At 40.6% G+C, this 576,716-nt stretch overlaps 5 protein-coding genes and 3 long non-coding RNA genes across 31 annotated transcripts; 4 read left to right on the plus strand and 4 right to left on the minus strand.

Annotated features, from left to right (window-relative positions):
* The first annotated feature begins 23,190 nt into the window (after positions 1 to 23,190).
* On the plus strand, positions 23,191 to 44,237 carry PLAAT1 (phospholipase A and acyltransferase 1). 12 transcript variants are annotated; one of them, XM_043874920.1, is made up of 6 exons: positions 23,195 to 23,376; positions 26,624 to 26,719; positions 31,331 to 31,464; positions 32,081 to 32,219; positions 37,048 to 37,316; positions 40,529 to 41,015. In XM_043874920.1, exons 3-6 carry the CDS (start codon positions 31,402 to 31,404, stop codon positions 40,637 to 40,639), a joined length of 582 nt encoding a protein of 193 aa, XP_043730855.1. In that variant the 5' UTR covers positions 23,195 to 23,376; positions 26,624 to 26,719; positions 31,331 to 31,401; the 3' UTR covers positions 40,640 to 41,015. The 12 variants fall into 12 exon arrangements, with proteins under 12 accessions (XP_043730862.1, XP_043730855.1, XP_043730849.1 ...); XM_043874919.1 differs by lacking the exons at positions 23,195 to 23,376; positions 26,624 to 26,719 and adding exons at positions 24,062 to 24,307; positions 29,314 to 29,444; XM_043874917.1 differs by lacking the exon at positions 23,195 to 23,376 and adding an exon at positions 24,062 to 24,302.
* Positions 44,238 to 44,411: 174 nt separating this feature from the next.
* Positions 44,412 to 158,331, minus strand: ATP13A5 (ATPase 13A5). Of its 5 annotated transcripts, none has more exons than XM_043874911.1 (30): positions 158,190 to 158,331; positions 139,857 to 140,030; positions 139,020 to 139,166; positions 138,588 to 138,658; positions 138,401 to 138,481; positions 128,516 to 128,585; positions 125,786 to 125,920; positions 116,387 to 116,459; positions 115,209 to 115,337; positions 107,824 to 107,994; positions 105,377 to 105,534; positions 102,505 to 102,693; positions 98,572 to 98,633; positions 95,867 to 96,017; positions 92,164 to 92,253; positions 91,353 to 91,509; positions 89,193 to 89,310; positions 85,383 to 85,507; positions 84,434 to 84,594; positions 82,486 to 82,611; positions 81,281 to 81,360; positions 78,872 to 78,914; positions 76,873 to 76,982; positions 73,705 to 73,801; positions 71,426 to 71,498; positions 59,634 to 59,808; positions 57,079 to 57,281; positions 52,308 to 52,396; positions 49,963 to 50,043; positions 44,412 to 44,779 (listed from the first exon to the last, which is right to left on the minus strand). In XM_043874911.1, exons 1-30 carry the CDS (start codon positions 158,250 to 158,252, stop codon positions 44,537 to 44,539), a joined length of 3,645 nt encoding a protein of 1,214 aa, XP_043730846.1. In that variant the 5' UTR covers positions 158,253 to 158,331; the 3' UTR covers positions 44,412 to 44,536. The 5 variants fall into 5 exon arrangements, with proteins under 5 accessions (XP_043730846.1, XP_043730845.1, XP_043730844.1 ...); XM_043874910.1 differs by lacking the exon at positions 44,412 to 44,779 and adding an exon at positions 47,333 to 48,333 and having other exon boundaries at positions 139,857 to 140,027; XM_043874909.1 differs by lacking the exon at positions 44,412 to 44,779 and adding an exon at positions 47,333 to 48,333 and having other exon boundaries at positions 92,164 to 92,250.
* Positions 64,205 to 67,564, plus strand: LOC122675810. Its single transcript, XR_006335350.1, has 3 exons — positions 64,205 to 64,355; positions 66,265 to 66,384; positions 67,531 to 67,564. It is a non-coding gene; the product is annotated as an uncharacterized LOC122675810 (long non-coding RNA).
* A 21,835-nt stretch (positions 158,332 to 180,166) lies between the features above and the next one.
* ATP13A4 (ATPase 13A4) lies at positions 180,167 to 296,209 on the minus strand. 4 transcript variants are annotated; one of them, XM_043875338.1, is made up of 31 exons: positions 296,186 to 296,209; positions 295,809 to 295,968; positions 256,568 to 256,741; positions 246,095 to 246,241; positions 243,413 to 243,483; positions 243,241 to 243,321; positions 240,962 to 241,031; positions 239,086 to 239,220; positions 234,817 to 234,886; positions 231,706 to 231,840; positions 228,906 to 229,076; positions 227,901 to 228,058; positions 227,108 to 227,296; positions 224,131 to 224,192; positions 220,288 to 220,438; positions 218,451 to 218,534; positions 218,071 to 218,224; positions 216,796 to 216,907; positions 209,558 to 209,682; positions 207,958 to 208,121; positions 207,017 to 207,139; positions 205,491 to 205,570; positions 203,530 to 203,572; positions 203,023 to 203,132; positions 201,096 to 201,192; positions 199,698 to 199,770; positions 191,687 to 191,858; positions 190,822 to 191,015; positions 189,438 to 189,526; positions 185,858 to 185,938; positions 180,167 to 180,962 (listed from the first exon to the last, which is right to left on the minus strand). In XM_043875338.1, the coding sequence occupies exons 2-31, from the start codon at positions 295,869 to 295,871 to the stop codon at positions 180,750 to 180,752; spliced, it is 3,591 nt and encodes a 1,196-aa protein (XP_043731273.1). In that variant the 5' UTR covers positions 295,872 to 295,968; positions 296,186 to 296,209; the 3' UTR covers positions 180,167 to 180,749. The 4 variants fall into 4 exon arrangements, with proteins under 4 accessions (XP_043731273.1, XP_043731271.1, XP_043731274.1 ...); XM_043875336.1 differs by lacking the exon at positions 296,186 to 296,209 and having other exon boundaries at positions 295,809 to 296,061; XM_043875339.1 differs by lacking the exons at positions 295,809 to 295,968; positions 296,186 to 296,209 and adding an exon at positions 295,350 to 295,425.
* Positions 296,210 to 310,652: 14,443 nt separating this feature from the next.
* On the minus strand, positions 310,653 to 311,347 carry LOC122676048 (ribosome biogenesis protein NSA2 homolog). The gene has a single exon (XM_043875341.1). It carries the CDS (start codon positions 311,294 to 311,296, stop codon positions 310,814 to 310,816), a length of 483 nt encoding a protein of 160 aa, XP_043731276.1. The 5' UTR covers positions 311,297 to 311,347; the 3' UTR covers positions 310,653 to 310,813.
* Positions 311,348 to 328,503: 17,156 nt separating this feature from the next.
* On the minus strand, positions 328,504 to 331,891 carry LOC122675426. Its single transcript, XR_006335265.1, has 2 exons — positions 331,271 to 331,891; positions 328,504 to 328,868 (listed from the first exon to the last, which is right to left on the minus strand). It is a non-coding gene; the product is annotated as an uncharacterized LOC122675426 (long non-coding RNA).
* OPA1 (OPA1 mitochondrial dynamin like GTPase) lies at positions 331,353 to 413,681 on the plus strand. Of its 5 annotated transcripts, none has more exons than XR_006335264.1 (31): positions 331,353 to 331,576; positions 335,351 to 335,669; positions 336,309 to 336,405; positions 338,236 to 338,343; positions 338,967 to 339,020; positions 339,701 to 339,768; positions 349,364 to 349,474; positions 354,352 to 354,405; positions 357,359 to 357,463; positions 359,482 to 359,568; positions 360,177 to 360,290; positions 361,004 to 361,084; positions 361,209 to 361,283; positions 361,583 to 361,654; positions 361,737 to 361,836; positions 362,403 to 362,533; positions 365,504 to 365,576; positions 365,661 to 365,733; positions 366,824 to 366,939; positions 367,825 to 367,889; positions 368,650 to 368,726; positions 374,688 to 374,853; positions 376,838 to 376,990; positions 378,236 to 378,344; positions 378,800 to 378,879; positions 382,102 to 382,242; positions 384,001 to 384,117; positions 386,606 to 386,699; positions 387,182 to 387,296; positions 408,211 to 408,285; positions 410,550 to 413,681. XR_006335264.1 is itself a non-coding variant. In XM_043874183.1 (31 exons), the coding sequence occupies exons 1-30, from the start codon at positions 331,545 to 331,547 to the stop codon at positions 408,273 to 408,275; spliced, it is 3,048 nt and encodes a 1,015-aa protein (XP_043730118.1). In that variant the 5' UTR covers positions 331,353 to 331,544; the 3' UTR covers positions 408,276 to 408,285; positions 410,550 to 412,716. The 5 variants fall into 5 exon arrangements, 4 of the variants coding, with proteins under 4 accessions (XP_043730118.1, XP_043730119.1, XP_043730120.1 ...); XM_043874183.1 differs by having other exon boundaries at positions 387,182 to 387,292; positions 410,550 to 412,716; XM_043874184.1 differs by lacking the exon at positions 338,967 to 339,020 and having other exon boundaries at positions 387,182 to 387,292; positions 410,550 to 412,716.
* Positions 413,682 to 553,729: 140,048 nt separating this feature from the next.
* Positions 553,730 to 567,237, plus strand: LOC122675960. Of its 2 annotated transcripts, XR_006335376.1 has the most exons (5): positions 553,730 to 553,897; positions 555,709 to 555,855; positions 560,222 to 560,388; positions 564,871 to 565,006; positions 566,816 to 567,237. It is a non-coding gene; the product is annotated as an uncharacterized LOC122675960 (long non-coding RNA). The 2 variants fall into 2 exon arrangements; XR_006335377.1 differs by lacking the exon at positions 555,709 to 555,855 and having other exon boundaries at positions 553,731 to 553,897.
* Positions 567,238 to 576,716: the final 9,479 nt, after the last annotated feature.

Genomic DNA, 576,716 nt, shown 5'->3' on the forward strand with positions numbered 1-576,716 from the left:
CATGATCTTAGTTTTCTGAATGTTAAGCTTTAAGCCAACTTTTTCACTCTCCTCTTTCACTTTCATCAAGAGGCTCTTTAGTTCCTCTTCACTTTCTGCCATAAGGGTGGTGTCATCTGCATATCTGAGGTTATTGATATTTCTCCTGGCAATCTTGATTCCAGCTTGTGCTTCTTCCAGCCCAGCATTTCTCATGATGTACTCTGTATATAAGTTAAATAAGCAGGGTGACAATATACAGCCTTGATGAACTCCTTTTCCTATTTGGAACCAGTCTGTTGTTCCATGTCTAGTTCTAACTGTTGCTTCCTGACCCGCATACAGGTTTCTCAAGAGGCAGGTCAGGTGGTCTGATATTCCCATCTCTTGAAGAATTTTCCACAGTTTATTGTGATCCACACTGTCGAAGGCTTTGGTGTAGTCAATAAAGCAGAAGTAGATGTTTTTCTGGAACTCTCTAGCTTTTTTGATGAGCCAGTGGATATTGGCAATTTGATCTCTGGTTCCTTTGCCTTTTCTAAAACCAGCTTGAACATCTGGAAGTTCTCGGTTCATGCATTGCTGAAGCCTGGCTTGGAGAATTTTGAGCATTACTTTACTAGCATGTGAGATGAGTGCAATCGTGTGGTAGTTTGAACCTAGAGATGCTGTCAAAAATATTATTCCCATTTTAGAGGTGAGGAAACTAAGTCCCAACGAGCTTAAAATAATTGCCCAAGGTTATATTGTTTAGAAGTGGCAGGGTCAAGATTAGATCAGAGGCAGTCCAGCTCCACAGTCCATGTTTTTAATCACTCTGCTGTGTTGATGTACAGAGAGATGCAAAATGTTCCTGTGTTGGGGTCCTTTAATGTCCTGGAACCTGGTGGGGTGGTTCGGAGTTGATGATAAGAAAGTGAAAGAAGGAAAGAAGCTAATAGTCTTGGGTTACACAGCTGGCCTTTGCGCTCCAGAAAATCAGCCAGAAATAGATACAGAGAAAGAGAGGAAGAGAAAGAAAGGAAGAAAGACATAGGGACCCAAGGTCTGACGGAACAAAGGTTTTAATCAACATGGTGTGGGCATATATACTGTCTTACAAGGCAGTTATTCTCAGCAAAGATAAAGATTAAAATTCCAGACTTACAAAACATAAGGCGATCCATATTAAAGAAAGAGGGTTGTAAACAGTCACTTTTACGGTATGGTTCATAAGAAGGAAGAGGGTACTTATTACCGTATTGAAAAACTAACAAAGGAAATGCATGGATTCCTCAGCCCCGGGAGAGGCTTGCCTCTCCCCTTAATTCCTGAATGTTCAGGAATTAATAAGGAACAGAGGATTCATGACAGATCCAAAACAGCACACAGGAAGCCTCCTGTTAAATGCTTCCTGACATTCCTGATTTCAGAGAAATGCAGCATTAGCTTTTACGAGGGAATTGGAGGGGCTGCATGCACAATACAGTATTTAAAATCACATCTTTGCATAATTATGAAAGGAGAGAATGGGAGGTTTATAACCATTAGGACAGGATGGAGAACATTTCTGTCTGATATCAAATTATGCCAGTGATTTTGGATACATTTTTTTTCACTCTAAAATTGAGTGGAGTCAGCTTATATCAAATATAGCTGGACTGATTTATTAAGGATACATATATATTTTATTAACGTTTATATAATGTAACACATATTTGAATATTATCTTCTTGTCTTCTGACCACTGGAGTCTTTTTTTTTTTGTCATTAGGAGAAAAACAAATTAAATAAGTAAAAGCAAAGTACATTCTGTAGATCACAGTAAATACAAAATATAAAATAATTCAATGTACTAGATCAAGGTATTTTTCAGTTACATTATTATGTCACTTAGAGTCTTTTAATGTGATGGGCTAGACAAGGCTGTGGTCCATGTGATCAGTTTGGTTAGTTTTCTGTGACTGTGGTTTTCATTCTGTCTGCCCACTGATGGATAAGGATAAGAGGCTTATGGAAGATTTCTGATGGTAGAGACTAACTGAGGGGGAAACTGAGTCTTGTTCTGATGCACAGGGCCATGTTGAGTAAATCTTTAATCCAATTTTCTGTTAATGGGCTGGGCTGTGTTCCCTCCCTGTTGCTTGACCTGAGGCTAAACTATGGTGGAGGTAATGAAGATAATGGCGACCTTCTTCAAAAGGTCCAATGTATGGACTGCTGACCTCAGTGCCCCCAATCCTGCAGCAGGCCATCGCCAACCCACACCTCTGCTGGAGACTCCTAGACACTCATGGGCATTTCTGGGTCAGTTTCTTGTGGGGTCACTGCTCCTTTCTCCTGGGTCCTGGTGCTCAGAAGGTACCAAAGGAACATTTCATCCAAAGATGAGCACAATAAAGGACAAAAATGATATGGACCTAACAGAAGCAGAAGATATTAAGAAGAGGTGGCAAGAATACACAGAACTATACAAAAAAGATCTTCATGACTCAACATAACCACAATGGTGTGATCACTCTCCTAGAGCCAGATATCCTGGGATGTGAAGTCAAGTGGGCCTTAGAAAGCATCACTACGAACAAAGCTAGTGGAGGTGATGGAATTCCAGTTGAGATATTTCAAATCCTAAAAGATGATGCTGTGAAAGTGCTGCACTCAATATGCCAGCAAATTTGGAAAACTCAGCAGTGGCCACAGGACTGGAAAATGTCAGTTTTCATTACAATCCCAAAGAAAGGCAATGCCAAAGAATGCTTCAAACTACCACACAATTGCACTCATCTCACACACTAGGAAAGTAATGCTCCAAATTCTCCAAGTCAGGCTTCAACAGTACGTGAACTGTGAACTTCCAGATGTTCAAGCTGGATTTTGAAAAGGCAGAGGAACCAGAGATCAAATTGCCAACATCCGTTGGATCATCAAAAAAGCAACAGAGTTCCAGAAAAACATCTACTTCTGCTTTCTTGACTATGACAAAGCCTTTGACTGTGTGGATCACAAAAAACTGGGGAAACTTCTTCAAGAGATGGGAATACCAGACCACCTGACCTACCTCTTGAGAAACCTGTATGTGGGTCAGGAAGCAACAGTTAGAACTGGACATGGAACAACAGACTGGTTCCAAATAGGAAAAGGATATCTCAAGGCTGTGTACTGTCACCCTGCTTATTTAACTTATATGCAGAGTACCTCATGAGAAATACTGGGCTGGATGAAGCACAAGCTGGAATCAAGATTGCCAGGAGAAATATCAATAACCTCAGATACACAGATGACACCACCCTTATTGCAGAAAGCAGAGAAGAACTAAAGAGCCTCTTGATGAAAGTGAAAGAGAAGAGTGAAAAATTTGGCTTTTAACTCAACATTCAAAATACAAAGATCATGGCTTCCTGTCCTGGCACTTCTTGGCAAATAGATGGGAAAATAAAGGAAACAGTGAGAGACTTTATTTTGGGGGGGGGGGGCTCCAAAATCATTGCAGAAGGTGACTGCAGCCATTAAATTAAAAGACGTTTGCTCCTTGGACGAAAAACTATGACCAACCTAAACAGCATATTAAAAAGGAGAGATGTTACTTTACCAACAAAGGTCCATCTAGTCAAAGCCATGGTTTTTCCAGTAGTCCTGTGTGGATGTGAGAGTTGAACTATAAAGAAAACTGAGCGAGCGCCGGAGAACTGATGCTTTTGAACTGTGCTATTGGAAAAAGACTCTTGAGAGTCCCTTAGACTGTAAGGAGATCCAACCAGTCAAATCTAAAGGAAATCAGCCCTTAATATTCACTGGAAGGACTGATGCTGAAGCTGAAACTCCAATACTTTGACCACTTGATGGGAAGAACTGACTCATTAAAAGATCCTGATGCTGGAAAAGACTGAAGGCAGGAAGAGAAGGGGACAACAGTGGATAAGATGGTTGGATGGCATCACTGACACAGTGAACATGAGTTTGAGTAGACTCCAGAAGTTGGTGATGGAGAGGGAGGCCTGGCATGCTCCAGTCCACAGGGTCACAAAGAATTGGACACAACTGAGTGACTGAACTGAACTGAACTGAATGTGATGGGGGAGAGCATGTGCTAGGAAGTGGAACTACCTGTGCTGGTCCAGTTCCTGGCTCTACAACTTTTTAGCAGAGTTGCCTTAGATAAATTGTCAACCTCTTATCACAACTGTAAGGAGTTTGGGATGTTTTCCCACTTGCATCCAACAAGTCAGTCCTGTCACAGTTTCATGGATACTGGAAGAAGATATGAGACTTTTGAGTCAGAGACAAAGAAATTGATTACTCATGGCAACAGCAGTGGCTGAAGTGCCAGCATTTGTGCCAGTTCCCTCAGCCCCAATTCTTATAAGATGATAGGAAGAGAGCAAGAGATGCCTACACATGCCATGGGTTGTGTCCACAAGAGAGGAACCTCAAGTGTAGGGAACCTGAATCTTTTATAGTGGACTGTAAGCCTGCCTGAACTTTGTCCTGAAAGATTTATCTTTATTACACAGGGCAATTAACAAACTTGCCCTTTGCACCTGAGGGAGATGTTATCTCTATTTTCCCAGCCAGTTTGCTATACAAACATTCCTGAATAGATAGTCTGGAAAAAACCTGCCAGTGCCTCTGCTCACAAGTTGTACAAAAACATAAGAGACTCGTGGAGGATTGCCTCCCAACTTTTGTAGGTGCACAGTTTATTCATCTAAGAAAGAGGCTTAATTATACATCTTCACAGAGTTGCTGTGATGCTATATTTGAAAAGAACTTAGAATATTATACCCACATTTTAAACATTAAGTGTTAGTTGTTGTAGTTTTTCTTGTGGCTATTATTAATTATTATTATTCCCTACATCCTTCCAAAAAGAAAAAAAAAAAAAACTTGTGTACAATCTCAATTAACATCAAAAAGTCCTGCAAATGATTACTGGGGTTTGCATATTAACCATTATTCTAAACTCCTGCTCCTGGTACAATTCTCTATTTTTTCATGTCTGTTTTTCAGATTCTCCAGTTCTCTCTGATTTGTTCCTAAAATGTGACCACAGCCTCATCTCCTTTACCCCTGCCACAAGAACAAATAGAATATTCTTCCATTTCCACTGAAGTTTCCACTGAAGTAAACCTTACTCAGTGGAAAACCATTCAAGTTTAGAAAAATGCAACATCCTCTCTTCTTGACAACTGAATGCTTTCCTGTTCACCTCCTCAAAAAAAATGCCAATACTTATAAAATAGAAGCATTTATTTTGGCACATTAAGGTCATTTGACTTTCTTCATATGTATTTTCATACTACCTTCTCTTTTGAATATTGAGATGAATAAATTTAATCTTTCCTACTGTTCAAAAGCAATCAAAACAAAACTTTTAATATCTGCACTTTAATGAGCTTTGCTTTAATGATTAATTTAATGTGAAGTTAGTCAACACTTAATCATTACAAAAACAGAAAATAATTATTCAAATGCCTGAGTTGGGGTTCAGTGATAGTTAAGTACAGCAAAATCGTGTTTCAACTTTTTTAACAGGAACTTTTGGGATTCCCCAGTGGCTCAGCAGTAAAGAATCTGTCTGCAATACAGGAGACAATGCAAGAGATACAGGTCAGGAAAGTCCCCTGGAAGAGGGCATGGCAACCCACTCTGGAATTCTTGCCCAGAGAATCCCAAGAGCAGAAGAGCCTGGTGGGCTAGAGTCCATAGAGTTGCAGAGTCAGATATGACAGAAGCAACTTAGCACACACTCACCACAGGAACTTTCAATTAAGGTTTCATCTTGTTTTGGAGAATCAGAAGAGCGGAGGAGGGAGTTATGATCAAATAAGATAGAGCAAAGTAGTTTTACTCCACACTGTGGAACAATTTAAGACAAATTCGGGTAAAACACAGGAGAGACCAAGCAGAAGAGGGGCACAGAGGAGAGGTTAAGCACCTGGCAGTGGAGGAGGTGATAACGATGGTGGTTCTTGTGATGATGGGAGCTGTTAATTTTTGGTTATTTTCTTACTATGGCTACTCACCTTGCTAAGCCTTTTATTTGTTGAAGGGCTTGCTACATTCATTAGGCTCTAAGATTCTTGCATTCAAGCCAAAGGGTGGAAATGTAACAGACAAAAGGTGAATAATTTAAGAATTTAAAACCAGAATTGGAATTTGTGGAAAGAAACAATGTTTGCCCTTAGGACCATTTCTAGGAGCTTTACTTTTGAAAATATAATTTTCACAATTGTCACTGGGGTCACAGGGGTCATTGGACACAGGAAGTTGGTCCCTCAGAGCACTTTCAATGGATACATTTCACAATGTGCTGAAATGCCTTGGGTTTTATAAATTTTGTGATTTATCCTAGACCCTGACAAATTCTGGCTGGACTTTTTGGCCTGCAGTAATCAATTCACACAACCAGGCTCAATGTGGGTGATTTAGAAGATTTATCACAATAGTATAGAAAATGTATTTGATGTACAGTCTAAGGAAGGACAAACCTCCCACCGTGTGCCTGTCTTCTGGGGCACTGAAGAGGAAAGATGGTTCCTCTCTGTTGGATTCAAATCCAAAATCTTTTGGTTGGTTTATTTTAATTAGAGCTAGGAAAAGAAGTGAACCTACAGATTTCATTTTAATCAACAAATTCAGTTTTTTTCTACCTAAAACAACTTTTCCCAAATTTTATTAAAAACCAAGCAAAGGGAATGGAATTAATTATAAAATTTCTTTGCATAGTGGAGTGCTAATCTAGAGTGTTATGTTATGGGACAGAGACAAACTCAGAAAGTTTCCAAGTAATCTTTAACAGTTAGGATTACTTCTGATTTTGTATGAAAGGAAAACCAACATAACAGGAAGCACTCAGGGTTTAGTCTTCTAATAGAAAAGGAAGTAGAATAGGCTCTTCAGTATTGCCATGAATAATTAGAAAGTCAGACTCCTTCTTTCTCTCTGCTTTTGGTTTTCACCTTGAAGGCATTCATGGTCCAACACAACTACTGGAGAGCTCGCCATGTCTGTAGATCCTGCAACAGAAAGGAAGAAGCAGGATGAAAGAAGGGTGCACCTCCTAGCTGTGTTAACTCCCTTTTATGGAAAAATCACAAAATTACTCCATAGTAATGCTTCCATTACCAACTCCCTGCTCAGAACATTGTTATACATGCATTAGAGGGGTCTGATAATTATAAGTTGTAGATGGGCATATTGCCAGTTCATATAAAAGTGGGATTCTTTATTGAACAAGAAGTAGAGAAATTTTTGGATAGGCAAGTAGCCATTGGACAGCAACCTAAAAAAATAAGCATCCAGGTGCTTCCTCTCACCTCAATTTATTGAAGTTGACTGTACAGAAAAACCATACAGAGTAAATGAACACCTGACACTTCTACCCAAATAACCCTCAATAATCTTCATGGAAATTCTAGCTGTTGGTAGACCTCACACAGACCAGGACCTGACTGAGAGTTAAGCATCCAGGCTATAGAATGGGTTTGAATCCTTGTACTACACTCTCTGAGTATATATATGACTTCATTTTCTTCAACTATAAAATAGGACTGTCATGGAACTCTGCCTCAAAGGACTGTGGGTTAAGAGAATGCAGGACAAGCCCAGAGGATTGTGCCTGGTACACACTGATCACACTATTAGCTACTCTCCCCAGAGAATTCTATTGGCTATTCTGTTAGCAATTCTCTACGGCAACTTTCCTTATCACTTATCCCATGTGACTTTTCATGACTCTAATCAAAATAGATTCATAGTCCTATTCTAAGTAGAATAAGACCTTATGTCCTATTCTATGTCTAATGACATAGAACCACCTCATTACTCAAGGAATATCATCAGAAATATCCACATAGATTAGTCAGTCACCTCTCTGATGGGTGCACAGGTATTTTTAGGATGTGGCATTTCTTTGGTCTCTAGTCTCCTGTGGCTAAACTGAGTCTGCACATGTGGTCTTACATATAAATGGTGCTTCTGGTAACAACTGGTTAATGTACTTTGAATGGGGACTGCCTAGCAAAGGTCCCAGGTTATGGTGGTAGAGGTTGATCTTTTACCTGGATCACAGAATATATCTCAGGCATTATATTTATTTATTTATATTTATATGTTGTAAGGTTTTTTAATTTAACAAAATGTTAAAAGTATACCAGATGGCTAATTATAGCTTCCAGAAACAAAAGACCACACTTAAGTTTATTGCAGTTGCCTCATAAGGAATATTATGATTAAATCATGGTTCCATGAACTTGACAACAAAACAGTGAAATAAACTTTAAATTCAAATTTTGGTTCATTTAAAGTCTCATGCCACTTTGCTTCCCAGTAAACAACACAAAATGCTTGCTTTGCAATCACTGAAAAACCCAGAATTATCTAACAGCATATTCTTCATCTCTAGGTTTCCTTCATAATGCCTTCTTACTCATTATTTTAGGTGTTTTTTTTTTTTTCTCTCAAGTTGAATATCTATAGCCACATTCCTCAACCAAAAAATCATATATTACTTGCTACAACAGTGAAAAATCAGAAAGGTCTAAATTTTCAACAATGGAATATTGCTTAAAAATTATGAGCAGCTAAATAAAAGACCTCTGTACAGTCATTAAAAAAATCATGTTCCTACACTTAATATATGATCCAGTCATTCCACTCCTAGTTATTTACCCAAGAAAAAAGAAAGCTTACACAAAGACTTGTACATGAATGTTCACAGAAGCTTTATTTGTAATAGCCCCAAACTGAAAACGACCCAAACATCCATCAACAGGTGGATGGAAAAAGAAATTGTTGGCTATCTCATCAGGCACTGTATTCAGTTTGACCTTCTTGTAGAAATTCCTATATATTAGACATTGTACTTAATTTGATTTTCCTAAAGAAAACCATCATGGAAAACCAGACCACCAGGGCTAAAGTATAAATAATACTGTATTACTACCCACTATTCCCCTGATGGGGAAGCCTTAGTGGCTCAGCAGTAAAGAACCTACCTGCAATGCACCAGATTGCCTGCAATGAAAGAGACTTGGCTTTGATCCCTGGGTTGGGAAGATCCCCTGGAGAAGAAAATGGCAACCCACTCCAGTATTCTTGCCTGGGAAATCCCATTGAGAGAGCAGACTGGTGGGCTACAGTCTATGGAGTTGTAAGGGTCAAACATGAACGACTTGGCGACTAAACCACCACCACCACCACCACCACCACCACCATCCCAGTGATGAGTTTACTATTTTATAAAAGGATTTCTAATTCTTTACATTCTCTAAACTTCATAAGAGTCCAGCAAGGTCAGTAGGAGTGGGGAAAGGATCCTTTTCCTTGTTTTGAACACAAGGAAACAGAGATACAGCTCTCAGTGTCCTATATAAAATCATATGCATTTCAAGCTGCAGAGCCAAGACCAGAATTCAGGCCTTCTGACTACAAGCTGGTGCCTTTTCAGCTCCGCCAGAAAGCAAATCAGCAGGGAGGATGCTGAACAGCTTCTAGTTGTCAGAAAGCCGAGTTTGCAGGCAGTTTCTGGAACGGTAGTGATGACAGCAGGTGAGGCAGGGCAGCTGTTTTTTATCAGGTTATAATTCTGTGTTAGCAGCTTCCACAGAACATCCTTCATTTACCCTGGAGGAATTAGTGAGAGTCACCTTACTTTCATTGGCATCTGAGGTTTTGCTGCGATGTGGTATTGGAGCAAGGGGAACTGGCACTTGTGATTAGCAAAATGAATCCCTGGGGAGAAGTGCCAAATGATGGTAGGGAGACAGAACATAAAACAAAGACAAGCTCCTTTATATTTTCATCCTGCTAAAATTGATTTAACCACTATTCATACATCTGCAGTCCTGAGTTAGGTATTAGGAACAAAATATGAATAATAAACTACAAAACTATCAATAGTTTTGATTCTGAGGTGTTCACAATCAACTGGGAAAGAGATCAAAGCACCTCTGACAAGTACTGTCTTAGAAAGTTATACAGAAACTGTAAGAAGAGGGACAGGCTGCTTTGTTTTTGGTGTAGTAATATTTAAACTACCCCTTGAGATATGAGGATCTTTTCTCACTGAAACAGAAGTCATGGGGCACAATGGACGAGGAAACAAGATGACATGTGTCATGGTCAGGGAATTCTAAGTGGTTCATTGTGGCTAAAACATATGGTGTAGGGACTGGGGCTGGGAGGGTGGCAGAGGGAAGTAGAGGTGAGAGATGAAGTCTGAAAGGTATAATGGAATCTGACATCAAGATGGAAAGTGAAGGGCTGAGGAATTTATACTTTATCTTACAGGTGGAAGAGAAAGGTTTAATCAGGAGAGTGACATAATCAGAGCTGCCTTAGAAACAATTCTGGTTCTCCATGAAGGTTAAATCCAGAAAAGTGATGCTAGGCAGGCATGAAAAGGTAACCCAGTAAAGCGATGGATGTTTCCTGGATATGAGAGCTGTTTTTGTATGTTTTTCCCCTTAAATTTGCTTCTGCTCTTTTATGTATTTGTTTCCCCAGTAGTTTACAGGCATTCTGGAGACATTAGTGCTGTTTCCAACTAGTTCAGGAGTCATAGCCAATGGTCAACATGAATATTCATGACAGACCATACTACCATTTAACATGAGTAATTAAAGACATGTTTAAAGAGTCCCAAGGTCCAGGAGTCTCTGGTGGAGGCATGGGTTGGCGGTGGCCTGCTGCTGGGCTGGGGGCCCTGAGTGTAGCAGTGCATGCATGGGACCTTTTAAAGGTCACCATAATCTTCATCACCTCCACCATAGTTTGGCCCCAGGTAAATAACAGGGAGGGAACACAGCCCCACCCATCAACAGAAAGTTGGATTAAAGATTTACTGAACATGGCCCCGCCCATCAGAACAGGACCCAATTTTCCCCTCAGTCAGACTCTCCCATCAGGAAGCTTCCACAAGCCTCTTACCCTTCTCCATCAGAGGGCAGACAGACTGAAAGCCACAATCACAGAAAACTAACCAATCAGATCACATGGACCACAGCCTTGTCTAACTCACTGAAACTATAAGCCATGCAGTGTAGGGCCACCTAAGACAACGTGCAGAGTTCTGACAAAATGTGGTCCACTGGAGAAGGGAACGGCAAACCACTTCAGTATTCTTGTCTTGAGAACACCATGAACAGTATGAAAAGGCAAAAGATAGGACACTGAACAATGAACTCCCCAGGTTGGTAGGTGCCATATATGCTACTGGAGATCAGTGGAGAAATAACTCCAGAAAGAATGAAGAGATGGAGTCAAAGCAAAAACAACACCCAGTTGTGGATGTGACTGGTGATGGAAGTAAAATCCGATGCTGTAAAGAGCAATACTGCATAGTGTTCTGCCCGTAGTCCGAGTCCCCGGTCGGGAAAGAAGACTCCTTGAAACAATGCAACTCGCAATAGGGGAATTTATTACTGACTCGAGCCAGGGCCTCCCGCCCTCACCAGGTGTGTGAGGACGAAAGGCCTCGAGCCCCAGTTCTCTCGGGTATTTATTGGGTCAAAATAAGCAGCAGGTAGTTGGCGCAATTGGATTGGTTACACAGGGGGTAGTTGGCACAAGCTGATAGGTTTGACAGTTGCAAGGTAATTTTTGTTGGCCCAATGTGGGGCTTTCAGCTTTCCCCTGATAGGTTCCCTTTTCCCTGGCTAGGCATATGTTGATTGGCTGGCTCTAGGAGGCCTGATTATTATGTTACCCTGGGAAACCAGGCCTACTCCTAATCTAGGCTGCCTGCCATGGCGTTAGCCGTGACAGCCTCACACATAGGAACCTGGAATGTTAGGTCCATGAATCAAGGCAAATTGGAAGTGATCAAACAGGAGATGGCAAGGGTGAACATCGACATTTTAGGAATCAGCAAACTAAAATGGACTGGAATGGGTGTATTTAACTCAGATGACCAAAATATCTACTACCGTGGGCAAAAATCGCTTAGAAGAAATGGAGTAGCCATCATAGTCAACAAAACAGTCTGAAGTGCATTACTTGGATGCAATCTCCGAAATGACAGAATGATCTCTGTTTGTTTCCAAGGCAAACCACTCAATATCACGGTAATCCAAGTCTGTGACCTGACCAGTAATGCTGAAGAAGCTGAAGTTGAATGGTTCTATGAAGACCTACAAGACTTTCTAGAACTAACACCCCCAAAAGATGTCCTTTTCATTATAGGGGACTGGAATGCAAAAGAGGGGGGGGGGTCAAGAAATACCTGGAATGACAGGCAAATTTGGCCTTGGACTAAAGAATGAAGCAGGGCAAAGGCTAATAGAGTTTTGCCAAGAGAATGCACTGGTCACAGAAAACACCCTCTTCCAACAACATAAGAGAAGACTCTACACATGGACATCACCAGATGGTCAATACCAAAATCAGATTGATTATATTCTTTGCAGCCAAAGATGGAGAAGTTCTATATAGTCAGCAAAAACAAGACTAGGAGCTGACTGTGGCACAGACCATGAACTCCTTATTGCCAAAATCAGACTTAAATTGAAGAAAGTGGGGAAAACCACTAAACTATTCAGGTATGACCTAAATCAAATCCCTTATGATTATACAGCAGAAGTGACAAATAGATTCAAGGAGTAGATATGATAGACAGAGTGCCTGAAGAACTATGGACAGACGTTTGTGATATTGTACAGGAGGTAGGGATCAAGGCCATCCCCAAGGAAAAGAAATGCAAAAAAGGAAAATGTTTGTCTGAGGAGGGCTTACAAATGGCTCTGAATAGAAAAGAAGTGAAAGGCAAAGGAGAAAAGGAAGGAAATACCCATTTGAATGCAGAGTTCCAAAAAATAGCAAGGAGAGACAAAAAAGCCTTCCTCAGTGATCTGTGCAAAGAAATAGAGGAAAACAATAGAATGGGAAAGTCTAGAGATCTCTTCAAGAAAATTAGAGATGCCAACGGAACATTTCTTGCAAGGATGGGCACAATAAAGGACAAAAATGGTATGAACTTAACAGAAGCAGAAGATATTAAGAAGAGGTGGCAAGAATACACAGAAGAACTATACAAAAAAGATCCTCATGATCCAGATAACCACGATGGTGTGCTCACTTACCTAGAGCCAGACATCATAATGCGAAGTCAAGTGGGCCTTAGAAAGCATCACTATGAACAAGGGTGATGGAATTCCAGTTGAGCCATTTCAAATCCTAAAAGATGGTGCTGTGAAAGTGCTGCACTCAATATGCCAGCAAATTTGGAAAACTCAGCAGTGGCCACAGGACTGGAAAAGGTCAGTTTTCATTCCAATCCCTAAGAAAGGCAATGCCAAAGAATGCTCAAACTACTGCACAATTGCACTCATCTCACACACTAGGAAAGTAATGCTCCAAATTCTCCAAGTCAGGCTTCAACAGTACGTGAACTGTGAACTTCCAGGTGTTCAAACTGGATTTAGAAAAGGCAGAGGAACCAGAGATCACATTGCCATCATCTGTTGGATCATCAAAAAAGTAAGAGAGTTCCAGAAAAACATCTATTTCTGCTTTATTGACTGCCAAAGCCTTTGACTGTGTGGACCACCACAAACTGGGGAAAATTCTTCAAAAGATGGGAATACCAGACCACCTGACCTGCCTCTTGAGAAACCTGTATGCAGGTCAGGAAGCAACAGTTAGAACTGGACATGGAACAATAGACTGGTTCCAAATAGGAAAAGGAGTATGTCAAGGCTGTGAATTGTCACCCTGCTTATTTAACTTATATGCAGAGTATACCATGAGAAATGCCGGGCTGGATGAAGCACAAGCTGGAATCAAGATTGCCAGAAGAAAAATCAATAACCTCAGGTATGCAGATGACACCACCCTTATGGCAGAAAGCAGAGAAGAACTATAGAGGCTCTTGATGTAAGTGAAAGAGGAGAGTGAAAAAGTTGGCTTATAACTCAAGATTCTAAAAACAAAGGTCATGGCATCCAGTACCTTCATTTCTTGGCAAATAGATGGGGAAACAATAGAAATAGTGAGAGACTTTATTTTTGGGGGGCTCCAAAATCACTGCAGATGGTGATTGCAGCCATGAAAATAAAAGACGCTTACTCCTTGGAAGGAAAGTTATAACCAACCTAGACAGCGTATTAAAAAGCAGAGACATTACTTTGCCAACAAAGGTTCATCTAGTCAAAGCTATGGTTTTTCCAGTAGTCACATATGGATGTGAGAGTTGGACTGTAAAGAAAGCAGAGCACTGAAGAATTGATGCCTTTGAACTGTGGTGTTGGAGAAGACTCTTGAGTGTCCCGTGGGCGTAAGGAGGTCCAACCAGTCCATCTTAAAGGAAATCAGTCCTGAATATTCATTGGAAGGACTGATGCTGAAGCTGAAACTCCAATACTTTGGCCACCTGATGCAAAGCACTGACTCACTGGAAGAGATCCTGATGCTGGGAAAGATTGAAGGCAGGAGGAAAAGGGGACAACAGAGGATGAGATGGTTGGATGGCATCACCAACTCAATGGACATGAGTTTGAGTAAACTCTGGGAGTTGTTGATGGACAGGGAGGCCTGGTGTGCTGCAGTCCATGAAATCACAAAGAGCCTGGCATGACTGAGTGACTGAACTGAACTGACCTGAGGTACCTACTGCAGAGACTCGCAGGCAGACATGGGGGAACTACTTTGTGGCAGCCCCATCATGAAACATCCACCATATTTACATATGTCTGTGCCCCTCCGCCCATTGCAGGTCGTTTTGCTTTGGATATAACAGCTCTGTAGTTTAGGTGCAAAATCCCAGGTTCTGGCGTCTAAAAGGACAGCCTTAGCAGGATAAGACAGATACTGAGAATCAGTAGTCCAAGGATTCTTGACATTTCCTGTAGCAATAAGCCACAGAGAATCACTATTCAAAGTTTTACATTAAGAAGCAGAGCTTCAGGCAGCTCTGGGTAGAGTTAAGATTAGTAATCTGCTAAATAAAGAAAAAAGTGGGGAGGGAAGCTGTTCCAAGCAGCCCAGAAGATACCTCCCTGTTCAGCTGGTTTTGTGGTCCTAATGCAATCAATCAGACAAATGTGGACAGAGAAGAAAAAAAAAAAGGTCACCTGAGCCAAAAACTTGATTTCAACAATTTTGTTTCCTGAGTTGAATGACTGGTTTCTGGATAAATTTTCCAGGTAGTTCAGTGACTTGAAGTCACTGTTTTATGTCTAATTTTACATATACACATGAATATGCATAATTTTCCAGGCTGTCAAGTTTTATGAATAGTCCCAGCTAGAGATATATGGGCATCTGTGATCCATTTTACATAAGGTAATGTCTTTTGTAAGTAAGACATATGGAAGTAAATATCATGCTATAATTTCTTTTGCAATTCTTTTTTTATTTGGAAACAAAATATTTATGTTTTTCTTGTGTCCTTAAATCTACTTAATCAAAAATCCGCCTCCATTATATCCTTCCAAGTGTCTACTCACTGACCACGTGTCTACTTTGGGTAGGAACAATGACAATAATAGCTAACATTTACATAGCATTTGCCAGGTACTATTCTAAGTATTGAAGAGGGCATGGCAACCCACTCAAGTATTCTTGCCTGGAGAACCCCATGGACAGAGAAGTCTGGTGGTTTACAGTCATAGGGTCACATAGAGTCAGACATGACTGAAGCGACTTAGCAAACAGCACTTTCTAAGTATTTACTATTTATTAATTTTTTTAATCCTCACATTAATCTAAAAAGATAGGTCTTCATAAAAGTTGGGAAAATTGGGAACAGAGAGATTTAGTAATCTGCCACAGTCACAGAGCTACACATGGCAGAGCTGGAACCCACCTCCAGGCAGTCTGTCCTTCTTACCTTTCAGAGCGCAGCCTGGCCAGGGGCTCAAAAATTGAGTTATCTCTAGGGCAAAGTGTTCACCTTTAATATCCCGTATCTTTTTCTTTTCTTTGTTGATTATTCCACAAAAAGAATGGAAAGCCATTTTCTAATAGACTGGAGAACATGCCAATTTGATAAGATGTACTATATGTGAACCAGGGGGCAACAGGCCTGGGTCCTTATCCCAGATGTCACATTTGACAAAAGATTTCACAGCTAGTGCTCATTTTTTATTAAGTTTATTTTACCTATTTCCCATCCATGCTTTGTTGAAAAAGAGATCTGAGTGGCTAGGCATTCAGATATCACATAGCTCAAAATACCTGTGTCACAAGTCATCATAAACATCATTACAAAACATATAACAAAAAACAAAACAAAACAAAAACTTCTGCTTACTCTTTAAATGGCTGCAAGAGAAAACAGTGGGGTTATACTGTGTCTTATGATCGTATTATATAGGACTTACTTGAAAGTCTGGGAGTGTTAGCATCTGTAATCTTAAGGTTCACATTTTCAGACCTGATTCTAGGGCTCTGAGATTCAGAGCCATTATTTTCTTTTGCGTCAGAGAACTAGAAGCCTGGGACGCAAAGTGTTGAGATGATAAGGTAAGAAGGCTTTCCTCGCTTCCTCTCTCCCTCCCACTTGGTGTTCTGTACAGACTGCTTTCTCATCTATTGCCCTACATATGAGACCTGAATTATGTCTTCACTATCTGGTTGATACATTACACCACTGATTGCTCGTGAAAGACATGAAGAGGGGAGTTATCTGGCATCAAAATCTGAGTCTTTTCCAGATGCCCTTGGAGCTTGAAGGACACTGTCCTGGGTTATAGTATCAACCTGCCAAGAACCAAGTTTTGGTAAATTATTTAAAGAGAGAACGGTATGTCCAAATGTTACATTAAAACCTGGTCTTATTCTTTTGCAAATCATGAATAAGTACGTGATATCAAGTAGGAAAATATGGCTTCTGGCTTTTGTCCTTACTCCCCAACTCCCACCGCTGACACAGCAGACCTTTTCTCAGCTCTTCTGGTCTTGTCCCTTTGACCATTTTCCTTTATTTAACAATTCAGTTCTCTCCCTTGTTATACCCTTCTACCAACCTTCTCTAACAGAATTACATGTGTAATTTTTTCCACATAATTATAATATGAAAATATTTTCATTTAATGAAACTGTAATTAAACTGGAAAGATAAGTCATATAGATGGCTACATTTTCAAGATGTGAAGGGTGGAAGAAACAGGCAGTACAGGGTGAAAGTGCTTACTGAGTGCTTCTGGTTTACTAAGTCTCATGGTTTACTAAGTCTCTAATCAGCTGTGTGATATAACTGGAGTATATGAAGCACATAATTTTATCAGCTTAGTGGTTTTATTAGTCATATGATTCTCACTTGCCTGTGTCCTTCTTTAAAAACCTAGAAAAGCCAAATACTTTCTCAGCCTCTTTTGCAAATAGAAGTAACCCCTGACCCAGTTCTACTCAATAAACTATGAAGGGAAATCTGCTGGAAAATTCTAGGAGAAACTTCTCCCTATTTTCTCCCTGTTAAGAGAGCAGTGCAGGAGGAAAAGGCTCTCTCCCCACTGCTTCTTACTTCTATACGTGGTTGTGTGAGGACGTGATGGTGGGAGCTGCTGTAGCCATCTTGCAAGAAGAAGAAGGCCAAGAGAATTTCAGAGATGCTGACAGACGGGTTGATATCATTCAGTTGCTCAAGTATTCACTCAAAAACTGTTGAAAGCTTATTATGCACCAGGCACTGTACTAGTGATAGGGGGTTCATATGTACAAAATAAACAATGTCCCTGCTTACAGGAGGAAAGACAACCAATAATAAATATACATCAACTAGAGTTAAGAATTATGGTGAACAATTATGAAGGATAAGGGGTCTGGGAAGTGATGGAGTGATATCATATATAGGTGGGTAAAGTGACATTTGAGAGACCTAAAGGAAGTGAGGGAATAAGACATTGGGGGTGGGAGTGAGAAGGAGTGTTTCAGAAAGAGGGAACAGCATATGCAAAGCCCTCATTGCCTCCCTGGAAGCAACAACAAAGGAGAAGATGTAAGTAAGATTTGCTTACTGAGATTTTGCCATGGAGAATCACATGGGTGAAAAAGAAACTGGACTGATAAAGGAAAGTATGGCTGAAAGGATTTCTTTTTCAAGGAAACAATCAGTGCTTCTAATCTCCTTATTCTGATGAAACATATGGCAAGTCAATTCTGAGACTGAGGCTGGAAATGACCAAAAATAGACCTCTTTGGAAGGCTCTGGATAGTTTCATTAGAGCATTTAGTAAGCATATTAAAAAAGTAAAAACAAGTCAAATTAAGGTCATATTTTACTTAACTGAATATATTCAGATATTATCATTTGGACATGTGACACAAGCCACATTTCAAGCGTCCAGGAGCCACTAATATGGCTGGTATATCGAACAACATATCTTCAGGGTACCAAACATGAAAAGAAATGTTTTTATTAGAAAACTTCGGTAAGTTTGTGTTTTTAAAACTCATTAATAATTTTACCTGTTTTAATGTATGGGCTTCCCTGGTGGCTCAAATAGTAAAGAATCTGTCTGCAATGCAGGAGACCCAGGTTTGATCCCTGGGTTTGGAAGATCCCCTGGAGAAGGGAATGGCAACCCACTCCAGTAATCTTGTCTACAGAATTTCACGGAGAGAGAAGCCTGGTGGGCCACATACAGTTCATGGGGTCACTCCATTTTATGGAGTCAGATGACTGAGTGACTAACACTTTTATAACCAAAATACAGATCATTTTTAAATCAATACAATCTAGAACAATATTTGAAAAAAAAATCCAGGTCTTGCAAATTCAAGGGAAAATGGAGATAATAATATCCATTAAGTTGATATATGTACTAAATGAGATGATATGTGGGTTTTAAAAAAATAGAGCACTGTGAGAATACACCTCTATGGATATGATTAGTATTGCTTTCTTGTTTGATTAGAATCTTGGCTCCTGGTCCCTCGATAAATAAACACTTCAGAAATCTGTAGATAATTCTTTCTTTCCAATATTATTATGTTCATTGCCTTTAAAGCCATTATACACACTGACCAGGAACACATTTAAAGTCCTAGGAATAATCATTTTGATAAAAACTGTGACCTTTCCCAACATTCGAGAAATATCTGAATATGACCACGTGGAAATTCTAGAGAGTTTCTGAAGTAGCTATAAATATGTGGAGAGAGGGAAATTCTGATGGCTTCTCAAGACTTTTCTGAATTAAAATCTGATTTAATTTACTGTATTCTGAGAGATATAAGTAAATGTAAATATGTAAACATCTTTTTTATTGGTAATGACTGAGATTTCTGAATTTCTCTGTAATTACGTTTAGTAGGGGGCTGTGCTGAGCGGCTCCCCAGAATCTGTCAGCTTTTCATGACATAGTAGCCCACCGATCACTGCCTCAGACCTTCAGTAAATACATAGGCCATGTGCCTGCACTTAGAGAACTTCACAGGTTTCCATGGCTACCGGAATTTTAGTGCTGAGGCACATTTACTACCATTTTTCTTGTCACTGAGAGTCCTGTAAACACTTGTGCTTTAAGATTTTGTTCAGAAATTTAGCATTTTATAGAGGACTGAGTCAGAATTGCCTTTTCCCAAATGCTTTGTATGATTTCCCCTTAGGGCAAAATCCCTGAAATTATTTATATTTGTGGCCTCTTTTTAGTGATGAGCTTTTCTTTATTAGACTAATAAAAGACAATAAAGGCTTAACTGCATTGTCAGTATCACTTTTAAGGGACAGATATTTATAGTATATAAATGTTACAATTAATAAATAAGACAGTTTGCTCTAAATTTAAAATGGAAAAAAGCAAATAGGAAAGCAATAACAGGAATATTATGTAGATATTTAGCCATTTCTCTTCTTGAGTAGGATGAAATATAAGTGTCAGTTTCAAGGACACCCCTGTGTCACATCTATTGCCAATCATTGTTTGAATGCACTCTTTCTTATATTCAGGTTTTTGTGTGTTTTTTTGTATTATTAAAAGATCTTTTTGTAAATCTGTGAACATGGAAGGCTATGTCATTTCTTTTCTCATTTCATATGTGTATAACTGAGGCTCAGGTTTAAGGAACATACCCTGTGTCACACAGCTAGCAAGTGGAAGAACTGGGATTAGAACTCAAGACTCCTAACTCACTGTCCAGGGCTTTTCCACTGTCCTTTTCCTGGGCAGAATACAGGCAACTTCCTCTATAGAAGGAATGCCCCTGTTCTTCCTTCCTTGCCACATTCTGATAGGCTTCTGTGCCTCTGACCTGGGCTCCATTAAATCTTCTTTTTCTCTACTTGTTTTTTGATCATTCAGTCCCCTTAACTGCCTCAGACACTTGGCTCAGCTTAACACACCAAGCTGAGTAACTTCACATGCACATAACCATTGGGAAGCAGAGTCGCAGAGACATCACATAGCCTGGATATGCACTGCTTAAGGACTCAGTAGGGAAACAGATTTCTAGTTCCAACCATATTGATCAAGAATGTACAAAACCCATGGAATGAGAGGCTCAAGAACTTCATACCAAAATGCAATCTGAGCAGACATGTTGCCTGGATAGTTAAGTAGAGAAAAAAACTTTTATTTTTTGCAGCACTGACTCTGGGGGCAGAATTGGAAGTATCTGCTTGTCTCCACACTCACCTGTTATGCTCCTGTAGCCAAAAGCCTATGTGTCGTTTCAGTAAGTATCTCAGTTAAGGTCATGAGATCGTCACAATACCATTTTTACATGAAGTCTCATTTACCATGTATTTGTACAGACCTTTTGTTTTTTGCAGTTTTTTCACCTAAAAGGAAGACATTGTTTTTAATATCTAACAAAAGAGGGAGTCTGGGTAGAGGATGAACTCTTTTTTAAATTCATTATTAATTGGAGGATAATTGCTTTACAATGTTTTGTTGGTTTCTGCTGTATAACAATGCGAATCAGCCATAAGTATACATATATTCCCTCCCTTCTGAACCTTCATCCCACTGTCCCCCATCCCACCTCTCTAGGTTGTCACAGAGCACGAGGTTGAGTTCCTTGTGTTATATAGCAGCTTCCCACTAGCTATCTGTTTTACATATTGTAATGTACATGTGTCAATGCTACCTTCTTAATTCATCCCATGCTCTCCTTCTCTTACGTCCACAAGTCTGTTCTCTATGTCTGCATTTCTATTCCTGACCTACAAATAGGTTCATGAGTACCATCTTTTTGAATTCCTGTATATATGTTAATATATGATATTTGTTTTCTCTTTCTGACTTACTTCACTTTGTACAACAGGCTGTAGGTTTATCTACCTTAGTTCAATTGACTCATTTCTTTTTATGGCTGAGTAATATTTCATTGTATATATGTACAACTTCTTTATCCATTCATCTGTCAGTGGACATCTAGGCTGTGAGGAAGAGCTCTTGACTAAGAGACCTGATCTGGATCCTTCCCAGGGGGAGGCCCTGAGTGAGGAACTCCATGGCTCAGGTCTCAGAGTGACTGTCAGAACCTGAGGAATCATGGGTTTCTTGTCAGGCCCAAATGAGAGAAAGAATAGGAAAGTGCTTTGCTACTTATAAAATATGCATTAAAAAATAGAGTTCTTCTGGATAAACAACAAGGTCCTAATGTACAGCACAGGAAACTACATTCAAGATCCTGTGATAAACCATAATGGAAAAGGATATAAAAAAAGAATGTCTACATGTGTACAACTGAGTTACGTTGTTGTGCAGAAGAGATTAGCACAACATTGTAAATCAGCTCTTCTTCAATTAAAAACCAAACCAAACTGGAGTTCTTTTGAGGACTAACGTCACACATTGCCAATTGATTTTAGCGTCCATATGTTAAAAAGGCAAATAATGATTCTTGTTAACACTGGGCTTTTGCTGGACTTTATTCATTTTACAACAAACATGACAAAAGTATCTCCATTATGGTTATTTCAATATGCTTCAACCTTTTCAACCTAACTAGGCAGCAACTTAAAGTGTCATCCACGTGGTGCTTCACTTAATATAACAGCCAAAATAATGGGAATTAGTTATTTGGTTGTAATCTAACACCTGGTCCCATCACATATCATGTACAGCCCTTGATATCCCAGGACTACAACTCTGGATTCAGGCAAACTGGCTATCACTACCCTACGCTAATTCCTCATTCTTTCTGGATGGAAATTTTAATTCTGTACTGTTCATCCATAGAGTACCACTGAGGAGTGATTAACTATCTCTCCAATCTGTAGGAAGGAAGAGAGAACTCAGAGTTCTCCTGAACGTCAAAGCTTTCTCTGTTTCTCCTACAAATTCCATTCAGGCATCAAATTGAATTTACTCTTAACCGAATGCATTTTATCTATACCTGGCAGGGATCTAGAAGTAAAATTACAAGATTTATTTCATTTTAATTCTATCATGATGCATTTAATCACAAATACCCCCCAAAAATGAAAAGATAATTTATCATTTTGTTCTGACTGAGCAACCCTCCTTGATTCACATTCATGAATCTATAATGCAGGGAGGAGAGCAGATGATTAAGTGTCCGATTAGAGAAAACAGATTAACCTGGCAAACATAATAAATTTAGCTCATAAGCAGGATGGCTTTATAAATGCTCACAGTAACTCTCCTGCATAAAATCATGAACCACAGCCTTCAGAGATGACTCAATTGAAATAGTTGGGGAACATAAAGCAAATGCATCTTTATGGATCTCTTTTTGACACATTAAAAGAACACCGAAATCTAATTCAGTTTATAACTCTAAAAATACACTAAATAGGGAACATATAGGAAAAATATTAACTCATAAAAATAAAGCTACACTCTCAAGGGTTCAAGTTTCTACTTTATCAATAAATATATCTAGATTCCACATGTTTTCAATGTCCGCTGATTAATTTCCAAAGATGTCAAAGCCAGACCCTGATTTCAAAACCTGCAGATTCACCCTTAACCTTCACCACAGAACCTGGTTCCTTTATAAAGGCGGCTGCATCTTTAGGTAGTTCTTATTCCATTGGGACAAAACAACATAAAATTAGAGAGCTAGTTCAGCCTTTGAATCAGTAGGGGAAAAAATTCTTTCTTTCAGCAGAGAGTCCATTTACATCAGAGTAAAAATCTAGGTTTTAAGACAAGTCCTTGTGCTTTGCTCCAGAAGGTTCACTTAGCAGTCTGTGGGCCTTCCTTACTTAGCTGGTTTGTTTTCCTGGCCTCCCTTTTTTAGCAAGGAGAAAATGGATACCCTTCACGCTCAGCTTTATTTTTAAACTCTCAAGGCTTTATTCCTGGAGGCCTCTGTTGGCCTATGGCCTGAAAGAGAGTCGGATAGGTGCTGCCCTGTCACACGCACCCAGGTCACACTGAATAAGAGACCCGCTCTGCTCCTCTAAATAGAATCAGGCCATTGTCAGGGGCAGGGCAGGGCATGTGGGGGAGGGGAACTGGCTGCCTCGGAGAGCCTGTGTCTAAGGAAGGCCGCATCCGGAGCCAGGTAAATTTCCCCCTGGAAGAAACTGGTACCTGTGCACCCTGCCTTCCTCCGTCCCCCACTCCGCCCACTTCTGAAATTGATTTTAGGCTGCAGGGTGGCGACAGGGAGGAGGCCAAAGTGGGTGGGGGGGTCCACGCGTGTCCCCACACTCCTGGGCGCTGGCCCGGGCTCACAGAATACACCATGTTTTGTAGGTATGTGTGGAGGGAAGGAGGAAGGTTTTTTAAGGTCACTGCCTCCTCCCTCTTCCCTTCCCCCCATTACCCTCTCCCCACTCCCCAGGTTAGACTGAGATGCTTTCTGGGGGCACAGGGACCAGGACCCTTTCTATTGACTCCGAGGGTCTGTACAGAGCTAGGAGGGGGCGCACTTCGAGCGGATGGTGTGTACTCATGCTCACAACATTTCTGGGCTCAACAAGACAAGTTAACAGTACACCCTCCGCGCCTTGACCAGCCAGGACGTCCCAGTGGCGGGGCGCGGGTCCTTGGCGAGTTACCGCGCTGGGGCTGCGCCTCGGCGGTGGGGTTTGTGTGTGTGCCCGTGCGGGCGGAGGGCGGGCGTTCTGGAGGGGCTCCCAGCAGTGCGGCGTTGGGGGTGAGAGGCGTGTGCGGGGCCGGGGCGAGCGGGCGGAGGGTGCTGCGGCGGCGGCGCGGGGCCGGCCCGGGGGGCGGGCGGCAAGGGCGGCGAGCGTGCGTGCGCCGCAGCGTCGGGGCGCCGCGAAGGCTCCGCGCGGCAGGGTGGCGTTGGCGCCGGAGGCCGCCTGGTTACCGCCCTGGTTACCGGTAGACGGCCAGTGCCGCCTTGACCTCCCCCCGGATGGAGTGGAGCCCTGGCCGTTAGCGGGAGGGGCAGCAGCGGTGAGGCCGGCGCGACCCCAGGACCCTCGCCGCTGCCATTGTTGGGGACACCAAGCCGGTGTCGGGGTGAGGTGTGCCGGGGATGGGGAGGGAAGACTGCTAGGCCCCCAGACGGCCTTGCTGAACCTACTCTCAGACGAGAGCCCCAAGAACCAGTGGAGAGCATGTAATTTCACCCACATCTTTTTTTTTTTTTTTTAAAGAGGCCACAGGGAAAGAGAGACTCGCTTTCCCAAATCACACAGCTATCAAATAGCAGAACAGGGACTGGAAACCTTGTCTTGCTTACCAAGGCCTCTTTCCCGTGTGTGTGTGTGGGGGGGGGGGTGCGCAGGATGGTGGTAAATCGCTTCAGTTGTAGCCAGCTCTTTGCCAAGGCCTCTATCCCGTGTGTGTGTGTGTGTGTGTGTGTGTGTATGTGTGTGTGGTGGGTGCTGGTGGTAGGGTGCGCAGGGGGGTGGTAAATCGCTTCAGTTGTAGCCAACTCTTTGCCAAGGCCTCTATCCCGTGTGGGTGTGGGTGTGGTGGGTGCTGGTGGTAGGGTGCGCAGGGGGGTGGTAAATCGCTTCAGTTGTAGCCAACTCTTTGCCAAGGCCTCTATCCCGTGTGTGTGTGTGTGTGTGTGTGTGTGTGTGTGGTGGGTGCTGGTGGTAGGGTGCGCAGGGGGGTGGTAAATCGCTTCAGTTGTAGCCAACTCTTTGCCAAGGCCTCAATCCCGTGTGTGTGGGTGTGGGTGTGTGGGTGTGGTGGGTGCTGGTGGTAGGGTGCGCAGTGGGGTGGTAAATCGCTTCAGTTGTAGCCGACTCTTTGCGACACTATGGACTGTAGCCTGCCAGACTTCTCTGTCCGAGGGATTCTCCAGGCAAGAACACTGGAGTGGGTTGCCGTGCCCTCCTCCAGGGGATCTTCCAGACCCAGGGATGGAACCCACATCACTTTATGTCTCCTGCATTGGGAGGCGAGTTCTTTATCGTTGTTGCTGTTGTTGTTCAGTCGCTCAGACTCTGCAACCCCATGTATGCCAGGCTTCCCTGTCCTTCACCATCTCCCAGAGTTTGCTCAAACTCATGTCCATTGAATTGGTGATGCCATCCAACCATCTTGTCCTCTGTTGTCCCCTTGTCCTCCTGCCTTCAATCTTTCCCAGCATCAGATCCTCATGGAAATGAGTTATAATATAAACCTTTATTATTATCCTATATTAGGCTTTGGAACAACCAATGGTGATATCACTTTGGCATTCAGGACTCTTAACATAATTAATGTGCTGGAAAAGCCCAGCCATTCTCTTCTCCCTGAACTTGGGATCCTCATTCCTTCATTTATTAAACATTCTGGGCAGTTATTTGTGCCAGATAAACTCTGCAGCAAACTGAAGGTGTAGAGATAAACAGGAACCGGCCCTCTCCAAGGAGCAGAAAATTCCCTAGACACCAGTAAGTGATGCAGGTGTAGGAAATAGTGGGTTTTAGAGAAAGGAGTGGTGATAAATTGGAAGCACACAGTCAGTTCTAGCTGAGTGAAGACATTGGGGAGGAGGTGGCATCTGATCTGGACCTTTAAGGGTGGGTCATTTGGAAATGATCAGCAAATGCCAAGTAGAAATTTCATTATTAGCAACGTAATTCCAGGTGAGAGTGAGGAATAATGGTCTGGTTTGCTTAGAACATAGAGATGAGTAGGGAGTCCAACATTACAGATGGGGTACAATGCAGACTCAACATGAGGATCCATGGAGGGGTTCCAGGCAAGGAATGACTGGGCAGTGGCTGAGGAAGGTTCATCAGACTGGGAGGTGGACCCCTCAGCTGTAGGGAGAGGATGTTGGACCAAGGATCCTTGCAGCTCTGAGAGTTTGTGAAGTAGCCAATCTGGGAACAGGGAGATTCGTGGAACCATCTCAGCGCGGCAGGGCTATGGATGAAATGTGCTGCTGGAGTGGGAAAGGGGCCAAATTGAATTGGGAGACTTTTGGACTGGAAGGATAGCCCGTGATCATGTTTCAGACTGCCGATAGAGTCCTTGGGAGTAGTTTGCGAAAAGGTGCTCTTAGTATGCTTGTAGCACGGGTGGCTCCATGGACATGAGCAGCAGTTAATCAGCCTGTCCCTCTCTGTGCAGGGGGCTGTTCTTTCTTTTGATGTATCCCCGGGGACCCACAGGAAGCTATAAACAGGGCAGTTTGTTTTGGCAGTTGAAAGAGGAAATTTCTTGCACAAAGATTACAGACTTACTTTTTTGTCACTCTTTATTATAAACTAGTCAAACAATTCTGCAGCAGATGAACTGTTAAAATGAAGTTTTTTTACCTTAAAGGTGACACACACAGCTTTCAGCAGAGGACTTAAAAATGTATCTTTAATTGGTTCTGAATTACTGTGTTTCAGAAGCACGACAATGACATACTTCGGCTTGAATGACATGGGTGGATGGCCATGAAAATAAAATTATTCAAGCAGACAGATTTTAGACATTTTTCTAAGGTATGAGTCTGGGAACCTTCTAAATGCATCTAGAACCTTTTCATCTTGACACCTCCCCTGCAGAAGAGCAGGAGCTCCCTAAGGCTCCACTTCCGATGACTCACTGGTTCCATGTATGAATGTTTAAAACCTTCCTATGATGTTTTATGAAATACACATTCTGTGTGCTTTTACAGCTTTGTCTGGTGGATATTTGAGGAGAGGGAAAAGATGAAATATTGTTTTATAGCAGTTCCTTTGGTTAATGATGTTAATCAGTGATGTAAGGAAGGAGCATGCAGTCTAGAAAAAGAAGAGACTTGGGACTGAATTATAGTTCTGTCACTATCTGTGTGACTTTAGTTCTGATACTTAAATCATATGAGTCTCTGTTTCCTCATCTGTAAAAAGGTGATGGTAATCATCAGGTCATAAATGTCACCCAGTCTCAAAGGTCAGTAAGGGAGGAGATACAGCGCACATGGGGACACGCAGTTAAGGATGAAGAAGAGCCTGACCTAGACCCAGGCTAATCTAAGTCCACATGTGGGTTCCGCCCTTTCCCATGATGTGACTTTGTATGAGTCCCTGAACTGCTATGAATGTCAGTTTCCTCATCTTTAAAATGGGGGAAATAATTACTACTTTGTGGTGTTGGTTTGAGGATTGCAGTTACTGGGAAATAGAATGAGATGAACACTGGAGATCAAAGAGAACTTGGAAGACCTCCTTACCCTACCACCATCTTCCTCATCCCCCATGGAAACCTTCTTATTGTCTGTGACTGTGTTTAAAGATCCTCAGTGACAGGGACTGCTATCTGTACAAGGTCCTCCATTTCACTGTTAGATCACCTTCAATGTAAGAAGAATTTTCCTTATATACAGCTAAAAGCTGTCTCAGTGTAATTTCCACATATTGTTCCTCTTCTATGCTCTGTGGGAAAAAATACAGTGATTTTTCTTTTTGTATTAAAGATTTTTATTTTGAGGTAACTATAGATTCACATGCAGTTGTAAGAAATAATGCAGAGAGATCCCTTGTACCATTGCCTGCTTTTTCCCAGTGGCAACTTCTTGCAAAACCACACTGCAGTATCACAAACAGGTTATTGACATGGACCACAGGGAGAGGCAGAGTATTCCACCACCTCTAGCATCTCTTATATGTTGCCTTTTCATCACCATACCCACTTCCTTTTTACCACTTCATTAACCCCTGGCAACCACTATTCATTCTCTATTTTTTATAATTTGGTCATGTCAAGGATGTTGTGTATAGATGGAGTTATATATATAACATGTTGTGTCATTGGCTTTTTTCACTCAGCACAGTTCTCTGGAGATTCATCCTGGTTATGTTGTTGCATTTATCAGCAGTTTGTTCCTTTTTAATTCCTTAGTAATGTTCCATGTTGTGGATGTGCCGCAGATTGTTTACTGTTCACCCGTGGAAGATCATCTGGGTTGTTACCAGTTTGAGGCTATTATAGGTTTTTTTTACAGATTTTATACAGGTTGTTGTTAAATATAAGTCTAATGTCTTCAATCTCTGGAATAAATAAGTAGGAGTGCAAGTGCTAGATCATGTGGTAGTTTTAAGGGCTTCCTTGGTGACTCAGTGGTAAAGAATCTGCCTGCAGTGCAGGAGACATGGGCCCCATCCCTGGGTTGGGAAGATCCCCTGGAGGAGTGCTTGGTAACCTACTCTAGGATCCTTGCCTGGAGAATCCCATGGACAGAGGAGCCTAGCAGGCTACAGTCCATGGGGTTGCAAAGAGTCGGACACGACTGAAGCGATTTATCATGCACACTCACATGGTAGTTATGAGTTATGTTTTTAAAGGAATTTCTAGGCTGCTTTGAGTGACTGCAACATTTTATATTTTCACCAGCACTGAATGATTCAGTGACTCTAAATCCCTGCCAGCATTTTCTGTGGTCACAGTTTTTTTTATTTTAGCTATTGTGATAGATAAGTAGTGCTATCGTGGTTTTAATCCAGATTTCCTTAATTCCTAGTGATGTAACATGGCTTGCCTGACATCTGTGTCTCTTTGACAAAATGTGTCATTGTGTCTTTTGCTCAGATTCTAATTGTATTTTTTTCTTTTTAATTGTTAAGTTCTGAGTGTTCTTTTTATGTTCTTGATACTGGTCCTTTCTTGGATATGTGGTTTTCAAAGCTATTCTTCTGCTCCATAGCTTATCTTTTTTGTCATTTTAGCGGAATCTTTGGTGTTGCAAAAGTTTGACATTTTGAGGACATCAAATTTGTCAGTTTTCCCTTTTATGGATAGTACTTTTGGTATCAGTTTCCCAGGTGGTGCAGTGCTAAAGAATCCACCTGCCAAAGCAGGAGACACAAGAGACGCTGGCTCGATCCCTGGGTTGAGAAGATCCCCTGGAGAAGGAAATGGCGACCGTCTCCAGTGTTCTTGCCTGGGAAATCCCATGGACAGAGGAGCCTGGCGGGCTGCAGTTCATAGAGTCGCAAAGAGTTGGACATGACTGAGCATACATATGCACACTTTTGGTGTCAAGTCTAATAAATCTTTGTTTACCGTGGAGCCTGAGGATTTCCTCCTATCTGTTTTTCTTCTTTATGTTTTATAGTTTTGTATTTTGCATATAAGTCCCAAAGTGACAGAAGTAGCATGGAGAAGACCTGAAACAAGAAATCACATCTCTCACACCTAGGCCAGTTATTTTTTTCCCCCTCCATGTTTTATAATTCAAGGATTTCAGTGAGTATTTTTCAGAAATGGGCATTTGCTGCTCTCATTTTAGCTGTAAAATGGGATAATAACATAATAAACTCAAATCATGGTAGATTAAAAAAATTAATTAGGGTTAATTGAGATAGTGCACTTGAGAAAAAAAGCATGTTACACTACAAAGTACTTTCTGTTCAAATAGTGGTTATTATTGTAAGCTTGGCTAGGTCTGTGAATGCTAACAGGCAGCTGTGTGTGCTTGCTGCTTTCTATTCATGGGAAATGTGTTTGTTTATATCATAGTATAGTATCTGTTTTTCCTTTTAGTGCCCATGTGGCCAAATTTTGAACTGCCATTTTAATAAGACTCAAACATATTTGAGAGGGTGGTTAGACTTAACGGTTTCCATAAAGTTGTTTTAATAGTTGTTTTTCAACAGATGGACAGCTTGCATTTGGCCTCATTTCTGTGACAGGGTGATGATTGAAGTTTTCAACAGATGGCATACAAATACTTGGGGAAACACCCTCCCAATATTAATTGTTGTAAAAAAAGACTTTTAGCGTGCCAGGGAAATAATAGTCTGTATTCCCAAGTCCTTTGCCTATGCTATTGTAATTATAATTTAGATGATTTGGAAGTTTCCCTTTCTGGCACTGGGGTTTATTTTGTAAATGAGTATCTACGTTAGAGTGAGAGATGCCGAGGAATACTCTGTTGTCAATTAGATGTTCAACATGGATATAGCATGAAATCCCCTTTTGATTATCAATGAATGTACATAACTTCCTTTTACTGAGTCATTCTGCTTCAATGCTATACATAGGAAATATAATGTTCCATAAAAATCACCCATCAGAGACTTATATGTTTGTTCTTAAAAATACTGTCTTCAAAGGAAGAAAATCACCAAACTGAGAATTTTTGGACATACACATCAATATGATGAACCCCCCCAAACTTAAAAATTGTCTCCTTTCTGCCTCAACTACTTTACACTGTTCTAGGATTCAAAAATGAAGAATCAGACAGTATGCAGGGCAATCTGGAGGGTGTTTGTGGTTGTCACAGTAACAAGGGGCATTTGCTGATATTTAGTGGGTATGTTGCTGAACCTGAATTTGGGTCCTCTTGCTTGACCTGCAACAAAGTCAATCTCCTGAGACTGGGGTGTGGTGAAGGAAAGTACAGCATTCATTGCGTGGTGCCAAGTAAGAAGAATGGGCAGTTCATGCTGAAAAGATCTGAACTCCCCAATGGTTTTCAGAGAAGGGTGTTTAAAGGCAAGGTGAGGGAGGGGGCCACAGGCTCTGTGATCAGCTTATGCTCAATTCTTATATTGGGTAGTATCCATGTGAAGTTTCAAAGATGATTAATCTTGTGATTTCAGCCATTTGGGAGTCTATATGCTTGAGGTCAATAGTTTTCACTTGTAAAAACAATTTAGGAATGTGTCAGATCTTTATCTGTGTCTTTCAGGGAGCTAGGAGTTTGGTGACTGGACCATGTGGCTGATTTATAGTCTAGTTACCAGTTTCCCCACTCAACAGCTATTCCTTTTTCCTACGTTTTCACATTTCCTAATCATTAACTCTTCTTTTAAATTCATTAACTCTTTTTTTGAATAGAAGTTATAACAAAAGGGTATTTGTGGGGAACATCCCAAAGATTAGCTATTTAATTGAGACAGTTGAGACATATATACTACTTGTTGTGTGCCAACTACTTCTTTACTTATTTTAAATTTATTTTTAGTTGGAGGATACTTGCCTTACAGTGTTGTGCTGGTTTATGCCGTACACCTAATCATTAACTCTTGAGCCAGCCTCTTGAGACTCAGGGGAGGTCTGGGAGACTAAAGCGAAAGACTTGTACTTCAAAGGATAGTGACCCAGGGACTTGTATGTGGTTTCAGGCGGAGGCGAGTGTGCCTAGGTCTCTACAGCACAGTTCAGCACAAGGAAGAAAGGTCCTGTGTCTTACAGTATGCCTGGATATCAGACTGGACACTCACCTGAGCCTGGAACTTGTGTCTGCTTAAAACACAGAGTAAGTTTTGCAAGACAAGGTTTTGGCTTTTTTTTTTTTTCTTGCACAGAATGTTAGTGACTACCCAAACCTCTTCTTTTTGATTTTACTATGTTGCTATATGAAAGGCTGAAAGACTCTGATCTTCTACTTCTAAACCCTGACTTATATTAGGTTTATTATAAGTACTTTATTATATTTTTGTGTATTCATGAACTGAGCATTTACATAGTAAAGCAAATATTATTACAAATTTACTTCCCCTTTCTATTCCAAATAGGGCATCATATTAATTTTTGAAATCTTGTGTATAGGTAAATTACATTATCCATGAATTTCTGGATTTAAAGACAGAATTATGAAATGCTTATTATAACAAAGGAGCCCTGGGGTTAGTCAGTATGTGAAGCATTGCTGTAGAAAATTAAGCAATAGTAGACAAATTCTTTCTCCACTTGCCTGTATGTGCACACATAATTCTGTGTTGGAATCATTCAAAGGACAGTGATGTGAGTCTAAATATTTAATAAGGTATGCAATCCCAATAAAGTCTGTATTGTTATGTTTCTACAGAAGCCTTGAACTGATTTTCTTTTGGCAAGTCATATCAGCTAGATCTTGGTGTCTGTCATTGCAGATGGCATTTAATGATTGCTTTAGTTTGAGCTATCCTGGCAATCCTCAGCCAGGGGATTTGATTGAAGTGTTTCGTCCTGGTTATCAGCATTGGGCACTGTACTTGGGTGATGGGTATGTTATCAACATAGCACCTCTAGGTAAGTTTTGCTTTCTGAAGTTCCTGGGAGTTTTTTAGCTTTCTTGCTGCAAGAAGTAATCATGAACAAAATCATAAAATAAACCAGAAATACAATGTAGTAAGTAGGTAAATCCAGCTGATCTAGGTTTTTGGAAGGATGTTCTAAGACTTCCTGGAGTGTGAAGTCAAGTAGGCCTTAGGAAGCATTACTACGAACAAAGCTAGTGAAGGTGATGGAATTCCAGCTGAGCTTTTTCAAATCTTAAAAGATGATAGTGTGAAAGTGCTTCACTCAATATGCCGGCAAATTTGGAAAACTCAGCAATGGCCACAGGACTGGAAAAATTAAGTTTTCATTCCAATCCCAAAGAAGGGCAATGCCCAAGAGTGTTCAAACTACCATACAATTCATTCATTTCACATGCTAGCAAGATTATGCTGAAATCCTTCAAGCTAGGCTTCAGCAGTAAGTGAACTGAGAACTTCCAGATATACAAGCTGGATTTAGAAAAGGCAGAGGAACCAGAGATCAAATTGCTAACATCCATTGGATCATAGAGAAAGCAAGGGAGTTCCAGAAAAACATCTACTTCTGCTTCATTGACTACACTAGAGCCTTTGACTGTGGACCACACAACAAACTGTGGAAAATTCTTAAAGACATGGGAACACTAGACCACCTTACCTGTCTCCTGAGAAGCCTGTATGCTGTATAAGTCAAGAAGCAGTAGTCCGAACTGGACATGAAACAATGGACTGGTTCAGAACTAGGAAAGGAGTACGTCAAGGCTGTATCTTGTCATCCTGCTTATTTAACTTATGCAGAGGATATCATGTGAAATACTGGAAGATAGTGAAGGACAGGGAAGGCTGGTGTGCTGTAAAAAAAAGTTGGACACGAGTTAGCGACTGGACAACAATGAACAATTCTAAGGCTAAAGTGGCATTGAAGAAATCACAAAAGCCAAGTGACATTAAGGTTTTAAACTTATGGATTAAAAACAATTAAAAAGTAAATAATCAACTGGGGAAAATATTTGCCACAAATGTGACAAGAGTCAGTGTCTTTATGTATAATACAAACAGATTATTTCAATCACTTAACATCTATTTATAGATTTTTCTTATATGTGCCAAATATTATTCAAATGCTAGGGATACATAAGCCAATCCCTCCACAGTGGAACTTACATTCTAGTGGACAGAGAGAGAGAGAGAGACAGAGAGAAAGGAGACAGCCTGAGAGAGGGAGTATGAACAGAATACAGAAAGCAGTGTTAGAGATAAGTGATATGGAGAAAATAAATCATAGAAGCAGGATAGGAAGTGCTGGGGAGTTGTAGTTGCTGCAGTTTGAAATTAGCTGGTCAGGAAAATCTCATGAGAAAGTAACATTTGAGAAAACTTGAAAGAGGTGAGGAAACCCAGCACATGATATTTGGGGCAAGAGTTTCTTCGTCTGAGGGGACAGCGAATACTCAAATCCCAACAAACAAATGGGTAAAGATTGTTAACAGTTTGTAGAAGATGAAACTCCAATACCCATTTTTAAAGCATTCAGCTTTTCAGTCATCTAGGAATTATAAAATGATAGATTTTATGCCTCTCACATTAGCAGAATTTAAAAAAATGAAAATCAGTGTTGATAAAGATATAAGGAAATGAACACAGGATATTGTTGATAGAAATACAAGTTGATAAAATCATTCCCCAAAACAATTTAGCAAGATGTGTTAAGAGTCTTGAGCTTCCCTGGTGGCTGGGTGGTAAAGAATCCGCCTACAGTGCAGGAACTGCAGGAGACATGGGTTTGATCCCTGGGTCGGGAATATCCCATGGAGGAGAGCATGGCCACCCACTCCAGTCTTCTTGCCTGGAGAACTCCATGGACAGAGGAGCCTGGCGGGCTACAGTCCATGGGATTGCAAAGAGTTGGACATGACTAAAGTGACTTGGCATGCACACATTTTAAGAGTCTTAAAAGAGTTTCCCTGCTCTGACCCTGTAATTTTACCTCTATGAATCTATTCTTGGGGAATATTTTTAGAGAACTTATTTAGTATTTGTGTATGAAAGTGTTCACTGCTATCTCATTTATAATGGTTTAAGAAAAGGACAATGGGAAAAAATAGGGAAAAGAAATAAGTAACTGTTGATTTTTTATGGTGGGTAAAAAAATTAGACAATGGATTAATAAGATTAAAAAGGTAATGGTTAAATGAATTATGATTTAGCCACAGATATTAGGATTCTGTGTTTGGTAGAACTTTTTAGTTGCAAGAAACATAAATTAGTTTAGACAAAAGGCAAATTCATTGCTTCACTGAAGGAAACTACAGGAAGGGTAGAGATGATGCTGGTCTCAAGGATACCTGGATCTAGAAGTTTAAACACTATCAAAACTCTTTGTCCCACATCTGCATTCTTTTTGTATATATTTTATTTATTTTCCCAGGCTATGTCTAAGAAGCTGAATTGATGACCGTAGGCATCCTTAGGCTCACATCCTTATAGGGTGGTGACCCGTGGAGAGAGGGACTTCCTGTCTCCTGAAGTTAGAAAAATCATGGAGAATGACTCTTGATTGTCTGGTGTGGGTCCCCTGTCCATTACTGAACCATCACTATGTCCCAGAATGGGACAGTATGACTGGCTTAGACAGAGTCTTTTCTAGAAAGAAAGAAGTAGTGGTAGGATGAGGTGCTAAGCAGACTGAAACAGGGGCCACTTTAACAGCTGAAAGTCATTTCTAGATATCTTTAATAGCATGAAAGATGGTCTTGTATGATAACCATTGGCAAATTACAAGTTAAAAATGCAGTGTGTAATATGGTACCAAGTTTGTAAAGAATTCATATATACACACATACATGTTAATGCAAACACATAAATGTGTATTTGCAAGTAATAAAGACAGTATAAATACATTAAAATAATAATGATAGTTATTTCTGGCAGGACAGCAGGTGATTTATATTTAGTGTTTATGCTGTATTTTTCTGTATGTTCTACATGTTTAGAAATGAGTACAAGCTATTAAGAAAAATGTATGCAAATAACAAATAGCCTAGAATATTTTTCCCCTCAAGATACCTTTAAAAAGAAGTGTTTACAGGCTGAAGTTTTACTATTTTGAGAGCTTCTGAGAACTTGGAGTGAAGTGATTTTTGCGAGATTTTGAGCTATTTGCCACTTGTTCTGAACTATTGGCAATGGAAATGGCAAATAAAATGACATTTACAATACAGAGCTATTCATTCTGTGGCGTCTAGTAATTAATACTAAGGAATTCTTTATATCATCTCTGCAGCTTTCACATTTAGAAAGCAATATGAGCCTTTTGCGCTGTTTCCTTTTTTTCACGTCTTAAGCTCCATACTAATATGGTTCAAGCACTGAGCTTTGATCCTGTAGACTGATATTAAATTCATGTTTCTGTTAACTACTTGTGTGGTGTTCCACAAGCCAGTTTCTCTCTCCAAGCTTTGATTTTGTCATCAATAAGTTGATTTCTTCAAACTAGTTGATGAGTAATTCTAACTAGGATATATGTGTTGTGTGAACTTGTACTGTGTAAGTACAAGTTGGTATTAATTGTAATTAGTTGGTATTAAGGTAAGGTATTAATTGAAAATGCTATTCCACTGAAAAGGAGTTCAAAGGAGTGAAAAAAAAGAGGAGTAGGAAAAAAAGTGTGCTTTTAGTCATTATTGAAAGGAAAAGTGTCTAAACATTGGTTATATAGCTGTCCTTCATCTCATGGTTTACTTGAACAATGGCCAAGCATAGCAATCTTGGGCAGACAGAGAGGGCCTAGGGCCTGGCCTTAAAGCTGAACACTAAGGAATCACTTTTCCAGTCTCAGATGACAACGATGGCAAGTCAGGATACAGAGATTTGGGGCTGTTTAGGCAAATGCTTACCAATAGAGGCAGTAAGATGGTGTGGTGGGGCACAGGGCATTGTAACAGGTGGGTGGAGCACAACAAAGGACCACATAGAGTGGACAGTGCCTACTGCATTAGGTTTAGTTTCAGGACTTAGTTTCTTGGCTAAAGGAACTAGCAAAATAAAGACAGGGCCCCAGCTGATCCCAACTGACCCTGTCAAATGTGTAGGGTCCCCTGCAGATTTCAAAGTAAAGCCTGATTAAAAGAACAAGTGTGAAAGTAGAGAGGTGGCTGTAAGAAGTGCAGCTTAGTTGCAAGAGGAGAGCATCAATCTAAACATTCTGCTGCTAAGCCCAAGCGTACTAGTTTAGAAGGGTTCTAATGCCAAAAAACAGGGGCTTTATAGAAAAAGGGGGCAATGATCTTCTCTGTACTATGTTAGAAACATAGGCCAAGATCCCTAATAATAATACTAATTGATAGAGAACTTATTCCTCAAGAATGAGTAGATTTTTCACACTCAGTTTGTTCTATTTATTGTTGTTTAGTTGCTCAGTCTTGTCGGACGCTTTTGCAACCCCATGGACTATATAGCCCACCAGGCTCCTCTGTCCATGGGATTTCCCAGGCAAGAATACTGGAGTGGGTTGCCATGCCCTGCTCCAGGGGATCTTGCCGACCCAGGGATTGAACCCTCATCTCTTATGTCTCCTGCATTGACAGGCAGATTCTTTACTGCTGAGCCACCAGGGAAGCCCGGTGGGGAGATACAAATTTTCAAAAAGTTTTCTTATATTCTCACTCTTACAGTACTGAATAAGTGTTATCGATAAATTAGAGAATGAGTGTTGATGGTTAGTAAGATTAAGTGGTTTCTGGTTTGAGGATAAGTTAGGATGGCATTGGAATTCACTGGGCTGGATTGCTGTGTTTTGCTAACCAGAATTCTCCTTATAGAGGATGGCATTTCCGCATCGTTTACAAGTGCCAAGTCTGTATTCAGCAGAAAGGCCCTGGTGAAGATGCAGCTTTTGAAGGATGTTGTTGGAAAAGACACATACAGAATAAATAATAAATATGATGATACATACCCCCCTCTCCCTGTTGAAGAAGTTATCCAACGATCAGAGTTTGTTATTGGGCAAGAGGTGGAATATGACATACTTGTCAACAACTGTGAGCATTTTGTGACTTTGCTTCGATACGGAGAAGGAGTTTCAGAGCAGGTGAGTTTTCTTTAGGAGAAATAAAAGTTTCTTAGATTGGGAAGATAATAACTACCCAATGTTGATCAAGTTTTCAGGCCTCAAACAAATGGAAAAGAACAAGGATATATGAGAACACTGAAGGACAAAGAAGGGAATTGAGTTACCCAAGGTCACTCAGAAAGTTCATGACCAAACAGACTAGAACATTTTGTGTCATGATTCTGGGGCTAGAAGGGACTTGAAGCAGAGTCAAGACCATGGCTTTCTGTCTGTCTTAATGCCCCATGTCCCTTAGTGGTTTTTTTTTTTTTTTCATTACCCTACCATACAGCAGTTAAATCAGTAACTATATATATTGAAAAGAATGTTGACTTTTTTTGAGTGGGAGCTCCTTTGCCAAAAACATAGATGGTAGTACTGAGATTCTTTTCCATTAACTGAAAGAGGCTAACTGACACCATGGATTTGTAAATGTCTTCAATTTCCTTGCAACACTAATTTCAAAGAAATGTTGTGCTTTTAAGTGGATCCTTTGATTCATTGAGCTTTTGGATGATTTTTTAGTGGATTAATCGACTTTATTTTTAAAGTAGCTTATAGTTTTGTTGTTTACCGCCACTGTTCAGTAGTGTAGCAGATTCCTCACTGAAAGCAAGCTTGATTCAGTTGCCCTTTCCCTAGTTACCTTCCCACCAGTTGAATTGCATCATTTATTAAAGTGAATTTATAAAGATTTATTAACGTGAATATATAAAGGCTCCCAGTATCTTGAAATGGTGGATCTGTTGTATAAATATAAATCTGTTGTATAAATTCTAAGGATTGAAATTATAACTCCGTTCACAAAAGCTTGGAAGAATGGAAAATAGAACATAATGAAAGGATGCATTTGTTTTTATTAAGAAATAATTTAATTGGAAGTTCATTTTTACTAGGAAATACATTACTATAATGAACTATACACATATAACAATAAATTGTTTCTGAACCAAAACACAGAGGATGCAGACATAAATATCTGCTCATTTTTGCATTGAAAAGTAGTGGTATAGCTAGGAAATAAAGTTTGTTAATGATAAAGTTATCCACAGTACTCAATCAGCAATTTTTTAAAATGTGGCTAAGTCAAAAGATATTACAGGTCTCTTTTTGCTCTGACTCTCACTCGTACTCTGTCGTCTTTTCACCTTTCATACCCAGATCAAGATCCATGAAAAAGTAGCTATTTTTCATAGTACTAGTAGATAGTACATAGTACATAGGAACTAGATAGTACTACTAGTACATAGGAACTAGTAGAACTCCTCTGTGGCAGGTTCTGATGGTGTAGTAACAGCCTTAAAGACACATCTGAGCTTTGAAATTCTGCTGATCTGAACTAGAACCCCATCTTCACCACTTCTAACCCGGATAACTTTGGACACATTTATCAGTTTCCTAATCTATCAAACAAAGTTGTTTCATAGATTGTAAGAGATTTTTAAAGTCTTTTAGCATGTTCTATTAAATATTATTCATCCCAATAAAAGATATACTTCCATCGATATTACTTTTTATTTTAGCAATTTTATAGATCTTTGTTGATACTCCTCAGTAATATTCTGTTGATCTAACAGAAACTGCAGCATTTGAATTATTATTTTTATTACTATCAATAATAGTATTAGTAATAATAATAGCTAATATTAGATTTGTTTCTGGGGTCCCTTTAAGGCTCAGGGATCTTGAGCATAGAACAGTTTCCTTGGCAAATGGCTGTGTATTTTCAGTTCAATTCAGTCGCTCAGTCGTGTCCAACTCTTTGTGACCCCATGAATCGCAGCATGCCAGGCCTCCCTGTCCATCACCAACTCCCAGAGCCTACCCAAACTCATTGAGTTTGATGTCCATTGAGTCAGTGATGCCATCCAACCATCTCATCCTCTGTCGTCCCCTTCTCCTCCTGCCCTCAATCTTTCTCAGCATCAGGGTCTTTTCAAATGAATCAGCTCTTTGCATCAGGTGGCCAAAGTATTGGAGTTGCAGCTTCAACATCAGTCCTTCCAATGAACACCCAGGACTGATCTCCTTTAGGATGGACTGGTTGGATCTCCTTGCAGTCCAAGGGACTCTCAAAAGTCATCTCCAACACCACAGTTCAAAAACATCAATCCTTCTGCACTCAGCTTTCTTCTTATAGTCCAACTCTCACATCCATACATGACTACTGGGAAAACCATAGCCTTGACTAGACAGACCTTTCTTGGCAAAGTAATGTCTCTGCTTTTCAAAAGTCTGTCTAGGTTGGTCATAACTTTGTTTTCAAGGAGTAAGCGTGTTTTACTTTCATGGCTGCAGTCACCATCTGCAGTGATTTTGGAGCCCCCCAAAATAAAGTCTCTCACTGTTTCCACTGTTTCCCCATCTATTTCCCAGTTAAACAAAAAATGGTAAATGATAAAAAGATTGGAAAGGTGGAAGGATTGTGGGTCCTATCCTTTTCTTTGTACTTTGCTGTATTTTTTGAAAAAATTAATGGACTTTGCTTTTTCGAGTTTTAAGTTCACAGCAACATTGAGCTAGAAGTATATACAGAATTCCCACATTCTCTACCCCCCCCCACCCTGACACACACACACATATCCTTCCCCACTGTTAGCATCCCATATCAGTGTGGATTATTTGTTATAAAAGATGAGCCAACATTGATACATCATTATCAACCAGAGTTCAAACTGAAGGAAACCAGCGTATACCACCCCAAATATGTTACTTTGGCATAAGGATTATTTTGAGCAATTGAGAAGCACTTGAGTGGGAACAGAAAGAAATAAAGCTCCCTGCCCTCCCCCTATTTTTCTAAAAGTAGGGCAGAAATTTTCAAAAGTGTCCCCTCTCCCCACTCTACCAGGAAAGACAAAAGGTAATCATCCGGGACAACCCGTGTTTAATGTAAGACCCTTAGCAGCCTGGAGAGGGCAATAGAGGAACCTACTTAACAAACTACTTACAGGCTTTTATCTACCATTAGTTTCCTACCTTCCCACTGGTTGTTCCCCTTGGAAGACGAACCACTTTCCCCTCACTTCTCTACAAATTTATTTTTCTTTGGTGAAGATGCTCTGTAAGTCTGAATTCTAAGCCACCTCTTTGAGTTACTTCTTCCCTGGATTTCTCCCATGAGTGTATGAGATGTGCATGTTAACCAACTTCTGCTCATTTTCCTCTTGTTAATTTGTCTTTTATTACAGAGCCTTAGCCGAGAACTTAAGATGGTAAAGAAAGAGTTTTCCTCTCCTCGAATAGTCAACTTTAGGGTTCACTCTGTGTTGCACATTCTGTGCGTTTTGACAAATAGATAATGACATGTATCCGTCATTACAATATCATACAATATCATACAGCCCTGAAAATCTCTGTTCTCTGCCTATCATTCATTCCTCCCTCTGCATAAACCTCTGATAATCACTTATTTTTTTTTTACTGCCCTGTGTTTTATCTTTCCCGGAATGTCATATAGTTGAAATCATACAAAGCAAAATGCACTTAAAATTCTTCCATGTCTTTTCATTAGATGGTTTGATTGCTCATTTCTGTTTATCACTGAATAATATTCCATTTTCTGGATGCACTACAGTTTATTTATCCACTAACCTACTGAAGGATATCTTGATTGCTTCCAAGTTGTGGTGATTATGAATAAAGTTGCTAGAAACATTTGTGTGCAGCTTTTTTGTGGATGTAAATTTTTGACTCATTTGGATAAACACCAAGGATTATGATTGCCAGATCATATGGTAAGAGTATGTTTAGTTTTGTTAAAAGAAAAAAAAAAGAAACTACCCAGCTAGCTTCCAAAGTGGCTGTACTATTTTGAATTCCCCCCGGTAATGAATGAGAGTTCCTGTTGCTCCACATATTCTTTAGCATTTGGCATTGTCAGTGTTTTGGAGGTCAGCCATTCTGATAGGTACATAGTGATATCACCATTGTTTTAATTTGCAGTTCCTTAAATATGTATGATGTTGACCATCTTTTCATATATTATTTGCTATCTGCATATCATATTTGGTGATGTGTCTCGAACTCTTGTGCCCATTTTTAATTGGGTTGCTTACTTGTTTTCATATTTTTGAGTTTTAAGAGTTCTTAGCATATTTTGGAAAACAGTCCTTTATCAAATATGTCTTTTGCAAATGTTTTCTTCCAGCCTATGGCTTGTTTTTATTTTTATAAATTCCTAAAATCAACATTTCTCACTGTTAGAGTCTAAACAAGTTACTAAAATACGCCTGTCTTTGTGAACTACGGCAGCACCCTTGAATGTGCCCGTATGAGCTGACACAGTACACCCTGACTGTGCTTCATTGCAGCACTGTAGCCTTAGAGTCTTGGGGGAAGACAGATTTTTGATAACCACTGTAGTTGGCTGTGACCCAGCTTCACTGATACCTGGACCCAGCTGCTTCATTTGTAGCTAACATTTCACTGGGCATGTATAGATCCTCAGAATGAGGTCTTTATCATGCCTGCCCCCCATCCCACACACACACCTGAAAGCCCTGTATAGGACAAAGTGTGCAGGATAGGATTTGGTGATCTGATAATTCTAAATCAGTCACAAAGTAAAAGTTCTTGTTGATGCTGCCTCACCACAGACACCCTGGGATTTTTTAATCTTACAGATTGATCCTGTTACACGTAACTCTAGGGGATTGTCCAAGTTATGTGGGATTTTTCCATTTAGAATGCAACTTGAAATAAATAAGTGTTTGGGATTTGGGGAACTGCACACCGGAAGTGGTTTATTATAATTGTATCTTGCCTGTGCAGTCTCAGGGAATTTTGATTCAGGATTGAGTTGTCTGTCCTCTCCCCAGGTCTCTTAGATACATGCGATTTCTCTCACATGTTCTGTTTCTAGTGGCTGAAAGACATCCAGTGAGTTAGGAGTGCATCTAGCTGTCCCCCTCCCCTCACAGGATCCCGCAGGTTTTCTCAGGGCTGTCCCCTGCTGCCATTTGACACCTCTGGTTACAGACACCAGTTACACCTTCCAATTTTTTCACTGCCTGCCACTTTTCCTATGTCAGACCTCCTTGGGATCTCAGCATCTGCCTGGAATTGCATGAGGTTTGGGCTTGGTTTGCAATCCTTGATCTCTGATTATTGGTTCTGCCCCTTTTTGGAATTCTGCCAGGTATCTTGTATCTCCCACCCCATTTTTGCTCCCTCTGTGCTCTGTGGGTCGTTCTCTGTTACAGTGAATTGTGCTTGGAAACAATTTAGGTAGCAACTAATTAAGAATTACAAATAAAAGAAATAGCCAACCAACCAAATACATAAAATTAGAATTGTAAACTAAAATAGGATTTTTCAATTGTTTGCCAATGTCATTCTCCCTGGCAACTAGGGATGGTGGCAGAGCAGAGAGTTACAGTTATAGGCCATGCCCCTGCAGACCACAGGATGGTGTAATGAAGTGAATCCTCTTATCTTTGTGCTGCTTTCCTGGCTAGAGCCCTTGCTGTGTGTTCCCCACAGGGAAGCAGTTAGGGAGGGAGCATTATGTTGCATATGGGGGTGGCAGGCTCAGTGGTGGAGGGCTGTGGGTTAGACGGAGGATGTGCTCCAGGGATAGCTGGGTCAGGTTTTTCAGCATTTGGGCTGGTCCCCAGAGTTGTTTAGGGAAAATGTTTTGCTTTATTTGACAGCCTGATTCTTAACTCTTAGAAAACAACTCTTGTTTTCTAAATACCTGATGACACTGAAGTATCTGAATGTGACCTTTGGGTCATAAAATTGCACTCAAACCCTTGCAGATGGAAGGTAGTATTAGTTGAGTGCCATGCAACCATGAATATTCATCAGTTCCCTCATCATGATGATGATTAATACCCTTAAAGCTATAAATGTCTGAACTCCTTTATGGACAATTGAACTTGAGAGTGATTTATTTTTGTTTGTCTACATGAGAAATTAATTTTTGCCATAATAGTTGACATTAGTATTGACTTATCTTGAAGTTTGTTTATTGGAATAGAAAGTGTATCTACCAAGTAAGAGTGTATGGTATTTAGCTCAAATCACATTCCTGAATTATTTTCCTAACAACTTTAATTCAGGGAACACACACACACATGCACACACACATGTCCATCCAAATACTGTCATCTTTTTAATAGACTTCTTGAATGAGTACTCCTGCTTTCTTATCTTGTCTATAGACCGGTACACACACATACACACACACACACACTATTCACCTTTGTATAGACCCAGCCAAATGAGTATGTGCTTAGGAGTAGGGTTGTATAGGGGGAGAATACATGACTAAACTATATCTAAACACCCTGGTGCTATTACCTCCCTTGCGCAAATAACTTTTAACTTCTCAAATTGTATAAAACAGTAATGCTATACTGCCCAGGTGTACCATGATGATTATTAGGAATTGTGGCATAATAAGTTTATAAACTGTCAGAGGCTACAAAAATAGGACTGTATATCTATGTGTATTTATATCTTTGTCATAATCATAATAATTATAAATTTCATCTTTGTACAAAATTTTAATTTTGCATTCGGCTTTAAGTTCATCCATTGTACATTAAAATGAGTCTCTGATTTAGAAAGTAAGCTAAAGCTGAAGTTTAGGACACTAAGATGCTTTTAGAATAAGATGTGTTTTTGATTCCTTTTTCCATATAGGCCAGCCGAGCGATAAGTACCATTGGGTTTGTGACAGCTGCTGCTGGTGCCTTCTCCTTGCTGGGCTTGTTTCCAAAAAGACTAAGAGCAAAATTCTATTAACTTACTGAAGAGATATTGGAGCTGAAGGAATTTGTGAGGAGGAAAAGTAACCTGAGATGAATACTTATTTTCAATGCATCATTATTGTTCCAAATTCCAGTGATGGATGGCAGACTCTTTAATAAATTGCTTACTGGTATTATCTCATCATTGAGCCATGGAAATTTTTCTCCCTTAGTCGTGTAGATTCATGTGGTAGCTTGAACAAGAAGCAGTGGCCTTTTGAATGAACCAGCAGCAGATCTTAATAAAACATCATTGTTTATCTTTTTTCTTCTATAAATATTGTTTTTCTTTTCCCTGAAGGTAACTATTTTGATGAAGAACCTTTTATATGTGACCAAAAAAAATGTTAAAAACCCTTAATTGTTTGGATTGGTATCAAAATTCATATTCCTTTTCTGGTGAGAGAAGAAATTTAGAAATAAAGCATTTGGTTAGGCAGCTTAAGAATCTTTTATTAATAAACCATCTGAGAGTGGATACTCATCTCCTTGCCCCTGTGTAGGTGTGAGCAGGAGGTGAATGGGAGAAGGAGCTCTTGGTTCCAGTGTTTTGGATCCAGTGATTTCCCTGGAAGCAACTCCTTTGTCAGGAGTATGTGACAAGCAGGAATGGGCTGTTGCTTCTACAGAGTTCCATTGTTCCCTTTGGATTTTGAAGTATTTGAAGAGTTTGGCCCTATAAACCTGAGTAAGACATCATTAAACATAGATTTAAGGTGCCATATTTAGAAAACAATATCCTGTATTACTTTTTATGGCTTTTACTAGAAGTCAAGGAGTGTGGCTCAGACTGTAAAGCAGCTGCCTGCAATACAGGAGAGTTGGGTTTGATCCCTGGGTTGGGAAGATCCCCTGGAGAATGCAGTGGCTACCTACTTCATTATTTTTGCCTGGAGAATTCCATGGATGGAGGAACCTGGTGGGCTACAGTCCGTGGGGTCCCAAAGAGTTGGACATGACTGAATGACTAACACTTTTACTTTTTCAATCAGGAAGAGACTCAATTTATTCTTGGATTTTATTAATTATGTGTTGGATGAAACAAACTACTTTTTAATACCTTTCCAGTGGAATTCTTGTTGGTAGCAGATGGGGAAAAATGGACGACAGTCTCTCTATCCTGGGATTATATCAGATATTATAACATTACCCTACAAACCACATTGCTAGTCAGTGACATCTTTATTGTTTCACGGCTAAAAGCATGGCATTAAATAAAGGAATAGTTTAAGTAAATATGGGGGGTTGTGGTGCAGAGAGGGAAACAAAAATATGGTAGATAAAGGTAACAAAACAGCTGCCTCAAAGTCTTTGACTTAGTAAACTGATTTGATTTTACTCCTGGGCCAGAAAGTCTTTACAATCTAATTGTAGGATTAAGAACAATGATAACAGAAAGGGTCATGTGCTTCCATTAGGGCCCATAGAGACCCTATCTTTCTTCCTGTTCCCTGACTAATCCCTTCCGTTTCTATGGCACCAATTCTGTTTTCAGATAAACCCCAAAACACTCTCTTCCTCCCCCGTTCCTCTGGTAACAGTAAATGTCTTCTGATAGCATGGTCCAAAATTATCCTTTCATTTTTATTCTAAATTCAATTTCTTATTCCTATTATATCCTACTCTCAAGTAACAGTAACATTAAAAAAGAAAAAAAACGGGCTCTTTCCTAGTATTGTCAAGTCTGAGCAGAATTGGCAGCAGCTTTATGTGTTATGTCCCCCAGGATATGCTTGCTTTTTAGTAAAGATGACTGCAGAGGACAAATCTTAGCCTTGAACAGGAGACCTGGGTGTGGTGGAATTACCACACTGCCTATGACAGAGGGAATGGAATTGGCAACACAGAAGATATGTTGAGGATCGTTAAATTTCTGGATAACTCTAGACATGCCCACTTCAGAAGACAATCTTAACAATACTGAGTAATTGTCACAAATGCACTGTTAAATTCCTGGGTTCATTTTTTCACAAGCAGTGTTCAGGGCTCTAGTAATGCTCAGCCTTAAAGGTAAGCACACAAAGTTAGTCATCAGTTTCCCCCCAAAATGACCACTGTTGGTGATGGGCAGCTTCAGCCTGTCCATTTATATGTGGCCATGTTCATTGTGTTTTTATTGAACATCTTTTTCCAAGCCTGGTAGACATTTCTCAGTGTATTTTTAGTGGATTAGACTAGATTAAATCAAAGTCTAGTGTAGGGACCAAATTTATCATGTCCCATCCCCACCTTCAAAAAGATATGTGAAATAAAGATACCACCTATCAGATACCTAATAGATTGTTGAAGAAACTGAAAGAAGCTAAACATTTATTGAAAAAAGATTAAAAATATATTTTTATGCTATCTAGATATACTAGAGTATCAATTGAATCCTCTCATTCTAAAAGTCAAATTACTAAATAGATGTCAGCTCAAGGAACATGAGCTGCCGTATGTTTTAGGTTGACATATTTCTTAATCTTTAGCTAAAAATATTTTTGATATTTTGTTCTTTTATTGGTATCCACTAAATTAGACACATTTCAAAATTATCACTCTCCAAGAGCTGTGCATCCAAGAAAAGGTTAAAATGCAAATAAAATATAAGTATAAAATGCTTGTTTTCATAGGAATTTGCATTTATGCAGCTGGCTTGTGTAACAAAGTGTATGGTACTATTTACAGCAATGAATTGCTAAAATGTTGAGACATTTTTTCAAGCCTAAAGATCTCATAATTGTAAAGACATGACTGAATCCATAGATCACAGTATTAGGCATGTAATTGACACTCATGGAATGGGACTGGTTAGCTAATTGCCTATGACTCATTAAAGATCCATTTAATTAGCAAAATTAGATTTATGGTTACAAGGAAAATGTAGTAGGTAATTTAAAATGTTCACTAGGAATAAATATCCTCTCAAGGTCACAGTGAGGTTCATATATGTTAAAGCTAACAATGTGCAGAACGTATTTGTAAAGGATGTACCCTTTCTTGTGGTCCTTAATGTGCATCTAATAATTGATTTAGATTATGAAAAGATGAAATGGAACTTAAGATTGTTTAATATTCTGAGAATTGTCATGCTGTAGATAAAAACATTATGGGTTCCTTCCCTGGGATTGCTTTTTTTCAGATGAGCAATGATGAGTCTAGGCCAACTTTTAGAGTTAGAACTTGAGATTTTTCTTTGTCAGTAAGAAAAAGCAAATAAAGGTACCATACTTCTTAAGAGTGAAAAGTACATTTTAACAGTTTCATTATTTTTGTGATCTAATCTGGAACCTCTAACTCACTAACCCCAAAGCAATATACTTTGGGAGATGCCAATTTCAATAGAGTTTGCTTAGCTGTGCCCAAGCCAAGATTATAAACAATTATCAGACACCTCCATCTTTCTCTACTTCCACACTTTAAACAACAGGGGTGAATTTTCTGAAGTAAATTTCAATTCTTGTTTCTCTATTAAAACTATATAAAGAACCAAAAAGAAGAATTCTGTGACCTGGATAAAAGATATATGTATAGATGTTCTTTTCAAGTGAACATAAGATTAAGTAAATGTGTGACAAGTTATTGAGAAAAGCTTTTTTTAATATATAGATTCATTTATTTCAATAGATGAAAATAAAAGTACATTGGTGAAACTTTCAAAATTGAACTCTCCTTTAATTTTTCTTTCTTCTATTGATGTTAATACTATTAATTTTACTACCATAAAGAGCTGTGCCTTTGAAGCAGGTCACTGTTATGCATTGTGAATAAAATTTGTTAGAAAAAAAATGATACTTTAGAAAATGCATTATTTTTCTTAATGATAGAGGATGAGGTCAAAGTAAACACATGTAAAGTCCTTTGTTGCAAGGTTCAACGCACTGAGAAATGCACTTTGAATCTTCAGACGGAGGAAGAAAATAAAAGGGTAGACTATTATCACCTCTCTACAATGTTTTAGATTCTGGTGAAAGGAGGATGCTGTTTAACAATTCTGATTACAATCTGGTCCAGAAATGCTGTTCTGTGGTTTGGCCTCCCAAATTAAGTTTTTCTTTTGGAATCTGTTCAGAACTTTCATAGCCTTGGTTGATGTAGAATCCATTTCTGCCATCGCCTGAATAATCTGTCCTGTTTGTAGGAGGCCAGCTTGGATCTTTTGCCAGTTTTCTTTGCCAGATCCTATATTGACTTTTAGAATAGATTCCAAGTTCTTTCTTGATCAATAGCCAGAGTGCTCGATTTTGAAGGATGGCATCCTGGAAAATCAGGTGGAAAAGACAAGCAAGCCATCACCTATTTTCCCTTGCAGCCAGGTTGCTCCTTGCTACCCTGTTCCCCCAGGCCTCCTTTAAATGTGCTTACTATTTATGCTCAGTGGCCACTTCTCCTGGCAGCCCCACGAAGCCTAGCAGCTTCCTAGGTTCATTTCCTTGAGAACTGAGTGAGCTTGTGTTCATAGAAATCTGCCAAAAGCTTACAGTCTTTCATTTCCACAGATTTCCTAGTTTAATTCTGGCAGGAGAGTCACTTAGAATTATTTTGCTGCCAGAATGAAATAGCAAAATAATGTACTACTCAAAATCAAGAGAAGAAGAAAAAAAAAAAATCACTGTTACTTGCTCCTTGCTACAAAGAAGGCATCAAGTAATAGTTTGTTGAATGAATGAATGAACTCTAAAAATCAAATGGGTTTTCCTTTCCATTTTTTGTTGTTGTTTAGTCACTAAGTTATGTCCGACTGTTTTTTGTGACCCCATGGACTGTAGGCTCTGCCAGTCTCCTCTGTTCATGGAATTTCCCAGGCAAGAATGCTGGAGTAGGTTGGTATTTCCTACTCCAGGGGATCTTCCCAACCTAGGGATCAAACCCATGTCTCCTGCATTGGCAGGCAGATTCTTTACCACTGAGTCACCAGGGAAGCCCTTTGCTTTCCATTTTGGGGGTTCTCTTCTTTCTACGATTACAAGCACACACAATTTTATGCATTTATAGTAATAGAAGTGATCAAATATTGTATTCCACTTTCTCTGTCATATACAGTTTGTAGCTACCATCTTCTCAATAATCATTTTTAATGACTGTATAACATTTACTCAAATTTCTGTATTAGTATTTAACAGCACCTCTACTTTTGGAACACTTGATTCTAATATTTTATCACTGTAGATAATGCTGTGATGAAAATCTTCATACATGTAAATTTTTCTTTCTTTTTAAGTTATTTTTTAAGTGAAGTTTCAATGGAATTCCTTAAGAGTATGAGAAACTTTACATGCATTGTATACAATGGAATGTTTGTATATACACATATTTTTTCTTAATTTGGTTGATTCCTTTTCTCAAGGAACTTCATGAATCTTTTCTTTAAAACTTTCCCTTAAAAAATAGTACCTGAGCTTTTCACTAAAAGGTGAATTCATTTAGTGACACTGAGTAGAAGAGAAATGCTATAGAAGATGTTCAAGGGTAACAATTGACTAGAATGAGCAATGGCTTCCCTTCTGTCTTAATTAAGGAAGCCCTCCTAGACAGTTCTTCACTCTAAAAGGTCTCACTGAATTTTAGAGCTGGAAGGTCATTTGATCTAGTCTCTACCAGATTATTAAGACTACTAGGAAAGTGCAATATAAGGCCTTCATGTGAGACAAAATTAGCTAATTTGATGTTTTGCTTCCTACGCTGCAGATACTGAGAGCATTTGTATGCAGCCTTCAAAGAATTTTAAATCATTCTCATTTCCCTCAAAGAGAACATGTGTAGTTTTTACAAACACTTTATTACTTTGGGGGATAAAAGTGGTTGCTCTAAACAATGAGCATCTGTTGAGAGTCAGCCCTTTATTTATCCATCCCCCCAGATAGTAAGCCATACAGAAACTTCTTTACCTCTACAAAGAAGGCCACACAGAATTGGGTGAGAGCTGCCACCAAAACTGAAACCCTCCATGATGTTACAGTCGGGACGAACTGTTGAAAAAGAAATACTACCTTTATACTTTGCATACTTTACACTTGAACACACATTCTCTTATTTAATTTATATATATTTGTAACAACTCTCTGGGCTTGGAGGGGAGGCGTTACTCTCTCAGCTTTACAGATGAGAAGGTCAGTACCTTGCCCTAGAACTCGGTACCAAGAAATCAATGGCAGAGTCAGAATTCAAATAAGGTCTGACTGCCTCTCGCCCAGGGCTCCCTCCACTGCCTGATGATAAACATGGAGTAAATGTGCCCTGGATCAGAGACATGAGACAGGACATTCTGGAGCCTGTGTTCTCTCTCCTCATTTTTATCTTCTCAAATACAAGAAAGATTAAATCATTCATCTAATGATATTATTACTTCCAGTGCTCTCAAAGCAAAATCTACTTGGAGCTCATTCATTCAGCAACATTGACATATGAGTAAAAGAAATAAAAGGTACACAGAGGTTCAAGTTTATTTTGATAGACACTTGGTGAATAATTTTTGAATAAATATTCTCAGCCTTAAATCTAATGCCTTGATGAAAGCTGAACTGGCTCAATCTATCTCCTTTTAAGGATTAAAGAGTACCCTTGACCACCAAATACACTTATTGAATAGGTGTGAGATCTACAACTTCCCATAGATACATCCATAGCAAAAGATGAATTATGAAATTCCTTTTTTGACCCTAAAAGGTAGGATGACTGTGTAGAGGCTGAGCTCTGTTTAGGACTAAAACCACAGACGCTCCACAATGTTTAAATGCTTACCTTTGATTCTTATCCCTATTCTCATAGGCTATTTAAAGTAGCAACATGTTATTTTTCCTCCTAAGTGGACACAGCCTTTCTCAGGGATGTGAAATAGGCTTGCTGGGTAGCAGGGTGGTCTGGAGAGGGCTGTGAGATCTGGCAGTGGGTCAGATGGTATTGGAGCGCTTGGCCCTTTCCTGCATCCTGCTACCACCCTGATCTGGGAGGTCCCTTCTCTATGCCTTGGCCTGGAAGGCACTTGTCACATTGCTTTGGAATTATCTTCTGTGATGCTCTCCCCTCACAGCTTCTGATCTACTTGAGAGCGGTGACCACGTCTTACTCATTTTTGTAACCCCAGTGCCAAGCCCACTCTGAAGGTTCACAATGCTTTATAAATGACTGAATGGTCCTGGTTTTCACGTCCTAACTGCTTCTCTCTCCACAGCCTGTCTTCTCTCACACAGCATTCCTGCCGTCATCTAACGAATCTGTCTTAAGTGCTCCACTGATAAAACCTGCTCTGGTGTCTTCAGTGACTCCCATTGCTCTCGGCATAGAGTTGAACCATCATTGTCTGCCTTCCTCCATCCACGTCTACTCCACAATTTACTGGCTTAATCTTAGCTAACCTTCTAGGTGGTCTCTGAAACAAATCTTGCTTTGGATTTTCCTCTCAGCCATTCTACATTCTTTTGCATTTCCAAAACAAAAGAGGTTGGTCCAGCCGTGTGCTTAGGCTGTTCTCCTAGTTGGGAATATCCCTACTTCCTACTTAGCAAAGTCGAACCTCTCCTTCCAGACCAGATCAAGTTGCATCTCCTGCATGAAGCCTCCCGTGGAAGCTACAGGCCCCAGGGAGAACTCCTCCTTCCTATGTCCCTCCCACTTCTCTGTGTTTTACACTCTCTTCAAGCGTGGATGGCCTCGGGTGGCCTTGCCGTCACTTCACTGGGTATGGCTCATCTTTGGAACTAAACTATAGGTAGAGGGCCAGAGCCAATCTTTGTCTTTCTATTTTTTCTACAATGCTAGGTCCAAAAATAGGCTCAATAACTTAATAAATTTAATTTTAACCCTTGAAATAAGACCCCCCATTGTCAGTGTCTTACAGACAAAGCATGACTGACTTAACAGTCAACATTTTCTTACTCTTCACGACTACATTATAAAGGACTTATACTATATGATTAAAAAATTAATGTTGGAGGATTAATTATTGTATTAATGCATTAATTTCATTATATTAGTATAACATAGAAAAATAAAATATCCAAACACAATGTTCCAGGTATAAACAGAATAAATGAACCCAACTGATGATACTAATAGTATGAAAACACTCAGGTAAGCACATGTGAGATAGAGATATGTTATTTGTTCTTCTAGTAAATGAAAATAGCCTCACATATTCAGTGACTAGAGAGAATATGGGTGTAACTGATTTGTAAATTATCAATACAATGCAAATACAGTCCCACTACACATAGGAGTCATGGATTCCACATACCTCCATTCCACGGTATATATCTGGAAAATCAGAAAACTGAAGGAAAATTGTCAGGCCCAAGGCAGATGCCAGCAAAAATGAGAATATATCTGAAGAAACAGCAAACATTATTTTTAGATGCTGAGGGAATGTTTCCTGTAATTTGGCACACATGTTTCAGTATCAATTATCTTTGTTGGGCAAATACTGGATATATCTTCAGATGTTTTGATATATCCTCATATGTTTTAAAATATGCTCTAATGCTTACAAGACAAAGGTGATATCTTAAAAATCTTTCCTTGAAAGGCTGAGTGTAGAAAGTTGGTAATTAAATATATTCTAGTAAACTCCATGAAGAAGTTACCTCAACTGAGGAGTCCTTGGGTCTGGGAAACCCTGCAGTGACCAGCTCATGTAAATGGTCACCGGAGAGTTCCTGATGCTTTATCACCTCGGGTCTAGTGAGTCGTTCATGAATAAATTATTTACACAGTCAGTCTTAGTGGCACCTCACTCTTCTTCATTGCTTAGAGAATAAAGTACAAGGGTCTTGAATGATTGATGCTCAAGGCCTTCCACAGCCTGGTTCCAATCAGCCTTTCTAAACTGATCTCTGGTTGCTCTTCCTTAAGTTCCGGGAAAGTTAAACCATAAACCTGCTCCTCACAGAGACCCAATGCCTTCTAGCTTTTGTGCCTTTGTTCACAAAATACCCTGTGTAGATGGTAGTCTTCCAGGCTTGGCAAGTTCCCAGTTTTTCTTAAAAAGCCCAGTTCCAATACTACTTTCTTTTAAAGACTCTCCAATTCTCTCTTACCGAGTTTTATTTCATAGAGGGTTTATCACTCTGCTTTGCATGGTCTTCGTATATGTATTCAGTATGTTATAACCACCTGAAAGGGATTTTGATCTGCTTCTCTGGGACTCCAATTGGAAGTGGAAGTGAGAAGCTAGCATGCATATCTGCTGGCTTCTTTCTCTCCAACCTGCCCAGACGGCTTTACTTTGGGATGCTCAATTTCTCAGGATGCACAGTGCCAACATCCCTGTCCTTGTTTCCCCAACCCCATCCCCTCTTGTGGCCATCAGCTTCTAGGCACTTTGTGGACAGTGCTTTATATATGCTTTTTAATGGGATTAGCAGCTTCAGGCCCAAACAGCAGCATTTAATCAGTGTTGCTGTGATATGATACTTACGGTCTTCAAAATTAAAAACAAGCTAGATTTTCTCTTGTATTCTCTCTACCTCATTTCTTCCAGTGTTGATGGCTTATGGGCCCCCAACTCTGCATAGATCTACATTAAACAGAAATCAGAGGCACTGTCTTTCTATAGCAGGGCCTATATTTTGAAGCCACAAGAGCTCTGTTTTAATCCTCGCCACCTACACTCCCCTTCGTATTCTTCCATGCCTCACTCTACATATACAACTAGATGTAGCACCTCTTAGAAGAATACCCATGCTTGCTTGAGAGGAGTGTGAGGCAGAGAGAAGAAAGGAGGGGGCTGCATCTCCTAAAATAAAGCGATCTGAGCAGATTGGTGATGAGAAGACCCTGGGAGGTAGCTGTGTGGATTTTTCATTTCCTTCAATGTTTCCAAGTCCCAAGGACCCAGATGTTGGGAAGAAGATGATGCCCCAAATGTCCATCCTGATGAAGTGCTCACTGGAACTGGGCTGAACACTGTGCATGTCACACTGCCCTCAGACTTGGGGTCTGAAAAGCAGGCCAGGCTAGAGCACAAATGAGCAGAATGGAAACAAAATGCTGAGGCTCTCTTCTTTAATTCAGCTTTGATTGGACAACTTCATAAAGAACTGAAGTGAATGCTGCCCTCCTATAATTGATTACTATTGATGAGGAAACTGGAAAGAATGGGGTTCTGTTTGCACAGGTGATTTGGGAAGACAAGCCCTGGGCAAGCCATTATAGACTATTCTCAGATAAGAAGAGGCTTAATAAATATTCACACCTGTTTCCATAAAAATTAAATCTGTACTTGTTCTATAGCTCATCATCATAAAGTTGGTCTGTCAAAGACTGTCAAAAAAGGTAAAGACTTTTCTGTTACATTAAAATAGAATTGTGTATTTTAATAGCCATTCTGAGAACTTTTGACTTGTAACCTTGAGAGTATATGATTTACTATAAAATTATGTTTGTTAGAATATGTTTATAAAAAACCTTTTTTATTTAAAATTATCAGTTATGTTTGACATAGGGGTTTGAATATACCCACAAAATTTAAGTCCCTATGATGTAACTAGTTCAGCTCTAATTAACTCATTATATTTAGAATGACTTTGCAGCTATTATTCAAAATAAAGTACTAGCCAATGTAATATATTCTCCTTGTAAAGTATATTTACAATAAAAAAAAAATAGTAACCTGAAAACAAAATAGAATCTTGATTTGTTTCGACAGGAGCCAGGGACATTATCGGATACTATATCAAAATTAAGAAAAATTTGAACAAAAATAAGAAATTCAGGAAAAAAATTGTAAAAACTGTAATTAAAACAAGATTTTAGCATGCTGTCAAAACCTCTGACAAAACATATACAAAAGAAGATGGGGGGGTGTTGAAAACAGAAAGCATGTGAATAATATAATTGCTAATACTGGTTTTATATGATAAATTAATTTTTAATTTAGGAATAAGAATGAGACTTCTCTAATATCTATGTTTTTTGAAAATTAGAAATTAGAGTTTATGACATGTGATATACAAAATTGGAGTAAAATTTCCAGATCAGAAATATCACAGGCTAGATTTTCTCTAATCATGAAAATAATACTAGAAATTAGTAACTAAATTTAAAGGAAAAATCTCCCCATATACAAATCAAAATTCTAAAGATCTATTGAGTCAAAAAGGAAACCAAGTCCATTTGGAAGCTATTAAGAAAAAGAGTAGTAAGAGAATGAAAACAAAATCCTTTCCCACTTGAAAATTGAAAACCACTATTCTTGTAACTAGTGGGTCAAAGAGGAAATTAAGTCATAATAAGAGACATATGAAAATGTAAAGAATGTAACCCAAACTATAATGATTGGTCTTGATGTTTTTTTCTAATTTTACAAGAATAAAAGAAAATACATGGATTATAAAATCACTTTAAACATTAAAGAATTTTCCAAGGAAAGTAAGAAGAGGGGGAAAATGGGAAAAGCAAAAATGAGTAAATTAGAAAATAGAAAACATACAAAAGTATTAAATCTGAGAGCTGGTTATTTAAAGAAAACCAGTAAAAGTACATTTGTGGTAAGAATAAATGAACATAGTGCACATAAACATAATTAATATGAGAAGATATTAAAAGTTGTAGATGGCATTAAAATTAAAATATCATTCAAAACCCTGTCCTAAAACAAAATAATCTCAATGAAATGAAATTATGGGTAAAGTTTTTTTAATTTTAAAAAACAGTGTAAAAAGAGGATACCTAAATAAATTCTCAAGAAATTAATTCTTTCAATGAAAAGATTTGGAACTAGATGATTTTACTGGGCTCTCATAAATAGTGAAGGAATAGACTACTTCTAACTATAAATATTTTTCAAAGGAAAGAAAAAGTCCAAGAATTTTGAAGTATTACTATCCAAACCTAAAAAATCTCTCAATATGAAATACTTCAGACCAATCCCAGATAAAATGTAGATATTAAAAGCAATATTAAAAAACAGTAGGATTCATTTTAGTAAAAGTGAAATCCACCACAAATAAGTAGAATTTGTTCAAGAATATGGAAATATTTAGTAAGTTTATTAATGTAACGTGTTCTAGCAATAGGTCAAAATAGAAAACAAGTATAATCATCCTAGTAGGAAGGATGAAGGGCAGGATGTAAGGAAGATGGGTGATGAAATACATCTCCCATTTTATAATTTTAAAACATATTCTTGGTTTACTGGAAATAGGTATTTTTCTTCACATGATGTGGCCCACCTTGAACCAATATTCAAAACGATATTTACAAATGAAAGATTACTAGAAGTATTTTTATGAAGGAGTAGAACTATCTGCTGCTTCCACTATTACTTAACATTGTCCTGGAAATTCTGGATTGTACACTGAAACAGAATATATAAATGAGCATCATAGCTATTGGAAAGGAAGAAGGAATATTATTTTCTTTTTTGGTAATGCCATGTGGCTTGTGGGATCCTAGTTCCCCAACCAGGGATCGAACCCGTGGCTCCTGTAATGGAAGAGCAGAGTCCTAACCACTGGACTATCAAGGAATTCCCCGTGAAACACTCTTAATTGCAGATGACAGTAATTACCTTTCTAGAACACTCAAATAGCAAAGACTAATAGCAAAATTCAGAAAGGATGCTGAATAGAAAATAAACATTATAAACAGCACTATATCATTCATGTGTATTTGTGATCACTGATTAGAAAATATAATGGGAAAAAAGTCAATCACTATATTAAAAAACGCAAAAAGCAGATTAGTTTTTAAAATAAGTGGATGGGATCTATAATGGAGAAAGTCACAAATATGTACTAAGAGACATAAAAGAAAGTATGAATAAATAATACTCAAATTAGGACACGACTCATGACTATTCAATACAGCACATGCTTATCTGCACATAAACATGTTTCTGCCCTTGGGCTTTTTACCACCTGTGATAATTATGGTTCAGTACTCAATTTTAGAGTAATGCAATTGTTTCCTTCTCGGCCAATCACTTCATCAGTAGTTTGCAACTCTGGGGATAGTGGGAGAGTAGAAAAAAAACATATTTGAAAAGAAAAATTAAATTTCACACTTACAGTTTGTGTAGATAGGTTTTCGAAATGGCTTGCCTTTAGAAAAGATAAATGCTGTTGTGATACAGTTGATGGTGGTGATGGGCCACAGCGTGGTACTTTCAAAGCTTAAAACTGAACCAGGAATCAATGCTCCATTTCCAGTCCAGTTTCTTGACAAACTCACATTCGTTGAGAAATTACTCTGGCTGTCCAGAAAGCACTTACTAGAAAAGAATAACCAGCATTTATGGAACGTTCATTGTATTTTTATCTAGCCAGTAGGAAAAAATTAACTAATCATGACCCAGGGACCTCACCTTGCAAGCTATTTCAGCAAATAACTACCAGGATATATTTTGTTCACCTCTTGCAGTGGCAAACCAGAAATAAACTGCAGAGGAAGTCAAGATTGTTCTTTGTCCAGAAGGCTATCTAGAACAAATGATCTGTCTTGAAAGGGCTTGGATGACAATTTCCAGTGAAATTCCTTTCAATTCAGAGCATATAAACTCTATGTGTATGTATGCGTGCATGGTGTGTTTCCTTTTGTGGACTTATATAAATCTCTTAACATGGGTCCTGAGTTGGAATCTGCCTATTCTGATCCACTCTCCTCACACAACCAAAACCTCTCCATGAGGATTTGAACAATCTCCCGCTTATGAGTGTCTGTGTTTCTGTTTTGCTAACAAGTTAAACTCAAACTTCTCAAGCAGGCCCAGAAGACTTTCAAACTCTGATCTCAGTCAACCTTTCCAGCCTTATCTTTTGCCAGACTTCCCTTGCTCATTATACTGCAATCATAGGAGAATATTCCTTTTCTCCTTTTGCACACCTCTGAGTTCAGACATCCTGTTTCTATCTGAAACTCCTTACATTCAGTGGTAAGCATAACTAGTACCCTTTAGTCTTCTCTCTAGTGATGCATTTAGCTCATTGTTTTGCAATTATTCCTTCACATATTGTTATTTTCCATTCTTGGGATGAGAGTTCTTTGAATGTGAAATTTTACTTCTGGTTTTATTTCCCTTTGCTTGTTTATTTTACTCAAATATATAGCAAATTCTTAGCATCTAGCACAGTGATGCCACATGGTATTTTCTCAGAAAAATATTTCAGATATGGACTTTCCCAGTGTTGACTGATCCATTTGAAATCTTCATTTTTTCAATAATCAAACCCACAAAGAAATTTTTCATCAGCTTTCTTGTTTAATTTCAAACTTTTTGCTACTATTACAACTGTTTATAGATACAATTCATTTTTCAATTGTGAATTCAAATGCAAGGCATAAGTCTTATTATCCTAGACTTCCTAGACTCCCAAAATGTGCTTTGCATATAGTAGATGTTCAGTTGGTGCCTGCAGAATACATTAATGAAGCACGCAATCAACAGTCACAAAGCTTTCTAGCACAAAGTGAATAGATAGACTAGAAGGCCTGAATTACAGAGTTTAACACCAAAGTATATCTAATCTAATAAACTTGCATGGCAGATAAGACGGTTGAGTAGTTAATGACAAAGGCAGGACCATCCATCCATCACCCTTTTGGTTACCCCAAGTTACCTCCTAGATTCAACCAGGAGGCTACTTCTCTGAATACATGTGCTCCATTTTGTGGCAAAATCTGGTTTTGAAATAAAAATGAATTCTATACTCTAAGTAATACTTGAATTGCTGAATTTTGGTTCTAAATGACAATCTTAGACATCATTTTGTAGTTTCCAATCTCTCCACTGATCCCTGGGGCTCTGATGCCTTCAGGATGACAGAGGAGTGAAGGGGAGTTTGTACAAGCCCTATTCCAAAAAGATCAGCTCTTTCTGCCCTTCTTTTTTGGAGATAAGGCAGGCTTTGTCAGAAAAAAACAGTTTGAGCATCTAAGTTCACCTCATCTTACCCTTAATTTATAGTTAAGGAAATTAAAGCCCTGGGAGGTGAAGAGATTTGCCCTGAGTCTACAGTAAAATCAGAACACTGATACCATCAACAAATATTTAAATTTTAACATTCATTTGAAAAACTGAAATGAATATAAGCAAATCTGTTTTGTATAGCAGGGGCCTGTTGACTTAAGCCCATCAGCCAAATCTGACTCAACGCCTGGTTTTGTCAATAAAGTTTTATTGGAACACTGTCACACTGCCTTGTTTATGTGTTGTCTCTGGCTGCTTTTTCACTGCAACTGAAGAGTTGAGTAGTTGCAGCAGAGGCCACAGAGCCCACGAGGCCCAACATTTTTACTATCTGGCCCTCTACTAGAGATGTTTGCCAACTTCTGGTTTATATGACATCCAAACCACCAGGGAGTGAATGCGTTCATCCAGTCAAGTAACTATACATCTATATATCAACAGCCAATGTGGAGATCTTTCCCCACCCACTCCACATAGCTCACCCCAGAACTCCAGCCATTGACTCTGTCCTATGTTCTATCCCATCACTGATGTTTTGTAGTACAGAAACAACTTTGGTTAATTAAAATTTTTGGATATATTTCAAACTAATTTGAACAAGGTTATTAGATATTCATCACCACCTTCAGAAAGGGAAACTAAGGAAGCAAACTTTACCTGTATCTGTAGACCTCACAATACCAGGGCTGCTGCTTCAACAAAAGGAATGCACAGACCTGCACAATGCAGTTGAAGCAGGTGTTCAAAACAACTGACAGCAGCAAAGGCGGAGAGAGAAGCTGTCCTGATGGTCGGTATGGAGCCAGTTTCGGGTACGCGTGCGTTGCGCTCACTGAAAGACAGATGTATTTTTCCTAGGTCCAATTTCATTATTGAGAATACAAGATTGAGATGCATGTTATTCTGAGTCCTGCATTAGGGTCCAGATACAGTAAACATGCACTGAGGGTTTACATCTAGGTAAGTTCACTGCCCAGCTGCACACCAGGTCTACCAACCTTGGCCTCTTCCATGCTTTGGTTTCATCTTCAGAAATGAAAAGTGATGGATTCAAAAGTTCTAGAATTAATACATGGACCATTGCATGGTGCAGATATTTTCTTTACAACCAGATCGGTCAGGATGGTGTATAAAAGATGGCCTCCCACCTGAATAAGAGTACTGTTATCTCTGAAGGACAACGGGGAAGTGGAGAGTTAAGTTGTAGAGAGTAAGGAGGCATCTAGTTGGACTAATGTTCATATGCTTGGAAATTTTTAAAAAAGCAAAAAACATTTACTGTATTATTCATTCAGTCAACATTCTTTGAGTACTTCAGTGTACCAGGATAGACGCTACAGGTGTGTTCTGCTATCTCCCGAAGAAGTGTGCAAATGGAGAACTGCTAGAGTGCATTAGACTTAGGAAAAGAAACAGAATATTGCCTTTAGATGGGAGTGTTAAACTATATTTTGGTCCTAGTATTTGTTTTTTAACATTTAGGGTTGGCAATGGGCAGTCATCAGTGGCTCAGCAAGAAAGCATCCACCTGCAATGGGTCAGGAAGATCCCTTGGAGGAGGAAATGGCAGCCCACTTCAGTATCATTACTAGGAAAATTGCGTGGACAGAGGAACATGGCGAGCTATAATCCATAGGGTCACAAACAGCTGGACAGAACTGAGTGACTAAGCACACACTGCACACACACACACACACAAAAGATGATTACATCCATCTTAGAAGTCATATTCTAGCAAACTGATGAAAATGGAATGTACTTTACTTCTCAGGGCAGATCAGGAAAGAAGCTTGGAGAGGTCAGGATGTTTCAGTTCTTTACATCTGTCACTTCTCTCATTTTCATAGCTTATGACTGCTTTCTTTGATGTAAGAAAGAGGGGTATATATCCTTAGGGCTGTGTTCATTCCTGTGGGGACAGGGCACTGGGGAATGAGCATCCAGTGTTGGATAATAAAAGTTTACAGTGGGTCTTTAGTTTGCTCAGTGCATGTTCTGGGGTATTCACAGACCATCTTTGGTCTTTCATTTTCTCACGCATGTATAGTAAGTCGCTTCAGTCACGTCCACCTCTTTACAACCCTATATAAACTATAGTCCACCAGACTCCTCTGTCCATGGGATTCTCCAGGCAAGAACACTGGAGTGGGTTGCCATGCCCTCCTCCAGGGGATCTTCCCAACCAGGGATCAAACCCATGTCTCTTATGTCTCTTGCCCTGATAGGCAGGTTCTTTACCACTAGTGCCACCTGGGAAGCCCCTTTGGGGCTTCCAGATGTGTGGGAATGTCTAAACGATCTCCAAAGGCTCTTGCAGCTCATTTATCTAAAGCTCTCTGGCTGTCTAAAGCTTTAACTTTACTAATTTAATCAATTTTTCCAGAAGGGTGTAGAGCTAGAGGCTATGAGGTATGCAAAGGTAAGAAGGACATCTCATCTGCTTCCAAAGAGCTTGAGCCCCACTGGGAAACACATGGGGTATATAATAAAGCCTTGATTATTAGATAAATAATAAAGAAAGTCTTCTTTATAAAGTCTTCTTTATAGTGACTAGTCTTCATCTCAAATTCCTGGGAGGTCACCTCTGGACTCTTGGGGTGAGGAGTTTGACTGGCCTTTGTCTTCACTTCCTGGGATATATCCTCTAAATTCTTGGAAATTCCTGATTGATAGGAGTATCTTTTTTGTTCACAGTGGGCCTGAAGAGAGTTTGTGCTCATGAGATGACTCAGGATGTGTGAGTTGGCCATGCCCAAAATACCAACTGTGATTAGAGGGCTGGGGGCTTTGAGCCACTTGCTATCAACCAAACCTTCAGGGGAAAAGAGGAAAGCTGAAGTCTGTGTTCAACCTTATGGCCAATGGTTCAGTCAATCATATCTATTTAATGAAACCTCAGTAAAAATTCCCTACACTAAAGCTCAGGTGAGTGTCTCTTTTTTTTCCCAACATTCTGAGTATGGTCATACATCACTGGGCAGGAGAGTAAGGCAAACTGACTCCTGAGGGAGAGGCCAATGGAAATGTCATGTTTGAGATCCTCCCAGACCTTGTCCTTATGTCTTTCCCTTTCAGTTCAGTTCAGTCGCTCAGTCGTGTCCGACTCTTTGCAATCCCATGAACCACAGCACACCAGGCCTCCCTGTCCATCACCAACTCCCGGAGTCCACCCAAACTCATGTCCATTGAGTCAGTGATGCCATCCAACCATCTCATCCTCTGTCGTCCCCTTCTCCTCCTGCCCTCAATCTTTCCCAGCATCAGGGTCTTTTCAAATGAGTCAGCTCTTTGCATCAGGTGGCCAAAGTATTGGAGTTTCAGCTTCAATATCAGTCCTTCCAATGAACACCCAGGACTGATCTCCTTTAGGATGGACTGGTTGGATCTCCTTGCAGTTCAAGGGACTCTCAAGAGTCTTCTCTAACACCACAGTTCAAAAGCATCAATTCTTCAGTGCTCAACTTTCTTTATAGTCCAACTCTCACATCCATACATGACTACTGGAAAAACCATAGCCTTGACTAGATGGACCTTTGTTGGCAAAGTAATGTCTCTGCTTTTTAATACACTGTCTAGGTTGGTCATAACTTTCCTTCCAAGGAGTAAGCCTCTTTTAATTTCATGGCTGCAATCACTATCTGCAGTGATTTTTGAGCCCAGAAAAGTAAAGTCAGCCTCCGTTTCCACTGTCTCCCCATCTATTTGCCATGAAGTGATGGGACTGGATGCCATGATCTTAGTTTTCTGAATGTTGAGCTTTAAGTCAACTTTTACTCTCCCTTTTCACTTTCATCAAGAGGTTGGCTCTATTTTGTACCCTTTTGCTATAATAAAGCTGTAATAAGCTAAACAGCTCTTTCCTGAGTTCTATGAGCTGTTGCTGTGCATGACTGAATTCTGAGGGACTAGTAAGAACCCCTACATTAATAACCAGCAGATCAGAGGTGTTCGTAGCATGGGTACTCTCAAACTTACAGCTGATATCTGAAGTGAAGGCGGTCTTATGAAGGCTGTGAGGTTTGGCCCAACTCCAGGTAATTGGTGTCAGAAGTTATTGCATGGGCTCACAAGGCAGACAAGGTGGACTGTGTTCAATGCTGAGAAGGCAGAGGCCGCAGTGCTTGGAATTCTCTCTGTCGTCCAATATCCAAGGTAGAATGTGACCACAGAGTTCATGGAGAGACTGTGGGTACTGGAGAGACATGTAGTCGCATCTCTGAGCGTCTGCCGTCTACCTATTTGGTTTTCTCTATTTTGGATGCTCATTGTAATTTCTGCCTTTTCTTTTACACTGGGACTGTGAGAAACTGAATTATTGGTCTCATCTCATTGTGAAGGGGTGTACTTTATCTCCCCTTAATGTCATTTTTTACTGTGTGATTTTCTCTGGCCAAAGAGATGTTAGCAGGGTTATTATTTTTATTTTTAATTGGAGGATAATGACTTTGCAATATCATGATGGTTTTTGCCACACATCAACATGAATCAGCCACAGGCATACCCATGTCCCCTCGTTCAGGAGCCTCCCTCCCCATCCCACCCCTCTAGGTTGTCACAGAGCACTGGCTTTGGTTCCCTGCAGCATACAGCAAATTCCCACTGGCCATCTATTTTACATATGGTAATGTACTAGTTAGCAGAGTTTTGAGGCATACTTGCGTGGCTCGGCTTGCTCTCTGACTCTGCTCTCTTTGATCTATACTGATAACATGCCCAGGTCTGTCTATTCAGCCTGGCCTCAGAAAGAAAATTGTGAAACAAACCTCAATTAAGCCCAGAACCTGGATCAAGACTATCTAATCTACATCCTAAGCAGAGTGGCTCAGAGGAGCCCACCTAGACCAACTGAATGATAGCCGACTCACAGAAGCATAAGTGGGTGTTGCAAGCCACTGAGTTCTGAGTGTGGTTTATTATACAGCATTACTGTGACAATAGCTGATTGATACAGATTATTACATAAAGATTATTTTAACTTTTTCTGTTTTAAAGATGTTTAATACTTTCTGATAGGGAAATATACTTGTATACTTGACTATTAATAAAAATAATGACAACCATTTTATAATCCCTACTAGTCCATGGAATTCTCTAGGCAAGAATGCTGGAGTGGGTAGCCATTCCCTTCTCCAGGTGATTGATCGTCCCGATCCAGGGATTGAACCCAGGTCTCTGGCTTAGGAGGCAGATTCTTTATTGTCAGAGCCACCAGGGAGGCCCTTTCACCTAGTCCAGAGGCTGTACTAAGTGTTTTATAAATATTATCACTATTTCTTTAAGAAACAATGCAAAATATGTACTTATCTCCTACTTTACAGGTGAAGAAACTGATGTTTGGAGAAGTAGAATCCTTGCTTTAGTGAGGGACATGGTGGTGATGTAAGTCTGTCTGATTGTAAAGCTTCATGTTGGCTCAAATGGTAAAGTATATGTACTCACATAAAACTGTGAGTTTCCTGAGGAAACAAATCCTGTCTTGCTCACTGTCTGTCCTTTACTGAACCTAGCATAGAGCCTGCTGTATGGGAGGACTTAGCAGCTTCAAAGTCTATTCTCAGAGTATAGTTTTTAATTGCTCATCATCATCTGGATATTATGTATGTATGTTTCTCCTAAATAGTTGACTTATTTTTTATTACAGACATTTCAAGTCATGTAAGTCTAAATTTAGGAGGCTAATGAACCCACCCAAACTTAATGCAAAATTTTGAGCATGTGTCAGGAAATTTCTAAGGTGAAAAAAAATCATTATCAGAAAGGACTCATTGAAGCACAGATGAAACTTGAGATGTATTTATGTGATGGATAAATCCTCCCTACAGCCTCCTTCTCTGTACACTGCCTTCTCCCATGTGCTGGAGTGATTGCCCAAATGGAGCTGAATTACGTGACTCTTCCTTCATTCATAAAAGTGATTGACCTAGAAGTGGGCAACTTACCCAAGTGAAGGCGATCAGTTTTCTTTCTAAACAATTTGCAAGTGACACTGAGAGGTTAAGCTAATTGGCTGTAGGAGGACAAGCAGAAAGGTTATGGAGACCCAATAATAGTTACCATTTGGGGTTATTTGCAAAGTGAATGAGTATAAGTCAGTTGAAAACAGGAAGGTTAGAAAGAAGGGGGACAGAAGATGGTCTCTTGGAAATAAGGAAAGAAAATTCTAGCCCTCCTCAGGCCCCAGGCGCTTCCAAGTTTCTGTTCTCAGATTTTTGTGTGTGTGAGAACTGTAGTCTTAAACATGCTCCTTCTTCAACTTTCTTGTTCTAATTTGAGTGGGTCTTACTGAAGAGAACAGAGACATAGCTAAACAAGTTCCTTTCAAGATGGCTTCTACACCCAAGAGGGTCAAATGGGACTTCAAGAGATGCATTTTCTTTTTCTTTCTTTCTTCTTTTTTGGCACTGGTGCAGCTTGCAGAATCTTAATCCCCCAACCAGAGACTGAACCTAGATCCCTGGCTGTGAAAGCAACAGGTCCTAACCACCAAGGAATTCCCAAGGCACACATTTTCTTAATTGACTATTCTGACTTCCATCTTACTTTGATCCTAGATTTTTCCTTCATATATTATATCTTACTGGTGGTGGTGAAAGTCGCTCAGTCATGTCTGACTCTTTATGACCGCATGGACTATACAGTCCATGGAATTCTCCAGGCCAGAATACTGGAGTGGGTAGCCTTTCCCTTCTCCAGGAGATCTTCCCAACCTAGGAATCAAACTGGGGTCTGCTGCATTGCAGGCGGATTCTTTACCAGCTGAGCTATCAGGGAAGCCCATCTTGTCTTATTAGCAGCCTTTGTATGTTGCCTTAACATCTTGTGGGGACAATGCGGGGTGTGGATAGATAAGCAAGTAAATAAATAATATGATGGCATTATCTTTTTAAAACATTTTTTCAAGAGAATATACTGGTAGAGTTATTTCATTATGGTTTTTAAATTAATTTTGTCAGTTTTTATACAATTTTCAAGTGTTACAATCCATTCCATTTGCAGCTATTACAAAATATTGACTATATTCCCAGTGTTGTACAATTTATCCTTGAAGCCTACCTTACATTCAGTAGTTTGTACCTCCTACACCCCCACCCCTATTGTGTACCTTACACCCCACCCCAGGTAACCACTAGTTTCTTCTCTATGTCTGTGAGTCTGCTTTTTTTTGTTGTTGTTGTTATATTCACTAGCTTATAGATTAGATTCCAGGTATAAGCAACAGTATTTGTCTTTCTGTCTTATTTCACTTAGCATATTGTGATGGCATTATCTTTGTCCCTTACTAATTCAGGCTTGAAAGTCAAAACCCTAACCTGGTAACCTGGAAATGTAGATGGCTTGATGAGAGTGATTTCACATTGATCGTCCATGACTCAATGTCGGCAGATACATGTTCACAGTTCTCAGCCTAGTAAGTGATTCAGTAAGTGATCTGACCCAACCTACTTTTTCAAATTTTATCTCCTGCTGTTCTTTCCACATACCCTACAGTGTGGTCAAATTGAAAAACTCATGCCCTATATTTATCAGCTCTCTCTTGCTCATGCTGCTTCCTTCTACTTGAAATGCCCTTCTTTTGGTAAAAGTTATTTGAAATCTATTCGGTCTTCTTATTTTGGTGCAAATGCTACTTCTTCCATGAAGCCAACCCTAGTATCTCTCTTTTCTCCATTGCTGTCTCATCCCTAACTACAGATCATCAAAAACAAACTCCCCTTTTCCAAAACTCCCAGAGCATCTGTTGCTTCCTGGTACTCACTATTTTTGACTTGTATTTCATCCATTAATGTATGTGAATTCTCCACTAAACTCTATATGTCAGTGATCAACATTTTAATGCACAGGTACTTATGTGCCTAACACACAGTAGGAGACGAACACTTTTCTGAGGTGAGGTTGAATGGAGATTCTCCTCTTGTCTGAAGAATTTTGCTGAGCCTCATATTTGAGGACAATGAAAAGAAAAAATAAGTGAAAATGAAAGTGTTAGTTGCTCAGTCATGTCCAACTCTTTGCGACCCTATGGACTATAGCCTGCCAGGCTCCTCTGTTCATGGAATTCTCCAGATAAGAATACTGGAGTGGGTAGCCAATATTTTCTCCACGGGATCTTCCCAAACCAGGGATTGACCAGGTCCCCTACATTGTAGGTGGATTCTTTACCATCTGAGTCACCAGGGAAGTCCAAGGACAATGAAAGGTAAGTGCCAATTTAATGTCAAGAGAGATGACTACCATATTGCTATCGTACCTACTAAGAGGGATTCATACTGGTCCTTCAACAGCAAACAGGTCATCCTCCCTCCCCCAGTTGCCTATGTACAGACTATATAAGAGAAAACCATAGAGATGATGAAGAGATTCCTTAATAGGAACTGTTAGGAGCAGTAAGAACTGTGGTTTTAGTCTCAGCATCACAACACAAATGAGAGCAAATCATAAGAACCACTGTTGGTTTAGTTCTTTGGCCCATTTTTTGATTGGGTCATTTATTTTTCTGGAATTGAGCTGCAGGAGTTGCTTGTATATTTTTGAGATTAATCCTTTGTCTGTTTAGAAATACAGATGGCTAACAAACACAGGGAAAGATGCTCAACATCACTCATTATCAGAGAAATGCAAATCAAAACCACAATGAGGTACCATTACACACCAGTCAGGATGGCTGCTATCTAAAAGTCTACAAGCAACAAATGCTGGAGAGGGTGTGGAGAAAAGGGAACCCTCTTACACTGTTGGTGGGAATGCAAACTAGTACAGCCACTATGGAGAACAGTGTGGAGATTTCTTAAAAAACTGGAAATAGAACTGCCATATGACCCAGCAATCCCACCTCTGGGCATACACACCGAGGAAACCAGATCTGAAAGAGACACGTGCACCCCAATGTTCATCACAGCACTGTTTATAATAGCCAGGACATGGAAGCAACCTAGATGCCCATCAGCAGACGAATGGATAAGGAAGCTGTGGTACGTATACACTATGGAATATTACTCAGCCATTAAAAAGAATTCATTTGAATCAGTTCTAATGAGATGGATGAAACTGGAACCCATTATACAGAGTGAAGTAAGCCAGAAAGATAAAGACCAATACAGCATACTAACGCATATATATGGAATTTAGAAAGATGGTAATGATAACCCTATATGCAAAACAGAAAAAGAGACACAGATATATAGGACAGACTTTTGGACTCTGTGGGAGATGGCGAGGGTGGGATGTTTTGAGAGAACAGCATCAAAACATGTATATTATCAAGGGTGAAACAGATCACCAGCCCAGGTTGGATGCATGAGACAAGTGCTCAGGGCTGGTGCACTGGGAGGACCCAGAGGGATGGGGTGGGGAGGGAGGTGGGAGGGGGGATCGGGATGGGGAACACATGTAAATCCATGGCTGATTCATGTCAATGTATGGCAAAAACCACTACAATATTGTAAAGTAATTAGCCTCCAACTAATAAAAATAAATGGAAATAAATAAATAAATAAATAAAATTCTACTGGAAAAAAAAAAAAGAACCACTGTCAGAAAGTCCTGAAGTGGTGAGGGTGGAGATTAGGGCTTGTTGTCCTGCTTGTAATATCAAAGGGAAGAGAGAGAGGGCAGCAGTGAGAACGTGTGCCACGTCTGTCCAGTAGGTCAAGCAGAAGCTCTATAAATTAACCAGGCTAGAGCAGTCTCAGAAGGAATTTGTCCAATGGGGCAGTCAGCTGAGGTTAGAGAGACCAGCAGAAGAAAAAGGCTGTGTGATATGCACCACCAGAAGGCAGTTAATGAAAGGAATTCTGAGGGGTCAAGGGAGAGAGCACCACCTATGTAAGGGAGTGGTCTGGTTCAGACAATCCACAGGGAATCTCTAAAGAACTCAGGAATTCACCGGTGAGCCCCATGCAAAGGGCCTGAGTTTAGATGCCTACCTTGTTAGAATACACTCGACAGGTGATAAGTACAATTCCCCCATTTAAGTAGAAAGTCCTGGCCTCCTGCTACTTGCATTCACCAAAGCAGGGTTGAAAGTAGCTGACATAAGGAAAACAGAGTCCATGGCCTTCTCTAACACCATCTACTCCAAGCCATGGGTCAGGCTTCAGCTGGGGAAGAAAACTTTGAATTGGGTGAGAATATGAAATGTTAATTTATAGTATCTGGACTTTTCACATCTAAAGATGAGATCATTTCAATACCTGGACATGATCTGCCTGTAGTACGACTGAACTCAGGGATGGGAAAGTGATAGTGTTCAAAGGCAGAAAGTAAAAAAAGACCAAAAAAAAAGGTATGTCCACCCTGTGTTTCTCACCTTCATCAGTCTAGCTGATTTAGTAAGCCAGCTACACATTTGTTGCATACTAATTGAATGAAGTGCTCTCATTTGGAAAGAACACTATGCTTCTGATCTATCACCTTCTTTTTACTCCCACGGGTAACAGTGGTTCTGCTCTCAGTCATCCCAACTCTCCCCCTCAGCCTGCTCTGAGATGAGATGCTGTTTCACAGGGTGAGCAACTGGTATCAGAGTCCATAGGCTCTTGCCATGGGAAACAGTAAAGTATACTCATCACTTTGAGGGTCAAATTCATGATCAAAATGAAAATTAAGTGTGCAAAAGCGCAAAACAACTTGCTTGAGGTCATTTGGTAATTCTGAGGCAAAGCTACCACCCATATTTTTGAATTTCTAATCCAACAGTCTACTTGTACACAGTCTTAAGTTTTTTCAAGTGCTCAACAAGTTAGTCAATCATCTCAAAAAAAACAATGAGGGGTGGGGGTAGTGCATTATCATTCATCTTGTAATGAGTGCTTATAGGGTGCCATGCACTGTGTCATACCCTACGTGCACTGTGTTATCTAACCCTCACAACCCTGTAAGGACCTTTCACATGAATCAATTTTGTGTGTGTGTGCGTGCTCAGTCACTCAGTTGTGTCCGATGCTTTGTGGCCCCATGGACTGTAGCCTGCTAGGGTCCTCTGTCCATGGAATTTGACAGGCAAGAATACTGGAGTTGGTTGCATTCCCTTTTGGGGATCTTCCAGACCCAGGGACTGAACCCACATCTCCTGTGTTGCCTGCAGTAGCAGGCAGAGTCTCACTGAGTCACCTGGGAAGCCCCAATGAATCAATTATTTATTTAGTAAGTAACTTGCCAAAGGTCACAGAGACAGGAAATGATGGAGGATGGCCGTACCCTTCGCTTTCATGCTTCTGCCTGCTAGCCTAGCTCTTGAAACCTCCTGGTACTCTTTTCTTTTTTATATCATTGTCCATGTTCACAAGAAAATCATGCAAATTGCTTAAAACATAGCCAACATTGTAGAAGCAAATTTACCCATCCATTTATCTGATACAAAATTATCCAGTCATATGAATATTAATAACACTTAGAGAGTATTTTAATGGACTATGAATAGATATTTCATTCCTAAGAATCAAAATTGATATTACTTAAATCTCTGACACTGGTAAATTTTGTCACTGCAATGATGTAATAAACGACTTCAATATCAGTTTCATGTTTTATGATGCTACATGAAATTCTCAAGGTTATTAATATCCTGCATGCTGGATGTTTTATCTGTTATTTTTCATAACACTTCTATTGTTGAACAAGGAAAAAGAGATGAGTGTGTCATTCTTTTTCTTTGCTCTCTGTTAAGGCAGTCACCTTTCTTATTAAGAGTTAGTATCAAGCTTTGAGTTCCATGATAGGAAATACTTTATCAGTGTCATCTCAAAGGAAGGAAATGAGCAATAGTTGCTGTGAGCCACACCTTGCTTTTGAGAGAATTCCACTAGAATAAAAAGCTAGCATTCGTTCTCAAACATCAAAGGCCTTAGCAAAAATCTGGTTTCATGTCAATGACAAGTATAGCTGAATAATGGAAAATGACCTTTGGGTTTTAAAGATTTCCCTTCCTGGATTTCTTGTACATTTTTCTTTTATAAGACACAAACCCACAAAGAACTCAGAATATGTTGACAATTTTATGAAATTAAGACCTATTTTCTATCAGGATATATTAATGTCAAGTCTGAGGACTTCAAGCCTCATCTTACTACCAACACCACTTTCAAAAAGTTCATAGGTAATGAGGTCTGGCGGGCTTCCCGGGTGGCGCTACTGGTAAAGAATCTGTCTGCCAATGCAGGAGACACAAGAGACTCAGGGTTCAATCCCTGGGTTGGGAAGATCCCCTGGAGGAGGGCATGGCAACCCACTCCAGTATTCCTCCCTGGAGAATCCCATGAACAGCGGACCCTGGCGGGCTTTAGTCCATGGGTTTGCAAAGAATCAGACACGAGTGAAGTGACTGAGCACGCACACACACAGTGAGATCTGGGAGTTAAAGTGTCATTCTCAGAAGCTCTTATTTGTATGAATATTTCTAGAATTTTATGGATAAATACAAACAATATGGTTTACTTTGCTAAAGATCTTACTTGTTAAACAGACCATCAACGTAATGGCAACATCTTGCATGAGATACTGGTAATTCCCAAACAGTTGTAGTTGCTGAAAATGAAGAAAAGTAAAGATAAGTGAGGATTCTGACATGAAAACATCTTCACCATCCCCAACACTCTTCTTGAAATCAGTCAGGAAGCAAGTGTTATTTTCCTCCCTGTTTTAGGAAGAATGTGATTTACCTAAGCTCTTTAGCATCTCATTGGATAGAATAAAACCAAATCACTCTTTTTCCAGTGTTTAACTTAATTCCATATTATTAATTGCAATGAGAATCAGTCAGTTGAGAAACACTCTCTTATTGGTCACAGTGATTTTGGCAGCTGCAGACTCAGCCTGGGTAACTGAATTCTCGACAGAAGATATTAAAGCCTGAAAATTTTGCTAGGAACTTTACACTTAAAATTTGAAATCAAGGCTTCAAATCATTGAACAGGGTTTTCTCTCTGTCTTTATCTATGGATTGAGTTCACGAGATTCTCTTGAAACCCATTTACTTTCACAAACTGAACAAGTTCCCTACCCCAAGTAAGCCCATTGCAGACTTCATTTTGGAAGTCTTGCCTTCCATTTTGGAAATCTTGCCTCTAAGATTTGTGTAGACATAGAACTTCCTTTCAGTTTACACTGAAATTATTTAAATAAACGAGTCAGCTAAGTACTCTGCAAGAACTTGCCTTACAATACCTTTTGCAGATAGGTCAGTTTTTCTTCATAGCTGTTGACTGAGCACTAAGTCATAATCTGGCTCTATGCATATTACCAGATCACACTGATGCCAATGAAAATATGTCTGTCCCCTTAGAAAGTGAACTCAAGGCCAAGATGTTTCCAGGCGAAGGTTCTTGGAGAACACTCTTAACTTAGATCTAGACCATCAGAGTGAATGACTCGGGGTCTGATTTCAATCAACTCTATCCATGGAGACTTTGGAACTGAAATTCTGATTTCTTAACTTTCAGAGAATGCAAATGGTTTCTGAGTTCTTCTCATCCTGCAATTCTTTCTCTGTCTTTTTTACATTTCCTTCTCATATTCTTTTCAGTGGTAACATTATACATGCAGGGTGAGATGGAATAGGGAGAACTTTTCAAAGGCAGCTTTACTTTATATTTTGGGAGTTTTCAGAGAATTATGGAGGGCTTTAGAAATCAGTCAGCCTGACTTCCCGGAGGCGGATAAAAGCTCAGCCAAGGGCAAGAACGAATTTGTTCTTAGGGACAGAAGTATAACTTGAATCCAGGTTTCCTGGCTTCCAACCAATTTCTTGTTTCTATCCACCTGGTAGCCCCTTAGCCTCTATGTGCTTCTCACAATCAATAGCCCACCCGAGGCTGGAGTCCTGTGTTCCTCTCTTTCATCACTATGTCTCAGGAAAGCAGTAAATTAATTCCCCTTGCCCCCAGTATTCCCTGATCCTGATGGATTATTTTACTGTAGACCAAGTTATGACTGACCTGATGCAGATTACTTTCAACCTATATATATTTCTTCCATATAGCTAGCTGATTTTTAGATGATTATTTTTATCATTTCATTTCAGAAGTCTTTTCCAAACATTTTTTACAAAACTGCTAATCTTTTACTAATGACATGTAGAGGTTCTGGGCAGGTTCAGAACTAAAGCTCTGGTATGGGAATCTTTCCAGTTTTTAGGCCTTCAAAGTCAAATCCAACAACTTCTCTCTCTTTTTAATCTCTTGTTAGTCTGCCAAAAATTTTCCACAGGTGGGGACTGATGCATTCCTGCTGAGTTATATTTAGGCTGCTCTGAAGCTCTCTCCATACTCTTAAGTGAAGAAGTAGAGGCTTGAGGAGGTCAAGTGTTTCAGGTTATCTAGAGAAAAACCACACTCTCGGAAACTGAGCCACATCTACTCATTTCTAGCTCTGTGTCTCATGCACAGTTATACCAAGTTCCCAAGTTTGCAGACATCTATTTTGAAAAAAGTCATTTATTTATAAAACATTAAATCCTGTGTCGGAGCTAAAAAGAGCCAGGAGTAGAAGTTCTGAAGTGGGCAGGCAGACTTTTGGTATTTATGAGGAGGACAGAGAAATTTCCAAATTCAGGAATTTTCCTTTCTCAATACTCCATCACTGATATTAGCAGTTGGTTTTCTTATTGGAATACATTGTCTAGGAGGAAATCATGTTCTTAGCCATGAAGGAAAGTTACTGTGAATACCCCACCTAAAATAAACAGGGGATGTAAATGCAATTAGAATTGGGAAGAAATTATTTTGGTTCATACCCAATAGAGCAGTGATGTGCCAATAAACTGGATTATGCCGTACATGGTCAAGTATTTAAATACCCCGAAGGATGAAACAAGAGCAGCTCGGCCTTCTCTGTTTAAGAAAAAATAAAAATAATTGGTTTTGTATGATACATATCTCCCAGTCTCTTATATTTTCAAAGGGGCTCATTTTAATGGCCTGTTGATATATACTTGGACTTCTCTGGTGGCTCAGACGGTAAAGCGTCTGCCTACAATGCGGGAGACCTGGGTTCAATCCTTGGGTCAGGAAGATCTCCTGGAGAAGGAAATGGCAACCCACTCCAGTATTCTTGCCTGGAAAATCCCATGGACAGAGGAACCTGGTAGGCTACAGTCCATGGGTTCGCAAAGAGTCGGACATGACTGAGCGACTTCACTTTCTTTCTTTGATATATACATTCACTTCATCACTGATTCATCCTCTCAACGATTCATTTAACTATTCATTCACTCATTCTTTCCTTAAACCATCATCTCACCCATTGACTTTTAAGCTCGCTTTTACTTAAGGCTTGTAAGATACCAGCGTTATGCTCAGAGTCACAGAAGATATAAATTAATCAGGCACAGTACTTATTTTCAACAAGTTTTCAATGAATGAAGAAGATTATAAACACAATACACTGTGACAAGCACTGACTGGCTTGTGCTTCATTTCATCCTGGCAACACTTGCTCCTTGTGTATGTTTTAGAGTCCCTTAGAGTCATGATGCTAAGGACTGGGTGCTCTCACATTATAGGAAGAAAGTAGATGTGACGCCAATATTTGAGATGAAATGGGCTTTGTTGGCTTCACCACACCAGGAAGAACCCAGGGTAATAATGGGAGCTGGTATGGGAACACAAAGAGATAAAGACAATTGTAGAAATAGCAGCATCAAAAGTAAATAGTCCCTAGTCAATAATATTGTAATAATTTTTTAATGTGTCAGATGGTTACCAGACTTATCATGGTGATCAGTTTATAATATACATATATGTTGAATCACTATGTTGTACATCTAAAATTAATATAATGTATGTCAACTATACTTCAACAAAAAGGGAAAAGGTAAATATTCTTTAAAAAATTCTGTTCAAACTATTATTCTTCTAATTGGGTCTGGTTAGTAATGGGTTATGTCAGGCCAAGGTAGCACATGTCGGGGGAGGGAGGAACTTGGCCAACAAGCACTCCTGCAGCCTCCTGTTGTCAAGGTAGAAGCGAATCCATATGGGAGGCAGCCCATATACTCTTGATTTCCAGTTCCCAGTGACATGGACACCTGTGCTGTTCAAAGGTTTTCTACAGACCAGGGACATGAGGAGGAAAACCCAGAGAGCCAAACAACCATGCAAGGTCTTGGGCAAGATGAGAAGGTTCTGGTGGGAGACAGGCCAGGTACCTCAGGTCAATGCTTTCCACCAGACTGTGAGGCACTCCCTTTCTATTTTCAGCACAGAAGGGAGAGAGAAAACCAGTTGAGAAGGGGGAAACATGTGAAACCTAGATTGTTTTCTGACATAAACTTTGTGATTTCATCCTTTTTTCTGCAGCTGTGTGCCTTTCCCAGAGAATGGACACCCAGATCAAAAAAAAAAAAAAGTGAAAAAATCCAAAGTGGTAAAGCATAAAGAATGTTTGCAAGGCCTCCACAATGACTGCTATTCCTAATGGATGTGAATTTTAAGTGGTTCATTCATTTACTTAATGCATTCCACAAACGTTCATCGAAGGCTCTGATATATCATGGGAGGCACAATGACATAGAAATTAATAAGGCATAGTCCTTGCCCTAAAGGACTTGAACTATAAAAAGCCAATCATGTTTCAAAGAATAATAATGGAAACCTGTAGACCCATGTACCTAAAACTGTACATTATCACTTCTCTAAAGGATATTTTCTCAGGACTAGGCAGGCATCAAGAATAGCAAGGGTAAATTCAGCATGACAGAGCTGAACTCTGTATTTTTACGAATTTGTGAAGTATAAAAGAGAGTTTCTATCATGAAGACTTACTAAGCCATCTGCCACTAGAGAAAAGTTGCATCCTGACTTGTATTTTAAAACAACATATTGCAATCATAAATGCTTCACTCAACTTGCATGAGAAAGAGCATCTGAAGTTCAAGTGCTACTGCCTTTTGGATGAATCAAGTATGCACTTGGCGCAACCATCCAGGAGTTTGAATCCCCTATGTGAGACCTCCACACCTGGTGTTCCAGCTTCACCTCCACAGCTCCCATGTGAGAAATCTTCCAGCTCAGGTTAGCAATCAGGCCCCTGCACTCTCCAATGAAAGCCCCATTTCTAAACATGGCTCTCCATTTCCTTTATCTGGAATTCCCTCCCACCTCCTTAGTGTTTCCATACATCCCATCTATCCTTCAAATTGCAACCTACCTCTGACACCATCGCTCCTAGCTTGAGTTATCATTCTGAACTACTGGCAGGGTGACTGTATTGTTTGGACGTTCATTTATGGAAAGCTAATTTATTGAGCACCTTTCATTCCTCAGGCAGAAGATTCTGTGTTATGTGACTATATCTACATATATCTTTCTATACCCCTTACTGGAGTGTGAGTCCTCCAGGGCAAAGTTCTGTCTCATTTTTAATACACCACATTTTCAAGAACAATATTTAAAAAGAGCCACATGAGTGAGGTGAGTGTCCTGGGCACTCTTGTTTTGTAGTCACCATGACACAAAGCAGGTTAAGACAATAGTGATAGTAAAGGTAGGTGCAGTCATTTTGGATATTCACTAATCTGTATTTTGAAGACATACTACTACTAGGAGAAGGCTATCTGGTAGCGGATTCCTCTTCTGCTGCTTCTCCATCCCCAACTCCTGAGAGAAAGGTTCCAATAAGCATCCAACATAAAAAACTAAAGGAGAGGAGAAGTGAGATATACAGTTGGCTTTAAAATATCAACACTAGCGTTCACAGCCATGTATTCTTTAAAACTCAGCAAAAGATGATTTTATCAGCATCTCAGGCAGCACTCACAGCCCCCTCCCCTTAATTGGTTCTCAACAGCACTTCAGCCAAGTTTCTGCTGTGACATTTGTCACTTTCAATTAGAGTTGAATTCCACCTGGAGCCAAACAGTGAGCCGGGCGGTCAGAGGATAGAAGGGGAAGAGGTAGCTTACTTGATGAGATGAGGCACACACTCGATGTTGGTTGTTTTCGAGGTGAAAGGGGAGGCCACAGATGCCTCCTGCTCTGACAGCGAAATGCCCGCATGAGCCATTTTCAAAGCCTAGAATGATAAATCCATGTTATACCCATGACTCCTCAGGCCAGGCTCTAACTGTTCAAACACCTCAGGGCGATTTTTCACATTATAGAGTTGATAGTATTGTACCCTTCCACCGCGGGATCTCTGTTTAGGCTGCCCCTCCACCTGGATACATGAAGTTACCAATTAAACAGGCACCAACAATGACTCAGTGGTAGAAGGGGTGTGTGTGTGTGTGTGTGTGTGTGTGTGTGTGTGTGTGTGTGTGTTGGTTGAGGGGATGTAGACAAGCTAAGAAAGTGGAAGGACTCATTTGAGAAGTCGATTAAAAGTGTTTGGATGGACCTTTGTAGAGGCCTTTACCATCACAGTTTTATATTTAACAGGTCATCTTCATCAACTACAGGAAAAACTATCTAATGCCCACCTTCTCCCAGGCTGCTTGATCCAGCCAACCAGCTAACTGATGGGATGAAATTTGGGACATAGAGCACCTTTGCTGGAGGCAGGGACCAGATTACACTCATCAGAGAATCATTCCAAGGTATATGATGTCTCACTGAAATAAGGAGTAAATCTTTTCTCATCAAGACTGAAAACTGCTTAGAAAGTGCCCCGAGCAGACAGCAGCCAATGAGCAGGCCGGCCAGCCCCTAATCCTACAAGAAGTGTATGAACATAAAATGAGATTTTGTATTTCTGTACTGCTATAGAACTTGCAAAGTTCCTGGTAACCATGGCCAGTATATACTAAGTTCATGTTCAATGAATATTAGAATATTTCCTTCTTCCTCATTTTTCCCTTAGTACTTTGTACCTCTACTATGTAATATATGACCATATACTTTATATGTTAGGATTAATTTTATGCATGATTTTTTTTCCCCACCAGGTAATGAACTTTTCAGAGGCAAAGACTATGTCCTGTATAACATCTGATTTATTTGTTTTGTTTTAAATTCCACATAATTAGTGAGAATGTGTACTCACCCTAGATTTGAAGAGCAGACTGACAGCTAGCTCCTTCTCACAAAGTACGAGGCAGAAAAATTCATAACTGCTATCTAAGTATGAGCTTAGTTTATCACAGAACTTTGAAGAAAATATTTAAGAAAGAAATAAAACAAATACCCAGACCTTAAGTATACAATAGGCTTTGGAAATACAAAACAATTCTCTTCATTACTTCTCCCACAAATTGGCTCCCAAAATATTTTCTGACATATGTAAATCTTCAAGGTAAGCTACTATTTCAACTGTATCTTTGAAACTCAGATTATAAAACATGCACTGCCTTCTGTTGTATCGGAGAAGTAATCTGCTAAGAATCTTGTAATTTCAGTTTGCTATTGTAAGTAATAACCAAATCATTTGGTTTATGATTTTTCTGAGTGTGAAAATTTGGGAGTAAATCCACATTGTATAAAGTAACCCTGGTGGAGAATTTGGCAGGAATAAATACAATTTACACATAATTCAAACCTTTATCATCAGTTTCAAATTTTTCCTTCAACTAAGCCTTTACCAGCTGTGTGACTTTAGGCAAAAAAAGGAAAGAAAAAAAAAAAAGAGAATTTACCTCCTTGAGGCTCATTTCCTTATTTATAACAGAAGAGATTTCAACCACCTAGTCTCGTAAAGTCCCTTTTGGGTCTGAAATATGGGAGCCTCTGTAGCCTTTCTTGGTCTTTATTATTCTAAAAGTTGCTAGAAAACAGCTGAAGTGACTCATCTCACTTTACTCTTCACCACATCCAACCCATACCCTGGTAGAAGTGAATATAAACATCAAAATGACTAAGTGATGTGGTTGTTGGCAGAAGGGTGAAGAGTCAGACCCCAGGGGACATGGGGTCCTCCAGAGGGATATCAATGCAGCCCCTGCATTAGAAGAAGTCATTTCTACTCACCCCACAGTCATTAGCTCCATCTCCACACATGCCTACATAATAACTGCGAGGGAAAGGATAAGAAACATTAATAGCTTAATGCCTCACTTGAGTAATTTCCATCACAACTAACATGCATGGTGTGTGTGTGTGTGTGTGTGTGTGTGTGTGTGTGTGTGTGTGTCTCCTGAGCATGTGTAGAGTCAAGCTGAAGGAAAATAACTTGGAGAGAAATATTCCCAGAGGAATAAAGCTCTGGTATATTGTTTCAATCAATCACATGGAAATGATGGCAGCACTGCCAAGGACATCCACAAAGATGATCACACACTTCAGAAGAAGGCCTGGTGGACTAGACCCACCAAGGCCAAGTCTGAACTGAGTACTGTCATAGTCACAGTGTCTCTCACACCCTAATGCACAGATCATAACCTGGTCCATCTGTGTTTTGGTTGCTCACTGCTGCTGAAAGTTTAGCATGTAGACACTAGGAGAAGAAACATTTGGGAAATGGTTTAACAGATAACAACTAGAGATGTATATGCATACTCTAGATGCATCTTGGAGTGAAAATAAGATAACATGCTTCCCATCTATACCAGTGTGATGGGCAGGCACAACTGCATAAAGAGAAGAGTAAATTTTAAAGCTGTTACTAAAGGAGCTTCTGATGCAAGGCACACTCTGTGTTCTATTATAAGTATATAATACATTGGAGGTATAGATTAATGGCAATATTATTAAAGGCTCAGCGGTAACTTGCCAAGAACACATGAAATAATACAATATAGGAGAAAATGAAATTCTCAGAGAATTTCCTTATTATTAGCTGACATCAAAGATGGCCATCTTTATAGGTCAAATATGGCCAAATGTAAACAAGTTTGTAGGTTCAATCTGCTCTTTGGTAAGTATATATGAAAATCACATGGTAAACATTTGTTTGTGCTAATGTACGTGTCAAGACTATACATTTGCTGCAAATGGCTTCCTTTCTTCAGGCATAAAGTACATATTTAGTCTTTATATGACAGGAGGAATCTTACATCTTCTAGTGTTGTCTGAATAAAGAATAAATTCTGAATGAAGAGCAAGATCTGGAAATTGAGAGGATAACTAATTCTGAGATAGCATATATCGTCCTGAATTGATTTTTCTTTAGGGGAATACAGCTTTTCAAAAGTAAGCATTTAAGTTGGCAACAATTTCTCAAGTATTTGAGAAGGGCAAAATTACTTTCTTCAGCCAATATCATATAATGACCATGTAAGTAAAATAGTCATTTTAGACACTGGTTACTAACCCAGCCTCAAGGCATTATGGGAGTTAATAGGCAGTTTTGGAAACATCCCTAAGAATGCTTAGGCAACAAAAAATAACCGTCAAAAGCAGTCTCTTGAGTTTACCTACTACTTATCAGTAATTATCTAAAGTTTTACTACTCTTCATTCCTTACTTAACTTTCTAGAAATCTGAGTCCAGAAGCTATAACCTTCCTAGCAAGTAATAGGTAGGTCTGGTCTCAAGAAGAACCATTTCAATCTGATGTGACTTGGTCGTCTGTATTTTTGAAGGAGATAAGAAAGAACTTTTTCCTTTTTTTATTTTTGCCTCTATACCTAAAAACAGTAAAAATATCATTTCTTCTCTTTCCTGGAAGATCTGAAATCATTTATGTATCTTCTAATAGACCAAACTCAAATAATTCCAGGTGATAACTCAAATGCTTCCTCAATTTTTTTCCCCCATTCTGAGCTGTACAGAATGCTGTCATTTCTAGTCTCTGTATCCAAGCAGGAGGATCTTCCTTTATGATAAGCCCTACCAGCCACAGAAGGAATGTTCTTTGGGGCAGACAACTTCTAAAATAGCCCACCTTCTGGAATTCATGAGGTTATCTAATGCCTTCCTTTGAGTGTGGACCGACCGAGTGATTTGCTTCTAATGAAAGGAGTAAAGTGACAGGATAGGATGTCATTTCTAAGATGAAGATATAAAAAATAGTCATATCTCTCTCTCTCCGACGTCTCTTGCTTGCTAACTCTCACTGAAGCTGATACTCTGTGAGCATCCCTATGAAATCACCTCATGGCAATGAAACAAGCGTGGCTTGTGCCCAACAATGAGTGAACAATTGAGACTCAGCCTAATTGCCCACAAGGAACTGAATCTTGCCAACGACACCTGGGGTGAGGCTGGTGGCAGATCCTTCCCCACCAAGTGCTGAGATGACTGCAGGACTGGTCGACACCTGATGACACCTTGAGAGGGACCCAGAGCTAGAAGACTGAGCTAAGCACACCTGAATTCCTGACCCACAGTAACATGAAAAAAATAAATAGTGCTATTCTAAGCCACTGTGTTTTGGGGACAATTTGTTACACAGCAATTGATAACAAATACACCCTCCTTTCATGCACTAAAACCTACTTTAATTTCTGAAATTCTTCAACAAGGCTAGATTTCTGCCCAGGGGACATTCTTGCAAAAATCGTTCCATTCACCAGAATCTAAAGAGAAAAATAACAATTGCAATAAGATTAGAACAAAGAACACTTTTAAAATAAAAGAAGAGTCTTGAAAAATGACTCCTGGCCACCATTTTAATATAGCATTGGGTGGTATAACATCAGACCAAATATCAGGAAAGGGCAAAAGGGGATTTAACAGTTTAATATTTAACTTTCACTCTTGGTTCTCCATCACAAGACTATTACTTTGTTCCAGATCATTTTTCCAAGATGGGATAAGCTCTAATGAATAATAGTAACTGAAAAGCAGAGGAGTATATAAGATTAAAATGCTTAGGCAACTACGGTTCTTTTCAATAAGCACCATCTCCACAATTGCAGAGGAAGGAGCAATAGATTGAAAGTTGAGAATCAAGGTTCTATTACAGCTCTGTCCCAGATTGTGAAGACCTTAGGCAAATGACAATGTCTCTGAGTCTCAGCTCTCCCATCTCTTTAATGAGGAACTGCACTAACAGCTTTCTAGACACCGTGGGGGTCTAGACTCTATGGTCTTTGACTGGAAAGGTGACAGGACTTTCAAGACAGTGCTAACAGATGGTTGCTGCTGCTCCGCTTGTTTCCTTCCCACCAATGGCACCACTCTGCAAGGCACTATTTTAAAATAGACACACAGCGACAAGATAACAAATGATTTTGAAAATAAACCATAAAGCCTTTGTTTCCTCCTGCTGTAATTTAAAAATCCAGACAGGAATGGGAATAGAGCTGAGCCTGACATGAGTTAGTGGCTTTCAGAGAAAAGCAAATTCCAAAAACAGGCAGCATGTTTGAAACTACCTGTAGGTCCCCTCTGCTGGGGAGGTAGGGAGGAGGGAAACTGGGATTGGATTGGCCACGGGGGGGGGGGGGGGGGGGGGGGGGGCGAGGGGCAGCTCTAGCCTCAGGCTCTGAATAGGAGGCCTTGGGCACGTGGATGTGTGATGAGTGATATAAGAGCAGTGATGAAGGGAAACCTCTTAAAGAAACAGTGCCCCCTGTGAGGGTGTTTATTTCCTAATTCTGAGATAACCTTGCTAGTCATCACCTTCACTGTTCTCTTACCCTTTTTTATCTCACTAATTTGAGGAGCAAAACGAAACATGTCATTTCTCCAGTACTTACTTTTGGAAGCAAGCTGCTGAAATGCTGCAGTATCACTTGGTATGATTTCCCACTCATTGCAAAATGGTAACAGCTCCCTTTTTCTTCAACAGGCACTGAACTGTTTCCAATGTTGATGTAGGTTTCCTAATATCAAAAGGGCATTATTTCTACCCTGGCTCTTAAGGACGTTGCTGTTTTCCTACATTTTATGGAAGGAAGTGTATTCATGTTATGCAACAGTGTGAGGACCAGCAAATATATAATGTAGAATTTGCCCACAGAACTTAGACTCATATAAAGAAGACACTCAAAATGTTCCCCCTAGATTAAATGAACAGAGATTACTTTGGCAACATGAGGCTCTGGATCCTAGTCTGGGAGACAATATGTGATGTCAGGTTACTGAAGAAATCATTCCAAGGTTCCAATGAGTGACTCCAGGGAAGAAGAGGAAACATTCTTCCCTTCTCTTCCTTCTCCTCATGCAACCTTTTGTTTCCTAAGATTTCTTACCATTCATTCAGAAATCATGCCCGGATTTCTTCCCTGTAAAATAGGTAGATCCCTTCTTCAGGGCCTATCCTGACCTCTGCCCAACACTTCCCTCAAGGTGCCCAGAGCCCCTTCCACCTTGTGTCCCTGCACCTTATTATTATTATTTTGGATGCACTATGCATGGCAGTTGGAATCTTAGTTCCCCAACCAGGGATTGAACCCATGTCCCCTGCATTGGGAGCACAGAGTCTTAACCATTGGGCCGCCAGGGAAGTGTCTGGACTCTTTATTAAAAATTAGTGAAAATCTGTATCCTGTAATAAATTATAATGGAAAAATATGAAAAAAGAATATATATGTATAACTGAATCAAAACTAACAACACTTTAAATCAACTATACCTCATTGAAATACATTTTTAAAAATACACCATCCTTATTTAAAAATCTGTATGTGTACATGCAAACTAATTTTTATTGAATAACGTTAGGCACTTTGAAAAAATTAGTGAGGATCTGAGTTTCATCACACAGTGCAGTTGAGGCAATATATGTAGTTGCTGAGCCAAGTGAGTTTAGAAGGAAATCAGGACCAGAAATCCACTGAAAGAAGAGAGGAAGCTGTCATCTTTCACAACCTGCACAATGGATTTGAGCCAAGTTAACACACCTCTTCACAGGAGAGGGGCAGGGCCACTCCATACAGCTGTGTAGCTTGTATACTGGACAAAGAAATACTCGGAACTGAACAATCTGAAGGGCAGGTCAGCCTGAAGGAAGGGAGCTTTTTGTAATTTATCACCCTGAGGACCATCTCTTTGAATTCACACAAAGGCAGAGGCACTCCATTTAGTAATGAAACGTCAGGCTGCAGCCCATTCTCTGTACAAGAAAGCGCCATCCTGGGGGAAGTGCACAGGAAACTTGCTACCGAGAGAAGCCCGACGTCTCTTCACGTCAGGTCACAGGTCCAGTACAATGCAAATGACCATGAATTAGGGGAGCGGGGTTCAAACAGACCGAACTTGATTCCCTGCTCTGTAGCTCACGAGTGTGAGTCTTGGCAAGCTTAGCTCTCTAGGCCTCAGTTGTCTCATTTGTAAAATGAATACTTTGTTCAACTGTGTAGGGTAACTGAGGGTCGGAGGGGAACTATGGATGTAAATCAGTGAGTCTCAGCCACATCTGTACACTGGAATCAATAGGCAAAGGACTCATTCCCAGTCCAGAGATTCTGATTGAATCTCTAGTTTTAGCCTTGGAAGCTTGAAAACACTTCTGGGTAATTTCTACGTGAAGCCAAGACTGAGGAGTGTCAGTGCAAATGCTAAGAGCTTTGCAAACTATAAAACTCCAGGCAGATGGGACAAATTATTACTGTGATGACTTCTAACGCTCAGAGAGGGCTGCCCAGGGTCAGGGCTGTATTGCATCGGCCCCGGTCCATGGAGGGGCTTTCTGCATTCACTCACATTCTTTCCAGGCCCATTCTCCTGGTTCTCCACCAGCTGCCAGGTCACAGAAGCAGGGGCGAACTCTTCAGGTTCATTGGCTTCAACAAGGATCACTTGGCTCCCTCGAGGAATCATTTCAGAATTCTTTGCAACGGTAATGGCTGTTTGAAGGTTGTCACCTAGATGACAAAGAAAGTGGAGTTGATTTGTGTAGAAACCTCTCAGCATCCAGGACTGAACGCTCCCTCCTCTGAGTGACCACACTATGTTGTTGGTGCTCTTTGGGGGCATTTAACACTTTCTGCATTTTTTTCATAATACTTCGTCAAGCCTGTCTGTCCCTAGTGGTCAAACACTATGTCTATCTCTCCCTTTCATCCTAACATCAAGTCCATGAACATCACATATTTCCAAAATATGCACTAATGAGTAAACAAATGTTTAAGTGCTTTACAACTCATCCTCAGGAGACTGACAGTTTTCACTGGTGAAGGTATAGGCTTGGTCTGATAACATAAACCTATTCTTGGGATCTGGAGTCCAATTAAGTTAAAAAAAAAAAAGAAGCACTTAGGATCAGCCATGTTGAATTTAATCATCACAAACCATGCCTACCCCACCACCCTAAAGGACAGTCTCACCCCTTTACACAGAGGTCTCACTGGGGTTCTTCATGAGAACCCCATTCTCATCTTTCAATACCTGCTGTGAGCCTGTTGGCCCTGAACAAACCCTGGGTAGGAACAGAGGGCCTTAGACAAAGAGAATGAGACATGGTCCTTGCCTCCAAAGCTCACAGTCATTGAGGGGAGCTCCCCAAGTTCCCAGGTAAGTGGAGCAGAGGGTAACAATCTTGACAGCAAAGCATCGTTCCTCCTGCCTCAGCCACAGGGACTCAGTCAGCTCACATGGTCTTTTGCTTATGCCTAGGATGGATTTAATTTGTTAGGCTTCCAGAAACGCATACCAGTGATCATCACAGTCCTGATGCGGGCCTCACTCAGTTCCTTCAAGACTGGTTTGGTTTCCTTTTTCAAGCGATTCTCCATTATGAGAAGTCCCAGAAATGTTAACTCTGACTCCACATGTTCTCTTTGGGTTTGGGAGAAAGTCAACATGAAAGCATATACATATAGTCTCAACAGTTGGATTTATTTCTTTTTAAAATTTCTAAGTTTTATCAATGTCATACATGCACAGGTTTAACAAATCAGAAAGAATCCAAAAGTTCATAATAAAGAAAACCTATAGCCCCTGTCTTCACAGCACCTTCCCCCTTCTCCTTCCCAGATGTGACCACTTCTACTTCTTTTATCTGCTCTTTCCATGTTTTTCAACTCTATTCTTTTAAAACAATGTATTTATCTTCCAATTCTTCTGTTGGTTTTTAAAATTTTTTGTTAGTCATATATATTTTAAATTTGTAAACATATAAGCAGTTTAAAATTTGTAAGTATATAATCTGACATGTAAGCATATATTTTTAAATTTGTAAGCACTTTAGTTTAGTAGACATTTATTAAGTACATACTGAATACCAGATATTATAGTAATAGTTGAATATGGAATCATTTATTTCAGCCTCCATATGTTGCCTCCAGTAAATACATGAATGACATCAGTCAAGAGTTTAGTTTTCAGAATTTGAAATCGGAGGCTTGGAGTATAACTGTGTTCCATTAGTTATGTGAGACTTCTCGAAAATAAATCTCAGGTGTTTTTTAGAAGGTAAATTCGGGGGCCAAGAGCTCTTTCTTGATCCTCTATTGTTCCTTTTTCTGTCCAGAGTGGAGTTAGAATTGCAGGCGGAGGAGAGGGACACCTAGGGAACCAATTTCTGTGCCTGCTGTCAGCGCATCCCCCGTGTTCAGGGCCACCTTCCATGTGCTGTGCTGTGCTTAGTCGTTCAGTTGTCTCCAACTCTTTGTGACCCCATGGGCTGTAGCCCACCAGGCTCCTCTGTCCATAGGGATTCTCCAGGCAAGAATACTGGAGTGAGTTGCCACTCCCTTCTCCAGGGGATCTTCCCAACCCAGGGATTGAACCCAAGTCTCCTGCATTTCAGGTGGATTATTTACCATCTGAGCCACCAGGGAAGCCCAGGAATACTGGAGTGGGCAGCCTAACTCTTCTCCAGGGGAATCTTCCCAACCCAGGAATTGAACTAGGGTCTCCTGCATTGCAGGTAGATTCCTTACCAGCTGAGCTACTAGGGAAGCCCCCACTTTCCACAGTACCTGACATATCAGAGACTCATCCTCTCAGGTTCTACAGGGTGAACCAACTTTCCTCTTGGAATCTCTCTCTCTCTCTCTCTGGCATGATACAGGCTACAGTTTCTTCTAGCCTGCTGATTCAGCTACCATTCTTCCAGTTACTTTACATCTTATAGAAATTTGTAGAAATCTCTCATCTATACTTATTGTTTCTCTAGTTTTCTCTGATACTATTTCTTTTCTATTATGTTAGTAGGACTTGGGAGGGAAATGATCACATGGTCAGTAAACTTCTTTAAGAGAAAGAGTAGAGTTGAATCTCTCAATGAGAAATAATTCACCCTTGGATAAGAATACATTGAAGAAACATCTCTCTGGAGTAGAGAGCGAGTAGCTACATTCTCCATTCAAAAGTCCAGTCACTAAATCACTACTTTAGATCTTTCATTAGGCACATTGGTGAACACTCAGATAATAAGATATGAATTCTGCCTTCATGATCTCAGAGAGTATTATAATTCCCCTCATTTAGCTTCATGACTTTCTATTAAAAATTGGATTAATGTTCTTATTAACTAGAATTGAAAGAAAGATCCCAAAATCTCATCAATTTATTCTATTTTGGATCTCTGTTTTATGACTCTCCCCTTGTTCACTGCTTCAGGTACTTGGGCCTCTCAGGATTACACAACATTCCAGCAAAATCCTGCATCAAGGCCTTTGCATTATCCACTGTTCCTGTTGTCTGCAGTGCTTTGCTCTGGATATCTGTATGCCTTACTCCCTAACTTTTACTCAGATCTCAGTTCAAATGTTACCTCCTTGTAGGACTTCCCTGATCACCCCATGTAAAATACCACCCTCCTGTCATTTTAAAAATCCTTTTAACCTGCTTTATTTTTTCCTTCAGGGCATTTATCACTGCCTGACCATATGTCATAGATTAACTTTATTATTTGTTTCCCCCAAGTAGGATATAAACCTTGAGAAGGCTAGGATTTGATTTTATTCACTTCTGAATCCTCAGTGCCTTGAGGGACATCTAATAATAGCCAAGCTCAATAGAAATAGGCTTAACTCATGAAAGGGTGAGTCTTGTTAAGGAATTTTCTTCTGTTTTTATTTTGTCTTTTTTTCCCTAAGCCATCCTAAGAAACTCCTACTTCCCCATTATGATGCCACCTTTTTAAACATTTTTAATTTTCCTATTTGGAAACCTCTCCTAAATATAATTTGGCTCTAAAAATAATCAAAATCCTATTCTTTTACCCTGTTTGAAGATAATAACTATATTCTAGGAAGCGTGATAAATAGACTCCTGATATTCTTTGGGAATACCTGAGATGGTTGGAAATCTAGGACATTTATCCTCATTTTCTTTTTTGTTATATTTATAATAATGTCTATCTCACTGGTAGTTTTTAAATGAGAATATCACAGTTGCATCCACATATATATAGCATCTGGGTAGTGGCTATATTCCACTTCAAGCAAAATACATCTTGTCTTCACACATGACCTTAACTTTCATTATTAAAATTTGTATCTTGAAAAATTACAAAACCCTGTGTTATGAGTCATTGTGTTTTGCTCAAGAACAGCTAACATCTTGAACACCAAACCTGAGAGTGCCGTTCCTACATTTCAGAATGAGCTTGTGATTCTATTTAGAAGATTGAAATGTCATGACTGAAATACTCGTTAGAGATCATCTAATCCACATTTTATAGTTGGGGGAAATAGACACAGTGTAAGGAAGGGATGTGATTATTGATTATGTTAGAGTAGATGGACTTAGGTTGTAAATAGTAACACACTACATCCATGCAGATGGGCAGATAATTTTAAAAAAAATTGTATTAAGTGAGGACCTCTCTGTCAGCAAAACAAAATAAAAAATGAGTAACGTATATGATCTCTTATTCAATTTGCCAAAAAGAGTATTTCTTTACTCTTTTGTCATAAACAATTCAAAAACAACCTTTAAGAACTGCAAAACTTTGAAAGAAAAAATAATTTGCAGATTACCCTCTGCAGAGGACAATTTACCCCTTGAATGTAATGAAGAATACTGAATTCTATTTCATATAAGGAACTCAATTTGCACTCACTCCTCCAGCTCTGAGGGGGTATACTACTAATTCCTGAAAGAAATCAAGTCTAAAAATTTCTGGAGGTCTTTCAAAGTGACAACTGTATTCTCTGAAACCCTTTTTTCTAGGGGACCCCTAATCTGTCAGTCACATGATGCTCCGAAGTTGAAGCGGGGGTTGGTTGTTTTGGGTGGGATGATGGGTCATCAGGCAGAGATAACTCAGTGACATCTGAGAGTCAGGAGATCTCAACTGCCATCCTTGTTTCATCACCAGCCAGCCCTGTGGCCTGAGCAAGTCCTCCCCAATGTGGCTTAGGGTTGCCCCTCTCTAAAGCAAGGCGTTAGATGAGTGATTCTCCATCTCTAAGAGGTTTCCTGGTGATTTGGCTTCCACCCATTCATCTCCAGGGCTCACTCTCTTCATGCACACAGAGCCTGCCCTAGTGCCAATTTCTGAGCTTCCCACCTGGTTAAACTTTCCACTTCTGAAAGCTTCTCCATCTTCAAGACTTTGTGGGCAAGAGCAATGACACGGAAGCCTTGCACTGTATAATTTCTTAGTTCCTTTGGGAAATTCTTGGGCACTGACAAGAGAGAAAAGAGAGGTAAATGCAGGTCCCACTAAAGGTGGCTCAACCCGTAAACAAAATTCTGGATACAGTCACTGTAATTTGTTCTAACTTTCCCTCCATAAAAATGCTTTAGTAGAAACACTACAGGGATTTCCCTGGTGGTCCAATGGGTAAGACTTCACCTTTCAATGTTTGGGGCAGGTGGTGGGGTTCAATCCCTGGCCCGGGAGCTAAGATCCCGTATGCCACTCAGCCAAAAAATCGAAATATGAAACAGAAGCATTATTGTAACAAATTCAACAAAGACTTTAAAAATGGTTCACATAAAAAAAAATTTTTTTAAATAGAACACTATAACTTCAGTTAAAGGCCACAAACAACTTCATCAGTATGTTATTCTTATAATCTAACAGAAATAAATGCCAAAGATGTACTGGTCATCAACTGGGTGTCACATACATTAGCTGAGCTCAGTAAAGACAGGCCTCAGGACCATCTTCCCAGATGAAATGAGGTACTGCAGGCTAAACTATCCCATTGCTTGTTTTTGTAATTAAGGTTTTATTGGAACACAGCCATGCCCATTTGTTTGTTACCTATGGCTGCTTTCAGGTTACAATGGCAGGGTTGAGCAGTTGAGCCAAAGATGGGGTAGCCTGCAAGGCCTAAAATGTTTATTACTTGGCTCTTTGCAGAAACGTTTGCCAATTTAGGTAATAGATGACACAGTGCCAACCTTTGTGTATTTTGATGTGGTAATCATAACTAAGGTTAGTATGTCTATAAAATTTGTATGGTTTATGTATGCATGGTTATATAAAGATATTAGGGAAAAGAATAGTATAATAAGAAGTGCAGTAGGTTAGGTTCTCGTCTCCACTGTGCTGCCAGCTAGCTTCCTGACCTTGGGCATTTTAAGTCTCTCTTCTGCATCTCAAATGAAGAGGTTATAGATGTCTATGCTCCTACTCAGCACAGACTTTCTGTAATTCTAAAATATCAATAATTCTGGAGGTGAGGCTCTATTTCAAGGAAGCTGCTAACTCTCTATTTCTTAAACACAAGAAGGAAAAAAAATCACTGAATATGTTATTATCATATGTCAAGGATCAGAAGTTAGGACAATAAGAAGAATTAGACTGACCAGACAAAGAAGCAGTGGCAAATAACACCTAAAAAAATAACAGCCAACGATAGACCAACAGTCTGTAAAGGATGGAGTTAATGGGAGCTATGAGGAAGATCAACATCAGAAAAATAGAGAGAATTCTAAAAAAAAATGACTCCAAGTAGAGAAAGAAGTAAAAGCAATCATTTGCCAATTCTTAAAATTCTAGGCACAAGCTGATGGCTATCAGCAATTGTAAGGAGAATATAGATGAAAATCAGGAGAAAAAAAGGCCAATTTTATCCAAATGAACTCATTTGAATGCAACAATATTCTTACAAATCTTGACTGCAGCTTAGAGAGTACATGTTTATAAGATGAAGAAACAATACAAATCAGCTTAAAATCTGGCCCAGAAAGACAAAATTGCTGTGAAAATTATCAATTACCTTGCTCTAATACCACCTAATTTACTCTAATCACTTTTTTTCCCTAAAAGATTTATTGTTTTTATATTCTCCTCCCACTGATCTGAGACACCATAAGTGGTTCCAGCTCCCAGGAGGTGGATGATAGAGCATCGCTGTTTACAGAATGAGTCTGGTGTTCAGACCTGTCTCTCTGGTTCCTTCTGAACACTCATTCTCACCGTCCCTGGTCCTCTGACCCCAGCGTAGTTTCCTGATTCGTCCTGATGCTTGTTTCACATCTCCTTCTCTAATGCTGCGTTGTGGTTGGGCATTTCTGGCAGGACCACAGTCTGATATTTACTCTCTGTTTCTTTGCTTTGAAATGATCACCTCTGCCTTAGCAGATCTGCTGGGCCCACTTTCCACCTACCGAGAAAACAACCACCTCCATGTTCATTGATTTAGGCTGGTTTTCTCTGTCTGTTTGAGTTTTTAAGTATTTTCACCTTCTGAAAGAGGGAAGTGCCACTTAGTACCTGTTTCAGGTCTGCAGAACTGAGCCAGCATCTCCGGGGCTCCCTTCATGTAGACATGGAACTGATCCTCCCCCACCAGCTGAGCAACCACAGACATCCTCTGCAGGCTGGAGGAAAATGGAAACTGACGCAGGACGATGATGGCTTCCACAGGACTCTAAGTGCACAAAGAGAGGGGAGCTTAAGAAGCTATTAAGGAAGATTTAGCAGATGTACACCAACAAATAGTCTTTACTCTGCAGTGAGTCCAGGGACGTGAGGTGATATGTTGTCACAACATTGATATTTTTCTAGCTGCATCTAAAGCGGTTCCCTCATCAAGTTGTCTGGTCTACAAAGCCCGTTCCCTCGGCTGCCTGAGAAGTCCTAATCATCTTCCAGGACAAGCGCATAGGTCACCTTCTCTGAGGTACTTCTCTCTCAGCAACACTGCTCACTCCCACCTCTGGACTCCTGCTGCCCTTTCTTCAGCCTTTATTCCAGCACTTGGCACGCTGTATTGCATTTGTTTGCACCGGTATTGATTTTTCTATCAGTCCATGTATTCCTTCAGCACAGAGCACAACATGCCTAGTTTTGAAATCACTTTATCTCTTAGCACCTAGCACAGGGCTTGAGTATACATAGGTATTTTGTGAGTGTTTGTTGAATAAGCTAACGGACAAATTTAGGAATGAAGGAATGAGCAAACCAACTGTAGATACAGTTAGGATAAGGCAAAATAATAAGAATATAAAAATATATAAAAGGCAGGGGAATTTCACCAGTTTTAAGGGGAAAGGTTTATATAATTTAAAGAAGCAAACTATACCTGACTGGCTTTTGGTCCTGGCTTTATTATTACATTTGAATCTGATATTCCACGTTTGCAGTAGTCTGCATTGCAGTCTTCGATTATCTGCTTTCAAATGAAAACATTCATAAGATTCCTTACAGAAAAATAATAAGAAAGAAATACCTCTCGTTTGCATAGCACTTTCATCTTTTCAAAGCCCCTTTTACATTTTTTTTCTCTTCTAAGCCAATTATTTTAATACCATCATTATCAAATTTCTGTTGTTTCGATTCATATTAAGGATCTTACTGTAAACTGTCAAAGAGCAGAATGATTGTGATTACATTTTAAGTCGTAACTGATTGTGTGTGTGTTTGCGCGCTCAGTTGTGTCTGACTCTTTGAAGCCCTATGGACTGCGACCCTCCCAGGCTCCTCTGTCCATGAGATTCCCCAGGCAAGAATACTGGAGTGGGTTTCCACTTCCTTTCCCAGGGCATCTTCCTGATCCAGGGATTGGACCCGTTTCTCCTGCATCTCCTGCTTTGGCAGGCAGATTCTTACCTCTGAGCCACCTGGGAAGCCAGCAATAATTGATGGAGGAAGCATTAACTGCAGCCCACTGGCTCTTCCTAAAAGGTATGTCTTGTAAATTGACAAGGGTGGAGACCTATTCTCCATTACACCTGAGCACATTAGCTCCCAGATGACAGAGGATTGAATCTTGAACTACTTCTTAGGCTACTTCTATGCTACTAGCCTAACTGGTTAGCTAGAGAGTTACAAGTTAGCTGCTAGCAAATTAGAAAGCATATTTGAAAATAATTTGTATTCTTTGGATGTTACAGCACTATAAGTTATACCATCTGAAGAACCAATATTTAGCTAAAATATGGGAAAGGCAGTCAGATAAAAATAAGTAGTAGAAGTAAGAAAATAAGAGACAACATCTGGTCTCTGCTCTACCACTTACTTGCTCAACCTTGGGGACATCACTTTGTTTCTCCAAATCTCAATTTCTTTGGAAAAATATTCTGACATTCCTTATGGTTGCTAATATTCTTAGAGTCTATAAAAACATTTTTACTCCCCCTTATGCTTAGTGAAAGTTTCTTAATAACCAAAAGATGTTTAACTAGAGGCTTATTCAGCTTTAAACTCACTGAACAACCTTGCAGTGTTATGCTCTGTTTGGAGTGGATACAGCTGGTCTTAAAAACAGTTCTTACAGAGCTAATACTAAAGATTTATGTCCCCACATAAGACCCCAACTCGTATGTCACTTGTACATAGAGAGGAAGCCTCCTCTTTTGGAGAAGGGGGAGCAGTGTTAGAACCAGGATCAAAGTCATATAGAGTAATAATGACCATGTGGAACTCCTCACTGCGTCAGCACCAGCGATGCTGGTAAGGACGTTGGTGCTGCTTGCTTATAATAATTACACTGATTCCTCTCTATTAAGATCCAGGAAAGTGATTTCTGTCTTGCCTTTATATTGCAAATAAAAAATGCTGCCTTCCATATCAGCAAAAAAAGAATGTTGCAGCCATCAAGCCATCACATGACAGCCATCTGGATGGTGAACCCTGAGGGAACTCAGGATGGAAACTCTGCCTGCCACTGCAGCCACCTCCTACAGTGCACCCTTAGGAGGAGACTCAGGATGCCTGATGTTTCAGTGGTAAAGAATCTTCCTGTAATGCAGGAGATGCAGGAGACATGGGTTCAATCCCTGAGTCGGGAAGATCCCCTGGAGGAGGAAAATCCTATGGGCAGAGGAGCCTCACAGCCAACTCCAACAGCGCACCCTGAGGAGACTCAGGTTGTGAAAACACAGGACACTAGCCCCAGACAGCTGAGATGCATATCAAAGAAAAGATTTCAGTGAGCCCAGACTCTTGCATCTTCCCATACAAATAAAAGCACTAAATTCCTTAAATTGAGATATGTGGTTTTCTTTAATTAACAGTAATTTTTTTTTTGTTTTTATTGCAACTACCTTGTCTTTGTTGCAGAAACTCCTATACATGTATCCTAGCTACCTACCCCATCTTCTCTCTTCAGAGCTCTTCGAATTATCTGAGATGCTGTGTTTTGGGCTTAAGTCCTCAGTTTTGTCTGTCAAATAAAACATAACTCAACTTTGAGGCTGTGCTTTTTTTTTTTTTTTCCTCAATTGGCAGTATCAAGTATCAAGCATTTCTCCACAGCAAACGCTCTAATTTTACTTACTGATATCAGAAATTTCCCTGTTTACCAGGTTTCCCCTTTTATTACTTTGGCCTCTATAAATCCACAATTTTCCTACAATAAATCTTTAAATTAGCCTCTTTGTGAACTGTCCTTCAGGCTTCCCAGGTGGTGAGTGGTAAAGAATCTGCCTGCCAATGCAGAAGATGCAGGAGACACGGGTTGGATCCCTGGGTCAGGAAGATACCCTGGAGTAGGAAATGTCAACCCACTCCAGTATTCTTGATGGAAAATTCCATGGACAGAGGATCCTGGTGGGCTATAGTCCATGTGGTCTCAAAGAGTTGGAAAACATGACTGAGCACACAAACTCTGTCAAGGGGTTCTACAGGTCCCTACAATTGTTTGTTTTCTCTTCTTTACAGCTCTGTTTAAATGCTGTTCTGCATTTCAGTTAAGTAGTTTCAGAAAAAAAAAAATTTTTTTTTTTTTGGAGGGAAGAACAATGTAGTTAATTAACTAACTAATGAATGAATGAATATCCTCCATTCTTTGGACACTTTACAATGCAATGCCTTCAGGCTCACAGTTTCAAAGCTCCAGAAGTGAGTCATTGTTATCCAAATACACACATGAGGTAATGATTCAGAATCTTTGATCTGGATTTGAGGTCAGAAAGGTAGAGAGTGGTAGAGTCAAGTAGTTTCCCCATCCTGTCATGACAGTCGCCAGTAGGAAATTATATCCTTCAGCCTATCATTCACACACAGCTGAGGAAATTGAACCCACTGGATTGAGGGGCCTCCATTCTGGTGTCAAACCCTTTCGCTGGGTTGGGAAGATCCCCTGGAAAAGAAAATGGCAACCCGCTCCAGTATTATTGCCTGGAGAATTCCTTGGACAGAGGAGCCTGGGGGGCTACAATCTGTGGGGTTGCAAGGAGTAGGACATGACTAAGCCGACTAACACTTGTAAGACCTATATTGTCTATTAATAATACAGTAGCTACCAACCAATTGTGGCTATTTCAATTATTTAAAATTTAAAAACTTAAAATTCAGTTCCTAAGTTGCATACCCACTGTTCATATGCTCAATAGCCAGTGTGGCTAGTGGCTACTGTGTTTACAGTACTGCTTTGGATGAGTGTTTCTCCAAGGATGTTTGTGCTATAGTTTGGCCTGTCAAGGCTTTTGTGGTGAAACAGGTTTAGTAAATGCTGCATATTATATCCTCTCGTGAATATTCACAATACACCACTGTACATTAACATTAAAGAAACTCTATAGTCAAGAAATCAAATTATCTTTTTTTAAATATCAGTTCCCAAATTTATTTGATGGTAGAACACTATATCATGTTGCAAAGGTTTGTAGAGTTTTGGAGCAGAGATTGGGAGATTCAGGTAGGATCAGACCTTCATTCATTCATACACTGCTATGATTCTCTGGGTTTCAACCAAAGTTAGGAAAGCTTAGGCACTCCCAGTGAGTATTGGATATTTCTTCACATTTTCTTCATTCAGTTGAACCAAGAAATAATCACCTTACCCAAGCGGTACCCTCAAACATTTTGAGGTCCAGTGGATCTCCCTGGATGGTCCCATCGAGGAGGATCAGAGAATGGCAACTGGCCATGGCGGCACACTGTGGGCCCCAGGGCAGAGCCTTGCCTGAGGTGAAGCTGTGGACTTCCTGGAAACTGGTTGAGAAAATAGTTAGCAAGTTAAGATCTTCTACAAAATCATTTTGCACACCCTGTCCTTCAATTTTACTGAGATAAACTTCACTGATACCTCACCTCTATGCTCAAAACCTTCACTAGCTCCCCTCCCCCCCCCCATACCTTGTATGATAAATTCTGAGTGTTTGGGTATAATCACAGGGCATAATTGACTTGATGGACATGAGTTTCCGCAAACTCCAGGAGATAGTGGAGGACAGGTAAACTTGGCATGCGGCAGTTCATGGAGTGGCAAAGAGTTGGACACAACTTTGTGACCGAACAACAGAGCCTTTTGTCAGGTTGCCTGCAGCCAGCCCACAGGGTGGCAGTGTTGTGGGAAGACAGACTGTGGGAAGGCTCAGAGCTGACATCTGCAAATTGCAGAGCTGTCTCTAGAAAACAACCCAACCGAGGCAAGAAGTCTCCAGGCCAGTGGGGTAGCAGGGATGGAAAGGAAGCCTGCCTGCTGGCTCCGTTGTCTTCAAGTAAAAGCAGGCGTGGCTGGGAATTTTCCTGGCAGTCCAGTGGTTAAGATTCCACCCTTACAACTCAGGGGGCATGGGTTCAATTTCTGGTCCTGGAACTAAGATCCCATATGCTGTGCTTAGTCGCTTAGTTGTATCCAGCTCTCTGAGACCCTATGGACTGTAGCCCGCCAGGCTCCTTGTCCATGCGATTGTCCAGGCAAGAATACTGGAGTGGGTTGCCGTGCCCTTCTCCAGGGGATTTTTCCCCACCCAGAGATCGAACCCAGGTCTCCCGCAATGTAGGAGGATTCTTTACCATCTGAGCCACCAGGGAAGCCCACGTTGTGCAGCATGGCCCCCAAATTTAATGAATAAGTACAATAAAGAAAAAAAAAGCAGGCATGGATTCAAATAGTTCTCACAAGTCGGCCCTTTGGCTTTCACCCCTATTTCTTAAAACTCCTGGCATGGATATCTAGCATGAAAAAACTCATTTCCCTATTTGACAGTAGACGTTCTCTCCTCCCATCTTACAGCCGAATAAAAACTGTATCCAGGGTTTCTACTTCTCTCAAAGTCTCAGAGTATGAGGGGAAAAGGAGGGAAAGAAGGAATGGAAACTGCAAACATCCCTTTCCCCTTTCACTGCTCTGGTCAGTAGAAGTCTGCCTGTCTGGACCAAAACCTGATCTGTGCATCTGAGTACCCAGAAGCAGAGGCACATTAATATGAGCCCAGGGAGTTCACTGACATGCAGCCCAGGAATCTTCTGCAACGTCACACTGCCTGACTACTGTTCCCTTGTGCCAGGGCTGTACCCAGGACCCTGTCACCAACCTGGAGTCCCTGCGTGACGCCTTCAGTGACAGCAGCCTCAGCCACTGTTTGGAGCCCGGGTGGTATACCCAGGGCTCAAGAGCAGCAGTGTCTCCACCCTGACTGAGAAGGTGGGTCCCTGCCCTGCAGGGAAGGGAGTGCAGGGGGCATTCTCTGAGGATGGGCACTCCCTCCTGTCTCTAGCTCTGTTTTGGGGATAGTGTTTATGTGATTGCCCTCTCCACTCCCCGTTGTTACTGTTGAGTCACTAAGTCATGTTTGATTCTTCATGACCCCATGGACTGCGGCACACCAGGCTTCCCTGTCCTTCAGTACCTCCCAGAGTTTGCTCAAACTCATGTCCATTGAGTCAGTGATGCTATCCAACCATCTCATCCTCTGTCACCACCTTCTCCTCCTGTCTTCAATCTTTCCCAGCATCAAGGTCTTTTCCAATGAGTCGGTTCTTCACATCAAATGGCCAAAATATTGGAGCTTCAGCTTCGGCTCTGCTCCCTATTGCCAGCTTTTAAACCTTGTCTGTAAAATTTCTAGCCATACTCCTTTCAAAACCCATCTCATTTGTTATCTCCTCCAGGTGGTATTCCTTGATCTATTCATTTTCAAAATGAATTTTTACCTTTTATTCACTATGTTATTATAAAAATTAGGACTGTGTCTTTTATCAAGCAATCTTTATTATGTCTTCTTCTCTATTGTGATATCTAGCCTTAATTCTTTTCCCAGCCTATGTGGTATATTGCAGATGGGTCCATTTGCACCTTTCATCTCACTAGAGTGTGAACTCCATGAGGGGGGAGATGGAGGTCTTCCTTTCTGGATTTCCCACCTCACAAGCCACCCAGGAAGTCTATGCAGTTTTAAATTAAGCACAGTCCTGATTTCACTCTTTGCTTTTATGTTTTATTCACTCAACTCCCTAACCGTCCACCTAAAAAAAAAATTAGGGTTAGGGTTAGGGTTAGGAAAAAAATTCCTATTTTTTTCCACCTATTCTATTCGATTTTTCATGTGGAGTTTGAAGATCTACTTTCCCCCTCTGATTCTGAATTTAGAACTCATTTAATTTAACAAGTTAGATTAATGGGGAGCCAGTACCAGCCAGTTTTTATGTATATTTTATGTGAGATTCATCCCTCAACACTGGAAGGATGGACTGGAGTATCACAAGGTAGCCCCACCAATCACACACTCTGTCTTCATTACAGTGTCTTCATTACAATTACCAGTTGTCAGCAGTAGGGACAGTCCCCCAGAGGTCCAGTCCGTCTTCTGTAAGAGTACCAGTCTACAAAAAAATTAGAATGGGTTTTAGCAGAAAATTTAGAGCTTTTAATTATAATTTACACAAAACCCAAGCTTCTAAGAAACCAAAGTACACTTAGCTGTCCCAAGCCCTTTCTTTTTACATTAGATGTTTATTTTTAAAAAAATTTCATTATTGTTTATATTTGTAGTAAATGTGATACTCAGTTCTCCATTAGTTTTCTTTTTTTTCTTCTGAAAACAGATTTTAAAAATTTTTATTTTCCATTTGTTCAATGATTCTTTTAAAAATTTAATTTATTTTTTATATTTCATTAAAGTATAGTTGATGCAAAATATTCTACAAGTTATAGGTGTACTATACAGTGATTCACAATTTTTAAAGGTTATGCTCCATTTATACTTATTATAAAATATTGGCCAAGCCCTTACTGGCAAGCATCAAATTTTAAATCAGAGAAGAGCACCTGAAGGAAAGATTCAGTCGGTGACAAATGATTCCCAAAAGACCATGTTGAAAATTAGCTTGGGTCTAGTCACTAATTATTATCAAATGCAAGTGTTTCATTTTGTTTGTTTACTGCCATGACCACTGCTGTTGCTGAATGAGAAAGTTTCAGTGAATAGAAATCCAACAAGAACCAGCTCAAGTCTGACTTCTCAGTTGGCACCTGCTGTCTTTCTAAAGCAGAAGTCAGAATTTTTTTCTTTCTTTGCAAGACTATTTAGTTCCTAGAGTGCCATATGGTTCACAGCTATTTCCTAAAAATATGGGTGACATGGTGACTGTCCAGATTGATAATGAAATGTTGATAAAGGGCTTTGAGACTACAGAGAGAAGTGAAGTGCTCATCATAAATATTAATTAATGCCCAGGAATGGGTTTGACTGTTAGATCAAGAGGAGAATGGTGGGGAGAGTTGATTTGCTGTATCAGGGGAAAGTATTTGTCAGATAATGTAGCAGAGAAAGCAAAATGGGGCTGAGTGCTATCACAGCACTTTTAATTTGCCCATTGCTTCATAGTCGGTTATTAATTACAAACCCTAGTGTCTATGCAGTAGGCCAATGGCATTCGGCCTGGTCTACACCCAGTCAGAGTAAGGAGGTGGCTACCACTGGCTCAGCTCTAACTGTCAGTAATGCATTGCGAAGTGCTAGGGAATGTCCTTTTCAACACTGACACCCAGGTTTCTGACACTTTTTTCCTTGAAAATCATCACCATATAAGACACTGAAATTTGCAGTTTTCCATAAAATGATATCTTTTATCATCATAGCACATTTGCATTAGCACCATGCTTTACAGTGAAGTGTCTGCAGTGCTTTCTCTTCTTACAGCTGAGTAAATAGGGTACAGGCAGTCTCAGTATAAAGGTGAAATGAGCAACCCAAGGGTCCAGTGGCACATAGATTGGAGAGAAAGAACCAGGATCCAGGCTGTTTGGAGACTTCCACCAGGAGACAAATGTTAACTGAATTCTGAAAATCATGTGGAGAGACAAAGTCTGTACTGAGCTTCTGGGTTAAAGAAACAAGGAAAGTTTGTTTTATTAACTAATTGGGACGTCAAGGGGAGCTAACAGGCTTCATGTAGGTTATTCCTTCAAGAACAACAACAGCAAAAGAAAAAAGCAAGACACCTCTTGTTTCATGTACCTCCTATATTTTATAAGGACTCCAATTTGTGTGATTAGATCCCAAAGGCTCTTGAGATGCTCCATTTCAGCAAGAGTTAGCAACTTAATTCAAACTGAAATGTTTTCCTGATGATTAGATATGTTTTAAAACATCAATATCTTGAACATGAAAACAGAGATGATACGATAGCAAAAATAGATAAGGGACAAAGTTATTTCTCTACATAAAAGTAACCCTTATACAATAAAACTAACCATAAATGGAAAAAGCACTAAATTACAGTTGCTGTTCTAAAGCGAATAAGATAGAAAAATAAAACTTATTAGTATAAATACTAGCCTAGGCTTAGACTGAATTGAATAGAAAAGAGAGAGAAAGAACCTGTTTTAAAGAACTTGTAACAAACCAGTGTAAAACTAGAAATATATGGGAATAAATATACTCAGAAGCCCAGTGGTGAATATCTTCTAAATTGAAATAACACTAGATGGAAATTCAATTGATTGTGGAGGGTTTTATTCTAACATCATGGTGGTAGAGTTTATAATATGAAAGCTAGAAAGAAACAGAGAATTGTACTTCAACTATCTTATCTTAAAAAGTCACACAGAAATTTAGTGTCAGCTTCATGATTAGATTTCTCATTTCGCTGATTCCCAATCATGAGTCTGCATAATAAGATGCCATCACGACATATGGAGTCTGGCCAAGTCTGCTGTCGAGCATCCTTAGGACAGTCTAGCAAAGGAGCACGAGGATGTGGAGGGAAAACCTTTCTACAGAAAGGAAAGGGAACACCTCTGGAAAAATTAGTTTTAGAAACAGATATGTAATGAACACATTTTGTAAATCTCCCTCCTATATTCTACACACTGGTGAGGCTGCTGGGTCAGTAATAGGAATTGCTGTCAAGAGTTGTTTTCTGGCCCTGAATTTAAGAGGTAGCTACTGTTAAGTTAACCTTACAGGTTTCTTTGTCAAAGGAAACTAGAAATGAATAGAACTGAAATGATGTAAGAGCTATGCCACTTCTACCTGGGGACCAGGACTTATCAGGTCTGCTCATGGTGTCTCTCCAGCTTGGCCTTTGCTCCCTGTTCCTGACCTCTTTGTCTAGGACAAGGAGCCATCTTTTCAGAGCACGTGAAGCCCTGAGCAACTGGGCTCATCGGTCCCAGCTGCATCCTGACCACGCAGCCACGTTCTCACCACCCAGATCTGGCTCCCTGCCTGTTGCATCCCTGGTACCTGTGTGCTGCTGGGCTGCTCACCGCTGAGCCTGGGGCCCATTCTGCCTGACAGCCAAAGCCACAGCTCAGAGGTGACTCCCACCTGCGGCAGGTAACCACATCCCAGTGCTTGGCTCATTATTTAGCATGCATTTCACTGTGTTTTCATCATCTATGTTTCCCTATCACCTGCTTCCTCAACTAGCTCGTGAGCTTCTCAAGAGCCCAAAACATCTCATTAATGGGGCTCTCAGCCAATGTCAGTAATCTAAAAAGCAGCAAAACCTTCATCATTTATTCTCATGAAAACAAAGTGAAGACATGGAGGGACCAGACCAGACCCCTGCAGTAGAGCTGGTAAACTAGGTACCCAGGTGAGGTGGTTGATAATGCAGCCCTGCCTGGTCCCCCACAGGAGCCACAGAGAGGGGTCTTGGGACCTGTCCCAGAGCAGCTATCCCCTCCTCTGAACACACTCCCCTTCTGCCACCTTTCCAGGCCCTAAGCACAGACAATCTGCCCCAGTCCTGAGGCTCGACATCCTGGGAAGCAAAGGGGAAAAGAGGGACCAGAGTGTGTAAACACAGGTCACAGCCCCTGCTTTCCAGTTCCTGAAAAGAAGCAATGGAGGAGAAATGAATGTGCTCCCTTCAGCTTTGGACAAAGCACCAAGGGAACAGAAATGTTTCTCATATTTTTCTTTTTCTTTTTTTTTGCCTGAAAAAAGCCAGTTGCTCATAAAAGTGATTACAGTAAGAGATTGTTTTGAAACCCGAAACAGGCACGAAAATATTAAATTTGACAGGAAAGAAATGTTTGATGTGATGGCTAAACCACTTCCTCAGGACTCGGGAGAGCAGGCTTGTAGAACATGCTCTCACACCAGCCCCGTGTGTGACCTCCGTGGCCTCCGTATTCCCATCTGTCCCAGGAGGGTGCTGGGCTAGACAGTCTCTGAGGCCCTTCCCGACTCAGCCATGTCCCCAGATCATTAACCTCCAACCTGGGGAGTTGAGCTCATACTTTGTCAAAGCACACAAGATTGATTTGCCCACACATATTGATCCTCTGTGGGGAGATGCAGAAGATTCTCTTTTTCTTCAGCCTCCTCTGTGCGTACACGATGCCTGTGGTCAGGGCAGCTGGCAGCACAGGCGGGACCGCCACGGTGAGGAGGAGCAGGGCCATGGCCATGGTGTCTTGTGGAGAGGCCTGGGGAGGGAGGGACACACAGGTTAGCCCGGCAGAAAGCATGGGCACCCTTCCTGGCTCCATCTCCTGTCGTACCAATGAAGTTCTGGAAGCTCAGAAGAGTCATCATGAGCCAGCTGTCTTGGTTGGACTGAGTATTCTCCAGGCCAAGTCTGAGAAATCAACAAATGGTCACCCACTGCAGAGGAAAGGAGACCCTGGACCCCCAGCCCACATCCTACTGTCCTGCTTGACCCAGCTTCTCTCCACTCAGCCTTCTGTCCACCCAGAGGGCCACCCCTTCTTTGCCCATCAGGCATTTGCACAGCCTCTGGACTCCTGGTCACTGGGACTAGACCTGAGTTGTAATATTTCACACATGGCCTGACTGTTGCTTTCTCAACAGTTCTACAAACTCCTCTGGCACAGCATCTCTGAAGTCATCTTGGAATTCATCTTACTCGTCACCAGATGCAGAGCCTAGCACTTTCTGACCCAGAGAAGGTGCTCAACACATGCGTGGAGTGCCTGGAAACCTGGTGAAAACTAGGACCAGGATTCTGCCAAGATCTCGGTATATATTTACTGCTCTGGGGAAGCCAATAATAAAACTAGCTTGTTCTCACTGGATACATACCCAGGAACAAGCACTGTGCACACACACTGTTTAGTTACTCCTCACAACCGCCTTGTAATGTAAATACTGTTATTTTCTCCATTTAACAGAAGAGAAAATTGAGACTTAAAAAGTAAACAACTTTCCCAAGGCCACATGCTGGTTAAATGGTGAGAATATAATCCCTAATCTATTCATCTAGAGGGAGGGTACAAATGTGTGACTGATATATCATATTACCAAGCCAAGTCTCACGGAATCAGGATTCCAGGCAATCTACCGAGGATCACAAGACTAATAAAGGCAGGGCCGAGATCAAATCACAGGCTGCATAATTTTCCCATGCTCTATTAACTAATGGCCTTCCCTCTACAACCTTGCCTAGGTTTTTATGAAATTACCTTGATTTTAGCCATAAAGTTATCTTTTCAGTATTGGAAACATAGATTCAAGTTTAGTAACAATGGCTACTTGGCACATCTTTGGGCCAATTCTAGTTTATCATGAAATCCATCATTTCCTGATTTTGCCAACCCCAGCCACAGAAGAGCTTTAACCCTGAAGACTCAGCCCTGCCTAACACTGAGCCAGTGCAGATAGAAGCAGCCAAAATGTCTGCAGGTCCGGACCTACAAGAAGACGGGGTGTGCAATGAGAATGCTGCTTTGGTATGTATTGGACATTGAGTCTTGCCCAAGAAACTCTCATATGCAATCACCACCAGGGCTTCCTGGCCCATAGGAGAGGGCTTTTGCTTCTTTTCCTGCTCATGTTCTCCAGATGAAACTGGCACACTGCCTTAAATTCCAGCCCCACTGGTTTTGACTTTCTTCCTCACTCTTTCCAGACTCTATTCTACTGGTGCCCATGTGCCCTGGTCTCCTCTGCCCTCCTCCCCCCTAGAAATGCTCTCTGAGAGTTTCTTTCAGATTGCAATGACTATGCAGAACTCAAGTTTGAACATGAACATTGCCTAAAAATTCTTGTGGCTGCCTTTGCTTCTCGCACACTCAACACACACACTTTTCTATGCCATCACCAATGCCATCAGTTTGGGCATTTTAAAGAGTCCACTCACTCCTGGTTTCATACCTGTGTTTGAATCCTTTTATTCACAATGTTTTATTCTCCCCTATAAGCCCACACTGCTATGATCCCAGCATGTTTTATAGAAGAGACTGCAAAATTCATAACAGAATCAGATTCTCAGGACCAGAAAGGACCTCATGGGTTATTTGTGACAACTCTTTCCTGTACAGCCATCACAACTATTCAGAGAGACATCCAAACAAAACCAGACATCACGAAGCTTATAAAGGGAAGTGCGGATCCATACAGTACACAGCTCTGTAAAAGCAGACATTCAATTTCATCTCAGAACCCAACAAGAACACAGGGCAACTCATTGACTGCCTGATGTGTTGAGTATTCCCTTGACAATATACACACTCAAATACATCAACACTTTCAAATAGTCCAAATGTCTAGGCATGGCATTCAATATCCCCTTTAATCTGATCTAATCCTACCTTATTAGATTTATTTCATAACTGCTTGATAGTTTCAGCATTCCTTTGTGTTTTTCTGCCTTTGCATTTTTGTCATTCAAATGTGTATATCCTTTACTGCTTTCTAATCTTAAGACCAAATCTTCCCCATCCTATAATGTTTGAGAAGCATGTATTTCCTCTGAGGGAGCATATATTCCTCTGGGCTTGGATATCACAAATGCCACACATGCTGTAACCTTTCACTCCTATCCAGGTGGTGAAAGGAGCTGTGAACTTCACAACTATGCCTTCCAATACAATTTCCACTAATCACATGTGGCTATTTTAATTTTTAAAAATTGAAAATTTATTTCCTTTATTGCACCAACACATTTCAAGTGCTCAGTGAACACATAGTTAATGGCTAGCAAGTTAACCAGTGTAGAGATATAGAATATTTTCATCATTCTAGAAAGCTCTATTGGATGACATTGATTCAGAATGGTGAGACTAAAAGGAAATTTTATCTAACCCTTTAGTTAGGTTAAGTTCCTTGAGAAAGTTATTCTATTAAAAAGCCCTACCCCCAAGTACTTACTCCATGGTACAGAAATACACCAAGGGCATAGAAAAAACCCATGATTCCAAGGAAGGCCAGGGACACTATGAACTTGAAGGCATCATTGTACAGTTTGAAGTTCAGAGGCCGAGGGTAGAGGATGGATCTCACCAAGTCCCCTTTGGCTGTATTGTAACCTACACGAAGATAATCACAAGTGGTGTAAGGTCCTTTAATACATTTTTCCCTAAAACCAAAAAGAAAAAAATGGTTTGCACTGAATTAAGAATTGGTTAATAGAGTCATTTGAATATGGAATTAAAATTGCATTGTTGTGACTTAACAGTTTTACATTTATTATTCTTCCAAGCTGCCAGGAATAATAAATGATGTTCACTCAGCCCTTCTCAAGTTCTCTTGCTCTGGGGGTCAGTGTCTCAGTGGCTCAAACAATGTAACCCCCACTTCACATATGGGGCTCAGAAAAAGACCAAGGAGCTGATGAAGGCAATGACCAGAGAACAAGAAATGCTGAGAGAAGAAGACTTTAAGAAAAATATGAAAAAAAAAAAAGAAAAATATGTGTTGAAAGTAATGGAAAATTAAGAGAAAAGTAAAGCGCAAGGCAAGTAATCTTATATGCCCCTGGTCATGTTATTCTTAAACTCAAAAACCTTCCAGACCACACACATTTTAGAATAAAGTTCAAATTTGTAGGCATGGCATTTGAGGTCTCCTGCCTCACTAGGCTTATCCCTAGTCCCTGCTACCTGGTCCCAGAAGGCCTCCATGCATTCCTTCCTTTACGTTTCTTAGACACAAATTAGCCTATTTTTCCAGTTCTCTGATATGATTGGCTAAATCCTTCCCACTGTATCAGGTTTGGCTCAAAATACCATCTCTTCAAATAAGTATTTCCTGAATTCTACTCCCATATTTCATAATCAAAGTAATTTCTCCCTCTGTCTATAATTTAGAGCTGGTATTTGCCAGTTTCAAGAAAGGATAAAAACCACTTGGTTGTATGACATCCCTCTATGCACTGTGTTTTGTTAGCTGTAAATCCATCTGTCTCTTGTAATCAGATCATAATCTTCTTTGAGGGCAAAGCATATCTCACATTTGCTTTTCTTTAGCCTTCTATGCATAACACTTAGTAAATACTCATTCACCTCTAAAGTACTGGCAAAAAGAGTGACTACTATATATTCCAGACATGAATCAGTATTGTAAGTATAAAGCATGCCTTAATCCCACTTCTTGATGAACATCTGTTCTCCTCAAACATGGCTTTGTAGACTTTGAAGGAAAACAGCTGAGTTTTCTCTAACCTGTTGCTTTAGCATTTTACAAGCTCAAATCAGGAGTTTCCATAAACTCCACCCATTAGTTTTTTCTTAGGCAGCAGCTTGAGGGATATTCTCATGCCCACTGACTACTTTGAGCATAAAAACCCCTCAAACCTTGATATTTTTGATTAAAAAACTAGGTAGAAAAGTTGAATCATGGACTAAACTAAAGCATAGAAATATCAAAATGCAAGATATATTTTGGGTCTATGAGTATGTGGGGTGGCAGAAACACAGGTCAGGGGTGAATACAGAGAGCTGAGACCAGACCATGGAAGGTATTGATTATGTAATGTCATGTGAAAGAATGGGACTAATATGGGTCATCTTGAAACATTCTTGAGCATGGTATTTATGAATTGCTCCAAACTATGTTTTAGAAGTGTGACTTGGTGACAGCTTGAGGAATAGGTTAGAGAAAAATTAAGCAAAGCATAAAAAACAATATTTAAGGTGAAAGTTAAAGGGATACTTTCAAATAAATATCTCTTCTGTAATAATTTAGACATGAGATGATAGCTTAGATAACACCAACTATGAGGATGAAGAAGAGGGAGGACAACAGGATACAGGAGGTATTTACAGAATCTGTAGGATGTGGTCCCCTATTTAGTAGGAGAGAAAATGAGGAGTGAAGGCAATATGAAGCAACTTGCTAGATGGTGATGATGTCTACAGAAAGAGGCACTAGAGGAGGATGAGTCCCCTTGTAGATGCCTTGACTTTGAAGCATCTTTGGACCTGTTGAAGGCATCCAGCAAAAACCTTGAGATAACAGCCTGGCATATAACTCTTTGAAAAGAAAAATTTCTTAAGAGATCGTGGTTGAAACCATTTTCTTGGTAATTACTTAGAGGAAGTACAGAGTGAAAAGAGAAGAAGTCTATGGACACATAGAAAAACCAAGAACACAGTTTTTGCCTTTGAGGAAGTGTACTTCATCCCCATATGCACTTCATCACAAACAACAGTATTCACAATGAACAGTTCAGTTGGAAATGGCAGCAACCTGGAATAACAAGCATTTCATTGGAAACCAGAATGTGACAAACTCCATGATTATAAACAAGATTTCCCTAATCCAGCTCCCCCACATCTAATCATGGACCGTGTTTACAAAAAATGGAATCTACTGACCTGTTTGCAAAACAACCGCTCTTACTGGCCCTTGCCCAGAGGGCTTGACCTGAATAACTTCTGTTCCACAGAAAAGAACATGTTTCCGATAATCTTCCAAGCTGTGGGATTTCCAGGCTGTGGTATTCTCCACATGGGGCAGTGGTGTCTTTGTAACAGGTATACTTTCTCCTAAAGAAGATGGTATTTTGTTGATTTTGTGTGAACTTGGGTAGTAATTTAGAGCTGGTATTCACCAGTTTCAAGAAAGGATAGAAATCACAGTTAATCTGGTTGTTCATTCCTATCTCAAGAGTCAGATGACTATTCTTAAGGATGTTAGTGATGCAAGCAGTGGTATACTTGATGATATTTCAATTATTTGTTTAAGATTTGCCTATCTCTCCCATACCTGGCCAGTATGGCTTACTGTTTTTTATTTAAAAGGCATCCCATTTTAGAGAAAAGAGTTGCCACTTAATCATTTTCCTAAGTTTTCTTTAAGCCCAGCACTATTCTAGGCATGAAGAAGCTACAAAGCATGTGTATAGTTATTATTACTTGCCTCTTATTCACTTGTTTATCTGTCCATTCATCCATTGATTTGGCAAATACATCTAAGTGCTTATTCCATACCAGGCATTGCTCTAGATGCTGACAACATAATAATGAATAAGACGGAAATTCTGACCTCCTAAAGCTCAGGAAGCCAGGCCAGTAAATATCAGTAAGTAATTAATTAAAACATAGTGTGGTAAATATTTTGGTAGCAGAACTAGGTGATCTGAAGAGCCAACCCAAAAGGAAGATCAGGAAAGATTTCATGTGCAAGTAATAGGTGACAATTGAAAGGCAATAAGCTCAGTCAGCTTAAGGAGGACGGGAGAGTGTTCTTAGGAGATCTAAGAGAAACAGCATGGTGGGCTCTGGGTATTAATGGCAGTTGAGGGTGTTTGGAATGTTGAATTTGGGATAGAGGAAAGTAGCCCTGGAAGTACAGAGAAATGATGCCTGCAGGAAATCTGTACAATATTTTCAATACTCTTCATGCTGGGGTGGAAGGAGAGGGAAACAGATGAAGATCGTCAAAAGGTACCAACTTCTCGATAAGATAAATAAGTAGTAGGGATGTAATGTACAACATGATAAATATGATTAACACTGAATATGACCAATACTGTCACATGTTATATATGAAATTTGTTGTGAGAATAAATCCTAAGGGTTCTCATCATAAGAAATTTTTAAAATTTCATTAATTTTTTATTTATTTATTTTTTTGTAAGATGATGGATGTTCACTGAACTTGTAATCATTTCATGATGTAAGTCAAGTCATGCTACACAACTTACATTTATACAGTGCTGTATGTTAATTACATCTCAAATCTCAAAAAAAAAAAAATATTCTTCATGATCTTTTTTTGGATCTGGCAGTGAAAGAGAAATTAATGTATCAAGATAGGACCTCTGTTTCCTCTTCCTCTTTCTGGATGACCTCAGCGGTACTTCCATTAATTAGCATGTCTAAAAAGATATACCAGTAATGCCTAGCTCCATCTTTCCTCTCTCCTGGGCCCTTGTTTGGTGCTTCTCAGTTGTTGACTGTTCATCCCAACCTGGATATTCTACTAGCCTCTGGAACTCAACATTTCTAAAATCTGTATCAATATTTTTAGCTCCAAATTTCCTCTTGAAATTTCTTTTTCTCTTATGGTCTTACCCTGTTGCTGAGTCACAGATTTACAATCTCAAAACCATTTTGATTCCTCCTCTTTCCATAATCTGCCTTTTCACAGAATGATTTTCCAAGTCCTAACATACTTTCCTGTGAGTGTCATTCTTGGACTCGTCTATCTAGGTCCCAGTGGCTTAAATGGCAATCTCTGTCTGGTTCTTGGTGGTTGCATTAACAATGGATTAGCTGTGATTTGTTTAGCTCTCTGAAGTGCAAACATGTCCTCTGGGTAATCTGAGGCTACAATGGAACTAATCAATCTTTTTCATAAATAAACATCTCAACTTTGAAGTCCTGAATTAAGAAAATCTCCAATCCTTCCTTATGTGTTTTGTCTTTAGTCTCACACCTAATGCCATATTCACAAAGCTTCTGACACCAGATGTGTAGGGTTTTTTTCCTCCACAACATGCAATTCTGTGACATCAGCTGATTGTCCTATAATTTAACTCAATTAAATTCAATTTTGATACCATCTATCTGGAGAAAGTGTCACATTCCACAGATTAAGGGCTCGGTCCTATAAGACTATTCCCACCCTATTCAGATGTCAGCTGCAAATCCAGTTTGTCATCTGTGCTTCTGAAACATGACCCATAAATCTGAGGTTCTCATGATCCCTTCCTTGGATTCAGTTAATTTTATAAAGCGACTCACAGAATTCAGGGAAATACTTACTTACATTTAGCTGTTTATTAAAAAGTATTATAAAGGACACAGATGGACAACCAGGTGAAGGGATACCTGGGGAATGGTCTGGGAGAGTTCTGAATACAGGAACTTCTGTCCCCCTGGAGTTGGGGTGCATCATATTCCTGGTATGTGGGTGTGCTCTTTCACCTGGAAGCTGTTTGAACTCCATACTATTAGGATTTTATGGAAGCTTCCTCATGTAGATATGCTTAATTATCAACTCCATTTCCAGCCTTTCTTCCCTCTATAGAGAATGGGGTTTGAGGTTGAAAATTCCAAGCTTCTAATCATGGTTTGGTCTTTCTGGGGACCAGCCCCCATCCAGGAGCCATCCAGGTATCCACCAACAGCGGCCTCATTAGAACAAGAGATGCTCCTAGTGCTTTTATCAAGTAGGAATTTACAAGTGTTTCAAGAACCCTGTGCCAAGAACTGGGTCAGAGACTAATATATCTATTTTCTCTTACCTCCCATTCTCCTAACTGTTCCTCCCCTCCTGTCCCCTCTGTCAGTCTTCCCAAACCATTTCCAGATGAATCCTAACAGAGGCCCCTTTTATTATCTCATTCTTTTCTCAAAAATCCTTCAACCTTTTCAATTGCCATTACTAATAAGCCTCGAACTCTCCTGCTAGGTTGTCAGAGCCACCTCCATCTAAGCATCCTTGGCTGTTTTCAGTCTACACAGACTTCAGCTAAACTAGGCTATGGATGTATTCTATTACTGACTCCCATTCTTTGCCAGTATTCTTCCTCTACTTTCCCTAATGGAAGTACAACCAGATATTTCAGATACAAAGAAAATCAGCTCAGAGTTCAAAAAGAATAAGCTTCAGAGACAAAATAAAAATGCTAATAACACTTCTGGGCTCATAGATTTAAAAAGCACTAGAATCAGTGGAAAACTCTCATCAGATTTTTGCTATTCAATTAGCAAGATAATGTCATATTTCCTACTTGGAAATACAGTTGTACTGATTATAGTTATACAAGTTTAGGTTCTTTCTCATGATCTAGATAATATCAGAGGGCAAGGACTTTGACATTTAAAATTTTTATATTCAGCATTTTCCCATGGATCCCAGGAAAGGATGGAGTCTCCAAACAAACGTTTGGAGATCTATGTAGGGTGGAGAGGGTTTCAGAAGGAAAGACACTCACAGCCAACTGTTCACTTGGCTTCTGAGACCTGAAGACCCTGGCTGCTGTGAAATTGAAACTCCCTCCTTTGTCCACAATGAGCCAGATGTCTCCGCATGGTGACAGTGCTTTGAAAGGTCAGGTCCCTGTTTATTTATACTTCTGGGACCATCAGATTATAAACTACTTGAGGGCAGGGACCTTTTCTCATTTCTCTTGTTGATTCCAGCACACAGTGCAGTGCTGGCACATAGCAGGCATCTCTGAAACTTTATTGAATAAATGGATGAATGAGTGAATAAATGAAAGAAAGACAGGAGTGAGAGAGAAAAAGAAAGGAAAACAGGAAGAGAGGAGAAGATCTGATCTATCCACTGACTACAAGCTTGTCTGACAGGATATAAATATGAAATAAGCTCTTAGGGGAATTTCTGTGTCCAGCTCAGATCACTACATGATTCTGCGCATATGATTCAAGTAGATTAGTAATTCTAATGAACAGAGGGAGGGTGGGGGATTGTGGCAGAGTGAAAGTTACCTCTCCCCCTCATAATTATCTCTAAGAGAACGAGGAACAGTAATTGCAAGCATAGACTCTGGGGACAAAATTTATGGCTGGGTTTAAGTATTTTATTTTCTTCATAGAACTTACTGTTATTGGGAATTTTTGTCATTTATCTACCTTCATGTTTTCTGTCCTCCCACTAGAGTCCGCTCCATGAGGGCAGAAATCTGCCTGTTCACTGCTGTCTCCCCAGTACCTAGCAGAGCGTCTGCTCCATAGTAGCAGCTAATAAACATTTGTGGAATGAATGAATGAACGAATAAACAAATGAATTCTAATTTCAGCTCTACCACTTTCAAGCTGTGTAACCTTAGACAAATAAATTACCCTCTCTGGGCCTCAGATTTTCCCACTTTACAGAGTTGTGGATTGAATGAAAAAACATGTGTAAAATGCTAGCATAACACCGAATACTTATGAGAGCTAAGAAAAATTAGCTATTGCTACCAGGAAAAAATTTCTCCCCATGGTACTCCTTTTTTCCTCTGGACCCTTTGGGAAGAGCTAAATCTTGAAGGGGATCACTGTCTCAGGAGACACAAGAAAAGAGCAAGAGACTGGCTTTTGAGTTTCAAAAGCCACTCATAAATTTACCATGAATTTTGGAGACCACCTGAAAGTAAGAACAAAGCTTTTCTGCTTATCACGCCTTTCTTTTACCACTTTTTTAGCCAAATAAAAATCCAAGGAGTAGGAACTGGAAGAAAGTCTAAAGAGAGCTTGGATATTGTATGTCTATGAGAGAAGGGGCCCGAACCAAATTGGACATGGAAACATTCTAGAAGTTTATGGAAACTGAGAGCAAACATCTCCAAGGTCTGCCTCCTGGTAGATAGGTCCCCGACGTTCCCCAAGCTCTGAGTGGCGTGGGGCAATCACAGAGAGGAGCATGTCCTAGACCAGGGGCCTCTCCCCAGTACATGGCACAACTTCTGTAGCCAGACTAGAATGGGGGGTGTGGGGGTGGGGCTCCTGCTAACTGCTGGGGAGGTCCTGCCAGCTTCTGGGGAAGTCCTGCTAACTGATGGGATACCTGGCTTATATCAGATGCTTCACACCACACACTTTCAAGAATGGCCAAATTTGAAGCCAAAATTAAAATGAAGTGTAGGTATAAAATAAAGTTGAGTTTTTTGCATAGTGGAGTTTATGATGAGAGGATGAGGTTAAGATGATGCTAAGGAAAATTCTGCAATGCGCATGTGCTATAAATGGAACTAATCCTGAGAAAGGAAAAGGCAAGGAGACACAAAACTAAAAACAGTAGCTGTACCCATCCTCGAATCATTGTCTTCACTCCTATGGTCTCTCGTGCCTGGAAGCCAATCCACCTCCAACTCGGACTCTTTCACTCATTAGCTGAGCAGCCCTAGTCTCTTCACCTCAGTTTCCCTACCTGTAAACTGGGTATTATAATAGCACCTAGTCTAATTTGTTTTATGCTACAATGAAGTGAGATATAAAAGTTGTTTATGAAAGTATAAATTGCTATAGAGATGCTAGGAATATTTGCTACTCTTCTTACATAAAGACTTCTCTATATGTAAAGGACTATTTTTGCACATGGGGGATATTACCTGAGTCACATTTGTGAACACATACTCAAGAAATATGGTTGCAGTTTCAGGAATCTAACCTTAATCTAATTACTCCATCAGGATCCCCAGGAATACATAGTGAGTGGGAGGATCTAGGCAAGCTATGTAACAAAATATTCAAAGCATGCTGATATTGAGGTCTATTTCAAGAAATTAATGAGAAAGAGATGGATATATTTTTGTTTTATGTGTTTATCTCTAAAGTTGACTTTATCAGTACTTAGGTTGCATAGATATTAATGCTGATGATTTTATTTTTCCTGAAACAGGCCCTCAGAAAAGCCACTGACCATTTGAGGTCATTTTAGGTCAACTTTGCACATTTGCCTTTGCTGCTTCTCTGGGACTTTCTGAGTTTTCCTAAGAATCAGGCAAGCATGATCCTCCAGGTCAGTAGACGCAGGGGAGTAAACCCTGCTCTGTCCCCTCTCTCTCCTCACTGCCACGCCCTCTGCTACCTTCAGAGACGCTGTTCTTGGTCGTCAGGCTATTGGGAATGAGAGATAGTCATTGCCTCTGAGTGAAGAGCAAGGTTTTCTTGGGTGTGAGGTTTGTACTTGAGGTACTATGGCAACATTTTGGATGAGAGATACAATCAGTATGCAAATCCTCATCACTACCATTACAAGGCAGTTAGATCTTAACACATTAAAGGGGTATTTTGTAATTATACTGCACATATTTATGTTTACTGCATTTTCTTGTCTCAGTTTAAATTAAGCAGGCTCATCTTCAATGGCAAATATGCTTCTGTTGAACAATTTAGGAATGAGAGAATGACTCTCTTTATGTTTAGGTGATGTTAAAAAGTCTTGTGCATGTGTTTTTTCTTTTCCTTGTCTTTACACTATTTGGAAACAGAAAAATGCACCAACTGTAAACTCAAAAGACCAATAATTTCTTTTTCGTGTTTCCATATGGTTTTTTTTCTTCTTTTATTAAGATGCCCTGCGTATTTTCTTCTTTTTTTTTTTTTTTGGCTTAAAGAATATGTTATAGATAGTGCCTTACTAATTACACAAATTCAAATGGACTGTACAAAGTACAAATGAGGACAAGGACAGTTCAAGCCATAACTAGAAAACCAGTTTTTTGCTCAGTGAGATCAACTGGAAACACGATTCTAAAGAACGGAACTGTTTTACTGCCTTTCTGGAAGACCCAACTCAATCTTTCTCCCACTGAAAACTGGGGCTCAGTTTTCCATCTACAGAATACAGGGCTGGATAAAATCTCTATGCCCTGTCAATTATGAGGTGACAGTTTTAGTCTGTGTTTTGTTCAAACAGGTGTATAAACGATCCTCATGTTTATAAAGAGATTATGTATCAAATAGTAGGGTCCTCTCACCCAGCTCTGAACTCAAAGCATCTTATTCATCTCACTCATGGGGTAATTAATTAATTCCAAGTTGTATCAGTCTTTTCTTCTAGTTTCATATGTATCGTGGTTTTCATTCTTATATTTTTAAATATTTCTTATCTACGTATATTGCTTTCATTCACATGAATAGTCTAGATGTGCCTTCCCCATCTATCTCTCAATACCTTTGTTGTTGTTGTTTAGTCACTAAGTTGTGTCCATAAAGCAGGCAAAGTGTATGCTGATCTGCTTTGCTCACTTGACCTGGTTGTTGGAAGGAAAGAAAGAGGAAACTCCATGACAACTGCCTACCTGTGAGCATGCCTTCATTCACCACGCAACTTCCATCAAGCAGAACAGCATCGCATGGCAATGAAAGTTTTCCTGGAAGAATAAGAACATCTCCGGGAACCAAGAGACGGGATTCCAGCTCTTGCAAACCTATACAGGAGCAACATTTTCATGATCAGATGAACTTTTCCTGTTTTTACCTAACAATAAAAACAGCCAAGAACTCTTATCAACTTTTTGGTTAAGAACTACCCTGCGTGCTCACCTGCTCCAGCCTCTTTCCACTCAATTGCAGATTCCCAGAAAATTAGGATTAGGGAATTGGTGTCTGGGTCTTAGGAAAGGATTTGCTCAGCAATAAGATCCCATCTTGATCCTAGTACCTGGGACAGCACTCTGCCCACAGGAGACCCTTAAGGGCATTGGTCCATGGAAGAGTGCCACTTTGTGTCTGCTTCCATCCTTTAGCTGGGTTCCTGACCCCCTATAGCACACTCAGTACTTGGATTGGGGCCCATGTAAACACTCCAGTAAACCAATGTGTCTGCTTACAGACTTGTGTCTGCTTACATCCATTAGCTGGGTTCCTGACCCCCTATAGCACACTCAGTACTTGGATTGGGGCCCATGTAAACACTCCAGACAACTTCCACTGCTCTGGAGTGCAGCTCTTCAATCCTTTCTGAGAGCCGTGGTCACCTCAGCCCAGGTAACTTGGAGCAAATGCCAACTGTCCATCCACCCATCCATAAGCTTTTACAGGTCTGGTTTCCATATAACAAATAGAAATATATGCTGCTGGGTCTGTTTGAGATGGTTAGTTAGCAAATCAAAAAGCCTTAAGAAGGCTTACCCAGTAACATTCCAGTGAGTGAAATATGGAGTTCAGAGGGGATTTGAAATAAACCACATTGAGTAGAAACAGTTCAATCAGGGCTGGGATCAGGGTGAGGCATGCCAGGCAACTAAGGTACAGAATTTAACAAGGGGCTCACTCTCAGTATCCTGCAGGTACAAGTTAGCATTCTTATGACCTTGCTGCCTTAAATTTTCAATCTGTGATGACTTGTTTGCCTCACCCAGCCCCAGTCCTCAGTATAATTAAAAAGACTTTTCCTCCTTGACTAATCATCAAAACAAATGAGACCAACTCCACTCCAAATACTAGGATGCTGACGAAAGCAAAACACATCACTTACCTTTGCCTTTTACAGTGATCTTGACCTGGACTTTGTTGTGATCCTCCACGAGGTTGTGCAGCTTCACTGATTGCTGTAAATTTAAAGTCAGCATTTAAATGTTAGATAGTCCATATCCTGAAAACCACCTGATCTCAATACAGTAAATGCTGAACCTGCTGCCACAGTCAAACTGACTCTGGGAAAGACTTAAGTCTACTTTCCAAGCTCCTACTTTCCTGTTTCAACCCCTAACTCACCCAGCTCCCTATTTAGAGCAGCAAGTATGCTCATTAGCTTAATGCTAATTCAATCCGAGGAAAAATGATGCACAGCCACTGTTTCATGGGCTCAAGCTAAGGAACTGAGACTTCATTTCTGGAGGATGAACGATTAGACTGGAGAAAACCAATGAGACCACGAACAGGTTACTCCTCTTCTCTGTGTCTCTGTTGCCCTGTCTGTAAAAAGCAAAGCTGAGTTTGATCTGTAAGGGGTTTCCATTGTAAGAGCCTCTGAATATTTAGGTTGTATTTGATTGCATGTGGAACAACCATCACCTCTTCTATGAACTGGTGGATTTTCATATTGGATCATTCTGCAGACTGGAGTCATACTGCTCTATTTGGAATTGCGGTTCTACTACTTATGAGTTATTCAGCCTGTTTAACACCCTTTTCCTCATCTAAAGGTGGAGGAAAGAACAGTATCTATTTTATATGGTTGTTTTAAGTTACTTTATGCTTATTTTACTCATCACTTTGGATAGTACTCATTACTATAGTAAGAGTTCGATGAGTGTTGATGACTAATAAGAAAGCTGTCATTAAAAAAAAAAAAAACACTTTTCTGAGTACATCAGCTGAAAAAATTCACTTGAAGTGGGATTCATTGAGATAAGACCCTGACAAAGTGGAGGGAATGAAAGCAGCCTGGAGAAGTGGAGGAAGCATCTCCTAGGATAACTCAGAGAATGAGAAAATAGAGGTGAGAGAGGATGTGATCCACAGAGTCGTCTAAACTGACTCTCAGGCCACCAGACAGAGGTGAGTGTGACGCCAGACCAACCGGAGCCTCCCTGGAAGGCTCTGTATGGATGTCAGTTACTCAGATACCTCTAAGTAGAAGAGGTCTAAATACTGTCAACAGTACTTAAACACCATAATTTAGCTTACCATACAGCTTACCATAATTCAGATATAATAAAACTTCTCTTTAGATGTTAAATTATTTTTGTCTGTTTTGTTGATAATGTTTTTAATGTTATAAATGTCACCAGGCTTAGACAAGAATTATACACAATTATGCAACTTCCCTCTTGAGAGAATATAATGAGTTTGGTAAGTTTGGTATTAATATTTATGTAGAACAATTTATTATTTATTTCAGTTTTGCTTGAAAAACTAAACTTCAATCATTTGGGCCAATTGAGTGGAAAAAGTGACATTACTGTTGGGCACATATTCATTGGCCTAACTTGACTTCCTGAGGCTTGCCTGTTGGGGTATTCATTTAATTATGGATGACAGTGAGAACGTGGTTTGGTAGCAAGACTGCTGGATTCAGTCAGGATTCCTGAGAGGTGGGTCAGGCTTACCCACCAATCAGTCAGGTACCCCTATATAACACATTTCACCGTATAAGCTATCTGTTTTCTTTGTCAACAGACAACATTGAATTGGATCATTTTCAGGTTCCCTTCAAGCTCTACAAAAGCATGATACTGATTTATTTTGTATATCAAAGATTCATTCAGACTTCCAAGGCTTCACAGGAGAAATATTCATAGTATAAAGAATGACTCAAATTATTGTTTTTAAATAGTTTAAAACTTTATTCAGTCACCAAGTGCCAGGTGTTATTTTATGCACTTGGAATACGTTGCTTGATTTTTTTAATCCTCAAAATAATCCTGTGATGAAAATGCCATTACCTCCAGTGTACATATAACTAAAAACAAAAACAATAAAACAAAAAACAGGGGCTTAAAAATGTTAAAGTAACTTGCCCACAATCACTGACTTATTAAGTATGAAAATCAACAATCACAAAAAGGTTCATCTGACTAAAGCCTTTTCTGTGGGTGAAAATGTTCTCTGAAAGTGCTTGAAAGCAGCTTTTGTCCTTTAAGAAGAGAAACATCCTCCTTACAAATTTCTTTATTTTCTTGTATAGCAAACTACTTTAGTCAATGTCAATTTCAACTTCGCTTAAGAGGATGGTAACACATTTGGAAGTGATGAAGTCTGAGTCAATAATGCTTGACTATAATTCTGCAAACTCATGAAGGCATAAAGCTGATTTGTTTATCAATCTTAGCATCTTGCATAACCTGCCAGGCTTTCCTGTCTTTGCTTGAGCTATTTCCTAGAATGTTCACCCCCGTTTTCTACTAGCCAACTCTTTCCATTCCTATGCATAAAGCCCTGTTGAAATATCTCCAACCCATAAGTCCTTAACACTCGCAGGAAGAATTAATTGTTCCACTGTCTGTGTTTCCTCCTGTATTAGTGCATAGATCCTATTCCACTAGAGCTATCTGTTTTCTTGTCAGGTCTCCCCTCCTGGAGGGGGTTCAAAGGAGTTTCAAAGATGGGACCACATATTCATCTACGTATCCCCTGTGGCCTTCACATAGTAGGCCCTCGGCAAATATTTATTAACTGAGCTGAATAATTCTACTTCACCCAACAATTCTGCAGTAGGATAATATAAGCATCCTCTTTGAGCTAATGTACTCAGAAACCCTACACACACAGGTTTCTATGACAACCAACCAGCTAGGAGAAAGCCAGCACTGTGATGCTTGCCATGATTTCCAAGCTCGCTGCCTGATTTTCATTAGGCCCCCTCTGGTTTCTCTAGTCCCTGTCCAGTGAGACCAGGATTCACTTCCAAAACGAATTTGCATATTGTTATTATTCGGCATCTGTTGCTGTGTGTCCTTGTGTTTGCGGTGGCTGGATTTCCTCCAGAGAGGAATAATGAGGGCATTAACTCAGGTGTCTCCTGAGCCCAGCTCAGTCCTGAATGAGGCAGAGAACTGTGGGCCAGCTATGTCCATGCTATTGGCAGCAGCCACCCGCGGAGCCGGCAGTGGAGCGTGCAGTACAGTTCAGTGAAAATGCAATTGGGTGCCAAGGTTTGTGCTCATATCTGCCTCAGAAGTGGTACAAAGGGACCATGTTGCACTGGGCTGTTTCTTGACCTAGGCAAGGTAACCTCTCTCTAGCGACATTGTCAGTGGCTAGAGTGGATGCAGAGGGATATCTTATTCCACTTCTGACAACATTCTTCTCCTTTGCAGTTTTCAAAAGCTTGTATTTGCTTAGCATAATTTAGAAATGGCAGTAAGTAGATGCTTTTTCTTCCCTTTCTCCCAGCTCTCCTGCCCAAATCTGCTTTCTGTTATAAATTATCAAAACATCATTTACTGCCACAGGAAGCTCACAAATTACTTGGAGATTTTGCTCAAGGGGAAAGTGACTCAGAGTCAGGAAACCTGGGATGAAGGTCTATACCCGCCCTTCCTGGGGTGAATGTGATTAAATCACTTTACCTCCCTGATTGCTCCTATCCCTCCCTCTCGTTTGTGTATCATTTCACAGTTTGCCAAGCCTCATACAAGCACCTTCATTATAAATGTCAGATTCCACTGCAAATTGTAAAGCACTAAATGGATTAGCTGAGGACTATATTAATTAATTAATAATATAGCAATTAATTAACAATATTAATTGCTGAGGACTTGTGATTTAAACTACAAAGAGAGAGTTTCAGGAAACTGGCCCATTTTGTATAGTGTTACAAGAGGCCTTGCAGGTTGGGTCAGATAAGCTTTTATTAACAAACGCTAACTGCTAATGAGCTTAGTGTCGTCATTTCAAAGAAGTCTTTTGCAATATTGCCATCAAGGCTGAAATTCCCATGCTACTGTTTGGAGTAAAAGAAGGCATTCAGGGATTTTTAAGTTGTAGGATCTGAATATTTAAATTCTATGAATAATTTTAAAGTAAATATTAAGAAAATGACAAATAGAAAAATCAAAATACCTAATTTTGGAAAAGGAGAACTTTATAACAAAAAAAGAGGAGACATTTAAAACAAAAACCCAGAAACCATAAAGAAAAAGAAACATATTTAAGTAGACATATTTTTTAAGTCTAGCAAAAGTCAAGGTCAAGATAAAGAAGAGTTAAAAACAGAACTTTTTCATGTATATAATGGATATAAAAAAACAGTAAATAAAAGTGCAAATCTCTTTTAGACAAAGGAAAGTGTGTCTAATCTCACTAGTAATCAGGGAAGTGTAAATTAAAACATCAATGAGACACAATTTTCAAAAATGTATTAAATGGAAAATTTTAGATGCCAAGGTATAACACCTAATACTGGTCAGGATCTGGGAAAATAGATATTCTCATATGTTGCCAATAAGAGACTGAATTATTCCATTTATGGAAAATAATACTACAGTATTTATTAACACCCAAAATATACATATCTTATTTTGCTTAAAAAAGAGACACAAACACTAATATGTAAGAATACACTATATTGTAGTTAGTTTTAATTCAATATATGTGTTGTAGAGAAGAAACCCCTTATTTTCCATAAAGAGGAAAACAGTTGAATAAATTATGGTAGGTCATGGTGGCTCAGACGGTAAAGTGTCTGTCTGTCTACAATGCAGGAGACCTGGGTTCGATCCCTGGGTCAGGAAGATCCCCTGGAGGAGAAATGGCAACCCACTCCAGTATTCTTGCCTAGAAAATCCCATGGACGGAGGAGCCTGGTGCAGGCTACTGTTCATGGGGTCGCAAAGAGTCGGGCATGACCAAGCGACGTCCCTTTCCCTATGGAATATCACATCATTATTTTTAGACACAATTTAGCATTATTTATTATGGTGGATGGCCATTATATAAATCGTAATGTGAAAAGTGCCAGTTCCAGTTTAATTCATATAGGACAATTCTGTTTTTATTAAAAACAAATAAGAAATTCCTCAAGGAACTTCTGTGGTGGTACAGTGCATAAGAATCTGCTTGCCAATGCAGGGGACATCAGTTCGATCCCTGGTCCAGAAAGATTTCACATGCCTTGGAGGAACTGAGTCCATGTGCCACAACTACTGAGTCGGCATGCCTAGAGCCTTTGCTCTGCAGCAGGGGAAGCCACCACATTGAGAAGTCCATGCACTGCAAGGAAGAGTAGCCCCTGTTCCCAGCAACTAGAGAAGGTAAGCGACTGAACGGAACTGAACAGGAACTTGCCAGGCTGGCTTAAGCAGAAGTTGAGAACTGATGAAGATGCAGGAATGTCTTACGAACCTAAGGCGGGAAGCACAGCCAAGTCTCCCAAGGGAGTTTCCAGACTAGGAACAGGGAAACGCTGTGAGAAACAGGTTATCTGTCTCTGTTGGACTGATTATTGCTAACCTCTGTGTCTCACTGTGTATTTTGCTCACTCTTTTCCTTACTTGTTCTGAGGAAGTGTGTGTGTGTGCGTGTGTGTGTGTCTCTGCTTGTCCATATGCAGGGATCGAGGGTGGCCACCCTGGTCCTAGCTATACATCATAGACCACTTTCCTGACAGAGTATGACCAGCAGCTTCAAGCCTTTATTCCAGGATCCCATGCAGAAGGATTCCAGTCAGCTTCCACTGGATCAGATGCCCCCTTTCCAACTAGTTGTGCCAGTGGAGGGAAAAAGCCACATGGAACGAACCATCTGTGGGCTGCCAGGGCTCTAGGTACACCTAGTTTTCAGAAAAAAAAGGAGTGAGGGTGCAGCATTTTCTCCAAAATATGTTTGCTTCATTGCATACTTGCCATAGAATAGGAGGCTGGGAGGAGGAACCCAAGTTCCTCGGCTCAGCCCCCTGGTGAAGGCCATCTACGCTTTACGTCCTTGGGTTCCATGAGCTCAGTTCAGTTCAGTTCAGTTGCTCAGTTGTGTCCGACTCTTTGCGACCCCGTGGACTGCAGCATGCCAGGCTTCCCTGTCCTTCACCAACTCCTGGAGTTTACTCAAACCCATGTCCATCGAGTTGGTGATGCCATCCAACCGTCTCATCCTCTGTCATCCCCTTCTCCTCCTGCCTTCAATCTTTCCCAGCATCAGAGTCTTTTCAAATGAGTCAGTTCTTCGCATCAGGTGGCCAAAGTATTGGAGTTTCAGCTTCAGCATCAGTCCTTCCATCGAATATTCAGGATTGATTTCCTTTAGGATGGACTGCTTGGATCTCCTTGCTGTCCAAGGGACTCTCAAGAGTCTTCCCTAACACCACAGTTCAAAGGCATCAATTCTTTGGCGCTCAACTTTCTTTATAGGCCAGCTCTCACATCCACACATGACTAATGGAAAAACCATAACTTTGACTAGATGGACCTTGTTGGGAAAGTAATATCTCTGCTTTTTAATATGCAGATATTAAATATGTCTAAGTTGGTCATAACTTTCCTTCCAAGGAGTAAGTGTCTTTTAATTTCATGGCTTCAGTCACCATCTACAGTGATTTTGGAGCCCAGAAAAATAAAGTCTGCCACTGTTTCCATTGTTTCCCCATCTATTTGCCATGAGCTACTGGCGTGTATTTATAATATATATTCCTTTTGTGATGAAGTGAATTAAAATGATCTTCTATTATTTGTCCGCTCCTGACAGAGTAGTTTATGTGATTAATCAGTCTAAAACTAATAGGGTCCTATAGAAATTGACTCCAGTCTACAGCACATGCCCCCACATTCCCCATGGCCAGCCAATTTCTTAATTAGTGTTTAAAGTCTTCAAGGGCTCTTGTTCATGCCTTGTTGGTAGCCCTGGCAAAATGATAGAATCCCAAAAACGTGATACTTAAAAAAAAAACAGTTTAACCTCCACTACCTACAGCTGAGGAAAGTGAGTCCAGAGAGGATAAAGAGTTCCCAGAGTCACAGTGGATGAATCAGTAGTGGTTAGAAGCTCATCCCAGGGTTTTCCTGCACTGCCTCCTTGTTCAAGTTAGAACGCCTGTCTTCCCTCTCTAGGCCGCCTCCCATATTTCCATAATCTAGTGTCTCCACTCCAAGAATAACAGTAAAAACAGCAACAACCATATCAGTGGTAACAAAAAGTAATATTTGGTGAGTGCCTGCTATGGACTAGGAACACACATAACTCAAAAGCATTGTTTCATTTAATTTTCTCTACTATATACATGGCATCACTGACTGGATGGACGTGAGTCTGAGCAGGTTCCAGGAGTTGGTGATGGACAGGGAAGCCTGTACGCTGCAGTCCATGGGGTTGCAAAGAGTCAGATATGACTTAGCAACTGAACTGAACTGAACTATCAGTAAACACACACACACACTCACACATCTCACAGAAAAGGAAACTAACTACTAAAGTGTCCACCAACAAATTGTGTCAAGCAATACAAATAGGATTAGTGTGTGTGGGGAGGGAGGATTTTAACTTGAAAAGATCTTCCTGCCAAAGTCCTCAGATCTTTCTGTATTTTCCCTAGAACCCTGAGATGGTCAGTGATGATATACTCAGGTATATTTTGAGTATGTGTCTTCCCAACAGAAGGAAATACATGGAAGAAGAACTGCATTCACTGATGTGTGACATCAGCCTGAAAGCATATGAGCGGCTTGCAGGTATCAAATTATCCATTCTTTTAAAACAAAGATTTCTCAAAACCCAGGAGCTAGAAATTTGATTTGGGGCTTCACACTACATACCTCTATCAAATGACAAAAGTAAAACAACTATAATTTGTTTCCTACTGTGGCTGAATAGAATATGGCAGATCATTTATTGTCCTGGTGTCTGTTTTCCTACTTTTGTTCACATGCTCAGAGTTCACCAGAAGGACAGTCACTCTTCCCCTTGACTTGGCAGCCAGACACAAAGAAACTGTCACCATGAAAGGCAGGTTGCTGGTCACTGTTAATATTTGTGTGATTTTTGTGATTCTAAATTAGTTCATGAAGAAACACACTAGGCCACTCATTTTTAAAAAAAGCAAAAACAAACAAAAAACCATAAACAAAAGAAACCCCTCTGGTCTTCACTCTCTAGCTCAAAGTGTCTCCATTCATTTAACTTTTCATTTTTTTAAGTCCTGCTTTCTAACTCTTTAAATATATTGCCTTTCTTTGATTTCTCATCAAACACTTCATAAGTCAAAATTTGTAGAGTCTAAAACCTGATAAAAAGCCAGTCTTAGACCTAATATTTGCTGAGTGACTGAAACAGAGTAAGAATAAAAATCTCTTTCGATTGGACTTGTTTAAAGTCTCCATGTCTGCCTTACTGACATGTGCCCAGACTCCTGACAGCTAGAAGGCATCTCTCCTCTCACACATAGGTCTGACTTTTCTTCCCCAGCAATGTGTTACTTTGGAAAGGATCTTCTGCTAAAGAAGTATCACACATGTAATAGAATTTCATTTATATGGAGTCAGAAGCCCTGATTCTGTCACAAAATCACTTTATGACACAAACCCACTCCCAGTATATTAGCTTCCTCTTCTCCAGATAATGGATGAAGTTTGAGACCAGGTGATTTTAAAAGTTTGACAGAGTTGACAGATACAAGTACCACTGTTTCCCTTGTCTAAAAAGTCAATCTCACAATCAAGTTTCCAAAAATATACAACAAATAAATTGAGACACATTTAGAAGTTGCCTCATAATTTAGCCTGATGAATCTTGAGCAAAGTAGCAGAACATTTTCTAGAAAGGTGCAGTGGGAAACAGAGACTTAGAGGAGCTGTGGATTTATAAGTAATATTCAGCTAGATTCCACTTCAGAAAGCATTAGTCACTCAGCTTTGTCTGACTCTTTGCGATCCCATGGACTGTAGCCCACCAGGCTCCTCTGTCCATGGAATTCTTCAGGCTCCACTGGAGTGGATAGCCATTCCCTTCTCCAGGGCATCTTCTTGACCCAGCTATTGAGCCCAGGTCTCAATTCATTGCAGATGAATTCTTTACTGTCTGAGCCCCCAGGGAAGCCCTCCACTTCAGAATGCGCTGTTATATCATTTATAAGACTGATTTTCTTTAAAGGGAAGATTTTAATTGGCTATAAGATGAACAGTGATGGAAGATGACAGGAAGGTACTATACTGTCATCATTAATCCATCACTTTTCTATCAGACGCAGACAGCCTCAGAGTCCTTCTAAACATAGCTACTCAATGCAACCTTCAGTCGATAATCAGAGTTTGCAAAGATGTTTAAATCTATCTGACATTCCTGAAACCCTTCTTCTGAGATCCCAGATTTAGTAAGCCCTTGCTTTTTGCTTTGTTATGACTTATGTTTAACGAAGCAACTCTTTGCTCTCAGTAGAAATGCCATATGTTTGGCTTCTCGTGCAGCCCAAGGCTAAGTAGAATCCAACTATGATTTCTGTTCTTACCTGTCGCAGATCATACACACTTAAGGCAATGGAGAGAACAGACAAGATGATGATGGCCACTGAGTATTCGATGTAACCTTGACACAGCCACAAAGTGAGGGTAAAGACTTGAAACACATAGAATGGATTTAAAACCTGCAGGTACGAAAAGAGATTCTGGGTCACCTGCATGGACCTTAGTGGCAGATTATACTGTCACCTATAGTGACATCCTATAAAGATGATGTCATTTCTTTATAGGATTTTTTTTCTTTCATTTTTGCAACATACAACAATAGAATTCACTTAGAGCTCCATTAATTTCAGTAGAGACAATGTCAAGCTCATAGAGTGTGATACGGTAGAAGTGAATTTATTTTAGGCGTTCAGAACCATGCTCACAAATTGATCCTTATTTATTTTGAACTTTCAAAAATATTTGACCGATAACAAAATCTAATAGTTTACCTTTTTAAACAGATGTACCCACATTGGAGGAAAAATATGATTCTTTTAAGAACAAACTTCAATTTTGAACTTTGTATTGCAGGTTTCTTTTTCATGTAATCACATGCTACAGATGTAGTTAAGTTGTGCAATGAAAATGAAAGATTTCACTTTTATCCAAATAATTCATTTAAAAATAATACTCTTATGTCACAGGTCTTAGCAAGATCCTCTGAGAGCATGGACCCTCTCTTAAACAAGGAGGGGTAGTCTTACCCAGGAAAGAGAAAAGTCTTCTTCAAAGTTGCAGTGAGAATTATGTGCAGGATGTATCACCAGTTCCAATCAGGTATTTTTGGTCTCTTAATGATATCTTGGACTTTTTTTGTTCCCTCAATTGTCCCCATTTTAGTCCTGCTGACTTTACTATTAATAGCAGAGAGGGCAAACCCCAGGGCGCTAGAGAAGGTCACATGACCTACACACTTAGCTTGAATTAAAGACCTCTTCTGAGCAAGACAAAGTTTTTTTTTTTTTTTCTGGTAAAGCGCTCTTTATAATTATCATGAATTAGACGAAATATTACTTAAAATTAGTGCTGTTCTTTCTTACCTCTCTTCTATAATTTTCTAATATACTAAATAAATTTCTACCTTAGTCCTAAAAACAAACCGACATCTGGTTCATAAGTTAATAGGATATAACTTAAAAGTTTCTGAAACTCTTGGCTGTATTTCATTGGTTAAGAAAGCTTGTGTTCCTTAACTTTTTTATTATTTCCATTGCAACATGCTTTTCTTACAAATTATAGCTCTTCTGTCTGTTTGGCATAAAATGCTTTAGCTGTAAATTATACATTTCTAGTAATACGATTTTGAGTTTGTATAAACTCAGTAGAAAATTGGTTAAATACTTCTGGTAGAAGAAACAAAACCATCCTAATTAATTTAGTTCTCTTATTCTATATTCTTTTGAAACCAAATGTAACGACATAGTTTTTCCTGTTATTTTTTCTACTAAAGACTTAATAAGTAAGTGTCAGGAAATATTAGCACTCTTTTCAGAGTAGACTAAATAGACACTTGAAAGAGTCTTTGGTAATTTGAAAATGTACTTGAATAAGAAGTTTTAAAAGCAATCTGCTTTTTAACAGTAGGATATATTGTGCTTATATGGAGGCATGGAATACAGAGGAAATCTCAGTACCTTCTGATCAATTTTTCTGTGGACCTAAAACTGTTCTAAACAAAAAAGTCTAATAAAAATTATTTTTAAAAAATGGCCATGTAAAAACCAGAATGACCATCTTTGTGGATTAGAAATAGACTGGAAAAATGTAGCACTGACTGGGGACAGATTGATGTCTGTTAGGTTTTATAAAAAGACAGGAGATCAATAGCTAGGAGCTCAATGCTAGGGGGGAAAAGTATCCCACAGATGGCACGAGACATAACCAGACTTGCTAAAGATAACAGCAATAGCCCCTGAGAAAAGTCACAACCAGCCAGGGTTCACCAGCAGCAGAGGGCGGAATAGGAGAGGCAAGTTTGTGGTGCAGCTGTGACTTTGCCCAAGCACCAAGCTGACTCAGGGCCCGCATCCAACAGATCCATGATGGACAGAGCACAAACCTCCAATACAGGCTCCAGTTCTGAACTTGGGACCCATGGTGACCAGTATGACCCAAAGAAGGAAAGTGAGCACAGAGTGAGGGATAAATGGAGGAAGGAAAGTCCCACCCAAGCTGAGCTTACTGAAATAAATGATAAACTCCACAGCATTCAGAGAAAATATTCTAAAACAAAAACACTAAAAAAGGAAGATGTCACTATCAAGAAAATGGCTATAATAGAATGATAGAACAATACAAAAAAAAGATCAAATAATGCTTTTTAAATCCTCAAAGAGATCATGAAATGATAACAATCCTTCCCCCTCCCCACTATAGCCATCATCAAAAAACTGAAGAAAACAAAGAGGAGATTATGAAATGAAAATCTGTCCCTCACACTGGGAAGGAATTTTTTAAAGCAGATTTGAATTTAGAACAAGTGATTATTGAAAAGGACCAGTTAGAAATCCTGGAATAAAAAAATGTATTTATTGAAATAATAATAAAAAAAGAAAACCTAAACAGACAGGAAAAGGAGAAACTAAAGTCAATGGGAATAACCAAAGAAATCTGCACAAAATACAGATTTTTGTCCTTGTCAAAGTATTCATGTTTTAAAGATTTCCCTGAGTGCTAGAAATGAAAAAGGAAAAAGCAGTAGTTTATTTTTAAAAACAAATGAAAACAGTTACCTGTTTAACAAGCAGCTTCCATATGGGTTGGATTTCAACCTCAATGGCATTTGGCCCGCACACTAATCTTCTGTAGGAGATTGATCATCTATTAGTGTCACACCAACATGCTTATCAATAAGTGAGTACAGGCGACACTAAGCAGAAGTCCCTTCTCTACCCTCAAGGGAATTTGTGCTTTCGATTAAAAATTAATATGCCAACCTCAAAATACTACTATATTAGTAAATGAAAGCACGTGGTGGACAAGTTGTTTTTCTGTTAAATATACCTTAAGGACAGTATAACTCATGAATCAAAATGAAGTTAGAAAGGCATTTTGAGCCTTTTTTAAAAAAAGAATTTGATTATATTCTAAGAATAGCTAAAAAGAAACAGATATGACAATGTTCTTAGAATTCTCAGAAATTCTAGATTGCCCTTGATGTTGGAGATCATATCTGTCTTACCTTGGTATTTCTAGCACCTAGACAGGTCTTTAGTTTATGAACTCAATGAATACATGAAGGAATGAACCAGTGAACTGGAAGATGGTATATGACTTTCATAGCTAACACTTTGTAAATCCATACACATGTGCATTACAATAAGAAGCCCTAAGGGAGGAATAAATTAGGAGGTTGGGATTAATATATACATACTACTATATATAAAATAAGAAATCAGCAAGGACCTACTATGTAGCACAGAAAGTTCTACTCGATATTCTGTAATAACCTATCTGGGAAAAGAATCTGAAAAAGAATGAATGTATGTACATATATAACTGAATCACTTTGCTGTAGTCACCTGAAACTAACATAACATTGTAAATCAACTGTACTCCAATATAAAATAAAAGTTAAATTTAAAATAGTTTTAAAAACAAAAGAAAGAACTGATATTCTCACTTTGCCAATGGGAAGAACAATTCAATGTGGGTATTTTGACAAATGTGCACATATCTAATATTAATCATGACAATGTAAGTTTTAAGCAGAGATGACAGTGTCAGAAACTGCATTTAACCATTCGTATACATTTTCCCTGTGAGATTTTATATTATCATCATTATTATAAAGGAAACTGAAGTTCAGAGATACTAAGTAGCTTTCCCAGAGTCTCAGAGCAGGAAAGCAGCAGAGCCAGGCTTCCCACCATGGTCTCTATGACTCCAGTTTACTCTTTCCCTTGGTAAAGATGGATGTGAAAACCTGCCTGATGGACCTTTGGTTTATGACAGAGCTGAATCCAAGTTTGTCTGACTTCCAAGCCATGCTATTCCAAATGCAATTATCACTTGCAAGGGATTGCAAGGACTCAAACCAAGGTCTTCTGACTCCATGTATGAAAACATTATGGTTCAGAGATGTTGAGAAACAGTGAGATCAAACAGCATGTACTACTGTAAGGGACTTCAGAAGTCCCTAAGTCTCACACTGAGAAAGGACCATAACTCAAGCCACTTTAGTGCTTAAAATCTTTTTCTAAAAGCCATCAAAATAACCTGTTGTTGGCGAGTATTCAGAACTTCTCAGAATCCTAAACTTGGTTTTCTTTCTCTCTCCTTGGAATGCCCTCCCCACATCCTTCACTTTGTTAAGGTCTGCTTAGCCTTTGAGAGCTAAATCTGATAATAGAGCCTGGTGGTGATACGGGTAGAGTAGGATAATCAAACAGTTAGTTTAGAAATCCCACTAGGGGATTATAGATAGGGAAATTTAGGGGGCTTTAGGAGACAACTGTAAGTTAATATCACTTGAGAAAGCAATCCAGACATAGTAAATAAAGCAGGCTTGCTTAACAACAAAACTATACAAGTCAATGGCATCTGCATCATGCTAGTTGAGGTAAGTAAGTTAATGATCCCATATATATATGGGGAAATGACATTCTAAAGTACAAGAACCTCTTTATACTGAAACCTGAGATAATTTACTATATTTTAGCATATGTTACCACTTTTCTAGGCTTCCCTCATAGCTCAGTTGGTAAAGAATCTGCCTGCAGTGCAGGAGACCTGGATTCGATTCCTGGGTTGGGAAGATTCCCTGGAGAAGGAAATGGCAACCCACTCCAGTATTCTTGCCTGGAGAATCCCATGGACAGAGGAGCCTGGCAGGCTACAGTCCATGGGGTCACAAGAGTCGGACACGACTTAGTGACTAAACCACCACCACCACTTTTCTACTGATTTGAATAGCTCCATGATAGTCTGGGTTTGACTGTGGGGGGACAAGAAGACTCCCCCCTCTGATGTGGAGAAGGAGCTGATGATGGGAGCCTGATATCTACTTAAGGATGAGGAAGAAGGTGGTCTTCTCCCCCTCCCCACTTTCCCTTTGATTATAAAAAATGTAGCCCATTAAGTTCTTAGGTAGAGTCCTCTGGCCTGTCCACTTGTATCCTTCACAAGTGTCCTGTGCTAATAACTCACTCCATCTATCACTTTGCCTCTCACTGAATTCTTTCTGGGCCAAGACATAAAGAGGTTGAACTCCACCAAGCTCTGAAGTGTATTTTGTGGTTTTAGGGTTAAGAAATTTGAGATTCAACAGACTTGGCTACTGCTAAACCTTTGTACTTGTTGCTCCTTCTACCTGGAACCAGTTTTCCCTACATCTTTGCATGGCTCATGCTCTCATTTCATTCAGGCCTTTGTTTAAATGGCATCTTCTTATTGGAGGCTCTTCTCCAATTCTATTTAAAATAGCTACCCTGACCACCAAATCAGATTATCTTTATCTCCTTAACCTAACTTTTTCTTTATAGACTGTTTGATAATCTGAAGTTATACCTTATCTTTTACATGTTAATTGGCATGCAAACAATAGACTATCTTCCACTATTATATAAGCATCTAGAAGTCACTGGTATATTCTGAATGCCTAAAGCAGGGCCTAATTCATAGAATGCACTGAGGAATGATTTGTTAAATGAGTGAATGGATGAATGAAGTGTGAGCCTTGGTTCTCTTACTTATAAAATGGGTTGATAACACTTGCCTAATAAAATTGCTATTAGTAGCAAAAGATATAAATAAATAAGCATTTAGCACAAGTGCCTAAAACATGTGCCATGCTCAGTCGTGTTTGACTCTTTGCTGCCCCATGGATTACAGTCTGCCAGGCTCCTCTGTCCATGGAATTGTCCAGGCAAAGAATACTGGATTGGCTTGCAATTTCTTCCTCCAGGGGATCTTCCCCACCCAGGGATCAAACCTGTGTCTCTTACATCTCCTACATGGGTGGGTGGATTCTTTATCACTGCACCACCTGGGAAACCCACCTAGAACATGCCAAGTCCTTAATAAGTAACAACTATATTTGACATAGTCTCCATTCCCGTAAGCATTAATTGAGTATTAATTAATTAATTATTAATAAAGTATTTTTCTTGTCCCCAATAACCTTTCATTTCTTAGTAACTTCTTTGAAGTGTAACATATAGTTACACATCTTTCACCTTGAATTTCCTAGGCTCACTTTAATGGCAGAGAGGGAGCTTTCTCAGCTCCATTTTTCTGACATCTAGGGGCACAGTATCTGTCACAGAGAATGTTCCCTAAATATTGGAATTAATTAATGAGGACCTTTGTGAACCATGGCTAGAATACTGTCTCCCCTAACAAGGCTGTAAACCCAGTTTACAGAACAACAGCAGGACACAGGCTGTGGAAGTCAGTTTAGAAAGAAGCAAGCCAAGTGCCCTATGACCTTTTTCTTTGTCGGGTGAGATGGTTTCTAATGTTACCATTAAGGGAGAGGTGCCCAGCTCGTATGAGAACTGAGATCCAGTAGGTTCATACTGGCCTGTGATGATCCTTTCGGGGACATCTGGCTGCTGCTGCTGCTAAGTCGCTGCAGTTGTCTGACTCTGTGCGACCCCACAGATGGCAGCTTACCAGGCTCCTCCGTCCCTGGGATTCTCCAGGCAAGAATACTGGAGTGGGTTGCCATTGCCTTCTCCAGTGCATGCATGCTTGCTAAGTCGCTTTAGTCGTGTCCGACTCTGTGCGACCCTATGGACATCAGCCCACCAGGCTCCCCTGTCCACGGGATTCTCTAAGCAAGAATACTGGAGTGGATTGCCATTTCCTTCTCCTGGGGACATCTGGAAAATGTGAATAAAAAATATTGCCTGTCATGTCAGTAAATAAAAGATGTTGTAGACATTTGACTATCACATTGCCACAGCCACCTTGAAGTTTCATCCTGAGGGAACTCAGGATAGTAACTGGATGCCCACCATCGACAGGGCTGTAGTCCATAGGGTCGCAAAGAGTCTCACACAACTGAAATGACTTAGCACGCCATGCAGCAGTCAAGTGCTGCAGCCACCTCCGATGGTGCGCGCTGAGGAGACACAGGATGATAAAACACAGGATACTAGCTCCAGATAGCTAATATTCATACCAAAGCAATCATTTCATTGAGCCCGATTCTTGCATCTTCCCGTACATAGAAAAGCACTACATTCTTAAACTTGAGACCTCTGGTTTTCTTCAATTAACAGTAATCTGAAGTTCTGACTACCTGGTCTTTGTTGCAAAAATTCCTATATGTCCTGGCTCCTCAACCCTCTTGCCTCTTTAAAGCAGTCCCTCAGAGTGATCTGAGAGTCCTGTCTCACTGGCTTAAAGTCCTCAGAATGTCTGCCAAATAAAACATGATTCTCAACTTTTATGTTGTGTCAGACAACAACCATGTTTGAATCACAGACTGGCATTCCCCTTGATGTTTCACTTTTTCCGCTATCTCTTGCCAAGAAGTATTGTGTGGTTAGAGATCATGTACTCATCTCAATCTCAGCATGAACCACATAGAATTTTCAGGGATCTTGACCACTGGTTGAAAACCAGAAGAAGAAATACGAGGTTTGAGCTGGGTCACATTAGCAAAGTTCCAAGGAACAAAGGAGATGACATTCCCTGACTTTAAAAATCTGATGAGCTGGCAGGGAAAGGAAGCCCTAGAACAATTCCAGGTAGCCTCACAGAACTCAATAGTCTGAATGAAATTAAGTAGACTTGCCTAATATTCAGAACTGTTCATTAGGGGAATAATTACTGGATGTAGAAGATCTCTCTTCAAAAGAAATTAAAGGGTTTCTTCAGATCACCAGCCCAGGTGGGATGCATGAGACAAGTGCTCCGGCCTGGTGCACTGGGAAGACCCAGAGGAATCGGGTGGAGAGGGAGGTGGGAGGGGGAATCGGGATTGGGAATACATGTAAATCCATGGCTGATTCATATCAATGTATGACAAAACCCACTGGAAAAAAAAATAAAAAATAAAAAAAAAATTAAAAAAAAAAATAAATAAATAAATAAATAAAATCACAAAAAAAAAAAAAAAAAAAAGAACCTGCGTGCGGGGATTAGTTAAGTGAAAAAGTTTTAAGGATTTATAAAATCAGAAGATAAAAATATTGTGATGATTGTTATGTTTTGAAAATACAGACTAGGACTAACATGAGACTAGACACTTTAAAAAAAGCAAACTGTGCATTACAAATGAAATCCCCTAAGGCAACATTACTTTTCAAAACAGTTTTGAATCTTGGAATATTTTGAATTAATTGTTTTAATGCTGCATAATGTATAGATGGGGCAACCAAGAAACTTGGTATTAAAAAGTTATACAAAAAAAAAAAAAGAAATTAAAGGGTTTCTTAACAGGGAAGTTATGAAGGCAATTCTGCACTGGCTATGGGCTACGCTTGAAGAAGCACTGAGATTTCTTGCAACCATGAGATATTAGTAAATGTGCTGAAAGTTATTTATTTCTTAAAAACCAAGCATGAATGACTAGGAATAGTTTCTTTGGCAATGGTCTATATCTCTTTTCAATATGATTATTTGCTCATTCATTCATTTGTCAATTTATTCACCAAATAATTGTTGAGAATATGTTGTCTGCTGGGCCCTTTAGGCTCCGGATGGTGAAGACTAGGCTGAGAGTCCTCAAAGAGGCAGGAGGACCATGTCAGAATCACTGGTGAGCATTTTCAAACTTCATACGATCACTCTGCTTCCGTTCTGATAAGCCATCCATCAATAGCGTCCTTGGCAGGGAGGGAGATCTGAGGTCTTCCAAAGAGTTAATACTAAGCCAGGGGATTCTGGCATGACCCATTTCCATGAAATTTGGAATTTTTAGGGAGCAGCTTTATTAGTGTTTGAAAAAAAGTACTAGTTAATCCCTCACTCTCCTAATGCGCCCTCTTTCTAAAGGAAAGGAGACCTGAGAAATTCACAGATGCAGAGAAATGGCATCCAATTGCTGGCATTTGGGTATGTTGTAGAGTATGACAGGTACGTTAGTCTTTGACCCCTCCCATTTTAAAATAATAATAAAAGCAAGATTAGTATGCTTTGAGAAATTGCTTTCAGGGGAAAAATTTCCCTATGTTAGCAGTGCAGAGCCTGCTTCTATACTTTATAATTTATACAGAGAACATTCATTTTACAAATGACAAAAGTCATTTTTTCTCATTAGTCTTCATCTGTAACGTGTTCCTTTCTTTCATTTCCTAAAGCACGTTTCCAGATAACCTCAGAGAAAGTAAAGTTCTTGCAGTTTCATGCCCTGTATGTGAGCTAATTGAGGTGCTGCTCATCAGCTTTTGTGGGGACGTGCACAGAGCATTCCCAGGCGTGAAGATCCAGAACACAGAGGACCATGAGGGCATCTAAATGGAGGTGGGGGTGGAGAAATCCCAAGGACTATCTCACCAGGGAGACTCGGGTCTTAGATTTACTTGTGCTTTCATAATGTTTTGCTCTGAAACAAAGCATTGAAGTTAAGTGATTTTATACTTTCAGTGGACCCAGAGCCATAGAAACGTAGGTTATATTTTTAAGTATGTTATTGACTTCTAATCTCATACTAAGATTTGAGACAATCTTATCAGCTTCCAGAACAATGAGTGAAGCCTGTCTCCTCCATTCTGATCAATTCTTCCTTGTTCTTTTTCAAAGAACTGATCTGTTGGACAAGTGTCTACACTTGGTTGTATTTCTAAAGATGGAGATTTCCAAGAGGATAAAGGTCATGGTATACAGATATGATTTCTTTTCTGACTTTGGCTTCCCACAAGACCTGAGGAGTAAAAGGGTAGGATTTCATAGCAGCCCCGATCTCTCTCTCCCCTGCCTTCCCCTTGTTTATTTTTTTTCCTCTCTATTCTCTGGGAAAAGCTTCTATCAGCTTGGAGCTGAGCATTGAAGGCAAACCCATCCTCTTTTGCTGTTGTCCACTGAGATTTTTTTTCCTCTGGTACTAACAAGCATGCCTTTTTTCTCAGTGGTGTACAAGTGTTGAGAATTAAGTTTGATCCTACAGAATCACCAAGCCAATTGTGAGTACCACTCCACAGCTCCACATTCAGTGATGTCACACTGGAATAAGCCATGGTTGGAGTATCCCTATTACAGAAATTGGTAAACTCTAGCCATCAAAGCTTTTTTTTTTTTTCTTTCCCCTTCAAGAGTTCTGGGATACCAACAAGGTGATTGGTCTGGAGCTAACCCCCAGTTATGAGGTATCTGGATCTCTTCTGCCAGAAAGTTCTTATGTTTTCAGGAGGCTAAACAGAGGAGGCAAGGACAGGGAGGGCTGAGTGAGGAGAAGAAGTGTCACTCAACTGAAAAAAAACTGTTCTAATAGGAAGACAGCTTGGATGGATGGGGGATGAGGTAGGCGTGTTTTTTCACAGGGCCCTGTGTCCATGAGGTAAGAGAATTACTCCAACTGTCGGTAGACCTGTCTAGGACAGTCACTAAGATGGCAAGTTGTGTTCAGTTCATGGATGAGTGAAGGTGAAAGCAGGGAACCTTCTGGAATAATTTTCCTGCTTTCCTCTTGATGGCTTCCTTGGTGGCTCAGAGGGTAAAGGATCCACCTATTGTGCAGGAGACCCAGTTTCAATCCCCTTGATACCCTCTGACAGTTTCTCTCCAGGGTAAATGTGTCACTCCTGATGTCTTCATTTGCTTTTTGCTACTGAAAAGTGAGAACTATGTTCATCTTTGCATTTTCTCTCTTTTCCTGGCTGCTAGGAAGACTGAAAGGGGAAGCTGTATTTTTTTGACTTTTCATGATCAGAAACTTTTGTGTATCCCTCTTTATTTATTTCTTATATTGGGTCCTTGCTTTTCATGCAAGCAAGCTCAAATTCATTGAGGAGACTCTTAAGCTATCACTCAACCAACCAATCCATCATATTTAATTTTTGGAAAAAGTGTTTAGTCTTACATTAAAAAAATAAAAGGGAAAATTTATGGATGGGTGAGGAATGCTCCATATTTTACTTTCTCTCTTTACTCTCCAAATAGAAAAACTCACAAAATAAAATATGACTATATATTTCTAAGTAGATTATCTCCTCTATTCTTCATATTTTGGAAACTATATACTTTATCTTGCTTATTAGATTGTCAAGTTCTTTATTGTGTGGACCAAATTTAAATTTAATTATGTATGATGTTTATTAAAGCTTGGCACCTGATAAATAAATAAACGTGACATAGCTACATGGATGGAAAATCTGGGGAAATGGTTTCTTAGTCAGAGTATATCTATATTCATCAACTACATTTCCTAAATAGATCAATCCTTTAAATGTTTTGTGCTTAGTGCTAGGAAAGCAGTGTGTTTTTAATGACTTTGAAAACTTTTTGTACTTCAGTATTTAAGCATTGTATCTGAAATCTTATATAATGATACCCTGTTTCTAAGGCATTTTGGAATATTGTCAGAATCTAGATGCCCAGTTCCTTTTTCATAGTGTTCAAACAGAGGGAAAACTTGAAAACAATAATAGATCAATAACTCACAGGCTTGGTGTGAATACAGATCATGGAGATGCTTGCTAAAAATCCTGTTTTTCTCTCACAACCACCCTAGCTTCTACTTACTAAATCAGAATTATGGAGAAGAACCCAAGAACCTGTATTTTAAGGACTGAATTGCTCCTTCACTTGAGAATTTGTGTTTCTGACCAAGTGTGAGGAAGATCAGGCAAATCCTTCTTTTTATCTCTAAAACTGGGCAAGAAATATAGGGGATTATTAAGATTCTTGGGAAATTTTGCAATGGTTTACTTTCAAAGTCACCAGGATTCACCATTTTAAATTACAGATGAGTGAAGCAGGAACTCTAGGTCACTGTGAGTTAATGAGAAGCCTAAGCATTTCCTGTGCTACTATTATCCTATCATTTCCTAACCTATGTGCCTTTATAGATCTCATCCTCAAAACTGTACCTCTATTCTTTGTCTCTCTTTCTGACTGGTGGGAAATGTCTCTTGGACCATGACTAAGTCTTATTTATCCTTAGATCCCTAGTGCCTTGCAAAATGCCTGGCATATTAGAGGAGTTTAGTTCACAGATCAATGAATGCATTTATTTATTCATTCCTTCCACACAAGTCTATTGAGTTTCTACCATGAATCAGGCACTGTTCTAGATTCTGTAAATAATAGTGGTGAATGACATAATTAACTGAGCAAACAAAATCCTCATCTCCAGGGCCAGTTCTCCTAGTAAAATGCAATCATTATATTGTCTTTCTGTCTCTCAGAAGACCTGGAGGCTTAAGAAGCTGATGTTTATGAAATGACTCAAGTTTTTTTTTGAGGAAAGTAAAGAGACAACACAGAGAATGCTGTTCTATAATCCTGAGAGAAAAGATCAAATCTTATTTGATTGCACTGTTCTTTGAGTCTTCCCTTTTTAATAAGCGTGCCTACGATGAGAATAATTTAGAACACTCTGATGCCAGTAAATGAACTGGGATTATGTGAAGTTGATGTAGCCTTATACCAACAATTCACTCATCCTAAGCCATGTAACATTTGCATTTATGCTAGCAAAATTTTCTCTGGAGTACCCCAAACCCTACCTGATCTCTTGTTCTTCAGTGGTAAGACCCAGTCCAAACGTGTGATGGATGTCATAGCAGCTGTTGCTATCTTCCAGCAACCTAGGATGTGGTCAGGACAGGAACCGTACTTCAGTTCATGGTACTCAACAAATCAGTGTTCTTCCGTTATATTCTGATGCGTGGTGAGGACAAAAGTCAGACTTACCCAATCTTCTGAAACTTCTTCTCCGAGTTGTTCCAAACATACCTGATTTTCTGCACTTGGATACACCGCAACTGCAAGTACAAATGAGATAGAACAGAAAAGTGAAAAGAAAGTAAAACCACTCAGTTGTGTCTGTTTGTGACCTTCCCAACCCAGGGATCAAACCCAGGTCTTCCACATTGCAGGTGGATTCTTTATCAACTGAGCTACCAGGTATACCCTGATAGAATAGATGTCATTCACAAAGTAAAGCCCATCAAGGAAGGTGAGGGTTGGTTAGTCCAGGTCCTCACACAGCTCTCACTTTTCTTGACATAGAGCTATAATTTTCAGCCCAGCGGTGTGTTTTCAGAACTTTCATCCAATAAATACATTATACTCTTGCAAAGAAAACATGCTGTAACATTGTACTGTTAAAGTCAAATCACTTACTTTTAATTCTGGCTTCAATACAGCTTTATTTATGACTGAGTGGCAGTCAGCCACCAGGGGTTCTTCTGAGTTCTTGCTTATAGGAATCTTAAGTGTGGATAAGTAGAGGCAGATTACCTTCTTCCTCATATATCTTTGAAATTCATCCTAGATAAGACAATTCAGCCCGTGAAATTCTGAAGTGTTATTCCATAAAGCAGTCAGTCAACCAAATACCTGCCAAGTCCTAGATCAGTGGTTGCCAAAGTTTGGGCTACTGATAAAAGCATCTGCATCACCTTGGAACTTGCTAGACATGTAGGGTCTTAGTCTCACCCCAAACCTGCTGGGTCAGATATTATTGGGAGGCTAACAGTCTGTGTTTTAAAGAGTCCTCCAGGTAATTCTGATTTGCACTAAAATTTGAGAACCTCTGTGCTAGGGAAAAAAGAGAAAGATACACTTTGCAAGAAAGTTCATATCCAGGAAATAGTCTCCAGCTATCCTAAAATGACATCTAGGTGTTTAAAATGTATAATATCCCTCAAAACACATATTTTTGAAAAACTGAACAGTAATTCCCTTGTATATGTTTAAGAGTTATAACACTGGCAGCCAATGCTCATGTTATGGCTAAGAGCACTTACAATTAGCCTGACGTGGCAGAAATTTCTCCAGGCAGATGTGGAGGAAATGTCCTACATTCCTGGGTCAAAATAAGATGTAGCAAATAGATGGCAAGGACAGTTTTGCCATATTGTATCTGGGGGCAGGGAAGCCCTTAAATCAAGGAGGATCTGCTCTGGAATGCTGATCATCACAGGTTATGTACTAGATGCAACACAGAAGGGAACGCACCGTCGTCCTTAGCAAAACAGTGTCTGCTTCTTGCAAGGAGCATGGGATACAATAGGCCCATACCCTCCACTGGGGCTTCCAGTAGAATAACAGGGGAAGGACCCCACAGGTCAGCACGGATGTCACAAGGAAGAGAACTCTGCGTAGCTTCTGGGTCTGGTAACCAAACACCTCCTGGAGAGTAAATAAAAGATCACTATTTTTTTCCCCACACAAACACACATTTTGCTCCAGGACACACAATCTTTAGGTGCAGGTTGGGTTGGGAAAGGAATCTAGTTTTGGTTGGTGGGATCAGATCCATTGCTTACAGCTGTCAGCTGATACAATTTAAAAAAAAAGAAAAAGAAGGAAGGATTCATTTTGCTATCCTGGCACATGGAACTAAAATGTTAGGAGCAAGGAACAGGCAGACTTATTTGGTTCTAAATATTCATGAGTCACCTCAGATTTATTAATATAAAATACCTATGTTTTAGATCAGATTTACTTCCTTTAGATAAAAGGCTTTTAACAATTATTAATATGAACTTATTGGAGGAAGATGATAAATTATGACCAATAGGATTCATATCTTGTTTAAGGAATGAAAGTGTGCATAAATGTACTGCTTGGTAAAACAGTAGGGTGATATAAATTAAGAGATTATTTGTACACATGAAAGATTTTCAACAGACACCTTATAGGTATTTATCCTGAGAGTAACATGCTGAAATATTTCTGTTTTTAATAATTGATTAGTTAACACTTGTCATGAATTGAGTGAAGACTCGAGATGTAGTTTTCAGTTCAGTTCAGTCACTCAGTCTTGTCCGACTCTTTGTGACCTCATGAACCACAGCATGCCAGGCCTCCCTGTCCATCACCAACTCCTGGAGTTCACCCAAACCCATGTCCATTGAGTCGGTGATGCCATCCAACCACCTCATCATCTGTCGTCTCCTTCTCCTGCCGTCAATCTTTCCCAGCACCAGGGTCTTTTCAAATGAGTCAGCTCTTCGCATCAGGTGGCCAAAGTGTTGGAGTTTCAGCTTCAACATCAGTCCTTCCAATGAACACCCAGGACTGATCTCCTTTAGGATGGAATGGTTGGATCTCCTTGCAGTTCAAGGGACTCTTAAGAGTCTTCTCTAACACCATAGTTCAAAAGCGTCAATTCTTTGGCGCTCAGCTTTCTGTATAGTCCAACTCTCACATCCATACATGACTACTGGAAAAACCGTAGCCTTGACTAGACTAGATGTAGTTTTAGGGGAAGACAAATAGCCAAAAACAATAGATTTTCTTAATTAAAGCTAATTTCTAGTTTCCACCTCCTATCATGAAATTTCACAGTATTGTTTTCTAAATTTAAAAAAACTAGATAGAATCATAGGAGTCCCAGAAGAAGAAGACAAAAAAAAAAGGCCATGAGAAAATACTCGAGGAGATAATAGCTGAAAACTTCCCTAAAATGGGGAAGGAAATACTCACACAGGTCCAAGAAACACAGAGAGTCCCAAACAGGATAAACTCAAAAAACCAGATAGTGTATTTAGAAAACCCACAGGGCTCCTGATTATGAGTGGCATCGTTACTCTTCCATTATTTTACTTTCTGCTGTTATTGTGTGTGTGGGTGTGTTTTCTATGACTGAAATTCGGGGTCCAGATCATAGGAGTGTAATGTCAAAAAAAATAGGTTTTTCTACAGCACTTTCAGTGATGGAATCTCCTGAATTTTATGCCAGTTTATTTTTTAAAGTTTATTTATTTTTGACTGTGCTGAGTCTTTATTGCTGCATGTGGGCTTTCTCTAGTTGTGGTGCATGGACTTCTCTTGTTGTGGAGCACAGCCTCTAGGGCACATGTGCTTTGGTAGATGTGTCTGCAGGCTTAGTTGCCCTGTAGTACGTAGAATCTTCCCTGACCAGGGATTGAACCCCTACATTGACAGACAGATTCTTAACTGCTGGACCACCAGAGAAGTCCTTACGACAATTTGAAAGTGAAAGTGAAGTCGTTCAGTCGTGTCCAACTCTTTGTGACCCCATGGACTGTAGCCAACCAGGCTCCTCTCCATGGGATTTTCCAGGCAAGAATACTGGAGTGGGTTGCCATTTCCTTCTCCAGGAGATCTTCCCAATCGAGGGACTGAACCCGGGTCTCCTGCATTGTAGGCAGATGCTTTACCATCTGAGCCATCATGCTTATAATAAATCTTTTGGCTTAATTCTTTGGGAAAGTTTTCATCTTCAAAATAATCATTTTAATTAATATTTTCTAATAAAGACCTCTGGTAGATCAAGGTTTCAATACAAGTTGATGAAAGTAACCCTTAAACATATTGAAAAGGTCACAGGCTTAAGAAGCAAAGACATAAGTTAAAGTCACCACTCTGTTGGCTTCCAACTATGTAAACTTAAGTAAATCATTTCATTTCTAGGGAATCCCAATTTACTCTTCTACAAAAGCAATTAGAAATATGTACCTTACAGGGCTCTTGGACTCAAATGAGATAATGTCACTTTACGTGTTCTGCAAAGTAATTACAAGGTTAAGAGTTTCTTTCCACTACTCCTCAATAGGATCACCTACTTGGGGAAAAATTATCCATTAAGTTTCGTGATGCAGCTATTTGGAAATTATTCATGATAAGCTTTACATGTATCTTAGAAACACATGTTCACTCTGCTTTAAGCATATTTTCAGTTAGAGCTCCTTTCTCTCTCTCCTATCTTTCCTCTGATTCTGTAAACCTGCTTTGGTTTTATTTGTCAGTTACACTAGGTTTATTAGACTCAAATAAAAAGTATATGCCAGTGCACATATTATGTCATAAATATGCATTCTTTTACATTTTAAAAAATGGAATAGCTTTAGCTTTAATTTTTTTTAATTTATTATTTTTAGTTTAGGCTGTCCTGAGTCTTTGTTGCTGCAAGTGACTTTCTCTAGTTGCAGAGAGCCAGGGCTCCTCTTTAGTTTCGGAGTGCAGGCTTCCCTCTGCATGAACCTCTCTTATTGCAGGGCACAGGCTGGGGGGTGTGGGCTTCGGTAGTTGTGGCACATGGGCTTAGTTGCCCCAGGGCACATGGGATCTGCTCAAACCAGGGACTGACCTACTGTCCCCTGCATCGCAAGATGGATTCTCAACCACTGGACCCCCAGGGAAGCCCAGTATTCATTCTTTTACAAAGTTATTTACAGGGTCTATTTCCAAAGCCCAAGAGTACACAAAATAGAAGCAGAATAGTTTGGAATTTTAGTCCAGCTTTTAGCTGAAATGCGCACATTTGTAGACAACATAACTTTTTTCTGTTTACTTATATACAGCAATGGCATTGGTCATCATAATTCTGGTTTTCCATCAGGTCTTTTCTATACAACAATTTTTTTATTAAAAAAGTAACTCACAATGCTATCAAGACTTCAATGAAATCACTACAGCTACATACTTCCAATAACCTTATAAATTGAGTAATTCTTTAAAGAAAGCAAGGTGATAAATTGTATTAAGAATTATAAAGATGTTTCTATCCCCTGAATCAGTAATTCCACACTCAAAAATATACCCTAAGGAAATAATACAGAAAGTGATGTATATAAAGATTTCAGCACAGCATTATCTGTAATAGCAAAATTACTAGAAGGAATAAATGATAGCTAACAGTTCGATAAGATGTGAGTCAAAACAATGGGCTATTGTGGAGCCATTTAAAACAAAATGTATGAACTCAATGTAGAAGTATGGGCACGATATGCTGCTGCTGCTGCTGCTGCTAACTCACTTCAGTCGTGTCCGACTCTGTGTGACCCCATAGAAGGCAGCCCACCAGGCTCCCCTGTCCCTGGGATTCTCCAGGCAAGAACACTGGAGTGGGTTGCCATTTCCTTCTCCAATGCGTGAAAGTGAAAAGTGAAAGTGAAGTTGCTCGGTCGTGTCCAACTCTTAGCGACCCCATGGACTGCAGCCCACCAGGTTCCTCCGTCCATGGGATTTTCCAGGCAAGAGCACTGGAGTGGGGTGTCATTGCCTTCTCCGGGGCATGGTATGATATAGATATAATGTTAAGTGAAGGAAAGAACAGATAAAACAAAGGGACAACAAATAGCAACATGATGAACTTTAACCTAACTATATCAGTAATTACATTAAATGCAAAAGGTCTTAATTCTATGATTAAAAGCAAAGATGATCAGGCTAGACAATAAAAGATTTAGTATATGCTGTTTAAAAGAGACACACTTTAAATGTAAAGAAGCAGATAGATTAAAAGGATAAACAAGGGGAAAACATAGCATACAAACACTAAGGAAAGAGAAGGGGGAAAGCTATATTAATGGCAGACAAAATAGACTCTTAAAAAAAAAGAAGAGAAAAAGGACAAAGATTCATTCAACAAAGAGACATAACAATCTTAAATTTTTGAGCATCTATAAACACAGTTTCAAAACTTGTAAAGCATACTTGATAGAACTTAAATTTACTCTCATTATTGGAGATTTTAAAACATAAAGAAAGAAATAATAAAGATAGGAAGAGAAATGAATAAGATAGAAAGCAGACATACAATAGACAAAATCAATATTGCCAGATTTGTACTTAGAGGGGTTAATAAAATTGATAAACTCAAATCTGAATATTTTATGGTTTTTAAAGAAAATGAATGTGTAACTAAAAGCCCTAATACCAAAAAAAAAAAAAAATCTTCAATCCCAGATGGCTTGTGAATCCTTCCAAATATTTGAGGTAGAAGCAATATAGTCTTTCACAAACTCTGTCATAAATAGAGGAGGTAGGAATGCTTCCAACTCATTTTATGAGGCTGGCATATTCAGATACCAAGATCAGATAGGTATGTAATAAGAAAGAAAAATTATAGGCTAGGATTTATAAGAAACATGGATGAAATTATCCTGAAATACATTTTCTAAATCAGTGAAATACTTAAAAAGTGATGTGTCATTATCAAATGCAGTTTATTCTAGGATTACAAGAACTTGAAAATCAATGTATTTTGGTAGATTAACTTGAGGAGGAAAATGATAATCAGATATAGAGAAATTTTCATAAAATTTAATATCAATACATTAAAAAAGAAAGAAACCTCTCAGCAACCAAGCAACAGATAAGAACACCTTTCAGCTAATATCATGCTTAATGATAAAATATTACTGCTCTTGAAGTGACAAGCAAAATAAGGTTACCAGCAATCACCACTAGTATACAATATAGTACTGGAAATCTTAACCATTGCATAAGACAAGAAAATGAAATAATGTTTATATTAATTAGAAAATGAAAAGTACTAATACGATATTATATACTTGAAAGTTGCTAAGAGCGGAAGTCTTAAATGTTCTCACCACAAAAGAGAAGTGATAATTATGTGAGATGATGGAGGTGTTAGCTAATATTATCGTGATAATCATTTCACAGTATTTAAGTATATCTAATCAACATGTTGCATACTTTAAACTTAAAAATTTTTATATGCCAATTATATCTCAATACCTTTGGAAAAAAGAAGTAAAACTCTATGAGTAGATAATGTGATTACAGTCATAAAGAAATTCAAAAGAATGCAATTATCAGAGTTAGTAAGTGAACTTATCAAGGTTTTTGGATACTGTGTCAATATAGAAAAACCAATTGTATTTAAATATACTAGTAACAAACAACTTGAGAGTAAAGTTAAATATCATTTGTAGTACTATCAAGGGGAAAAAATCAATTATCTTGTAATAGTTCTATCAAAATTGTGCAGGACCTCTGAATGGAAAACTACATATTATTACTGAGAGCAAAGATACAAATAGAGAGGTTTATTAAGTTTGAGGACTAACCATTAGCAATCCCATTTAACTAATTGATGATTAAATTCATGGAACTGTACAATGAAGATCAGTGTACTCTTTGACATCACTTATGTATACATGTTGATAAAAAATAAAACAAAAGTGGAGTTTGTTATTAGATGTTCAAGCAGGTGGAAGTTACTTTACTTACTTTAGTGTGATTGAATTGAGAAAGTGAGAATGACAGCAAAATTTGGGAAGTGAATGATAAAAGAAAACGACCATAGAAAGGATTTCTATGGGAAGTAGGAAGTTTGGTGACCCAGGAAGACAGTAGCTGTCTTGAGCTGTGGATGACTGGAAAGTGCCAAGATACATAGGAGCAGAGTTAAAAATCACATCTCTAATAACCAAGATAAATTTCTGTGAAAGACATTGCTTATAGCTGGAAACAGCTCAGTATTAAAATATCAACAGCTTTTTCCCTGATCTGTTAAAAAAAATCAGTAAAAAAAAAAAAAGATAATAGATAGACAGAAATAAAAGACCTTGCAAATGTCAGAGTAACTTTCAGAACTGTGTAGCTCCTTGAGCAAAGATGAACAGAAGGAATGTTTTTGCTTCCTTGATAAACTGGCCTCATAAATCTTAATAAAATTCCTTTCTAGCCTTTCTCAGTTTTCCTAGATATGTGACTAGATATGGAACTTGAGGTCTCAGCTAAAAGAATCACTACTTTATTTGGCACTCTTTCAATCTAGTCTCAATTGTCTTGTCAATGCTTGTGTGATTTGAGTTTATCATATTTTCATTTTAACCAATTAATCTCAACTATAATTTGATTGTTCTAAATGATTATTCTTCGATACAGTAAGATTCACTCAGATTTCTCCTAAATACTGATTCAGTTCTAGTAAAACCCACTAAGAAATGCAGGATAGATGAGAGAGCCAGGAATATTATGTGAGCCATAATCGGAAGACAAGTAGAATGTAGAGGTTTTGTAAATGTAAAGGTACTGCAAACAGGAGTGAGATTACTTTCAGTGAAGTGAGCTTTGCCACCTGTTAGCTATGTGACCTCAGGACTTAACCTCTCTAAGTCTCAATTTCCATCTCTGTACTTAGGGGATATTAATAACACACACCTGGACAAATAGTTGTGACGGTTAAACAAGAAGTGTAAGGTGCTGAGCGCAAAGGAAGTGCCCAGTCAATGTTAGCAGTGGTTTGATAATAGGTTCCTAGTGGCTCAGACAGTCAGGAATCTGCCTGTAACGCATAAGACCTGGGTTTGATCCCTGAGTCAGGAAGATCCCCTGCAGAAGGAAATGGCAACCCATTCCAGTATTCTTGCCTGGAGAATTCCACGAAGAGAGCAGCCTGGTGGGCCTACAGTCCATGAGGTTGCAAAGAGTCAGACACGGCTGAGCAATTAACACTCCCACTTTTCAGTCAAAGGAGGAAGAGAGGTGACTCAGTTTCGAGTTGCAATATAAACTGAGTCAAGGTTGGCAATGGAAACAGGCTGTACTCCATTGGCTGAGGACCCCACACCTGCCACTTATTACTGGAGTTGAATAGCACAGAGGTTGTGCCCATCTTTGAATAAACTTGAATTGTAGTTTCTCGAAGCAGTAATGTTCCCTCACTTCTTTGTTCCCCAACAGAATTCTGTATTCCAAATACTAGGAGAGGTGGCACAGCCTTAATAGTCTTTTCCTAGACCCAGAGTACAAAGTAGACAGGCTTGGTGCTGACTAGGAGTAACTGAAATATGCACGTGCCTTTTAACGGACGTTGTTCTGTAAGGTCACAATTCAGAGCCTTATCCAAGTCTGTCAGCAGAGCCTCTGTTCTTTACAGCCTACTCTGCTACCTTCTAGAAGCCCTCATTCCTATTTCTTGCTCCATCACATGCCAGTTAATGTGATCTGGGTAAATGATTTAATTCTCTGAACTTTAGATTCCTTGCGTGAAAAATGTGGCTGGTTGTAAAACAATGGAAGTTGTCTGACATCACAGTTAAAAGCTGGAGATAGGGCATGAGAAAACCAAGTTCAAATCATGCCTCTACCACTTAAGCACTTAACCCTTGGGAAATCCACATGATTTCAGATGATTCAATTTCCTCCTTCATAAATAAAAATAAAAACATTAACTATTTGTCTGGGTTATTGTGAGAAACTAATGAGATAATGCATGCAACACACTTAATACAGTTCCTGAAACGTTTTGAAATTCATTATATGTTGAGAGTAAACATTAGCTTGGTTAATTTACCATCCAACAAAATTTCAGTGGATTATAAGTGGCCAGTCTTGTTGAACAGACTGTGAAATGATTTGACCATAGGCAATATGCTGAGCTAAATGCTATTTGCCAAAACCATAAGTTGTGCTTCTAAAAGTGGCTTAAGTGGAATTTTTGCTTTTTCCACAGAGCACAAATTGTCAAAACTGAAATCAAATTCGGGCCAAAGAGAAAACTGCTCACCTTTGTGATATGTGAAACTGGGAGAAAGACTTTAAGATAAACACCAGATTGATTCAAAGACTCACTAGATGTAGTAACTATATACACAAGTATCCCAATGCACACATACACACTATTACAGTCACCCTTCATAGTATGGGAGGTAAACAGTGTACCAGATTATTCTCTCTCTGATGCTTACATAATATGACCTTTTATATGTTTACTTCACTGAGCTCAATTTTCTCAGCTGTAAAACTGATATCTGTGTAACTAGCTCATAGGGATTTAGTGAGAACATATGTGAAGCACTAGCTCATAGAGGACATTAATTATGTTTTCTTTTCTTTATAGGTAGTTTGTATAGCTACCATCAGAGACAGAATCTAGATTGGTCACACTATTTAGGATAAGAGAATTACAGGGCTCAGCTTCATCTAAACATGATTTCTTCCCCAAATTCCCTTTTGGTGGGATCTTCTTCATCTCATAGAACTATCCCCAAGGGTTTCCTTCCTACTTGTTCTGGAATTTTCATTGCATCTGGAGCACTAAAATTTTGAACCCCTGGGCTTGTGAACAGGTCTTTTTTCAGTTTTTGTAAGCTGTCTTATTATGTTCACCATTCATGTATTTATCCATCTGGAATTTTTGTAGCATACCCACAATGCAAAAGCACAATAGTGATTCAAGTTTTTTGGAATGGGTATTTTGGGTTACAGTTCATAACATTCTCATTTATTCGAGCCAGATTATTATAGCTCAAAGTTACAAATTTATTTATTCAAACAAGATATGGCATAAATAACTCTCAGTACTTCAATTACCTTTCCTAGATGGCAGTGCCAATTTCTTGTTGTGACAAGTTAGGTTTTTCCGTAAGTAAGAATTTTTCAATAACATTAGAGTAAGTTGGCTTTTTCTCTGTAGGTCTCAAACTTTTAGTCCTTTGAATCATGGCGAAAGAGATAATGTCTCTGTGTCCTTTTATGAAGCTAGAATTCATCATGTTTTATCTTCTTTTTTTAAAACAACAATCACAGCTCTAGGTTTCTATTCATTATTCAGTCTACCCTTTGTTGTCTTTATCTGGACGTGCCAAATTGTGTTCTTTTATGTGTTGAATGGGAGGATATTCTTAAAACTGCTCTCTTATCTCTTACTCTGCCATGTTTCAAAGTTCTTTTCTTTAATGTTACAATAATATTGTCTGTAGGTAATGAATCATGCTAGTGTGGCTATTGTTCCTTATCCTACTATTACTGGTTTGGCGTGATCACATGTAGTAATTTGTGTTAGTTATCACTAGTCACCAAGCATTGTTAATTATAGCTTTCTATGTTTTGTCCTGCATTCATGCCATGGAGTGCCCTTTGAGTAAGGATAAAATGTCATGAGTACTTTCACTTTTGTCCACATTTGACAATAAGAACTAACCTTTCTGGGCATTTACTTAGGTGTCATTTAATCTTCACAACAATCATATGAAAGAGATATTATTATGTATTAAAATATGTATTATTAATAATACTTGTAATTTATTATCTATAGATCAGATAAACTGAGTATTATGGGGGAGGGATAAATTAGGAGTTTGGGATTTACATACATATACTACTACATATAAATAGATAACCCACAAGGACCTACTGTATCAGTTCAGTTCAGTCGCTCAGCTGTGTCTGACCCTTTGTGACCCCATGGACTGCAGCATGCCAGGCCAACCTGTCCATCACCAAATCCCAAAGTTTACTCAAACTCATATCCGTTGAGCCAATGATGCCATGCAACCATCTCATCCTCTGTCGTACCCTTCTCCTCCCACCTTCAATCTTTCCCAGCATCAGAGTCTTTTCAAATGAGTCAGTTCTTTGCATCAGGTGGCCAAAGTATTGGAGTTTCAGCTTCAACATCAGTCCTTCCAATCAATATTCAGGACTTATTTCCTTTAGGATGGACTAGTTGGATCTCCTTGCAGTCCAAGGGACTCTCAAGTGTCTTCTCCAACACCACAGTTCAAAACCACTAATTCTTCAGCACTCAGCTTTCTTTATAGTCCAACTCTGACATCCATACATGACTACTGGGAAAACCATAGCCTTGACTAGACCGACCTTTGTTGGTAAAGTAATGTCTCTGCCTTTTAATATGCTGTCTAGGTTGGTCATAACTTTCCTTCTAAGGAGTGAGAGTCTTTTAATTTCATGATTGCAGTCACCATCTGCAATGATTTTGGAGCCCCCCAAAATTAAGCCTGTCACTGTTTCCACTGTTTCCCCGTCTATTTGCCATGAAATAATGGGACCAGATGCCATGATCTGAGTTTTCTGAATGTTGAGTTTTAAGCTGATGTTTCCACTCTTCTCTTTCACTTTCATCAAGAGGCTCTTTAGTTCTTCCTCACTTTCTGCCATAAGTGTGGTGTTATTTGCATATTTGAGGTTATTGATGTTTCTCCCAACAATCTTGATTCCAGCTTATGCTTCATTCAGCCCAGCATTTCTCATGATGTACTCTGCATATAAGTTAAATAAGCAGGGGGACAATATATAGCCTTGACCTATTCCTTTCCCAATTTGAAGCCAGTCTGTTGTTCCATGTCCAGTTCTAACTGTTGCTTCTTGTTCTACATACAGATTTTTCAGGAGGCAGGTCAGGTGGTCTGGTATTCCCATCTCTTGAAGAATTTTCCACAGTTTGTGGTGATCCATAATGTCAAAGGCTTTGGCATAGTCAATAAAGCAGAAGTAGATGTTTTTCTGGAACTCTCTTGCTTTTTCAGTGATCCAACAGATATTGGCAATTTGATCTTTGGCTCCTCTGCCTTTTCTAAATCCACCTTGAACATCTGGAAGTTCACAGTTCACGTACTGTTGAAGCCTGGCTTGGAGAATTTTGAGCATTACTTAGATAGCATGTGAGATGAGTCCAATTATATGGTAGTGTGAACATTCTTTGGCATTACCTTTCTTTGGGATTGGAGTGAAAACTGACCTTTTCCAGTCCTGTGGCCACTGCTGAATTTTCCAAATTTGCTGACATATCGAGTGCAGCACTTTCACAGCATCATCTTTTAGAATTTGAAATAGCTCAATTGGAATTCCATCACCTACACTAGCTTTGTTTGTAGTGATGTTTCCTAAGGCCCACTTGACTTCACGTTCCAGGATGTCTGGCTCTAGGTGAGTGATCATGCCATTGTGATTATCTGGGTCATGAATATCTTTTTTGTATCTTTTGTCTGGGTCATGAATATCTATATGGCTATACAGTATTCTTGCCACCTCTTCTTAATATCTTCTGCTTCTGTTAGATCATTCAGGTATGACCTAAATCAAATCCCTTACGATTATACAGTGGAAGTGAGAAATAGATTCAAGGGATTAGATCTGATAGAGTGTCTGAAGAACTATGGATGGAGGTTCGTGACATGGTACAAGAGGCAGGGATCAAGACCATCCCCAAGAAAAAAAAACTGCAAAAAAGCAAAATGGTTGTTTGAGGAGGCCTTATGAAAAGATGTGAAAAGAAGAGAAGTGAAAGGCAAAGGAGAAAAGGAAGGATATACCCATTTGAATGCAGAGTTCCAAACAATAGCAAAGAGAGATACGAAAGCTTTCCTCACTGATCAATGCAAAGAAATAGAGGAAAACAATAGAATGAGAAAGACTAGAGATCTCTTCAAGAAAATTAGAGATACCAAGGGAACATTTCATACTAAGATGGGCACAATAAAGGACCAAAATGGTACAGACCTAACAGAAGCAAAAGATATTTAAGAAGAGGTGGCAAGAATACTGTATAGCAAATGGCAAATATACTCAATATTTTGTAATAATTACAAGGGGAAAGAATCTGAAAAAGGGTATTTATATATGTGTGTGTATATATATATACATATACTGAATTACTTTGCTGTACACATGAAACTAACACAATATTGTAATCAACTATACTTCAATAAATAAATGAATAATCAAAAATAAAAATCCTTGCCAACTCTCCCCAACAAAATAAAATAAAATGAAATGTAGACCTGTTGACAAACTAGAAAAATAAAAAAGAAACACATGGTCTGCCCATAAGTAAAAGCACAACTAAGGATTTTTGTTTGATGAGGCTCATGGTGAGAGAGCACTAAATATACATCCAAAGGAAATGAAATGTATAGGCTGATTAGCAGGGTCAATTTTAAGAACCAAAATTGGCCCTGTGTCAAAGACATGGAACAACATGGCACATTCCTTTTAAAGTTGTTTGTGGAGTAAGAGCATCACTAAACAGGAGGGGTGTCTCAGTAATTATTTGCTTCAAATTTCTCTCGGGAAAAAAAAAATAGCTGTACACCATCTTTCACGGATGAACATCCATTGTCTGCTTAAGATAGACTACTCACTACCTGGCAGGGTTACATCTTCACTTGTTGGACAGCTGTGACGGCATATTCATTTTTCTATCACTGCATAACCAATGGCTTAAAACAGCACAAATTTATTGTCTCACAGTGTCCATGAGATAGGTCTGGCTAGCTGGGTCCTCCACTCAGAGTCTCATAAGACTAAAATAAGGTATTGTCTGGACTCTGTGCCTTCTGGAGATCAAAGATTTCATTCAAGATCACACAGTTGTTGGAAGGATTCAGTTGCTTGTAGCTTTAGAACAAAGGTCCCCATTCTCTTACTGGTTGTCAGCCAAAACTACTGTCAGTTCTCAGTTCTTACATATTACTCAGAGCTTCTTACTACTCTGAACCTTCCACCTTCAAAGGTGCAAGGTAAAGCCTCCTTTGCTCATATCTCTCTCATGCTTTAAATCTTTCTGACTTCAGGAAATGTCCAGTTTGTTTTCTGGGCTCACCTGATTGGGTCAGGCTTATCCAGATACTTTCTCTCTCTTTTTTAATTGAAATATAGTTGATTTACAAGATTGTATTAGTTTCAGGTGTACAAAAAAGTGATTCAGTTATTTTTTTTTATTCCACTATAGGTTATTATAGGATACTGAATATAATTTCCTGTGTTAGACAGTAAATCCTTGTTGCTTATCTGTTTTATGTATAATTTATACCTGTAATCCCGCACTCCTAATTTGCCCGTTCCTCCCTCCTTCTCCCCTTTGGAAACCATTGTTTTTTTTCCTAGGTCTGTTTCAGTTTTGTACATAAATTCATTTTTATTATTTTTTAGATTCTACACATAAGTTATATTATATAATATTTGTCTTTGTCTGACATTTCATTTAGTGTAATATTCTCTATGTCCATCCACGTTGCTGCAAATGACAATGTTTCATTCTTTCTTATGACTGAGTAATATTTCATTATATACATATATATATACTTTGTCTTCTTAAACCAGTTGTCTATTGATGGGCATTTGGGTTGTTTCCATATCTTGGTGATTGTAACTAGTACTGCTGTGAACACTGGGTTGCATGTATTTTTTTTAAACTACAGGTTTCATTTTTTCCAGATATATGTCTAGGAATGGGATTGCTGGGTCATGTGGTAACTCTATTTCTCTTTTTTTTGTCTCTAGCTGTGTATCCTTATTTTTAATTTTTTGAGGACCCTGCATACTGTTTTCCACAGTGGCAATGCCAATTTATATCCACCAAGAGTTTAGGAGGGTTTCCTTTTCTCTACACCTTCTCCAGCATTTATTATTTGTAAATCCCTTTTTGCCATATGTCCCCTGTGTTACAAGGCAGATTCTTAACCAGTGAACCACCAGGGAAGTCCCCAGAGGACTTTTTAAATCTTCATTCTGTCACCTATATTGTTCCTTCTCCCTCATAATGGGGTGCCAGTTGAAGATTAGATAAGCTTGTCAATCTATAACATAAATGGTGACTAAATAAGAAAGAGACATTAAGGCTCACTTTAAAATTTTCAAAGTTAGCCCTTTGAGTTTTATTTTGTTTGTCCTTTAATGGATGATTAGGAGTATGTGATAGTGTTTAAAACAATTCAGATGTTCAAAATTTCTGATTTTTCTTACCAACTCATATTGGTAAGACATTTTTTTTTACATATTATTTTTGAAATGATAGACCTCAAACAATTATCATTCCCCAAGTTTAATCAGAGGAAGAGGAAATACCCTTAGCATCAAATTCACCTATTACATTATTTCTGTAATTTTTAAAGCCATGTGACAACCCCTGACTCCTTGTATGTAAATTTACCCTTTATATTTTCATAGCACTTTCCATGTTTCCTATATGACCCTTGCAAACCTTGTGAGTCAGAAGGGGTAATTGATGTCATTCTCAGACAACTAACAAGGTCCCATAAGGTGTCCATAGCCACCCAGTCAGCTGTGGAGCCTTGACTAAGATCTGCTGCCTTAAGTCCATGGCTCCTCCACTGTTTTCCAGAAAAAAGTTACCACAAATGGAAGCTCTCTCCTATCAAACCTGTGTCCTCCACTCCAAGCAGCCATTTTGCCTTCTGGGTTGCTCCCTTTTGTGATTCTGACACTAGAGTGGTGGGCATCTGTGCAGACGGGAGCACCGAGGCAATGGTTGGGCTTGACAACCAATGTGACTCATGCAGCGCTTCTGTCTCATGGGCAGAATCTGTCTCATCTCCGCCAAGTAAATGCAGCAAGTGAGGCCTGAGAGGACTCTGAAATAGAGGCTGCTAGGCACCTCCTATGCCTCCTGAGGCACCTGGCTGAAGAGAAATATGACTTTTTCTCCCAGAAGACTAATCACAATTCTAAAATGACACCAGTCATACATTGAAAACATCCTTTCTTACAGTGGTTCCATGGAACAGTAGTTATGAGGGACTCTGCCCCCACCAAGAAAGGATTCCATGTGTACACATGTGTGAAATAGAGCACAGTGTAATGCCTTTGTATAGATTCACAGTGAAGCACAGTATACTCAAGGCTCTGAGAGGCCCTGAAGTTATTGGCCAGCCTGTTTCACCACGTACTCCTCAAACTTAATTGCTAGGGACAAAAGGGGAAGTTTTTATATAATAAATACTATTAACAATATTGTACAACAGAAGATATTTTTGGAAAGGCAGTCTTACCTCCTCTCATCCTCACCACAATTCCAAATGGTTGGTATTACTAGCCTCATTTGACAAATAACTCAGCGAGGTTAAATAACTTACCCAACAGGACCAGAATCAAAGCCCAGGTCTGCCTCAGAACAAATCCCTATCCATTAGGCATGAACTGTACAGACTCCAGACTCAGTGAGGATCTGTGGTTGTGAAGGATGCTGCGGGCTCTGAGTGAAACAGCGGGGTCCTGAGAAGATCACAAGAGAAGACAAGAAAAGCTGACCTCAAATGGAGAGGCTGATGAAACACTTGGGCAGAAGAAAGGAGATGCTTTTGGGGGAAAAGTGAAGGAACAAGAGACCACTGGAGCCAGGTGGTGGTGTGGGGGTGGGGAGCGGGAGGCAGGAGATTGGGGAGTACAGTCAAGGCCTCTACAGCGACGGTACCTATCACATGAGCTGTTGTGAGGGGAACATGAAGTATTGCTTATCAAACACCCAGCACAGCGCCCACACAGGAAGTATGTGGAGGAGCAGGGGCTGGAGAACAGGAGATGGGAAGGCAAGGTTCAACTGTGATACTCCAGCCACACCTCGTATCTGAGATGAGCTCAGGAAAATGACCCAACACTGCGCGTGGATCACCTCACAGGCCCCCTCCACCTACGGAGGTAGTTTCCACCTCACACCCTGTCACACAATCACAGTGCTTGTTCACTGGAAACGATGACTGCAAGAAGTCAAGTCTGGGCCCCGGGAAACATTTGGGAAAGGAAGAGCAGGTGCTGAGAGGTTGCAAAGGCTGGGGTTAGACCAGGCCCTGGTTGAATTGGCCTACTAATTATCTAAGAAAAAAAAAATTCCAGAGTTTATCATAAGACTATTTTACATAAGCATACAGATCTCTGGCTTCTCTTTCAAACTCAAAAGATCTGAGAGCGCTGGGCCTGTGACATCTAGAATGGCAATTGCCTGGAGGCAGGTGGCAGCTTCCTGTCAGCTGTGGACCTAGGTCACCCCTGTAGCTTGCCTACTAGCCAAGTTTCCTGACTCACCTGAGTAGGATTTGCATATGTGCTCTCTGCCTAAATTCTTGAGTAAGATTTATGAAGAAGAGATCAACAGCCGCTCCTTCTCCCCCTCCCCAAGATGCCCTGACAATGAGGTAAACCTAGTGGGAGTTCCTAACAGAGGTTTTTTTTGGTGGATTTTGCTAGAATTGTTTGATCACCAAACAATTTCTTCACCAAAGATGAAAAGCGACTCCTGCTATTTAATCCTTTGATACCCATGCCCCCTGTGTGGTTAATAGAAGTAAAACACTAGACTCTAAACTTTAAAAATACAGCACTGAGTTAGAGAACAATGAAGAGAAAACAGAGATTTTTTTTTTTTTTTTTTTTTTTGCACGCTCATACTGAAAAAAAGCAGCAGACCTGGTACAGAGTTGTTCGGTAGTGAACACAGTGAGTAAGTTTTAGTTCTTTGCATCCCTGCAGTCCAAGGATTTTAGAACACTATATCGCTGTCAAGATCTGTGGGGCAGAAAAATGCAAGCCACTGATGTAAGCCACTTTTGTAATTTCAGTTTCCCAGAAGCCATATTGAAGAAGTTAAAACAAAAAAAACCAGGTGAAATTAATTTTCATAATGTTTTATTTAACCTAACCTATCCAAAACATTGTTACTTCAATGTGTAACCAATATAAAAATTATTCATGAGATATTTTACACTTTGTTTTTAGTAAGCTTTCAAAAGCCTATGTGTAGTTTTATTAACACACTAAAGCACATTTCAGCTGGAATCAGCTACTTCTCTAAAGGGGCTTTCTTGGTGGCTCAGTGGTAAAGAATTTGCTTGCCAATGCAGGAGACAAGGGTTCAATCCTTGGGTCAAGAAATGGCAACTCATTCCAGTATTCTTGCCTGAGAAATCTCTCTGACAGAGGAACCTGGCAGGCTCCATGGGATTGCAAAAGAGTTGGACATGACTAAGAGACTAAACGGCAACAATTTCTCTAAAACCATGTGTGGCCAGTGCAGGTATAAATGACATTTATTTTCCATAGGTTCACAAACACAGTAAGTGGGAAGAGAGTGGATACGAATTTCCCACAGATTTCATAGGGAACCGGGAGAACCAGGCAGAAAATTGATACCCTTTGGATGTATGAACCCTGTCCTCTGGATTCCTTTCTGCCCTTCAGTGCACCCTGTCTATTCCATCCCCTCTTTTTCTTAATCCCCATTTCTCACTGCCTGGCTAGAGTGTAAACAGCACAGGGTGTGGAGCGGGGAGGAGTGGACTGGCTTCCTAGGCTGGTCCTTGGAGGCTGAGGACCTTGGGCAAGTTGCTTAACCTCCCAAGTCTCATATTTCTTGTCTATGAAATAGGATTAATTCCTTCCATGAGTTCTGAGGATCAAATAAAATAATAAATGTGAAGTCTTCAGTACCAAAGAGATACTGTAGGAGTTTTCGAGCTTTTCATAATTACTTTTCAAGATTTATATGTGTTTGGTGGAAGGGGCAGTGGGGAAAAAGAATCCAAAAAGTGAGAACATTTTTTTTTTAAAAATATGGTCACACTCTAGTCCTTCTTCAATACTTGGTGCTTAAAATCTCTCTCTTGGCTCTTGTAAGGCATGATTTCAGCCCAGAGCACTAAAAATAAAAGAAATTTTTTTAAAAAAAGACTTTCATTTTTTGCCTGCATTTGTCTAATTATATAGAGTGCCAGATGATAAGTGGGAACACCTCCATCAGTAGTACCCTGTGGGTGTGTACAGCCATTACTCTGCAAAATGTCTGAGGAGGGAACTTCACGGGTCCAATCAAAGCACATCAGGATGGCAAGAGCTAAAAGACACACGGTCGTCATCTAGAAGACACAACTTTCTCTTCCCTGAAGGTTCCCCTGCTGTAAAAGTGTGCCTTGTGGATCTCCAGGAGCCTTATCAGACTTCAACCTCTCCAGCTCCTAAAGTCAGCACCACCCCAAGTAGCCTACAGGCTCAGACACTTTTGAGAAACGATAATAAAAAGAAGGGAAGACTCACCAGTTCGTTCTCCTCTCCTGGGTTGAGCAAAGCCTGATGGTCCTTTCTACTCTCCTCCTCCATCTGAACAGGACCGCCAAGCTAATTCCCTGGGGAAATGTCAAACCCGCCAGGGCTTCAGTGAATTCAGAACAATCACTACTTGTCATTGCTGTTCTCAGGAGCTTTTAAAATCTCTTAGCACACGCCTTACCTATTAGACTAACAAAGGAAAGAGAGGAAATACTTTCCTCAGCCACAGGATTGGCCTGTTAATCCTTTTTTTTTTTTTTTAATTCTTAGTATTTACTTGCCGAGCTAGGTATAAGTGCCTCCAGACTCAAACTGTTGAACTAGAAAGATAAATCATTTCATGTGCTGTCCATCTCAGCCAATCAATGTGAATGGTCATTTTGCCAAAAACCTGAGACAGAAGGATTAACCAGTGACAGGTGACTGAAAACCTTATGGACTTTGGGAAAGTAATGAGTATATTGTGACCATCAAAATTGAAGGAACGGGTTTTGGTTCCTGACAAGGAATGTGGGGACCATTTTAGAATCAGGAAAATCTGAATTCTAATCCCTGCTCTACTGATGACTCTGGACAAATCACTTAAAATCTGAAGTGTAGATTTCTATTATATAACATGTCAATAGGAAGGATAGAGTTGACATGAAGATCTAAGGTAATGTTGATAAAAGTCCAGCTATAGCATGTGTCACACTCCATAAGAGATCATCATCATCACACAAAGAAGAAACAAGCTTTCTAAAAGTAAAGTGTAATAATAAAATATATTCCTTTCACTTTCACTTTTTAGTTTAAAAAGTTTTCAGATTTAAAAAAGTAGATGGATCTAGAAAGGCTAAATATTGGGAATGTCATCTAGATTTCAACAATCGTATAATCACCCCTGAATTTTATATTTTAACAAAAAATTAGGTGCATTGTGATCTATTCAGGAATTGGTTCATTTGCTCACAATAAAAATTTTTATCATCTTATTGCCTTTTTGTTCCATCTAGTGCTGGTGCAATAATATCAGGATGCAATAACTGAACAAAATTCTTGCAGCTTTGGCCATGGAAGAAAATTTTCTAGGAATGAATATACTGGAAGATGATACCTGTTGATTGCCTTGAGGGGGCACCATTGCCCACGCTGAAGTTCAGGAGAGGTCAATATGTTTTCTGCCTCAGGAAAAAAGTGGCTGATGAAAATAAACAGACAAGTATAGCATTTCATGCCAGAGGGGCTACTGAAAGAAGAACATGCCATCACAAGGGTTGCATTTTAAGTGACACCCATCTAAAGTAGAGCTGACTCAGAAAAAAGAGCCCACCATTTTAGTAAAACCTAATGAAAGACTTGAAGGACAGTGAACATTCACTTCTTACTGATCAGTTATCTACTCATATACTTTGCTAGAAATAGTCCTACTCTAGGCAGCATGGCTTCAGGTAAAAGCACTAAAGATGAGTCATGACGCGTCTTCCAGTGGGCACAGGACCCAGTTCTCTGCAGTAAAATACAAGGGAAAGACAGCTGGAGTCTTCTGGGAAAGAATGTCCTATTGACAAAAGAGAGAGAACTTTTTTCTTCCTTCCTTTAAAACTGATACATGAAAATGCAATACTCCATGCATGACATCCATCTTTAGATCATGAAGAAGATGAAAATAGTCAAGTTAATGATGGTGGAGAAAAGCTTAAAAGAGCTTAGATCCTTACAATTCCACTGAGCCACAGTGCTACCCTGGGACCACCTAGCTCTAGACACCTTGTTAAACATATAATTAAATGTTCCTAAAAAGTCACTGTTTGTGATTTCTGTTACAGCCCAAAGATACAAAATATAACACTCATAGCAGCTCCATTCAACTTTTACTCAGCAATTATGAGTTGAACAACAGATATTCCAGACACTGTGCTGAACTCTTAGGAGTCAGTGGTGAAAAAGAGAAAGTCACCACTCCAAGGGCATTTACAGTTGCTTGGGTATAGTCAAGTAAACAGCCTCTTAAATAGGAAGGGCATCAAACTCAGGCTTAATGGGATAACAACAGCTTCCTGAAGGAAGTGACACCTATCTGACATCTCAAATATGAGCACATGCTAACTAGGTGGAAGGAATAAGGGACAGTGGTGGATGGTGAGCACACTCTTGACCAGAGACAGAAACATAAAATGTGTGAAAATGTTCAAGAGAGGTGAGAAAATATAGCTTATTTGGGGATACTGAGAGATATCAAAGTTAGGCTTGAGAACCGAGGGAATGAGGAAGAATATTGGATAATGAGCTTGGAATGAAAACAGATGTGCCTGCCACGAAGAGCTTGTAAACCGAGTTAAACTGGTTGATCATGAAGTTCGATAAGTACTGAGCCCTTGCTTCAGCCACCAGAGGACTTGCTCTGTAAGAAAATAATCACTCCTGGTTTAAATCCTACCTCCTGGAGGACTTGCAACAGATATTAAAGCTTAAAGGATCTGCTGAGAGACGCCCATAAGCAAGAGAGAGCCAGTCACACCTCAGTAGCTTAGCCAGCTCCTTGAAGGCCCACGAGAGGAAGAACCACCTACTGTTTATGTAGTGGGGGGTGGTGGCTAGTAGTGTGTGGGTGAGGATAGCAAGGAAGTTGACTCAGTCTTGGTGGGAGGACCTCCTAGGTGTTGTTTAGTCATGGAGTTCAGGAGGTAGAGGTTGCCACTTAAGCTGACACTCTTCCAATCTTTTCCATCTGGAGAGGCCAGATTCCTGATTGCCTGTGACTGGAAGCAGAACACAGTCATCCTGATGAACCAAAAAGGCAAACTTCTTACTCTTGAGAAGTTGTAAGCATCACATGCTGTAAGGTAGGGCCCTCCAAAGACACCACCTGCAATGTAGGAGCTACAGGAGACTTGGGTTTGATTTCTGGGTTGGGGACATCCCCTGGAGGAGGGCATGGCCACCCACTCCAGTATTCTTGCTTGGAGAATCCCATGGACAAGGGAGCCTGATGGGCTATATAGTCCACGGGGTCGCAAAGAGTCAGACATGACTGAATCAACATAGCACTCACTCACTCACTCACTCCAGAGACAGGGAGGAAAGGAAGAGACAAATGAGGAAACAAAAGAAAAATAGAGTGAAATATTCACTTCACACAAGGACCTGAGGAAGTGATTAACACCCTTAAAGCCAAGTCTTAGCTCTTGAAAGGGTCTTTCTGTCCAGAGTGAAGCCAGAGGAAGTAAATGACTGAGAGAGTATCTCCCTGGACAATCCTTAACTCAAAATACAATTTCCAGAAAATGAATAAGAAATGCAGAGATGGAAGTTGTTTGCTCAAAGCTACACAGCAAAATACTGGGAGATCCAGGACACAGAGCCAGGTCTCTTGGTTCTAGTCCAGTTTATTTCAACCTGGAAATACAATACTTCTTCCTTTCCTGCTGTATTTTCTCTAGAACTCTGCCGTGGTTCTGGACAGGTGAAGGACATGGGGGATTACATGGATTAAGGTAGAGGAAATGTCTCCACCTCTAGTCCGTGAGGCCTAGAAATGAAGAAGCAACAGGCAGTGTGGAGTGTATTAGAACCATGCATCACACTCCTACACGGCAGGGACAAGATTCATTCTCCCCACTTCCCCATGACCTAGAGGGAAAATTAGTGTGGATTTAGATACTTTATCTAGATTTCTCTACTGCACTGGAGCCTTTCTGAAGCATCCCATTGCACAAACATTGTTGAACACCTACATGGGCAAGAACGTTTAGTTAAGGTAAGCTGACTGCTATAATAACCACAACTGTAACAATTTTCAGTGGTTTAACACAGCAGAAGTGTGGGTCTAAGTCTGTAATAATGGGAGGGCATTGGTGGAGTAATAGAGGGGAGTTTCCTCCAAACAATGATTCTGAAGCTGGGTTCTTCATCCTGCATCTCCACCATCTTCAACACAAGCTGTCTGAGGTTGATATGATTGTGTGAAAGATGGGGAAGAGTTAATGAAGGTGTCTACAGACTAGTCCTAGAAGAAACACTTTGCACTTGTGCCAAAAGATTGGCTAGAACTGGGTCAGATGACCACACCTAACTGCAAGATGATTAGGGTATGCGGTCTGCTTATGTGCCAAGAAGAAGATATGAACTTGGTGATCATTAGTAGTCTTTGAAGAGCTAAGACTTCCACATAGACCCTGTGATGATCCCAGTGAGGGATAAAGCGGTGTATCAGATCATATTCTTTTCCTCAGAAGACTCAGAGTCTGATGAAAGTGGCCATGTAGAGATGACTGCAACACAAGAGGAAGTGAGGGCGGCCTGGGTTATTGCAGGATAAGGAGGAGCATACATAAGAGGCCCTGTTATCATTATATTATATTATATCACAGGGCACGCCACACCCTATGATTCCTCCATGAAACAGGCTCCAACAACCTACAGGAATCTCATCCAATACCGACAACATTCCATTTCATTCCTATTACACAGCTAGACTTTCCAGGGGTCTTACTACTAGTTCTAATCTTATTAACATGATATCTGTTTGAAGGACCTTATAAGCACTCTGTAATGACCACAATGTTAAGAAGAAATTTGAATTTCTATACATGACTAATCTTCTCTCTGAAATATGGATTCCAGAATGTAGGCAAATGTCCACTCTAATGGCACTCAGTCTGCTGAGAGGCAGACCTGCCCAAAACTTGCTCCTTCCACCCCCAAACTTCACTTCACCAAAACAACCCACACTTTTCCCACAGAACAAATCAGGGCAGAGGGAGCTCCATTTAGGAAACACAAATATGGTGAAGGTATGCTTTGTCTTTCCCACTCTCTACTTTAAATTTCTGTTCAGAAATCATCAGCAAAAGGAGAATTTGGTGATTGTGTCAAAACTTAGATGAGTAGAAATAAAACTGTATCCTATCTGAGGACAAAAAAAGAACCTAAACTGTAAACAGGGACCTTCCCTTTTTACCCCTCAGCTTCTCTCCATCCTGTTAATTCATTTAGCAAACAACTTCTGAGTGCTCAGATCAGGGTTAGGACTGAAGGAGGTGTGGAAACGAATCGCTCTCATCCTGTCTTTGGGGCTTCCCAGGTGGTTCAGTGGTAAAGAATCTGCCTGCCAATGCAGGAGACATGGGTTTGCTCCCTGGGTCTGGACGATCCCTTGGAGGAGGAAATGGCAACCCACTCCAGTATGGGAGTGGGAAATTCCATAGACAGAGGAGCCTGGTGGGCTACAGTCTATGGGGTTGCCAAGAGTCAAACACAACTGAATGACTGAGCACGCAGCACAATCCTGTCCTTAGTGATTTCACAGTCGAGTAAAGAAAGAGTCAAAAATGTGACTCTGCTTTAGGGGAAAAAATGAAATAAGCCAGAGGGGACAGATGGAGAAATGGCTGGAAAAGCGAGAAGAGCTCAGAATCCTTGAAAGCAAAGGAATGACAAATATCTTTCATCAAGGAACTTATTCACTTTGGTGGGGTTACAGAGAACTTTGAAAATTAGGGAACTTTTCTCCTCCCAAGAATAATACACCTATCTATACACATGCATAAAATTTTACTTACATCAGATTTACCTACCCATTATCAGATCCGGAGAAGGCAATGGCACCCCGCTCCGGTACTCTTGCCTGGACAATCCCATGGATGAAGGAGCCTGGTAGGCTGCAGTCCATGGGGTCACAAAGAGTCAGACATGACTGAGTGACTTCACTTTCACTTTTCACTTTTATGCATTGGAGGAGGAAATGGCAACCCACTCCAGTGTTCTTGCCTGGAGAATCCCAGGGATGGGGTCGCACAGACTCGGACACGACTGAAGTGACTTAGCAGTAGCAGTATCAGATCCAATTGCTTTATTTCATATTTCGTGAATTTGTTAAATACTTACTGGGGGCTTCCTTTCTAGAAGGTTCTGTTCAAGGTGTTGGAAGGACAGTAGGGGTCAAAGCAGACAAAAGTCACTGCCTATGGAGATGACAGTACAGTGGGAAAAGATTGACAACACAAGTAAATGAGTAAAATTCACAATTGGGGAAATAATGACATGGCTGTGAAGGGAAATAAGGTTAAAATGGGACTAAGCATGTCAGAGGTGTCTGGAGTGAGGGGGCAGAAAACAGAAGGAGATGTGGAGCTGTATTTTAAATAAATTGGGCAGGGAAGATATACTGACAAGGTGACAAGGACAGAAATGGTATGGACCTAACAGAAGCAGAAGATATTAAGAACAGGTGACAAGAATACACAGAAAAATGATACAAAAAAGATCTTCATGACCCAGATAATCACGATGGTGTGATCAATCACCTAGAGCCTGACATCCTGGAATGTGAAGTCGAGTGGGCCTTAGGAAGCATCACTGCAAACAAAGCTAATGGAGATGAGGGAATTCCAGTTGAGGATTTCAAATCCTAAAGGATGATGTTATGATGATAGGATGATGCTATTCTAAAGGATTATGCTGACTTAATATGTCAGCAAATCTGGAAAATTCAGCAGTGGTCACAGGACTGGAAAAGGTCAGTTTTCCAATCCCAAAGAAAGGTAATCCCAAAGAATGTTCACACTACCGTGTAATTGTACTCATCTCACACACTATCTAAGTAATGCTCAAAATTCTTCAAGCCAGGCCTCAACAGTACATGAACCATGAATGTCCAGATGTTCAAGCTGGATTTAGAAAATGCAGAGGAGCCAAAGATCAAATTGCCAACATCGTTGGATCATCAAAATGGCAAGAGAGTTCCAGAAAAACATCTACTTCTGCTTTATTGACTAGACCAAAACCTTTGACTGTGTGGATCACAAAAAACTGTGGAAAATTCTTAAAAAGATGGGAATATCAGACCACCTGACCTGCCTCCTGAGAAATCTGTATGCAGAACAAGAAGCAACAGTTAGAACTGGACATGGAACAACAGACTGCCTCCAAATTGAGAAAGGAGTAGGTAAAGGCTGTATGTTGTCACCCTGCTTATTTAACTTAAATGCAGAATACATCATGAGAAATGCTGGGCTGAATGAAACACGAGCTGGAATCAAGATTGTTGGGAGAAATATCAATAACCTCAGATATGCAGGTGACACCACTCTTATGACAGAACGCAAAGAAGAACGAAAGAGCTTCTTGGTGAAAGTCAAAGAGGAGAGTGAAAAGGTCGGCTTAAAATTCAACATTCAGAAAACTAAGATCATGGCATCTGGTCCCATCACTTCGTGGCAAATAGATAGGGAAACAGTGGAAACACTGAGAGACTTTATTTTTTTGGGCTCCAAAGTTACTGTGGATGATGACTGCAACCATGAAATTAAAAGATACTTACTCCTTGGAAGGAAAGTTATGACCAACCTAGACAGCATATTAAAAAGCAGAGACATTACTTTGCCAACAAAGGTCCATCTAGTCAAAGCTATGGTTTTTCCAGTAGTCATGTATGGATCTGAGTTGGACTATAAAAAAAAAAAAAGAAAAAGATGAGAGCTGAAGAATCAATGATTTTGAACTGTGGTGTTGGAGAAGACACTTGAGAGTCCCTTGGACTGCAAGGAGATCCAAGCAGTCCATCCTAAAGAAAATCAGTCCTGAATATTCATTGGAAGGACTGATGCTGAAGCTGAAACTCCAATACTCTGGCCACATGATGTGAAGAACTGACTCTTTTGGAAAGACTCTGATGTTGGGAAAGATTGAAGGCAGGAGGAGAAGGGGATGACAGAGGATGAAATGGTTGGATGGCATCACTGACTCAATGGACGTGAGTTTGAGTAAGCTCCAGGAGTTGGTGATAGACAGGGAAACCTGGCTTGCTACAGCCCATGGGGTCACAAAGAGTTGGACATGACTGAGTGACTAAACTGAACTGAACTGAAGGCATATGGCTATCTGGGCCAAGAGAGCTCTGGGTAAAGGGAATAGCAAGTGTCCAAATGCTTAAGCTGAGTGCCAGGAAGGAAGTCAGTGTGCCCAGACCTGTGTCCACAGGGACAGGGCCACAGGACTGGCGGTAGCGATGCAGTCCTGGGGGCCTGGTGTATTTGGCACCTAGAGCAGATAGTTTTTATTTTTTATTTTATTTTATTTGAAGTATAGTTGCTGTACAATATTATATGTTACAGGTGTACAATGTAGTGATTCAAAATTTTTAAAATTATACTCCATTTGTAGTCATTATAACATGTTGATTCTAATCCCTATGTTATACAATACATCCTTGTAGCTTGTTCTATACCTAATAGTTTGTACCTCTTACTCACCTAAGTTGCCCCTTCCCCTTCCCTCTCCCCACTGACAACCACTAGTTTGTTCTCTATATCTGTGAGCATTTTTCATTTCTGTCTTATTCACAAATTTGTTGTATTCATTAGATTCCACATATAAGTGATGCTATAATGTATTTGTCCTTGTTGAGCACTTTATTATTTTTGCATCCTTCTCTATGTGACAAATGATTTTCAGTTTGTGAGAACAACAAACAGAAAATAAACATAGAGGCCAACATAATATTTTATTGGATTTTGTATATGTAATTACACCAGTAAAGTGTTTTTAAAATAAAAAAATAAATAAATATTACTGTGCATGAGGAGGGAGAATGTTTTAAAATTTTATTAATGTATTTTTACAGAAGAAAAAATTCATGCATTGTAATTAATAGTGATATGGTAACTAATACATGAATTTTAATAAAACCAAAACTGCTGTGAAAGGTAAAATTTGGGCAATTATCAAACTGTTCCAAGTGACGTAAAATTTTATTTTCTTAACCCACTCTTTAGTTTTATAATGAACAATTGAAAATTGAAAAGAAAAATATATCTGATTTTAAAGATATTCAAATTAGGTAAAACATTTCAAGTATAAACTAAAATTTGCACTTACCAAACACAGTATTTCAGTTTGCATTGTGCACTCTGTTTTATTCTTTTTTGAAGAAAAACTAAGGAAGTAAACACTGGATAAATGGCTGGAGAAGGGATAGGATACCCATTTCAATATTCCTGGGCGTCCCAGGTGGTGCAGTGGTAAAGAAACTGCCTGCCAATGCAGGAGATATGGGTTAGATCCCTGGGTCTGGAAAATCCCTTGTAGGAGGAAATGGAACCCATTCCAGTCTTCTTGCTTGGAAATTCCATAGACAGAGGAGCCTGGTGGGCTACCGTCCATGGGGTCACAAAGAGTCAGACACAACTGAATGACTAAGCACACAAATTAAAGCCAAAGGATGGAAATCTGAACTCTCTAGGTCATAAGTTGGATTTACATGGCTGGCAAAAAGCAGCCTTTGGAGTTGTAATCGTAGCTCATCAACCACCTAAGCTCTTCTCAATTCAATTCTGCCCACACGTATAAAAAGCTGCCATATGCAAAGCACTGTTCTCGGCCCGCAGATGAAAATCTAGTGATGACTGAGACTGGAACCTTGTCCTGGAGCTCAGTTTACCGGGGCCATGCTCTGGAATCAAAATCTTCCGTATTCTCCACTTTCCTCCAGTTTCTCTTAGGACCCATGTCCCAGGGAGTGTTGACGAACTCATCTCTCATGGACAGGCTCAAGTTATAGCTTGTCATTGGATGCGTAAACCATCCATTACTTAGCTGGAGTGTTTGAGGTATCTTCCTCCTATAGAAACTAGGTGGTTCAGAAACTCTTGACAGAGGTTGTGACTTTGGAAAATGATTGATTGTTGGGATATCTGAACTTGTAATAGAACAAGGCAGCCCAGGGACTTCTGATTAGAGTATTTGAATCAAAAGGAAAGAAATATTCCACTTTGACCACTTACTGCTGTGACCGGGTCAACTGGGAAAAGGCTCCTCCTCTTCTGTTAATGGCTTTTCTCTGGGGTTCTCATTTCTGCTCCTATTTTAGGCATTACTGCCCCTCCATCTGCCCTCTGTAAGGGCAGAGACACAAGTTGGGTAGCTGACCTAGTTCTTCCATGGCCCTCGTGGGAGTCAAATATGAGAATTTGTATCTAATGCAAGGCTCTACTTCTTCTTTATTGTAAATCTTACTTTATGCAGTTCAGGTACAGTGATTTTTTGTGAGTCACTGAAGCATTAAATTTGTATTTAATTGCTCCTGTTTGAGATTTTTAAAATGTTGTCTCTTCAGTCATTAAATGTGTTCATTTATTTACTCTATTATATAATTTTTACTCTTATTTATTTACTCTATTATACTCTAGTATTTTCCTAATGCTTTATATGTCCGACGTTTTGTGGCCCTCACTGCCCTCGAGTCCACTGACTATGATTTGGGGACTATTCTCATAGCATTTTTTACATAAGTCAATAATGGCTCTTAACACTCTCAAGGGAAAGAATCATTCATCTTCAAATCCAAGTACTTAGCTCAGGGAGTGGAGGAAATGGCAAGTGTTCAATAAATACTGTAGATGAATAAATCACTCTTTTCTTGCTTGGGGAAACTGCTTTATACTATTGCATTTTTCAGATTAGGTAGATGCTTACAGAGTTTTCCCTTCAGGATGGTCAATGGCAGAGTGGAAAATAGAACTATAGGAGATATCCGTGGTCTGTCTAAATCCCCTTGAATGTTCTTCAATGCAATTATGTGTTTTCTTCTGAGGTACCTGCAACTCTATGCAGAGGATTACCCTTGAACCCTTTAGCCTGCCCTAGCACAGAGTCAGACACGACTGAAGTGACTTAGCAGCAGCAGCAGCAAAGAAAGAAAAGTTCCTAGAGTTTATCCCCCATACCCACCTGGCCCAAACAGCCCTGACCAATGACTAAGGCTGAAGCCTGAAGCTCTTCTTCTTTGCTAAGAGCTGGCACACAGAGGTGAAGTTTACATTCTAAAGCTGCCTGATAGCATCGGGTTGAGGTTAAGACTTTGCCAAAAATAACATTCTCCTTTGTGTTATCTTCTCCCTCACCAGTTTCTCCAGGGAATACTTCCTCAATAAAATATTTGCATATGAATCCATGGCTTAGTGTCTGTTTCGGGGGAGTTCAACTCCAGAAAAGAACTAAGGGTTCCTACTATTTGTAACCCCCATTCTGGATCTATGGAGGAACTCATTTCTTTTGGGGAGAGATGGGGAATTATTTACCGATAAACAGATTTCATCTTTACTTTCTTTCATCTGGCTCTTATCTAGTACCTAATTTCAAAGCCTCTTCTCTCCCTAATTTAAAATTTTACATTCAACTTCTCTGAATTTGGTCTAACCATTCTTTCTGCCTAAGGTATTAAGATTGTTCCAGGAGAATTCAATAGCTCATTTTATGCTTCTGGAAATATATTGACTCTCGTCAAGGACTTTAGGCCTGGCTAAGTTTAAGCAACATTGTCCCAGCCCTCTGTGTGTTTAGTAGCAGGATAGGACCAGAATGTCTGTTTAATTTCATAGTCTGGAAGGCTTTCCAGGTGACTGGCCACAAGAACAAATCTACAAAAACTGCCAGGTGCATGGTTTGTCAGCTGACTGCTGGAAATGTCAGTGAGAATGACTGTCAACTGCTAACTGCATTTGTCAGGTTAAGTCACCTACCAGTGTCTGACTAGTGGTCAAAAAGATATCCCAGTGCTGTCAGATTGACAGAGACAGAATAAAGGGACAGGGTAGTTGATTAAATAATCTCACTAGGGGATCATAAGTAGAGAGAAGTATGGAAGACCTCTATAAGTTAATGATCATTCAAGAAAACAGATTTGCTCAGCAACAAAACTAAGCAGGCTTGCTTAACAACGAAACTAATAACAAAACTATAGAACAAGTCAATGACGCCTGTATCCTGATGGTTGAGGTCAGTAAATTAATGATTCCTAGAACATGCTCTCTGAACACACTAAAAACAAAAATATAGGGGAAAGGTGACATTTGAAAGTAGAAAATCTTCATTACACTGAAACTTAAAGATGATTTGCCATATTTTAGCATATGTTACCACCTTTCTACTGATTTGAATAACTCCATGACAGTCCCAGGCTGACCATATAGAACAGAAAACTCCCCCACCCAGTGTGGAGGAGGAGCTGATGCTGGAAGTTTAACATCTACTGAAGAATGAGTAAAAAGGTGATCTTCTCCTCCTCCCAACTTTTCCTTTGATTATGAAACTGTAGTTCTCAGTTCTCAGAGCAACACTCTCTTGCCTGCCCACTTGTATCTCTCTTAAGCATCCTATACTATTAAATCCACTTGTTACCTATCACTTTGCCTCTTGCTAAATTCTTTCTGGGCCAAGACAAAGGAACCCAAGCATCAGTAAGTCCTGACACTACATGAATGGTTTTAATTAAAAGACAGTGGGTTTAAGTCCCCTCTTAAGTCAGGAATCATAGGCTCAAGCCCCTATCTGAGATGTGGCTGGGTTCAAGTCCCATCTAAGAATTGTGGTTTCAAGAACAATACCTTGGTGAACACTAAACTCGTATCTCTGCTCCCCTCATGGCTAAAAATGTTATTGACCATTGAGACCAAATAAAGACACTGACCAGAAGAACAGTGGCATTTCTAAAATTGATGTTGTCACTGCTCAAAGAACAGAGGTTCAATAACAATTGTCAATATAAGAGGCTTCCCCAGAAAGAAAACAGCTGGGATGAGATGGGATGGTTACAAAGATGAGAAATGGACTTAGACATTCTAAAGTGAGCTGGGCCCCAGGATCTATCCTAAGAAGAATATAACCCTCTAAATTCATGTCCTAAAGCAAATTGATTTCTTATTAATCAATTCTAGATGATCTAATCTGGTTGGAGAGATGAGTATATTCAGACATGGGCATGGTCCAGGATCAGTTATTCTTTTTTTTCCTCATCTAAAGGATGGATTAGATTGGCTATCTTAAGGAATGAAGGTTTTACATATATTTTCAAACTAACTTCAAGAATATAAGGTATTAAACACCATTCTACATTTTTCCTTTTGGTTAGTGGCAATGCTTTCCCACTGAACTTAGCCAGCAGGTGATTGTTTTGTCAAGAATGGAGTACTTAGTACTCTAACAAAGAGCAGGGATAAATGAGCTCATCTCAAAGGAAGAGAAGTCTGTCAACACACTTTCTTCCCACCAGGAACTGCTCTTTAACATAGAGTCAAGAATATGGCAGTGACATAGCATTTTCAAAGGAAATATGCCACAAAATGTCTCAACACTGCAGGAGATGGCAGAAAAAAAAATGTAGATGAGTCTCTATGAGGACAAATGCAAGAGAGCACATTTGGGGAAAATAAACTAAGTTATTCTTTTAGGATTATAGTTCATAAATCTGATTCATCATCAGAATCACCTGGAGAGCTTGACAAAGCTATGATTCCTCAAGACTCATTCTGGAGATTCAGAGTATATCTGAACTTGGGTGCAAGACTCTATTTCTAATAAGCTCCTTGGGGATTTTCATGATGGATCAAGTTTGAGCACCATGTTCCAAAAAGAACTTTATGAAGTGCTGTGGACAATTCCTTGGAGAGAGTGGGCAAAAAGATCAACCAAACACTACCTACAAATATGTCTGAATCTGGACTATTTACACAGGCCTTTGCATCTCATGGGAGATTCTATAGACTCAGAAGTCATCCAGGAAGGGCCAATTCTAAAAAGCAGTCCTTCAGAGTAGTCAGATAATAGGACAAGAAGGGCTCCAAAATAAAGTCTGAAAAGAAATTTGGCTTTAGAAGTGCAAGTAACTGATTCTGTAAACAAAAGCCAGCAGTAGGCTACCCCACATCTCATTTTAAATAAATAAGGAGATTAACTAAGAAAATAATTTTAAACAATTAGCAAATCATAGATAATTACATTTTAAGTAAAATAAAATCAGATTCATTCAATTCTTGCAAGTTTCTCGTGCACTCATCAGTTCTTTCATTCTAAAATTATGCAAATACAAATTAGGTAACAAATAATATTCTCATGCCAATAGCCAGGGAAAGTAAGATGTAGACATAGTAATTTGCTCAAAATCACAAATGAAAGAAGTCTGGGTTAGAGTTAAAACCTGCCTGACTCCTAAGCTTATGCTCTTAGCTGCCATAGGCCATTGTCTGAAAGAGACACCTTTGAGATTGACTTTATCTATCTGAGCACTGCTTGACCCCATTGATGAGGTCAGACATGGGGTACTGGTCGAGAGCCCACGACCTCAGCTAGCATGGCTATTCCTATGCCCCCAAAGGCTAGCTCTGTCCCACCCCCCAGACCCCAAGTGCAGACCTGAGCTCCCACTTTGCCGTGGGACACCTGCCATGCCAGGGTGAGGTGTGGGCAGACACAAATATTTGATCTTTCCCAAATATGACTCTTGGCATCCAGATCAAATAGGTTATAGAATTTATCTAGGGAGGATCTGAACTTAAAAAACTGTCCCCAGATCAAACCAGTTTCAATTAGCCATGGATTGTGGTTCAACTCTTCTAGGCTACTTAAGCCCTTATCCAATTCTTGAGGGCTTCCCAGGTAGCTCAGTGGTAAAAGAATCCTCCTGCCAAGGTGGGAGACACTGGTTCAATCTCTGGGTCTGGAAGATCCCCTGGAGCAGGGCATGGTAGCCCACTCCAGTGTTCTTGCCTGGAGAATCCCATGGACAGAGGAGCCTGGTAGGCTACAGACCATGCGGTTGCAGAGAGTAGGACACAGCTGATTGAGCCCTCGCACCAATTCTCAAGACTAACCTTGGCCTGAATCAAGAGAGAAGTGACTCATCTTTCAGGAAAGTGCGTCCAGCCAGCTGTCTTTTACTTGTACTCTGAGCTGTTTCCTCCGGGTGCTTTATTCCTAAGTGTCCCTGCATATACTTTCACCAAATGCACCTTCACCGCCAGAAGAGGTATCTCTCCTATCTTTGTAACCAATGTTTCCCTGGTCACATAAACCCAGGACTGTAGTCATAAACAGGGTCACAGAAGCACTGTCATGCTGAAGTCCCTGCTGGATCACAGAGAAGATACACAGAGTGCTCCAGCATGCTCTTCTCTCCTCTGCAGACCACAGTCCACCAGCTCCAGATGATCTCTGGTGCTTCCGTGAGGTTTCTGTGGGTTTCATTTCACCTGGAAGTTGGTTGCCGAGGACTGCAATCTGGATTAGATCAATCTCATTGCAGTCTGGATAAATCTGGATTAGATGTTCTAATCGCATCTCCCCATCCTCCGTCTCCTTTAGCTACTCTCTAGCTCCCTTAGCCATTTGGAGACATGCTCAGACTGTTTATAACACCTGTGTGACACCATCAGGCACTAGCAAAATGCATCTTACTCTGGGGCTCACACAGTCACCTCTCTGCCAAGTGACAGAGGGCACAGGTGGATTCCCTCCACTGTGCTTTTATTACACCCTGACACACCAACCACAGAGTGGGCTTCTATCTCTATCTGTGCCCCTACTCCTACCCTTTTCTCTCTCCCCATCTCTATCTCTAGCCCTTTCTCTCTCTTTTCATCACAGGCCCTTGCGAAAGTTTATAAAATTAGGGTGAAACCAGAGAACAGATTGAAAAATATACAGTTAATTATACTTAAACTTTCCCCCTCTCCCCCAGTATCCATTGTTTGGTTCTTCAAACAAATTTGCCTGGCTCGATTCTCTCCCTTAAGTTGAGTACCTTTCTAGGAGAGCCTTTGTATTCACAAATAAACTTCTAGTGTCCTCTACATACTGAGATGGTCTTTGCAACATATATCTAGCCCTTCTAATTTCACAGCACACCTCCCCACATCTACTATACACACGGAGAGCCAAATTCATTAAGCACAACTTTGGAATCACTATACTTCATATTTTTGGTTGCTTTTATTCATGTCCTATTGTTTTAGTTAAGCTTCTTTGTACTGAATGGAAAACAGATGTTCACAGACAAAGACGGAGAAATAAAAACAAAATGTCCCAGTGATTATATTTTTTATTCAATCATGCCACAGCTGCTTACAAAGCCCCAACCATGGCATTGTTCTGGGTGCAGAGTGGGAAGATGAAATGAACCAGGCTTTGTCCCTACCCTCAGCAAACGTGCTCCTAGTTAAAGTGGGGTTGCATAGACACTGGAGGAAATTGAAACACTACAAGATCATAATACAAGGTGAAAAGAGCTGCCTGCTACACAAAGGGTGAATATGTAGAGTGTGATGCATGTGTAGATAAAAGAGATCTCACTTTTCGCTTGGCATTCAGTGGCATCCTAATTGAGAAATAGGTGGGATTTGGATATATAGAGATAAGAGTAACAATTATAGAGAAAACAGCATGAGAAAAGGTGTTGAAGTGGAAAAATGGTTCCTGTATGCTGGGAATAACAAGTGAGTTACTGAGTGCTGGGAACAGTAGTTTGCTAAGTTAGAGAGTGCAAGGATGAGAAATGTCTGAGATGAGGCCACATGTGGCCATTGCAAGGGGTCTTAAATTCCTCTCTAAGCAATATGTATTTTACTTGGTAGATAATTTAGACTATGAAGGGTTTCTGACCATGGACAGAACATGATCAGAGTTGAGCAATAAAATTCGTAGGGACCTAGAGAAGCAAAAACTGAAGAGAGACTTCAGTTGGGGAAACTAGACAAGAGATTCTTAATTCAGACAAATTTTGGAGGGAAGGAATTTCTACACGAGAGATACTGCCACAAGAGTGTTCAGAAGTTTAAGAACTGATTGGAGGGGGGACTAGTGAGACTCTTTGTTCCATGCTATGTTCGTTGTTACACAAGGAAAAGTCCTCACTTACCCACAAAGCCTTGATGTCACACAGAGCCGCCACTTTTGGCTTGTGATGATAGGAATGGTATCCCGTGAGTTGTGCAGTGCCAATACATGCAACATATGTGAGACTTACCTGTGGAGTCCTGCCCCAAGGCCACAGGTGCGAGGCTTTGTACCAAGGCCACAGAAGAGAGCTGAGAACCAAGGTCACCTCCAGAGCTGACTGAGCCCTTTGTAACTGTTGCCAAAAGGCCCCTGGTCATCATTAACAAGCTTTCTGACTCCAAATTAGGCAAAGGTGCCTGGTCTGGTAGTCAGCTATAGCATGGTAACTAATCACCTAACGCTGACTTTCCAGCAGGATTTTTTTTTTTTTTTTTTGGTCTTGAGGCTATTAAAAACCGGCCATTAACTCATGAAAACTGTTGTCACTCCCTGGCCTGTCAGGAGGTCAGCCTGCGCGTTCGCAGTGCCCACATTATCTCTGCTCTTTGTTCTTACTAAACTCACTCCCTCAAGAAATGCTCTATGTCTGGAAATTCTTTTCCAACCTCACTTGGATGGCCTCAACACTTCTGGCAATATTGTTACTCTCACCCACACCTTCAAACTCAACAGTCTCCACAGTCGATGTGTGTGCAGCATTTATCACAGGCCAGTACTTAAGCAGATTTTTCATGGGGTTGAAACACTGAGAAGAGCAAATGGGGATGAGAGAGCAAAGAAATAGAGCTGGGAGAGCCTGGGTAATCCCTTGAACATGCTTCATTCAAACATGGAAGTTGCTCTACAACACGTTACATTTTTTTCCCCCAGTGAGTTAGCTGATTTGATTAGCTGAATCTGGCTAGAAGTGAAGACCATAAAGGATCTTCACTTGGAAGCCTAGACTTGAATTTTAGACCCAGGCCACCCATTTCCTAAGTGCATGATTTTGAACAATTGGGATTTTTTTTTTTTACCTCAGTCTCCTGAAAGTTTGCTCAAGTAATTATGTAGAAAACAAGCTGAGCTAGCAGGGCGAGGAAACCCTTGGATAAAGTGCTCAGATCACGCTAGACTTTTTGGAAGAAGTGACCAGTGAGCTGAAATCTGGAGGAGAAGGAGACAGCCATGAGGATGGGGCGTTGGTGGAAGTGAGGGGAATATTCAAGTGAGAGAGGATGGCAAGTGTGGTCTTCCTGATGAAGGAACAAGATCAACAGGCTTGGGAGGGCCAGGGTGGCTCGGTCAACACCTCCAGGAGAGGTACGTTTGGTCATTGTTGCTTTTATTTGTAGGTGTGTTCAATTCTGAAAAAAGTCATTTTGCTGATAAACTTTAAAAGGTCATATTAACAAGTCTAAAGAAATGAAAGGACAGACAATGTGTGTGTTGCAGCAATTTTCAAGGGTTTTTTTTTTTTTCTTTCACATAAAAAAGTGAGCATAGTACAAAGCTGAGAGAGAATTCATATGACCCTTTTAAAGAAACTGTACAAAGCAGAGGCTGAGCAAAGTTCAAGCAGGGATACAGGCTTCTGCTTCTGGAGACAGAAGGCAGAAACCAGAGCTCTATCTGCTCTCATGACATCGGCTCTCAGAGCTCTGGTTTTATTTTACTCTCTCAGCTGTGGGAGCTGACCTTTTCTGTGATTGATGGTTAGCTCCAAGAGAACTTCTAGGAAAACTAAAAACTCTTTCTGGAGGAAATCATATTCATGATGACAATCCATTGGATAATTGCCTTGCTTGCCCTCTTGTCTGTTGATGCTGTGAACATCCCAGGGAGAACAACACGGATAGTGACAGAGCAGGGACTTCACGGCAGGGGTCCCATGTCCGAATCCAGCTCCAGGCTCCACTCAGGAGTCGGGTGCCCTCAGATGGGTTGCTGAGGCTTTGGAGGATTTAGTATCTGATGAAAAGAAGGATGAGGGTAGTCCTCACCCTGCCTTCCTCCTAGGATTATTATGAAGCTTAAATAACAGACCGAGAATGAAAGTATTTTGGAGACTATAATGCCCTGTAACAAAGCAGGGAATAATCACATCTGCAGTGTTAGAAATGCCTGGGACTTTGTAAAGAAGTGGCTTTGTGGCCACATAACTGAAGGAGACTACCTCATTTTATTATCCAGAGTAAAAGACTTCACTGTAGAGAAAGAGAGATCGATTTTAGAACAACAGAATGATAGATGCTACTCATCGCTTTTGTACAGGATAATTGATGATAGCATGAACTACGTACAAGGCTCTGAATAGTCACTTTGTCCAGTCATCACATTTGCAAGTGTGCAATGCGCACTTCTGTGAACACGGAAGGACACAGATGGCACAGCCGTATTTCCATTCTCTATTTCCTCCCTTGTGTATTTAGTAAGGTGACCCTGGAGTCAGGGTTCTTCTCCATGGGTAAGAGCTATATACCTTGGAGAGAAGATACAGGTGAAACTGTTACTCACTCAGTTGTGTCTAACTCTTTGCGACCCCATGGACTGTAGCCCACCAGGCTCCTCTGTCCATGGAATTCTCCAGGCAAGAGTACTGGAATGGGTAGCCATTCCCTTCTCCAGGGGATCTTCCTGACCCAGGGATCAAACCTGGGTCTCCCGCATTGCAGGCAGATTCTTTACTGTCTGAGCCACGAGGGAAGTGGTGGTCAAAGAATCTGCCTGCAATGCGGGAGACCCAGATTTGATCCCTGGGTCAGGAAGATCCCCTGGAGAAGGGAATGGCTACTCACTCCAGTAGAAAATTTAAACACCACTGCTACTTTTAGGGACTTCCCTGGTGGCTCAGATGGTAAAAGAAGATACCAGGGACTCTCCCAAATGATTTAGACCAGGTGACCATGTCCTTTTCTCCTCTGTGTCCTGGTCAGAAAAGCACATTGGGTACAAGTAGTGCGGGCCCTGGGTTTGGGGCACTTTCTCATGTTCTTTTTCTCAAATATTTCAAACATTTCTTTCTGAGAAAATACATCAGAGGTATCCCCTAGTTGTCAATTTGTCAGTCAGGACCCCTCACTGTGCATCTTTTTTCTAGATTCCTGTCCCTATCAGAAGCCACCTTCCAAGCTACAGAGCAGTCAGCCTGTGCGTCCTCACCACAGGACCTCCCCAGCCCAGCCCCCCACGGGTCCAGCTGCCGTTTTGTGTGAGCAGAAGTCATGAAAGCTCAGTTGGAGGCTGAGATCCAGGCTATCAAGTCTGAAAGGAATCCAGCAGGTAACTGAGCTTCATCTGATACTTCCTTCGCTAATTGGTCTTCGAATACCCGTTGCAATCACAGTGTCAGGGGGTGCACATCCTGTGAGGTCACCAGCTCCCACCTCTGTCCACGCTGACTAATAAGGCAGCAGTCTCTGTGTCAGCCTGAAGCCATTCCCACCGTGGTCTTCACCCATTGGTGGAGCCACCAGATCCAAGTCAGAACTTTCTCTCTCAGGGTAACCCCTTCAAGTATTTGAATGCCATTCTGGCATCTCTCGAATCTCCATTTTTCCAGGTTAAACTTTTCCTGCTCTTTTACTGACTGCCTCTAAGATCTAGTTCGTCTCAAGAACCATGCTTAGAATAAGTCCCTTTTGGCCAAGGTTTTAGGGCTGTTTGGTGGGTGAGGAACCAGAGTTTTCCACTCCTGTTCCCTGCCAGCTGCATGTGAATTGCTGAGGATGGAATCACTTCTGAGCAAGACAAAGCAACTGAGGGGCAGAAAAACAAACAAACACCTGTGGTTTGGGGTTTTGTTTTAATACACCTCTAGTCCAAGGCTGGCAGGCTGCCTGACATTCTTTTGAACTGGAGGCGCTGGTATTACAAAGGCTTGCCTCTCTGCACCTGACAAAGAAGAAATTCACTCTTTGTTTGACCGTGAGATCACACCCTGCACCCTGCCTGCTGGAGCTTAGCAATTAGGAGGCATTTGGAGGTTACAGAAGGTTTGCTCAGAAGATGTGTGTCCGAGGTCTGGGTGTGCTCTTCTTCCCCTGAATCTCAGCTTTCTCATCTGTAAAGTGGGGACTGTAAGCCTTTCCTTGTCTGAATTCCAGGAGAACTATGTAACTCAGATGGCTAGTGGAGGTGACATAATTGGTGAGAGGGGGCTCTTCAAAGTAAGAATGGTGCACCCATGCTTGCTCATCACTAGCCTGTAGGCTGTCTCCAGCTTGCCCCTGGCCACAACTGTTGAAAAATGAGAACAACTATTAGTTTTAGAAAAGACATTTAGAGCTGTCGTATCATTGCCAAGACTGACTTTGTAAAAGGAAACATTCCTTTCTGTACTGAGGAAAACAATGATCCTGCAGCCTGTTATAATGATTCTTCACACCCTGTTTTAAAACCAGAAGCAACAAGGTACATTTGTGGCTGAGAAACACCATGTTCCAGAATTATCTGCAGTCACAGGGCACTGACAATGCTTGGGAGTTCAGCCGAGGAAGGGAATGCTTGCAGATACTCTTGGTAAGTAGCCAAGTCAGTCAGGGACTCACTCTCTGCCCCAAATATTTACTTAGAATTAGCTGTTTTTCATGAAAATGTTGCTTTTGCCTTAAAAATACTATTTGTGGATGTTTTCCTAGAATTCAGTGTTGTCTGCTGAGCTAAGAGAAACCTGGGTGTTTTCTATGCCAAGTGAATTCAATATAACCAAATTGTAGGAGTGATAAATTAAGGGAACTTTTTGCTTTCTAAAAACTAAAGCCTCAAACTTAAGAAATGCATAGGTTGTACGAGGACTTATGTTAATGATAATATAATGTTGTAACACAAGATTAACTTTTCTCAAAAATAATAGGACAGAAGGGCAAAAATTTCTGGAATTGGGCACACAAGATGAGGGGTTCCTAAAACAAAGAAGGCCACAGGGCCAGGCTTCAGTTTAGTGGACAGTTCTAGTGCCCTGTGATGTGGGCTACATCCCTTTCTTTCCCAGGAATATAAGCCAGACCAACTAGACAATTTGTGGGTATGCTTGTTAAAAAATTAAGAATTTCAAGATGGCAACAGTGAGTACTAAACCAAGAATGGGACCTTTCTGAGCCCTGGTTTGACCACCAGATTGCACACCCATGAAGCCAGCCCCAAGGAGACTGTACTTCCAAGCTCCTTTGCCAAATTCCTGGTTAATGAATTGTGGATGATGGGAGAGATGTGTGCCACCTTGGCACAGTGAAGAGCCTCCATCTTCCTTCCCTATCTCAGTACACACGGAGTCCTTGCGTTGAGTCAGTGGAACCATCAGATTGGATGGTTCCTCCTCAGTCACCATCCTGAGGAGGGCTATTCTAAAGAGTCACCTGGATCAAGAAAGACGTTCTTGACTGTAAAGACACTGAGATACTGGAGTTGCTTGTTATTACTGCATTGACTTAGCTATCCTTACTAATACACAGGAGAGGCCAGAAATAGAAGAAAACATCTCAGATCTGAAAAGTACCACAAAGGAAAGGAAACCAGACAGTAAAGAGCAGTGTGATGGTTCTCAAGCTTTTTTTTTTTTCCATCAATGAAATAAGAATTCAAAAATGATCTTTAACATGTTTATAGTTCTATGCAATTTTCCCTCAACTCATTAAAAAATATACTATCTAAGAAGAAAGATTACATATTCTCCTTCTCCTTCAGCTAGGCAATCTCTTGGCCCATTACCATCCCTGGGCTATTCTTGAGTCATTGAACACCTCTAATACTTTCAGAAGTCAGGAGAAAAATGCTCTCCTTAGGGCAGTGTTCAGCTCTGTAGAAAGTATCTTATCAAAAAGACTTTAATTTGCCACCATAATTGGAAAGGTTTTTGATTCCAAAACCTCCAGCTGATATTATAAGAGTCTTGTTGCTTAAAAAATAAAATAAAATAACTGAAATTGGTCCCTTTTGTCATTGTTTCTATGTTATATAGACTCGGATATCACATTGTCTTCATAGTTGATCCTCGTTGCTCTCAAACACTGGGTTGCTGTAAGACACTCCCCTGCCACATCCTGGCATATCAGAGTAGGAGGTCTGGTTTATTGGGGGCCAACTGGGGTCATTTGCCAACGCTCTCTGCCATATCCGATACTGGCTTTTTGATTGATAGCCAAAACATCTTTTGATTGTCATCCACAGGGCTCTATTTTCAATAATGGCCTCCTGCAAAATAAAAGAGTTATTGTTTACAATCAGAGGTTGTTTCCAGAATATAGTCCTCATAAGGCACTACCACATTGACTGCTTCAATCTAGCTTGACAAAGATCTTGAGTCTCTGCCTCCCAAGGTGTTTTCACATGAGAGGTCAAGGCCTCTAAAATTTATACATTTAAGAAACACTTCTGGAAGAGAGTTTCTGAAACAGAAACATAGCTTGAGGTAGTCTGCCTCAAGGAGGAAATTTCTTTTGAATTTCATGTGTATCTTAAATGTGAAGTGCAGGTCAATGAGTTGTATCAGACTCTGCAATCCCATGGTCTTTACAGTCCATGGAATTCTCCAGGCCAAAATATTGGAGTGGGTAGCCTTTCCCTTCTGCACGGGATCTTCCCAACCCAGGGATCCAACTCAGGTCTCCTGCATTGCAGGCAGATTCTTTACCAGCTGAGCCACAGGTGAAGCCCAAGAATACTGAAATGGGTAGCCTATCCCTTTCCAAGCGGATCTTCCTGACCCAGTAATTGAACCGGGGTCTCCTGCATTGCAGGTGGATTCTTTACCAACTGAGCTATCAGGGAAACAGTAAAAGCATCTAAATGCTGCAGTTTACCCCATATCACATCTATACATGATTTAATATGCTGCTGCTGATTTAATACAAATGACACTTAAAATACCAAATAGTTTTGACCTTACAGAAACCAAGTATATCCCAGCATATCATTGTGTAACCATGAACACAGGTAAAATTGGGAATGTGGGCCACAGTTTTGGAGTTGGACAGATTTGGATCTAAGTCCCAGCTCTGACACCTAACTCCTATGTGCAAATTAATTACCCCATCTGAGCCTCAGTGATTAGAAATAATAATTCTGTCCTCTTAGATTTGTTGTTGGGATTGTATGACTCCTGTTACAATGCAGGGCATGGCATGGCATAGCTGCCTCCCTTTACCATTCTTCTGAACTATTCATTTAACAAAGGGTTTGGCATTGCAGCCTTTTTCATATAAACCTCTAAACTTCACCTACAAATGTTTCATTGCAATCCTTTTCCTAAGATAGCAAAAGATATGTCTCTTCAAAAGTATTTTATGTCATGAGTTAAACTGAACCTTGAATAGAGCCCAAGTTATAACTTATAACACATAGTGCCTAAGAGGTTATCATGTTAATTTCATTGTTTTATCACATGTGGTCACAGAGATAGACCATCTTAGAAGTTATCATGAAATAAACAAAGAGGAAAATATGAGGGCCTAAGAGGTCCCTTAGAATTAGAACTAGTTTTGGTGTCTGTCAGTGGTATTTTTGCTAAACAGAAAGAGTTAATTCTGTAGGATTCTACAAGGAATTTTGCTAGAGATAGTGGTTTCCTAAAATCCACCCATCTTTGACATCTGAGTCCACTGCTTATGGAAACCAAAGAGAAGAGTTAATCTGAATATTCCTCTGAAAACTGATCATCTGCTGATCAGTTAAACACTCGCATAGCCATCTCATCAGCATCTTGGAAACCTTAGGAAACACCTTGCCAGACCTGTTCTTCTACATTCCCACAGCAGTTTTTTTGTCCTCCTTAATTAACTAGAGAACAGTAGTTCTCTTTAAAGCCAGGATAAGGTAGGATCATGGGTATTTAATTAAAGGTTTTAAAAACTAACTTACATCCAGGAAATCTTAGCAGGCTTCAGACAAAACAAATCAACATAGACACACACACACAGAAAGACTTTAGTGCTCTCTACCATATCTGGAACTTTGTTACAATTCTAGAAATGTGATAACCTATATTACTTTGCTGCTCTGAAAGGGGAAACCAAAGAAAGCACTGAGATATTTGTCCTGTCATTCTACATTGTAAATTAGATATACAAGGAGAAACAAAAGCAAAGCCTTGATAATCTACCATTTCTCTAAAAAACAAACAAGAAACAACAAAAATTTTATCACATGAACTCTTCTGATAAACAATTCAAATAATTCATATATATCTATACATACACACATACATATATATATACATTTACATATCCACACAAATACATAAGTAATACAAGGAAGGCTGTTAAAGCTGTCCACATTAGCTCCTCTGCCTATAAGAAGGAGGTTAGATCGCGAGATTAGCAAGTATAATAAGGTTTCTTTCAGACTTGTTTCGTGCATATCAAATTACCCTCTCCAAATGTGGGGTGGGGTGGGGGTGGAGGAGTACGGGTGGAGGTGGACAGGCTCACTTCTTAAATTTAAGAATTGAATAAACCTTTATGCTCAGTAGTGTCCAACTCCTTGTGACCCTATTGACTTCATCCTGCCAGGCTTATCTGGTGGTGGTTTGGTCTCTAAGTCATGTCCGACTCTAGTGACTCCATGGCCTGTAGCCTGCCAAGCTCCTCTGTCTATGGGATTCTCCAAACAAGAATAATGGAATGGGTTGCCATTTCCTTCTCCAGAGGATCTGCCCAACCCATCAATCAAACCCAGGTCTCCTGCATTGCAGGCAGACTCTTTACTGACTGAGCCATGAGGGAAGCCCTTTGCCAGACTCCTCTGTCCATGCAATTTGCCAGGCAAGAATACTGGAGTGGATTGCCATTTCCTTCTCCAGGAGATCTTCCCAAGCCAGAGATAGAACCCAGGTCTCCTGTATTGGTAGGTGGATTCTTTACCACTGAGCCACCTGGGAAGCCCAACTCTATGAGATGGGTTACTATTATTATCATCATTTTGCAGATGAGGAAACAGAGACTCAGAGAAGTGTAGCAACTTGACCAAAATCAGCCAGCAAGAGAGGGTGGAGCCAGGATTCAAAGTCAAGTAGTCTACTCAGCAACTATATTCTTAACAGCAAATATACTGAAGAAGAGTGGTTTTCTGTAGGGGGATTATGGCTTTGTTGCTTGATTACCCTGCAATACTTTCCTCCTGGCTCCTCCTTGCCACCTTAAAAAAATTATAACTAGTCCAGGACAATTTGTCTAAGTTTTTGGCATAGATCCACTTTACCAGAATCCTTTTCTACTAAAGCTGACAATGAGACATAGTTCTAAGCAATGAGGCATAAGAGGAAGCTCACTGGTAAGCCGCAGGAAAAATTTTTGTTCCCTGATAAAAGGTTCATACTTGTAAGAAAAAAAGCTTGCTGGTACCTCTTCTTCCATTTTTTTTTTACCTGCACTGAAAACAGACCTCAAACCCAACTGGCACAGCTACACAGGAGCTAAGCTGAGCATCATAAGCAACAAGCACAAATATTAAAGGTCAACTTCTAAGGATGGTGAGACAGAAAGGTGGAAGAATGCAGATTCCCAATGATGCCATAGAGACCCTAAACTAGATCTGAAGCCACTGGCTTCCAATCTTCTTGCTAAGTGAGTCAGTAAATATCTTTATTGTTTAAACCACTGTGAGCTGAGCTTTGCTACTCGTCTAACTGATCCATGCATCAGGAAAAATTCATAAACGGGATAATACCACAGCTGTGCCACAGAGGATGGGATGGTATTTCAGTACACAGAAATGGGGAAAGATGCTTGAAACAGAGGAAATAAAATGATCATGGACAGGAATAAGATCTATACATAAGATTATCCCTTAAAGGGCAGGGACCATCTTTTTGCAACTCCATAAGAGGACTCTCATGGTGATGCTCTTTGATTAATCTGGTGGCTTTGGGGACCGTATGGTTTAGCATAGGGCTCCTTACTGTGGTTCCTGAGTCAGCGGCATCAGAACGACCTGGCAGTCTACTAGAAAAACTAAAATTTGTGTTTACTGCAGACCTACCAAATCAGAAATGCTGGTGGCAGGGCTGGACAATCTGTGTTCTAACGAGCCCTCCAGGGAATTCTGATGCCCACTCAAGTTTGGGAGGCCCTGGTTTAACATATAGAGAGAGGCTCCTTACCCTAATTCTATGTCCTGTTCTGCCACCAGCTGCAGTGCGGCCTTCACTCTGCTCAGTAAAGAAGGCTCTGTGCTTACAAGACACTGCAGGGACGTCAGGTCCTGGGGCCCCCAGCACACCATGAATCCCCCCATCCTGGGTTTGCGAGAGCAGGATGGGGACAGATGGAGTCTTATAACTCATCCTCCTTCAAACTGGATGCCTTTTCTGGGGTGCAAACTGGATGCCTTAACTCTCCCCGAGAGTAAGCCTTAAGAACTGGAGATTTTGTCTGATGGTACTGAAGAAGGAGTGAGTAAAGCACGTGGCAAGAGGGGAGGGGAGCAACAGCTCATTTTTCTGAGGAAATGGAGCATAAAGAGTAAAAGTCGGGAAAAGCTTACTGTGAATCTCATTTCCCATCTGTAAAGTGAAAATGATCCAAGTTGTTCAGGGAAAGAAGCTGGACACAAAAGGCCACACATCATATGATCCCCTTTCTACGAAATGAGGAGGATAGGCAAATTCATAGAGACAGAAAGTAGACACATTGTTACCAGGGGGTGAAGGAGGAAGAAGGGGAAATAAGAAGCAACCACTAATGGGTATGGGATTTCTTTTGGGGTAATGAGAATGTTCTGGAATTAGAAAGTGGTGGTGGTTACACAACTCAGTGAACATACCAAAAAACCACTGAACTGTACACTTTAAATAAGTGAATCTAATATATGTGACTCATATCTCAATTTCAAAAAATAAACTTAGTTGGCTCTCTATATGTGAATTTTATATATGGATAAGACCTTATTCCATCCTCCCCAGGCCCCCTTTACAGACAGGAAAACTAATGCCCCGTTTAGATTTCAGCACAGGGAACCATCATTGTTCATGTTGCCAAGCAAGAGAGCCCCTTGCATTACTGAACTTTTTTGGCTAAAGCTGTTCCTTTTCGGACTCCCAGAGAATGGCCCCTACCAACCCAACCAGGTATCAGTAACTCGAGGGCACTTACCTCCACGACAAGGGACACAATGAAATTGGAGCTCAGCATAATGACGATGTAGACCCTCCACAGGACAGGAGTGCAGAGCAGCTGGTGGGAGATAAAGTACAATCAGTTTGGAGATAAATCATGCTGCAAAAAGTTCATGCTGTTCATAATGTACTTTTTCATAGGTTGCAAACTACATATGCAATATACCCATGCATAGACATGTACATTGTATTATATTTATATACATACATATACGTTTTATATACATAAGTATGTCTATGCATCAATGCACAGAAAATATGGAAGGATTACACTCAATGATTCCAATGACTTGGGGACTGATTGTTGCTTTCTTTTATTTTCCTTCTTTCTTCTTTTTACCTCTCTGTAATTTCTAAATTTTCTAAAATAAATTTCGTTATTTTGCAAAAAAAAAAATAGTAAAAGTGGTTTTTTGGGTTTTATTAAAATTTTTATTTATTTGGCTGCATTGAGTCTTAGCTGTAGTATGTGGAATCTAGTTCCTTGTCCAGAGATTGAACCCAGGCTCTCTGTACTGGGAGTACAGTCTTAGCCACTGGACCACCAGGGAAGTCCCCAAAGTGTTTCTTGTTTACTTGCTTTGATTTGTTTTTACAAGGAATACAGGAATGTGGCTCCACTCCCAGGAAATTCTGAGGGTATACCTGTCAAACCTCTTCTCTGTAGTGTCATATCTCGCTTCAGCTGAGTCCTGGTTTGAGCCCTCAGTCAGGGTTTCCCCCTCAGGACTGTGCGTACAGCTTCCCAGGCTGTGTCATGACAAGGCTTCTCACCAATACAGAAATCAGGGATGAAACCTATCATCCCATCTTTTGCCCCTCTGTCTATCTTCCCTAATCCCTCCCCAGGCACAAAATATTTACATATTCATGTTGAATGGATGAACACATGAATGAATGAGTGAATCGAAGCCAAGTATACTCTTATGGACCTGGCACTGTCTCATGCATTGCCTTATACTTTGGTGAGGATAAAAGCTGCACAACTCTATGAAGGGCAGTGATATTAAAATTCGAAGTTCAAATCCATTTCTAGGAATTTCTCTTAGAGATATACATGGCTGAAATAATATATGTGTAAGTTATTTTATTTCAGCTTTGCTGGTAATAGTGAAAAATTAGAAGCAATTTAATGTTTGTCAATAGGGGACTCATATATATTATGGTGTATATAAATAGACATTGAAATACTACATTAGCATAAAAAAGAATAAGCAAACATCATGTGCTAATATGCAGCAATCACCAAAATATACTTTTACATGAAAGAGCAAAGTGCAGGATTGTGTATGTGGTTGTGGAAGCCATGAAAATGCTTAACCTGGATCTCCTGCTGCTTGGAGGATAAAAGGCAAACACTCCAACTACCACCAGGCTTAGAATCTACCACCATGTTCACCCTGAGACCACACTCTGCATGCATGGTCTGCTCAGAGTTAATAAGTGAGGACACCAGGGCTTCTACCTACACTCATTCTTGTGAGACACCTCTGATGGGCACCTTTGGCTTGACTTTCCTAGAATTGTGCTGCCGTCTGAAACTTGACTCATTCAGCTCACCTTCCATCTCTCTGTCCTTCAGAGGGATCAGACCCATATCATAGTGTGGCACCCTCCCCACCTTCGCTGGCTGCCTAATCTCTTTCCTTTATGGGTAATTTCTCCAACTTTCTTATACATCTCATCTCACCTGGACATCTCCATATCAGATGATTTGGACAAATGTAATAGTTTGCTATTATTTGTGTAAAAATGTGGTAGAATATACCTATAAGAAATGTATATATACACATGCATACTACATATCCAAAAGTATGCAAAGTTAACTGGTATTGTAAGTTGTCTCCAGAGAGAGGGAATGGTAACCCGGGAACAAGGATGACAAGGGAGATTTTCACTACACAATTTCTCTAACTTTTGAATTTTAAACTATGAGAATGTTTTCTCTATTTTAAAAAAATTATGAATTTTTAAAAAAATGAGCAATAACTAGGTTGCAAAGCAGCAGGATTCCACTTAAAATAAACTTCATAACTCAGTCAAATACACATTTATAATATATGAATTTTCAAAGATGAAAGGATCCACTCAATAATGTTATAATTTTCCTTACCTGCATAGTTTTATTTTCTAAAATGTACCCATAATTTTATGAAATAATAAAAAAATTATTTTTAATGTGAGGAATAATTCTATGCACAATCTTTTGAAGTCATGCAAAAGAGTTTTCACTATTTTGTTGTTATTTAGTCCACTAAATTGTTTCTGACTCTTTGAGATCCCATGGACTGTAGCCTACCAGGCTCCTCTGTCCATGGGATTTCCCAGGCAAGAATACTGGAATGGGTTGCCATTTCCTTCTCCAGGGGATCTTCCTGACCCAGGGATCAAACCTGTGTCTCCTACATTGGTAGACAAATTCTTTACTGCTGAGCCACCAGGGAAGCCCCCTTATTATTAAAGAGTATAACTAAATTCAACATGTCCCAACCTGTAACTTCTGCAGGATTAAGGAATTTTAACTCACTTATAAGGCCGGTGGGCAAAGACTATTTATCTCCATGAGTACCTAATCTAGTTCCTGAATACAATTGTACTGTTAACTATAGTAATACAATTATAAAAATGAAAAACTGAATGTAGATATTAGCATATATGTCAGATGTCACTGTGGGCTTGTGAAGGTGTTGCTGGTTTTGAATGCACTATGTACTTCAAAGGCTTGTCTACATTTAGGATCCTGATCTACAATGATCAGTCATCTGTCATTGCCATTATGTACCATTCACTATGCCAGGCACTGGAAATACAAGAATGAATAAAATGGGATCTTGGCCCTCATGAAACTTATCTTTGAGATGGAGAAACAGACAGGCAATTTTGCAAAGAACTAAAAGCTCAGTTTCTTTTATCATCTCTTCTGTATTCTATTTAATGGTCTAAAAGACATTTATTAATGGTTAACTTCTAATTCAAAAGAAGAAAAAATTAGAATAAATCAAAATATACATTTTCTCTTGCTTGACTATGTAAAATTTCTGTCTCTTATAGAGTTTCAAAGTTGTTTCAAAATTACAAAATGTAGAGTTCTTGAGATAAGATATGGATCTCTGAAAAGTTTTGAATACATTAAGTATGTACATACAGAAAAACATGTTTTAAAGATGTTTTAAAAAGATGTAAACACAGATTTGAGAACTAACCCCAAAATTGTTATAGGCAAAACTGTTTAAACAGCTTCAAAACAAAACAATTTAGGAAAAATTCTCTCACATTTGAAAAAGGAAATGTATAAATAGAATTTCCAGTCTTACAGGGATCTTTTAAAGGTAAAGTGTTCAATGTTTTTTAAATACTTGAAGTCAAGACTAGATAAAATTTCATCTCCTGACTAGTTTAAATTTAAAAAATGAATAAATTCAGCATTCTTTTTAACCCTCCCATCTCAAAAGAATAACGTGTCAAGAATCCATGTCAAATGCAATTGCAGCCCAGTTTTTGAAGTCAAGGTTTTACATAACTATAAATTATCACCATATCCCAGAGATAAGACTTACATCCAGGCGCCTATATAATTCTGGAATATCAGCAAATAGAATGAATAGACACACACTCAGCTGTACGACCAGCACAAGGACAAATATATCTGAGGAAATAAGAATACAAGTTATCATTTAGAGAAATCTGAGAGTCTCACATCCATTGACAGACATATGCTGATTAACACTGATTAGATTTACTTGATTTCTACATCCAAATACGCATAATAGATGAAAAGTACTCATTTCTATGAAATGAATCTCACTTCTACAATTTTTTGCATGCCCTTGAGTTAAGTGGAAATTTTAGCATGCTTGCTATATGTTTTAATTAATAAAAATGGGAAATAATAACATACAGGGTAATATTGACAAAATATGTTTTCAATAAATGCATTGGGGATATCCAAGTATCCGAGTCTCTTTAATGCAAATCATTTGCAAATACAAACCCTTTTCTGGAAAAAGGGAGGGCTGTAAATACGACAGCAGCAACAGGAAATGTTTAAATTGCAGTCATGTGGAGGTCAGCATTCCACTGCTTCCTCACCCCAAGAAGAGCAAAATAACTTTCTCTGAACAGATTTATATGAGGATATTGTTTCTTCAAATTGTGCTTCTAAAATTTCCCACTTAGAGGGGGAGTGATGCTATATAAATATATGTCTCTTACCAGATCACTCACATCTTCTAACATGCTCCCTCACCCCCAGCCCAGACTGTGGTACTTTGGTCATCAGCCTCAATGGTCTATAGTAAAGATTTCGCAGGCTGAACCTGCTCCCAGAACTGCCAATCACACAGACCACCTGACTATTGTACTGTACATGTCAGTAGACATGTCCAGTTGAGTGTTGTAATCCTTCCTCTCACCTCCTCTGAGATGAAGTCTGATAAGCAGAGAATTAAATGTGTCTTCCCAACTGGTGGTAAAGAATCTGCCTGCCAATGCAGGAGATGCAAGAGACGCAGTTACGATCCCTGGGTCAGGAAGATCCCATGGAGAAGGAAATGGCAGCCCACTCCAGTATTCTTACCGAGCATATCCCATGCACAGGGGAGCCTGATGGGCTACAGTTCATGGGATATTACAGAGTTAGACACGACTGATCACACATGCACAGGTTCCCAATTTGGAGTAATCCCATGAAAAGATGCCTAGAGACATTTCTAGAGAGGGGAAGAGGTGGATTAAGAAATTCTAGCATTTAATGCAGCTTTGACGGAGGTAGCAAAGGACCAGGAGATGAGGCTGCAAGCGTTTACAGAGCCCTGGAGTGGAAGTCAGAAGACCCTAGATGAGCACCAACTCTGCAACTGCACCTTGAGCGAGCCAGAGGCATGTCTGTTCTCCTCTCCAAAGAATGACCTCTCTCCTCTGATTCGGCACAATTCTACTCACAGTTTTTGTATGTGGGCTGCCTAAATGGTTTTCCTTTAGAGAAGACAAGAGCCACAATGATGCAGTTGATTGTTCCCAAGAACCATATAGTAGTGTTCTCAAAACTTGTGAAGACACCATTAGTTCCATTCTTTACTGGAGGAGTTGGAGAAATGGTTAACTTTGAAAGGGTGTCATTTTGCACTGTGCAGGCACTAAAAAGGAAACCAAAAAGGCTAATGAAGTGAGATGACAAGCCCTTCTGAAGCATATGTATTTACATGACTCTGTGCCCTGCAAGGCTTCTACAATTGCCTACACTTTGGGAAAGAATATACTGAAAAGTACAAGAGAAAGAAATCAGCATGTGTAGATCTATATTTTGGGTAGATGATAGATAGATAGATAAACAGGTTCAAAGTTACTTAGTCTATAAATTGGGCATGAATTGTATATTAAACCTATGTGGGAGAAAAAATGTTAAGTCATGAGTCTTTCCTCTGTTTGCTTAAGATTTCTGAACATGTACAAGAAGGGTGACTGTACAATTGATCGTCCAACAGGCACAGATTTCAATAGGAAAGGAAAAATTTTAACCATTTCATTGGGTTATCAAGCTTAAAATAGGGTTGCCTAGGTAAACTATAATATATGCTCACCTTAGATATAAAAGATGGTCATAGTTCACTATCATACAAAATGAATACAGAGAAATACCAATGAATGAAGCTACCAAACAGTGCTACAGAGACGCACACTCTGTGTGCCAAGGGCCTTAAGGAAGCCAAAACCCTTAACAGAATGAAGATCCATTTACCTCTTGACATATGGGCCAGATGATGTTTGATAGAAATTGGAATGTGAGAATCTAAGGCTGCGATCATACCTGTGCATCCCCATGGAATACCAAGGCTGCCTCTGAACCAGAATGAAGCCCACAATTTGCATGGCCAGGCTGAGAAGAATGTTGAGAATCACGGAGAGCAGCAGAGGTGGGGAGATCAGCCGTCCTGCTGGTCTGAAAGGCACCAGCTTGGGATAGGCACCGTTCAAATTCACTACAAAATAAATTCAGGTTTTATATGGTATATGACAGGAGGCAATTTTTGTATTCTTCATCAGAAGTATGGTATAACTTCTTGGTCCCACATATTTGAAGAAACTGACAAATTGGAATATATCACAAACGCAAGGAATAAAACAATGAATGTATGCAAACTTAAGTCATATGAGGAATTCTTGAAAGAGAAGACATAGGACAATCACGAGATACCTTTTTTCCCCCTAATGAATAGGCTAACTATTAAATTATAGATGAGGAAGTGATGAAATGAGCACTCTCATATACTGCTTGTGGAAACATAAATTGACACAAAAATACCTTCTGCAGGGCAATTTGGCAATAAATATGAAGAAACTGTAAAATGTTCATAACTTGTGACATAGCTATTCCACTTCTGGAAATTTATCCTAAGCTAAAAAAATAGAGATGTAGGAAGATGTTCATCACAGCATTGTTTACAATAAATTATGGTACATCTCTACAATGAAACGACATGTAATCACTAAGAAGTAATGCTTTCAAATACTAATAGCAAAATAAGGCATGACATTAGCAAAATGGCCGATTAGGTGGTTTCAAGATCTCATCCCTGCACAGAAACATTGAAAGACAAAAGGAAGCTGTCAGAACCAACCTTGTCAGAACTCCGAAAAACAGACAAAAGTCTCTAGCAACCAAGCAGATACTGAATCAAGAAAAAGATAGCTTAAAAATGGGAGGAAAGCTTTGTGCCATTTTTTACCTGCCCTTGCCCCACTCCCTCCTTAGTTTACTGGCAATGGTGAACGAGGCTGTCTGCATTCCCAGCAGGGGATCCTGGCCCCTGGTTATAGAAGGGAAAAGCAGACTTTATAGACAAGTTACTACGTATGTCTGTTCTAACCTATCTGGGGACTACCTGAGGACTGTGCAAGGTATTCATCTCTCTTTCATCTAATACAAAACTTAGTAAAGGCAGAAAAGGAGCATACACTCCTTGAAAGTACTGTAAGGCTAACAAGCTACCCACAGTCACAGGGAGCAAAAAATTGCAGTTGAGACATAAAATAACCATTTGTGGCTTAGAAAGAAAAGTTAAGGAGCATTTATTTGGAAAATTATAGTATTCAAAAGTACTCGTGCCTTTGGAGAATGTAGAAAGTCATGTGCATGCCAAAATGAACGGTCAGGAAAGACCAGAAAAGACCCTAAGTTTTTACTGAATAATCACTCAGCTCAGCACAAGCTTGGTAATGTGTTGAAGTGCCTCAGTAGAGAACCAGTCTAAATACCGGGAGAGGTATTTCTTTGTTCATGTCATGGAATTCAACTCATGGATATTTCCATCAAAATATTAGTTGAACAAAAGCTAAAGCAATAGAGATTTTATTGACTACATGTGACAACTGGTCCAAATCTTTGAAAAAATAGCTCAGAAAAGTTACTAAATAAATGGACTACTGCAGCCATCAAAAAGCAGCAAAACAAAAAACATCAAGACCTAGGGAAGGGAAGGAATGATTTCCAGAGTTACAACATTATAATATTTAATGAAATAAACTGACAGAAATTATTTCTGAGAAAGCCCAAATATTGGACTTACTGGGAAAAGACTCAAAAACAACTGTCTTTAATATGCTTAAAAAACTAAACAAAGTCAGGCAAATAATATATGAGCAAACTGCTACTGCTGCTGCTAAGTCACTTCAGTCATGTCCGACTGTGCGACCCTATCCCTGGGATTCTCCAGGCAAGAACACTGGAGTGGGTTGCCATTTCCTTCTCCAATGCATAAAAGTGAAAAGTGAAAGTGAAGTCGCTCAATCATGTCTGACTCTTCGCGACCCCATGGACTGCAACCTACCAGGCTCCTCCGTCCATGGGATTTTCCAGGCAAGAGTACTGGAGTGGGGTGCCATTGCCTTCTCCAATATGAGCAAAAGGAGGGTATTAATAGATAAAAATTTTTAAATGAAACAAAATGACATTCTTTTTAAAGAACCCTTTTTAATAACTTCTCTTTATTGACATACTCATTTTTGACAGCAGTAAAGGTAATTATTGAGACAAATATAAAATCCTATATTATTCCAATTTTGTTTTTTAACATAATTTTTTATTTCTACATGATCTAAAAGAGAAATGCATAGAAATAATTATATATGTATTTTATTGAGCACAAAATGGATAAAGATTTAATTTGTGATAACCATATAAAAGGAGACAGAGCTATAAACAGCAGAGTTTTTGCCTGCTACTAATGTTAATGTACCTATTCAACTAGATTGTCATACATTTAGCTCATTACATGTAATCCCTATAATTATATATTATATAATAAGAGACCTACAGTTAGCATCACACCCAAGGGTGAAAGATTGAGAGCTTTCCCCTTAAGATCAGGAAGAAAACAAAGATGCCCACGTTTACCATTGCTATTTAACACTGCATTGGAAATTCTATCTAAAGCAATTAGAGAAGAAAAATAGATAAAAGTCATTCAAATTGGATGAAAGAAGTAAAACAATCTCTACTCACAGGTGATATGATCCTATATTTTGGAAATCCCAAAGAATCCACATGAAAACTACTAAAGTTAAAAAATGAATTCAGCTATGTTGCAGGATCAACAGATTAAAATAAAATCAATTGTGTTTCAACACATCAACATAAATGGATAAACAAGATGTGATATATACATATATATAATGGAATACTATTCAGCCATAAACAGAATGAAGTTCTAATGCATGCTACAACATAGATGATATGAAAGTATTATGTTGAGATAAGCCAGAAACAAAGGGACACGTATTGAATGGCTCAACTTATTCAAAACATTTTGAATTGGCAAATTTATAGAGACAGCGAGTAGAGCAGAGGTTATGAGAGACTGGATGGAAGGGCAATATGAATTATTTCTTATTAGGTAAAGAGCTTCTATTTGGGATGATACAAAATGAGTAGTAGATAGTGGTGATGGTTGAACACTGTTGTGAAGGTAATTAATGTACCTGAATTGTATACTTAAAATGGTAAAAATGGAAAATTTTATATTATGTATAATTAATACAATCAAAAAGGTTGAAAATATTTAATGACATTAAAAAGTGGGTATAAAGGTAAACAAAAAGAATCAGGATGCAAAACAATATAGAAAACATAATTCAAATACATGTATATGTATATACATATATCTGATTGGAAGGAAATATGTCAAAATGCCTTCATTGGTTAGCTCTGTATAGTAGAATATAGGTGGATTTCTTCTTTGTTATATCTTGTAATGTTTTCCATTTTATTTTCACAATGAACTTTATTAATCAATCATGAGAACAGTAAAGAGTCAAGTACATTTATCAAAAAATAGATAAAAATCTGGAAATGCTTGTTATGGGCAACAGAAGAATCACAAAAGAAAATGAGAGCTGTTTTCAAATATCTGAAGGACTGTTTCAGCAGAAAAACCAGATTATTCTCTGTCTTCCCAAATGGCAGAACTGAGAACTGAGGTGGGTGAAAGTTACAGAGAGACAGAGCTGGCTTGATGGAAGGATTTACTCGGTTAACAGTAAAGACTGTCCAGGAATGTTCTTATGGTAGATTTAACAGATATTTAATGAGCTCCTTTGATGTGTCAGGCACTGTTAGAAGTACTGGGAATATAGCAGTGATCAGGACAGAGAAGTTATTCTCAGGCAGTGTACACCCTGAGAGAAGGAAAGCAGGCAAAAACAAATAAAAACAGAGATTAATGCCATAATTTCAGATTGCGGAAAGTAGCATGAAAACAATAAAGCAGAATGAGTGATGGAGAATAACTGGCTTGGTCACTATTTGAATGACCTTTCTGAGATGGTGACATTTAAGCTAAGATCTGACTCTTAAGAAAAAGCCAAAGCCATAGGCAGTTCCACTGGGAAAGTATTTTAGGCAAAGAAAATAGCACACACACAAAAAATTGATGCTGAGGTGACCACAGTTGGCAATGTTCACAAGACAGAAAAACCAGGGTGTCTAGAACAAGGAAGTGAGTTACAATATGGTTAGAGGTGAATTTGGAGAAGTAGGCAGGAGCTGGATCACATAAGATTTCAGATTTAGTGGAAATAGAAAGGATGACAACAAAATTTATATGTAAAAAGTAACACTTTCACTATTGTGTAAAAGGTAAATTGGGGTGAGGAGAAAGCAGCGAGAATGGAAGCAAGATCAATTGTGAGGGTTATCACAGAAATCCTTAAGTGAGGAGACATGGCTTTGTGACAGTAGCTACACGGGATGGCGAGCAGGGATGCAGGGTATTTTTTGGAGGCAGAGCCAATAGGAATTGCAGATATATTATATGTAACAGTGGAGAAAAAAGGAAAATTAAGGATGACGCTGGGTCTTCAATTTGAACAACTTGCTAGATTGTGGCATTATTTTAATAGAATGTAAATTTCATGGGGAAAAGAACTTTTATTTTTTTTCCACTGAAGTATTTCAATCGCCTACTACAGTAAGTAGTACAAACCAGACACTCAGTAAGTATTTAATAATTTGTTGACTCTCAGACCTGATGAAATAAAATGTTCTGTTTGGGCCTCTGAAGTCTCCATACTGTTAAATAGCTAAGATTAGATGCTTAGCAGCCGCATTTCCAGAGCTTGGGATAGACCTCAAGGCTAGAGACACAAATTTGGGATTCATCATCATATGGGTGACATTAAATTCATAGAGTTGGTTGAAATCACTTTGGGAGATGGTGTAGATTGAAAAGACAAGCGAACATAAGAACAAGGAAGCCTTGGCACATTCTGAAAGTCAGAGCACAGGTAGGTGGCACAGTGGTAAAGAATCCGCCTGCCTATGCAGGGGACGCAGGAGATGCAGGTTTGATCCCTGGGTCAGGAAGATATCCTGGAATAGGAAATATCCACCTCTTCTAGTATTCTCGCCTGGGAAATTCCATGGACAGAGGAGCCTGGCAGGCTACAGTCCATGGGGTCGCAAAGAGTCGGACACAACTAAGCACACATAAACACACACACACACACATACTCAAAGAAGCAGAGGCCAGCAAAAGAAATGGGGACGCTGTATTCTTTAAAGCAATAGATAACTCAGGAGTACGTGGCATCACAAAAGCCAAGAGAAGAAACCTTTTAAAGAAGGAGAGTGCTGTTGAGAGATTCAAGTACAGTGAGGAAAGAGAAGTGATCAGTACTGTTGACAGCAAGGAGGTCCTTGGTGGGCTTGACAAGAACAGTGTTGAGGAAGTGCCTCAGAGGTGTGGACAGTACACAATAGTTACTCTCCTTGAGTCTGTTCTCTGAAAGCAGAGCTTTTGAACAAATTTTTTTTAATGATAAGTTGGTGTGATAGCTGTTAATATGATGATGAGATGGTATTAGAGGAAATAGTGGAAATAGTGTGAAAGCAAGACCAGGAGCCACGTGGAAGGGGAAATCTAAGACTGGCACATCTTTTTAAATGAAGTATAGTTGATTGACAGTGTTGTGTTAGCTAGTACAGCAAAGCGGTTCAGTTACACACACACACACACACACACACACACACACATATACTTTTCAAATTCTTTTCCATTATACATCATTATAAGATATTGAGTATAGTTTCCTGTGCTATACAGTAGGCCCCTGTTGTTTACCTACTTCACATACAGTAGTATGTATATTCTGGTATTTTTGAATGCATGAGTAATGTGGACCCTCCCAGCCAGAGGCGGCTGGAGCCACTCATACAAGACCACAAGAGCCAACTGCTGTGAAGTTCAAAAGTCAGTTATTAAACACAGCCATTATTAAAAGAAAATTATATAAAAGAGCAATTAAGTAAATATCTTAAAAACAAAGATAATGAATACTCAAAACTGATAATGTCCTAATGATTTTACTACCTTTCAGCATTACCTCTGTTCGTGAAGTTAACAATGGAGATTGAACTTAAAAGTGTGTCACATCTGCAGCTGTTACATCATGAACAATTGTTCTTTAACTCAGGAAATAACCTTCCACTTTTCGAGAATTGTTAGTCAAATTAGCAAACGAGTAGCTCACATGACTGATGGGTTGTGATTAAAGTTTAATCACATGATGATTAAAGTTTCAGCATAAGGCTTTGTGGTTTTGCTCATCCAGGAAAAGAAAAACATCAACCAACATTCACATTGGAACTATTTCAGTCATCAATCACAACCGTATAGTGACTAAGGATACAAGATTTTGATGAAACTCATTTTTAAAGCATTCTGTGAGAATCAATTGGTTAAATGGAATTTGCAAGAAAGAGTAATGTATATTTTATTATTATTTTGTAAATTGTTCACTACTTATTTTTCTTCTTGAAAGCTTATAGTAAACTTATATGCATGAAAGCGATAGTCCCTCAGTTGTGTCTGATTCTTTGCAACCCCATGAACTGTAGCCCACCAGGCTACTCTGTCCATGGAATTCTCTAAGCAAGAATACTGGAGTGGGTAGCCATTCCCTTCTCCAGGCAATCTTCCTGAGCCAAGGATCAAACCTCCATCTCCTTTATTGCGGGTGGATTCTTTACTGCCTGAGCCTCCAGGGAAGCCCAAACTTATATGCATATTCATATATATACATGTGTGTGTGTGTGTGTGTGTGTGTGTGTGTGTGTGTACATGAAGTGAAGTGAAAGTCACTTAGTCGAGTCCGACTCTTTGCGACCCCATTGTCTATACAGTCCATAGAGTTCTCCAGGCCAGAATACTGGAGTGAATAGCCTTTCCCTTCTCCAGGGGATCTTCCCAACCCAGGGATCCAACCCAGGTCTCCCTCATTGCAGGCAGATTCCTTACCAGCTGAGCCACAAGGGAAACCCAAATATATACATGTATATATACAAATTTTGAAGAGCTGGTTGTTAAATATTTGCCAGGAAACCACCTCCTCCCACCAAGCAACAGCACAGGTTCAGAATCCAAATCCATTCCCTCGAATGTTAGAATCTGGCTGATTGAAACAAATGACTGTAGAATTAGAAATGGCAGTGGACAAATCTGGTCTACTCAACAATTCGGGAAGTTTGACAAGAAAGGGGACAGCAGCTTATGGTGGATTTTGGGTCATGCAAGAGCTCTTTAAAGAAAGAAGATACAAAAATATACATGTATACACTGACTGGAATAATCAAGTAGACCAAAGAAAAGTTGATGGTGGAAAAAAAGATTTTTTACAGAAACAAAATCCTTTAGGAGGTAGGGGCAGGTAGGATTAAAAGTACAAGTGGAACTGGTGGCATTCACATGTAACAGAGGAGAGCAAAGAATATGGTCAAGATGATGGTTAGTGGTCAGGTTGGGGAAAAAATCCCACATCAGGGAAACTGGGGAGACAATTCATATATTATTGATAGTTGGAGGTGGTGGGTGAGAGTAGCATAATGACAAGATTACATTTAATCTCTGTTCTAAATCCTGAGAGGCTAGGATTGGAAATAGAAACCATGAAAGCCATTTAGCTTCTATAAATTGGGCACATTTGGGCCATAACTATACTTAAAAGCACATAGAAATCAGTGTTCCTGATTTTCAAAGTGCTTTTTTTCATTTTAAATGTTTAGCGACCCTTTGTAGAAGCTCTATATTTTGTGGAACACAGTAAAATAACTAGCCAGCTTTTCCTTGGGTAACACCTTCTTTCAACACTTAAAACTGAAGATTCTGTTTCCTCTTTCTCTCCCTGCAGACTATATCCCTTTGCGAACAAGTCACGCATCACTGCTGCTATAGCGACCATCTCTCATGGTGGACCAACCCTGCAGGGAGAGCAGGACACAGGTGCAAGGGAGCATCTCTGAGAAGAAAATTTAAAAGATGTCTTACTTGTTACACCAATAATAGTTGTAATGGCCAGATCCTGGAACAGAAACTGGTAATTTGAAAGGTTGTTTGTCTCCTGAAAATAAAAATGAAAGTCGCTCAAAAAAGTTAGAACCTTCTGGATGAAATGTGATATAAACTGCACTCATTTTGTCATAGCAACATAGGATTTTCAATTAGAAGACCAAGGCGATACGGTCAGGGGCATGGTCATGTCAGCAAGAGTACCAAAGACAAGCCTGTGAACTTCTCCCTAATCAGTAGGACACCGCTGTGTGCCTTCTGGGCTGGTCCTTTGAGCATCTCTGTCACTCCTTGTTGAGGGGAACACCTCACCCTACTAGATTCATCTTTTCTCTCTTTTCTACTTGTTATCAGAAAGGTTGGAGTTTGGTCTAGCACAACAAAATAGGACTTTCTAAATGGTAAATGAGAAATGGGGTGATCTTACCTAAATTTCATCAACGGAAAATAAGAATAACTAAACCCATGATTTGCATTCTTGGGTGTTGTTAGAAAGTCCTGATAAAGCATGCTGATATTCTTAAGAAAAAAATATTCAGGTCTTATTGATTTCAAGGAACTTGCTTCCTTGCCCCCCAACCCCTTCGTGAAAAGGCAATAATGATTACCCATTATCTCTACTTTTAACTCTACTTTTGAGGCTAATGAGTTACTGGGATTCCAAAATACAGCCAGATCTCTGTAATGAGCCTCTTCTTTTTCAGCCCATTCATCAGTGAAAGGAAAAGGACTTATACAATCTGAAAATAACAGAAGTAAAACCTTCAACCCCGGAGCAAGAGGGTAAGACATAGAGATGAATCTGGATACCTTCAGCTCGAGTGGAATTCCCTTTCTCAGTGTTTGTCAACAGAAGAAGCCTATAGGTTGAGTTCACAAACATTAATACCAGGTATGTCTTTTCTTCTTTGATATTTTGCTAAATAATAAAAGCTATCACAAGATCTATGTACTTTGGGGGATATGATATGCCTATTTTCAAATCCCTATATTCAAGGAATCAGTGATATGCTGCTTTGTACTAACTCATCAGAGTCAATTGCTAAATTTTCAGGAATTTAGTAAGCTAGTTGTTGTGTGTGTTTAGTCGCTCAGTCATGTCCGACTCTCTGCGACCCTATGGACCACAGTCCATCAGGCTCCTCTGTTCATGGAATTCTCCAGGCAAGAATACTGGAGTGGGTTGCCTGTCCCTTCTCCAGGGGATCTTCCCAGTCGAACCCAGATCTCCCACATTGTAGGCTGACTCTTTACCGTCTGAGTTACCAAGGAAGCTTGAAATATCCTATTTGCACTCTTTCTTTAAAAGGCATTGCAGATTGAAAGTGACCACTACTTTCAGCTCTCACTAACCAAGAGACTAGGTCCCAATCATACCCAGTAGAGCAGCAGAACACCAACATATTGAATCATGCTGTACAGAGCCATGTACTTAAACATGCAAAATGAGGTGACGAGAGCTGCACGGCCTTCCCTGCACGAGAAAAGAAATGAGAAAGTAATGAAATGAACATCACAGGAGGAAATGAGGTCAGTTACCCTGTGCTGTTTAGCTGAGCTCAGAAGAAAAAAATCAAAGCCTGATAATTTGATTGTTTGTCTAACAGACTGGACAGTCTTGAGTCAGTGGGAATCAGTGGTCAGTATGCTAGATTTTCAATGAAGACTAATTCCAGTCCAGGGTCCACAGGCCATTGGTCAAGCCTTGAAGCCCAGATATGGAGTTACTTTTGTCCTGTCTGTGGGCATTATTTCAGCTCTGAGTAGGAGACTTGAGAAATAGTCCCAGAGTTCATAATCATTCACTAATGTGACTTGGAAGTTCATTTTCCTTCTCTTGGTCAGTTTCTTCATCTATGAACCAAGGAATTTAAATAAGATTGCAGGTTTGGGGGCTATTTTCATGCTCCAGGTGCTTCAGGGGTTTTGCAAACATCTCATTCAAATTTCATTTGGCAGTCCCAACTTTTTCTAAAACTGAGCTAAAATAATATGCACATTCAAATGAGGCTTGCATCCAACTTAAAGAGACTGGAATCAATGAGCATGTTCATTTATGTTACTGTTGATTGATTTTGAGTAAATGGTATAAATTTAAAGCTTAAAATAGATTACTTATCAAATATCACTTTTATCTCTTTCATTTTGGGGAAAAAAAAAAAAGAATTTAAATTTACTTCTGGTTGGAATAGTTTCCTGGGATTCCAAAACCTGATCCTCAAATCAGACATTTTCCTGTATTGGGGCTTTGCTGCTGTAGTTAACTCCACCTGGAAGGAGGTTTCTCCTTCTCCCTCACCTCCTGAGAAAGGCTCCCCGACACAACCACATCTGAAGAAATTGATTCCACCATCTGAGCTATCTCATGACTTTTCACACTACTCCTGATTTATCTGTGTGTGTGTTATTGCCTGGCTTCTTCACCAGAAGAAAGCCTTGTGTGAGATCAAGGAATGTTTATTTGCTTCTGGGTTCCCAGTGCCCCCAACAGTTCTGGGTACTGAGTCCCTGCTTTATAAATATTTGTTGAGTGCATGAATACATTTTTTAAATGGGGAGGAGCTAGTCAAAACATTATTTTAATGTGGTGGAAAGAGTATGACGTTTGTACATAAAACACATCGAAGCAAAATTAATTCTAATACAATCTTCAATCTTATATGGCAGTGAGTTTGGCTGCATCAAGTTCTCAGAGCCTCAGGTTCTTTGTAAAAGGAATAGTGACCATCCCTACAATTCCAGGCTGGCACTTTATAAACTGTGAACACATACTAGTTATAATGACCGAAAGCAGCCACAATGCTCACCATCTCTATTATTCAAACAAAATGCAACAGAAGTACATATTCTGGGGTGGGGGAGGAGAACGAAGCACCAAGGGAAACTGTAGTGGAAGCAGCAAAGATGAATAAATATTCTGGAAACCAGGGATAAGAAGGATATTCCAAAGAAGTTTAAAGACACAAGAGGAAAGGAAGACAGGTAGGGAGGAGAGGGTTTCTGTAAATCCTCCATTAAGAAAGTACCTAAGGAGGTATATTCAGAACAATACTGAGAGTATGATTAACATTTTCAAAGCAGCAGCAAGTTCCAGATTCCAATCTTCTAAAAATAATATATTCAGTGATTTTTCACTAGAAATGCCACTGCTTTCCCGGAAGGTAAATCCACTCCAAAGTAGAATCCCACGAAGCACCCTCTCCACCCAGGGACATACATTTTCCTTGGTTTTTGCAGAATAAAGGGATCTACACCTAAAAGTCAAGAGAGGTTAAAACAATGCTGGAGGAAAGTACCTACTTACTTGATAAGGTGAGGTACACATTCAATGTTTGGAGTTTTGGAGGTGAAAGGTGAAGCCACAGACGCCTCCTGCTCTGATAAAGAGACGCCCACATGAGCCATTTTCAAAGCCTGAAAGCAAAGAGTCAGCTTATTGACTACTGACATACATCTTTCCTGAGGCTGCGTAAGAAAGGCTAGTTAATCCAGCTACAAGGTGGTTTGTAGGCCCAAGCTCTGGCCAGAAGATGATTATACTTTGCTCTGCCTACTACATAAGAAAGAGCTGTCACTCTGACACCTAGCCAAAGAAGTTCAGAATCCGGAGCCAAATTCTACCCCATTCAGTCCATACTGGTCATTGAGTCATTGTGTGGCTCTGGTCCAAACCTTTCCCAAATCCTCCCCATCAGTTTCTCCATCAAGAGGAATGGAGATGGTACATAACCCCAGAGATGCTATCTCTTATTGGGCTTGGAGCAAATACACTTGAGGACAAGATGATGGCCCCACATTGGCAGCTACTTACCCCACAGTCATTGGCTCCATCACCACACATACCTACAAAGTAACTAAAAGGGAACAAAGTGTCAATTGTAGAGGAGATCAAAGCAATCTTACCTACTAATTGCTCTAATTAAAAAGATAAAATAGCTTTATTACTTAAGACTCAAGCTTATTATTTATTTTAAGGGAGTTTCCCTAACAGTCTGGTTTGACCAAAAGTAGAGTTTGACTCAGCAGTTCCTGAAATGAGTTAAGAAAGCCAACATGGCTGTCCTAAGTCTAGGTGCTTCAAGGAGACCCTGCCTTCACTATCTAGGAGGCAACTCTGTCAGCTGTAAAATAGGAAGTTCATCATTATATGACACTATGGCACGGTGGGAGGGCACGGGATTTGAAACCAGGAGATCTAGATCTTTGACCTGATCTCTTTCCATTTTGACTATCATTCATCTCCCCTACAAAGCATTATGAGTATTCAGTGAGGTGAGGCATTCTAAAATGATAAATAAAAATTCATTTTTGGTAATGTTTAGTCACTGGAGAGGAAATCCACTGTGTCAGCAGTCACTTGAGGGACTCAAAAATGGGCTGCCAGGATCAAAAGTTGAAGAAACAAAATATACCTCTATTTCAGGATAGATTTTCAAGGCTGAACGGATACTGCTATCTTGAATTGTTGATGAAGATAGTCTGCTTTTTAAGGTAGGAGCAATCTGACAATGTTTGCATAATTTGCTGTACTTCTCTTCCACACTGCTACCTAAGACAATGAATTTACTGCAGAGGTTTTCAGCCATGTTCAGAAGAGAGGACTATTTGCCCTTTCGGTGACTGAATCAAGTGAATAGGAGCTGGAGTTGTGTGGGTGTGGTCCAGTAACAGAGGTAGAGAAAACCTCAGAGACTCCATGGAGTTCCATTAACAGGACATAAAGGACCCCAAATGATGAGATTCTGTTAATGGAGACACTTTGTATTAAGAGTATCTTTCTAATTTAGAATGGACAGGATTCTTTGCATAAGAATGCTTTAACATTTCAGGGTTATATGAATCTCTCTCTTGTCATAGGATCCCCCCATTTATCATAACTATAAAAATAATTTTTAAAAATAAAATGTACATTTTCATTGTACCTTCAGAAGTCAAGTTCAAATGACCTTTCTAGAGTTATTTCTTGTGCCCCTTATGTTCTAGTTCAGTGGGATTCTCTAGATGCAAAATTGACTTATGAAAGGAACTTTTACAAAGTACTGATGTTCAAGCACCCACACGAGTAACTGAATCAGAATCTCTAGATGGTGGTGTCCTGGTATTGCTAATTTTTCAAAGCTCCTGAGGTAAGTGTCATGCGTAGCCACATTAAGAACCCTGCCCTGGACTTCCTTGGTGGCCCAAAGCTAAGACTCTGCACTCCCAATGCAGGGGACCTGGGTTATATCCATGGTCAGGGAACTAGAACCCATAGGCTGCAATGAAGACCTAAGATCCTGTGTGCTACAGCTAAGACCTGGCCCAGCCAAATATATAAATGTTTAAAATATAAAAATAAAAGAGGAGGGGACAGATGTATACCTATGGCTGATTCATGTTGATTTTTGGCAGTCAAAGTCAAAGTCACTCAGTCGTGTCCGACTCTTTGCAACCCTATGGACTATTCAGCCCATGGAATTCTCCACGCCAGAATACTGGAGTGGGTAGCCTTTCCCTTCTCCAGGGAATCTTCCCAACCCAGAGATCCAACCCAGGTCTCCCGCACTGCAGGCAGATTCTTTACCAGCTGAGCCACAAGGGAAGCCAATTCTGTAAAGCAATTATCCTTCAATTAAAAATAGTAATAAATTTAAAATTTAAAAGAAAAGAAAGAAATTTTAAAACAAACAAACAAACACTGCCTTAAACAACGGAGTGACTTCCTATACCTCTTACTTTTCCCCTGTTGTGCCTGTATGCACTTTACACTAACTGAATTGATAAAGAACCTACTCTAGTTTCTGAAATTCTTCCACCAGACTGGATTTCTGCCCTGGAGACATTCTGGCAAAGATGGTTCCATTCATCAGTATCTGTAAAAAATGCAAACAGGAAATTTTTAAATCATGTCAGCTGGTCATACCTGAAATAACTGATAGCATTCGGAACACTGACTGGTTAATGATATCCATGAGTGAGAAAACAGTGTTTTAAGAAGTCCTCCTTTGGATTTTAAGACAGATATTGAGACTTTGGTCATCAGGTTAGTGATCAAGAAGACTAAAATCAGTAAAGATGAGTATTTAATAGACAGAGTTGATGAAAACAATGACCTACAAGAATTTAGCTCAGCTGCCATGGAGATTGTGGTCCTGAAAAATCTGGAGCTTAATAGAACCTTAGACCAGTAGAGTATGAGAAACTGAAAGATAAAATGAGGTCAGGATCCCAAAAGAAGGAAAGGAGGCAACAACTGCTTTTTGGAAAAATTGTTTGAATCTAGCAGAAAAATAACCTAGTGATGACAGAGTGATTATCTGGAGCCTTTGACTTAACTGTACTAACTGGGCTTGACTAATTGTGAAACTCAGCTGATATCTCCAACCTAATTTGGGCTATGAAACATTAATTGATTGTTGTATAAAAACCTCTACCAGGTCCATCAACCTGAGCCCCATCCGACAGAGTCTAAGTTCTTCTGTTAACAGCTCTATGCTCCCTGCTCTTCTTGGCAATAAACTCAGTTCAGAGTTCACTCAGCTTTAAGTCTTCATTCTTTTTTTCTTCAACAGTACCCAAGATAATGAGCAATTGAATGCAAATAAATAATTTTGCTTTACTATGAACGTAATCCTCCTCTAGTTTGTTTAGATGTTTTATATATATAACTTGCCAGCCCCCACTATGGGTTTAAGTTTGACACTCTTTTGTATAGAGATTCTCTATCAAAAGCCTAGTGGAATTCCTCTACCCTTGGCCTGCCCTTGCTGTGTTACTTCAGCTGTGTCCGACTCTGTGCAACCCCATGGACTACAGCCCATCAGGCTCCTCTGTCCATGGGATTTGCCAGGCAACAATACTGGAGTGGGTTGCCATTTCCTTCTCCAGGAGATCCTCCTGATCCAGGGATCGAACTCACCTCTCTTAAGTCTCCTGCATTGGCAGGAGGGTTCTTTACCACTAGTACCACCTGGGAAGCCCCATCTTTGGCCTGCCTTCCTACATAATTGCTGGATTCCACTATCCTGTGAGACCCCCTCAATCGTGGCAGTATAGTGACAGCTACCTAAAAGCAATCTTATCACTTGAGAAGTCACTAATGCTTTAATCCTACAGTTGATGGATAATTGGCTAATCAAGTTTACTTATTTTAAATCTAGCAGGAAATTAAACAGTGACCTCTGCAAAACTATCTGCTTTCCTTATGATACATTCTATAGGTATATCTAACCTAGTTAAAAGTTTGAAATTACTTACTATCATGCTCTCTGACATTGTTAGCATCTTTACCAGGAGATAGGTACCATCTTAGAACTCACCTTTGGCAGTAGGCTACTGAAATGTTGAGTTATAACCTGGAAGGACTTTCCATTTAGAGCAAAATGGTAACTTCCTTCTTTGCTATTATCAGAGATTTCTTCCCTGATATTAATGTAATTGTCCTGCAAAGCAAGACACATTATTTTAGACTTGATAAGGTGGTTAGAATCACAAGCATATCTAAGCAAAGGCAACTATGATAGTCTGGGGTCTCTCTTTAAAAGTCACACTCCAGCCTTGATTCCTCAGAGAAGCACTTTCTCTTTGCTGGATCAATCTTTGCACATCAACAGCCTCTAGTGAACAGAAGGATAACACTCACATCCTGTCCGCATCCTGATTTGATCTCAGTGAGTCCCAGAGAAAAGCACATTTCACACATTTTAAGTGTAAAATATGAAAGCATTGCAGCTTAATAAATCTCTCCCTGAAGTGAAAACTTTCCTTTTTTTTTTTATTGCTAGCAGAATTAATATTGTTTCACAAGGACACAATAGAGATAGGATACTGACAAGATTGGGGATAAATGAATAAACTTTTTTCCCCCCATCTTGAAGACATGGTCTGATTTTCCAGTGCACACAGCAGTGTCTCTCCTAGGGACTAAATCCACTTTGAACTCAATGGGATAGCGGGCAAGCAAGGGGAAAGGGGGAAATTAGATTTGCAGTCTCACTTACTATATTCTTTCTAAAGGCTTTTTAAAGTTTAATAGAATGCATTATTTCCAGCATCCAGGAAAGCACCATACTTTAAAACTCAGTATGAATGGTATGGTAAAGTGATATAGTTGAGTGCTTTGAACTGCATACATGTTAGACATCTGAAGAAGTATGTTGACCCCAGGTCACCTGTACACCTCCGCCAGTCAAAGCTGCTCAGTAGCCAACTGTGTGTGATGAGTTAGATAATATGGCAGAAGGTCTGATTTTAGGTATACCTGATTCCTGTATGCAATGTGCTTCTTCTCTTCTAGTAGTTTCCAAGAAATAGATGCTGATGAGGACCCAGTTGTTTCATTTGCTTCAATGAGAATGACTTTCTGGCTTTCAGAAACCATTCCAGACTTTTTGGCCACTGTTATTGCAGTCTGAAGATTGTCACCTAGAAGAAAGGAAGAGTACCCCAAAATGGGATTGAAGAGACAGAACCAACTCATGCAGAGCCTGGAAAGCTATGTATAAATACTTATAAACTATGTAAAACTATGTATAAAATGATGTGTAAACATAAAAATATATAACTGAATCACTGGTGTACACCTGACAGTGACACAACATTGTAAGTCAACTATACTCCAATAAAAACTTTTAAAGAAAGACTCTAACCCAAACTTCCTATACCTAGACAAGACACCATTCCCTTGTCAAAGCCAAGAAAGATATTTTAGGGTATATAATAAATCAGAAAGCATATCTCCCTTTCACCTCATCCAAAGACAATTCTTCAGAAAAATTACAACCAAGCAAGAGAAGAAGCAGAACAGAAATTTCAATATGAGGAAAGAGGTGAAGAGGGAAGGCTGTGAGCCATGAGTTCTTACTTCTACATAAATCTAACTGGTTAAAAATAGATTCTGAAAATGTATACAATAATTGCTAAATAAAAATTTTGAAACAGAAGAGCCATAATATAAGGGGAATTCTAGTTAAGTAGTAAATTAACTCAGAAAAACCTAAAAGTTGGACTGAGGGGCTCAGAAAAGAGAGGGTAAAAGTGATCCAAAAATTTCTTGGTTTGGAGGGACGGGTAGTGGAGGGGAATAGAGAAGTACCAAAGGGGAAGTGAACGTACACTTGAGTCCCCAGGATAGAACTGAGTTCAAGGGCAGTAGGGTGGAGAGAGAATTCTTTGGTGGGAAAGACTGTATCTTGATTCCACAATTCATAGAGCTAAATGCATCTGACTTTGAGAGCAGAGAAAGGGAAGGCAACACACACTCAAAAAACATGAATACTTAAGGAACTCATTGACTCTCCACTCAGAAGCATTCATTAGGAAATTTTACACATTTCTCTTGCGTGATCCTTGCTCATCATTCCCTTATTTGTGATTTGGGGTTTGAGAGTGAGACTACAGGTACATTTCATAATTTCCAGAATCATAGATCTCATTTGATGGGTCTTCAGCGTAGTGTACAGACCACGCTGACTAAGCCTTCTTCTTCTCTGAATATTTAACAATAAAATCAACATCTCTGCATGGCTTAAGTCTTCTTATTCAAGTGTTATTTCAAAAGTCTCCTATCAGAAAGAACACCTCATCTAAAATAGCTGGTCAGACACAGTTAACCACATCAGCCTGTTTTGTTTTACGTAGCTTATAATATTTACTGTTAGCTGTTTATTTTCTTTCTTAAACCATGTGAATGAAAACTCAGTGAGAACAGTAACTTTGCCTTTTTTGTTGCCCATCTCCAGCATCTAGAACGGTGCCTGGCCCATATCAGGGAGTCAAAAAGACTTGCTACTTTTTGAGGGAACTATGTCTAATTCTGCATCAAATTCTTTACGTTTTCACACACATATTTTGTTCTATACCTGTGATCATCACAGTCCTTATCCGGGCTGAGATGAGCTCTTCAAGGACAGGTTTTGTCTCTTCCTTCAGTCGATTCTCCAAGATCAGCAGTCCCAGAAATATCAGGTCTGATTCTACCTGCTCCCTGGAAGTATATGAATGATTGAACAGAAATCACCCACTATAGTCTTTCTTACAGGAAGCAAAAAAAAAAAAAAAAAACAATGACAGACATCTTCCCCTCAGAGTGGTCCCTACTCACTCATTCATGCACCATTGCTGGGGCCCTGAATATGTGCAGGAACTTTCCAGAAAAAAGACAAGAGAGAGCACAAGGACATGGAGACATTTGCTCTGATGGAATTGAGAGGAAGAGAGGGTGCTTATTCAGTACAAGATTCACTTTAATCTTGGTAGAGAATGAATGAAATAGCCACAAAATTGTCTTCCATCAGATGGGGTGATTTTTGTCACCTCATCTGTTAGCAACCACCAGAAAGAAGTTCTAGCTCTGATACAAAACATCATGAAAAGTAAGTGCAGCACAGAAAAATAAAATAAAACACTGGTTTCTCTAGAAATCAAAGCTATCATCAGTACTGTTTTGGTCCCAAGAGGCATGAGGCCATAGTCTCAAAAAGAGCTCTTCTTTTGAAACCAAGCTTCTCCCTCTCTCTGCCTTTCTCTGTGTGTGTGTCTCTCTCAATGGGTAGCATTACTCTTCTACATAAACTGTGACTGTTTGTGCAAACAAATGAATTTTCTGAGGCTCCTGCCCATCACAAGAACATTTCCAAGACACTCCACAGGACTAAGTGCAGGAGAGTACCTCTGGGGTTGGGGTTTCAGTGATTCTTTCATGATTCATTTATCTGAGACCCAGATACGTCTAGCAGACACAAGAGCAAGGCACCAGCACCTCTCAAGTCTGGCCCAAGGACAGAGGAACACAGAAGAACTAAACTGCCTTGCTTGCCGTGTGTGTCTCAATGCTGGGCCTCACTTCAACCAGCAGCCCAAACTAGAATTAGGGACACTCCCCAGGTCACTGCTAACATCTCCACAAGAGTGGCAAGGAAGTAGATATAACTTGAACTATTCACCTCAGAGCTGGCTCAGAAAGATAGCACTCCCTATCCTTCTGAACCTAGCATTTAAATCTCTCCATAATCTGAGTCCAAAAGATCTTTCCAGCGTTATCTATCACTAAATTCTTCATCCACCCCAAATTCCAGCCAAGTTGGACCATGGGTATGTTCTGTACACAACCATCTTTAAACATTTGCTCTAGACTGCCAGAGGACATTTCTTCTTACTTCATAGAAAAGGTTATAAGTTCCCTGTGATCTGCCATGGAAACCCTTCCTATATTTTGAAATCAAGCTCACATGCACTTCCCATGAAGACTTCCCCAAATAGAAATACTTTCAGTCTCAACCTATTACTTCTACCTCAGTTCAGCTTGTATTTTATTTGTCATTCTTTACTATTTGATCTACCTTTCTGTCTCTGATCCTTAAGAGGAAACTTGCTTGGTTCAATGACAACTTCAACAACACCCATGTGGTGCCCAGCACAGAGGATGTGCTCAGCAAATATTTGCCAGTCGCAATGCTCTACTGCCTAGTGTCACTGTTTTTCCCAGGCAGCCCTGGAAAATTCATTTTCTTTTTCAGAAATTCTACTGCCAGAGGGTTCTCATGGAAAATGAAGCCAGCAAATCTGTCAGATCAGTAACCAGTTAGTGGACACCTAAATAAATGCAAGAACTTTTCTGGTGGCTCAGAGTGGTAGAGTCTGCCTGCCAATGCAGGAGACATGGGTTTTATTTCTGGGTCAGGAAGATCCCCTGGAGAAGGAAATGGCATCCCACTCCAGTATATTTGCCTGGAAAATCCCATAGATGAAAGAGCCTGGTGGGCTACAGTCCATGGGGTCACAAAAGAATCAGACATGATTTAGTGACTAAACAACAATAACAACAAAATAAATGCAAAGAACAGGGCTCAGAAAAGAGGAAGAGAATATACAGGGATTATAGCAGTTTCTAACTCCAGAAACTTGACATTCAACTTGAAGGACAAGATTAATCCTGACCACTTTGATTACATGGAAAGCTGGGGAAAGTATTGTGATCGTGTACAAATAAGAGTCCTCTGGCGTCACAGAGGATGGTGTAATCATTTCTGGGTGGAATGACTGGAGAAGCCTTCCTAGAGGAGGTGATATTTGAGCTACTTTTTGAAGGATAATGTAGTTGATACCTAACTGAGGTCCTCCAACCTTTTTAGTAGTCTTCATACACAGGCATCAGGTTTGAGATATTGTCAGAGATCACTGACACCGTCCAACCACAAGGCACCAGGCATGAAGAAAATGACTGCAGTGTCAAGATCTGGCAAAGTCTGCAACCCACCTCAGCACTCGTTTTTCTGGTTCCTCTGGCATGTGGGTTCAGTGCATAATAATCAGGAGACCAGCATTCTAATCCAAGCTCTGTGGCTACCCTGCTGTGTAACCATGGGCAAATCACTTTCTCTGCCTGGCAATTTATCTCTACTTTTTCAAAAGCAGGTGATGAAAATAACAAACCTGCAAAGTCTCTCCTAGCTCAAGTGTGACACAATTCTCTTCTTTCAATCTGATCTAGAAAATGAAATGAGGAGAAGACACGGTCCCTTGAAGGGGTTCACACTCTGTAACTTGGAATAGCATGCTATCTTTTCCTGTTTCCTGCACAAACATTATACTCCTCCTGAAGCACCTAAAAATAATGAAGAATGGTGAGTGTAATACAAAGGAGCACTGTCATTCCAGTGATTACACTTTATGTTCTTAAAATCCATGTGATTTTTAAAAGATGGAATAGGCATAAAGCGAGCCATGAACCATCATAGAAATTATGATATTAGTGCTGGAAGCACTCTGAGTAAACACACACACCAGAAAGAATGTTCTGCTCTAATCGTGGATTAGAAAGGCAAATTTCTAATTAGGAAAATTGACTTAGCTAGAAGTAGATATGGTGGTGATGTAGCTCTAACACAAGATGGGCCAATTGACAACATAAAAGATCAGATTCTACCAATAAACTTGGATATAGACCTTATCACATTTTGGAAAGTTGGAATTTGAATGCTGTGGGCTATGTACTCTCCTGTCTGCTGCTGCCCTCACCACAGCGCCCCTCCCAAACACGTGCCCCTACCGTGAGTGAGCGCTTTGTTATATTCACAAGCTCTAAAGTCATGAGTCTGAAACTTGATACACAAATATATCATCATAGTAATCAGAAGCAACAGTGCCTCAGCCAGAATCTTGATATATATGTGTCAAAAGACTCTCAGGAAACAAAGTTCCATTCCCAATTCTGCCACATCTCTGACCTCTTCTTTAAATTGTGAGATTCAGTCTCAAAGTTCACTTTTAGCTCTCTGACTTGAGTGACCTGGGTTGGTTAAAATACAGCAAAGATCCAGAACTGTAATAGCCAAAGTTTTAAGGGTCACAGTACACTGGCCCACTCTTCTTGGGCCAATAAGTCCAGGGAGTCAACACTCAATGACTTTGGATGAGTCACTTCCCCCTCCAGGCCTCACCCACCATTGACAAAGGTGGGGTTGAAACTGATCAGTGATTCTTAGCAGGGGCGATACTGCCTCTCAGTTCAGTTTAGTCACTCAGTCATGTCTGACTCTTTGCATCCCCATGGACTACAGCACACAAGGCTTCCCTGTCCATCACCAACTCCTGGAGCTTACTCAAACTCATGTCCATCAAGTCGGTGATGCCATCCAACCATCTCATCTTCTGTCATCCCCTTCTTCTCCCGCCTTCAATCTTTCCCAGCATCAGGGTCACTTCAAATAAATCAATCCTTCCCATCAGGTGGCCAAATTATTGGAGTTTCAGCTTCAACATCAGTCCTTCCAATGAATATTTAGGATTGATTTCCTTTAGGATGGACTGCTTGGATAAAAGCATCAATTCTTCAGCACTCAGCTTTCTTTATAGTCCAACTCTCACATCCATACATGACTACTGGAAAAACCATAACTTTGACTAGGCAGAACTTTGTTGGCAAAGTAATGTCTCTGATTTTTAATAATTGCAAAGTAATGTCTTTGCTGTCTAGGTTAGTCATAACTTTCCTTCCAAGGAGCAAGCGTCTTTTAATTTCGAGGCTGCAGTCACCATCTGCAGTGATTTTGGAGCCTAAAAAAAAAAAAAATAAAGTCTATCACTGTTTTCCATTTTTTCCCCATCTATTTGCCATGAAATATGGGACCAGATGCCATGATCCCAGTTTTCTGAATGTTGGGTTTTAACCCAACTTTTTCACTGTCTTCTTTCACTTTCATCAAGAGGCTCTTTAGTTATTCTTTGCCTTCTGCCATAAGGGTGGTGTCATCTGCATATCTGAGGTTCCTGATATTCCTCCTGACAATCTTGATTACAGCTTCTGCTTCATCCAGCCCAGCGTTCCTCATGATGTACTCTGCATATAAGTTAAAGAAGCAGGGTGACAATATACAGCCTTGATGTACTCCTTTCCCAATTTGGACTCAGTCTGTTGTTCCATGTCCAGTTCTAACTGTTGCTTCTTGACCTGCATACAGATTTCTCAAGAGGCAGATCAGGTGGTCTGGTATTCCCATCTCTTGAAGAATTTTTCACAGTTTGTTGTGATCCACACAGTCAAAGGCTTTGGTCTAGTCAATAAAGCAGAAGTAAATGTTTTTCTGGAACTCTCTTGCTTTTTGAGGATCCAACAGATGTTGGCAATTTGATCTCTGGTTCCTTTGACTTTTCTAAATCCACCTTGAACATCTGGAAGCTCACAGTTCACGTACTGTTGAGGCCTGGCCTGGAGAATTTTGAGCATTACTTAGATAGTGTGTGAGTTGAGTGCAATTATATGGTAGTTTGAACATTCTTTGGCATTGCCATTCTTTGTGATTGGAATGAAAATGGACCTTTTCCAGTCTTGTGGCCACTGCTGAGTTTTCCATATTTGCTGGCATATTGAGTGCAGCTGTTTCACAGCATCATCTTTTAGGATTTGAAATAGCTCAACTGGAATTCCATCACCTCCACTAGCTTTGTTCGTAGTGATGCTTCCTAAAGCCCACTTGACTTTGCATTCCGGGATGTGTGGCTCTAGGTGAGTGACCACACCATTGTGGTTATCTGGGTCATGAAGATCTTTTTCACATAGTTCTTCTGTGTATTCTTGCCACCTCTTCTTGATATCTTCTGCTTCTGTTAGGTCCATACAATTTCTGTCCTTTATTGAGTCCATCTTTGCATGAAATGTTCCCTTGGTATCTGTAATTTTCTTGAAGAAATCTCTAGTCTTTCCCATTCTACTGCTTTCGTCTATTTCTTTGCATTGATTACTGACGAAGGCTTTCTTATCTCTCCTTGCTATTCTCTGGAACTCTGCTTTCAAATGGGTACATCTTTCCTTTTCTTCTTTGCCTTTTGCATCTTCTATTTTCTTAGCTATTTGTAAGGCATCCTCAGACAACCACTTTGCCTTTTTGCATTTCTTTTCCTTGCAGATGTTCTTGATCCCTGCCTCCTGTACAATGTCACAAACCTCTGTCCATAGATCTTCAGGTACTCTATCAGATCTAATCCCTTTAATCTATTTGTCACTTCCACTGTATACTGCCTCTAGAGGACATTTTGGAAACTTTTTAGGCATGCAAAATGTTACCCTGCATCCCACATGCCTTTTTTTTTTTCTTTTTTTCATTTATTTTTATTAGTTGGAGGCTAATTACTTTACAATATTGAAGTGGGTTTTGTCATACATTGACATGAATCAGCCATGGAGTTACATGTATTCCCCATCCCGATCCCCCCTCCCACCTTGCCTTTTGAATATTTTACAGGATTCATGGACACTAAAAACATTCATGAATATATTGCAATAAGCAAATATAAAATTGTTTATACTTCCCTAAGTTCTGTCTTACATATAAACACAAAGTATTTTTTACATATTTTTAATATTGCATTGAGTTTTCCAGGAATATAATATATATTGAGAGGAAAGTGTTCTATTATATTCAGTTTTAGTAAGAATTTTTAGTCATTTCACAGAGTCACCTCATTGAGAGTAACACTGCCAGAGATACCTGAGTCTCCAATGAATAAAACACCCGTATCAGTCTGCTTTCCTTCCTGTTACATGCCCAGTGATTCTACATACAGTGTAAGCAACATATTGTTTCATTTTGTTTTAATGGAGTCAACTGAGTATTTATTGAACTATTTATTCCTTTTTGTATGGCATTATAATTTTTGCTATATAGGAGGGCATTATATTTCTTTTTTAAAGAGACTATGTGCAGATCAAGTTACATATGAATTTTATTTTCTTACATTAAGGGAAGTGATACCTAATAGTTATAGTAAGAGAGTGTCGAATCTGGCACGGTTGAAAACAATTACATTAGACCTCCCAAATTTAAAATTCTAAATAACAAACTAAGCCTTGATTATCTCCATAGCAGTGACACCAATAGTAGCTGACATAGAGTATTGGACATGACTTGAAAATGAAATAAATACCATTGCCTGAAAACAAGGGAAAATAAAACAACAAATAAATTTGAACTACTAATCACTCCAGTACATTTTAACTTTTGAGCATCCTGATTTTAATCTATCTATAACAAAACTCTCTTTATAACAGCTTCTCTGAAATTTTTCTTGTTTTTCTATAAGAATTACCTAGATTATATGTTGGGTCCAAGCTATATTTATTTGTTTTATTAAGTTGTGTACTTTTTATCAAGATTTTTTTTCAGGCAAGTGTTATGTTTTCTAACTTTCAACAAATTCACCAACTTTGACACAAAATAAAAATAATAAAACCCCCAAATATCTAAGCAATGAAAAACAAAAAATAATTTAAAATCAAACTTATATTTGGTTCAAAATGAGAGCAGGACCACAATTTCAAACTCTCTGAAACATAGGTTATATTCATATATTTTGTTTCACAAAGCTGTACAACCATATTTTACAATTTTTACAGCTATTTCTGGTCAATTCTCCCAGTCAAGTTCACATCACCTTTGTGATTTAGCCAGGGCAGGAATGACTATATCCGCATTTACTAAGTTCAAGGACATTTTTTATATACAAATTCAGTAAGCTGTGTTGCTGAGTCCACTGCCCAGTCTGGTATATCTTCCCATGAAACCATTCTGCTTTACCAAAATTCTCCCCTCCACCCTCTTACCTCATCAAGGCAGAGATGTGGTGGTCCATTTCCAGCTTTTTGTAGGCCAGTCCTATGACCCGGAAGCCCTGTGTCGTGTAAATCTGAAGTTCACTAACAAAACTAGTTGGTACTGTTCAGAAAATAACACAAGATTAGTGTGCAATATGAACTCAGTTTGTACTGGCGGAGAAATTCCTTGCAAACAGAACCAACACTTGCCCAATAAAACACACCTCTACAAAAGGTATGCAAACAAGTCAGTGGGAACTTTAAATATCACTACTTTGTCATGGTTGACTTCTTGGGATCCAGTTAAGCAGAAGTGAAAAGGAAGTACTCAAAAGAAAAAAAAAAAAAAGAAGAATGAGGAAAGTGTATAATTCTTTTTTCTCCAGTTTAACCAACAAAAATTTATTGAGAGTCTATTATGGATCAGGCATTGTTTATGCAGAGATTGAACTGTAATCCCTGCTCTGAGGGTCTTTGTCTAGTAGGGTAACAGCCAGTAGACCAAGAGTACAATTGAATGAGACACTTGCTATGATCCAGGCAACTGGGCAGCACACTTTGGGAGCATTAGTGCATCATCTACCAGACTGGGAGATGGTGGTCAGATGGAGAAGGAAAAGGGCATTTGGCTGAGAGAGCATCATGTACTCAGACATGGGGCCATGAGGCAGTAAACCTTGACAGTTCAGCTCAGGGGAAGCTGAGCCTGTGAAGACCTGTGAAGACAGGAGTAGTAAAGAAAATCTAGAAAATGTGATAGAAGTCAGATCATGAAGGCTTTAGATATGATTCTAAAGGAGTTTGAGATTATCCTGGAGCCTATGAGAAGAAACCAAAGAATGCAAATAGGAAATCACAATATAAATATGCTACGTGACAGAAAAAGATCTGTGCATAGTGTAAAGGATGAATCAGATAAGGGCATATTGGGGAGGAGGAAGCCAATTCACTAACTATTGAAGTGATCTGGGAGAAGGATGATGAGGGCCTGAGCTGATGGAGTGACAGAGCCATGGATTAGCAATTGACAAGATAGACGTGCTGAGGGAGAGACAGGAATCTAGAAAGAATCCTAAATTGGGGTGGTGAAGTAATACTTTCATTCACTAAATTAGAAAATACAGAGAGTGAGAAAGATAAGCTTGATTTTGGTACTGAGTTTGGAACACCAATGCCTCATCAGATTGTGATGGCCAGTAGACAATTAGATTCGCCAGTCTAGTGCTGAAGGGACATATGTGGGTTGGAAATACAGATTTTCCTGTTGTAAGTCTGAGCACTTACCTGTCTCAGGTTGGCAAAAGCTGGCCACCCTCTCTGGCGCACCTTTCATGAATACCAGCTGGTCACCCCCCATCTCTTGGACAATGACTGTCATCCTCTGCAGCACTGATGAGAATGGGAACTGATGCAGGATTGCAATTCCTTCCACTGGGACCTGGTTGAGGGATGGGGAATGGAGATGGACATGCCACATAGCTTCTAGCTACGGGGAATTAGTTACTCCTCCCCGAGTCCTCAGTTTAGCAAATAAGGGAAATAAGGGCTCACCAACTTTCACACACAGAAATCAAAGACACATTTCTGAACTTTCAAAATTGTGGGTCTCACAGGACTTTCCTTCTGAGTTGGGTGTTGTGGGGTAGAGAGCAGGCAAGGCTTACCTGACTGGATGTTCCACAGGGCTTAACAACCATGGCACATCCTGGCACTCCCTTGTGGAAATCGTCCCCGGAAACCACCATTTCCTATTTCATACAGAATATTTCATTGTAGAGATTTCTTTCCCATTCATCCACTAATACTGTGCTCAAACCCTCCCCTTGAGAAAATCCTCAGACCGTCTCAGTGTATTCTCCCTCAGCTACATGGAGGTGAAGCAGACTTTAATTCGCCACACACAAAAAAATAATGCATCGGAAATACTATGGAACTTGAAGGTCAGACACTTCTGAATTATTCACGCAATTTCTCCTGCTTTCTCTGCTGGAATTTGTGGCATAAAGGCTTTCTCCATTTCAGAGGGCTTAACTTGAACACTGAGCATGAATAGCCAGTACCTTATTGTCTTTCTTCTCCTGGTTCACTGTTGCTCCTGCTCTTTCCTCTCTGTCTAATTTGGATGGACGGTCTTCAGGGTACAGGAGGGCAGGGACTGTGATGTACATGGTTAACTTTTGGTAAACAGTAATTGCTATAATAATTATACTAAATTATAGGCAAAGGAACCTTTTACCCAAAGATGCCATAATGCTTTATAACCATCTCTTGGAGTGGCAGAAAAAAACATCTCAGAGAGGAAATTATTACTCAGAGAGTAACCCAGGAAGGATGGAGAAAGTTACATCAGACTGCTACAAATGCATGCCCTACACATGCATGCATGTGGTGGTTTATTTGCTAAGTCATATCAGACTCTTTGTGATCCCATGGACTATAGTCCACCAGGCTCCTCTGTCCATGGGATCTCCCAGGTAAGAACATTGGAATAGGTTACCATTTCCTTCTCCAGGGGATCTCCGGACCCACGGATTGAACCCGTGTCTCCTGCATTGCAGGCAGCTTCTTTACCGACTGAACCACAGGGAGGCCCCATTAATGCTGGAAGGGACCCTAAAGATTGTCTCTCTCAGTGAGGATTTTACACATGTTATTACACAGACCTGGAAATGAACCAGGTTACAGAGAGTGGAGTGGGCTGTGGCTAAGTAGGTGGGGACGCATGTTCCCTAAGCTGTACCTTTACTCCCCATCTTCTATCTCAACTAGAGTAACTCCAATGATTTGTTTTGGGTAGGGTGCTTTTGAATAAAGTTTACTTTTAAGAAAAGATTCCAGCTTTTTTGTTTTCTTTCACAGGAACACTGCTGGTCTAGTTCAATCTCCTCATTTTAAAGTCATGGAAATCCCCAACAGTATAGATGACCTCATGAGGTCAAGGAGTCAGAGCAGAGCCAAGACGAGAACTGGGAGAGTCAGATACCTGGTCCTGAACAAGACTATTTACTCTGAAATCCACTTCAGAGTATCAACAAAAGCTCTCATGGTGTTCTTTTTAGTGCCTAGTCTTAGAGACAAAATTATACTAAAGTTATAGAAATAAAACTCCTGGTAACAATGAATTACCCTAAGCACTGGGGAAGTGATGCTTCCTAATCACCATGTTCTAGAAAACTTTGAAATCAGACATGGCTCTTATTGTAGTTAAGAAGTTAGAACATAATTATATATTAATTATACTGAGACTATTGAGCTGGTAATAGATTCCAGGCACAGTACCAGGGATTTCTTAAATGCATCGTTCCATTTAATCTTCACAATGACCCCAATACAGAAATACATTGTACAGAGTAGAAAACAGTTTAGAAAACAGTGAGCCTGCCCCTCACTGCCACACGTAATCCATATTGGAGACCTCCAAGTACTGAAGAGCTGTGATAAAATCTGGGTTGGCCTGGCCTTCAAGAAGCTTCTGAAGATCTCTGAAAAGCAGAGGCTTACCCAGGTGGTGGCCTCAAACATTTTGAGGTCCAGTGGGTCTCCCTGGATGGTCCCGTCAAGGAGGATCAGAGAGTGGCAGCTGGTCATAGCCGCACACAGTGGGCCCCATGGCAAAGTCCTGCCTGAGGTAAAGCTGTGGACTTCCTGGAAACTAAAAGAGAAAAGGGAAAGGACTTTAGTCCTATTCCTCCAGGCCAAAGTGAAGCTTCTGGAGGTAACTATCTTTTAAAAATACAAGTCAATATGCTTTGTTGCATTACATACTCACTTTCTAATCCCCTCAAATGAATAGTGTTTCATTCAGCCATCATCCTTACATGAGTTCAGTGAGTATGAGAAAGGTCCTGAGGCTCTTTCAAGCTCTTTCTTTCCTCTTTCCCCTATGTCCCGCTCTGGCACTGATTTAAATCCAGAGGTATAGAAAGAGTTAGAAGTACCACCCTTAGTTCTAACTGCGTCTACTCCCACCTGAACTTCTGGACCCACTATTTCCTATGCTGTGAGACAGAACAGGCTAGCTCATACTACAGCTTCTTGTGTATATATATATATATATCGCCTTCAATCTATCCTTCAGGGCAGGGTTGTTTCTTCCACATCTCTCTTCAACATATCTGATGTTTGGTCGACGGCAGACAGTTGACAAATATAAATGTAAATAAATGAATGAATTGGTTACTGGAGATCCGAGAGACCATAATGTTAAATAAATGAAAAAATTTTTAAACATTTAGAAAAGGACACTGCATTTTCCTCTTCCACCCCAGCATCTAGGGTCTATATTGCAGGCACCATTTCCATCACTTCCTATAGAAAGTGGCCTCATTTAAAAATTTACCGAGATACAACTCAAATGTCACATGCAGGGTTCTTTCACTAATTCAGAATTGAAGCTACCAAATTTGGCCTTGGGCCTATGAAAGGATATCCTCTTATTGGTAAAGCCCTTCTCACACGTGTTGCACAGTAAGTGGTTTATAAAGCAGTCTGTTCTACTTGGAGAATCCTGAGTAGCAGAAGGTGTTTCCCAGATCGAGGCCAAATCTGTTTCTTGGAACCAGTCAGAATCCACTTGCCCATCCTCCTCCACATATCCACTTCTCTCAGATTTGTTGGCCAGCTTGGTTGTACACACTTTATTACTCCCTTCCTCTGGGGTTACACAGGAACCTCTAGCTGTGCCTCCAATATAGTTTCCAGACCCCTGAACTTCCTAGTTACTCTTTCTTGGAAGAGTTTGTATTTTTCGCTTTTCCCCATAGTTTGTCTTAAAATTTGGTCTTCAGGATCAGACTATTATTTCTCATGATATGGACACTGTGTTTCCCTTGGTTTCGCTAGCCTTTTGTTCCTGAAAGCAGGTATGGCAGAATATTAACTCATAACCTAAGCCATTTTTCTTCCTGGCTTCCTCGTTCAAGCTTCCTTAAGAGCTCAAAAACCTCTTGACTGATTACTGACCTTGTAGATGATGGTATCTATTATTATATCCTGAAAGTTCAAGCACCTCAGTGGTTACAGTGTGTCCCTGGTATTTTAGTAAACAACTAAAAGGAAGCAATCACCATCAGGGATCAAAACAGGTTCTCAAGCTCATACTGTGCAGCAAACAGATCAGGAAAAAATAATCTTATTTTTAACACAGCACAAAAACTGTCTTTCATATGTAATTCTGAATACATAGTTCTATATTTCTGAGGATTGGGCTAGACTCTGATTTGTACAACAAATAAGTAGAATTCTCTGTCATCCCTGTCCTTGAATTTTTATTTGAATGTTTATGGTTTATCAAGATCAGGTAGTCAGGTAGATTTCCAATGGTTTTGAAGTACCTGGCACACTGGGAAGGCCCTCTTTGGAAAAGATAAGAATTATTAGAAATGACTATATTTAGTAGCTTTAAATCAAGTGTTGACTTCTTACTTAGAACTCAATCTGTTTTCTCTTATTCTACTAACTAAATTTGCCATTTTTTTAAAAATTAGTTGCTCTTTTAGTCACTTGGAGCCAACTTTGACCATTTGGAGAAAGGAGGGGACTGGGAAAGAGAGTGACAGGCTGAATTAATCCATTAATAATCTAAATATTATATCAATTAGTTTTATTAAAATTGACAAGTCACTTTTAGAAACAGAAAGTTTTAAAAGTGTAGTGAATAAGATGATGCTAATTCAATAAGCAGAAAAGCATTCAAAAGACAGAACATACTTAGTACATTTTAGATAAACATTTATTGTGCATCTACTGTGTATGCCAGCTATAGAGCTATATGGCACTAGGGACAAATTTAATAAATAAGAAAAAGTGCTGTCTAAATCCTCACATGTTTGGATAAATGCATACACTTTTTATAGAAGCTGGAACAGAAAAATACTAATAAACAAGACCGGCTATATATCCAAATCTATCTTTGAGAGGAAAAAAAAAACTAGAAACTTTAACACTTGCAACAGCCTTCTTCTATAGACTAAAATGGCTAGAAGCACCAGAATCAACTTTTTAACCCAGGAAATGGACTTGTATCTTAATAGGATATTAATATGAAAATGTATTAAATATATATAATTAAAATAAGTTATGGATAAGTCACATGCATTCGCATAATGCAGAAGAATCATGATATACCTTTTATGTATAAAATGCTTACATTGCAAGTATGAGAGGGAAACATTCTCATTAAAAAAACAAAACCTGAAATCAACTATTGTTGCTGTTGAGTTGCTAAGTCGTGTCTGACTCTTTGTGACCCCATGCACTATAGTCTACCAGGCTTCTCTGTCCTTGGGATTTCCCAGGCAAGAATACTGGAGTGGTTATCGTTACCATCTTTCTAAATTCCATATATATGTGTTAGTATGCTGTAATGTTCTTTATCTTTCTGGCTTACTTCACTCTGTATAATGGGCTCCAGTTTCATCCATCTCATTAGGACTGATTCAAATGAATTCTTTTTGACGGCTGAGTAATATTCCATGGTGTATATGTACCACAGCTTCCTTATCCATTCGTCTGCTGATGGGCATCTAGGTTGCTTCCATGGAGTGGGTTGCCATTTCCTTCTCCAGGGGATTTTCCTAACCCAGGGATCGAAGCCAGGTCTCCTGCATTGCAGGCAGATTCTTTACCATTTGAACCAAGAAATCAACTATTCCTCCATTTAAAAACAAGCAAACAAACTCAAAACCTGAATTTGTCAAATGTTCATGTTCAGATGAGACTGAAAGTTGTAGTGGGAAGAAAAAGGAGGCTGTGAAACAAACTCAAATGAGAGAGCCCCAGGAGAGGCACAAGCAATAAATCTTTACTACCTTGAGTTGAAAATTGTCAAAATGGAATCCTTTCTGGCCAGAAAAAGAGGAGTTTCCAGAAGCCAGAACTAGAATATAAAGGAAAATGAAGTACACTAGCTATAGTTCCACAGATATTCCTCGTGCTGAAATTCGGTGTCTACAAGTCAGGGCCATGGTCCTCCTAGCACATGGAAAGGCTTCAGTTTGTGCTATGAACATTAACTCCTTGAAGGAGAGTGTCCAGGTATTGCCCAAATGACGTACACTGGCCCCTGACTAATATGCTGATAGCCAATCACATGTTAGCAAGATGAATGCAGTGTCGAAACTTGCCCTTCATTTCCTGGGTTCTGTGAGTATCCTGGGGCTGGGACAGGGGTGGAGGGAGGATGCACGTTTTAGTGAATTTGGAAATAGTGAAGAAAAATGAAGTTTGGCAATCACTCTGGCAATCACTGCTCACCAAAGCCAATGCCAGAATCTTTTCTTTATTAGTGTTCAGGAAAAAACTGGGAAAAAGGAAATGATAATGCATTTGGTCCCGAGTACTCACCCATTCCCATCACAGGGCATGACTCCCCAGAGATCCAAGCCATCCCTTGTTAAGGTGCCTGTCTAAACAGAAACAAGAGCTCACTTTACTCTGAAGATTCAGCAGCCCATAGTGACACCAATAAGTTATGCTTTAACAGGAAAATGTATGTCGAAAGCCCATGGTCAAGGTCAGCACTTCGAGGAGGGACACAGTCAGATGGGTATCTGGAGTCCCGGGTGGAAGCTTTGACGAACTCACACAAGTTGTGGGACAAACCGGCACTTAATCTCTTTGAACTTTAGTGTTCTCAGAGATGAAGGGAAGAAAACAGTTACTGCCTACATATTTCAGAGACCTGTTTTGAGAATTTAATGAAAGACTGAATGAATGGGAGAGTCATTGGTAAGCCTGCTCTAAGAGCTAAAATGTGTGTGTCCACTGACATAGAGAACACACTTGTGGTTGCCAATGCGGAGGTGAGGTGAGGGGGGATGGATTGGCAGCTTGGGATCAGCAGATGCAAACTATTATATATAGGATGGATAAACAGAAGGTCCTACGGTATAGCACAGGGAACTATATTCAGTACCCTCTGATAAACCATAATGGAAAAGAATATGAAAAGGATTATATTTTTATAACTCAGTCACTTTGCCGTACAGCAGAAATTAAACACAGCATTGTAGATCAACTATACTTCAATAACTTTAAAAAAAATGGGTGAGTCCCAGCATTTATAGCAAAAGTTAAAAGTATGTCATCAGAAATAATAGAAGTATAATTTTTCACTGTTCTAAAGAAATAGTTTGCTATTTTGACATATACTTGTTTAAAAGGTGTTTGCTAGTATTTCTCTTAGTGCAGTATAGTGATGAAGAGTTTGGACTGGCTTAAAACACCAGCTGTGTGACCTGGGTCAATTATTTAGTCCCCTAAACATCAGAGTCCTTATCCGTAATGTGGTCATAATCATATAGGGTGGTTGTGAGGATTAAATGAGATAATATAAAGTGTTGAATGTAATGTCTGCATAGAGTTAAGAGTTGAGAATAATGAAAATTGTTCTCAAGTATTACTTTTTATTCAAATTCATATCACAATTATCTTTCCCACCCCTGTTTCCCTTCCCAAGCTCAAGGATAATATGGTGCTGGAAATAGGACCTTCTGTGTGATGCTAGCTTGATCACAAAATAACATTGACAAAGTGGCATGAACCATATTAACCTTCTGTTCCTTGTAGATCTCTCTGATATTCCAGTAATTATAAAATACAGCTCTGATCCCATTAAGTCTCTCCTATCCCAGACCTTCCCAGTACTGTTTAATGGGCATGGAGTTTCAATTGGGGAAGAGAGAATAAGTTCTGGAGATGGATAGTGGTGATGGCTGCATAGCAACGCAAAAGCACTTACAGCCCCTTAAAAATGGTTGGCATGGTAAATTTTAGTTATAAAATCTTTTGCCACAATAAAAAATAAGTAACTGGAAGGAAACAATAAAACAGAAGAAGAAAACACCTTCAATGAATGGCTCTCCCCTATCTAAAATGTATATAAAAATTTCTTAGCCAGATATTCCAGGTCTACAACACCCTTTCCCATCACTAAGGTTCTGCTCTGATCAAAGTCACTCTGTTCTCTCCTGACTCCATGCCCACATTCACATGACTATAATGTCTGCGAATTGTTTATCTTTAAAAAATTTCTTGTATGTATTAGGACATTTGACATGCAAAAGGACTTTCTCTTTTTCAATTTATTTTAATTGCCAAGACAGTGGTTTACATTACATTATAAATAACATTATGTAAGTTTTGCCAACATTATACTTCTATTTCAGTATGCTCACCACCACAATTTTAATTTAGGAAACCCTTCTGATGGAGAGACTGCCTCCTTGGAGCTAGCCAGTTCTTAGAGATAGCCAGGGTCTCAGCCAAGAACATGCCTTTGATACGCAAACTAACCAGTCAGGAGTCACACCTGCTCTATCTGGCCACACTCCCCTGGAAAGTGCACCCCAGGGCCAGCTACTAGACAACTAGAGATCAGTACTATAGACCAAAACCCATTAAAATCATTCCAAATAGCTAGTTGTCATCTATGTACCCTGCCTGTCTTGTCTTTCCTGCAGAAACTCCTTCATAAAGGCCATAACCTGAGCACTCCCCTCAAACCTCCTTTCCTTCCTGATCAAAATCTGGCACGCCATCTCTGGCCCTGCCTGTAGGACACACCTCTTCTGTCGGGGAACTGTAACATTAAATGCATTTTTCAATGGCATTTTCTGCCAGCAGCCACTTAGTCACCTTTATAAATTAAGACACAGGTACAAAACAGCCCTTCATTTCCATTTTACCCTCCTATAGCTCCCACCTTCATACCAGCATGTGTATACAGATGAAAAGAACATATTCAGGAGAAGGCAGAATAAGAGGCTGGTTGGGAGTAACTGGTATGGGATCAAGGATTATTTTAAGCAATTTACTGCAGATGGAAAACTATAGAAAAGAAAGATTTCCTGGGGATTTATTTTAACCCAGTCTCATAGTAAGAGACAGCTAAATAAACGTTTTCTTTTTTATTCATTCATTAATTGAATGAATATTTATTGAACACTGACTATACGCCAGGCAATAATCCTAGCATTAGGGATACAGTAGTAACCATAGTAAAAGGTTTAAATTTTGTATGACGGTTTTGACTATAGAGGGACAGAATGTTACTTTAATTCATTGTGATTCATAGGATATTGGAGCTGGAAGAACCCTAAAAGTTTCACTTACTCAGTCCCTACTCTCCTTTCTCTAAACCCTAGAATCTGAGATCAAGAGATGTATCTGTCCTGGATGACATATCCAATCAGAGATAAAATGAAATCAGGTACCCAGTACCCACATCCAAAGTTTCCTGCCTCACAAGAATGTAAAGCACCTGTGCATGATGACAATGATGATAAAAACACCGCTGAGGGCGATGATGAAACACACATACCTTGTCAAAGCAGACCAGGTTTAATTGTCCACATACGTTGATCCTCTGGGGGCTAATGCAGAAGATGCCTCTCTTCTTGAGCCTCCTCTGGGCATACATAATGCCTGTGGTCAGAGCAGCAGGCAGAGCAGGAGGAACTGCAATTGTGATGACATCAAGGGCTTTCTTCACTACCTCCCCGGGAGTTTCCTGGGAGGACAAAGTTAGCTATTACAGATAAATCAATTGTGAACATTTTAATGCATATGACTCTTTCCCTCCTCTTTGTTTTCTATTTTGGGTCAGAGTTCTAGAAATTATATGAGCTGGCCAAATGTGGTTTAAAGAGAATGAACACATTTATTAGCTCTCTCTATATTTTGCCAAAATGTAATGAAAAAGTCTGTAACAATTCATACTGCTACCAGCAGACAACAATGTACCAGTTTGCCATGATCTTATCAACACGTTTTTATTTAAAATTCCTCATTTAACAGCTATAAAATACTGCATTATTGGAATAAACATATTCTCAAATTGAAGATGAAAAGAGAGTAAGGCAAAATCTAAGAGTAAAGGCATGTTACTATTTCTATAAACACAGTATTTTATCCCACTAGATCCGATGGCTGTTATGGAGCTTGGTGATCAAATGCTTATATTGGGGATCTCGGAACATATAGGCAGGTTTCAGCATTTGGCTTTGTTTTCCCAGATTTGAAAACCACCCCTTAGATTAAGGTCAACAGGCGAATAAGAGACACTATATAAGTGAATGTACGTGCACTGTAGGAAAAGAATAAATGCAGCTTACCCCACTGAGCACATAGACGCACAAAGTGTAGATCATCCCAATGGTGGCTGTCCCTATGAGGCACAGGAGGAACCTGATGGCGTCCCTGTAGAGCTTAAAATTCATTGGCTTGGGGTAGAGAATGGATCTCACGAGGTCTCCCTTTGCAGTGTTGAATCCTGAAGCAGTAAACACACACCTCACGCTCTCAGGATGACAAATCCTTCTGCTACTGCCCTTCTAATCCTCAACAGGGCCTTTGCTTCCTCTAGAGAAACTTAAACAGTGCTTAAGCCCAAACACAATTAAAGGATGATTGGCAAAATACTTAAATGCTAGAATGAATACATCCTAGCTCTTTCAAAGCCTATTCCCCTCTGGCTTTCCTTCCTTATATTTCTAATTTCAGTGCATCCCAGAGATAGTAAAGCACCCTATGGGGGCAGAACACAGCTTTTCCAAATATAGCTTCCTTTTAAGGAAAGGATCTGTAAGTGTGCACACATATACACATGTGTATGTGCACACACACACACACAGAATACTTGAATTTAAATGGTCCAGTAAATACAGATGGATTCAACTTCTAATACTTTTTATCATCAAGTTTTCAATTTCTAGTCCTGCATGGAAAAAACGTGGGATTTGTTCTTTGGGTTTGAAAACCTAAGCTCTAGGTCCTGCTCTGTCAGCGACTGGCTGTTTGATTTTTTTAAGAAAAACTTTACCTGAATTGTGCCGGCTCCAGCCTATCCATGTACAAAGTGAGGCATCTTTGTACCACTAATTTGATATGTGGAAATAGTTTATAAATTACAAAGCACGTGAATAGTGCTTATTGTCACCAGTGTTATTGTTCTTACTAAAAGGTATATGCCATAGTTAAATTCACATTTTAAATATCTTTATTTACATATATGGGGTTTGTCACCTAAAGACTCATCCTTACCTAATTCATTTAAAGTACTAGATAAACAGAGTGAAAATATTTCATGAGATAATAAAATGCAGGCGATGCTAACTAACCTGTCTGCAGTACCACTGCTTTCGCGGTGCTGGAGCGGGCGCCCTTGGCCTGGATAACCTCCGTCCCACAGAAGAGGACATGCCGCTTGTACTCTCCTTCACCCTGTCTTCTCCAGGGCACCGAGCCTTCCATCTTAGGTAATGGAGTTTTAGTGACTGGAATGCTTTCTCCTACAGAAAACAAGCATCTCAGTTTGTGAGGTGGGAGACCTTCATTCATTTAAATCATGCATTCACCAACCCATCACATGCCAGGCATTTTTTGTGAGCTTGTCACGTAGCAGGAACAACCTTTGGTATAGACGATATAAGGAGAAACATAGCTCTTGTGTTTAAGAAGTTTGTAGTTCAGAGAGGGAGACAGCCATAAAAAAAAAATTAAGTATAATGTCGTGTTAGAAATACTCTAAGTCTTATAAAATCAGACAGGGATGCTGAAATAGATTGGAAACAACCATTTAGGGAATAGCAGTTGTGCATTCTAGAATGCAGGGTCTGGGGAGTAAGAGGTCATGAGAGCTATGTAGGAGCCAAAGCTCGGAGGCCCCTGCATACACACACTTGAGTGTTTAAATGTTTTTCTATAGACACTGGTGGCAGGAGAGAAATAGGGAGGTATTTCGTTGTTTGATTCAGGAGCGTACCATCACGTTTACGTACAAGACAGTGTATTCTGTCTTCAACACAGGGAATGAATTGGAAGACTAATGAGGTTGCACACTCATACAGTTGGGAAACCATTGCAAGGGACCCAGTTCAAGAAGACAAGGTCTGAGCTATGGCAGCTGACAGTAGGAGTAGGAAAGAAGCACTGGTTTTGAGAAATAAGAAAGTGAGCAGCTACAAAACTTGGGGAGATTTTTATATTGGTAGATCATAGCAACAGAGGAATTTTAAGTGGCTTCCTGGTTTCTGACTTGAAAGAATGAGCAGAGGGTGGGTATTAAATATTAACATAAAGATTGTTGGAATCCTTATAGAAGGAAGGAGGAATTGTCTTTTGGTCTCTGAGTTAAAGATGACTTGTGGAAGGACCACAGTGAGTTGCTCTGTAGGCAGTTAGATATTTATTCGGGTCCTGAGCTCAGGGGAGAGGTCTCAACTGGAGATATTTAGTCACATTACATCACCCTATAGACAATAATTACAGCTATGGGAAGAGACAAGATTATTTAGGGATCACGTGAAAGATGAAAACAGAAAAAATCAAAGAATCCTGAACAGCTTCAGAAATCGAAGAGGTGGAGGAAGTGCAGCCACACGGGACACTGAAGAGTATTATTCAGGAAGAGACAGTGCTATCTGGGAAGGTTAGAGAGAAGGGTTTTCAGAAGGAAGAGGTGGTCAGAATAGTCAAATGCAGCAGGTCGGCTAAAAAGATGAGAAATTTAAAGAATCCATTGGATTCACCAATTGAAACTTTAGTGACGTTCACCAGTGTACTGGGCAGGGCAGATTTCAGTGGATTGAAGTGCTGATACAAGGTGGTGAATGAATTGTGAAAGTAAATAATAGGGCCTGTTCTGAGAAAGCTCGTTAAAATTCTCTACCTCCATTCACAGAAAGGATAATATAAAGTCAGGGGTTTGTCCCAGTATACTAGAGCTGCTTTCATTAGGAGAATGATATTCGGTATTATAAATGTCCCAGCACAAAGGGGTTTTTATCAAATCTATGGATTCCTTAGAAAAAGAAACCTGACCTGTCACATCGTTTTTGTTTTTTTTCTGTAAGTTCACACAGGAGGGGACTGTGTGCTGCTGTCTGCATTTCACGCCTTCCCGGTCCGCCAGGAGAAATGGTTTGATTTGGACTTTAATGGGAATCACAGTACATCAATATATTTACAGCCTCCAATTCCATCTCTGAAAAAGAGTTTGTGATTCTTACAGAAAGGCTGTAACATCTCCTCATAAGTGCATATGTGAGTGAGAACTCAAAGCACTGTGACCTTGAGCAAGACCTTCTCTCTGAACCTCAGCTCCCATATCCCTGATATGATATCTCTCCCAACTCCAGCATGCAACTGAAAAATGAAATCCAGGGACTTCCCTGGTGGTTCAGTGGTTAAGAATCCACTTTATAATGCAGGTGATGTGGGTACAATCACTGGTTGGGGAATTAAGGTCCTACATGCCTGGGGCAACTAAGACCATGTGCCACAAAGATAGATCCAGCAAGACCCAACAAAACATCCCATGTGCCACAACTAAGACCCAGTAAAGCCAAATAAATAAATATTTATTCATTTAAAATTATAATAAATAACAATGAAAAGTAAAAATGAAACACAATTATTCAAAAATATCCAGTGTGCATTTTCAAGGTAGCAGTTTTGGCAAATCCTGCATCAACTACTTTTCAACATTTTTCAAACCAAGCTAGAAAAAGCTTGAACTTGACCTGGGGCAGGAAGGGTGTTTCAGGATGTCATTAATGGTTTTCAAACCATCTGTGTTTATCTGAAGATACATTTTATAGAAAAACACTAAACTTGAAAGCCACAGGTGATTCTGAAACATCAAATGACCTTTAAATTTCTTTAAATCTTTAAAATGACAGGATTGCAATAATCTTTTTGCAGGAAAGAAATGCTAAACACTCAAAAAGTTAGGACTGCTATCAAACCTAGCATATAGAAATCAGCTTTAATTTGAACTCTCAGGTCTGTCCAGTGCAGGACTATTAGTAAGATTTGTGAGAGTAGGAAGGCCCCATAGCAGCTGCATGCTCTGTATTATCATTCAGGAGAAACCTGGGAGAACCAGCAGAGGCTGTATGTGAGGAGATAGAACTGTACCTGTCAGCATGCCTTCATTCACCACACAGCTGCCATCAATCAGAATGGCATCACAGGGCATTTGCACTTTGTTCCCCATCAGAATTAATAGATCTCCAGGTACCAGGAAGCGTGATTCTAGCTCCTGGACTCCAGCTGAAAGTGTGAGGAAACCAAGTTGAGTCAGGTTTTTTCCCACAAAAACACAGTCCAACATCTATCTAAATTGGAAATCAATGAAAATGCAACCAAAGTATATATGAAAAGGAAGCAATTCCATAACATTGACTCTAAATCTGCAAACAATAAGAGAAAAGGTAATACATTGTATTACATAAAATAAAGACCTTTGTGTGGCAATAAAAAATAAATAGGCAGAGAAAAAACTGACAAATTAAGAGAACATGTTTGAAATTTATATTGCAGACAAAAGATTAATATTACTAATAAAAAAAGAGTTTGAGAAAAAAAGAGATGTAAAGCAAATGACTGTATAGCAAAATTGCTGGATATGTTACCATGTAATTCACATGCAAACAGACACACACATACATACTACAAGTGGCATGGTGTTTGAAAAGATATTTACTCTTATTCATAGTAATAAAATTGAAAAATATATCCTTCCTTTCTGCCTTCTGTCCTTCTTTCTGACCTTTCTTTATTTCTTACTTTCCTTATTCAGTCCCAAAGCTACAAGCAATTAAGCAAGACAGACATCCATGCAGGGGGCTGGTAAAGGGGGATAGGGGTGGTAGACCATTCCACATGGTGAAGCCTTAACTGGATGAGTGGGTGCTTACGTGGCTGGGTGCAGTGTCAGAGCCCAAGGAGGGAGACAAGATCCCCATAGTGGCAGTGGTCTGGTTTGAGATATTGGAGTTCAGCCAGGGTGAGAAAGGCAGGATTGATACTATAAGTTGATATAATGAGGCTGAAGAGAGACAGGTTTCTCACTGAAGAAAGGAAGTTATAAGAAACAGAAATAAAATCAGAATGAACTTTGTGGTACTGGACTGGAATTGGAAATGATAGTGTAAATGGATGATTTTCAACAGATAGATGGTAAAATAACACAGATGTGCATGTGTGTGTATATAAGAATATATGCAAATATATTTGCTTGCCTTTTTCTATATGTAGTTTCTCTAATTCTGTTCTCTGAGAGGGGTTGTGAGCAGTGAAAATCCAATAATGAAAAAGAATGTAAAAGGCTCCACACTGAGAACTATAAGACATGACTGAGAAAAATCAAAGAAGATTAAATGGAGAGATAGCATGTCCATAGGTCATAAGACCCAGATTTGTTAACATACCAATTTTTCACCAATTGACCTAAAGATTCAACACAATCTCAGTTAAACTTTTAGCATGGTTTTTTGTGTTTTTTTGGTAGAAATTGGCAAGCTGATTCTAAGAATCATATGGAAATGCAAACAGCCCTATATTGCCAAAACAATTCTGAAAGAGAACAAAGTTGGAGGACTGATATTATTCTAAGACTTATACAGTCACATTATGTGGAATTAATATAAAGACAGGTAAATAGTAGAATAGGATGAATAGGATAAGGAGTCCAGATAGATCCATTCAGGTACAGGAAACTGATTTTTGACAGAAGTGCAAAGACAATTTAGTGAAGAAAGGACTGCCTTTTCAATGTATGACATGAGGACATTTTGGATATCTGTTTGCAAAAACTGAACTTCAATCCAAAAGCAACCCTCAAAATAAAGTAGAGACCTAAATGTAAAACTTAAAACTATTATACCTCTAGAAGACATCGTGGAAAGTCTTGATGACCTTAAATTAGGCAAAGATGTCTTAGATGACACAAAAACGTGATCCACTAAAGAAAAGATCAACAAACTAGACTTTAACAAAAGTAAAAAACATCTACCCTTTTAAGACACTATGAAGGGAATGAAAAGATAAGTTACATACTGAGATTAAATACTTGCAAATTATATCTGAAAAAAGACTTGCATCCAGAATGTAGAAAGAACTCTCACAATTTAATAATAAGAAAACAGTCTAATAAAAAGATTTGAATGGACACTTCACCAACGATATAAAAGTACCAAATAAGCACTTGAAAATGTGCTCAATGCCATTAGTCATTAGGAAAATGCAAATTAAAACAACAATGAGATACTACCACTCATCTATTGAAGTGATTAAAATGAAAAAGACTGACCATACTGAGTAATGGCAAGAAAATGAAGCAACTGGAACTCTTACACACTGGTGGTGGGAATGCACAATGGCACAACCACTTCTGAAAACAGTTCTGCAGTTTCTTTAAAAGTTAAATATTTATTTGTCATATGATTCAATCATTCTACAGTCAGGTATTTTCCCATAAGAAATGAAAGTGCATGTCCATAGAAAGAATTGAATCCAAACATTCAAGCAGAATTATTTGTAATAGTCCCAAAGTGGAAATAACTCAAATTTCCATCAACAACTAAATGGATTCACTAACTGGTCTACCTGGACAATGGAATTCACTTATAAATAAGAATAAGCTATTGATGTTGTTTAAAAAAATGGATGAACTTCAAAATTATTATGAACTTGGTTCTCTGCAAAATTCAACCCAAGATATACTTTAAAAGTTGATGATGGAAAGGAAAGCCTGGAGTGCTGTAGTTCATGGGGTCACAAAGAGTTGGACATGACTGAACAACTAAACTGAATGATACTTTACAAAACAAAATTGCATACTGTGCAGTACCATTTATAAAATATCCTGAACATGCAAAGTGGTTGCTTGAGGGTGGGGATGCACACTAAGAAGTTGAGAGGGAATATTACAAACAGGCACGAGGCAACTTTTAGAGGTGATGGACAGTCATTATCTTTACTGTGGTGATAGTTCATGAGGAGGTACAATGTCCAAAGCTACCAAATTGTACAATTTAAATATTAATATGTTTAGTTTATGGTATGTCAATTTTACTCCACATTTTTTAAAGTGAAAAAAAATGTCAAGTTCCTCAGCCCTTTAAGTAATTGCACAGCAAAACAGACATATGAAAATGAGAGTAGTAGGAACAATCAGAAATAAAAATTTAAATCCCTTTCTGATTTCTTATGGACAACACATAGATCTAAAATGAAGTGACTTACCATTTTTCCCATATATAGAGACTGTAATGTTATTATGCGCTTCAACTAAACGGTGGAGCTTTACAGATTGCTGAAAAAGAAGAACAGACAATAGGAAAAAAGCCTTTTCTATTTTAGGATAGGGCCCAAATAATAGCCAGTAAAGTGTCAGCCTTCTTTAAAGATGGAGCCAACTGAATGTACTCTTTATAAACAAGACTAAGTAGCCTGCTACTCAACTGAAAAAGCATCCAACTTATGGTGGTCTTCATCCAGTGATAAGAAACATGTGTTGCTTAGTAGAAAGAAATTTCCCAGCATGCTCTGCCCACTCAAAAGAACTTTGATCATTCAAGATTTATGTTTATACCTAAATAGCTTCAAGAACCAAGCATTATTTCAGCTTTGGGTCATCCTACAGCAGAGTTCCTAATTTAACTTCATAAGGAGTTTAATGGTTCCTGTTCTTTCCTCATAGTATTTTATATACTTTAATATATAAGATATATGGGACATTGACTGTGAATAAATAAGAGCAGACAAAAATAGTAATATAATTATATTTGATTTCACATTTATTAAGAAACTATTGTGTGAAAGACCTTTCACATGGTTCTGGGGATTAAAAAGTCCCAATCATTTGATCTTTTCATTTTTTTTCCTGATTTTGTTATTTAAGACACTCCTTCAATCTCCTAGCTTCAAATCGTGTACAGATTTGATTAATATGTCCTAAGAATAGTCAACAGAATAATATAAGGTGAATAAGTTTTCTGTTATTAATCTATTATTTTATTTATTTATACAGTCATTCCACATTTATTGAATAATCTTTATGCTAAGAGATAGCAGTAGAATGGTCAACAAAGGAGAAATGATTCTTACCATCAAGAAATTTACAACCTACTGGGCAAATACATTTAATCAAATAATCACACACATAAATATATCTCTATGATCAACAATAAAATGGAAAAAGTAAAGCATTTTTGAAGCATTTATAGCTAATGAACCAATAGAAATCTTAGTGACATTGAAACAAATAGGTTGTTGAACTATGAGTTTCAAATTCAAAAGAGATATTTGGACTGGAAATATATACATAAATTTGAAAGTCATTAGCATATGCTTTCAGAATTCATTAGTATACAATATAAGAATAGTGAAGACCCAGTTGTACTCTCATGAAAAGACCATCAAGACACCATTATTAATAATAGCAATAAAGCTAGGTAGAAAATAATGTAATTATGCTCCCTCTTACCTAGGAAAGAAAAACAAAATATATGTATATTCCAAAAAAATTTTTGGAAGAAACACAAGAAGCTAATAAAAGAGGTTGCACAAGTGGAGGGATGGGGGAAGCGGAAGCCTTTAAGTGGTAAACATTTTCATATTGTTTTGGTTTTGAGACATCCGTATTTTGAAAAGCCAGGTAGAGGAGGATGAACTATAAAAAGAGACTTCCCTGGTGGTCTAGTCATTCAGACTCCTCACTTTCACTGCAGGAGGCACAGGTTCAATCCCTGGTCAAGGAAGTTCCTCACACTGAAAGGAGCAGCCAAAAATAAAAAAAAAAGAGAGGTGGGGGGGGGGCTGGCGGGGGTGGGGGGAGAATGGAAGAACATCTAGAGAAGTGGAGAGTGTGTTGTCAGTAGTTAACAGAGTCAAATGCAACTGAAAGGTTTAGTGAAATCTACACTTTGGAAAAAGAATTCACTGTCGGAAGGGAATCATAAAATCTGCAAACTAATGACCAGCCACCCAATAAAAATTAATGAGGGACATGAATACAGTTCACAGCAAAAGAAAAACAAACATCTTAAAACAAAAAAAAAGCTCAACTGTCAATGGAAAACATGCTATTAAAGTTGAAGAATTCTATTTTCACTTATAGTGGCAAAAATGAGGAAAACACTCATCTACTCTTGGGGGAATATTAGTATTACTTGTCTAAGACACATTTAACAATGTCTACTCAGAGTAGACAATGGCACCCCATTCCAGTACTCTTGCCTGGAAAATCCCATGGACGGAGGAGCCAGGTAGGCTGCAGTCCATGGGGTCACGAAGAGTCAGATATGACTGAGTGACTTCACTTTAACTTTTCACTTTTATGCATTGGAGAAGGAAATGGCAACTCACTTCAGTGTTCTCGCCTGGAGAATCCCAGGGATGGGGTCACACAGAGTCAGACATGACTGAAGTGACTTAGCAGTAGCAGCAGCAACAATGTCTACTAAAATAATATACAGCTTATGATTAAGTAGTTCTAGTTTCAAATATAGAAAATCCATATCTCCTTATCAACAGATACATTATACATACATTTATATGTGATATAAATTACACATATTTGTGATTTATACATATTTGTAAACACACATATACATTGATGTGTGAAAACATATATGTGCAAATATCCTCAATGTATCAGTGTTTTACCAGCAAAAAACTAGGAATAATCTAAATATCCACCAATATGACTGGCTTCAAAATTATGATACATTTAGAGAAAGTATATTTGTGCAGATATGGAAAGATATTTAAGACATATTAGGTGAAAGATATTTAAAATAGGTGAAAATTACAAGGGTATAACAGTATATATAATACACTTCCATTTGCGCAAAACAAATTAATGCATATGTGTTTAACAGTGCTAGAAGTATGTAAAGCATCTGGTCCCAGTGAATGCCTCTTAAAAGGAGACCCAAACACTGAAAGAACTAAGGTAGGAGGAGTATTTGCTCCTCATTTACAGTTTTGTTCTGTATGAATTCTTTTATTACATTCATATGTTATTCCTTCTGTTAAGAAACAACACCACCACCTAATTTAAAGAAAAGTATTGTCCTTTAATTTTAAAGTTATTTTAGGGTTATAGGTGGTGACCTCAACAATAGTTGTTTGAATGGAATCACAAGAGAGGAAGCCAGCTCAGTATGGGTGAGACATGAGAGAAGATGAGTAAATGATGAAAGAAGCAAAATGAGCTGTTAGTTTTGCTTCGAAGGGAGAAAAGAGGGAGTCATAGCTTAAGTCTGAGGTACGGTCAAAAAAAAGGATTTTTTCATTTGTTTCTTTTTCTTTTTTTAAGTTGGGAAATACTTGAGCATGTTTAAGTGCTGATGGAGAAACATGAGCTTGTTTAAATGCTGTCTTGAAATTCCTGTCTTATGGTTTTCATCTTTGTGAAAAAAGCAATGAAACAGAATATTAGCTGAGTTAGAGGAAAGGTAGAATGTGAATAGTTAGGCATCTTACAAACTTGAATGAAGGTTTGGTCTGAAACTTTAATTTCAGAGAATTGGAGAGCATGTTGACTAGAGACATATAGAAAGCTTGCCCAGATGAGATCAATATTCATGGATTTATAACACAGTCAAGCAACCTGTACTGTGTGATATTTTTCCCAACAGCACCTGGATCCCCTGGTACAGGTATAAGGAAAACCAAGAGTTGGATTGGGGTGTTGACAAATGAGTACCAACTCAACACAAAGGGTAAAGATACTAAACATTCCTTGGTGGCGATGGTTTAGTCACCAAGTCATGTCCATCTCTTTGAGACCCCATGGACTGTAGCCCACCAGGCTGCTCTGCCCATGGGATTTCCCAGGCAAGAATACTGGAGATGGTTGCCATTTCCTTTTCAGGGGATCTTCCTGACCCAGCCCAGTCTCCTGCATTGCAGGCAAATACTTTACTGACTAAGCCACAGAAATCCCTATTAAACATTAAAGACTCCTCTACCTCCACCATCTTTAAGATCCATCAGTATTCTGTATATATATTTTCACTTATTTTTAATTCATAAATATACACATATTCTAGGAAAACTTAATAAACTAAACAAAGGGTAAAAATAACTTGAAAGGTTAGGGATTGAGATGTGAAGGGATGGGAAGAACTAGTACTTGTTGAGCATCAGCAAATGTGCTAGATATTTACACATGTGGTCTCATTTGTTATGAGGTGAGCAGTGACTTCTTCCAGGTGGCTCAGCAGTTAAGTATCTGCCTGCAGTGCAAGACACCTGGGTTTGATCCCTGGGTTGCGACTATCCCCTGGAGAAAGGAATGGCAACATACTCCTGTATTCTTGACTGGAAAATCCCATGGACCAGGAGCCTGGTGGGCTACAAAGTCCATGGGGTCACAAAACAGACACGACTGAGCACACACATGGTGGGCAATAACTATTTCCCCGTTATACTCTTTTCTAACAAAAGTTCAACAAAGTCAGAATTCTTCCTTTTTGAGACCGTAGTGTTAGTGGTTAAACTCACCTCTCTGAGATCATATACAGTCAAAGCGATGGAAATGATGGACATAATTATGATGGCAAAAGCATACTCCTTATAGTCTTCACTAAACCACAGACAGACACTGAAGAGTTGAAATACATAAAATGGATTTAAAACCTATTGGCAGACATAAAAACAGGAAGACAAAGGAGATATTTAGGCTTTACATTGGCTATTCATTGACTTTTTTGTTATCATAATCATTTCCACAACACAAATCATCCCATAGAATATTCTTATTCTATTTATGCAGCAATTACCATGTGCCAGATAGTGCACTAAGCAACTTGACCTGAATTTACTCATTTAATTCCCATAATTATCTCATTAAAACAGAAGTCATTACTTATCTCCATGGTAAAGATGAAGAAACAGAGCCTTAGATACTGAGAAATTGCCCAACGTCACAGAGCAGCAAGTATCATAGACCAGGACCTGAACCCAGATGATCTGGCCCCAGAGCAACTTACTTTTAATCACCACTGCACCTTATTAATTTACAAAGTATCATCTCATGTTTCCTCATGTTGACCATGACAACTGTCCTTTGAGGAGTACATAATATCATGGCTTCCCTGGTGGCTCAGATGGTAAAGAATCTGCCTGCAATGCAGGAGACCCGGGTTTGATCCCTGGGTCAGGAAGATCCCCTGGAGAAGGGAATGGCAACCCACTCCAGTGTTTTTGCCTGGAGAATTCCATGGACAGAAGAGCCTTGCAAGCTACGGTCCATGGGGGTTGCACAGAGTCGGACAAGACTGAGTGACTAACACATTCTATGTCTATTATATGTATGTAGTAGTAGAATCATGTCCAGTTTACATGTACTGGCCTTCAGAAGAGTGAAGTAGTAGGTCAGGTTTACAGAGTTTAAATTCTTTCCAGTTTACTGTCCTTCTCTATGACAAACATTGTCATATCTGAAGCCTTTCAAATACTTTATCGTGTGAGTTGAAGACTAAATTTTATTATAAATAGAGAGCCAAGCTGAAGGGATAATCTGTAGCTGAGCATCTAGAGCACTATGGGAGAAAGTAGGGATTTAACTCCAACAGTTGTGATCCTGCTTGGGTTAAAAACATTTTGTGCCATTACTCAAATTCCTTCTAGTTGATTTTCATCTTTCTAAAACAGAAATCGTAATCTTTGCCTCTGGTTAGGGAATAAGCACACAGAAACTTTTCTTATGAGTTTCTTCTGCTTTCATTCATGCCTTAAAGCTTGCTAAAAATTATTGAGAAAGAAGCTGGGGTGTAGTAAGCCTGTTTTAAGGCAAGGAGGAGCAGAGATCATGTGCAGGAGGGGATCCAGGGTATAGCTGTATAGTTAGAGTGTCAATAATCACTGTAAAATGAAAAATAAGCCCAGGGATAGAGTCAAAGAGAAAAAATTCAAGGAAGTAAATGATGGTCAAATCTTTCTTTCCCTCCCACACACACACTGAGATCAATAGAACTAATAAGGCTGAACAAACGCTTTTCTCTTACTATTTTAGGTGCTGAGGAAATTGTGTATGCTGCCCGTAAGAAAGGGATTGAGTTGGTTAAGTTTTTATTATTATTCCAGTGTCACAAAGATGAGACAGGAGATAAAAGCATAGGATTAAAAAGGAAACATAGAACGGAAATCCTATGTTCACTGAGTCGTTAAAGGGTAAGTAGACACATGAGCATCCTATCTTATGCTATAACAGTCAATGTATATGTAAAAATGGACCCCAAGAAAGAGTAGGGATGGGAATATGCTTAGCATTCTTTAAAAATAGCCCAAGGTATGGTTACCATTGACAAATAACATTCTTGATAATTTGACTAGAACCAAACTTTTCTAGCCAGCACCAAGAGAAAATAATGATTACCTCCTTAATGAGCAGCTTCCAAATGGGCGCGATTTCAACATCGATAGTATTTGGCCCACATATTAACCTCCTGTGGGGAGAGATCACAGAACACTCAGTCACTACTAATAAAAATAAATGATTTCTCATCTATTGATAAAAAGGTCTGTTCCATGTTCCATTCTTTCTCACTTGTCAGATCAATATACACCTCCCTTGTAACATAATATCTCCATCTTTCTCAAAATAACTGGAGAAGGGGAGGGTTTCCAGGTGAAAACCAATAAACATGATCCTATTACATTTATTGAACTAGACTCTTCATGAAGTTTAATTTTTCCCTGATGGTAATTTGGATATTTAATTTTAGTCATTGCTCCATTCAGGCAGTTTCAGGATTGGCACACTCTCAACTCTGTCTCTCCCCAACTCTGGCTCCATGGATGTGGGATGGGGGTTCATTACAAGAGAACAGTTTTACTGATAAGAAACACCATGCCTGCTTCCCTCCTCCTATTCAGTTCTGGGAAGCTGCAGAATTTATTTTAATGTGAGTGAAAAGATGCCAAGTTCTCAAAAATAGCTGCACAGATACACAGTCCTTTAATTGAAAACTCAGAGATGTGTTTCTTTGATTCTACAGAACAATGACTCTCTGTGAGTATTTTGCTGTTAAGAACACTAAACACTTTATCTGTGGCTTCTATGTAGATGCTCAGATCAAAGAACTTAATAGAATGTATTACAGCAGTGCTTCCCAAATGTAATGTTCACATAGATAACCTTGTGGTCTTGTTAATGGCAAGGTTCTGATTCAGTAAGGGTGAGGTGTGGTCTGAGATTCTGTATTTCTAACAAGCATCCAACTGAGGCTGATGCTGTAGACTGTGGGTCTATTCAAAGTGCCACCAAAGCTCCACCCTAAAATGGTGAGGAGAGGGATACAGGAATCATAGAAACTTAGGACTAGCAATTGTCAGACTTTATTTTTTGGGGCTCCCAAATCACTGCAGATGGTGATTGCAGCCATGAAATTAAAAGACGCTTATTCCTTGGAAGGAAAGTTATGACCAATCTAGATAGCATATTAAAAAGCAGAGACATTACTTTGCCAATAAAGGTCCATCTGGTCAAGGCTATGGTTTTCCCAGTGGTCATGTACGGATGTGAGAGTTGTACTGTGAGGAAAGCTGAGCACTGAAAAATTGATGCTTTTGAACTATGGTGTTGGAGAAGACTCTCTTGAGAGTCCCTTGGACTGCAAGGAGATCCAACCAGTCCATCCTAAAGGAGATCAGCCCTGGATGTTCATTGGAAGGACTGATGCTGAAGCTGAAACTCCAATACTTTGGCCACCTCATGCGAAGAGTTGACTCATTGGTAAAGACCCTGATGCTGGGAGGGATTGGGGGCAGGAGGAGAAGGGGACGACAGAGGATGAGATGGCTGGATGGCATCACCGACTCGATGGGCATGGGTTCGAGTAAACTCTGGGAGTTGGTGATGGACAGGGAGGCCTGGCGTGCTGTGATTCATGGGGTCACAAAGAGTCGGACACGACTGAGCAACTGAACTGAACTGAACTGAGGACTAACAAGGTGTGTATAGAGTTCTCCCCCCGCCCCCCTTTTAACAATTAGGAAACTGAAACCTAGAAAGGAGAAGCTATGTGCTTAAAGCACACAGGAAATTAGTAACAGGCTCTTGACATTCAATGCAATGCCCTTCCCAAACCTCGCTTCTATGCCCAGTAACTGATTTACAGTTGTAGAGCTACAAGTCTTGAGTGGTATTCTTCTACTGCTCTACAATTATTATTTCACTACATTATCATATTATAATACATATTTCCTGATTAGTCAAAACTGGTTCAACCTTATTATAGTAACCTTGAGAAGCATTGTGCAGAGTAGAAAGATAAGTAAACCTATAGTCAAAGATGTAATTCTTCCTCTGTCACTTCTCTGTGTGACCTTGTTTAGGCCATTAACTTCTCTGAGTCAGATTTTTCATCTGTTTTATTGAGATGATAAGAGTGTCTGTTCTAACTCCCCCACGAAGTTGCTCTGTTGAAGTGAGATAATGTATATAAAAGCATTTGCTTTAATAATATTAAATAGAGCACTACAACATATTCTGATATTATTAATGACCAGTTAAGGCAGCTATTTCCTGGGCCCTCTTTTAGACTACCTGGTGACAGTCATTTCCAGCTATCAAAAAATTGATAACAATATAGATAACAGTATAGGCATCTATGCATCTGTAGGTACATAGATAGATAACAATAAACTTGATACCTAATCTCTTGTTCTTCCGTTGTCAGACCAGATCCAAACTTTAGGTGTATCTTGGCAGAACTTAGCCAGTCTTCCAAACAGCTAAAATAATAATAATATTGAGAAATATATTTAGCAAAATATTTCTGAGATAGTATTTTTCTTTTTGGATACAATTGCTCAAACAACTTACCCAATTTTCTGGAACTGTCCTTCCAAGTTGTCCCAAACATATCTTATTTTCTGTACTTTTATGCATCTCACCTGCAAAAGAAAAGTACTAAGAAATCTCCAGTTTGAGGATGAGTGGATACACACAATCAAGAGACTAAAGAAGCATTTGTGGAAGAAGCAAAGGGAGAGCCCTAATATACTTAAGATTTTATCCTTTCCTAGCATATCCTATCGGAGAAGGCAATGGCACCCCACTCCAGTACTCTTGCCTGGAAAATCCCATGGACAGAGGAGCCTGGTAGGCTGCAGTCCATGGGGTCGCTAAGAGTCAGGCATGACTGAAGTGACTTAGCTGCAGCAGCAGCATATCCTGTCCTTGGCTACTACAGAAATGGCATTCTTTATCTGAAGTCTTCATTCAGTCAATGTGTACCATGGACTTATTATATAAGTAAAACTCAGCCTCTGCATTCCACTACTTGATAACCTAACAAGGGAAGGAAATATGTTATAAAAAGGGAAAACTGTATCAGTCAAATTATGTACATGTTAAAGAAATTAATGCAAAATAAAGCAAAAATTATAAGATTGAAATACTGTAGAAATATAGAGGGTAGATGACAGAAGGTGTTATGGAGAAGAAGAATCAGAGCTGCATTCTTAAGGATTGGAAGAATTTTGTTCAGATGAGAAGATGACATTTCAAAGAAGTTTTGTACAATTTAGTTGTCAGGTAGGGCAGGTAAGGGGACCTATTTGACAGCTGAATGGAGAAGGAGGTTGGAAGGATGAATAAAGATCAGAGTATGAATTCTCAAATGCTTGGGTAAGTATTTAGAACTTAATTTTGTAAGCAACAGATTTGCAGAGTAACCTATGGAAGAGACATTTTAAAAAAAGATTAGACTGACAGGTTCTAGAAGTCTGTGAGGACATTATTGCAAGAGAATGAACTTTAGGAAATGAGCATCTGAGGGTACTGTCAATGGAAAGGAGAAGAAAGGTTAATGCTTATGACATTATGACTTTTTGTTTCTAATTTTTAAAGCAATTTTACCTATGAATCTGAACTTCCCTTAACTGGTGATCTAATTAAGCACAAAGAGAAATGGTAAGACTGTCATATTGTCATGGAGCAATAGTTGGAGTCAACTAAGGCACTTTCAAAAACACTGGTAAATGCAAATATTAAGCCTAGGTCCCAGAACTTTCCTTTTCAAGACTTCTGCCCCTTCCTCACATTTTGTTTGTTTATTTGATCATGTCTTCATTTGTCAGTTCACTTATTTGTTTGATGGAATTAAAGATGGTGGAGAGACTTCCCTGGCGGTCCAGTGGCTAAGACTCTGAGATCCCAATGCAGGGAGCCCAGGTTTGATCCCTGGTCAAGGAATTAGATCCCACACGCCGTAACTAAAGACACCAACAAAGATTAAAGATCCCATGTGCTGTAACTAAGACCTGGTGCAGCAAAACAAATAAATTATGCTGTTGTTGTTGTAGTCGAATCCAACTTTTGTGATCCCATGGTCTGCAACCCACCAGGCTCCTCTGTCCACGGAATTTCCCAGGCAAGAATACTGGAGTAGGTTGCCATTTCCTTTTCCAAGGGATCTTTCCAACCCAGGCATCAAACCCACATCTCCTGCACTGGCAGGTGAATTATTTACCCATGAGCCACTAGAGAAGTCCAAATAAATAAATAAATATTTTCTTAAAAATTTAAAGATCATAGAGGTCAATAATATTCTAAGATTGTGTCCATGGGATGATTTGGGACGTCTACTTCTCCAGGTTCATGGCCAGCTAACAGGTTAAGCAATCTGTTAGCTGGGTGCTTGACCTCTTTTGCTTTTGCTTGTTTTGGCAATCAAGACAACTGAGTGGTAACAATTGACTAGAGAAACTGCTCAGCAATTGACTTTATTATTTTCAAAAACCGACCTTGAGCTCATAAAACCAACTTAAATAGTTGTCTACACCTATATAAATTCAAGAGAAAGAAGTCTGTTATAAATACATTTTATATATGAATGTTAACTAGTCATAATTCAAGTAATACTAATTTAATATGATGGGCAAAGAGTAACCCAAATACATTTGAATGACAAAATTCAAAATAAGATCATTTTATAGAGACACAAACTTCCTAGGATAGTCTTTGGGGATTAACCTTTATTGTAAGACAAATCCCATTGCATAGATTATAATACAGGGCATGATACTCCTAAGAGTTAATAGGCACTGAACATCTACTATATACCTGCAACTATATTGATCTTTGCATTTCTTAATTTATTGAATTTCATCAATTAATATTAGCAGTAGGCATTATTATCATTTTATACATGAAAAAACTAACAGCAGTTTAGTAATTGACTCGAGATTGCAGTTTTGAAGGATGAAGCTGAGATTTGAACTGAGCTCTGGCTCCAAAATCCATATTCTTTATAATGTTCTATACTGTCAATTAAAGATTGGCACAGTGGAGGATCTGAATTTAACCGTTTTTATTGAAATATAGTAGCTGTACAATATTCTGTAAGTTACATGTGTACAATACAGTGACTCACAATTTTTAAAGGTTATATTCCATTTACAGTTACTTTAAAGTATTGGCTATATATGAATTTAATTTTATATTTGGAACAAAAAAAGATTCAACTTCCCTAGCATCTGCAGGAGCCATAATCATACTTACCTTTAGGTCTGGCTTTCTTACGGCTCTATTTATGATACTCTCCTCATCGGTGATGAAAGGATTGTCAGCATTGAGCCGAAATGCACTGTTCAAAGCTGACAGGCAGATCCACATAACCTTCTTCCGAGAGTAAGTTTGGAATTCATCCTGAGGAAATAAACACCAAAACTCCTGTGAATTTAAGGAAGTCATCAGGCTAAAATTCAACCTGAAAAGCATTGTTTTTATATAATTGTGTAAGTTTGCAGAGTTAATAAACCCTCTTGATGGCACTATATGCCTTTGAAAGCTGGTAGATTTAGAGCTTTAAAGGGCAAAGTCTCGTCATCACTTACTGAGGAATCAGAATGTGAATATGATGCAGTGGCATATGACAGCACTCAAGAGTCATGAGGCAGATTTTCAGTAAGAATTAGTTTTCCCTACTACCCTCCAACCATGGGGCTATGACCACACACAAATTTCATAGGAAAAAAAAAATCCCAAACAAGCAAGCATTCCAAAGTGTTTCTAAAGGGCTAAGAGACCAGGTGAACTGAACCATCCTCTTATTTTGAGGCTTAACTTCAATTCCACCTCTTCCAGAACAACCTCTTTAACACCTCTTGTGGGGGTGGGAGTGGGGAGGTCAGTCACTATACCAACTCCAAAAGATTGCCACTGTCCCCACCTTGTGCTCCCAATTACCTTCTACCTTACATTCTCTTAATTCTTCCAGACTATCTTGAAGATAGGTGCCATATTTTACTGTCACTTACATTCCACCCACATGGGGAATTTTGATTCACTCAATGAGAATCTGATGAATGGATGGGAAAAGTATGGAAAGTATGAGCTGAACATGCCCAAGGGTAATTGTCAAGATGTTAGCATAGGCAGTGCTGAGGAAGGTATCTTTGTGCATGACCCTAACTGAAGCTGCTTCAATTTCAGTTCACTGATGACTCCATCACAGCATAAAACTAGAGGCAGCAGCACTGGTCTGAGTAACAGCTACCATAATGGTCCCTCAGAGACTGATTGATTATAGCAATGGTTATTATCTGAATGGGTAAATGACACATGTAAATTCCACTTGGATGTCTGGTAAACCTCAGGAGCTAGGAAGAATGGCCAGAAGAGTGAAGCCTGGGAAGCAATTTGAGGCCTAGGAATGTAGGTCAGAACCAGAGATTGTCTCCATCACAACACTTCAGCCATGAAGAGTGAGCTGACTGCAAAAGGCAGTGAGAAGCATTAGTAATCATTGCAGCTAAGTCTCTTACAATGATTCTCCTCAGGCAAAACCCACCTCCATGCCTTGGTTCTTACCATTTCCTCAGCTTGGAGTGTGTATCTTTAAGTCTTCCTGGGGCCAGATCCTAACCATCCTTCAGGGTCTGACTCAGGGTTCATGCATGGGAACACCCCTAATTTCTCTGACCTTTCCTCTAAATCATCAGGGTACTTGAGATTCTCACCACATACTACCTCACTGCATCATTCTTTGTCCCCTCACCTTATCACTTCCTCAGACTGTGGGTAGAGATCATGTCTGATGGATGTCTGTGCTCCAACCTGGCTTAGCACAGATTCTGAGAGAGACAACTGAAGACAGAGGGAGGAGGGAGATGATCAGGGAAGGCGAAGCAGAGGAAGGAGGGAGGACAGAAGAGGGGAGAGGAAGGGAAGAAAGGAGAGGAAAGACAAGGAAAGAAGAGAAAAGGAGAGGAAAATTTAAAGAGACAGGAGGGGAGGAAGGAAAAGCCTTAGTAGAAATTTGAAAGTTAATGAGTTAATATTAAAAACCAGTAAAGTTGGCTATACTTCATTTTTTAAAGATTACTAAATCAAATCACAACTGTATGGAGTTACCTTCAGAGCTTAAGAATGACTGAAGGTGGCTACATTTCCAGTACTAAGCCACTGAACTGGGACATGTTCTAGATACTGTGGAATATGCCACAAACTCCCTAGAACACAACTTGACACAGCTCAGCATCATCCAGCTTTGCCTTTGACCACATGAAAGAGTCAAGTGCTCTGTTATGAAAAAAACTTTGTGTTTCCAATAAAAGTAATACAACAGTTAATATTTATTGAGCACTTATTGGCTTTTAGGCACATATAACACCACATGCGTATGCTTTCATATAACACTCAAAAACCCTAGGAGGTAGTTACTGTTCATTACCATCCCCATTCTACAGGGAGGAAACTAAGTCACAGCTGGTAACCATTAGAGCAGGAATTTGACACCCTCATCCCCCAGGCCTTCTAGATCCTGTCTTAGCCTCTGCTCTAGTCTATATTTTGTTTAAAAGTACAATTTGATTGAACTGCCATTTTATACCCAGCCTGAGCTAAGATTGCTAAAGGACAAAGTATCAAATGAAGTATCAATGAAAAACTTGGTAAGAGAGTATATAATTTTTAGCTAAATAGGAATACAAATTACAAAAATGGCTTCAGGATCAGAGACCTCAGGCCACCAAATGGGGACAATTAGGAAGATAAGGTCCTCTTGGTCCTCTTAAATGAAGCAAAATGATATTAACTACTAATTTTCAAATGATTACTTGGTAGTTTATAAACAATTGTTGTGCCAGTTGTCCTATTTTAGGTTCACAAATCTCCAAAGTCAATATTAAAATCTCCATTTTGCACATGAGAAAATTCTCCATCAACAAGGCTAAAAATTGTCCAAGCCAATCTGGTATGGGGAGCAAGAGGGAACAGAGACCTGAGACCAGGTCTTCTCATGCTAAATCTTGGCTCCTTCCTCTTTATTTCAACAAGTCATCCAACAGTGTTTGTGATTCGTGTATAAAAATCACCTTGATTTCTAGACTGTGTATCAAATAGCATCCAGTTGCCCAGAATCTCTAATCTCCTAGCAACAGAGAATCTGACTCCCAAAATCAAGCTGTCACCCTCTGGTTCTTTGTGACAGCAAACAGACCTCTAGACTGTAATCCCTAAAAGGGAAAAGGCAAATTGGAACACTGGAACTCCCAAGCTCTCACGGACCAGTATTAATCCAATGTACTGACTGCATATCTTAGTCTAGGCAAGTATTAAAGGCTGAAATTCTTCTTATTACAGTCTAAAGTACCACTAAATTGAGGTGCTTGGATATAGTTGTCTCTAAGCTCATCCCTTTCCAGTCATCCCCTTTTACTCCTGGGGCCTTTTAACTCAAATTCTCTATAACGCAAAGTAGAACTCTAGATGCTAAATAAAGATGCCACAGTGACTTTTCCCTTGTTTACTACTCTGTTAAAGACTGTAAAATCATGCATATTTTTAATGACTATAAATGAAAAGTAACCTTCAAAAATTGCATAATTTTTAAAATGATAATTAAAAAAAAAAGAAATACACCCAACTTTTTAAGGAGAAAATAAGACAAAGAAAAGGAAGGAAAGCATGTCACTGTGGAGTGGTCACCCTGGGTGAGCTCATCAACTTCTCTCCGTTTTCAGCTTGGTGTCGTCTAGTATGGAATGGAAAGGTAATGAGTTCGAATCTCAGCTCCAAAACAAACTGAAAAATCATCACCACCCTCTGAACTTAATTTTCATTATCCAGGAAGTGGGGATGATAATACACATTTCATGGATGTTTTCAGAATTAAAGGCATAATGTATGTGACCCAGGCTGAGTCTGGCCTATAGCTGATGTGACAAATGTTGGTTGGGTGCAGTGCTGTACCTCATTTCCATAGTATGTTGTTCCTGAGACTTTCTATAACTAGGAACTTACTTTCCCTTAAAAACAATTTAGAATCTCTAAGAGTCTATTTCTCCTATCTGGAAAAAGAAATATATTTACCTAGAAATGGCTATTTCCTCTTCAGTCTGTTTCCCAGCTCTTCCAAGCACTTACTGAGCTATAAAATACTTAAATACACTGGAAGACCTACCACTTTAAATAATTGCATTGTAATGCATATAATCCAAATTGTTTGCCTGGCAAATCTAGATGTTTTAACACTCAGGCACCATCTTTACCTCCTCTTCACCAAGAGAATCAATCAGACCAGTCCAGTCCTTGAACTCTAAAAGAAGATTTAAAATAACTTGAGTGGATTTCAAAGAATGGAATGTACACAGAAGACTTAGGTTTGACCTGGACAGAAAGATAGAGAAGGCAAACCTGGACAATTTTTATCTCCTGTGGACTTGCACTTTCTGAACCTGGTAATACCAGACTAACTTTTATATTGAATGAAGTAAGTGACCTTGCTTATCTCTTTCCAACCTTTTGCTGTAAGCACCTCATCTCTTGGAATTTAAGAACAGAGCAATGGTCACTTAAGTTCAGGCTTATCCTCTGGTGTAGAAGTTCACTTCACAAAATGCAGTACCTCTAAGATGGCCTTTAAAAAAAAAAAAATGTTACCCATTGCAAAATTCCAAAGAGGTAGTAGGAAATCAGTATTTTAATTTGGGGTTGTATATATTACCTTGGATCTGAGTAAGAGAACTGCAAGATTCCAGTGTGCTCCGTGGTCTCCTCAGTGGCCGTAAGGAGACCTAGGGCCATTGTCCTGACATGGCAGTAAGTCCTCTGTATTGGAACCTCCTGTCTTGGTAGGAGGCAGGCTGTCCTTTATTACCAGTTACTGTCCTCTAGGCTCTTTCTCCCTATCTTCTCTATTTGTTCCAGTGGCCTTTAAGATTTCACTTTCTGTTTTGTTTGGTTTGTTAGCTTCTATTCTCAGGATTTTGTTTCTCTTTTTTCTTTTTCTGGTAAGTAATTTCTCTTGGAATATGGGAGGTTCACTCTCTAAGGGCAGTCTCCTTCTGGAATCTGCTGGTCTTCCATATAAGAACTATGGACCTGAGTTCTGCAAGTATTTGTCTTGCTGGACTACAATCACTTGGGATGATTTATAATAAAATTGGCCAACATGGGGCTTCTTTGAAATTCCTAAATTAGTTTCCATATGCAGGGCTTCCTGGTGACACAGATGGTAAAGAATCCATCTGCGATGCAGGATACCTGGGTTAGATCACTGGGTAGGGAAGATACTCTGGAGAAGGAAATGGTTACCCCCTCCAGTATTCTTGCCTGGAGAATTCCATGGACAGAGGACCCTGGTGGACTACAGTCCTTGGGGTCGCAAAGAGTCCGACACGACTGAGCGACTAACGCTTTCATTTTCACCCATGTAGTCAATTAGAAAAATGTAAGGCAAGAATGGAAGCGTATCTCAACAGGCATTTTTGAGGACTCAGGAAACACAATAATTAATCCATTTCCCTCAGAGAAACTACTCACAATTCTGTCAAAGGATTTCAGAACTGGAAAGTCCTCTGAGGCTTCTGAGAGCTCTGTTTCTCTGACTCTCACTCTCACTCTGCTCCTCTCTGCTTCTCTGATTATCCACCACAATGTTTTCCTTGCTATCTGTATCTCTCTGAACTTTCTTTTTATAGCACTGTTGACTGATTATTACAACAATAATTGTAAGGGCCTAATGAAAATGTCTATGACCATTGTGGTCATTTTGAATTAACGGCACTAATTCTGACCCTTAGGGAACAAAAGTCCCCAGAGGAGCTGTGTGTCTCTCCCCGTTTCTTCGAGACGTGAATGTTCTACCTCATCTTCTCAGGGAACTCCTGTCTAGACCATCTCCAATTCATAATACTGAAAAAAATGGAAAAGAGGCCTTTTAACTCAAACTGCTAAAAGGACTCTCTGGCCCAAACAGCCTCCTTAAAATTGCTTGTCAAGGGCAAATGCAAATCTTGTAAGTCTTCCCCACACATAATAAAAGACTTCAGCCATCTGAGCAAGCAGATATAATTTGTTCCACCTATTATTTATAAACTAGTGAGTATTTTTTTTTATTGTACCTGATTCATGACTAAAGTTTTAACATTCAAGCTATGAGATCTCTAAACTTTCTCAAATCATATACCTTCTGCATGATCAGCTCTCTTTCTCCTCTGTGGGACATGGCTCTCTGGGAATGAGTCTCCCCAGTGCCAAGGGGGCTAATACTAATGTCAAATAACCAAGTGGTTGATCATCAATGCTTTCTAAAGAAACATCTCTATCAGAAGGGAGAAATGTGGAGAACTGTGAAAGGAAAACCAAAATGGAGCCAGTATTGCTAAGAGAGCACTCTTAAATGGAGCCAGGAGACTATTAAGGAAGTGTGACTTACGCACCTTTCACCCTGGATGAAATCTGACTTTTTGATCTGATGAAGTCATCCACAACACCTGCCACAAATTCAAAATACTTATCAGACCCTTACCCTAATATAACTTACATCAGTCTATTTATCAGACCTCTACTCAGAAACAACTGTGATTTCTTAAGGACAGACATGTTCTGACTTGTGTCAGAGCCTATCACAATTGTCCCCAGGCAACAGTGGTGACTTTTTATTCTTATTAGCCCCTCACTCTTTCTTTGCCAGAACACTCTTTCAGGGTACCCAAATCTGTCTCCAGAATTGCAATTCTTGAGACTTCAAATAGGCTGTATCCATGTTTATATGCAAAAAAAAAAACCAAGACCACAGAAGTCCTTAACAACTCACCATAAATTTTGTTTTCACTGCGTACAGCTCTGGAACCCTGAGCCTTTCTTTTAACTTCTCTATGTCTCCGTTTTTAAAATAAGGAAAAAATAATCTCTACCAGTAAGGACCAAATAAGACAACATATATGCAAATGCTTTGCAAATCATAAGTCACAATATAAATAGCCCTATCTTATAAAAGATAGTAGCCTCAAGACTATTTGCCTTAACAGAAAATCATCTCAGAGAGGCCAGCTTATGAAATTTCAGGCATTTCTGGCTAAATTCTTAACCAAAAAGTAGTTTAAAGTGGGGGATGGGGAAACAGAATTCAGAGACAGGAATGAGTACCTAAAAGAAGCATAATACTATGTCCTCTTACTTTCTCAATCATGGTATTTCACTTTACTCTTGTGATAAAGTTTTGGTAGAATCTGTGAAACCATTTGTTGTGGGCTCAACTCATTTATTTAATTTAATTAAATAGTTATTGAGCACCTGCTGTGGCCATGAGCTAGGTGCTACACACAATGAAAAGCCACGGCCACTGTCTCCAAAAACCTTCTAGTCTAATGGAGAAAAAGTTATAAAAAGAACTATAACATAGTAGGGGAAGCTCTGGGCTTAGAGATTAGGAACTCAGGTTCAATTTCTTTATCCATGTGACCCCTTTTACCTGGACCATTCCCCATGTGCTCCTCTCCATCATCCACCATCACCTTTTAATGTTTATCATCCTCTGATGCTCAGAAAAGTCTTTCCTGGTTTTCTTGACTTGGTCAATTCCTTACCTATAGTCCTATGATAACCATGAAACTTTCATAAGTATTGTGTTAGCCAGTAAGTTCATTCAAGTTTTTCCATAAGATGTAACAGAAAAATTCCAATGAACTTTTTGGCCAACCCAGTAAGACTTGTAGCTGTTGGGTTTTTGCATTTATTTGTATAGTGATCCGATGAACTCTGTGAAGTCAAGAACCCTGATTTTACTGTAATAATTCCTGCCTCCTGCCCTGCCCATGAGCTAGCACTATGGTTGACATACAACCTGTGCTCATCAAATTTATAAAGCGAGGAGGAAAAGAAAGAGACAAAAAGGAAGGGAGAGGGAAATCCTGACTGACATTTACTAGATGGCAAAGTTATTGTCCTCTCTGTATCCTCATCTCTAAGATAAAAATGATAATGCCATTTTCCCCGGCTATTGTGAGAATTAAATAATATAATCAAGGAGATGCTGTTTTGTAAAATGTAAAGCGAATAGCATTTTAATAGAAGGCAGACTGCAGAAAGCATTATAGCAATGAGACTTGAAAATACAGAGCTAAAAGAGAATGAAGGAAAGGTGGTTAATTTCTCCCAGACTTAGGACAGAGAATGGATCAACAAAGATTGAAGAAACAAGGTGATTTATGGTCCAGGAATGAGGTTTAATAAGTAGAAATAGAACACCTACTCTCTATATTTACTGTATAGAGAATGTCTGGATGAGTGCATGCAAGTGTAAATGAGTTGAGTCCTCTCCAGAACGGCACTCAGTAAGAAGAGGGATTGCTATCTGTTTTGTTCATAGCTGTATTCCCAGCGTCTGTAACAATGCCTGGTAGATGATTGGTGCTTGCTCAACAAATAATGGATGAAAAAATAAGTGAAAGAATGAATGAAGGAAATAGGGAATATCAGAAGAAATGTATGAGTAAAATCATGGACAAATTATCTGGTTACCTTAAAAAATGTTGCTGATGTGGGGAGCCTGGGTTTGGAGAGAGAAGGCTGGAGAGGAAGAGGGAGGGGAGGAAATAAGGGATCCAGGAAACATGATCACACACACGCTGGTGGCTAATGAGCTTCCGGGTGGTCAGGTGTCATTTGCATGGCTGATTTGTGGGATTTTGAAGTTTTCAAATTAAAGCCCCTACCTTTGACATCTTTAGGTGAAACTGAAGGCAAAATGTTCCCTATGAAAACATAGATGTGAAATGCCTAAAGTCAGGCCTAATAGCCAATCATCACAAAGTTTTCTGCACATCATCTTCAGCAACATGTGACATACAATGACAATGAAAGGAAAAAAATGTAGTTGTGATTATAATAAAGATAAAAACTACAGAAATCATCAGGAGCATCTGAATTCAAAACACCAATGAATGTAAATCATGTTATTTGCATAGAAATGTGGCATCGATACAAATATTGGTTAAAATTCAGGAGTAGATGAATAATGAATAAAATGCCACTTTTAAAATTATAAAATAGAAATGTAATTACTCTTATCATTTGGAAAAAATCTCACTCTTCGAGGCGCTTAATAAGAGGAGGGGAACAGAAAATAAACTAGGTGCTAAAGACTTCCAGCCGGTATATCACATTACTATTTTTTTTTTCAGTTAAAAAATGACTACCTAATCAGTATCCAGGATAATGATCTGTAATCTTACCAGTGAGAGACTGATGATAAATACCAAGTACTGATTTTTTAATAACACAAAAAATAGATATACAACACAGTTTCAGGTAGGAGTCATCTAGGTTTCCTTACTGGGAAATCTTTACTGTTCAGCTTTTATAATATAATTCAAATAATACCTTTCTTAAGGTGTCATTTTAATGCAAATAACCCAACAGCAGACTTTTAAACTTTTGGCTCCCAAAGCTTATTTTTATCTAAGACTCACATAGTAGAAGTGTTTGAAATAATTGAGTTCTTCTCTAATTACATAAAGACTAATTTAGCACCTCATTTATTTGGAGAGCCTCTGGCATAGCAAATCCATTTAAAATGACTCACAAGAGCAGGTAATTAAAAATTACGGTTGAAATCAAGATGAAAAAGGCAAGATTGAAGGTGGTTTCAACGGCTCTGATTAGTTGAAGAGGACAGTGAAATGAGAGAAAGGCTTTCAAAGAGTTAGGGGTGGAGTGGTGGAAGGCAGTTTCCTGAGACACCAATGCCTTTTTGGATTTTCCACTGTATGTTCAGTTGCAAAGCCAACATGCAACTAGGAGACATAACCTGATTGAGTGTAGATGAGTGTTGGGGATTCCTAGCTAAAGGGTACTTTCCCCATGTGTCCTGTCCTACAAGGAAATGTCTATGGCCAGTAAGGGAAGGACATAGCACCCAGATGAGCAAGGCCATTAGGTGTAGGTGCATCTAGGCTACAGCAAGCCCTTTTGTTCAGTAAGCCTGTAAAGTTGATGACTGAAAAAACACATACACACAGAGATTGGTTCATAGAGCTTTTCAGGTCGACTATATCCTTCTACATCTCTGTATAATCATTCTACTAATTTTTTAGTGTTTGATATTGAAACTCTAACTAAAAATCTAAATTTATCTACTTTAAAAAAATTGTAATATATAGTGGAAGTATATTCTGTATATTTTGTACTATAACTTTATTCTGTATTTTCCAAGTCTCCTGTAAATGTGTTATCATATTTTCATAATTTAAAAAGTAAAAGAGAAAGAGGAAACAAAAATGTACACACAGACACACAAAATGATCTTTGACAATGATCAAAGATCATTTACAATTTGTACATGAGAGTGATCAAACCATTTACATTTTGTTAATGGCTTTTACAAATGTAATCTCACTTCATCCTCACACCAATCCAAGAGAGAACATGTGCTTTTACTAGTTCTATTTTACTAATAGAGAGACTAAGTTCCCAAAAGGTTAAGTAACAAACATAAGGTGTCACTCCCTACTTTGACATTCACTACAATCATAATTTTAGAAGGAATACCCTATGAATTAGATCTTCTTAAGGAAATCACATCACATACAAATTATTAAATTTTTGGTAAATAACTATAAGGCTAAGATGGATCCGGAGGCTGGACCTCTAGCCGCTGCCTGCCTTGTGCTCACCTCCCTAAAGCCATCCCATATCAAGATGTTCAGGAGAAAGCGCTGCCAGGTAGAGAACCAGGGACACACTTACCGTTGTCCTCAGCAACACAACATCTGCCTCTTGCAAGGAGCATGGGATGCAATTTGCCCACACGTGCCAAGCAGGTTTCCAGTAAAACACCAAGGAAAGGATCCCAAAGGAGAAGATGGATCCAGCAAGGCAGAGGGTTTTCCGGCAACTCTGAGTCCGGTAGCCAAATATCTCCTGGGGCAGAACCAAAATGAATACAAATATTGGTTAAGCACAATAAACAACAAATGAACAAATTGGAATTTTGCTGACGAAACTGGTGTGGGGACGTGCAGAGTGTGAAGAAGCTGAAGAAGTTGAAGGAAGAACAGAAGAACAGAGTGAGGGGTTGAGAAAGTGGAGAAAGATCCCTGACAAAAATTCTTCATAAGCTGTGATTTCAGACTTCCAAGAAGTTGTATTCCAACTGGAGAAATTCGATTTCTGCAATTTCAGCACCTGGCTACCCTGAGCCAAACACTTTACTACATGATACATCACCTTGCTTAAGTCTCCCAAGCATCCTCTGAATAGGATAATATGACCCTCACTTCACAAATGATGAGGCTGAGCTCAGAAAGGCTGTTGTAATGATTTGTCCAAGGTCACAGAGCTAGCAAGTTCTGCTGTCAAGATTCAAACCCGGATTCATCAGCTTTCAAGTCTTGAACTTGATCCACAACCTTTACAGATGTGACCACGAGCCACGTTTGAGAAGGACTGGGTGACGGAAACAATGGAAGATTCCTCTAGCTGGGACCAGCAACTTTGTGGGAAGAGCAGGGAAGGGGGCGGCGTGGTGGGACCAGGCATCCTGGAACCAGGCCTTGAGTTTGGAGTCAGGATTTAGTGAAACTGTTTGACTATGAACAACTAAATCTCAGCTTGCCTTTGGGGATTTGGGGTAAAGACAATTAGGCCTTTCTACCCTCCTGTCTTGTTTAGTAGCAAAAAGAATTCTATATTAAGGGGGAAAAAACCATAGAGACTATTTGATTTATTTCAATTTTTGCTTACTGAGCAGCTGCTATGTGCCATGAGGGGAATAGAAGTTCATAGAGAATGCAAAGATTAACAAGGTCTGACCTCTAATAAATTTATAATCTGGACAAACTTTTTCCTTCCAAGGAAAGCCTGGGACAGAACAGAAAACCACCCCTGAAATTTATGGTCTCTATCCCACAGCTATATCCCACAAAGTCATAGATATACTGCACATTAAGTGTAATAACTAAGGTTGAGAGGAAGGAGCATGTCTGATTTAAAAGCACATTCTCTGAATCAAGATACTTGGGGTTCAAAACCTAGTCTTTGGTTTACTGGGTGTGAGGTTGAACAAGTAAGTTAACCTTTTAATTTCTTGCCTTGTCATCCATAAAATGAGGGTGGTGACCACACCCACTTCCCAGGGTTGCTGTGAAGTTTAAATGAGTTAGTATGTAAAAGTGCTAACGTAAGTAATTACTGCTGCTGCTGCTGCTACATTACCATTTCCTGGAACATAGACCCAAAATTCGATTGGAAATTCGACATAGCTTACTGGCATTTAGATCTAAGAATTCTTAGTATCAACTGTTCTACTTTTGTTAGAATTGCCTGGTAGGAAAAAGGGGGATCTGGAACATGCAACTTTAAATCCTCCAACTTTCCTGTCTCACTTGATAAAGATGTATTAGCAGGAAAGTTCCTGTGATACTTGGATGAAAGCTGCTTGCAGGTGTAATTACTGGGTTCCTTTCTCTTATTAGCAGCACACACAGGTGCCGATAGCTTCCTTAGGTAGTGTTCACATCTGGCACATCTTTGATAAACTGTTCACCTCACGGCAGAAATACAAGCTCTTGACTGACTTTGCAAAGTAGAATGTCTATCCTGACATAAATACTCTTCTGTCCCACACTCCAGTTGTCGCTCCCCAGATTCCAAACCTGGGATGTTTCTGTACCCTCACCATACTGGAAGCAATGCTTTGTTGGTTTTATACCAAGCAGGGTACCAATTTTAAACTCCAGGCCTGTCCTGAGTCCATCCCACCATCTTTTTCCATGTGCTTTTATTACACTCTTACACTGTGGAACAAATCAACTCTACCCACCCTTCCCACCCAGTCATTTTTTCACCTTTTTAAAAATATTACATTTAAGTGCTTCTTTATCTTGCCATTCAATTAAGCCTCTAGTTAATTATGCTGAAGTTATGCCAGTTCTGTCCCTAACATAAGCACAAATCTCCCTATCACTGTGCGTTCTTTTACAGGCTATTCAATGAGAGCTTTCTGTAGTTTCCCAAGTGTATTTATATTCATTATCAAAGTAACACAAGAGTGATGACCTTCAATTTCCAGCTAAGAAAACTAGAGTTTTAAGTGAGTATAGTAATAGTTTCTATTAGCAACTAATGATTTGGAAACAATGATGGTAGCTAACATTGATGGAGCACTGAAAAACCTTTCACCATGCACTTTACACACACTTTGATCTCACTGAAAAAGATCTAAATAAATTTTCCAATGCACAATGTTCATAAATGACTCTGAACTGAGCCTCAGGTCCAGATCTAGGCAGCACACTGAAGGTAATGTGAGCTGACCATTTCTACTCTAAGGCCTTTCTTCACTTTGCTTTTAAGTTCAATTTAAGAAAAAAAATTTTAAGTGTACAGCAAATTGCAGACATTGCAGGGACTACTCATAGATACTGGGTTTAAAATGGTAAAAATGTGTACAATGTGGTTTCTTATCAACCCATAGCAATTTCTTTCCTGCATTGCAGAGTGCATTCCATGTCTCTGAAAATGCTTGTGGGAACGGTTCCTACTACCCTGCACTCCACCCACACTGTCCCACAGAAGAAGAGTCCATCAGACCAAAAAAAAAAAAAAGTTGGACAAGTGTCCCCAAAATACTACTCTCTTGGCAGTCTACGTGCATTACAGAACAGCAAGCTGTCCCTTTCTTCATCCCCCTCCAACCCACAGATTCTCCTCCTCCCTCTGTCCCAGCGCATCTACATCCTTTGTACCCCTAAGGACCAAAAGTCAGACTTCTAGCTGTATAGGCCTTCTCCCTTCTCCCATGTACTCAAGAAGTCAAACTATATTCCTTGAAAATGAAAAGTGTGAGTTCCTCAGTTGTGTCCGACTCTTTACAACTCTATGAACTATAGCCTGCCAGGCTCCTTTGCCCATGGAATTCTCCAGGCAAGAAGACTGGAGTGGGTTGCCGTTCCCTTCTCCAGGGGATCTTCCTGACCCAGGGATCGAACTGAGTCTCCTGCATTGCAGGCAGATTCTTTACTGTCTGAGCCACCAAGGAAGCCCCAAGCAGTGATCTAAATCACCTTGGCCAACAGAACTCCTTGAGAGTCTACAGATCTTCTCCTCAGAAATACACATACATAAAGTTCTCCATAGAGATTCAGGGGGTTCCCAGAGTCTAGAAAAGACCCTTCACTAGAGGGCTAAGTCTAAATCAAGGCTGATCTTAAAGAATTTACACTCTGTATGTGAACTTGGGACCTGATGCTAGGCAAGCACTTAGTGAAAGGAGAAGTGTGAGGACAGGACCTCACGGAAATGCAGGGGAGGGTGAGAGGGTGACCAGCAAAGCAGAGCACTGACTGACTCCAAAAAGCTCCATGAGGTGATCTGATTGCCTGGGGGCCACTAAGTCCTGAGAATGGCCGTCAGCCTTCTAGACCCAGAGACTGACAGAACACCTCCCAGAGAAGTCTCCAGTTAAACAGATCCCAGGGACAGGGGTGTCATGAGAGAGAGAGAGAGGGATGTATGTACCTGTCACACAGACCAGATAAATACATGTGTGGGTGTTAAGAGTTTGCTCTCTTTCCAACCTCCACAATTGTGATTATCCTGCCGGTGGAGCCATATGCAAACACAGCGCTTAAACTGGGCTCTGGAATCTTCTGTCATCCTAACAAGCTTTCTTTAAATATGTTTGATCAATTACAGTCAGATCCTGTTGGCCTGGGAGCCATTTATTCTCTTTAAGACAATTTTGCTTTTCTCTTCTAGCTTCATTAAAATTTGGAAAGTTAAAGTGATTCATTTTTTAAAAGCTTACTTCCCTAAACATAATTTCTTTTCCCTTATTTTCAAATGTTCCACGCGAAGATGATGTTTTGCTACCTTTTCAAGCAGTACAATAAGTTATGCTAAAACAACACGGTTTAACTCCCTGCTGATTTTAACCACACATTCTATACAAATTTCTGCCTGGGTTGTTTCCAGTTTGTCATTCTTTAATGCTAAAGAATGATTTCATAAGTGTCCCCTAAGTTAATTTAACTTCTCCATTCAGGTGAGAAATTCTCAACCTGAATGATGTAATCGTAAACTGGAGGCTCAAAAAGAATGGCCTGCAGAAAGGTTTCTTGTTGGCCTGGTAAGTATTTCTTAAAACTTTAAATTGGTGCCCCAGTTATTTTCACATAGAAGTTCTACTCTTTCTTTAAAATTAAATGAGAAATTGTGACCATCCTGTACTCACATTCTTGCACTGTAAGAATCAACTGGGGACTAAAAAGATGACACAAATGAACTTATTTACAAAACAGAAACAGACTCACAGACACAGAGAACAAACTTATGGTTATCAAAGGAGAAAGGTGCGGGAGGAACGATAAATGAGGAATTTGGGGTTAACATATACACATTACTGTATATAAAATAGATAAACAACAAGGACCTGTTGTATAGCACAGGGAACTCTACTCACTATTTTGTAATAACCTATATGGGAAAAGAGTCTGAAAAAGTATATATGTATATATGTGTGTGTATATATGTATATACACACACACACACATAGACACATATATATATGAATCACTTTGCTGTAACCCTGAAACTAATACAACATTGCAAATCAACTACTACTTCAATAAAAATATATTTTTTTAAAAAGAACCGACTAAGGAGCACAAAGAGACTTGTACAAAATAGCCCAGGAACTAACCCGATACCACCCAGTGAGACAGAAGATGATACTCTGCGGTGTGTTCACACTATAGGACCATCTGGCCGTCACCTGGTGAGAGGTGCTATGGACGTAACAGGTCCTATAGGACCTGATATGGCACTTCAAATAAATCAGCTCCCAGCAACACCCAAGTATAGGGATGACTTTAGTAAAACAATAGTAAATGAAAACAGTCAGTGCAAAGGCTTACATCAGCATGGTCATCTTTTTATAAAGTTAGAAACAATTAAAATTTTAAGGTTACCTTTAGGATACACTTAGATAAAAGAAAACTACGTAGAAAGGAAGATAAGGGAGTAATGACCACGAGATACAGGGCAATGGGTTACTTCTTTTGGGGTGAGATAGGGAAAGAGGGACGACTCTGTCAGATGTAGGTTGGTGTCAAAATTCTAGATTTTGAGTGGTGGGGTCATCACATTATTATAAGGAATTAATTAAATGACTAAATTAATGCTATACAGAATGGACAGAGAACGAGTATGTCATGAACCAAAGATTATGGACCACTAATTGTGAGGATCTGAAGTCTTCAGGAAAAAAGGAAGGGAGAATCAGCCAGAGCAAGTGGGAGATGCCCCCCTTGAAATGAGCAGGTGCTCCTCGTGTCCCATGGTCTCTGCCAGGCTTTCCCTTTTCCCCAGCACTGAGGGTCTATGTCAGCTTCTATTTTTCATTTCATCCGGGTCCTCCTCACGGGAAATACAACCCCTCACTGTAGGCCAGTGGTTCTCCACCAGGGCTGATCTTGACCCTCAGGGGACATTTGGCAATGTCTGGAGACATTTGGGGTCACTCTCACCTGGGTGAGAGGTGCTACAGACATCTGATGGGTAGAGGGAAGGAAGGCTGCTAAACATCCTACAATGCAGAGGACAGCTACCCCCAAAACTCCACAGCAAAAAATTATGTGGCCCAAAGTAGTGAGGAGGTTGAGAAGACTGCTTTAGGATTTGAGCTTCCCCCATCTAAGCAGGTCTCTAGGTCCTAGTGCCTCAGACGTCATCCTCAGCACCCAGAAGAGAATTAGAAATTTTGACATTGAAATCTACTGTCAAAAAGGACTTAATGCCAAATGACCACTAAGTTCAATAGTGGTCACAACAATTCATTCAGCAGATGAGGAAATAGGAGTTAAGAGAGAAAGTCAAACGCCCCTGTGAACTGCGCCTGCATCCCTCCCCGAGCTGAACCACCCCCTCACTGTCACTCTGCCCCAGCCACCAGGACATTTCCCTTAAACTCACAGAGCCCTATCCTGCCTCAGGACCTCAGAGTGCATTGAAGAACAAAATGCCAGTTTACCGTACTACAGGTCCGTGTATTGTGGTGTTCCAATCAACCGCCTCTTGTATGGACAGAGAATGCAACTTTGGGTGGGACTTTGGGATTCTAGAATATGTCCTCTAAGCCACTGACCAAAAGAGAGTTTGCCAAACCCCTAAAAAGCTCACTTGCATCTCTACCCTTTCACAAATAGCAGGCAGGCCTCTCGTGACAATCCTAAAGCTGGGGTCCTTGAACAAAGTCAGGGACAGAGGCCTCTGCCTAGCTGGACATTCCAGGTGGGCAGCAGTCTGGTTCTGGAAGGAGGAAGAACAAACAAGTTTGGGGCTTCAGTGTCCTTCAACCTAATCAGGATTTCCTTTTCTCAGACCAGGAGGCTGCCAGCCTGGGCTGTGGAAACACCTCCGTGTCAGGCCAGTTAGTTGACAGAAAAGCAACTTCTCCCACCCATTAGTGACACCCTGCCCTGTAGATAATTGTCCTCCCAAGCTTGGCTGAAGCTCGTGAAACATACAGTTTATATAAATAATAACTCGTCATTGTGTACCAGTCACCCTAAATATCTATTTTTTTCACACTCTGCTTTAATCCTCACAACCCTACAAAGAAGGTAATATCATCTGGAGGAGAGATTAAGAAAGGTAAGGTTCAGGTTAAGGAAAGTCCTCAGAGTCACCCAGCTGGTAGGCAGCAGAGAAAAGTCTTTCCACCAAGAGGGTTACCTCTCATGAAGACACTCCCGCTCCGGCCCTCTGATAGTCTCATCTGGGGGGGGGTTAGTGCTTGAATTCTTGCCAATTATTCACATTTGAGCTAATGGAGGCACCAACCAGACAGGTTCTTAGGTTCCTCTTAAACAGGTTTTCACAAGCTGCAAACTGCAGAGACAGAGGAAATAGGACAGAGGGACACCACCCAGCAACCAGATGGTGGTTTCTACAATCAACATCATTTTCTGGGCTGGTAATACTGGGCAAGATGCGTTTTCTAGATTTCCATGTGATGCTGAAATGAAAACTTTCCTTGCTGGTGATGTCTGAGTAGTGTTAAGACCGGTAGGCCTCAGATAGATCATATGTGAGATAGCATCCCATCTGAGAAGCCTCCTCAGTGCACAGAAGAGAGACTCAGACAGCAGAGCAGGGGGTAAACACCACATGTAAAGACCAAACTCTGAGTTCAAGACCTGTTTCTGCTACTTACTAATGTCAGCATCTGGAAGTCACTACCCCAACCTAAATAATAATAATAATGCCTGCCTCACAAAAACGTTGTTGACAAAGAAATGGGATAACAGTAGCAAACATACAATTTAAATAGAAGTTGTTTTTATTACAAGGGCTGTTAGACTTAAGGTTAATTGATAAACCCTCAGAGATGCCCTAACATGGCTGCCCGCCCCCCATTGTCACTCAGATCTCAGCTTCCCCAACCACACAGTCTAAAGAAGCTATCCAATCATGCTCTTCCCGTCATCCTTTTTAAATCTCTACAAGCCCCTATTTTTATCTGATATATTTTTGTTTATTTTTTCATGATAGATTCCTAGAATGTAAGTTTCACAGAAGCAGAGAGTCTGTCTGTCTTGTTCATTGCTGAATCCCTGGTACACAGCAGAATACGTCCTGGAATAAAATAGGCCCTCTAATACTTTTTTGAATGAACAAATGGCTCTGATGACATTATTAAATATCACCAGACTGCTAAACAGAGATGCCAAGAATGACAATGCCAGACTGTTAGCAAGTGATGAATCTTAACAAACATCCAGTCAAATATCATTTTTCAAGAGGAGAAATCTGAGACCATAGGAGAATTCTCAAACAAGGGCATACACACAGAAAGCATTGGAAAAAGCAATGATCTTCTTCCAAAGTCACAGTTCCACTCTCAAGCAGTGGAGAATTTATCTTGACAGTAGATTGTATCCCCAAGGATTCTTGTTGGCCTCTATCCCCAGATATGATTGTTTGTCACTTACCATAGGATATTATAAATGAAAGATGGGGGAAGTATGGTATCTGAACTCTGAGAGAAGGAAAGATCAGAGATAAGCCTGCATTTCTTTCACAATATGAAACATCCAGACCTCCAATTAAGCAAACCCTACTTCCTGGGTAAGCCTGTTTTGTTTTCAGACAACCTTACTAATGACTACATCATGCACCAGAAAGTGGGCTGAAACCCAAACCCAGAAGCTGGTACTCCTCTCAAACTGAACAATTCCATTTCTATCTGTTCAAACAATATAAAATCAGTATAAATATATTGATCTTCTGTTTCAGGTGCATGCTGCAACAAGGTCTTCTATAGACAAAAATTATTTGGAAAATCACCATCCTGAAAATTACCAAGCTCTCTTGTTGAGATGGCCTGAAATCTTTTCCATACAGAGGAGGTGGGTGAAAAGCATGCCTATAATCACTACTTACCATCTTTTTAGAATCAGCTATTTCTTAACATTGCTGTACTATCCAGCCTGCATACCTTTCACTGGGAAGAACCTTCTCTGCAGAAATGTATGCATGTGTGTACCAGAAGACACGAATATTAAAAAAATCAAAGCTGGAAGCAATCCAAATGTCCATCAACAATGAAACCAACATTTTTAAAGTATAGTCTTATAATGATCTGTTCTGATACAATGAAAATGAATAAACTCTAATTTTATGCAATAATATGGATATATCTCAAAAATAAACAGAAGAAGCAAAACACAAAAGAGTATAATCAATATGATTTAATTGTATAAGTTTCAAAAATATTGTCATGGAATGGTTAGAAAAAATATTTTAAAAGTAAGAAAATAAGAATTACAGAAAGCAAAAGGTTATTTCTATATTGAGTGACAGAGATGAGTTATGGTTAGGGAGGGCCTCAGGAAAACATCTGGAATGCTAGCAGTGTTCTGTCTTGTGACCTATGCAATGGCCATATGAGTTTTGATTTACTATTAAATTGGTTGTACACTTTTTTTGCACATTTATTTGACAGCTTTTAAAATGATTGGTTTATGCTTTTGCCTATGGAAGCTGTGAAAGCTTGTTGGACATACAAATCCTTGGACCCATAGTGATAACACGTGCAAGTCGATTTGCAAACACCAGTACAGAGGGGAAAGCACTGGCTTGGAAATGGGGAATCCTGGGCTCTAGTCTGAACCTTGATTCTATTAAATAATTCCTTTCCCCAGTCTGGGCCTCACTTTCACTCTGTCACAGAGGTGATGGAATTATATGATCTCTCAAGTTCCTGTAAATTTTGATGTCTATAGTACTTATAACAATAGGAACCTCAAAAATATCACTTATATGACCAGCTTGCAGTTTCCTCATAGATGCACATTATGGTTATAAATCCCTTCCATGGAGATGCCTGCCTCTACATCATAGCTGCCCATGTGGTCTTCACTCAAGCTTCAACATTCCTTTAAGGGAAAAATAGAGGGTGCTTCCTACAGTACCATTTGTGCAAATTACTGCCAACATATTGTGCAGACCACTTACCTGAGACCGTCAGACTGCTCTCTGAAAGAGGGAGCATGCCACATGCAAGAAGCCCCATGCCTGACCCCAAGGATGGGAGCTGGCACACCACTCCCATTGTGACATTGTGTGACTTCCTGGCCACTGTGCCTTATTCATCAACTGAACATCTTAATTCCCCAGTGTGACAAAACTACATTATTCATTTCCATTACTGGTATTCAGACTTGACCACTTCCTTAGGGAAGGTTTCTCACAATTCTGTAAGATAGCACCATCAAGCCATGAGGCATGATTCTGGTTTTGACTGACAGAAAAGAGGCTTCCTAATCTGCTGGAGAATTTCAAGCAATTAATGGACCAAAGTGGCAGTTGATGAAGTTAGGCTGGGTGATAGGGAAATGAGTGACCACAATAAAAATGGAAAGTTTAGAAGAGTAGTGGAACAAAAAGGAGGCCAGAATTTCTAGTTTGTTGAAATATCCTGGAATGCCACACCCAACTAAAGGGTAATTCAGTGCACTTAAGCTGGGCCAGATAGTTATGATATAATTGCAGGTATTTGTTTTATGCCTTTGCTATTACAGAAGCAATACTTGTTCATTTTAAATCAGAAAAGAAGAATATTGTTTTAAATCCCCACAACCCAGAGTCACAGTTAACAATTTACTGCATACATGTTTTTTTTTATCAAAATGAAATTGTACTATAAATACTCTTTTATAATTTGCTTTTTCAATCACTGGCCTCTATTTCTCCATGTCTATGAGTTTTTAATCTCAACTAGAATGCAAATTATATTCAGATTTTTCAATGGTTCCACTAATGTCCACTACAACTGTTTTTTCCCCAAACTGGAGTGGCATTATCCTATTTCTTAATCTTGATGATAATTAATAGATTTTTTACCTTATAGTTCAGCTTTCCTGGTGGTTCAGATGGTAAAGAGTCTACCGGCAATGCAGGAGACCTGGGTTTGATCCCTGGGTCAGGAAGATCCCCTGGAGAAGGAAATGGCAACCCACTCCAAAATTCTAGCCTGGAGAATTCCAAGGACACTACAGTCCATGGGGTCCCAAAGAGTCGGACACAACTGAGTGACTAACACACACACACACACACACACACACACACCCCTTACAACTATCCATTAAGCTGTATAAAAATATTTCTTGTGCTTTTATGTAGGTACTATATAATATCTCACAACAAAAGAAAAGGGGAAATGTTCACCATTGTACTTTTGCTGGTTCATTTAATCTAATTCTTTCCCTATTTCATGGTAATGACTTATGAAACAGACAGTGCTTCTGCAAGAGTTCAAATGTTAACAGCTACGTTTCCACTGATAACAGATGTTACACAAAGACAACAGAAAAATGACCTAATCTTCAGCTGATTTTAATAGACTTTTTTTTTTTAGAAAAATAACATTTATCCCACAAAGAAATGGTAAAAAAAAAAAAAAAGTTTTGTTTATAAAGAACTTACTCATTTCACAATATATACATATACCAAATCATCACATTATATACCTTAAACTTACACAATGTTATATGCAAGTATGTATGCATAAAGCTGGGGAAAAAATTGTCTATGAGCAAGAAAGAAAAAAAGAACATAATTTTTGTTTTGTTATTTTGCATTTTAATAAAAATAGAGGTATGATTTTTAAATTAGCTTGACTATGTATATGTTAGCTGCTCAGTCGTGCCCGACTCTTTGTGACCCCATGGACTGCAGTCCACCAGGCTCCTCAGTCCATGGGATTTTTCAGGCAAGGATGCTGGAGTGGTATGCCACTTCCTTCTCCAATTTGACTATAAACCAAACCAAAAAAGACATTTCCTTAGCGCAGTGCTTCTAAATCTTTTTTTCTACAGTGAAACCCACTGAAAAATGATAATATTTTCACAGTGCAGATCAGATAAGTAGGTGAGGTGTCTTAAAGCTGGAAGAAATCAATAACTCAGCCTTCCCATAAGAACGCCTATAATCTACCTTTAGCACCCCAGTGCCATCCATGACATAGTACTGGGTAGCCTTGCCTTAACTTATATTCATAGTAGAACAACACCTTCTTTTCTCTTATTTCTCTCAATCTAATCAGAGTCATAATAGGCAAAGTTGTATTTAAAATAAGCATGTCCTATAACTACACATCATTCCTAGAAATACCCTCTTACCTATCAGTATGCCTTTATTCAAGCAGGGTTTTTCTTTGTTTTTACTTTGCAAATGTCTGCCCCTACCTTGTTGTTCCTTCTCCTAGGGAAAATAAAATCCTACCAATCTTTATTTATTTTTTTTTAACAGTTTCACTTTCCTCTTTATTGATATAGTTTCACAGAAGTTATATGCAAATACATAGAATGCAAATATACACAAGATATACATGCATGTCTCACCATATCATGCATCAGATTCTAGTTAATTACACTGTCATTCCCAAACTGATTCAGATCAGAGCACCACTTACACAAAAATTTGCTCAGATGGCACCTTGGAAAAATGAAGAAAGCGGACTGAAATCAGAGGTGACTGAGTGGAGGCTATAGCTTCCTCAGGTCCCAGCAGGCCCTCCGTGCTACGGGGATCAATATCCTAGCCCTTGAGTGACCCATCTGTGGTCCACGCTGTGGGGAGGGCTAGAAAACTGGCTTTCAATCCCTTTTTATGGTTTCTTCATCTGCTAATTTCACAACAATGGGTATTAAAATGTCCTACAGGAATGTGAATTTCCTTTATCATTTGTCAGTTTTTCTTCACATATTTTGAAGCAAGATGTTAGAGAGCTAAAAATCCATGGTTCGATAACTACTTAAGGATTATAATTTTCATTAAATATCTCATCTCTCTGTCATCTTGCTTAGAAATCTCCACTTTAAATTCTCTCGTGGCAGATTCATGTCACTGTATGGCAAAACCAATACAATATTGTCAAGTAATTAGCCTCCAATTGAAATAAACAAATTTATATTAAAATAATAATAATAAACAAATAAATCCTCTCTTGCCTAAAATTAACATTTCTATTTTGGCATTTGTATCCAAACCCTGTGCCTGTTATAGATAAAAGAGTCGCTTTAAACTGTGTAGTTTGTTTGTTTCTTTTCATTTCAGGTGTGCTGCTTGCGAGCAGTTCAGAGCTGGCACCCTGTCTAAGGATTTCTTCATATTCATATTCTTTGAGATTATATCTGCTGGAATTATTTTTGCACACATATTTTCTATTCAATGTTTCTTTTTTATTTTTCTGTCCTCTTCTTTTTTATTTATTTATTTATTTTTTTTGTCATACATTGATATGAATCAGCCATAGATTTACACATATTCCTACCAATCTTTAAATAAGTAGATTTTATTCAAATAAAACTTTCTCTATGAAGTCTCTTCAATCAGAATTCATCACAAATTTAAAATTTCTCCCCCTCCTCCCTCAACATCTAACTAGTTCAAAGACCACGGACTGTGTTTCCTAGATTTTTCTCAAATTGGTTTCTTCTGCTCCATCCCAGATACATCTCTCCTCTTAGTTCAACCTCTATGCTCACTAGAATCACTACAAGAGTCCCCATTAGGTTCAACGTGCACCTACAACGTTGTCCACACTGTACCTTCCCAAAGCAGACATCTGCTTTCAATTTCTTACTAGAGTAACAAACCATCCCAGTTTGTCAAAGACTGAGGGGTTTTTCAGGATGTGGGCTTTCAGTGTTAGTGACCAGAAGGTCCAGCCAAACCACTGTGGTTGGTCACCTTCTTAGAACCCTTCATTTCTTTTAGAATGGTAAGCAAAGCCCTTCCTAACCTTCCCCACACCATCCTCTCAGCCTCATCTCTCTGTTCTTCCTGTCCCGCTCCAGCAGATACATGGCACACCAACTTTGCCAAACTACATTCAGTTCTCCAAATGGAATGTGCTCTGTCTCTTGACACCTCAGTACCTTTGTACATTGTGTCTCCTTGATTTAGAATGTTCTTCACCTTATCTGGGCTTACTGGTAAACTCCTTTTTGTCCATCTTGATTATTTTCAGTTGACACTTTTTCACTGAAATCATCCAGGAGTTGGTTGTTGCTTCCTCTATGTTCCCACAGTACCTTGCTCTAATAACACTAGCCCACTGAAATCCATAGGCCCTATGACTTTTCTTTGTAGCCCTAATACCAAGCACAAGGACATTGTACAGGAGGCAGTGATCAAAACCATCCCCAAGAAAAACAAATGCAAAAGGGTAAAATGATTGTCTGAGGAGGCCTTACAAATAGCTGAGAAAAGAAGAGAAGTGAAAGGAAAAGGAAAAGTTATATCCACCTGAAGTCAGACTTCCAGAGAATAGCAAGGAGAGATAAGGAAGCCTTCCTAAGTGAACAGTGCAAAGGAATAGAGAAAAACAACAGAATGGGAAAGACTAGATACATCTTCAAGAAAATCAGAGAAACCAAAGGAACATTTCATGAAAAGATGGGCACAAAAAACAACAGAAATGGTATAGACCTAACAAAAACAGAAGATATTAAGAAGAGGTGGCAAGAATACACAGAAGAACTCTACAAAAAAAGATTTTAATGACCCAGATAACCATGATGGTGTGATCACTCACCTAGAGCCAGACAACCTGGAATGTGAAGTCAAGTGGGCCTTAGGAAACATCCCTACGAACAAAGCTAGTGGAGGTGGAATTCCAGCTGAGCTATTTCAAATCCTAAAAGATGATGCTGTGAAAGAGCTGCACTCAATATGCCAGCAAATTTGGAAAACTCAGCAGTGGCCACAGAACTGGAAAAGATCAGTTTTTATTCCAATCACAAAGAAAAGGCAATGCAAAAGAATGTTCAAACTACCTTACAATTGCATGCATCTCATACACTAGCAAAGTAATGCTCAGCATTCTCCAAGTTAGGCCTCAACAGTACTTGAACTGTGAGCTTCCAGATGTTCAAGCTGGATTTAGAAAAGGCAGAGGAACCAGATAGCAATTTGCCAACATCCACTGGATCATAGAAAAGGCAAGAAAATTCCAGAAAAACATCTACTTCTGCCTTATTGATTATGCTAAAGCCTTTGACCGCATGGATCACAACAAACTGTGGAAAATTCTTTAAGAGATGGGAATACCAGACCTGCCTCCTGAGAAATCTGTATGCAGGACAAGAAGCAACAGTTAGAACCAGACATGGAACAACAGACTGGTTCCAAATTGGGAAAGAAGTACATCAAGGCTGTGTATGGTCACCCTGCTTATTTAACTTACATGCAGAGTACATCATGAGAAATGCTGGACCAGATGAAGCACAAGCTGGAATCAAGATCGCCAGGAGAAATATCCATAACCTCAGATATGCAGATGACACCACCCTTATTGCAGAAAGTAAAGAAGAACTAAAGAGCTTCTTGATGAAAGTAGAAAAGGAGAGTGAAAAAGCTGGCTTAAAACTCAGCATTCAGAAAACTAAGATCATGGCATCTGGTCCCATCACTTCATGGCAAATAGATGGGGAAACAATGGAAACAGTGACATATTTCATTTTCTGGGGTTCCAATCACCACAGATGGTGACTGCAGCCATGAAATTGAAAGACTCTTGCCTCTTGGAAGAAAAACTATGACCAACCTAGACAGCATATTAAAAAGCAAAGACATTACTTTGCCAACAAAGGTCTATCTAGTCAAAGCTATGGGTTTCCAGGTAGTCATGTATGGATGTGAGAGTGGGACTATAAAGAAAGCTGAGCGCCGAAGAATTGATGCTTTTGAATTGTGGTGTTGGAGAAGACTCTTGAGAGTCCCTTGGACTGCAAGGAGACCCAACCAGTCAATCCAAAAGGAAATCAATCCTGAATATTCATTGGTAGGAACTGATGCTGAAGCTGAAGCTCCAATACTTTGACCACCTGATGAAAGAACAGACTCACTAAAAAAGACCCTCCTGCTGGGAAAGACTAAAGGCAAGAGGAGAAGGGGATGACAGAAGATGAGATGGTTGGATGACACTACCAGCTCAATGGACATGAGTTTGAGCAAACTCAGGAAGATGGTGACGGACAGGGATGCATGGCATGCTGCAGTCAATGCGGTTGCGAAGAGTCAGATATGACTGAGCGACTGAATGACAACAAAGCACAGGGACCCATACACAATAAGTGCTCAGTAAAGAAGGAAGGAATGAAGAAAGAAAGTAAGGAAGGAAGAAAAGGTATTTCCTTAGATCACTTTACCTTCTATGTATAATTAATATTTGGATTAGCTGAATAAAATGTTTGCCTCTTCCATTAAAGCGTTAGCTTGTTGAAGGCTTTATCTATCCCTATAGCTTGTACTTCCAGATGTCTGTGAACTTCCAGATGTTCAAGCTGGTTTTAGAAAAGGTAAAGGAACCAGAGATCAAATTGTTAACATCTGCTGGATCATCAGAAAAGCAAGAGAGTTCCAGAAAAATATCTATTTCTGCTTTATTGACTATGCCAAAGCCTTTGACTGTCTGGATCACAATAAACTGTGGGAAATTCTTCAAGAGATGGGAATACCAGACCACCTGACCTGCCTCTTGAGAAATCTGTATGCAGGTCAGGAAGCAACAGTTAGAACTGGACATGGAACAACAGACTGGTTCCAAATAGGGAAAGGAGTACGCCAAGGCTGTATGTTGTCACCCTGCTTATTTAACTTATATGCAGATTACATCATGAGAAACACTGGGCTGGATGAAGCACAAGCTGGAATCAAGATTGCCAGGAGAAATATCAATAACCTCAGCTATGCAGATGACACCACCCTATGGCAGAAAGTGAAGAATTAAAGAGCCTCTTGATGAAAGTGAAAGAGGGGAGTGAAAGAGGAGAGTTGGCTTAAAGCTCAACATTCAGAAAACAAAGATCATGGCATCCGGTCCCATCACTTCGTGGCAAATAGATGGAGAAACAGTGAAAACAGTGTCAGACTTTATTTTGGGGGTTCCAAAATCACTGCAGATGGTGATTGCAGCCATGAAATAAAGACACTTACTCCTTGGAAGAAAAGTTATGACCAACCCAGAGAGTGTATTAAAAAGCAGAGACATTACTTTGCCAACAATGGTCCATGTAGTCAAGGCTATGGTTTTTCCAGTAGTGATGTATAGATGTGAGAGTTGGACTATAAGGAAAGCTGAGCACCAAAGAATTGATGCTTTTGAACTGTGGTGTTGGAGAAGACTCTTGAGAGTTCCCTTGGACTGCCGGGAGATCCAACCAGTCAATCTGAAAGGAAATCAATCCTGAATATTCATTGGAAGGACTGATGCTAAAGCTAAAGCTCCGATTCTTTGGCCACCTGATGTGAAGAACCGACTTATTTGAAAAGACCCTTACGCTGGGAAAGATTGAATGCAAGAGGAGAAGGGGATGACAGAAGATGAGATGGTTTGATGGCATCACCGACTTGATGGACATGAGTTTGAGTAAATTCTGGGAGTTGGTGATGAACAGGGAGGCCTGGCATGCTGCAGTCCATGGGGTTGCAAAGAGTCAGACACAACTGAGTGACTGAACTGAACTGAACTGATAGCACGCACTCTGCTGAGATTCATTACATTTATTCAATTGATGTTGCTTATCTATTCTCTAAGTCTGAGAAAAGATGGGTGACATGAAGGTCTTTGAAGGTGGATTCTTTACCAGCTGAGCCACAGGAGAAGCCCAAGAATACTGGAATGAGTAGCCTATCCCTTCTCCAGCAGATCTTCCTGAACCAGGAATTGAACTGGGATCTGCTGCATTGCAGGTGGATTCTTTACCAACTGAGCTATGAGGTAAGCCCATTTTAAAATAAAGTCATAATACAATATTTTATTTAAAAGTAACTGAGACTTTTACTTCTGGAAACATGGAATAGACTTACTTTTCCCTATTTTTCCCAATAAGTTCAACTAAAATCTGTGAACATTATATAGAAAACAAACATAAGGAGACTGAATAAGGGAGAAAAGGCAGACTGACTACAAAACTTGGGAACCAAGGAACCAATGACACAGTAGTGAGTTCCGTGGGTTTTCTCTTTGCCTCATCTATGGCTTGGAGCAAAAGAGATTGACAGTGGGAGAAGACATACAAACAGACACACACACAGACACACACACACACCAAAAGCCTGATCTATCTAAATAGCCAGGAAAGAATCCAAAGTCTACAGACAAAAAACTGGCCCCACTCCACCTATACCAGCAAAAGCCAAGTTCTGAGTCTAAAATGTTCTTCTCCATGTGTAAAGAAGGAACCTTAACTCCCCAGCAGGAATGATGTCACATGAGGCTAAATAATGGAGCCAAGACTTTCATTTCCACCAAGTAGTAGCAAGCACCCTTTTCCCTGTGGTATCAGCGGAAACCATGTGAAGCCTGGACTACCACTCTCACTGATCAGGTAACAAGGCTCACCTTCTCCTCCTCCATGCTGGGGTACTCAGATGAAGACTATGAGAACCAAAACTTTTTACTATCACCTAGCAGTGGTAAGACGCATCAGTGGAGGCCATGAGGAGAAGAGCAGTGAGGCACTTCTAATTCTCTAAGCCAGGCAGTTATCAGTGGAGCATAGCGGTACTGAAACTCTGGCTCTCAGCCAGCAGTAGTGAGAAGCGTTCCCCTCCTCAAGTGTCAGTGGCAGTTGAGTAGGTTATTGACTTTCCCACTAACTGGCAGTAATGAGTTAATGCCCTACTCTTCCTCTGCTGGAGGAGTTTGGCAACAGAAGCGGACTAAGATATAAGTTTTAATTAAGATTCAGAGTTTGTAACATAATACCTAAGGTTTTACTTTTTAAAAGTCATGCCAAAAAGAATAAGAACTCAAACTGAATGAATAAACACAATTAATAGATGCCAAACCAAGATAACAAAGAAGTTAAAATAATCTGATAAAGATTTTAAAGCCATCATAAGAATACTTTGAGGAGCAACTACAGTCAAACAGAAGACAAATGAAAAAAGAGAATATCTCAGCAAGAAGTAGAAGATCAAAGTAGAGCCAAATAGAAATTTTAGAACTGAATAATACAATGCCTGAAATTAAAAAAACAGAAAATTTCAAAGGATGGGCTCAATAGTAGAATGGAGGGACAAGAAGTAATTTGTGAAATGAAAGATTAATAAAAGTGCCCCAAACTCAACTACAGAGAGAAAATAGTCTTTAAAATGCTGAATAGAGCCATAAGACCTGTGAAACTATGACAAAAGATCTCATTATTCATATCATTAGAAGGATAATAGATAATTTGAATAACCCTAGAACTATCAAGAAAATTGAACTTATACTTTTTAAATATCTAAAATATCTAAGTCCAGGTGGTTTCCCTGAAAAATTTTACTAAACATTTAAAGAACAATTAACATCAATTCTTCACAATTTCTTTCAGGAAATGAAAAAAAGATGAAACATTCCCTAATGCATTTTATGAAGCAAATGTTATCCTGATAACAAAGCTAGACAGACAGTATTTTTAAAAAGAGAGGAAGGAAGGAAAAGGAAAGCAATCAAATTATAGACCAAGACCCCTCAGGAATATAGAAGTTCTAAGTGAAATATTAACAAAGAAAAATCAGCAATATGCTAAAAGAATTATGCAATGTTATCAAGTGGTGTGTTACAGGCTTATAAGACTACTTCAACATTCATAAATCAATCAATGTAATCCATCATGTTAAGAGACTGAAAAAAAAAGCAAAAACAGAATCAGATCAATCAATGCAGAAAATATATTTGATAAAAGTTCACACCCATTCATGATTAAAAACTCTCAGAGAAATAAAAATGAAAGGGAATTTCCTCAATTTAACAAAGAGCATCTTAAAAACATATAGGCAGTAATATATTTAATGATGACAGACAATATTTTCTCCATAAGATCAGGAACAAGAAAAAGTGTCTATTATCTCCACTCTTATTCAACACAGTGCTAGAGTTGCAACTTGACAAGAAAAAGAAATAAACAGCGTACAGAAATAAAAATCATTTTTACGTGTATATGGCATGATTTTCTATATAGAAAATTCCAAGAAGCCAACAAGAAAATAACCTCTTAGAATTGATAAATGAGTTTACCACATTCACAAGATACAAGGTAAACATTCAAAAATCACCTGTATTTCTATATTCCAGTAATAAACATATGAACACCAAAAATAAAAATATAAGACAACTTGCAATCATTCAAAAAAAAAAATGAAATACTTAGGTGTGAGTATAACAAGATAAGTACAAGACTCGTATACTGAAAACTACAAAATGGTAATTAAATAAACCAAAGAAAATCTAAATAAATTGAAAGATGTCATGTTGATGGTTTGGAAAATTCAAAATAGAGAAAATTTTAATTCTTTACAAATTAATATACAGATTTAATACAATTTCTATCAAAATTTCAATAAGAATTTTTTGTAGATATAAATAAAATTATTCTAAAATTTGGAATATGGAAATGCAAATGAACTATAATAGCCAAAACAATTTTGAAAAATAAGAATTAAGTGGGATTTCAAGACTTACACAGTTACTTTAATCAAGACAGTGAATGTGGTATTGGCACATAGCTCAGTGAAACAGAATAAAAATCAAGAAATAGGCCTATACAAATATGCCCAATTGACTGTTGACAAGTATGCAAAAGTGATTTAATGGAGAAAAATAGCCTTTTCAACAAATGGAAGAGGAGAAATTGGACATCCATAGGCCAAAAATGATCCTCAACGTAAGTCTCATACCTTGTACAAACATTAACCCTCAATTGATTACACACTTATATGTAAAACATAAAACTTAAAGAACAAAAGTAGGAAAATATTTTAGGACCTATAGTTACCCAAAGAATTCTTAGACTTGACTTCAAAAGCACAATCCATCAAAGGAAAAAAAATGATAAATTGGAATCCATTAAAACTTTAAACTTTTTCTCTGTGAAAATTTTTGCCTGTTAAGAGGATAAGAGTCTATTGACTTGGAGAAAATATTTGCAAGCCACACGCCTGACAAAGGACTAGTATCTAGAATATATAAAGATCCCTCTAAACTCAACAGTAAAAACAAACAATTCAGTTAGATAAGACAAAAGACCTGAAGATGTAGATGGCTAATAAGCTATGGTTTTTCCAGTAGTCATGTATGGATGTGAGAGTTGGACCATAAAGAAGGCTGAATGCCAAAGAACTGGTGCTTTTGAACCAGTGTTGGAGAAGACTCTTGAGAGTCCCTTGGACTGCAAGATCAAACCAGTCAATCCTAAAGGAAATCAATCCTGACTATTCATTGGAAGGACTGACGCTAAAGCTGAAACTCGAATACTTTGGCCACTTCAGCCACAAGATCCAGCTCATTGGAAAAGACCCTGATTCTGAGAAAGACTGAAGGCAGGAGAAGGGGATAACAGAGGACGAGATGGTTGAATGGCATCACTGACTCAATGGACATGAGTTTGAGCAAGCTCTGGGAGATGGTGAAGGACAGGGAAGCCTGGCGTGCAATAGTCCATGGGGTCGCAAAGAGTCTGACATAACTGAGCAACAACAATAAGCACGCAAAAAGATGTTCAAAATCAGTAGCCATTAGGGAAATGGCAAACTAAAACCAGAGTGAGGTGTCACTACATACCTATCAGAATAGTTAAAAAAAGATAGTGACAACAGTAAATGCTGGTGAGAAAGTAAAGAATCTAGATCATTCAGACATTGCTGATGGGAATGTAAAGTGGTACAGCCATTCTAAAAAACAATTTGCTGTTTCTGTTAAAAAAAAAAAGAAACATGTAACTTATATACAACCCGGTAATTGTTCTCCTGAACATTTATCCCTGAGAAATGAATAGTTACTTTCATACAAAAGCCTATACACAAAAAAAAAAAAAAAAAAAAAAAGCCTATACACAAATATTTATAGAAAGCTTTATTCATAAGAGCCTACTACTGGAAATGACTGAGATGATCTTCAATGGATGAATGGTTAAATAAAACATGGCACCATAGAAAACTAGAGAACACTAATCAACAATAAGGAAAGAATGAACTCTTGATACAAATGACAACCTGGATCAATCTCCAGAGAAATAGAGTGAATTAAAAAGTCAGTCTCAAAGTTTATATACTGTATGACTACATTTACATAACAGTCTTGAGATGATGAAATTATTGAAATAGGGAACAGATTAGTGGTTGCCAGAAAATAAGGAGGGAGTGCAGTTAAAAAAGAAATGGATGCGGCTATACAAAGGCAAATGAAGGATCTCTTGGGTAATGGAAATGTTCTGTACCTTGATCATATCAATGTCCTGATTGTGAGACTGTATTAAAGTTTTACAAGATATTATCAATGGTACACAGAATCTCTCTGCATTATTTCGTACACCTGCATGTGAACCTACAATTATCTTTACCAAAAAAAAAATTTGCTTTAAATGACTATGTCAGACTAGACTATTTCTGAGTAATTTTCTACACTTGAAATTCCATGATTTGAGGGATCTAAGGATCCATTTGGCTCTTGGCGATAAATGGCTACACTATATCCAGCAGGCAAATCTTATAGATCTGGGCCTTGTGTTCATGCTAGTAAGAGTCTAAGCAACCTCCAATGAGGACAGGTATGAAACTGATTCAGACAGATCTTACACATCTACATCTATCTAGAGATGGAAGAAGCAGAGGCCAGACAAGGGACAATTTCTCACACAAAATGAATGATTAATGGAAATATTTGTATTAGAAAGATCTGGACTTCTAAACAGGTCCTTTCAACTACAACAGTTTGTGAATATCTACAGCTCACACGGACAGCCTGTCCAAACCCACCCAACCCCAGGCCTTTTAGAGCTCTACTAAACCAGTACTGGTGGAAACCAGTATTGGTGGATAAAGAAAATGTGGGCAATCTTAACAAGTAACATTTTACTATGGCAATGAAGGAAGAGTTGTTCTTAAAAAAAAATGATAATAATACCAGAAAAGAAAAGAAAGGAAGAGAGCTTTTCTGTAAAGTACCAGACAGAAAATATTTCCAGCTTTGTGGGCTATACGAACTCCCTCACAACTACTCTGTTTTGCTGAGTAGGGCAAAAGCAGCTAAAGGCAATCTATAAAGAAAAGCAGGGATCTGTTTTCCAACAAAACTTTATTTCTAAAACAATCAGTGGGCCAGATTTTACCCACAATCCATAGTGTGGAGACCACTGCCATAGTAGACCATCGGAAATACTTAATGGTTGCACCTGTAGAGACATTACCTACCTAACGGGGTTTTTATAAATTCAAAATGAAGTATCACTTGAAAAAGTGCTTATAAAGGACATAGGTCCTAGTAAATAGTCAATAAATGCTACTGTTACAATTATTAGGCAAGAATTTTAAGTACTTTTTTTCCACCCCTTTTCTATTTGTCCACCTCTATTTCCCTCAGACTTTAATTATAAAAATGAGATCACTAGGTAACATTTAACCTAACACATGTTTTATGCTCTATAGAATATACACTATGCCTTGTCTAACTTATTGATTTCTTTCCTGGATTAAAAGGAGTAAGAATGGCGACTTAAGTAGTAAAAGAATGACTGATTCTTCAAACCGAGAAGGAGAAATATCATGTGACATCATTTACATGTGGAATCTAAAAAGAAATAATACAAGTGAACTTACAAAACAGAAAGAGACTCACAGATTTCGAGAAAAAGCTTCTAGCTGCCAGGTATGAGGATGGGGAGGAGAGAGTAAAGGATCATTAGGGAGTTTGGGAGGAACATGGATACACTGGTATATTTAAAATGGACAACCAACAAGGACCTCTTGTATACTACGTGGAACTCTGCTCAGTGCTATGTGGCAGCCTGAATGGGAGGGGAGTTTGGAGGAGAATGGATACATGAAAATGCATGGCTGAGTTCCTTTGCTATTCACCTGCAACTATCACAGCATTGTTTGTTAATAAGCTATACCTAATACAATATAAAAGGTTTAAAATAAAAGAAAAAAGAGTGACTTTAACCACTGCATTGTTATTGTTCAGCTGCTAAGTCATGTCCAGTTCTTGGCCACCCCGTGGACTGCAGCACACCAGGCTCAGCTGTCCTCCACTGTTTTCCAGAATTTGCTCATATTCACGTCCACTGACTGGGTGATGCTATCTAACCATCACATCCTCTGCCGACCCTTCCTCCTTTTACCTTCAATCTTTTCCAGCATCAGGGTCTTTTCAAATGAGTCAGCTCTTCCCATCAAGTGGCCAAAGTACTGGTGCTTCAGCTTCAGCATCAGTGCTTCCAATGAATATTCAGGGTTGATTTCCTTTAGAATTGATTGGTTTGATCTCCTTGCAGCCCAAGAGACTCTCAAGAGTCTTCTCCAGCACAATTCAAAAGCATCAATTCTTCAGCTTCCCTGGTGGTTCAGACTGTAAAGAACTGCCTCCAATGCAGGAGAACTGGTTTCAATCCCTGGGTCAGAAAGATCCCCTGTAGAAGGGAATGGCTACCCACTCCAGTATTCTTGACTAGAGAATTTCATGGACAGAGGCTACAGTCCATGAAGTTGCAAAGAGCTAGACATGGCTGAGTGACTGACACTTTCAGACTTCTTTATGGTCCAACTCTTGCATCTGTATGTGACTACTGGAAAAAGCACAGCTTTGACTACGTGGACCTTTGTCGGCAAAGTGACATCTGTGCTTTTTAATATGCTGTCTAGGTTTGTGAGAGTTTTCATTCCAAGGAGGAAGTGTCTTTTAATTACATGGCTGAGTCACTGTCCATAGTGATTTTAGATCCCAAGAATATAAAATCTGTCACTATTTCCACTTTTTCCCCACCTATTTGCCATGAAGAGATGGGACCGGATGCCATGATCTTAGTTTTTTGAATGCTGAGTTTTAAGCCAGCTTTTTCACTCTCCTCTTTCATCCTCATCTAGAGGTTCTTAGTTCCCCTTTGCTTTCTGCTGTTAGAATGGTATCATCTGCATATATGAGGTTGTTGATATTTCTCCTGGCAATCTTAACTCCAGCTTGTGATTCATCCAGCCCAGCATGTCACATGATATACTCTGCATATAAGTTAAATAAGCAGGGTGACAATATACAGCCTTGTCTTACTCCTTTCCCAGTTTGGAACCAGTCAGTTGTTACATGTCCAATTCTAACTGTTGCTTCTTGTCCTACATACAGGTTTTTCAGGAGGCAGGTAAGGTGGTCTGGTACTCCCATCTCTAAGAATTTTCCACAGTTTGTTGTGATCCACACAGTCAAACGCTTTAGTGTGGCCAATGAAGCAGAAGTAGATGTTTTTCTGGAATTCTTTTCTTTCTCTATGATCCAATGAATGTTGGCAATTTGATCTCTGGTTCCTCTGCCTTTTTGCAACACAGCTTGTACGTCTGAAAGTTCTCGGTTCACGCACAATTGAAGCCTAGCTTGGAGACTTTTGAGCATTACTTTGCTAGTGTGTGAGATGAGTGCAATTGTACGGTAGTTTGAATATTCTTTTGCATTGCCTTTTCTTTGTGATTGAAATGGAAACTGACCTTTTCCAGTCTGGTGGCCACTGCTGAGTTTTCCAAATTTGCTGGCATATTGAGTGCAGCACTTTCACAGCATCATCTTTTAGGATTTGAAATAGTTCAGCTGAAATTCCATCCCCTCCACTAGCTTTGCTCTTAGTAATGCTTCCTAAGGCCCACTTGACTTCACAGTCCAGGAGGTCCGGCTCTTGGTGAGCAATCACACCATCATGGTTATCCGGGTCATTAAGACCTTTTTTGTAGAGTTTTTCTGTGTATTCTTTCCACCTCTTCTTAATATCTTCTGCTTCTGATAAGTCCCTACTGTTTCTGTCCTTTATTGTGCCCATCCTTGCATGAAATGTTCCCTTGATATCTCCAGTTTTCTTGAAGGGATCTCTAGTCTTTCCCATTGTGTTGTTTTTCTCTATTTCTTTGCATTGTTCATTTAAGAAGACCTTGTTATCTCTCCTTGCTATTCTCTGGAACTTGGCATTCAGTTGGTTATATATTTCATCCCCCTTAGCTAATCTGTAGGTAAGATAGCATCAGAAGAAAGCTCAGGGGGAGTCAGCGAATCCACATGGAATGGAAACATGACAAAGAGTCTGACCCTGTTAGTGATTAACTGAGATTGTTTCCCCCTTTTCCCTTTACTCAGGACAAGCAGAATCTTCAGTTGATTTGGGGACACAAAAACCACCTTCCACCCTAATTGCCAACTTCCTGAGTAAAGCAACCTTTCCTTTCCAACCTAACTTGTCTCTTGAGTATTGATTTTTCAAGTGGCAAGCAGAGGAACAGAACTCGGTAACAGAATAAGTCTGCTCTAAGACCTGTCTGGAACTGAACAGGCTGCTCTGAACTCCTTACCATCAACAAACCTTCATGACACAGTAAGTGGCACTTCTGTGTTCCTCCTGGTAGATGCACCTTTACCCAAGAATCTCTGTTGATTTCATAGAAAGAATTACATAAGAGAAGGTAGCTTCTTCTAATTATTCCAAGATTTTCAGAGGTAGATTTCAAAGAACATAAAGAATGATTGAAGAAACTGTATAGACTGGAGAAGAGATACCTGGAAGGGTAGGGCAGGGGAAATATAAGAACAATTTTTAAATACCTGACTTGTAGAACTGGAAACTGGTTTTTTTCCAGGAAGCCACCAAAGCCATCAGAAGTAAGACGAATAAATTCAGATTAATAGAACCATATTTCAGTTCAACACAAGGAAGAGTTTTTTGTTTTTTAATAGTCAGCTCTGTCTTACAAGGAAATGATTTGTCTTATTATAAGTTTCCTTCTCTCTGAGGGCACTTAAAAGAATTTTGGATGAATGAAGTAAGGGGCAGGAGAAGGTCAGATAAACTTTGAAGAAGATTTTGGCCTGAGATTCTGTGGAACAAGTAAAGTGAAATGTAGTAAACCAGGCATCTATTTCTCTCAATTCTAATCATTTTTTATCTTTTAATTTGTATACTATTTTATATCATTTTGGAATTTAACTGTCACAAGCTACATTCATCCATCATTCATTCATTTATGTCTTTCAAAAATACACATTGTTCAGTTATTATGTACCAGGGTTTTTTCTAAGCATTGAACATACAGCAGTGAATAGTTGATCAATAAGCTATGAGAAATTAAACAGAAAAGTATATCCTCCTTGGGATTATGAAAAAGTATTTTATTTGCATATTCTTTTATTTCAATTTGCCAATTAATTTATATACGGATCCTTTGTAGGCAATTATTTCAATGATGTTAACTCAAATAATTTTTTTTCCCTGCTCTGTGATCTTTGTATAATTTCAGACAGAAGATAATTGGTTTTTTCTCCCAATGGTTTGAAAGCCCTATAATCAGGCATTTATTAAAGAACAGATACTATAGCTGTGGCAAAGGGATTGGGATTTGTTACCAAGTTATTAAGGATTCTAGCTTTTATTTATTTCTCCTAGGGTAGAAAGAGCAGGGGGAAGCTATAAGAAAACTTTTCTGAAATAAAATATGAAGGTTCCCTAGCCTGTTGCTCCAGCCCTGTTCACCCTTACAACATGGGACTCCTTGTGGTCAGAACTGACCCTTCATATGCACATGATGTCTTTCGCCTGAAAAACCTTTGGATAAATAGAAACATCACAACTTTCTATCACACACTTCCTCTTTATAGTTTCCTGGGTGGAGAATGGCAAAAATAACATTTCTGAGAGTCAAAATCATATCCCTTCCTGCAGCTCCACTTGAGTCTAAATCTCTACTATTGAGAAGGGTTAGCCAATCTGGCCTTACAAATGTGCAGATACCCCCAAAAAATATAATTTTAGGAACTAGGAAAGACTTGTCTTTAAAAATATTCCTCTAACATACAAAACACAGAGAAGATTTATATGCAGAGATATTCACTACAATATTAGTAGTAGTAGCAGTAGAAAGTAACCTATGTATGTAAGAATAAGATAATCATTAAATTATATTATGTAGTCATTAAAATAATGCTTAACTATTTTTAATAACATGGAAGAAATACATGTAATAATATTAAGTGAAGAGAAACAACATAATTATGCAGTATGGTTTCAAATTTAACTGAAAATAGGTGAAGCACAAACAAAAAAAGTCTGAAATATAAATGCATAAAATAAAATACTAGTGGTATTTGCCTTGGGCGATGGCATTATTGTGATTCTTTTCCTTTTATACTGTGCACATTTTAATTATTGAATACAATTGAATGAACTTTTTGATAATGAAAATTATTTTATTTGTAATTTTCATTTTATATTGGGGCATAGTTAACTAACACTGTTGTTAGTTCCAGGTGTATAGCAAAGTGATTCAGTTATGCATATATATACATATATATATACATACCTTTTCTTTTTCAATTTTTTTTCCATTTAGGTTATTAGAGAATATTGAGCAGAGTTCCCTGGTCTATGCAGCAGGTCCTTGTTGGTTATTTATTTTAAATATACAAGTGTGTGCATGTCAATCCCAAACTTCCACTCTATCCTTCCTCTCTACCTTTCCCCCTGGTAACCATAAATTCATTCTCTAAGTCCGTGAACCTGTTTCTGTTTTGTAAATAGGAAAATATGATTAAACAAACTTTTAAAATCAGAAAAAAAGCAATAAGGATGGAGCTAAGGATTGTCATACTACCTGAAGTAATTCAAAGACAAATATTATATGATGTCACTTATACATGGAATCTAAAAAAATAATACAAATGAACTTATTTACAAAATAGAAACAGAATCACTGACATAGAGAACAAATTTATCCTTACCAAATGTGAAAGGGAGGATAAATTAGGAGTACAGGATTAACAGATACACATGGCCATATATAAAAAAGTTAGATAAAAAGGATTTACTGTATAGTACAGGAAACTACATTCAAATATAACAGCCTATAAAGAAAAGAATTGGGGAAAAGATACATATACAGAGGAGAGAACATAATTACTTTGCTGTACACCTGAGGCTAATACAATATTGCATATCAATTATTCTTCAATTTAAATAACTTTTAAAAATAAAAATAAAATTGGAAAAACAAACATATATTTTTAAAGTCCTTTTCCTCCTCTTCTTAGATATGTAAAATACCTTCAGAAAAGCTTTATATTTTATATTTACTCAGGCAAAAAAATCACAGGGGATCTAACCACTTTAAACTTTATTTGTTCAGTTCAGCTACACTATTATTTATTGGCTAGAAGGGAAATTCTATTTGTCCATTTGTACTTTTTAGTCTAGACCTCCCAATTCCCATTTATTTTACTCCAGGTAATAGCATCCAAAACTCCAATTTTCTTCTGTCAAACCTCCTCCTACCACCCTCTGCTAATGTGCTTCATGTAGAATTGCCTCTGACCCTGACTCCTGGACTGGGAATGTGATTAAAACCATGATATTCTCCTGTCCACACTAATAAGTTTGAAAAAGTGAGATGATCCAATCAGAGCCAATGAGAAAATATGAGTCTTTTTGCTCTTCTATTTTATTGAGAAAAGCAAAAATTTCTGCATATTATTGAGAAACAATTTTATTTTTTCCATTGTCTTAGTACCTGGAGATATGTAATACTGGAGTTGTTAGAAAACCCCATGCGAAGTCTGAGATTAAAGCAAGCAGGACCAAATGGACAAAGGTCACTTACTTGTAAGTAGGAAATCCTCTCTGACATAAGCAAAAATGCATTGATGCTGGGTAGATCCTCTACCACTTACCAAGCATGGGTCTACAAAATCACACTCAAGCAACTGTGAAGGGAGGAGCAAGAAAATCCCACCTAAGGCCAATGACAGACAGAAGTGGCTGCCATGGAAAGGACGAACAAGAACATTGACAAAGCATCATTCCCTGAAGCCCAAATACAAAAGGACTGGCTAGGAACACCCTCTGTGCCCCTACTAGAAACTTAGGAACCAGCCAAGTAGTGAAAAGCCAAGGAGGCCACACTGGTGCAGCGACAAGAGCATGACCACTTCTGTGATGCTGGCAGGCACGGAGGGCTGAAACTACAGCGGGATCCGGGTGACCTGACTCCAGAGCCTGTGCCTCTGTTCACTTCTATGCCAGAAAGATCAGAAAGCTATGACTTTTATAAAAGAGACCTGGAGGTTTTGTTTCTCACAAGTTCAAAATGAACCCTAAGTGTGAACTAGCAGCTAAACTAATACGCACTACCTTGGGCTTATTTACTAGTTGTAGTGGTTGTGGCGGTGGTGGTAGTGATAGCCATGGTTAGGGACAGCGGTAACAGAGACTGTGGTATTGGTGGGGGTGGTAACAGTAATGGCACCCAGGAAACTATTGGAGTTGGAGTAGGAGTTTTGGAATCAACCTGCCAAGTTTCAAGATCTGTTTTTTAACGCTTCTTAGCTTCTAGATTTGGACAAATTATATATTCTCAGTTCTTGCTTTTGTAAAATTCGGTGTAACGACTTAATTTAGTTAGGAAAGAGGAAAAAAACTTGTAATATTTGCGCAGTCTTCAGTTCATCTTATCAGAAACATATTAAGTAACGTTGGTGTTCTGTGTAAGATGTAAACATGAAATAAGATGCAGTACCTGCCCATACTAACTCACAATCTGTTGGAGAAGAAAGATAAACACATTATTACAAAATATAATAAAACACCCTATTACAAAACCCAGTGAAAATTGCTATAGTAAGAGTTCAAACACATTCCAGACAAGGAAGGGACCAACTGTGACCCAAGGACTCCCAGATGGCTTAAAGAAGGAAGTCAGATTTGGGATGAGTTCTGATGGATAGGCAGGACTCTGAAGACCAGATATTAGGGTGAAGACACCTTCCTGGCAAAGAAAGTATATAAAATATTCTGGGAAGAGCAAGAAGACCATGTTAAGGTGATCAGAGAAAATGGAAAGTAAAAAACTGTCTCTTAGAAGTGACTGAGGGAAAGACTTGCATAGGGTAATGTGGCATCTAAGCTAAAAGATCGCTATCATGCTTGGTGATCAAGCCTGATCTTGAGACTCAAAGTTTCAAAAATCCAGAAATTCAAAATCCTGCAGCCATGGTTCCCCCCCAAGAAGCTAGTAAATTATTGAAATACTAAGGTGATTATAGTCTCAGCCAGAGCCCTGTGTGCACAACCACTAAAATCATGAAGTGTCCTGGCCTGAGGGACATAACATTTCTCTGGAAAGCACCAGCACATTTGGGCCTCCTTCTGCTCTTTATCTGAAGGGATATCTAGGGCATAACTGTGCTCATTGTCCATAAGCAAAGCCTCAGGCTGAGGACGGATTTGAGGAGGCGATGTTCTGACAGGCCGTCCAATTCTATCCAGCCGTGATTTTCAGGCAATTCACCAAGGTTTACATGATGGGCATCTAGAAATACCTGCCGCCCATTTAGATAGGTGATCTCACTCTGTCTAGTCTTCATAAAGCTTTGAAATAGCCACCAAGTATTGAAACTGGCGCCCAGGGGTGAATTTCCTCTGGACGTAATGCCAAATCACCGACTCTTTGGAAGGCCAAGTCCCTGCACTATGAGTCTTCTGTGGGCCTGAGGAAGCTGTAGAGTTCAGCCTTGGTTAATTATTTATTGATAGTTTTACTCTTGATTCCTTTATTCATGAGTAATTCATAAAGCAACCGCCATAAATTTCCCGTTCCCACTTACTGTAATGTCTCCAGATATGTCCTTCTTTTCATGATTAAAAACAATTCACAGTACTATCAAAAACTCAAGAATATCACTTAAATTTCTTAAGACACTTCACAGAGATTTTATCCACCTGTTTTAAAATTTTTTAAACCATATTTTTATGTGTGTTGGAAAGGACCCCAAGAAACCATCCGCTTTGGTCCCTGGCTCAAATCAGTAAGGTATTATTATCTCCATCTTGTAAATGAAGTGACATCAAAGAGAGGTGACCATGATCTACTTTAATAATGACTGAGCCAATACCACGGTGCTGGTCTCCAGATTCCTAATGTGGTGTTTCTTTAAATTATGCCCTGCTGTTTTGCAACCATTAACAACTAAAGTAGTATGCCCAAAATAAAACAAAACCAGAGGCAGTAAGCTACATGTTTAAAGCAAGAGCCCAGGCTGTTGCCTACTAGTTCCTGAGCCAGATGAACCTAGACATGTCATTTAATTTCTCTGTGCCTGTTTCTTCATTTGAGGAAGAGAGATGCTCATTCCTCCAAGGGTGTTGAGAGGGTTAAAGAAGTCATTACCTTGTAAAGTTCCCAGTCCAGATCCAATACCATGTAAGTATTTGCTACAGCTATTGCCATCCTCACTCCCAACCTGTTCCTATTTTTCCCTGTGGGATTAACTGACAGCACCATCTTTCTCCCTTTGGAAAAGTAGGAGCTTTAAAGTATTCCTTAATAACTTCTCATCCTGCTCACCCCTTCTCTCTTATCCCATGATCTATGGATCATGAAGTCTTTTTAATTCTAATTTCTAAATATCTCTTAAATCCATTCTCCACTCAGCATCCTCTTTAACAAGCTGTAGTTCCACCCTGAATCTCTTACCTGGACTGTTTCAAACACTCCTTCCTTGACTTTCCTCCTCCAACCAAACTTCCTCACCCCTGATGTAACATCCTTTGGAAAGGAAAATCCTACTATATGAATTGCCTGTTTCAAATTTTCCAGTGGCTTCCCCATTGTGCCCATCAGGCTGATATCACAATAAGTCCAGCTTGATCATCAAAGATTCTAATTTAGTAGGTCTGGAATGGGGACCTATGGATCTATTTTTTTATGCACTGTCCAACTTGATTCTGGTATACTTTTTTCATGGACCAATGTTTGGGAATCTGTGGAAAAGACAAAATATACATTCATTAGGATGTCTCATAAAGTCCTTCGCAATCTGGCCTTAATCTACCCCTCCAGAGAAAATGAATGCCCTCTTTTCCCCTTGGATTGCTCTTTGACTGAGTTGCTCCTTCTTTGTGCTCCCACGGCTCTGTATGCATAAGTCTCCCAACAATACCTATTTCAACGTAATTTCATTACATTTCACCCCTACTTGACCCAACTGTAGGACCAGCTTCATGAACATGTGGCTTGTGCAGTCACACAAGGCCCTGCTCTTGGGAGGATGCTCTGCTAGAGTCATCCTGAAGTTCATAATAATTGTTAAGCCAAAGGTACCTCATTTTTATTTTGCACTGGGTCCCACGAATTACATACTCGGTCCTGCCCATTCATCTTTGAACTCCTTGAAAACAGAAACTGTTTGCTATTCACTTGAAATCCTCTTTGGTTAACACAGAGGATGCTTGGCACACAGGAAGGGTTTGGTAAATATTTGTTGAATTTATACATGAACGGATAAAAGAGTAGAATAAAGTATCTCATAGGAAAATAGTGTAGTATGGCTAATTAACTCTGAAGAATAAGCTTTGTTTATGATTGATGGAGAGAGCAGTCAATTGATAAATTCACAAGATGACTGACAATCCCCAATAAACAACATAAATTTCCTAGGTTTCTCTTTATTCAAACCGTCTCACCCACTGAGCGTCTCACCCGCTGCCTCCCTGTTCTTCTCAGAATACAAAATTACAGGTTAAGGGAGTTGGCATTGTGCCATCAGCTATGCCCTGAGTGTTTGTGCCAAGCACTGTACTATATTCTGGGGCCTGGGGAAAGGGGAGAAGGAGGCCATAGAAAGGTGAACCAAGCAGGTCCCCTATTCTCAAGAAGCCATTAAATCTTACTCTTTGAGTGTTTCAATCAAAGATGAGTTGACTTCATGGGAGTTCTACAGCAATGAATCAAGAATAAAGACACTGGACTTGGCCAGTGGCCCGGCTTCCTTAACATTTCAGCTGACAAAATGTCTCAGTCTAAATACAATTCCTCCACTATGAGATCGGTGGGTTTGCTAGTTAACATTGGCAACCAACTCGGAGGTGCTCAATGAGCATAATAAATAAGTGGCTGTTGAGGTGGGGGAGGTGCTTTTGCTCCCTGGTGTTAGGGAAGAAAAGGCCAACATCAACTATCAAAGTGAGCCCAATAATTGCTGAGGACAGATGCCCCTGACTCAGCTGAAGGCGCGACAGGCCTTCCAATGTGGCAAAGACCATACACCACCCTGCTTCCATATCATGTGCCTGTGGCACTAGCTTCTTGCTGCTCCCAATGACTTGGAAGTTCAGAAAGAGTTGCTCTTGCTTTTCCATATTCACTGGGAAGTTACCCAGTCTACTGGGTTACCCAGTCTATCAGTCTACTGGAAAATTTTAGTTACCCAGTCTACTGGTTGATATAACATCAGTGATAACAGTAAGATAATCTAGTAAAAATAAATGCCGACAAACATATAGATGTGTGATAACTTTCAAACCAAGGAAATGAAAATATAATACAGTCACAAAGTATCACTTTCACATTCCAGATGAGACAAAGTTTAAGATTGATAGTGCTCAACATTGGCAAGTATGGTAGAAAAAGTAAGCATTCTCAAAAAAAAACTGCTAGTCAGACTATAAATTGGTACAGTCACAATGTTAGGGTGGGCAGTTTCATTTTAAAATCATGTCTCAATCAAAATTTATAGTACACATCCCCTTTAAAGCAGCAATACCTTTTTCTAGGACTTTTCCCTGAGGAAATGCTCTGGTGAATATATAAAAATATATGCACAGAATTGTCCATCACAACCAAAAGATATTTAGAAATGACCTAAGTGTGCAACATGAAAGATGTACTTGGTTTAGTGTGATCCATCCAAACATAATTTAAACAATAAAATCGTTATGTGAAGCTATAAATATCAAAAGGAAAATATGTCCCTAATACATTTTAAGTGTAATGAAAAAGCCAGCTTTAAAAAAGAGTATAAGTGGAATGACTCCATTTTTTTGTTTAAAAAAGTGTATTTATGATAATGTGTGTATATTCTTTTAAGAGTAGATTGTGATTGTCTTTTGATTCAGCATGTAATAGTGCAAATAAATGGATGATATCCAAATACAATGTTCTTACTTATTTTATTTTATTTTTAAAAAATGTTTATTTATTTGGCTGGGCCGGGTCTTAGCTGTGTCATGCAAGATCTTCGATATTCATTGTGGCATGTGGGATCTAGTTTCCTGACCAGGGATTAAATCCCTGCCCCTGCCGTAGAAGTGTGGAGTCTTAGCTACTGGACCACCAGGGGAATCTCAGTATTCTTATTTTATTCAGGAATGTATGGAGGAGGGAGAAAAGTCTTGAGGAAATAATATGTGCTGTAGTGTATGGGTATATATTTAATGACCAGCCTTTAACGACAGAAGTTCTCTGCAGCACCTACTGATTTCTATGGTATAAACACTCCCAACATTATTCCTTTCAAGCTACTAATGTGGCATCACTGAAAGCAGAGTTGAGAAGAGATGCACAGTAGCATACCATTATGTAGTATTTCCATGATACAGATACTACAGATAAAAATAATTGCAAGAATATAGATAACATTAAAAAGTAGTGAAATGTGATGGGGAGGGAGGTGGGAGGGGGATTCAGAACGGGGAACACATGTAAATCCATGGCTGATTCATGTCAATGTATGGCAAAAACCACTACAATATTGTAAAGTAATTAGCCTCCAACTAATAAAAATAATTGGGAAAAAAATAAAAATAAATAAAAAATAAAATGTAGTGAAATGCTAGCAAGTGATAAATTTTGTATATGCATTTCTTATAAGTCTGGAAGGAGAGTCACCAATATAATAATATTGATCATATCTGGTTGGAAAGTTCATGAATCATATTTACTTCATTCTTTACACTTTTATATGTCATTGCAACATATTTTACAATAAATGTATGTTGCCTTTATAATCAGAAAAAATTTTCAAGGCTTTTTTTTTCTTTCTTAATTGCTAAAATCCAGGAAAGAAAAAAATCAGGGAACACAATTTTTAAAACAAGTGTCAGACTTCCTTGGTGATCCAGTGGCTAAGACTCTGAGTTTCCAATCCAAGGGGCCCAGGTTTGATTCCTGGTCAGGGAACTAGGTCCCACATATCAGAACTAAAGAGTTCACATGCTGCAGTGAAGATGGAAGATCCTACATGCCTCAACTAAGACCTACCTAGCAGAGCCAAATAAGTAAATAAACAAACAAAAATATTTATTTAAAAAAGTCTCACTGGAATAAAGCACTTCCCCATGAAGGAGTCTGATTTCACTAGAGTGTAACTAAATATAATAGTGAGTAAACTTTGAATCAATTAAATCATATCTTTGTACAGTCACGGTACAAGGAAATGAGCACTCAGTGTTTCTAAGACCTTTCAAAATATAAATATGTAACATCTGAATTTGAGGTCCCAGGCCATCTGATGTTCTCCCTTTACAAATACGGAAACTGAGTCCTAAGACTGGTGGCTATTTTCCAAAGTAAGCACTACAAAGCTGATTATTAATGAAGAAACTCAGCACCTCTCCATTTATAAATGGTTTCTATAACCTGTGAATAAAAGTATATATTCCTCACTTGTCGTTATTTAATGAGAAGAAACGACCTCATTTGGTAGGGAGGGAGGTGGCAGTATTCATTCAACTGGTTAACTGCTGAAGCCCTGACTTTTATCTTTGCATAGATACCAGCTTATGATTCTCCAGAACTTTATATTTCTTCAAACACTTCCGCATAAGAACCCTGTGAGACAAGTAAGAAAAGGACTACACCCATTTTACAGGCACAAAAACTGAGGCTAGAGCAAGCAAGTGGCTAGCCCAAGGCTAGTGAAAGCCTGATCTCTGGTCTCACTCGGGTGCTATCTGGGAGATGGTCTCCTTTTTGAGGCCTCTCAGAGGCAATCATTTGGGTACATCTCTGAAGTTCACTTTTCCCCTTTTCCTGCCTTCTCCTCCTAACAAGTGCTTTCTTCCATGGGCTCCTGTCTCAATTTACACTTGAGGATATTAATTTTAGGTCACCTAGAGTCTCTCTTTAGTTTTTATTTTATTAGTTCTAGAGTGGAAGATAGTCCCAGGCATCATTAGGCCTGGAAATATTCCGTTCTTCTTTATTTGACATGAAGGCTATACCCTAGAATGTTATTTTCCCTTGGAACTTGCAGTAATTAGAAAGCCAGAAACTATAAATACTTGGTGTGACACATTTCTAGACAATGTTGACTTGCTAAAAGGAACTAACATTGAGGCCAAAGGAGACAGACTGACTCAGGAAATACAAACCATATATAAAAACAGATCCTGGGGAATCTAAGCAGATCAGATGCTTCTAGACTTTGTTCGGTTAAGGGAGGAAGTGTGTTCTCCTGTTAAGAGTACCATATCCAGGACTTTCCTGGCTACGGTGTTGGTCCAGCCAATACTCTGTGTTTCCACTGTAGGGAGAGGAGATTTGATCCCTGGTCAGAGAACTAAGACCCCACATGCCTTGCAGTACAACTTAAAAAAGAAAAGGAGTGCTATATCCTCTGCAACAGCTGAAGAAGGCATCACAGGGTATAGTGAAAACTAAGTTAGTTAGAGGGCAAAAAACTATTTTGTAAACTAAAAATCACTCTAAAAATATGTGGCATATATTTAAGATATCTTGCTAATTTTTGCTGCTTGCTGCTCTGGGTGAAGGGAGTGGGGTGGTGTGTTTAAAAATGGACAGTGTCAGACACAGTAATAGGCCGGTGGCCAGGTTTCTCCAGGCAGAGCAGACTAGAGAGCTCAAGAGTGCATACTAATTGCTGCACCTCCTCCGAGACTGGCGGCTAGATGACTCCTCTCCAGAAAATACTGTGTGCTTTCCACGTCAAAGGCCCTCTCCTAACCGGGCTTTCAGTTGCATGCAAAACTAAGCTGACACCCAAATGTGTTGACTGAGTGATGCCATTGTGAAGGTGACCTATTGACAACATTGCCTCGGTAGAATGTGTAGCCTACAAAAGGGAGAGTAGTTTCCCTGGAACTAGAAATGTCCTGCCAGCAAGTAGATGATTCTTCATGACTCTGGAATGACAAACTGTGGAAGAAAAGAAATGAGGGCACAGGAAAAGAGTAGCTATATTTCCAGCTGAGGATTTGAGGGAGAATAAAAAACCCTTAAAGGGAAGTAGACTTTGCCTTCTTGTGAATACTTAAGATGAGGATCAGATTTTCAACTTAACATAGAGAATTTTCAAAAAAAAAAATAGAGAATTTTCTTAAGTTTCTTAACATAGAGAAAACACTTTGGAGGGAAAGGGATGGATCAAAAACATGGATCAGAAGGTCATTTCTGGTGACATTTGTGTAGGGCCTAAAGGCAATTGTTATTTGGTAGTCAAATCCAAAAGAAGTAAGGAGACAATTAAGAAAGCCACATAAACTTGGGAGACTTTAATTCCCTTATAAACGTTTCAGCTTTGATAGTAGAAGGGATCTACTTCTGAAGTTTCAAAAAATGTTGTTGCTATAGGAACAGGTAAGCAGATTAGACTTGAAAGACCAGTTTAGGAACAAAGAATTTAATAGTCAGGGCTAAAGCAATTAACCAAGAAAACAATTTTAAGTAAATATCTTTTGGGTTTGTTACTTATATATTTACTCCAGGAAAATAAAAATGCTACTGTAGAATGAGAACTTCACATTTTAACATTTTAATTACACCATTACTGGCATAAAAGACTATGCTTACACAATTAGCAGAACGGCCTTATTAACAGAAGTACACATTTCTAACTCTCTCTTGATTAGATTGTAATTGAGAAATACAGCTTTAATTTCAGCAAGAGCATAAGAATCATCTTTGATTTTCCTACAGTTTCTCAGATGGGAACATACCTAAAATAAAAGAGACTGTGAACTCCAGAAAATTTTCTGTAACCAATCTGTATGAAGGGAACAACAAGTAAAATTCTAGAAGTAAAGAGAAGCAACAAAAAAAAGAGAGAGAGAGAGAAACGGACATAGGCTGATAATTGTTAACGTTTTTATGTGTTTTCTGCCCAGACATCTTTGTGAACACAGATATGTGAGCAGAGAAGGAGGTCAGGACCCCACTGCCCTCTTACCTCACTGAAGATGTGCTAGTTTCTCCTATCAGGAAATACACTGCTCCCAACATCAGGGATTTGCTGAAATTAGTAGGTTTTGACCAGAACTGGCTATACTGATGAGACTCGAAACAAATCATAAAGTGGCATTGTACTTCTCTCCCTTTCAATTCTACTTCAAAACATTCTTGATAAAATGAATACAATATTTTTAAGCCTACCAGATTTCTGGTGTCAGAGGTTACATTTATGGGAAAGGAAGGTTTCTTGTACCTTGTCTTTTCTCACATAGTACCAGAATCAAATCGCAGAGAAGTGTGTGTATGAGCATGTGTTTGTGTGTATGAGTGTGTATAAGCATGTCAGCATGTGAGAGTGTGTGTGTGTGAGTGTGTGTGCGCGTGTGTGTGTGTGTGAGTGAGTGTTGGAGGCTGGGCAGTGGAAATGGAAAGAGGTGGAATGTGGCTGGAATCTTACCATCTCATTTTCTTCTCCTTCATTGAGCAAAGCGTGCTGGCCCTTCTCAAAGTGGTCCCCCATGGAAAAGCGAGTCCACTCCTCCCTGACCTTCCGGAACAGATGCGTCCAGGTTGAGTTTGAACACGCCCAGCCACCGCCGCTCTCCCTCTCCAGCTGACTGAAAGAGTTAACGCGTTAACAATCCTCCAGGTTAAAACTCGCTCTGGAGCACACACCTTCTCTCAGCAAATGACAGTACTTAGCAAACTGAACTCCTCCCACGAGCCACCCTCTGCTTGGAGGAATTTCTGCCGGCTCCTGGCTAACTGCATTCTCTCTAAGCCGCTGTCCCAGAGGAGGCTGCTCCCATGCTGGTCTTTTTGTACCCAACTTACAGGGAAAGAACTCATTGCCTGCACAGTGCCTGCCAGCCCAAGACATCTGACTGCAAATCCGGCGGGACAATGCAGAGTTGGCAGGACCTCTCCGAGGAGTGGGGCACAGGCACAAGGACTCCCAGATTCCTTCACAGATGCTAAGGAGCTGTGTGGGAGGGAAGCTAACAGAGCTGCAGATTTCATTTGATTCATGAAAGCCCTAATCCATCGACTTTTAATAGGATCTTCATTCATTTTGCTCACAAAAGGTAAAAATTGTGACTAATCGTCTTCAAAAGTATTTGAAATCACATTTCTCTGTGTGCATAAAAAAAATATTCCACTCAATGAGTATGTGGAATTCAGTTTACTTTTCTGAGAAACTTGCAGAAAAAAAAAAAAAATATATATATATATATATATATACACACACACACACACATATAATCAAACTATTCCATGCAGTCTCCTCTCAATAAAATACCGGTGGTTGAACTCATAAGGAGTCTAGACTCATTTTTAAATTTTTTTCACACACTCATTCAACACACATTATTAGAGCACAGAGACAACATATATAAATCAAGTCATATTTGCAATCCTCCAACTGATGTAAGGATTCAAATACACAAACAAATGTGGTAAAAGATGTTTAGTTATTTTGAGAGCTGTACTAGAAGTCTAAGATAACTGTCAGAAGTCCCAGTACTGTGGAAGGAACACACATTCATGTCTGCTCTGAAAGAGAAAAAAAAAAAGCAATCTAGCTGCTCATCTGTGCTAGCCTCACTGTAAGCATTTAACCTGCAGAAGCTGGCTCTTCTCAACCAATAACTGGAGGAATTGAATGGGGGCTTGGGGAAGCATGTTGTACAGCTCTGATCAAGGACTGTCATTATAATTAAGCTAGACATTCAGTTTAACATCAATCACTAGAGCACAGTGTTTAAGGGCAAGTGTTCTGACTTTGGAGGTTCAGTCACTAAGTTATGAATCTTTGTGACCCCATGAACTGCAGCACACCAGGTTTCCTTGTCCTTCTCTATCTCCCAGAGTTTGCTCAAACTCATGTCCATTGAGTCAGTGATGATGCCATCCAACCGTCTCACTCTCTGTCACCCTCTTCGGAGGGCCTGGGTTCAAATTTGGCCTTTCCTACTTATGCCATGTGGGGATAACAAGCTTCATAAGCTCCAGAAGCCTCTATTTGCTCCCATGTAGAATGAAAAATGATAGCAATAGAACTTACCTCCTGTGTGAGGGGTAATGCCTGGGAAACAGTGTGTGTTCAATAAAGGAGAGTTGTTTTTACCTTCAATGTGTCCACCCACTCTCCTTCAAGCTACCCACAAATGTTGGCACTGATATCACCAACCTGATATGAAAAATCCTGGCAAGTCAAAGACTGAAGTGTGTGCATGTGTGTAAAACATTGAAAAAATGGCAAAGTATCACTAAGATAAGCATTAAAAAATAGCCTATTATAATATTGATTACTATATTTATACATACATGTAGCTCTCTGAGTTTCTAAAAATGATTAGTGCAACTTAACCACATAAATAAAACATTTTATCACAAAATCAAAATATGAGGAGTATGAGATTTCTTTTTAGGAGGATGAAAATCTTCCGGAATTAGATAGTGGTTATGGCATCAAAACTTTGTGAAAATACTAAGCTCACTAAATTGTATACTTTTTAAAGGGTAGACTTTATAAATGTGAATTATATCTCAACAACAACAAAAAATTATATCTCAAAAAAGGGTAAGTGAATATTTTAGAGCTCTAGCAAGAGTCGTGTAAATATTTAAGAGACTTCAAACTTTATCTCAACTTATGAGGATTGAGAAATGTTTGTACATGATGTGGTAAAATTATACCAGTGCTAGTGGGCAAGTGAGAAACAAGTGTTTCATTCTGTTGTCTAGAACTGGCAATTCCTGCACTTTTTGCTTCTGACTGGGTTCCTGAATACACTTGGCAATTCATGTGCCACTGTGGGTGTAAGATGAGTGTGTAATTAATTAGGAATTTCAGGAAAAACTGCACACAAATTTAACCTCATTAAACAGATCTGATTATGCCATAGCAATATTTAAGCCCAACTTGAATAGCAAAATCGGTCCTTAAGAATGTAAAAAAAAAAATGTTATTGAAAACCAGGAGTCTGTGGAAAATCATTTCAATGACATAGTCCAGGAGAACTGAGGACTTTGAAACAATGAGTTTCCTCACATCCCTCCAGAAGTTCTAATGGTAAAATATCCAAATGCCTCTACAACCCACATGACTCATGGGCAGCCTCCTTCCTTGTCTAGTACTGTTGGTCTGTAAGCGTGAGTGTACCTAGAAACGGAGCTATATTCCATGAAAAGGAAACAGAACATTTACAGAACATTTCCACATACCAGGCACTATTCTGAGCATTTTACACACATATTTACAATCCTGACAGCGACCTCTGTAGTCAGTACTATTCTGGACCTTCCCCCCTTAGTAGACTGGGAAATGCCAGCACAGAAAATAAATAGTGATGCGCGAGTATTTGGACATGGCAATGCAGCTCTCCCAATCCACGATCCTCATTATCAGGTTAATACAACTTCTACTGTTATGCCTGATGTCCGAATCCCCGAGCGGGAAGAAAGAAGGCTTCCAAGACAATGCAACTGGCAGGAAGGGAAGTTTATTACTGACTGGAGCCAGGACTCTCCACCCGCAACCAACGCAGTAGTGCGGGTCAGAGAGCCCCGAGCCCAAGCTGTTACACAAATTTATAGGGTGAGAAGCGGATTGGTTACACGTTTGCAAAGCAATTTCATTGGTCAATACTTTTGCGCGAACGGGACTTTCCTGGGGGTTTCCGCCCCTCCTAATTTCCTAATTGGCAAACATTGGTGAAAGCTAATTGGTCCTAATTGGCAAACAGTGGTCATTGTTAAGCGAAAGCTACCTGATAGTAGGAAGGCCTACTCCTAATCTAAGTTGCGTTACTTCTGCTCGCCTCACACTACAGGTTCATTTGGCATAATCTAAGGGCTTTCTGAGAGATATTAAATCTATATGACCAGGAGAGCCTCTTCGGGAAGGAAGTATTTGAGAAGGACCTTGAAGTCAGATAGGAAAAGCTTCAATAGATGGAGTTGCTGGGGCTTAGACTGGAAGTGTGTCATAGGAAAGAGCATCTAAAGCAAGGGAGCCATCAGGAGAAACACACAAGCTGGTCCTGAATTAATCCATCACCTTTGCTGCAACCAAGGTGTGAGTGAAAGAAAAAGGGAGTGAGAGAGGGCAGGAAATAGAGATTAAGGTCATTACCTGAATGGCCTGAGTCTGAGCTTAATACGGTAAGTAATGATATCAGTGAAAATAAACTAGCATCACAAATATGCATATTTTCCTTGATCAACCTGTACTTGACTATTACAAGAACCACTAAATAAACAAGTTCTAAAATAACTCAGTCTTTCTAGATAATAGAAAGATTTTTTGAACCCTCTAAGTTAAATGTACTTCCTTTTACAACATTGTTTGAAAATTAATTATTATTTATTAAATACAATTTAACATTAAATAAATTTCAATAGACTTTTTTGGAGCATTTTTAGGTTTGTACTACAGTTAAGCAGAAGGTACAGAGATTTTTCATATCTTTTTTAAAAATATACGTCCTACCTACCCCATTAGCATTCCCCACCAGAATGGTACATTTGTTACCAATTAAACCTACACCGACACGTCATTTTTACTCAAGGTCCACAGTTTACACTAGAATTCACTTTTGGCGTTGTCCATTCTGTGAGTTTTAACCCCTATAGTATCATATAGCTTCACTGCCCTAAAAATTCTCCTTCCTCCCGCTATTCATCCCTAACTTTCCGATGACCTCAGGCAATGGCTGATTTCTTACTGTCTCCATAGTGTTGCTTTTAGAATGTTACATAGTTGGAATCATACAATATGTTGCCTTTTCAAATTGATTTCTTTTGCTTAGTGATATGCACATTAGTTCTCCGGTCTTGTCTTGATGGCTCATTTCTTTTAGAGTTGAATATTATTCCATTTTCTGGATGTACCACAGTTTATTTATCTATTCACCTACCAAACAACATATTGGTCGCTTCCAAGTTTTGGCTATGAGAATGGCAGCTATCAACATTCATGTGCAGGTTTTTGTGGAGACATATGTTTAGGAACAAGGAATTTAATAATCAAGGCTGAACTAATTAATCAAGAAATAATTTAAGTAAATAACTTTTGTGTTTGTTATTTATAATCACCTCATTTGATTATGCCATCAGGGAATTGTAAATTAAAGCAACAATGAAATATCACTATACACCTATTAAAATGGCCAAAATCTGGAACACTGCCAACACCAGATACCAGCAAGGATGTGGAACAGGAGAAGGTTTCATTGCTGATGGGAATGCAACATGGTGCAGTTGCTTTGGAAAACATTTTGGGAATTTCTCACAAAATTAAACATCTTATCATACAATTCAGTTATTATGCTCCCTAGAATTTACCCAAGGAGTTAAAAGTTTTATTATTTAAATCAGTCTCTCTTTTCCTTAATATCACCCATTTGAAATATCTTCTCCACTGGATGTGCCTCACAGAGCATAATATGACATGGTGAGTGCAGCAGATGTGGGTTTGGTGTGATCTGAATTCAAATATTGACACTTTTCTAACAGAGACCATTCATTCATTTATTTAACACTTGTTTGATTCACTTCATTATGCCAACTTGTACTAGATGAAGAATGTGAGTTAATATACCTTGGAAGAGCTAAGTCATTAAGAAGCAAGACAAACACCAAAATATGAATTCCAAAACAAGTGCTAATTACAAAAGAGTGGCAGAGAAAGTTCAGGTAGGGTTAGAACAAAAAGACTTCATGGAGGTAGGAAGCTCCATGCCAACCTAGACAAATGGATGGAGAGATAGAGAAATCATTACTGACAAAGACTGAAAGCAAAGGCCCACTGAAAAACATACATGTGAGCCCATTCTTAGGAATCTGAATAATACACATATTTATATATTGATAACTTAGAATTGAGAGGAATTCCCAAGAGGAGATGTTGCTTCAGCCATTCCCTCTCAAATACTCCATTTCAAATAAGAATGGAAAAGAAAAAAAGAAGAAAACCAAAATATAGCTGCCACTTTGCTGATCTGGTGTCCCAGTTTGCTCTCATTTATCTCAGGAACATGTCCACTGCTCTATTTCTCACCCTCTTTGGGTGTATGTAATGGTTGCAAAATAGAAATAATGACACTTCCAGTTTCTTCCAGGACTCTGGGCCTGTGACTTCTTCACATCCTAACCCATTTAGATGGTGTGAAGATAAGTGGTAATCATGTTTCATCATATATTAACCTCCACCTTTCATCTGAGAACTCCACAGCAGATTACAAACACTATTCCTTGCAACATCTCTGTGAAGTAAGGAGATGAGTCATATTACTGCCCCCACTTGAGAGCTCTAGGAGCTGAGTCACAAAGGGGTCACAAAGACCAGTTCAGGGTCATGTGTCCTCAATATAAGGTGGAACTCAAAATGAGCGTGATGTCTCTGCTTGTCATCATTGGCAATGAGCTGCCTCAAGCTTCGTCTCCAGTCTTCGTTCCTCCAGTCTGCTTACTTGCAAAGCGCTTGAGACCTTTAACTCTAGAACTTTATCTAAACTCATCTTATTATTAGTTGTCCTAATCTGCACTACCGTATAATCTGCGCATGACATCGTAGCAAGCATAGATGTGAGGTCCCAAAGAGGAATTACCTACCTCAAAGTGGCGCTGTGAAGTTTAATTGAATTAATTTCATTTATGAAACATTTAGCAACCCTAAGATGAAAGAGTCTAATACAAATATACAGGGACTCCCCATTAATTACAGTAGAAAAGAGCAGGTTACCACTGTCTCTACTTCTCAGAAGTATTGCTCTCAAATATCATTGCTTGGCATCAGGTTCTGACCTTCCTTAGGGTGACTTGGCCTATTGGTCCATCTTCAGAAGCAACCACCTGGCTTTCTGTTGTTTTCAAAAATGAAAAACTCTTCTCTGGAGGTAAGGCAGCTCCTCTTCTGTGAAGTGTATCTCAGTTGGCAACTATTAGGACAATACTGGGTCCTTAAGGACAGTCTATAAAAATGGAAGCCAAAAGAGTAAATCCCCAGGCAGAAACTTCATGCCAGTGTACTTACTTTTGAGAACTTCTAACCAGAAATTTTGAATATGCAAAATCATACATGCTAAGGTAGAATTATTAAGAACCATAGATTTTTACAAGTAGACTAGACCTTAGAAATTACTAAATTACCTTCATTTTTTCTCAGATGAAGAAAAAGTTCCAAGAAAACTGTATAACGATTTTCTGAGGTCACAATCTATGAGAGGTGGGCCTCAAATAAAGAACTTGAGTCTTATATAAGGTACTTTGTTATTGTTATTGTCGTTCAGTCACTCAGTCGTGTCTGACTCTTTGCAACCCCAGGGACTGTAGCCCGCCATGCTCCTGTGTCCGTGGGATTTCCTAGGCAACAGTTCTGGAGTGTGTTGGCATTTCCTTCTCCAGATGATCTTCTCAAGAAGACACTTCTCCAGAAGATACTCCTAACCTGTGTCTCCTGCATTGCAGGTGGGTTCTTTACCACTGAGCCACCAGGGAAGCCCATAAGGTACCTTACACTGCACCATAATGCTACCCACTTTTTGCAAAAGAATCAGAATAGGATTCTTTGAACAGTCTCTCCAGTATATTTAAAAAAGGATTTCATTTGGAAAGTCCAACTTAAATAGAACATTTGCAGAATCCACTAACTGGATAGAGCCATGACCATATCACAGAATTGCAGGATATATCCAATTACTGATTTTGGCAGAATAGAAAGGATTGTGAACATACCCAATGGACTGGATATCTGTACTTGGCAAACTGATGAATTTGCAGGTGCTAACAAAGGAAGCTCAATCTAGCCAATTGTCTTATGGCAATCTTTGCCTACAGCTCAGAAGAGCAGTTGGCCATAGAAAGGAGGCCATAAGACAGAAGTGGAAATGTTTCCAAAAAGTAGCTAAGTCCAGCTGTGAGGAACATGGGGTAGGTGATACTTGGAAATCCAAACAGGAAGCTGGCTCCAGGAGTTTGTTCTCTAGTGGCCAAGCCCAGCCAGAGACTTTGAGCCTGGGGGAATGTTCCAATTCTGGGTAGGAGCCTGGCAAGAGAAAGCCTAGTCCTTACTCCTAAGAAGGATCTGGGGCTTGAGGTAGGCTGCCAAACAGGAACTGTGGAACAGTAGTACCCACAGGGGATCTTACGTTTGGGAATGAGACAGAAGCCCAATTAGCAGAATCAGAGTGAAATTGTTAGGTGTCATTTCCAGGGCTCCAAAGAGCTCTGGCCCCACAGTCCTGTATGTCTCAGTGTAGAAAGTAATTCAGCAAGAGACAAAGTAATAGATAAGAAGTGATTTATTAGAATAGGATTCTTGCAAGGTTCACAAGTAGGCAGGCAAGTGTTTTGCTGCCCTGGGTACTCAGTGAGTTACATTTTTATGATCAGAGGAAGAGAGGGAAGGAAGAGAAGGTCTTCATGGTCTCTTTTGAGTAGACATCACATTTCCATCATCAGTTCCTCCACCACGTAGAGCAAGGAAAGTTTGCTTGTCCCTCCCTGTATGGTCAGGCTAGGTTTGTCATAGCACTTTGGAAAAAATATTTTCAAGTCTCAGTGCAATGAGGGTCTTTCATTTTGAAAAGTCACCTTCCCATAAGTGATTATTTTTTGTGTACACAGAGCCTGTTTTGGGGGTCATTAACTTGATGACACCACAGGGCAGGTCGTAGTCCTTATTTTCTACTATTGTTTTATTGTTTTGGTTGCATGGTGCAAAGAACATGTCTTGGGGCCAAAAAACACGTTTAGGGTGTTACCAGCTCACTGAGCTCACAGGAGGATATAGGTCTCATGCCACCATAGTTTTTTTGTTTGTTTGTTTGTTTTAGGTTATGTCTCCTGCTTCTGTTGCATGGTTTTGTCTTCTAAGCAAGTTACCTTGATTTTATCATTAAGCAAGCCAATCTGACTGTGATACTAAGTGACTTGTTTTGCCTTATGAGTCAAGCAAGCCCACATTGTTTCAGAATTTTTTCATTACTTTCTTGAGTGATCAGTATTCCTACTGTGGTTTCCTCAATCCCCTAAATTTCCCTATCTACAATTCCTTAATGGGGTTTCTAAGCTAACTATTTGACCATCCTATTCTGTCTCAATCAGGAACACTGCCTCTGGTCAGACTGGTGGGTAGTGTGACTTGGAGCTCCTGGTGTAGAGTGAGGCTGGTCTGGGTTTGGTACCCCCACTGTGGGATGACCCAGGGACAGGGCTGAGCCTCCTGGTGGGAATTCAGAACAGGTCCCTGCTGGAGATGGAGTTCAGTTCAGTTCCGTTCAGTTCAGTCACTCATTCATGTCTGACTCTTTGCGACCCCATGGACTGCAGCACGCCAGGCCTTCCTGTCCATCACCATCTCCTGGAGTTGACTCAAACTCATGTCCATTGAGCTGGTATTGCCATCCAACCAACTCATTTTCTGTCATCCCCTTCTCCTCACAGTTCAATCTTTCCCAACAACAGGATCTTTTCAAATGAGTCAATTCTTTGCATCAGGTGGCCAAAGTATTGCAGTTTCAGCTTCAACATCACTCCTTTCAGTGAGTATTCAGCACTGATTTCCTTTAGGATGGACAGCTTGGATCGCCTTGCTGTCCAAGGGACTCTCAAGAGTCTTCTCCAATACCACAGTTCAAAAGCATCAATTCTTCAGCCCTCTGCTTTCTTTATAGTCCAACTCTCACATCCATACATGACCACTGGAAAAACCATAGCCTTGACTAGACAGACATTTGTTGGCAAAGTAATGTCTTTGCTTTTTAATACACTGTCTAGGTTGGTCATAACTTTTCTTCCAAGGAGCAAGAGTCTTTTTATTTCATGGCTGCAGTCACAATCTGCAGTGATTTTGGAGCCCAGAAAAATGAAGTCAGCCACTGTATCCCATTTATTTGCCATGAAGTGATGGGACCGAATGCCATGATCTTCGTTTTCTGAATGTTGAGCTTTAAGCCAACTTTTTCACTCTCCTCTTTCACTTTCATCAAGAGGCTCTTTAGTTCTTCTTCACTTTCTGCCATAAGGATGCTGTCATCTGCATATCTGAGGTTATTGATATTTCTCCCAGCAATCTTGATTCCAGCTTATGCTTCATCCAGCCCAGTGTTTCTTATGATGTACTCTGTGTATAAGTTAAATAAACAGGATGACAACATACAGCCTTGGTGTACTCCTTTTACTATTTGGAACCAGTCTGTTGTTCCATGTCCAGTTTTAACTGTTGCTTCTTGACCTGCATTCAGATTTCTCAGGAGGCAAGTCAGGTGGTCTGGTAATCCCATCTCTTTCAGAATTTTCCACAGTTTGTGGTGATCTGCACAGTCCAAGGATTTTACACAGTCAATATAGCATAAATAGATATTTTTCTGAAATTCTCTTGCTTTTTTGATGATCCAACAGATGTTGGTAATTTAATCTCTGGTTCCTCTGACTTTTCTAAAACCAGATTGAACATCTGGAAGTTCACGATTCTCATATTGTTGAAGCCTGGCTTGATGAATTTTGAGCGTTACTTGCATGTGAGATGAGTGCAGTTGTGCAGTAGTTTGAGCATTCTTTGACATTGCCTTTCTTTGGGATTGGAATGAAAACTGACCTTTTCCAGTCCTGTGGCCACTGCTGAGCTTTCCAAATTTGCTGGCATATTGAGTGCAGCTTTTTCACACCATTATCTTTTAGGATTTGAGTTAGCTTACCTGTAATTTCATCACCTCCACTAGCTTTGTTCATAGTGATGCTTCCTAAGGCCCACTTGACTTCAGATTCCGGATGTCTGGCTCTAGGTGAGTGATCACAACATCGTGATTATCTGGGTCATGAAGATCTTTTTTGTATAGATCTTCTGTGTATTCTTGCCACCTCTTCTTAATATCATCTGCTTCTGTTAGATCCATACCATTTCTGCCCTTTATTGTGCCCATCTTTGCATGAAATGTTCCCTTGGTATCTCTAATTTTCTTGAAGAGATCTCTTGTCTTTCCCATTCTATTGTTCTCCTCTATTTCTTTGCACTGATCACTGAGAAAGGCTTTCTTATCTCTCCTGGCTATTCTTTGGAACTCTGCATTCAAATGGGTATATCTTCCCTTTTCTCCTTTGCTTTTCGCTTCTCTTCTTTTCACAGCTATTTGTAAGGCCTTGTCAGACAGTCATTTTGCTTTTTTGCATTTCTTTTTCTCAGTGATGGTCTTGATCCCTGTATCCTATACAATGTCACAAACCTCCATCCATAGTTCTTCAGGCTCTCTGTCTATCAGATCTAGTCCCTTAAATCGATTTCTCACTTCCACTGTATAATCATAAGAGATTTGATTTGGGTCATACCTGAATGGTCTAGTGGTTTTCCCTACTTTCTTCAATTTAAGTCTGAATTTGGCAAAAAAGAGTTCATGATCTGAGCCACAGTCAGCTCCCGGTCTTGCTTTTGCTGACTATATAGAGCTTCTCCACCTTTGGTTGCAAAGAATATAATCAATCTGATTTTGGTGTTCACCATTTGGTGATGTCAATGTGCAGAGCCTTCTCTTGTGTTGTTGGAACAGGGTGTTTGCTATGACCAGTGTGTTCTCTTGGCAAAACTTTGCTGGTGTTTTCCCTGCTTCATTCTGTACTCCAAGGCCTGTTACTCCAGGTGTTTCTTGACTTCCTACTTTTGCATTCCAGTCCTCTATAATGAAAAGGACATCTTTTTTGGGTGTTATTTCTAGAAGGTCTTATAGGTCTTCATAGACTCATTCAACTTCAGCTTCTTCAGCATTACTGGTCAGGGCATAGACTTGGATTACCGTGATATTGAATGGTTTGCCTTGGAAATGAACAGAGATCATTCTGTCGTTTTTGAGATTGTATCCAAGTACTGCATTTTGGACTCTCCTTGACTATGATGGCTACTCTATTTCTTCTAAAGGATTCCTGCCCACAGTAGTAGATATAATGGTCATCTGAGTTAAATACACCCATTCCAGTCCATTTTAGTTCACTGATTCCTAAAACATTGACGTTCACTCTTGCCATCTCCTGTTGGACCACTTCCAGTTTGCCTTGATTCATAGACCTAACATTCCAGGTTCCTATGCAGTATTACTCTTTACAGCATGAGACCTTGCTTCCATCACCAGTCCCATCCACAACTGGGTGTTGCTTTTGCCTTGGCTCCATCTCTTCATTCTTTCTGGAGTTATTTCTCCACTGATCTCCAGTAGCATACTGGGCACCTACCGACCTGGGGAGTTCTTCTTTCAGTGTCCTATCTTTTTGCCCTTTCATACCATTTATGGGGTTCTCAAGGCAAGAATACTGAAGTGGTTTGCCATTCCCTTCTCCAGTGGACCACATTTTGTCAGAACTCTCCCCCATGGAGGTGGAAAGAGAAAGGCAAAACTGGGGGTGCTACTGGGGCTCCTTGTTTGCCATTCTCCCTTATGTCCACCTTAGGACGACTTTTGCTGGTTATGGTTTTCATCATTCATCAGCAAGTGACACTGCACAGAAGGAAAGAGATTCTCGAGTGTATCAACCAAGGATATTTGGGAAGGGAGAAGAGGCTGCAATGAAAGCCTCACAAAGTTCAGAGCTTGTATTTGTTGATCTTACAGCTGTCTTCCAAAGCCTTAAGCAAATGGGTGAGGGAAGTGTTATTTCCTGATGAGAAACTGAGTGGAAATTGGAACTAAAGCACTTCCAGTACTCAGACCTGTCCCTCCATTGTGAGGTATCAAAGGGGGCTTGCTGAGGTCTTCGACTTGCCCAGATCCTCCACTAACTCTACTCAATCATCTTAGATTAATAATCTAAGGAAAAACTGAGTTTGTCATGCAAACACAACTTTAACACAAGTCTGCCTGCTTCCAGCTCAATCTCTGTTTTAATAGAGGTTTTTGGGGGCCGTCACTGTCTTGCCACTGACCTCCTCTGCAAGGCTCCGTGAAACATTGCTTTCTTTCCGTGTCTGTCACAAGAATGTCCCTGAGCTTCTCCTTCCACTGGGGCCTGAGCAGCTTACTACCCCTTTAGTCTTCCTCTGGTCCCAGGACACTTGTTATCGTCTGCCTGCTTTGTTGCTCTGTTTGTTTATATCCCATTCACCCTACAGGGCATTAGTTTACTTTTTCATTTGTGAAATGGAATAATACTCCTGCTCTACTCTGTGAGGTGGTTGTAAGGATGAGCAAGATAGTGTATACATACCCAGACTAGTGTCAAACAAATTATAAGAATATTTTTTAAAGGAAAAATTAGTGGAAGTTAAAGATAACTATACCTGGGAATTTTTTCTTCCCTAAAAATATTTTTATATGAAACAGATATATATATATATACACATATACAAAGCACATATGAATACAAAGCATATTATAAATACTATTTGTATATTTATTCTACATAGACACAGAAAATGGGGAAAAAAGACAAATCATTTTTATTTTGGCAGGGAGGGGCAAGATAGGGGTATGTGATCAGGAGATACAAACTACACTGTGTAAAATAGATAAGCAACAAGGATATATTGCACAGCATAGGAAAATTCAGCCATTATTCTGTAATAACTTTAAGGGCAGTATAATCTATAAAAATACTGAATCACTATGCTGTATACCTGAGATTAATACTGTAAATCCACCATACTTTGATAAAAATAAATAAGATAAAATAATTTTATTAATCTTTCTAAAATAAACACAGACACAAACCGATTGGTTGAAAGATGTCATCATTTTGAGCAAGCCAGGTTAAGTCAAAGACATCCCAACCCTGGCCACTGAGCCTGCCTCACTAGGCCTTGCTCTGGACCCTGCAGCCTGCCACCTACAGGCCTGGTTGCAACCTGTCTGCTCTGTGACAATAGCTGCATGGCTTTTGGCGATTGAAGAATCATCCAAATATTCAATTACCTGGGCAAAATCAGTTTGGGGAGGGTTAACAAGCTGATAAGAGAAACTCAGTTATGTCCCATGAAGTGCATTTGCAAAAACTCTCAAAGGTACTTGAGGAATAGAAGAACAGAAGATTTAGGAAGCGCAGGTTGGGCATCTGACTGCTTGTCATGTAGGATGGAACTGACACTGATCTAGTGAAGCCAAGAGAAGAATTAGGATTAATAGAGAGAAGCTGCTACCCAGTGTTGATGAGAAAGGGCTTCAGTCCTCTTGACGGGTGATCATCTCACAGGTGTACACTTGACATATTTTATACTTTTTATATTCTCAGTGTATTGTAGTCCATTTATACATCAATAAAGTCAAAAAGCATATGAGCTTTTATGTCCAGTGTCTTGGGCTCCAGTTATTGCCTTGCCACTTAGATTCAGTGTGATCTAAAACAAATTCCTTAACCTCTAATAAACCTCTTGCATTTTGATAAGAAGACAGGTGAGATAATGCATATAAAGTGCTTAGTGCAGAGTCAATGTGGCAAAAATTTGCCTAGGAGCTTCCTTCGAACTTCACAGAAGGCCTCCTGCCAGGCCTAGTGGGGGACAGATTTGGAGTGGTGGATTTCCAGGGACTTTTTGAAAGGCCATCAAAGAGCACTGCAAAGTGGGAGAATCTCAGCCAAGTTTTGTTAGCCTCACTGTCCAAGGTGGGCAATCTCAGCTTCTTAAATGAGAGGAATTCAGAGTCAGATAATCTTGTCATTAGAAGGAACTCTAGGGATTGGCTGGTGCAATTCCAATCTAGACGTCCCACTCTGCATAAGGCATCCCAGCCTGCCCCTCCTCTCGACTTCTGGTACATCTGCACAGGGACCTTCCTTGGTCAGCACTCTTCTGGCATCTGGCAACCAGGAACTCACATACTAAGTGCCTATAAATAGTTAAGTATTTGGGACAAGAGGTGGGAAACACATTAACTTCCTGTCTCTTGTTCTCTTGCTACCTGATCTTGACAAGTCACTTCACTGCCGTGAGCCTCAGTTTCCTCATCCGTTCGATGAAAGCTACAATTTGCCTCATCCTTGTGATCTTTTTTTTTTTCTTTTTGTAAAACAAGATCATTTTAATGTTGGCTTTTTTCTTTTTTAAAACAGAATAAATAGTTATCTTTGACTGAAGACAACATGTAAGTTTGATTGGTAGCATTCAGAAATACCAGAGTGATGGTTTCCCGATTGGTGTGTAGTCTTCAGTAATTATAAGGAGTTATTTGTGTGTAACTGCTGTCAAACCAGTAAGACTGCATTTATGCATCCATCATTTTCAGGATTCTTGGTAACCCGGGCATATTTTCTGCAGATGACTCTGCCTCCTTGTGTTACAAGGCCCATCTTGCTCACGTTCACCTCAATGACGGTTCCTGTGGTAATAACACCCAAAGTTGTATACAGTGGGGATGAGGGATTCTTCTTTACACCAAGCATTGGCAAGCAAAAGGTGGATTTCAGTTCAGGATGTGTTACATGAGCCTTCTTGAAACGTAATCCCATTGGCCTAATGAATCTTTCATACTTAGGTGGTTTTCAAGTAAAGCCATCTCCAACAAAGCAGGCTTTAGTAATCATCCTCTTCCAGGCTTTCTTCTTTCTCTTTCCTGTTCGAATAACTTTTAATACTTCTGTTTCTCCCTGGGCACGAACTCTGGGCAGAGGGACCTCCCACTTTCCCGCTTTCTCTTTTTGTTTCTGTTTAACCATATTGGAAAGTACTTTATCTTGAGACTGTCCCTCTCGGTCCAGTAGATATGTGGGTACTGTTCCTTGTGGAGTCTTTTCATCATTCTTCTGTTTTGTGTTTCTCTTTTCATGCATCTTAATAGTCTTTTTCATTTGTATTTTCTCAGCATGGCGCTGTTTATGGTAGAGCTTAGCTTTCAGACCAATCATCTTTTTTGCCTTCTTTGAACGTTCATGAGCTTCTCGACGTTCCTTCTTTCTCTTTTTCTCATGGTAATCCAAACGATATCCATAGCGCTTATATAACTGGATATATTCATTTTGTGGCATGGTGACGGCTGCCGAGCTGCCAGGTGCAGTCTCTGCAGTGCAAAGTTCTCAAATTTCCCATCTTTGTGATCTTGTAAAGCACTTAGTACTGCTCAGAATAGGATCAAGTACTCCATGAAGGGCAGATCACAAGACCACAGTGAATGAGCATCATGGGAATTAATAAAGGTAAAATCCATGCAGAAGGGAGTGTCCAAGTCCTCAGTTCACAAACCTGTGTGGCTGCTGAAACGAGCAAGTCAAAGCACTTTCTTCACCCCCAGGAGAAGAAACACAGACTCATTTTATTTTGTTTTTTTAATTTTTATTGGAGTACAGTTGGAATACAATGTTGTATTTGTTTCAGGCGTATAGCAAAGTGAATCAGTTATACATATATCCACTATTTTTTAGATTCTTTTCCCATAAAGGCCATCACAGAGCATTGAGCAGAGTTCTCTGTGCTATACATTAGGTCCTTATTAGCTATCTAGTTTATAAGTAGTGGTCGTGTTGGGTTTGAGCTGCACAAACCTTCAAGGCCTGCGCTTGCCCAGCTTCAAGACTGAAGAAGGAGCCCAGAGTCAGCAACAGAGCCAACAATGATTTAATGGGTGGGGGCAGTTTACACGTCCGAAGCAAGGTCCTGGATCAACACCCCACCATGTGTGGGCCATGGCAGGCAGGATATGGTGCCACTCTTTGTTCCCAGGGGGAAGGGGGTGGAGGAGAGGGGAGATGATCAGTTATGGGGGGAACTGAATTCAGATAGGCTTATTAGTTACCAGGGAAACCTGAAGAAGGGCATGCCCCTCACCACTGCGTTGATAAGCCATGATTAGCTGGGGCCTGGGTCAAGTATGCAGGAAAGTCAGTCATGTGAGTAGGGTACAGTTGAAGAAAGCCCTGATTGGGCAAAGGATGCACAGAGAGCAAAAGAACAGCCATCTTGGGTGGCCTGACCATACACTCCACCCCTAAATACCCTACACAACCCTTACAATCTCGGTCCACCGACCCAGATGCATTTTAGACTGTGAGTCCCTGGAGGCTATGCTCCCACCCTTGCTGTATTAACTTACTCTTTTTGCTATCTTCCTAAATCCCAGTATCCTTTACTGAACTTGAATTCCTCAGTGATCATCCTCACTGAGGAATTAACTTAGTTAAGATTTCACCTTCCAGTGAAGAGGACGTGGGGTCAATCCCTGGTCAGGGACCTAAGATCCCACATGCCTTGCAGCCAAAAAACTGTACCATAAAGCAGGAGCAATATTGTACAAATTCAATAAAGACTTTAAAAATTGTCCCCATTAAAAAATCTATTTAAAAAATGCAAGATGTAAATTTTTACATGCAACATGAACCACATGTTCATGTTTTTTATCCACAGATGCATAGCCAAAGAAAAAAAGAAGAGGAAACACAGCAAAATTCTAAGAGTAAATACCTCTAATGGGAGAATTTTTGTTTGTTTATTTGTCTGCATCTTCTGGAGAAAAAGGGAAAGTGAAATTCTTCTAAATTTCCACAACAAACATGCCTTAAAGTCATAATCAGAAAAAAGTAAATGCTATTAAAAATATCTTTTGCTATAGCATAATTTCTTCAAGTTCTACTTAACTTCTACTAGACTAGAGCAAGTCTCTTACTTGCCTTCATTGAGAACTTTGCAATGTCAATGTCTTTGATGGGACCATCTGCTAGAAGTTAATATTATTATCAAAGATAAGGAGTTGGAAAGGTAATGCAAATTTATTCCAATTATGCAAAAAATATTCAAATAAAGAACCTGTGTGCCTCACTCTGTGGCTGGCAGGAAATTTATCCTCATTAACAAGCCACTGAATCTCCTTAACTGCCCAGAGAAATGGAAATTTAGCTACCACCTCTTTCTCTTTTCAGTCAGAATGTTTCCTCCTTCCAGGTTTTTCCTCTCAGTGATGTTCTTTGTTTCCTTCCTTCCTGCCATCCCCTGACTCTCCAAATCAGACTGGCCCAGGTCCTGTTCAAAGCCTGACAAGCATCTTCCAGAGAGACCGTCTCCCTCTAATCTTGTAAACCAGGTCAGCAGAGCCTATCTGAGGTTCTGGGTCCATGACGATGCCCTCAATATATCGGGGGTGCTAGAAATACCACTTTTCTTTAACTACCAGAGAAAGCATCAGTGAACAATTAACTGCAAGACAAATCCTTTCTCTGGGGGGATAAAAAGTAAAGGGAAAATCTTTCATCCAACTGCAGGGAATAATGCATACTCCTCTTCCACTTTAACCATTATTTCTGGGCATAGTGAAAGGAACATGGGTTTGTAGTCACTTCACATCTGGACATGAGGCCAGGCTCTACTACAAAAGCAGGGGGAGCTTTTTCATGGCTGTGAACAAATAAGACTAATAACTTCATAAGTTGTTGTTGTTGTTTAGTCACTAAATTGTGTCTGATTCTGATTCTTTTGCAACCCTGTGGACTGTAGCCAGCCAGGCTCCTCTGTCCATGGGATTTTCCAAGCAAGAATACTGGAATGGGTTTCCATACCCTTCTCCAGGGGAACTTCCTGACCCAGGGATCGAACTCGTGTCTCCTGCATTGGCAGGCGGATTCTTTACAGCTGAGCCACCAGGAAAGCCACAGTTGACAGAATAAAATTATACAAAATGTATAGCTAAGTGAACATAAATCTAGCACCCTGATTTTTGTTTTGAATGCTGTTCTCCAACAACAGGGACCAGGGCTTCATGGGAAGAAAAATGGCTGATTCCAGAACTAGGATTTCCCAGATGTTTCTTGTGGTAAAGAATCTGTCTGCCAATGCAGGAGATGCAAGAGACATGGGTTCCATCCCTGGGTTGGGAAGATCCCCCAGAGTAGGAAAAGGCAACCCACTCCAGTATTCTCACCTGGAACATTCCGTGGGCAGAGGAACCTGGCAGGTTATACAGTCTCTAGCAAAGAGTCAGACACAACTGAGCACGTAATCTTTCTCTTCCAGAACTAAGGCAGCAAATATACAAGGTGAGCTGGGAGCCTCATTTACGGCCAGGAAGTTATGAAGCGCTCACACAAAAACACACAACAAAGACAAAAAGAAAAATGATGGGTATATTGAAAGGGCACTGGAGAAAGTGAAAGAGTGTTCAAGGGCCGAAACAATCTGAGAAACAAAAATTTTTAATTGGATTTGGATTATAACCCAAAGTATAAAGTAACTACCCATGAGTCCACATTGATAAAGACAAAGGTAAAGTAAATAAGTAAATGGGGAAGAAGAGACCAATCTCTGAAGCGGAAGAATCCATGTAATGTGTGTAGCTACTGCCTCCTTCAGGAGGGTTACACAACTCCCTGCTCCTTGAGTGTGGGCCTCTCACCGTGACTGCCTTTCACAGTAACTGCAAGTGAGGGAAGGAGTCAAAGAATAACTTAGCAGTGGAGATGCTTGACAAATACTAGCCCAGCCAGGTGATCAAGGTCAACATCAACAATCCTAGACCATGTTCACAGTATGTACTCTTAATCAGAGGAGATGAGAGTGATACTTTATCTCTGTGATATTCTTCTCTCAAATTAATAATAGAAGTCTAATAATGAGGAAAAAAAAATTAGCCAAAATCCCCATAGAGGGACAATGTACAAAATACTTGACCAGTATACCTCAAAACTTCCAAGATCATCAAAACAAAGAAATTTCAAGAAAGTGTCACAGCCAAGAGGAAGCTAAGGAGCCATGACAATTACGTGAAATGCAGTATCCTGGAACAAATACAGAACATTTGGTTAAAACCAAGGAGACTTCAATAAATTAGAGACTTTGGTTAGTAATAATGTGTCAATACTGGTTCATTAATTGTGATAAGTGTACCATACTAATGCCAGATGTTAGAAGTAGAGAACACTGGGTTTGGAACATATGGGAACTCTCTACACAATTTTCACAATTTTCCTGTAAATCTGAAACTATTGTAAAATTAAAAGCTCATTCTTTAAGAAGTAGTATGAATAAAAGTTTCAGTCACTGGAAACTGCTTATTTTAAATATATAGCAATCCAGCCTTTATCATCTTGTTAAAATAATTGAAGCCACCTTGGTGGCAATGTCAGGATTTAGATCTAAACTGATAGTACAAACTGGTTTAAGAAACAAATAGTACCTTAGTTTAGTGGGATAGCTCTGCCCTCTAGTGGCTTAATATAATGTCTACAATTTGTGTCAAAGGACTGCCTTCATGCTCCAATTTTGATGCTTCAAAGTCTAGACAAGAGTCAGAGCGCTTGACCTCCTGCCGCATATCTCCACTTCATTCATATATATAGATCTTTGCCCTTTGAGTGGTCTCTGAAGAAAGGGACATGAATGAATCAGCTGATGGAAACATAAATGGCACGAATAGGCAAGAGTTGTGTTAGTCACTCGGTTGTGTTCAACTCTGTGATCCCATGGACCATAGCCCGCCAGGCTCCTCTATCCTTGGAATTCTCCAGGCAATAATACTGGAGTGGGTAGTCATTCCCTTCTCCAGGGGATCTCCCGACCCAGGGACTGAACCCAGGTCTCCTGCATTGCAGTCAGATTCTTTACCTTCTTTACACCATTGGACAATGTGGATAGAAAAGTTTCAAAAATATTTATATACCTTTACCCAATAATTTCACTTTTGGAAATTGTTCCTCAGAAAGTAATACAAGTTATAGTAAAAGGTTTAAGCTATGTTAAAAAAAATGCTTCATATAACAGTGAAAAATTAGAAACAAAGTAAATATCAAACAATCAGGGAAGTATGGAAGGAAGTAAAGAAGGAGGTAAGAGAGGAAGGAAGGAAGGAATGTAGGAAGGGGAAAGGAAACTATACCCACATGATAGTTTTATTACACAGTCAGTAAAAACATGCCCAAGAATATTTAATGGCATGTTTAAACTGCTTGTGATAGAATGTTTAGTAAAACTCCATAAACAGTGTGATAAAAACTTTAGGGACTAACACAGATGATCACACCTACACATACATACATATATAAACAATGATGCGTATTTCTTAGGTCACAGTGTGCAGGAAATATAACTTTATGTTTTTATAGCTCAACTTGATTTTTTTCTTTTACTACCTCATTTTGCCTGATGGCAGGAAATGAATCTAGTCAACTATGAGTTAGCTAAGTCACCCCAGGATACTCCCAAGCACTTTGTGTTTAAACAGTCAGTTAAGGATGTCCCCCTTTCCTCTTGCTGCCACCAGATTCCATTCCCCAGATGTGTGTGTCCCGGGCGGGGAAGACTGGTCCTTCACTGCCAGAGGTTGAGCCATCATTTGCATGCACAGTTATTTGCATTTCTAGGCTTGCATCTTTTGAGACATCTGCGGCTCCACTGTGGGTTGTACCTCAGCCTTCTCTCAGCCCTTCTCCACACCTTTAGGCCAAGTGAAATACTAGGGCACTTTCTAAGCCTCCTGGACCACCGTTAATGTAGGGGGTGGGCCCCTGCTAGGCTTTTCCTGCCTCATTCACGTCTTCACTGCTGCTGTGAACTCCGGACTTCTCTGTCAATGTCACTGTCCTCTCAGACTTCCCCAGGGCTCAGAATCCAGTTCTCTGCTTGAGGTGCCCAGCCCCACTGCTCTGAGTCATTTGTCATCCCACAAGGTACGGTGTGTCTCTGGAACTGACACCAGCACGAAACTCAGACTTCCCAAATCTCTCCTTCCTCAGCTGTGAAATGTTTGTCAAATCTGTGACCCCAAAACTGGATCTTACATCATTCGTTCTTCCAAAGTCTACTATTTATAAAGTAACATTTAGCTTTTGTACAAAAAAATCAGACTCTAAGACACAGAAGGACTTCTCTGGTGGTCCAGTGGTTAAGACTCAATGATTCCACTGCAGGGGGCATGGGTTCGATCCCAGGGCAGGGAACTAAGATTCTGTATGCTGTGCAGCATGGCCAAAAAGGAAAAAAAAAAAAAAATTTAAAAAAGGTGGGGGGGAAATGACTCAGAAATCCTTTTTCTCTAAGTAAAGTATCTTTCGGAAATTTCAAGTCTATTTCAAAAACTTAAGTACTGATTATTGTCTCATTTCTTTCTCTTGCTTTCCCATTGTAACCTTACACCAACTGCCCATGGAAAAGTCTCGTTGGTGATTAAGCAAATGCGGAAAGAATAGGAGTAAAAAGAAGTGGATATATGTACACATAGTCAAACATATGTAGATGCTTAAACATATGTATTTATATAAAAAATTGGAAAATCAATTCAACAAAAGGTTTTGATGGTTACCTATACATTTATCCCCACATTTCCTAAATTCCTAGAAGGAATAGGTTTCAACTCATCAGAAAAAGAAAATGGTATATAAAATAGTATATGAAAATAAATCAGTGAACAAAGTCTCTGACTCCCAGCATCACCACCCACAGTGGAGGAGGAAAAGGATGATACCCAAGCCATCTGTTGGCCTCACCCAAAGTCCCCTTCTCTTCAGTCTCTGTGTTACATGATCTTTGACCACTCTCTTCTTGAACCCACTCCTTTCCTCAGCTTTCAGAGCACCAAAGTCTCTTAGCTCTTTTCCTAGTTCTTTTATCCACCTCAATTCTGAGTCTGTTGCTGTAATAAAATGAGACACTTGCAGGTTCTTGGAGGGAAACAGGGCAATCTGCATGAAGGAGTACTGTCTAAATTTGTGGCCAGAGGCTGTACTACGGTAATAAAGATGACTGCACATTTACTTTAAGCGGACAGGCTCTGTGACTGCTTCATCCAACATGCCAGACATGACACCGAGGGGTCACACTTTAAGAGACTGACAGCTTCTACCTCTGTCAGGAGGAATCTTTTCTCTAGGAGTCCTGAGCCACAACATGAAAGGTGAACTAGTCTGAGAATAAATAATCTGCTGCAAGGAGCCCAAGCTAACCATGTGATATGCCATTTGGAGAGAGGTAGGGAAGATCGAAGCAAGAAGAAAAGGGGATGACAGAGGATGAGATGGTTGGATGACATCATCCATTCAAAGCATGAGTTTGAGCAAGCTCTGGGAGTCGGGGATGGACAGGGAAGCCTGGCATCCATGTGGTCACAAAGATTCGGACAAGACTGAGCAACTGAACTGACTGACTGACTGAGGATGAAAGGGTGGTTGTTTTAAGTCACTAAATTTTGGGTAGCATCTGTGCTGCAATGGATAATTAGAAGATTCCTTTCAGTAAAAGGGGCCTAATACTACAGTAGCTCTAGGAGGAACTGTAGTGAGAATTATCTTCACAATAGGTTCCAGAATTTCTATGGGGGGCTTTTCTTTTTAGGAAATTACCTTGATAAGCCAAGATAAGTCCCTAAGAGGATGAGTTGGTACAGAGAAATAAAAAGATATAACTAAACCCCTTTGAATTGAAAAATGGACAGGAATTTGGAGACAGGGAAAAGCAAAAAAAAGAAAAGAGAGAGAGAGAGAGAGAGAAGAATGCAGTGATAAAGGAAGATAAATGGGAAAAGGGGCAAATAATGTGGCCAGAAGCTAGAAAGCGAGTTGCAGAAATGACCAAAAAATTTCTTGAAAACATGAGCATCTAACAAATTTGATTTGTTTACATTTGTGATGAAAACCTATTTCTCCAGAACTTCCATAAAATTTGGTATTAGTATTAGATTAAAAATGAAATTAAAGATTAAAAAAAGATTTTTAAAATTTACATTAAAAAATTTTGGTGGAAATAGAGAAAAATGTCTGATTGCCACACGTATACAGACTTGGTGAGAGCAGAGACAACCGGTGGCAGTTCCTACATGGTATTGAGTTAAAATACTGGTGATTTTGCACCACCACCCCATGAGCTACAGGGAACATTTAGTATTGTCTGGGTACACTTTTGTAACAACTGGGGACACGGCAGTCATGACATTCAAACTGGCATTAAGTGGGTAGATGCTGGGGATATTGCCAAAAATTCCTTCAATGTACTAGACAGCCACCCACAATAAAGAATTGTACAGTCCAAAACATCAATAGTCCCAAGGTTGAGAAATCTTGATTTAGAGGATACAAAACTTCTGAGTCAGATGTGTCTGTGAGAACCCAAGTCTCCTATAGAATTGATAGAAATCTTGGAGAAGGTGTTAGACTCTGCAATCCATGGAGTAGAATTGCAATCAATCTTATCTAAATTATCAGGGAAGGGTTAGTCTAGTCAACATCTGGGTTATGACATCAAAAAAGAAAATTGATTTAGTTATGGTTCTAATTTGCAAGTAACTGAAACTAACTCTGGGAAAATTAAGCAAGAAAGGAATGTATCAAGCAATAGTGGGTAGCTCATAGGGTCTCTGGAAGAGGTGGAGAATATGGCCTAGAGGCTATGCAGAAAAGAACAGTCATAAATGCATACTGCAGAACAGGTCTGTGAAGACATTGGTGCTCCCATCACTAGCACAGACACTGCTGGGATAAAAGGAGGAAGTATGGATGTACAAGCAATTGTGATAGAATGGATGCTTCAAAAGAGAAAAGGAAAAAGAAACTTGACATCAAAAAAGTCTATGACAAAAACATACAAATATTGGGACTTCCGTGGTTAAGATTTCACCTTCCAATGCAGGGGGTGTGGGTTCCATGCGTGGTTAGGGAGCTAAGATCCCATATGCCTCATAACAAAAAAACAAAACATAAAACAGAAGCAATATTGCAACAAATTCAATAAAGACTAAACAATGGTCCACATCAAAAAAAAAAAAAAAAAACTTAAAAAAAAGCATACAACTATCTTTAAGCCTTAACATTAAAAAAAAAAACACAAAAAAAAACCCTCAGACATTGAGGCCAAAAGCTTCACTGTCACCTTTGACCTCATAATCCTAATCCAAGTCAGAACACATCAGATAATTAAAATTTCCTTTTAAATGGGCTCTCTGCTTTTGTCTCCCACCTTTAACCAATATGACCAGCCACTGGTAGATTAACCTCCACAGAGCATCATACGGATCATGGTGCTTCCCCACAAAGAAATTACACGTTCCTTTTGCCAAAAAACAAAAATACCCGAACATAATTTGACATCTTCAAAACACTCTTGTGTTTTGCTCTGAACCTGCTTTTCTGTTTTCTCTTCCATTACTCTTTTAGGCAAATGGTTTGCAAATGGAGCTGTAAATATTTTAATACCATACTTGAAAAAGTTCAAGTGTGAGCTTGAGAAAATGAACCTATTTCTCTAAACACATAAAAATAGAACATGGAAGTCATATAGTCTACACTGCTCCTTGGAAGACTAGAATGTGGAAATCATATGGCCTACACTGCTTTATCAGTCTCACTGGTAGCCCTAAGTCCAGTGTCCAACATAACAGGAAGGTGAACATCAGAGCACAGTCTTTCTCATGTCTTTTCAGCTGATGCAGTGGGATTCATTTTCAAGTCCAATCTCTCATCAAATGGCTCTCTAAATTGCAACCCAGCATGTAGACATCTACATCCCACAAAAACCTTTCTGTTAGGGCTCTTTAAAGAACTAGGATTTGTTAATAATCCTGAAAGTTGAAAATACTTCAGTCTCTTTCAAATCTCTCTGCATAAGTGTGTATTTAATGGAGCAGGTATAAATCACAGACTGTAAACTCATGTGTGTGATAAATATTGTGTTTATTTAAATCAAATGAATTTCAATTCTGAGCCTTCATGTAGTTGGTTTCTGAGAAATTCAGTCACTTTCAATATGATGGTCCTGTTACGGAAAGTAAAATAAAACTAGACTATGGGACTTACCCAGTTGTCAGTGGTTAAGACTCTGCCTTTCAATGCAGGGAGCACACGTTCAATCCCTGCTCAGGGAACTAAGGTCCCACATGCTGCAGAGTGTGACCAAAAATTTTTTTAAAATAAAAAATAAAATTAGGTTATTCTCTCTTTATGGAGAATAAAAGTAGGTTTTAGAAATAGAAGGACATGGGTTAAAAAGTAATCTAAAACTATAGGTTCAATGGAAATATAGACAGCAATACTTAGAAGAAAATATCTCATTTTTGGAGAGTAATGAATGACATTATTGTTATTATTATAGCTAATGCTTATAACATGAAGCATTAGCAGAGATAGGCACTCAGAACAACTGTCCATGTTCTCCTTAGTAGTTTTGAGCTTTCCTGGTGGTTAAGTTGGTCAAGGGACTATGTTCTGACCAATAGAATGTGAGCAGAAGTGACCTTTGCCCCTCTTAACCACTCACATAGTGGTCATACTGTGAAGTCATTCCTAGCCCTTAAAGATACCAGACAATGCTCCATGCTCACCAAAGTGGCCTTGAAGGCCACATGTTTCAGATGGTATAGGGTCAAGTAGGAAGCAACTTGGGCATCCAAGTCACCCGCCTTCAGGAGACCCTCCCTGTCCAGGGCACATCAGACTATCATGTAAGAAGGAATTAATTCTATTGGGATTAAGTCCTTGAGATTTGGAAGTTTATCTTCTAGAGCAGCGCATCTCAACCTACAATTATTATGTGCTCACTCTGTACCAGGCTTTGCTTTAAATGCCTCATATGTATTAAGTCATTTTGTACTCAGATAGACACATCAGCAGGTACTATAATGTCATAACAGACTGATTTGTTGCTGTTCAGTTGCTCAGTCATGTCTGACTCTTTGAGACCCCATGGACTGCAGCACACCAGGCTTTCCTGTCCTTCACCATCTCCCAGAGCTTGCTCAAACTCATGTCCATCGAGTCGGTGATGCCAACCATCTCATCCTCTGTCATCCCCTTCTCCTCCTGCCTTCAGTCTTTCCCAGCATCCAGGTCTTTTCTAATGAGTCAGCTCTTCGCATCAGGTGGCCAAAGTACTGGAATTTCAGAACAGTGCAGAAGTACAAACCTAAAATGGTCATTGACTCCCAAATTCACCACACACACCCTTATGGTATTTCTTCCTCCCATCCTTTCTGTTTGTCTACATCTCATCCATCCCCTAGGAGGGAACAAAATGGCAAGCTGGGTAAGGTAAAGGAAACAAAAGAAGAAAGTGTTCTAATTTGTGTTCAGTGTATACAAACAGGTAAACCTAATTCCGCTTATTAAGAACTTCTTGGAGGCTTTGCATTCCTATCATCTCTCCTACCAGTATAAGCTGATAAACGAACCACCTGCCCACAGATTCAGCTTGCCTTCTCTAAATGCAAGCACCATTGCTGCTAAGATGGGTCTCCTGACCACAGGATGGTGGATCTCACTCTTCCAGTGGTGTTTGTAAACTGGATCAGCATTGTAGCAGGCTGCTGCCTCAACCACACCCATTTTGGCCCTTCCTGCTACGAAGGAAAGTTAAGGCAAACAAAAGTATGAGAGAATGAGGAGGCTGTCGACAATAGCAAGCATGTGGGAGCTTATCCCTTTGCAAGGCACACAGTTCAATCTACTACTGCTGAGGACACCAGAAAGCTGGAAAACCTGGATTACCATGCAATGTTACTTAACAGCAAGTATATTTCTTGAACGGCTGAGCTTGGAAATCAGGGGGAGGTAGGGGATATGTTATTCATCTAAAAGACAAGAAAGGAGGAAATGTTTCAAAGCGTAGAGAAAAAATATCTTTAAGCAGGAGGGAGAAAGCTCAGAACCCCGGGAATGGAGAAAGGAATATTCTGCAGGCTTTAGACATGACATTAGCCCAAAAGAGGACATGGCTGTATAAGTGGCCAGAGGTACAGGAAACCTCAAAACAAAGAAAAAAAACTAAATGGCACAATTTTTTGTTTGCTTGTTTGGTGGGTGGCGGGGGAGGGGGGATTGGTCACACCACATACCATGTGGGATACCAGTTCCCCAACCAGGGATTGAACCCATGCCCCACCTTCAGAGGAAGCACGGAGTCTTAATCACTGGACAGCTTGGGAAGTCCCATAAGTGGCACAAGTTTTCAATGATGGAAAGGTGGAAGAAGAGTAGCCTGTAACCCAAGCACACATGTGCACACCAGTGTTGTCCCAGGAAATGTTTAGCAACAACTCTTTCAAAAAAGCATGCATCCATATGCATAAGGTCATTATAAACTTTACTAGGAATAAGTGCTTGATTATTTTTATTACTGTTGATACTGAAGAACGTACTATCAATTACTAAGGGTACTAAAGAAGTTGCTTATATCACTGGCCTATGAGTTCAGATCCGACATGAATATAAGCTGATATTTTCTATTCCTTAAGAAGTAAGAGAAATGTGAAATTACAAAGGCATGTCAGAATTTAGATCATCCACAATGATGTGTAAGATTTCTTTCCTGAATCAGATAACAGATTTTAAATACTGGAAGAGTATTTCCTCAATGTTCTGTGCTATTAACAATGGAACAGTCACAGACAAAACATACTTTTAAATTGAACTTGCAGTATTGCCATTTCTCTATCACCTACTTAAGACTAAGCAGTCAACAAAACAATAAGTCAAGTCTTGATTGATTTATAATAACTAATAACTAATATAACCAATTTCAACCTACCAGCAAGATGTCACTGAAAGAAGAGTTGGGGAAAGATACACAGTAGCACACTATTATATGGTATTTCCATCAGACATAAATAATAGACATAATAAATAACCACATGTGTAGAAAATAACTTTTTTTACAATAAGTGGTCATAGATAACTTATGGAGTCCTACAGTTTCCTAATCTTCATCATGCCTTTGAACCTGATGGATCTGCTGTTTCCAATTATGTTTTTTCATTGTTTTTGTTGTTTAGTCGCTAAGTCATATCTGACTCTTTTGTGACCCCATGGTCTCTAGCCCACCAGGCTCCTCAGTCCATGGGATTTTCCAGGCAAGAATATTGGAATGGGTTGCCATTTCCTTCTCCAGGGATAGAACCAACCCAGGGATCAAACCCACGTCTCTTGCATTGGCAGGCAGATTCTTTACCACCAAGCCACCAGGGAAGCCTATGTTGAATAATACCTACTTTGCAATAGAAAACAAAGTAAACCTGCTGGCCTAGAAAAGCAAGGAAGAAAAAGTGAAGCCTGTGAAAAAAATGTTGTACAAAAGAATGGAAGGAAGTATATGTAAAGAGGGAGCTTGGTGCCCAGCACATTCAAAGAGCATCCATTGGTGAAGTAATCACATCAGTCATAATAAATGGAGAGGAAGATGATATCCATGATTCTACTATCTATGAGATTATTTACTATAGGGACAAGGAAAAAAATTTAGACATAATTTTGCATATTTAAGATAATGAAAAAACCTGACCTCTAAGGTACAGGCAGAGAAAGCAATAAAGATAAGTAAGGGCAATATCTCAAGATTTACAAGGCAAAAGAATATTAAAAATGACTTAGAAAGCAGGAAATGCAACAGTACCATTGCAGAAAATGACATTTGTGACAGGGAATACACACTTGAGATTTCCTTCTGGACTGCAGTAAAAAAGATGACAAATGTATAAAAACATTAAAAATAAGAAAATGATAAACTTGTAAACAAAGATTAGAAGTACAAATTTAAAACTACAGATATTCCCAGGTGTAGCTGGGGGAACAGGTGGAGCGTGATACTTCAGACACACACACACATGCACACACATACACCCACATACACACATACATCCCATAGTATCAGAGAGAGGTCAGTCAAAAAATTTAAATGGAGCTGTGTAGTAGGCAAGAGAATGGCTCCCACAAAGTCCATCCTAATTCCTGGAATTTGTGACTATGGAAAGGTGAATTAAGGATGCAGTTGAAATTAAGGTTGTTATCAGTTGATTTAAAAATAGGAAGATAAATGTAGGTTATCTGGGTGGGACCAGTGTAATCACAAGGGTCCCTAAATGTGGAAGAGGGAGAAGAGTTAGCATTAGAGTGTTACCAATAGAACGTGTGGGGTCCGGCGGCTCACGGTCCAAGAAACCAATAAACAGGCTCGGTTGGTGGAAAGGAAAGTTTGCTTTATTTCAGATGCTGGCAACTGAGGGTGGTGGGCGGAGGCCATTCGTCCACAGGCCAACTCATCCCACTGGCAACCAGTGGGGCAAGAGCTTTCATAGGCAGAAGGAGGGGGCTACATGCAGAAACAGCACAGGCAACTCTGACAGTCATCTTCAAATTGATCATCGGTGGTCTGATTAGAGTCATCTTGATTATTTTAGGTACAGTTGTTCTTCAATTCCAAGGTCCATGTGATTCATTTCTCTGAGGCCAATTCTTATAACTGTGGCATCTCGTGTCCCAGGTATTGTCTAGTCATCATGTGGTTAACATCTCCACCTGGCGTTTCAGTATCTACAAGACAGCTCACAGGATATGGCTCGGAATATTATCCACATCCCTTGAGAAAGAACTAAAGGTCCTTGACCATGCTTGATGACTACAATATTATTATTAAGTCTCCTTTGACTGTTGTCCTTTGTTCTCCCATTTCTCATTTCTCTGATTAAACTTATTCTTTGACTAAAGTTTTCCACAGACAAAAGGCAAACAGATGACATGGTGAGGGGAGGAAGACCATATCGTCCTGCTCCATTTCAGCTATATCACTTTACATTCCCATCAGCAGTGCCTGAGAGTTCGGGTTGCTGCACATCTTCATCAAATGCAGTATTGTAGGTCTTTAATTTTAGCAGCTTTAGTGGGAACATAATCGGTATCTTGTGGTTTTCACTTGCATTACCCCAATGACTGAGAGGGCTTCCCTGGTGGCTCAGTGGCAAAGAATCCACCTCCAGTGGAGGAAACACAACAGATGTGGGTTTGATCCCAGGGTCAGGAAGATCCACTGGAGGAGGGCATGGCAACCCACTCCAGCAGTCTTGCCTAGAGAATTCCATGGACAGAGGAGCTGGTGAGCTACAGCCCACAGGGTGGCACAGAGTTGGACACGACTGAAGTGACTGAGCATGATGACTAATAACACTGAGCACTTCATTTATGTGTTCTGCGGTGTGTGCTGTGATTTTTGGATTAATGACTTCATCCTTTATCTTATACTTTCGGTAAGATACAGTTTGAGCCTTTGGTTCATATACTTTCAGGGCTGTTGGTTGGAACACTCTTTGAGCACATTCACTTAAGGCCAGACCCATGGCCATTGATTTCACACCAAATAAGGGTAATAATTGAAGAAAGAAATGGCAACCCACTCCAGTATTCTTGCCTGGAAAATCCCATGGACAGAGGAGCCTGGCAGGCTACAGTCCTTGGGGTTGCAAGAGTCAGACATGACTTAGCTGAACCACCACCATCTTGGTGTCTGTGTGTGTGTGTGTGTGTGTGTGTGTGTGTGTGTATTCCTTTGTGTAGTGTTTGTTTGAATTTTTGCCCATGTTTAATTGCATTGTGCCTTAGTCAATTAGGGCTGCTATAATAAAATGCTATACACTGGGTAGCTTAAAAAGAACAGAAACATTTTTCACAGTTCTGCAGGCTGGAAAGTCCAAGATCATGGTTCCAGCATGGTCTCTTTCTAGTTGATTAGATCCTCCGATCTCTGCTTCATCTTCACACTGCCGCCTCCTCTGTTTGTATGTGTGAAATCTTCCTCTTGTCACAATACATGTAATGGCATTTAGGGCCCACCTGAATAATCTAAAATACTCTCCTCAGATGAAGATCCTTACTATAACATCTGCAAAGACCCTTTCCCCAATTAAGGTAACATTTACGAATTCCAAGAATTCAGACCTGATATATACACAGGTGTCTTTGTAAGTATATAAAAACACAATCATTTTTTATATTTACCTTTGTGGGACTCAACCCATTGAATATTTCTACTGGCTTATTTATTTTTTTAATTTCTTAAGGTTTTCAACGTAAACAATCAATTGAAAATGTTATGCCTTGTATTTCTTTTTCTTGCATTATTTCACTGCATGTAATACTTTTAGTCCTAAAATATAAACTGAAATGGAAACTGAAATGTTTGCATTTGTTTTTTTTAAGTTTTATATTAAAATTTTTATAATAGAAGTTTTTGTCCAGTTCTTCCTGGGAGATGCCCAAATTCCCTGACACCACACTCTTCCTCTGCAGTTTCCTGGAGAGAGAAACTAGCTAAGTCATGCATAACTGCACCATTATGGTTATCAAGCTATTCCCACCCCTAAAATATTAGTCCTAAAATATAAATATAAAATATAAATTTTATAAATAATATAAATATATTTATATTAAAATATAAATATTTTAATATTTTAAATATAAAATATAAAATTATAAAATAATGTGGATTTAATATTTTATAAACAATTTCAAGTTCTTGCACAGTTTTACAAAGGTTAATGTGATTCAGTTTCACATTTATAAAGACAATTCTCAAATCTGTATTGAAAGCTTTACCTCCCTCTGGAATTCTAGGATTTGATTTCTAAGAGTCTCATAGATTTTTCCACCTAGATAACTCATTAATGCCTCAGCATTAACCATCAATCCAAAACCAGCATGTTAGTCTCTTCTCCAAATTAGCTTCCCAGTATCTGCGACTATCACTAGCACCATTCACTGACTACAGATTGAAATACCAATCATCTTTGATTCCTGTCCTGAATTTATGCATTCAGCTTTCCATTGCTTTAAATACTCAGCAATATTCCTTTAGATAATCTCTCACCTCTATCCCACTGTTGAAGCTGGACCTCTCACACTTACATTGCTCCATAGCTTCTTATCCAGTCTTCCCAAAATTGTCTCTCTTTACAAACTCACCCTTTTCTGTTTTCTCCAGAATTATCTTTCTTTAGCCCACTTGCTAATGCTACAGTTCTGCCTGTAGTAGAACTTCCATCCCTTACTTGGTCCTCAGTGTCTATTCAACTCAATCTTTATAAACACTGTTTATATTATTTACCCTTTTAGGTATGGGTCTCCCCAGCCAGACCATGGACACTTGAGAACAGGGCTGGGTTTTACTCTTTTCTAAAAATATGTATCATTTTTTTTAAATCCCCAAATGAGGATTTGTAGAAAATAATTTATAAATGTTTGTTGATGAGGATTATGACATCCTTTTCTCAGGGGTGGGAATAGTTTGATAACCGTAATGGTGCAGTTATGCATGACTTAGCTAGTTTCTCTCTCCAGGAAACTGCAGAGGAAGAGTGTGGTGTCAGGGAATTTGGGCATCTCCCAGGAAGAACTGGACAAAAACTTCTATTATAAAAATTTTAATATAAAACTAAAAAAAAATGCAAACATTTCAGTTTCCATTAACATCTCCCTTTCTGAAGATCTCCAGGATTAAAAGATAAACTGAATCATTAAAAATTTAAAGGGTTTATTTTTTAATCATGCTGATTCTAATCTTCGGCTATTTCATACAGTGCAGAAAGAAACATCATGCATACATCTTGCACAGTTTGTAAGCAGATAAGGTAGAGGGTCTGGAAACAGAAAATCAGGTATGGCTTTCTTGGCATGAGAAGTCATTTCTGGCCTAAGCCGTTTTGTGATCTAAGCCTGGCCACAAAGCTTGTCCTCAGGTCTCAGGAATTAATGATCTTAAGGGAACAGAAAACTGGACCATAAAGAAGGCTGAGTGCCAAGAAATGATGCTTTCAAATTGTGATGCTGGAGAAGACTCTTTAGAATCCCTCGGATTGCCAGGAAATCAAACCAGTCAATCCTAAAGGAAATCAATCCAGAATATTCATTGGAAGGGCTGATGCTGAAGCTGAAGCTCCAATACTTTGGCCACCTGATGTGAAAAGCCAACTCATTGGAAAAGACCCTGATGTTGGGAAAGACTGAAGGCAAATAGTTAGATAGCATCACTGATTCAATGGACATAAACCTGAACAATCTCCGGGAGATAATGAAGGACAGGGAGGTCTGGCGTGCAGCAGTCCATGGGCTCTTGAAGAGTCAGATATGACTTAGCGACTAGACAGCAATAACAACAAAAGTGAACAAAATGAAAGAATGCAGAAATAAAACTGTTATCAGGCAAGAGAAGCAACAACGCATTAGTTGTAAACACTTCCAGTATCTCTTTCACTGGTAAAGGTTAGCCTGAAGCCTCAACCATCAGATCAACTGGAATCTAAGGGATGATGATGTTGACCTTTTCTGACCCGTGTGACTCCAATCAACTAAAGCTTAGACACTGTTAACTGACTGAGCCCCTTCATGAATATGCATGTACCCTTAGCTTAAAAACTTCCCCAGCTTTTTAAGAAAGGATGCATTGCTTTGGGAAAGATTCCCAGTGGTCTCATCACATGCTGCAAGTAATAAAATTTCCCTTTTCCCCAGCTTTGGCTTGGTTGTGTCTTTCAGCTCAACATTCACCAAGAGGAGAACCCAGTTGTTGGGGGAACAGATTCAGCAGGCTAAATGCCTACAAGTAAAATCACAAAACAAGAGTTTTGTAAGATGTAAAGATAACCCATACAGGAAAGGAGTTGCCATTATTTGGTTTCCATTTTTTTCCCCCATTAAAACAACTGGGACTTAACAGTTAACAGAGGAATTTTTGCATAACTCCACAGTTCTACAAAAAGATAGTTTGTACAGATCAGTACAGCAAGTTTCTATTTGCTGTTTTCATTAACACAGTCACCACACTAAATATAATAAAGAAAATTCCCACGGTCCTTCATGTGGGAAGTTTACTAACAAAGGCTGGGTCTATACTCGGTGTCACTTTGAAGGAATGGATATTGACTTCAGTTCAGTTCAGTTCAGTCGCTCAATTGTGTCCGATTCTTTGCGACCCTGTGAACCACAGCATGCCAGGCCTCCCTATCAATCACCAACTCCCCGGAGTTCACTCGAACTCATGCCCATCGAGTTGGTGATGCCATCCAGCCATCTCATCCTCTGTCATACCCTTCTCCTCCTGCCCCCAATCCCTCCCAGCATCAGGGTTTTTTCCAATGAGTCAACTCTTCGCATGAGGTGGCCAAAGTATTGGAGTTTCAGCTTCAGCATCAGTCCTTGCAATGAACACCAAGGACTTATCTCCTTCAGGATGGACTGGTTGGATCTCCTTGCAGTCCAAGGGACTCTCAAGAGTCTTCTCCAACACCATAGTTCAAAAGCATCAATTTTTCAGTGCTCAGCTTTCTTAACAGTCCAACTCTCACATCCATACATGACCACTGGAAAAACCACAGCCTTGACCAGCTAATTGACTTCACTATCTTTCACAGGCCATGTCCTTCGTATGGGCCCATTTCCACATAAAACATAAAATGTTAAGAGCTGTAAGGGGAAAAAAGATATTTAAAGTTATAGAACTGCCTTAGACTACTGGCAGAGATAATAGAGATGGGGTCCAGGATTTCTTAAGATCTGGAAGCCTTCATTGAAATGCTGGGAGGAGGAAACAACAAAGGAGACTGAGGAGTAGCAGGTCCTGGAGAAAAGGTTAATGTGGGTCCTGAAAGCCAGGAGAGTGCTGAGTATCCAATATTCTGAGATGAACGTGAAGCAGTCCAGTAACCACTGGCAATATGGAATTGTTGGTGGCTTTTGACAACAGCAATATCAACAAATTAGTGAAATTAAAAGCCAGATGACTGCCAGTTAAGGAGTGAATGAACAAAATTATTTTTGATGCCTTTATAAACTGCACATGCATGTTTCAAGCTCGCCTAATTCATGAGTTTCTCTTGGATCTCCTTCAGATTCTAAAGCATTTAACCCGTCCAATACTCCTCTCAGGCTCCCGAGATTGCTCTAAGTTTATGAATGTTTTTCCTGAACAAAGACGTCATACAAAGAAGCAGGGCAAAAGGGCAGCAGTGGGTTTTCATTACTCTATTCTATTGGTCTATCCCTGTATTAACTCATTCTGTATTCCCTAGCCTCCTCCATGCTCCAGCAATATTAAATTTTCTTAAATTGGTAGCCACCCGGTGAGAATTTATCACCTATATTTCACGCCTTTCAGTCCCTGCCCTGCACCTCCACCTTTTCGCTCCTCAAGAATTTAACTTGAGAGGCACCAAGTTCCCAGTTCCACCCCGGAAACAAAAGAGGGCGGGGTGGGGAGAGGGGAGGGTGAAATAAAGTGGTTCCTACAGGGGCTTTGAGCGCATGCGCGAGTCCACCGCCGGACCGTTTTTGCTGCCCTCCTGTAAGAGCGGGGTGGAGGTTTGGCCGACGGACCGAGTACGGGTGCCGGGCAGGCTCTTACGGAAGTCCATTCGCCATTGGGAGGGCCGCAGAGGCTGCTCTGTGCCCTTGTTGCTGCGGGCCTCTTCCTGGGTCATTCCCGGAGCAGGACCGGACTGGGGCTGACGCCAGGGCTCCCCGCTGGCCGCCTCGGCGCCTGTGTGACCTCCTCGCCGGCGGGATGTGGCGAGTTCGCCGGGCTGCCGTGGCCTGGTAAGTCCGGGCTCCGACCTGGCCCCGTTATTTCTGGGGCGTCCAGAAAACGGGGCTGCCCCATCACTACCTCCAGAGTGTGCAGGTAACTCTCAGGCCAGGCGGAGGGCAGTTGGATGGTTCCGAGTTATTTTTGAGGTCCCAGAGTGACAGGAGCCCTGACTGGGTTTACCTGAGATGCTGGCCCCAGTACTGGCCCCTGTCCCTGTTCCTCTCGGGAATATTCTGGGCCCATTTCAGTCTTGGCCTGTTGTCTCTGTTGTCCTTTTGTACCTGCCACTTCACCCTTCTGTCCTCGCTGTTATCTCTGTCTCTGGTGGCTTCTGGTTTCTGTTCCCTCTCTCTTCGGGCTCTGTGGTGCTATCCATGTGTCACCTTTTCCGCGTCTTTTTCTTCTACCTCCACGCTAGGTTCACATTGCTTTTGCAGGTACCCGAGCTGCTCTGTTTGGGCAAAGAGGACTGTGCCTCTTTCCTTAGTCCGCTAAAGAACATGATTTGGAGTCACATTTGGAGCAGTGACGCATACAGTGTCAGAGATGGTGATTAGAGATATTCTCTTAATAGCAGCTTTCTTTTCAGTGTTCATGGAGGGAGAGTTGCTTTTTGGATGTGAGGTGGTGAATGTAGCACCACTTTTCTAATCACCGTGTTATTGTTGACCTGGTCTGACTTAATCCTAAACCGAAAATGATAGAAGTATTTACATGTCTATGGGTTGCTATGTGCATTTTAATGAAATTAAATTTGGCTCTAATTTTTACACATAGTTGTGTTCTGATGTCCTTAAATACCTTCAGGTTTAACTCATTGTTGCAGGCATGCGATGAGAAGTGCCATGTATCAAGCAAAGTTGGGAAAACCTGGATTTCCTGAATTAACTCAATCTCTAAACACCTGTCTTGAGTATTTTTTTCAGAGTGTTTTAGGTGGTGTAATTTATAGTGTTTGTAAGTGATGGAATCCATTTGTTTTATGTAGGTTAACCTTGAGTCTAAATTTAGAACTGAAAAACGCATACAATAGTTGTAGTTTTAGTCAATTAGAATACTTGAATAAGTTACTTCTGACCTCATGGAATTTTCATTTCTAAGTAAACCTTTGGTACTAAACTAAGTTCTTTACAACCTTTTTATTTCTACTTCTCAGTATTTACTGGGGAAATATATCTAGCTTTCTTTACATAAGAAGAGGAAAGACTTTTCAGAAAATAGCATACTTTGTTGAATTGATTATTTAGGAAATACTTTAAAAATTGAGTTTAGAAACAGACTAGATGTCAACTGATAATTATTCACTTGGATTCTGTCAGCTAAATTGTTTCTAAAGTTACTATTGGCTCCATAGTCATGGTTTAAGATATCTTATGTTGACTGCACAGTTTAGCTGCCTGCCCAGTTAGAGATGAGGAAGGTCAGATGCCCCATGTTCTGGAGTTTGTCTTTTGATGTAGTTCCTATGAACGTTATGAAGGAGTACATTTAAATTCTTACTCTTTAACAAACATTCTTTGACGTGTACATACTCATGTGCACATACTCATAGACATGTAAGAAGACTATTGACCAACATTTATTTAGGTGCAATAAGTATTTGCATAAAATTGTTAAAAAATAATTACATGCTAGGAAACAGTGCGTAGGTTAAAAGAAGATGGATAAATGAGAATAGATGATTTCTGGAGTGAGGGTCAGGGAGCCTTGTTTTGCATCACATTTGATTTTTAGTTTGGCCTAAGTACAGAAGTATATATTCAAATTCTTTTCCACCATTCACGAGTCATTCTACCTTAGGTGAGACACAGTTTAAAAAAGCAAATTGGAAAAATAAGGATCCTTACCAGGTTTTTCTGCGAGTTAACAGTAGCATTTGTGCAAACATCTGACATAATGCCTGTCAGTTGCCCCTCACTGTCCTCCTTCACAACATAATTTCAGTGTTCCTCGATTCCTTTTTCTTAAGATATTTCTAATCCCATGTAATTAGATGAAATATTTTAGTTCTTTAGAATGGGGCCTGGCCAGTAGTAAGCACTATGACTGTGTGTTGAATAAGATAATCAAATGTGTGTTTGTTGGTAGGAGACTTTCATTCGCTGCCAGGAAGAACAAGAGAGAAGAGCTCAGAAAGTAACATGTGCATTTAGATCCTTCTCTTTGGGGTGTTTTTTTGTCTGTTTCTGGGGAGTCTGGTACCTGAGGTGTTAATTTTTCCTTAATTTTCATCCCTGAACCGTCTCTGGATTGTGATACATGAGAAGGTAAAGAATAGATGTTGTAAGCTACTGGAACTTTTGTGATTAAAAGTAAAAGTTTATGTGCCCCTTTTTGTATAGGTGCATCCATAATTCACATTTCTTTCTTTTTAAAACAAATTTTAGTCATTTTATTTATGTCTGTGCTGGGTCTTTGTTGCTGCACAGGACTTTCTCTAGCTGCAGTGAGTGAGGCCTCCTCTCTAGAGTGAGGGCTCTAGGGCACATGGGCTCAGTAGCTGTAGCGCTGGACTTAGCAGGTGTGATCTTTCCAGACCAGGGATCAAACACATGTCTCCTGTATATGCAGGTGGGTTCTTTACCACTGAGTCACCAGGGAAGCCCGCATTTATTTTCAAGTCACTATTTTAACCTAACATTACATGAAGTCTTTTGGTATATCTACATCGTCTTCATATTTATCACTTTAATGGCTCTACAGTATCCTCTTTTGTTTATATGCCATAGTTGATAAATTTTTGCTCTTAATGTTATATATTTTAAGTGGTAACATTATTTTTTGCTATTATAACACATTTTTTTCCAGTTTTATTGAGATATAATTGACATACATCACTGTATAAGTTTAAGGTGAACAGTATAGTGATTTAACTTAAATACATCATGAAGTGATTATGACAATAAATTTAGTGAGCAGCTATAGTCTCATATAGATTCAAAATTAAAGAAATAGAAAAAACATTTTTGTGATGACAATTCTTAGGATTTACTGTCTTAACTTTCATATATAGCATAACAGCTGTGCTAATTACATTTATCATGTTGTACACTACAGTCTTAGTATTTATTTTAGAACTGTAAATGTGTGCCTTTCGACTGCCTTCATCCAATTCCCCCTTCTACCACCATGCCTCTAGTAACCACAAATCTGATCTCTTTTCTAAGTGTGAACGTTTGGTTTTGAAGTATAATTGACCTACAACACTACGTTGGGTCTTATTACACAGCATAGTGATCTGGTATTTCTATACCGTTTCAAAATGATCATCATGGTAAAGTCTAGGTCAGATATGTCACTAAATAAAGATATTTTGTTTTCAAATTTACTGACAGCAAGTAGCTGTCAATAGTTAATAAAATAAGTCTCTGTTTTCCTTTAGTTTTGATTTTTTGGGCCATGATCATAACCCACACACATATCGTAAATCAAGGGACAGGCCCTGGAGTCCCGCTGTCTAGGTGTGAATCCCTCCATTACTCCTCCCATCAGCGGGGACCTCAGTAACTTACTTATATCTGTCTGCCTTTTCCTTGTTGGTAAAATGGGGGTGATCCTGGTACTTCTGTCATAGGATTGTCAGCAGGGTTAACTGAGTTAGCGCCCACCGCAGCAGTGTCTGGCGCACAGTAAATGGTTAATGCCTGGGCGCTATCTTGAGACACAGTGTAATGGGTCAGGTGTGCCCTATGTGGCTTTCCTTTTGCATATTGCTTTTTTAATATCATCTCTTTACATTGTTTTCCTGTCTGATCTTTCTCCCATACCTACTTTTCTTTCAGTGAGGTCTGCCAGTCTTTAGTGAAACGCAGCTCTGGAACGAAAGGATGTTTACCACTACAAAAACTACATCTGGTTTCACGAAGTATTTATCATACACATCATCCTACCTTAAAGCTTCAAAGACCCCAATTAAGGACATCACTGCAGCAGTTCTCTTCTCTAACTAGCCTTCCTTTACGTAAACTGAAACTTTCTCCGGTTAAATATGGCTACCAGCCCCACAGGAATTTTTGGCCAGCCAGATTAGCAGCAAGACTCTTGAAACTCCGGTATCTCATACTCGGATCTGCTGTTGGGGGTGGCTATACAGCCAAAAAGGTGAGTTTCACCTTGCTACTGCTTTTCCAGTTACTCCAGCGAATATTTTAAGGTTTCATAGCATATGTCATTTTTCTTTAGCGCAGTAGAATATAATTAGTTGTTTAAACATTTGTGTGTCTCTGTCATGTGCTAAACTGTTTTAATGGTGCTAATAGGAAAATGCTCTCAGAATCTTAGTTATTATAAGAGGTGAAAATGGCCTAATGGAAGGAGAGTGACCTGGGAGTGAGACTACCTTGGTTTGGTTTGCAACTCTGCCCAGGAAGGGAAGTAGGTGGCATGCTCCTGCAGCCAGTTCGTGACAACTCTGGGACCAGAGGCAGGGTCTCCTGATCCCTGGTTTGTCTTCCCTCTATTCCTCAAATCATGTTTAAAGTCAAATCATGAAAACTATTTGAAATAGAAGTTTACTTTGAATTTTTCCATTTTCTATATTTAGTAGAGAAACATTTACATGCTTTATATGCTTGTCTGTTAATTTATTTTTAGATGAGCAAAGGCCACTTTGTTTCTCAAAATTGTGAGCATAATACATTACTCTTACCACCTTAGCAAGTTTTAACAAAATGAATTTAGCTAGTTTTTATTTTATATGGCATTCAGATTATTTGATTGGCATACTTTCTTATCTTTTAGACTTTTGATCAGTGGAAAGACATGATACCTGACCTTAGTGACTATAAATGGATTGTACCTGACATCGTGTGGGAGATTGATGAGTACATTGATTTGGGTTTGTATCAACATTAGAATACTTTTCTTGGTTGTCTCTTTAGGAAAGAAAAATAATTGTATTGAGATAGCTCCTTAACTCTAAATTTAAGGTTGCAGCAGTTTTATTTTCATAATGAAAGTAATTAGACTAGCAGAGGAACAATTGGTAAGAAACAAAAATAATCCACTGGTCCATCACTTTAATACAGCTGCCACTGTAGTTTCTTTTAATTTAAAACTGCCATTGTAGTTTCTTTGTATATGTGGTTAATATTTTACTTTCCTTTTTAAAAATTGTATAGTCATAGTGAACAAACACTTTGCTATCTTGTCTTTTGTTACCTAACACATTTGTCAGCATTTTCTACGCTGCCAAGCAGCCTTCTTGAACATCCTTTTCAGTGTTGTATGTTACTCAGAACAGCTTCACCTAACTAGCTCTCTTTGAGTACCTTGGTTACCTCTACTTTTTATTACCAAATTCCTTAAAAGCCTGTTAGTGGCCAGAGTAATTTCTCCTATTAGTCTGCCATTGTTCCTTTTTCTAGTGATAGATGAGAAACAGGTATATTTGACAGTTGTGATTGCCAGTAAGTCATGGTGATCTTTAGAAAAAAAAAATTGTCTGATGAAGTTATTTTCCTCAGGTCTCTCTTTATAGACTGTGTAGAGTTTTTTTAGACTTTAGCTTAGGTGTATACAGGGATGGATTTAATCTCTGCATGCACTGTTCACAACACTTTCTTAAAGATTGTTGCATTGATAAAGATATTTACAGGAAAAGCAGTCCTTCAAATTATTTTTCTAACGTTTATGAGGAGAGCTTTTTAACCTGATACATTCACCAATAATACACTGTAATGGCTATGAGCCTCGGTTCTGAAGCTAGGCTACCTAGTCTTAAACCTGCCTGCCCCACTTTGCTGGCCGCACAGGTCCTGCTATGTCTCTGTGTTCCATTCCTGATCTGTAAAATGGGGCTGATGAGAACTGATTTGTAGCGTTTCCACGAAGATGGAACAAGTTAATGCTTTTATTGCGTTTAGAATAAGACTTAATACATATTTTTATTTTGAGAAACTCTGTGTTTTGTCTTCTCCAGAGAAAGTTAGAAAAGCCCATCTTGAATCAAAAGACACTGTAAAGTTGTACCAAACTTGGACAGAATTGTTGAGTATTTGTAAATAAAAATAAATACTTGGTCACTTTACAAATGAAACTAGTGAAAATAAAGGCTTGTCTTGGGTTCATAGACAGTTTTTCCAAAATGGTAACATAAAAGGAGAAAGAGAAGTAACGAAATTCTGTTCTTGAGTTTAAACTGACATTACTTTTTTAGAATTTGGGCCAGGTGCTACGAAAGATTTTTAAAGTACTTCTGATTCCAATCCAGTGTTAACATTTATACTGTGCTTCTGTCTCAAGGCATTTATTTTATTTTTTTATTTTTTTAAAGTTAAGTCTTTATTGAATTTGTTACAATATTGCTTATGTTGTTTATGTCCTGGTTTCTTGGCCATGGGGCATATGGGATCTTTGCTCCCTGATCAGGGATTGAACCTGCACCCTCTGCATTGGAAGGCAAAGTGTTAACCACTGGACCAGCAGGGAAGTCCCTCAAGGCATTTAACTTATGAATCAAAAATATCTAAGCCATATGTTTGGGCCTTTTTAAAAAATTTTCGTGGCTTATAGAATATCATCAGAATAACACATTGTTTCTAATACATGTAGCAATTATAGTTGGAATAGAAAAATGGAAAAACTAAGTTTGTATATGATTATTTAAATTGTATGAATGGTTCAGTAGTCACATTTTAATATGGAGACTACCTTTTCTTTTCTTCAGAGAAAATTAGAAAAGCACTTCCTAATTCAGAGGACCTTGCAAAATTGGCACCTGACTTTGACAAGATTGCTGAAAGCCTCAGCTTACTAAAGGACTTTTTCACCACAGGTAAGGAAAGACCTGTGTTTGATCTCATTTAAAATATCAGGAAACACAGAGGAAAGATACTTAAGATACATTCATTTTTTCCATTTTTTCAATGAAAATGTTTAGTACAAATAAAAGCCAGGTTTTTTTATTAGATAAAACAAAATTTTGTTGCTCCATAGTTTTAATTTTTTTTAATTTATTTATTTTTTGGCCACATTGCACAGCATGTGGGATCTTAGTTCCCTAACCAGGGACTGAACCCACGCCCCCTGCAGTGGAAACAGTCTTATCACTGGACCACCAGGGAGGTTCCAGTGGTTTTAATTTTTGTCTGACCCAGCAAAATGAAAAATTTCAAGAACTTAAACATCTTGGCTTTAGTCAGTGAGAGGAAAATAAGACACTTGTTCTTGACAAGTAGATGAGACTTCCTGTGTGTTTGCTTTTCATAATTGATTAGAGCCACTTTTAAAACATTTAATTATAATGGACCATTATGAGTAGAATTTACTAAGGTCAATCCTGGTGTATTTGCCCAATTCTGCCCTACCATGATATAAATCTGAGGTCTCAGACATCTTTGTTTGCTCATTCCTGTTAAATTTTACATTTCTATTTCCCCTTTTGCTGATTTTTCACAGGTCACAAATTGGTTAGTGAAGTCATAGAAGCTTCTGACCTACTTCTCTTGTTAGGTGTGTAAACAGATATTTTTGCTGATCTTAACATGTCTTTTAAATGCTTCTAATAAACTAGTTGCAAATAAAATTGCAGACCAAATTTATAATGCTACTTGTGCTGAATTTTAAAATGTCAGAATTATATTGGGCAAATTCATTATCCTAAATTTAGGTGGAAATAGTAAAATAATTATTTTGTGATAAAACTAAAATTCCTAAGTCTGTATCTATATTATAAGATTAAAACTGTTAAAAAGAAAGTTTGCTTAACCAAACTATTTTCTTGAACCAGATCTGGTTGTTTCTCATAATTGAAACAAAGTCATTTTAGTTTGTTTCATCTGTCCTGTCACAGTTGACATTTTTACTTTTTTTACTGTATGTGGTCTGTTATGGCAGTAGTGTATGGCTGAACTGTAAGTACTCTCTTGTAAAATAATCCTTATCAAAGATTCTTATTTTTTAATTGTACTTTTCAGTGACATTTTAAAAAATCAGTTAAACAGGTCCTATAATGGTTTTGAAAAATTTTTTTCTTAGGTTACCACTTTGTTCCTTAAAATAAGAATAGCTTTCCAAAATGATTTTTGCTCTAAAAATCCACTTACCTTTCAACTGACTAAATATATTATGGAATTTAGTTTAGACTTTGAGCTTCACCGGAGAATTTATAAGACTGCATATTTATCTTTAAGGTTCACCTGGAGAAACGGCCTTTAGAGCGACAGATCCCGGATCTGAAAGTGACAAGCGTTATAGAAAGGTAAGTGTAAAGGAGCACTCTTCACATAGACAGTCTTGAAAGATTTTTTAAAGTTTTTACCTGCCCTGGAAGATTTTAAAATGGTAACATCTGAGAAGCAAACATAACATTACTCAGTGGAGGTATTGTTCTTGTCTTGGTGCAAAACGCGAGGGATTTGTGTAACAGTTGTGGAGATAGAACTGGATAAGCCAGTTTCCCTCAAATATACTTGAGAAATATTAGTTTCCAGGGTTTTGGCAACAAAGGGTTTTGTTGTTAAATATGTGTGGGAGAAAACTGGTGTAAATAAAACAAGCAAGCTTCTTTTCTCTAGGATTTCTCAGACCTTGATACATGCATGTGCATTGTGAAGCTATAAGAGATTTGTCAAAATGTGCAGAGTTTTCTAGATATATTTACCAACAAAACCCTTTTTTCCATGAAATATCTTCTAGATACCAGTGTTTCATGATATACACTTAGGGGAAATCTTAAGGAAATAGCAAGTTTGTTACTGGGGGATATAGATTTCTATTACATTGGTAGTCAACAAAATTATGTATGGAGTTATTTAGGATATGCTAATTTCCATACATGCTTTAAAATCCATATAAAGTTTTAGGAGATTTGCTGATATAGAATAACATGCATTGTTGCGTATTTATATTCATGTTAGCCTGATATTGTCTTAGTCTTCACTTTTTTCGTCTTTTCAAAATTGTAATATAAGTGATTCCTTGAAAGCTTTTTTCAAAATAATACCTAGGTAAATAGATATCTGGAAAATACTCTATGAACATTTAAAAATTAAGTACAAACATTTAACAAATAATGAAGGTTATTGTGGTTGTAATGCATTGAGGTAAATAATTTCATGGCTTTTGGGGGAAGCAGGAAGAAAATAATTGCTTTGTATAGATTTCCATCTGGTTTCCTATCCTTCAGCTTTGAACTTTTTATGTGATATTCCACGTGTCAATTATATTTCAAAAGCTTTTTTTTTCTTTTGTCTTTTAACCTGATCTTTTGGAGAAAACATTTTTCAAGATGTGTGTATGTGTGCATGTGTATTTGTCTTTTAACTTGATCATTTTTGATAACCTTTTCCATTTTCTTTTCCTTTACCCTCGGCGTTATTTTGACCAGGGACACCCTTGACTGTGCATGCTACTGGGAAGAAAAATCTGAATAGAAATTAGCCTATGATGATCATCTTTTTTTTTGAGCCACAGGCTTGACCATTGCTGCAGGTAGATTTAATGTGCAGAGAGAAAACGAATGTATCTGAGGAGAAGGAACCTCTGTTACAGAGGAGGTAGTATGATTTTGAAGTGACAAGATTTGTTGTTGCCTAGATCAGTTAGGTGAGGCCTGCATCTCTGTTCTTTTCTGACATGGCCTACGATTGTTTTGGTTCATGAGAATCCTGCCTGTTTTAGACCTGACAGATAATTCCCTTATAATCCTGCTAAAGTGGTAAATGAGTAGTAGTAATTGATAAGTGGTCAGGAGCTTTGCAGTATAGAAGAAACAAGAGAAGTAATCTCTGAAAATTTATTTATATTTACAGATTTCACTTTATACAGTAGTTCAGTTCAGTCACTCAGTCATGTCTGACTTTTTGCGACCCCATGTACCGCAGCACGCAAGGCCTCCCTGTCCATCACCAACTCCCAGAGTCCACCCAAACCCATGTCCATTGAGTCAGTGATGCCATCCAACCGTCTCATTCTCTGTCGTCCCCTTCTCCTGCCTTCAGTCTTTCCCAGCATCAGGGTCTTTTCCAGTGAGTCAGCTCTTCGCATGAGGTGGCCAAAGTATTGGAGTTTCAGCTTCAGCATCAGTCCTTCCAATGAACACCCAGGACTGGTCTCCTTTAGGATGGACTGGTTGGATCTCCTTGCAGTCCAAGGGACTCTCAAGAGAGTCTTCTCCAACACCACAGTTCAAAAGCATCAATTCTTCTGTGCTCAGCTTTCTTTATAGTCCAACTCTCACATCCATACATGACCACTGGAAAAACCATAGCCTTGACTAGACGGACCTTTGTTGGCAAAGTAATGTCTGCTTTTTAATATGCTGTCTAGGTTGGTCATAACTTTTCTTCCAAGAAGTAAGTATCTTTTAATTTCATGGCTGCAGTCACCATCTGCAGTGATTTTGGAGCCCAGAAAAATGAAGTTTTCCACTGTTTCCCCATCTATTTGCCATGAAGTGATGGGACCAGATGCCATGATCTTCGTTTTCTGAATGTTGAACTTTAAGCCAACTTTTTCACTCTCATCTTTCACTTTCATCAAGAGGCTCTTTAGTTCTTCTTCACTTTCTGCCATAAGGGTGGTGTCACCTGCATATCTGAGGTTATTGATATTTCACCTGGCAATCTTGATTCCATCTTGTGCTTCCTCCAGCCCAGTGTTTCTCATGATGTACTCTGCATATAAGTTAAATAGGCAGGGTGACAGTATACAGCCTTGACATACTTCTTTTCCTATTTGGAGCCAGTCTGTTGTTCCATGTCCAGTTCTGTTGCTTCCTGACCTGCATACAGATTTCTCAAGAGGCAGATCAGGTGGTCTGGTATTCCCATCTCTTAAAGAATTTTCTATAGTTTATTGTGATCCACACAATTAAAGGCTTTGGTATAGTCAATAAAGCAGAAGTAGATGCTTTTCTGGAACTCTCTTGCTTTTTCGATGATCCAGCGGATGTTGGCAATTTGATCTCTGGCTCCTCTGCCTTTTCTAAAACCAGCTTGACATGGTTTTAGACATGAGACATGAGGGCAAATTTTTTGCTTTATTTTATAATTCACTTTGCTTGTAGATAAATACTGCTGTAGACTATTTCTTTTTAACTTTTCCATAATTTATGGTGATTATCTTTCCATTAAAAACTCATCAGTTATTTCCAACTATTTGTTATAAATACTACATCAAATTCTAATTAAGCCATTTTCATAGGTTAAATCAGATAGTATTTAATGTAGTATAAATATTTACTATACAGAGATAGTATTGTCAGCCTCAACGAGTGGTTTTGAATTTTATTAATATGCAGCATTATTTCAAGGCTTAACTGTGTATCCATGATGTTTGAAAATAATGAACTCAGACAAGATGCAGATACATGAACTGTAGAAGACTTCTCTGTAGATGGGTGGTTGACTGTCAGCATGGGAAGGGAGACCTTAGCAGTAGCCTCTTTGAAATTAAAACATCAAATTTAAAATTTTGGGCAATCATCAGAGGTGGTAGCATAGTAGACAGAGTTCAGGTAGTAGCTTTTTGATTGATTTAGTGTGGTGTCTGAGAGCCCCAAGATTTAAAATAATGGTCATGGCTTAGCTTGATGATCGATTGGTTTATACCACAGTTTCTAGCTAGACTTACTTAGAAATGTAAATGTGAATCAGATTTTTTTAATGTAATAAAAAAGCATTTCTATGAATAGAACTAAAAAGAAAATTGTGTTCTTTTTAATAAGAGAACACATCTGGAAAAACACTGGTGAGTAGAACTGTTAGGAACCTTTGTAAGTCAACTTAAGTGAAAGTGACAGGGAGTTCCAGGAACATAGAGGTCAACTGACTTGAGTCGACAGAATGAAAACAAAATAGATTACCTGTGGTTCCCAGTCTGGAGTTGTTAGACTTTAGGTGCTCTGAAAAATTGTAATTGAGGTCTTCAGAAAGTCAGAAAGCATATATTTCCGGATAATGCTGCACAGGCTAACTAAACATCAATCAGATTTCTTTGATTTTGCCTGGATTTATATCTGTTCACTTGTGGACAGTAGTTATGTCTATCAAAAGCTCTTGTATGTATTTTTGATAAATAAATGAATGGAAAAATACTGAAACTACATTTTAGTAAATGCTTTTAATCAGAAAAGTTTAAACTTGTGTCCACTATAGAAAAATACTGGAAAGAGCCCTTAGTGTGAACTTAATGATATTTTTGAGATCTGGAGACCTGAAGGCAAATTCAGAATTGGAGTGGCAAGCCTTCTTAGTGAATTTATGGACTCACCTGGTTTGTAAATCCCCAGATTTCTGTATTCAGTCATAATATATCTAGGAAACGGGACCATATAGTGTATCTCCTCTTTTTAGATTCAATAACATTGTTGTGTTCTAGTGAAAATTAATTTGTTAAATGAGACATTATCTGTGCTTTTGTTCGATCATGTTTCTGATTGGTCATAAACATCTCACAGAAGTAGGGAATATAATTATTCTGAGGTTATAAAGTACATGTATAATTTATAGAAAATATTTGAAGTCCAAATCATAAAGTGTTGTTACCATTTTAAAAATAATCATTAAATAGTAATGTTCTTCCTTTCCACATGTTACTGTAATTCTTATTTGTGTGGCTTTACTTATTTTGTACCTCCCCACTTCTCTCTTCCCTTTCTCTGCCTAATTTTCCCTTATCCTCAAAGTCCAGCTCAGTCATTACCTTCATGAAGCCTTCTATAACCATTTTAGTCCCAATAATTATACTCTTAACATTTAAGACAATTGACAGATGAAGCACTGTTTACTTTGGTTTCCATTCTTAGTATTTAATGGGCTACTTCTGTCACAAAATCTCTGTTCTGAAAGCACCTAGGATACTGCTGAACTCTTAAAAAAAAAAAATCCATCAATTGATTTAACTCGGTAAAAGGCTAATTTAAAGTAAGTAAATTTGACTAATGCTAACAAGAGTGGGCCCAAATATTTTATGTAATGTGTCATTTTGCTGTGATTACCTGTGAATTTCTCTTGGCCTTCAATATTTGACAACTATTGAGGAGAATAAGAATGTAAAGGAGCACATGTGCTTGGATTTCTGAATTGTAACAAAGCAGTATTGCTTAAGTGGGATTTACATTTCTGGAAATCCTCATGCAACAAATGATGTAAACTATAGCAAAATGAAATTCTCACAACTAGCACCATCAAGTAGCCACAGATTCAGGAAGCTTAAGTTTCCTGAGCAGCTAACAACTAGCAATTGTACGTGATTAGATACTTAAAATTTTATTCCTTAATAATCATATTGCATTTTTATGTTTTTTTACGTTAAATATATACTGTGTACATAACACTGTCTTTAGGTGTAATAATTTGGAACAAAGGGGATTTGGTAGAAATTGTGATTTTGAGAAAAACTATTGGTAATAGACTGATTTGTTCATCTTTTAAAATTATCATTTGTAGAAATTGTCCAAATAGTAAAACAGGATATGGTATTTCTGAATTGGGGCAAGTTAAATAATTCAAGTAGAAAGACTTGTTTCCTTTTGATTTCCAATATTAAACATATTTTGATTGGCTCTGAATATCTTGAGAAGAATTATATATTACTAGGAGGGAGAAAAGTAGGAAAATAGATCTTTATAGCTAATAGCAGAATTATTTAAACTTTGAAAAGTAGATTAGTGCCTAGAAATATTTTTTAAGCGGAATGGGAAAGAAGTTTTTACTTTCACAAAGTTGTTTCCTGGACCCCAAACTAATGAAACAGAGGTTGGCAAGCTTTTTCTTAGAGGTTCAGATTGGAAATATTTTAGGTTTGCAAGCCCTATGGGCTCAGCCAGCCCACAATAGTTTGCCAGTTCCTTCTCTAAAGAGTAATTTACATGTGTCCTCTGAAGTGTTGTAGTTTTACCATTTTCCTTATTAACGTATAGATTGAGCCTGAAGGGTCAAAGACACTGAAAATAGTGACTGTAGAGCTCACAGGATGCTATCAGGTGTAGACACTGGAGTCACACTGCCTGTATTCAGACCCTGCCCTTCCGGTTTTCTGAGGTGTATGACCTTGGATAAGTTCCTTAGTTTCTCCAAGTTTTTGGCTTCCTCTTCAGTAATAGGGGGCATGCTACCTGATAATGGTTAGTGTGAGCGTTTCATAAAGCCCTTCAGCAGAAGATCTGGCACATAATAAAACTCAATAAATATTAATATAATGATATTATTACCATCTAATATTTTGAATTGTTGCATGAGTTAACAGCATATTAATGTTATTTGATGAATTTCTTCTTATTTCCTGTTGAGTCTGTTCTGGGAATTGTGATAAGTGGGGAAAATGGATTGTAGGGTTGATGTGTAGCTTACTTACAGAGTAAGCAATTTTTAGGAAACCCAATTTGGATTTTATGCTATAAACTTTGTGTATTTTTGCAACAAACATGTGCCAAGCCCTAACCTAGGTGCTGGCCATGAGACACCTAAGTGTCAAGACCTTATTCTATGTGCCAGGTATAAAAACAAACAAGGTATAGACCTTGCTCTGCTATTCATATTTAGAATACTGTTAAAAATACAGTATTTTATTTTTTTGGCCATGCCTTTTGGCTTACAGGATCTTAGCTTTCTGACCACCAAGGATCAAACCTAGGGCCATAGCAGTGACAGCTCCAAGTCCTAACTACTGGACAGCCAGGGACTTACCAAAATGTAGTATTTTAAATGTATTCACATAAAAATGAGTCATAATTTTAAGGTTTTTAAAAATAATAACCATCAACTTTTAGAGGTCTTTCAGCACTTTCAGTTTATGTCTTGGTTTTTGGCGTTATCACTGATTTTCTTGGTCTGACACTATACTTTTTTAAAAATCCGAGAACATTGTACATGCGATATGGGACCATGAGAGCAGCAGTGTCAAATTGACAGTAACCAAGAGTTGTTTTGACAGTGTATCATATGTGGTTGTTTACAATAACTACTATTATAGACCACAGTTACTGCATTTTTAATATATATCATTTAAAAACAATGTACTGTTTCTTGAGAGAAAAATGTCTGAACTTGGGAAAATATTTATTAAATGTTTTGTTTACATAAGGATGTATCTTACACAGGAGGCACATGCGTTTTTCTTCCTCCTTATTCAACATGGCCTTGGCTTTAAAAGCTGGCCTAGCAGTGCTTGGAGTGAGATGTGTTGCCTAAAATAAAAGTAACCTTTTTTAGTTGTATAGTATAGTGTAAATAGTTTTTTTTCTGTGTCTAATTCTTGTTTTCTTCCTACTTTTTTCAGGAGGTAACAGTTAATTTCAACTACCTTCACATAGCAGTGCTTCAGTAACAGACTTGGAAGGAAAGTGAGGTGTCACTAGAAAGAGGGTGTTTTTCTTGTACTTTAATAGATGTTAGAGTATTTACCATACAGTTTGTATATACATGTAAGGAATGGATTAGGGAGGGGTGTTTAAGTTATCAATAAATAAGAAACCTGTGCCTAAGAGACCAGCACAGTTTAGAAATGTGGAATATTTTCTTACTGCTTTGGCATTTTATAAACTATAATAATGGGGATTATGTTAATTAAAGCACAGGCACATTAATGTGTAAGCCAACATGGGATGCCTTCTTTAAAAGACAACTACTTTGAGAAATCTAAACACTGGGATGAGTAGAAGCTATTATGATAAATGACTGAATAAAAATGAGCTGGGTAATTTCTTTCTGCCTGATGAAAGGCAGTGATACATGAAATGAAAGAAAAGGACATAAAAAGTTACGGGAATGATGAGGCTAGTGAGTTGACATTGCATTTCTTTTAGATTTATCAATGACCATAAAAATGTTTATTTAAAGAATATATCTAAAAGATAACTGCAGTTTTTTATATTTTGTACTATTGAATTTGGAAACAAATGTCGAAATTTCAGTTATGTTACTTGCCACTTTGATGTTCTCTTACTTGTCATGCAGAAATATCAACTAGTTTCATCCTTTGATTTATAGTAAGTCAACCAGTTTCATTATATTGGTATAGCTTAATGTATTAAACCTAAGAATCAAGGTAAAAATTCCCCTAATTGTTTGTTAATATTTCCCTTAAAGTGCTGTACTATAACAGAGCTTTTCTTTTTGTATTTATTTCTTTTCTGGTGAACTTTTTTATATATATATAAATCTTTGGATTATATAAACTAACTTATGCTTCTGGGTGAGTCTGCTAATTAAAATGTAAATGTAACATTAATCAGTGTTTCATTTTAAGAAGCTTTATGATTATATTAAAGAAAATAAAGTATTTTTGGCAGTTAGTTATAAAGCTGTGAGGCTATTTGAAACTCCTTAGATTATTTTAATGAAGTTTTATTTTCATTTTTAATTTTAATTTTCCTAACTTTTTATTTTTATGACTTGGTAAAAATTGAGCCCATTGTTCTCCCAGGTAAACTATTCTTATGAAGATTAAAGAGTGACTTCATCGCAACTTTACCTTTTTAGGGTTTCTAGTTGAGAAAATATAAGGTTCATAGAATTGTCAATTCCCAGTTGTTACTTCTCCTACATTTCTTGAGGTTGATTATCTAATAGACCATCAATTAAAAGCACTGTATAGAAAATGACATGTATTTTAGTTTCATTCCACAAGTGAATGCACTGCCTTAGATGAACATTTCATTATTATTAAATGGAATGAATTTTAAGCATAAAAATGGTGGTTACTTTGTACATAGGTCCAAACTGAGTTTTGTTTCTGTTTCGTTTTGTAACAACTGTATTATCTCCATATTTTAATTATGTTCTTTAATGGAAGTCGTGCTTTAGTAATTAATGTACCCTTGGTTATATTCTCAGAGGCCATTTTTACTGAATGTCAGAACAGCTCATAAAAAGTGAAAATTCAGTCACACTTCTTATTTGTTGTTGTATAAAGTTAAAACAGTACCTCAAACATTTTTTTAATTAAAAAACTCTTAAATTTTAATCAGATAAGATTATGTGTGTAGGCATGTAAAATTATGAATTAATGTAAAACTTTGATTAACTTGATGCTCAAAACAAAGTTTTCAGGGATGTTTATTGATTTATTTACTTTTTGGCCGTACCACATGGCATGCAGAACCTTAGTTTCCGGACCAGGGATTTGAACCCGTGCCCCCTGCAATAGAAGCAGCCAGAGTCTTAACCACTAGACCACCAGGGAAGTTCCCTTGCTGCTGCTGCTGCTGCTGCTAAGTCCCTTAAGGGATCTTTAATTGAAGACATTAGATGTTAAGGAAAAATATTTACTTAAAAATAATAATTTAATAAGTAATTAAGCTATTGTGTATTCTCCATTTAGTCTTAAGAAACTTGACGGTTGAGAATTAGATTCAGGCCTGTAAGATCAACACTTGAAAAATCACTTTTGTTTTTTTTTCCCCCTATGTACCAAGTCAGGAACGTACACTGGTTCGTATTGGCAGTTCAAAAATACAAGTGAAAGTATTTGTTTCTCAGTGTTCCTATTAACTCATTTAGTTAACTGTAGTTCCACCTTCCTTGAGCATTCCAGTTAGTCTAGGTTTTACTGTATGTTGATATTATATCTGGCTCATTTTATTTAGCAAACAGTCACTTACTGCATTTTCCTTTTCACTTTTTAGACTATGGTGTTTTATATTTGAAACATAATTTTACTGAGGGGAAAAGTGGAAATGTGGTACAGAGCCCAGTTATATAGTGGCTCTAAAGGTACATAACTGAGTTTCCATTTTTGTTACAAGCTATCCATTCCTCCCTAACTTACATCTGTTCCTTTCTTGTGCCCTTTGGTTTAACATTGTTCTCCTCCCCAATTTTCCTCTTCTCCTGGCTGTAAACTCATGGCAGGGTCTGCTTGGTGAGCTCATTCTCTTACAACAGCAAATTCAAGAGCATGAAGAGGAAGCACGCAGAGCTGCTGGCCAGTATAGCGCGAGCTATGCCCAACAGAAGCGCAAGGTGATGGATGGTTTAAGGGGGCTACTGATGTGCTTACACTAATCAGCCATTTCTACCAATATCATGTCACCTTAATCCATTCATGGACTACAGTTACGAGAAATTAGTTTTGATAAGATAAAAATATGAAAGATAATACAGATATGCAACTTGCTAGAGTATGCAAACAAACCCAAAATATTAAACATAGTAATTTATTTTCTGAAAATTAGATGATCTGTGAGGGTTCATGGACTTGTACTTAGATAATTGTGAATTGCAGTTTACTTGGCCCAGTTATTGAATCACCCTAAATCTGTGGCCAACTTGTCTATTCTCTTAAGTTTTCACTTCTAAAATGAAAAGGGTTACTGTGAATGACCATGTTAAATTTAAAGAATGAAATGGTTTTGTTTTAGTTAAAATGATTCAGCAGAGAATTCTTGTTTCCTACAAAAGAAAACTATTTTGACCTAACTTTTGGACAGTTATTCTTAAATACTTTGAATAACTTGTAATAAAACTTTTGACATTTATTAACAGTCAGCACAGATTTTCACCTTGTCCACTGAAAAATTGAACATTGGAAATTTGATATAATTCTGGTCACTAAAGGACAGATCCTAATAAAACTCAGTGTAACACTGTACAAGTATTTGCTTATAGGTGTCACCAAAAAATCCTTGAAAATAATGCTTTTGGCTTTAGATGATCCTATAGTGTAGATCCCCAGGTTAATGTCCTAAAGAGACTAGAGTCAAATGAAGTGTTTAAAATGATTTTAAAAATTTTATTGTAAGATCTTGACATCGGCTAGTTACATATATTAGAAAAGTTGTACAGTTAGGTATAAATCTTAGGAAAAATGATCCAGTCATATAATTAGCTTCCTGTGCATTCTGATATTGAAATCAGCCAATATTACAGGTAATTAGTGAAATGATCCTGCTGGCTAACCCTGTCGCATTTGGTGGTGGTTAGTACTTGAGAGTTCTAATCGTAGTTTATTTTTTCAGTGTCGCTTCCTGGCTTTTCTCAATTCCATGGCTGTGAAATCAACTGCTATATGTCATTTAGCTTTCAGTAAATGAATAATATAGGTGGAAATAGAAAACAAATTATTTTCCTGCTTGTGTTAAATCATAGGAGGACTTAGTATAAATGGTGTTTAGCATTCTCTATTCTCATGCTGTTCGGAGTACCACTTACATATACTAACAAGTTGGATGCTCAGGCTAAGCATCTGTCCTTAGCTTCATTATAAACAAGAGGGAAAGGAACTGTTATGTTTTGGTATGTTAGTTAGAAATATGAATATAGCTCTTGTTTTCAAGACCAGTAGATCTTGTTTTTTTCTTAATGGTAAAATAATTTACAGTGAGCCCCATAGATCTGCTATTTTAAGATTCTAAGATACAGTTTAAGATTATTAATATCCTGTTGAATCTGACAGTTTAAATGAAAGCAATAGTGAATACTGTTTATTTTTATGCTGCCAAGGGCCTTTTTTCAGACCTGGAGTTATCCTTCCTCTTCCTAATATTTATTGGATTATCCATGTATAACCCTTTTATTCCTCACTCTCCATATTTGTGAAAGAGCTACTGACAGGGCTGTACCTCTGTCTATTTTGTTTATTAAGATGTGCTTAGAAGGGCATAGAACAGGGCTTGTTCCTGCCCACTTACCTTGTGTGAAAGTAAATGAGACGAAAAACAATTTGTGCACCTCTATAATAGTATCATTCTTTTACTGTCCTTAAAGATGATTTCCTTACTGTATCTTCCCTCCATTCCCCTTATAGTTAATACACTGGTGACTTAAGCCTTACATTGTCATAATGACCAAAGTGCTAATATGATGAGGCTTTTATCTTTCCAGGCATTTGAGGTTTACTTGAGGTACAAAACCACAGCTACTTTTTGTCATTTTTTGATGATTCTTTCCTACTACCTTTTGAAAATATTAGTAGGCCTTCTTTTTTTTTTTTTTTTTTTAATGCTTTCTGGGTTTTTTTTTTTTTTTTAATACTGCACAGCATGTGAGATCTTAGCTCCCTGACCAGGGATCAAACCCGCACCCTCTCCAAGGATCTTAACCACTGGACCTCCAGGGAAGTCCCTATTTTTCTCTTATTGGTAGCAGCTAGTAGATTTTCCCTGTATTATTCAAGCAGAGGAGCTCATGCAGAGGTAGTAGATTAAAACTGCCATTGGTAGTTTTGCCTCCTGTAAATGTGTATGTACACATACATAGAAATTTTTGCAAGTCTTATACATTTCTGTATTTCAGAATGGCTACAATTGCTTAGTAGGAAGAAATACTTAAAATTTAAAAATCAGGCTTGCTTTTGTTAGGAGCTAGTAAAGGTTTTTCTCTTTCAGCTTTAGCTTGTTTCTGCAGAGTGTTCCACTCTTTGTCCATCAGTTTTACAGCCCTGGAATTGTAGGAAAGCTCTGGTTTCAAGACTATTGATACCCATTTCTGTCAGGGTGAGTTTTGAACTAATTTCATAATGAAAACTAAATATATTAAACAACAAGACAAGGACTTACTGTAAGTAGCTGAATTTTACTAGTAAAGTGCATCAAAATAAAATATATCCCAGGTTGCTAGTTAAGACCTCAGATAAATGATAGACTAACAATAGCATGTATTATTCTCTTAAAATACGTTAAAGTGTCTTATCACTAATCTTTAAGATTTATTTTGTGAACCTAAAGGTTTTAATCTTGTTTCCTATAAAATCCTAGATTTAATTCTTGACTCTTATCATCAACCTGTCTTTTATATAATATAGTATTAATCTTTTAATTTAACGTTAAGCAGATAGGAATGGTATTGGTGAAACTATGCATGAGTTATTCCTAACAGTCACACCAGAAGGGCACATGATAAATTTAAATACTTAAAAAATACAAATTTATAAAAATCCTAAGTCATTGTTGCTAAATACTAATATTAGCATAAAAATTGTGTTTGTAATATTCTAATAACCTTATATCATTTTAACTCTTTATGTATCTGTTTTATTTTACCACATTGTCAAGGTTAGTCCTTTATAGTCCTTGGCTTGTGCAAACATTCTGTTTTATGTAATTATATTGCTTTTTAAATTATTGCCGCAGTTGTAGAGATATATTGGATTTTCTGCTGTAACTTAGATTATATTGCATGATATCATTAAATATTCACATCCTATACTAATACTGTTTATACATTTCATACTACTTTAACTTCAGTTGGATGAATATTTAATGGAACAGAGTAAATCAGAGTAACTTTCCAGATGAATTGGGAATATAATCTACATAACAAAATTTTTATGATCACATTGGTGTGTGATATCATGTGTATGATCACATTATGAGTGTGATATCATGCCATATCATAATATGGAATTTATTTCTTCATTGGCCTTCAGGATTTTGTTCCTTGGGTTGTGGGCTCCTCAACACGCTTGTTTTCTCACATTTTAGGAGATGATTAATAATTCTTGTCCATTTTACACAAACACAGTCAAATGAAAAATGCTTCCGTCCGGAAGCTGCTGCTTGCTCTACAGGAGTGGGAAGCAGTAATACAAAGTTTGTTTTATGTTGCATTTTTCTAATTCACAAAATAAAATTTGAAATTTTTAGACAAAGGCTTTTTAGGAAAAAGCAGTTATGGATTATGTACCTATTATTTCTAGCAAGTATTGTCATTTTTATTTAAAAGAAGTTTGGGGGGGAATTTTGAGAAAGCATTTGGAAATAGGAATTAAAATCTCAAAAGTAACATTTTATTGCATGGATAAGAGTTATTAATGTCCACTTCAATAAGCAAATCATTTAGAATATTTTCATATGTATTTGCTACCGTGAGGTCTTGGCTGCTTAAGTAGCCAGTGAAATCAGGATGAATAAAGATTTACATGAGTTTTAACTTGATTTTTGTCTCCTGTGGAATAAAATCATGTTTAAAAATTTTGAGTACAGAAATTAGATAATTATTTTCAGATTGAGAATGGCAGCTTCGGCATCTCCCTAAGGAGTCAAAGCAGTTGTGTGGGTTTGTCCTAAGTGACATCATTTAACTGCAATTGGTTATTGTGTTTTATATTTAGAATTGTGATTACTTTACAGCCTGGTGTAGAATAAAGTTCTTTATTTTGGATATCTTATCTTAGAACTATTAGCATTAGTAATAATTAGGAGTCATTTCCCCAATACCTGTGGATTTTATCCTACTTTTGTTTTATTTTCAAATCAGTTTTGTTTGCTTTACTCAACTTCATTGCCTCTGATGCATTCGCTTTATTATGGGTTAGAAGATCTTGCAGTGAAACTAAATTTAAAAACAAGCATCTGGCTCCACTTAAAGCTCTGAAAATGCACTTGTTCTTTGCACATATTAAACACTTTCCTACTTATGGAATAGAAATGGATAAGTGTTTTCTTAAAAGATACACTATGACCAATGAATTTTTTCAGTAGCTGTACATTATAACGCATCTGACTTCGAAAACATTTTTGTAAGGATTTCAGTGCTTTATTTCTCAGGCATCCAAGTCCCTGTGCTTGAGTACAAAACAACCTGTCAAGAACATAGTAAATGTATGTGTTGATCTCTTATTTTTCTAACAAGCCAGTCATAAGAAATGACTACAATGGCAATAGGAAGATGATCTCTTTTTAAGGTTTTCATTTATATAAACTTTTCAAGAGCTGTTTTTGTTGATGAATAAGGTTACTTTCTTAAATAAGCATTTGATTTAAAATTTCCTTTGATTAAATATCCGTATAAAGTCTATAGTTTTTACTCTTAAAAATGGTTTCTTTAAAAAGTTAACTTACTGTATATTCTATATAAACCTAATTCTACTCAAATAAAAAAAAATTATTTTAAATATTTAGGTGTCAGACAAAGAGAAAATTGACCAGCTTCAAGAAGAGCTTCTGCATACTCAGGTAATACTAATGTAATTCTTAGTCATGTAAAAAGAACCAAAGAGTTTGTCTTGTACTCTAAATTTGGTGATGTGGAAATTTATCTGAGCAGAGTTTGTAGTGATTTAATGATAGAACCTTATTACTATCATCAATAGATGTCCCCACAAATGAAAAAGCTAATTGAGAAATAAGGAATAATGAAGGAACTTGATAAGCTTAATTAACTCATTTATGTGTAAAACCTATTGTTGAGTGAATCTTATGCTTTTAATTTTAGAGGAAGACTATGGCAGAAAAGACAGGGGAAAGTGACTTGTCCTTGTATAAACCTGTGCTTGCCTTTTTACACTGATTGGCTAATTCGAGTAACAGTTAAAAGAAATTGAAGTGGAGTTCTATCACAGTTCTCTAATGTCCAAAGCCAATCAGATAATAATCTTTCTAAAGGTATTAATATTTCTGACACTACTTTAAAGAGTTATTCTCTTACAGTTGACGATACAATTATTATTTTAAAGAATTGTTCTGTGCAATGTAATCGAGTAGGGAACATTCTCGTGAAAAATTGCCACATTATCCACTCTATCATTAATTATTCTCTATAGATACAATGATACGTGGTAATTAAGTTTAAATTAAAAAGACTCATCGGGTCTCTTTTTAGGGAAAAGTACAACAAAGCAATTTAAATAAAATTAGGAACCAGTGTATGTTGTCTCAGGTTTTCTTTATATCTATGTATTGATTCTTATACTCAACAGTATGTTAGAATCAAGTGTGCTCTGAGCAGCCCTAACGTTGTTATGATTACAGTCTGCAGCTAGAAATTAAGAATCCCTGGCCTCAGAATGTGATCTCTGGAGCATTAGCATCAGTGATACTCTTTGGGAACTTGTTGGAAATGCAGAATATTGGTCCCATCCCAAATGCACTGAATCAGAAACTCTGGATATGGAACTGAGCAGTCTTTGTTCTTTTTTTTTTTTTTTTTTAATTTATTTATTTATTTATTTTTTCAGTGGGTTTTGTCATACATTGACACGAACCAGCAATAGATTTACACGTATTCCCTTTGTTCTTAAAAACCCTCAAGTGATGCTGCTGAGTTCTTAAGTTTGAGAATTACTGGCCTAGAACTTTGCAGGATGGCCCAGTAGCACATCTCTGCAGGAAGCCTGCAGACTGACATATACTAAAGAGTGTTTCCAGCTCCAGAAAATGTAGACCCCATAATTGATGCTGTATTTACCAAGTGAACCAGTAGAAATCCTACCACTGTTGTATATACCTGTTGATATCAATCCTTCCATTTGTTGGAAGCTGGTAGGCATTGTTGAAAGTACTTTATGGAGAATTCATGATCTAATAATGGCATTATGTATATTAATAGTGTCCAGTTGAAATAAAATGCAAGCCATGTGTACTTTAAAATTTTTGCATTAAAATAAGGGTAAAAAGAAATAGGTAGAATTTTCATGTTAATAATATATTTAACAAAGTAGATCTAAAATAGTTATATATCTAGTTAGTATAAAAATATTAATGTGGTATTTATGTATTTTATAGAAATCTGATGTATGTTTTATTCTTAACACACACTTTAGTGCAGACTAGCCACATTTCAAGTGCTCAGTATCCATATGTGGCCGGTGGCTGCCATCTGTATTAGACAGCATAGGTCTAATTCTTAGATAACTGCCAGAAGTTTGTTGTATGTACTGTTACTGAATATAAATGAACAAGTTCTGTGAAAATATGTTTATAATATAAACTAGCCTATAGTTCTACCTGTCTCATACTATATAATTTCTTAAATTTATCTTAAATTGGACATTCTCTGAGGATAAAGCCATGATCTCTTGTTATTTACTTTGTGCTTGGAAGATTGTAACAGCCTAACATATTTTCCAAGAAATATTTTCCATCTCCTTCTTTGCATTAACAAAAGACATGTTACTGTAAAATTGGACAAAAACATCCAGTTGGTGGGATGGGGAGGGAGGTTGTGGAGGGTGGGGATGTGTGTATACCCATGACTGATTCATGTTGATGAATGGCAGGAACCAACACAATATTATAAAGTAATTGTCCTCCACTTGAAAATAAAATTTTAAAAAATCTAGTTGGTTATAAGAAAGAGTAATTCTTAAAAATTTTCTGAACATGATTAATGTTTATAGAAGAAATAATTGTGTATAAACAGAGAAGACCAGTTAGAAAAGGATCACATTTATTGGAGAACAGTGTGTAGCCAAGCATCTAATTTGACAAAAAAGCCTGTATAAATGTTTTAGTCTTTTAAATTGTTCTTATGTCAGTATTTTAAAAATTAATGTGTAATCTCTGACCATAGAAACTTACCAAAACTTAGAAGAGTTTGAGCCCTCAACTCAGACCTATATTCAAAACTTTGTGACCTTGGATAAGCTCCTAAGCATCTCTAACCTCTGATTCCTAACCTGTATAACCTTTGCCTTACGTGAAGCCTTAAAGAAGCTAATACAGGTGAAGCACTAAGTAAAGGGCCTGTCATGTAACTCATGGTCAGGTACTGTTAGCTATTTTTATTTTATACCATTTTAATAAAATAATATAGAGGCATAAGGAAAATTTGAATTTTTGTCAAATGTGCCTTAACTGAAGATTTAAAATTTTGATGCAGGAAATAGTGCTTCATAGAGATACTTAAGAGCTTGCCTTTTAAACTCCTTTTATTTTTAGTATTTTTATTAATTTCTTCAACATAAACAGCAAAGAATTTTCCAATAAGATGCCAATTATAACAGAAAACTATGAAGTTCATTGTTTGAGATAATATTCATCATTATTTTGTTCAACATTTTCATAGTTGACTTTTAAATGAAATAATTCATTTTAAGTACTTCAGGATCAAGGAATATTTTAATTTATACTTAATGTTATTTTTTAACTGATGGTTTCTTAAAAAGTTACTTGTATTACTGTGTTGCAGTTAAAGTACCAGAGAATCTTGGAACGGCTAGAAAAGGAGAACAAAGAATTGAGAAAATTAGTATTACAGAAAGATGACAAAGGCATCCATCATAGAAAGCTTAAGGTATTTTAAGTGTGTCTTAACTTATTATCTCTCAAAACTCTGCCACTTCACATTGTGTATTCATCAATATCCGTTTTTAAGGAACTGCAAAGGGTTCTATCGTCCTTTTCTTTCTAATCTTGTGTCCTTAGGGAAAAGGGAGGTCTCCTCGTTTTGTTAAGACTTCGTAAATTATAGTCTCCAAGCATTTGTTTTTTTACTAGATCCATTAATTCTTCATGCTTGTGAATCAATGAATCAATTTATTTTTTTCTGAAATGTTGAAACTTCCCCAGTGGCTCAAATGGTAAAGAATCTGCCTGCAATGCAGGAGACCTGGGTTCAATCCCTGGGTGGGGAAGATCCCCTGGAGAAGGGAATGGCAACCCACTCCAGTATTCTTGCCTGGAGAACTCCATGGAGAGAGGAGCCTGGCAGGCTACTGTCCGTGGGGTCGCAAAGAACTGGACAGGACTGAGTGACCAACACTTTACTCCTAGGTTTGCTTCATTTCTGCAGCTGTAAAATCAGTAAGTTAATAGAAAATTACATATGTCCTATCTTTATTACCTTACTTGTAAATGCCACTGAATCAAGAGGCCACTTTCTTCAGTTTTACAATAGTTAACATTTTCTTCTGGAAGGTTCCTTGGGCATTTTAAAGAATTTTTGAAAAAACATGCTGGTATTGTTATCGGCATATTGATAATTACCATTATCAGTAAATTCAATATTATTATTACCCACTAAACCAACCTGTATGTGCTACATTAAATTGAAATAATTCTTTTTTTAACTTAAATGTCATATAAGTAAACAGAATGTATATGTAGAAAAACTGCAATAAATCATGACACATGCATTTTGTGGCCACGGTCCAGAGATATACAGTTCTGGTTTAACCAACATGTATTAGTAGTTCTGACTCCAAATTGCAACTGCATAATACTAGCATGACTTTATTTATAAGCCAGTATGTGGCAGTTGGAAAAGTCACATCCAAATGTTGATAAATATGGAGAATTTACCTGAGAAATTGTATTTTCTCTCATTAAGTGAAATAGTAATGAAGATTTGAAAAGTTTGTTGTTTAGGTCAAAGGGATAATAGTTGCTTTCCTTTTAATTTTAGGTGTCTTTTAAAAGAGATGAAAGGAACTTCAGGCCCTCATTTTGTTCCTACTTTGGTATTAAAACTTACCTTTAATTATTAAATGCCTGGCCTATTTATATGTTCAGTCATTCCTGAAATACTTGAAGCTTGTTATTTTCCAGGAAACATGTTTGACCCTGGTTTTACTGAGAGAACAGTACAGGATGTCTGCTCCTGGTGCTCTCACGTTTTAGTCTGCCCAGTTATCAGTATACACTACTCCTCCTTACTGATTTAACAGGAATTTTGGTGATTCTTTCTCTACTTTACCCTTTCTCCAGTCTCTGTCTCCCTCTCTGACACATACACCAAACATTCCTTTCAGTTGGTACCTGGCTTATTGGGCCTTTTTAGTGTTAATGGTCTTTCTTTGTTGGGCACTTAATATTAGCTCATCAGTATTTTTTTTTTAATATTTATTTATTTGTCTGCCCTGGGTCCTTAGTTTTAGCATGTGGGGTCCTTAGTTTCTCTTAAGTTGCAGCATGAAGGATATTTAGTTGTAGTGTGCAAATTCTTAGTTGTGGGCATGTGGGACTTAGTTCCCTGCTCAGCGATCGAACCGGGGCACCTAGCATTGGGAGCTGGAGTCTTAGCCACTGGACCACCAGGGAAGTCCCTAGGTCTTCAATATTAAACAATAACCTCCCTCTTTTACTGTTTAATTGGAAGATTAGAAAATCCTGAATTAACATACTGTGTTAAATCAGTGTCTTTTGAAATAGATTGGATAAGAAAGTATGGAATTTTATTCTGTACTGTTTTACATTTACTCAGAATACAATTATGAGAACTCCTTGAATTTATCAGCTTTTTTATCCTGACACATCTGTGGGTTTTTAAAAATGTTTTCTGTATTTTATAATATTGATTTTTGAATTTTATAGAAATCTTTGATTGATATGTATTCTGAAGTTCTTGATGTTCTGTCTGATTATGATGCCAGTTATAATACACAAGATCATCTGCCAAGGGTAAGTGAAAAATTAGTACACAGTGAAATTGCCCATTAGCAAAAAAGCATGTTAGTTTTTTAAAAAGTTATGTGTGTGTATACATAGGCAAAGACACAAAATTTTCTCTCTAATATTCATGTGTTCTAGGTGATGTCTCAAGCATTGAATGTTGTTTAACTATTTTGGTCCATTAGTTTACTTATATTTATGCATAATGAAGGCAGGCTTTCAGATATTTGGCATTATATGTTCATGATGTCCATGATATTAAAATTCCTGAATGGTAGATAAAATTAGGTATATAGGAGAAATATAACCTCACAGAATTGAAAATGTCTTTGTAAAGAGTAAATTAGCTGTGGAAGAGATTTATGCAATATTAATGTTAATCTGGTTTTAACTAGTGGTTTAAATTAGTAATAAAAATGTGGCTATAAATAATGGACCCAATTAATGTTTTGCTGTTTATTTTCAGTACACATCCATGTATAAACTATCATTTTTTTTGTGGATATTTTAAAATCATTTAACTGGACAGTTTCTAAAGACTGATTCTCAGCAGCATTCCAAGTGTATTTAAGTTCGTATCAAAAAATATGAATATGTGGTATTTATTTTGTGGTAAGGTTGTTGTGGTTGGAGACCAAAGTGCTGGAAAAACGAGTGTGTTGGAAATGATTGCTCAGGCACGAATATTTCCCCGAGGGTCTGGGGAGATGATGACACGTTCTCCAGTGAAGGTGAGAAACAGGCTCTCTGGGCCAGTAGACTTACTGTGGTGATCATTTTCTAATGTATTTAAATGTTGAGTCACTATTTTGTACACCAAAACTAACATAATATTGTTTGTTACCTGTACTTCGGTTAAAAGAAAAAGATAGGCCAAACGAAGTTCTTCAGGGAAGTAATCACTTTAACAAAGTTTGTCCATAGTGTTGAAATGAAGAATTCTGACCAAAAAAATAACTGATATGTAGCATTTGAAATTATTCCTAGTGTAGGAATTAGTAGAAGTCACCCCTCAGACAAGAACAAAGATCAGGAGTTTGGGGCTTGCCTGTGGGATGTTAACAAAGCAGCCGCTGGATATGCAAGTTTGGAGGGCGATCTGTACTAGAGACAGAAATGGAGGAGTCATAATCAAACATCTAAAAGTGGTAGTTAACTCCCTAATGGCTAAGATTGCCTACGGAGTGAATGGAGATGGAGAAGACCTACAACCTCTGACACATTTAACTCTCAATAAGTAGAGGTGAAAGAAATGAATTGTTACCTAACTTTACCATTGATGTGAAATGCAAAATTTCCTTTTAGTTTTTCAAGTTTTGTTTGAGATTGATGGTTTTGTACTTGGTACTCTTTATAACATTGACTGGGAAATGGAACCATGTAAGTACTGTGGGAATTAATAGAAATTGTAAATACAGTCTTCTCAATTTTCTGTTAATTTCAGGTGACTCTCAGTGAAGGCCCTCATCATGTGGCCTTATTTAAAGATAGTTCTCGGGAGTTTGATCTTACTAAAGAGGAAGATGTAAGTAGATTTCATATGAGGTTTGTATGTGTAATTTTTTATAATCTGTGTAAACATAAAAGACAACTAAATGGTATATTTAACTGACAATTTTCTTAGGATTTTGTTGTTTTCCCATTGATAGCTTGCAGCATTAAGACATGAAATAGAACTCCGAATGCGGAAAAATGTGAAAGAAGGCTGTACTGTCAGTCCAGAGGTAAGTGCTGCAGTTCATGTCAGCCGTGTTCTATGGAGATCCAGTGTTTTATGATTTGAAATCATAGAGCATTGATATTTAGATTGAAGTAATTCAAAGATATCTTTTTTTTAATATTCCAAAGAATGTATCATTTTGTGGAAAAGTTTTATGAAATAATTACTCCCATAACTTTTTTCTGAACCACATATCTAAATGAATGAGATAAAGAATTTTCAGGATATGTGTCAACAAAAAAATTCCTAACAAGCTGCCTCTCAAAGTTTTTTGGCTTTTGGGTTTTTTTTTTCCCTGAACAGACCATATCCTTAAATGTAAAAGGTCCTGGACTACAGAGGATGGTGCTTGTTGACCTACCAGGTGTGATTAATGTAAGTGTATACAAAGCATGTATCTTATCTTATTCTGTTGTGGCAGACATTTATAATGACCTTTAAAACCTTTTTCTTCAAGACTGTGACATCAGGCATGGCTCCCGACACAAAGGAAACTATTTTCAGTATCAGCAAAGCTTACATGCAGAACCCTAATGCCATCATACTATGTATTCAAGGTAAATCTTATTGAAAGATTTTAATTGCACTAATATTCTTCCTTATTTAGCAATCAAGGTTTGTTTTACATATGTGTTCCATAAACACGGGCTTCCCTGGTGGCTCAGATGGTAAAGTGTCTACCTGCAATGTGGAAGACCCAGGTTTGATCCCTGAGTCGGGAAGATTCCCTGGAGAAGGAAATGGCAACCCACTCCAGTTCTCTTGCCTGGAAAATCCTGTGGATGGAGGAGCCTGGTAGGCTACAATCCATGGGGTCACAAAGAGTCGGATGCAACTGAGTGACTTCACTTTACATAAACATATAAAATAGATGTTTTATTTTGTCCTGTTGTTCATTTTATTAGTAAGTAGAATTGAAGTTGGTAATATGCTTGATGAATTTCACTGTGTAGGCATCATAGAAATTCTTATTGGCTAGAATTTCTTTTCACAACTAAGATAAAATATTAAGGAAACATGATCTTACTATAGTGTAGACACAAGATGACACAGTTGTAGCTTCTTGAAGTTTTAAAAACCCACTCTGTAACCATTACTATGTCATTTTTCAATGTATTTTCAGATGGATCTGTGGATGCTGAACGCAGCATTGTTACAGACTTGGTCAGTCAAATGGACCCTCATGGAAGAAGGACGATTTTCGTCTTGACCAAAGTAGACCTGGCAGAGAAGAACGTGACCAGCCCCAGCAGGGTGAGGGCAGGCTCTTTAAGCAAAGCGTTAATTCCGACAGAAACTGACGGGGGACATCTCCTGGTGAAGTACAAGTAGTAATGGGGTTTTTCTTGGTTTTCATTAAAAAAAAGCAAAGTATTGTAAAGTTATAGTAAATGATGTAAGTGCAGAATTGAGATTTAAGTTTAATTCTACAGTTATAACTATAGTTTGATTCAAATTCTTAAAACTAATGTTGCTTACTCTAAATTTTGCAGGCTGACATAGTCATGAACCTCATTGCAGTATTTTTTAACATTAGTTAGTGTTCATAAATTAGTGTAAAACTAGTGACAGTTTAGATTCCTTTTGGACATTACTTATGTTATTCTTTGTTTTAAATTTTTTTATTTTTTTATTCAGATAACTGATTAAAGAACGTGTGGCAGATTTTCATAATAGAGAAGGCATTGGATGGGGTGTCCAAGCTCAGCATTCTTATCCATGCTCTACCAACAGATGGCTACATGTCCTTGGGCAAATCTTATTAATTTGTTCTGCATCCAGACAGTGCACAATCCAGTCTATTAGGCTAGTTTATCTCTGGAGTCACTTTCATTTCTTATATTCTTGTGGCTTCTGTATCAGCTTCCCAGTTGGCTCAGTGATGAAGAATCCACCTGCTAATGCAGGAGACACGGGTTTAATTCCTGGGTTGGGAAGATCCCCTGAAGAAGGATTCTTGCCTGGACAATTCCATTGTCAGAGGAGCCTGGTGTGCTACAGTCCATGAGGTTGCAAAGAGTCAGACAACTTAGCCACTGAGCATATACGCAAACACACACGCACATGACATCTCTACATGGCGTTCCGTGTCCATTTTCTCCTCCTCCCTTAACAAGGAAAGAATTTTGTTTCAAGGTACCATTGTGTGCAAGTTTTACTAGTGCATGCTCTCTCAATTGTGAAGGAAATGGTAACCCACTCCAGTATTCTTGCCTGGAAAATCCCATGGACAGAGGAGCCTGGTAGGCTACAGTCCATGGGGTTGCAAAGAGTCTGACACAACTGAGCGACTTCACTTTCACTTTAATGTAAAAGTGGGTGAAACTGTGCAAACTAAGCCAGATTGCTTAGTTTCTCATCTGCTCTGCTGTTGCTATGTAACATCGGGTAAGTTATTTCACTTTTTCAGTGCTTTAGGCTATTAGAAATGAAAATATTAATGGTACTAAAATTCTGCAGCACAGCAGACCTGAGTTCCATCCCTGGGTTGGGATGATCCCCTGGAGAAGGGAATGGCAACCCACTCTAATATTCTTGCCTGGAGAATCCCATGAACAGAGGAGCCTGGCAGGCTGCAGTCCGTGGGGTCATAGAGAGTCTGACACACATGTGCAGCTAAGCACAAGCACATCTCATAGGTGATGAAGATTTATTGAGTTAAATGTTTGTTGTAAAGTGGTTGAGCTTAGCATGAAAGTGTTACGTAAATTGTGGCTGTCATCCATTATTATTGTTATAACTTCATCCCCCATAGAACAACAGCTTGAAATATAAGTAGCCATCCCTTGTGCTTCTGTTTAGAATTTCTCTCTTTCTCACAAATCTGAAAATTTATGGGACTATGCCTCTGTGGTAAGGATTCCCAAGAGAGACCACCCCTAGGTTCACTGATTGTCTGGAAGGACTCATAGGACTCAGTGCACAGTCATACTTATACCGAAGAAAAAGATGCAAGAGATGATGTCTAAAGGAAACCACACTCAAGTGTCCAAGAGTCCTTTCCCAGTAGAGTCACACAGGAAGTGCTCAAGCCGCCAGCAATGAGGTACTAACTAGAGACTCAGCACCTAAGATTTTTACTGGGGGCTGGTCACATAGGCACCCACAAGTACCAACATTCCAGACGCCCAAAGGAAAGCAGATGTTCAGCATAAACCACATTGATTGCACAATAAACCACTGTTATTTAGGGAAGGTTCTGTATCAATGTAGGGGATTGTTTACCAGTTAAGTTCACAGATGCCAGCCAAGGACAAGCAGGCCTTTCTGAGGACAGCAGTCTCAAGCCTGCTGTGTTAACTCTGCAGTCTCCATGACCTTAGCTTTGCCCTATTTTCAAGGGGAAGGCCTGCCATGGCAGTATCGGTCCTGATACGGAGAAGGGGGAGAGTGAGGTGGAAGCAAACTTCTGTGCTTCCTTCCCACTTCCCATCTTTTCTTTCATTTTCTTCTCTTCATTAGGGTAATGAGCTTGTATTTCCTTTAAATACAGTTGAAGCTTGTATCACTTTTCTTTTTACACTAAAGATTTAGCATTAGCTTAAGAATGTTACTTATCTTAGAGGAGGGATTCTTACCTCAATATTTATCTGAATGAGCTTCTGGAAGTAGGAATTCTTTTATATTGTGTGTGAATGATAGATCTCTGCAAATGTGTATTTTTCTGGGGACAGAGTCTAGTTTTTATTACTTTTAGAAAAGGAGTTTTGACCCAAAAGAGTTAACAACAGTGGATCCAAATTTTTTTTTTCAGAGTTAATTAAAAAAAATCATCCAACTTTGTTAGAATTTAGATATTGGGAAAATAATAATAGTAGCTACTGTTTACTGATTGCGTCTGCATGCCTGACACTGTGTTACATATAATATACTCTTTTCAACTACCATTTTGAAAAGTTAAGTAACTTACTTAAGGCCACATACCTAGTAAGTGACAGAGCAGAAATTCAAAATAAGGCCTGACTCTAAGTCACTGTACATCATTCCAAATTCTAATTTTGGTACTTATGTTTTAATAATACATTTTTGATATAACAAAATTAAATGTATTTTATTTTTTCCTCAAATAGCATTTGAAATACATTTCAGCACTTGTACAGACATACATTTATCTAAACATATACAAATACAGCATTGTTAAATTTACCTTCCAAATAGCATATTATGCTTTAAAATTATGTAAACTCACATGTCATGTTTCTTTTTTCCCACTTTTAAAAATAGATTCAGCAGATAATTGAAGGAAAACTCTTCCCAATGAAAGCTCTAGGTTATTTTGCTGTTGTAACAGGAAAAGGTATGCAAAGATGGATTATTACAGTTTTTTGTTGTTTTCAAGTAATAAAAATGAACTTAGAACTTTACCACCATCTTTCCCTAGGAAACAGCTCTGAAAGCATTGAAGCTATAAGGGACTATGAAGAAGAATTTTTTCAGAATTCAAAACTCCTAAAGTAAGTATCTTGTTGAAATCTTTAAAGAATTTATAGTGAGGGAGTAACTTCAGCTGTTTTCAGTTTAAAAGTTTGTCTTATAACTGTCAGTTTAACATTGACTTTCCAGAGATGAATTCTCAAATAGTGATCTGTATCTAGTAAGCAAGTCTTCAGACTACTGTGACAAAGTTGGGAGCAGTTTATCACATAGTACAAAACTGTGTCGTAATCAACTGCCCCTTGGCATATGGGCACTGGAGACAACACCGACACCTCTTAAGTTGTTTTACTTACAAGGTGATTTTTAAAAAATCAACACTTAGATTTTTAAATACTTGTCCAGATTTCTCTTAGAGTATTGGGGAAAGTTGGAGTGAGAGGTGGCAGTGTCAAAGGGGTATCCTTAAATAGATACTGACAAATATTAACAGAAAATAAGATACTAACAGAAAAGCAAAAAGGAGATGCTAAAGAGCCACTGAATTTTAAAACATTGTAACATGTAGAGAGTCTTGACCTGAAAGAATGTGTTTGCCTCTATATTAGTATAGTAAGTCAAGGTAGTCTTTTCACCCATTGTCTTGAGAATTATCTTTTGGGATGGGGGTAGAACTATGCTAGGGCTTCCCTGGTGGCTCAGTGGTAAGGAATCTTGTATGCCAAGCAGGAGACATGGGTTCAGTCCCTGGGTCAGGAAGAGTCCCTGGAGAAGGAAATGGCAACCCACTCTAGTATTCTTGCCTGGAGGATTCAATGGACAGAGGAGCCTGGTGGGCTCCAGTACATGAAGTCTCAAAGAGTTGGACACTACTTAACGACTGAACAGCGACAAGAACTAAGCTATTCGGTACTAACTAACAGTAGTCACTAACCCTGTGTGCTTGTTTGAATTCAGATCAGTTAACACTAAAGAAAACTGGAGTTTCTCAGTCACACTAGCCACACATTTCAAGGTGTCATTAACCCCATGTGACTAGTAGCTGCTGTATCGGACAGCACAGATACAGATTACTTTATTTATCATGGAATGTTCATTGGACAGCCCTAGTATAAAGTAATTAAGTGGCTGTTCTCATAATATACTTTAATTCTGGTTATTGTTTTATAGGACAAGCATGCTAAAGGCACACCAGGTGACTACAAGAAATCTAAGCCTTGCTGTATCAGACTGCTTTTGGAAAATGGTACGAGAGTCAGTTGAACAACAGGCTGATAGTTTCAAAGGTACGTTGGGTTTTTTTAAAATAAGCTCTCAAATTTATGTATTTTATTACCTGACAGACTTAGGTGTCCATCAGATTCTTGACTTCCTTCAACAGTTGCTTTTCATTCATTTATTATAAGATAGTATGTGGGAAATGGAAAAATACCAATCTTCAGTTGTATGAGAGCAAGATTTTTCCTTTTGGAGGAACAATTGCTAGGAGCACATTACAAAGTTTAAACAGAAAGTTTGCAGTAATGTTTGAGAGAAAGAGCCTAGCAAACTGTAGAGAACTCAGATTCCGCCTTGTTAGAGGAATGAGAGGAAATGTGTTGGGCGGCAGAGCAGCCAGTGTACTTTAAGATATATTGTACTGGTTTCTGAATCCCAGGCCTTCCTTTTCCATGGATTTGCTTGCTTCCATAGTTTCATTTGGCCAGAGTATACTCTCCTTCCATTTTCTCATTAGGAAATCCTACCTATTTATCCCATTAGTCCCTCAGCAATCTTGTATTATTCTCATTTTACCAAAGAGCAGACTGAGGCAGAGAATAACTTGCCTAAGAGTTATAACTTGCCTACAGAGTCGGACATGACTGGAGCAACTTAGTATGCATGTATGCGTGCATTGGAGAAGGAAATGGCAAACTACTCCAGTATTCTTGTCTGGAGAATCCCAGAGATAGAGGAGCCTGGTGGGCTGCCATCTGTGGGGTCGCACAGAGTCGGACACGACTGAAGCGACTTAGCAGCAGCAGCAGATATCGAGAGCCCAGAGTATTCAGGAGCTATCAGTGCACATTCAGAAATTCAGTTAATATACCAGATATGTGAGATAGCCTTTAACCAATGTGTCTGGAATGAAGGAGAATCCTCAAACCTGAGCATCTTTCCTTCTTCCTCAGCAACACGTTTTAACCTTGAAACTGAGTGGAAGAATAACTATCCTCGCCTGCGAGAACTTGACCGGGTAATATTTGTGTGACTTCTGAATTTTGTGTATATCTACTTTAATATTGTCCTCTAACAAAATTTAAGTTGATGAATAAAATCTGGTAAGCTAAATTGTTTTTAACCATGATTACTAATTTTAGAGTTACAGGAATACATTTGAAGGAACAGTTGTCACTTCTACAATAATTTAAATCATTTATTACATAATACTAAAAATCAGGGATTCTAGCATATGCAAGCAAGTATTTAAAAAAATTTTTTCTGAGAAGTTGAAGACTATTCTTTCAAGGTCTTATAAATTAACATGTTTATATAATATAAACTTTTAAAAATTATGCATCAGCTTTTTAACCTTTTTAGTATTTATACTCTTAAGTTAATAGGACTTAAGTATTGGTTTTCCTTTATTTTAAAATGCCATCAGTTGTAAAATAGCATCAGATACTGTCATTACTATAGTAAATTAATATGTGTTGACAGCTGTCACATAACATTACATGGAAAACTTACCTAAGAAAATGTTACATGAAAAGCTACATTCAGAATTGAGTGAATAAGGTAGGCATTTGTGTCAGTTTTTGTGTCCTTATCTGGTTATTGGCATTCCTAAAAAGAGTCTAGAAGAGAAGAGCATTACTTGCAGGTCATGGATGCTTCAAACCTAAGCCCAGCCAGTAGCCTGTCACAGGCTTTCCTTTTAGTTATCTCTGAAAATCATAGCAGGGCAAATTGACTGTCTTATGAGAATCTTACTTAATTGTATCTGTGTTGCCTAGAATGAACTATTTGAAAAAGCTAAAAATGAAATCCTCGATGAAGTTATCAGTCTGAGCCAGGTTACCCCAAAACATTGGTGAGTATTTGACCTTTTCTCAAAGACTTTACTATGTGAATTATAATGGAATACTAAAATTTAGATTGATAAGGCAGTGATTTATTGTAGCCTTGGCTCATCCCCCAAGCACTTAGTAAACAGACAAGAACATAAAAATGTCTTTTTATAAAATAAAACCACTATTTTAGTCTAACCAATTAAATATTTTAAGTATAATGAATTAGGTATTTATTTAAGCATCTCGGAGAAGAGAGATTCTGAAAGATAGCTTTCGCCATGCTCTTTTGAACTCTTAATTCATCTTAGGTTTTTCCTTACCTTATACTTAAAAAGTACATATTTCTATAAAATCATGTATTTTTTAAGTATAAGGTAAGGAAAAACCTAAGATGAATGTTTTGTTAGATCGTGCTTTAGCTAAGTATCAAACAGTCTGTCAAAACAAGTTGTTCTTGTTTGATCACACATAGAGAACAAAACTACAGAGAAAGTTGATTTGTAGAAGGAGAAGAGTATATTTTAAAATTCTCACATCTACATAAGAACACTGGTGCTTTTATAATATGTGTCTAATATGTTTTATGGAAATCACATTTGAAAATGAATCCTATTTGAGGTTTTTTTAAGATAGCAAGTAAATGTACTCTTGAAAAATACTCATGCAAATTGCTTTTAAGGCCAACTGTCATCTTCAATTTATGTTTTATATCGATGTGTTGGAATGGCACTGTAACCAAACTAGGGTCCATGTATCTTAAGCAAGCTATATATAAATATCCTTTAAGTTTTTATAATCTGTATTATAAAATTAATAAATAACATTTAAAAATTACCTTCATAATGAAATCAGTAGTATTTTAAGAATTTATTAACCTCAGAGTAGAACTGTCTTTACTGCCGTTTATTATAAATATTTTTTAACTATTATATGCTCAGTTGAAGATTATCAAAATTGAACACAGACAGTAGTATCCATTCCTGAAGTTTATATTCTGTGCTAGTTTCCTTATGTTGATGCCCTTTCTTCCTCAGTAATCTCTTAAAGTAATCAAAATTTGATTTTGATTTTAAAGTAAAATCTCTTTTCTCTCTTGATCAAAATTTGCCTATTTTTAATCTCTTCTCCTTGTCCAAAAAAGAATTCTGATCTTTCCTATATTTGTTGATTAATCTGAGCCATCAAGAAAGTGTACACACACATATACACACACAACAAATTTGTTATCTTTATTGGAGATGCAAGTTCCATCCTTGGGTTGGGAAGATCCCCTAGAGAAGAAATGGCAACCCACTCCAGTATTCTTGCCTGGGAAATCCCATGGACTGAAGAGCTTGGCAGGCCATAGTCCATGGGGTCGCAAAAGAGTCAGACACAACTTAGCAATTAAACAGCAGTGCTTTTCTGTAAGTCATCCAGCTTTTGAAGTTTGCCAGAGATAGATATGTGTGTGTCTGCATGTAAACATATACATACATACATACATACATACATACAGAATGAATAATACTATTGACCTTACTAGATTGTTTGAGGATAATGTACAAAAAAAGTGATTTGTAAAACTATAATAACTGTAATGCTATTTATGGAGAAAAATGTGCCTTTGTAAATTTCTGGCATCATCAAATGGAATGGTTAGTTTTGTTTGGACAGAGGAAGTTTGAAATCAAAGTATACCTACACTTAAGTGAGCCTAGAAGATAAACGCTTGGATGGTGAAGTGAGTTGTGAAGGGACAAGAAAACTATATTGTCAGATTGCCTGTTGAGCCAGCAAGGAGAGAACTAGGATACCTGGTTGCTAGAGATTTATTCTTTGAGTTGCTGGATATTTTCATCACCACCCCTCTTTTTCCCCAGATTCTGTAGATTAACACAAACATTGATCGCAGGTCCTAATCTTAGCTGTTTGTGCCACATTGATATCAACTGCATTGCACCCAAAATGTTTTATTTTTGTGACATAGTTTATGTTGTATTAGGTAGTATCTTTTTGCTGCTTAATGTCTTATGTGACATTTTAGGGTACACCTCTATAATGTTTATTATTATTTGAGTCAGAGGACTGTTTGATCTGTATTTGGTGATCCAGAAGCACTCTTACAAGCTTCTTGTCTACTGTACCTCAGTTATATTTTAAGAAAGTTATTGGAGGTTTAGATTTGACTTATGATTCATTATAGTGAGAAATAAACTCTCAGTATTTTCACATAGTATACTTACTTGATCATTAGGGATCGATTATGGACACTAGCAGTAGATAATTATCCTTATTTAGAAGGATAACTGGCTGGATTTTTAGAAATACACTTAAAAAATGGTATCATGGTATGCATACATTTTTTGGTGAGAAGTATTAAGTTTATTTTGTTGAAGTTAAAAGAATGAAAGGAAAATAGGAATGCATAGTTAAGCACCCTAACTCAGTTCTAAAAAATCAAAAAATATTTTTATAAGCTGAGATTTAAAGAATATATAGGTGCTAGGTAAGCCAGTGACCAGAATATTTCAGAGGCCAAGAGATGAGAGCAAGAAAAATGACACGGGTAACTTAAGGCAGTTACTTATGGTTTTAGCATAGAAGAAGCAAGAGGCAGATGAAATAAATGTAAATTTAAACAAAATATAGATGATTAAGGGCCTTAGATACCATGTTCAGAAGGTTGGAATTTGTCCTACAAGCAGTTAGAACCAGTGAAGGGTTTCACTGAAGAGTTTCAGATTTGCATTTTAGACAGATTTTTGTAATAGGGGTAGTGGAATACAGGTGGAGAAAACTGAGCAAGGAGACAGTTGGCTATTGAGATAGTCTAGATGAAAAGAGAATAGTGACTAGAATAGTAGTTGTGCAGATGGAGAAGAGAGTACATTTTTGAGATATTTGAGAGGTTACCTAGAGGATAGACGTGATAGTATAAGTGTAAAAAAATTGAAAACAAGCTTTTTATTTGGAATTACATAATATTTGATTTATGCATAGAGTGGATTGCTCTGTAGCCATTGAAAAGTGTAGGATGTTAACATGGAAAACCATGTACTATATAGCTTTATATTGTATTAATTAAACAGTATGTGTAATATCACCTGTGTCAACACACAAATAGTAATGTAGGCATTAAATTTTTTAAATGATAAATTAAGCTGTGAATAGTGATCATCTGGTGGCTTAGATGGTAAAGAATCCACCTGCAATGCAGGAGACCTGGGTTTGAATCCTGGATTGGGAAGAGCCCCTGGAGAAGAACATGGCAACCCACTCCAATATTCTTGCCTGGAGAATTCCATGGACAGTGGGGCCTGATGGGCTGCAGTCCATGGGGTCACAAAGAGTCAGACATGATTGGGTGACTAACACTTTTCCTTTCAGTGAAAGAGAAATTATGGAGGACTTCTTTTTTGTATTGATTTTAAATTATTTTATGGAGTAAGTCCTATGCTTTAGAAGAAGAAAGAAAAAAAATTTTAATTGAAAGAATATATAGGTAAAGTTTGGGAGATAAAGAGGGTAATAAATAGAACTATAATGGTAACTGTATTTTGTATTTTAGTGGTACATGGGGTCGCAAAGGGTTGAACACGACTGAGCTACTGACCTGAACTGAATCCCTGGATGATTGCAAAACTTAGAGTAGAGAAGAAGCCTTCAGTTACCTAGAACATATGCTGGGGAATTGGCTGAGGACTGGGGAATTGTAAGCTGAGGACTAGTGGTTTGGAAGAGAAGTTGTGGGATTGGGAGAACATAACTTCCTCTTCCTAACACTGAAGCATATGCAGCTAATTAGGAACTTCCAGGCAGAATTTGAAGATAATCATTCAGGGTCCTTTGCAAAAAGTTACCTAAGGTTTGTCAGATTTTGATGGTCTGGAATTTTTTTATGATCTCTTTGAAAAGGTGTATGGGTTGTAGAGTCTTGTCACAGACTGCAGCAGGAGCAGCAAAAGGCCTTCGTGGTCAGAGGCTGACTCCTGATTTTTTGTTCATCTTTCAGAAGTCTTGAGTTTGTGTTTAAAGTTCCCGGAATAGATGACGCTGATAAGCTTCTTTTCTTCCATCTTGCTCTTAAAATTCTCCCATTATCTGTCATTGTCGCCATGACTAAATGGACTTTGTCCTTCTGACCCTCAGTGTGCATCCTATCCCCACACTCTTTCTGTCTCCTTTCTTCCTCCCTCCCTCCCTTCTGTTTTATTGAAATATAGTTGAGGTACAGTATTATGTTAGTTTCAGTGTACCACACAGTGATTTGACATTTGCATACCTAATGGAACAATCACTGTTAAGTCTAGTAACCATCTGTCCCCATGCGAAGTTATTACATTATTATTGGTCATATTCTCCATGCTGTATATTATATCCCTGTGACTTATTTATTTTACAACTGGATGTGTATACCTTTTCATCTTCTTCAACTGTTTGGTCCTCCCTTGCATACTTTTGTTTTCTGGTTGTAATAGAAAAAAGACCTGAAAATTAGCAAAGGAAAACCTGCAGTTAAGCTCATTGACCCAATAGACTTAATGTTACACAAAATGTTGAGTGAATATGAGTCAACTTGCACAGTAGGGAGTGTTGACTCTCCTCAACCAAGAAAAATACAGTTTGGCTTTTGGACAGAAGAGGTTGTTTCTATTACCCTGAGCTTTGTAACTGTATCCGAAAAGGTGAGATTACTTTTAAAACTGATCACTTGATAAGCAGCGTGTTTTTGTATGTTGTAGCACTATTTTACAGTAGAGATTAATTTTGGAGAATTTGAATAGATATTTTCTAGAGATTATAAATTTTTTCTTGATTAAAATAATTTTCTTTTTTTCTATTTAGAGAACTGTGTTCTTGTAAGATGTCTTTTAAGGTACAATTTTCAGCTTGATTATTCATCCTTTATATTATCATGAAATGTTGAGCAGTTTTATCTAGCAACATACCGTAGCATCTCTGTGCTCTATGCTGATAAATTGTTAAAATTGTACCAAGAAGTGTACAGCCTTGGACTCTGCTTCACAGTCAACACATATAAAGTGTGTGTTAATATTAGGTAAATGAGTACATAAAAAGATACTTAGAATTACTAGTCATTAGGGAAATGCAAATTAAAACCATACTGAGATACCACTGTACATCTATTATTACAATGACAAAAATGAAAATGACTAATCATACCAAATGTTGGCAAGATGTAGAGGATTTAGAACTTTCATACTCCTCTGCTGGGAATGTAAAGTGGTTCAGTCAATTTGGAAAATGGTTTGACAGTATCTTATAAAGTTAAGTATATAATTACTGTATGATCCAGACATTCCACTCCTAGCTATTTGCCCGAGAGGAATAATAGCCTATGTCATACACAAACTTGTATTGATACATGAATGGTCATAGCAGCTTCATTTGTGATAGCCAACAACTGGTAACAACCCAAATGTTCATCAGAAGGTGAATAAGTAAACAGATTCGTGTAATGGAATATTCAGTTCAGTTCAGTCGCTCAATCATGTCTGACTCTTTGCAACCCCATGAACCACAGCACGCGAGGCCTCGACTATCCATCACCAACTCCTGGAGTCCACCCAAACCCATGTCCATTGAGTCAGTGATGCCATCCAACCATCTATTACTCAGCAAAAAAGGAAGTGAAATACTAATTATCCACAATGTTATGGATAAATCTCAATTATGCTGATGCAAGAAGACAAAATAAGAGTACATGGTATATGATTACATTTACATTAAGCTGTAGAAAATATAATCTGTAGTGACAGAAAGTAAATCTAGTGGTTACAACTTTTGCAGATGATGAATATGTTCATAATCTCGATTACTGTGATGCACAGACGTGTATGTATGTCAAAACTTTAAATATATGCAAATTATTGTAACTTAATGACAATTTTAATGATACTTCAGTGAAGCTGTTTATAAAAAACTTGATATTATGTTTGAATTTGGTGTTCTTGGAACTTTTTTTTTTTTAATTTCAGGGAGGAAATCCTTCAGCAGTCTTTGTGGGAAAGAGTATCAACTCATGTGATTGAAAACATCTATCTTCCAGCTGCACAGACCATGAATTCTGGGACTTTTAATACGACAGTGGATATCAAGCTTAAACAGTGGACTGATAAGCAGCTTCCTAATAAAGCAGTCGAGGTTAGGATATAATTTAATTAAATGGGTAAGAAGCATTATCTGAAGAGAGTAGGAGCTGTGAATTTTATGATTTATTCCCATCACAGTCTCTATAGTTCCTTTGGTTCTTAAACTCCTTTTATTCTTTATTCCTGATCTCTGTGTTGGGATTAACTTTAATGCTGCTATCGTTACTACTATTAAAAAATTTTGCTAATTGCTATGGTGTTGGTGTGAGGGTATTGGTTCTCCTTCCAAAGGTGACATTTAACAAAACAAGCAAAATTTGCTTGAATATGAAATACCTTTAACTTCTTCTGTGGTTAGATATGCCATACGGAAAATGTTTAACAGATGAAACATTTCATTTGTTTTCTGCAGGGTTCAATTTTAATTAAATAGTTTCCTTAGTTAAGACCCTGCCAAAAGGTTAGGCTAGGAATATAAGAAAGTTACATGTTCCTCTTAGAGAATGCATTTCTAATACCTGTGTTACCTTGGTTCTACCACTTTGCAACTGTGCGATCTTTGGGCTGTTTGCTTAGTAATGTTTCTGTTTTCTCATCTCTAAAATAAGGGGGACATGTGGCCTACATAAAACATTGTTATAAGGAGTCAAGAGTTAACATGTAGAATACGTAGACGATGTGTGGTCCATGGTAACCACTCGGTAAATGCCAACTGCTTTACAATGATGACCATCATCATCCAAATTGATCTTGCCATGCACATTACTTTGAAGAGTGATTGTTGTAGCTCAGAGTCAGTGTGTTCTCTGCCTCTGTGTGAAGTTGCTCACAAAATTAGAATCCATGTTAAAAATAATTTTGTTTTTCATACTTACTAGAAACAAAATGTCAGTGTCTACTTATTCAAGTGTATTTTACCCTTGCCTATCCTGCCAGTCTTTGCTTCTTTATCTCTGCTCTCAATTTCCTCAAGTCTCTTTTTCTAAGAACCCTTGCAGCCATTCTGCCTTCAGGTGTTCTGACCCCTGGTCTCAACACATTTCCCCCTAAAGTAATAAGAGAGCTGCTGCTGCCTCTTCTCACAACTGGCCCTGACATGGGCTGTGTCCCATGATAGCATATTTTCATATCCTAAGGTTCAAGCAGTGGAAGCAGTCATGAAAATGGCAAGTGACTCTCTCTTTTGCTACTTTCTCCCTTCACACCTAGGTGTGGTAGGAAGACATGAACCTGCTGAAGGTCAGGAAACAGATTTTAATACCTCACTCTCTATTCTTGGACAATCACCTTCTTTATGCCATAATTTCTTCATGTTTAAAATGAAGAGGGCAGAATGTTAAGTACAACAGTAACTAGCCCACGCAGTCCTAAGTAGGTTTAGTTCTTAATTGCTTTTGACACTGTTCTGTCGTTTCACTGTTCAGATCATTGGGAATTGGCAATAGTACAAAACTCAGTAGTACTCACCTTTGTTTGAAAGTGTTGACACATTGCTTCATATGTTTGCATAAGGGCAAAGATGTGAAAAAGACTAAAACATTAAGAAATTAAAAACTTTTTACAGTATGAAAGAGGCAGGCAAACTCAGATGTTGTACAGAGTGAAGTAAATAAGTAAGTGAACTGAGTCTGGTGGCGGATGGGGGCTGCATGCTTTCTCTGCTTCAGTGGGCAGAGGTGTGTAGAACGTGGGCCCAGTGTTGCTAGACAGTTCAAGTGAGACTGGGAACAGATTTTATATGAAGTCTCTCAGTTTCTAAATGTTGGTTACTAATTTTTTAAAATTTAGGAGGCCATATATGTGTTGTAGTAAAACATATCAGTAGGCCAACTCTATCCCACCAGCTACTAGTATGAGGTCTTTAGGGTAGAGTTTATATTTGCTATCTGTTTTTAAAAATGCGATTTCATAATGTAATTTCTGATACACTGATTTATCACAGCTACTTGGCTTATATTCATGTGTTTATTGTTCCTGTTACACATTAAATGAAAGTATGAATATAAATACAGCTTTTTTCTTTTAAATCATTCTAGGTAGCTTGGGAGACCTTACAAGAAGAATTTTCCCGCTTCATGACAGAACCAAAAGGAAAAGAACATGATGACATATTTGATAAACTCAAAGAGGCTGTTAAGGAAGAAAGTATTAAACGTCACAAGTGGAATGACTTTGCAGAGGACAGCTTGGTATGTCATTTGTATGTTAGGGTGCCAGTCTCCTATTTTTGTATGATTTCTCAAATTGATCTTCTTTTATAGGAGACTGTTTTTATGAGTTTAAATTAGGTTCTGAGTTGAAAATAATGAAGGGAAGAAATAGATTTATAGAATGCAACCGGCCTTTTGACGTTTCTCTGCCCTTCTAAAATCACCCTCTGCTCTTTCTTCCTTGGCTATCATTTCAGAAAAAAAAAATCAAACCTTACAGTAAACAGGTTTCTGTAAACTTCCACAAAATTTGCATGGGCCTGAGCTATAGATGCTTCTCATTTTACCCTCAGTGATAACAAAAGGAATTAGATGCATTGGTTTTCAGTGGAACTGAGTCAAAATGTTTAGAGACTCCTAAAATCATATGTTGGATGCTTACATGGTACCAGAAGCTCGGCTATGTATTTTATAAACTTTATTTTATTTCATTCTTAAGCATATCTATTATTGTCACTGGCAAAGCTGGGATACACGCTCCCTCTCTGTCTTAGTTATAAAGAAAGGCCTGGCTCCTGACCTTCATCACCTGATAAATCTTTTATTATGTAGAATATTCTCATCACCATAGTCAAACCTTCATTAAGCACGGGTTCTGCTGAGTTATGAGAGGAACTGTTGGTAAGAATGCTCTGTTTTCTGGAAATGCATATCTCACTATGGGCTAATCCTAATTATAAGGTGGTTTTTTTTTTTTTTTTTTTTAAAGAAATGTTTGTCTTCATATTTGAAAGCCATATTCATTTTTATTAAGCGTCTTACTAAGATTGGTTTTCTGAGAGAGAATGGTGCCATTTTCATTCATTCATTAATTTAAAAAGTGTAAGATTTGAAAATAAGTAGTTAGGATTGTGTAGGCCTTTTAAGCCTCCTTCCGTTACATTTTCCATTGCTGTTAACAGTGAGATAATGTTTATTGCTTTTTTTCTTCTTTTCCTTTTTTTTGAAAATGCTAACATGTAGGTCATACGGCAAAAAAGAAGCAGTAGATACAATCTGAACCATTAGCTCCTGAGTACCAGGATTCTAGGGTGTAACTTGAAGTATACAGGATGCTGACGCAGGCAGATAATGGGACCCTCTGCATTTGCATGGGAGGGACATACTTTTATGTTATTGTAGATACATCTCTTAGCTTGGATATTTGCTGAGCTGTTGGTTAGAAAAAAGTTACTCAGATGACAAGACATAAATCAAAGTGGTTGTTTTTCTTTGTTATTTCAGAGGGTTATTCAACACAATGCTTTAGAAGATCGATCCATATCTGATAAACAGCAATGGGATGCAGCTATTTATTTTATGGAAGAGGCTCTTCAGGCTCGTCTCAAGGATAGTAAGTAGGAATGTGGATTATTAAGTTCTTAGTATTCTCAGTAGAAAGTCATCTAACTTTAGTGAACATTGGTTAAAAAAGCGTTAACATCGCAAGTTCTTTGTCAGTACTACTCTAGTTGAATATTATTTGTGCAGTTTTTCAGTCAGCTGCTTGTAACTACTAAAATGTTAAATTGGACACAGGTTTATGTGTAATTATATTCTTAAAAGCTGTAATTCAGACTATTTTAGTATTTGCTACTAATGGAAACTTCATAAGCAATTATAGTTTTCATAGATTGTAAACATATAATATTAAATTCTTTAGCTTCTATATGCACCATATCAATCATATAATTTTTTTCTTTATTTCAACTGACTTTATTGACACAGTGTTTTGAAGTAATTAAGAAAGCAATATAGTTATATTTTATGTGCCTGGTAAGTGATAAATTTCTTTTTTAATTTTTCTAGCTGAAAATGCAATTGAAAATATGGTAGGTCCAGATTGGAAAAAGAGGTGGTTATACTGGAAGAATCGAACTCAAGAACAGGTAAAAACAAACAAATCTTCAGCATTTTAATTCAGGCATTAAAATATAATCTCTGAATGCCTCTAGACCAAACTTAATAATTTCAAATATTTTATATCAGCCTTTCTAAAATATAATAAATCTTTAGAATAAACAATAAACTACAAAAGAAAATTTTTTGAAAAGTGAGGTAGCTGTGTTATTAAAAAGAGTGATTGATTATTTTGTTCATTTGAAGTGCCTGTTTGAGGTAAAATAAAGACTGAAGTTTAAACAGAAGAAAAAAATGATAAAGATTTCAGAGCATGTAGAATAAATGTGATTAGAATAAAAGATATGATAACTTTTTTATTCAGTTATCACTGAAATTTTCTGTTAGTTGTCTATTCAAGTTATTTTATTCTTTTGCATTTTTTGCTCCTGTGTTTATAAAATAAGTATAAAAATTCAGACAGGAAGTAGAATTATATAATTCATTCATTTTATAAACATTTAATTAGCACTTTAACAAAATGGTAAGGCAAATATAAGTAACTTTATAAGTGAATAAATAGAAGGAAAATGTGTAGTTATTAAAATCCTCCCTCTACCCATTTTTGTTCCTTCCTTTTTATGGTTTCTTTTCCTATTAGCATTGAGTCTTACATCACTATCTCTTATGTTAATTCCTTAAATATAGATTGTAAATAGAATATAGAATCAAAATACATAGATGAAGAAAGTAATGGGTAAGAAAAGGAAGTGGCATACAATTCATTTCCTTTCTTCCTTTCTTGAATCCATATAATTAGCAAAATGAGACCATCAAATGTGGAAATACTGAAAGAGCAGATAAAGAGAATGAAAGGTTACCAAATGATATATCACTTCTATTTTTTTCTTTATTTTTTATTTTCATTTTTAAAAGAATTACATGTATATTAATTATATGATCAGCATCCTATTATTTTTTCTGGTTTTAGGCATTTCTTGTTTCATAAGCTGACTATCTTGAGTCCCAGTTGTCTTAAAATAGTGAGGGGATAGTCTTCCTCCTTTTTCTTCCTAATTTGATTTTTTTGGGAAAATGAGGCATGAAGAGACTGAAGAGAAGCTGATGAAGTTGACAGAATTACAGTTGGGTCTTGCCTGTGTTCCCCTGAAGAAGGAAATGGCAACCCACTCCAGTATTCTTGCCTGGAATATCCCATAGATGGAGGAGCCTAGCTGGCTGCAGTCCATGGGGTTGCAAAGAGATGAACACTACTGAGCAACTTCACTCACTTGCCTGTGTTCAGAGTACATCAGTTACCTCTGCTCTCCAGATGGGCTGCGGGGAGGCAGTCTTCAAAAAAGAATTTCAGGGCTATCCATTGGAGATTTCTGACTTTGAGACAGGAAGAGACATTGATTAGAAAGAACTGGTGTAAGGCAGATAAACTCCAAGGAAAATGGTGTCTGACCCTTAAGGCTTAGTTAGGCTTAATTAGGTCTAGAACAACCAATGATGGCAGAACTTACTTCAGCAACTAGTTGTAAATATGCTTTAGCCAAACATTCTCAGAGAGGAATGGTTCCTGGTTGTATGTTACTTTCTCAGGAACTTGAACTTACAGGGAATCCCTTAAAAGAGAAGCAGGGGAATTACTCGATTGACCAAAAAGTTCGTTCAGGTTTTTTCCATAAAAAACAACAACAGGAAAAACCTGAACAAACCTTTTGGCCAACCCAGAAGTTTTAAGGTCAAAGCAAGGATCTGTAGAGGAAACTTTCTTTTAGGGTTTCAGGGCAGCATGCATAAGATCCATAGATGAATGGAGGCCATAGTTTGGAGAGAGGAGTGACAGGAGAATCACAGGGGAGGTGTTTGTATATGTATGTTTTGTTTTCTCTTTCAAAACATAGCTTCATGTCAGACTCAGCGAATTAAGTTCTCCTTCTCTAATCTCTCTAACCCTCCCACTCCCAGGTGAAAACCACTGGAGGCTTCATACCTGGAGGTTTTAGTGAGAAACTGATTCTAGAAGAGATTGAGAATATTCCTAAAGTCTCATGCTGCAAATTTAGATAGCTCTGTAACAGTTTCATTTCTTTTTGAATTGGCAGGACTTAGGAAAAGAAATAAGATTGTCCTGTGTTGAAGAGGAGAAATCCATGTTCTGAAAATTATTTTTTGCTTTTGTATTGTTACTTTTCCTTAATCAGGAGGGAAAAAATCCATTCCTTGGAAGCATTCTCACTTTGAGCTAAACTAATGGAAAATTGGTCAGGATAGACGGGAGAGTAGTAGCCTCCTGGACACCCAGTGTGATGGGGACGGGTGGACAAATGGAAGTGAAACAGTGCAGGAAGAGTGGGAGGATGTCATGATTATAGAGATTTCCTTCCTCTCTCAGACCAGATAGCAGAAGTTTAAGAAAACAGTGAAATTTCTCTTTATTAAATGTCTTTTAATGTATCGTGTTTTCAGAGAATATTATTTAGTAGTTTCATTTACAAGCCATTTCTTTGTGTTTAAGTGTTATTCTTATGGGCAAAGTGCTATGGCAGTAACTTGTTTCATATAATTCAGTGAATTTGAAGCTAGTTTCATGTACCATGTAATTTGGAAAGGATGGAAAACTGAAAATATAAATTTACTTTGACACCATATGCTAGTTTTGCTTTCAAAGTTATCACTAGTGTGTGTGTTTTTCTCATTTGGTGAAGAGATTATAAGCAATATAATTGTTAAGAAGAGACTGGAAGTGAATTTAAGAATGATAGATACCTCACCGAAGCAGTCTAATAATGATTTTTAATGAAAAGACTTAACTATTAATTTCATATTTAATTTATCAAAAAAGGACTGTGTGAATAGGCACAGGGCCTTATAGTCATCCAGTTCTTAGATTTAAGGCATTCATAGAACATTATCTCTTCCCATGTATACAGGGTACTTTTTCCTAGATTGAACTCATACCCCAAGGTCAAGAAAGGAAGTACATAGTAAGGTGTCTGGTTCTGTAATTTGGACAGTAAAACATTTCAGCCAAAGTAAAATACAGCAAATATGGCTAATCCCCTTACCCCTGTGACCCTTCACATGTCCAGGTTGTTTTGCATTCATAAGCCATGCTGTTCTGGTCTTCCTTGTTTGCTGTAATTGAGCGTGTGGCACCAGTTGTGCCAAAGTAATATATTTATTAAAAATGGGACTCTGTTTTTATAATTATGCCAAATCATGAACTATCTAAACACAGTCCTCTTTTAAACATTTCAAAGTGTGTTCACAATGAAACCAAGAATGAGCTGGAGAAGATGCTGAAGTGTAATGAGGAGCACCCAGCTTACCTTGCGAGTGATGAGATAACTACAGTCCGAAAGAACCTTGAATCACGAGGAGTAGAAGTAGACCCAGGCTTGGTAATAAATGTTTCTAAAAAGCATGAGTTTGCTTCCTGAGTCTTTGTTTCTTGTAGTAAAATGTTATTACTTCTAATATATTACCTAGATACTTAAGTACTTAATTTGATTTTGATCATGGGTACTTTTGCTGACAGAAAGAACTCAGTGATTTTGAGTGTGGAAAAAATTTGAAATTTTATTCTCAGTATTATTAAGTGTAATGCTTTAGTTTGTAAATGGGGAACCTGAGACCTAGAAAAGGGAAGTATCTGGGCAAGTTTAGCAGTTAGTTCTGGCAAAAGGGGATGAAACACATTCAGATCTCTGCACCACATTACACTGGCTCAGATAACAAAATAAAATTTTTGCTTAAATATAGTTCATTTATATGTATGTTTTTTCAGTCATATGTATCTTAATCATACTTAATGTGTATGAGTAAATTGGATAATGCCTTTGAGATCTATTTTTCCTTTTTATAAATAAATATGAGGCTATATAATTATAGTTTAAAGTACTTTTTTGCTTACTTTCATGATGCTTATTTGGAGAAAGTCTTTAAAAAGCAATTGTGTTTCTGGATCTATGTTCCCTAGTTAGGGTGTAAAGAATCAACTTCATTTTAATATTAGCTTAAATGAATTCCATTTAGAAAAGTAATTCTAGTGGGTAAAACAATTACTTAAGAAATTTCAGAGCCACACATAAATTCTTTTAAAGAGTATTTGCTATTTATGTTTCTGCACTTGAGAAAAAAGTATACTTATTTAAAAAATTCACCAGAGATCAGGACAAGAAAACTGATGAAAAGAAACAGATAAAGCTGTTATATATCTCATTGTTTATAAATTGAAAATGAAGTTAAAGCTAGTGATTACATGCAGTTATTAGTTGAATATAGATTTAATTTATCCACATTAGTCCTAGCTCTCACTAACAATAAATTGTGTTTGGTTGGATACTTTTGAACTTTATAAATAGGAGGGACTTTGTCCATATCTTAGGATATGCATTGGCTATATATCTTAATTACTTTCTGTGAGTAAGAAAATACCAGTTTTCTCCCCAAGAGAAAGTATGTTCACTGAACAAAGTACTGTAATCTAGATGGACTGGATGTCAGGAGATGTGAGTTCTGGTGCATTTCCGTTCCGTTGCCTGGTAATACTGCCTGTAACAGTTGGTATAAACTCTCTCAGCCCCTTCTCAACTGCCACATGGTGTTGATTATGCTTGTTTACTTTCTCCACATTATCGTCATGCTCAGGAGAAGACAGTGGTGTGAGAGAACCTTGAACACTGACAGACTATGTAGTAATAAAATGATGGGGATCATATTGCTGAGGTAACAGTGAAATTTAATAATGAGAAAGGAAATCTTGTTGGGTTGATGGCCATGGTCTGAGACCAGCTTCCTAGTCTAGCCCTGACTTCAGTCAAGGCTCACAGCCTCGTTTGCCTCAGACACCTTGATTCTAGCTAGGGGAAGATAACCCCCACCCTGTCTACTCTACTAGATTATTAATAATAATGCTTGTTAAAAACAGTGCAAATTTTGAAGTACAAAGACTGTTAACGAGTCAGATTAGTAGTAATCTAATCTTTATCTTGAAACAAATTTTTTAATGGTTATAAACAGTTGACAGAATAACAACATTGCTGTTGTTTTTAATTTTTTATAAATAAACTTTGTATATGACTTTACAAAATGTGTTTTATCAACCTGGAGAGTATACAGTAACTTTTTGGTCTTGGTTTTCTTTGTTTTTATTTCAGATTAAGGATACTTGGCACCAAGTTTATAGAAGACATTTCTTAAAAACAGCTCTAAACCATTGTAACCTTTGTCGAAGAGGCTTCTATTACTACCAGAGGCATTTTGTTGATTCTGAGGTAAGGTTTCCAAAAGCAAGGAGAAATGTTTTTTAGTGATAGTTGTTTAAGTGCTTAAAAGTAACCTTGTTCAGTTCAGTCACTCAGTCGTATCCGACTCTTTGCGACCCCGTCAACCGCAGCACACCAGGCCTCCCTGTCCATCACCAGCTCCCGGAGTTCACCCAAACCCATGTCCACTGAGTCGGTGATGCCATCCAACCATCTCATCCTCTGTCGTCCCCTTCTCCTCCTGCCCTCAATCTTCCCCAGCATCAGGGTCGTTTCAGATGAGTCAGCTTTTCACATCAGGTGGCCAAAGTATTGGAGTTTCAGATTCAGCATCAGTCCTTCCAGTGAACACCCAGGACTGATCTCCTTTAGGATAGACTGGTTGGATCTCCTCGCAGTCTAAGGGACTGTCAAGAGTCTTCTCCAACACTACAGTTCAAAAGCATCAATTCTTCGGCACTCAGCCTTCCTTATAGTCCAACTCACATCCACACATGACCAATGGAAAAGTAACCTTGAGGTTTAGCATTAAAATCTTTTGATCTTCTGAGAAAAAATGTATGCATTACTTAGAAAGAATAGCCTAACTCATATTATTTGCCACTTTGCTAGTAATTGCATTTTACATGCTATCATTCCAGTGCTTATAAAACTGTGTGTATATAATAGGCACTATGCTACTTTTTAAAGACTTTTTTTGAGGATTAACTTTATGTTACAAAGATATACTTTTCCATTTTGGAAAGTAAATGGAATAAGTAAATGTACAACATGCAAAAGTAAACAGTAATTTATAATCCTCTTGAAAGTGAAAGTTGCTCAGTTGTATCCCACTCTTTGCGACCCCATGGACTATACAGTCCATGGAATTCTCCAGGCCAAAGTATTGGAGTGGGTAGCCTTTCCCTTCTCCAGGGGATCTTCCCAACCCAAGGATAAAACCCAGGTCTCCCACATAGCAGGCAATTTCTTTACCAACTGAGCTATGAGGGAAGCCTATAATCCCCTTACTTAGAAGTAATTTTAGTCAGTTCTTTCTACACATGTTGTATGTGTGTAGATTTATAACATAATCATCCATTTCATAGTGGAAATAATGTAATACATTTTTATCATGCTTTTTCTCCATATTATAATTCTCTCTTTATATCATGAAAATTTTGCTTTAACTAGTTCCTTAAAGAACTGTATGAAGTTCTTAAAATGGACAATTGCACAGTTTAATGTCACATTTTACAGAGTAACCCCTAGGTGGCAGTGAGCGTGTTAGTTGTTCAGTTATCTGACTGCAACTCCATGGACCTAGGAAAACCCCTAGGTGGCAGTAGACTAATGCATTTGAGCATTTTCATGCAAGCAGAAATGCTTTTCAAAGTATACTGAAAGAGCTCTGTTAATCAGCAGTCCTATTTGAGATCCATAAAATGTTTTTCTTTTGAGCAGCTTAAAAGAAAATTTTTGTTTAAATGTGACAATGTAAAAATTGACAAGTTTTTTTTTGCATCATTTTAATTGTTGGAATGTGGCTTCCCCAGTGGCTTAGTGGATACAGAATCTGCCTACAATTCAGGAGACTTAGGAGACGCGGGTTCAATCCCTGCGTTGGGAATATCCCCTAGAGGAGGAAATGACAACCCACTTCGGTATTCTTGCCTGGAAAATCCATGGACAAGAGGTTGGCGGGCTACAGTCCATGGGGCCACAAAGAGTCAAGATACAACTGAGCAACTGAGCACGCATACAGCCAACAATTGTTGGAAAGACCTCTCTGTATAGAATAAGCTTTATTTCTTCCTCTTTTGAGAAGCAGCATGCTCTTTTTTTTTTGAAGTATAGTTGATTTTACAAGATTATATTAGTTTCAGGTACACAGTATAGGGATTCAGTATTTTTATAGATTATGTTCCGTTTAAAGTTGTTATACTGCTGTGTTTCCCTGTGCAATACAATATATTCTTGTAGTTTATTTATTTTATACATAGTTGTTTGTACTTCTTAATCCCTATCCCTCTTTTACTCCTCACCCAGAGGATAAGCTTCTTTTTTAAAATATCACTAATTTATTTTCATATGCAAGTGAATTTCAAAAATGGCTTGCGTGCACATTCAAAGAAAAGAGGTTAGCCTGAGGACATATTTAAGAAAATGTGATTGTTAATTGAAACTAAAATACTAATTAAGGATATATTTTGTGGACTTCTACTTGTATAGAATGTAATGAAATTCTCTACCTCCCAAGTTTACTTGGCTTTGTCATTAAAATCAAAACTTTTAGCTATGCAGCAGATAAAACCCAAATCATGCAGAACTTCATGGATCCTATACAGAAAAAAAATCACTAGGTTCTCTCTATGAGAGGAATATGTATATTAGGTAAATCTGAATATTTTTATTGAATCATAAGATGTAGGTGCTGACTTTAGTAGTTGTATGGGTTCGTGATTGTGGTTTTCATTTTTAAATTGTGTCTGGTAATCTTAATCACCTCATATTTCAGTTGGAATGCAATGATGTTGTCCTGTTTTGGCGAATACAGCGTATGCTTGCTATCACCGCAAATACTTTAAGACAGCAACTTACAAACACTGAAGGTAAGCCACAGAGGCACCGCTTTCTAATGTGACATCAAAAATAACAGTAATATTCATTTTAAATAGAAGGATGCCAAAATACTTCCTGAAAATTAGATTTATTAAAAAACCAAAAATAATTTGCCTTTAAAATATTAATGAAAATAAAATCATAATTGAGAAATATGGAAAATAAACATACCAGGAGTCTTTATTACCCAAAAACTCTGTTATTAAAGGTGTGCTAGGCATCACTTAGGATTTGGGGAAATCTGTACTTCTGTGAAAGTGTTAGGGCTTAAGAAGAAGACTGTCTCTGAGAATATATAAAGTACTGTATATCAGGTAGAGATTCTCCCTATAACTGAGAAGTCTGAACTTAATAATAGATTTACCATGATGAGAAAAATGAGAACTTGCTCTCCATATATATTGTTGACTTTGTCATTCTTGTACGTTCGTAAAAATGGTGCTTCTTGTGTTCCTTTATTTGCTTTAAACAGTCAGGCGATTAGAGAAAAATGTTAAAGAGGTATTGGAAGATTTTGCTGAAGATGGTGAGAAGAAGGTAAAGTTGCTTACTGGCAAACGAGTTCAACTGGCCGAAGACCTCAGTAAGTAATCCTGCCTGCCCTCCATCTCAATGCCTTTTCACCTTCCCCATGTCCATTTATTTCTCCATTTCATTTGAAACTTATAGAAGAGTGTATGCAAAAAGCTTTTTTCCCTTGAACTGTTTGAAAGTTGCTGTCTTAAAGTTCCATCAGTTCCAAATATTTTAATGTGTGCTTTTTAAAAACAAGGATTTTCTCCTAGCAACCATCAAAATCAAGATTTTAACAACAAGGATAAATTACTACATCTGATTTTTAGACTCCATTCAAGTTTCACCTGTTGTCCTTATATTGTCCTTCCATATCACGAGATACTCCATATGCATCTTTTGTTTTCCCTGACCCAGCTTCCCTTTTTTGTAGAATGATATTTAGAAATCACAAAGAGCTGGACACAACTGAGCGACTAAGCACAGCACAGCCTTTAGAAATCAAGAGCTGGGAACTAGATACATTCATTGTTACTGAAATATCACTGTTCCCAGACGCTCTCAGGGGACCAAGGGAACAAATATGCATGTGTGTCTGTGTGCACATATACACATATTTATATCTGTATTTCTAATCATATGTGTCTATATTGAAAACCATCAGTTGACACCAGTACTTTCAATTTTAATCTAATAATACTGAGCTCATTCTAATTTTCTCTTTTTCTGTAATTGTTTAAAATGTTTATTTATTTGGCTGCATCAGGTCTTAGTTGTGGCACCCGGGCATGCAGGGCCTTTTGCTCTGGCTTGCGGGCTCAGCAGTTGTGCCATGAAGGCTTAGTTGTCCCATGGCACGTGAGGTCTTAGTTCCCCAACCGGGGAACAAACCCCCATCCCCTGCCTTGGAAGGCAGATTCTTAACCACTGGACCACCCAGGGAAATCTCCCCTTTTCCATATTTATAATTCCTTTTTCTGACAGTGAGAATTCTGGCTCTTAGTGTCCTCAATATATTTACTTATTTTGATCAGTCCTCTTACATGTAACTAAACTTGTCACTGTCCCCTTCATTGCTCAAATGTCCTCACCCAGCTCAGGTTCTCCTCACCTGACTCCAGGCCATCACCACAGTTCCTCCTCCTGTGTTAATACCCTTTCCACCTCATCTCGGCTGTGACATTCTGTGCCAGGATGCCCTTCCTCATGGAGTCCCTATTACTGATGTCATGCTCTGACACTGCCAGGCGTCTCTCCTCATTCTTCCTGCTCCCTATCCAGCTACACAAGGACTCTTCCTCACCTAAATCCCGAACATGCTTTTGTAGAGATACCATTTTTGTCTGCCTGTGCTTTGGCACTTTGCACTGCCTGCCTTCCCTCCTCCACGAATCCTTTCCTCACTACTGGGCAGGTCACCACACCCCCACGTGAATACCCTCTTAAACTTGGTCTGGCTTTAACACATACACCAGGACGATATGGCTCTCTACCCTCAGCCCCCAACCTCGTTGGGCCTTATTCGTCATTTTGTCACTTTGTTTTCAGGGCATAGGGGTCGGGGGTCTTTCCTGGGTGCTAGTGAATTCCTCACTTTAAGCTGTTTGGATTTCATGTTAAGATTTACTTAGATACTTCTGAATCCAAGGAAATCGGTGAAAGATTTATATTATTAAATAAAAATGTTAGTGATCAGTGCTTCTGTTTGCATTAACCTTGTAACAAGTTTCCCTTATTTCAGCTTCATGAAACAGTAGTTTTTCCTTTCAGTGTATACTTAGCTTTACTATCTATGAATTTTCTGATGTCCAGAAGATAGCACATGCTCAACAGAAAGCAGTTACTCAAACCTGAAAACAGTTTCTGAGCTGATATGTAGCACTACAACACAGTCCCCAGAACATCCAAGAAAAACCAGGCAGTTTTCCGGTCTCCTCCCTGTGCCGGAGCAGTGTGTCCTCCACTGTTTGTCCTCTCCTCTCTCCTCCCAGCTTACCTCAGCTTCTTCTTTCTTTCTCCTTGCCTTTTCCTTTTCTTTAGGTAATCTTTCTGTGAAACATATCTCACTTTAACTTTGGTTTCCATCTCCTGTTGCTCTTCTTTCAGTTTTTCATGCCACTTTAGCAGAATAGTTAAAGTTTGTGCTAACTCACAGGTCTGTACTTAAATCTGAACTACCATGTACTTTGTTGTCATTGTTCAGTTGCTCGGTGGTATTCTGACTCTTTGCAACCCTATGGACTACAGCAAGCCAGGCTTCCCTGTCCTTTACTATCTCCTGGAGTTTGCTCAAACCCATGTCCATTGAGTCGGTGATGCCATCCAACTGTCTCATCCTCTGTCTCCCCCTTCTTAGGCAGGCTATCTCCCACAACCTTAACTTCCTTTGAAAGAGCGGTACTACAGTAGTTCTTTTTTTTTATAGGATTGTTAGGAAAATTGGTTCAAAAAAGATTTGTAAGTTCCTGGTTCATAATTTTATGCTGAATTAGTACTGTTCAGAAAAAGATGTATCAGTTTTGCAATGTATACAGATCTATTTCTTTTGTGTCTCTCAAGAAATAGTTTTCAGACAGTGAAGTACTTCCATGTGTTTACCTGAATATGCATTCTTAAGTGATTAGAAAATAATGTGTCTTTTCTCAAGTTTTAGAATAGTCTTCTTTTTAAAAAAATTTTGTTTACTTGGCTGTGCTGCGTCGTAGTTGCAGCACGTGGGCTCTTTAGTTGGGGCATGCAAACTTTTAGTTGGTGCATGTGGGATCTGGTTACCTGACCAGTATAACCTAGGCCCCTGCATTGGGAGCTTGGAGTCTTAGCCACTGGACCACCAGGGAAGTCCCTTTAATAGACTCTTGTGTAACCCCATCACTTTTCACTCCCAATTTGATTATTTAAAGAAAGTGTATTGCTAACACAAATTTGTGTACTGTCAAGCCAATTATTATGTTTTCCTGCTGTTTTTCCTGAAAAAGTACTCATATGACTCCCTTCAAATGACTTACCACTTTTGTGTGTGTGTATAAATATATAATTATCATAATGTTTCTGTACCAAATAATGTCCTTGGAAGCAAGTGTTTGACCAGTGACTCAGCCTCATCAGTCACACTAAAGGAGATGAGACATGACTTTGTCCATTAGTTGAAAAAGAATCTTGAGAGTACCTTTTCCTTACTGTTTATCTTCAGTCTAACACTTCGGAATATGGTCATGGATACTTTCAGCCAGAAAACTTTCAAAGTTTAATGGTTACTACTGTATTACACAGATCAAAGTTCCTAGTATAGCATATTTCATTAGAATATGTTAAGTTGGTTAATGAAATTTAGAGAAAGGAAGGCAGATAGGGCTTTTGTTTTGTTTTTTACAATTTGAAATGGATACAGGATGAAATATTATAGAAATTGGTACAAGTCTGATGCATTGTGTATTTTGCCAGTCTTAAGCTTGCCCATTTTCAAATCATTTCACCACTTTACTTTGGAGGTTCAGCAACTGATTATACTTTAAGATGATTACATAAAAAGTAGTGTGATGTTCTTTCATTTTAAGAAGAGGTACCACTTTCAATATTGAAATGAAGCCACAAAACTAGAATTAGAAAGATGAAAGAAGAGTTTTCCTCTTCTAGTCCTAGGAGGCTCATCGGTTGAGGAGTCATACAAGGAACCCAGACTCTAGAAACAGTGGATTCCATCGGTGGAACAGGGAAAGGTCAGGAGGACCCTGGGGCATCTTGAGGATGTAGAAAGTAAGGAAGTAGTTGAAGGATAATAAGGACATGTCAACAAGATACAGAAGCTAACATGCAGAGGCTCCTGCTAGCCAACACTAGGACAATTTGGGCATCAAAGTAAAAAAGGATAGTGTAAGGAAAAAAGAGTAACTGTATGTTGAAAAAGACTGGTAATAACCACCTTAATCAGGCAGTTATTATTTATATTATCAGTAATAGTCAGATCAGAACTATTAGAGAATTCAGTGCTACCTTAGAGAATTCAGTGAGAAGAACCCAGTGTCACTTCTGTGATTTTCTTACCAAAGATGTATAACTTAAATTCAATCATGAAGATACATCAGAAAAACCCAAGTTAAAGCACAGTCTACAAAATAGCTGGCCTGTAATCTCTTTAAGTGTATCAAGATCATGGGTGACAAGCAAAGGCTGAGGAACTGTTCCAGCTTGAGGGAGACCAAGAACAGGAAAACAAAAGACAATGTATGTGATGCTGAGCTGAATCTTTTTGCTCTGAAGGATGTTAATGGGACAGTTGGTGGGGATCTGAGGGTTACATGGTAGTCATATGTCAACATTATCAATTTTTAAACTTTGGTTGTTAGATTGAGATTATTTAGGGAAATAATCTTATTTGTAGCTAACACACAATGCAATTGGGGCTTGTGAGGCATAATGACAGTAAATGATTCAGGAAAATTATGCTCTTTGTGGTATTCTTAAAACTGTTTCCTAAGTCTGAGAAAAGGATAAAAAAGGATATATCCTGATATAGGATCAGGGATCATATGAAAATAATTTAGAGAAAATGAGGCTTTTGAAAACATCATCTCTGAAGATGTTGAAAGATTGGGTCACCTCATGGACAATTTAATAAAATACATAACTGATCTTTCCACCTTAATCCCTTTTTTGCAATGTCTACTCATATTTAGAACTACCCGTTATCCACTATGACATTGATGAAATTCTTTTGATTTTCTAGTGAATATTTTCTCAGGATTTCTTTTTTTATAGATATTTAACTACAACATTAATTTACATAAAATCCATTTGGATTCCCAGCATAATTTTTAATAGTGTGTCCTATCTATTTATTGAAATAGACTGCAATTTTAAAACGCCTTCTTTGGAGAGGGAAAAAATCAGCGTGTTATATAGCTCAATTCAAAATTTTTCTATAATCTGTTTATGATTTATAAGATCTATTTTGTGATTGTCATTATATAAAACAATATTGCTAACTCCTTGTAGACTTTTTTTTCAGAGTTTATTCTCCACTCCAGCCCAGAAACTGAGTGTCTGGGCACTGGTAACAGCTGCTGGTGGTGTTGCTGATCTGGGTTTCATCAGTCCAGCACGGGATTCTTCTGTTGTTTGCTCTATGAATATTGTATCAACAGTTGACTAGATTATTGTGAGTTTTTGGACCTTGATATCAGTTGCGAGGAGTTTAGAGCTTGTGTTTCTTTTTCAGCTCTTATTCACTAAAATCTGAGTTATACTTTTCGTTTTCTGTGTATATAATCAAAGAATCACTGATACCCAATAATTAAAGGGGTATTAACAGTCATTTAGATTTTCCTCTCCTTATTTTACAATAAATTCCTTTTCATTTTTGTATCAGAATTTGATTCTGCTTGTGAAAATGAATTAATATTTAAATACATTTCCTATGCCAGATGCTAGCTTATATGTTTAAAACACATTTTTGTATTCTCATAGGTACAGTCATTTTTTCTCATTTATATATAATAAAGAAATGGAGTCCTAAAAACACCCACATAGTGGTAAAGCCAAGATTTGAGCTCAGGTTTTTTAACTACTGTGTTGAACTCTTTTTTTTGAGGAGCGAAAAAAACCCCAAGGCATTAGACAATATAATTATATGAAACAGTCTTGTATATTTGGAAACTTCCATAGTTGACAGTGTCCCTTATGGAGTGGGTCAGAAAGATATACATACTGGTTATGATCATGATCACTATCATCCTATGTACTTCCTGTAGTACAAAAGCATTGCAGCTTAAACTTTCAAACAGTGTGAAACCTTTGATAGAAAATCTGGGTAGGAGAAGACTAAAGTGTGAACAACACCAGTAAACATATTGAAGGAAGTTAATTTTCTTTATATGACTTGTAGATGTGTCTCTAAGTGTACTCGATCAGATTCCGCCGTAGGTAAGTTGTATGTAAGTTGCCCAAAATCTAGACACAGCTTTTCAGTCTGGTGTGTTTGTACTTAGAGACTTAAGATCCAACTGTAACAGACACAGAATCTTTACTTGAGCATAATGGCTGTTTTTCTTAGCTGAACTTTTTTGTTGAGCTTATCTGGGAGTGTTGAGATGTTTTATAATAAGCTTCAGTATATTTCTTCATATTTCTTGTATTTTACATGAAGAGAAGATAGGCTTCAGTCAAAGCCAAATTTTTCATATTTATATCTCGTTTACTAATGAAATATGAAAACAGTCATAAACTTTTTACTTGAGCTACCATTGCACAGGCTTATTTTAATGATAATTTTGATGCCCTTAATGTTAAAAACAGCGTAGATTAAAGAGGCTGGTAAATTAGAATTTTCCAATATCCGCAGCTTTTCTCTCCCTAGTTAATTTGCTCTGCTGACTCCCTACGCGAGGTGGCAACAGCTGGCCTTTTTACCAGAGCTCTGGGGATTAGAGCAGCAGTCGCAGCAGCGTGCTCGGCCTCTTGCCTCTGTTGACTGTTCTTTATTGTTTGATGCCTGAGCATCTCCCAGACAGCCAGCAATTGTTTCTCGAATCCTAAAGTTTGTTTCTCTTGGGAGCATACAATGCTGGTGGGGCTCGTCTTTGTATCTCCTCACTTTCCCAGTCTCCTCTTATCCTTCTTTCTGTGCTTTCTCTTGGTAATTAGAATGGAGTCAAGATACAAGTTTTGTATCTTAGTGTGCAGGAGATTCAGTTTTGATGCTAAAAACTTAGAAATATAGATGACAGATGGAAATTTCTTTTTTCCTCTGAGCTATCAGATAGTAACAAATTATTTTTTTTAATGAAAACTTTGTTCTTCATGATAAGTATACTAGTGGCTTTATAATTTAATTTTATAAATTACATAAAAAGGGAGCAACAGCAGAAGGATCCAGTGCTACATTTAAAAGCAAGTTTGGAAGAGAAATGCTCCTTAGCTGTTCCAGTTTAAGAAGTACCTTCATTATCTCTAAAATATAATTCTAATTTATAAGAGTTAAATTTCTTCACACCATGTTAAAACTTGGGTAAAAAGTAGTCAGAAAATATCAAGATGAGAAAATCTTCAGCAAGAATAGTCTTGTTGTTCTTCATTTAGAAAAAAGAAATAGATAACTGTTGAATTTAATTTTCATTGGTTCCTCCACATTCCTAAACTTCTGCCATACCTGCAGAATCTTTGAGGGCCTTTGTGGATGAAAATAGCAGCCACACGGCAGTGTGAGACTAAAAATTATCCTTGAAAGATTATACTCAGAATCTGAAACTTAACACTGTAGAAAAGGGGAGTCATGTTTAAACTACCTTTCCCAGAGCCAGGGCTCTGGCACGCGTATTTTGCCAAGTCTCCGTAGGTGATTCTTGCCATGCATCACAGCAGCTACTCATGCCATGCCCTCACACCAGGGCTCTAGAGAGTTCTTCATGTTTTCAGCAGTACAGTCTGCCAAATTAGTAACTGGGGTGAAATGTCATGTATCTTCTTTTAGTAGAGTGTGATACATCATGTGGCTACTGAAAATTTGTTATTTGAACTATCATTTGTAGTAGCATGTCCATTTTGTTTCTGTAAACATAACCAAAGAAAATTAATTTTGAAGGGATTTGATTTAAAGGATAAGACGATAGTATTGAGTTGTAGAATTCTAGGTACCTAGACAATCCTTGTGGCATCATTTATATCTAAATGCTGTTATTGTGAGTTTTGGCCAATAATTACAGAATCTCAATACTGGTTTCTCATCTCTGCTGGCTTCTAGCACATTTCTAAGCAGTCTTTTTCCCTTTGTCTCTTTTTCTAATATCTCTCACTGTTCCTTCTTCTATGTCATTATTATCTCTTGGTCCTGAGCTAGTGTTTCCCTCCCCTCTTCTTTTCTACCTTCCTTCAGTGGTTGTAAACCTTACTGAGGTACTGCCAGTGTTGTTTAATGGAGCATAAGGCAGGCTTCCCACTATAGACAACTGTAGATCAACCAAAACAACCAATTTAAGAGTTCTTTTCATGTCTGTTATGTATGATCTCTTCTGCCCAAGTGATATGCTTCTTTTCGTAAATTCGCCTTACTTTGTAAATTATACATTGTATATGTTTGCTGAATGTTGAATCATGTTGCTTTAATACACACTCTTCATTAGCCCACTTCTCTTAACTTAAAAGAGAGGGAAAAGGAAGCTTTCTCATCCCAAGGAAACTTTCTCATCCTAAGGAAGCTTTCCCCTGTGTTGCCAGGAAACTGCCATCTCATTTCTCTTGTGGAACAGCTCACATTTCCTGCAGTCAGCTCTGTATCCACACATTCCTTTGCTCACATTTTATGATCTAGCTTTCATCCCTAACAAAAACCCTGCTTTCTAGGTCACCTGTGATGTCCTAATCGCTGGCCCACCCAATTCACCAAAGCATTTTCATTTTTGTGTGTGTGTATTAGGAAGTCTTAAGTCGATTGGAGTATTTTTATTCTCTCTGATATTTAGTACTTTTTGGAATGGTTAGTAGACGTGAATATATTTGAAAAATGGAAAGATTGGAATTTTTTTCTTCACTGCAGAATGAATAACTGCCTCCTGTGTTATGTTATCAGTGTTTGAGGTCTTTCAGGCATCTTCTCAGGGTAAAAGTGGTTGAGTCTTTAAATTCTGCCTTTGTGAAATATTTTTCCTAGTAAAACGAAATTGAAAAGCAGCTAAGAAAGAGAGTGAAGAGTTATTTTTACCTTGAGTCTGCAGAGATGAAGTAGAGTCTGCCTTTGTGTTGTAGCCCAAAAAAGAGAGAGAGTGTGTGTGTGAGAGTTGACACAAAGAATAAAGTAATCCTCAGGGAGAGTCCTCTGTGTTAGAGAAGTAGTTATTTACAGGCATGATTCCACACGATGAGTCCAAATTGTGTGCTTTCCAGGTTATTGATGAGAAAATTTAGACTCAAAATGGGGCTTTTAGAATCAAGCACATTTTTCATGCACTAAGTCTGTCTTTTAAGGACAACATTGAAGGATATTGATAAATTGGTACAAGATTAAAAGGATATTTACTTCTCTAAAATCTTGTACAGGCTACTGGTACTCAATGCTTTACCAGCAAGTATGTTCATTTTGCTTAAAAGCCACATTTTTAACTGATAAAAGTCAGAATAAAGATAGGAAAGGACTCTTCAGTAATTTATGAATTGAATTTTGGTTATCATTTTAAAGTGGATTCTATTTATGTGTTACTGTGTTATGTGTTTGTATATTAATATGTATTTAAAAGCCAGTGCTCATATTTAAAACTAGAAATTAGGCTGTTTTCCCCCTTGTTAATGCTTACCACTCCCTCAGTGAGAGTTTAGAATGAAATAATATCTTTATATTTGGGATTAAACTTTGATTTGTTTTATTTTTTAATTATGTCTTTTGTACTGTTCTCTCCATTCTGAGATGGATAGAAAAATGGAATCTAGTCATTGAAAGCTAAATCGAACTGTGAAACAATCCATCAACATGTGTAACAGTATATTAAAAAATAAAATTAAGCAGAAATGAATAATTTTTTTAAAAAACTGTCTTGAAGGACAAATTGATGCATACTGAACTGGTAATCTTTATGAAATAGGGTTCTCAGAATAGTTTTGGGGGGGGGGATGTTAAGGGCAAAAGGAATTTTAATTTCTTTACCACTTTATACATTCCTTAACTGCCTCTTTGCCCAAATGAGCACAATTCAGAATTACCTTAGAAATTGCATATTCTTAACTGTCATGTTCATAGAAATGATAAAGCTGGTTTGTGATATGATAAATCTTAAGAGTGACTAATACCTTCCCAAATAACCTCTTGGTGATTGTGACACCAAGAGACATTTCATGGGGCTGCATAATAAGTGATCATCAATGTATCATCCTTTGTGGTGGGGAATTCACATTGAATTCATCTCATTTCCTTCATGGATCTGTCATCTGTGAATGAATTGAAACCTTTCTTGTTGAACTAGTGAAGTTTTCAATCTTGTGCAGCCTGTTAAAGAACAGATTTTGTCTGCTTCTTCGTTAGCTGGTGTATGGAAATGGTCTATTTTAATTCCTCTGAAGAGAATTCTTTCAGTCTATTCCTTTAGTTTTAGTGCTTTAAGTTAGATCTTTTTTTCTGGGTCAAGGAATTCAAGTCTTTTTTAGTCTCTCTTTTTATTGGCACCACTTCATGGTGCCAGTTCTGAGTCATATGTACCTGTTTTCACCGAGTACAACTGTTAGAATTTTGGGTGTTTTTGTTTTCATCTTTTTTTAAATCACAGAACTAGTGCACATGCATTTTGTAAAATTAGAAAATATAGATGGCAAAACTTTTTAAGCTATTGCCACTGCCCAGAAATAACCACTGTAGCTCTGTATTTTAATAAAGTTTTTAATGTGATCTTAGGGCCATAACTTGTGTCATACATCTGGAACGCATTTTTCATGAAGAGATCTTGGATTAGCTTCCACCTATACTCTGAGTCTTCAGTTTGTTGTCATTGCTCCTATTTCTGGTTTCTCATCTATCAGTAGGCTAAATTTCTTTTCCTCTTCTTCATATAAACTTACTTCAAAAAGATTCACTGAGAGGAATAAGGAGCGTTAGTAAAAATAAAAACTATGGTGTTCATTACTTTAAATAGATGAGGTATTCCAGAGGCTATCTTGTAACAAAACATGTACTAAAAATTACTGTTTTAAAGTTAATCTCCACCTGTATTTAGGACCCTGGCACTTCCTATACGTACTTGTGCCTTCACTATGTCTCCCCTTCCTTCAAAGATGCTTGAAGCATTTGCTTCTTAAAACTGTTGGGTCAATTCATGATTCTCTTTTAAACAGGAAACGGTTTGAATGTTTGGCTGCTACCTCCACTTTAAACCATCCACTCTCTTCTTGGCTTTGTAACCTTTATTCTCACTGAGATTGCTGACAATCAAGAAAGCAATGAGCCACGCAAGCTTTAGGAAAAGAAAGTATTCTCGAGTAGCTGCATCATTAGGTACTTTGGAATCCCAGTCAAGTCCTGCTTGGAACTCTGTATATATCCCTTAAATGTGTACAGAGCTTTACACTTTACACAGTTTCTTAGGATTGCCTTGTAAAGGCATATAAGGCTTATAAGTTATTATCCCCATTGTTCAAATGGGAAAATTGACGTTCATTTAGAAAATGGTTTAGCCAAGCACAAAAATCATTATGGCAAAGCTGGGACTAACAACATGTATTAGAGATAGTATCTTTTTAGATTTGTTTTGGGATTCTTTTCGTCTTTAGTCTGGGATTGTGCTAGTGAGTGACTGTATATAACCAAGTTCATATAGTTTGGCTTCCTTTTTTATATTATTTTTCAATGTGTTGGTTTCAGACCCTGCTCTCCTAGTTAAACTAATCATTAATTCTAGAACAATAAGTTTGTCTCCTAAAGACATGTAATGATTTCATTCTTCAAAAAAGATAATTCAGGCATATAAATCTGTGCATGCTTATTGCCTTTTCAATTTTACGATTATTCCTTTTCTGTAGAAGAAATTATGATTATAATTTAAAGGCGATTTTCTAAGTTAGTGAATGCATGAAATTAATTCTGAAGTTATTTTTGTGTCTTTGAGCCTCATTCTGACTTATGAAACCAATATCAGTAATGATACCTCTTTATAGGGTTATAGTGAGAAGTAACTGAAAACTTATGAAATCAGCCTAAAAAAAAAAAATAAATGCTATTAGTTCTCCTTGTGATAAAATTAATAATACTTTGTTCTAATGCAGTGTTTAAGAGATAAAATTATATTTCATTTTTGTTTTTCATCTCACTTAATTCATAACTTTATTAAAGTCTATAATTTTTAATTCCATACTTTACTTTCTATAATCTTTAGTTTGGTTCATTAATCAGAATTACATTCTCCCTTCTTGTATTATTTTCTTTTGCTTTTAAAATTACATTAATGAGCTGACTGTTTAAGAATCATTCTCATGATTCATTCATCTGTTACTCCTCCCTTTTAAATCTTCAGAACTGAAGGTCTTTTGACAAACCAATATTTATAACAGTTTGACAGCAGGATGAGGAACAGCGTTTGTCTTTGTAACAGCTTGAAGAAAGACCCTTTCCAGGATCCAGTCATGCAGTTACAATCTTGACCTCTTTCTTATGCTGGGAACATACATAGAACAGCACCTCCCATGTGTTTTCTTGTCCCATTGACTGTCCATTCACTTCCCATCTGTTTGGCAGTCTTAAAGGAACAGAAGGGGCCCTCTTCTTATAAATCTGTCTTTGCAAGTGATAAATGATGTCCTGTCTCTTTAAGAGCTGCCTGGGTGGTTTTCCTTTTCTTAAAATGTTTCAACGTCTCTTCTAACAAAATTCAGAGTAAAATACGCTTTTAAGAATAAGAAGAAAATAGGAAAAAAAAAAAAGAATAAGAAGAAAATAGGAAAGAAAGAAATGATAAATTGCTTGTATGCTTTCTTAATTATTTGGGACTGAATATTTTACTGGTCATAAGGCTAATGCTTTTTTAGCTTTCCCAATTAATTACCTATATCATAGTTGTTAAATTGTATTGATTTTCAGGCTTTCCTGTGGGGAAAGAAAAGAAATTATTTACTTTGAAATACTGTATTTATTTAAACTTTTTTGAGAAAAAAAATCAATATATGTTAATGAGTTAGCATATAAAATAACTTATAAATATTTTTTCATCATAATTTTGAGTTGATAGTTGTATGAATATGGAATATTTTATGTACTGGATACAGAATGAAATAACTCACAGGAGATGTTTATAATCTTATGGTAGAATCTAACTTTTTAAAAAATGATCATGAATCGTATAGAAATGTATGATTTTTTTCTATTGCTTAAATAATGACTTTAAATATAGATATTTGTATCTTTGCCTTTTCTGAGAATTGAGCAGAAATGAAAATAATTTTCTCTCATTTAGAGATCGTTCATGGAAGGTTAAATGTGATAATATTGTTTCCCAAAAGATGTTCATAAATTACTGATTTTAAAAGCACTGCTGGTATAAAAAGATCCTGTTTAGAGTATTATAGTATATTGTATGAATCAGCTGCCTGTGGTGTATCTTCTACAAACTAGCTTGTTAGTTTACTAATTTCCTACCTTATTCCCAAAACAATTTGATGCAGCTTATAAAGATCTACCCTGTGCAAAAGGTAAGAATTCTTAAATAAAAAGGGTGGAAGGGAAGAGAAAATCCAGGCAAGTGAAATAATGTGAAACATAGGATGAGATTGGTGCTCTCGAGGGCTCTGCATACTTTGCTATAAACAAGCTGCTGATTGAGTCTTGAGCTTCCTACTGGTGTTGCTGAACCAGTCTCTGATCCCCTAGCCCTAGGTACAGCAAAGCCAATCAACTGACACTGGGTTGTGGTGAAGGAATGTTGTTGTTGTTCTATCACTAAGTCATATCCAACTCTTTGCAACCCCCATGACTGTAGCACGCCAGGCTCCTCTGTCTTACCCTGCTCCTCTGTCCTCAACTGTCTCCCGGAGTTTGCTGAGGTTCATGTTCATTGAGTCATTGATGCTATCTAACCATCTCATTCTCTGCCACTGCCTTCTCCTCCTGCCTTCTGTGTTTCCTGGCATCAGTATCTTTTCCAGTGAGTTGGCTCTTCTCATCAAATGGCCAAAGTATTGGAGCTTCAGCATTAGTCCTCCCAATGAATATTCAGGGTTGATTTCATTTAGGATTGGTGGTTTGATCTCCTGGCAGTACAGGAGACTCAGAAGAGTCTTCTCTAACACCATAATTCAAAAGCATTGATTCTTCACTACTCGATCTTCTTTATTGATCATCTCTCACATCTATACGTGACTACTGGAAAAACCATAGCTTTGACTATACAGACCTGTTGGCAAAGTGATGTCTCTGCTTTTTAATACGCTGTATAGGCCTGTCATAGCTTTTCTTCCAAGGAACAAGCATCTTTTAATTTCATGGCTGCGGTCATCATCCACAGTGATTTTGGAGCCCAAAAAAATAAAATCTGCCACTGTTTCCACTTTTTCCCCTTCTATTTGCCATGAAATGATGGGACCAGATGCCAAGATCTTAGTTTTCTGAATGTTGAGTTTTAAGCCAGCTTTTTCCATTCTCTTTCACCCTCATCAAGAGGCTCTTTAGTTCCTCTTCACTTTCTGCCATTAGAGTGGTATCATCTACATATCTGAGTTGTTGATGTTTCTCCCAGCAATATTGATTCCAGCTTGAGCTTCATCCAGCTCAGCATTTCACATGATGTACTCTGCATGTAAGTTGAATAAGCAGAGTGACAATATACAGCCTTGTCAGACTCCTTTCCCAGTTTTGAATCACTTAGTTAATTGTTCCTTGTCTGATTCTAACTGTTGCTTCTTGACCCGCATACAGGTTTCTCGGGAGACAGGTGAAATGGTCTGATACTCCCATCTCTTTAAGAATTTTCCACAGTTTATTGTGGTCCACACAGTCAAAGGCTTCAGTGTAGTCAATGAAGCAGAACAGAAATTATAATTTATTTCACAGACTTTTCTTATGCAGCTTTCTTTCTAAATCGTATTGTTTTGGGGTCTGAAATAAACTTCTAAAACTTTTAAAATCATCTTCTTTTTTTTTTTTTTTAATATTTATTTATTTATTTGGCGGCACTGGGTCCTAGTTGTGGCTTGTGAACTCTTAGTTGCAGCATGTGGGATCTAGTTCCCTGACCAGGGATCGAACCTGGGTCCCCTGCATTGGGAGCATGGAGTCTTAGCCACCGGGCCACCAGGAAAGTCCCTAAAGTAATCATCTTTAATGTTTAGATTAAGTATTGGTTAAGTCAGATAACGCACCTGTCAATAAATGAATGAACAAATGAATGAATATTCATAGGCATCTATTACATAGCAAGTGTAGCACTTGCTGAGTGATTTTAAATGACAGACTTCTTTGTAAGTAAACAATTCATATAAGCCGGCCTATTCCTGGGCAGAGGGTGGGGGAGGGTGACAGTATAAAATGAATCTTTCTAAAATGAACTCTGCAATCCTATGAGAATAATATTATCATTTGTGGTTGCAGTTTTTGCTAGTAGCTTAATATCAGATAAAAAGATACTAAAGAACAAAAGACCACTAATAAGTTTTAAAAGGTGCAATTATTAATAACATCAGAATAGTACATTTCAGTCCTAAGTTTTAAAGTACATTAGTATAGACTTTGAATTTTTTAAGACATATTCCCTCATTTTATTGATAAAGAAATTAGGACTGTGATTTGTCCACAATAGTAAGGTTAAAGGCAAAGCCAGAACTAGAAACGTAGTTCTCCTGATCACATTATCATATGCCTGTTAGTACAGTATGGTCTCATTTTTATAAAAATCATATGAAATAACTACCCCATTGCTGATTAGGAGCATTCGACCAGGGATCCCTAACATTGTTTTTTGTCAGACACTCGTTTTATTTTTGTATACTTCATTTTGTGAAGTCCATGTTTTATAAGATTTGTCTATAATACACTTTTATTTTTAATTTGAAACATAGAATTGCAATTATATCTCTTAATCAGCCCAAACAAATAATTGTTACAAGAGTAGATGTAATTCTAGCCCAAACAAAGATTTCCATTTGAACTTTTGAAGCAATAGAAATAACTCAGAGAACTCTATTTCTACCTCACAGACCCCTGGAAGTCTGGACCCCACCCAGCTTTGAAATTACTGTCCCAGTCTCAAACAGCTTTCCCCAGGACGTAGGAGATGACACCTCCCTCTTCTGTAACAAACAGTAGTCTACCGTTTGTCTTCATTAATGAGTATGTTTCAAAATAGTCATACCTATTTGTAGGGAAGAGAAAAAAAAAAACTGGAGGGCCAGGACTCAGAAGATAAGTGTTAGATTTAAATGTGTATCTTTGATTCTATATCTCTTTGGCTCTTCCTTTCAGCTGTCAAAGGTGTACATGTTTTTTGGTGCTAAGTCTAAGATTTTGACTGTAGTTTTGAGAATCTTGAATCTGGTCTTGATTCACTTGTTTTCGGTTGGTTTTCTTTCCTTGTTTCCCTAGATGATTCCTTTAAACACTAAATTTCTAAAGAGCACTTACAGTGTAATTGTCTAATAAAAAGCAAGCCTGTTCAGGAACAGCATATGTAACATAATAAGAAGTGTTCCTTTAATTTTCAGTCCCTTAGTGAATAGCTTTTTATAGCAAAATTTCACCTACAAGGTGTCCCCAAGCTTGGTAGAAAACGTGCACGCAGCGTGTTATGAAACAGTTCTCTTAAGGAACATTTGGATCTTTGGATGTGTGCTTGTATAAAATACATTGCATCCATAAGTTTGCAGCTCATTTCTCTAAGGCTTTCTCTAAAAACATCAAAAGTTGTAAAAGGTTTATTTCGGTTCATGTGGTAGTGTTTTGTGTGTGATTCTTTGTTCCTGTTCTAAACTGTTATTAACCACTGAAGTGAACCTTCTCCCGGGTTTGGCCTTTTGGATTCACAGTGTATTCAAAACCTAATTACAGATTAGTGTGTTTTTGAGACTTTTAGAGCAAGTATCAGAAGACTCAAAAAGAAAATGAGAGTAGTGGTATCATTTCATGTAGAGATAAAGAGACCCTAAACATGAATGGGTGTCAAGTCATCTGAAGAAAAGAAAAAAGAGAAGGAACTTCATTCACTGGGACTGATGGTTTATGAGTTGGGGATTATGGGAATATTCATGACTCAATCAAGAAGCACAATGAATTGATGTTTGAAATTGTTCATCTTTTAAGTAAATATTGGATAAATGGAAAGTAGACTCCGTATTCACTCCATGTGGAATTGGCTGTTTCAGTGTACAGAAATAGCAGTTTGTTAATCCCTTCCTGAGTTGGTTTAGTTTATCAAGTAAATCACAAATTTATAAGAATTCTCTAGCTATGTAAATATTTAATGCAAATATTTAATAGAAAAAGGAGTTTGCTCTATAATTAGCTTTGCTAATATATACACATTTTTCCATGGGAAAGTAAGTTCTAATGTTGATAAATTAAATACCGTTAAGATTTGGGGATTTGAAAACAGTGTAATAGTGAGACATTAGTTTGAAGGATCAGAAAGTGGTAAGTGTTAGTTGCTAACATTCCAACTTGATTTTTATGCATAACTCAGTTTTCTGTGCAGCCAGATACAAGACATTGCTGGAACTTTACATCAGAATTTAAAATTAATTCAAATATGCAAAATAATGTTGCTTATTATTTGTAATATAACTTCCTTGCAAAGCTTGAAATCATGCTTGTGTGTGCTTGTATGGTCATCATATTTTAGCCTTCTTAAGTAAGATGTAATAATTAAGTCCTCCCTCCCCTCCCCCACCAATTGCTTTTGTGTTCTAAGACCTGAGTATTCTCTGTTCTGTGTTGCTGGGAGCCCACCGGTCTTCATTGTCAACGTTTACCCTGCCCCTTGGTCCCAGACTTGCTCCAGCTCTTGTGATGCTGGCATGACATCCTGGAAGCACGTGAAATGCTGCTTCCCCTCTTGACAACCTGTAACCGTCATTCTCCGTGCCATCCTTTTGGTAACTTCATTTATCAAATACTTACTGAGCATGTGTAGTAAGTCAGACTTTGTTGTAGACACTGAAGACGCTGAGCTTCTTTGGTCCAGTTTCCTGCTCTTATATTGTTCTCCAAGGGTCTCCTTTTAATCTCAAGAGGAAGAAGTAATAATACTCATCTTATCATAATATTCATATTCATAATATTCATATTATGGTAGCATAATATACATTTTTTAGACATTCCTAGACACAGAATTACTTAGGAGGTGCTCAGTAACTATCTTATTCCCTATTTTTATTATCAAAATATCTTCTTTCACAGAAGGCAAAACTTGCGACAGATACACTTGCAATAATAGCATTTGTTTTGTTACCATATAGAGTCTGCATATGGTAGTAGATCTAGTATATGTCTCTGAAATGGAGGAATGTGGACAAGGCTAACTCTCCAGGCTTAATAGCCTCGTCTTTGGCAGTGAAACGTGTGGGGTTATATGAGGACCAAATGAAATGTGGGATCTGAAATCACACAAAACATAGTAGACACTTACAGACTTAGAGAGAGGTAGAAGGTAAGCAAGGAATTCTTCTTAAAGGCAGGGCATCATATGTCCCCATGTCACTTCAGTAAGTACATTATATAAGTGAAGGAACAAATGAAGAAATGAGTTTTCCAATTTAGTATTAAAAAGAAACATTTATCACAGCTATTCTTTTTTCTTTCAACTTTTACCTCCATCCTCTTCTCTCTCGTTTCCTCCCATTAACTTCTTAGTTACTTACTAGTGTTCCTTGTGTTATTCTTGAGGTTTCAGGGCACAGAGGTACAGTGTCTTGATATTCCAGTGGTAAAATATTTTGTAAAAACAACTTTTCAAAGGGAAAATTAGTAATTTTATATTCTGTGGTTTTTATATATAATTAGTTTTTAAAAAAACTTTAATTTATGAGAAACATCACTTATCTTGAATTTTAGAAGAATTTGATTCAGATTCCACAGTTAGGCACATGCATCAGAGTGGCTCTTGGTCTGTGTCAATACAAGTAGATCTTGCTGTGAACAGTCTCTTGTGAGTGATGCTACTGTCCCACACACTCACAGATGGACTGTCAAGCTGAGCATAGAGGTCATTGACAGGGCAAAGGACAGATAGAGCTGGCCCTTCAGCTGCCTGATTGTACTCAGATGATGGAGCAGATAGATTGTGATTTAATACAGTTTTCCCACGTAGAAGTAGTTCTCAGTACAGTGTTCAGAGAGCTGTTAAGGCTCTGAACACTTGGTTGAGATTTCCATGTTTTGTGCTATTTAAGCTGGATGATTTTTTAAAGACCTCATCCATTTCCAAAATTGTATGAGATGATTTAGAAAACTTTCTTCCCCCTATTTCCCAACCTCCTTTAAAGAAAGTCTTCAACTGAGCTATATTATCTGAAACTCTGTAAATGTTCAGTGAAGAAGATATGTGAACTGTTCCTAAGTAACTATATGAAATAATTTTTAAAATAAAAATGTAGCCTTATTTTGTGGAAGGAAGGATGTTTACTGGTTTGACTGCTAGTTAAAAAAACAAAACCCCCCATAAAAAAAAAACAGACTACAAAAAGTACAAACTAAATTTCCAAGAGTTTGATTTTTTTAGATAGAAGCAAGGAATTCTTGTTTATATTTAACTAACGTATTTTCTCAGTAAATAATTTGTTTAAAATATTAGGGGATCCCTCTGCCCTGGCTTTTTTTCGTGTGTATTCATCTCAGTCTAATACTAAGAAGTTCTAAATTACTGGAAAAAGAAAATGAAGACATTGCATTCTTTATATACAACTCTGGTAGGCTATGTTGAGTTCCTGCAGTGCTGACAAGAATTTACCAAAAGAACAGTTCTTTTTATTGGCTGCTCATCACAAATGCTGTCTCATTGATAGAAAAGGATACTTATATCTTTGATTGCAGATTATTTATTTTTAAATGTAAAAGATGCAAATGTTGTAAATCAATTATATTTCAGTTTTTAAAAAATAAAAAAGGAAAGCTGAAAAAATATAAACTTCGTAAGAGTAAGAATAGAAGGTAGAAGGCTTTGCAGTTTTGCCTTTAGGTCACCAACTTTGAACCAGTCATTTCACTTTAATTGATAATTCTCACAAACATATTACGTTAACAGGATAAAAGTGCTTGTTATTATGCTTACTATTGCTCGGTCACTAAGTCATGTCCATGTCCGACTCTTTGCGACCCCATGGACTGCAGCACGCCAGGCTTCCCTGTCCTTCACTATCTCCTGGAGTTTGCTCAAACTGACATCCTTTGAGTCAGTGATGCCATCCAACCATCTCATCCTCTTGTCACCGCCTTCTCCTTTTGCCCTCAATCTTGCCTAGCATCAGGGTCTTTGCTAATGAGTCGCATTAGGTGGCCAAAGTATTGGAGCTTCAGCTTCAGCCATCAGTCCTTCTAATAAATATTCATGGTTGATTTCCTTTAGGATTGACTGGTTTGATCTCCTTGTTGTTTAAGGGACTCTCAGGAGTCTTCTCCAGTACCACAGTTCAATAGCATGCCTAACCTGTGTTTTTTTTTTTTTTTTTCTAACCTGTGTTTTAAAATAGGAGCTACATGATTAAGTTAGCAGTGAAGTAGAATAAATCATGATTCTTTCTGCTTTTAATATTAGGGGATTGGCATGCCATGTGAATACATTTTGAAGGAAATTTGTATATTTCAGAGAGAAATTGTAGATTTTATTTGAACACCTAAAGTGAAAACCTGAAATCAAATGAAATAATGTAAATCTGTCTTCAGTGGCTCTGGTGTTTTTAAACTTTCCTTTCTTCATTCACAAAAAGAAAAGTACTTTTTTTTTTTGTAAGTGTTACTGCCTTTTTCATTTTTGTTGAAGGTACTTCCTACAGTTTCTTTTTTGTCTTTCAGTGTTAGGACATTTTGACATATAAAGTGTACATTTTAATGTCATATTGGTTGATCTTTGTAACTCTTCCTGTTACTTCACACCTAGAAAGTCATTTCCTAGTTGAAGGCCAGTTATATACTCACCTGTATTCTCTTCTAATGTTAAAAAAATTGGTTTGATTATTTTATATTTTCCTCTGTTCCAGATAATGCTAACTGTGAGTCCTTGGTTAGACCCCAGAGAATCTTAACAAATCCTTAAAGTTCTACACATAATTGTATGTGTACCTATATCTATATTTGCCTTTTTCTGTGTAAGAATCTGCAACATTTATTAGATTCTCAAAAGGATCTGTCCCCTACACTCTTCCCCTTTCCAAAAAATTATTAGAAGGGCTATTGCTATAATCTGTTTGAACTTCATTTGGATATCAGATGGTGTGTCATGTGAAGATGATTTTTCCCCTTTTCCTAAGTAGTTCAAGTATCCCAAACCATTGCCTTCAAGAAATAAATTTGTTTTTAATTAATTTCTTATCTTTTTATATCTACAGAAAAAGTTAGAGAAATTCAAGAAAAACTTGATGCATTTATTGAAGCTCTTCATCAGGAGAAATAAATTATAATAAGTGAGTAAAAAAACCTTTTACTGCATTGGTACTGACTAAACACAAAATTTATATTTAAAACTTAATTTAATAGTTTATCATTCTACTTAACTATATCCTACTTACTCCTTAATAATAATCTTAATGTAATTAAATAATTTAAGAAGCAGGAATTTCCAAAACTAGATTCTACAGTTTTTATGTATGATGTTCTTTTGAATAACTTGATCACCTTGTGGCTGAACTAAAAATCTCCCCTAGAACTCATTTTGAACAGAAAAAAGGTGAACAAAGCTAAAATGTTTCATGATATGCTGGTGGCTCATAGGTTTTCTGTTTATAAAGAATTGAACTGTTGCACTCATTTTCTCATTGTTCGTATTCAGTGAATAATCACATATATGTTCACTTGCAAAGCTTTTTATTTTGGGTTGACTAAAAATTTTAATAATTGTTCTTAATCTTATTTTCAGCATTTAAAAACATTTAAATAAACTTTTTCAGTTTAAAATAACTTGACAGCTGTAGAATTTAGGACTCTTCTGAATGTGTGGGCTCTTGTCTAATTCTGTAGTGTGGCGTTGTAAGCAGTGCCTAATAAAATATTATATTTGAAGACTTCCCTTAATAGCAGAGTTAATTGCTAATTATTGCTGAAAAAATATAATTAGGAAGTCTTTTATTGAATAAGTCGAGAAAGGGAAAATGCTATAATTAAGACCTTATCACTTATTTAAAATATTTAATTACTCACTTTATTTGTGAGTCCTTGCTCTGTAGACAGCTTGCAACACAGAAGTAAACGGAGTAGAAATGTGAAAGTTTTTCTCCCTAGCTGCACTGTGTTCAGAAAAGGCCCTTAAATCAGATTGCCTACTTTCTTGTACTGTCGAGGCAATATATTTGAGAAAGCAAGCTAGAAAAAGGAAGCACAACTCAGACCAATATCACATAGAAAGGTACACCAGCAATGCATGAGAGAGGAAGGAGTAAAAAACTTTACAATGATTCTTTGTTACTTTGTTTGTTTCTCTTTCATAAGCTAAGACAGGTATGGATGTATGCAAAAATGTGTCTAGAAACTAAATAGTAACCGTCTTTCACACAGGCCAAAAATAATTCAGTGTTTTTAAGTGTCTGTGCTTGTAAACGTTTTATACAGTTTCAGTGTACGAAAATTTTCTTTTAAAACCATGAAATGTTATGATGTCTTCCTCATTGTCATAGTTACTTACTATCAGTAGTTAATGTTAGAAACATTTGAGAATCTTCTGGATTTGGAGATTCTCTTGATCAGAGTTTGCTTGATACTTTTGTTTACAAATATAGTTTTTTGGGGGGTTGGAATTCACAGAAACCCAATTAAAAATATCAGGTGCATCAGAGTTTGCTTGATACTTTTGTTTACAAATATAGTTTTTTGGGGGGTTGGAATTCACAGAAGCCCAATTAAAAATATCAGGTGCATTTCCATCTCTTTAATGAAATAAGGAAGCCCAGAGCCAACCAGGTCAGTGTCACTTACCTAAGCTGGTCAGTGTGACATCTGGAGTGATTGTTGCTGCCAGGAGCATGCCTTTTCCTGCCAAAGTGTCTGGCCCAGGTGAAGGCCGAGACAGTCCTATGAGGCAGACTGTGTACCGGAAAACAGTCCCAGCTTTTTTTGTTCCCTACTTGTCTCTGCTCTCTAGGGCACTTCCCACCCCTTGGGATTCATGGCTCTGTGAACTGTTACATTTATCTGTGAGTTGGACAGATGATCTATTTTGTATACTGCAAATCCACTTAAAAGAATAAATCTGGGACTTCCCTGGTGGTCCAGTGGTTAAGACTGTGCTCCCAATGCAGGGAGCCTAGGTTCGATAGGTTCCCTGGTTGGAGAACTGATCTCACATGCCACAGGCGAGGCTAGAGAAAAAAAGTAAAAGAATAAATCTGGTGAAACTGTAGCCTTGCTTCATTTGACCATTTAATAAAAGTTGCCAGGCATCTTAAGGAATTTGTATTCTTCTCAGTGAGTTTTGAGATGCATGTAGTTACTCAGCCTGATCATTTTGAATAACTGATACTTGCTGAAGATTAATTCCAATATTTTTTGATTCATCATATTTAATAAAACTGTGTTGTATTGTTCTGGTGGATATTTTAAATTTAATGAAGCTAGCAACTTAGGCAGTTAAGCTTCAATATTTTTATGATCATACAATAGTAAAATTTACTTAGAAATTTTACATTTGTCTCCCCAGACCTAAATTTACCTATGAAAATTCTGTTTATTTTTACAGAATCCTACTCATCATATAATCACCTCTGCATACATCTGAAGAAAGAAAACTCGAAAGTCTTTTGTCTTGCCTTTTTTTCTTCTGCTATTCTGCCTTTCTAAACATAAAATAAAGTCACGGAATAAAAATGATTTATGTGTGTTAGAGGCACTTTAACAGTCAGCTGCCTTTTGAATGGAAGAAAAGTGGAAATGCCATTAACATTCTGTTTTATTGTATTAAAGTGAGAAACTGGGATAATTTAAGTGGTGTGGCCATTAGGCTGTCCTTGAAGATAAGAAACTTGCACTCCTGCTTGTTGTCTCATTTCTGGTGGCACGAGTTCAACTAACTCATTAGCCAGCGTTACTTGATGTAATTTCTTTTCCAGAGAAAGAATGTTAGGTGTTTTGAAATAAAACTTATGGCAATTTTCTAAAGGCTATCAATTGTATATAAAATGATGGTAACCTGCTGAGTTGTTGTCTGTATCTGCAATGTTCTGTGTACAGAAGCTATTTGACCAGGATAGCTCAGTTTATATTTACTTGAAAGAAAATGAGTTAACAGAAAAACTCTTCAAATAGGTTAATTTGTATTACAATTCTGTGTACATTCAGTGAAAGATTTCAACCCTTCATTGACAGCTTAGAAGTTGCCTTAGAAGCTAAGTCAGTAGCAGCTTACCTATTTGATTCAGTTGATGTTTTTGTACTTTCTCTATCCATTTGAATTCATTCATTTTGGATGTTTTATACTTGAGCTAGGCTTTCTTGTTGACAGTGTTTTGTTTTTTTTTTTTTTTAACCTGTTGACAGAGCTGTTGGGTTGTGACGTAAGATGGGGAAGATTAAGAATAATCAGTTGACTAATTCATTTAGACTATTGTCAAACATTTCATTGAGGCCTCAGGAAAAGCCTTCTTTCATAAAACTGTGTTTTAAATGGAAATTATTTCAACAGTTAGAATTATGTTGACCATTCCCTTCTTCCCTGGATGTTTAAAGAAAAATATAAAGTTTAATTCATTGCAGTTCAATTATGGTAATATCCTCACACCATTTTCATGTGGTTTTTTTTTTTTTTTTTTTTTAATATTTTGTAATGGCTAAAGGACTTTAAAGCAAAGAAATAGGCCATTTTTTACTTTCAATGTCTTTGCCATTTAACTCTGCTTCTTGCTGCCTTTTCATTACACCTTTAGTATTCTAATAAAAGTGCCCAGTTTTGTGACAGTTTTTATTTTACAGTTTACTTAATTTTTAAGTTTCTTTAGAATTATGTTCTGGTAACAGTTCCCACATTTTTTTAAATTTAACTTCAGTACATTCTTTATTGTGATCTCTATCAAGGTCTGACACAATATGCAAGGTTAAAGGATACCACAAAATATTTCAGAAATTGAAAATTCAGGAATTATTTGTTATATACTGTTTGATAGGATGTAGATGCAGTTTTAAGCAGAGAGTATCAATATATTTTATTTGGGAGCTGAGTCTTCAAGAACATTTCTGTATCCTTCAGACCTGGGGACAGTGGGTGGGTGGGAGGGTGGGTGAATGGAGAGGGAATAGGGTGCCCCGATGTTCTGTACAAAGGTTAAGAGGTGACCTTACTGGTTAACTCCCTCTAACTATTGCTGGCCATTGAGTGAATACCCTCACTGAAGCAGACATCATTCAGTTAGTAATTCATATTATTGCAGTTGTAAAACACAGCAACTTTACAACTACAAATGTATTTCTAAAAAAAAAAGGAAAAGGACCGTGTTTATTTCTGTGAGCTATGGATAGGGAAAAAAGCGCTCAGCTGTGTTTCTACAGATTTCCCCCAAGCAAAAGGCTGATGTTAAGTCAGTGCTTTTATTGCATCTCTTTCTATAAATTTAAGAAGGGGTGGTTAAAGGAGATGTCTCCATTTCTTTGAGATTGGTATTTGTGATTTAAATATATAAATAAATAATAAAATTTTATTAAAAATCCCATTTTAGAGTCCAGACATTTCCCTGTCCTACTTGGTAATATGACTTCTTTCATGGATTATATATTGTTTTCCTTTATGGTAGATCTCACACTAAGCATGCTTCCCTCCCCACTCAAAAGCTAGCTATTTCTTAAAATTGGATGTTTTAAAAGAAAAAAAAAAAAAACCTCTCAAATTCTCAGCAGTAAACTGTGTTGTGTCAGTAGTTCAGAAATCACAAATGATTCAAATGCAAACAAATCACTACACAAAAGTATAAAAATGTAACAAGTAGAAACAAATTCAGTATACAAAAGTTAAATTCTAATGAGACCAGGAGTCATTTTGTTTTTCACCACAGAATTTGCAAGGAATAGAACGAACAAAGCTCTGTACTGAAGACTGAACAACTGTAAATAGATTGTATCTAAAATTTACTCAATCCAGGTATCAATTTAAGAAATCAAGCTATGTAGGCAGTGAATGATAGGAAATGAGCGGTTCCTGCAGCTTCACGGTTGAACCATAGTTCAGCTGAGCTGTAGTTACAAGCGGAGCAGTCAGCCTTTCTTAGCTGCTTAATTATGTCCTCTTTTCTCTGTATTATCCCCTCTTTCCAGGCTTTACTCCAACACACTCCTTCCCACAAATTATTGAGCCTCCAGATACAAATGAATAGTGTAATAATGAGTAGGGAACGTTGCAGAGAGTGGTATTTCCTGACCTTATAATTTGGGAATTTTGCATATGATATTAAGATTCAGAGTGTAGGTTTAAAAGGTAAATCCCTTAACCAGTCAATAATTTTATTTTTATTTATTTTAGATGTATTTATGTGCTAAAAGAAATATGTTTTAGTTTTCCAATAAAGGGGATCAAAGTTTTGTGGTTTTTGTTGTTTTTTTTTTTCAGTTTTGGTTCTCTAAGCTGGTATATGCTATAGTTTCAGGAACTTCAGCAGTATAGAAATGTGCTTATAAATATGCTTACCTTTTGAATAATCATGGCTTTATGTTTAAATATTTAAAACTTAGCCTTGTTTTTACTTGTGCACTATGAATGAACTTTGTATTATTTTTAAAAATGTTCACACTATATGTAGATGTTACTGCAATTTATATTTTGCCTGTGCTTGATCTAAAATCATTGGTGTAGATGAGTAATTAAAGACACTGAAATCATGTTATTGGAGAGCATCTTTTAAGTTGTCTTTGTTATAATGAGGGGGGGAGAGAGAGAAACTTATGCACCCAGGATGATAATTGACTCCCCAGTATAACCAAATTCATGGTCTAACAAGCCTCTTAATATGTGGCTCTTCTTTGAATGCTTGACTTTCACATGCCTCACATTGCATAGTTGTGCATGATCTAACTATGCTTTTTTTCATGTCTTGATATTTGTCAATACAGTTTGGTATTTGGTAAAATATATTTTTTAAATGTATTTAATTGTATTTTGCTACCATGGCCATCATTTTCATTGATGATGCTAACCTGTTTAGTCATTTATGAGGCTAAGAAGGCATCATTAAGTATTAGAACCAGAAGGAACCTCAAAGATCACTTCATTCCATCCACCACTCGATTATGAACTCCCTTTTTTTTTAATTTTAGAATTTTTCCCAGAACTTTGCTCATGTGTGTGTTTAGTTGCTCTGTCGTGTCCAACTCTTTGCAACCATATGGGCTATGGCCCACCAGGCTCCTCTGTCCATGGGGATTCTCCAGGCAAGAATACTGAAGTGAGTTGCCATGCCCTTCTCCAGGGGATCTTCCCAACCCAGGGATCAAACCCAGGTCTCCCACATTGCAGGTGGATTATTTATCATCTGAGCCACCAGGGAAGCCCAAGAATACTGAAGTGGGTAGCCTATCCCTTCTCCAGGGAAACTTCCCCACTCAGGAGTCAAACAGGGGTCTCTTGCCTTGCAGGCGGATTCTTTACCAGCTGAGCTAAAGATTTGGTGATCATTAGATATGTAAAATAAGACAGAGTGTGGGTGTTTCTTCTCCCTGATTCATATGGTTAGCTAAAGCCAAAACCAGGAAGCGTCTGTAAAGTCACGATTACTTCCATAAGTAGTGCACAGTCGCTGGAGTGTGGTATATTTTCTGGTGAATAGATGTTAAGACAGTCTTTAAATTCCTTGAGAAAATTTATAGGGAAGGACATATTTCAATCATATTAACAGTTATTTCACTTATCAGTGCTAACAGACCACTCCTAGTGTGAGACCCCAAATGTAGTTGCATTTTAAATTATTTCATCCTTTGTGCACTTCAAGAACTTCATAAATTAAGAAAGTTTGAAGAGTTTGCTTCCTGAAGATTTAATAGGGTAATTTATCTGTTTTCTGCCTATACTTTCAGCTGAAGAATTAGCATCTTTGTCAAAGTGAAGCAGCTACCATGTGCCTGTAAATAATAGAGATGTATTATTTAATTATGTTACAAAGTGTGTTATTTAAAATAATGATTACTATTTAAATTTAAACAATAAAATATTCAACTTGCGATAAACTAAGTATAAATAATTTCTGCACATATTAGACTAAGTTGATAGATGTAGAAAACTTAAGACAGGCACTATAAAAGTTGTCAAAGATTAAAAAGCAGAGTAGTGTCCAGAGTTTAAATGTGAGTGATACTTAGCCTAAAGGCACTTCTATAAAATAAGCTGAGGAAAGATGTACATCATAAGGCATTGGGTTAAGTGTGTATCTTGAAATAAGAGTTGAGTTACCAGCTTGACAGAGAATGTGTATATGATCACCCTGTGAAGCCTTCATGTGGGTTTTGTTCACATTCTACAGGATCAGTGTTAAGGTTTATTTGGGGTCAAGTCATTGACTGGAGTAACTACAGCTTTTAAATGTTTTTGTAAACCAGTTCCTTACTCCATGTGGTATGTTTTGTTTTTAACTAATTAACCTATGTGTAGCATGGTTCCTATCCAAGTATTTGAGAAAAGGCAAGAAGTCATTTAAAAAATTGTAGGCCAGAGACCCCACTGAAGATCCAATGAAAACTGCCAGAAGCCTCCAGAGAGGTATGTCTTATGGTAGAGTTAAGAATATAGGTTTCACTCCTTAAGAGTTCAAAGAAGAATGTCCATTTTGAAACTGTCTCTTGGAATAACTAAATCATAGCAACAACAGGAATTAGAATTTTATCCACTTGTGAAAAATTATGGTCATGGTGTACATGATCTAATACTTGCCAAAAGCTTGAGACTTCTAACATTTGTGAGAAAGCATGTAGGGAATAGGTTAACTCCATCTTGTTTGTTTTGCTAAAGTTTATCTGAGAATTAGGCCAAATCAGAAAGGATTACTGCCTGAACTACTTATCTTTACCCACTTATTAATTTATCTAATATTATGTCCTTTGCTTTCACAGACAAATATTTTATGATGCACCTGTTTGAAGAAAATGCACAGCACCTTTTGCAAAAGTAAAATGACATGTCTCAGTTAACAGGTTCTTTAAAGTAAGGATTACGAGATAGTTCAGGACCAGACCAAAGCATATAGTGCTTAAAGTGTTTATCACTCAGTCATGTCCATCTCTCTGTGAATCCATGGACTTCTTCAGGCAAGAATACTGGAGTAGGTTGCTGTTTCCTTCTCCAGGGCATCTTCTCGACCCAGGGATCAAACCCGGGTCTCCTGCATTGCAGGCAGACTCTTTTTTGTCTGAGCCACCAGGGAAGCCCGTATACAGTGCTTCCCTTCTGTCAAAGAGAACTCAAGACTTCACCTGTCTTTTTGCCTCAGCTACCAGGAAGTATTGAAATTAACATATCTCTTAAGGAATGAACCTATTCATTTCTCTGCTTCCTTAGTTTGTGTGCCATTTTTAATCTCTTTTCCATACATCTTAACGCGGAAGTAGTCATGGGTCATTAACAAAAATGCCGTCCTTACTGTTTCTCCATTAAGAACTGTATCTGTCTAGAGGGCTTAAGTCAGAAGGCCTCACACTTGCACTCAGCGGTGCTCCGGGTGGAATGCAGCCAGCGCTCCTCATCAGCACAGGAGTTCTGAGCTGCGCCATTTCACCCCTCCTTAGGCAACTCAGTAGTCCCGCACTCCCAGAGGTCACCATGCTGATGCCAAACTCTGTGCAGACGCACAATCGGCATAGTGCGCTACGGCCCAGAACTGGGCTCGGGTGATTCTCCTGCCTCAGCACCCCGCGAAGCTGGGACTACGGGCACATACCAGCTCGCAGCGGACGTGCCTCCCCACTGCCAGCGGCAACACTAATGGGAGGAGGTGGTGCTTGATGCATTTTGGGAGGGAAGGTGTGCAGCCCCCTCCGTCTACAGCACTGCAGGGGTGGCCACACACCCTGAGGAGGACTCCCAGAAGGACTCTTAGTGTCCATGTAAAGGGCAGCAGGGAAGTGGACTGTCACTGGCCATGAGCTTTTGGGGATCTATCTGGAAACCCCCTGAAACACTTTTAGGCCACTCTTCTGTCTTTTCCAAGGATTAATCCCATGAAACTTCTTTGACTTTCCTTTTAAATTTTGAAGAAAAGAACTTCAAAGGAACCAGTACGTCTTGTGTTACGCATCCATTATCGCAGGCAGGGTTATTTCTATTTTATAAATGAGAAAATAGGCTCAGAAAAGTTTTAAGTAACCAATGTCATTCATGTGAATAGAGTCTAAACTGGAAAACAGATCTGGTTACAAGCCACTGTCCAAAGCATGCTCGCTCGCTCTCAAAAATACTTTTAGGAAAATGAACATATTTATAAATTCTGAGTATATTAGGGCACTGATATACCTAGAAATTGCAATTTGAGCTAACTTTACAGAAATGCCCTAGGGTGGCTTTCCCTAACTTATATGAGGTTTCTGCCGCATCTTGAGAATGGAAAGCCCTGCAGGGATGTATGTTTCCCTACAGGTCCCTGCGAGGCAAGGTGATACTGAGATTCAGGGGGGATTCTAATCTCAGGGCTATCCCAGACCTTAAGTTGTAGGAGTGGAAATGAATACTCTGCAGTTTTCCCTCAACATCTTAATCATGTTAATTTTCCCATTTTACTTCTACAGATCCTCTCTTTTTGAGTTAGCCCAACTATTAAGATACAGAATTAATGTTACCTGTTTTCAAAACCTTGATTGAATATTTTATTTTTCCAAATTTTGACTGCCTTAAACACTTTCCAAAAGCTATTAACAGAAACCTTTGCAATCTTTAATAAGTTTATTTTCAGGAATATCTTATATATTCTTTCATTGTCTTGCCCTGAAGTTTCTACTTTCCCAGGACTATTAGAATAAGAAATAGATAATAAATACTTCCCTGCCAACATTCTTGGGAGCTTCTCTATTCCTCTGATACCCACTAGTGTGCATGCCTAGTTGAACATCCCTGCCCTCTGCAGCCTCTGCTGTATTGAAGACTCTCAGCAGAAGCATGAAGCCACTCCCATTTTCATACATTCAGATTTCTCTTTTTAAATATCTGAGACACTGACGTTCTTGCTGATTATACCAATTGCTCTGGTCTTCACTGAATCAGGACCCTGAAACTGTGGGCGCATTCACTTCAGAAGTCCTGTGTTTTGTCACTGTGGCGGGGACAGGGCATTTGGATCTGTTCTCTGGGCCAGGCAGCCCCGTTCGGGGCAGTTCACCAGCTGTGTGCCCTGTGATTGGCTGGGCTTTTGATGTGCAGATACTACAAGTTGGTCACCAACTTGTGTACAATGGGCGTGTTCTGGTTCATGTGAAAATCAACATCCTTTTTTTGTGTTCCTGGGTGACAGGATGCTACAATACTATTAGCATTTGCAAAGAGTGTGCTGGGTCCAAGGGTGTAACCGCAGATCGTGTGCTGCTCAGTTTGTGTTTCTCTATTATGTGAGAGACACAAAGAAGCTGAAGGCTGGCAAAGGCCTGTCAGATCTTGTAATGTAGCGCTCGACCCCCAAACTCCACTTGGCCTCCAAGGGGCTCTTGTTCCCAGTCCCACCCCTTCCCCTGAATGGGCTCTGAGGTAGGTAAATGAATTCAGGGGCCTGGTAGGCGGGGGATTCCTTTCTGACCTCATTCCTGTACCATTTGTTTGCAGGCTTGTAGGGGGAGAGGAGGACATTTTGGAATCCTTTGTATCAAATAATTTTCTTGCAGGTTGGGGAGTTAATGGTAACTTTGTCTGAAGCCACCAGAGCAGAAAGCCTCCACAGCTGAGGCGTGGCATGCTCAACCTCAGAACGACAAGATGAGAATGTGGAAGCAGGGAAATTTCCATGGCAGATGGATATGTAGCAAGTCTGCATGCTCAGCATCTGGTGGCGGGCAGCTTCCATCTTCCCGAGCGTATGAGACCCAACACCTCATCCTTTAAAAATAGTTTCCTCTTTCTGAGTTACCATGACTTATATACCGGCGCCTATAGTTTGGATAATCTTTTGTGTTAACAGTTATATATATTCTGAAACATTTTTAAAACCTCCTACCACCTGGCTAACTGTACAGAGTATGGTGTGATTTCCAGAGGAATTGTATCTTTTTTTTTTTTCTACCCTCAGATTTACTTTGCTTATCTAGAAAATGAATTATAGTTTTAGAACAACAATAACTCTTGTTTTGTTTTAAAGAAGGAAAAAAGTAGAAGAAAAAGGCCCAGAGAGAAGCAATTTGTTCAATTAGTGGTCTAGCTGAAACCCTTGCCTTCTGACTCCCCAGGGAAGTATCGTTTCTGTTCCATGATGATTTATGTCAGGGGACACAGATGTAATACCTCCAAAGCCAATCATTTTGTAGAAGTTGGGGATCCTGAGAGTCCTGTGAAACCTTCCTTTGAAATGTTAGCAGCTGATTTTAAGAGTCTTAGTGTGTGAGTCAGACCAAAACTTCTATAACACACTACCCACACTACCGGCTCACCATTTGAAATCTCTGATTTAAACTGTAACTTTATGCTCACCTCTGGCCTCACTGGATTTGAGTGACAGTATTACCAGGGCTTCTGAAAAGAATATGATTTCTGGTCATTCCTAGAGATGCATATAGGTTAGCTTCATTTAGATACACAGAGCTCTAACTTCTCTGATGATGAGGCTGGACTAAAGGGAACATGTTACCAGCAGGTCAACTCTGGCTCAGAGAAGCTACCTGCAATCCCAAGACCGGCTTGTTGGCCAAGTCTTTCTGGGATCCCAGGTAGGTTTCAGCACAGAATCTTGAACAAAGTGCAGGTATTGGATGGGCTAGCCACATGCTAAACAGCCCTTTGCCTCCCGTCCTCAACTCTTCTGAAATGGCAGTTCCTTTTCGTGTTGTGAGCAGCCTGGTAAAGAGGCAGGCATATTCATAAAGGGAGACCTGGATTGGGTGAGTCAGCGCTCAGGGGAAACCCCGACTAAACAAGACGCACAGACTCACATAAAAGCGTTTCGTTCTAAACTTCAGACTGTTCAGTTCTGAAAGTCACACTGGTGAGCCTCAGTCAGGGAAAACAGCACTTGTCATGCCAGTTTTTCATATTTTCAGTGAATTCTGAGTATTCAGAGCACATTATTTTTAAGGTTTATTGAGGAAGGGGTACTGGGCTTCCCCAGTGGCCCAGTGGTAAAGAATCTGCCTGTCACTGCAGGAGACTCGGATTCGATCCCTGGGTCGGGAAGATCCCCTAGAGGAGGAAATGGCAACCCACTCCAGTATTCCTGCCTGGAGAATCCCATGGACAGAGGAGCCTGGCGGGTCAAAAAGAGTCGGACACAGCTGAGCACGAGGAGGAGGTAATCCAGAATCTTAGTATTAAATAATTATTTTGTATTGATAATTTGTGGCACAGCTGGAATAAAACCACCTCACTCACTAAAGCATGCTTTGTCATAAAGGAAAGGCTATTGAATACTGAGTGTGTATGTGTGTGTGTGTTTCCTGGATTTGTAATCAAGAATTCATCACTGGTTCCAGAAAAAGAATTCTACTCGGAAAAATTCCACCAGAAAGAAGGCAGCTACTAAGAAGGGCAAGGCCCTGACAAGCACATACTTTCAGGTCTTGAACCTGTGTGTTTTTCTGTAGGAGAGCAAAGGCAGAGAACAGGCCATGCAGCCAGAGAGCTGTGCTTCTAATTATGCTCTGTGCTCACGTGATAGGTGATCATATCAGAGCCCCTTCCTGCTCTGGGATGGTCCCGAAGGCCTCCAGCCACTTTGCATCTAAAAATGTTTTCCCAAACCCAAAGGAAAATGTCTCCTGGTCCAGCTAAGTCAGGACAGGACATTTTCCAGATTACATTCTCTTTTCAGTGGAAAGCAGCATATTTGCCTCCAAACTGGGTACAAGGTGTTCCCTAAATCCTCCTAAATAATGATAGAAACGTTTGCTGATCTTGTGTCAGGTCCTACTGTAAACACTTAACCTTCATGAACACTGTTGGTTTCCACAGCCCTGGAGAGCTAGATTCTGGTATTTCCCCCCTTTTATAGGTAGGAGGGGAAGAAAAAGAAATGGAGTCTCTGAGCTGTTCAAGTTGTTCGAGTTTGCTTAGCTCGTCAGTGGCAAAGTGGGAATTTCCACCTGGGATATCTGGCTTCTTGTGTCTGTACACTTAACCATTGCCCTGGAAACTGCCTCTCCGCTAGAAATGGCCTGCATCGCTTAGCAGGAAGCCTGAGGCTGAAGCTACTGTTGGCAAAGGGCCTCAGAGAAGTTTGAGAGGTTGTGAGTTCAGAAGGCAGGCATTTTGAGAGTTGTAGATAAGAAAGTTCCAGCTCCCTCGGGAATGTTTGCAAATAGAACATTTTTCTATTTCTAGGACTCATTGCCGCACCTCACCACACCCGAGACCTTGGGAACTGGGCCGCCCAGTCTTGGGATCTCCTGACTGCCAAGGAGACAGTTCACGCCCAGATCTCCTCCCTGCCAGAGGGAAGGGCACGAGCTTAATTTGCACCGGAACATGGGAGGGAAGTAGGACCCAGTAGGTCTTTGAAGACTGTGGATTGGCTGTCTGGGAGGGCGCAGTGTGAGCTGTGTGAATCCTCATGTTCCCGGGGCACAAAGGGACTGACTCCGTATTGCCTACTGGCCCTGCTAACAGGCCACACTTCATCATGCGAGGGTAAGGAAACTTGGATTTAGGGTATCGTGTTCAGTATGCCTGCTTGAGTTAGCTATTTTTACATTTTTCTAATTTGAACATGTTTTCCTTCATCGTCCACTTTTATACCACCACTTTATACTTCCACTTCATCCTCCATTTTATGCCACCACTTTAACTTACTGTCTTCTGAATACTTTGGGTAGAGTTATCTGGAAATAAAGCAAGTTAACTTTTAAAATGTCCTTGAATCACAGGATCTAGAAATAAATCATTATCTCCCGTGATCCCTATATATCTGTAAACTATGCTCTATATTTCTTTTCATTCTCAGCCAAGCTCCTTGAAAGAGAGATCACTGCCATATTCATTCTTTAACTCACTCCAAGCTGGCATTTTTCTTTGCCAGTTGGGCCTCCCTCCTCCATGTCATCACTGCCTCCACCACTGCCTCTCACAGAGGCCCCCAGCGACCTCCATGCTAATCCCCCCAAATGCTTCTATACTTATTTTGTTTGACTCATTAAGGCCAGGTAATACTTTGTGACATCTGTTCTCTCTCTCTCCCTGTCAACTCATTTCTTTGACTTCTGTCCTTTTGTGACCCCACTTTATCCTCATCCTCCATCTTCTGACAAAATGGCTGCTGGTTGTCAGGACTGTCCACCCACCTTCCCAAGGGTGGGCCTTTCTCGGAGTGCCCCCTTGGAACTCTCCTTTTCTGTCTCCATTCCTCCTACCTGCTCAACTTCCAGCCACATTGCTTGTGACTCTAAACTCTCCAGTTCCATCCTGTTCCTCTCTTTCCTTACCAAACACCAGCTCCAACTCCCTACTTGCATGTACCCTAGATGTCTTATACTCAACTTGTCCAAAGTGCAAGCACCCCTTTCTTCATTAAACCTGTTCCTTCTCCAGATTTCACTGTTTTGGTGATAGGCACTGTGATGGCTGCCAAGACAGACACCCAGGACTCCCCTTGTCCCTGATACAAACAACAGACCTAGTCATCAATGTCTACAGTTTTGACCTTAGTATCTTTCCTCCTGTCTCTGCACACCTCAGATGGCCCCATGGCTCATCTGTCTTCCCACCACATGCCTTCATTCTCACTTCTCTTAAGCATCCTTTATACTCTTGCCAGGAAGAAGAATCTAAAATGCAAACATGACCATTTTTTATTAAAACTGTCTCCAGATAATTTTCAAATAAAGTTCAGAATCTTTAGCACAGAGTTCTTCAGGGGATGGGATCTGCCCATTTCTCTAACAGCAGTTCAGTCACCCACCTCAGCCCACATCTGTATGGAGAACCACAGACTTTGCTGCCACCAGCCCGCCTTCTATCAGCAGTGTGCGCTATCGCCGGTGCACACACACTGCTCAGGATGGAATGTCCTCCTTGCTCTGATAACTCTCATCCCATCCTTGGGGACCCTGATCCAGCACCACTTCCTCTGGGAGACTTCTGTGCCCCCTTCCTTCCTCCCTGACTCCCACCTGAATTGGCTGCTTTCCCATTAGCACCCCACGCGTGTGTCTGTCTTGACATAGCATTGTGCACTGGGATTGCTGCTTCATCCACATGTTTCTTCATGGGACTGGAAGATATTTAAGGGCAGACGTTGAGTGTTACAGATCTCCTTATCCCTAGCATTTAGCACAACATCTGGCACAAGACAAATATTAAAAAACTATTTAAATGAGTGAACTTTTTTTTTCATGTCTATAAAACATGTATTATGTAGACATTGAGTTATGTATAAGGTATGGTAACATTTACTGCTATCTGTATGTTTACTCAAGTTTATGTGTTTGTGAGCACATGCATGTGTTCTATTTTTTCATTTGCTATCTGGTTAAATAATTAACTTTTCACTTCAGTTGGCAAAAAACCATTTATGCACCCATAAACCAGGATTTGCTATAATTTGGAATGTCCTTTGCATCTTTATGAATTTCCTCATTGATAAAATATGAGGGTTTGATTGGCTGTTCACTAAAGGTCCTTCTAATGCTGACATTTGTAAAAACCTGTGATACTATTTTGATATAAAACTGCCTTTTCTAAATAACACTGCCCTGAATTGGGATATAGCTTTCAGAGTTATTATCTCACTTGATCTTTAAAATATAAGGTAGTCATTGTGATGAAATGAGTACATTTCAGTTACTGGCTTATTTTAAGCATTTGTCTGACCTTAATCAAATAACTTGATTCTAGCACTAAATTTCTGAAGTATTTATTGCTGCAACAGAAGATACATTGCTAATTCCTTTAGCTATCAAAGCTATGCTCAAGATACAAACCACTTTCAGAGGGAAATCCTCTTCCTTTTTGGTATCTGGAATCGCTTCTAGAGTAACTGCTCTCTTAGATGCCAAGTCTTCTACATCAGCAGCTGAGAAGTGTGGTCCTTAAGACCCTTTCAGTGATCACATGGTCAACATGATGTTATAATAGCACTGGTATTTTGGTTCCTCTTTTCACTATGTCAACATTCACTGGCTCTGTGAAAGCAGTGTGGGTAACACTGCTTAGCATGATCAAGACAATGGCATGACCTGTCCTAATGGGTGCTGTGTCATCTTTACTAAGATGCACTCATGGTTTAAAACAAAAACAAACAAAAAAAAATAAGCAAGCTAGTTTAATTAAAGAGTGACTTGATGAAATATTAAAAATCATTCATTTTATTAATTTGTATTGCTATGTTACCAATGTATTTTATTGATTTTTAGCTTTATTTAATCTCAACCCTTAAGTACATAGTCTGTGAAAAATTAGGAGCATCACATAAAAAACTGTTTGCAATCCAGAATATGATGGTCGTATTGACAAAAGGTACTTGTGCAATTATTTGACTTATGACCGAAACTGTCATTTTTTTCAAGGAATATCATTTTGCTTAAAAGAATGACTAATAGACTGGTAATTCAAACTGACTCATAAAGCAAATATCTTCTCAAAAAGAAGAGTAAACCTGCCACTTCCAGGAAAACACCTCTGCTGTGTTGGTCACCAATGGGAAAACTTGTACATTTAAGCCAACATGAGAATTTGGAGAAACATTACAAGTCTGATAGCTTCTCAGTATTTTTCTGATGAGATGGAGGATGGTATCCAGGAATGTGATTTTTTTTGTTATTGTCAAAAGAAATGTGTCAGCTGGAAGATCTGCATAACCAAGGAAACCAGTATTTTCTGATCAGCTAGTGTGTGACAGATCTAGAACAGGCATGGGGGGAAGCTCCTCTCTAAGCAGGGAATGGACCAAAGGATTTTATGTCACAGAGGATAGGTTCACTGATTTGTCAAGGGTTAGTGTCGCATCAAAGAAGCTGCACGATTACCTGGAAAGGCTATTCCCATTCTCCTTGTTTTTTTCTCATCCCATTACTGTGTGAGGCCAAGTTTTCTTCACCGCCTTCAACCAAAACAACATATTGCAACAGATTGAATCTAAAAGCAGATAGAAGAATCCATTTATCTCCTATCAAGCTGGATATTTAAAAGGATTGCAAAGAACTTTTAGAAGGCTATTCTTCACACTACATTCTTTTGTTTTCCATAAGAAATATAATTTATGTTAAAACATGGAATTGTTTTATTTTTAAAAATTTATTAGAGTAAATATTTTAATTTTTTATGTTTCAGTTTCTAATATATCAATATCAAATATTAAATATCAATAGACATAAACCCATGTCAGCAAAAACTTTGGTGTGCACAGTACTTTTTAAAAGATTAAAACTTTGAAAATGATTGCTTTGTACTATAAGGCTTAGCGATACGATCGGAGCCTTTGTTTAAAATATCTGCAGCAATGCTGACCCCATAAGAATTATTTGTTTGTTTCTTAGCCTGAATGCAGGATATATTTTAAATACAATGGCAAGAGTAGAAGGAAGTCTAGTGAGTGAAGTAATCATTGCTATGTGAGTTGTACATTCAACCATTTTAAGGCACAGTTTAAGGAGACTTAAACCAGAGATGACATTTTCAATGCAGTACATAGTGTTTTTGTTTGAAGACTCACCATCTCACCATTCACGGGGATGGGGTAGGGAGCAAAGAGCTTCAGGCCTTAGATTCTTTCTTTTTTTTTTTTTCTTTTTGCATTACATTGTTTTTATTTATTTAGAATTCTTTTTTACTTGAGTGTAGTTGCTTTACAATTTTTGGTAGTTTCTACTGTCCAGCAAAATGAATTAGCCAGACATATATGTGTATCCCGTCCCTTGTGGATCTCCTTCCCATCCAGGTCACCACAGAGGATCTGGAAGAGTTTGGTGTGCGATACAGCATGTTCTCATTTGTTATCTATTTGATACATAGCATCAACAGTGTATACATGTCAGGCCTCAGTTTCAAGAACTGCTTCCCCTGAGCGCCTGGCGTGCTCTGACCTTCTGTCAACCATTCTTCTCCCTTTTCTTTGGCTGCTAGGAAGCCGGAAGCTAAATTCTCAGCTGAGCCTTGCTCACAAATGGAAATTTACATTTACATGTCTTAACCGACTTCACTCTGCCTTGATTTCATTTTACTACTTCCCCTGCAGTTATCTTTGATTTCTTCATCTGAATTTTCATGGGTATTTCCAAAAGCTACCTTCAAGCCTCTTGCTTCTTGCATCGCTGATAGTTGCACACACTTAAACGTTGAGGTAAAGTGTAAACGTTTAAGTGTGTGCAACTATCAGTGATGCAAGAAGTTTCTTTTTCTGTGGGCCTGAACCCAACTCCTTTCTAAGCATCAGGTTGCATGTCTGTAATATCTTTGCTGTTACTTTCTTTAATTCACTCGTAAAATAGGGACATAGATTGGTGAGGGAAAGCGGCAGAGCCAGGCCTCTGGAAAATCTGGAGAAACCAGCTGGGACCCAGAGGCTATGGAGCAGAGAGGAGGCAGGCTGCCGGTAGGAAGGGGTGGCAAGCCCCCCAGCCACCAGGAGGAATCTGCTTCGTTAATGAAAGGGTCCCTCTTTCCAGGGGATTATAAGAATATTCATGACCCTTGAGATCAGCAGGTGATGCCCAGCCCTCCCTACTCATCCTTTGGGCAAATAGTCCAGAAAGACGAGATTGCTGGGATAAGAAAGGAACAGTGGGAGCTGGGAGATTTCCTTGCTTCTCTTGGCCCCCGAGCCCCTGCATTTTGGGGTGGGCGTGTTGGGGGGGGTGGTACTTGTCCTGAGGTGAAGCACGGACTGTGTCTTTCATTTCTAAAGAGCAGGCCGCAAGGCCCAGGCAGAAGTCCCGTGACATGACTTGAGACACAAAATGGTATCTTAGCATCGAAGACCCCCTTTGACAACAAGAAGAAAAGCCCTTTTCTTCCCAGCCCGGATTAGGCGAGGAGGGAATTCTCTGGAACATGTGTGCTTTGTTTCGTGGAGGGCAGCCAGCCTGGCCCGGGGCTTGCCTCCCAAAGTCCGCCCAAGGAAGCTTGTCCCCGTGTAATTAAAAGGGAAGGGGAAACAGCAGGCGGTCTTGTTCCGCTGCTGCCCACCAAAGTGGGGTCCCTGGGGAACGGTGGGGCCCAGGAAATTGGCTAAATTAACGGTTACTGAAGGCCTCACTGAATGTGTGGGCCTGGAGGCCGAGGGAGGGGCAGGGCACGGAGGGCGAGCTCTTCTGATGAGACGGGAAGAAGAGAAACCCTCTCAGACTGCAGAGAGGCTCTGAGCCTCTGGTCACCTGACGGACAGCAAGGCCGCCCCGGGGACAGGGCACCTGCAGCGAGGGGTCAGCCCCTCCTGGAGAGCAGAGCCCCAGGGCGGTGTGTCCCGGCCGGCTTGTCCAGCTGACGCAGGCTGGCCCCTTGCCAGAGGTCACAGGTCACGGCCGGCCCCGAGGCCTGGGGCTCACAAGGGGGAGTGGGGGCTTCCCCTGGCAACACGAGTTTCTGGAAAGTAGCCTCAGTATTTGTCAGTGGTAGAGTGTCTCACTCAGAAATCACTGGGGGCAGTAAAACACTCGACTAGAGGCTAACAAGCTTGGCATTTATAGAGTGTGATCCAGTTAAGGAGAAAAAGAAAAATTCTTTTTCCTATAAAAAAAGAAAACTTCCTTATGAAAAACTTTCCACTGCCATTTTCCAAAAACTTCAGTTCCAGATGTAAACTTCATGCTTCATCTTTCCAGCTCTCCCTGCAAATCTGGCAGGTCGGATTACAGAGGATTTGAGGGCGTCTTCACAACAGTCTGGAAACTCATGACGTCACCAGGAGGATAATAGTAACAGTAACAATAGTAACAACAGCCAAGGGGTCGGGCTTCCAGGACCCTGCACCATCTGCCTAAGGCCACGCACGTCCCAAAGGCCCCAGCGGTGAGCCCGCAGGCCCGGGCACTCTTCTTTTGCTGGTTAGTGGTGCATCTAAGTCAATATCATAAAGGCGACCTGGCCCTTCTGGCTCCGCAAATATTGGAACAAAGCCTGGAGCACGGTGATGCTGTTGACAGTTACGAGATGGTGGCATTGTTGTCTTTGTCGCCCTGAAGTGCAGCTCAGCGGAGCCTGGCCTAACACCCTGTGTACACAGAGGAGACAGTGCACTCAGAGGCCTGGGTGTTTGCTCTGCCAACAAGCGCAGGCGACCGGCCCTCTAGCCCCTTCCCGGGGGCTCAGCTGGGGGGCCAGACACACTACCCTCCGTGCCATGGGGAAGCCCAACCATGTTCAGGCCACATACTGCCTTTCCTGTCTCTTTTCATTCGTTTGTTAAAAGTACTTTTTTATTGAAATGTAGTGGACACATGTCACCTGTCCAGCTTGATGGGAACTGCCACATCCTATACCCAGCAGGTCAAGAGCCTGGACGTTTCTGGCATCCCACAGCCCACCTGGGCTCCCTCCCGGGATCGCCTCCTGCAAGGGTGACCACTAAGCTAACCTGTCCTATCCTCGCTTGCTCAGTTGCTAAGTCATGTCTGACTCTTGCGACCCCAGAAGACCCCACCAGGCTTCTCTGTTCATGGGATTTCCCAGGCAAGAATCCTGGAGTGGGTTGCTATTTCCTCCTCTAGGGGATCTTCCCGACCCAGGGGTCGAACCCGCTTCTCCTGTGGCTCCTGCACTGGCAGGTGGAATCTTTACCACGGAGACAGTGGGGAAGACATATCCTAGTCTAACACAAATTACTTTCACCTGTTTTGAACCTCATGCTTCTGAAACTTTCCCTTGGTATCTGAAGCCAAGATACTATGTGTTTGTCCAGCAGGGTGTGGTTACAAGGCAGCGTGCAAAGATCTCAGCTCCACCCTTGCTTGGGCAAGGCCCTCAGAACGCTGGCATCTGGGTTGGCCTTGTTAAAGGACAGAGTTGGTCTGAGTCTCTTGGGGCCCTTCCAGTGCCAGTGTGTGGTCTGTGGCTCCACTAAGGAAGCAGACAGGCTATGCACCGGAGAACTGTCTGTGAGCCCGGGTCCATGCACAGGTTTGGAGACATGTTCTAAGAAAGAGGTGGCTGCCCTGCCCACTGCCTCACCGCATCTCCTCCTTCTATACCACCATCCAGAAACATCAGGGGACAGGTCAGCTCAGGATTCTCTCCACACCACTGGAATACACCTGACATGTTCTGGTCCTGAACCTGGTCCATTCTCCTATCTGAAAACTGTCCCAGGGAGACTGAGAAGGGAGGCTGGAAACTTGCCTCTAAATACACTCTGCTGTGAGACAGATATCTCACTCCTTTTACATTCCTAAAGCCTTCCTCTGTGTGTGTATGTAGTGGTGGTGGTGGGCTGGGGTGGCAGGCAGTGGAAAAGGCTAGTGCCAGAGCTAGGGGTTCTGCTTCTTCTCAGGTAAAGAAACAAACTTGAGTCTGCCTGCCCAATGTGCAGCAAAGCCAGCCAACAGACCCTGGGTTGTGGTGAAGGCAAGTGCAGTGTTTATTGCGAAACACCAAGCAAGGAGAACAGGCAGCTCATGCTCGAAATACCTGATCTCTCTGATGGCTCTCAGGAAGGGCTTTTAAAGGCAACAGTAGGGGAAAGGGTTGTAGGGTGCATGATCAGCTCATGGACTTTCTTCTGACTGGTTGGTGGTGAGATAACAGTGTGGTATTCTGGAAGTTATTAAAATAACAATATCATCAACCGTCTGGTTCCAACTGGTCTAGAGTCTGCATGTTTGTGGTCAGCATATAGTTCACTTCTCCCACATGCTGGGGGTTTTAGTATCTGCAAAGAAAACCCCAAGGATCTGGCTAAGGATATTCTGTATAGTCATTGAGGCGAAACTAAAGGTCCTTGATTTTGTTTTATGACTAAACTAGTATTATTTTGTCTTGATTGACTGTTCTCCTTTGTTTTGGCATTTTTTTCACATCTGATTAAATTTATTCTTTGGAACTCAGACTTAGGAGGCTAAAGCTTTCTTACAAACAGGAGGCAGGGGACATGGGGTATCTGTCCCTGGGAAGGCCCTAAAGGACTGCTTGGTTTCACAGGTAGGAAAACTGGGTCCCAGAAGGGAAGAAGAGTTGCTTGAGCCTACATTGGAAAACAGTTGGCAGTTTCTTAGAAAGTTAAATACATAGCCTACCATATGATCTAGCCATTCCATTCCTAGGTGTCTACTCAAGAGAAATGAAAGCCTGTGTCTAAATAAAAATTTGTACACAGATGTTCTTTGCAGCTTTATTTCTAACAGCCAGAAATGGAATATCACCCAAATGTCCACCAAGCAAGAAATGGATAAGCACACTCTGGTATGTTCATGCAATGGAATACTACTCAGCAAGTAAAAAGAATGGGCATACATGCAACATGGGTGAATCTCAGAATGATGATGCTAAGTGAAAGAAGCCAGATTTTTTAAATAAATGAGGACATACTGTATATTGCTAGGAACCCCACCTTCTAGGAATTGCAAACTAACATAAAGTGATAGATCAGTGGGTGGTTGGGACAGGATGAAAGTAAAGGGGACAAGGGGACTTTTGGACTCATGAGTAAGTTCACTGTATTCATCCTGGTTATGGTTTCACAATCGCAGAAACTTACCACCTGTACACTTTAAATATGTGCAGTGTATTGTATGTCAGTTATACCTCAAAAAAGAAACAAAGAATACAGGTGTATTCTTTAAATTTAAATTCCAGCTCACCACTTACAGGTTGCAGGACCTTAACGCACGTTGCTTAACCTCTCTGAACCTCAAATTCTATCTCCAAAACAAGAATGATAACAGTCCCTTCCTTATAAGATGAACACGAAATGAAATAATGCTTATTATAATAAGCATGGAATAAATAATGCTTAATGATAAATTACTTCACAGAATACCTGGGATGTAGTACGTACTTAATAAATATTAATTAGTATGTCTTGATAGAAAATGCGTTATACCTATCAATCTGTGATCATTTGACATCATTTCTATGTTATGCCTTCCAACCTTCCAATAAATGGCATGGTGTGTCTTTATTTATTTCTGGCCATGCTGGGTCTTCATTGCAGTGTGCACGGTTCTTTGTTGCAGCACTTGGTCTTAGTTGCTCTGTGTTATGCAGGCTCTTAGTTCCCCTCCCAGGGATCGAACCTGCATACCCTGCATTGGAAGGCGAATTCTTTTTTATAGAGTTGATAATTTAATAAGATGAAGAAAAGACTTGGTGTATAAAACTGTATGGCAGAACTATTCTTGACCGTCTTTTTCTCTTCATTGTGGAAAGGTGAATTCCCAACCACTGAACCACAGGGAAGTCCCTATGTCTTTCTTTCTATTTTTTTTTTTTTTTTTTAGTGCTTCCCATAGCACCTGACATTCATTAAATGCTCAATAAAGTTTCACGTTTTCTCTTCCCTTACCTTCCCTGTTGAACTCTCTGTTTGGTCATGAATGCTCTTGGGATTGTAGATCAAGAGGGGACCCAGCTACACCAGGCAGGAAAAGCCAGCTTCTTAAAGAGACAGTTCAGTTGAGTCTAGGTCTCCTGTCTTGTCTCCATGTGGATGCGGCTGATTTTGGCCCCAGTTGGCAAGGGCTGGAGGCAGCATTCCCCCTGGGTTGTGACTTGGCCTAAGAGAAGGCCTGACACTGTGGAGGCCGTGCCCTCCTTTTCTCCCAGGCCTCAGGGAACTTTCCACATCCACCGTTGCTGGGCAGCCGGGCAGCCTGGGAGCCTTGGCTCTCCCTCTAGGGTGGAACAGGCTCTTTGAAGGAGGTGTCCCTATTGTCCAGGGGGATTCTTTGGTCACAAAGGCCCCGCTGAAGTCTCCACAACGCTGGAGCAAAACTGGGACTAGAACTTTGATGAAAGAACAAGGCTTGCTCTGTGTGGCCGCAGCAGCTGAAACTTCAGCCAGGGAGGTGGAGATGGTGATGCCCCTGCTAGTTTGTGTAGGGTATAGTTCGGGCGAGGCAGAAAAGGAAAGACGACCTCAACAGAAGTAGGTTACCTTTATTCAGGCAAGGAGGGGCGACAGTCAGCCTAACTACCAGGCTGAGCGCTGAGAGGGATCAGGGAGGCTTCATACTTCTAGGGAGGTTTGTGGAAGTGATAAGGGACACGTTAATCAGGCGGGATATTTTGAGTATTCTTTTGTTGAGATGACATTTGTAGTTGGGCAGGGGGTGATAAGTCTTCTGGGCAGGTGTAGGGGTTGCAAAGTTTCCAGACAGGGGGCGATAAGTCTTCTGGGCAGGTGTAGGGGGTGGAAGGTTTCTGGACAGGGGTTGTTAAGTCCCAGATAGATGCAACCGGCCTGGAGCATCAGGGTGGAACTAAAGTTCTATTTTGTTTTCTCTGAAGTTAGATGATTCAGCAAGGGGCCTTTGAGACTGTTGTTCTCTTTTCTAGGCCCAAAAGTCTTCAGTTTGTTCTAGCAACAAAGACGGCCCCCTTTCGGTTAACCTTTCCTCTTAGTTCCCTGACAAAGGGCCACGGGGGGAGCTGGGAGGTGTGGTCAGGGTGGGGTGGTGGACTGGACTGGGGAGCCGGTTTCAGATGCTGTGGAAATAAAGGGAGTTTGTTCAGCTTCTCCTGGAAGTTTTGCCTGGTGGCAGGTGATGGTGCCAGTTTTGAGAATCAGATTGGACCCACAGATGTGCCTTAACGGGAAGTGAGCTGAGCTCCGAAGGCCAAACCTCTTCAAAATGATATGTGCGAGCCTTGTCTGCAGTCTGGGATCTGGGGAATTCTGGAAAGCACATGGCTTCCATACCCCCTCTGTTTACCAAACATATTGCCAGGACCCATTTTAACCTCATACCAAGCCCATCCGTGTCATGTTATTTCCCAATGAGGCAAGGAAGGCTCAGAGCACATTTGAGCTATGGAGTCAGAAGAACTTTGTTTCAGTCATTCATTCAACGGACACTCAGACTTGCATCGTACGGGCAAAGTTGTGGGGGATAGAGAGTGAACAGAAGGCAATCCCACCCTAAGGAGTTCATAGCATGATAATTTGGGTCCGCTGGTCTATTGTATGGTCTTGGGCAAGTTACTGACATTTTTGAGTCTCACTTCCTACCTTTAATAAATGGGATTCTAACCCTTTTAAAAGGTTGCCATAAAGATGAACTGGAATTAAATGAGATGATGTATGTCATACACCCAGGGTCTAGCACAGAGCTGACACTACAAATCTGGCCCTGATGGCTCTCAGTGAAGAGCAGGTTGTGGTCCAGCCTGGTCTAGTGTTCCCAGGGGACCTATGTCAGATGGGAAGGGCCAAAGCAATGTCTGAAGGGAGGCAGTTGGAAACTTCCCAGAGCCTTATCCATCCTGAGGTGAGGAGGGGGCGGCGAGGTCCAGGGGACCACATTATTGAAAATATAGCTCCCCCACAAAGCAGACATCCCAACTTCACTCACTTCACTAAATATAAGTCACTGTCATTCAAATATAAGTTACGAATCATTTATTAGCACCTTCCATTGGCCAGATGCTGGGCACATACGTTGCTTGACACCTGTTTCAAGGAATGTACGGCTCAGTGTGGGAGACAGACAAGCCACGGCAGCTTCTGTGCCCTGCATGGATGGGGGTGCCCTGGGATGACAGATAACCCAGCCTTGGTGTCCTGGGGCTGCCCCTCCCCCTGGCCCAGGCAGTGACCATCAGAGTCCCCTTCCTGCTGTGTGGGGCTGAGTCAGCCCTCTCCAGGGTCTCTGTTCCCCATCCAACACGTCCCGCCACACTGACCCGTCAGAGCTCACAGCACCCCACTTCTGTGCTCAGAGATCCTCGAGGGCTCCGTTAAGATGCACACAAGCCCCTGTGGCCCCAACTTTCAGGTCCAAATTTACCTCGCTCATTATCTTGCCTCCAGGAAGACTGGTTACCATTTCGCATTCATATCCACCCACTTCCCTTCCCTAATGTCCTCCCACCCCACTCCTGGCACCGGAGATATCATAATTTCATATATAGATTCTTTTTAAAAAACAAGTCTTTAATTTTGTTATTTCTCAAATCTATTTCTACGTATTGAGAACAATGGCTTACAGAATGACATTTCCCAGCACAGGGAGCCTTGCTTTGCAGCCATTTATATGGTAAATGCTCTTTACAAAGTGCTCTTCACAGACATTCTCTTCACAAACAGAGAAGACGACAGGGTAGGTGATGTTACTATTACTAGCTCCATTTTACAGATGAGCAAATAGTATCAGCAGTGGCATGGGTGAGTTTGAAAGCAAATTCAAGGTCTGTGAACTCACATTCCATGTCCATCCTCCCTCCACATGTGAACTTTAAGATTAAATGAGTTATTTTTCACTGGGGATATTTATGTAATGAATACCAGTGAATACCTGTTTGTTGAACAAATTGGCAAAAGAAGCTTCCAGCCAGCTCGGCCAATATCCTTGTGGAGGCTGGGGTGGCAACCAACCAAGTCAAGCTATTAGAGACTCAGCATCACGTTCTGTCACCTGCAGGTCCACTCAGACACACCGGATACCCATTACGCAGCAGGCCACTGGTTATAGGGGGACCTTAGGGGCACTTCAGACCCCACCCCTGCCTTCAGGGAGCAAGCAGTTCTGGTCCTCGATGGCTAAGCCATGTAGGCAAATCCACTCTGGTAGAAGAGAAGGGATAATACAGCATCGGTGGGTATGGAGCGTGATACCGTACCCAGGGCTGTGGTGATGCTGAAGGTGCTGTGGGAGGGGTAGGGACGGAACCCCGAAATGCTCTGTGCAGGCAGTGGAACTCACGAGAACCTGAGAGAGAGACCCACAGAGTCAAGGAAGGAGGAGAAGGGGCAAAGGAAAGGAAGAGGATGGATGGACGTGGAGCGGGACATGGGGAATCCATTCCGGAGAAGCCTCTTGATCTCCTCCTTCTAAGTCTCTGCACTCCTTCTGAATTCTCTTTCTTTCCAAACTAGGGCCAAGGCCTGTTTGAAACCATAGCTTCAGATTTAAAATATACATCTTGTAATAAGTTTCATGACTTAAATTTTATTATCAGATAAATTCAAAGTTTAGGATGTTTTTAAAACAGAAAATGCTAGATGCTTGTGAATGCACGTGATTCCTGATGGGTCCTTAATAGGAAAAATCCCCAAACAAACCATTTCCTTACTTCTGCTATAAACCAGCCTACACTCAGGATGAACTCTCTTTGCAGCCACATAAAAGGCCAGCGACGCCAGTGGCCTGCTTTCTGCATTCTCCAGGGACTGGCAGTTTCTCCCAGCTGGAACCTGGGCTGCTCCGCACCTGGTGTGGGCTCCCCTCCCGTGGGGAGTGCCCCACACTCCTCCAGCAGAGTCAGTCTGCTGGGTGCAGCCGGAAGGAGAAGCTGAGGAGTCATTGAGTGCCAGAGTGACCGTCCTACGGGCGGTTAGGGGACAAAGCCCTGGAAGGAGCTATTGAGATTTAATTGTGCAAACCCACGTGGCTGATGGGAAGGACATGGAAGGGGCTCTCGGGGGCTTCTTTCTCCTTTCTTCCCTTTCTTTCCTCTTTCTCACTTTTTCCCCCTGACTGATGGGATAAAAGGAACTGCTGCGTCTGTCTGCTGCGGCCTGGGGACTTTCTTAGGGTTCTCTGTGTAGTGTTATTTGAAAAAAGACAAAACTCCCAAACAAAACACAGTTGTATCGGCACAAAAGTCCAACGCCACGGTTGAAGTCTCCCTTTCCATTCCCAGAGCTGGGTTTCCCAAATGAACCCCGTGCAGACAATGGGGTCCCCAGGGAGCCGCACGTGATCAGAGCAGTGAGCGAGGGGACAGGCGGGTCAGTGGGAGGGGAGACTCTGCCGGCTGCCAGCGAGGTTTCTGTGACCTGCCCCAAGCCCTGTGAACCGGCAGATGAGTTTTCTACTTTCATCATTATGTCTTTGGGGTTCAAACGTGATTCCAAATGCACCAAGGATCAAGGCACCGGGCATGTCCTGACGTCGCTTTCTGTTTTTTGTTTGCAGGTTTTGTCCACATCCTTCATGAGGCTGTGGCCTGGCACCCAGCACAGGGCCTGCCCCGAGGGAGCTGGGCACATTAGCGGAACAGATGTGTATGGTTGTGTGTACCTGCTCACATATGCATCTTCCCATGTATCTTTTAAAGTTTATGATGATTCTAATTTATCTTCATAAATTAGGAGTTTGGAATTAACAGACACACACTACTATATATAAAATAGATTTTTAAAAAACCAACAAGAACCTACTGTATAGTACAGGGAACTGTACTCAATATTTTATAATAAACTATAATGGAAAAGAATATGAAAAATTATATATATATTTATATAAGTAATTTAAATTACATATATATAACAGAATCATTTGATGTATACTTGAAACTAACATAACACTGCAAATTAACTATAATTCAATTTTTAAAAAGGGGAAAAAAGTTTATGACCATCCCTTTAAAAAAAAAAGACATACCTCAGCTGCTGGAATCTGGGAAACAGTAAGAAACCTGGCACCAGAACCTAAAATCGGTGCTTTCAGACCTGGAAGAATCTGTGGGGTGTTCCAGGCAAAGTTTTGGTGGAATTAAAGGAAAGAGGTAAGAACTCTAATCTAAATTATTATATTAAATCACACAGTAACTGAGTGCAGTTGAATTGGGGGCCATAAGGACACATCCTAGGCTGTCACAGAAAAACAGGGTATGTTCTCATTTTTGATGCTGGGAAACCCTTGAAAAGCAGCGGCCTCTCCCTGGGATAAAATCTCATGCGTGTCCACCTGGGGTTACTGGGTCTGGGGACAGACACAACCTTTTGGAAGTCCGGGTGTGGGGTTTATAGTCATAGATGAGCAGAGCTGGAGAGACTGGAAAGTTCCTTCAGTCCCTCATTCCACAGATGTGAAAATGAAAGCCTGAGAGCAAATCTGCAGAAAAGGAAGATGGGCTGGAAACCCGTCCTCCTTCATCTTCTCAGCCAGGAGGAGTTTACCTGGGGGAGCTTCCAGCCCCACCTCACACCCTTAGGATGTCCAGTGTGCTGATATTTTAAGCTGGGAAGTTTAGCCTGCTGGACGGGTACTTTTCCTGTTCTCAGGCTGGTCCAGTGCTTTCAGCTGCTTAAATGCTCCAGAGGAAATGCAGGTCCCATTTGCAGTCCCCGTCAGCCACAGTGTAAGATGGCACCCTCTGGGGTACCTCCCTACCCAGGTCCATTGGTGCTGGCTGAGGTCAATCCCTGCAAGTCATCTGGTCTACCTTGGGCAGCAGGCACCCTCCAGGGCAATCCCAAGGTGGAGACTGCAGAGTACAGTCCCAGCTAGCCATGAGGGGATGCTCAGACCAGACTCATCTCACTTTCCTACAGATGCGGAGGACCTGAGTCAGGCAGGGGGCACGGGGGCAGGAAGGTGCAAGCAGAGGGCCTGCCTGAGGGCTGGTGTTCTCTCCCTCTCTATTATAAATGATGCTGCTGTGGCAGTGGTGGTCCATGGCTTTGCTCCTTTATCTGGCAGCTTTCCTGCCAGTCTTCAAAGTACAGCTTAAGGGTTCTAAATCTCCTGTGTGGCCTCGGGATGAGCACGGAGGGCCAAGGGCAGGCCCTGGCCATCTCCATAACCTCTTCTTCAATTGCATTGTGGAGCCTCCTGAAAAGCCGGCCTCTGTTAAGCCTTGAGCAGAGTTCCCAGTTCACAGCGTCAGGAGGACCTTGTCTTTACTCTCCATCAGACCCTGAGCGTCAGCCTTGACAATCTGGTGTTTCACAGGATGAACAAGCCTCATGTTTATATTTGCTGTTATTGTGTCCTGAGCTTCCGATAGTTTTCTGTTCTGTCATACTTTCCTTTGACCTCCTTTCTCCTAAAAGACTTCTCTTTTCCATGATAGCAAAGGATGGTAGATTGAAGAGGGCAGAGGAACTGGCTTAGGAACAAGGATCGGAGGAAAGGATGAAGCTGCAAAGGGGCCAGTGGGACCAGAAAGAACATGCAATGAGGAGCTGGGAGACCTGGTTGCAAGCCTCCCTGTGCACTTCTGTTAATCTTCCCTGTCTCTGCCTCAATGTCTTCATCTGTAAAGGGGATCAAGTAGACCTCCTGTATGGGTTTATTGTAAAACTGAATACAACGATGAATATGATGGAGGTTTGCATAATCACATGGCCCTGGCCTGCAAACTTCCACTGACCTGCAAGGTGGAGCTAGTAGACACGATGAGCATCTCTCCTTGCTAATGAAGTGGCTGTGCTCAGGCGCTTCATTAGTGTCCGACTCTTGGCGACACTATGGACTGTAGCCTGCCAGGCTCCTCTGTCCATGAGATTCCCCAGGCAAGAATACTGGAGTGGTTTGCCATGTCCTCCTCCAGGGGATCTTCCTGACCCAGAGATCGAACCTGCATCTCCTGCATCAAAGGCAGATTCTTTATCCACCGAGCCACCAAGGAAGCCCCAGTGAAGTGGTTACATAAAACCATTTCAAGCCTTCACAGGTGTAATGGTTGCACAGAGGTCATCTGACTCCTCTGTGGTTAGGTAGGGAGCAGGTGCAGTGGATGGGCCTTGGCCATCACCCGAGGATAAGAGAAGGCTCTCAGTGGGACCCCTGGAAGTTCCTGAAAGAGAAGATGACTTGGGGTTGTCCTGATGTAAATGCATTAAGGGGCTTCCCTGGTGGTTCAGTGGTAAAGAATCTGCCTGCCAATGCAAGAGACACAAGTTCTATTCCTGGAGAAGGAAATGGCAGCCCATTCCAGTATTCTTGCCTGGGAAATCCCATGGACAGAGGTGCCTGGAGGGCTACAGTCCATGGGATTGCAAAAGAGTCGGACATGACTTAGCAACTAAACAACAACCAACAACTCGCATGAAGCTTTTCCACAAGAGATGTTTGGCCAACCCTTAGGAGTTTAGGGAATTTTTCAAATTAAAGATCCAAGAATTCCCATCAGTCTGGATCCCGAGCTTCATTTTTAAAATGATCTAAACCACCCCTGTGGCCTGTGAGTTTTGTTTGGGCAAACTCTGGGACTGACCCTCTTTGAGATAGGATTAGCAGCTAGCTAGGAGATTTAATCAGCAGAACCTCCCTAAGAGAAACTCTCCTCCATTACCTACCAGCCTGCCCTGCTACCTAAAACCATGAGGGGAGGCAGGGCAATCACCCTGAGGGAGGGGCCATTGTCTCTCATCAGTCACTGAACTGTCTTAGGACTGAACAGGGCAAATCCTACTTTTATTCTAATACATGTATTGCTCTGCAACTTGATCTTTCTCATTGGATATATATAGCAGTATTATTAGCAATTAGTTGCTCAGTCATGTCCAACTCTTTGTGACCCCATGGACTATACAGTCCATGAAATTCTTCAGGCCAGAATACTGGAGTGTGTAGCATTTCCCTTCTCCAGGGAACCTTCCCAACCCAAGGATCGAACCCAGGTCTCCCACATTGCAGGTGGATTCTTTACCAGCTGAGCCACAGGGGAAGCCCAAGAATACTGGACTGGGTAGCCTATCCCTTCTCCAGGGGATCTTCCTGACCCAAGAATTGAACCAGGGTCTCCTGCATTGCAGGTGGATTCTTTACTAGCAGAGCTATCAGGGAAGCTGAATATATATATTTTGCATATCTTTCTTTATATAGGTTTCCTATGAGCACTTTTTAATTGCTGCATAGAGAAGGAAGGGCCACCCTATAATCAGAGATGTCCAGCAAGAGTAGAAGTACCTTGGAAAGCAATGAGCTTCTCATCATTAGAAGTGGTTAAGTGGACATAATCGGCACATTAGTCATAGTGAGGATTCCTGCACTGGATGTGGGGAAAAGAATTTGAATACTGAGCAATTGCTATGTTCCAAGCACTATTCGAAGTGCCATGGATCCTTGAACAATCAATTGTGGGTGTTAATCTGTGTGTCATTTACAGTCGCCTTCTGCATACACAGTTCCTCTGCATCTGTGGATTCAACCAACCATGGACCATGTAGTACTATTGTATTTATGAATTGAAAAATATTCACATATAAGTGGGCCTGGGCAGTTCAAACCTGCAGTTGTTCAAGGATCAGCTGTGCTTTTGGTGGGTTCTTGCACAGAGTATTCACAGAACACTAGGAAGTAGGTATTGTTATTATTCCTGTTAGTACAGATGAGAACAGGGAGCCACAGGGAAATGAGGAAACATTCCTAAGGTCACAGAGCTGATGTACGGCAGAGCCCGGACTCAAAACCCGGACAGGATGCTTCCAGAGGCCAGGGTCTTAACCTTAATACCGTAACATCTTCCTTTACAGGAGATCTCCATGCAAGCATTCTTCTATCTCTGGGGTTCAGTGCCTCCCCACTTTGCCAAGAATGGCACCAGGGATGTTCCTGTGAAATTGGACCTAACTCGCTTCCCTGGTGGCTCAGCCAGTAAAAAATCTGCCAGCAATGCAGGCAACCCAGGTTCCATGCCTGGGTCGGGAAGATGCCCTGGAGAAGGAAATGGCAACCCACTCCAGTATTCTTACCTGGAGAATCCCATGGACGGAGGAGCCTGGGGTCGCAAAGAGTCGGACATGACTGAGTGACTTCACTTTCACTTTCCATTATTCTTAGCATTTCACTTGATATTAGCAATAATTTATTAGGTTAATGTTTAGTTTTTTGGCTTTACCCTACAACTTGCAGGATTTTAGTTCCTCAGCCAGGGACTGAACCCCAGGCCACAGCAGTGAGAGCACCGAGTCCTAACACTGGACTATCAGGGAATTCCCAAATCCCAATTTTATAGATTAAAAGGATAAGGCACAGAAAGTTCCAATAAATTGTCTCCAATTACACAGCTCATGAAGGCAGGGCCAGAACTTAAACTAGATTTAAATTTCTGGCTCAAAAACACTCCCTTTTACTTGTCAATGGAACTGCCTCCAGAAGATCCTAGGAGGTTAGCATAAACTTTCAGGAATGTTCCTTAAATGTTTCTGGTCATTGATGTTACATGGAAATGTCAGCCATTCCCACTTACAGGCTGCTCATCTGGAGGAACTGCTGAAGTTGATCATGAAGTCAAGGGCCTTCTGCAAGGAATGGAAATAGTAAATCTTCCAAAGAAAAAGCTGTGGAAGATGTGAATTGAAAGGTAGTGCTGTAGAGACCCCTGGGGTGGTCAAGAGACCCTCAGTTCCTTTTAGATCTGCCACTAACTTGCCACATGACCCAGTATGCCATTGGCCTTCTCCGAGGTCAGTTTCCTTGTTTGTACACTAAGCCTTCCAAGAAGCCTTCTGATTCAAAGAATTTTTGTACTAATTCATGCAACAGATTTTACTGAGCACCTATTCAGGAACAATTTTAGTTGCTGGAAGTACACTAGCGAACAGCACTATGGGCGTGGGCCTTGCCTTCTCAGGGCTTGGAGGGAGATAGAGGGAAGCAGACAAGGGCTGCAGAGTGGTGGGCACCATAAAAGCATGAGGCTGAAACCACAGGAGGGCTCCACACCCAGCTTGAGGGGCCAGGCTGGGAGAGAGGGGTTACCCTGGAAGAGAGGTTCCAGTTGACATGCAAAGGTGCAGTAGGAGCTAACGTGGTGTGGGGAGGGGAAAAGGTATCTAGGAGGTGGGTTTGTGGCAGAAGTGAAGCATAGGGCAGTTGGGTCACAGAGGGCGAGGGGAGAGAGGCTGGCCAGAGGGGCTGGATATGCAGCAAGGCCCTGATATTGTGCCAGACCTTGGCCACCTGGTTAAGAATTTTATCTTTAAATCCTTCAGTAGCTTCCCAAAGGTTTTAGGCCAACCTGCAATTAAGAAAGATCACCCTGATTGCACGAGAGAGACTGAGTCAGAGGAGGTAAGAACGGAAATGGACCTGAAAGTAGCTACTGCATTGGACTCTGAAGCAGAGGCGCTGGTGCCCTGCCCCAGAGGACAGGCCGTGGGGCAGCACGAGACGGGAGGGAATTTAGAAGGCAGAAGTGGTAGAGCTTGGTCCCTGGAGACTTGATGTGCAGCAAGCGTGGAGGAGGGAGTCAAGGAGGCAGAATGGCAGCAGAACAATTTGAGGGGGACTGGACTGGAGGTCGGCACGGATCCCCAACTGGGCCACACCCCGGGCCCTGAGCTGGGACTCTGTGCTTTGCTCTCAACACAGCCACTCAGGATGATTGCGAGCGTGTGGTCTCGCGGCCCCAGCCCAGACATCTTGCACAAGCCCCAAGCTCCAGGCCCACCCATCCAGTCGCTAAGTGGCCTTTCCTTCTTGGCCGTCTCTGAGCACCAGAGGCCAACGTGTCAAGCCAGAACTATTCATCTCTCCCACCCTCCCCTTCCTCACTTCCTTCTGGGACCCTCATTTCTGCAAAGGGCCCCACTTTCTATCCAGCCCCTTTTAAACCCAGGCTGTCCACAGTCACAGGGAGTGGCGCGTGCCTAAAGATCACCACGCATCTGTGAAACCTGGGGTCTGGCTTAGCTGGTGGCAGTGAGGGGCAGGGGAGAGAGGGCAATTATCGGCCTTCAGGACTCCCCTGTGCTATTGGTAGGAATGTTTCTTTCCTGGGTGTCAATACGAAGCCAGGGTCATTTTTCAGCGATTGCCAGTGGCTGTAATTGCATCAGGCTGTGCGGCTCTCTGGAGAATCCCTGCGGTCCTCCATTCTCTCCACCAGGACAGTGCTCTATAGACACTCCCCAGGCCATGGATCATGTTTTTCACATAACCCGTTAATTACTAAATAAAACAACCCAACTTTCAACCTGATTAGCCCAGATTAATGGCCAACAGCGGGTTTCACGCGCCTGCACAATTTATCACTGAAAAGAACTGCATCTTTAATGATTTAGCTACCTGGCCTGGCAGGGCCAGCTCAGGGCCGCCAGCCTCCAAGAGGAGTTAATTGCTGTTCTTCGTTTCTGACCTGGAAAGGCCCAGGTGACAGTTCCCATTAGCCAGGCTTGGCCTGCTTGATGACAAAGAATGGCAGGAAGCCCTTCCCTCCCACTTTGTTCAGAAGATGTGTGGAGGTCAAATGTCCCCCAGCCCCACCACGCCAGCTGCCAGCTGGAACAGGTTGAGTCAACCTGTGAATTTACATACTTTTCCCCTTCCCCCCAACCTCCTGACTTTTCTTTCTTTCTTCTTCATTATGCTGAAAGAGCGAATCATTTTTATTTTTAATTGTTAAATTTCACCAAGAAATCTAGGACCTTTCATAAAAATGAGAAAAAAAAAATGTATATCCCCTGGTTCCTTTTCTCTACATTTTGCATGATTTGGCCCTATTTTGCAGGAGATAAAGTGAAGAAAATTGTTTAATCATTTATCATTGAAAGATCCTTTGATTAATAGGCTCTTTGAATGTCAGAACTGATCACCAGCATCTGGGCCAACTCTTGTGTTTTCCAGGCAAGGGAGCTAAGGCCCAAGGCTGGGGAAGTGAGCTGTCCAAGGTAACTAGCCAAGGTAACATGGAGAGTGAGAGAGAGCCTGAGGACCATCTGGGCATCCCAATAGCCAGGACTGCTGACTCCTTTTTATCCACCATAGCAATACCATCACTTACCGAACATCTATTCTGTTCCAGACATCATTGTATTTAATAGTCACCAACAACCTGTGAGATGGAAACTATCCCAGTTTTTGAGGTGAGGAGACAGAGCCCTTGTTTTGTGTTAGGGTGGTGCTGTCCAGTAGCACTTTCTACATGACAGGAATGTTATATGTCTAGGATATCCCAGAGAATGGCCACTAGTCACATGTGGCTGATGTGATTGAATTAAGGCAAAAGTGATTGAATTTTCAGATTGTTCAATGCTGTTAGATAGACACATTTTTTCCTTCCTTCCCAATCTATATGTTTGTATTTTCAAACACACATTTTCTTATAAATGATATCACTTGCTTTTTTATTTTCTTTTTTCTTTCTTTTCCTCTTTTTAAAAAAATCTAAAATTTTACTATGAATAAGTGGCAAAATAAAATCTCGAACTTTTAACATTTATTTTCATATCCTTGAACTACAGTTAAAATTGTCAAGGTAGCACAAATTTGTATATAAATCTTTCATAACTAGGAACTAATTAAGGAATTCTTGTTCCAAATGGAAAATCATTTCTTCCTGAAGCTCAGCACTTCCTGGAAAGACTGTCCTCTTCCTCTGAATTACTTCATTTTGAGAAGTTCCTTTAGTAGCTATTCTGTTTATAACAAAAGTTCTCAGTTTTTATTTGTTTGGAAATGTCTTTGTTTTGTTCTTTTTCTTAAATAATATTTTAGTTGGGTTTACAATTCTTGGTTGACAATAATTTTCTTTTGGCACTTTATTTTTCTGTTGATTTAAAAAAGCATGTATTCTGCATATTCCTTTAAGTCTACCTTCCAGCTCACTAATTTCTTTCTTCAGTGTGCCGAATTTCATGCTTAATGTCCATCTACTTTTTTCCTCATCCCATTTAGTTTTTAATTATAATAATTACATTTTCTTGTGGTTAGAATTCTATTTAGTCTTCTTCCACAAATGCCTGGGCCTTTTTTAGAGTACAGTCAAATCTCAGTATCCTCAGGGGATTGATTTCAGCACCAACTACAGATGCCAAAATCTGTAGATGTTCAAGTTCTCTGCTCAGCGATTAGTATCTGTGGGTTCTGCATCCCACAGTGAAAATCTGGTGATTTTCCTTACTTTCAGGTTAGCTCACTTCTAAATCTAAAAGCATATATATTTTATACAGAATATGTTCTATTTCAGGGGAAATTTTCAAGCTCTCTAGCTATTGCCAGAAGTGTCAGAGCACAAGTTTCTTTCTAAAAGAAGTTATATTTTCACTCATTGTGTGGAGAGGGAGGCGGGAGGGGGGATCGGGATGGGGAGCACATGTAAATCCATGGCTGACTCATGTCAGTGTATGGCAAAACCCACTACAATATTGTAAAGTAATTAGCCTCCAACTAATAAAAATAAATGAAAAAAAAATCACCTTTTCTTTAAAAGGATGGGTTGTATGTGTCTGGAAAATATCTACTAGGTAGCATACTGCTGGCATACTGCCTGTCACAGAAAAAGGCAGCAAATTTGGAATAATTTGTCTTTTTGTAAGAGAAAAAAAACTGCCTCATTTTTAAGTCTCTTGCCATGAGATAACCTGTGGAGTCTTATGGTTACCATCTGCTATTTTAAAATAATTACTAAATTCACCTAATTGTGCACATATGAACTGCAACTGCTGGTAATAAGACTAGAGGGTCAGAACAAATGAGGATTTTTCTGTCTACCTGTCCAAGTTATTGGTTATCTCAGTGACGTATCTTCAATGAGGATATCATTAATGTTAATGGAATTTAACTGCTATAGGTTATAATCAAATAAAGATATATAGACAAACTCATATTTTATTCCCTCATCCCAGTGGCTAATCTCACCTTCCCTCTGGGGCACAGGTACCAGTACCAACACTGAAAACACTTTTGGTTGTCAAAGTTGGGAGAAGGTACTTCTGGCATCCAGTGGGTGGAGGCCAGGAATCCTGCTAAATACCCTACAATGCACAGGATAGCCTCTGACAGCAAATACTTATTTGTCAAAAATGTAAAAGTGCTCAGATTAAGAAACACTGAGTTAAAAAAAAAAAAAAAAAGAAAGAAACACTGAGTTAAAGACAAATTCCCCAGAGTGGCAATTCCAATGTTTTAATATAATTCCACATCACTAGCCTTTCACAGTCCTCTGATTCTAATATACTGGGTGATGTATGCTTCTTTCAACCAAATAATCTATATGCTGTTCATTTCTGCACTTCCAATTTTTAACACAGTTTGTGGGTTTGGTGTGTGACTTGTCTTCCAGCTATAAGTATTTCTAATTTGATCTCTGCCTTAGAACTACATAGCTTACCAGGTTTAAGATAAAGGCACTTTTCCTAATGCTTTGTTTAAGGCAATCATTCAGGTCACACCATTGTTCTAAACCACAGAGGCTTGTAGGTACTTACTTTTCCTGTAAAAGGAAATGTGGGGTTGACTATGATGCAATATCTCATATGGTCACAGGGTCCTGGTTTTTGTGGGCCCAGAGGTGGAATGGAGTGAGATGGGCTAAGGAGTACAAGAATGGAGTGAACACGACCAGAGTGTATGTAGTGAGGCGAGATTTTAAAAGCCTCATATTTGGGCTGGAGGGCATATGAGTTTCAGATGACATACATGAACCTCAGATTAGCTTGAATGAGCTGGTATGCAAGGTGTAGGCAAACAAGTAAGGCAGAAGGCCAAAGGGCAGGAGAAATTAAATATAGGCTCCAAACTGCTCGCTGAAGGTGGCTCAGAGAAATGCGTGCCAGACATTAGAGGCAGCTTTTCACCTGTTTCTGTTCAAACATGACACACACCTGACTCGATCAGAGGGAGAGGTCCAGGAATGGAGTAAAATAAGACTCCCCTGACCTGGGGCCAGGCCGTGTGTCCCACCCCTTTTCCCCTCTCATGACCTCACCCAGGTCTGAGCCCAGCCTGTCTGCACAGGCTGCCTGGCCCATCAGTGACTTTCCAGCGCACAGAACATCCAGATTAGGAGGCCCTGACGCCTCGTGTTTTCCAGTTTTGCCCCGTGTTTTACAGAGGAAGGGCAAACCCCAGGGCAAAACCCCAACTCTTTTCAACCTCAAGTACTGCAGCCCTCCTGGCTTCTCTGTCCTTGGGATTTCCCAGGCAAGAATACTGGAGTGGGTTGCCACTTCCTCCTCCAGTGGATCTTCCCAACCCAGGGATCTAACCCATATCTCCTGGATCTCCTGCATTGCAGGTTGACTCTTTACTGCTTGAGCCATCAGGGAAGCCCCAAACAAGGGAACAGAAGTGTCTGGTTCCCTTTCCAAGGCAGACTTATATTTTTGAGGGCCCTCCTCCTTGGTTGGAGGAGGCCTGGGAGCAGACACAATCTGTGATCTCATGTGCCCAGAAAGGGAAGTGAGGTGGGTCAGAAGCATGTCAGGTCTCGCCGGGCATGTGGAGCGATTCAGCTTGTGCCTGGGGGAACCGAATTCTCCGCCTCAGGGAACAGGTGCAGAAAAGCCCTTTAAGCCAGAATTGATGTCTTTTCCCACAAGGAGAGAGAAAATAAAATCCATGTTGAATCCTCTGTTAAAAGGAGACAGAACTGCTGGGGTGGGGGCAGCCAGTGAGAGAGGGAGGTATTTATCCATTGAACTTTTTCTGCTTATGCAATAGATCTTCATTATCTACACTGTCCTGCAGTTCTCCAGCTCCCCAGGGAGATGCTTAATGACATACACTGCTTAATAAGCGGTGACCGGTGCCCCCAAACTGCTGATGGAAGGGAAAGGATGTGCCTTCTATCTCCTAGTTCAGTGTATTTTCTTTCTCACAGCTTATCTTTGAGATACTGGCCAGAGTCAGAGACGAAAGTCGGCTGGCCCCCCACAGCACTTGCTCTGATGGAAGCTGACTCGGGGCAAGGCTGCCAGTCACATTCCGTCATGAAGGGACACAAGGTGTCTGTTTTACGTGCCCTTTGTTTTATGTGCAAATTTCTTTCTTGAGCACTGACTTAGGCTCCCCACAGAAATCATATTTATTTTTATTTTGTTTACAAAACACATAGCGCTCACCGTGTGACAGATCATATTCTCGGTGCTGTATAGGCGTTAACCTATTTAATCTACGGGAGATAGTCACAGAGTTAGGTACTATATCCAAGTTCTTTAGAAAGATGAGGAAACTGAGTCCCAGAGGATAAAATCTGCCAGGCACAAGAAACGTGGTTACCTCCATATGCTTCTAATCCCTGCTCTGGGTGCAGGCATGGCCTGGAGTTCCCTCTGCTTGCCATCTACTAATAGGTAGAGTCCTCCAGGCTTACTTCTTTCTCCACAAGTCCTTCCCAGGCTGCTTCCCACTTGCTGCTCTGCCCTTTCCACCTCTCTCAGCCCTGGAGGGAACATCCCCATGGTTCTCTCACACACAGTCTCATTTTTACACTTCCAGCTAATTCACTGTCCACAAATTTCCTCACACTTCAACCATCAAAAAGAGGTGTTTCTCTTCTAAGGAAATAACCTGAAAAAACATCAAAGATTTATACACAGAGATATTATCTCAATGTTACTTATAGGTGAAAAATTGGGAATGCTCAGTGTTTGATAAGAGGAAATTGGTTAAAAAAAACATGGAGTATCACACAGCCATTAAAATGTCCTATTTTGGGAAGCTTTTAAAGAGGGAATATGCCAGTGGGCTTGGTGGTAAAGAATCTGCCTGCTTATGCAGCAGACGCAGGAGATGATGGGTGGGGAAGATCCCCTGGAGAAAGAAATGGCAACCCACTCCAGTATTCTTACTTGGGAAATCCCCTGGACAGAGGCGCCTGGCGGGCTACAGTCCATGGGTCACAAAAGAGTCTGACATGACTGAGTGACTAAACAACAACAAAAACAAACATGTTAAGATTAATGTTAAGAGGAAACATGGGCTCTAATATATATATATACATTATATATACAAATAGTTATATATACATATAATATATATGAATATATTGCAAGGGCTTAACTATCACTGATGATAAGTGGGAGTGGTAAGAATATTTTTTCACTCATACTGTTTCAAATTGTTGTCACATAATGGAAGGCAGACAGCTTTTAGTCAATTTTATTATTGTTTTAAAATTTTCTACAGACAACCCACCATCTATGTTACTATGGGGTGACTGTCCCCACCATGTCCACCTCCTTCGTATGTTTCTGCTATTTTGATGTTATTTTGTTCATCAAGTTTTACTCAATTGTTTGTTCAGTGTCTCTCTTCTTTACAGAACTTCAAGCACTATGAGGAACTATGAGAACTTCAGAGATGACTGAAGACTTTGAACCTCCTTTCATGTGCTCATTAGCCATTGATGTATCTTTTTTTATGAAATGTCTATTCAAGTCTTTTGCCCATTTTAAAAGACAGTTGGCCATTGCCTTTTAATACTGATTTGCAGAAGTTCTTTATGTTTTCTGTATACAAGTTCTTGGGGCATTTTTAAAAATTGAAATATAATTGATATATAACATTTTAGTTTCAGTTGTACAACATAATGATTTCATATATGTATATATTGTGAAATAATCACCACAATAAGTCTAGTTACCATCTATCACCACACATAGTTATATTTTTTTCTTGTGACAAGAACTTTTAAGATTCACTCTTTCAGCAATTTTGAAATATACATTATTATTAACTACATTCACAGAACTGTACATTACATCCCCAGGACTTACTCATTTTATAACTGGAAGTTTGTGTCTTTTGACCCCTTTCACCCATTGCAACCACCGAACAGTTCTCTGTGCATTAATTTTTTCCTTTGTTTTTAAATTCCATATATAAGTATGATCATACAATGTTTGTATTTCACTTAGGGTAATGACCTCAAGGTTCATCCATGTTGTTGAAAACAGCAGGATTTCCTTCTTATTTATGATTGAACAATAATCCGTTGTATATATTTATACACATGTGTGTTTTTTTCTTTATCCATTCATCTGCCAATAGACACTTAGATTGTTTCCAAGTCTTAGCTATTATAAATAATGCTGCAATAAACACAAAGATGCAAGTATCTTTTCAAGCTACTGCTTACGTTTCCTTTGGATTAACATGTAAAGGTGGAATTGCTGGATCACCTTGGCCACCTGATGCAAGGAGCTGACTCATTGGAAAAGACCCTAATGCTGGGAAAGACAGAGGGCAAGATGAAAAGAGGGCGACAGAGGATGAGATGGTTGGATGGCATCACTGACTCAATGGACATGAGCTTGAGCAAACTCAGGGAGACAGTTTAGGAGAGGGAAGCATAGTGTGCTGCGGTTCATGGGGTCTCAAAGAGTCGGACATGACTTAGCAACTGAATAACAATGGTAGTTTTATGTTTAATCTTTTTGAGTAATCTCCATACTGTTTTTTGTAGAGGCTGTATCAATTTATATTCCCACCAACAATACACGGGTTTCCATTTTCTCCCCTAGTGAGACATATTTTGTCTCAGGTTACACATATTCTATCTATACTATACATATTTCGTCTCAGGCTGTGACTTGTTTTCCTTTTTTAAAAAATTCTTTTAATGAGTAGAAATATTTAATTTTGATAAAGTCAAGTTTATTGATTTTTAAATTTCATGATTAGTCGTTTAGTGTCAACTTAAAGAAATCTTTGGACACCTCAAACTTCAAAAATATTTTCCTTTTTTCTAGGAGTTTTATAGTTTTAGCCTTTAGGTTTAGAGCTAGGATCCATCTTGAATTACAATTGGCACTCCCTATTTGTGGGTTCCAAATCCATGAATTTAGACAACTATCAAAAATATCAGAAAAAAAAAATTCCAGAAAGTTTCAAAGAGCAAATCTTGAATTTGCCAAGGGCTGGCAACTATTTACATATCATTTACACTGTATTTACAACTACATACAGAGAATTTACACTATATTAGATATTATAAGTAATCTAGAATTGATTTAAAACAGGAGTCCCCAACCTCCGGAATCTAATGCCTGATGATCTGAGGTAGATTTGATGTTATAATAGAAATAAAGTGCACAATAAATGTAATGAGCTTAAATCATCCCAAAACCATCTCCCCCACTCCTGACAGTGGAGAAATTATCTACATTAAACTGGTCCCTAGTGCCAAAAAGGTGGGGACCACTGATTTAAAGTATACAGAAGGATATGCATAGGTTCCATGGAAATAATATACCATTTTGTATATAGACTTGAGCATCCTCAGATTTGATGGGAATGGTGGCATCCTAAAACCAATGCCCTGCGACACAAAGGGACAACTGTAATTAACCCTTGTGAGCTGTGGGAGGTAGGAATTGAGGTTCATTTTCCCTGAAGGATGTCAAGTGGTTCCAACGTTATTTGTTGAAAAGACTTTACTTTTACCAGCAATTTGCCTTGGTGCCTTTGTCAAACATCAATTGATTGTATTTGTCTGGTCCTGTCAGGCCTGTTTCTTCTTCTTTGTGAAACGGGAGAGTCTGTTTTTGTTTTGAGCCTCCTTTTAGGCCCTAAGTCTAGCTCATGGCTTTTACTCTTAAGGCATACACTTTTTGAGGCCTCCACTCAATCCTCAAGGTACTTTAAAAGGGGCGTCCACTCCGCTTGGGCCAGGAGCCCACAGTCTCTCAGCGATAGAGGACTTCTGGTGTCTCTGCCCAGCTGTGTGACCTCTGTTAGGCCTTGTGGATTCTTTGCTTTGTATTTGTAGCTCAGTTCTCAGCCATGGACCCACAGTCAGTCTCTGTGTGGACTTCAGGGGCCTGCCTTTTTGTGGAGCTCTTTCTTTGATATCTTCCTCATGAATTCCAGCCTCTCCTGTAGTCTGGAGCTCCGTTCTCTGCCTCCTCAGCTCTGAGAGGGTCCTTCTCAGCTTGGGCTCACTCCTCACTGTTGCAGGGAAGTCCCCCTGGGCAGAACGCTGGGGTGAACCCTCCAGAGGGCAGAACACTCGAGTCTCCTTATATAGTTCACTTCTCTTCAAAATCAGTCTCCAGCTGCCTCTTGTTTAGTGTCTGAGAATATCTGCCCTGCATGTCTTGGCCCTGTTTGTAGCTGTTTAAAGCAGGGAGACAAGTTATGTACTAGTTACTCTGTCACAGCCAGAACAGAAATCCCTGTGGGATTTAAATTCTTTGCAGCATCAGCCCTCCTGATGTTTCAGAGTGAAAGGGCCCAAGTCTTCTTAAATTATCACATATTCCTGAATAAGGCCCCTTAATTCGAAGCAAGAAGTCATGCGTCACTCAGGCTTGGCTGGCTGAATGATTTAACTGAGAAGTTTTATAAGCACTAGCTAGAAACTGGCCAAAATGTACTATAAAGAGATAAATGGTTGCTTTATTGCTAAAAAAATCTTTTCTGACTGCAAATTCCCCAAAAGGAAAAGGTTCAGCTCTGAGCAGACTTACTCTAATTTTCTGTCCTCCACATAGGAAATAAATGTGGTGTCAGAGCACATGAAACCATTGTTTCTGTTTATACCTATTGCCCTCTGCTAGAATCCCCATTTTTCAGGTTAACAGAAAATTGAGATCTATATGAAGCAAATAGGCACTGAATATCCTTGTAAAAAGCTATCTCAGTGTAAGATATCACTTCCTTCTTGTCCAGTGATTAGTTGTACCTATTATGTTTGCTCCCTTTTTTGCTTCAGAGCCCTTAAAAGAGTTTGTAATCACACATGCATCTTCTCAACCTCTCCCAATTTTTTGTTTGCATTTAATATGTTATAAACTCCATGGGGGTAAAAACTTTGCCTGTCGCCCCAGTGTCTCAGAGTTATTGGCATATAAGATCTGAGAACTCTTTGTTGAATGAATAAATAGAGGAATGACTCTACAACTGAGTAGACCTCTTTGTAATTAGACCAAAAAAATATACAAATAGAAAGGCTTAAAGGGTTCAAAGAGAAAGGGCTAGTACCTAAATATCTGCAGTTTTTAATCTTCAAGACCCAAAGACCTCTTAGCCAGAGATAACTGCGAGTAGCTATTGTTTTATTTGAAATGGAAATCATTCCTGGAGAATCCATCAAAAGATGCTGCTCCTGAGAGGTGGGCGTGAGAGTGTCTGCTCTTTCCACAGGGGCTTCTGAGACACAATGGATTTTGTCCCTAGCTGCGCAACGTAATGATCCTCCCTGACAGAAGCATGTGCCAGGGTAAGACTTCTTGTTCTCTGTGGGACGAGGAGTCAGCATGCATGGGTTTTAATAACTCCCAGGGCACTGAAATTTCCATATGTGACCCAAGAGAACATGTTCTCTTGGTTACGGTAGCAGAAGAAACCAAGAACAAAGGCAGAACATTCTTTAACTGAAGGAGCCCTAGACACAGAACACTAAGGACTATTTATCAAAAGGTCTCATCTTGTGGGTGGTGAAACTTGATCTAGGGACCAAGATGGGACAAAATGAACCCCAGGTCACTCAGTGAGTAAAGAGCATCACGAGGACTGGTCTCCTCTAGACAACATTAACCTCTAGCTGAGGCTGTTTCTGTTCATTTATTCTAACTCGGTCCTCCTTCCCACCCACTCCTGCCAATATACAAGGCTGCATTTCGGCTTGAGTCATTTATGCTCCCAAGTAAGAGCACAATACTTTCTAATCTGAAGTGATTGGAGAAAGTCAGATTAGAAGCCTTCTTTATTTTGGCAACACACTCCCGGGTCAATGACACCTTGGTCAAAAGTTCAATGACTTTAGAATCAGTAAAGGTTGTAATGGTGATGGAGGAGGATGGAGAAGGAAACAGCCCAGAAGTTTAAAGGTCTGGGCACATGCTGTTTCTGACTTGTTGCGTGAGCTATGGGCAGTCCTTCCCTTCTCTGCCTCTTAGTTTCATCACATGTGGAATAAGGGAGCTGTAATAGATCATCTCTACCATTCCATCTTACTTAAATATTATTCTACCAATAAAATAGTACACTTGAAGGAAAAGGATATTGTTATTGCATATATTTAGAGAGTCTCCATTTCTCTGTATGTTCTCAGAAACAGAAAAGATTCCTTGCTTCTGGGAAACTATGCATACAGAAGCCTAAACTTGCAGCCCCAAGAAGTCAAGTGATGCTGGACATCTTGGATAAAATTTACAACAACTGATATAACCACAAAAGCTGTCCCCCATCCCAATGTGGACAAGAGTAAACCACTCCATCATGGTTTAGAATATCAAGATTCTACTTTTAGTTTCTCCTCCACCCTGCTGGAAAATCTAATCAGCTCTATTTCATGATAGGGTATCATCTACAAATTTAGTAAAAACAGAAACAAACCATTCATGACTATCATGTGTATCCCAGAATGAGATTTGTGTTGGAGGAGGAAAGAAGCTAAAAAAGTTCTTTAAAATGCTTAGAGGAACAAAATGTTACCAGCTCAAAAATTCCATTAAAGATAGTCTTCTATAAAGTCCATTTAAATTTCTACAAATCTGTTCTAGAATGATGCTTGCAACATCTCGCCCATAAGTGGAAACAGTTATAGCCAATAGAGCCATGATGAAACTGATAAGTAGTTGTGACCATCACAAAATGGTCAGCTGTGACTATCCTAATTCATCTCACATTTTTAATAACAAACCCTGACACAGAGGTGCTGAATATACATAACTTAAAATATACAGTGCATATAATTATAAAAACAGAAGACCATGTGCACCCTCAAGGATGGTCCATTCTTACAGAGGAAACTCTCTTCATGAAATGTCACCTGAAATGGGGTGAGAGGAAGAGAAGATTGCTGGAGAGGGCTGCCATGAAGGAACTGAAAAGAGGCAAGGGAAACATTCTGGGTGTAATTAGGGAAATTGGAAACTAACAACTTGATGTGATTAAAAGTGCGGAGTGGGGGATGGAAAAAGACAGCCTTTTTGTCATGCTTGACCATAAAAGATGTGTTTTTGTATAAAGTTGAAATGTTATTCTTAGGTGGAGCTGGGCTTTTCCAAGTGTGCTAACTCTCAAAACATGTCAGGGGGTGGAGTTGTTTCCAGCAGGTTCTCTTCTCTAGCATACCTTCTAGATTTCCGCCTATTGGACCCCTGACATCTTCTCAGAGTCTCCTGATCCTTCCTCCTCACGGCCCAGGTCTCTGTGTCTGGATCTCTTTTCTCTCTCTGTAATTGGCCCCTTGGAAATCTCATTGTTCTGACAGCTTTAAATAATGTACTTTCAATTTTATATATCCAACTGTACTAGTCTCCTTTTGCCACTGTTCAGTTCAGTTCAGTCGCTCAGTTGTGTCCGACTCTTTGCGACCCCATGGACCACAGCATGCCAGGCCTCCCTGTCCATCACCAGCTCCCTGAGCTTGCTCAAATTCATGTCCATTGAGTCAGTGATGCCATCCAATCATCTCATCCTCTGTCATCCCCTTCTCCTCCCGCCTTCAATATTTCCCAGCATCAAGGTCTTTTCCAATGAATGAGTCAGTTCTTCACATCAGGTAGCCAAAGTATCAGAGTTTCAGCTTCAGCATCAGACCTTCCAATGAATATTTAGGACTGATTTCCTTTAGGATTGACTGATTTGATCTCCTTGCAGTCCAAGGGACTCTCAAGAGTCTTCTCCAACACCACAATTCAAAAGCATCAATTCTTTGGTGCTCAACTTTCTTTATGGTCCAACTCTCACATCCATACACGACTACTTGGAAAAACCATAGCTTTGACTAGACAGACCTTTGTCGGCAAAGTAATGTCTCTGCTTTTTAATATGCTCTCTAGGTTGGTCATAGCTTTTCTTCCAAGGAGCAAGCATCTTTTAATTTCATGGCTGCAGTCACCATCCGCAGTGATTTTGGAGCCTCGAAAAATGAAGTCTGACACTGTTTCCACTCTTTCCCCATCTGTTTGCCATGAAACAATGGGACTGGATACCATGACCTTAGTTTTCTGAATGTTGAATTTTAAGCCAACTTTTTTGCTCTCCTCTTTCACTTTCATCAAGAGGCTCTTTAGTTCTTCTTCACTTTCTGCCATAAGGGTGATTTCATCTGCATATCTGAGGTTATTGATGTTTCTCCTGGCAGTCTTGATTCCAGCTTGTGCTTTATCCAGCCCAGCATTTCACATGATGTACTCTGCATAGAAGTTAAATAAACAGGGTGACAATATACAGCCTTGACGTACTCCTGTCCCGATTTGGAACCAGTCTGTTGTTCCATGTCCAGTTCTAACTGTTGCTTCTTGACCTACATACAGATTTCTCAGGAGGCAGGTAAGGTGGTCTGGTATTCCCATCTCTTTAAGAATCTTCTACAGTTCGTTGTGATCCACACAGTCAAAGGCTTTGGCATAGTCAATAAAGCAAAAGAAGATGTTTTTCTGGAACTTTCTTGCTTTTTTTGATGATCCTACAGATGTTGGGAATTTGAACCTGGTTCCTCTGCCTTTTTTAAATCTATCTTGAACATCTGAAAGTTTTCGGTTCACTTACTGTTGAAGCCTGACTTGGAGTATTTGACTTATAATAACATAAATCTGTTATCTTGTACCTCTGGACATCAGAAGCCTGAAATGAATCTTACTGGGCTAAAACCAAAGTATCAGTTTGAGCTGGTTCCTTCTGAAAGAAACCAGCTGGAAAAAAACTGCTCCTTACTTCTTCCCACTTCTAGATGCTGCCAGTATCCCTTGTTTTGTGGCCACATCACTTTAAAAAAAAAAAAAACTTAAAAAAATTTGTATTTATTAAAAGTTTTTTTTACTTTTAATTTTATTTATTTACTTTTGGCTGTGCTGGGTCTTCATTGCTATGCAGGCTTTTCTCTAGCCACAGCAAGCAGGGGCTACTCTCTAGTTGCGGTGCGTGGGTTTCTCATTGCAGTGGCTTCTCTTGGAGCAGAGCACAGGTTCTAGGTGCATGGGCTTCCGTAATTGTGGCCCCTGGGCTCTAGAGTACAGGCTCAATAGTTGTGGCACATGGACTTTGTTGCTCCATGTCATGTGGGATCTTTCCGGATCGGGGATCCAACCCATGTCTCCTGCATCTACAGGTGGATTCTTTACCACTGAGTCACCAGGGAAGCCCCTGGCCACATCACTTTGATCTCCGCTTCCATCATCACGCCACCTTCTCCTCTGACTCTTACTTCTATGTTCCTCTTATAAGAAGCACTGACATCACACCTAGACTATCCAGGATAATCTCCCCATCTCAAGATCCTTAACTTAATCGCAGGTGAGAAAAGTCTCTTGTCTCTTGTAAAGTAGCATTCATGGGTTACAGAGATTAGGATGTGACCATTGTTCCACACCAGCCTAGACGTCTCTCTAACTCCACACTGGGATACCCAACTGTCTAGTTTGCAACTCTGCTGGGATGTGTAATAGGCCTCTTAACACCAGCATGATGGTCAACAGTCTTCCTCATCTCAGCTAATGCCAACCCCTTCCTTCTAGTTGCCTAGTTGAAAAATTCTGTAGTCCCTCCTAATTCCTCTTTTTTTCCTCTCATGTACCTCATCCAATTTCAGCATCCAGTTGTCTCTGTCTTTAGATTGTACCAGAATCCTCACACTTCATACCATCTCCAATGCTATCAGCCTGTTTCAGCTCAACATTAATATTCACCCAGAGTATTGCAACACCCTCCTAACTGGCCTCCTGGCTTTTTATACTTTCCCACCCACTGCAGTTTATTCTCCACACAGTAGTCTGCCAAAACAAAAACTGGATCATGCTGTTCTTCTTAACACTACTTTCCAATGACTTTCTATTTTACAAATAATGGCCACCAGGTCCTATGTGACCTATGTCCTCATTACCTCTCTGGGCTCACCTTCCACGGCTGTCTCCTTCACATATTCTGCTCCAGCTACCCTGAACTCCTGGATGTGCCCTGAGAATGCCAAGCATCTTCCTACCTCAGGACCTTTGCATCTACTGTTCCCTCTGCCTCAGAGGCTCTTCTCCAGAGGTCCATGTAGCTCACTCTCTCACATCTTTCAAGTAAATACATTCTCAGTAACAACATCCCTGAGCTCCACAGAGAAAAGCCTGGTGCAAATCCTTCCCCATCCCAACTCTCACTGTCTCCTTTTCCTGCTTTCTTTTTCTCCATCACTTATTTCTCCTCCAGTTATTACTATCTCTCAGTTTTAATACTTACTTGTTTTGTTTGTTGATTTCCTCCTTCATATTGTTTGTTCTCCTTTTCTAAACTGTAAGTTCTATGAAGACATGCATTTTTGCCTACTTTGTTTCCCTTTAAAACTGAGAATAGTGCTTGACATTTTTACAGATTTGTTGAATGGAGAGCAGAGGGTTTTCCCACATAGGTGTCAAGGAAATTCGTGAAATATTGCATTTACTGCAACTGTTCTTTTATTAATCATTCAGGGTTTGTCAAAAGTCTGCTCTGAGCCTAGACCTCAAGTAGCTCATGGTCTTTGGAGGTGACATATGTGCTGTGATATTGTGTTTTCTAAAATATATATACTTGGAGCTCCTAAAGCCCTTGGAATTCCCGGTGCTGAGAGAGATAAAGGTGTCTTTTTTATGTTAATAAGATGAATCTGGAAAGCACCTGAACATAGGGACTGGTTGCCAGTGAAGTGAAAGTGAATGCCGCTCAGCTGTGTCTGACTCTTTGTGACCTGATGGACTGTAACAGTCCTTGGAATTCTCCAGGCCAGAATACTGGAGTGGGTAGCCTTTCCCTTTTCCAGGGGATCTTCCCAACCCAGGGATCGAACCTAATTCTCCCACATTGCAGGCAGATTCTTTACCAGCTGAACCACAAGGAAAGCCCAAGAATACTGGAGTGGGTAGCCTATCCCTTCTTCAGGGGATCTTCCCAACCCAGGAATCAGATTGGGGTCTCCTGCGTTGCAGGCGGCTTCTTTACCAACTGAACTATCAAGGAAGCCTGGTCACCAGTGGAGCCAACCAAAAGATTAGAGGCTTGGAACTTTCAGTCCCACCTCCTGATTTCTGGAGAGGGGAGAGGATTTGGAGATTGAGTTGCATCACCAGTGGCTAACAATTCAATCAATTGTGCCTATAGAATGAAACCTGAAAGGATAGGGTTCAGAGAACTTCTAGGGTGGTGAACCAGAATGCTCCCCCACGCCACTGTGCCAGCCTCCAACTCTATGGAACAGATACTGCTTTGGTGGTGACCTTGACCTATGGATCCCTTTCTAGCTATTGATTTGCATCTTTTCATATCTTTTTGTAACAAATTGGTGATCTAATGAGTAAACTGGCTTCCTGAGTTCTGTGAACCACTCTACCAAGCTAACTGAATCCAAGGAAGGGGGGTTAGTGAGAGACTCTGATTTATAGAGTTATAGACCTCTGACAAGTTGTCAGAAGCCTGGGTAACAACCTGGGCTTGTGGGGGCAGCTTTGTGGGACTGAGCCCTTAAGCTATGGATTCTCATGCTCTCTCTGGGTAGATGGTGTCAGAATTGAGTTGAATTCTGACACCTGGTTCAGATCCCTGGGCAGGTTCGATCCCTGGGTTGGAAAGACTGCCTGGAGGAGGGCATGGCAACCCACTCTCATATTCTTGTCTGGAGAATCCCATGGAAGCTATAGTCCATGGAGTCGCAAAGAGTCGGGCACAACTGAAGCGACTTAGCACACAGCAAGCACGAACTTTTCAAGGCTCAAATGAGTGAAATCTAGAATGACCTGATAGATGGATGTGAAACAAAATCAGTACCACAGGTGAATTAACCAGCCTGCCATCCCCCCGACCCCCAGGCCTCCTTGACTCCATTCAGTCTAAGCAGCTCCCCTTCTCTCTGCAAGCACTCCATCTGTGTGTCTGTGAACATGAAACCCAAGCCTCTGCCCTAAAGAGTTTCCCCTCTGTAGGTAAGCTCCTATATGCCAGAGCATGCAGGTGTTGTCCTCCGAGGACGTGTCCCAGGCTGGTCACTTCTCAGACTTAGGGCTCTTCTGGGGCAGGGGGTGTCTTATTGATCTTGGTAATCCCTGTGCCCTCAAGGTACATGGCACAAAGAGAGAACTCGGTCAATGCATGTTGGAAATAATTAAAAAATACCCTCCCACCTAATGGCTCCTGATATTGCCTTTCCCAGGCGTCTCCTGCCTGAGCGAGGCAGAGCTGGGACTGCTGTCCCTACTTTCACCAGAGTCCAAGTTTCCTCGAGCGGCAGGCCAGGCCATGGATGCAGGTCTCCATCAAGGGCACTTCCCACGGGGTTGGCCTGTCCTCTAAGACTCCACAGCGCTTTTATCCCAGCGGCTGCCTTCATTTCCTGACTCACTCCAGCCATCCTAGCACGCCCTGCTTATGACATGGAATACATGCTCACTCAGTGCCTGGGGGCCCCATGAGGCAGGGGCTCAGAGAGCTGGGCTGCCTTGTCCCCTGGGCCCTGGCCCACAGCCTGTGCTCTTGTGGCCATCTGGGCCCAGCTGCTCCTGCGTTGCAGTGTCCAAACACCCTTCTGCAGCCGTCTGTGTCGCACGTGTCCTGACCCTACCCACTTCTGGAACTCCCCCAGCCCATTCCCAGGCCCCCGGGGAGTCGGGGGGATGACTGAACTAGATATTATTTAGTAATTAAGAAGAAAACAAACAGAAAGATGTGTGCTTTTTTTTTTTTCTTTTGGCTGCATCAAAATGCCTCTGCTTTCCAAATGGCCACATAGGTTTGCCCCACCCACCCCTCAAATGCAGCCGGCCTGTGCTTCTGGCTCCTGAGGCTGTAGAGCTGAGTCAGCTGCACCAGCTGCGTGGAGAGGGGCTGCTATCGAATCTTGTGACCAGGGTCCCTAAAAAAGCAGTGGAAGAACAGTGCCTCGGAACTGTAATTTGCCTATCACTTTACAAGTTACTTCCTCATCCATTATTCATGTGAGCCTTGCAGCTCTCTGCCTAGGTCAGCAGGCTATTACTCAGGGCAAGAATGGATTTTGTAAATCTCAGTGAACTTAGATTGGCCGTGACCCTTAACACAATCCCTCGGTGTGAAAACCGTGGTGTAGGAATCTAATACAACCTGTGGTAGAGATGATGGAGGTAATTACCAAACCAAAACGTAACCTGGTGCAGAGCCAGCACACCTGGCTTCAGGCCTCACTTGCCAAATGAACTGGGGCAACACGCAACCCCCTCTGGGCCTCAGTTTTCCTATCTATAAAGTGAGATGTATGATCTGCAAGGTCTTGCCTAGTTATTTGGATAAGGACATATTAAGAGATAGGTTTATTATAGACCTATTGTTGAATGCCCAACAGATACACCTACGCACTCTGAAGTGGGGTAAATGTCTGTTGAAATCAACCAATCCATGAACTTGTCCCCAGTTATTACCCAATCAGCAGGCAATGTGGCAATGCATGTCTTAAACATTAGATCCTAACTTCACTGTGTGATTTTCCTTTTAAATGGATGGTTTCTGTGTTCATAGGGATTTCCCGGAACTTCAGAAGTGTTGTAAGAAGATTGCGGGGGTGGGAGATACATCATGACATCTTTGATGTGACCTCAAAAAGTGATGGTCCCTCTGTTTTCTCTTGGCAGCAGAGGGAGACGGGAACAGAACTCAGAACCCCCTCTTCACTTGTAGGCCTGAGGAATAAGCAGTAGATGTCTGCTGCTTTCTGGGTCATCTGCTTCTTAGGAGAGTAGTAATTCTGAGGGTGCCCTATTCCAAGGTCAAACTCTACTCAGGGCAGCAAACATGGGAGGGCATGGTATGTACACAGCAAGTCTCATTTGTGCTATGAATTAAATCTTAATGCAAAATATCCTTAGAAGCAAAAAAAAAAAAAAGCAGGAGCTCAATCAATTATTTTTTCAAGTTCAGTCCCGTACAGCTGAGGTTGTAAAGCACTCAGCCCCATGGAAACAATTGTCATCATTTCAGTGAACAAAACCCAAGATCGAAAAACAGAACTTTCCACATGTGTTTATCCTGAATGGACCTTAGTCACATGGTCAAGTATCTCTTTCAGCTGGGCTGAATCTGACTCCTGACCTAGTGAAAAGGAAGAAAAGTTTGATTTAGTTTTAAAAAGTAGTATTATCAGAGCAAAATTTTATAATTATTTCGTAAAATGTAGTAGCAGCCATTTAAAACAAATATAGTTTATTAAAGCATTTATATTGGGATAATGTTGGACAGGGAATTAAGATGAAAATTTATGGAGAAAGCAAAATTATATTCATTGGTTTTGAACTTAATAGTGCTGTTCTTTTAAATTTAATTAATTGTTTTAAGTCATTTTTCAAGCTTTTTTTGGTAACCCTTGCAGAAATTCTAACTAATATATATTGGTTATATATTAATGAAATAAATAGAGAAATTGATATGTTAGTGACATTAATACTTGTTATATCTCAAATGAGTATAAAATATGCATTTTAACTGTGTTAATAGATTTTTTAAATTCCATAAGAGATATTTGAAGTATAGGTCTTAGAAAAAGGAAAAACTCTAATGATCTAACTTGTATGTGTTTAAGAGCATCTCACTTAATAGAAGGGAAAAAAAGTTTACACTATGGTTCCTGAAAATTAGAACAATTATGGTACAAATTCTTGCCACTGCCTAAAAGAAGTTAAGTATTTGGAAAGAATGAGCAGAAAGGAAAGAAAAGGAAAAAGCAAGAGTCAACCATGATCCACTCTCCACTGACAAGGTTTCTTAAAATAAGGTTGTTCAAAGTCCTGGAATCCAAACACTGGGGTCACAGGGGGAAACCCTCACATGCCCTCCACCTGACACCTCACCTATTACAGCTAATTTCTTTCACGTGTTGAGTAAAAAGGGTGTTGGATAGAAACTCTGCATGCACAATGGAATATTTCATCTGATACTCCGCAAGTACTTGTTTTATGAAAGGAGCTCAAGAGGCAAGCAAGGTTAATGACTTGCCTAAGGTCACGGGGAAAGTAAGTGGGGAAAATGGAAACAGAACAGTCTGCCCTGACCACCCTCTAGACCTTGGTCTTCGCTTCTTCTCCGTTCTTTTCTGTGATACATGAAGCAACTCATTAGGAAGCAAGATGAAGTGGGATTTTTTCCTTGGCTTATTCTTTTCAACAGTTAGAAAAACTTCTTTGCTGAGATGGTGCCTGATTTCTCTCTAAAGCACTCAATATATAAAACTCCTGAAAGTGCCTATAAATGGAATTCTCATTGCTCCATCATTATCATCATCATTGTTATTATTATTATTGTAATGATGGTGGTGGTGGTTCTCAGTAGTAGCAATTTAGGCTTTCCGCCATCACAGCCCTTTGGAACCACAAGATCTGTAAGACTTCCTACCCTGAGGTCATGAAGTCCACTCCTTCCACAAATCCTGATTTGTGAAGGCTCAGAGGAAGGTCACGGAGTGTGCCAATTAGAGGTATACTCCAGCCTTCTGCTAGGTTTAGTATCCTGTTCGGGGCCTGGGGGTGGTTACTCTGTTTTTACCATCCCTCACCCCCTGTCCCAAGGCTTTCTCGATGGCTCAGTGGGTAAAGAATCTGCTTGCAATGCAGCAGACACAGGAACTAAGGGTTTGATCCCTGGATCAGGAAGATCCCCTGAAGGAGGAAATGGCAACCCACTCCAGTATTCTTGCCTGGAAAATTCTATGGACAGAGGAGCCTTGTGGGCTACAGTCCATGGGGTTACAAAGAGTTGGACATGGCTGAGTATGAGCATGGAAGGATGGACTCCTTGTCCCAAGATGCAATCATAGAATAAGGTCCTCGTGAAGTGCTTCAGATTGAGAGTTTCCAGGAAAGAGAATGTTGACTTTGTTGACAAATTCCAGGGTTTGGAAGCCCCAGGTCTTAATTCTTTGTGCAAACTCTTGTCCTGTGTTTGCATGTCCCCTCGTGCTCCTAATTAGTCTTGTCATGGGCTCCTACGCTATTGTTTTAAACATCATCTTGTGTCCCAGGAGCCAAGGGGTCCTTCGGGGTGAGTAGTGCTGTATTTGTGTGTATTTTTAAAAAATGGTCATCACTCTTCTCGCCGTGGCGGCCTTCAGTCTTCAGTGGAGGTGTTGCCATAGAGATGTTGTCTGATCCATCTCTATTGATCGCCCCCTTTAAAGGGGGCCCTGAATAGGCACTGAGGTAGGTAAATGTATGCAGTGACATTGAGCGGATGATTCTATTCTGAAAAATTCCTGCACCGTTTGTTTCTGTGCTTGTCTGAGGGCTGGGACATGGTGTTGGGTTTTGTCGCGCGTGCTCTCCTCACAGGCCCGGAGTTAATGCAAGCCTTGTTTGGAACCACTGAAGCAGAAATTTCTCTGCTGCCAAGGACAAAAGCTTCACAGGCCACCTCAGAGGCTGCTTTGGGAAGGCCGTGTCTCCTGGGCTCCCAAAGGCAATGAGAGATAACGCAGAACACGGAGGAGTGCCCTCAGAATTCTCCCAGCCCTCCTGGCCCCACTGGACACATCTGGCCCCACAGAAACTCCTCTGGCCAAGTGCGGGCTTCTCCAATCAAGGGTTTAATTTGATTTGCCTTTTTCCAGGCTGTTGAGATAAATCATCTTGAAGACGTGTGTGCTTTTCTGTTTATGTGATAAGTGTGTATTTGCACAGCTCTCCGCTCTTCTTGTTTCCCTCTTGGGTGCGGGAGTGAGAAGCTCTCTTAGGAAAAACAATGATCGTTTCATCAGTCCATGCCTTTATGTTTAAGCCAAATAATACGCAAGTCATCTTCTCTCTCTGAGAAGAGAAAGGGAGGGAAGGAGGAAGGGAGGAAGGATTTATTGAGAACCTTGTGTCCTGGAATAGCGTATGCTTGGAAAATCACAATAAGTGAATTTTGTTGAAGAATGAATGAATGAGTCAATGTTTAAAACTAGCTTGTTCCAAGTTAGGAGTTTGCAGAAATATTTTTTCCTTTCACTCTTCACAACCCTTTGGGGAGTGATTAGCCTCTTTTTACAAAAGGGTTAAATGACTTGCCCAAGGCCACGTGGAAAATGAATGGTGGCCTTTGGAATTGAATCTGGGTCTTTTGATTCCAAGTCCAGTGCTCTTTTTCTGAAGCCCTGTTTCTTGCCTCTGTGTTCGGTGGCTTCTGTCTGTGGGCCAGAGCTGCATGAGCAAGGTCAGCTCTCTCCCTTCAGGCACTAACATAGCCTGGGTGAAGCCACCCATTTCCTCCTGCTCCTTGCCCTGATCTCAGTCTTTGGCTGTTTGTCCATGGCCAGTCGCGGCCTGATGTTTGCAGCATCGAAGAGGGGAAGGGCATGAGACACAAGTGGAAACTGCAAAGCTACACACATTCCTTGAACTTCAGGGATAGGTCCAGGGTGGGTTGTGTGACGGTGCTTCTGGTCCCCAGATGTTTGCTTGTCTATTAAGTTGCTGCATGTGTGGATCATGTCAGCTGAAGGCTGGAAGGCAGGAGAGGAAAAAGCTTTGTCACATGGCCTTGCAGAGCTTTGGAGTATGGATTTGGGGACCCAGAACTCCAGTGCTCATCCATCCATTGGTTCATTCTCTCACTCATTTTCTCACTCACTCTTAACCTCACTCACTCATTCATTCACATACTCAGTACACTCTGAGGAGAACAAGAGCCATGGACAGGAGTCTGGTACAAAGCATGAAGAAATGAAGATGTGCCCTGTTTGCCATCAACTCAGAAATGTATTATTATAGCACCGAAATAACAACAATTAACATCTGCCCTTTATATTTATGGAGTGCTTTCACATCTCCTTCACCATATTCTATGTGGCAGGAATTATTGCTAAATCCATTTTGCAGATGAGGAAAACAACACTCAGAAAAGCTATCCAAAGCCCTTTGAGCGCGGGTCCCGTGTGGTTTTGAATAGTTCCAATCTGGAGGGGCTTTTCTTAATCCCTCTGCCTGCCTTTTTATGACCAAGGAGTCAGCTGGTTTGGGATAATGAGAAGCCACTTGTGCCAAGCTCTATTTGACTCCTTCAAATAGCAGGGGCGGGTAGTGATATTTTATAGAACTCTTCAGGAAAGACTGCTTTGGCTGTGTTCTTAAGAGTTCAAAAGTAGGTTGCAAGGTTTTCACTATTTTGGACCACAATAGTGATTTTTAATTCTGGATGCACATCAGGAGCTTAGAAACACTCAGGCCTGAACCCCAATCAGAGACTGTGATTAACTGATCTGAGATGAGATCCAGCATTGCGTATTTGCTTCTTAAAACAAGCTCACTGTTTAAAAATGTATTTTATTTATTTATTTATTTTTGGTCTCACTGGGTCTTTCTTGCTGTGCGTGGACTTTCTCCTGTTGTGGAGAGCAGGGGCTATATCTCTAGTTGCAGTGTTCAGGCTTCTCATAGCAGTGACTTCTCTCACCGCAAAGCACAGGCTCTAGGAGCATGGGCTTCAGTAGTTGCAGAAAGTGGGTTCAGAGCACAGGCTCAGTAGCTGTGGCCCATGGGCTTTGCTGCTCCACAGCATGTGGAATCTTCCTAGACCAGGGATTGAACCCATGGACCCTGCACTGGCATTGTGTAGTGCCCCATGCACTACATCTTATCCATTGTAACACTGGACAAGTCCCAGGCATTGTGTTTTTATTCATGTCCATTGTAGGCTAGGGTGTTCCTTGACTCTTAGTTTTAGCCTGTCCTGCAGGTGTCCTCCAACCAGGAGTGTTGGGGGAGGGGTTGTATGTTACAGTGGCCTGAGCGTGAGGGGTCCCATACTCTGCTGGGCTCCATGCTGCAAGGTTGGGACTCTCATGGACAGTTGTCACACTAGAAGTTAACATCTAATAAGCAGTCATCTGGGAAGTAGGACTAGTGACCAAGGTTGAAGATTAGCTTCAGTGACCCAGAAAATTCCTGTGAAATAGTCAAATATGATTTCTCCACTTTCATGTACAATACTTACAGAGGTGATGTAAGTATTGAATATGAAACGTGCACAGGAGAGGGGGCACAGAGATGAATGAGACCTACCCCTCCTTTCCCGGAACTCAAGGTCTGGAAAAGAAATACACAGAGACTACATTTCAATAGATTGTGACGTAGAGAAGGGGGTGCCAGATGACCTGCCTGCAGAGCCTCAGGAAGGCTGCACCACAGAGGGTACACTTGATTTGGTTGTGAAGGGCGACCTGGAGTTTTGCAGGCCCAGCAGTGGGAAGTGCTTTGCAAGTCAAAGGCACAACAGGAAGAGAGGGAGGCAGTGAACAGGAAGAGTAAGAAATCCAGTAGGATAACTAGAGGCGGAACTGAGGAAAGATGAGGTCAGGGCCAAGAGATTGCAGCATTGCACTTTATTCTGGAAGCAGCAGAGAATCAGAAAAGGATTTCAGGCCTAGGACTGACACAGTCTGTGTCTTGGGAAGGTTATTTGCGCAGTGGCCTGGGGGATGCATTGGGCTGGCAGTGATTCCAGCGAGCAGTAGAGACAGGAGGAGAGACCCGTTAGAGCTGTCCTAGGAGCAGAATGGGCAGTGGCTGGAGGTTGGAGAGACGGGGCCCAGAGAGGGATCCTCTAGCCAAGACCTTGCAGGGAGAGAAAAGGATTCTTCCCAATGAGCGAGGGACCAGCAACAGCTGCTGCAACTGCTATTAGAAAACAGAATGTCCCCGGCAGGCTTCACCCTCCCACACACCCTCCTTAACTGCCTCCCTTGAGAGTCATCTCAGGAGATGCTCCCCATGAACCTGGTCCTGCTGAGTTGTCTCCAGCCCCTCAACTCCCTAAGGATGCTAAGCTGCCTTGAATGTCTGTCTGATGCAGGCATGCCCACATGTGGAGCCTTAAACATTAGGGTCTGTCTTGTTGACCAAATGCTCTGGACTCCCCAGGGCTGAGAGCTATTAGACAAACAAAAGACTACCCTTTTAATTAGACTCTGCATGTCCTTGCAGGGCGGGGCGAGAGGAGTCCCAGTGGTTCTGGTGATTAGATGCAACAGGGGAAAAGTTTAAAACATCTGGGTGTGTTTATACCTCCAAAGCCATGACCGAAACACACAAAACACATGAGGATTTAAACAAGCTGAACCTTCCTCTTGGCTTTTGTTTAAACTTATTTGCAGCCGCCTGGGAGGATCTAGTAATGATGGGAAGCCTCGGGGGAAGCCCTCCCTCTGCTCTCTGGGGATGCTCACTTGCCCTCTAGCAAAGCCAAGACCTAGGAAGGAGAAGAGGGGTATTAGCAGTGTGAAGAAGACGTTACCTTTATACTGTTGCTTAAGGCATCTTTTGTTGCATAATCAAGTATCTCACTTTATAGACAGTGGGTGCACAAAGGCACTGAAGTTGGGGTAGCAGTAATGTGCAGAGAGATCCCCTGAAGGTTTAAGACTTTCAGCTGAGAACTGTGTAAAGCCCCACACCTAACTTTCTGTAATATATAAATGCATATCCTGAAAAGGAAGGGAGAGAAAGGAGCAGTAAATTGTTAAGAGATTTGTCCTCAAAAGTCACTAGAAAAGTCAAACAAAAGATTGACTTTCCTTCATCCCGAAAGTGTCTCTTTTGCAGTATATGGCTCATTTCATCAAGATCCTTCAGAGTGATAGACTTTTAGTGCAAATAACAGGGAAGAATGTTCTTTTCTAAAAGTTGCTCCCACTATGAGACATAGATCTCATACTAAATCTAAGAGGAAAAATAAGTAAATGAACTGGCCAGTTCCTTTCTCTTGACAAAATGTCCATGGCTCATCTTCTAGAATAGTCAGCTCTAAGCAAAGTCCATCATCCTGAGAGTCAGAGAGGATAAGAAAGCCACTCTCCTGGCTGATGCCGCTATTTTTTTTCCTTAAGAAAGACTGCTTTGCAAGAGCATTTTGAACAAATTACACCATTTGAAAGAAGGCAGGGATAGAACAGAAGCTGTCAAGCTTTAATTTCTCTGCTAATTAATGGTTGATCATGTATCCTTTTATGATTCTTGACCCCAGAAGGAAAATTTATTAGTACTTTTAGATTTTGCACAGTCGTGTTAAATGAGGCATGTAATGCACTAATTTAGTGTCTCATTAGCATAAGCAGGGCCTCCCCAGCCCCTCCGCTCCCCATGGAAGGCTTAATCTGGAGCGGTGTGGAATTTTCCTGGGACACGCATGGTTTCTCTAGGCTCAAATACCTGAGAAGCCATAGCAGAGATGTAGGCTTACCCCACCCACCCTGGGGTTTCAAACATGGACTCTGTCCTTCATTTTAATGAGAATATTTAAGCCCTCAAGTCTTCGAGCTGTTTCACTATAGTGTTCCTGCAAAACTCAATTTTACAGCCTGTGCAGCTATTTCTCACGATCTCAATTCTACCCCCTCCAATGAAAAACCGAATCTAAGCTCTGAGAGAGGATTTCTGTTTGTTGAGACAATGGAGAGTTGGTCATGTTTATATTTAATATAGACATCTAGCCTAGATGTTTCTCTGGTGTAAATGCCAGCTCAGTAAATGGCTGGTTTTGCTGCATATATATTTGAAACCCTGAGAAGCCTGCATCGAGCTGATGGACTTCAGGGTCCAGGTTATAAGGGAGGCAGGGAAATGCGGAGAAGCTCGCTGGGTAGGGAGCCAACTGTATTCAGACTGCCACCAGCTTCCTTTGGGAACTGCAGAAAGGCAGTTGCCCTGTGTGAACCTCTGCTTTTCCACCTGTTAAATGATCTGTAAATCTTCATGCCTAAGGTTTCTTCCTCTTTTGATACCCTATCATTCAGCAAGTAAAAAATGCCAGAGGCAGGCTGGGTGACTCAGCCTTGGGAAGGGGATCAATTCCGAAGAAGAGTTTTGAAATATCAGAAATCTTCAGAAAGTCCATATACTTTGGCCCACCAATCCTATTTGTGGAATATAACCCAAGAAGAAAATCAGACATATGCATGGGGGGAAAAAAGGGTATTTATGAGACCATCATGGATTGGTTAAATAAAATATAATATAGCTATATGATGGAATACTATTAAACCATTAAAAATAACACCACAGAATATTGTAGGCATGGAAAAATGCATACAGTTTTGTTATGCAAAAATCTAAGGTTTCTAAACAGGATTTCTCACATGATACCAGTTTTGCAAAAATATGTCCATAAATATGTTTAGACAAAGATCTGGAAGGATATATACCAATAGGTTCATAGAGATCCATGGGTGGTAGGATTCTAGGGAATTTTTGTTTTCTTCTCTACACTTTCCTATATTTTCAATATTTACTCACAATGAATTTAAATTACTCTTAGAATTTAAAAACATTACAGAAATTATTTAAGGGAAATAAAATCTTGGCTCTTTTTCCATCTCAGCTTTCCCACATACACAATGACAGCCATCAGTCACCTCAAAAGATCAGGAAATAAATTATTTATTAGCTGGAGGCTCTTCGTGAAAACTTTGGATGACCAAAACTATTGGATATCAGCACAACTCTGGCACCACTTCATTGAAAAAAAAAAAGTATTTGGCCCCGCTGAGCAGCATGTGGGATCTTACTTAGTTCCCCAACCTGAGATCAAACCCAATCCATGCCTCCTGCAGTGGAAACTTGGAGTCTGAACAACTGGACCGCCAGGGAAGTCCCTATGCAACTTCTAACTGTAGAGACAAATGTGTGAAGGTTTTTGAATGCAGGGCCACTTGTCTGGTGCGTGTCCTTATGATATCTGAGTGTCAAGTCTTGCAAAGGCATTAAAGATAATCCAGGCTGGCCCCCACGTTATACAGATGGGGAGGAACTTGCCTCAGGTCTGAGATCTGGTTACATCAAAGTCAGGCTAGTACCTGCCTCCCAACTTCCATCTCTAGGCCTGGGCTGTCAAAACACCATTTCTCTCCAGGCGCCTGTGGAGGACACAGCAGACTGACAGATGCATGCAGACTTCCTTCTGGTATCAATCTTTCCTTTCTTCTCCAGGTATAAATTCTGAGAGCTCAGGTAACTTCCTGCTCAGTGGAGGTCCTTGGCTCTGGAATGAGGCTTGCCTGCAGATCTTGAGTCTGGAGCAGGCTTACCAAGGGCTGGGGCACCCAGTATAGCTTCTGTCTGCACGCCATGGCTTTGGGCCATCCTCTCTTCTGAGATGGATGATGGTGGTAAGAAGTTTGTTTCCTCTGAAGTACACTGTTCTTTTGGGCTAATGTGTCCTTTGGGGAGGGGAAGGAGAGGATGGAAAAATCAAAATATTGATGTCATTTATAACTTTCTCCAAGAACGTCCTTACTGCTGGGAACAGCACTGGGTCGTGGGGAGTGGGGAATGAGTGGGGAAGGGCATGCGGAAGAACAAGATGCTGCTCTTGCCCTCAAGATGTTCAGAATCTAAGAAGAAGAGTACTTATGTGGATGAGGAACAGCAGAATAAAGCAGCCTACAAGAATCTGAAAGGGTGCAAGCCCAATACTTACTGGGAGACCCAAATGACATTCTGCCTACTTTGGAGGGAGGAGATCCCTGAAGTCTTCTAGGAGAAAGTGACCTTTGATAGACTTTCGGAAAACAGAAAAGATTTCAGCACTTGGAGGCAGAGGAAAGGGCATGAGGTTGGAGGGAGCAAGGGGTGACAGTGGGGCTGTAGTTGCAGGACAGCGCGGTGGGGCGGGACCAGAAACAGGGAAGGGACCCTGACGGGGCTGGAGCTCAGCGCACACGAAAACATCACAAGGGAGCCACGTGTTGGAGGGAAGTCAGGGTCATGTCTCGAGTGGTTCGGAGACCCTGTCTGTAAAGGTGTTTGGACTTATCCTATGGGCAAAAAGAGGCACGGCCTGCAGGATTTTGAGCTGAGCTGAGTTTTAGGAAGATTTTGCTCGTGGTGGAGCAACTAAAGTCAGAGGCCATGGTTTTGGAGAGAATATAGGAAGACTACATATGCCCCCCACCCCCTGCTCCTTCCAGGAGATGTGAGCATAGGAACGAAGCCCTTCAGTTCTCTGGGCCTGTTGGCGGATCTCACAATCTGCAGAGAGAACTTTGTGATTCGGTTGTTTCGGCAGCATTAGCTGGGAGCCAAGAAAAGCAAGGAGTGTCTGTGGTAGCCTCTCGGGGGTGACAGAGGGCTGGTGTCCTTCCCAACGCCGCCGTTCAGGGGAGATTCTGCTCCCACTCGAAAGCTGTGACCTCAGTCTGGTTCTGAGTCTGAACTGGAAAGCCACATTTTCCAAGGAAGGATGCCGCAGGAAATAATAAATCTCTCGAGATTTATGGGCCAGGAAATTCCTTCAGGACCATAAATAGAGAAGAGGTGAGGTAAAGGTGGGCAAGGCAGGGAGCAGCTGCCTGGGATCCTCTGGGCACACACAATGGGCTGGGGATTTGTCCAGAACTCAGGGTGAAGAAGGATTTCGCATACTAAGTTGTTTCAATGGTGTTCAACTCTTTGCGAACCCATGGACCATAGCCCACCAGGCTCCTCTGTCCCTGGGATTCTCCAGGCAGGAATATTGGAGTGGGTTGCCATGCCCTCCAGGGAATCTTCCTGACCTGGGCACCACCTGGGAAGCCCGAGAGGGATTTCAGGGCTAATTTAATGTGATGTCTCTTGCTTTTCTGTCATTGAATTCATGGCTCTTACTCTGCAAAATGGTGAGGCTGAACTAAATGACCTGCAGGGTCTTTATCACCGGGTCATTTGATGTTTGTTGTAAAGACCCGTGTTTTTGCTCTGGGCCCTGATCGCACTGTGTGTTTCACTCTCCCCAACTGAAAATGCAATCAACAGAGTCTCACACATCACCCACGTTTGGACTGGGGATTAATGAGAGGACATCTGGAAACTTCCCTTGGAGGGATACATCTGGGCCTGATTACCTTCTTATTTACTGTCTTTTTACTCTGGAGACAGACTCGTAGACTCACCCTAGGGTACAATAACAGAAGCATGCACACCATCCCAACACACCTTCCAAATTACCCCCAGCCCAGCTGCAGGGGGAGATGATGGAGGAATCCACACACACAAACTGGGCACACACATGTGCGCGCGCGCACACACACACACACACACACACACACACACATGCACCCTTTCTCCCCCTTGCTCTGTGCAGTGTCGGTGGGACAGTGAATTGCCTTCACTGTCAGAGATGCAAGACCAGGCTTCTCCCTGTCGCTGGTAAAGTCCCGCTGGCCCCCGCCTCCTACTCCAAGCTGCCTACTGGTTTCTACCAGCAGATGGCGCCTGGAGCTCTCAGACCACAGGGCCACACATCCTAGGCCTGAACTCCTGGCCTCCCCCACCCGCAGCCTTGGAAAGGAATAATTCAGGAGTCATCAGCGGGAGGGCTGCCAAGGACTTCAATTTACTATTTGGAACTTGGATAAGTTTCCCCAGATGGGGCATTGGAGGGGAAAGAGGAAAAGGGGAGGGGGGCAGCATCTCCTAGGGGCCATCTCTGGTCCATCTCTGGCAGCCAGACGGTCCCTCCTGCAAGACCCCACCCAAAGGGGTGTCTGAAGCCAGGGCCGGTCACACCCTGGAAGGGAAATGCTTTCACTGGTGTGAAAACCAAGAGAACAAAAGGATTCACAGACCAAAAATGAAGCCAACGAGAGCTTCGAAATCATGGGCATTCTTCCCACTCCCAGTCTCTGACTCATCCCTGAACCCCAGTTTCAACCTCACCTACTGCTTGAAGCTGTCACTGAACCGTGCGCCTGGGGTCAGAATTAATCACCAGCTGCCTCCCTGGGCCTCCGGCACTCCAGCCTTGCGGCATGGATCATCCCTCTCCCAGGGTGAGAGCTCCTTGCATAAGTATGTTTCGCCCCCGTTTGACTGTGGTTACCCTGGGCCAGGGGCCAGATCCCACTTACCCCAGAATCCCCATGAGCCCAGAACAGCGCTGGCTCACAAGTCCTGGAGAGTCAGAGAAGAGTGAAGAAAATTGTCTCTAGAGCCTGGAGAAAATCCTACCAGCTGGAATGAAGTTGAAGGAAAGACTCCCTCTTAGGTGGGGTCACAGGACTCCTGATGTAGATGTAGGTGAAACATACACATACACACACACACACACACACACACACCCCTCCTGGAGCAGTGGAGGAGGAGGGAATGCAAAAAATGTGGTGGTGCCAGCCACAGAGAGGTCTGGAAATGCCTTCTTAATTGAACCTTTCTGGGAGCAGGCTGGCTGGAGGAGGGTAAGGAGCAGAGAGGCGCTGGCAAGGAAGGGCCTGGGGGGCTCTGATCCCCCTCCTTTTGGAAGCATGAGTGTGTGCTTTCATGTCGGACTCTTTGCACCCCTATGCAACTGCAGCCCACCAGCTCCTCTGTCCATGGACTTTTTCTAGGCAAGAATACTGGAGTGGGTTGCGATTTCCTCCTCCAGGGGATTTTCCCTACCCAGGAGTCAAACTTGAGTCTCCTATGTCTCCTGCATTGGCACACAGGTTCTTTACCACTAGCGCCACCCGGGAAGTCCTTTGGGAGCACAGAGATGGTAAAGGCAGAGCCTCTGGTTTCTTCCTAGGAAGTACCACATGGCAAGCCGCCTGTCATGAGAGATTTGCTCTCTCATGGAACCGTTTTATTTGTAGGAAAGTCTTTGATGTTAGGAGCCCAAGTCCATTTTCTTGCAGCTTTCGCCCACTGGAGCCCCAGGACTGATTTACTTGCCTGGATGGGTGATTCATGTGGTAGAGACGAGGTGTAGGGGCCTCTGCAGAGTTCTTACTAAGTGCTAGACATCCTGCATACATTTATGTCCTGATCAGGAAAACCCCAAGAGTACTGCTGTTATAGGTGTTATCGTCTTCCTATTGTGGATGGGGAAGACAGCTCCGAGAGGCGTGTAGCTTGCCCAGGACACACATCTGTGTCAGCTTTCATCTTGCCCGGCTTCCGGTTTCCCTTCACACAGCTGGAGATGGGGTCCTGGCTCCACACGCCCTCTAGTTCCCAGTTACCAGGCTGCATGCTGATGTTTTCAACCTTCCCTCCTGGCACATGTATCCCAGTCCATCCAGGCAGCTTCTGGGATGTCTTCTGCTGGGTCTGCATTCCTCACAGCTGGGTCCCCGGACAAGGACATAAGCATTCTTGTTTTTGGCTTGAAAAGCTTTACATGCCAGCCCACAACTGAGGAGCTTCTGCTTTTGCTGGAAGAAATAACATGAGCCTTGAACACTGGCCTTGGCTGTCAGGAGGGTGCTGGGTAGCAAGAGGTGCCCAGACTGAGGTTCCCGGTCATCACAACCATCAGCCAGGCTGGCTGAGACAGTGCCTGTTCCCTCCCTCCAGGCCTTTGAGCTACTGACCCTGCCACTTGGGATATAGGTAGCATTAGGTTTTCAATTTAGTGTTATTTATCTTTTTGTAAATAATACATTCTCGTGGTTTAAAATTCAAAAGATACAAAGGTAGGAAGTGGAAATTCTTGCTCCTATCCTTTTATTCCCAGCATCTGTTACCTCTCCTCTAGTAACTAATGTTACCAGCTATATCCATTACACTTATAATACAAGTAAGTACGTGTATGTATATTCATATTCATTTTGCCTTTATAAAAAAAAGACAAAAAACAAAATCAAGAGTGGCTCAGATAGTTAAGAGTCTGCCTGCAATGCAGGCGACCTGGGTTTGATCCCTGGGTTGGGAAGCTCCCCTGGAGAAGGAAACAGCAATATACCCACTCCAGTATTCTTGCTCTCCATAGGAAACCCCATGGAGAGAGAAGCCTGATGGGCTACAGTCCAAGGGGTCACAAAGAGTCAGACATGGCTGACTGAATAGCACTTTCACTTTCAGGATACTATATCCTCTCTTCCACACCTGTCCTTTTCCCTGAACATTTATATTTTCCAGTTTAAGGACTGGGGTTTAAATCCACCCTCTTCTGCTCCATGACACCAGTAGTCAGTCCTGGAACCCTTGTCTTGCACACCTAAAATGCAGCACAGATGAAAGCGTCAGTCAACACTTATTAAACAAATTAGTGCCATGTAGATGTTAAGAGATTTCTACTGCAGATGCACTCTTGTTTACACTTTCCATGTACATTTTCCAAGAATTCAAAAGACTTCGCACTGATCTTTGGGAGATGTGACCCCTACTTTATAAGGAAAACCATCTAGGGATTGAAATGATTTATTCAAACCAAGTTGCTGCTCCGTTTCAGCTAGTCCGATTTAGGGCTTTGGAGGTCTTACAGTTGAGCTCCAGAGAAGGGAGAGACTTGGCAGAGTTTTCTCAATAATAACTTCAATATATACAGACAGGCAAGGATGGAGTCAGTCTGTCAGTATGATGCAGTCATGGGACTCTACTTCCTGCTTCCACCTTGAGCTGAAGACAGAGCATGCACCTTACCATTTCTTTTAACCTTTCTTCTAGCTTCCCTGGCTGCAAAGCAGTGATAATTTGACCTGCTGTTAGGATTTTAAGTGCTCCAAGGTATTAAGTCACTAGCATGAAACAGCACAAAAATATATTTAAAAAAACCCAACTAACTAGCAAAGTGCTAACAATGACACTCTGTCTTTGCTTAAATCTATTCTAAGAAATGGAAAAGCTGGCCTCTGGGGGGCTGTCTGCCGAGCCTGGGAGTCTAGGAACCTTTCCATGATATATGTGCAATAACTTCGTTAGACTTGAGAAAAGATCTAAAACAGACATAGTTTTAGAGCATTCATGATAAATGGTTCTTCACAAATTGAAGCTGATTATTTCTCTCCCTTGCCTTCCCAGAGAGGTGGTCCTGGCTTTTAAACAAGGTTCATTCCTGGAAATGCCATCTTAAAGGCAAACCCCACTTTAATTGTACGATTAAAGTCCTCTCTCTTCATGAGAGAACTGAATGGAGGAAGGTGACAGGAAGACAGAAGAGGCATTCTTAGGCCATGTCTAACAAAGATGGCCACAATCGAAGCCTGCTTCAAATGATGCTCCATGAGGAGGAGACAGTTTATTGTCACAAGCAGGCGGTGTAGTTACTGAATTACATGGATGGCTGCTGAAATAAAAAAGGAATAATGATTGAGGCCATAGGGAAGAGTTGGAGCCCCCCCCCTAGGAGATTTAGAAAGTGGGTCCCTAAAGAAGTTTGCTCCCAAATTTTCCCCTTCCTTCACATCTTGGTCGAGTGTAAGTGACACCTTTCCATCACTGGAAAGTGGCCTTGCAGAGGTCCAAGGTGGAGAGACAGGCCTGTAGGTCTCCTGATGTGGAGGAAATCACATCCACCACATGAAGCAGAGCCTGGAGACCAGCCACAGGCTAAGCCTCCTCTCCAAGCCTTCAGTAGCATCTGAGACAAGAAAACTAGATAGTAGCTAGTTAAGCAGTTAGCTGCAGAGCCAAGTCCGTCTCTGCTGGCTATACATTCTCTGTATACCATTTTAAATACCAAATTTAAACATGTAAGCCTTTGATTTTGGAGCTGATGTGTGGCGCTGGCTCCCAGCAGCACAAATCTGGGGAGAAAGCAGTGAACTCTCTCCCTGGAATAGACGGCATATCCAAATATGGGCTGGGGATCTTCCCTGGTGGAGTGGAAGACCAGGACAAAGCCACTAGCGCCTGCAGGGAAGCAGCGGGCACCGAGGGAGGTGCGTCTGAAGCTGGGCTTAGGTCTTCCTTGAGCTGGCAAAGTTCTCCCTAGGGAAAATACCAGAGAAGCCTGGCTCAGAGGAAGTTGCCTGGCATCATCTTCCGGAGAGAGTGATCGGGCAGATACCATCTCTCTCCACCAGCTTAGCAGCAGTCTGGTCTTGTGTGGAGAGGTGGGGCGTTCTCTGGGATCAGGTGAGCACTCACAGAGCACCTGTCCTCTCTGCAGGCAGAGGAAATCAGTGTAGGAAAGAGACAACTGTGCAGCCAATCACGGCCTCTCCCAACGCGGATGGGCTGTACGTCCAATGTCCACACTTCCTCCTCCCTGGGCAAACAGAGCCCAGTTTTATGTGAATTGGCCATGGGACAGCTTTCTCAGCCATCCCTGCTGGAGTGGCCCAGGAAACGCAAGTGTGAATCATTAAATGGGCCTTCAAGGGGACTGACCAAGTGAGGGGGCCCAGAAACCCTTGGGCTCCCCTTCTTCTTCTCTGGATGCAGAGGTGAGGGCTAGAACTTAAGTGGTCATCTTAGTCCATAAGGCCCATGAGGGAGTCATGCTGTAGGAATGGCTAAGGAAAAATCTGGAAGGAGCTCTGGTTCCCCATGAGTTTGTGGACTGCAGCTATCCGCGGATGCCTTTTTGACGAGGAAATAGGCCCCCAGTTTCACAAAGTCAGATCTGCGATTGTGGGCTTTGTTACTAGCCGTACAAAATCCCTACCAGGTACAGGTTGACTCGGAAAATAGTGAGCAGTAGTAGCTGGAGATATGCAAGCATCTGCTGTGGGCTTAGGGAGTGAGGGGGGTGGCGGAGGGTGGATGAGTAAGAGCTGAGTGTGAACAGAAAGCCCTCGGTATTTTGTACTCCATGACCCTTGCCACTGTGCCTATCCCATAGGAACCCCATGGGGTGTTCAACCCCAGACTGTTGTGGCTATTAGTTCAACGGCTTTATTCTGAGCCTTAAAGCAACAGGCTACAAAGAGAGAGAAATTCCGCACAACCTACGGGCCAGTTTGAACTGCCTGCTTCTAAAACCCTAGGCTTTGCAGTAGAAGCCTGGGAGGCTGGAGTGCAGGTGGCTCCCGGGAAAACCGCCGTTTCAGCGCCACTGTCCATTGGGCCTATAGGGGGCGCTAAGGACCTGCGGATTCCTGTCTCCTCTCTGGCTGGGTCTCCAGCACCCTTATCCTAGGCCAAGTAAAGGGGGAAAATGGGGCTGGAGCTGGGGCTGGGGCTGGGGCTGGGACCGGGACGGGGACGAAATCCTCACCCTTTACCCCATTCTTCTTAAAGATCTAACAATGCCAGGCATCTGGTTTTACAGTTCAGAAGAAAATCCCCACCCCCACCATGCTCTGCAATGAGAGCTCAACCCTTCTGTCCCTGAGTCTGGGGTTGGGGAGGGGCCTTGGAGACCAGCCAGAAGTCCTCACCAGGCGTTTAGCAAATGAGGAAACTGCTGCAGGAGAAGGGAAGCGATGGGTCCAAAGCCACACAGGTCAGGGCGTTAGTGGCAGTGCAGGGACATGAATCCCGGCCTTCCAATTTCCAGTCTGGAGTTCTTTCCACCACACCCACCACTGTGGCCGCATTTGTTTTCTTTTCCGGCCCTTGGGGGACTTTGGCAGGGCTGGGGGTCTGATGGGAACTGGAATCTGTTTAATTTCACCTCTCATTGCTTCTGCCAGCTCGCCAGCACTGGCTGACGGAGGCAATTAGAACCAGACATCCCAGAAGGGCATTCCTGGGAGATCTCTTAAAATTCCACAGCAGCTGGGGACTTGCCTTTTCCTGCAGGGATCATCTGGTGTGTAAATACCCAGTTGTGTAAGTCAGGGGGTGAAGGGGGATTCACACACACACAGGCTATCTCTCGATACTCACAGACAGAAAAACAGAGAAATATTCAGTAGCAATCTCTTTCCTTCCTACCTCCCAAAGAGAGAGGTTAGCAGTTTACAGGCCATTCTGGGAACGTCTGATTACTTGTTTCTGAGGGGTGAGCACTGTTTGCTCTGGGCGTGGGTGGCAGAGGGGTTGGGGGACATTCCTGTTTTTCTTCCACCACCACCTTCCCCCCCTGCCCCCCCCCCCCCCCCCCGCAGATGGTTGCTTACCCCTGGGCTCTGGGTATGGCCCAAGAGATGGCCCTCTGAGATGGCCAAGGGGTATTGGTGGCCAGCTAAGCGAATATGCCAACTGCGCAGGACCCCGGCTCAGAGGTGTTATCTCAGTTTCTCTGTGGGCAGCTGAGCCACCAAAAGACAAGACTGCAGAGCCAAGAACCCCAGTGAGGGACTCCTGACTTGGACTTCGCTGTCTGTGATATCCAGGGATGGCGACATCCAAAACTGAAGGTGGACCCTCGGTTGAGAGTTGACGGTGGACCTATCTGTTTCTCGGGGGCTCCCATTCCACACTCATCATCAGGAAATCCTGCATGGGCCAACAGTGTGCTTACTACTGGGAACCTGGCAAAAGTTCGAGTAAGTCCAGAGGGCCTTTTGTTAAAAGTCAGTGGAAAGTGGCCAAAGTCATTGGGGGCAAGTGGGAAACCCGTACACCTTCCTTAATCTGAGGGTCACATAGGAGCACCTGTCTAACTGTGATTTACAAGAGGACAGAAATACAGGGACCAAAAGGACATCCTCCTGACATATCTACATACCCAATTAGTCTCAGAGCTTAGCCTAAAACTTCCGTTCCCAGACTAATAAAGAGAAACAATATCCCAAAGCTAGTGTTTGGAGACAGACCCTCCCCCATCTTGTGTGGGTGGCCTGGGTGCCACCACCCCTAGATTGCCAGTCCCAGCTCCTCCCTTTGCGGGTGGATATTTGCTTGAATATCCTGGAAGAATAGGTGTAAAACAATAAAAAATTAAGTCTGTTCATGATTACTATGATTTTTATTAGACATGCCTTATAACTCTGACTACCTTTCAAAAATATGCCCTGGACTTTGTGGTTACTCAGTGATTAATCGCCAACCCATGTGTTACGTGGTTTCATGTTACCAATTGACTCTCCATCTCTGTGTGACCCACTTCCTTGTGATCCCCACTTGCTGAGTTCCCTGAGATCTTCTGTCTGTGTTCCAGATGCAACATTCTTTATCAAACCCACACTCAGGAAGAGAAAAACTCCATTCTGCTATTGAGTTTTGTGTTTGGAAGAAGTACATTCATTCATTTGTTCCTTCAACACCAAGCTCTTACTGGTGCTGGGAACTGTGTAAGGGGCTGGAGTTAGGAGTGAAGGATGGTGGACAGAAAACCTGGTCTTGAGGAATTCCAACTTTGGTAGAGGGAGAGGGAATGCACCTACAATTTGTTCTGATAGAAAATAGACCCTCTAAGAGAAGGACAATGAGTTCAGAGGAGGGGAAACCACTTCTGTTGAGGGTGGGTGGGGATATAATCAGGGAAGACTTCCTGGAAGTGGTGGCCTGAAAATTGTGCCTGGAAGCCTGGGTAGGCCTCTGATGTGTAGAGTCTGTGAAGGTCGGAGAGAAAGGGTGGGGGCATTTCTAGGTTGGCAAAGGTAGACAGAAGGGAAACTCGTTGGGTAACCATGATAGGGTCAGTTTGGCTGGTTAGGCTGCTCAGGGGTTTCACTCCTTGGAAGATAACAGATGTTGGTGTTGGAGCTTGGGCAGCAGGTATGGGGTAGCTGTAATGGCTCGCTTTGTGGACAGGCAATGTGGGCATAGCTAACCTTTGAGAAAGGTGAGCCGGCAACAGTTTGTGCATATATGTGACCAGGGTCATCCACATGAGCTTTCCAGCAGATCCCTGGAGTAAAAACCTGGTATTATTAACTTGTATGTAAGCATTACTTTACAGTTTGCAAAGAGCTTGCACAGCCTTTCCTCTTCTGATGCCCACAGTGCTACTGTGAACAATCGTGTGACATTTCCACTTTATGGGTCAGGAAGCAGAGGGCTTGCCCCAGGTCGAACAGTGAGTCAAGGTTAAGGCCAGAATCCTGGTTCCATTTCTCCTGACCCCAAATCCTGGACTTGATTCAGCACCACCCTGGCCAACCAATCCAGAAGGGGGAGGGTCTGCCCCCAAACACTAGCCTGGGGATACTGTTTCCCTTTATTAAAAAATGCATCATGGGCATAAAATTAGTTTAATCAGTATAGTGTGTGTGTCTGTGTGCCCGGGGGGGCGGGCAGCACTTGATATTAGGCTTCAGTTCAATTCAGTCACTCAGTCATGTCTGACTCTTTGTGACCGCATGGACCACAGCCAGGCTTCCCTGTCCATTACCAACTCCCGGAGCATTCTCAAACTCATGTCCATTGAGTTGGTAATGCCATCCAACCATCTCATCCTCTGTCATCCCCTTCTCCTCTGCCTTCAATTTTTCCCACCATCAGAGTCTTTTCTAATGAGTCAGTTCTTCACATCAGGTGGCCAAATTATTGGAGCTTCAGATTATTAGGCTTGACTATAGCTAATAGTCATTCAGTCGTGTCTGACTCTTTGTGACCCCATGGACTGTAGCCCACCAGGCTCCTTTGTCCATGGAATTCTCCAGGCAAGAGTACTGGAATGGGTTGCCATGCCCTCTTCCAGGAGATCTTCCCAACCCAGGGACTAATCTTGGTTTCCTATACTGCAGGTAGATTTTTATCATCTGAGTCACCATGGAAACCCAATATTTGGCTTATCAAGGGCTAAGGCTAACATCTTATCCCTTATCTTGAGGAAGTCAGTCTGAAAGTGGTGGAGACTTAGTACTCTCATCAGCATCATGTTTTTGAGCAACTGAGCTATTGTGCCAATAGAGGCAAAAAATCTACAGGCCTTGTCATTGATAACAGAATCCTGTTATCAGGATTAATAAGTCATGAGAGGCCATTTCCCCAATGGGTCCTTTGCCAGTCTATCCTATGATAGAGAAAGGAATGTGTGTGCTAAGTCGCTTCAGTCGTGTCTGACTCCTTGCTACCCTGTGGACTATAGCCCGCCAGACTTCTCTGTCCATGGGATTCTCCAGGCAAGAATACTGGAGTGTGTTTCCATTTCTTCTCCATGGGATTTTCTTGACCCAGGGATCAAACCCATGTCTCCTAAGTCTCCTGTGTTTTCAGGCAGGTTCTTTACCACTAGCATCTCTTTTGCTAGAGCAAGAAAGGAATGCTTTCAGTAAAATACCTCTGCCATCCATCCCCTTCAAAAAGGCCTGTCATTTACCATCCTTCATGTTCTTTTGTGATTCTCTATCTAGGGTGTTAGAGGTCTTGGTTTCTTCATGTGTAGAAGAGGCATAGGTGTTGGAGATAACATGAACCATTTGTTTTAAAAGGACCATCCCAGTTCTGATAGGGAGAATATGTAATTTCACTTGTTCTAAAATTGACCAGAGTGATTCAAGTGTAGTGATGAAGGGATGGATTCCTTCGTGTCCAGTTTCCAAGGATGGAGAACCACAGGCAGGCCGGCAGCGGCAGGTAGGTGCTCATTAGCCCTGATGCTATGTGTTTCTCTGGGAGTTTGTGGTTCTGGCATTGAGAGATATTTGAGCTCTGGGCCAGAGTCATGAGGCTGAAAACAGCCCTCTTGGGTTCAGGGATCATCTGAGAAGCTAAAAGTCCTGAAGTTGTTTGTGGAGAGAAGTGTTCTGGCCCCTACGCTGAGGGAGGTCTCAGCAAAGCATGGGGCAGCCTTGAGAGAGGGAGGAGGGAGAGGAAAGGATGTTCTCCAGAGGCTCCATGGCAAAGGTGCTAGGGTCACCAAGCTAAATGCTTCCACTAACCAATGAGAATCCCAGCTGGGGATATGACTGACCCAACACCACCCAGCTAATTGGTGATACAGTTGACTTTTGGGGTAGGGCAGGCCCTTTGCAGAATAAAGAAAGTATTAGGAGGGAGGAGAGGAGAGGACCAGTTGGAGTGGGTAAGGTTCCAGTGGGGAGGTGATCAAGCCCTTCACAATGATAAGGACTAACATGCCCTTGGGTGATGGTAAGCAGCATGGTGGCTAAGGACTAGATTAATGAACTGGGCAGGCTGGTGGTGGAGAGGTGAGAAGAGACAGGGTCAGCTCATCCAGAAATGCTGGAGGAAGGAACAGTTACAAGGGGCTTCCCTGGAGAGAACCAGCCAAGGCTGCAGACCAAAGACCTGGATTCAAGTTCTACCTCACTACCTCCCAGCTGTATGACCAAAAAACACAGCTACATCAGTATCTTAGATGTAGTTTCTTCAGTTGTAAAATGGGAAGACTTCCTACCTTACAGGGTGGTAGAAAGAGTTAAACGACGTAGGATGTGTTCAAAGGTTTACTAGAGTTTGCTCCTACCTGAGTTGGTTCACTTATTCATACATTCAGCAAGCATGCATTATGTACCTACTGTGTGCCTGGAAAATAGTAGGCACTCAATCAGTGTGTTAAAAAAAAAATTAAGTGGGGTTGGAAAAGGAATTTGATTTGTCTGCCTTTGAAGTCTAGCATAATCACAAGTGTTAGGGAAGTTGGGCTATGGAACCATCAAAAAGATAAATGAGCTACTTGATATTCATCATTCTAGACAGTCAATGGAGACTACTCATGAATATGGCAACTGGCAAGATTAAATGAAGGAACTTTAGACATCATCCAGAGACACATAGTGGTTCTCCTTCAACAGAGAAGAAAGACAGAGATCTGTCTAGGATTCCCCAGCAATGGGCTATTTAAGTCAGTTCTTAACTTTTTCCCTTGTATAATAACTTAGGGTTCTATCTTCTCAGGCCTAAGCTTCAGGACACTGGATACAGCTCGCTTCTCTAAAGATGTTTTACCCTATTTGTTCCTCCATTTGGGATCCTTAGGACTTTTAGAGGTCTATGAATGTTGCAGTAGAGATTTGCAACCTATTTGCAAAAAACTAAACATCCCATAAGCAACTACATGTCCTTACAATAAGGTTTTATTTGTCTAGAATGTTATCAATTAGCCATGTTGATCACAGGCTCTGGTGTGTGCTTTGATGAATAATAAAGAGAAATAAGATAAAAGGTGTTTAATAAACTCAGAGTGTTTAGAAGTCAAAAGAAACCTCTCAAACATGGGGGCCTAGAGCAGTAAGGATATAACACCAAAAAAAAAAGATCAAATATAAAAATGAAAACATTGCTAATGTGATTCACCTATCCCATTTTCCAGATGAGGCTCCGAAAGCCAGAGATGCAATGACATGCATCCAAGGTCACAGGGGTGCTCACTGGCAATGCCAGACTCAGAACCCAAGTACCTGGACCCTGGGCTTCTTAACACACCTCTGTGTCCTTGAGCATGGTTTGGAAATCTACTTAAACTGGCACATGGGTGTTAGTAAACACAAGTCACCTTCCTAAAATCACTGCCTGCATATTCAAAGGAAAAGGATTCTGCAAAAGGGTTTTCCCGTCTCCTCCACTTCTGTGTCTGTCACCTGAGTGGTTAGCCCAGGTCATGTTTGCCTGATGGAATTTCCCAAGGCAGGGGGAAGACTGAAGGCAGGAACACCCTGGGAGGTTCTTGGGGAAGATGAACATCCTCTCTTTATTTTCAAAGCAAATGTTCAGGAAAGGAAATGGCAACACTTCCCAGAATTCAGACTGAAGCAAAACACAGATGACGTATCAGACTAGCATCTCATTCATGAGACGGTGGGGCATGGTTGCCAGGGGTCGCCAAGGAGACTGCTAGTCTATAAATAAAAGAGTGAAAGAGGTGAGAGACAGCTCCTACCTGAAAAAAGGAGCATCTGGGTAAATCTAGGTTTTCCAAACTGGGAATTATGCATAAGGACTTGAAGTTGTGAACTGTTGAAGAAAGGGATTTAGTTGAAATGTGCTCCCCACAGTTCTCAGTAAACAGCAGGACACATTTAAACTTTTCATCAGGGCACATGAATTCTGGGAAAATTAGGCAAGATGAATTTAAGTTTGCAGTGTCCAAGTGGCCATATATTTTCCTTTGGTAAGGTTAGCGATGCCTAGTGACATTTCATGATTATGTCTGGAACATGCAATTTGTTTTTCTGTTTGGGCAGGACTTTCAAAATTTAATAAAATATTATTGTTTAGATCCCTTCAAACTGTTGGTCTCTCTAATCTCCACAGATTTGAGATCCCCATCCTGGCCACGCTTTCCTCCAGTGGAGTAGACATACTCAGATTCCACCTGTATATGCTCAATAGTCATACAGAACTTGTATTCCATTTTGCCTCCTCTGCCTGACAACCACCTGGATCTTTCAGAAAAGTGAATTCGATGATGCCACCAGCCTGTGCTTTGTACCCCATGGTGGATTCCTATTGTTCTTAGCAGTTAAATCCTCCCAGTGTGTCCTATGGATGCTGACAGGACTGGTGGCCCCTGCCTCTCTAGCCCCTAACCCCTCTTGCTGTAGACATATTGTTTTTCCTCTATCCCTTTGTAATCATCAGCATCCCTCCTTCCACAAGACCCTTACATAAGCTGCTCCTTCCACCAAATACCTTTGCTCCCTCCACCAAATACCTCTTTACCTGATTAACATCTACTATCCCTTAGAAGAGGCTTCCCCGGTGGCTCAGCAGTAAAGAATCTGCCTGAAGTGCAGGAGACGCAGGTTTGATCCCTGGGTCAGGAAGATCCCCTGGAGAATGAAATGGCAACCCACTCCAGTATTCTTGCTTGGAAAAACCCATGGACAGAGGAACCTGCCAGGCTACAATCCAAAGGATCACAAAAGAGTTGGACACGACTGAGTGATTAAATGGCAACAACAGTCCCTTAGATAACCATGGCTACACATCAGTCCTGCAAGGGAAACTTCTTCCACACCCCTGTCTACAGTAAATTCTCCATTTACATGCCCTGAGGGCACCATGCACCCCTCCCTTAATAGTCCTGAAGACTTGAGTTTTGTGTCCAGTTAATTGATAATGTCTAATTCCTCCATTAGGCCTCCACTGGGCACTTATGAAGACAGATAAATAACTGTTGTCACTCATGACTGTGTCTCCAGTGATGGGGACAGTGCCTGAAATGCTTGCCCGAGTGAAGGGATGAGCTCACGTTGGTCCACAGTAGGTGCTCATTAGAGGAGCTGAATGGGAGTGGAAGGAGGAGAGGTGTCAGGAGTGAAGGGAGCTGCTGATGCTCCGCTAACTTGCAGTAAGCAAGGCCTGTCCTCTCGGCAACAGGGCCTCCTCCAAGGTAAGGGCTTGGGTCACTGTTCTATGCTGCATGGGGTCTGAGGATCCTGAATCAACCACCTCCCTAGCTGTGTGACTTTGAGGCTGCTACTTCACTTTTTTGAAATATTATGTTTAAAGTTCTAAAAGTTTAAAAATCTGTGAGGACCCAAAGCCAGTGGCAGTAAGAATGGGGAGGAGATGGAGAAAAGGGTTCAAACTGTTATGAAGTACATCAGTGGGTTTCAGAGCATGGTCCCAGGACCAGCAGCTTCTGCATCACCCGGGGGCTTGATAAAAATAGAAATCTCCAGCCCCATACTAGATCTAGTGAGTTCGAGGCTATGCACAGTGTGTGTTCCAGGGAGCTGTGCTTTAAGAAGACTTCCTGGAGATTTTGATGAATGTTCAAGTTTTTCAACCACTAGATTAGAGGCTGAGGGTGATGGAGAGGGACATGTTGAGGGCAGAGGAGGTGCCAAAAGGCGCAGGAAGACAGTCAGGACTGTGTGAGAGGTTTGTCTGTCTGTCTCTATCAAAAGTGATGCCTGACTAGTAGGGACTTTCCGTGGGGCCCAGTGGGTGCAGGGGAGGGATGCAGGGTAAGTCATCTGCAGATACAAACCCTACTTTTATGAGGGATCTTAAGGAAATTCTGGGCTTCCCAGGTGGCACAGTGGTAAAGAATCCGCCTGCCAATGCAAGAAACGTAAGAGACGGGGATTCGATCCCTGGGTTGGGAAGATCCCATGGAGTAGGAAATGGCAACTCACTCCAGTATTCTTGCCTGTAAAATTCCACGGACAGAGAAGCCTGGCGGGCTATAGTCCTTGGGGTGGCAAAGAGTCGGACATGACTGAGTGACTGGGCATGCGTACTGAGGAAGTTCTAATCAGCGAGAAACTCACATCTTGATTTCATGAGATGTCCCAGCACAGCTTGAAACACAACAAGGCCCTGGGAAATGGGACCATCCCATGCACCTGTGTGCTGGAGCATCTGGCAACGTCAGGCACGGGGAGAGTCAAACAGCACTGAAGAGACTTAGCTGTTTCCTTTCCCCGGAAACATCCCAGGCCTGAACGATCCATTTGTCCTGGAGTAATCGCTCACCTAATGAGGAGTCCAAGTAGGTGCTGTGCAGTTCACAGGAATGCTTTCTATTCTTGCCAAGTAATCAGAAGCTTTACTAGGTAAGACCTTGAGGGGATCCGAACGCAGCCCCACCCATATCACCACAAAGTATTGAACAATAAACCCACATCTGGTTTCTTGCCTGTGACATGACCATAGGGATGCTGTTGAGACCAGGGAGCCATTGTTGTTATAAATCCACAGGCCTTGGAATCCAGTGAACTCTTTTTTTCCCTCTGTGCTAATATATTTTGCACATGTTTTGGCTATGTTCTTTTTGTGTTTGCTTGTTTTAATCAATATGTCATACACACATATGTTGACAATAGTTATCTCTTTCTTTTACACTTTTGCCTGTAGCAAAGTTTTTTCAAGAAACATTTATCATCATCATCATTGTTATTTAAAAGCTAGTGTTGGGGCTCCCTTGGTGGCTCAGCGGAAAAGAATCTGCCTGCCAATCCAGGAGACATGGATTCGATTCCTGATCCAGGAAGATCCCACATGTCAACAGAAGAACTAAGCTGGTATGCCACAACTATGGAGTCTGTGCTCCAGAGCCTCAGAGCTGCAACTACTGAGCCCACGTGCCCTAGATCCCATGTTCCATGACAAGAGAAGTCACAGCAATGAGAAACCTGTGCACTGCAACTAGAGAGCAGCCCCTGCTTGCAGTGACTGGAGAAAAGCCCGAGAAGCAACAAAGACACAGCACAGCCACAAATAAATAAATAAATAACATATATATATTTTTTAAAAAGCTAGGATTCAGTGGGAGGAATCTCTAGAAGATGAGGGTAGAGAAGCATATTCCTTTATTCAATCATTCGGTAAATATTTATTAACATCTATTATGTACTACACACTGGAGGCCTTCCCTGGTGGCTCAGATAGTAAGAAATCTGCCTGCAATATGGGAGGCCTGTGTTCGATCCCTGGGTTGGGAATATCCCCTGGAGGAGGGCATGGCAACCCACTCTGGTATTCTTGCCTGGAGAATCCCATGGACAGAGGAGCCTGGTGGGCTACAATCCATGGGGTCAGAAACAGGCCCTGGAAATACAACAGTGAATAAAATGAACAAAGTCAGATCTAATAGAGATTGTATTCCATTTGGGAATGTAGACTAAATAGATAATAATAAATTGATAGAAAAGTATATTAGTACATCAGAAAGTTATATGTATTCTGTTAAAAAAAATAAAGGAAGTAGGAAAGAAAGATAGGAAGGGGGAGAGAAGAGAGGGTACTGCTGTAGGGTAGTCATGGAAGAGAGCGGGCCAGGCAGACAGGTCAAGGGAGACTTCCAGGAAGAGGGAGTGGCCCGCACCAAGGTTCTGAGATAGGATCTTGCCTAAAGCATGGATGGAGCCAGGGTGGCTAGGATAGGGGGAGTGCAGGAGAAGAGTAGAGATGGGTTTCGGAAACTTGTGAAGTGCCAGATGACTAGGACATTTTAGGCCACTGTAATGAAATTTGTCTTTATGCTGAGGAAGGTGGCAGTTATACATTTTGCACACTAGAGTCCCATGATCTGGCTTCTGTCCTCTGGCTGCTTTTGAAAATAATAATGGTGGGACAAGGGAGGAGGCCGAGAGACCACTAAGGAGGCTCCTGAGATACTCCTGGTGAGAGATCAGGGAGATTTGGTTTAAGGTGGGAGTACAGGCGATGAGCAGTGCGGATTTTGGATCTCTTTGGAAGATACAGACAACGAGATTTGCTGATAGGATTGGACACAGGGTGGAGAGAGAAGGTAGAGTCAGCTATGACCTCCTATTTTTGGTCTGTGCAGCTAGATGAAATAAATGGTCTTTAGTTGAGATGGGGAATGCTGAGAAGGAGGAGGAGAGGTGGGACTTTTGGGAATTCAGTTTAGAGTTTAAAATGGGAAATTAATTACATACACAGAGGCTAGACTTAGGAAAGAGCTACTAATGAAATTGTGGTTTAACACAAAGACAACACAGAAATACAGCTTCTAGTGAGCCTGTGAAAAACAGACGGGAGGCAAGGAGATTCAAGGCAAGGAACACGCCAGGAAGCCACAGCCTTGGAGCTGATGAGACCCCCGAACAAGGACAGAGGGCAGTGAGGGGGGCGACACAGAGCTGAGAGATATTTAGGAGGTAGACTCAACTAGAAAACTTGGCAAGATTAGACGTCAAGGCGACGAGATGAATGAAGGCCAGCCCTGACCATGTTTCCCAGCATGAGTAGGTCATGGTGATGCCCCACCCAGTACAGCATAGTCTGTGAAATCAGTTCCCACGTTGCAGCCAACAGCCCACTTCTACCCAGGACATCGATACCACAGGGTCACAGGGGAACTAAGGTGATTATTTCAAGCTCTGATAATGGGTCAATTACAAGCTGCATTACTCATGTGCGTGCTAATTAATAGCATTCAAGCTTCAATTTAAATAGTACTGGACACCCCACATAAGGAAGAATTGAAGAGAGTTTTGCTATGACTGCTGCTTTTTTGTTGTTATCTTCTGGCAGTGACTTGCTTTGCTGTTAAAACTTTTAAGCATTCCTTCTGTGCTGTATCTGTTACCCAAAGCAATACATAACGAACTAGACAGGATTATTGGCCCAAATGACAAAACCAGATGCCATATGGAAGAGTTTTCTGGGTTTTTTTCCCTATAACCACACATAGATCTTTGGCCTCACACAGCTGTTCATTATAAGTAGGAAGATTCACACCAGGGACTCCAAAGCGGACAGTAAGGGATGAAAAGTCATCCATCTGCATTCCTGGAGGAGCAGGAAGTAGTGAAGGGAGGTCCTCAGGTCTCAACTTCTGGTGGAGGTAACTTTAAATTGTTGCCTACCGGATATGATTCTCAGATTGTAAAGGGGCTGCTTTCTAGGCAGCAGCATGGTAAAGACAGTCTGGGACTGGAAACCTGGGCTACTCTGCCTCTTCCAGATCCTGAGATTTGGGAAAGTTGTGTCACTTTTATTAGCCTCAATATATTATCATATATTATATCATATATTTTCATATCTATTGTATAAATTATCATATGCTATACCATATATTATATGTCACATATTATCCTTACTCCATTCATCCTTTTCTTACATGTCTTTGTGAGGTTTTTCTATCAAGATTTGGTTAGTCTTACAGAATGGAGAAATGGAGGCTTCCCATCTATTTTTCTAAGAGAGTTTGTTTAAAATTTGTACTATTAATTCCATAAATGTTTGATGAAACTCACTGGTGAAACCATCTAGGCCTGGAGTTACCTTTGTGGAAACGTTTTTGATTAAGATTATGAATTGAATATTTTTAGTAGAATGTGAGCTATTTAGATTTTCTCTTTCATCTTGAATCAGCTTTGGTAAGTTACGGTTTTCAAAGGATTTGTTCACTTGATCTAAATTGCTGATTTTATTAACACAGAGTTCATAATATTCCCTTATTAGCTTTTGATGTCTGCAGGATCTTTGGGATAGCCCAAAGCCCAAATTTCATTCTTGAAATTGGTCATTTGCCTTTACTATTTTTTTCCTCGGTTAATCTTAATAAAAATTTGCAAATTTAATTAATTTTTTCAAAGAACTTTCTCTGGCTTTGTCAATTTTCTCCACTTGGGGTATGTGTTAGATTTTGATGTCAGAAAACTTTATTTTATTTTAGTTTAGGCTGTGTCATGCTGCATGTGGGATCTTGGTTCCCCGATCAGGGATGGAACCCGTGCCCCCTATACTGGGAGAGCAAAGTCTTAACCACTGGACTGCCAGGGAAGTCCCTTGTTTCATTGATTTATCCTCTTACGCTTATTATCCCTTTTCTTTAATATCATATTTAATGCAGTCTTCTTTTTTTAGCTTTTTAAGATAGAAGCCTAGATCATTGATTTTAAAGCTTTCTTCCTTTTTAATATAGGTATTTAAACTATATTTCACTTTAAGCATTGCTTTTGTTGCATGCCATACATTTTGATATATTGTATTTTCATTATCAACCAGTTCAAAAATTTTCTAACTTTCTTCAGAATTTCTGTTTTGACCCATGTGTTTGTGTGTGTGCATGCTCAATTCCTCAGTTGTGTCCTTCTCTTTGTGGCCCTGTGGACTGTAGCCTGCCAGACTCCTCTGTCCAATGAATTCTCCAGGCAAGAGTACTTGAGTGGGTTGCCATTTCCTACTCCAGGAGATTTTCTTGACCCAGGGATTGAACCAGCATCTTCTGCATTGGCAGGCGGATTCTTTACCATTGCGTCACCTGGGAAGCCCATGTGTTTAAAAGTATGCCATTTAATTTCTAAATATTTGGGGGATTTTCTAGATATTTTATTGCAATTGATTTCTAATTTAGTTTCATTGGTTTACGACATTCTACAAGATTTCAACTATTTGAATGTGTTGAGATTTATTTTCAGTTCAATTCAGTTCAGTCCCTCAGTCGTGTCCGACTCTTTGCGACCCCATGAACCACAGCGCGCCAGGCCTCCCTGTCCATCACCAACTCCTGGAGTCCACCCAAACCCATGTCCACTGAGTCGGTGATGCCATCCAACCATCTCATCCTCTGTCGTCCCCTTCTCCTCCTGCCTTCAATCTTTCCCAGCATCAGGTCTATGGCTCAGCAAATGTTTGATCCTGGGTAATATTCTATTTGTACCTGGAAAGGATGTATATTTTACACTTATTTGGTGTGGAATGGTCTGTAAACATTAATTAAGTTAACTTTTTTTGGACCTGTATCTTTACTGTTTGCTTTTTTGTATACTTGTTATATGAATCACTGAAAGATTCAGAACTATCTTTTAAAGCATAAATCAGAATATGTCCATCCCAATATAAAGTCCTCAAAGAGTCTCAGTGTGCTTAGAATAAGATGCAAACATCTTTGGATCTGTAAGAGACTACATGATCCAGTCTATGCCTTTTTCTCAGGTCTCCTCCTCCATCTTCACAAGCTCCCTCTACTCACCGCTACAAATTATACTCCAGTCACTCTGGCATTTTTCTGTTCTCTGAACCCACTGAACTTAATTCTCTCTCAGGACTTTTGCACTTGCTATTCCGTTTGTCTGGGATTATGTCTTCACCCAGATAATCCCTGTGCTGACTCCCTCACACCTTTTTAGTCTCAGCTCAGATGTCATGGCCTCAGAAAGACCTTCCATAACCTCTCTATCCAGAGCACTCTTTATCACATCACCTTGATTTAGTCTCTTTGTAGACTTGTTCACTATAAGAATTAATTCTGTTTATTAATTTTTGGTTTGTGGTTTATATGCTATTTGGTTTTTTTTTTTTTTTTTTTGGTTGGTTTGGTTGGTTTTTTCAGTGTTGCACCCCTGAAGCTGAGAGTTTCAGTTGTAGTGGACATCTGATAAATACTTTCTGGATGGATGGATAGTAGATGGAAGGATGAGTGGATGGACTATCAGCATTCTATGTCATTCAAGATTATCTATCTTATGTCACAACCCTTTATATCTGGGTGTTAAGACTGGATGGTGTGGTCTTTAAAAACAGGAGCTCATTCTACTTTAATTCTGTGTCTCTGAGACAGCATGGTAACTGCTAATAAATAATTGTTGGACTAAAGCATGGATGACTCAAGAGCTTTGAAAGTACTCTGTATGTACCAGTCAGCAGTCACCTTACTACACCTCTCTTCTGAATCAACTAAACCAGAGTTTGGCGCATGACATTTTACATAATATGTGCTCAATACATGTTAGAAGAAAGAACTGAAGGAAGACCAGAAAGAAGGAAGGAAGAAAAAGGAAGGTTGGAAGGGATGTGTCACAGCACTGATAGACACATTGGCTGCAAGTTTCAAAGGGTCTCCTTGCTTCTTTGTTGTCCAGAGATGTCAGAAGAACTTCCCCTCTTCAGTGGATGGTCCATTTCACCTCCAGTCACAGGCACAGGAAGCAGGGGGCATGAAAACGAGCTTAGAAAGTCATGGCTGTTTCCCTGTAGTGCTGCAGTATAGAACAGATGTCATGGCAGCAGCCTGGAAAAATGATGACCAAAGCATTTCCATGCACTTCTGATTAGCCGTGAAGGCTTAATTGTTTCTTAAATGTTTGTTGGAAATGAATCCTTACTAGTGAAGAAGACAGGATGAGAAATGAGGAGCACACACCATGAAATCATTTCCGCCCTTGACTGTTGAACACTGGATGTTCAACAGTGTTCTTTCCCTTTGAAGGATTCAAATCAAACTGGAAACTTTAAAATTTTATCATTGTTCTGAGCACTCCTGAGTTCATTAGAACTCCCAAAACATCTTCCCCTCTGAACCGCAAGCTGCTTGTCCATAACAGCTTCTTCACTCACCTCCTTCTGAGACTAGCCACCTGCTTGACCCCAGGTTGCATTCAGCAACGGGGCCTTCCGTTGGAAAGATGCAGACTTGGAAGCTGTGTTATTTGCACCTGAGGCACTTGAATATTAACATGATCCATCAGCCTGTGTAGCCCAAGTATCCCTCCAGCCACATGTCTCCCCTTTGGCTGTGGAGATCCCATGGTAAAGGCTGCCCATGTCGTTCCAAAACTTCACTTTGTTCTCTTTGTCTAGAATAGGACAGAGAGCAGGGGGTTGATGAGGTTCTGACATACGGTATTTCTGTTTCCATCCAGGAACCAGCCAAACCATTACAGAATTTAGGTATTTTAAAGAGTGGAAAGTCTACTGCAATTTGGCTTACTTAGACAGAGATCTATAATTCTGGAGAAGCATGAACATTAGGACTAACTTAGTTTGGACTAAAAATCTATAAATATATTCCAATCATAAAAATCAATAAATGGTCTAGGTAGAAATTCAGGATGCTCAAAAGTCAGAGTGGAAACTGACTATGATTGCTAAGCTAAATCAAGACACAAATGGCATGTAATTTACACATAGGATCCTAGTGTAATACTACTGTAGGATTCATAAAACTGAAATCTCTTATATTACATTATAAAAAACATGAGGTTTAGAATTTAAAATGTTAAGATTAAGAAACTGATGTTATTTCCTATCATATGTGACTTTTGAAAGGCATTCTAAGAGTGTAATATGTAGATCCATGATTCATATTAAAAACATTTAGATTCACCAGCTTATTTTCAAATTAGAGAAAAAGAATAATGGATCAGAAAATCAGAGCTGGAAGAGACCTTCATGATCAAATCATGCAGCACTGTAAAATAGCAGGTTGGCCTACTAAAGGGGGTTTTTGAACTCCAGTTCTTGGACTAGAGCCAGGTTCTGCAGTGTATTATATCACCTTGCAAGCTTATTAAACAGGCAGATTGCCAGGCCCCATCCCTGGAGGCTCTGAGTCAGCCAACTAAGTCTGAGAACCATTGGATTCAAGGTACTCTCCCAGACATGACATTCAAGGAGCCTGTGACACCAGGCTTAGCCCTGCCCTTCATCACTAGGATGATCAGAATGAAGATGGAAATGGCATTAGGGTCCATCTCTGCTGAGACTGGGCCTCTGTGTTTTAAAGGACTTTGGGCTCCCAATAAGCTGTTCAAACTCCTCAATTCATAGAAGACACCGTTGTGATCACCAACTGCAAGCCTACAGCTCCTGCTACCCTGATCCCATTCAGTCATATCACAGATAATTACTCACAGACCAATAGCGATTGGACAGAGAATACACAGTTACAATCCACTGACATGGAGAATGAGTATGCTGATAAGGGAACATCTTGGAGGACCACCTCATCAGATCTGGGGGAGTTAGCTGATGCCGATGGATGAGTGGAAGTCAGTCAAAGTGAGAGGGAGAGACCATCCTTGATCCATCCTCTGGAGGTGGACACATTTCTAGTCCAGCTAATAAAAGGGGAAGAAAGATTCTGGGGAGGCACTAGACAACCAGGAGGACCTGTCACAGAAGCCATCAAAATCATTCAGTTCAGTTCAGTCCCTCAGTCGTATCTGACTCTTTGTGACCCCATGGACTGCAGCACTCCAGGCTTCCCTGTCTATTACCAACTCCTGGAGCTTGCTCAAATTCATGTCTATCGAATTGGAGATGCCATCCAACCATCTCATCCTCTGTCATCCCCTTCTCCTTCTGCCTTCAATATTTCCCAGCATCAGGGTCTTTTCCAATGAATCAGTTCTTCGCCATCAGGTGGCCAAAGTATTGGAGCTTCAGCTTCAGCATCAGTCCTTCCAATGAATATTCAGGACTGATTTCCTTTATGATGGACTGGTTGGATCTCCTTGCAGTCCAAGGGACTCTCAAGGGTCTTCTCCAACACCACAATTCAAAAGCATCAATTCTTTGGTGCTCAGCTTTCTTTATGGTCCAACTCTCACATCCATACTTGACTTCTGGAAAAACCATAGCTTTGAGTAGGTAGACCTTTGTTGGCAAAGTCATGTCTCTGCTTTTTAATATGCTGTTTAGGTTTGTCACAGCTTTTCTTCCAAGGAGCAAGCATCTTTTAATTTCATAGCTGCAGTCACCATATGCAGTGATATTGGAGCCCAAGAAAACAAAGTCCGTCACTATTTCCATTGCTTCTCCATCTATTTGCTATAAGGTGATAGGACTGGAAAAATAATTCAGTATGCAACGTTAATTTCTTCATCTTGATAACTGTACTATGATAATGCAAGGAAGCTGGGTGAGGGGTATACAGGGACTCTCTCTACTACCTTGGCAACTCTTCTACAAATTTAAATTATTTCAAAATAAAAATGTTTTTGAGAAACAGTCATTCAGATAGACAAGATAGGGGACAGACCTAAGGCTGTGGCAAACATTTAGAAGGTAAAATGAAGAAAATTTAGGAATCAACCAAATGAAGGAGGATGAAGAAGAAGAATACTTTGGCCAATGGGAGGAGGTGGAGATATGGAATGCCATTCCCTGGGATGGAGAACAGAGGAGGTAGAGTCTGGCAGGGCAGGGAGGAGGGGGGAGATAATGAGACTAGTTATGCACATTGTGACTTTGAGGTGTTTGTGGGAGTTTCATGTGGAAATGATTGCAAGAGCAACAGGTGTCTAGGTCTGGAGCTCAGAAGAGGGATCAGCATTAGATGTAAAGATTTGGGAATCAATAAGAAACAAATGAGAAAAAACATGGCCAGGAAAGTAATTGAAATCATTGGAGTATATGGGATTTTCCTGGAGATGGTACATAGAGTGATAAATAAAAAAATGAATGGAGGGAAGACCCTTAAAGAAGGAGTTAGAAAAAGAGGAAATTGAAAAGAACACCCAAAGAGTAAGAAAGAACACCAGATAAGCATGGTGTTGTGGAAGGAAATGGAAGAATTTTCTAGAAGGTGGCAAGATTAACCCTCAGGAAGTTCAAGTAAGATAAGGAGGTCAACCGTGACGGGGTTGTTGGCAACCTTGGTGAGTGTCATCTTCATCTTCCCACTAAATGTTTTTGATAGTGCAGAAACAATATGGAAAAGTCAGTGAGTATTTTTCAGTGCCTACTTTGATGAACAAACCCTGGGCATCAGGCAGCCTGGTATTATGGAGAAACCACGTGGGATCTTAGGTGTCAGGCAGACCTCAGTTCAAACTGTGGTTCTGGTCACTTCCTGAATGAGGGACTTTGAGTGATTTACTTAGTTAACCTCCTGAAGTTCAATTTCTTCATCTGTAAAATGAGGATGGTAACATGCATCTCGCTCTTTGAGGATTAGAGATCACGCATATAAAAACCCTTACCACGGTGTCTGGCACTTAGTAGGTGCTCAATAAATGCAGCCATTGTTATGGGCCAAGTGCACCTCTTCTGGACTGTAAAGTACCCCATGCATCCATCTGCTGGGTCACTAACCTTGATAGACTAAAACAACTTGGTCTTTATGACTCTCTCCCAAGTCTAGCCTCCACCAGACTGCTAGCTTCTTAAGGGTATCTTTTTCAAATTAGTTTCCCCGTCAGCCACACCAGAGCAGACATTCTAGATGGGACCTTAATTGTGCAGGCTCAGAAAGAAGCCTGGGAGGTGGGCCCTGCCCTAGAGATGTCATGGGAAGATTTGCTCTACTGAAATGGCATTGGAAGTACAGGTCTGCAAACAAGAAAATCACATGGGACTCCATGTGAGCCTGCAAGGAGCTGAAGGTCATTTTTCATACTTCACAAGCAACCTAATTCTGGAAATCTCAAGGAAAGCAGGGTGAATCAGGAAAACTGGCAAGAACATTTGGCATTAACAAATTGGCTGATTCACCCAAACTCACACAATATGACGCTATAATTCTGAAGTCTGTCTTTCTGAATAAAAAAAGAAAAAAAAAAGACAAGAAAATCAGGATACATAGTCTAATTAAAGATTGTTTGCAGGTACCAGGTATAAGAAGGAACACAAAAGAATATAGCTTGACTATCTGGGCATGGGAATTTTCAAGCCATTTGAAGGGACCCACGAGAAGCACCTCTGAAGTCAGCAGCAGCATAGGTTACCGACAAGTGGAAACTCAGATTGGCTCATATGCCCACTGCATCAATTTCCTAGGACTGCCATAACAAATTACCACAAACTGAGTTGCTTAATTTATTGTCTCCCATTTCTGGAGGCTACTTCCGGAGGCCAGAGGGCTGATAGCGAGCTGTTGGCAGAGTTGATTTCTTCTTGGAGATTCAGAGGAAGAGTCCATTCCACGCCCCTCTCCCAGTTTTTAGTGAAGTGAAGTGAAGTGAAAGTCACTCAGTCGTGTCCAATTCTTTGCGACCCCATGGACTATACAGTCCATGGAACTCTCCTGGCTGCTGGCAATCGTCCATGTTTCTTGATTCTTAGATGTGTCACACCCATTGATCTTATCTTTGCATGATATTGTCCCTGTGTCAAAGTTTCCCTCTTCTTATAAGGACACTAGTCCTGGAATTAGGGTCGCTCCCCTCAGTGACCTCATCTTAACCCAATTACATCTGCAAAGACCCTATTTCCCACATTCATAAGTACCAGGAGTTAGGACTTCAACATACTTTTTGAAGGGATACAATTCACCCTGTGAAACTTCCAGGCCCTCCTGCTGCCCTTCCACCCCTGTCCACTGTTCACAAGGCTCTGAGAGCTATTTGCAGTTCTGCAAACTGCCCTATTAGCACATCTCTGTGTCTGCACATGTGCTGGGTCTTCAGCCAGAAATGCTCCCATCCACCCCTTCTCTTCCACCTGGTAACTCTCAAATAGCTTTTAAAACTCAAGGATGTTTCCCCTTTTCTGTGATTCTTTGTCTCCCTCCCTCCAACTCTGAATCAGTCATTTGATTTTCAGTGCTCCCCAAACCCATCTTGAGTGTGGCATTTATTAAGGCAGATGGTGGCAGACTGTTGGCATACCTGCCCTTCCTCCTAGGCTGCCAGGTCATATGAACAAAGCCTGTATACCTCTAACATCACGTGCCCTGGGCCTGTTCCACGGTGGACATCCCGAGACCCCAGACTCAGCCCCTGGTAGGAGGTTTAGCTCCATGCTTTTGTCTTTCTGTGGTCCAATTGAACAAGACAACCTGGCCAAGCCAAATTGTGCCATTCCTTCTAGCCCAGACCAACACTTTCCATGGGGTCAAGTGTGGGTTGCCAGTGAATTTCCAACCTGATTTCCACTTCTCCAGTCTCCTTGGGAGGTCTCCCTGCTGGAGTCAGTCAGGTCCAGCCCAGTGCGAGCTGACAAGCCGGGCCAGTCACTACTCCAGTCTGCATTCATGGAGACTGCACATAGGGGCTCTTGGCCCGTAGGTCCCAATGCCACAATGCGGCATTCAGTGGCTGCTGTGGGTTCCCCCTGTGCGTGTGTGGGCAGCTCGTGGTCCAAGGCCAGCAGAGCCCCATAAAAATGTCAGGTCTGTGCAAAGGCCAGTGCTCTTTGGGCTTTTTTTCTCTCCTCACTAGTGGTTTTCTTCTTAGTCATCTGTCTCCTTAAAATAGGCCCTTCCTTCTCTCCATCTGGGATTTCTGTTCCCTGATGCTCTTAGAGAAGCCCAGTGAAGCAGAGGTCAGAAGAGAAGCTACAGATATTCAGGGCATTTTGGAGCTTGAAGTGCTCTAAAAAGAGCAAGTCTTGCCCAGTCTTTCCTCACATAGGTGGGTGAACAGAGGCTTGGACTGGGAGAGGAACTTGCCTACGATTATGCAGAAAAGTGCCGAGACAGAAGGTAGAGTTTGAGTCTCTGACCCAGACCAGACCTCTTTCCCTTCGACCACACCATCTCCACCTGTCTCTTTCAGGATTAAGAGAGTTAAGGTTTAATTGCCTTTAATAGCAGAACAAACTATGTCAAAAGTTTGCTTGAACCCCTCCACTGCCTCTGTCCATTAAAAAAGGTCCAACTGTTCAAAGAGGTACTGTCCCCATTTGAAGGGACTCCTGCCCAGGACAGAGCCCAGACAGTGTTTGCTGTCCCGGGCGGCGGCATCCACACATCACTTTGAGCACAGACCACCTTTCTTGGGGTATTAGCAAGATAAAAACAGAGCTGGATGTTGACTCTAAATCCAAAATGACCCCATTTAAGCCTCTCATTAAAATGAAAACCAGTTCCTCCTTCATCATTTATTTATAAGGCCCAAGTGTTCACTTCAATTAAGTGCCTTAAAAATAAAGGGGGAGAAAAGGGATATTTGATTCCTTCAAAACTCAAGTCAACAAGAGCCAAATGAAACAGCAGCTCTCTCAACCTGTGGGAGTTGAGCCTGTCACCACTGGTTTTCAGCTCTTTCTTTGCCTGCCTTTCCCAGCATAAGCCCTAATGCATGATAAACAGAAGCTCTATCCCTCGGTCTGCCTTTGAGACCCCCTACCTGGGTTGGCTGTCACCTGCCCTTATCCACTCTGCTTCCATCCTCACACCTCATCTTGATGTGCCTCTCTTCACTCTACCTGTACTGCCTCCTTTTTTTTTTTTTTCTTTACTAGGAATTCCCTCTCCTTCCTTCCTCCCCAACCCCCTTCCACTTGCTTCTATCTCTGCCAGTCTAAACCCTAAACGTCCTCTCCAGTCCAAAAAAAAATTCTGCATCTCTCAGGCCTAATATCTCCTCCATGGAATGTCCAGGGCACCTGATTTGCCTCTTTATGGAACCCACGGCCTCCTGCCTGTTGATGGATCCTCTCTCCACTCACGTGTCCCTTGACTCTTCATCTGACTGTTTATCAGATACCTTCCACATTCCAGTCCCCGCTCCTGCCTCAAGAAGCCTTCTGTCCCAACATGAAAGACAGTTGTCACAGAGCAGCCATGGTCACAAGAATTCAAATGTATTGTGAAGGCAATGGGAGGTCACCGAAGGATTTTAAAGAGGCAAAGTGGTGACAGGAACAGATCTGCATTTTAGGGGTGTTCTTGGAACGACATGGAGGACAGATTTGGTGAGGGTGGGAGTGTGGGCATGAGGGAAATGCTAGTGCCAGCGTGAAGGTTGAAAGGTTAATTAGAAGGTTATTGTAATCATTCCAGCAAAATATGAAGGTATGTCCCAAGGGAGTAACAGAAGGACGATGGAGGAGGAAGTATGTGGGCTAGGACTGATAGGAAGCGGTGGTCGTAGGCAGGGATGATGGACGTCCAGGTTTCAGGCTGGGGCTACTGTGTGGAGGGTGATGTCAGTTCCTAGCATGGGAACAGTGAGACCAGGACTGAGTCTGAGGGAAGAGCTGCAGGGCTCACTCCTGCCCGTGTGGTGAGTGAGGAGCCTGGGGGCAGGAAGACAGAGATCTAGGCGGTGACATCTGTGGGTGTGGAGCTGAGATCCCCGGCCGGCTGAACATACCGACAGACACACTTTGCGATTGGTCCTTAAGGGCAAGAACAAAGACTGGGCATCACTCCCATTTATTTTCCTTCTCTCTCAAATAGAATAGATCGCCATTTGCTCTATAAACCAACAAAGGATTAAAGCTCTAAGACAGACGATATAAGTGGAAAGAAGGCAGGCACATCTATGGGGCAGAGTAACTAGTGGGAGCATAATCACTCTGATTTGCTCTTCACTACAGTTCTCTGCTCCTTCACCTACACAGGACTCAGGACACAGGACCACCATGAGGCCATGATGTCATGATGGCGCGTGTTCTCATTGGCCAGCCCCGTGAGTTTGTGAAAGAAGCGTGGGCATCAGACTTGAGAGTTCTGCAGTGGTACTTCTGCCTGTGCCTTTGGATAAGCCATTTTCCTTTACTGGATGTTAGTTTCCTCCTTTGTTCACTGAGGAAGATCAGATGGCAGGATCTGGAAGATGACCTCCAGTTTGAAGATGTTACATCCCAGAGAAATGTTGATATAAAGAAACTGTACTGCTTCACTTTGCTGTGCTGCAGAAATTAATACCACCTTGTAAATCAACTATACTTCAACCTTTAAAATTCCCAACAGAACACCCCCTCCCCCTCAAAAGAATTGTAATTACACCTGAAAGACCTCCAGGCTCATGAAATGAGGGAAAGGATGGCAAGACCATGATCAAATGTTCCTTACTGAAGACAGTCAAGCCTTGGAGAACTACTCATTGAAGTCTGCTCCTCCCTAGGAGAACAATGGTTTGTATTTTCTTTTCTCCACAAACAGGAGATTGAGATTTCTTAGCAGGGGGGATGTCTAGACTGCAATGATGACAATTGAATTGTACCCACATTTCCTGTCAAATAGCAATTCACTTGTGCAAAGAACGCAGAGATTTGGTCACTCTTGATACCAGAGGAAGAGGATGGGGCTGTGGAAGGATGGAAGCTTTGGGTTAGGTAGGAGCCTTGGTGGTGACGCTGAGTTGATGGTGGATTCTGCCATGATTGCCCGTGTTGTGGTGAAAAGACCATAGGATCGAACACGGGATGATGAGGCTGGAATCTGCCTCTGCCGCCTCCTGGCAGTAGGACCTTGGATAGTTACTCAATCCCTCAGCCTCTGTCTCCTCTGCAGGACGAGAATAGTAATACCAGCCTGGGAGCAATGGTGAGAATGAAACGTGAAAATGTAGGAGTGGTACAGAGAACAAGGTGAAGCTTAGCAGCCTCTGTAGTTTTAGAAACATTCTTCAATCACCTTCCACTTTCCCAACCAAATCCAGGCTGGGAGTGGGTGGGCAGGGGCCTGGCCAGCTCAGGGTCATCAGGCTGTGGTAGGGGAGAGGGTCCCCTTCCTTTATAAATACAACAGAGTAGACTTTCTTCCTGCAGTGTTGGGGAGTCAGGTGTCTGCCAGGCTAGTGGGTTAGGCAAATGCAGGTCGTGTGTCTTGAAGTAGACTCTCTGTTTGTTGAATGAAACTTTTATGGGGTCCTCATTAGCTGGTGATACTGCATGCTCTGACATGGACACGTCTCCATCAACCTGTGGACAAGGATTAATCCTGTCTGTCTGCTCCTTCTTAGCCTTCCAGAGGAGGGGCATAACTTCAGATGAGCTGGCCTTTGAATGAAATCCAGGGTTTTGTTTTCTGCTGTGAAACAGAGCAGGAAGGAATGTGTTTATATCAAGGCCCCAAGCACTACCTCAGATCCCTTCCAGTGCCACCCGCAGCCTGGGGTGGAGGTGTCAAATGTGTGCGGGCGGAGGTGTGAGGTCAGAGGGTGCAGTGGGATTCTCAGTTATCACCTAGCTTGGGTGCTAGACACAGGTGGAGCTGATGGGGTGGCCATGGGGGGCTGTGAGGTTTTATTTCGAGGCACGGAGGCTGCAGAGGAAGAGATGAGCTCTGCGTAGGTACATAGCAGAGGGAAACACAAGCACCCGAAGAGGAGTTCAGAAAAGGGCTTTTGTCCTGGCCATGGCAGACTGCATTCCAGGGCCACTGGCCCTCATACTTCTGGTCTCAGGCTTTTAAAGACATTCTGGCTACTCTCCTGAAAGAGTCCATAGGCTACCCACCTTAGTCTGGAAGGGAAAACAAAACCAGCACCTGCCTGAGAGAAGCAGAACATTATTCTTGCCTCTATTGTCTCAGTAGCAATTTATGGAGCTTCTGCAGACCCGGACTATGTTTGCTGCTTCTTTGTCCTTGGCTTTCGTGGTGACCTGGCAGGCGGGAGACCTCAGTTGAAGGCTGACAAATGAAGAATAAACAAATGAATGAAGGAATGAATGAATGATAAAGATGAGCCTACCAGCTACAGAGTCCGCTGCAGAGAGGCAGGAGGGGACAATATCCAGAGTCTCAATCACCAGTCAGCCACTTGCTGGAAGAGAGTTAAGAGGTGGACACCTATGCTCTGAGCACATATTGGCTCCTATTCTGAGCCAGTTCCACCCAGGAAGAAGTCCAGCTCCTACGTGGGTGAGAATAGAACTCAGATTTTTGAGCTTTTGCACATGCATGCATGTTAAGTTGCTTCAATTATGTCTGACTCTTTGTGACCCTATGAGCTGTAGCCCGCCAGGCTCCTCTGTCCGCGGGATTCTCCAGGCAAAATACTGGAGTGGGTTGCCATGCCCTCCTCCAGGGGAATCTTCCTGATCCAGAGATCAAACCCACGACTCATGTTTCTTGCACTGGCAGGTGGGTTCTTAACCACTAGCACCACCTGGGAAGTCCACTTATCTGCTGGCCAAAGTGACCAACAACACAAACACATCTGCCTCTTAGATCTCCGTGGAGAGTCCAGCTGAGAACTGAAGTGTGAAGACCAGAGCTATCTTTCGAGCTGCTTATCATGGCGTCCATCTGCTTCCTCTTCCTGCTTCTTGCTCAGAACTCACCTCTCACACCCACAATATTCATCTGCTCTTTTCACACCTTCCACCTGATCTCAGCACACTCTTCTCAACCATGCTCACCTGCTTGACTTGGCTTGTGGATGACTTTCCATTATGTCTACTGGTTCAACCTTTAGCCACCCAGAAAAGCCCTCACCGAGGATGGGCTTCCCAGTCCCTCCACTCAAGGTCAGTCTTTCTGAGTCTGCTGATTATACTCTGAGAATGAGACCCTTTGATGTGGAGAGGGGTCAACAGATACTTAGGCAGTGTCTGTCAGGGTGTCAGGAGAGTTGGGGAGCCAGTGGGCTCCAAACATCCATGTGGGCTAGCTGTTGTGCTGTGGGGACATGGTCCCTGGGTGCTTCAGTTCCCAGGCAAGTAACTGATATGAGGACCAGCTGGTGCTAGGTCAAGAGGCTATTCTCTGTGGAGGGAAGCTGCAGGCCAGGATAGTGCAAGGGACCTTAATGGACTGATAATGTTCCACTGTGGCATCTCCTGCGCTTGTCCCCACACTGTTCCTGAGTTTGATTTGCTTCCAAAACAGTCAGGTGAGGCTGGGCAGGGTTTGCACTGTCCACGGGGCCTCAGCTGTATGCTCTGCTGGGAGTTTCACTTGTTCAGAGGAAGGGACTTCTTTTTGTAATCTGCTCAAAGGAAAAAGTATGGGCTTCAGGCCTGCCCCGGACATTCACAGAGCCCAGAGTGAGATGCAAATGGAGGGTTACACACTTAATGCCGATTATTCAAAAGTTGTAAAATCAGGTTAAAACTATTAATGAAGAGATACTCTATCCTCTCACTCTGACAATTATATCTTTATTGTGACCTGAAGGTCAAGTCTTAATCTGGAATTCTCAAATTCTGGGAGTTTTGCAGCAGAACTCAGTAGCACAAGGTGAGCTTACCTGTGACCTATGCCCTGCCCTTTAACCTCCTTACCCCAGCAATAGCCCTGTCCACACGGGATCTGTCCCCAAATCTGGACACGTGGTCCAGATGGCAAGTTCTCTTCTAAATCCTTGGCTGTACCTAGCCCTTGGTTCATCCTGGCCAAGGGATGCCCTTGTTGTTGATTTAGTTGCCAAGTCGTGTCTGACTCTTTGTGACCCCATGGACTGCAGCACACCAGGCTTCTCTATCCTTCACTATCTCCCAGGGCTTGCTCAAACTCATGTGCATTGGGTTGATGATGCTGTGCAACTATCTCATTCTCTGTCACCCGCTTCGCCTCCTGCCCTCAATCTTTCCCAACATCAGGGTCTGTTTCAGTAAGTGGGCTCTTCTCATCAGGTGGCCAAAGTATTGGAGCTTGAGCTTCAGCATCAGTCCTGAAGGTTTTAGCATAGTCAATGAAGCAGAAGTAGATATTTTTCTGGAATTCCCGTGGATCACTATGATACAACGGATGGTGCACATCCTGGCAGTGTATTCCTTGGTGACCCCTGGGCCAAGGATGTGAAGACTTGTGACAAGACACTGGCCCTGGAAATGGCTAGGGGTGTTTTGGCAGGGGATGGAGAGGTCCTGGGTACCCAGCATAGGCCTGGAACAGGGAACACAGACAGGCTCCTGGTGGCCATGTGCCCTTGACCTCTTGGACTCCCCGCCCTCTGGAGATGAGTGTGGCCTGTAAAGTATAGGAGTCCTCTTGCACAGCCCTAAGAAGGGGAATGCTGGACTGTAGCAGCCTAAGAGGCTGAGTGCCACAGCTGAGCAGGTGAGACCAATGAGCCAGCAAATTAAGCCCTTCATCTAACGTCCCTCATCCAATGTCAGATGAACTTCCTAGGTGGTGCTAGTGGTAAAGAACCCACCTGCCAATGCAGGAGATGGAAGAGATGCGGGTTCAATCCCTGGGTCAGTAAGGTCCCCTGGAGGAGGCAACCCACTCCAGTATTCTTGCCTGGGGAACTCTATGGATAGAGGAAACTGCTGGGCTACAGTCCATAGTGTCACAAAGAGTCAGACACAACTGAAGTGACTTAGCAAGCTTGTACACGTGCCCAAGGCCAGATGGTGATGTTCAGAGTGTACATGTGTGCCCCTTCACCTCTATCTTTGAGAACAGGTGGCTTATCTTGTCCTTTTAAAATGCTTGCTTTTTTGGGTGGCAAGAAGCACTGTCTTTCAGGGGCCCAAGTATCTGAGGGGGACTTTAAGCCTTGCTCTGGTTCATGCAGTGAAAACAATACTGGGCCTGCAAGCAGGACCCCTGGCTACTCTCCTAGCTCTGCCACCACTCAGTCTAGAGGCTAGACTCGTCATGTTCCCACCCGGCCATTATGTTCCTCCATCTATAAAGCAAGGGTGTTGGGCTAAACTATTTCCAAAGTCCCATTTGGATCTGAAGGTCTGTGGTTTATGACTCCCGAGAGCTACGTTTTTTCTTTATCTGTCCATCGTTCTCAACCTTGGGTACTCATTAAAATCATCCAGGAAACTTTCCAAAAGAAAAAAAAAAAAACAGTACTCAGGCTCTCCCACTAGAGATTCTGATTCAGTCATTCTGGGGTGGGGCACAGGCTAAAGCTCCCCAGAAGACTCCGCTGTGCAGCTGAGGTTGAGAACTACTCTTAGGCTTGGACAGGCATCTCCCCTGCCCACGACCCACACACAGACGAGGGGAAGCACAGCAGGCCTGACACTGATGCACAAGCAGAGCTGCTGTAGGCTAGACCAGATGCTGAGATCCTGGGGTGGGTGGGGTCTCCTGGTTCCTCTCCGGGAAGATGTGGATAAACGGAGCCAATTTCCTGGCCTCCTGCTCCTCACCTCCCATCCGTCTTCCCATCCTCCAGCTGAGACCTGAGGCGGAGGAGAGAGAGCTGGCAGCTGCTTAATCTGGGGAGATTTTCTCATGGTTGGGGGGAGGCTGGCTTTTGGCTCCAGCCTTCCTCCTCCCTCACAGCTGGAGCTGGAGCTGCCAGAGCCTGAGTGCTCGGCCGGGCTCCCAGCTGCTGGCAGTTGTTCCCGTGTTATCTCCCTGACAGCTGCAAACCTCCTGACGTGTGTTCTATATGCGCGCATGTGTCCATGTGTGAGTGTGTAGCAGAAAACACAAGATGGAAAGACAGGATACAGAGCTCACACGTTTGCCTACTCTTCCTAGACCTCAAGATGCCTCTTAAGCCTTGCCTGACCCACACCCTCCTCTAGCCTGTGTTATGCCCCTGCTCACTGCTCCCCTAAGACCATAGTGCCTGACCTCATTAAGATTCCATGCCAGGGGCAGCTTCAATAATTACAATAGCTAACAGTTGTTGAGTGCCTACTATGTGCCAGACATTCTCCTAAGTGTTCTAGGTCAATGATTCTATTTAACCTTCAGAATTACCCTGGGAAGCAAGCATTAATGATATTTTACAGACAAGCAAACCAAGGAGCAGAGAAGTTAATATTTGCTCCAAGATCACACAGCTGCCAAGATTCAAAGTCAAGAATTCTGATGCCAAAATTTGAGTTCTTAGCCACATGGCTGTTTTGCCTCCAGTTGATAATCAGTTATGGATGAAGTTCTAATTGAATAAATGAGGTCTCTTTCAGCTCTGACACTCTACCAGTAGCAGCTCATGGTGACATACATCTTACACTTTGACTTCCTTTAAGATCAGGGTTCTTTTCAGACAACATTGGCTGAACTCATAAGCCTCAGAGTCAGAAGTTCTTGCCTTCATGCCTGCAGAGCTCTTCTAGGAGGAGTGCAGGAAAGATCCTCTGAAGGAGATGGACAAGGGCAGTACTGCCCACACTGGGCTCCAGCAACCAAAACACTGTTGGGAAAAAACACTGAAAAAAAGAACCTCTGATGGTGCCAAATGTATGATCTGGATCCTTCCACTTGAACAGACTTCTGCTCACTGAAAGTCTGGGTCTTTTTCCCAACAAGGGGATTAGGTTATGCTGACATCTACATGCCCTTGTTCTTGGTGATGACTCATGGTTGGCATTTCCAAGATGGCAGGCCAGGGCCTGAATGCAACTTGTGACCTGGTACCCACAAAGCTTTTTGGTTTTGGTGTGTTTTTGGCTAAGCTTGTTGACTTAGTATAGGCATGACTCTGGGGATGAGGTTTGCTGAGAAGGGAGTGACAATGAAAACAGCCAAGATTGTCACCTCAGCAGACCATGTTCTTAAGTAGAGAGTTCCATTCAGAGGAAAAATAGTAACCTATTTATTGATGGCCTGATTTAACTGGTACCTCCCCCAAAGCTCACTTTAGCTCCCAAATGGCTTTTTTATGAGCTGAAATTCCTTTCTTCTTTCTCTTTAACCAGATTGTATTTTCATTGGGTTACCTACTAGTTGTGTGGGCAAGCCCTTCCACCTTCCCTTGTGTGTGTGCGTGTGCTAAGTGGCTTCAGCCTTGTCTGACCCTGTGACCCCATGGACTGTAGCTTGCCAGCCTGTCCATGGGATTCTCCAGGCAAGAATACTGGAGTGAGTTGCCATGCCCCGCTCCAGAGGATCTTCCTGACCTAGGGATTGAACCTGCATCTCTTATGTCTCCTGCATTCACAGGTAGGTTCTTTACCATTTTTCATTCGTTGACAAACATACACAACATTAAAGTTATTTACCAGAGGGAATTGAATCTTACTTTAGGAAGATGCTTTTTATGGTATAAGCCAGTGCTTCTTAAACTTTTTGGTACATAAGAATCACCTGGACATCTTGTGAAAAATGCAGATTCTGCTTCCACAGGTCTTGGATCGGGCCTGGGATGCTTCATTTTTAACAAGCTTTGAGGTGATGCCAATGCTGCTGAATCCCAGAACATACTTTTTGGGGGATAGTATATGTAAAGCATTAATTTTTTCCAGGTTTATTGGAAATTGTGGTATAATTGACATAAAACTATAAATTTAAGGACTATAATGTGATGATTTGACATATGTATATACTGTGAAATGAATGAGTATGGCTATAAGGTTAGTGAACATATTCATCACCTCACATAGTCACCATGTTTGTTTGTTACTTGTTTTTTGCCTGGTGAGAACTTTTAAAATCTACAATTGGTTTATATTAACACCCAAACTGGAAACAACACAAATGTCCATCAACTGGTATATGGATAAACAAAGTATATTACATTAATATTGTAGAATACTTCTCACCAGAGAAAAGGATGAATTACAAATCTTTGCAACAGCACAGAGAAGTCTCAAAAACAGGCCAAGGGAAATAAACCAGACACAGAAGACTCTGTGACTCTATTTCTATGAAATTTCTAGAAATGGCAAAATTGTGATGACAAAAGCTTATCTGTGGTTGTCAGGGGCTGGCAGTGGGATCAGGGATTGCTCATTTTTTCAGTAATGAAAGCGTTTTAAAGCTTGAGTGTGGTCGTGGTTGCACAACTGTATAAATCCATTAAAACTCATTGAACCATACACTTAAAATGAGTGAATTTTATGGTATGTAATTTATACTGCAATAAAGTTGTAAAAAAATCTTTAATATATAAAACCTACCTACTCGAAAAACAAACAAACCCCCACCCCCTCCCCCCCAAAAAAGAAACAACCCACACACAGCTCTCTGCTAGGGACACCTGTGGTTCTGGCTTTCTTCAAATCTCTCTGATGGTTTCCAGCCTGCTCCATATGTAGACCACCCTCCTCTGCTCACCCAGGATCAACTACGGACCCTGAACACTGAAGCCCATCTATGGACCTTTCTGCTCATACACTTGCTTTAACTACCCCCATAAGCAAGTGATTCCCAAAGATATATCTCCATCCTGACCTCTTCCTCCAGCTTCAGACTCATTGATTCTGGTGTTCTTTGGCAGGATATCACCTGCTAGTGCCCATGAGATTGGACACCACATGCGCCACATATACACAGTTGAACTTATCTTCTTCCCTTTCACTTGCTCTCTCTCATATCTACCTAGTGGTCACCACCATCCACTCTAACTGAAAGCTAGAAATGTGAGGGTTGATGATAAAGCAATTGGCAGATTTGTTTGGTTTTTTAAGATAAAGTTCACATCCAAAAAACTTCAGATTTTAAATGTCCAATTTGATGAAATTTGACAGCTATATACACCTGTGTAATCATCAGAAAAATAAGATGAATAACATTCTTATCCTTTGTGAGCATTCCCCTCAGCCTCTTTCTAGACAATTTTTCCCACCCCAAAACAAACTACACCCACTGTCTGGTTTCTAACATGATAGATTAATTTCATCTGCATTCAGATTTCATTTAAATGGAATCACTCAGTATGTTCTACTTTGCACCTGGTTTCTTTCACTTAACACATTTATCCATGTCATTGCACGTATCATTATTATGTTCATACATGTTATTGCATGTGTTGTTAACATGTTCCTTTTTTATGGCTTACCAGTATTCCATTGTATAGATATACCATAGTTTGCTTCTCTCTGCCTTTGCTGATGGATATTTGGGTTGCTTCCAGTTTTGCAGTATTTGAATAAGATTGCTATAAAGTTTGTTCATAATTTTATCAGGAACATATTTTTCTTGCACATGTTTTTGAGAACATATTTTTATTGGGCAAGTATCTAGAAGTGGACTTACTTTGTCATAAAATAGATGTACATTTAACTCTGTAAAAAACTGACAAAGAATTTTCCAAAGCATCTGTATCATTGAACTCTCTACCATCAGCATTGGAAAGTGTGTTCCTCCATGTTTCAGCCAGCGCTGATATGGTCAGTCATTTTGATTACAGCCATTCTAGAGGGTATGAAATGATAGCTCATTGTAGTTTTATTTTGCATTTTCCTGGTCACTAATAGCATTGGAAATGCTTTCATCTGCTTATTGGGCATTCATATCTTCTTTTGTGAGGTGTCTGTTCAACTCTTTGGCATCCTTTGTCTTTCTTTTTAGCTTTCCTGTGTTGGACAGTCTTTCTGATTTTTAAATTCAAACCTTTCTCCTTTTTGTCTCTTCCTTTCCACTCTATCAACACTATACTAGTTCAGGCTCTTCCCATGTCTTCACTAGAGAATTACAGGAGAATTCTGACTAGTGTATTAAATACTAGTTCTGCTCCCCTATATGTTACACATTTGATGAAGGCAGAAAAATTTCTGTAAATCAGCCCATGTCACTCCTCTGTTCCATGAAGCTTACAGGAAAACATCAGGCACTTTAGAATGACAGTAAGGCCCTTAGTATGTGTCCAGACTGACCGCTTAGACTCATCTCCTTCCACTCCCGGTTTCCTAGTTTGCAGACCAGTAGTGCTAATCAGTGGTGCTAATGCAGTTTCCCACTGCCAGGCTTTTGCTGTGTGCTCACTTCTCTTTCTCTGACCCTCTGTTTTCTTCCTTTAAGAGTCAGGTGAAATAGCATCTCTCCTGGGAAGTCTTCTGTAAACCTCCAGACTGAGTTGGGTCTGTGCTCTAAGCTCCCAAAGCAACAGGCCTTCCGTTTCAAGGGCCTAGCTGTGTTGACACACCCTTGGGTTCTGCCACCCCTCTTCTCTGCTCCTCGGTGGCTGTCTGCTTTATCTTTGAACTTATAACCTCAACCTGTGACAAGAGCTCAGCAAATGCCTGCTGACTGAGTGAATCTGTGGCAGTTTATTTGTTTCTTAAGACAGTGATGTCAGGGAAAAGCTACTCACATTTTTTAACCAAAAAAAAAAGGTGTGTGTGGAGGGATAGGCAGGGTGGGATGGGACAGATGAGTACAATTCCCTCGATCTGAATAGCAGACACCCCCTCTGTAGGGAAAAGCTGGGGTGTGGAAAGGAGCCACTTTGCCATGCCCTCCTTGAGTGGTACCCTCTGCACTCACACTGCCCTGGGTGACCAAGTCCCAAAATCACCATCACCCGGAGTCAGTGATGACGTGAGGAGCCCGAGGTGACTTGTTGCCTGAGTTCTCTGTTCTCTGCCCTATGGGTCTCTTGCTTGTCACCTTGTAAAGACACCACCAAGAGACTTCCCCTCCTGCTGAAGAGTGGTGTGTCAGCTTCCAGAGACACTGGCATTGGGGAAGGCAGAGGCCCAGAATCCCATCTTCAGGCCTGCAGAATGCTTCTGCTTTCCTGCTCCTTTTCTCATTCTAATAACCCCTGTGGGAGTTTGCTATTAATTTCCCCACCTGTGGTGCCAGGCCTCCCCGTTCACACCTCTGTGTGTCTGAGTAAGAATCCAGGTGTTGGTGTTAGCAGCTCATTAAAGTTAGAATTGGAGGAGGGAGGGAATCCAAGGCTCTCAGAGAGAGCAAAGCTCACAGATCAAGCCCTCTCCCCGCCTCCCCTTGCTCAATTATTCTCCACAGGACATCCTATTTCACAGCTCTGACTCGAGAGGACTACAGTCAGCCCCCCTGGATACATCCCTCACAGCTCATGCTCTACTTCTGGGGGTCTTCCCCATGGCACTCTTTCAGGTATGTGGACCCAGCTCTCCTGTTCCCGCGTCTGTTCTTCTCTGGGCCAAAGGCCTTCCATCCTACAAATCTCCATGTGACATGGTTTCAGGTTCCCTCAGCAACCGCCCCACTGTTACCATGCCATCTGCAAACTTTCCTTGGCTCCCTGGGGATTCAGAGCTTGGCCACTACCTTACCCTCCCAAGTCCAGTCATCGCACCAAATCAACTTTTTTCTTGTTTTGTTTTGTTTTCATTGAGCTGGCCATGCTCTTGGCAAATAGACACAGGCTATAAGCTTACTCAGCTGCAGTAAGAACTGTGTCCCATTCACCTTTGTCTACCCATGGCACTCACTGCAGTCCTGGGGAATGGGTGGGTGTTAAGGAATTGTTTGTGAAAGTGAATTGAATTAAGAGAACTGGCTGGAACGATGGAAAAGATTGTAATTGCATGGATTATAGCCTATGTAATTGACCAGATGGATTTTTCTTTTTTAAGTCCTCAGATTTCATCACCAACGTGACCTTTCCTATTAAAAGGAAGATAAGAGGTCCTTTCAGCTAAGGCAAAGCTATGAAGTGCCTTCTATGAGCCAGTTGCTGTGCCAAATTGTACCCTAGAAACATAGCTTTTCACCTTTACTTCCTCAAGGACAGAGCTGGAGCCACATTTTGCCTTCTCACATGAAATCAGTTTGGAGAGCCCATTCTTGGATTTGGGATTCACATGTACATTAACAGCCCCAAGGAAAGGCAAGACATTGACATCTGCCTCCCCAAGAGGCTGGATGCTTTTCCAGAGACCTGTGGCTTGTCCAATGTAGCCCACAAGAGTTTGCCTACTCTGGGCTCCAGGCCTCGGCTTCCTCTTCAAAATAAACTGCCAGGAAGATTAGCAGTCCAAGGCAGCTCCTTATAACTCATGGAGGGGAGAGGCTGTCCTAGTACAAGTCCTGAGACCAAGGTCAGCCATGAGGCCTGCACTTCCTGAGTTTGCCATCAATCTCCCTGGCGATCTTAAGCCTGTCTCTTGGGAACCAGGCTCCACATTTGCAGTGAGCCCTTGAGACTCTGAGGAATTAGAAGCAGTCCCCTGAGACTGATGTAGGGTACTTGAGTTTCTGGAAGCATGCCAGCAGAAAGAAAAGTCATTGCCAAGATGCAAATTTCAGAATCAGACATATTCTTTTGCGAATTTACTTTTTAGCCTTAAAGGCTGTGGCAGAGATGACCTTCTGTAAGAGGTACAAAACCTCAGAGGCCAGAGATCCTTGCTCTGAAAGGCTTTTTTTTTTCCTCTTTCTATTTTCTCTTTTAGCTTTATAGAGGACACTAAGGGAAATTACTGAGTTTGCACACTGAGTCATGAACCAGAGCACAGAAAAGATCTGCAAGAAACCTAATTAAAACAGAACACGGTTCTAAGACCAAAACCGCGTGCAATGTCACACGAGGACTTCAGTGCGGATGTTGGACTCCAATCCAGGCTCTCAGCAGAATGTGACCCTTCTTCCTCTCTCAGATACGTGGGAGTGAGGGACCTGAGGGGTCTGGGCCAACCAGGATCACTCAGAGGAGAACAGTGCTCTCGGTGACATTCGGGTCGCATTTGTCTGAGGTTCCCACACATACCCATGGAATCTGGAAGATTAACAGTGAAAAATGACCTATTTTAACAGGTGCATACTTGTGTCTAAGTGGAATTTAGCCGAGCGTGGAATTATTTTAACATGGAAATAAGTTGCGGGCCTTCAGAAACATCACTCTTCTGACCACACAGGAATCAGACACATGGTCAACACTGGAGAGTTTCTCAGGACTTGAAACGGATGTGTTGGTTGGATTTTTCCAGAGGAAGCGACCATATCACAGAGAAATAAACACTAACGTCTACACAACATGACTGTTCGTGTTTAAATTCCTTCTTCAAAGCGTGCCCTGTTCTCAGAGGAACAGACAGCAAAACTTCAAGTTAGGAAAGCTGTTTAGGGAAGATCATCTCAATCATACCAAATAAAAGCAGGTAAAGTAAACCCACAATTCTCTGCACGGTGCTTTTGAAAGGCACAGTGGTCCAGAGGAAAGAGCCCCGGTCAGGTCAGAGGGGCTTCCCTGGTGGCTCAGATGGTAAAGTATCCGCTTGCAGTGCAGGAGTCACGGGTTCAATCTCTGGGTGGGGAAGATCCCCTGGAGGAGGGCATGGCAACCCACTCCAGTACTCTTGCCTGGAGACTTCCATGGACAGAGGAGCCTGGAGGGCTACGGTCCACAGGGTCGCAAAGAGTTGGACATGACTGAAGTGACTTAGCAAACACGCATACATGCAGGTCAGAAGATGCGGTTTAGGGACTTCCCGGTGGTCCAGTGGTTAGGGCTCTTTCACTGCCATGGGCCCCGGGTTCAATCCCTGGTCAGAGAACTGCTTGGTGCCTCAAGCATCTGTCCTGCGAAACAGGGATCCTGAGCCCACTTGCAGCCGACCTCAAAGGGCTTGGAAAAGAACAGATTTGCCAATGAGTGAGTGGCACTCTGTGAGCATAAAACACTCTCCCCGTCCTGGTGAGGGCTTCGTGGCCAGTGGCTCTGTCAGTGCCCTGGTCCTGGTTTGAAACTTCATGTGTCATTGTGTAGAACAGCATGGGAGGGACTGTTCACGGCCAGTGGTGTCTCCAGGAGAAAATAATTTTTTTGTTTCAGGTGACAGCTGTTCTTCTTTGTGACTTGACTTTCCCAGGAGTCTGTTGAGGGGATTTGGAGATGGCATCAGAGAAGTCACAGGGTGGGTGGAAGCACATTTTCTTAAAGAATGGAAGCTTACCTTTTCAAAATGGCTAGATGATACCTTTTAAGAACAACTTACATGGGCCTAAAGGTATGATCTCAACGTTTCTTCATCAGGCTTTGTGTGTGTGGAGAAATACCACACACAAATTTTGGCTCCTGATGATTCATTTGAAGAAATGCATCTGCTGTGTGACTTTCTCGGGTCACTTCATCTGTCTGAGGTGAGCATTCTACCTTTAGAAGGAGGAATATTTAACTGTGCACGGTCCATGCTACAGGGCTGAGTGTGCGTGTGTGTGTTTGTGTGTGTGTCTGTATACATATACATACACATATTTTAAGATAGGGAAAATGAGCTCATTATCCTGAAAGGACGTTTTTTTTCTTTGTCTCCTTTCTACAGACACACACCCACCCCCACACACCCCCCCCACACACCATCTGAGGCTATGGATAAGATGAAGTCATTCAGAGGACAGAGCACATGTATGGAAAGTTGGTTTCTGAGGGAAAGCTTTAACAATGAGCAATACTTGCTGAGGGATGGTAATTGTGACTATGCATTTAAGGCCTACACTGTGCCAGGCGTATGACCACTGTGTCATCATTCAACCTTGACAACATCCTGGGGAGGTAGATATGTCTCCTTTTTGCAAATGAGGAATCTGAGGCTCAGAGACTTCCGTTGACTCGCCTGAGGTCACACAGCCTACAAGTGGCAATGCTAACGCTGGCCTAGGGCTCTGCTCTGCGCGCTACAGAACCAGCCTCTCCCAGGCCTCTGTGGTGCAGAGAGCAGGGGGACAGTGTAGGGATTCCCATGTGTTCACCAACGACAACAAACTGGTTTCGGAGCCCTTGTAACCTCGCGGTTTGTTTTGAACGTCTGTGCCGCTTGTCTGCCCGTGTTCCCGGATCACTTTTGTCTCTTCTAGTCCCTTTTTCAGTCCTCAGTCCCACAGCTCAGTCACGACTCGGCCTGTCAGACTCTTGCTTCCTGCAGCAGGGGGCTCCGGGGCCCTGCCTCTGGCCACCCAGGAGATGGGGCCTGCCCAGGCAGACCGGCGGCTCCGAGGGGTCCCCCGACTGCCTTGTTTACTGTTGTCAAGACTCCCCGGGCCTGCCCGTGGCCCCCAGGATGTGACAGGGAGGGGGTGGTTTCAGTCGTTGATGAAAGCCGCCGAAACCAGACCCAGGCACACATGAAAAGAAGGCAGGAAGAAGAGGCCCAGGCCGACCGCTGGGTCGCAGGCATGACTGGGCTTGCCTCCCACTCAGGGAGATGGAGACGGAGGTGGCGTCATCCTCAGAGAGAGTGGCGGTGCCTCCCCGGCTCCTGTGAGCGGAGCACCTGTGCCCGAAACCTAAGAAGGCTGCCCTTGGCTGACTGAGCTCCTCATCCCAGCAATGTCCCCTGGCAGAGTGGGCCATCCACATCAACATTTAGGAGTCCCGGAGGTTGAGAAACGTTGAATGGTGCATGCTGAGAGGCTGCACCATCAATTCCTGTCTAGACTAGATTTTTGGAATCCAGGTTCCCAAGATGAAAGAGTACATTATGAAGACAGGGCATAAATCCACTGTGCCAACAAGACCCACATTCACCGAGGATTATTTACACCTTTCTGCCTCCCTCTGCTCATTACCTGTCCCACTGCCATCCACCTTCAAGTTTTGACAGAGTCACTTCATACATCATACCTGTAAGTAGCCAATTACCTGGATTTCCATTTTGTGGGACCACTCACTCCAAGCCAGTTTGCCCCCTTCCAACCCCTGCAGAGTTCTGCCTTTTCAGTTGGGACCTTAAGGACATCATAAATGCTAAGGAAGGGATTGCATTCGTCACAAGTGTGCAGTGAAACCCAGCTAGGTGGGGCACCCAGTGTGTGTTACTAACTCAGCCTCCGCCGCACCCTTGGCCCCAAGCCAAGCACCTTTGTGTGCTGGTTACTCCAGGATGTGGGAAGCCTCTGGAGGGAGGTACTGACTCAGCCCTTTTCAGAACTGCCAACCCCGCTCCTTGGCAACCAGAGTTCACCATCTGCCCAGTCACCCAGGGAGCACACAGGTCAGCGAACTTCTGCCAGGGCAGATGGTTCTGGGTGTTGAAAACCAGCTGTGGGGCTCCACTCCATCCCAGGGAGCCAGTTCAGCCTCTCACCCAGGCCTGGTCCAGTATTCCCACTATTTGTTGGACATCTCAACTGGGATGACCCCTCAATGCTTACAGCTTAAGAGCGTGAGGTTGGGTGGAGTCACTTTATCCTTGGTGGTCTCCATTTCCCCATGTTTATCATGAGATCGGACTGGGCGAGTCTTTCAGGCCCCTCCTAGCACAGAGCAATGGGAAGACAGCATGTGTGGGCCTTGAGACAGGAAATGTCCGTGTTTGTATCCTGGCTTTGCAGTGTGACCGCAGGCAGACACCCAAACCTCTCCTACTCTCAGTTTCCAGTCTGTAAAATGGAGGTAAATAATACCAATTAGCCCTTAGGTCTTATTATCCCTGGTGTTCAGCAGGGCTGATAACAGCTAGCATTCATTGTCTGCCTTATAAGAGCCAGTCTCTGCTTTAAGGCTGCATTTGTAAGAGGACTTCTGCCAACTCTAAGGCTGAGTGGAGCAGCACCTGTCCCACGGCCATGCAGCCATCAGGTACCGTAGCTGGGATTTGAAGCACCAGTCAGACCTTGACTATTATTCTCTCTTCAGGAGGAACCTTACAAATGTCATTTCTTTTCCTTTTTGTTCCCTACTTCCCCTCTGTACATTCTTTAGTTTGGTGTTTGAAAGTCATGTCCAGCTGCTCTTCATGTTTCTACAACTACCCCTCTCATCTCACACACAGTCCCCTGGGGCTCCTGCCATCCCTCCCCATCTTCTCTACTTCCATGTTGAGCAGTGTTCCAAGCAGAGGGAATCACCTGTGCAAATGTCCTGTGGCAGGGAACACGGAGGGAAGACTAAGAGAGGGAGGAGCAGAGGGGCTGCTCAGGGCAGGCTGAGCTCCACACTGATGGTGTCCAGGCACTCTGGGCTTTGAGAACCACACAAAAGTGCTTTTTTCTGTATGCTGAGAAAAATGGGAAGCTTCTGAAGGATTGTAAGCCAAGGAGTGACATGACCCAGGCTATTCTTTTGAAATGCAATTTTCCTCCCATCAGAAAACTTTCCAAGAGCCATCAGTGTCTCCCTACACCTCTGAGCCAGTTTCTCTGTCTCATAGTCAAGGCCTCAGTGCAGCATCCTGTCAGAGCACGTGTCTGGGTTGGGGGTGAAGTGAAGGGCTTCTTGGACAAGTGTAAGGTTGAGGGGGCCAGTAGGACCCTCCATCCAGGAGAGTGCAGGTGACTCTTCAACCCCTTCTGCAAATCTCCAAACTTAATTTCTTTCCAGTTCTCCATCTGAGATACTTACAATCCTTTCTGAGAAGCTCTGGCCTCCATGCTTTCAGAGACCTGTACATCCAAGCCTCTGGTGCTGACAGAGATGTTTCCTGAGCAGCTGTGAGTACCAGTGGTTATGTTAGACCCTGAGAAGGACGCGAAGCCTGGCCTTCAAGAGGCTCACACCTAGCGTTGGGGGAGGCTAAATTGCATCAGCAGATGACCGTGTGAGGACACATAGATAAGGACACACAGTGTGCTAGGCAATCAAGGAGAGGCGTGCTCCCTTCCCCCTTGGATGGAGTGGAGGATGAAGGTCAGCCCATGTGGGTTACACTGGGGGTGGCATTTGAGTCAGGCCTCGTGGGCAGATCTGGACATTCACCCATGGGAGGAAGGATACTCCAGATGTGGGCAGAGCAGAACAAAGGCCAGAAGGCAAGGCGAGTGTTGCTCAGAGCCTGGACTGGGCTCCAGAGAGACAGGCCTTTGGGTGCGGGCAGTGTTCTGCAGGGAGCGACAGCACTCTTGCTTCACCAGGAGCTCTCCTCTTTCATCGAAGCTTTTTAGCAGTTGTAAGGAAGGGTTGGGCCACTCCTTCTCCTCTTAGAAACAGTGTGAGACCTGGAACTGTGGTCTGAACAGCACAGATGCTCCTGGGCTGAGGAAGAGGCTGAGAGATGCTCCTGGGCTCTGCCTCATGGGCCCTGGAGAAGGCGGAAGGAAGTGGTGACTGGGCACTGGGATGTCCATCCTCTCTGCCTTCCCCAGGCCATTTCTACCACCTGCAGTTCCTTACAGCCATCACTGTCCAATCTGCACCCTGAAGTTCCAACTCAAATGCTACCTTGCCCTCTGCCTTCTCAGGACCCACAGCTAAATGGCACTGTTTCCTCTGTGGAACCAGGGAGCTTCATCAGACCTGTCCCTGCTTCTCCTGCACTCCCAAACACTCCCACCCCCCATTATTATTCGTCTGGGTACTGACCATCCCTGCCCTTCAGGATGAAAGGCAATCGCAGCCTCTCTCTTCCCTCTGAAATAGTACCTTTAAAAAGCAGCCGGCACCCTCCCCCAGCCCCAGAGCCATGCTCTGGGAGAGGGGATGTGTGTGGAGTCCTGGGCAGGGTGTGGGACAGCCTCTGGTGTTACCTGGAGCTGCACTTATCTGACTCTGAACCTATTTGGCAGCTGCCTCCTGAGCTGCTGTCCAGAAATGCCTGTGACTTGATGGCAGAGGATGATAAGCGGGGCGGGGGAGGAGGGGCGGCCACCAGGGTGTTCTCTGTTCACCTGCCCCCTTAGATAATCACACCCGCAATCTCCACCCTGAGTCACCAGGAAGGTACTCTCCCATCTTTTTTTTTTTTTTTTTTTTTTAACTTCTCCCCACGTGCATTAAAAGCAGCAGAAGCCAAAGTATCTGTCTAGCTGCCAGAGAGCTGGGAGAACTCAGCGGGGCCATGGGAATGAGGTGAGCCTTCTCCGTAGGATTTGGGGGTATATGCTATTTTCCCTTCCAGGCAAAACCTCCTCCTTCCCGAAGGGGTTACATGAGTCATGTGGAACTCTCTCTACTGATTTACAAACCCCTCAACTCCTCCAGGGACGGGGGAGCCTGGTGGGCTGCCGTCTATGCAGTCGCACAGAGTCGGACACGACTGAAGCGACTTAGCAGCAGCAGCAGCAGCAACTCCTTCATGTCTTGAAACCAGGGCAAGTTATCAAATGACTTTATGAGGCATTTATTGCCCAACTCTATGTGCCCAGTGGTGTTTCCAAGTTTACAAGCACATTAGAGAGCAAGCCTCAATTCCAAGTGTGTCCCGAAGGCCCCCTGCTCTGGGCAGAGCCAGCCCAGCTGGCCATCACTTCCCTCACTCCACCCACACTTCCACACCGCCAGCCAGGTTTGGGCTTACACTGTTCCCTCCTCCCAGAATCTCCTTCCACTCACACTGTCTTATACATTTCTACTTAGCCGTTTAAGGCCTGGCTCTAGGTGAGCGGTCACCAAGAGACCGTAAACTGTCCCGCCCCTTCTCATCAGAATTCCTGCCCCCTCACCTCCTGGCTCCCATCGAAGATTTCTGTGCTCTTTATAAAACATCACCTGCTCTCTTCAGCCATTGCTCAATCCCTCACTCACAGAGGACATGTCGGTGCTGTGAAGAGATAGACAAACACCCAGAGAACAAGAGACCTGGATTCTGGTTCAGGCTGAACCTGGAGAAGGATGGATGACCTTGAGCCTAGAGTCCTCTTCTTCAAGTGGGTGGAACTTGTCCAGAGCAGGGTTCCCTGTCCTGGCTTTATATTGCCCTGTCTCCTGGGGGTCTTGTCCAAAATACAGATTGCTGGATTCCCTCCTCAGATGAAACTAGCCTCTGATGAAAAAGCGTACAATCTAGAGTCTATATTTTTAGAAAGTTTCACAAGCAACTTAAACACAGCCTGCATGGTGCCTGCCTCGGGGCTGCCCTAGAGGACCCCAGAGGACACGCTAAGGCTCTGTGCTCTCTTGAATGATCTTTTCTCCCCCCCTTAATTTGATGCTACCTAGAGTAAACTACACCAAAACCACCACCATGAGAATAAGTCTGATGCTTGAATGGGAAAGCCCCTGGGTCGTGACTCTGCTTTCATGTCTCTGTTGAGTCTACTAGTTTTTGTAGACATTTCAGGTAGTTGAAAATGCATTGCCACAACCAACCCATCTGTCTTTAGTCAGCTCGGGCTGCCACAATGAAGTACCATAGACCGGTTGGCTTAAGTGACAGACATTTTTTTTCTCACAGTTCTGAAGACTGGGAAGTGTGAGATCAAGATGTCAGCAGATTCAATTCCTGATGAGGACTCTTCCTGGCTTGCAAACGGCTGTCTTCTTTCCGTGTTCTCCCACAGGAGAAGGGGGGTTGGGGAGAGCGCTCTGGTGTCTCTTCCTCTTCTTATAAGGTCACCAACCTTATCATAGCAGGGACCCACCCATATAACCTCATTTAGCCTCTATCACCTCCTCACAAGCTTGTCTCCAAATACAGTCACGTGCATGCGTGTGTGCTAAGTCGCTTCAGTCGTGTTCAATTTTTTGCGACCCCGTGGACTGTAGACCACTAGCTTCCTCTATCCATAGGATTCTCCAGGCAAGAATACTGGAGTGGTTTGCCAAACCCTCCTCTAGAGGATCTTCCAGACCCAGGGATCTGTGTCTTCTGCATTGGCAGTCCAGTTTCTTTACCACTAGCACCACCTGGGAAGCCCAAAAATATAGTCACACTGGGGGCTATAGCTTTAACATATGAATTTGGGGGAGACACAAGCATTTATCATTAATACCATCTATGCCTGATGCTCTAGAGAAAGCCAGGCTGACCTAACATGGCAAACTGATGTCTAGGAAAATTCCACAATCTATTTTTCCCAGTAAGTTCTTGAGAACTAGCTGCTGCTCTCTCCGTTGCGTGGGTAATTCAGCATCCACAGTTTGCAGTGCCCATAGTTGCTCCCTCCTTTGTGGTGGTGTGGGTTCCATTTGGCATCTCCTGTGTGCTCTTGAGATGCTTCTGGATAAGTTTCAAGGCTGTTGGTTTCTACCAATTCTGTGAACTTCTCCATTTCCTCTTAACAGCACTGTCTTATTTTAAGTCAGCTAGCATGGGCTTCTGCTACTTGGCCACAGAGAACTTTGATACATTCGTCATGTAAGGAACAACTAAAGGAGTTGTCAGTATTTGGTCTGAGAAGCAGGGAGCCTCATGCTTTCCAGGTGGCGCTTGGTGGTAAGGAATCCACCCGCCAACGCAGGAGACGTATCCCTGGGCCAGGAAGATTCCCTGGAGGAGGAAATGGCAACCCACTCCAGTATGCTTGCCCGGAGAATCCGATGGACAGAGGAGCCTGGTGGGCTACATTCCATGGGGTTGCAGAGTCAGACACCACTGGGGCGACTTAGCACACAACACGGGGAGGCCTCAGACAGTTGTGTTTATCTACAGAGAGATGAAGGGCTGTCACGTGAAAGAGAAACGTGCTTCTGTGTGGCTTTGAAAGGCAAAACTCGACCAAGGAGGAACGCTCTGGGGAGAAATACTTGGATTCAACACAAGGCATTATCAGTCAAAATTCTCAGCTGCAAGCAGTAGAAGCCCATATTCTGCATATTTTCTATGTATAAGTCATCAGGTATATGATTTGCAAAAATTTTCTCCCATTCTTTTGGCTGTCTTTTCACTTTCTTGATGTTGTCCTTTGAAGTACAAAATGCTTTTAATGTTCATGAGGTCCAGTTTACACATTTTTGGTTCTTGTTGTTTATGGTTTTGGTGTCATATCTAAGAAACTGTTGCCTAATCCAAGCTCATGGAGATTTACCCCTATGTTTTCTTCTCAGAGTTTTACAGTTTTAGCTTTACATTCAAGTTTTTGACCCATTTTGCTATTTTTGTATATTATGTGAAGAATGGGTTCAACTTTATCCATTCGCATGTTGATGTCTAGTTGTCCCAGCACAATTTGTTGAAAACATTATTCTTTCCTTATTGGATTGTTTTAGCACATGTGTCAAAAATCAACTGGCCATAAATATATAGGTTTATTTCAGGGATATATATATATTTATACAGGAATCTAAATTCTATTCCTTTGATCTATATGTCTATCCTTACACTAGTACCATTATTTATTGATTTACTGCATTTCCATAGAAAACTTTGAAATCAGAAATGTGAATCCTTCAAAGTTGCTCTTCTTTTTCAAGATTGTCTTCACTTTTCTGAGTCCCTCAGATGTCATCTCAAAAAATTAAGCCTTCTGATCTATGAACATGGGATATCTTTCCATTTATTTAGAACTTAATCTTTCATTAAGATTTTTTTTATGACAGTCAAAGTATAAGTTTTGCATTTATTTTGTTAAATTTACTCCTAAGCATCCTAATTATTCTTGATGATATTGTAAATTAAATTGCTTTTAAAATTTCATTTTGCTGTACTCAGGCATTAGTTCTAAACTTTTTTAGTAGATTAACAACATTATTTTCTCTAAATAAAATCATGTCAACTGCAACAGTTTTACTTCTTCATCTCCAATCTCAGTGTCTTTTATTTTGTTTTGTTTTGTTTGTCTAATTGCCCTGGATGGACAATCTAGTACAATGCTGAATAGAAATGGCAAGAGCGGATATCCTTGCCTTCCTGATCTTAGGGGGAAAGCAATCATTCTTTCAACATTAATTGTGATGTTAGCTGTGAGTTTTTTTTATAGATACCCTCTGTGAAGTTTAGGAAGTTCCCTTCTATTCCTAATGTGTGGAGTGTTTGATCATGAATGGTGCATGCTGTTTTTGTTAAATGATTTTTCTGAATCTACTGAGATGATCATGTATTTTTTGTTCTTTGTTCAACTGATAAAGATGTATTACATTAATTGCTTTTTGAACTTTAAGCAAACCTTGCATTCCTGGGATAAGTCCCACTTAGTCGTGGTATATAATCCCTTATATGTGTTGCTAGTATTTATTGAAGATTTCTGTGTCTACATTCACAAGAGATATTGGTCTGTAGTCTGTTTTTTTTTTTTTTCTTCTTGCAATGTCTTCATCTCGTTTTGGTATCAGAGTAATACTGTCCTCATAGAACTAGTGGGAAAGTATTTTCTCCTTGTGTTAGTTTTTTTAGGGATGTCATAACGGATTACTGCAAACTGGTGGCTTAAGATAACATAAAGTTATTCTCTCACAATTCTGAAAGCCAAAAGTCTGAAACCAAGGTGTCAACAGGGTTTCTTCCTTCAGGAGACTCAGGGAAAGTCCATTCCCTGACTCTCTCCTGGCTTCTGACAACTTTTGGTATTCCTTGGTTCCAGTCCCTACCTCTGTCTTCGCATGGCCTTCCCCTCTGTGTATCTCTGTATTTTCCACTTTTCTGTCTCTTATAAGGATTTAGGGACCACCCTAAATCAAGAATGATCTCATCTCAAGATCTTTAACTAAACTGTGTCTGCAAAATCCTATTTCCAAAGTCACGTCCACAAGTACTGGGAATTAGTGCTTGGACATACTTTTGAGGGGCAGTTACTCATCAGTCCCATGAACTGTCAATCTTTGTAAGGTTACTTATTCACTCACTTGTCTGCTCACTCCTTCAGCAGTTATCCCAAAGATCATGGGAGGAAATAGAGCTGTAGTAATAAATTGGATAGAGTCCCTGATCCGAAGAATAGCACTGTCTTGTAGAGCATTGGGGCACAAATATAAAGAAGGAGATGGTGAGAGTCATAGGATTTAGAAGCTGAAGGACTAATGGGAACAGCCCAGAGGAGGGATGGCTTTCAAAGCAGAGGGTAACATTGTCAGCAAAGGCAAGTGCTAAAAAACCAAGGCTGCAGTTTGGCAGAATTGTGAGGGGTGTGGGTGGGAACAGTGGGAAAGAGGGCTAGAGAAGCAACCACTCAGAGAACTCAGACTCTGACCATCATTGTTCATCATCATGTGAGGATGGGCTGAGTTGTTCTCAACACTTGGGACCCCATGTTCATAACTTCAACAGCCTCTAAAACTAGCCTGAAGGTCTATGACTTCAGGTAGAGCTCATTTGAGCTGATCCCGCAGCTTAAAAGGTTCAGGCTGACCATGAACCTCAGATGCCTTCCTTAGGGAGGCCTCTGTGGATGACTCCCCAGAACCAGTCAAGCTCCCCAATCCAGGCTCATGACGAAGCCAGTTCTGAAACATCTTACTTCCTCATCCAGCAAGAAAATCTCTATAGCAAACTGGTCAACAACCTTCATTTCTTTTGCTGCAAAATCCTGTCCAACCAACAGCCACTGGGGCTGCTTCTTGGACCTCAGTGACTGTAGACAGCAGGCACTGTCTCACTTTCAGAAGTCATCATGGTGGCAGTTGTGATATGTGTGTGTGCTCAGTCGTGTCCCACTCTTTGTGACTCCATGGACTGTAGCACCACCCTCCCCGCCCCCCCCCCCCCCGCCCCCCCAGGTTCCTCTGTCCATGAGATTTCCCAGGCATGAATACTGGAGTGGGTTGCCATTTCCTGCTCCAGAGGATCTTCTTGACCCAGGGATCAAACCCCTGGGGAAGTTATTATTGCTCCAAACCTGTGCTCAGGATCCTGTTAAGGGCTCCATGCAGGGAATGGAGAGCAGAGTGTGGGGGAGGAGAATCATGCTGGCTGGACTATGGGGCTGCTGATTCTGACTGAGAGAAGTATCTCCCCACCTCCATTGGACTTTATCCACGGCCTCTCCCCTCTAGAGAGCAAAAGCTAGGGGCAAAGAGGAAAACAGATTCCCATCGTAAAAACTTCTGGGTCTTCAGCCAAGGAACAGCAAGTCCCAAACAAATTTACACGAGGTTGTTTGAAGGGAAGCATGTCACAGACGCCTAACAATAAACAGCCTCGGTGCGCAAGCCACGCCGTCCTGCCACGGAAGAGCAGGCGCGGGAGCCGATCTCCTGGGAGGAGCCCCTTTTGTGGAACATTTAGACAGGAAGAGCACACACTGGTGGGGCCTTCCTCCCCTCAGCACCATCTGGGTGAAAAGAAGGTCAACATGTGCAGGTTCAGAAGCACGAGGTTATGACACGGAACATGCAGAGACTTGCCTCTGCTAAACCTGGTTCCTCCTGATCCAAAATGAACAGCTTAAAATCCTCTGCACCACCCGCGCTTCTTCCTGTGGTGTCCCTTATCCCATCTAATTCACTCTGGAGCACTCACTGAAACAGGCAGAGAACACTGCTTCCCACCCCTCTGCATTCTGTAACATGGGGAGAGCAGTCCCTGGGGTCACCCCCACGTGCCCCAAACAGCTTGTGCTTTGCCCTTGGAAGAACTGAGGGACACAGTGGACTAGGGCCAGGAGATTTCCAGCTCCAGCTCCTTCACTAACATACTTAGTGGCCTGGGCCATGTCATTTAACATCTCTGGACCTGACTTTTCTCTCTGTAAAATAATCCAGTGTTAAATGATATGTGTGCATTGCAAAGCACAGTAAGCTCCTTAGAGATCTAGTCCAGGGCTCTACGAGCTACAGCTCACTAGCTAGTCTTGTTTACAGCCTGTTTTTGTAAATAAAACTTTTTTGTGACATGGCCACATCCACTCATTTGCATATTGTTTATAGTTGCTTTCACACTACATGATGGAGTTAGGTAGTACACAGAAACCAACTGTGTGTATGGCCCACAAGCCTAAAGTCTTTGCTATTTGACCCTTTAGAGAAAAAGTGAGCCAACCACTGCTTTAAGTCAACACTGTCATTATACTGACAGGGAAACTGAGGCACAGACAGGGAGAACAATTTGCTAAAACTCAGAGCAAGTTAGGGGCAGAGGCCAGGATACCCAGCTAATCCAATTCATGTCAGCCAAAAGTTCTCATCTGGCCTAAATATTGGGTAGAAGCTGTGTTGGTGGACAGAGGAGATGGCTGTCACCAGAAAAGTGAGTTCTATGTGGTTTGTGAGATGTTCGTCAGCGTGGGGTTGCTGAGCCCAAGGGCAGAGTTAGGTGGCCCTCTTAAAAGACAGCAGCATTTCAAGTGGGACTCAGGTGAGAGCTGGCTTCTAGGGACATTTTAACCACAGGTCACCGATCTTGGTAAACTTTACTTGGCTTTTGAACTATAGGGAGACATTTTTTCTTGTCTCTTTTCTCCCTGGCTACTTCCTCCTTCTAGCATTTATTAATCTGACTGGTTAACCATTGACCCCAAATGCAGCCTCCTCTTGTTTCAAGTCTTGCTCTCCCTGTTGGCTTCAGAAAAGAGCTACCACTAAACAAACCTACTTTTCTTCTCTTTCTTTTCACAGCCAGAGTCAAGTGATAAAGGAAGGTGGGGTCAGGGGTACCCTATTTGCTATAAAAGACACACCCCCAAAACTTGGGCCCCAAGAGGGAAAGGGACCCTTCCCATGCAGGCCAGTCATGCTCAGAAAGAAATTCAGCAGTAGCAACACACCCAAGGCAAAAGCAACATGGTTTAATTGACCTAGGGTGCATTTTAGAGAAGAGATTTATGAAGTGTTAATTTATAGTGCATTGAACAAAGTATCATATTTCCTGCTTCCAAACTCAACTATTGTTTTACTTTGATTTCCCTGCCCCCAGTTAAAGGGGAATGCTTTACGGAAGGTGAAGCAGCACAACAGAGGAGGAAAGAGAGCCAGCCCCTGCTGGATGATAAGGGAAAAGCCTGGGGACAGAAGGACCTCAGAGCCTGGGGTCAGCCTGTTACCACTTTCTTTGGAAATGTTAGAATCCTCTAGAATGCAAGCTCCACGAAGGCAGGGATTCTCTTTGTGCGTTGCTGGGTTCCCAGCACCTAGCATAGGGTCTGGCATGGAGCAGGTGCTCAAATACTTGTTGAATGAATGAGAGATTATGATCACTGGTCACAGTCTGGATGAGGGCTCCACAGTCGTTCATTTAGAAGCTTCTCCCCAGCTGGGAAAGAAGTGACTAAAGCAAACTTCATTAGGAACAAGACAGACACTCTCCTGAACTGTTAAGACAAGCTCCAGAGAAACACCCCTCCCAAAGGTCATATTTCTACCTGGCCAGTGACCAACACAGACCTTTCATTTCTGTGCGTGCTAAATTGCTTCGGTCGTGTCTGATTCTGTGAGACCCTATGGAATGCAGCCTGCCAGGCTCCTCTGTCCATGGAAATCTCCAGGCAAGAATACTGGAGTGGGGTGCCATGCCCTCACTCTCATTTAAGGGCAGTTACACTTTATTCTAGTAATACCGACTAGTCAGGGAGCACTTATTTTGTGTCAGCATCATATATATTTTTACTTAGTCTCACAATAGCCCTGCTGCTGCTGCTGCTGCTTAGTCGCTTCAGTTGTGCCCGACTCTGTGTGACCCCATAGACGGCAGCCCACCAGGCTCTGCCATCCCTGGGATTCTCCAGGCAAGAACACTGGAGTGGGCTGCCATTTCCTTCTCTAATGCATGAAAGTGAAAAGTGAAAGGGAAGTCGCTCAGTTGTGTCCGACTCTTTGCGGCCCCATGGACTGCAGCCCACCAGGCTCCTCTGCCCATGGGATTTTCCAGGCAAGAGTACTGGAGTGGGTTGCCATTGCCTTCTCTGAATAGCCCTGCTAGGTAGATATTATTAGTCCCATTTGTTTTACAGAGAAGAAAATAAGAGGTCAGTGAACTTGCCCAAGGTCACACAGTATGGCTTGAATCAGGCTTGTCTGACCCCAGAGACAGTGCTTTTCTCACCAACCACATGCTCAGCCCCTAACCAGCTCTGTGACCTTGGGCACACACACAAGGCAAAGTTCTGACCATCTTTCTAGGCTTCAGTGTCTATATTCTCAAACCCAAGGAGCCAAGCAACATTATGTAGGAAAGTGTTCCACACGTGGGTCTGTGAAGGGGTGACCTCATTCCTTAGTGGGTCACAATGTAATTTTGCTTTTGGAAGTTGAAATAACAGCACCCTTTATTGAGGGCAACTCAAAATGCCTCCTCCCACTCAATTTGGGGACATAAGGGGCCAGCCGGCTAAGTCCTGGCTCCGTTTCCTTTTCTAAAGAGTAGCCCAGCAAGTTTTCAGGACCAGCCTTGTTCTTCTGGCTGCAGGTCTTTCCAAGAGTCCCATCTTCCTTTCCACTGGTTCTGTGCAACAGTGAGAGAAAGCAGGTCCATACCGGGGGCAGCATGCTGACGTGGGGCCCTGCGTCTGGAGCACTTATCCTCAGGCAGCCTCTCGGGTACCCACACATGTGCTTCTTTCTGCAGTTAAGTTGGGGGGGGGGAGATAGAAGCGAGGGGCAGCTTCTGAAGGATGTAAACCCTGGGGAGCCAGCTGTGGGTCCAGGAGTCCTAATTCGCTTGCTGCCCAACTGGGGAGATGGAGGAAATTCAGATCCTTAGACTAGAAGGAACCTGAGTGATAATCACACACCTGGTCTTCAAGCTCTTTTTAGCTGCTGAGTCCAGTTAATGGTGTGTAAAACAACTAAAAGCCCATCTTTCCAGTTAAATCCAGAGGAGTGGGGCCGACCACCTTCTTCTCCCATCTCCCCAACTTGTCCCCAGGGGAACTCCCAGGGTGTCCACAGATCACTGTTGCAAATGATTTTCATCTGACCAGAATCCCCTAATTTTTCACCCAGAGTCCACTAAGTTGAGCCATTTACGAAGGTTGACCTCCTGGCTGGCAGCAACCTGGAGCTCACATTCAGGATCCAGCCACTGCCTTGATAAGCCAGTGAGAGGATTGTCGTTCAGTTGTTCAGTCATGTCTGACTCTTTGTGACCCCATGGACTGCAGCACTCCAGGCTTCCCTGTTCTCCACTATCTCCCGGACTTTGCTCAAACTCACGTCCATTGTGTCGGTGATGCCATCCAAACATCTCATCCTCTGTCATCCCCTTCTCCTCCTGCCTTCACTCTTTCCCAGCATCAGAGTCTTTTCCAATGAGTCTGCTCCTCGCATCAAGTGGTCAAAGTATTGGAGCTTCAGCTTCAGCATCAGTCCTTCCAATAAATATTCTGAGTCAATTTCCTTTAGGATTGACTTGTTTGATCTCCTTGCAGACCAAAGGACTCTCAAAAGTCTTCTTCAACACCATAATTCAAAAGCATCAATTCTTTGGCACTCAACCTTCATTATGGTCCAACTTTCACACCCATACATGACTACTGGAAAAACCATAACTTTGACTATATGGACCTTTGTTGGCAAAGCAATGGCTCTGCTTTTAAATACTCTGCTGTCTAGGGTTAGGAAAGGTCAAAGGTTGTGCTGGTAGGACACTACAAACCAGACATGGTTATCTGAGAGCCAGGCATTTCACCTGAGCTACCCTGAGAACAGGCCACTCTGAGAACAAGGCCAAGAGTGATGTTCCCACTTTGCTCTATTCTGGGGCTTATGAACCTCCAAATCTGTTGTCTTAGCAAAACCTCCTATTCTCCCAGTGCCTCATCCTCTGGCCTTTCTTCCACCTGCTGTGAAATCTCATCCAGACGTCCATGCTCTTGGTTACCCCAATTTCTATAAGTCTGTAGCTCTCTCTCAGCTCATTTCTTGTTCTATCTAACTTTGGAACCATCACTCTAAGTGCCCCAACCTTTCCCCCTCAGAAGTGCTCATCTGTACGCTCATCGATGACTCTATGTTCCACACCTCCAGCCCTGACCTGTCTCCTAAGTTCCTATCCCACTGTTAAGTGCTGAGTGGGACTTGCTGGTGGGTGAAAGTGGCAAGCCCAAGTTCTCCACATCTAAAGAATGGGGGCAATAGCCAGGCACATGTGTTTCTTCCAGCTTGACCTTACATTAGATTCACACAGAGAACTTTTAATCCATTGAGAAGCCTGAGCTCCACCAAAGACTAATGAAATCAGAATCCGTGGGGGTGAGAAGCCCAGTACTGGTATTTTTAAAATAAACTTCTAAATTTAATGATAATATACTTCAGAAAATTATATAAAAAGCTTGGCAAATTTTCACAAAGTGAATACCCAGACATTACCATCACCTATACTGAACGAAAAAAGCACTGCCAGCAACCTTAAACCTCCCACACATTCCTTCAGCCCCCACCCCACCCCAAGAAAGGAATACTTCCAATTTCTAATTTGGTTAGAATTATTGAAATCAGACCCTGATGCTGGGAGGGATTGAGGGCAGGAGGAGAAGGGGATGACAGAGGATGAGATGGTTGGATGGCATCACTGACTTGATGGACATGAGTTTGAGCAAGCTCCAAGAGTTGGTGATGGACAGGGAAGCCTGGCGGCTGCAGTCCATGGGATCACAAAAAGTCAGGCAGTCCATGGGATCACAAAAAGTCAGACACAACTGAGCAACTGAACTGAACTGAACTGATTGAAATTTGTATTTGACTATTTGAAATTTGTAGAAACAGAGTTGCAAAGTATGGATTCTTTGTGTCTTATGTCTTTGATTCAATATTTTATTTGTAAAAACTCACCTGCTCTTTGGTTAGCTGTTATTTATTTTCATTGGGGTTTAGTATTCCGTTGTCTGGCTATCCACACATATATCTAACTATTCTATTCTTAACAAACATGTGCACTGTTGCAGTGTTTGGCTCTTACAAGCAGTCCTGCTATGAACATTCTTGTGCATGTTTCTTGGCACAGGTGTCTATAACTGAGTCTATATCTAGGAGCGCAATTGTTCAGACATATGCATATGTTCAACTTCCATGGATAATGGCAAACAGTTTTTAAAGTAGTTGTACCACATTGGTGTTTTGCAAAACTTCATCAGGTGATTGCTAATGGGTGGCTGGGGTTGAGAACCCTGTCCAAGCTTTACTAAAGGATGGCAAAACCAGTGCCACAACCAACCATCACCCTGGAACCCCTTCCTCGTCTCAAGACTGGCAAGAGGAAGGGATCGGGGAAATCAATGGCCTCATTCCAAGAGGCAAACGACTCCTTCTCTGCTCCATGGGGAAGGAAGGGGGCTATATCCAAGTCTAAGACCAAGTGAGGTAGGGTCTCCACGAGCATCTCTCTGGTAGAGAATGGGATGTCTTTGGGTAAAAAGGGACTTGATACCTCACTGTGAGCCTACAGACAATGCTCATTTCCTTTCTAGCCTTGCCAGACTGGCCAACAGCAACAGGGATTAGGAAGGACTGTGGAGTCTGAACCTGCAAAGAGAAACAGGCATCCTCACCACACCCCAACCCTGTATCCTGCAGCCTCTGACTGTGACTGTCTCTTCTCCAGCTGCTCCCAGTTAGCAAGTGCAGATTGGGGCAAGGACAGTAGGCACAGGGTTGCCTGGTGGCTGCCCAATGAGGGAGTCCCTTCTCAAAGAGGGAACTGGGGGTGGAGGCTGCCAGTGGGGGCCTGGTTTCAGGGGATGCTCTGTACCTGGAGGGATCAATGTGAGGCTGAAAATAGCAGTCACTCTTCCTAGCGACACAGCCACGCTGGTGGAGGCCACCAGCAATGCAAAGAACCAGAATGAGGCCAGGGATGCCTCCTGACCACACATGAGGCCAGAAACACAAAATGACCTTCACTTCCCTGGTGCTCCTTCCAGCTTCAATTCATAAAACAGAGAGGCCTGGAACAGGAAGAGGAGACTGAAAAGAACTGGCCTTGCCCCTTCCTGACATAAATCCTTCTAGGAGAGCCAGCCCTGGGAGAAGAGAAAGCTCTGAACCAGATGAGGGGTTGATGAATTAAAGGAAGTTCAACTGAATTATTATTTTTTTAGATAAAATTCATGTAACCTAAAATTCACCATGTTAAGCGCTTGAAAGTGTACAATTCAGTGACTTTAAGTACATTCACTTAACTGAGATTTAATTAACAGAAGATGGTGAAGTCTGTCCAAGGTGCCATTAAGAGCTAGAAGGAAAAGCAAGGATTTTCCCCCTGACTGGTTAGAGGGGAATGAAGAACAATTTTATGATAGCTCTATACAGTTTAATTAATACTGAGTATCTCCATTCATTTATCCTTTGGGCAACTCAAAACTCCTCATGCCCCAGAGTGAATGTATATCTTACTCCTCAATTCACCCTTTCAGGGGCAGAAGAAAAGACACTGGTCGATGCATTCGATCAGCCAAGCCCAAGTCTGATCATCCTCCAGATTCCTTCACCCAGACCTCTTGTCCGCCATGAAGCCAGTACAATCTAGCATTGAAACAACCACCCCCCGCTCCCACCCCAGGTCATCCTCTCCTTTTAGCCCTCACTGCTACAGGCTTTGCCCCAAGAACGGCTGTCCCTCCCAGGACTGTGGCAGTGGCCTCCTCTCTGGCTGTCCTCCCTCCTAGGTATGCTCCAGATCTTCATACTCTGCCCTGAGAGCCCTATACACCTGGCACCTAGGTGTCAGCATCAGAGTCACGTTCACGGTAAGGCCTTGCCTGACCACCAGCTGCTTGCCAGCCAAGCACCACCATAGTTTGTTTTCATTCTAACTTTTTCATCTTTCCCCCACTGCTTATTACTCTCTTGAAGTAATCTTGCTGATTTACCTACTTATTGGTTTATTCTCAATCTCTACTCTTCCACCCTAGAACATAAGCTCCAAGACAGCAGAGCCCTCACCTGCCTTGTTCTCCACCTCATCCCCTGCATCTTGAGTTTGCCCTGCTCAGTATGAGGGCCATGAGCCATTGATGTGTGTTGAGCTTCTGAAATGTAGCTGCTCCAAGTTGAGATGTGCTATTAGAAGTGTAAAATGTTACCAGTTTTGAAGACTTAGAATAGGATAACCTGAAATATATCAACATTTTTTATGTTGATTACCTGTTGAAAATATTTTGGAACTATTGGGTTAAATATTGATAAAATATATTATTATAAACCAATTCCACTTGTTACTTTTTCCTGTTTTAAACATGGCTACTAGAAAATTTTAAATGACACACATGGCTCACATTGTATTTCTACTGGACATCTCTGCTCTAGACCATTACTGGCTCAATGATCCAGTAGACCTTGAGTAAACACTTGTTGAATGAAAGAAAGTAGCCAAAGTGGTCTAAGAGCAAACCTCATCTTGTAACTCACTGGCTATAAACTCTTAATTGGTCCCCAATTTCAGTTAGATCAAATTTCTGTTTTATGACCTGGCATATGAGGCTGTCATGATCAGGTCCTGCCTCTCCTATTGGATTTATTACCTGCTCTTTCCCAACCAGGATATACTGTCTCTTTGAAGGTGGTGTTGTTATGGTTGTTCATTTGCTAAGTTGTGTCCTACTCTTTGTGACCCCATGGACTGCATCACAGCCAAGCTTCCCTGACCTTCACTATTTCCTACTGCTGCCCCTCTTCCAGTGTGTCTGTAGATGAACTCCTAGGCAATTTTCTTTTCTTTAAAAAAAAAATGTTAATTTATTTAGCTGTGTCAGGCCTTCGTTATTGTGCACAGACACTCTAGTTGTGGCTCGCGGGCTCCAGAGTGCACAGGCTCAGTAGTTGCAGCAAGCAGGCTTAGCTGCCCTGGGGAATCTTAGTTCCCCGAACAAGTATCAAACCTGTGTCCCCTGCATTGGAAGGTAGATTCTTAACCACTGGACCACCAGGCAGTCCCCGAGGCAGTTTTCAAGATGCAATTCAATGTCACCCTTTCAGAAATGCTTTTTTATTCTATAGGCAGCATCACCTCATCACCTGGCAGAGGGACTGGTCTACTGCGAGCCTCCTATTCCCGTGTGTTGGATAAGGTCACTGCCTCATGCGTATCCTCACCGCAGATTAGGGCTCTCCAAGGGTGAGCAGGGCTGTGTCCTGTGCTATACTGTGCTTAGTCGCTCAGTCATGTCTGATTCTTTGAAACCCCATGGACAGTAGCCCGCCAGGCTCCTCTATCCATAGGGAATCTCCAGACAAGCATGGTGAAGTGGGTTACCATGCCCTTCTCCAGGGGATTGTCCCAATTCGGGGATCAAGCCCAGGTCTCCCGCATTGCAGGCACATTCTTTCTGGTCTGAGCTACCAGGGAAGCCCAAGAATACTGGAGTGGGTATGCTATCCCTTCTCCAAGGGATCTTCCCAACCCAGGAGTCGAACTGGGGTCTCCTGCATTGCAGGCGATTCTTTACCAGCCGAGCCACCAGGGAAGCCCCGGGGTGTGTTCTGTGTTCTGTCATTTATTCTGTGAGCCTGGCATAGTCTGCAGGGCGACTGGGATCAGCTGCTGTGTGGTTCCCACTGGGGTCTGGAATCACAGTCAGAGGGAGGCTGGGATGGGGATCATCTGAAGACTCAGCTGGGCTGTCACTGAAGATGGCTCCTTCACTCACGTGCTTGGGGTCTCACCTGAGGTGGTGGAAAGAACTGGGTCTGGTTAATTGGCCCCTCCATGAGGCTAGTTTAGGAATCCTCACAGCACAGCTGTCTCGGATAGCAGACTTCTTACGTGCAAAGGCTTTCCTCACAGCAAATGTCCCCAGAGACCCAGGGCACACCTGCAAGGCTTCCTATGACCCACCTTGAAGTCAAGCAGCATCATTTCTGCTGCATGTGATGGCCTCAAAGTGGGTTGTGGGGAATTTGAGAAAAGGAGACTTCTCAAGGATGTGGATGTGGGAGGGGAGTTCACTTGGAGGCACCTTTAGGGACTGACTGCCACAAGTCTAATCTGAAACTTAAACCAAGAAAGACAAGTGAAACTCAGATACCTTAAGTATCTCTGGGAACAACACAGGGCAAAAACAAATACTTAATGTAAATACATGTGCTTAAACAAAATACTTTCAGTAGGGCTTTGGGCCTCAGTTGTGTATCATATTCTACACCATTCAAGTCATCAGGGTAAACCTCTAACACTTTGGGACAAACTAACATTTGTGAGTCTTTACAAAAGACAAGGCACAAGGGTTTGAGAGAGTGGCCAAAGTCATCCGGAGAAATCTATAGGAAATATTTGCTTAATGCTGGGGCAGCATTTAACCGTACAGAGTATAAGAATATTCAACACTGTTACTTATAATAACAAAAAGCTAGGAAAGATCTTGATACCCAGTGTAACCATCTGACTGACCATTATGCAAATATTCAGCTCAGTCGTGTCTGACTCTTTGTGACCCCATGGACTGCAGCATGCCAGGCTTCCCTGTCCATCACCAACTCCCAGAGCTTGCTCAAACTCATGTCCATCGAGCCGGTAATGCCATCCAACCATCTCATCCTCTGTAATGATGCTTAACGAATTTTAATGGCAAAATGCATAACAAAAGGTTAGGTGGAAAAAGAATCAATGTGCAAAACTATACATAAAAATTATTCCAGTTATGTTCAAATATGTACATGCATTAAAAAAAAGGACTTGAAAAATAGATATCAAAATTTCAATAGTTCAGCAGGATAATGGGAAATGTTTTAAATGTTTCTCTTTTGTGCATTTTGTATTCTGTAAGTTCACGAAATGCCCTGTGTTGTTCCCAGAGATACTTAAGGTATCTGACTTTCAGTTGTCTTTAATCAGTCCCATATTTTTTTAATCAGAAAATAAAATTAAGAGTGAGAGGAAACTCCACTGGGAAGCTGGGGCTGCATCATGGCTCCAAGGTCCCCCAAAAGCCTTTTCTCCCAGGGCTTCCTGAGATTGATATAATTATGCCTGGTAATTATATCAGTATAATTATCCCTGAGGTCTTATCAGCTATTACCTTAGAACAACATTGTATGGTTTCATAAGTATCTTAACCTCTCTAGACTTCGGTTATCTACTCTATAAAATTAAGGGGTTGGACAATAAGATTAAATCTGTAGAACTGCAGAATTTACAAGCAGTTTCCCTTGTCCTAGTTGATTCTCACAATAGCCTGATGTTAGATGCAAGCTCAAACCCATCATCACCATTTGGCCCATAAGGAAGTAGAGGCTCGGCAAGGTAAGGTCACTAGTCCAGGGTCACATAGATAATAAATAAGGCTCAGGATTTGAAATCAGGTCTTCAGGCTTTGCATCTGGGACCCTAAGTACTGAGTCAGGTTTCCTTTTCTATATGAGCTATAAAGTCCCATCCTGTGATAAAATTCCAACCAAACTTCTGCCTTCTGAGGCTGCAAGTAAAGACTTAATCTTTCCTTCATTTCCAAATTCCAGGGATCTTGCAGGCAGCTCTGATATCTCCTCTAAGTCACACGCATCCTTAATTCCATCTGCTCTTCCTCAAATGGCATCGTCTGGGGGCCACACACCATTTCAAAATTTTAGAATTTCAGAACTGGAAAAGGTCTTTAAAGGTCATCTGGCCCAGGCAGCTCTGTCAACCTTTTACAGACACCTTCTCATCTGAAAGCTACGTCCCTCAACAAAGCTCCAGAGGGGGTGCCTGGGGCTGGGGCAGGCTGACAAACCTGCCCTTTCCCCCAATGCACCGCTGACATCTGCCAGGTTACCTGAATTCAAACAGGGAATGTGGAGGCTGCGAGGCAGAGTGACTCAGTCTTTTAACAGGGACAAGGCGCACAATGGAAAGATCTGAGAGTTCCAAAGCGAAAGAAAACCAGAAAGGCCAAGACAACTCCCACGCAGAGACAGCCAGTTGAGAACAAATCCTAGGGCCAAGAAGAAACCCTGGGGGGAAAAAAAATCCCTCCCCTGGGAGAGGGCTATTGTATGTGCTCAGGGTCAAAAGAGGCTGTCTGAGCAAAGGGGCTCCCCCACCTGCTGGGACTCTCCAGAAAGAGTTCTTTTTCTTCTGTGCGGGTTCAGCAAACTTCCTGCTTCCTCTGTCCCAGGGCAGCGAGCCCCCTCGGGACTGGTCAGGCAGGGCACTGGGGCTTGGCAGCCACCGTGGCTTCTTGCCGGGCACTGGTACAGACTTACTTGGTAAATACCACAGCTTTGATAATTTCTTGCTTCACTAGTCTCTTGGGATTCTTTCCATATGCACTAAGAAAAAGAAGTTGCCCTTCCTTCTGCCCACAAATTCAGATGCTTTTTTATGGAGGACTTCATGGAAACTGATACCTATTTCTAATACCAACTCATGAAATAATACATTTTTAAACAAGTGACAAGCAAAATTTTTTAAAAAAGAAACTTTTCCCCCAACTCCCCTCCACCTCAGTAAGAGCTTTGTTAATACAGACATTCAAAAGCAAAATTACTTCATATTGAAACAGAAACATTTTTATGATAGAAGTCTCTTTTAAACAAAATGGCTTATACATGTGAAAAACTATTAAGCACTAAAAATCCTACAATCATTTTCCCCTCTGAGTAACATCCTCTGGTGTGACTAAATGTTCCTTCACTGTGTCCAGTTTCAAGGAGATCACAGAGTTTCCTGTCAAGAAGCAACAGTTAGAACTGGACATGGAACAATAGGTTGGTTCCAAATCAGGAAAGGAGTACATCAAGGCTATATATTGTCATCTTGCTTATTTAACCTATATGCTAAGTACCTCATGCAAAATGCCAGGCTGGATGAAACACAAGCTGGAAACAAGATTGCTGGGAGAAATATCAATAACCTCAGATATGCAGATGACACCACCCTTATGGCAGAAAGCAAAGAAGAACTAAAGGGCCTCTTAATGAAAGTGAAACAGGAGAGTGAAAAAGTTGACTTAAAACTCAACATTCAGAAAACTAAGATCATGGCATCCAGTCCCATCACTTCATGGCAAGTAGATGGGGAAACAATGGAAACAGTGACAGACTTTATTTTTTTGGATTCCAAGATTCCTGCAGATGGTGATGGCAGCCATGAAATTAAAAGATGCTTGTTCCTTGGAAGCAAAGTTATGACCAACCTAGACAGCATATTAAAAAGCAGAGACATTACTTTGTCAACAAAGGTCCGTCTAGTCAAGGCTACGGTTTTTCCAGCAGTCATGTATGGATGTGAGAGTTGGACTATAGAGAAAGCTGAGTGCTGAAGAATTGATGCTTTTGAACTGTGGTGTGGGAGAAGACTCTTGAGAGTCCCTTGGACTGCAAGGGGATACAACCAGTCCATCCTAAAGGAGATCAGTCCTGAATATTCATTGGAAGGACTGATGCTGAAGCTGAAATTCCAGTACTTTGGCCACCTGATGCAAAGAACTGACTCGTTTGAAAAGACCCTGATGCTGGGAAAGATTGAAGGCGGGAGGAGAAGGGGACAACAGAGGATGAGATGGTTGGATGGCATCACTGACATGATGGACATGAGTTTGAATAGGCTCCGGGAGTTGGTTAAGGACAGGGAAGCCTGGTGTGCTGCAGTCCATGGGGTCACAGAGTCAGACACGACTGAGCGACTGAACTGACTGACTGATAGAGACTCCAAGGTCATATGCCTTTGTTTGGGGGATTACATGAAATGGGGAAGGAATTCTCATTAGATATCCCTATCAGAGAACCGTAAACCTCAGACTTCAGAAATCATTTCTCTCCACCCCATCTGATGTCAGAGTCCCTCTAAGGCTGTCTGGCATCAACTATGTGTCAGGCTGGTGTGTGCTAAGAATTTGGAAGATGTTCTCCTCTAATTACCACAACAGCCGAATGAGAGATGTGTAATCTCCATTTTCAAGTGATGAAACTGAGTTAAAACAGGTCAAGAGATGTGTTCAAGTTCAAGTTCACAGAGCTGTTTAATAAGAGGGCAAGGCAGAAAGTTTTCCGAGTCCTTCTTCAAATGGTCATCCAGCTGCTTAAGTCACCCACTGATCAGAAACTCACCTTCCTAGACAACCCAGTCCTGTTTGAGGTTATTTTCGAGACTTCCTCCTTATTCTGAGCTACAGTCTGTCTCCTGGGACCATCCAACCAACAGGGTGATTTTATACCTCAGGCAGAGCAGGGACCAGACTTGTCTTTGAGGATGTTACCTAGAGGACATTCTAGGAGGTGTCTACTAGGAAGTATTATTTCCAAGCTCCAGGTCAGAAGAAGTTGAGGGTGGTATCACGCCAAACTCACATACTGCCCAGGATATCAAATTCTGGGTTTCAGGGAACCCAGGAAGGAGACAGGAAGGGGAAGCAGACAGTAGATCACAGTCCTTACACCACACTCGTTCATAGGACAGTCAACTCAAGAGGAGGACACATGCTGTCATTAGACGTAATATCAAGATCCCACCTTAATTTGTCTGCAAGCCATTTCCTGGTTCTTGATGGCACAACCTGGAAATACAGGCTGTAGTGGTCATGATTCTAGAAAGATCATGTGGAGCTCTTGCCAAGTTTCGCAGGTGCTTATGTATTCTGCCTACACAGCCCTTTGTATACCCTCTTTAACACATCATCTCATTAGAAGCTGTTTGTATTAGTTGCTCCTCTAGACTGTGACTCTGTAGGACAAGGGTAGCAAGCTATGGCTCACAGGCAAAAATCTCTCCCACTGCCTGTTTTTATAAACCAAGCTTTGATGGAACACAGTTGTTCTCATTCATTTTTATATTCTATTGCAATTATTGAGAAAAGCATTTTTCTCTTTAATTGCAGAGTTGAGCAGTTGTAACAGACTATGTGGGGCTTCTCAGGTGATGCAGTGGTAAAGAATCCACCTGCCAATGCAGGAGATGTGGGTTCCATCACTAGGCCAGAAAGATCCCTGGAAGAAGAAATGACAACTCACTCTAATATTCTTGCCTGGGAAATACAATGGACAGAGGAGCCTGACAATCCATGGGGTCACAAAGAGTCAGACACAACTGAGTGCACGTGTGTGCACACACACACACACACACACACACATGCACACCAGACTATACGGGCCACAAAGCCTAAAATATTTACTATTTGTCCCTTTATAGACAAAGTTTGCTCACCTCTGTTCTAGACAGCAAGGACAGTGTGTCCTTCATCTCTGTATGCCTGAAATAGCCATAGTTTTCTCATATGCAAAACAGCAATGATACCTTTCTCACAAAGATAAAAACACAGTGAAACACACAGGAGTGTCACAAAGTGAAACACACAGATGTCATATTTGGGGGCAACATATGTAAAACATCTAGCACAGTGCCTAGCATAGGACAGATACTCAATAAGTATTTAGTGAATAAGTATGTAAAGTAGAAGGTCAATCTACCCCAAATGAAAGGATGGCTGTGAAAGTGCTTCACAAACCATAAAATGCTCTCTAAGACCACAGTGGGTTCTCATCATCGTTGTCAAATACAGAAATGTCTAGAGCAAACCCTTCCCTTCCCTAGGGCTTCCCAGATCCTGATTTATGAGTAAACTCTCATAGACAGTCTTAATTTAGGCTGATTCATATTCTAATTTTTATGTGGCTCTTCTCCACGGGTCCCTTTGACATCTCCCTCTAGATACTGATCCTTAGGTTAGAATTTGAGCTTCTTAAATAAGAGTTACATAGCATTCACGGCTGGACCAGCTTAGTTGAGCTCAAATGACATTTCCTAAATTTCCTTTCTTTGTATGACCCCCTTTCCAGCTGACCACAGAGAAACTGACATGATATTTGGAAGGCAGAGGGAGGGGAAAATCACTTCAGCTCAAAGTCTCTGCAGGAGCAGTTTGCTTCATGCTAGCAGGGCCAGCAATACACCTTTACTGTCCTGCCTAAGGCTATATTAACCCCCGAGTCTATTGTCATACTCTAATCCCAGGGACCTTGATAGCTTTCGATTCCATGGGAAATCATACAGGCCTACTACATTGACTGGTCCGGGAGGGCAGGGAATGGCAGCTACTCTGAAAACTTTGGTAAGAAAAATGTAAGCAGATGGAGGAAAATGAATATCACAGATAATCATAGATATCACAGATATCACAGAATATCACAGATAATCAAGAGGCAGATCTTTTGGTGAAATTTCTAAGAGTTCAAGTATGAGGGCATGTTAAGATGTTCTATAAAAAGTGAAAGAGAAACCGCAGCATTAAACAGCATATTGATAAAAAAAAAAAAAAAAAGTCCGTAAAACATACCAGCAAAGCAAACCACTATAAAAGGAGCATTTGCATAGTCACCATTCAGGTCAAGTGATAACAGAACATTGTCAGTACCCCAGTGCCCCTTCCTGTCACACCTCTTCCATTCCAAAATAGCTTTTGTTTTGACTTTTACAGCAACCACCTCCCTAATTTTCTCCCTGCTCCCATCACCCAAATATGCACTCCTGCTCCCTGAACACCAGGGGAATGGCAGAAGGCCCTGTGAACCTCTGGATTTGGGAGGCAACTGTACTTCATTTGGTCATGCTGCTTCAACTCATTTATTGAGTAACTGAAAGGCTGCCTTCATGGCAAATAGATGGGGAGACAGGGGAAACAGTGGCTGACTTTATTTTTCTGGGCTCCAAAATCACTGCGGATGGTGATTGCAGCCATGAAATTAAAAGACTCTTCCTTCTTGGAAGGAAAGTTATGACCAACCTAGACAGCATATTAAAAAGCAGAGACATTACTTTGCCAACAAAGGTCCGTCTAGTTAAGGCTATGGTTTTTCCAGCGGTCATGTATGGATGTGAGAGTTGGACTATAAAGAAAGCTGAGTGCTGAAGAATTGATGCTTTTGAACTGTGGTGTGGGAGAAGACTCTTGAGAGTCCCTTGGACTGCAAGGAGATCCAACCAGTCCATCCTAAAGGATATCAGTCCTGGGTGTTCATTGGAAGGACTGATGTTGAAGCTGAAACTCTAATACTTTGGCCACCTGATGTGGAGAGCTTACTCATTTGAAAAGATCCTGGTGCTGGGAAAGATTGAGGGCAGGAGGAGAAGGGGACGACAGAGGATAAGATGGTTGGATGGCATCACCGACACAACGGACATGGGTTTGGGTGGACTCTGGGAGTTGGTGATGGACAGGGAGGCCTGGCGTGCTGTGGTTCATGGGGTCGGTCACAAAGAGTCGGACACAACTGAGTGACTGAACTGAACTGATGGGCATCTTGGTCAACCCAGCCAGCAAAACTTAGGGATCTGCTCATTTAAGTGCTCTTCTTTCTCTGTGCGCTGTTTGGGTTAATATTACATATTAAAACATTTAAATTATGAAATAGTTCAGATATGCAGAAAAGTCTAGAAAATAATATAGCAGACATTCTTGTCTTCAGCATCCAAAATTACCATACTTTCTTCAGCTTGACTTTATTTCCTATCTAAAAAAATAGGGGAAAAAAAAGTTGCAGCATTGTTTACAAATTACCCACAAACATAGGAACAGGTAAATAAATGTGATGTTCAGATGTAAATAAATGCCACCTAGCAATTAAAATGAATAAGCCAAATCAATATTTTGAGGGGTAAAGGCAAATTGCAAGTGTAAAAGAACAATATAATAGTATTTATGTACCTGTTTTACATTTGTTTCCAAAACTGTTCCCTCAGGGCTTTAACCTTGCCTCAGTGCATTCGTGGTTCTTCCCACCCCTGTCTCCATTTCCAATCTCAGAGATTTTTCTGAGATGTCATTTCATCTCCTTACAACTGATTCTCTTGGCACCAGCCACCCACCCACAAGAAGTCTGTAACTCCATTCAGAGATTTATAACAATCTTCTGCATGTTAAAGCATAAACTATGGGCCTTTCCCCGAGAAAATAACTCATCGTACTTATTTACAAATATTATAACTCGTTAGACCGAAATTGGTCTGGTAGCACACCAACCCCTGGTTATTTGCCTGGGATGCCTTCAAACCTCTTTGAGTCCTAAAACCTAAAAAAGATTGGAGACACCAGGTTTTGACGAGGATGGAGAGGCAGGAATTCTTGGGCCTTACTGGTGGAAGTGCAGGTAGCCTGGTGGAAGCACTCTGCAAGACTCTTTAGCAGTATTTACTATGAAGCTACGTCTGGTTTTTATGACCCCAGTAACTCCACCCTCAGGAAGATCCCAACAGAAATGTATCCACAGGGATAAGAACATACTCAGCAATACCATTCCACACAAATGCCCATCAACAGTCAAACAGATAAGTAAATTGTGGCATATTTCTATAGGGCGGTGGTAGAAATACGCAAACTGCATGCTCACACCAGCATGGATGGTCTTGTTCCTAATATCAGAAAAGGAGAGCCCAACACAGAAAAGTACACGCACATGAGTCCATTGTATGAAGGTCAAGAATTATCAAAATTAAATCCTGCTATTCAGGGACCAGGGGTACATATTTAGGTGATGGGAGGAGTGAAAATCAGGGAGGTGGTTGCCATATAAGTCAAGACAAAAGTTATTTTGAATGGAAGAAAGGAAGGGTGACAGGAAGAGGCGCTGGGGTGCTGACAATGTTCTGTAACTTGACCTGAGTGGTGGTTTCACAAATACTCCTTTTATAACCATTTGCTTTCCTGGTATGTTTTACTGTTTCTGTATGTATCAATATGTTGTTTTAGCGGTTTTGAAAATCCCATGTATCACAGCATCTTGATAATTTTACAGTGAGAAGGCAAAGGATGGTTTGCAGAATTTTTTGGAGAAAACTCAAATTCTCAAATGCCATTCTGGCAGTAGTTTTTCCCACAAAACTTTCATTTCAGGCCCTAGGAACAACATTTATTAGACCTCTTCACTTTCAAAAGAGGGCTTTTTTTCTTTTTCTTTTACAGAAAAGATTTGATCACTTAACTGTCGTGTGTTACTACAAAGAGAGTAAAAACAGAGAGAGTGTGCATTCCCACCAGGCACCCCCTCTTCATAGTGCACCCTGTTTAAGTCACAGATCCTGAGGGGCCCTGGGAATGATTGATATCCCCCCAAAAGTGCTAGGCTTATCAATACAGTGATAGCCAACAGATTTGGCTATCCACAATTTGCACAATTTGTTCATTCCCTTTCACAGAAGAGGAGAAGTCGGTCAATTTTCTACCTGGGAAGATGAAAACCGGCACATTGGATAGAGGTTTTCTGACTCTAGAGCCTGTGGGAGTAATCACCAACCCTTCTTCCATCCCCTGGCCATTGTCTAAATTGCGGATCGGCACATGTTTGAGAATCTTTAAATTCTCCCTCTCCCAATGGTCAAACAGTCAATTTTTTTCCTTTCAAAGTATCTTTTGATTCTATCTTTCACTTTTAATTTCCTCAGGTTAGCACTGGCCAACCTAATTCCTCATGTGAGTTATTGCAAAAATCATCTACCTGTTCTCTCTAAAGAACTCCTCTCTTTCCAGCTCTGAGTCCACTGGTGGCCGTCCATTGCTCCTTGTCAAGTCCAGACCCTCACCATGACTCAAGGTGCTTCATGGCCTGGCCCCTGCCTTTTCTCTTCAAGCCTTACCTCCTACTCATCTCTTTATATATCTGCCCACTAGTGACTCCAGACTATGTACTGTACCCCCCCTGCCCCCCGCAGCAGGGATGTTCTAACTACAGTGCTTTTTCCTGATAGCCCCTCCCCCTGGCCCCCTCCACCATCTCTCTAGTCCCACTCATCCTTCTAGACCCAGTGCAAATGACAGACCCTCCAGAAGCATTCCTTGATGCCTTTCAGCCAGAACCTATTCCCCCCATTTCTCTGCATCTCTCTTGTCATCTTTATCAGAGTCTGCCCTGGCTGGTATTTGCACAGCTGTGACTGCCTCTAGACTGTAAACTCTTGAGAATAAGGAGAGTGTCTTACTTACCTTCTGATCCTTAAAGTCTGGCATAGAGCCTGACATATCCTAGTGATTCAGTAAGTATAAATGGTCCTGTATCACCCACTTGAGTCTGTATTCAGTGGAGAGGACTTACATGGCACCCTCTTTTCCTGACATTCTGACCTGGTTCATCCCAAAGCAAATGGATAAAGCAGAAGTCAGGCGGATGGAGGTTTTCTTTTTCCAAAAGGAGACACCCGATATTGGAACAGCACAGAAGACTATTCATTTAGGGTGCAATTCTGGCTGGACGCCCACCTGAAATAGACTTTCTCTGCCCCAGTCTGGGACTCAAAAGATTCTGACAAGGTGAATCAGGACAAGAAGAAGTGGAAAATTTTTCATTCACATTTCACTGAGAAACTTGAACTAGAAATCAGTGTTTCAGGCCCAGCCTGTCTTGTTTTCCCAGACAGGACTCCCCAATCCTCCAGTCAGCCCTGAAAGGAGCTGTAGCAGGAATAGTACAAAGTTGCCGGGAAGGCTCTCATGTGGCTTTCCCTGTTAGGAAAACACCATCCCCCTCTGTATGCCTTCAGAACACAGATTCATTGAGAATCTGACTTTCCGTCCAGGCATTTTTCAAGGGAAAACTCATGCGTAACTGCTGTTGCAATACACATGGTTAATTTCCCTTGAGTCTTTGAAGCTTTCTTTCTTTAGTAAATCATCCTGCGTGATCGTGTGACCTGAGACCTGGAAGTGGTTTTGTCTTGGTCCCAAGCTGTGGCCTCCAGAGGGAAAGACTCTGTCCCATTTGGACACCCACATGAACACACACGATGCTGCCTTATTCTTACACAAATAGGCAGACCAGATGGAGTTTCTACAGTCTTTCATTTATAGGCCTTTTCAAGAGCCGAGCAGGTACCTGACAACCTATCCACCTTGTAAATTAAAAGGCACTGGAAACGACTATGTTGAGAGAGATACTGAGAGCTGCAAGCATGGGCAAGGACATGCATGGGAGCCTTGGAGAAGCCCAATGTCAGAGCTGGCAGAGAACGAAGGAATTGTCCTTGATAAACCTCTCAGTTTACAGAGCCAATCACAGACATCCATGGAAGAAAATCTTGTCCCCAGTGTTTTCTAAGGACTGTCTCTTAAGATCACTGGGGGAGTTGGTCACAAATGCCACCTCTGGCCCATTCTAGACTCAGTCTCTGGGAACTCCCACAGGAACTAGGGTTTTAACTAGCTTCCATGTGATTCTGATATGTCCCAAATTTCAGGAAGCTGTGCTAAGCATTTTGGCCTTTCTGCTTGGACACCAGCTGGGCCCAGCCTTCTTATAGGCCTCATCTGGCTCTATTTGCTTGTCCCTCCATTTACTATCAGTCAATCCTGGACTTTCTCACCCCCAGATCATTTCTCTCCCCTGACAATGCTCTCCCCAGCCTCCTTCTCCAGCCCCCCATCTAAGGCTTCTGGCACCCAAACTGCCAACATTCACCCCCACCATCTAACCCCAGGAGTGTTCCAGCTGGACAGGGCCCCAGAAAGGATCTAATGCTGCCTCCTCCTCCTGTTCCCCATCTATACACGTTCCTTCCTCTGCTTCCTTTTGTGTATTAAGCAATGACGTTATTCGTGGAAGCAATAACACCTGCTGTCTCCGGAAGCCGGAAGCACCATGTGGTCTCAAGAGGGGTCTGTGAAATGATAAGGGCTTTTGAATTTGGGGACTTGCTCAAGGCTTCTTATAAATTGTGTCCTGGGGTTATTTAAAAGGAAGTAACCATTTTTCTAAGTGTCTCTGCAGACTTTGGTGTATATGGTTTAGAGCTTTTGCTAAATTCATGCAATGAAGCTTTGGTTGTTATAATCTGTTTCCTCCACCCACCCACTTCTAGCCATCAACCATTCATTTAAGTGAAGGTCATTCTGAAATTCCTTTGTGAGTGATATTTACTTGAAAGCAGATTGGTCTAGCCTTAAAGGAAGCACAGAAGCAGGATGGAAACTCAGGGCTGTGGCAAGCTGAGTCACATTCCTGCTTCACTTTGTGCAGCTGTCATACCCGGAGGACTTTACTACTTCTGCCTAGAACTTCAGTTTTTTCATCTGAGAAAGGATTGTCACATCTTCCTTGCAGATTAGTGTTATAGCGTCTAAAGCACAGTAAATACGCTGATGCTGACACGTAGTGAACATCCTTCTCATTTTTCTTAATTTCACAAACTGCACTTTCAGATCATGTGCTGCAGAATTCCTACATCTGGTTCCCTGGGTTTTAAGACCCTTCCTGGCAGTGAGAGGATCCTTCTGGAAAGGACTAAAAGTTGTTGAAGAGAGAAGAGTAGTTTGAGTCATTATCATCGAAATGACAATTTTACAAGTAAACACGTGGGATGCATTCAGTCATGGTGACTTCCTTAATGCATTATTGACCTGAGTGCTACCGCTGGGCTAAGTCACTTCAGTCGTGTCCAACTCTGTGCGACCCTATGGACTGTAGTCCACCAGGCTCCTCTGTCCATGGGATTTTTCAGGCAAGAATATTGGAGAAGATTGCCATGCCCTTCCCCAGGGGATCTTCGAACCCGGGTCTCCGACCTTGCAGGCAGATTCTTTTCTGTCTGAGCCACCAAGGAAGTCCCATGTATTATTGACCAGAGATGTACTAATATGCTTTAGGGAGTGATACAATTAACATCACTGTGTGAAGTTGTTGAGAGCTTAAAATTTATCAAGTTTATTATACAAAAAAAAAAAAAAAAAAAAAAAAAAAAAAGTTTATTATACAACTTATGATTGCAGTTATCATTCACATTTTGCTCAGTAGGTTTTTTTTTTTTCCAAACTCGTTTATATTATAAATGTAAAACTTTCAAAAATGATGCATCATGAAATTTTCAGTGAAGAAGAATTTTCAATGAATTTTATGTAGATACTTTCTCTGATTATCAGAGTGACATATATACTAGTGTCTTAGAAGATGATAGTTCTTGAGAATATAGTTATGATTCAGAAGACTGAATATTAGATCAACAAAAAGACAAAAAAAAAAAAACAACCTTAGTGATTGTTTCTGATATGGAAAGTGAAAATGAAACTCATGGTGTGGGAGAATGCTCCTTTGCTTCTACAGAAGAGTGGATTGAAGATAACATTTTACAAAATTTGGAAGAGTTTACAGAAATGTCAGGTATAACTATTGAATGTAGCAATGTGCAAAGTGTTAGTGAAATAACAAAATTAATTTTTGGTTGACCAAAATAAAAAATCATAAGCCTTAAGCATTAGTTTCTGCAAAAATCCTCTGGTCAGTAATAAGAAAGACAGGGACAAATTACCTGAACTAGACTAGATGACACCCAAGATTCTTCCCATTCTTATTATTCTGTGATAGCCAATTTGACATGGTATCCAAGGCCATCATCATCACAATCAAATCTAATAGGGTTCATTTAATATTATTCCACAAAACCCCATAATTCTTCTAAGACACTCAGTTTACCATGTTCCATGAATATCATGCCCCTTCCTGCCACTGGACTTCTGATTCTCATATCTCCATTCTTCCTTCTTCATTCCAATATTAAATTCTACCTATCCTTGGAGGCCCTTTTCTGTCAAGCTCCTCCTGCTTCTTCAGCTGAGGCCCACCCCACCAACTTCTCATCTGCATTTCTCTTAGGGTGCTAACATTAAACTACCTTGTGTTATGTGTATGGGAGAACATGTTTTTCCAGTCTGAGGACTCTAAAGATGTGTAGTGGATCTCAAGTTTATTCAGAATTCCCCTGGAACCTGGTGAAAGTTGTCCATGGAATGTTTGCTGAATTGAGCCAAGGAATCCCAAGGATTAATTCACATACATTAAATCTCAGGCTTTATTATTTTTCTTACTTAGGGTATGTTGGTATCAAGGATCAGATACCCTCTCAAACAATTTCAAATGAAAAGAATGGTCACTGAGAGGACACAGGGGGCTATCATTGACCTCCAAGGACAGGCAGGGTGTAATGTTGGGTCACAAGGGAACAGAAGAGGCTCTCTGTCCTTTCAGAGCTACAGGATCTTGTCTCTAACTCTTTCTGCATATCAACTCCATTCTCCTCTTGGCAGACTGGATAGATCACTCTACAAAACTCTTATTTTCTCTCTTGCATAATATAGGTTTGCTGTGATTCCTGCTTTGTCATACACAGTACTAGCTACTCTCTCAATAATGCAAGATCTTTCACTTCAAGCATACTTGTAACTTGAGTGACTATGTCTCTCCATTCAAATTATTTCAAAAAAGAAACTGAGAGGCTTGCCCAGACCCCAGCCCAAACTCATGTGTTCATCCTTGGGCCAATCAGCCAATAAAGAGCCATGGTAAATGATACAGGCCCTGATTCTGGGAAAGACTGAAGGCAGGAGGAGAAAGGGTGACAGAGGATGAGATGATTGTATGGCATCACTGACTCAATGGACATGAGTTTGAGCAAGCTCCAGGAGATGGTGAAGGACAGGGAAGCCTGGCATCCTGTCCATGGGGTCACAAAGAGTCAGACATGACTAAGCAACTGAACAACAACAAAAATGATATCAGTAAGACCTCCTGGATCCCACTCTTCCATCAAGAAAGAAGTTTCAGGGAGGTCTGCATTGCTTTTCAATGACTGGGCATTGGTTGGACTGTCATCCCTAAATGAATGTAATAGAACAATGCCTACAAAAAGCAGTGAAGGATATGGAGACTACAGTTCGGGTCTTCAGTGTGGACCTACAAGTCAAAGTGTTGGCTGTTTCCCAGTGGTTTCACAGGAGGCCCTTGGATGCTGCTGAATTTGGGTCTCTGGAGCTGTGGGAACTTGTGGGATCAAGCCCCTTGAAGGTTGGCTCAATCTCCGTTAGAACATTCCATTTGTATTTGTGTTTCCTTCCCAGGAGACACATGAATGGAGTGGAGAGGCCAGGCTAGATGGATATTTCCAGTCTCCTCTCCTAGTAATCAGCAGCAATATTACTCGAGTTGACAAGGTGAGGACCTGGGGGCAAAGGAAGAGAGTGAGTATGAAGGGTGAGGATCCAAGGATTCAGAAGCATACTCACTAAGTCATGTAGAAGATGCTGGAAGAGGACACTGAATATCAGTTAAAGCAGGTTCAGGCTAATGCCACAAGCTGATGCTCGGGCACTATGCCTTCCTTCTGAATCATTTTTTTCAGCATAAGACATGCTGTGGTATCTTCTGTCTTAATCCTCCACTGAACTCTTTTATCCCTCTCCACAGACTACCCCAGTTTTCCATTCAACTGATGATGATTACCAAATCCACAACCCCTCTGGGAGAGTTTCCCACAGAACGGGGGTATTCGTTCTTTGCCACAGAGATTTGGTAAGGTGCAGAGGATGGTGCTTTGCAGGAACTTCAAAGACCTTCAGATTTACAAACCACTGCATCTGCTTTTATTATCCTCATTGACTTAAACATTGAAAGACTAATACCTTAGTTTCAAGTGAGGAAACTGTGTGGCACCTCCACCATGGTCCCCTTTCACTGTGTTCTCCCCTCTGTCTTCTTCTTCTGCCTTCAGGAGACTCTTACTTACCCTTCAATGCCCCATTGAAAAGTCTCTTCTTCTGCAAAGCCTTCCTTGACTTCATAGCCTGAACAAACCTCTCCCTCCTCTAGACTCCTATAATACTCCCTCCTACCTCTCATGAAGGTAGCATTTATCATGTTCTACTTGGGTCTCTCTGACAAGCCTGAGTGATCCGTGGTGGCAAGAACCACATCCCCTTCATTTTTATGGTACTTGACTCCTATAGCCTCTGAGGATTTGTTGAAAGAAGACCTGTGCTCTTTTATCCCACTTATTCTTTGTGGGATATTCAGCAAGACCCAGTTTCCCTAAAACTTAGCATGTGCATCTCTAAAACAAGGTCAGAAATTAGTTTCACCCTGCCTACTCAAATCCCAGGAGACCAGTGATGGTGAAAGCTTCACAAATCCCAAAGAACTACAGGGGTGTGTGGGGATTATTCTGAATGCCGACTGCACTGCTTTCAGGGATGCCTGCTGACTTGGCCCAAGACAGAAGGACATTGCAGCCATGCATGTTTTTGTTTCAGTGGTTGGATTACAAATCGTAAGTTGCCCTGAATACTGATGCCAGATGTACCTGCTTTGCCTGTGTGGATCCTTCCTTAGTCCTGGACAACAGCCTCACAATAGCACCTGCCTAAAAACTTAGTTTGTCTTCTCCCAACCCGCAGGGCACTGGTGTGTGAAACAATTCTTCTCAAGCCTTTCATTCATTCATCCATTCACTATTTCAGTGCCCTTCCTACCTGAGACAAGCAGGAGATGCAGAGTAGGAGGTGATGAGCACTGTAACAAGGCTTAGCAAAAGTTCTCAGGAGAGAGGGAGGACCTGTAGGGAACTCCGGGGAGCAGCTTCCTTGGGAGGCTAACAACTGCGCTGCCTCTTCAGAGACAGGACTAACCAGAAGCCCCTGAGGAGGATGGAGAGGGCTTTCCTTGCGGCTAACACAGCTTGTGCAAAACCTGAAGGTGAGCGAGAACTGGGTATGCTCAGGGCATAACAGGTTGTTCAGAGCCGCTGCAGTGCAGAGATAAGGGGTGCGTGGGCAGAGATAAAGCCCGCACATGACGCAGGAGCCAGACGGGGAAGGATCTGAAGAACCGCGGCTTAGACCTGCTGGAAGAGATGTCTGAAATTCCACCGCTAACACTTGCCGGAGGTCAAGCAGTTAGCCTGCTTGACCAGGAACACGTCCCAGGCTCCAGGGGCCAGCGCGAGCCCAGAGCCTGGGCCGGGGAGGCGGCCTCCAGCGCCGGCAGGTCCTGGTGCTGCCCTCAGAGCCTCTGAGCTGGGTCGGAGGAGCCGCCAGGAGGCCGGCAGCCCACGGGGCTCCCAAGACACCCATGCCTTCCCCTCCCTGGTCAGTTTTCAGTTTTCCAAAAGCTGCATTGGTTCAGGGGGCCAGGGAACACCGATCAGGACTCCCTGCCTCCCTAGGCGGGGGTTCTGCCCTTTGTCATCCCTCCTGGCATCGGGGTGGGGGTGGCGGATGGAGGGTGGCCCCTGCCGTGTGAAAAGCGCCCGCCTCCCGCGCCCCCGCCCCGCCTCCCTGCCCACCCGCAGCCGTGAGCCGGCTTCCAGCAAGGAGCCGGCAAGCCGCACAAAGGAAATGGCAAGAGGGTGAGTCACCCGGAGGCCCTGAGGCTCTCGCTGCCCGGGCTGCAGCCCACAACAGGACCTTTGTGCTGCTCTGCGGGAGAACCAGAGGGACAGCCTCGGGGAGGTGGCATTTCTGGGCGCTAACGCCCGGGAGAGGGGGAGGAATCTCCACCGGAAGGAGGATCAACCTCTCGGCGCCGCCACTCTGCAGAACCATGGCTGGGGACGCTCAAGATGCCGCTAGAGAGTGACCCGTGTACCATCTTGTCCAACTGCTGTCCCCTCCAAGAGTACACTTTAAAGGCAGAGGTCTGTCCCCTTCAGACCTCCTTTCACTGTGGGGCGAAAGGCTAGAGGTCTGGGGCAGAGTCATTCAACTCTCTCTTCCTACCACAGTCCTTAATACAGCACTGAGAAGATGCTGGAGATGGATATAGGATGGATGGATGGATAGCTAGCTGGGTAGGTGGGTGGATGGATGGACCAACAAACAAGTGGATGGAATAATTCATTCACACAAGTACAGCATGTGAGCAGCTCGTCCAACACTCTTATTTCACAAATGGGGAAATGAAGGCCCAGGACTTGGGAAGGCCTGGAGCCAGATCCCACAGCCAGTAGGTGGCCGCTCTAGATTGTGGGTACCATGCTGCCTGGCCTGCTTTGCTCAATCATGTAACTGCTGTAGTGTGGCCCAGGGAACACATGGAGGGCAGGGTGGATGTGTGAACAGAAGTCAGGGTGGTAGAAGTCCCTGTGTGGATAAGACAATCACCAAAGTTAAAGTCAGGTCCTAGGGACTTACTGGTGAGTGAGGGAGAGAAACCAGAGCAATGGAAGGCAGGGTTCCAGGCTGTAAGGTGATCTCAATCTCTTGGCCTAGGCTGGTCCTAGGGTTTAGTAATATGGGGGAAGAATGAGCATTTGTTGAGGACCTCATGTATGGCAAGCATGAATATTTACTGCTTTGCACAACCCTGAGGGTGGTATCATTACATATAACAGAGACTGGGAGACCAGTGACCTCTGGGACACTCAGCTGCCAGCTCTGTCAGGGCTTCAGAATGGCAGTCACCTGGTGGGGCCATCATGTGACAGGATTGGGTTCTCAGCGTGGCAAGCCCAGACACCCAGTGTTTTCCTCAGAGAGGATCCACCTCTCAGGACTAATTCACCTCACTGTTAAGTGTCTGACATGTTACCAAGAGACTGAGGCGCAGAGGATCTGAGCTCTTCTCCTGGAGAAAAGGTGAGTCTACAAGGCTGGGAGGGGGCATGGAAGCAGAAGGAGAGGTTAAAACCCAAGCCAGGCAGCTCTGATCACCTGGGGCCCTTGCTTCCACAGTCGGGTGGCCTGCCCTGAGCGGTACAGCTGAACTCCTGAAGCCAGGCACAGCCAGGGCAGCATGCAAAGACAACGCCTTTCTCCGTGGCCTTTTTTTTCCCAATTCCCTTGCCAGTCATACTCACCACACTCCTTACAACAATCTTCTTTCAGTTCAAACCAAATCAATAGACTAGTCAAAAGCTTCAGACCAGCTGTTACAGCCACGCTCTGGAGACCACACCCTGGATGCCCTGATGAGATTCAGACGGTCCAGAAGTCCTGCCGTCTCTTGGCAGACCATGGCTTAGACAGATGCAGCCCATATGTGGCAAGCATCACTCCCCACCTCTGGCATTTCCCAGTTCCTTACAGAAGCTGATTTGAATTTAAGGATGAGGGCACTGGACTTCCACCTCCACAGACTTCCTAGATTATCCAGTTTAAAGATGAAGAGTTTAGAAGTTCAATAACTTGCCCAAAGTCCTGCCAAAAATAATGGCCACCAAGATTCAAACCCACTCTATTGTGGACGATTCCCCTCAAGACTGTTAACAACAGTTGTTGTTCAGTCACTAAGTCATGTCCAACTCTTTGTGATCCCCTGGCCTGCAGCACATCAGGCTTCCCTGTCCTTCACTGTCTCCCAGAGTTTCCTCAAACTCATGTTCATTGAGTTGGTGATGCTATCTAACCATCTCATCCTAATGATATTAAAGGCCACCAATGGCTGAGGGCTTGCTGTGTGCCAGGCATATGTGCTTGGCACCTTACATAGGTTTTTTTCACATACTTCTCTCAGCAACGCCAGAAGACTGTTCTCAGTTTCATTTCAGAGGCGAGACATGAGAAGCAGGAAAGAGACTTGCTTCAGCCAGGGTGACAGTCCAAGTGCTGAATTTCCATCCAGTCATGAGCCTCTCTACCCAAGCTCTTTGCCACCCCACTCCAGGGCAGAGTTAAGCAGGATGTCTGCAATAAGACCCCCCCCCCCACCGCCCCCAACAGTACTTCTGGTCCTGTCCTGGGGAGGAGAAGCCTGCAGCTTGGAGCAGGAGAGGAAGTAACAGCAGGGTTACCAAAGTCCAGAGTCTCCCCCTCTGCGTTGTTGGTCTAGGGTTTAGGTCTGTATCAGCTTCCCAGAGAGGGACAGGTTCAGACTGCCTGACTTCTGATGACTAATACATTGATTCACCTGTGAGATACACCGGCCAGAGGAGGTTGTGTTTCAGAGCACCGGCTGGGTCGGAAACTCTGTCCCTAGCTTCCTATTCCTGAGACTTTGGACATGTTACTCACCCACTTTGAATCCCAATTGAAACTGGGGGGAATAAAGTCAACCTGGTGGGGTGACTGTGGCTTAAAAAAGTATTTGTGTGTGAAATGCTCAGTTCAGAGGTTGATGTTTAGTAGGAGTTCAATAAATGGTAATCCCTCTAATTTTCATTATTACTGTTAAAACTGGACTTGGTCAGCTGATAAGGTCTCCTGCACAGTGGGTGGATCACACATTCCAGGCCAGAAGGCCGCTTGCTAGGAAAGCCAGGTAAGAGGGCAGGGCCTGAGCCCGCAGCACCTGATAGCAGGATGAGGGGTGAGGGCCTTGGACTCCACTTCCTCAGACTGCCTAGGTTATCAGTTTAAAGGTGAGGAATTCAGAGGTTCAGTAACTTGCCCAAAGTCTCCCCTAAATAACGGCACAAATATTGAAACTCACTGGTCCCTCCCACCCCCAGGGTATTTCTGCTTGAACCCCAGTGTTGGAAGCACTCTTGCCTTTTCCTGGATGGAGCTGCTCATCATGACAACACTCTCCTGTCTCAGTACTCTCTTCTGACTGAAAATCAGGCCTGGAGCCACCTCATCTTTGCAGCCCCTGGAGGGTAACATCATGTGCCCCCTCTAAGACCCTGATCAAATGTACCTTTCTGTGTGAGGCCTCCCCAGCTCCCCTAGGCAGAGGTAGACCAACCACATGCTGATGAGCTCATCGCAGTGTCTGAGACAGAGAGCAGAGGCCCACAGAAGTGGCTCTTGTCTTTCTGGAGCTTGAAGTCTAGTGGGACAATAAACAAAGCCCAGAAGTAAACCCCATCATTACAGTTTCTGGTAACTGCCCAGAACAGAATAGGCAGCATAATGTAATAGACAATAACTCTAGGAGTGATGGGGTCATCAGGAAAGGCCTTTCTGGGGAGGTGGCATTTACCCTGAGGCCAGAAGGATGAGATGGAGCCAACTTTGCCAAGAGCGGGGAACAGAGGGTTCCCAGCATAAGGAACAGCTTTTCCCTCCCCAGGAGGGGAAGAATTTGGTCTGTTTCTCACTGAGAGAAAATCTGCTGGAGCAGATGGAGGGGCTGGGAGGAGGCGTAGCAGTTACACACAGGCAGAGGCCTCACTCCTCTGTGTCCCAGCTTGGATGTGTGATGGTGAGAATAAGACTGTGTTTTATTGAGCATCTACTATGTGCCACATCTACTATGTGGAGGCACTTTCCATAAACTCTCAGTTAATCTTCACTCTCCTGCCACTGCTGTCCACTACTCGGGGTCCTTCTCTGTGCTCTCATCTTGCTGTCTTGTCAGTACTCCTCTGCGGGCTTGTTTCCTGTCTATTCTATCCACTCCATAACTCTCATTAAACTCTAAGTGCCTCTGTAAGGTGTCCCTAGACCCAAATACCTAGCCTGGAACAGGGTACTGCCACGTCTGAGGAGTTTTCAGCATCACTGCCCTTCGTCTGGTCCTGAGCAGTTATAATTTGGGGAATCAGTGAGATACTGAAATGTTTCAGGTAAAGTTGGTAGGAAACACACCAGGCATCCTGATGTAATGATTTCAGAAAGCCTCAGTTGCATCAGTAGCATGCCCAGAAATATTACTTAGTTTAGCCAGTTCCAGGATCTTCTACCCAGGGAGCTAATCTCACCCCTTTGTGTGTTGGTGTCTATTGCAAAGCGTGGCAGTCCCAGACCGGCCCCCTGATGGTGGGGGTCTAGACAGGCCATCGGGACCACGCTGCAGACAACAGGGAAGAGTTTGTGCCACTCAACACACTCACAGAGCACCTACTACATCCAGACCCAGGCAGATGTTCTGTTGAAGATAAAAATGAATTCAGTGTCCTTAGTCGCAATATTACCAGGCTGACTGTACACAGTGTTCTGATGGCAGGACCAGTTGCACCTGGTGATGGGGTGGTGAGTGACACAGCAGGGGACAGATCACAGAGAATCTTGAATGCCAGGCCAAAGGCTTTGGACTTTAGCTTGTAAGTAATGGAAAAGCAGGGAACCCAAAGTGCAATTTTTTTTAAACTTTTTTTTTGAGAAGAGGCCATTGCTGATAGGTCTGTTTTGAAAGAGTCATTCTGGGGAAAAGTAAAGAAAACAACTGACAAGGGTCTAGGAATAATTTTTAAAAATTGTGCTCAGAGGATGGCATCCCTGACGGTAGGGGCTTGGAGCAGCCCACTTCATTCACAGTGTGAGCAAGCTCTGGGTCTGGGAGACACAGAGAGATCAGAGAGGGATCCGTGTTGAGGAAGAGGCTGGGGGCAGGGGTGCAGGGTGGCCAGGGTAGGACTGTTGCTATGGAAACGTCAATCAAAGTTTACCCAGAAACCCATGGTAAATGAAAAAATACTGGCCTGGAGTTGAAATCAGGTTCCAATCCAATTTTAGTCACGATAAACTATATAACTTGGAATAAGTCACTTTATTCTCTGAATAACTTTCTTCAACTGAACAATGGAGAGTACAACCTCCAAATCTTGAATTGTAATAGATAAAAAGATGTGAAAGGCACTTATTGAATGTGAGTATACAAGGTCTTCTTCCAGGTGGTCACTTGGAATGAATCTTTTTCCTCCTTGCATGTTCCCATCTTTTTTCATCACGTGACCTTAGACTGAGCCCTGTGACTCCTTGGGCCCCTCTAGCTCTAAACTTCTAGATTTCTATGACAGATTAGGATTTTGTCAGATTAAGTTGACTCAGGTCTACAGAACGCCCAAATGGAAACTATTCTCCTAAAAAATATCATAGTCAGGTCTGAATAATAGAGCCATGTTGCATATTTAACACATATTTTACCAAATCTCAGCAGACTGTGCAATGTATTTTGGCTTGATTTTCAAATAAAAATGTTATTTATTTCTTAAAGGCAGACAGTAAGGAAAAGGCAATTTTGTTCTCTGGTCATTAAAGATGGGCTATATAGAGTATCCTTCCTGTAGGTCTTCTCACCCTTTTCAGCTTGAAATTTTCTTTACTGAAATTTACCACAACCAGTGGAAATGGTTTGTTTTGAAAGTACAACATTGAGAAAAGAGAGAGAGTGCCACCGGAGAAAGGGCAGATGGAGGGAATGCGCAGCCACCAGACAACTTTTCCAGGCTTGTTAGAAAGACACTGGCATCTCTTTGGGAGAACTCTGACCAGATATGATGAAACAATAGTGACCTGGAGCCAGGGTTCTGCATGGCTGGCCGGGCCAGCACCTTCTGTGCACGGAGCCTTAGTCTCCAAAGGAGCAGACTGTGTGTGCTCCCACCTTCCTGCTTGGGAGCAGGAGTTGGACTCAGAGGTTCTCTTGTTTCTTGAATCACCAAACCAGAGTTCAGAGATCTAAAACAGATGTAAGATTATCCCAGTGTGAAGGGTATAGTTAATTTATGGAACGGATGCTTCTACTTGTAAAATCTTTACTGTGCTTTTCTGTCTGACTTGGGGGCAATTTTGGAAAAGAATATCGAGGTTGAGGAATGCTACCCTCACTTGAGTGGGGGAAGAAATACAGCGTAAGGATGTAGAAGACAGAGATTTGGCCTCAAGAAGACTAAGAGAGAGAAGCTTCCCAGGGACCATCGTCTTTTCTGGATGCTCACGACAGGGGTGCCAGAACTCCACACATGTGGCCAAGGATGGTATCCCAGCCTGGATCCTCACAGCAAGCAGCTCTACAGCACAAGCTGGTAGTTTATCTGGGGACTTGATCCCAAGAAACAGGAGAGAGGCTGGGGAGGGCAAAGGGGAACGAGGAAGAGCCAATCTGAGGGTCTGTCCAGCAGGAAACCAGAGCTTGAACCTGGGGACTCACAAAGAACTGTGAAGGGAGTATTTATCGACCACTGGCTCTCACTGAGCACAGGTCACCTCATGGGTCGTAACCCCCCTTTCCCCTTCTATTTCCAGATTTTCTCCAGTGTCGGAATGGAAAAATTGATTTCCTCAGGCACTCTGCATGATGGTGGCAGAGGAGCTTAGGGGCAAGAAGGGAGAGAAAGGAGGTGCTGGGAGCAGTTGCAGCAGAGTGGGGGTGGAGGCAAGTCCTGGCTGAAGTAACAAGAAGGGCTGACAAGATGAAAGCACTCAGCAAGTTAGAAAAGTCAGCACTTATTAGCGGCAAGTGATGATGGACTCACCCGGTCACAACTGGACTCCCAACCCACGGATGGGGAACAGGGTAGTTTTCTGTTTAATAGTTTTAGAAGATTCTAGAAAGACAATTTTCTTAGAAAGGAGGAGAGAATGGAAGAAAAGAAAGAAGGGAGGAAGGAAGAAGGAAGGAGGGAGGGAAGGAAAATTGCTAGAATCTCAGGGAGATGCAAATTCAGTAGTAGTCCTAGTATTAAGTTGCTCAGTCTTGTCCAACTCTTTGTTACCCCATGGAGTGCAGCCCTCCAGGCTCCTCTGTCCATGGAATTCTCTAAACAAGAATACTGAAGTGGATAGCCATTCTTTTCTCCAGGGGATCCTCCTGACCCAGGGATTGTGGGTCTCCTGCATTGCAGGCAGATTCTTTATTGTCTGAGCCACCATAAACAAACCTAGAGTTTTCTTTTTGTATAATTGCAAAGCTAATTCATGCCTAAAATATTCCAACACTTAGAATATACAGTGAATAATTTCTGTTCTATCCCAGATCTCAGTTTCTCTCCCCAGAGGTAATTACTGTTAAGAGTTTCTTGTGTATCTGTCCCAAAATATTTTATGCATATGAACACATGTATATTTCGTTTAAAAATCACAACTTAAAACACATTTTCTGTTTTCATTTTCTGTTTCAAGAATTGTTTCACATGAGCATGTGTAAATCTAACTCATTAAAAAAAAATTCCTACATAATTTTCCAGAAGGAATTATTTAATTAGTCTCCTTTTTATGGACAGGTAGTGGTTTTTTCTTTTTTTTTCTTCACTGATTACAATGAACTGTTGAATATTCTTGTGTGTCCTTTGTACACAGATGTAAGAAATTTCACATTTCTGGGAGTGACCAAAAAAAGTGTGTGGTTAAACTTTGAGCAGAGATTGCCAAGTTGCACTTGAAGGATTCTTGCAGATGTGTCCCTGGGGAGGAGAGTGCCTGCTGGGATTCCCAGTTCTCAACACTTGGTGATCTTTACGAATCTAGTAAGTAAGAAATGAATCTCCTTGTACTTTAATTTGCATGTATTTAATTGTGAGTGATACCCAACACTTTATCCTGTTTTTATAAATCAAGTATTTTTTCTTTCTGACAGTGCTTGTTTAAGAGCCAAAATAGCAGACACACATATGGTTGGTGTGTAGGCTTTGCCTGAATGAATCATGACTGATCTAAAAACCTGTTGTGCCAGACCTGGCGGGGAGAACAGGGGGCAAAGGCGATACAGCCCCTGTCTGTAGCACTTAGGTCACGGAGGGGGGCATCCAGATACCAAGCAAAGGCAATAATGTGCTTCGGTGTCACAGAGCATTTTGGAAAGTGCCCCACAGACAGCATGCTAGCCCCCTGACCTGCTGCACCTTCCTAGCACAGCAAGGCGGGGTGGGGGGCGGGTAGTTAAAAACTAGAAGACAAAGGCGATGGGGCAGAGTGTTCTCAGTAGGAGGCAGTGGGGCCACAAGTGTGAAGTCCCCAAGGTAACAGACAGCATTAAATGACAGAAATTTGGAAGGGGTGACAGTGGGGGCAGGGAATTAAGAGGGAAGCTGGGGAAGGAGGAGAAGAATTAGAGCCATGAACTAGCCCAGTTTGCCAGGAACAGAGAACCCAGGACCTTCCTGGCTCGTCTGGATGAGTGTATCACCCCAGGGGCTGAGGCTGCAGGAGGGGGCTGCTGATTAACTGTGCGAAGGATTTGGGACTTTTTATCTTAAGGGCAATAGTGAACAGTTAGAGCTTTCAACAGAGAAGTGATATGTTAGGGTCGAATTTCGAGAGGTTCGGTGTTGTTTGGAGGAGGAAGGAGGGGGTGGTGTGGCCAGGCTGGAGCCAGGGAAGGAGTTTACCGTGTCACAGGTAAGAGCTGAAGCTGCCTGGAGCCGGGTGGGATTGGCAGTGAAGACAAGAGCCATGGGCAGACTCGGAACTACTTAGGAAGGAGATGCAGCAGCGCGGTTTCAGGACAGACTGCTGTGGGAGTGAGGGAAAGAGGGGGAAAGAGTGGGGGAGCCCCGGGCCGTGCTGGTGTTCCCTGAGACGTGGAGCAGCGGCTGTCAGAGGAGCAGCCTTGTTGGGAGGAGGGAGCAAAGGGGTCAGAATTCAGTCTGTGGAGTCGAGGGGCCTGAGAGACATGCTCACGGTCAGATGCAGGAGGCGGTTTCATTATCTGGATCTGCAGTTCAGGAGAGAAGATCAGAATGGACATACAGCTTGGGGCAACTTCACCTTAAAAATGTTTCCTGGAGTGTGTGAGAACCCCCATGGATGGGGAGGAAAGCCTAATTTAAGGCTGTAAAGATAATGACATTCATTAAAAACAAACTGAAAAAAACACTTTTACAGAAGCTCTAAGTAATTCACTTTAGAATAACTTAAAAATATTTAGTGAAATTGTCTTGTATATGTTTTAACAGGCTCTGCCAGAGCCTGTGTGTATATGGAACGAGGGGTCAGAATCTGGTAAGACTCCTCTAGATACCCTTCAGGTCACAGGCTCCTTGTCAATAAGTTTGTGCTCACTGGACACAGAGTCAGGTGGGAGAATCTGAGGGTGGAGACCTCAGAACACAAACACACAACATCCTCAGCTGCCCAAGCCAGGGATGCTGCTGGCCTGGGGTCTGGTGACCAGGGCCCTCCCTGAGATGCAAGCTCCTGGTAGAGCCAGGGTCTGTTAGAACCCGGAGATGTCCTCCTCCCTGACCACAGTGAGGCCCTATTTTGCTGTGAAAGTGCTGCATATGTTGTGAGAGGGCAGGGTGCTTGCTGCACAGATCTGCAGAGACCAGCAAGGCCATATAAGCTGACAGGGCTTGAGGAAGCAGGTCACAGACATCTGCTCACCAGGGCTGCAGGCTTGCTCCCTCCCTGGAGGCACATTGTTATACTGTCTGCTGAGGCTCTGCATCCACTGATCCCAGCTGACTTTGGGAAGTTCTCCCCAAGCACTTGTCACTTTGCAGAACAGGCATCAGAGGCCTGATTTTTGCAAGCAGACTGCCCGGGAGGGTTGCCAAGGGAAGCGAGGGAAGATGAGGAAGTCCTGCCCATCAGAGAAGGTACTGGCCCCCTTTCCCAGTGGGCAAAACGAGATCAGATCCTTCAGATGTATACAGCATCTTAGTGGCATCATGGACCGTGTTCCCTTGTCAGAGAGGAGCATATTTGTCCAGCGTTTCTTGGCCAATAAATTATAAAAATGGGACTTGGTCCTGGGTCTTTTCTATTACTTCACCATCCATTCAACAACTGCTGTTTCCTGAGCCTTTGCTAATCCTTTCCACTGCCCAGGACACAAAGAAGAGCAAGGCCCACAGCCACCCTCATGGGCACTGTGCAGACACCTTCCTCAGTGGGCATCCCAGCATCCTGCGCTGGACCAGCCTCTCACAAGGACCCCCACCCCATCCCACCTGGGCACCAACACCTCGTTCTGCGGTGCCCCCTGCATAGACTCCTTCTCACCCACCTGGAGTCTGACGGTCTGCAGGGCTTCCCAGGTGGCACTAGTGGTAAAGAACCCACCTGCTTATGCAGGAGGCATAAGAGACTCTGGTTCGATCTCTGGGTCTGGAAGATTCCCTGGAGGAGGAAATGGCACACGGTCTCTCCTGCACATGGTGCCACCCTCCCACATGGACAGCTTCCTCACTCCCATGGGCCCCAGCCTCACCAGGGCTCCCACCCCCTGTGAGAGCCTCCTCCTTACTCTGGTTAACTCTGCCCTTTTGCTCTGGGCACTGCTCAGGTGTGGAGGCCTCCTTGGCTCCACCTCACTCCATTCCTTCTGGACAGAATTTTCTGGAAAAGGGAAGACAGCTCATTCTTGTGGTCTCTTACTATACCCATCCATCTCCATTCTGTAGGTATTTCCATGTCCCCAGGGCTAGTTGAGTTCTCCAGTTCACTGAGGTCTTTGTTGGGTCCCACCAAGTCTCCCCTGCCTCTGATCTTGTTTCTGTACCATCTTTGATGACCCAGATTTCTTCAAGTGCCAAAGCTGTGGGGTTCTGTTGGAAAATGTGAAAGAACACCTCTGATCACCACTCTGCTTTGTCACCCCCTGCGGTGCTGTGGGCCCTGCATGTCCATCTGGAGTCAGACAGCTGTTCCAGGGTGTATCTGGAGTAGGCAGCTTGTGCCAACCTCCCCACGCTGGGCTGGAGACAAATCTGAGTGACAGATACCATGTTGTGTGTGGGATTCCCTGCCCTCGTCTTCTTAGAATCTGTACCTACCAGACCAAGCTTGCAATGCCCTAACTCCTGTTCTCTTATGATAAACCTCTTAGGGGGCTGCTGAGACCCCAGCATGAACGGACTTCTGATTGCCCATTGCCACACATTCTAGATATTTCTAAACTCCAGCTGTGGGTACAGTTTGCCCTGAAACTGGACCATCTGCAATTATCTGGCTGAGATAGCTGTCCTTAGACTGTTTCCCTCTCCCCTTCACTGTGCTCCATACATGGTGGGTCCTTGTTTTGTTACCCAGCCATTGGCTAAGACTCTTGCGGTTCTGAGGAATGAGGACTTGAAAAGGATCATGGAAGAGACAGATCAGGGCCCATCTGCTACAGTTTAAGTCCACGCACACCTGAAAGGCCACCTTTTCCCTCCCATCTACCTCAGCCTTTAGCCAGCCCAGAGGAAATTAGATTCTATTTCCTCCTTTTATGATGAGTTAAGGAGGAATAAGATGAAGGGACATTTAAGCTACCTGTGATCAGGTAACTTGTCTATGGAGATTTATCAGACCATGGCTAGGTCTCCAGGGAGTGTTGGGAAACCTTATTGGAAACAGACACCGAGTCTTGGAGAAGGTTTCATTGGCCGGGATCACCCAATTCCACTGTTCCATTTGCCATCCTTTTCAATTCCTGGATTCTAACTCAGAGTGGTCTGTTTTTAAAAGTTGACAAGAGAAGGCACACTCCCAGTTTATGAGCGTGTGGAGAGAAAGCTCCTCCTGCAGAAGGGAACAGAAGGAGGGTGGCCCAACTTAATCTGAGCAAGTCAGGATGCCTGCGCCCCATGGAAGTCCTGCTGGGAGTCCCAGGGAGTGACTCTGTCTGCTCTGGGACTTGCCCTCTGTCCCAGGGGTGCCACTGCCACACTCAGCAGTGAATCCCTGGCCCAAGAAGTGGAGGAAAGTGGGGAGGTGGAGGGAGCATCTGTTCTTGGGCACCTGTCTTTGTAGCTCCTGGGCAGCGGGAGCACGTAGCAGGAGGGGCACAAGCTCACTGCACTGCCCTGTCCGGGTGCCATCCCTCCCAGAGCCCTTACATCAGGTCTAGCCAATAGGACCTTCTGCAGCACTGGACACGTTCTATATCTGTGCTGTCCAACAGGATGGCCATTTAGCCATCCATCTGTGACTCTTGAGCCCTTGAAATATGGCTGGTGTGGCAATGAACTGAATTTTCTATTTTCTTTCATTCTAATTAATTTGCATTTATATTTACATAGTCACGTGTAACTAACGACTACCATATTGGACAGAGTGGCCCTGGGCAAAGCCCTGCTCTGCTGGGCACTCTCATCTCACTCAGGCGTTGCTAGTGATGGACTGGATTCCTTGAGGCACCAAAAAAGTGGCTTGTGGGTGAGTAGAGAAAACACCTCTTCCTGAATTATGCTCCATGACAGGGGTCCCAGAGAGTGCTGCTCCTGCCTTTTTGGAAAAAGCTAGCTCTTTCTGAGTACTTACAGTGTCTAACTTTCCACTGGGTATATGAGACCTCAACAGGGTCTGGAGTTGGTATGCCGGCTCCAGAGACCTGTGACTAAAGCATCCTACTGCATAGACTCCCCAGCCCTGGGCCATTTCTGCTCAGCAGACACCCTCTCCCAGGAGCCCCTCAGCATCCTGCTATACCGTTCTCCTCCTAGGTCAGAAAACCAGCTGCTTTCTTCAAGAAGCTTTCAGACTCCTGAGAAGACACAGAAATTGCTTGGCAAAGGAGGAAATAAAACACCTAAGCAGACCAGGGCAGCCAAGGAGAGAGCAACTCTCTCTGGAGCCGTGGTCCTCAAAGTGTGATCACTCAACCACAGCACCAGCATTAGCTGGAAACGTGTTGGAAACACAAGTCTGCTCAGACCCAGACTGTTGAATCAGAAATTCCAGGGGAGGAGCCCAACAATCTGTGTTTTAACGAGAATTCAGAGGCTCTCAGAGTGTGAGAACTGTAGGGCGGAGATGGGTGGGGCAGAGGGCATAGGGCCGACTTCTCAGAAGATCCCAGAACGAGCTTCCGGGCCCTGAAGAAGAGCACAGGGCAGTGGGGAAGGAAGGCAGGCCTCGGCACAGGCCCGGCACCACATCCCACAACTGTATCCATGCTCCCCATACCTTCTGATACATATTTAATAATCTTGGAATCACAATTTTGTAGATGTTACATTGTTTAGAGTAAATGGCAAAGTATTCTTCAGAGTCAAAATTGCTTTTTTTAAGCTTTTTATTTTGTATTATTTTATATTTTATTTTGTATTTTGTAATTTATTTTGTAAATTAATAATGTTGTGATAGTGTCAGGTGATCAGTGAAGGGACTCAGCCATCCATATACCTGTATCCATTCTCCCCCAAACTTCCCTTCCATCCAGGCTGCCACATAACATTGACCAGAGTTCCCTGTGCTATACAGTAGGACCTTACTAGTTATCCATTTTAAATGTAGCAGTGTGTTCATGTCCATCTCAAACTCCCTATCATTCCCCCTGGGAACCCTAAGTGTGTTCTCTGACTCTGTGAGTCTCTTTCGAGTCAAAATTGCCTTGTAAAAGAGTTCTTGGTTGCACCTGATTTTGTGTTCTAAATGTAAGTAAGGATTCTCTTTATGCTATTTTTGAAAGTTTACAAAATTTACCTAATGAACTCACCCAGTCTCTTTCCTTTGACTCCTTTAAGGAAAGCATATAACTCTTAATGCAAAATGTCTATTCAAAGAAATCAAAGATGTATAGCTAAGGCACAGCTTATTAATAATCCTCTTCTCTTGGACATTTATTTCTTCATCAGCTCTATTTCCCCTGCAATCCACCTACCCACCTTCTCCCTCTAACCCCCTATATACTTCCTGGCATTGAGCAAGGAAATCAGGCAACCAACTTGCTAAAACTATATAAAGGTAAAGATGAAGATCTAAGTAAGAGACTTCCTGGCTTCAGTGCGCTTTTGTGCATGGATGATACGTGGAAATTTCATGGTTTAGTGAAAAAAGCACAGGTGGAATCCTAGCTTCACCTCTTACTAACTAGTCATTAAGCTCTAAGTCTGTGCTTCCTCTTTTCCATGCCTTTTACATGAGGCTAAGGATGTGTTGTGAGCGTTACATGAAACAATCACGTGTGAAGTAGCTGACACTTAATAAACACTATTTGTTTCTACCCTCCTTTTCTTCTTCCAGGATAAACACGGGGAACATGAAAACATCTCAGACTCCGAACAAGATTACTTTGACTCTAAGACAGCAATGTACTATGACCTTGGGTGAATTATTGAACAGCTCACCATCCCAGGTTCCTCATCCTTAGAATGAGGGTGGGAAAAACCATACCCATCTCAAAGGGTCATCCTGAGGATTAGGAATGTTGATACATGCCAAGGTCATGAAAGAGTACCCAAAGAGAGACCACAGCAAGCACGGAATGTAGGTTAGCTTGTGTTACTGATGTTATTATTATCCTCAGTTCTCAACTGTTTCGGACAATGAGATTGTCAGGGCAGTGGCCTGTAGATAATGAAAATCTTCCCATGCACTGAGACCTCTAGGACCTTGAACAACCTCTTAGCACTACAAAACTATTTCCATGAAATAAACACTCCTGTTCCCTCCAGAACCTCTTTCTCATTCCTTGAATTTTAAAAATTATATATTCTGATGAGTTTTGATGGTTTACCTGATCTCTATCACAGGACAGCTCTTTCCCTATAGATCTCATGAGACGATTTGGAGTAAATAATTTTGGGGGAAAGGGAAACAGATTGATCAGTTGATCAGTTCTCTCACTTTGTTTCATAAAAAAAATTAGGATGACAAAGCCAAAGAGTCTAATTTTATGCTAGTTCTCTATTTTCTTTTTAAATTATTATCATTAATCCCTCAAAAAAACTGTTTGACTCAGGTCACTAAGGGCTTCCCAGGTGGCACTAGTGGTAAAGAACCCGTCTGCCAAGGCATGTGACATAAGAGATGAGGGTTTGCTCCCTGGGTTGGGAAGATCTCCTAGAGAACGTCATGGCAACTCATTTCAGTATTCTTGCCTGGAAAATCCCATGGACAGAGGAGCCTGGCGAGCTACAGTCCATGGGGTCACAAAGAGTAGGAAACGACTGACACAGCTTAGCAGGCACAGGTCACTAAATTAAATAAACTGACCTTTGGTCAAATGGTTTTGTGGGTCGAAATACTGTTCTGAATGAAAACTTGTCTTTAGATTGGGGCATGGGCTATTTTGATATGGAATTGTTGAGGATATAGATAGATTTCCACTTAGAGAGTCTTGGCTTACTTTTCTTACCACTGAATTGCCTGGGATGGAAATCCCAAAGGTTCTCCATAGAAGTGAATATTCTCCATTGATAACATTTTATTCAGAAGTAAGAGGAAACCTAGCCCTTCATCTCAGAATTCTGCATCCCTTTGTCTCATGTTTTATTACTTAATCCCAACTTTGTTTGTCTGGTTTTTGTTTTCCTTCCTCCAAATCAAGCAATGTGATTTGCTCATTTATTGCCTCTTAAAGGGGTGCAAATAGCCACCCCACTTCCAGATCCATCCACTCCTGCAGGACTCTTCCTGGGACAAACCCACCTCTCCAAAGCCACTCTGCCCCAGACATCTGATGTATGTTACCTGACATGGTCCTTGAGTTCATGGTGGTAGTTTAGTAGCTAAGTTGTGTCCAAACCTTTGTAACGGCATGGACTGTAGCACTCCAGGCTCCTCTGTCCATGGAATTTCCTAGGCAAGAGTATTGGGATGGATTTCCATTTCCTTCTCCAGAGGATCTTCCTGACCCAGGGTTTGAACCCGCATCTCCTGATTGGCAGGTGAATTCTTTACCACCGAGCCAGCTGGGAAGCCCACGGTCTGAGTTCAGTTCAGTTCAGTTCAGTTGCTAAGTCATGTCCAACTCTTTGCGACCCCATGGACTGCACCATGCCAGGCTTCCCTGTCCATCACCAACTCCTGAAGCTTGCTCAAACTCATGTCCATCGAGTTGGTGGTGCCATCCAATCATGTCATCCTCTGTTGTCCCCTTCTCCTCCTGCTTCAGTCTTTCCCAGCATCAGGGTCTTTTCAAATGAGTCTGAGTTACTCATCTATAATATTCAGAAAACATCTTACTGCTTTATCAAAACAGAGTTCTTTGTGTGTGGTTCCCAACTCTGCCTACACACTCGAATGACTTAAATAACCTATCTCTTACTAAATGCAGAGATGAGGCCCCATGGCCACACCAATTGAATTACATACTGGAAGAGTGGGGCCCATGCATCAGCATTTTCAAAGCTCCCAAAGGATAGCTGGGACTGAGGCTCACTACTATGGATGGACAAAGCCTAAGTGAGTCTTTGTTGTTGTTCAGTTGCTAAGTCATCTCCAACTCTGCGACCCCATGGACTGTAGCACGCCAGGCTTCCCTGTCCTTCACTATCTCCCAGAGTTTGCTCAAATTCATGTCCATTGAGTCAGTAACACTATCTAACCATCTCATCCTCTGATCCTCTTCTTTTACCTTCAGTCTTTCCCTGCCTGAGGGTCTTTTCCAGCGAGTCGGCTCTTCACATCAAGTGGCCAAAGTACTGGAGCTTCAGCTTCAGCATCAGTCCTTCCAACGAATATTCAGGACTGATTTCCTTCAGGATTGACTTGTTTGATCTCCTTGAAGTCTAAGGGGCTCTTAAGAGTCTTCTCCAGCACCACAGTTCAATAGCATCAGTTCTTTACTGCTCAGCCTTCTTTATGGTCCTGCTCTCACATCTATACATAGTGAGCTGCAAGATTTCCCCTAGGTATGTGAGGAGCCCTTGGAGGGAGTCACAGAGACAGCGTGCCATGGGAAAGTGTGGTAGTGGCTCCAAAGCATAGCATGTTGGGAAGAGCCTTCACATTGCATCATATGATCTGAAAATTCCAGACAAGTGTCTTCAGTTCAGTTCAGCTCAGTCACTCAGTCGTGTCTGACTCTGCAACCCCATGGTCTGCAGCATGCCAGGCCTCCCTGTCCATCACCAACTCCTAGAGTTTACTCAAACTCATGTCCACATTGAGTCGGTGATGCCATACAACCACTTCATCCTCTGTCGTCTCCTTCTCCTCCCGCCTTCAATTTTTCCCAGCATCAGGGTCTTTTCAAATGAGTCAGTTTTTCGAATCAGGTGGCCAAAGTATTGGAGTTTCAGCTTCAACATCAGTCCTTCCAATGAACACTCAGGACTGATTTCCTTTAGAATGGACTGGTTGGATCACCTTGCAGTCCAAGGGACTCTAACATCCTAAAAATATTTTTTATTGTGGTAAAATATACATAACATAAACGTTACCATTTTAACCAGTTTTATGTGTACAGTTCAATGGCATTAAGTACATTCACATTTGTTGTGCAGCCATCACCACCATCCATCTCCAGAATTCTTTCATCTTCCCCACCTGAAACTCTACATTAAACACTAACTGTATTCCCCCCTGCCACCAGGTCCAGCAACCACAAACTGTACTTTCAGTCTCTATGAATTTGACTGCTCTAAGTACCTCATACAACGGGAATTAAACAACATTTGTCCTTTGGTGTCTGCCTTATTTCACTTAGCATATAGTCTTTTGAGTTCACCCATGCTGTAACAGGTGTCAAAATTTCATTTCACCCTTTTTAAGTTTGAATAATATTCCATTGTATTATACCACATTTTGTCTATTCCTGAAATTTGCTATCTGAAATGTGTATTTGCAATGCTTGTGGGTGCCTATTTACTCACATCTTTACCAGTATTTATGATCTGATATTCTAGTGTTTGCAAATTTTGTGAGTATAAATAGATTTTGTAATTTTACTTTTTGTGTACTTATTAATCTAAAATTTTCCCCTCTGGGACTTGCTCCCACATAGGCTGTGATCATTTTTCCACTGGATTTCCCATCTTTTTCTTTCTGGTCTACAGGAGTTCCTTGCTTGTCCTATTGACTTCCATTAGTTTAAGGCACTGCAAACATTTTCCCTTCACCTGTTGCCCTTCTTAAATCTTTATCTAATGCATCCTTTGTTGAACACAGAAATTTAACATTGATGTAGCCAAATCCATCACTAATATGTTTGCACTTCTGGATCCTTCTTTAAGAGTCTTTCTCCACCCCAAGGCCACAAATATATTCTCTCACCTTTCCTTCTGTAGATCTTTTATAGTTTTATCATTTTACCATTCCCATCTAAGACTTCAATCCATCTAAAACTCATCTTTTATACAGTTTAAGGTGGGGATTCTGACTTTGCTTTTCTTGAAAGAGTAGCCCATATTCCCAACCCCATCTGATCTCTTTACATCTTACATGTAGAAAAGTCAGGCTCCCTTCTTTGTGATAGAATTAAATCTCTAAAAAAAAAAAAAAGAATTAAATCTCTATGAGAAAAAAAATCTATGATTTATTTAAATCACAAAAATGATTTATCTTAATGTTTTAAATGAGATTTAACTAAACTGGGACCATAAATAAAGTAAGGAGATGATTGTGTGCTTCAAGATTCCTCACCAGCTAGTTCCTTCCACCTACACAGCTCCCCTCATGACTCAATACTCACCGCTGAGGCTCTTGACCAGCCAAACGTCTCTCTGGCAGTCCCGTCAGGACTCCTCCGTCCTGACTGACCTTCACGCACGCCCCCCACATGGAAGGTCCGTGTCAAGCCACTTCCTTCTTCCCCATGCCACACTCATCCCTCTGAAGACCGCTCATGGCAATCTCTCCAGACCCAGCCCTTTCAGGGCTGCATGAGCACCCAGCTCTGAACTTGGCCTTAAACATCCTGGGCTCGTTAAGCTCAGGGTGTGTGTGTGGTCTGTCTGCTCATCAAGATCCGCTGCTTTACCAAACCCTTTCACATCTTCACTCAGGAATCTTATAAAGCAGACAGAGCAGTAAATGTTTCTTCCATTTACAAATGAGTAAACTGAGGCTTGAAGAGTTCAAATCTCTTAAAACTTAAGCAGTTTGCTCAAAGCCACACTATAGGAACAAGGAATGACTGGGACCAGACAGCAGTTCTTCTGGTTCTAAATCTAGTTCTCACTCAACACACCACACTCTTTTTTAGCAAGGGCACAGAGTCTGTCTCTACAATTAGATGGTTTGTTCCTCAAGGGACAAGCAGGGTTTGAACCTCCAAAAAGCTCTTGTCTCATCTGATCCAAATGAACCCCTGGCACAGAGGACATTGTACTTACAGCCTGGTCTTGAACTCCTGACCTTTGGCTCAGGGTACTGACACCCTACCCAACCACAGAGCTGGAGCCCTCCTGTCTGTGTTCATCTTTGTCATAGTATTGATCACTACAGGGCGCGAGTCACCCCTGTGCCATTGCTATTTAACACCTGCCTCTGCTCCAATCTCCATGGCTGCATTCTCAGTGCAAGTTCTGTACTCAGTAAATATTTGTTGAATGCACAAATGAATGAAACAATGAATGAGTGAATATTTCCCATGCCTTCTCAGCCTGACCTCCTGTGCTGAGTGAATCAAGCACCTGTATTAGCGGAGCTGACACTCACCCACTTGCAGCCCCTTACCATCCAGGCCCAACTGCAGTAAATCTCTCCCAGGCGGGCAGCCGTGTTTGCCATGGACTTTTAGATCCAGCATGAAGACCAGTCCAGGGACCAGAGCCACCGTCATGATACTTTCTCCAGCCCAGCTTCCCCCTGCTTTCTGCCTGCTCTCCTTTGTTGGCCTTGCTTCCCCCATCTCTACATCTAGCACACCCTGGGCCCACAGCCTCCCAAATCAGGGTCCTCTGTGGCTCATTTTAGATCCAGTCTCATGCTCTGCACAAAACAGACTTTTAATAGATGATGTAGAATAATGAGCTCTTTATTCCTCTTGGGAGTCAGATTTTTAATCTGTTTCACAGATATGAATGGAAAACACAGCTGATTGGTAAGTAGGAAAAAATGCTTCCTGCTTCCAGCAATATGCCTCCCCCTGCCGATGTTCAGAAATGTCAGTGAACAACACGTCAGTGGTAAATAATATCTCTTGAATGATTACTCTGGAAAGAAATGCAGCTCTAAGCACGCCATAAAATGTGAGCCTGGAAGAGAACCACTAGAATATTCTCCCAAAGCACCCAGAACCTGCCTAGGTGAGCTTTCCATTGGGCAGGGAGAGCAAATACTACGACACATACAAGAGGGCATTCACTCACACAGAACTGAGGTTGAATGTCAGGGTGGCTTAGGTTTTGGAGTCACACAGAACAGGTTTCAAATTCTGCCTCTAATTTTTCCTAAGTTGTTTATTTAAGGCAAACTGCTTCTTAGACTATGTTTCCTTACCTATACACTGGGGTAATAATGTGTGTGATGTGTGCTAAGTCGCTTCAGTCATGTCCAACTCTTGGACCTGCCAGGCTCCTCTGTCCATGGGGATTCTCCAGGCGAGAATACTGGAGTGGGTCGCCATGCCCTCCTCTAGGGGATCTTACTGACCCAGGGATTGAACCTGCGTCTCTTGAGTCTCCTGCGTTGACAGGCAGGTTCTTTACCACTAGTGCTACCTCATAAAGTTGTTGCAAGGGTTAAATGAGATAGAAAAAAAAAAAGCTGCAGGAGTGCAACAAGGGACAGAGAAGGAGGGACTGTTAGTAGGATCAAAGCTGTATTTTAAAAGTTTTCAAAGATCAGTATGTAGCTGTTGGGATGATGCAGAATAAAGATAGCAGGGAAGGCATCTGGATAGAGGTAAGCTCAGAGCTAGGTGTGGGAAAAAGGTGAGGATGGTGCTGGAGGTGGGAATGAGGTCCCTTGAGGACACAGTGAGGAGCAGGCTCAGCTCTAGGTCACAACTTTAGCTGTGGTCACTGCTCCATAGTCCCAGGGGGCAGTCTTGCATCTCCTCTGATCCTGTGCTATTACTTGCTTTTTTTTTTTTAACTTTCCACTGAAGTAGCATTAGACATTCTGCCCAGCAGTTTGTGAAGCTCTGGGGGGTGGGGGGGGGGGTGGTGCCAGACTGACTCATGAAGACACCCTGCCCTTGAACAGACCATCTAACCCAGCCATCATCTCATCCTGCTCAGGGCTCGATGAACAAAGCTTGTTACTGAGGTCGAAAACATCTCTATAAAGTTCCCATGCAAAGGCAATTCTCATTTCTCTCGTCTTCTATTTATTTATTTTTTCTCTCGTCTTTTAATTTTAACAAGCCAGTGAAGTTCTTCCGGCCCTACAAAGTCTCTCTTGCTTGGGGAAAAGGTATTATTTAAGGATTTGCTACTCCAAATGTAGTCCTTAGATCAGCAGTCTCAGCACCACCTAGGAATTTATTCACAATTCCAATTTCAGGGTCCCCCTCCCCCAGACCTGCTGAATAAGAACCCCCAGCGTGGTTCCCAATAATTTAAATTTTAAACAAACTCTCCAGATGATTCTTTTTTTTAACGGTTAAGTTTATTTTTTTAGACCACAGTTCCATGAGGAACATTAATAAATGTGATTGCTTTTGCTAGAAAATTGTTAATCCTGTGGTTTAGTGTGCTGATAAGGAACATGCTCTTCCACTGACATTTTCTTATACTTATGCACAAAAATGTTTGCAAAGCACTGGTTTAAGACACAGTTTAGATGTATCAGCCTCTCTTATGCATCACCAGTAGCTACACTTTACCATGAGATTAAAAGTCGATTTTTATTCAAGAGAACAGGAAGTACACTCTAAAACACAGTTCCCAAAGCCTTTGTTTCAAAATAGAAAAGATTTTTAGGTTTCACTGTGGGTCAGCCAAGATTAATCACATAAACCAAACTTTAGAAATGTAACTATTTGGACTGACCTACACTATCAGAATTCTTTGACTGCAAGAGAGATGAAATCTCTCAAACACAAAACGAACTTAGTAGAAGGGATAGGACCACTTACAGAATCAGAAAATCAGTCTCAGAATGGTCAAGACACCAGGAAGGCCCTAGGGAACAGGAACTAATGGATGGTCTGGTCAGGGAGCTGCTTGCTGATAGGATTAGGTCTTTAGCGGCTTTCCAGAGCTTGCACATGACCATCCAAGATGAAAATTTGCAAGAGAGAATCTGATTGGTTAAGGCATAGTCACATGTCAAGACCTGGCCAATGGAAGGCAGGCCTCCTTGATTGATGGTTCCCAAAGCCCCTACAGCACTGCCTGCAGTGGATGCTGGATGGCGTCTCAAAGCAGAACGAGGCGCCGTTCCCAGATGTGAGTGGATGGAGCCCACAGACAAAGCAGGAGATGTGCCCTACCTCTCCAGGCTGGCTGGCTTTGACTGGACACAAGCAGGAGAAATCCAGATGTGTAAACCTTAAGAGAGATGAAAGGAAATGTGAAAGTTTTCTTAGAGAGACTAGGGGAGTTCAAACGCTCAGAAAAACAGTGGAGACCACAGTTTGATTAGGTGTAGTTGTAAAGGCCAAAGAGAATGACCTTAGGTAATGACTTCAAGAAGCCCAGCTCTGGGAGGCGGGGAGGGGCAGATGCACTGTGTGCACCCACGAGGGAGGGAGGCAGGAAGGCACAGGTTCAAAGAGGTGTCTGTGAGAGACCCACCCAGTGAAGGCAGTCGTTCCCAAGGCGGGCCCTGATGGGCATGCAGGCCTCTCCAACACACGCCTGTAATCGGAGTGCCCGGTAACCGAGGGCATCACACCCTCAGGACCACAGTGCGGTGGTGGGGTGGGGTGGCCAGGGGGCATGGAAAGGGACCTGTTAGCTACACTGGGCCTGTGGGTATATGCAATGTGACAAAGAGGCACTCTTATCAAAGAGACCACCCCTGACACTGCCAGTGTGGAAGGACTTACAGATCTTGATATGTTTAAAAAGAAACATTGATCAAGTATACCTTTATTAAAATAAGCAAACAAATAAAAATATAAATAATCTTTAAAAGATTTTAAAAAAGAGAAAATTTGAAAACATCAACTTCTATCATAAGATAAAAGCTATATGCACCTATTGAAACCCAATGAAAGGCACTAGAAATATATATAAGAAGCGGGAAAATTGCTGGTACTAGTTATGACCAATCTAGATAGCATATTAAAAAGCAGAGACATTACTTTGACAACAAAGGTCCGTCTAGTCAAGGCTAGGTTTTTCCAGTGGTCATGTATGGATATGAAAGTTGGACTGTGAAGAAAGCTGAGCACTGAAAAATTTATGCTTTTGAATTATGGTGTTGGAGAAGACTCTTGAGAGTCCCTTGGACTGCAGGGAGATCCAGCCAGTCCATCCTAAAGGAGATCAGTCCTGGGTGTTCATTGGAAGGACTGATGCTGAAGCTGAAACTCCAATACTTTGGCCACCTCATGCGAAGAGTTGACTCATTGGAAAAGACCCTGATGCTGGGAGGGATTGGGGGCAGGAGGAGAAGGGGACGACAGAGGATGAGATGGCTGGATGGCATCACCGACTCGATGGGCATGAGTTTGAGTAAACTCCGGGAGTTTGTGATGGACAGGGAGGACTGGTGTGCTGCAATTCATGGGGTCACAAAGAGTCGGACACGACTGAGTGACTGAACTGAACTGAATAAGCACCTACTACCTGACAGGCATGGACTTCCCTGGTAGCTCAGCTGGTAAAGAATCCACCTGTCATGCAGGAGACTAGGGTTCGATTCCTGAGTTGGGAAGTTCTCATGGAGAAGGGATAGGTTATTCACTCCAGTATTCTTGGGCTTCCCTGGTGGTTCCGATGGTAAAGAAGCTGCCTGCAATGTGGGAGACCTGGGTTCGATCCCTGGGTTGGGAAGATCCCCTAGAGGAGGGCATGGCAACCCACTCCAGTATTCTTGCCTGGAGAATCCCATGGACAGAGGAGCCTGGTGGGCTACAGTCCATAGGGTCGCAAAGAGTCGGACATGACTGAAGTGACTTAGCACACATGCACAGCTGACAGGCATAATGCCAAACACTTAACACCATGTTACTTAATCCACAAAACAACCCTGAGACCTCTGTTTCACAAATTAGAGTTTAAGTGGCACGCTCCTGATTATGTCAACCACACAAGTCTTTAGAAAGTCTTTTTAGGGTGTGTGTTTGGGGGGTGGTTATCAG

This window comes from Cervus elaphus, chromosome 19 (genome assembly GCF_910594005.1).
Source record: "Cervus elaphus chromosome 19, mCerEla1.1, whole genome shotgun sequence".
Classification (NCBI taxonomy): Eukaryota; Metazoa; Chordata; class Mammalia; order Artiodactyla; family Cervidae; genus Cervus; species Cervus elaphus.

What these genes read in the sequence shown, in the direction of transcription:
- PLAAT1 (XM_043874920.1), top strand. Translation starts at nt 31,402, where the DNA reads ATGCCTGGATATCAGACTGGACACTCACCTGAGCCTGGAACTTGTGTC. An exon ending in TATCAACATAGCACCTCTAG is followed by an intron (nt 32,220 to 37,047) that starts GTAAGTTTTGCT and finishes TTCTCCTTATAG; the next exon opens with AGGATGGCATTTCCGCATCG. An exon ending in GAGAAGGAGTTTCAGAGCAG is followed by an intron (nt 37,317 to 40,528) that starts GTGAGTTTTCTT and finishes CTTTTATTACAG; the next exon opens with AGCCTTAGCCGAGAACTTAA.
- ATP13A5 (XM_043874908.1), bottom strand. Translation starts at nt 158,252, where the DNA reads ATGGAGGAGGAGAGTAGAAAGGACCATCAGGCTTTGCTCAACCCAGGA. An exon ending in CTGTTTTGCTAAGGACGACG is followed by an intron (nt 139,167 to 139,856) that starts GTGCGTTCCCTT and finishes TGTCTTATCTAG; the next exon opens with GATGAATTTCAAAGATATAT. An exon ending in GGAAGCTGCTTGTTAAACAG is followed by an intron (nt 125,921 to 128,515) that starts GTAACTGTTTTC and finishes TCGTACCTGCAG; the next exon opens with GTTTTAAATCCATTCTATGT.
- ATP13A4 (XM_043875338.1), bottom strand. Translation starts at nt 295,871, where the DNA reads ATGGGGGACCACTTTGAGAAGGGCCAGCACGCTTTGCTCAATGAAGGA. An exon ending in GGACAGTTCCAGAAAATTGG is followed by an intron (nt 243,322 to 243,412) that starts GTAAGTTGTTTG and finishes TTATTATTTTAG; the next exon opens with CTGTTTGGAAGACTGGCTAA. An exon ending in ATGCCCTGTGATGGGAATGG is followed by an intron (nt 220,439 to 224,130) that starts GTGAGTACTCGG and finishes TTTCTCTTTTAG; the next exon opens with TTTCCAGGAAGTCCACAGCT.
- LOC122676048 (XM_043875341.1), bottom strand. Translation starts at nt 311,296, where the DNA reads ATGCCACAAAATGAATATATCCAGTTATATAAGCGCTATGGATATCGT.
- OPA1 (XM_043874183.1), top strand. Translation starts at nt 331,545, where the DNA reads ATGTGGCGAGTTCGCCGGGCTGCCGTGGCCTG. An exon ending in GCCTGCGAGAACTTGACCGG is followed by an intron (nt 367,890 to 368,649) that starts GTAATATTTGTG and finishes TGTGTTGCCTAG; the next exon opens with AATGAACTATTTGAAAAAGC. An exon ending in TCAGGCTCGTCTCAAGGATA is followed by an intron (nt 378,345 to 378,799) that starts GTAAGTAGGAAT and finishes TAATTTTTCTAG; the next exon opens with CTGAAAATGCAATTGAAAAT.